The sequence below is a fragment of the Mesoplodon bidens genome (genome assembly GCF_964165515.1).
Source record: "Mesoplodon bidens genome assembly, chromosome: 2".
NCBI lineage: Eukaryota > Metazoa > Chordata > Mammalia > Artiodactyla > Ziphiidae > Mesoplodon > Mesoplodon bidens.
This window is the reverse complement of record NC_138177.1, coordinates 40,685,227-41,261,942: the sequence shown is the minus strand read 5'-3', so window position 1 is coordinate 41,261,942 and position 576,716 is coordinate 40,685,227. Positions and strand designations below refer to the sequence as shown.

The 576,716-nt window shown below is 40.5% G+C and overlaps 5 protein-coding genes and 1 long non-coding RNA gene across 11 annotated transcripts; 3 read left to right on the top strand and 3 right to left on the bottom strand.

Annotated features, from left to right (window-relative positions):
• Positions 1-11,768: 11,768 nt before the first annotated feature.
• LOC308610223 lies at positions 11,769-21,599 on the bottom strand. The gene is made up of 3 exons (XR_014014456.1): positions 21,227-21,599; positions 13,362-13,466; positions 11,769-12,339 (listed from the first exon to the last, which is right to left on the bottom strand). It is a non-coding gene; the product is annotated as an uncharacterized lncRNA (long non-coding RNA).
• Positions 21,600-107,466: 85,867 nt separating this feature from the next.
• TSEN15 (tRNA splicing endonuclease subunit 15) lies at positions 107,467-138,977 on the bottom strand (the record flags this gene model as incomplete). 3 transcript variants are annotated; one of them, XM_081223529.1, is made up of 5 exons in its annotated part: positions 138,817-138,977; positions 136,527-136,608; positions 136,110-136,245; positions 110,422-110,563; positions 107,467-107,591 (listed from the first exon to the last, which is right to left on the bottom strand). In XM_081223529.1, the coding sequence occupies exons 1-5, from the start codon at positions 138,937-138,939 to the stop codon at positions 107,532-107,534; spliced, it is 543 nt and encodes a 180-aa protein (XP_081079655.1). In that variant the 5' UTR covers positions 138,940-138,977. The 3 variants fall into 3 exon arrangements, with proteins under 3 accessions (XP_081079655.1, XP_081079654.1, XP_081079653.1); XM_081223528.1 differs by lacking the exon at positions 107,467-107,591 and adding an exon at positions 108,552-109,883; XM_081223527.1 differs by lacking the exon at positions 107,467-107,591 and having other exon boundaries at positions 110,389-110,563.
• A 12,858-nt stretch (positions 138,978-151,835) lies between these two features.
• Positions 151,836-279,269, top strand: COLGALT2 (collagen beta(1-O)galactosyltransferase 2). Of its 2 annotated transcripts, XM_081223521.1 has the most exons (12): positions 151,837-152,403; positions 220,199-220,309; positions 222,761-222,878; positions 224,615-224,749; positions 228,767-228,971; positions 234,942-235,061; positions 252,463-252,539; positions 256,007-256,113; positions 265,467-265,599; positions 266,946-267,073; positions 276,501-276,707; positions 278,203-279,269. In XM_081223521.1, exons 1-12 carry the CDS (start codon positions 152,144-152,146, stop codon positions 278,477-278,479), a joined length of 1,878 nt encoding a protein of 625 aa, XP_081079647.1. In that variant the 5' UTR covers positions 151,837-152,143; the 3' UTR covers positions 278,480-279,269. The 2 variants fall into 2 exon arrangements, with proteins under 2 accessions (XP_081079648.1, XP_081079647.1); XM_081223522.1 differs by lacking the exon at positions 234,942-235,061 and having other exon boundaries at positions 151,836-152,403.
• A 16,049-nt stretch (positions 279,270-295,318) lies between these two features.
• Positions 295,319-566,051, bottom strand: RGL1 (ral guanine nucleotide dissociation stimulator like 1). 3 transcript variants are annotated; one of them, XM_081223516.1, is made up of 19 exons: positions 565,738-566,051; positions 469,498-469,661; positions 425,119-425,229; positions 383,371-383,579; positions 359,416-359,493; positions 341,434-341,618; positions 335,217-335,341; positions 333,600-333,815; positions 329,530-329,633; positions 326,345-326,429; positions 321,269-321,358; positions 318,761-318,847; positions 317,420-317,452; positions 315,297-315,418; positions 312,281-312,370; positions 307,449-307,635; positions 303,326-303,580; positions 298,819-298,933; positions 295,319-296,124 (listed from the first exon to the last, which is right to left on the bottom strand). In XM_081223516.1, the coding sequence occupies exons 2-19, from the start codon at positions 469,627-469,629 to the stop codon at positions 295,937-295,939; spliced, it is 2,412 nt and encodes an 803-aa protein (XP_081079642.1). In that variant the 5' UTR covers positions 469,630-469,661; positions 565,738-566,051; the 3' UTR covers positions 295,319-295,936. The 3 variants fall into 3 exon arrangements, with proteins under 3 accessions (XP_081079642.1, XP_081079640.1, XP_081079641.1); XM_081223514.1 differs by lacking the exons at positions 469,498-469,661; positions 565,738-566,051 and adding an exon at positions 426,200-426,362; XM_081223515.1 differs by lacking the exons at positions 303,326-303,580; positions 469,498-469,661; positions 565,738-566,051 and adding an exon at positions 426,200-426,362.
• On the top strand, positions 554,513-555,619 carry APOBEC4 (apolipoprotein B mRNA editing enzyme catalytic polypeptide like 4; the record flags this gene model as incomplete). The annotated part of the gene is made up of 1 exon (XM_081218168.1): positions 554,513-555,619. The coding sequence occupies exon 1, from the start codon at positions 554,519-554,521 to the stop codon at positions 555,617-555,619; it is 1,101 nt and encodes a 366-aa protein (XP_081074294.1). The 5' UTR covers positions 554,513-554,518.
• A 295-nt stretch (positions 566,052-566,346) lies between the features above and the next one.
• Positions 566,347-576,339, top strand: ARPC5 (actin related protein 2/3 complex subunit 5). Its single transcript, XM_081254668.1, has 4 exons — positions 566,347-566,736; positions 569,103-569,184; positions 571,378-571,554; positions 574,976-576,339. The coding sequence occupies exons 1-4, from the start codon at positions 566,594-566,596 to the stop codon at positions 575,036-575,038; spliced, it is 465 nt and encodes a 154-aa protein (XP_081110794.1). The 5' UTR covers positions 566,347-566,593; the 3' UTR covers positions 575,039-576,339.
• Positions 576,340-576,716: the final 377 nt, after the last annotated feature.

Below are 576,716 nucleotides of genomic sequence, written 5' to 3'. Positions count from 1 at the left end.
TGCTTAACTAGCTCAAGTCCCTTCCCTGCTTGCTGCATCAGTATTTACATCTGTCAAATGGGGACAGTACTGCTTGACCTGCCTCCTAATAAAATGAGAAAAAGATGACACATCACTAGAAACCTAGTAAGAACTAGAATTTGTAATCACTCAATACTGATAAAGGATTTTCAGGTGGTTTAGGCCATGTGATCCTCACAATAAGGCAGTGGTTAAAACTCTGTCAGATGCTAGGCACCCTTTATAGAACAAATATTTTTTTTTTTTTTTTTTTTTTTTTTTTTTTTTTCTTTTTGCGGTATGCGGGCCTCTCACTGTTGTGGCCTCTCCCGTTGCGGAGCACAGGCTCCGGATGCGCAGGCCCAGCGGCCATGGCTCACGGGCCCAGCCGCTCCGCGGCATATGGGATCCTCCCAGACCGGGGCACGAACCCGTATCCCCTGCATCGGCAGGCGGACTCTCAACCACTGCGCCACCAGGGAGGCCCCCTAGAACAAATATTTTGTAATGGCCTCTTACTATCACAAAATGATATTAACTGCAAATACAACTTTAATACATGTAAGATTTTAAAAGATAATTCTCTAAAATAAAAGGAAAAGTATTAAAATTTTTATAACATGGTCATTAAACATGGGTTCAGGGACTCAACCCAGTTCTTCTGATGTCACTGCCGTGATCTTTCCAGAATCCTCTAAAATTATTTTTTAAATTAAAGACAATTAAAATTAATGTTTAAGAATTCCCTAATGCCATCATTTTTCTCTCCTCAGAAAATAGGAAAGCATTGTTTTTTCATCACAATACCCTTTCATAGTAAGCCTAGTCTTGCTGTATTGGTCAGTTCTACTGCAGTAACAGATAATCCCCAATTCTCAGTGGCTTACAGTGACATTTATTGTTCACTCACATTACTGAAGGCCGAGGGTTGGCTGCCACTCTGTTCCAGTGTGTGGCTCAGCTCCAAGCTGGAAGTTGGCTGCTGGTCTGCACTTTCTGGGATCCAGGCTGAAGGATCATGAGGTGTGCTATTCCCACGGCAGAGGGAAAGAGCCAGAGAGCTGGTGATAATCCATGATGCCTCTTAAAACCACTACTTGAATGATCCACACACACAGTCACAAGGCAATGGTCAGAGATGTATAATCCTCATAAGGAAGGGGAGGTGGATAATTAATTGCCAACCACAGTGCAATCTACCATAACTGATCAGATCCATTATGGTACTCCAGGCAGTCCTACTAGCAGACCTGAGGCAGCACATAGAAAAGCTTGTTCGCCATCTTTCTCGAGACCGAGGGTCACAGGTGCAAGCACTTATAGCAAGTGGTAGGAACCGTGACAAAGCAAAGAGCCAATCCTTCTCTTAAAGGAGCAGCTACTATAAGCCCCAGTAAGTGTTGCAATGAGCAAATGAAAGCCCAAGTCCTCCAATTTCTCAAGAGAAGTCAGAAAATTGGATATTTATGTAAAACCTACTTTAAAAAATGTTGGCAACTATTTTCATTTTTTAAAAATAACACTACCTTGCAGGCCAAACAAAACATCCAAAATCCAAATTTGAAACTTAACTTAAATTTTTTGTCCTTTGCTTTAGGAAAATTTTAGGGATGTGGCTAATGGGGCAGGGGCATTGCTATCCCAGTGAGGAGGGAACAGATTTTTTTCCCTATTGTGTTTCAATAACTCAGAGAGTCAGCGTTCACCCAGCTCAGAGTCACTCAGGCTCCATTAATTGACTCAGGACTCAGGTCACGGTCTCACTCATGGCCTTCAGTTTTCTTGTCCTGGGCTTGGCTCTATGAGCTGTGCCATCTCCCAAGAGATGCCTATCAGGCTGATTGACTTAGAGCTCAGATGGCAAAAGAAGAGGGTAATAATAGGACAAGAGATTGCACTCATTTGCCTCTTTAAATTTTCATATGGAGTGCGATTTGTTAACAAGGGGGAGGTCCTGAGGTAGTGAGGGGCATCAATAATTCAACAGAGGCTGTCAAGCTGCAAATAGCCCAATGGTGCCCAGCTGATGCTCCTGGTTGTGACACTGGCTATTCTTTCAAGCTCTAAGACAAAAGGTCACATTTCCATCATCCAGCCCATTTCAGTCCTATCTTTCCTCAGCTCCCAATTCCTAGTGGTACTGGAGACCATTGTACTTGAGTCTGTGACCATGTTTGGAGCCTGAGGTCAACCTGATCACAGGTGAAACATGAAAGTTCCTTGAGAACAATGATGAATGCAGGACCTCCCCCCTTGGTAGGATCTTTAGTATCAATATTACCTCCCAATCAGATGCATTTAGTGCCCAGGATTTAATAAATTCTTACCCCCATCCCCAAAACAAATGTCACTCTTTCCTGTTTGCAAGATCTCATTTCTCTACATCTTCAAAACCAAACTCAATACTCAATACTCACCTGACTTTCCTGGATTATGGCATCCTTTGGTCTCGGCAGAGGGACATAACGGCATCCAGCCTAAGATATTGGAACATTTAGGCCTAGAATCACATAAATCTATATACCCCCTCCCACCAAGATGTATGACTTTGGGAAAGTTCCTGAAGTCTTTGAGCCTGTTTTCTCATCTTTAAAATAAGGATAAAAATACCTACCTCACTTAAGAATCAAATAAGACAGCATGTGTAAATTTATTATGATTATTTTTACAGTTTCTGAATGGATTTCCAGTTGGCTCCCTCCCCACCTTCTACATGTTGCCATTTAATAAGGCCAGATGTCTCATGGGTGAGACTGGACATCTTTATGCCAAAGCACCAATGACTCAGCTTCTGTTTGTAACCATGAGAAATAGAAATAGATGAAATTAGTGTCAGCCAAATGGTACTAGGAGCTGCCTCAGGCCTTTGTCCTAGAAAAATGCGTGATAACCAAACTCACAGTGTCGACAAACTCAGCCTTCTTTGGAAGGCCCACCAAACGTCAGCCCCAAAGCGCAATTGGCAGCTTCAAGATGGCATTCCTTTTCCATCACTGTTGCCAGGCAGACACAGAGTTTTGGATCCTACAGAGCCTCTTCACATAGCAGGACAAGCCCAACAATGTGAGAGAGCAGGAAAGGGGGCAAGTGTGAACCCAGTGGGTTCTGCTTAATGTACCACATTGGCTGAGATGGATTTCATAAAACATTAGCAGTTGAGGCTATTAGCCAGCAGTAGGCCTGGGAAATGCTGTTCAATATTTTTTTCCATTTCTGAATGAAACAGAGAGCTGAGAGAATAATACTGTGTGATAAGGAAAGCTTTACTCCTGGCAGAGAGCATGTCCTGTCCCACCATGTTGTCCAGTCACTTGCTTGGGAAGAGGAAACAGAAGCAGAGCTGGGGATGAGGGTGGAGAGGAGGGAAGCTCTTGTCCCTTAAAGCAAGGTAAAAATATTAGTTTATAGTTTTAATGGTTTGCTCTTCTACTGTAATTCCCTTTGACTAGTTTAATGTCACAGTAAAGTGTAAAGTCCCTATATCACTTTGAGAAGTGATGTCATGTAGAATAAAGGGATGGGAAAATATCAGAAAAATTTTTTTCTCTCTTGTTCACACCTTCACTGGCCCTTTGGAAGCTGACTCTTATCCACTGGTCCAGGATTTGTAGGTGGTGAATGGCAGTGAGGTGAATGGTTGCCAATAGCAGGGCTGAGAATGGTAGAAATCTCAGGAAAGATGGGCAATAAGCCCTATTCTTTCCTGACCCATCCATGGGAAGATAATCAACAAAGAATAAGAGGGGAGGGCAGACAGGCTGAGCTTGTGTTATACAACATAGTCACATAAAGACAATCAAAATACAAAAGAAAAAGTATGCACGGTCCAAATATATAATGACTGCACTTTAAAAATAGTGACTTTTACTTCTCTCTGGAAAGTCTTCTCTGTTCAGAAATATCTCTATTGCCTGCAGTTCTATTATTAAGTTGATGTTTTTAGTTTACAAAGAACTTCTACTTGGAAAAATGTGACATGTTATTCTTGACCCACAACTAATATGAGTGGTAGAAAAGGTGGACACAAATCTCTCAGTCTGTCCAGCGTGTGCATCTCCTCTGCCACTACTTTATTTCCACTCTTGTCATCTCCTTCCTAGGTTAGTACGATGGCCTCCTTCCTCACTGACCTCCCTGACTCTGATTACACTCTCTTTTAGCCCCGTCTCCACCGAACAGCCAAAATGGTCTCTATTAAATGCTGGTCCATATCTCACTCCCCTGCTTCAAACTTCAAAGGCTTCCTAGTGTCCTTAGGAAAAAGGCTAAACTGAATGACATTGGCAGCAACAGTCTCTGCCTATCTACCCAGACTCATAACTAACCACTATCATCACCCCTATTCTGTGACCTGTTGGTAGGTCTTCACTCTTGCTCCCAAGCCTCTGTACCTGCACCTTCGTCTGCCCAGCATCCTGTTCTCCTACCTTACCTGGACCAACCCTACAAAACCTCCTGGTCTGGACGTGGGGCTCCTCCCACAGATTCCCATGGAATTTTGCACAATCTCTATCACAGGACATGTTATTCTCTGTTGTTATTATTATGGTCGTTTAATCATCCATACCTCCCATGAGACTGTCTATTCCTTGAATGCTGTATTCACTTATGTCTCTCTAGCATCTAGGCATGGCATAAAGTGGTACACAGTAAATAATGTTTGAATGAATACGTTTGTTACTTTAATAAGAAAATTAATGCTCAAGGGAGTGTTGGACTTACTGAAAGTCACTCAAGCTGTTTATTACTTGGGTCAGATAGGCATCTGCAGTTTTTCTAGTAAAGATAGTATCTTTTCTTTCTAAAGAAGACACAAAACCCACAGTCATGAAGGAAATGTTTGTCTACAGGACAAGATACCATTTTTGGAGTTAATATAGATGTGATGAACTGGGAGAAAACATTTGATGACACGCAAAGGATTAAAAGTCATAATACCTAAAAAAAAGCACTTATGAGTCAATAAGAAAAAAAATCATCAAACTTGTTTAAAAATAGGAAAGATAAATATTCCATCTGTCAATAGGGAAGTAAGCACATAAAAAGAACTTCAATCTCAACAACAAAGCAATAATAATTTTTCACCCAATTAAATTACTAAAAATACAAAAGGTTGATAAAATGTAGTGATGGTGAAGGTATTAGGAAATGGGCTTTCTCTTACACTGGTGATAGAATTGTCAATTGAAGATGCTATTTTTGGTGAAAGCCATTTTCATTATTCATCACATTTTTAAATATGTATTTCCTAGGACCCAGTATGTTAGTTTTCTGTGGCTGCTGTTTCAAATTACTACCAATTTAGTGGCTTAAAGCAACAGAAATTTATTATCTTACACGTCTGTAGTTCAGAAGAATGACATGGGTCTCATGGACCTAAAATCCAGGTATTGGCAGGATTACGTTCCTCACTGGAGTCTCTAGGGAGAATCTGTCTCCTTGTCCTTTCCAGTTTTTAGAGAGCACCAACATTCCTCGGCTTGTGAGCTTCTTCCTTCACCTTCAAAGACAGCAACTTCAGGCTAGTCCATCTCACACTGTGATCTTTCTGATTCTGTCTTTTGATCTCTTCTTCCACTTTTAAGGACTCTTGACCCTTGGTATTAGGCCCACTTGGCTAACTCAGGATAATCTCCCTATTGTAAAGTCAGCTGATTAGGAATCTTAATTCCATCTGCAACATTAGTTTCCCTTTGCCATGTAACCTGACACATTCACAGGTCCAAGGGATTAGGACATAGACATTTTTGTGGGGGGAGGTCATTAGTCTTCCTACCACTTCCAGAAATTCCACATCTAGGAATATACCCTAGAGAATTGCACACACACACGTGCCCCAAAATGTATGATCAAAGATTTTTATTTCAGTAGTGTTTCTAATAGTAAGAAAGAAGAAAGAAAGAAAGAAAGAAAGAAGAAAGAATCTAAATATCATCAAAATTAGAATAATTACATAATTCCATGTAATGGTTAATTACATGTGTCAATTTGACTGGACCACGAGTTACACAGATATTTGGTTAAACATTATTCTAAGTGTCTCTGTGAGGGTGTTTTTGGATACAATTAATATCTGAATTGGTAGACCGAATGAAGCAGGTTGCCCTTCCTGATGTGGGTGGACCTCATCCAATCCGTTGAAGGCTTGAATAAAATAAAAAGCCTAACCCTCCCCCTAGTAAGAGACAATTCTTCCTGCCTGATGGTCTTCTACCTGGCACATCGATTTTTTCCTTCCTCTGGACTCAAACTGAAACATCAGCTTTTCCTGGATCTTGAGCCTGTAGGCCTTCAGACTGGAATTAAACCATTGACTCTCCTGGGCCTCACCCTGAACATCTCGGGACTTGCCAGCCTTCATGATCATGTGAACTAATTTCTTATAATAAATCTCTCTCTTTCTCTCTCTCTAATATATACATCCTATTGGTTCTGTTTCTCTGGAGGACACTGACTAATACATCTTACAAAAAAAGTGCGGCCATAAGAAACAAGAAGACAGAGCTTTGTGGACCAATGTAGAAGGATGCTCATGGGATAGAGTTACGTGAAATAGGGAAATGTATAGTATGATCTAATTTGTATAAAAATCAAAAGGGACACATAAATATTCACATATCTCTCTATAAATGCATAGAAAAGGGACTAAGGGCTGCATATTGGGCTCATAACAATGCTTATCTCTGAGACTGGAAGTGGGATGGGGGCCTCGTGGTGAAAGGGGCTTTCATGTATATTTCTTTCAATTGTTTGAATCTCTTATAATGAGAAAGTATATATAAATTATTTGTACTATTAAAAAATCCATTGTATACAGGGATTTTTTTCTAAGAAAGTGGCTTAAAAGTTGCAATACCAATGTGTGAATTTACAAGAAAGAAGGTTTCTTTCTAGTGACTGGAATACCCATATCCGCTATCAAGAGGATATTTTCCTAATAAAAAAATAAGTAAGAAACCAAATTAGTGAACAGAAAGGACATGTTAAGCATGAAATCAGAGCACAGAAAGTCAGATGTCCTTGAGGGATGTTTTATCTTAGCTGAGGTTTTAACTCCAGTGAATTATCCAATTGACCCTGACACTTGGGCCTCTAGACACAGCCTCTCTTTCTGATAATAGCTGTCTCTCTCTGCTCTGAAGAGTCACTTGAGAATTACTAGCAAACTCTCACTCTCCCACTGTCATTTTGAGAATCTACATTAAATCTACCTTTCCTATTTGCACAAAGCACTGCATGGTGTCCACTCTCTCTCTCTCTCTTTTTTTTTAACAGATTCTGAGATTATCTTCCATCTCTTTTGGCATTTTCAGTTTCTTGGCAGAGGACAGAGGCCTTTTGCATCCCCTAGTAAACACAGAATAGAGTGGAAAGCCTCAGGGGCCTTTTCTGCTAGACAACTGAGTCCATTCATGGTGGGGCTCTTTCTTTGCCTTCCCGACCTTGTCTCTGGGTCTATGATTTCAACTTACTTTGGGGAACTGAACTCTTATTGACTATACTGAATTATCTTCCAAGGCTGTGTGACCTTGGGTTATGTCATTATTCTTTGTCATGATTGCTTCTTTCTTTTATCTAAGATAAGGAAGTCAGGCAGTAACACAGGAATAATACTCAATTTCTGCCACCTTACAGGACCATTGAGAGGTTAAAATAAGGAAACATTTACCCATTCAACAAATGTTTGCTGAGGTCCTTTACTCTGCCCAGCTCCATGATTGGTTCTGGAGACACAAAAAAGAATAAGACAGTCCCTGCCTTCACAGCACTCACAGTCTTAAGGGAAAGACACACAAACAATTATAATACAGAATAATAAATGCTAACATAGTGTGTTATGTTACACCCTGGAGGAAGTAGGGTTAAGTAAGATTTGGGGAGATATTATAACTCTTGAGCAGAATCTTGAAGAAAGAGCAGGAAATAGGACAAGGTGAGAAAAGCATTCAAGACCAAGTGGATGTAAAAATGCACAGAAGTAGGGAGAGGACTGCAAGAGTTGGATTGGAATAGAGTGTAATAGATTGAAGATAGCCCTGAATTCTTTGATACTCCCCCTCAAGAGGTGGGGTTTATGTTTGAATCTGGGTGGGCTCTGACTGTCTGACCGATACAATACAGCAGAAGCGGCACTTTGCCAGTTTTCAGGCCCAGGCCTTAAGAGACCTGTATATTCTACTTCTTGTCTCTTGGAACCCAGCCACCATGCTGTGAGGAAGCCCAAGGAGCCTCAGGAAGAGACCCAAATGGAGAGGAACTGAGGTTCCCTGGGTGAATTCCCTGCTGATGACCAGCACCATCTTGCCAGCCATGTGAGTGAGGCGTCCTATTGGTTCTGTTTAAGTCACTAAGTTTTGTTTAAGTTAAGTCACTAAGTTCTGTTTAAGTCACTAAGTTTTACATTAAAACTTAGCAGTAATTACTGAAACATGGAGGTAAAAAGAGGGGAGAATCAGTTTTACATTAAAATCAGTTTTACATTAGAATTAGAATCAGTTTTACATTAAAATTACATTCTAATTACATTAGAATTAGAATCAGTTTTACATTAAAAATTAGCAGTAATTACTGAAACATGGAGGTAAAAAGAGGGGAGAATCAGGATCAGACCCCCAGATCTCCAGGTATAGGTAACACGATGGTGATGCCTTTCTCAAAGGTAAGATTTAGAGGTAGAGCAGGCTTGGAGAGTGGAGGAGGTGAGGGGGGCATTGGAGGGTGATGATAAATTCAGTTGGGGACCTATGGAGTTTGAGAAGCAAGGGGTTATCTGGTAGAGATAGATGGTACAGTTGGACATACAGATCTGAAACTGGAGAGAGATCTGGACTAGAGATATGTGAATGATATTTATGGAGGGAGACTGCATGACTGCGGATACAAACACCTATGGGGAATATACATAAGTAAGAAGAGAAGAGAGCTCAAGAGGAACAATCACAATGGGTAGCAGAAAAAAGTCCATGAAGAAGCCGCCAAATAAGTGAGAGCAGGGAAGTAGGGCGGAGAGTTTACTCTTTCTGATCCTGGTGAGCAGTGCTTCTGATCACAGAGGGGAGGCTGTATTCAAGGCTTCACACTGAACCCGATTCAAGGTCAGGGAAGCATCCTTGATAGGCAAGCCGTGGTTCCCTGTGCCCTGTTCTGTTGCTTATGGGCAAAACTAAACTCAGGCTGAAACTGGGAGCGTGACAACTGACAAGCCAACCTCATGAAGGCTTCGCTCTTCCCTCTCGCTATTTTGACCTTTCCTCACCTAGGTGCTGGGGTTTCTCCTTGTCTAGGAGTCCAGGCAGACAGCCCTGACTTTGCCTTTGAGAAAAAAAAAAAACCCAAAACTAAAAAGTGCATTGGTGTTCTGTCTCTGAGCTAAACACGCAAAGAGGTCTCTTTTCCATTTTGTGTGAAGCTTGTCTTCCCCAAGCTGCACACCTAGACAGATGGGGGAGCAATGGTTTATTGATGCAGTGGAACAGTGACTAGGAGAGTGGATGAATATTTCATGGGCACCAGTAGCAGTTAATAAATCATGAGGCGCTGCAGACAAGTGGGTCGCTCACTCCACCCTGGACAATGGTTGCTGAGCTCCAGTCAAGTGGAACCTCCTTTTCTGGCATCTCCAATCTGTCCTGAGTGCTGTAGGGAAGCTGGCATGACATTTCTGTGGGTCTTGATTTCTCAATTCAGTATATGCAGAGGAAAGTTAGTACTTCTGTTTTTAGCTATTGCCAACTAGATGAAGCTCTAATTAGGCAGATTCAGGGGAAATTAACCTAGGAATCAAAAGATTTGGCTTCTGGTCCCAACTCTGCTGATGGCTAGCTGTGTGGCATTGGACAATATACTTAACCTCTCTGAATAATAGTTTCCCACCTCTAAAACAAAGAGATGGATGGATTGGTAATCTTGAAGCTTCCTGTCAGTCTTACGATTTTCTGAGTCAATGAGTTTCTTGAAATGACAATAAATGACTCATGATGCTGAGTGATCTGTTTCATAAATGATCCTTAATAAAAGTTTCTGTGCTGTATGCTTTGTTTGTAAGGAGCATTGACAACCTCCCTTCCATGCCTAAGGACAAGGGTGCCTAATTTTTAGAAAAGAAAGAAAGAGAAGAAAAGCAAACACATAGACCTACTCAATAATTAGCTTTGGAAATAAGTACAGAAATGATGAGCACCATTTTGCCAGACTCAATATTTGAGGTTGGTTTATTTATCTATTTATGATTTATAACTTTATATCCGAAAGGAATTTTAGCTGATTGCACCAGTAATGAAAACAGCAATGGCTGGTTATATAAACAGAAGTTTCAGCACTGTTAAAATTGCCAATTTTAATAATAAAAATAATATGACCACTATTGAATATTTACTCTGTGCTAATCCCTATATGGAGTATTTTACAAACATTATTCTAGTTATTCCTCATTAGTCCCCAAATAATGGCACACTGATAAGAAAACTGGGCTGAGAAAGATAAATTTCCTTGCCCAAGGTCACCCAATTAATGAGTGGCTGAGATGAGACTCAAAACCAAGCCTGTCTGATTCCAAATACACTATTATTGTAATAATAAATGATAGCTAAAACTTGCATTGAACTTACTATGAACTAGAAACTAGTCTAAGCAGCTCACCCATCTGGATTCTCTCCATCTTTCCTTGTCTTTGAGCTATTTTATAATCCTGTAAATTGTAAAACACAGATAATAATACAAATTATTCATATCCATAGAAATGCAAATTAATTGATTATTGCCCTGTGGGTGGACACATCTTGCATCTATTAGTAAATTCATTTCTGAAGTCCTTATGCCCTATTTCTGTATGGTTCTTGGAATTCTTTAAACCAGTCGTAATGTCTTATTGGTTCATTCATTTACTGAATTAAACACAATATTTGACACATGTTCATTTTATATTTGTAGGACAGCATGATTTTACCCTTTTTAAAAAAAATATCCTTCATCAGTATATCATACACATTCATGTGTTCTCAGAGAGGGAGGGAGTGACACAGCTCTGCAGCATGGCTGCTGCCGCTGGGGTGTGTGAGCACAGCAGGAGATGAGGCCAGGCCAGGACAGTGCACCAGCCTTCTCTGCCTCTCACATCTGTGATGTGGTGGTCACGCCTGCTGCTGAGCTGGTTGCAATCACTGGCTTGGCTGCTCTACCCTCTGGGTGGCCTGTCTAATGACTGCTGCTATACCTCTCACTGCTGCAGCTGCTGCCAGAGCATTGCCCAGCTGCCTCCTATTTTGCAGAGTCTTTGTAGGGTCTGTCTATAGACTTCCAGAGCCCTGCTTTCCCCAACAGCGCTAAAGATAAGGGCAGTAGAGACTGAAGGACAGGACTAAGCAGCTTTCTGGAGCCATCCCTCTTCTTTTCTGAAATTGCCTTTTAAACTTAAAGATAATGGGGTCCCATTCGGTGAGCATAGTATTGTGCACCATCACAATCAAACCACGAGGACAGTGTTTCTCATACTGCATGCCAGGGAACACGGGTGTTCCGTGAATAACTTGTAGATGTGCTGTGATAAATGGAAAAATACTTTCAAGTCTTATGATAACCATTTTATCATGATAGTGATAATTATCGAAGCAATTTTATTTCCTTACCTTCCAGGATCAAATCACTTTGTTTTTACCTTATATAACTTTGGGCATTTTGTTGTTGTCCTAAGAAAATAGTTTTTACAGAAACATCTTATATGCCTATGCATAAAAATATTATCAGTGGGGTTTTGTGATATCAAAACTTTAATAAATGTTCTGTTACAGACCTGGGACCCTTCATCCTGTAACACAGAAAGTATAAGAGTTGAGAGTTTTGAGAAAAGAGTTTTGAGAAAAGATGGAGGTCTTTTTAGCAGCACAAAATCTAGACTTTTTTCTTACCTTTAGGTTTGGGAGCCATGAAAACCCTCCTGCCCCCTCCGCTACCACAGGGCAGACCAGTGTAGGAGATCCCAAGTGCCAGTTATCAGGGGGCTGTGACATTCCACACACAATAGGTTTAACAGAGAAAAACTATGCTCCAAACAGATCTCCAAAGTGGTTGAAAATAGTTGTTGAAGATGCTGTGCTCAAAATCAGAACTTTAAACAATTATAAACAGAAACACAGAATTCTCTGCAGTTGGCATTAAAATCTTGAAATGAGAGAATTACCATTCTGATGCAAACCAGCTTGAAAACAGAAGAGAAAACATGAAAGGGATCGACTGTTAAATGTTGGTGATTTCTAAGAAGCTGGAATTATTCCTCTTCTCTTTACGGTGTGTATATTCTTTCTCGCTGATCTTCATGCACTCCCTGGACTTCAGTCACCTCCTCTGTGGAACAGAATCCCAGGTCCCACCTTAGCCCGGAGTTCTTGCCTGAGGTCCTGACCCTACTGGGGCAACTCTGTTTGGATATCTCGCAGACACTGATGTGTTTTCTTCATCCTCCCACCTCACCCCCACGCGCCCCCCCCCAACATCAGCTCTTTCCCTTACACTCTTTGTTGTGGAGAATGACACCATCATCCACTAAAAACATGGGAATTATTCTTACGTCTTCCTTATTCACACATGTCCAATCCATTGCTAAATCCCATCTATTCTATCTCCTAATTATGTCTCCATTGTCTTCTTTCTCTTCATCCTCTCTTGCCATTATATCAAATCAGAGCCTCAAAATCTCTTTCTTGGTTCCTGAAAGCTCATTTTAACTGGTTTACCTGCCTTTTAGTCAATTCTCACCAATGGTAGATTGACCTCTGTACAGTGTAAATTTGATAATGTCACTCTCCTTTACAAAAAATCCTTCTGTGTCTTTCCATTGCTTTTCATTATCTGAGCCCAGTTTACCAGTTCAATCCCATATTTTACCAGGCTCCCATCCTACCATAAATTTTATGCCAGCCACACTAAATTGCTACATATCCCCAAATATGACATATTCTCTGTTATGGCCATAGCTCTTTGTTGTGCTACTTTCTCTGCCTCTTGAACTCACTTATCCACTTAGCTAATTTCTTCCCCCACAAGGCCTTCCTGGAACCTCCCAGTTAGCCTTTAGTGCCCCTCTCTTGTGTGCTCATGACATCCTATGGGCCCACTCAGTCAAAACCTTTACTGAGCCCACTCTACCGAAATTGCCAATATAGAGAGAAAGCATTTAGGAAAAAAACCCTATACTTCTTTCTCTAGTATTTTCTTTTTTTTTCTTTTGAATTTTAGAATTTTATTTATTTTTTATACAGCAGGTTCTTATTAGTTATCTATTTTATACATATTAATGTATATATGTCAATTCCAATCTCCCAATTCATCCCACCACCCCCGCCCTTTTCCCCCCTTTGTGTCCTTACCTTTGTTCTCTACATCTGCATCTCTATTTCTGCTGATACCCCTGTCCTTTCTTCCATTTAGATCGGATGGGCAATCTCTACTCACTACACTTTGGAGTAAGGTTGCTAAATGAAAAATTCAAAGAGCAGGAAATTAGTTAATATTAGCTTTTTGAGTTTCCCCAAGTAGACTCAAGTTGGCAGTTCATTGTTTAAAGGAGAATATTTTAAAAGATCAAAAGCCTAGGTCAGGAATGTTTTACAGCACAAAGTTCATTCTTTTTTTTTTTTTTTTTTTTTTTTTTTTTGCGGTATGCGGGCCTCTCACTGCTGTGGCCTCTCCCCGTTGCGGAGCACAGGCTCCGGACGCGCAGGCCCAACGGCCACGGCTCACGGGCCCAGCCGCTCCGCAGCATGCGGGATCCTCCCAGACGGGGCACGAACCCGTGTCCCCTGCATTGGCAGGCGGACGCTCAACCACTGCGCCACCAGGGAAGCCCACAAAGTTCATTCTGATTTGGAAGATTTGATGGACTGGAGCCAGAGAAAAAGGAAGCAGAAGCAAGAGTGAGTAAGCCACTGGTGAGTGACTCTGAGGGTGGGTAAGGGTGGCCCAGGAAGGGAGGAGAGCTTCTTTTTCTTTTTTTTTTGTCATTAACTTTTAATTTTATATTGGAGTATAGTCGATTAACAATGTTGTGATAGTTTCAGGTGCACAGCAAAGCGACTTGGCCATACATACACATGTATCCATTCTCCCCCAGACTCCCCTCCCATCCAGGCTGCCACCTAACATTGAGCAGAGTTCCCTGTGCTCTACAGCAGGTCCTTGTTGGTTACGCATTTTAAATATAGGGGAGGAGGGCTTCTAAGAGTTTCACTTCCCACATCCAAGAAGGGAACTGAAGGAGCTGGGAGTGAGTCGGTGGCTCTGAAGGAAACTTTCAGCGGGGAGTGGGAGGGTACAGTGTGTCCTGCATGAATTGGTCACTGAAAGTCAGATGTGAGCCCAGACCCCAGAGCAGATGCCCACACATGTTAGACAATGGTGTTCCTCCCACTGATGTGGAGCCGGTGGAGTCTAAATGTAGTCCCGAGGACGAAGGGCAAGGGGAAAACCGTGAATTGTCTATCATTCTGAACTGGCTAGGAGTAAACTTCTCACTATAAGCATAATGAGAGACCAAGATAGAAATTTAATGTCATTGTAGAAAAGACAGTAATAATTCTTACTATCTTGAATCTGTGACTTAGAATTACTACTTGTGGCTCCTGTTAAATAGTCAGCTTTCTCCACTGGATTGTGGGCTCCTGGAGGACAGTGACTTATTTGTATTCATCTTTGTAACCCCAGTCCAGTCATAGTGCAGAGACTCAGTAAATGCTGTCGAATGGAAAACAATGAATGAATAAGCAAACCTGGATGACGAAGGATGAGGATCCAGACAGAAGCAGGGCAGGGTAATTTCCCTTGGTCAGAGGTGATTTTCCTTAATGGAATTAGAGTTGAATATCAGAAATAAAGCCTGTATTATTTGTTCTTCTGTCTGTTAAGACAAGCTTGTTCAAATTAACTAGTAATTTGCTGTATTTATTTTTCACTAAGTGTGAATTTAGTCATTCTCATTTAATCTTCCTGTTGAGATTATTATGATAACTCAATTGAAGATTTGTTACATTGTCCACTTGGATGATGTCTAAAATTTACTTTAAAATACTTTAGCTTAGTACTGTGATATAAGTGTGTGTGTGTGTGTGTGTGTGTGTGTGTGTGTGTGCTGGTTTTACTCTACATGCTAGGGGTACGTGATTAACATCCTAACCTGGAATAAACTGTCCAGATGTGCTTAGTTAGATTTTAAAAGTCACACTGAGGAGTCCACACTCCAGAGTACTTTGAGTGTTTCAATTATCTCTATCTCCATCAGCAGTGAAGGGGTTATTCAGTAGCATTTAGTGGAGTTAGAAATAATTTTCAAAGGCAATTTGAGTAGTGTCCACTTGTGACTAGCAAGGTACAGACATCTCCACCTGTGCATGAATCTGTCCCACTCAGCATCCTAATACCTCTCAGTGTGATGCCCCAACCTAGAAGTCCCATTTGGTCCTGTGTCCCATCTCTAACCAGAGGATTTACTGTCTGATTCTGACTCAATGGCTAGCTGATCCCCCCAAGGTAATATTTCTGTATCTGCCACTAGTGAAATTGTCATACAGGGGGCCTAGCAGAGGGACCAAGGCAGGGAGCCAACAAGAGCATATTGTATGACTCCTTGTGTTTGTGTGCTGATAAATGTTTGTGTGTGCGTTGCAGGATTTGCTTTCTTTGTAATGGACCACTTGGTAGCAAGTTTCTTGGGAATGAGACCTAGACACTTCCTCTACCTTTAGCATTGGAGGCCACCATTATTTGCCAAAAGAACCCAACAGTTGTGAATGACCAAATTGGCTTAGATGAGCTGAAAACACAGCACTTAATACAATGCACATTATCATTGCTTTTTCCTGACATTTCAGACTTCTGTAGATAAAGATATAAATACATACATCACAATGAAAAAATGTCCACATGATTTCTCTCCTTAATATCCTGACTCTAATATTTTCATAGCATGGTTGACCCTTGCATGTGTCACCCACTGGAATGTCACTGCTCTCCTCATCTGAATTTCTTTCTGGCTTGTACTTTATCCTATTTATCTTGGATGCCCCTCTGAGCCTACTACAATATCTCGCCAGGAAGAAGCCCTCATCATTAAATGTTTGCTGGCTGAATGTCATGAAACAAACTAGATGGTATCAGAGTCATCCTCATTGTAAAGCCCTACCACCCTCTGAGGTCACAGCTGATACTCCAAGAAGAGAAAGGAAAAAGCAGTATTGTCACGAAGGGCTGGGCCCACACCCAAAGTTGTTGGGGGCAAAAGTGCAGAACCCACGTGGCCATGAAGACAGAGAGAGGGCAGATCCTGCTCTGATTGTAGGTTGCCTTCCCATCACTGGGTAGGCAGCAGACTGAGAGAAGTATTGTCCAGCTTTGCTAGGAGGAAGAAGACCAGCATGGAGAGGGGATGAGTAGCCCAAGAGAACATCTTTACAACATCTAGATTTTTCAACCCAGTAGCCACGTCTGTCAATAAAATATGAGATTGAAGCATTACTGTTTTACTTGCCACAGATAAGACTTGTGCACAAAGCATGTCAGCTTGTCATCACTAGACTGGGGTTGCTGAGGAGAAGCTCTGACCCAGCATGAGCCCCTTAAGAAGGCAGAATAGGCTCTGAGAGAATGAATCTGACTGCAGAGTCTGGCCCAGAGGCCCAGAGGAGCATAGGGAGGCACAGCTTAGTCACGGGTCACTAAATGGCCAGCACCTGGTGGCACGGCATTGTTTTGACTAAGGCCACTTGGGTTACAAACCTACCCAGACAGCCTTAAAGAACAGAGGCCATTTGTGGGAAAGATATTGGTAGGAACTTTAGCCAGGCTACAAGAGAAAACCAGGAACGGCTGTTATGACAAGCAGCTGCTCTTTCCTTTACCGAGGGTCCCATGGCAGTCCATCTGGCATTACTGGTGTCTGTCCAAGAGCTTCACTGTTCACTTTTGCACTATTCACTCTCTCCAGACTGGCTTGGCTTTGCTTTCTCAAACACCATGGGAATGGTTGGACACAGACTCTCATACCTGAAGGGGATGTTAGAGAGCCAAAGATGGGCCCTTGACCCAAGTCACTCTCTGGATCATTCAAACCTCCCTAATCACTACCCAACCCCATTACTGTCACCATCACCACCACCAGCAATCACGTCACTGGCCAGTCATTCTACAGCAGCATTCCTATACTTGCCAGCCTGACAGTCATCTGGGGCTACTTATTACAAATACACATCCTGGGACTTGCCTGGTGGTCCAGTGGTTAAAAATCCACCTTCCAATGCAGAGGTCACGGGTTCGCTCCCTGGTCTGGGAACTAAGATCCCATGTGCCATGGGCGACTAAGCCTGTGCACCCTAGAGCCCGTGTGCCCTAGAGTCTGCATGCCACAACTAGAGAGAAGCCTGTGCGCTGCAACAAAAGATCCTGCATGCCACAACGAAGATCCCTAGTGCCACAACTAAGACCTGATGCAGCCAAATAAACAAATAAATAAATATTAAAAATATATATACATTCTCAGGCTCCTCTATTGGAAACTCTGGGGTGGGGCTCAGGAAGCTCTACTTCTATTAAGGACCCCCAGGCCACTCTAGAATTGGGCAAGCTTGAAGACTGCAGTGGAGCAGTTCTAGAATTTTATTTATTTAGCATCAGAATAGCCTGGGTGCTTATTATTAATACAAATGCAGAGTTCTACCCCGGAAGCCCACAAAAGATTCTACTTCAAAAGCCGTGGCACAAGACCCTAGGAATTGCAATTAATAAACATTCCTAGGTGATTCTGATAGAGAAGTCCATGGGCCTCACAGTGAGAAGCATTATTTTAGAGAGAAGCCCCATCTAACTTCACACTCTCAGTCTCTAGCCAGTATGATCTGGGAGTAGCCATGTTCTAATCCATTCTGTGATGGGTGGGTCAGAGGAGGACTTTGGCACTTGGGGGACTCCCAGAGCCAGAGGACCAAAACCACTGGGCAGGAGGGGCAATGAGCAGAATGGTTAAGGAGATATGTCACAGCAATAAAGGTAGATCTCACACTTAAATGAAACAGAAAAAGCTGCATTTATTTTTTTTTAAATATTTATTTATTTAGGCTGTGCTGGGTCTTAGTTGTGGCATGCAGGATCTTCATTGCAGCATGTGGGACCTTTCACTGAGACATGGGGATCTTTTTTTTTTTAGTTGCAGCCTGTGGACTTCTTAGTTGCAGCATGCAAACTCTTAGTTGCGGCATGCGTGCGGGATCTAGTTCCCTGACCAGGGATTGAACCCTGGCCCCCTGCATTGGGAGGACGGATTCTTACCCCCTGGACCACCAGGGAAGTCTCGAAAAAGCTGCATTTAAATAAGATGTGGGTAAACCAACCTTTATGTATAAATATTCTAATAACAAAAGGACTAAGAATTGCTCACTAATATACTGAACACTTATTATGCCCTGAGCGCCTGAGGTATGCTATCTCTAATACGTGCAAAAGTTTTAATTTTGTATTTGTGAGCCAATAAGAAACTTACCCAAACCCATAGGCAGTAAGTGGCAGAGCCTAGTCTCAAATCTAGGTCTTGCTGAAGTGAAAGAACATGGTTTTAATCACCAAGGTGTACTTTAGCTAGAAACATGGATTACTTCTGAAATCAGGAAAAAGAAACCCACAAATGTAGTGTTATACATAATAAGAGAATTATGGATTAATAAAAGGGACTCAGTTTGATCACAAGACCCTCTGGTGGTAGAAAAAATAATCCACCCCCATAATTTACCAATTTTGTAAGCTCAGATTTTAATAACTTGTGTTTTATTAAACTTATACACATGTAAGGTTGAGGACCCTAGAACTCTCCAAATGTGCCAACAATCAAAAGAGGCAGAAATGATGTAAAAGGAAACCACCTAAGGATCAGAGACTAAATCATTCCCGATTCCTGTGGAAACGCTGCCTCAGAAATAAATCAGACAGCTGTAGGCTCTGTGGGCCTCCGCCTCAGTCAGCACCACGCTCTGGAGCCTCCCGGGTTCGTTGTTCAGTGTAGAGGAGGCCTCTCACCCAGGTGTCACAGTGTCCCAAAGCCCCAGGGTTAAGGACTGTGTTCCCTGATTCAGGCCTGCAATCTTAGCCAGGCCCTTCCTGCGTAGATTCCTCTCGAGCAGCAAGAAGAGACAGGGTCTAACCTCTATTTTCTGCCAACTTGCTGTGTGTTGAGAACCAATAGCTATAATCAAAATGCCTCCTGTTGACTCTGCAAAGCCTTGGAGGAGGAGTTTACAAGTGCTAAACACATGTTTCCAAATCCTCATCTCTGAAGCAGTCCTTTAAGACATAAAGGTGCAGGGGCCTGTGAGGGGGAATGGAAGAACAAACAATGTAGCAAGGTGTGGTGCTTAAGGGGCAGAGGGAGACAAAAACAGAGGTGGATCTCCAGCCCCACTTCCTGCCCTGCCCTCCCTCCTCCACCATCCCCTCCCAGACGATCCTTGTCGCAAAAAGAGCTTGGGGTACCTGGGAAAGGCCTTTATTTTGCCTATGGTCTAATCCAATCATTTGCACAGATGAGAAAAAAGTGCTCTCAGGAGCTCTGAGAGTTTCCTTAAACTCTCTGAAAATGGATGAAAAAATGATAACATATAAGTAATCCCCAAACCACCGATAACCCCAAACCTCCCTACCGTTAGGGAGCAGCCTGAATAATTGGTTCCTAAACAATTAAACTCTCTGGTTCTTTCATCAGTCACTTTATTAATAAGTATTTACGGGCTACCCTCTGTAAACCCATCACTGAACGGAGCAAGAATCGGAAACACAGGACCTGGAAGTGACTTCAAGAAGCTCCTTGTTTAATAGGCAAAACATTCTCTGACATAAATCATACCAATGTTTTCTTAGGTCAGTCTCCCAAGGCAATAGAAATAAAAGCAAAAATAGACCTAATCAAACTTACAAGCTTCTGTACAGCAAAGGAAACCATAAACAAAATGAAGAGACAATCTATGGACTGGGAGAAAATATTTGCAAATGATGCAACTGACAAGGGCTTAATTTCCAAAATATACAAACAGCTCACACAACTCAACAACAACAAAAACCAAACAACCCAATCAAAAAATGGGCAGAAGACCTAAATAGACATTTCTCCAAAGAAGACATACAAGTGGCCAACAGGCACATGAAAAGATGCTTAACATTGCGAATTCTTAGAGAAATGCAAATCAAAACTACAATGAAGTACCACCTCACATGGGTCAGAATGGCCATCATTAAAAAACCTATAAATAACAAATACCGGAGAGGATGTGAAGAAAAGGGAACTCTCCTGCACTCTTGGTGGGAATGTAATTTGATGCAGCCCCTATGGAAAACAGTATGGAGTTTCCTCAAAAAAAGTAAAAATAGAGTTGCCATATGATCCAGCAATCCCACTCCTGGGCATATATCCAGACAAAACTATAATTCAAAAAGAGGCATGTACCCCTAGGTTATAGCAGCACTATACACAATAGCCAAGGCATGGAAACAGCCTAAATGTCCATCGACAGATGAATGGATAAAGAATATGTGGTACATATATACAATGTAATACTACTCAGCCATAAAAAAGAATGAAATAATGTCATCTGCAGCAACATGAATGGAACTAGAGATTATCATGCAAAGTGAAGTAAGTCAGAAAGAGAAAGACAAATACCATATGATATCACTTATATGTGGAATCTAAAATATGGTGCAAATGAACTTATCTACAAAACAGAAACAGACTTACAGACATAGAGAGCAGACTTGTGGTTGCCAAGGGGGAGGGGCAGGTGGGGGAGGGATGGAGTGGGAGTCTGGAATTAACATATGCAAATTAGTATATATAGGATGGATAAACAACAAGATCCTACTGTGTAGCACAGGAAACTATATTCAATATCCTGTGATAAACTATAATGGAAAAGAATATGAAAAAGAATGTATATATGTATAACTGAATCACTTCACTATACAGCAGAAATTAACACAACATTGTAAATCAACTATACTTCAACAAAATAATAAAAAAAAGAAATGTATTGTTTAGAGAGAAGGTCAGATTGATAATTAGGGGGCAATGCAAGACAGTAAGATCTGAGTGCTACCTTGAGGAGAACTAGAGATATGGGCTTTTCCTTCAGAAAAAGGAAAAAAGATTAAGGTGGACCGGAGGTATCAAGGGAAGCTTCATGGAGGAGGCCGGCTTTGAACTTACTAGGATTTGGAGAGCAAAAGAGAGAAGTTCTGAGGGCATTCCAGGGGTGGAGAAGAGGATGAAAGGCCTCCCATCTTTCCGCCTATCAGATTCTTTTCAGGTCAGCTCAGGTCTAGCTTGCCCTTGTAGTCTTCCACCATGAGAACTGTGAAGATTAATGCCTGCAGATATCTTTGAGTCTTCAGAGAAAACAAGTATATACACAGAGTTACAAAAAAGCATCACTGGGGTTGCATTACATCAATTGCAATTAAAATATTCTGGACTTAAAAAAAGGTAACATCCTATATTCCTAATAGCATGGAATTAGAAAAACTAACCGTCAAATACCCTTTACCCTTCTCTTTGCTTGGACATGTTTAAAATGTTAACTTCTAGAGGAAAAAATTAATTGGATGGATAAAGAGCAAACACTCCTTTCTATATGTGGTGATTTATTTCCTCCACACTGTATAAACCAAACAGCTGCATTTAGAGCAGATACATAAGATTCAATTATAGTTACAGACATTACTAACCTGCCATTTTTCTAAACATTTTGAAACACTGAAAATGTAGTTGAAAAGACAGCTTGCATCATGTTTGATCATGGAGAAGCAGCATTCCATGATGTTAGGTGAAAGCTATATCGAAATCCTACACCTGCTTGCAAATAGAATTTTAACTGGCAATTTGGCTTCTAGGTAGTGTATTATGACATAAAATAAATTAATCTTTTTTCTTTTATACAGAACACAAGGCCACAATCAGTGCCAAGTCTGTTCCCTAGAATTGCTTGGCAGTGTTCCCAGATGTTCCAACAGTCTTGTAGCAGAAGCTTTGCAACCCATTTGCTAGGCAGAGCTTTTAGTTTTTTTCCTTCCATTTAACAGACTGCAATATGTCCCACCCTTCCTGGTATCACTGGACAATCGTATTTTCAATTCTTCCTTATGTCTTATTTTCCCAAACCCAAGGTCTTTCTGAAACTGACCTTGTTATTCTAGTCTGTTATTCTCTTCAAGCATATATGGCTATATTATCCTCTTAAACAGGCAAATCCAAGCCCAAGGGGATTCAGATTCAACTTAAAACGTGTTCCCCAGAATATCAAGTTTCTCAAGATGTTAATAGATATTCCACGAGATAAAGTGATGTCAAATAATAATAAAAGAAAAAGAAATGCTGCAAACCCTCTACATCTCTCAGGATTTATAAAGCACATTACTTGAGAAAAAACAGAAATCAATCAGGAAATATATTTAACTTGGTTAAACAAAACTGATTTGACTACAGAATTCTCTCTCTCTTTCTCGCTCTCTCTTTCTCTTTCTTTCTATAATATCACTGGAATATAATAATTATAATCATAATAACAATAATAATAATAAAAATAGCTAACATTTATAGCTATCTCTACTCCTTTAGTGATCGTCATAGAAATTTTAGCATATACCAAGTTTTAAAAAGAAAGCAAACAGGTGTTCATTTTTGTGTCTTGCTTCTTTCACTCAGAATAATGTTTTTGAGATTTATCTATGCTGCTGTGTATTATTTACAATAGCCAAGACATGGAAAAAACCTAGTGTCCATTGATGGGTGAATGGATAAAGAAGTTGTGGTGTATACAATGGAATATTATTCAGCCATGAAAAGGAAGAAATCCTACCCTTTGTGACAATGTGGATGGACCTTGAGGGCCTTATTATGTTAAGTGAAATAAGTCAGAGAGAGAAAGGCAAATATTGTGTGATCTCACTTATATGTGGAATAAAAAAAATCCAAAAAACAAACAAACAAACAAAAAACCCCAAACTCATAGAAAAAGAGATCTGACTTATAGTTACCAGAGGCAGAGGGTAGGGGGATGGCGAATTGGAGGAAGGTGGTCAAAAGGTACAAACTTCCAGTTATAAGATAAATAAATACTAGGGATGTATGTACAACATGAAGACTACAGCTAACATTGCTGTGTGATATATAGAAAAGTTGGTAAAAGAGTAAATCCTAAGTGTTCTCATCACAAGGAGAAAAATATTTTCCTATTTTTTTTCTTTTTTTTCTTTTTATTGTATCTATATGAGAAGATAGATTTTAGCTAAACCTATCATGGTAATCATTTCACAATGCATGTAGATCAAACCATCGTGCTGTCTGCCTTAAACTTACACAGTGATGTATGTCAATTATTTCTCAATAAAATGGGGGGGTGGGAGGGAGAGGTCAGAATATACATTGATATATTTCAGATGAAAAAATTGAGATTAATTACTATCTTTACCATCTATGCTGCTGTATATATCAATAGTTCATTCTTGTTTGCTACTGAGTAGTATTCCATTGTGCAAATATATCACAATTTGTTTATACATTCACTTGTTGATGGATATTTTGGGTTGTTTCTAGGTTTATGCTATTATGAATATAGTTGCCATGAAAATTTGTGTACATTATGTACATTTATATATTGTGAATCATGTTTTCATTTCTCTTAAGGAAATATCTAGAAATAGAATTGTTGGTTTGTGTGATAGCATATATTTTTAAGTTATATGAAACTGCCAAACTGCTTTCCAACGTGGTTGTGCCATTTTACCTTCCCACCAGCAGTACATAAGAATTATAGTTGCTCTACATTTGCACTAACACTTGTCAGTATTTTGGATCATTTTAGTGGATTTGTAGTGGTATCACATTGTGGTTTTAATTTTAATTTTCCTCTTTACTATTAGTGTTAAGCATTTTTCATGTGCTTATTGAGGACTGTTGCATCATTTTTTTTTTTTTTTTTTTTTTTGCGGTACGTGGGCCTCTCACTGCTGTGGCCTCTCCCGTCGTGGAGCACAGGCTCCGGACGCGCAGGCTCAGCGGCCATGGCTCACGGGCCCAGCCGCTCCGCAGCATGTGGCATCTTCCTGGACCAGGGCACGAACCCGTGTCCCCTGCATCAGCAGGCGGACTCTCAACCACTGCGCCACCAGGGAAGCCCTGTTGCATCACTTTGATATGTGTGAAGTGACTTCAAATCTTGCTCCATTTTAAAGTTGTTTTCTTCCTACTGACTGATTTTGAAAGAGTTCGTTCTTTACATATTCTGGATATAAATCTTTTGTCAGATATATGCATTGTAAATCTTTCCTCCTTGTCTGAGGCTTGCCTTTTCATTTTCTTAATGGTGTCTTTGAAAGAAGTTTTTTTTTATTCTGATAAAGTACACTTTATCATTTTTTCTTTTATGGTTTACATTTTTTGAACTGTCTGAAAAATCTTTGACTATCTGAAGGCTATGAAGATTTTCTCCTATATTTCCTTCCAAAAAGTTTTTTGTTGTTATCCTTTTAGTATCTGAAGGATCAGTAGTGATGTCTCCTCTTGTGATTCCCCCCCCACTTTTTTAATGTTGATATACCGAGCTAGAGGTTTATCAATTTTATTGATTATTTTAAGGAACTTCCTTTTGATCTCATTTTCTCTAGTTTTCTTGTATTTTCCATAACTCATTTCAATTTATCATGCTTTTTCTAGATTTTCACATTGAAAGCTCAAATAATTTAATTTTGCCATTTCACCTTTTTAAATACAAGCTTTTAAAGCTTTAAATTTTTCTCCAAGAGTGATTTACAAACTAAACAGCTAAGTGTTTTAGCTGTGTCAAATTTTGACATGTTGTATTTTCATTTTATTCAATTTTATTCAATTTTTTAAATTCTCTTGTGATTTCTTCTCTGACCCATGGATTATTTAGAAATATTTGCTTTATTTTTCAATATCTAAATACTTTCTTCCTGTGATTTCTGATTTAATTCTATTTTGGACAGAAAACATGGTTTGTATGATTTCTATGCTTTTAAAATTTATTGAGATTTGTTTTATGGCCCAGAAAATGGCTTATTTTAATAAATGTTCCAAATGCACTAGAAAAGAATGTGTATTCTACTGTTATTAGGTGGAGTACTCCATAAATGTTGATTAGGTCAAGTTAATTGACAAAGTTGCTCTGGACTTTAATATCTTTATTAATTTTTATATACTTGCTCTCTCAATTACTGAGAGAGAAATTTTGAAATCTCCAACCATACTTGTGGATTTTCCTATTTCTCTTTCAGTTTGGTTGACTTTTGCTTCATGTATTTTGGAGCTCTATTTTTAGGTGCAAATGCATTAGGATTGTTATATCTTCATGGTAAATTGACTCATTATCATTATAAAATGTCTCACTTTATCCCTGGTAATATTTTTTCTGAAGTCTGCTTCAGCTTCCTTTTATTGGTTTTTGCTTGACATAACTTTTCCCATCATTTTTCTTTTTTTAAATAACAGCTTTATTGACATATAATTTATATGTCATACAATTAATTCATTTTAAAATGTACAATTCAGTGTTTTGGGGCATAGTCACAGTTGTGCAACCATCCCCACAATGTTAGAGCATTTTCATCACCTGATAAAGAAATCACATATCCTCTGGCAGTCACCCCCATTTTCCCTACCTACCCAACCCTTGGCAACAACTAATTTACTTTCTGTCTCTATGGATTTTCCTATTCTGCACATTTCATACAAATGGAATAATACAATATGTAGGCTTTTGTGTCTGACTCCTTTAGCATTTATAAAGGTTCATTCATGTTGTAGCATGTATCACTATTTCATTCCCTTTGATTGCCAAATAATCTTCCACTATATGGATTTCTCACATTTTACTTATCCATTCATTAGCTGATAGATAGTTGAGTTGTTTTCACTTCGGCTATTATAAATAATGTTGTTACGAATAGTCATGTACAGGTTTTAGTGTGGATATATGTTTTCATTTCTCTTGGATATACACCTAGGGGTAGAATTGCTGATTCATATAGTAACTCAATGTCTAACATTTTGAGGAACTGCCAGATTGTTTTCCAGAGTAGCTGGACCATTTTACATTCCCACCAGCAGTGTATGGGGGTTCCAATTTCTCTGTGTTCTCATCAACACTTGTTATTATCTGTCTTTTTTATTCCAGCCATGCTGGTGGGAGTGATATGGTATCTCATTGTGGTTTTGATTTGCATTTCCCTGATGGCTAATGATGTGGAACATCTTTTCGTGTGCTTATTGGCCATTTCTGTAACTTCTTTGGAGAAATGTCTGTTCAGATCCTTTAATCATTTAAAAATTGGGTTATTTATCTTTTATTATTGAGTTGTAACAGTTATTTATATATTCTAAATATAAGTCCCTTATAAGATATACAATTTGCAAATATTTGTCCCATGCTGTGGGTGGTCTTTCCACATTCTTGATGGTGTCCTTTGAAGCAGAAAAATTTAAATTTTGCTGATGTCCAATTTATCTATTTTTTTCTTCCATTTCTTGTATTAAACCTTCTATTATTTTCCTTTAACCTATCTGTGCCCTTATATGTAAAATGGGTTTCTTATAGCTAGCATATAGTTGGATATTGCTTTTTATTCAATCTGAGAATCTTTTAATTGAGGCATTTGGACAATTTACATTGAATGAAGTATTCAGTATGTTTGGGTTTAAACTTACAATTTTGTTATTCTTTTCTATTCGCCCATCCCCCACTTATTTATTTACTTACTTGCTCTCTTTCTGTCTTTTTTGTGTTAATTCATGGTGTTTTAGCATTCAAACATCCAGTATATGCCCAGTAGTGGGATTGCTGGGTCGTATGGTAGTTCTATTTTTAGTTTTTTAAGGAACCTCCATACTGTTCTCCATAGTGGCTGTACCAATTCACATTCCCACCAGCAGTGCAAGAGGGTTCCCTTTTCTCCACCCCCTCTCCAGCATTTATTGTTTCCAGATTTTTTGATGACAGCCATTCTGACTGGTGTGAGGTGATACCTCATTGTAGTTTTGAGTTGCATTTCTCTAATGATTAGTGATGTTGAGCATCCTTTCATGTGTTTGTTGGCAATCTGTATATCTTCTTTGGAGAAATGTCTGTTTAGGTCTTCTGCCCATTTTTGGATTAGGTTGTTTGTTTTTTTGATATTGAGCTGCATGAGCTGCTTGTATATTTTGGAGACTAATCCTTTGTCAGTTGCTTTGTTTGCAAATATTTTCTCCCATTCTGAGGGTTGTCTTTTCATCTTGTTTATGGTTTCCTTTGCTGTGCAAAATCTTTTAAGTTTCATTAGGTCCCATTTGTTTTTACTTCCATTTGTTTAGGAGGTGGGTCCAAAAGGATCTTGCTGTGATTTATGTCATAGAGTGTTCTACCTATGTTTTCCTCTAAGAGTTTGATAGTGTCTGGCCTTACATTTAGGTTTTTAATCAATTTTGAGTTTATTTTTGTGTTTGGTGTTAGGGAGTGTTCTAATTTCATTCTTTTACATGTAGCTGTCCAGTTTTCCCAGCACCACTTATTGAAGAGGCTGTCCTTTCTCCACTGTACATTCCTGCCTCCTTTATCAAAAATAAGTTGACCATATGTGCATGGGTCTATCTCTGGGCTTTCTATCCTTTTCCATTGATCTATATTTCTGTTTTTGTGCCACTGCCATACTGTCTTGATTACTATAGCTTTGTAGTATAGTGTGAAGTCCGGGAGCCTGATTCCTCCAGCTCCGTTTTTCTTTCTCAAGTTTGCTTTCACTATTCAGGGTCTTTTGTGTTTCCATACAAATTGTGAATTTTTTTGTTCTAATTCTGTGAAAAATGCCATTGGTAGTTTGATAGGGATTGCTTTGAATGTGTAGATTGCTTTGGGTAGTATAGTCATTTTTACAATGTTGATTCTTCCAATCCAAGAACATGGTATATCTCTCCATCTGTTTGTATCATCTTTAATTTCTTTCATCAGTGTCTTATAGTTTTCTGCATACAGGTCTTTTGTCTCCTTAGGTAGGTTTATTCGTAGGTATTTTCTTCCTTTTGTTGCAATGGTAAATGGGAGTGTTTCCATAATTTCTGTTTCAGATTTTTCATCATTAGTGTATAGGAATGCAAGAGATTTCTGTGCATTAATTTTGTATCCTGCTACTTTACCGAATTCATTGATTATGAGCAACATTTTAAAAAACATTTCTTGTAATATAGATCTCCTGATGAATTGTCATAGCTTTTGCTTGTCTGAAAATTTTTTTTACCATATTTCTGAAGAATATATTAGTTGCATATGGATTTTTTCCCCTTTTAGTATTTTGAAGATGTTAGTTAATTGTCTTCTGGTTTACATAGTTTCTGCCCAGAGGTATACAATAATTCTTATTTGTTTCTCTGTATAAACTATCTTTGTTCTTTGGTGGCTGCTAAGTTTTTTTCTTTTTTAATCACTGGTTTTCAGCACTTTATAATGTGCCTTGTGTGACTCTGCATGTGGGTATTTGTATGTGTGTGTGATATTTTGTTTGATGTTCTCTGAGCTCACTAGATCTGTGAGTTTATAGTTTTAATCAAATTTGGAGATGTTTCAGCCTTGAGTCTTCTAATATGTTTGCTTTCCCTACCACTCACTCTTCTTATTCTGGGACTCCAATTACATGCATCTTGGACTTCTTGATATTGTCTCACAGGTCACTGAGGCTTTGTTCATTTTTAAAGTCATTGTTCTCTGTTTCTTTTTGGATAGATTCTATTGCTGTCTTCAAAGTCATTAGCCTTTTCTTTTGTAGTGTGAAATCTGTTGTTAATTCCCTCCAGTTAATTTTTCATTTCAAATATTTTATTTTTCCACTCCAGAATTTCATTCTCGTTGATTCTTTTTTATATGTTCTATTTCTCTTCTCATTATGTTTATGTCTTTTTTTTTTTTTTTTTTTTTTTTGCTGTACGCGGGCCTCTCACTGCTGTGGCCTCTCCTGTTGTGGAGCATAGGCTCTGCGCAGGCTCAGCGGCCATGGGTCACGGGCCCAGCCGCTCCATGGCATGTGGAATCCTCCTGGACCGGGGCACAAACTCGTGTCCCCTGCCTCGGCAGGCAGACTCTCAACCGCTGCGCCACCAGGGTAGCCCATATGTCTTTCTTTATATACTTGAATATTACATTAATAACTGTTCTATCACCCTGTAATTTTTGGCATCACTGTGATTTATGGATCTATTTTTACTGATTGTCTTTACTCCTGGTTAGAGGACACATTTTCCATTTTCTTGTCACATCTAGTTTAAAAAAAAAACTTATTGGTTCTGGACTTTGTAAATCTTACATTGTTGAGTGTCTGGATTTCATTGTGTTCTTTTAAAGAGGGTTGGGTTTTATATTTGTGGATACTTAAGTCACTATCAGATCAAAATAATCTTTTTTTAAAATATTTGTTTTACTTATTGATTTTTGGCTGTGTTGGGTCTTCGTTGCTGTGTGCGGACTTTCTCTAGTTGCAGCGAGCGGGGGCTACTCTTTGTTGTGGTGTGTGGGCTTCTCATTGTGGTGGCTTCTCTTGTTGTGGAGCATGGGCTCTAGGTGTGTGGGCTTCAGTAGTTGTGGCTTGTGGGCTCTAGAGCTCAGGCTCAGTAGTTGTGGCACACGGGCTTAGTTGCTCCGCGGCATGTGGGATCCTACTAGACCAGGGCTCGAACCCATGTCCCCTGCATTGGCAGGCGTATTCTTAACCACTGCACCACCAGGGAAGCCCCAAATAATCTTCTTGATAACTCTTTTTAAGCTTTTGTAAGTAGTGTTAAAGTAGTTTTTACTCCAGGAATATTTCATACTTACTTCTAAGGTGTGACCTCTCAGGAATCCCCACTAAATGCCCCAGATGATCCCAACGATCCTCCACTGTGGATGATCAGAGTTTGAACACATTCATCCCTGTGCAAGCTTACAACTCCCCACCATTCTTTGAACAGCTTTGTATAATTTCACTCTGTGCATGTGTAGGTCAGTACTTAGCAAAGATTCAAAGGGACCTTAATGTAGATTTCTGGAGGTTTTTTTTAAAAAGCTTCCTCATTTCTGGAGCTTCCTAAACATGTTTTTAAAATTCAATAAATTAAATTCATAAGTGACTATTATTTCTTAAACATGCATAACAAACATACAATGTGACTATTACAGACAACTAATAATAAACCATAACAAACAACTAACTGATCATCAAATGATAACATGCATTACTATGTTATTCATATTGATAACTTACACCTGTATGCTTAAGTCAATAAAGTAAGTGAAGAAATGAGTATCATTTCTTTGGTATTTACTAACCAAGTAATTTTATTATTATCCAAGTGATAAAATATATTACCAGACTCAGCCTTGCCATATAGCTTCACACAGCTCAGTGACAATGTCTAGGTGGCAGCAGCAGCTGCTAGTTCAGACACTGTAGCTCCAGGTGCTTCTTCTCCTCAAGAGCAAGCTTCAGCCCAAGCCATTTCAGGTAGCAAAATATGCCTCTATCTCAGTTTGTATTCCCCAAAATCAGAATCTGAAAAAAGAATTTCAGTACAAGTAATTTATTTGGGAGGTGATTACAGGAGGGACATTGAGAGAATAAGAAATTGAGTCATAAAGGGGATAAAGACAATAAATTGTGAGTTAATGAACTGTGGGTGACTGGGGCTTAATACTACTGGGGACATTCTAAGAAAATGGATGGAACATACTTGAGAACTATTCCTCAGGAGTAGAAGGAATAGAAAGCTGAATTCTTTATTCACCTACTCCCATCTCTCATTGGCCGAGTGCTACACCTGGGGCATTGGCCCTCAGCACTGTTGGCTACTCCATTCCTTAGAGCATAAGAGCACATGGCCAAGCTTAGTCCTGCAGCTAGACAATGCCATCAGGCAGAGTCACAGGAATTCATCAGAGTGTGTGGGAACCACAGGCAGTTGACCTCCAGGGTAAGTGGAGGGGATATGGGTGAGGCATCAACAGGTCCTCCTTTCCTTGGAAACAGGAACTCATTCAAATCTCCTGTTCTGTTTACTCTAATCAAGCCCAACCATATTAACATCAAAAAAGAAGAAGGGTAATATAAGTCAGGTGCTCTCTAATGGAAGCTTGACCCTGCACAATACTGTGGGGTGAGGAGAGAGACAAAACAGTTACTAACAGTTGCTGAATGGGCAAAGGTTAAAAAAACAGTCCACAAGCAAACCAAACTTTTGGCCTCTTCAGCAGATTCCTTCTTTTAACCTTCTGTTCATCTGGCATGAGGTCTGTAATGCAGCTGGGTCTCCATGGCAGTCAGAGTCATGGTTATTGTATTTATATTGGGAGTGGGTATGTGTGGTGTGCTTTTCAAAGGAAGGGACACAGCCCTAAGTCTGTTCTCAGAGAATAGCTGTGGCCATTGTATTTTCAGTTCTTCAGGTTTTTACCCAAAGGATGTGGAGGAGGAAAAAAAAAGACTTCCCGCAGCACATAGATGGCACAAGGACTCGAGCCAAGTCAGTGGCCATAATGATGAACTCATTTTAATGCCTGAAAGAACCCTGCCCAAACTTATGCAATACAGTCACCCTTTTATCATTCATTTTAATTTTTAAGTGAATTCTTAGAGAAAACAGTACTCAGGATAGATCCATAGGACGGCAGAGTCGGAGACCGCAAAAAGATAATTTCATGGATACATTCACCCTCACCATATTTAAATCATGAAGTTCCTTGAGAGGAGAGATGCCTTTATTTTTGCAATGAGAGATAAATCTTAATTGCAAGTACACCTGCGATAGGTAACAGTCTGACTCAACATCATTCATTCATTCATTAATAGTGTCAAGCACTGTTTGAAGTGCTGGGATATTATAGTGAACAAAACAACTAAAGTCCCTGCCTTCATGTGGCTGATAATTAATTGGGTGAGATCAACAATAAACAATTAAACATATAATAATCAAGTGGTCATAACTGCTAAGGCTCACAATAAATCAAAAGAAAGGGTATCAGGAATACAGAAGTTCTGGTTGTTATTTATAGTAGGTGCCTTCTCTAATAAGGTGATTTTGAGCACAGTGAAAAGTAAGTAAAGTAAGAGTGGATGCCAACCATACATGTAAGAGTGTTCCAGACTGAGAGATAGCATGTGCAAAGACCCTGAGGTAGGGGCATGACTCATAATTCAAGAACAGCAAGGAAACCAAGAACAAGTGAGATAAGAGAAGTTATAGGAGAGAGGTATTTGGGTGGGATTAGGACACTTGCAAAGCACATAGAGCCGATGAACTAGTGAAGAAATTTGGTCATTGCTCTGAGTGACATATGAAGCCATTATACTTTTAAAAGAGCCCTCTAGTTACTGTAGTAGGGCAGGAGTGGAGGAGTAGAGTAGTTAGGATGCCATTATAACAATTCAGGCAAGATGGTAGAGGCTTGGACCAGACCAGTGCAATAGTTGTGGAGATGGTGAGAATTGGAGATATATATTGATATTGAACTATATTGATATCATTGATAGTAGAGACACAGGGTTTGTGCATTTGAATATGGGATAAAGAGAGGAGTCAAGGATGACTTCAAGATTCTTGACTTAAGCAACTGGAAGGGTGGAGTTACCATTTACCAATGTGGAGAAAAGTGTATGAGAAGCAGGTTTGATAGGGGAAACCACACCTTTGGTTTTGGTCCTAGTAAGTTTGAGATGTCTCTTAGACATCCAAATGGAGATGTTAAGTAGGCAACTGAATATATGTGTCTGGACTTCTGGGACAGAGCCCTGACTGGAAGTATAAATTGAGGAATCATATTTAAAGCCAAATGACTAGAAGTAATCACGAAGGGAGTGAGTGTAGTTATCAAGAGAAGCGGTCCAATGATGGAGCCTCCAGCTTAGAGTCAGCGAAAAGAAAAGGAACCAGTAAAAGAGACAGTGAAGTAGCAGCCACTGAGGTAGAAGGAAATTCAAGAGAGAATAGTGTACCAGAAGCCAAAGGAAGAAAAGATTTCTGAGGAGGAAGGGAAAGAGTGATCAATTATGTCAAATCCTGCTGATGGGACAAGCAAAAGGAAGATGGAGAATTTAACACTGGATTTGGCTCACATCATTTGGATGTCAGTGATCTTGACAAGTAAGGGCTGATAAAGGATCTTTCCATGAAAATAGTCTTCTTTACTTATAAAAGGTGTAACTGAGCCTCTGAAATGGAGTAAAGAGGAAGAAGATGAAGAATTTATGAAGAAGAAAGTCTGAAGGCAAATAAAACAAACCTCAATAACTATATACAAGATCCCTCACCTACTTGGCCACAGTATTGAGAAGGGTCAAAAGAAAGAATTGGTCTCTACCCTCAGTTTTCTCTTCTGTATGATGGGAATGTTTATTGTACTTACCTTATAGGGTTATGGTTGGGATTCAGTGATTTAAAACATGTGAAGTATTTAGAATACTTCTTGGACATAATCAGGTCTTAATGAATGTTTGCTTTAATTACTGTATTACTGTCATCATGTTTAATATTCTTATTTTCACTTCAGCTTGGAAATTTCATGACTCTATGTCATCATTATCATCTTACTAAGAACCAACCATCCCTGATGGCTAGTTCTAGTGTTATACTGCCACAGTAGAGTGTATTTGCTTCCTGCCCAAATATTAATCATGGCTTCCTTGTCGACTTCTCTGTAAGAGTCCATTTTAGATCAGAGTAAAGTAGGTTAAAAAAAAGGAGTTGGGAATGCTCTTTCCTTGGATGAGTGGTCCTTTATTGATACTATGGATTGGTAGATACAACAGGCTTTAATCTTAGGGCTTTAGTATTAGGTCCACTTGGCTTGAGATAAAACATTCTCTTGGAAAACTGGTCCCTGAGTTTGCTCTGGCTTTGGAAGTGGCTGCTCTCCACAGTTTATATTTTTTTGCCTGGTTGTTTCTGAAGTGTTTACACTGCCCTCTCTAGCTAAAGTTGCTAGGCTGACTTTGTTTCATCTGGACTTTATATTACACCATAATGATTAATCTACTTGGTCTGGCCAAAGTAAGCTAGCAACTAAGTACCACTTGTAATTTCCACAACAAATGACGTAATTCATCCTAGTCTGGAGTTTGTACTTGATAAATGTCCAATCCTTGTGTACAGTGAACCTGGAACCTTGGCTATAACATCATGATGGAGATTTTTAATTTCTTACTCTTTTTCATCCCTCTTTTTGAAATTTGAGGGAGGAGCTTTATGGACATGGGACTGAGATTGATAAAACTCAGACAGAAAGAAAGGGTCAAGAGAGAGTGACAATTAGTTGATCTCTCACTGAATTTGATCTGTCTTCCCTCCTCAAGGCAAGGATGGCAGCATGGAGCTGCCTCCATGCCAAAGCAGTCAGTCAGTGAGGTGAAACTGCTGCGGAGGAGGGGGTGGGAGCCTTTGGCCACCACTGTCCTGCTTCCTCAGGACACTTTCTAGACTCTTTGAGGATGGGGTGTGTGAGTATGTTTTGAGTCAGATATCTTTATCTGTATTTTCCAGATGTGGACAGTGAAGTTCACAGAGAATGTAGTACCTCATTAAAGTCACACAACCAGTAAGTAGTAAAGCCAGGATTTGAACGCAGGTCAGCCTAATTTCAAAATCTATATCCTTAAACCCTATTCAACATTGTCTCTTGATTCAATCTTACGTTTTTAAGTGTACAGTTCAGTTATTTTTAGTATATTTGAATTGTACGAACATCACCAAAATCAATTTGGTAATATTTTCATAACCAAATAGAAACCCTGTATCCTTTAGCCATCAACTCCTAAACCTACCATTCTGCCAGCCTTAGGCAACCACTATCCTACTTTCTGTCTATAGATTTGCTTACACTGGATAATTCATATAAAGGGAATCACACAATATTGGTCTTTTGTGACTGGCTTTTTTCAGTTAACATAATTTTTAAAAATTTAATTTAATTAATTTATTTTTTATACAGCAGGTAAAGACTTTTTTGGAGCAGTTTTAGGTTCAGAGCAAAATTAAGAAGAAGGTAGGAAAATTTTCCATATGCCTCCAAACCCCACCCATGCATAGCCTCCCCCGTTATCAACATCCTGCACCAGTGTGGTACAGTTGTTACAATTGATGACCCTACAATGACACATCACAGTTACCCAAAGCCCACAGTTACTTTAGGGTTCACTCTTGGTGTTGTATATTCTTTGGATTTGGACAAATGTATAATAATATATATCCATCATTATAGTATCATACAGAGTATTTTCACTGGCCTAAAATCCTCTGTGCTCCACCTATTCATCCCTCCCTCCTTGCCCCCAACTCCTGGCAATGATTGATTTTTTTACTATCTTCATAATTTCGCTTCTTGGAATAATGATTTGAGAATTTATTCCAGAAAGATAAAGAAAAGAGAAAAACAAGCAATTCAAATAACAATTGACTAAACTCAGCTGCTCGATACAAAGTAAAGCTGGAAAAAAACAAAAACAAAAAAAGTCCCTGCAATAAACAGAACAACACCGCTCCCCTCCTGGAGTAAAATGACATTGAAAACTAAGCCTCAAAAGTTAGCAACCCAAGTTGGATTGGCAAGTCAGGAGGCTCTGGAAAGAATAGCTTCAAGAAGAAAATAAATTCCCTCTAAAGTGTTGCAGATTCTAGATTATTATCTTAGTGAGAAAGTGAAGGCATATGACAATAATACATTATAAAAATTCAGCACCTTGCTTCCTCTACTTCTTCCCTCTTCCTCCCAATTTAAGTATGTGCATTTCTTTTTCTACTGGCAAGGTTATATGCCATAGAATTTCTTCACTTTTTCTATGAGTCCAATCATATGTTAAAATGTAAGCTCTGTGAAGGCAGAGATATTTTGTCTGTTTTCTTCATTGATCTATCCCTAGCACTTAGAATGGTGCTGGCCCAGAGTATGTAATCAATAAATATTTTTTATTTGAATAGAATGAAATTTACCAAATAATGACTAATATTCATTTAATTAAAATAAGTCCTGGTTATTTTTAAACTTAATAAACAGCCAAAATGCAGAAGAATTAATTATATAAGAAAGTATAAATTCTATAAGTTTTGACAATGTAAAATTAACTATATGATGAACTGAAGCTGTGACATTGGGGGTAGCCATGAAGGGAGGAGGGGAACACAGGGCAATTAAATCTCTCATCTTAGAGGGAAGCCAAGAGATACCATCTGAAATTGATGGATCAAGAAATGGAGGGATGTATTGGGTAAAGCTATAGAAATATGTAACAGAATAATAAAAAATGAAATATATCTGGCAGTGGTTGTTGAAGTGTAAATGAGCAAAGATCTTCATCTTTCATGAGGGGACCCATCAGATGTACTTTGAAGTTGATACATCGAAGATAAAAGGCTAATAAATTATTATTGTGGGTGTTGGTCTCAGAAGGATTAAAGTTAGAGCAATTTTCAGCTGTTACCTCTGGGGAATGCCACGGAAAAAGACCTGTGCTTTCTTTTTTTTCAAATTACTCTCCATTACCAACTGAATTGTTATTGCCAGGTAGCCATATTTTAAAAGTGATATTTTTAATTTAAAAATAGCTTCTAGAAAAGAGAAGAATTTTTAGGGCAGAAAAAACATTGCAACAGTTTGCAATTATATACTGTCTACCAGCAAGGGCCGTCAAACATTTTGCAAACATTATCTGATGGTGAGTGTCAGAATCTACATTTGCCAGATGGAGATATTCAGACAAAGATGGAAGTGACTTGCCCATTTTCAGTGCATCTGTGACCAAGCCAGTGATAAAACCCAGGCTTCCTGGATTCTGAGTCCAAAGAAAGATTTGGATTGATTTCTTCTTAGAAAAATCACCACATATTGGTGTGACAATAGTTAAGGAAGAAATCCAAACTAATAGATGACATGCTCTGTGTTTAGGGCTTGGAAAATGCCTGTATTTTTCCATCCAATAATTTGGTGCCAAAATACACATTGTCTGTCAAGAGAAAGACCTGTGCTTCTCTGAAGCACCTGATGGGAATACATATCATTTCAAGGAGTTGTGCCTGCAAAAATAAAAAATGACAATCCCTATAACAACCACAATTAATTTTTAAGTCTCACTGTATGTATAAAGATTTCTGCCATTTTATGGTCAATTAGGAAACTAAATATGGTTAATTAGCTTGCTAAATAATTATGATTATTCTGCCATATGCCTCTAATATTAATTTAGACTACTAGCATAAGTGGAAAGGATAAAAAAACTTTTACTGATCTGGCATCATTTTACCTATTGATTTTACTCTTGATGTGAGTGTGTATATGTGTGTGTGTGTGTGTGTGTGTGTGTGTGTGTGTATTTTGCCTGACTTCCCCATCTGGTTAAAACTCTGGAGGGAAGTCATTAAATGATTATAGTGGATTCCTCTTGTCAGTAAAGTTCCCTCCTCAATCATCCTACCCCCAAAATGACAAATAAACACTTCTGAAAACAGGTCAATAGCAGATGATACTGGCCCAAATAACCAAAGTGAGCATTGGACCAAAGCTGCTGCAGAACTTCCAGGAGAATTTGGAAGAGGAAATTGTGAGAGTCTAGACTCAGTCTGGCTGGTTTCTTGACACAAGGAGAGCTGTTTTAGGTGAGGAGCTGTTGGTGGCCATGTTTTTAATGTGTGGACTGAGAAACAGAGAAAGGAAGAAGAAAGTGGATGTATGGAGAGGAGCAAAAGTGAGGCATGAATATAGTAACCATGAATTAATCTTTCTAAAAAGTGTAGTAGGGCTTCCCTGGTGGCACAGTGGTTGAGAATCTGCCTGCTAATGCAGGGGACACAGGTTCGAGGCCTGGTCTGGGAGGATCTCACATGCCACGGAGCAACTAGGCCCGTGAGCCACAACTACTGAGCCTGTGCGTCTGGAGCCTGTGCTCTGCAACAAGAGAGGCCGCGATAGTGAGAGGCCCGCACACTGCGATGAAGAGTGGCCCCTGCTTGCCACAACTAGAGAAAGCCCTCGCAGAGAAACGAAGACCCAACACAGCAAAAATAAATTAATTAATTAATAAACTCCTACCCCCAACATCTTAAAAAAAAAAAGTGTAGTAGAATATACATAATAGAAAACTTACCATTTTAACCCTTTTTGAGTGAACAATTCAGTGGTATTAATATTAAGTACATTCACATTGTTGTACAGCCATCACCACCATCCATCTCCAGAACTTTTTATCTTCCCAAACTGAAACTCTGTACCCATTAAACAATAATTGTCTGTTTCCCCATTCTCCTAGCCCCTGGTAACTACCATTCTGCTCTCCTTCTCTATGAATCTGACTATTCTGGGAATTAATCATTCTTACCAGGGTACTGTTGAAATTTGTGCCAGTTAGCAATTTATTGTCTCTCAGATCCAAATTCACCCTTCAATGCGTGCTCTGCAATAATAGATGGAATTCCTTTAAGCATCTCTCCTTTACAAAGAGCACTTGTTAAGCTTTCTCAGTAGAGGTCACTCAAGGGAGAACGCAGGAGGAAGGGGCCCTCCTGCTGTTTCTGGCAGCTACGTTATCAGCTGGTGGTACTCTGACCCAGTTCTGGCACAGGCCCCAAAGTCATGGTCCCTTGGTGTCCTTGCAGCCTTGGCCTGCCCTAACAATCCCCTTCCTGTGGGCTTCCTGACATGGACACCATATGCTCCAGGCCTCCTATCTGCAACGGCACTTGTACCCGCTCTGCACACCCATGTGTCAGGCCACTGGATGTGGTTTTTCTACACCCCACTATGTCTCAGAGAGTTGCTCCCTGCTTGCCCAGTGACTGCAGACCAGCTCTGGACCGGGTGGATCAGCAGACCTCTCTGCTGCCCAGTGGTTGCAATCCCAGTCTTGGGAAGGGAGTCCTCTTTTGCTGTTGTCCCTCCTTGGGTACTCTCCCTCAGCTTTAGGGTACCACATAGAGTTCCCTTATATCTTATAATTGCTCTTTTATCAGAAAATTTAAAATATTTACATTAAATTTCTCCTATTTAAGTCACCTTGAGGTTTCTGCCTCTTGACTGGACCGAGACTGACATACAGTGATTGTGGGCAGAGTGAAAGAGTAAACCAGGATGTTCCTACAGAAACTGAAATGGTTCCTACAGAAACTGAAATGTATGGTCACCTCTTCTAGAGATGGGAGGGAAGGTCCCGACTGCATTTGAGGCTCTGGCTCTATTTTATTTCTAGAGTCCACTAGCTACCTGCCCCTGGGTTTGGAGATAAACCTGTCTCTAAAATAAACTCTAGGGGCTTCCCTGGTGGTGCAGTGGTTAAGAATCTGCCTGCCAATGCAGGGGACATGGGTTCGAGCCCTGGTCCAGGTAGATCCCACATGCCGTGGAGCAACGAAGCCCGTGTGCCACAACTACTGAGCCTGTGCTCTAGAGCCCGCAAGCCACAACTACTGAGCCCGTGTGCCACAACTACTGAAGCCCGAGAGCCTAGAGCCCATGCTCCACAACAAGAGAAGCCGCCACAATGAGAAGGCCGCGCACCACAACGAAGAGTAGCCCCCGCTCGGCGCAACTAGAGAAAGCCTGCGGGCAGCAACGAAAACCCAATGCAGCCAAAAATAAATAAATAAAGTTGTGAAAAATAAAATAAGCTCTACCTCTTGTCTTTAAGAGAGCTCAAGTGTGTTTCTGTTAGTTGAAACCAATAATAAATATGCAATTTCACATTCTCTCAAATATGGTTCAGAAAAAAGGATGGAGGCATAAAGGACTATTCCAGAAGCGCAAAAAAAAAAAAAAAAAAAGGGAGAGGAAGGAAGACTATGCTGAAGATAAACATGAGAGCAACTTCCAGTTTTTTAAGAATCTCAGTTGGGTTTGCTGTTGATGTTGGGGATTCAGGTTCTAGGACTCACCTCACTTGTCACCAGTGGAGACTCACACAAATGGAGCTGAGGAGGGCACTGGCTCAGGGATTCTGAATGCAGGGCAACGTGGCTGGGGCCGAGTGAGTCCTCCTACTCCCATCACAGCCAGACCTTGGGATCTGCTCAGCCAGTGTATCTGAGAAAGGGGTTGGGTGTGCAGAGCCAACCCAGGTTCACCCAGCAGCCGGCGGTAAGGAACAGAGCTGCCTCACCGCTCCAACCACAAGGTGGCAGAGTCGGAGCCTGCTCCCTGGGACGGAGAACGCTCAGGTGAAGGCAACGCGCTGAACTAGTTTTGCTCAGCAGACAAAAGTCCCTGCCCATTAGGAAAGCGTGGCTTAGTACATGTCAGATTTTCACCCATCGGATTTGCCATTTTTGTCTGAGGCGGAGTAAGCAATGAGGAGCGGAGAGAGGTGGAACCTCCCGTTCCTGCACTTCTCCCCCTGTGAAGACAGCACTAAAATGTTGGTGTCAGTTCCCCGCTCCATGAGCCAAGATGGAACTTAGGGAGACAAGGAACACAAACACTCCTCCCTTCCAATAGTAACTTTCCTTACCTATCCAAATAGGAGGTTTTTAAGACTGCACAGAGTATTCGACGCTTTATACTGATCACATAGAATCATGATTATCTTTCAAAGTGCCTTTTTTTAACAGAAAAAAATAATATGTCAATCCTCAATTGAGTGTGAAACCTGAGATGCTTTTGCTATGAATGGAGTGAAACTAAGTGAATCCATCCACCCTCTTCCATCTGGAAGTACAAAGCTGGATGAGATACAGTCCCTGCCTTTTAGAAAGTAGAGGACTTCCACCCATATTTTACTTCTCCTGGCTCTGCCATGGAGAAAGAAAATTAAACTGGGTTCCAACCGACCAGAATGGAGGGTGAAACAAGAGTGGATTCTACAACCAGTCAGAGCAGATGCCGCAACCAATGTCAGAAATGCTGGCTGTAAACAACGGGTCAGGCTGTACAGCATAGTATGTCCCAGTGGTTGCCAGCTCTGGATCTGTGAGAACCCGTGTCTAAGGTCATGGGAAGGACTGTAGGAGAGCCCCTGGCTGCTCTGACTGAAGTCATATCTCCTGGTCTAACTTAATTGCATCTCAAGGTACTGAAAGAAACTGTCAGGCAGTTAAGGATTTTTGAAAAATATTTCCTCTGAAATTTACTCTTCCCATAACCTTAATTATCTCAGTACATTGCAACACAGTTTTTCTAGAGTAACTAACTGTCCAGTGCTTTGGAGTCATCTGTTTTTCTTCTTTCGTTCTATATCCTACATTTGCATTGTAGGCAAATCCTGGCCATTCCCCCTTCAGATTATGTCCATTACCTGACTACTTGTCAGCACTTCTATGACTACTTTCCTGGCCAAGCCGCCATTGTTTCTTGCCTGGTTCACTGCAGTAGCCTCCACACTGGTCTCCTTCCCTTCTTCAGTCTACTCTCAACCTGACAGCCAGAGTGATTCCATTAAAATACAAGTCAGGCTGTGTTACTCCTCTCCTGGCACCCCTCCAATGGCTTCTCACCTCAGAGTAAAAGCCAAAAGACTTACACTGGTCTGCAAGGCCCTATACCACCTCCATTCCCATTACCTCTCTGACCTTATCTCCTACCAGCTCAGTGTGGTAGACTCACAGCAAAAACCGGTCCTAATTTTCCACCCCTCACTATATTCATATCCTTTGCAATGTGACTTCAAGGCTCTCCCCGTGAAGGAGTGAAGTTTGTTCCCGACCCCTTGAAACTAAGCTGGTCTTATGAATTGCTCTGGCCAACAGAATGCGGCAGAAGTGCCGTTGTTTCAGTTCTGAGCCCAGGGCTCAAGAGGTCTTGTGTACGTGCCCGCTCTCTCTTTTCTTCCCTCTCCCCACCCTGTTTCTCTCTCTCTTTCTCACCATCCCCTCTCTCCCTTTCTCTCCTCCTGTTACGGTCTCTCCCTCTCTTCTTTCTTTCTCTCCTCACCTTTCTCCCCACCCTCCCTGCTAGGCATGAGAACAGAATATCATCTTACTGGAGGATGAGAGACACTCAGGTATGTGCAGCAGAGCTAAGTCAACCCAGTTGTCTTATCCGAGTCTCCACATATGTGAGGGAGCCCAAGATCAGAACTATGCTGGCTTGCCACTGACTGCAGAGGCATGAATGAGCCCTGCTAAGCTCAGCTCAGCTCAGCAGAACCACCCAGGTGATCTTTAGACTCATGAGTAAAACTAAGTGTTTATTATGATATACCACTGGGGTTCTGAGGTTGCTTGTTACTTAGCATTATTGTGGAATAGATAACTGATACATTTTCCAGTCATAGTAGCCTTCTGGAAAAGACTAGTCACATCTCTACCTCAGAGTTTTTGTACTTGCTGTTCCCTCTGACTAGAATACTCTTCCTTGACCCACCCCACCCCCAATATCTGCACATCTTAATCCCTAACCTCCCTCAGATCTTTACTCAAATATCACCTTCTAAACTTTTTTTTCTTAAAATCTAGTTTTGCTTTACTGACATAATTTCAACTGGGGTAACAAAGGCAAATTCATCAACAATATCTTCCAAAAGAAATTTGACGTTCATATGTATCATAGCATTTAAAATTTGAGTCTAGAATTTAGTTGTAGAATATAGGGGAGTATGAAACAGTGGACATAGTATTGACTTTGGATTCATTTTACTTGAATTTGAATGCTAATTTCTCTACTTCCACAGTGCTGAGGAAGCTGAGTTAATTTCTTTCAGTCTAAGTTTCCTCATTTTTGGGGCTATTTTTTGCTAACAAATATATTTTATATGTTCCTTATCTTTCTTGCTTATGATCTAAATCCCTTGAAAGCTCCTTGGGAACGGGGATTTTTGCCTGTTTTATTCATTACTATATCGCCATGCTTAGAACAGTGCCTGGCACATAAAAATAACACAATACGTATTTATCAAATAAGTAAGTGAATGAATGTGAATTCTTCAAAATGGTAGGGTGGACTGAAAATATTTTCTTCATTTTTAAAACTGGCAAAGTTAAGCCCCCTCAAATTAGATTAGCTTTATCTAACTTCTCTCCTTGTCCACATCATGATCTCTGTCATAGCCACCCTGAACTCCTGCCTGGATGGTTGCAATTGCTTCCCAACTAATATTTTCACATCTGTCCTTCTCCCTACAATCCCTTTCCTCCATCCCGGCTGGGGTGGTCTCTTAAAAGGGAAAACCTGACTGAGACTGAAATCCTGAGCAAAGCCTAAGAGGACCTGCAGGATCTACCTCTGCTCCCTCCCCACCTTCGACTCACACACACTCTTCTCCTCATTCTCCTTGCTACTTCACTAGTCTTGCCGTTTCTTAAACTGGCCATGACCTCTCCTGCCTCAGGGACTTTACACGAGCTGCTCCCTGTGATGAAGAGCATCTTTATCACCCCTTGGCCGAGTTACCTCAAATTCATCCTCCTGGTCTCCTGGCAAGGATCATCTCCTCAAGAAAAGCCTTCCCTGAACCTCCAGGCTCAAGTTTCTCTGATACTTCATGTTATTCTTTAGGGCACACCATACAGTTTATACTCCTATGTTCGTGCAATTACTTGTTTAATAACTGCCTTTCCCAACGTGCTGCAAGCTCAGTGAGGACCTAAAAACTCTTCAACAGATCATTTGGCTAAGTTTGGTCTATGGTGCAGAGAAGGCCTTGGTAGGTGAGAAACTTGTAGTGTCAAACAGGAAGCCTCTGAAGAAAAGGGCTTTCACATAATAAGTCTTCCAGGAAAGACTCAGTTCTGATGATATTTGTGTGCCTTTCTAAAGCCACAGAGGTCGATAAACCACTCCTCCCCGTGACCATCACCAGCCCATTAGCAGAAGACAGAGTGAATACTTCCCGTCTAAGGGGGGGTGTGTTGAAGAATAGCACCTCTTGCCATTCTTGCAATGTCATGATTTATGCAGCAAGGTACTGCTGCCGATGACAGCAATTAGGAACAGAACCAGACACAGCGAGAACGATAGCAGTAGTGTTGATTAACTCTAGGTAGGATATTAGTCTTCTTTTACTGTGAACAAATTACCACAAACTAAGTGGATTAAAACAACACAAACTTATTATCTTACATTTTCCATGGATCAGAAGTCTGAGCACAGCTTTGCTGGATCCCTGCTCAGGGGTTCACAAGGCTGCAGTTAGGGCACCGGCCAGGCTGAGTTCTCATCTGAGGTGTGGGGTCCCCTTCCAAGCTCAGTCGGGCTGTTGGCAGAATTCAGTTTCTCATGACCTCGTAGGAATATGTTCCCCATTTCCTTGTTAGCTGTCATCTGGGGATCACACTCAGCTCCCAGAGGCCATTGGTATTCCTTGCCATGTGGTCCCCATGCTATTCACAGCATGGATGTTTACTTCCTTCCAGGCCAGCAGGAGCCCACTTCTAGGATTTCCCACCTGTGACCAGCGGAGAAAGCTCTGTGCTTTTAAACTGACTAGGTCAGGTCCACCCCATGACCCCCGTTTTGCCATATTACATACCACAGCCATGGGAGTGATCGCTCGTCGTATTCACAGGCTCCGCTTTGCCCAAGGATGTTAAACAGGCCATCACACCAGGGCATCCTGCCTACCACCAGCAGCTGGGACAGCTGATGTTAATAACAATGAACCCTTGAGTGCCTATTCCTTGCCAGTACTGTGCTAGGTGCTTTTCAGCATTTAATCTTTAAAATAATCTATGAGGAAAATTCCATTGCTTTCCCTGTTTTACCTGGTTTACAGGTGACTGTCCAGTTTTATAGAATCACTAGGAAGCGTAACTAGATTTTAAGCTCCAGTCTTTCTGATTCTAGAATCCATTCTTATACACCTTACCTCAAGACAGCTGTTTCTCCTGTAACCAGGGGAATGATGATTATTACTGTTTTATGGATGTAAACACTGGTTTGGGGAGATCAAGTAACACACTCAAGGCCACCTGGTTGGTAAGTGATAGAGCAGCCATCAATCTAATCTTCTCCTTCTCAGCCCCACGCTGTTGGCATCCCATGTAATAGGGGGACATTCAAATCGCTTGTCAGCTAGAAGGAAACTCAGTAATGAACACTCCCCCAGAGACCAGAGGAACCAGCATGCCTTCAGGCTCCAACGCTTGACTGAATGACATGACACACGTTATCAGTGCTATTTCTTTTAACCTGCAGTGAGTGAAAGCAGAGGTGATTTATTCCCAAGCTCAGGAAACTTACCTGAGCTAAGGGCACCTGGAATCATTCCCTCAGAAGTTTCCTGATACTTAGCACCAGAAGTCGCTCCTCCCAAGATGGTAAAAGGTTAGTGATCATTAACTTCTCTCTTCTGTGCATTTACACGTTTGAATGAAAAGTGTCCGGGGGGCTGAAACAAACAATTATTCAGGAGTGAGGATGTATTTCCCTGGGACTAACATCGTCTTGTTTTCATTGCTTCCCGCAGGGAGACAACACAGCTTTGGCCCCGACCTGCTAACAAATACAATTATCCTTTGTAAATGTGATATCTGCCCCCCCCCACCACCACTTTGTGCTTTGGCAACCAGAGGTCAACCTCCACCTGAGAGTGCTGTCCACTTTGTTTCTCTTGATAGCTCTCAATGCCAATAGTCAGCTTGGTGCAGAAACAGCTACTCAAAGGACATACCTGCCTCCAGCACCTCAACTGTAACCCCCTGTCCTGCTGCTGTGCTTCAGGTAAGAAGCAGAAAATAAAGTTATCAGAAAAGTTTCATTTCATCTGAGTGCCCTGCCAGGTGAAGGTCTGGATTATAACTGCATTCCTCTGTCAGCAGCCACTCCTCCCAGTGGGCAGCTCTCCTCCCAGGGCTGCAGCTTGCCCAGCACCAGGAGCACCACTTTCTTCTCCTGCCCCTTCAGGACCAGGGCTGGTAACAGCTGCCCACCTGGCACTCATCACCCACCCCTTGATGGCCCACACCTCAGTATATAGCTCTGTCCTAAAAATGTTCTTAATTAACCTTTAATTAATTGAAGTGTGGCATCCATATCCTTCCAAGAACCCTGGCTGATAATCACTTTAAACTCTTAATGGAATTATTAACTTATGCAGTGAGTATAAACTGGTGAAAAAAGCATTAGGCATATGGCTGATGGGGCACTGGACATTTGTATATTGCCAAAATAACATCGCATCGTTTACTTGCTAGTCACATGGGGAAAACATCATGCTACAATGGAAGAATGAGACTATCATTTGCCTTAATTGATGGTTCAATGCTAGGATCCTCAATGGTGAGTCAACCAGAACATATGTATCTTATGATGAAATGCAATATAAAGTCCACATCTATGACATAATCTAGCTAACAAGATTTAAATTGAATCATCATGCCTTTGCTTTTTCCTTCCAGTTTATAAAAAATAAGTGAGTTAGAGAAACAAGCTAAATGATATTGTAAAGAAGCACCTAGTCAAAACCAGAAGATGGGATGTTCTGTAGATAACTGGCCAAATCCGTTTAACAAGCATGCTATTATGTCTATACTTGATCTTTTTTAAAAAGGACTTAAAATTGGATATGTGATGTACATGCTCTAATTGGTTCCTCATTAAACAAACTAGCTAGAAAGGACATTTGGGGGATGATTTGGATAATCAAATATGGACTGGTTATTATTAAGATGTATTGACATGGAAAGTTTCAAATCATTAACTGGGAGTAAATGCAATTGTCCAGGGAAGGGACTGTGAAGAATAAAAGAGGTCTGAGGACATAGCCTTCAGAAACATCAAGATTTCAGAGAGAACACTGGAGGTGGAGAGCTGGTCGGGGACTGACGAGGAGCCAGGAGAGAACAGAAGAAGCAGGAAGGCCAGGGGAGGAGGGTGTTTCCAGAAGGAGGGAAAAGTCAGGTGCATCATACGCTACAGATAGGCGAGCGGGAGGATGAAAAGGAGACCACTGATATTACAGTAGGAAGTCCTCGGAGACTTCTTTTTTTTTTTTTTTTTTTTTGCGGTATGCGGACCTCTCACTGTTGTGGCCTCTCCCGTTGCGGAGCACAGGCTCCGGACGCGCAGGCCCAGTGGCCACGGCTCACGGGCCCAGCCGCTCCGCGGCATATGGGATCCTCCCAGACCGGGGCACGAACCCGTATCCCCTGCATCGGCAGGCGGACTCTCAACCACTGCGCCACCAGGGAGGCCCCCTCGGAGACTTCTGCACGTGGAAAGGCAAGGAACAGAGATGGCTCTTGTAAGAATGGTATTAGAAGGAAGGAAGAACACAGGACAGTAACTGGAGGGAAGCAACGGTGCCCATCTTTGCACGAGGAGGTGGAAGAGGAGGAGTTGCATTCCGGTTGTATCCTGGGTAAATGAAACTCCTCGAAACTACTCCTGTACCCAGAATACAGTGTGGGTGGCGCCCCCTGGAGGACGCAAAGGGAAGGGCTTATGAAGCAGGCGGAGTACATAGAGTTGTTTGGAAATGGAGAGTTAAGCAATTTGTAGACTAATTGGAAAAGGTCAGTAGGGATGCAGAGATTGAAAATCTAAGAGGAGAAGGAAGGATCACTTATGGCACAGGATGCAGAAGTTCACAGAGCAGGGAATAACGTGGCGAGCAGCAGACAAGGCCGATGAGCCTTGTGGAGGATCGAGGCTTCCTCTGAATCAGCAGGAAGAGAGCCAGGACCCAAACCATGGAATTCTCACCTTCTGTGGAAGTCACCAAGCTGGTGATGATGAGTAACCATAAGCACACTTTGAAAGCAGGTTTTCCAAGTGGCAGTGTTTTGGAGTTCTGCAAAGCCGCATCAGCAGTCACTAGATTGTATGGGCCTCACACTTACTGGGGCAGGGGATTGTCAATGTGATGGGACTTGAGGGGTGGACCCATCACCCCAGGATAAATCTCCCCAAAGCTTTTCATAATGACACTGTGATGGAATGAATAAACAATAAAAGGTTTGGAGTCAGCAGACGAGTTTTTGGCCCTTCTCTTCTGTCATGTACACTTTTTGAACTTCAGCTTGACTTGCTTCAGTGAACTTTTACTCAATCAAGGGCACAAAGGACACTGTTCTTAGTACAGCCCGTGACATTCTATTCAATCAAGAATCTGGAGGAGGGGCTGGAATATTTTGGGTCTGCAATGAGAAACATAAAACGGTTCTCCATGTGCCTGGAACAGAGAACTGCCTCCCTAAAAAGTTAAGACTGATAGAAGAGGAACTAAGGTGCACTGTTTACTATGACCATTTCTTCTCTCTTTCTGTACTCTCTTCCCATCACTCCATCACTCAACCAGAAAGGGCCGATGTCTTCTGGCCTCTACTACCCCACGGAGTCCTGCTTTGTGGCTACTGACCACACAGAAAACTATCCCCTGGTCAGCAGGTCTCAGACGTGCATGCAACGCTCCTAACCAGGGCTCTGAGGAGACCACAGCTGTCTTCCAGGGGATTCAGCAGCTGCTCAAGGTCTAGCAGCTCAGAGGCCATTAGTCAAAGGTTACTATTCCCAACTGCTCTGCTCACTATGTCAGATGGATCTGGGACAAGCTCTTGGTCAGAGGGTTTTCTCCCTGGTGCCTCTTCGTAGATGCTCATTTTCCCAATTTATACTCCAAGCAATATCTTCCCTCACAGCTTTAGAAACTCTGGGGCTTTGCACAAATGTGTACAAAGTGTGGAGGCTCCAGCCAAGAGATGAGAGTGGGAAGGAAAACTGCAAAGGGAGGGAGAGCTGAAAGGTGCCGGGCCATTAATTCCAGCTCAGTGGGGATGGGGAAGGAAACACTAACTCAGAACGGAGCTCCAGAGCTAAAGCAAACAGGAAGGTTTTAATGAGAAAGTCCTTGAGGGGAAATGACTCACTGGTTTGGAAAGAGTGGGTTCCTGGCAGGGCTGGAGGTACCACTTGGAGCTTCATCCTTGGGGAGGGAGGGTAGCCAGTCCGGAGGAGGCCCACCAGGGAAGGGCAGGACTTTCTTTTTGGTGCCAAGACAGAGCAACCTCATCCTCCACTGGGGTTCCCCCCACCACACACATTTCCCTGGAACGGGGGTTGGGAAGGGGATCCTCAGGCAGGAGCAGCTGTTTCATCTGCTACAGGATTGAGAAAAGCATCTTAACTCTTAGTATGGAGGGGGAGGCTGAGACTGCGTGGTCAAGAATCTGTTTGGAGAAGGGGCTGGGATATTCTGGTGCTGCACCTGCAATGAGGGATACACAACAGTTCTTCCAGTGCCTGGAACAGAGACTTAAAAAAAAAAAAATGCTGCTAAAAGGAAAACTAAGTCACGATGATTATCACGATGATGATCAGACATGGCGCGGAGCTTGGGGAGGGGATGCATTTTCTGATCCAAAAATCAGGGCATGGCATCTAACAAAAACATTTTTTCTCTGGTTTCTGAATTTGCATACAGGAGATGCCTTAAAATGGTATAAAATGAAATCATACTTAGTCATAAATGTAACAAAATGAACTTATCAGAAAGGATGACTTTGCATGAAATTGGAAGTATGCTGGAGAATCTGGCAGGAACCAAAACTGTGTTTGAACTGAAGTGTACCTGAGAAGAGCTGGCGAATGAAACTTTAAAATCCTGACTTTATTATAATTTCTGCATGAATCAGCAATGGGTTGGGAGAGAGGGAGAGCACGCTCCCTTCTGCGAGTGTTGGTGTCAGGGGAGAAGCCAAAGTCCCTCCAGCGTATTCGAGTGAAAAGCGCTTGGGCTCTGGGGCCCGGGACCTAGAATTGAGTCCTGACTCTCTGACATCCTAGCTGTGTTTCTGGTGAATCTGGGGTCCCTGATCTGCCGAGTGAGGACAGAACTGAGCCTGCCAAGTGGCTGTGAGAATTCCAGCTAATGTCCATTGGGCGCCTGGTCCAATGTCTGGCGGGGATGGTTACGCATGATGTCAATTCCTTCTCCCTCTCCGACCCATCTCATTGAGGTAGGGAAAGATGCGTCAGCTTTGGAAAGGTGCCCAGTCACTGAAAACACCCTGCAATTTATCAGACATTTGGGGACTCCTCCAGAAGCACAAGGAGGCCCTGCCCGCCCCCCGCCCCCCACCCCAGGCAAGTGGGTGAGGCGAGAACACGCTCAGGTCAAGCTGCCTGCTGCTCAGTGGGTGCCCACGGCAAACCCACCATAAACCCACCGCAAACCAGTAATGGGCCAGGCTTCCACTGGCTGGAAAACTGCATGGAGAGGAAGCTGTAAACAGTCTGGGGGGAAAGAAAGTTTCCTGTTGAAATAGGGGCAGCAAGAGCCTGGTGATTTGGGGTGAGCAGAAGAACAAGGACAGCAAAGAGGGGGAAATGTAAACACAGATGGACCGCGAGCCCCCGGTGCATTTTATCTGACCCGAGGAGCAGCCGGGGCAGAAAGAATGTGGGAACCTCAATTATGCTGCAGATGATCACGAGGAACTTCCCCGCCTTAGCTGATGCCGCTGACGGCTCCTCAGCGACTTAAAAGCCGTTCTCCAAGGCCCTCCTGCAAGGGGAATGGGGAAGATTTGTCATTTCCACCCAGCTTGCAATGCTGTCACTTCTGTGCACCCTGGCTTTTTCTAAAAAGGTCTCTGTCTTTTAAATTTCATCATTTACACCACTTGCTTCAATGACTCGAAACCTGGCACGCTGCTCCGTGGATTTGCTGCTCTCTGAATCACATGCCTTTGCATACATTACGTAGTAGGGCTTGGAGGCCAACCTTAGAAGGAAGTTGCCAAAGCTTCCCATTCCTTTACCAAGGCTGCTGGTGGTTCCTTTCTGGAGTCGTCAGAAACACACTCTCTTCCTCAAGGTCTTTTTTCTAATTCTAAGCTAACCTTGAAGGAAGATCCCAGGCTGGGCCATGACTACCTAAGAGCTCAAGCCAATTCTGATTAATAAATATTTAGGCACCTACTATGTGCCAGGCATGATGGAGATTCCCAGGTAAGGATCCTTAGTTTCTACTCTGCGGGGCCTTGCTGCCTGTAAAGGAGAAACATACAGGGTCTACGTCGGATCTACAGCGGAGTCCAGCTCCTGTGGGCTGTGAGTAGAGGCGACTGGCACAATGGAAACAGTTCATTGTTATTGTATTCATTCAAAAGATATTTGCTGAGTACTGATTAGGTACCATACACTTTTCAATACCTTGGGGATACAGTGAAGAATAAGTGTGGGATCTGAGGTCAGGCAGAACTGAATCAAAGCCCTACTTCCAATGCAACCCAAGTCTCAAACTCACTGAGCTCCAGATTTTTCATTTTTAAACTGGGACCATAATAATAATAATAATATCTACTTTGCAGAGTTCTTGTGAAGTCAAGGAGTGGTTATGATACGTGCTTAATGTGGCTGATTGGTTGTTCTAGAATAGATGAATAAATAAGGATGATGATTGGATATGCAAACAGGGGAGGTAAAGAAAATTAATTTTATTTCTTGGGCATGACCGAATGCACGGGTATGGCAGAAGGAGAAATAATAGCATATACAGAGACGCAGCATTCCAGACGAGGCTATGCCTAAAACAGTGTTGTTCCTCAAGGGGCCACAAATTTTCTAAGAGAATGTTTTACTTTTTTATTTTAAAACTAAAACTTGACGATTATTTCATGTACATAAATGCATATGAATACATACATATATATCATGTATATATAATAAATATATATCATATTTCTAAATATATATTCTAAATAATCTGAATATCCAACGTATAATCCACAGTCACCGCATGATTGCAGCCTCCAGTTTGTGTCTGGGATCACATTAATGCCAAGTAAAGCCACTTTATTTCTTTTCCTTTAATGAGGAATAGAGAGAGGTGGGCTTAACATATAAATGTGTTTGCATTTGCTGGAAGCTAAAAAACAGCAGGGTGCATTTTATCCAAAAGTAGGTTTAGAGGTGGTAGGAAGAGAGAAAAGCTGAGTGCAAGAGAGGATGCCTGCACTTGGCCCAGGGTAATACAGCTGGGCTGACTGGGAAAGAGCTGGGCTTGGCCAGTTAGGACCACACTGTGTTGGGAATACAGACTTGGTTTTAGGAAAAGAATATGATGTCACATTTCATTAATGTTATTAATGCTCATTTTACTGGTTTTGTGACTTTTTTGGTGTTTACATCATAAATTTGTTTTAGTCTTATATGATCACTAAGGTAACATGGGTTAATACTACCTAGTTTTTTGAGGCACAGATTTAAATAATATATTAATAGGGCCTCCCTGGTGGCGAAGTGGTTGAGAGTCCTCCTGCAAATGCAGGGGACACGGGTTCGTGCCCCGGTCTGGGAAGATCCCACATGCCACAGAGCGGTTGGGCCCGTGAGCCATGGCCGCTGAGCCTGCGCGTCCGGAGCCTGTGCTCCGCAACGGGAGAGGCCACAGCGGTGAGAGGCCCGCGTACCGCAAAAAAAAAAAAAAAAAAAAAAAAAAAAAAAATATATATATATATATATATATACATATATTAATAAACCTAATTTAAATCTAACTCAAGGGTCCACTAGATCTCTGAAGGGCGGGGCATTGTCCTAGGTTAAGGAGCAGCTGGGATACTCCATCCCGGTGTAGGCGGAGGAGGGGCTGACCGGAAGTGCCACTTTCTGGGTGAGGGCCTGAGTCCACAGCTTCCTGGGAACTATGAGCAGGTTCCTGGGAAAGGTGAGGTCATCACAGAAGGGCTTGGAAGGGTGCAAAGGAGCATGTGCTACGGAGAACAGATCCTCTTTCCCCAACTTTCTCCTGGCTTAACCTCCGGACTCACAGAAACCTCACCGGTTGCTTCTCTCAACTTCCTTCACTTACTGCTGCAGATCTGCCACGTTTCAGCTCCTATGCTGGGCGCAGGGATACAGTGTGCATGAGATGAACACAGCCCCCTACCCCCAAGGAGCTTACAGTGAGAGGGACCATTGAATTCATACTTATTCTCCACTCTCACTGCTTGTCCTTTTCCGCAAACTTAGTCTTTAGAATCCTACACATAGTTCCCGCCCCACTTCTACAAAGAAATAATCAGGCTTCATTTGATTTATTCAACTACATACCCGGAAAGGGGCAGGTACCAGGGGCGATAGCGGCATTTTCTCCTGTTTTTTTCTTGGCGCTGTCTGAGTCTAGCCCAGGAACCTGCAAAAAAGCGAGGACTGCGTTTTATAGAGAGTTAGAAGAGGCAACAAGGAAATGGCATGATTGGCTAGGAGGTCCAGTATTAAGGCTAGCAGGTCTCGTTTTCTAGGGTGAGGGAAGCCAGCTAAAGCTGAGTTGGAGGATTGTGACTGGTGTATGTGAGGTTTCCTTGACAGTGAGGCATTTCTTGTAAGTGGGAACTGACTTTCATTTAGATCTGTGATGTGGACCCCCGCCGCTGGGGCAGCCTCCATTTTGTGGGTCCCGATATTTGAATTAATTTTTTATTACATCTTAGGTTGGGTTCTATGGAAGTACTGCCAGAGGTAGGGGTTTGGGAACACGTGGTTTATTCAGGAAAAACTTGTAAGGGAAGAAGGGAAGCAGAAAAGTGAAGGGAAAAGAGTAAAGCGAGGAAGAAGTCCAGATTTGATCCCCAGAGGACTCTGGAGCATCACAGAAATGTCCCCACCATGAGGCAAGAGGGCCAGACTTTTGTGGTTGGGAGTGTGTGTGTGTGTGTGTGTGTGTGTGTGTGTGTGTGTGTGTGCATGCGCGTTGAGCGAGGGGGTGGTCGGTGGCATAACCTCAAAGCTGAGGCAACCCCCATCAGCTGTAAGGGTAATTTCTAGAGAAAGGGGGAGCTGTAAGCTGTTAGCTCACCACCTCTGTAGACGGGTGCACCAGCCCAGTAAGGGGGACCTGAGTGAGGCACCAAATGAATCTACCTCATGTAGGTTCAAATGCAGGGTTCACCTTCACAAGTTAGCATGACCATTATATGAGGTGATTATGAAAAGCACCTGCTGCAGTAACTGTCCCTTCCTCTCCTTTCTGGCACTAGAGGCAGAAGTTCTTGACAGACAAGCCTAATCAGAAAATGCTACCTGATTCATACTCGAGGTAAGCAAGAAGGTTAAACCCATCACCGAAACCTTATTCCTCTGCCCCCCTTTGCGCCAACCACGTGGAGGAATCCAACCTCACCTGGTCTTGTGCTCACCCAGTGCTTTGGCTGTTGCAAGAGCCCCTAAAGAAATAGCTTCTTTCCTGTCTAGAATCAGCCCTCTGGATACCTCTACCGCAGGGCTTCCCAAACTCTATTGCATTAAACTCTAGTTTAATGGGGTTGGGGAATGAAGGTTGTGGTAGGGAATGACTCTCCCAAAGATGTCCACACTCTAATCCGTGGAACATGTGACTGTGTTGCCTTACATGGTAAATGGAACTTTGCCCATGTGACTAAGGGCATGGATCTTCAGGTGGAAAGAACACCCTGGATTATCCACGTGGGCCCAGTCTAATCACATGAGTTCTTAAAAGCTGAAAATCTTCCCTGGCTGTGGTCAGAGAGAGATGAGACAGAAGAAGATGGAGGAGAGATTCAAGGTGTGAGAGTTATTCCACCTGCCATTGCTGGCTTTGAAGATAGAGGACGGAGCCATGAGCTAAGGAATTTGGACAGCCTTTAGAAGCTGGGAATGGCCCTCAGCCAGCAAGAAAATGGAGACCTTGGTCCTATAACCACAAGGAATTCAATTCTGCCAAGAACCAGAATGACCAAGGAAACGGACCTTCCCCTTGAGCCTCAAGAAAGGGACATAGCCCTGCTGACACTGTCATTTTAGCCTGTAGAGACCCACATCAGACTTCTGATCTACAGTCTGTAAGATAATACATTTGTGTTTTTTGAGCTGCTAAGTTTGTGGTGATTTGTTACAGCAGCAACAGAAAACTAACACGAGGGTCTTGATCAAATAAATTTGGGAAATGATGTTACAGATTATAAGACATGTTAATCATTTTGTTATGAGAGAGTCATAGTAAAAACAAAGTGAGTAAAAAAAACATTAATTGAATCAAATAGCAGATAACTTGTTCACTACAAAGAGAGAGGCCGACATTACCCTGATTCACAGTTCTGTGTTCCCACAGCATCATGTGTGCAGAGAGGGCTGCTGCACAGCCACAGCATCAGCATCATGCTCTGTTGTCATAGTTACCCTCTGAAAAGGAAGATGCCCTGACAAAGACCAGACTGACTGTGGTAAGTGGTGGGAAATTACCCTGAGGGCGGCCAGATGCTTCTACATTCATGTCAGAGACGTTTTCTGAAATTCGTATTCAGTCAGCTCTGCCCCAAATGGAAACATGGTCATTTATGTTTAGAAAACAGGAAGCCTATATTCATGATGGATACTTTCTAATGAGGAGGATTTGTTCTACCATCCTAACACCGAGGGAACCAAACACCAGCAAAAGCAATGTTTTGTAATAGATTTTGCCCCAACTACTGGTAACTTCTTATACCTCATTTCCTACCCTTCTCCAACTTAATCCCTCCATGCTAGTCACGGGGCTTCCTGTTATACCTTGAATACTCAAGTTTATCCTTCTGCAGGGACTTTGCCCTTGCTCTTCCCTAGGCTGGAATGCCCTTCCTCCAGATGTTTGCATGCTTCACTCCATCCATTTAAGTCTCTGCTCAAATGCCCCCACCTCAGAGAGGTCATCCCTAAGCTCTTTACCTAAAATAGACACCCTGCTCCAATATTATTAGTCTTCTTACCCAGCTTTCTAGTTCCTTTTGGCACTTCTGTAATTATTTGAGCAGTTGTTCATCACATCCCCACCAGACTCTAAATTACATGAAAGCTGCTGGAGCCTTGTCTCTTGATCACTGCTGTATCCCCAGTTTCTGGCACCTGATAAGTACCCAGTAAACACTTGCTGAATGCAAGAGGAATTGCTTGGAGTCTTGATTCTCCACTGCCCTTCCAGCCCTCTGGCACTTAATACTGGCTATAGTACCTCGTCCAATTTCTCCCAAATCCAAGTTGTTCCCTAGTCCATTGTAATTGGTGTGGATGATTGTATCTTTCAAAGATGGCCACCACAATATATATCCCATCTCACATGCTCCTCTTACAAATTGATGTTGATTCTCCTTCCTTTGAGGAATGTGTCTATAATTCTCTCCTCTTGAATCTGGCCTCGCCTGTGACCACAATGCGAATATACTATGAAACTATGTGACTTCTAAGGCTAGGTCCTAAAAAGTGATACAGTGTTTGCCTCATTCTCTTGGGTCTCTCCCTCTGGGAACACAGCTCTCTTCCTATGGGGACAGTCAGGCCCATGGAGAGATGATGTATAGCTGTCCTGACACACAGCCGAGCTGAGGTCCCAGTTCACAGCCAGCACCAACTTCCAGATACCTGAAGAAGCCTTTGAAATGACTCCAGCCCCAACCATTGTCCAGCTGCAACTGAAGGAGAGACCCCAGTGAGAACCACCTAGCCAGACAGCCACCCACCAACATCCATGGGAGGTAATAATAAAATAATTGTTCTTGTTTTAAGCCACTAAGTTTAAGGGTGGCTTGGTATATAGGAATAAACAACTGAAACAGATGGAATGTGGAGCTGTCTGTTGAAAGCTCTGATTTCTAATCTCTATTCTGTACCACTCACTCTACTTCCCAAGGACTAAGTTTCCAACCTACAACACCAGAGCATGCATGTAACCACCTCTTGTAACCTCCTCTTTCAACTTTCATCCTAGGGTGATTGGTCATCCTCAGGAATTGTGCTTAGAAAAAAGTACACATATATTTTGATATTTTCCTATTATAACAGTTCAGAATTTGCCTGGATTCAGCCACTCTGAAGATAAATAAGTCACCCAGGACAGCTGGGTTAATGAACTGCACTCCACTGTCAGTCTTCTCAGCTCTGGTCCCACGCCAGTCCCTGGTAGCATTTCCTTTTCCAGCAGCCCTTGTCATCAACAAGGACGAATTCCATACATCTCTATGCACCTCTACAGCTGGGGCAGGCTCTCATAAGGCTGTTCAACTGCTTTCTCCAAGCAGTTCTTACTCAAGGCTGAGGGTAAAACCAAGAGCCCCCCACCTCACTGGGCTGTTTCTGGGCCCAGTCTGGGAGGGGTTTTTAGGGAAGTCAACACAGTCACAGTGGGGCTACATAACAAACCTATGGTCAGAACCTCTCAAATACAGTTAAGCATTGAGTCTGGAAAATAAGCTGCAGATGGAAATAATATGCAAAAAATACAGTGTCTATTGCAGAGAGACTGATTGGGTAGGGGATTTAGAACTGGTCAGTATGATAACAGTAGTTAAGATCATGGTCTGGCTTCAGTGAGCCCAAGCTCAGATTCTAACTCTGCAAGTCCCTAAGCCTCTCCAAGCCTCAGTTTCCTTGGCTGTAAGGTGGAGCTAAGACTAGAACCTCCCTCATAAGGATGTCATATGGACGAGTTGAACTGATGCTTGTACAAGCCAACACTGAAAACTGAAGCCCTCAGTAAACGGGAGCCCTTGTCTTGCCCTGAGATGGATCACAAAGGCTGCACAGGGTTGGTTAAGGCTGGAAGAGTTTGCCCAGTGATTTATGGAGCTGGAATGGGGAGCTCTGAAATGGGAAAGGCCAGCATGTTGCCTCAGGGATGCTGTATAAAAGCCTTGGGCTTTTTATGTTTCCTCCCCCAATCCAGAACCCCCCTCCGCCTCCTCGGCAGCTGCCACCCCTGGATCGCTTTTGAGCCACTAAAAGTGTGGACCTCTGGGACTAACACCCTGGGAAAACCCTCCCTCCATCCTCTCCCTTGTCTCATTGGAAGGTTGCCTGAAGGGCCGACTCACAACACTTAACATAAAGAGCAGAAACTCCCTATCCCACCAATGCCCTTGGTTTCCCACGAACTAGTGGTGGAGCAGTCGCATTTGCACGAAATGGCATGTACTAAAATAGGCAGTTTGAAATATTCCTGGCAGATGGTGCTAAATATAGACACAGTGACAGATTGGCCCCTCAGTGCAGCTCTTCTCCAGAGCGTTAAGAACGTGCTGGAGCCAAGAAGCTTCTCTTTTCCGGAAGACTGTGGCAACAGCCCCAGGATCTCGCCACGCCAGAGAACTGCTAAGATTTAGAGAAGGGAGGTACCTCAGAGAGTGAACACTGGTACCATGGTAAGAGGTTCCCAAATTCCACAAGTGCTGGAATGAAGAAAAACAAAGGTGCAGAGAAGTTCTGATGAACTGGAATTATTTATCTTCCTTCTGAAGGATCAACTACTCTCTCAAGAGATGTCTTCCATGAGCAAAAACTGAAATAGAAGTAGAGGCAGTAGAGTACAGTGGTTAAGGTTGGAGGTTTGTGGCTAGAGTGCACAGGTTTGAACCCTGGTTTTGCCCCTTACTAGTTATGTGAGCTTGGCCAAGTTATTTAAACTTTTGCTGCCTCAGTTTCTTCATATGCAAAATGGGATAACAATAATACTCTCCTGTGATGATTAAGTAATGTAATGTAGGTAAAGGCCATGCCCAGGGCCTTGTACAGAATAACTGTTGCTTGGATGGTGGCTATTTTATTTAATGGACTAGGAAGGAAAGAGAGGTACTTATTGTAAAATGGCTGAAGAGCTTTAAGGCTTGGAGGAATATTTCGGATAAAAACCAAGCCAAAATTAAAAATAAAGTCAGGTTGCAAATTCTTAAGTAGTTCCCATATCCACCGAGATTGTATTTGGAAAGGGCGATGCCATAAATAGCTACCCAGTGGAAAGCCATCACCATGGGAAGGGTGCTGGTGTGTGAAAGGCTGGCTACTGGGAGAGGAAGGAGACAATCTGGAGGGGCTCGGTCATTATCTTAAAAGGGAAGGCAAATCTATCTTTTCCTAAGGACTAGGACTTCGAACATCGTGAAATTCACTATCTGACTTCCATGCAGTAAAACTTTTTAAAAGCCAGGAGGATTTTCTCTTAAATTGTAATGACAATACCTGCCAGTCTGTGAAGTGCCATTAAGGGACCTAGCAGGTGGTCCTGTGCTCTGGTTCTCTGCATGCGTGTCATGCTCCATTGTGGCTGTGCCTCTGGTTTCCTTCTATCCAATCCTGTTGTCTCCAAATTCTAAAGTAAGAATTTCTGTGTATTTCACACTCTGTGTGCTGCTAGGACCATGTCCCATTGACCAAGAGAAATGTTCGCTTTGAACTGTCCTTGTAGGACTAGAATACTCCTGACAGCCTAAATACTGCCCCCTGGAGCTAGAACAGTCTTTTCTACAGAATTTTCTCAGGGGGATTATGGTAAAGGCAACCTCTGCAGGAGAATTATGGGATCCAGAAATAATAGGTCTGGTCTCATGGTATAGACTTGCCCGTATTCTTACAACCTGTATTAGTTAAAGTAGGCTAACTGCTGTTACAGACTAACCCCAACGCTTCAGAGGCTTAACAGGGTGAAGGGTTTTTTTTCTCTCAAGCAAAGTCCATTGGCATTGGGATGGGGAGGAGTGGGGGTGGGATGTCCCTGCTCCGTACAGTCATTTAAGAACCCAGGCTGACAGAAGCCCTGCAGTTTTCAATTTGTGGCTTTCAAGGTTGCCTGGGTGTCATCATCCAGCAGACAGAAAGGTGCATGGAGAACCACAGTGGGAATTTTTTATGGGTCAAGCCTAGAAGAGGTATATCTATCTATCTATCTATCTATCTCACATCACTTCCACTCATATTCCATTGGCTATAACTTAGTATATGACCATATAGAGAATGTAAAGGAGGCTTGGACATGTAGTTTACCTGTGTTCCCAGGAAAGAGAGGAAAATCAAGAATTTGGGGGATGAGCAGCCACCATATTGCACTTCTTGAAGCTATTTCAAGAGACCAGGAGACATTTTGAATCGACATTTGGAAAAAATTCTAGAATTTTTTTCAGATTTCCTGTGCTGTTTTCACTCAATTTTGAATCAGACTTGTTAAATAGTTGCTTCTAACCTACATCTCTTCCTATTAAATCTTGTAGTCAAGGAACATCACAGCTTCCCTACAATAAAAGTGGAGTTGATCCATCCCTCACAGCCTAAGTTTCTTTGTGAATGGCACAGTAAATGAGTGCCTCCTTTTAAGAAGAAAACACCAATTATTCTTTAAAAGAAAGCTTATTTTCCTCAATGCAAAACTCAGAATTTTGCCCTTTGCATTATTGTGAGTGTTTTAGAAACTGCTGATACTCCTCTAACGCTGTTTGTATCAACAGGCTGCAAAAGAGCCCAGTAGACAAAGGAATAAAAGAAAAGGAAAGAACCCTTTCATTTATAACAGGACCAGTCCTGTAATGGCCACAGAATATGCTCCCCAGCATTTAAGTAAGAACTGCCAGATGCTTTCCTCATTCCTACTAAAGGAAGTTGTATGCATGGATATAATGATATTCATATGTTTACAGCATGCTCTTACCTTTATGATCAGTTATAAGGACATTAAAATTTTCTGCAATATTAATGAAAATAAACATATTGTTAAGGCTTTAAAGACCTAACAAAAATTCCATTATAGCTGAAAATTTGCAGTAATATTGTTGAGTGTACAGTCTACTGCTATAGGAAGATACAAATATAATAAAATTTAATATACACTCTACCCCATGTACACTTCTATCTGACACCTCTTACATTTTAGTATATTTAAGTTTTCACTATAAATGTTTTTACATAGAACAATAGTTCTAAAACTTTGTTGTGCACCAGAATCACACAGAGAGCTTGTTAAATATAGATTCCCAGAAACGACCCTGGACCGAATATGAGGGGGTGCATTGGGGTATATGTATTTTTAACAAGTTTTCCAGGTGGTTCCAATGCATACCAAAGCTTCAAAATCATGCCTGATGTGTCTTAACGCTCCCAGTGTCTGGCATATAGTAGGCACTTAACATACATTTGATGTATGAATGAGTGAGTGAATGAGCAAAATAAATTTGTTGCTGAGTCTAAAGCAATAAAATAAAAATTCATTGGGAATTTACTGCCACTAGCATTAAACACAAAAATAAGAAATAATCTCATTCCCAGGAATGCTGCAATAATAATTCAACTTTATTTGTACAGTGTTTATCATCAAGTTTCACTGACATCAAATATTCAAATTTACTACTAGAATGCCAAAAAGCCATAGATGAATAATAGGGTACCTGGAAAGGATATGCCATACTCAGAGGGGGAATGCAAGAATTGGAATAAACTAATTTTGATGAAGACACAACATCTTAATAATGCAAAAATCTATATCCTTCCAGTGTTGTAGGTACATCTGGCTGAGAACTATTTATCTAGTGTCAAGCACAATTTCAGGACCACCTGCTTAATGATAATTTTTAATTAAATGACAGGTACTTTATTAGGAATTAGATTCCCTCCCCCAAAGCAAAGTGTGTTATGAGAATTGCAAGCTTTCAGAAAGCTGACACAAACCTTCCTGTGTGTAACATCCTCCCAGTTTTCCTGTGACCTCTCTGGGTGGTCCTTCTCTGCCTCTTCATGCTCATCATCTTCTACTCAACCATTAAAAATTAAATTCCTCAAAGTTTTGAGCTAGGCTCTCTCCTTTTATCACTCTCCAGAGCATATGATCTATCCCTATACCTTTAATTGCCATACATTTATACATGATACCCAAATTGTTGTCTCTAGCTCAGACCACTCTTCTGAGCTCCAGTTGGTTATGCACACCATACAAGAACAGTTTATAAAACTTAGACCTAACTTTAATGAGTAAAAGGAAAATATTAGTTAGCCTTTTATTTTTAACTGATTAAGCATATAGATATATAAATTATCCAATATACTTGATAAATGTGAAAAATCTTGATATCATATGCCAAGCACTCAGTAAATATTACATGCTGGGGTATTTTTTTTCTGATGTTGTTATATATAATATAGCCCTCCAAAGCAGGATAAACATAAAATTTCAAAGCTACATCAAGATGTACATCTGAGTAGATAGTGTCAATTGTGCTAAGATGGAATGATGTTTGGCTGGAATTTTGAACAACCAATCTTGGACCAGCCCCCTATGGCTAGCTGTCTCAGGTTCAGGAGGAAAAAGTGTAGGTGCAGGGGAAAGCTGCTCTGTTTATTACTGTGAACTTTTAGCCCCTCCTTGTCCTCTCCACTTGGAAATTAACCCCCAACTGAGCTGCACAGGGCCACCTGATGCCAGGGGGATTCCTTTGCCTGGAGAAGGCCACCAAACAGCCTGGATCTCAATCAAGCACAGTGGTCTAGTTCCTCAAGATCTACATCCAGTTCTGGTCCTCAAGTCCTACTACTCTGATGACTAGAAAATATAAGGAGAGAGAAACCCAAAGGAAAAACATGAGGGAGAAGGGAGAGTTTCCACCTATGGCCACTCCATCTCAGTATTCCACTGGTATTGATCCATCGCGGTTATCCTCCAGATGGTAGGGTAAGGAGTTTTGTAATTGTCCAAGAGAATAGTGGGTGCCATTTGTTCAGTGATGTGTTTAGTCATCCAACAAATATTTGTGAGTGATGTGTGTCAGGCACTGTTACAGGTACTATGGTTACAGCAGCAATGAAAAATGACAAAATCCCTGCCATAATAGGACCTATATATTCTAACATATAAGTAAAATATATACAAGGTCAGATGATGATAAGTCCTATTGAAAAAAATAAAGCAGGGAGGGTGGACAGGGAGTGCTAAGCTATTACAATAACATAAGCAAGAGATGATAGTGTTCAAAAATCACAGCTGGAGATCCTAGTACTCCACTTTAAATTGATAGAACAGCTAGGCAGAAAGTCCGCAAGTATAGAGAAGACTTAAAAACACTTGCCCTCCCTGATATTTATAAAACATTCCACTCAATGACAGCAGAATACACATTCTTTTCAAACACGCATGGAACATTGTCTGGCGTGGACCATATGTCAGGCTATAAAACAAGTTTCAATAAATTTAAAAGGTCCGAAATCATACAAAGTGTGTTGTCTAACTATAATACAATTAAATTAGAAATCAACAACAGAAGGAAACTGGGGGAATTACTAAATACTTGGAAATTAAACAAAATACTTCTAAAGAAATGATTTGTCAAAGAAAAACACCAGAAGGAAATTTTAAAAAATATTTTGAGCTGAGTAAAAATAAAATTCAACATATCAAAATTTATGGGATGCAGCTAATTCAGTAATTAGAGGGAAATATATAGCTATAAATGTCTACACTAGAACAGAAGACAGTTATTAAATCAATAACTTAAACATCAACCATAAGAAACTAGTAATAGAGGGACTAAATCCAAAGCAAGAAAGAGAAAGGAAATAATGAAGAGTAGAGTAGAAAACAGAGAAATAGAAAACAGAAAAATAGTAGCGAAAAATCAATGAAACCAAAAGTTGGTTCCTTGAAAAGACCAACAAAATTGATAAATCTTTAGCTAGACTAACCAGGAAATAAAAAGAGGAGACATAAATTACCACCACCCCCCAAAAAAGAGCAGCAATCCTTTCCATTCTTGCAAAAAATTAAAGGATTATAAGTGAATATTATAAACTACTACTTTATATCAAATTAGACGACTTATGTAAAATGGAAAAATTTCTAGAAAGACATGTTACTAAACTGACTCAAGAAGAAATAGAAAATCTGAATTGATATATATAAGGTAAAAACTGATTTGTAATTTGAAATCTTCCCACAATGACAAAGTCATGCCCAAATGGATTCACTGGCAAAAGTTTTCCCACAAAGACTAGGAATATGGCAAGCATACCTACTCTTACTCCTTCTACTCAACCTTGTACCAAAGTTCTAGTCAGTTTAATAAGGTAAGAAAAAAATTAAAGGCATACCAATTGGAATGGAAGAAGTAAAACTGCCTTTATTCACAGGCAACATGATCTTGTATGTAGAAAATCTTGAAGAAATGCTCACATTAAAAGATATATTAGAGTTAATAAACAAGTTTGGAAAGGTCACAAGGTGCAGGATCAATGCACAAAAATCAATTGTATTTCTACATGTTAGCAAGGAACAGTCCAAAACCAAGATTAAGAAATGACTTCCATTCACAATAGCGTCAAAAAGAATAAAATATTTAGGAATCAAGTTAACAAAAGAAGTGCAAGATAGGGCTTCTACATTGAAAACCACAAAGCATTGTTAAATAAATGGAGTTACATTCCATGTTCATAAACTGAAAACTCAATTTTATTAAGATGGCAATTCTCCCCAGAATGATCTATAGATTTAACACAATCCATATAAAATTGCCATCAGGATTTTTTATAGAAATTGACAAGTTTACTCTACAATGCATACAAAAGTGCAAAGAACCTACAGTAGCTGAAACAGTCTTGAAAAAAAAAAGAACTTATATTGCCCAATTACAAACTTAACCATAAAGCTACAGTAAGCAAGACAATGTGGTACTGGCATAGGATAATCACAAAGATCAATGGAACAGAGGTGAGAGTCCAGAAACAAACTCTCACATTTATGGTCAGTTGATTTTTGACAAATATGCTAAGACAATTCAATTGGGGAAAGGTAGTCTTTCCAACAAACAGGGCTGAGACAATTGGCATTTATATGCAAAAAAAATTGAAAATAAAAAGAATGTAGATAGTAAGTTCACACAATACACAAATTAACTCAAAATGGATCATAGACTTAATGTAGAAGTGAAATTACAAGACTTCTAGAAGAAAACATAAGAAAAAAAATGTAGTGACTTTTAGATGTAGAGTTCTTATATATGATATCAAAAACAAGAAAAAAATTGATAAATTGGACTTTATAAAAATTAAAACTTTTGCTCTCTTAAAATGAAAGGGGGAAGGCACAAACTGGGAGAAATGGTTTGTAAATCATATGTCTGATAAAGAACTTGTATCCAGATTATATAAACAACTCATATGACTCAATAATAAGACAAGCAATTCAATTTTTAAATAGTCAAAATATTTGAATAGACATTTCACCAAAGAAAATATAAGAGCTAATAAGCACATGAAAAGATGCCTTGACATCAATAAGTCATTAAGAGATGCAGTTTAAAACCAAAATAAGGTATTACTATACCCCCACTAGAATGGCTATAATCAAAAAGACAGACAACAACAAGTATTGGTGAGGATGTGGAGAAATTAGAACCCTTATACCTGTGGGAATGAAAAACGATAGACCCACTTTGGAAAACAGTTTGGCGGCTTCTTATAAAGTTAAACATATTTTTACAACCCAGCAATTCCACATCTAGATATCTACATAAAAGTAATACAAACATACATCCACAGAAAGACTTAAAGTTCAGAGCAGACTTACTCACAATAGCCAAAAAACTTGAAACAATCCAAATGTTGACTAACTAATGAAAAGGTAAACAAATGTGGTATGTCCATGCAATGGAATACTATTCAGCAGTGTAAAGGAGCAAACTACCAGTGCATGCTACAACATAGATGAACCTCAAAAACATTATGCTAAATGAAAGAAGCCACACACAAAACACTACATATTGTATGATTCCATTTAAATGAAGTGTCCAGAAAAGGCAAATCTATAGATACAGAAAACAGAGCAGTGCTTGGCAAATCTATAGATATAGAAAACAGAGCAGTGGTGGCCAGGGATTGAAAGTGGGAGCAGAATTGACTGCAAATAGGCATAAAGAAATGTTTTGGGGGTGATGGAGATGTCCTAAAACTGTGATGATGGTTACACAATTCTATTACTAAATGACTACTAAAAATCATTGAATTATACACTTATAATAGGTGACTTTTATAGTATGTAATTACACCTCAATAAAAAAAGAGAGGTGGGGCCCCGGAGGAAGATGGCGGAAGAGTATGACGCGGAGATCACCTTCCTCCCCACAGATACATCAGAAATTCATCTACACGTGGAACAACTCCTACAGAACACCTACTGAACGCTGACAGAAGACCTCAGATCCCCCAAAAGGCAAGAAGCTCCCCACATACCTGGGTAGGGAAAAAGAAAAAAAGAATAAACAGAGACAATAGGATAGGGACGGGACCTGCACCAGTGGGAGGGAGCCGTGAAGGGGGGAAGGTTTCTACACACTACAAGCCCCTTCGCGGGCGGAGACTGCAGGTGGCGGAGGGGGAAAGCTTCGGAGTAGCGGAGGAGAGCACAGCAACAGGGGTGCGGAGGGCAAAGCGGAGAGATTCTGGCACAGAGGACCGGTGCCCTCAGGCACACACCAGCCCGAGAGGCTTGTCTGCTCGGCCGCCGTGGCGGGCGGGGCTGGGAGCTGAGGCTCGGGTATCGGCTTTCAGTCGGAGCGCAGGGAGAGGACTGGGGCTGGCGGCAGGAAGAGAGCCTGAAGGGGTTAGTGCACCACGGCTAGCCCGGAGGGAGTCCGGGGAAAGGGTCTGGAGCTGCTGAAGAGGCAAGAGACTTTTTTCCCTTTTGTTTCCTGGTGCGCGAGGAGAGGGCATTAAGAGGGCTGCTTGGGGAAGCGCCGGAGACAGGCACGAGCCGCGGGTAAGGCACGGACCTCGGAGACGGGCGTGGGCCGCCGCCGCCGCCACCCGCCGCGGCCCGCCGCCGCGGCCCGCTGCCGCCGCCGCCGCGGCCCGCCACCGCCGCCGCCGCTGCCGCCGCCGCCGCGGGGCCTGTGTGCGAGTGCGGGTCACTGTCCGCCCCGCCTTCCGGGGGGCCTGTGCACCCCGCCACTGCCGGGGTCCCCGAGACCCGGGGACGGCTTTCCCGGGAAAGCGCACGGAGCGCCACGGGCTGCTGCAACATCACGCCGGCCTCTGCCGCCGCAGGCCCGCCCCACACTGCGCGCCCCTCCCTCCCCTCTGCCTGAGTGAGCCAGAGCCCCCGAATCAGCGGCTCCTTTAAACCCGTCCTGTCTGAGCGAAGAACGGACGCCCTCCGGCGACCTACGCGCAGAGGCGGGGCCAGGTCCAAGGCTGAGACCCGGGAGCTGTGAGAGCAGAGGCAGGGAAATCTCTCTGTGCAGCCTCGGAGGCAGCGGATTAAAGCTCCACGGTCCATTTGATGTGCCCTGCGTCTGTGGAGTGCATGAATGGACAGCGAATCATCCCAAATTGAGGAAGTGGACTTTGAGGACAAGATTTAAGACTTTCCCCCCTTTTCCTCTTTTTACAACGAATTATTCCAAATTAAGGAGGTGGACTTAGAGAGCAAGATTTCAGACTTCTCGCCCTTTTCCTCTTTTTACAACGAATTATCCCAAATTGAGGAGGTGGACTTGGAGAGCAAGATTTTTGATTTTTCCCCCTGCTCTCTTTTTGTGAATGTGTATGTGTAATCTTCTGTGTAAGATTCTCTCTGTATAACTTTGCTTCCACCATATGTCCCAGGGTTCTATCGGTCCGGTTTTTTTTTTTTTTTCAATAATTACTTTCTAATTTTAATAACGCTACTATATTTCATACTTTATTCTATTTTACTTTACCTGCTCTTTCTTTTTTTCCTACTCTCCCTTCCTCCCTCCCTCCCTCCGCTCCTCCTTTCCTTCTTTCTTTTTCTTTCCTCCCTCCCACCCTTCTTCTTTCCACTTTCTTTTTCTTTCCTTCCTCCCTCCCTCCCTCCTTTCTTTCCTTCTTTCTTTCCATCCTTCCTCCCTCCCTCCCTCCTTTCTTTCTTCCTTCCTTCCTTTCTTCCCTTCTTCCTTTCTTTCCCTCTCTCTTTCTTTCTTCTACTAATTCTTTCTTTCTACTTTTTCTCCCTGTTATTCTGAGCCGGGTGGATGAAAGGCTCTTGGTGCTGCAGCCAGGAGCCAGTGCTGTGCCTCTGAAGTGGGAGAGCCAACTTCAGGACACGGGTCCACAAGAGACCTCCCAGCTCCACATAATATCAAGCAGCGAAAATCTCCCAGAGATCTCCATCCCAACACCAGCACCCAGCTTCAGTCAACGACCAGCAAGCTACAGTGAGGGTCACCCTATGCCAAGCAACTAGCAAGGCAGGAACACAACCCCACCCATTAGCAGGGAGGCTACCTAAAAACATAATAAGGCCATAGGCACCCCAAAACACACCACCAGACGTGGACCTGTCCACCAGAAAGACAAGATCGAGCCTCAACCACCAGAGCACAGGAATTAGTCCCCCCCACCAGGAAGCCTACACAACCTACTGAAACAACCTTAGCCACTGGGGTCAGACACCAAAAACAACGGGAACTACGAATCTGCAGCCGGCAAAAAGGAGACCCCAAACACAGTAACATAAGCAAAATGAGAAGGCAGAAAAACACACAGCAGGTGAAGGAGCAAGATAAACACCTACCAGACCTAACAAATGAAGAGGTAATAGGCAGTCTACCTGAAAAAGAATTCAGAATAATGATAGTAAAGCTGATCCAAGATTCTATTTCCAAGATCAATAATCTTGGAAATAGAATAGACAACATGCAAGAAACAGTTAACAAGGACCTAGAAGAACTAAAGATGAATCAAGCATCGATTAAAAACACAATAAATGAAATGAAAAATACTCTAGATGGGATCAATAGCAGAATAACTGAGGCAGAAGAACGGATAAGTGAGGTGGAAGATAAAATAGTGGAAATAACTGATGCAGAGCAAAATAAAGAAAAAAGAATGAAAAGAACAGAGGACAGTCTCAGAGACCTCTGGGACAACATTAAACGCACCAACATTCGAATTATAGGGGTTCCAGAAGAAGAAGAGAAAAAGAAAGGGACTGAGAAAATATTTGAAGAGATTATAGTTGAAAACTTCCCCAATATGGGAAAGGAAATAGTTAATCAAGTCCAGGAGGCACAGAGAGTCCCATACAGAATAAATCCAAGGAGAAATACACCAAGACACATATTAATCAAACTGTCAAAAATTAAACACAAAGAAATCATATTAAAAGCAGCAAGGCAAAAACAACAAATAACACACAAGGGAATCCCCATCAGGTTAACAGCTGATCTCTCAGCAGAAACCCTACAAGCCAGAAGGGAGTGGCAGGACATAATTAAAGTGATGAAGGAGAGAAACCTGCAACCTAGATTACTCTACCCATCAAGGATCTCATTCAGATTTGATGGAGAAATTAAAACCTTTACAGACAAGCAAAAGCTGAGAGAGTTCAGCACCACCAAACCAGCTTTACAACAAATGCTAAAGGAACTTCTCTAGGCAAGAAACACAACAGAAGGAATATACCTACAATAACGAACCCAAAGCAATTAAGGAAATGGGAATAGGAACATACATATCAATAATTACCTTAAATGTAAATGGACTAAATGCTCCCACCAAAAGACACAGAGTGGCTGAATGGATACAAAAACAAGACCCATATATATGCTGTCTACAAGAGACACACTTCAGACCTAGAGACACATACAGATTGAAAGTAAAGGGATGGAAAAAGATATTCCATGCAAATGGAAATCAAAAGAAAGCTGGAGTAGCAATTCTTATATCAGACAAAATAGACTTTAAAATAAAGACTATTAGAAGAGACAAGGAAGGACACTACATAACGATAAAGGGATCGATCCAAGAAGAAGATATAACAATTGTAAATATTTATGCACCCAACATAGGAGCACCTCAATACATAAGGCAAATACTAACAGCCATAAAAGGGGAAATCGACAGTAACACAATCATAGTAGGGGACTTTAACACCCCACTTTCACCAATGGACAGATCATCCAAAATGAAAATAAATAAGGAAACACAAGCTTTAAATGATACATTAAACGAGATGGACTTAGTTGATATTTATAGGACATTCCATCCAAAAACAACAGAATACACATTTTTCTCAAGTGCTCATGGAACATTCTCCAGGATAGATCATATCTTGGGTCACAAATCAAGCCTCGGTAATTTTAAGAAAATTGAAATTGTATCAAGTATCTTCTCCGACCACAATGCTATGAGACTAGACATCAATTACAGGAAAAGATGTGTAAAAAATACAAACACATGGAGGCTAAACAATACACTACTCAATAACGAAGTGATCACTGAAGAAATCAAAGAGGAAATTAAAAAATACCTAGAAACAAATGACAATGGAGACACGACGACCCAAAACCTATGGGACGCAGCAAAAGCAGTTCTAAGGGGGAAGTTTATAGCAATACAATCCCACCTTAAGAAACAGGAAGCATTTCGAGTAAACAACCTGACCCTGCACCTAAAGCAATTAGAGAAAGAAGAACAAAAATACCCCAAAGCTAGCAGAAGGAAAGAAATCATAAAGATCAGATCAGAAATAAATGAAAAAGAAATGAAGGAAACGATAGCAAAGATCAACCAAACTAAAAGCTGGTTCTTTGAGAAGATAAACAAAATTGACAAACCATTAGCCAGACTCATCAAGAAAAAAAGGGAGAAGACTCAAATCAATAGAATTAGAAATGAAAAAGGAGAAGTAACAACTGACACTGCAGAAATACAAAAGATCATGAGAGATTACTACAAGCAACTCTATTCCAATAAAATGGACAACCTGGAAGAAATGGACACATTCTTAGAAATGCACAACCTGCCAAGACTGACTCAGGAAGAAATAGAAAAAATGAATAGACCAATCACAAGCACTGAAATTGAAACTGTAATTAAAAATCTGCCATCAAACAAAAGCCCAGGACCAGATGGCTTCACAGGTGAATTCTATCAAACATTTAGAGAAGAGCTAACACCTATCCTTCTCAAACTCTTCCAAAATATAGCAGAGGGAGGAACACTCCCAAACTCATTCTACGAGGCCGACATCACCTTGATACCAAAACCAGGCAAGGATGTCACAAAGAAAGAAAACTACAGGCCAATATCACTGATGAACATAGATGCAAAAATCCTCAACAAAATACTAGCAAACAGAATCCAACAGCACATTAAAAGGATCATACACCATGATCAAGTGGGGTTTATCCCAGGAATGCAAGGATTCTTCAATATACGCAAATCAATCAATGTAATACACCATATTAACAAGTTGAAGGAGAAAAAACATATGATCATCTCAATAGATGCAGAGAAAGCTTTCGACAAAATTCAACACCCATTTATGATAAAAACCCTGCAGAAAGTAGGTATAGAGGGATCTTTCCTCAACATAATAAAGGCCATATATGACAAACCCACAGCCAACATTGTCCTCAATGGTGAAAAACTGAAACCATTTCCACTAAGATCAGGAACAAGACAAGGCTGCCCACTCTCACCACTCTTATTCAACATAGTTTTGGAAGTTTTAGCCACAGCAATCAGAGAAGAAAAGGAAATAAAAGGAATCCAAATTGGAAAAGAAGAAGTAAAGCTATCACTGTTTGCAGATGACATGATACTATACATAGAGAATCCTAAAGATGCTACCGAAAAACTACTAGAGCTAATCAATGAATTTGGTAAAGTAGCAGGATATAAAATTAATGTACAGAAATCTCTGGCATTCCTGTACACTAATGATGAAAAATCTGAAAATGAAATCAAGAAAACACTCCCATTTACCATCGCAACAAAAAGAATAAAATATCTAGGAATAAACCTACCTAAGGAGACAAAAGACCTGTATGCAGAAAACTATAAGACACTGATGAAAGAAATTAAAGATGATACAAATAGATGGAGAGATATACCATGCTCCTGGATTGGAAGAATCAATATTGTGAAAATGACTCTACTACCCAAAGCAATCTACAGATTCAATGCAATCCCTATCAAACTACCAATGGCATTTTTCACAGAACTAGAACAAAAAATTTCAAAATTTGTTTGGAAAAACAAAAGGCCCCGAATAGCTAAAGCAATCTTGAGAACGAAAAACGGAGCTGGAGGAATCAGGCTCCCTGACTTCAGACTATACTACAAAGCTACAGTAATTAAGACAGTCTGGTACTGGCATAAAAACAGAAAGATAGATCAGTGGATCAGGATAGAAAGCCCAGAGATAAACCCACGCACATATGGCCAACTTATCTTTGATAAAGGAGCCAGGAATGTACAGTGGAGAAAGGACAGCCTCTTCAATAAGTGGTGCTGGGAAAACTGGACAGGGACATGTAAAAGTTTGAGATTAGATCATTCCCTAGCACCATACACAAAAATAAGCTCAAAATGGATTAAAGACTTAAATGTAAGGCCAGAAACTATCAAACTCTTAGAGGAAAACATAGGTAGAACACTCTATGACATAAATCACAGCAAGATCCTTTTGGACCCACCTCCTAGAGAAATGGAAATAAAAACAAAGATAAACAAATGGGACCTAATGAAACTTCAAAGCTTTTGCACAGCAAAGGAAACCATAAACAAGACCAAAAGACAACCCTCAGAATGGGAGAAAATATTTGCAAATGAAGCAACTGACAAAGGATTAATCTCCAAAATTTATAAACAGCTCATGCAGCTCAATAGCAAAAAAACAGACAACCCAATCCAAAAATGGGCAGAAGACCTAAATAGGCATTTCTCCAAAGAAGATATACAGACTGCCAACAAACACATGAAAGAATGCTCAACATCATTAATCATTAGAGAAATGCAAATCAAAACTACAATGAGATATCATCTCACACCAGTCAGAATGGCCATCATCAAGAAATCTAGAAACAATAAATGCTGGAGAGGGTGTGGAGAAAAGGGAACACTCTTGCACTGCTGGTGGGAATGTGAATTGGTACAGCCACTATGGAGAACGGTATGGAGGTTCCTTAAAAAACTACAAATAGAACTACCATATGACCCAGCAATCCCACTACTGGGCATATACCCTGAGAAAACCATAATTCAAAAAGAGACATGTACCAAAATGTTCATTGCAGCTCTATTCACAATAGCCCGGAGCTGGAAACAACCTAAGTGTCCATCATCGGATGAATGGATAAAGAAGATGTGGCACATATATACAATGGAATATTACTCAGCCATAAAAAGAAACGAAACTGAGCTATTTGTAATGAGGTGGATAGACCTAGAGTCTGTCATACAGAGTGAAGTTAGTCAGAAAGAGAAAGACAAATACCGTATGCTAACACATATATACGGAATTAAAAAAAAAATGTCATGAAGAACCTAGGGGCAAAACGGGAATAAAGACACAGACCTACTTGAGAATGGACTTGAGGATATGGGGAGGGGGAAGGGTAAGCTGTGACAAAGCGAAAGAGAGGCATGGACATATATACACTACCAAACGTAAGGTAGATAGATAGTGGGAAGCAGCCGCAGAGCACAGGGAGATCAGCTTGGTGCTATGTGACCGCCTGGAGGGGTGGGATGGGGAGGGTGGGAGGGAGGGAGATGCATGAGGAAAGGGATGTGGGAACAGACGTATATGTATGACTGATTCACTTTGTTATAAAGCAGAAACTAATTTAAAAAAATAAATAAATAAATAAAAATTAAAAAAAAAAAGAGAGGTGATGGTGGCTTGGTTATGGGGTCTCAGAGGGGAGGTGGTGAGAAGTGCTACCAGCAGATGGTAGAAGACAACATTATACTATGGGTGAGCATAATGGGGAGACCAGGGTCTTGATCCAGGTCAGATTTCTTCAGAGACATCGAACCAATAGGAGATATATATATATATTTAAGAGGAAATTTATTATAGGAATTGGCTCACACAATTATGGAGGACAAGTCCCACTACCTGCCATCTTCAAGTTGGAGAAGGGAAGCCAGTGGTATAATTCAATCCAACTCTGAAGATCTGAGGACCAGGGCAGCTGATGGTGTAAGTCCTGGTCTGAGTCTGAAGTCCAGGAGCACTGATGGCTGAGGGCAGGAGAAGATGGTGTACCAACTCAAGCAAAGACACCAAATTTGCCCATCCTTCACCTTTTTGATCTATTTAGGCCCTCACTAGACTGGATGATGCCCACCCAAAGTGGTATGGGCAATCTTCTTTATTTCTTCCTTATTCAGCCTACTGATTCAAATGCTAATCTCTTCCAGAAACACCCTCACAGACACACCAAGAAATAATAGTTTACCAGTTATCTGGGCATCTGTTAGTCCAGTCAAGTTGACGCATAAAATTAACCATCACAGTCACTTAACAGATCAACATATGGATTAAAAACAATACTTGTGCTTCATTTTCCCACCATGTACTGTTTGGTTTTTTTTTAACATAGATTTATTTATTTATTTATTTTTGGCTGTGTTGGGTCTTTGTTGCTGCGTGCCGGCTTTCTCTGGTTGTCTTGAGTAGGGGCTACTCTTTGCTGCTGTGTGCAGGCTTCTCACTGCGGTGGCTTCTCTTGTTGTGGAGCATGGGCTCTAGGTGTGCGGGCTTCAGTAGTTGTGGCTCACAGGCTCTAGAGTGCAGGCTCAGTAGTTGTGGCTCACGGGCTTAGTTGCTCCGTGGCATGTGGGATCTTCCCGGACGAGGGCTCGAACCCGTGTCCCCTGCATTGGCAGGCAGATTCTTAACAACTGTACCACCAGGGAAGTCCCTGTGATGAACTTTTGATCTAGTGAGTAAACTGGTTTCCTGAGTCCTGTGTACTGTTCTAGAAAATTAATCAGATCCAATTTTGAGGATTTGAGGAAATCTCTGATTTATAGCCAGCTGGTCAGAAATATAGGTGACAACTGGACTTGCAATTGACATCTGAAGTAGAGGGACATCTTGTGGGACTTAGCCCTTAACTTGTGGAATCTGATGCCATCTGGGTAGATAGTGAGTCAAAATTGAGCTGAATTGTAGGATACCCAGCTGGTGTCCAAGAATTGCTTGGTGGTGTGGGTAGAACGCCCACCCTGCCCTGCACCTTGCCCCCTGCACCCTCCTCAAACACATACAATGGAATTGGTTGCAGAACCTTTTCATAGGCAATAAAAATCATGGAGAAATTCTGAGCTCAAGAATGATATGGTTTCAATTTCCCAGAGCCACTGTAGGAAGAAGCCACAGGATGAACAAAGGAAGACAACATTAGCTTCCAGAGTGTGGTCCAGATACCACGAGGTGAAAAGGGATCTGCACTGTGGTACTGACAGTAATGAGAGTGTTGGAAGAATAAAAGCAGAACAGAGAGAATTTGTGAATTTCTCTCACGGATGACTATCTAGGGAGGGTGCATTCAAAGATGGCTGTGGTTCTGAGCCTGGACTGGGAGAAGTGTCATCAGGAACAGAAACAGTTTCATCTGGAGAAGAGAGACTTGGTGGAGAACATGATGGATTCAGTTTGGGATATGTTTGGAGGAAGGGATTCTGGCAGAGCAATCAAATGGAACATTTTAGCAGTCAGGTACTTAGAAATGTAGGCCTGGAACTCCGGAGCTCCGAAATTTTAAGCAATGATCAGCCAACTTCAAGGTTCCTTAAATCATGGTACATGGATAATTAAACCAGGAAAGAGCATTTTTAAACAAACATTCAAGTACTACCTCCTCTCTGGGCTGGCCTGTCTCAGTAACTATGCCCAGTTAAGAGGGTCTTCCAAGTCTCCTGCCTCTTTGCTCTTCTTAACCAAGGAAAAGGGAAAAATTCCAAAGAATTCTTTCATAACAGAGAGTAAATGTAGGGTTCAGTGAGTTTACCCTTATTCTTAATAGGCTCTAATTAAATGAGCTAACTGGCCGTAGATGGTTAGCATTATACTTTAATTAGTAGAGGCTTAAAAACTCCTCCTTCTGTAAACCTGGTAGGCAAGGATGAGGCCTGCAGCATTTCAACAGGACTCCATCAAAGAGAAAGTTGGTTGGGAGAAGAGCAACTTCTGCATTAGAGGCCGGGGCCCTATGAACAAAGCTGTAACTATTGGGGTTTCATGGTCCCCAATCTCAACGTTTGGATCCTGTGAAACAGATTCTACGGTGGGCAGTTTCCCCCAAGCTTCATCCCTACTGTAAGTTACCAGGCTGGCATGAATTTTAATATTAGAATCAGGCTATATTGCTAGAGCTATAGGAGTAATGACTCCCCCTCTGGGTGGGATTTGAACAACCCATCCCTTTCCTAGAAAGTTCTTCTGAGATATTAACATTTTTACATTTTACTATGAAACCAAGACATGATCTCACAGGTGCTAGGATCTTCTTAAGCAATCTGTGCCTCCGTTACTCCATTTAAAAAATGGATGAAATATTATTGTATATCTCATGGGATCATGGTGAGGATGGAAGGAGTTAATTTATATATGGCATATTAGGTATTATAGTAATGTATGTATAGAAGAGTGCCTGGTTCATAGTAAGTGCTCAATAAATATTAGATTTTTAATTTTTATCATAGTAACTCTCATTCAGGGCCCTTCTCTTCTACATTTTTTTCCCTGAAAATGTTAATTTTACATTACCTGCATTGTTACTTAAGAGTTAGTTTGAATGCACAGTTCTGGGCCCCAAACTATACCAATGGGATCTCTCTATCCCTGGGAATGGATCCCAGAAATCTGCCTTTGAACAAGTTTTCTAAGAGATTTTATTCTCCCTGGAGTTTGAGACCCACCAGTCTACTGGGATTATATGAAGTATGGATGACATTTCTGCCTTGCCTTCATGTCCTGCTGCCTGGATCAGCTATGGAAGTATTCCATCATCTAGAAACCCAAGACCTGAGATGTGGTAATTGTTCAAGGCACGGTGGAGTCTGAGTCAGGATAACGTCAGCAAGATCACTCTGAAGAACCCCTGAGTCTTGTAAAAATTTACCTCATGATCTGTTATGATCAATTCCTGGCCTGCAGTCTCTGGAGGGAGCCTCCCACAGACATCAGCTTCCCTAGAAGGAGATCTGTTTAGGGAGCCTGGTGATGCTTTGAATACATCTGTCACCACATCAATCAAGTCAGATCCACAACGTTCATGATTCCTGCTGCTTCCTGGCTGTGAATTATCTGATTCCCTGGCATGTCAGCATATCAAATGATTCATTTTGAACCTCACCCTCACTGGATGTGACATTTGAATTTAACTCTTCTGCGAATCTTTACCCCAGAGCAGCTACCATGTCTCATATGAGAATCTTGCCACATCATCATAGTGATCACAATACAAAATAATGTCCTATTGTTATGACTTTATGGTTGACTGTCCAAAAACTTTCACAGCTATTATCTGGCAAGCCTTCACAATGGGAGTGAGAAAAAACAGGAGTCCCTTCTGCTTTATAGGAAGCAAAACCTCAGGGAGTTTATGTGACTTACCTAAACTCACCTAACAGATTAGAGGCTAACATGACCAGCAATTCTCCATGCTTGCAGCATGGTCTTGTCCTGCTACCCTACATGGCCTCCAGCCATTGTGTCCTCAGGGTAGAGAAGAGGTGAGGAGCAGTGAATCGGAGTCCATCACTCACTGCTTTGTGATCTTGACAAAACCCACCTCACAGTGGTGAGATAAGGATACAGTGTCAAGCATAAAACTCCATGCAGGTGCTGCAGGCTAATATCCTTGCCATTATGATTAACTACAGACATCACTGACAGTAAGTGATGGTGGTCCTGACCAAAATGGCTGACATTCCATCAGGATCCTGTCTCCTCTCTTACATATTCTTTTTGAGAAAGAGGATAATTGGTTATTATGTTCCATTTCTGTCTTCTTTTGCTTTGATAAAGTAGAGAAAACTTTTGGAACGTATTCCCCAGTTTTCAACAACTGTAGACTAAATTATTATATGACATTATATTTGACACAGAGAATTGAGGGGTTTTCTTCCCCAGAGAACTGAACTTAAGCTATACTCTTGTCCCAAATCAAATGAGTTCAGTTACTCTGTTTTGTTCCAGTAACTTTTTGACCAAATTAAGAAGACATGGTATTCACACACACACACACACACACGACTATTACTCAACCATAAAAAGAATGAAATAATGTCACTTGCAGCAACATGGATGGACCTAGAGAATATTATACTTAGTGAAATAAGTCAGAAAGTGAAAGACAAATACGATATGATATCATTTATATGTGGAATCTAAAAAGTAATACAAAAATAAAAAATAAAAAATAAAAAGTAATACAAATGAATTTATATACAGAACAGAAACAGACTCATGGATATATAAAACAAACTTGTGGTGGTTACCAAAAGGGGAGAGGGAGGTGGGGGAAGGACAAATTAAGGGTATGGGATTAACAAATACAAACTACTGCATATAAGATAGATAAGCAACAAGGCACAAGGATGCCCATTATCTCGTAATAACCTATAATGGAATAAAATCTGCAAAAATACTGAACCACATGGTGTACCCCTAAAACTAACACAATATTGTAAATCAACTATACTTCAATTAAAAAAATTAATAATAAATTAAAAATGCTGAAAAGATACACTAGATCAGATGAGCAGGTGAGATACGACCAGGCAAGGAAAATATATTAGTTGGATGAATTTCCCAGATACCTGCTTGACCTGGTAAGCTGGTCCCTGACTAATTTCTCAACCCCATCTAGAAAGTTAGAATGAAATATTAAATAAAGGAATAAGTAAACATGCTGACACTCAGGGAACAATTTGCCTTAGATGATGTAATTATAACTTTCAGTTAATTACAGTCACAGAGATTTTATGCCTCGTCTCACAATCACTTCCTGCTAACAACAAGTTAATTCATTGCCACTACCTTTGCACCTTTCTGTTCCACATACAACACTCACCAGAACTTAAAAAGACCTTGGGGGAAACTGCAAAGTGAGGGAGGATAACGAGTTACCTGTCAGGCTAAGGGCCATGGAGGTTCTGAGTGCATAAAAAACCCCAATAGAGGCAACATCCTAGAGGATTAGCGTATTAACACAACAACCTGCATTCTCTGTACATCTAATGAGGAAAATCCTCCTCCTGCCTGCCACTGCCCCTCCCCCACCAACTCCTTGAAGCATCTGGTACCCTGGGAATTTGTTCCCACCCAGGCAGGGCAAGTGAAGCCTGACACAAAACACTGTGAGCATCAGAGCAGCTATCTGACATGCAGAGAAATGACCCATGAGGGGAATGTAACCCAAGAAAATAACTTGTGGGAAAACAAAAATATTCCCAGCAGCACTATTTTTAAGGGAAAAAACTATAAAGAACGAAAAAGCAGACAAGTGTATAGAAGCACCAAAAATACCATGATGGAATACTACACAGCTGATAAAAATAACAAGTTTATGGACTATGAACATGTAAGAATGTTTATATAGAGGAGTGTGCAGTGGAAAGTTACAACTAACAATGTAAAAATTAATTTCTATGTCTGTGTCTAAATCCTGAACACTGCTGTAAAAATTCTCACCACCCGAGAGATTAGAATCTTTATGAATTTATCCTATCTCAAACTAAATGGACCACATTACTGCATTTCTCTAGTAAGAACATTCTCTCAGTCTTACAACTTCTACTTACATTTCTTCCACTAGTCTCACACTTCTCAGCTATCTCATAAGAGAATCCTAGGAGTCGTCTGTGACTCTTGGTCTGCCTGCCTGATTTTGGCAACACAATCCCTCTCCTTTCTTGTGTTCTAGCCACAAGGGCCTGTTGGATCCTTGAATTTGCCAAGTGCTCTGCTGTCTTGAGGTCTTGGCTTATGCACTTCCTGCTCCCTAGAAGGCCCTTGCTTTGCATAAGTCAACTCAACCAAGTCTCATATTTATGCCCCTCCACTGTTATCCACATGCACGTTTCCCTTCATAGCACCTAGCATGCTGTGTAACTATAGATATATTTGCATGACTAGTGGCTTACAATGTCCCCTTCCCCTAAATAAACTGTAAACTCCATGAGGAATCTGGGCTGTTCACAATCATATAACTACCTAGCACTTGACAGAGTGCCTGGCCCAGACTGGTTGTCTAATAAAACTTTGTGAATGAATGAATGGATGTGTGAATGAATGAATGGATGTATGAATGAATGAAGTGATGTGAATATAATTTTTTTATTGAAGTACAGTTGATGTACAATATTATATAAGTTACAGGTGTACAAAACAGTGACATAATTTTTAAAGGTTATACTCCATTTATACTTATTATAAAATATTGGCTAGATATGAATATAATTTAATATTCATTAGGTTTTATTTTTTTCCACAAAAATACCATGTAGTGTAGACTAATGAAAATGCCTTGCACTCATTCGAATAGTACTTTCTAATTTCAAAGCATTTTCATATACAATGATACAATTTAAAAATTCTTTAGTATCCTATGAGGTAGATATTATTCCAGCTTCACATGTGAAGAAATGGAGACTTGGGGAAATGAAATAATTGGCCCAAGCTGAACTAAGTGGTAGAGAGAGGTATGGAATCCACACTTGCTTAGATTCAGGCCAGTGACTTGGACCTTCTGCCTCTGTGGCTCCGAATATGTCACTGTGTCCACTATAGGATGCACTGGGAGCACCAGAGGGCTGGAAAGTGCAGAGGCATCATCCTGATGGCTACTGATACTTGAGAATGATGGGAGGTGATGGGGTTACAGTCTGGGAAGAGGGTCCTGGCCCTGGCCAGGGAGGGTTGGAGTGATGAGGCAGTGGGCAGTGGGCCTCAGATGTGGCTCTCAGGTCACTCTTTCACATGCAACCTGCAGTTGTTCAATGCCTTGTTGTCAGTGTTACTCTGGCGATCATGCAATAGGTATATGAAACTATTGATTACTGATAATTGCACAGATGGCTCCATAGTCATCAAACTCAGATGCAACACAACAGAACCAATAGAGCATGGGCTTGGGGTCCAAGCTCCTGGGCTGAACGCCAAAGGTGTGGTCAGAAAGTCAAGTGACACAGAGAAGTCAAGGAGAGTCAACATGGATATATCAACACCATCACTCTGGCAAAGCTATGACCTTATTCATCATATTGTTTGTCCTATCTGAATATTTATAAAAATAGAAGCTCAAAGGGCAGAGGTGTGGTGGGAGGGAGTATGATATAAAAAGGCAAGTAACCAAATGAAGGCCTAACCCTGAAGGCAGAAAATCCTTTCTTGGGTCACATGCTTTTAGTGCACCCTTGTCATCATTTCAACTTTCACACTGTGTTAAAGCCTTCATCGTCTTTTCAACCCCTGTCTACGGCAGCTTTCCATAAAGAGCTTGATGACAGCTCTGTCTGTTGGGAAAACCACAGCCTCATTTTTCTCTCTCTTCAGAAGAAGAGAGAAAAAACCCTTAGAACTGTGATACCTGCCACCACTTAACAAGGTGGGCTTGCAAGGCCAGCAGTGGAGAGGCTGGTTATTTCTTCCCTGACAGCATTTGTAATTCCGGCAGCTGCCTCTAGGCAAATGGCAGGTGGTGCCTGATGTTGATTGCACAGGCCCAAAGTTGAGATTCACCCCAAACAAGTATAACTAAAACAAATCATGAGTTGAATGTTCACTGCCTTTCTCATGCTTTTTGCATTATTAAATTACTAATTTTTTTGCATTATGCTTTTGTATTACTAAAATAATACTACAGTTATTATTAATAACATAATTACTTGAGAGGAACACTGTAACATTGAAACAAATGCAATAATAAATATAGCTACCATCTTTAACACCTTGCCTATGTTACATTTTTCATTTTTCACAATAACCTTTTTACTAGCAAGGAAAATGAGATTCAGACTTACCCAGTAGGGTGCGAAGTTGGAAGTTAGGAGATTAAGTCTGTTCCCAACTATGTTATTAATTAGCTGTGTGGCCACAGGCAAGTCTAGTTACCTCTCTGGACTTCGATTTCCTTTCTGGAGACAGAAAATGAGTGAGTTAGACTTGCAGATGGTGCAGGTACCTTCTTGCTTTAAGTGTCTCCAGGCTGAATTTTATTGCTTTCTTTCATCAATGATTGTTCTAGTTCTTGTTTGGGGTTTTGGGTTTTTTCTTTCCTAATCCCCATAGTTTTCTCATCATCCAACTCTCAGCTTATCACCTCTCAGTGAGATTTCATTGACCAATCCTGCTAAAATAGCTTGTCCAGCCTCCCACTCTTTATTACAAAGTCTAAACACCTTGGCATGGCACAGACAACTGCCGCAGATTGGCCCCAATTTTCTCCTCCAGAACCTAGTAAACAGTCAATGAATATTTGTTGATTGAATTTATGAATAAATCCAATTTATTAAAAGTTCTTTTGATTCTGTCACAAAAACCCTAGAATTGTGCTGTCCAATATGGTAGTCAATAGCCACATATAGCTATTTAAATTTAAATTAAAAGTTCAGTTCCTCAGTCTCACTGGCCACCTTTCAAGTAGTCAATGCTGTATGTGGCTAGTGGCTAGTGTAACGGGCAGTGCAGAATAAAACATGTCCATCATTGCGGAAAGTTCCACTGGGGAGTGCTGGTCTAAATTCTGGCCCTTTCTCTCCAACCCCACCATGATTCCTCACCTGGATTCTTATAACAGTCTCCTAAGTGGCCTGAGAGTAGCCTCCTCCCATGCTAGTCCATTCTCCACTCTGCCTCATTCATTTAGTTCATTTATTCATGCAGCAGATATTTAAGGAGGACCTTATACATGCCAGGTCTTCACAGGAGACCAAGCAGGGCACGAGTCAGACCTAGTCCTGCCTCTGTGAACTTACAGGCTGGAGATAATGTGTGTATGTCATTCTCATGCTTCAGAACTAATGTTGGGTCCTCTACCAAAGTACTCTACAGTGTTGTTCCTAGAATTCTGGGCTCTGGGGGATACAGCAGACAGAGTCAACTCTGCTCTCAGGAGGGGGTTAACTGATGGAGAGGTTCCTGTGTGTGTGTGTGCGTGTGTGTGTGTGTGTCTGTGTGTGTAAAATGGCAGAAGGGCCCGTGGGCTGCATCCCTGTGACTTCATCTAATCCTAATTACCTCCCAAAGGCCTCACTCCATCTTCTGATATCCTCACACTGGGGTATAGGTTTTCAACATATGAATTCAGTCCATAACAGTGGTTGACTACCTAGCAGCTTTTCCCCTCCTTCTTCTTTACACACAGAAGTCCACTTCCACTAGAGAGGCCAGTTACTTTCCCAGCTTCATCATAGGCAGAACATAGGCGTGTGACCCTATCCTGACCCTTGATACTAAGGAGAAATCTGCCAGGGGGTAAAATTTTGGAAAAATTTTTCCTCCCTATTTAAAAAAGAGAGATAAAACTCGAATGGTGTGCACTGTCTCCCTGTCTTCCTTTGGATATTTTTGTGAAGACATAATGCTTAATACTAGATGGCTAACCTACATCCATATGGGAGAGACTAAAGAATGACAGATAAGTCAATATGGAATCTTTACTACTTTGTTACTATATTAATCACCCTCATAAAATAGATTCCTCCTTGTTTAAGTTACTATTAGTTAACTATTTGTTTATTTGCAGCCAAGATGATTCCAAAGGACTATGGTATTACAAAGACAGCCCTACAACACATTGCAGGAAATTTGTATTCAGCTGTAATTTAAACACATTAAAAAATGTGTTTATTATAATTTTCTTCCATTACATGACAGGCAAAATAAAGAACATAAAGAGCAGGACAAAAAGAATAGCTAGTGTTGGGTTTGGAAAGGCATAGGACCATCAGCAAATAAGCTGGTAGTAAACAAAGTAAATAGCCAGTACGTTGCCACACACTGGAAAGAATCACATTCTCCTTTGTAACTGAGAAAGGTTGTATTTAAAGGGAACATTGGGTAAAAGTATAAACAAAGACTGAGAACTCTCTGTAAACAGTAAGGGTCTAGAAGCAAGAAAGCAATAGCCCAGTGCAGATCAGAGCAGGATACTAACAGTGTAGCCTAAGAAGAGGGTCAGTGGAATCCAGAAGACAAACCTAAGGTCTACATCAGACCACTGTCTTCTCTCAGCTCAGCTCTATATGTTTCAGTAATTCTCAACTAAGCTTTCTGCTTTTCTTAGTAAGACCCAAGTTAAAGTGCCCCTCAACATACTGCTACATATAGATACAAGGTCTGCATGGGTCTGCTCTGATTTGAAATAAAGATTCTGACACTCTTTTGTCAGATTTTTCTACCAAGATGAACATCTTTCTGGGGGTATTGCAATTTAGACATTTATTAAGCACTTTTATAAGCTGGTGGTATTATAGCTACTTCCAAAGTTGATTAAACAGACACAGCCAAGGAAGGGAGGATGGCTCCACCTGTCCATTAATGATGCTGGCAGCCCTGAGCAAGAGATCCAGGCATGGGGCAACCTGTCACATCCCAGTTATGAATGTCCTGTGGTGCTTTTAACGGGAACCAAGGTGCTGCACTAGGCAGCTGTCCCCTAAGAATAAGACTCCTTGATCTGAGGCAACTAGAATTAAACCACTTACTTCTCCAGACAAAAAGAAATGGATTCCATGATGTGGTCTACCTCCTTTCCCATTGTTCACACACTAGTTTTTTAAAAAGGGAAACTTGAGTTCCCTGAAGGGAAGCTGATCCTAATGTTTGGTAAAGTACTATGTTTAAAGAAAACCCCACAAAACTCAGAGCTGTGAATGAATGACACAAATGTCTTCATAAAACTGCAGCCCGTGTGAAATATGGCTGATCCAACACATCAGGAATTAGTGAGTCTTCCCACAAGGCCCAGCTTGCTTTAAGGCTAAAAATGGAATGAGAAACTCCAACTCATGTCATCTAATCTGATCAAGGGCAGAGTCTTTGGGCTATTCTCTCAGCATTCAAGGAATGTGCTATTATTCCCCTGATAGCACACAAACTCTCCATGAGTTGCAGAGTCCCAGTGGAGATGTAAGTGTTTTGCCTCTGGTGAAAATGAACTTCCATGGAAAATGTGACACAAACACTACCTTTTGGGTCTCAAATGTATCAGGTTTTATGCCAGAAAGACTTTTCTCATCAAAACTGTACTTTGGGGAAGTGGCTCTCAAAGGGCTTGTGGGGCTTCCTGATGGTCCTCCAGGGCAGGGGTCCCCAACCCCTGGGCCATGGACCGGTACTGGGCCACAGCCTGGTAGGAACCGGGCTGCACAGCAGGAGGTCAGTGGCAGGGCAGTGAGTGAAGCTTCATCTGCCACTCCCCCATCGCTGGCATTACCGCCTGAAACACCCTCCCCACCCACCCCGGTCCGTGGAAAAACTGTCTTCCATGAAACCGGTCCCCGGTGTCAAAAAGGTTGGGGACCACTACCCTAGGGCCTGACTGCCCCCCCAACCCCTACCCTGTGACCTGTTCTGTTTTACTCAGGTTTAAAAAGGGGAAAAATATAGAGCAGTGGGAAGAGTATGGTCAGGGGAGTCAGATCTGTGATTAAATTTTAAGCCTGCTGCTTCCTCACTGTGTGATATTGGATACATTCACTAATTTCTCTGAGCATCTACCTTAGAGGGTTGATGTGAGCCAATATATGTAACATACCTAAGAAAACACAAAGGATCAGATTGTTAAAGCATACTCATAAGAATAGATCTTACCCAGTGTCAAGCTTTACTAATAACATCAGTGAAACAGGTCATTGCAAGGCTCAGGTAAAGCAATGAGTGGTCTGAGACTAATGCAGCCGCCCAGGCCCTTTTATGCCACATCAAGATATTCTCTTGCCCAGATGAACATAGAAAACCTTTAAGCCATATATATAGCCACATCACCTACAAGGAAACGAGTCATTGGGAAGTACCTTCCTATTTATATTCAGATAGTTACCTAATTTACTTTACTTTTTCCCAGAAACCATGCTCAACGTATCCATAGGTTCTAGATTTGTAACAAATGAGCAACCCAGGCAGATCAGGTATCTCCTTATAAAAGCATTTCATAGATAAGGATCCTGCAACTAGCAAATATCATTAGTATGCTTAGTTGAATGTCTATCATTAGCATGCTTACATGAAGATTTGACTGAGTTACCTTCCTTCTGTCTGTCCCATGGGCTTCCCCCCCCGGTAAAGAGAGAGGATGGATTGTAGGCCTATTGTTAAACACTTCCTGCCTAGAACCTAACCCAGACTGGAACTTGACAGATAGTGGCTTTTATCACATTATGAAAAATAATAACTACAATATGACTGTGCTTACTGTACTTCTATTTCTTCCTGACTTTCCAGGTCTCGCCTAATTCAGCCTCTCTCTTTCATCTAGGCCTCACCTGTCCAATTGTGTGCAATTCTCACCTCAGCCTTTTCTCCCCTTATTCCATTCTACTGGCTCTACCCATCTTTCAAGGACAGTCAAGAGCCCCTTCCTCCTGAAAACATCCATGTCTACTTCTGCCCTCTGATCTCACCCTTTCTACCATCTCTAATCCATGATCTAACACTGAATTTAGAGTGTCTTACATCATTCTGTTTCTTACTTTTGTATGTATGACAGTTTTCTTTCTCTAAATAGGTTATAAATCCTAGGAGAGCTGAGAACTCTAACTTGCTCTGAGTAACTTATACCAGGAAACATTGCTTGATCCACCTCCCCAACAGACGTGGTCCCACGTTATTGACTCCATCAACACCCCACTTCCCATACTGTGAGGTTATCATAATTTCTTGTAATTCCAGATTTAATTGTTGTTTCTCTTTAAGGGCAACAAGCTCCTGGAAGACAGGGTCGTGTCTCTTTTGCTCACTCTTATAAACCTAGTGCCGGATACAGCACCTGGCAAGGAGTAGGTAATTAATAAATATTTGTTGAAGAACCTGATTTTCTAGTGGTAAAACTAGGTGGAGCAAGGAGGTCCATTAATGTATACAATGAACATATTGAGCACCTACTCTGGACACTCAGGGTGCAGAGATGAATAAGACATGATTTCAGTCATCTAATGTCTGGCCTGAGAAAGTTTGAGTCAACTTCTTTACCACCACTATCTGGGTCTATAGATATGTAAAAAAATGTTAAGCAGATAAAAGTCAAAACCAAATCCCATTAGTTAAGCCCAATGAGTTAATGGGAAGAAAGTAGAAAAAATAGGGGAATGTAGCTCTAGAGGGGTGTGGGTGCTCTCAGGAAGACTTCCTGCTCCCACTGCCTCTTCTTCCTCCCCAGTGGCCATCGTACAAGTTTTACCACTGGCCTCAATTCATGTGAAATCCTTACAGCAATCCTTAAATTGAGCTTTAACTTGGTAAATAGACAGTTGTGTACGTATACACTAGGGCACCTTTCTGGATACCTTTTTTTTTTAGAATGACACAATCTGAATAGCATTCCGACTTGTTTATAGCAGATTTTGGCCACCAACGTAAAGCTACATGCTAATTAACTATTTTGTTCAAACCAGATAATAATATATACTTAATTTTGTCCATCGTAATATCACACTATGTAGTAAAAGACATCATCTTATCATTGCTTTTCCTAAATCAACAACTCTCATAAGTTTGGTACAGGGTCAGTCCATTCCTTAGTCTTCTGAGTAATAAGGGAATCAATGAATTTGGTATTTATTAGTTGTATCTTATGAAAGCTAAAGAGAAACTCTAGTGGGCCAATCTCTCAACTCCTCCTGGGAAGAGGGGCTGGGATTATGGAATGGTGGCAGATGGATTCATATATGATATTTCCTCAAGTATGTAAGGTGATTCCCTTCCTTCCTTCCTCCCTCCCTCCCTCCCTCTTTTCCTTCCATCCATTCTGAGCCAAATGATTACATAGTGCTGCTCAATATGAGAAAGTTTCTTCCACTCAGGCTTTCACCTTCCGAGGCTCCTTCTTGGTGCCCAAGCTAAAGCTGTCTGCAATCTACACCGACATCCCTAGCCGCCTTTGGCCGTATATTAAAAAGATTGATTCTTTCAAAAGCAATTAGCTGGCTGCTTCTTTTGCCCATTACATTTGCCCTCCCACTAAGGGGCTTCTCTTCTTCTTCCCTCCTGGAAGGTGAGCTCCATATCCCTTGGTACTCTCTTCAAAGCCTTTTCCATGCTCCGTCCTCCTCTTCCACAATGTGTCAGTAATTATTTCTCTGCTCTCCCACTAAACTGGAGCTCTTTGAAGGCAGGATCTGTGTCTCATTTGCCTTAGCATACCCAGTGCCTTCAAGCGGGCCTGGCACATGGTGAGTGTTGAGTAAATGTTTGGATTTAATGAATACATTGAATCAACGTTGAATCAGAGAACAAATACTTAGCATCTGGGAGATACAAAAAGAAGTAGGTTTAATGATTCATATTCGAGCACTTCATCCATCTGTGACAGAGGAATAAATGGCAAGGGATCCTATAGGCTACAACACCCTTCTGGGTGAAGCCAGGGTGGGTGGAGAGGCAGTAACAAGAAAGAACAATAGAAATTTGATCTGTGTCTTTTGTAGTCTCTGGGGACAGCCGGACAACACTGATTTAAAGAGAAATTTGAGGGGGAAAAAAAACAACCAGACAAAAGAACCCCCTCAACTGGTTTCAATTTAGCCAATGTAACCCCCTTCCAATTTATCAGGACTCAGCACTTTTTTTTTTTCTCTTTCCACACCACTTAGAACTCTGACCAATGATCTCAGATGGTTCTTTTTTCCCACATAGATTTTGGTACCATCTCTAATGTATTCATTTGGATTAAAAATAAAGACAAAAAGAATTACAGTTGCTTAAGAGGCCTCTTCTGTCCCCTCCCCGATCTGTCCATAGGAGGTCCAAAGCCCAGAAGTCTACTTGGAGGGCCCTGGCGGAAGCGTCCTGAGGAATGTAAACAGCATTATGAAACCAGAACCTCAGAGTTTTGGTGAGAGAAGGGAGTTTTGGGAGGTCCCTCTCCCTGATGTGTCCACGAGTTGGAGTTAGCTATGCTTCTAAGAGACGGAACAGCCATTAGTCAAGGCCAACTTGAAGGAAAATATGTCTTACACTGTAAGCTCAACCCCGTAATTCCTAAAATGGACCAGTCTGGCCTACTTCCAGACTGCACAACCTAAACTAAAGAGGGAGTGGAACAAATGCGATTATCATATTTTATTAGTGTCCCCCTGTGCACTGTCCTGGTCTCAGGTGCCTGACCATCTAAGACATTCTCTTAGCTCAGCCTCAGGATACAGACATTTGCCTGATGGATAAGTAGTTGGCAAAAGCACATTAAGTTCCTCAGAGGAAAGATGCAGTCATATTATTTGACCCAAATCATTATGACTTATATACAGAAATAGGATTGGAAGATTTCAGGGAGTGTGGTTTGCTTTCTTTCTGATGTCCTCAATTTCTCATCGGAAGCTTAACATGGATTTGCGACTGTTTGGTACAGGATTTCTAGAATTCTCTTTCTCTCCTAGAAAGGTGGGTATTTTATTAGAAGCAATAGTAATAGCAATAGCTACACTTAATGACTCTCCACCTTGTGTCAGGTGCCACTGCAAAGCCCTTTATATGAGTTACTTCTGTATTAGTTTGCTAGGGCTTCCATAACAAAATCTACAGCCTGTGGGGCTTAAACAACAGAAATTAATTTTCTCACAGTTCTGGAAGCTAGAAGTCCAAGATCAAGCTGCCAGAAAATTTAGTTTCTGGTGAGGCCTCTCTTCCTGGCTTGCAGATGGTACTTTCTCACTGTGTCCTCGCATGCCTTTTCTTCTGTGCACACAAGGAGAGACAGAGAAAGATCCCTGGTGTCTCTTCCTCTTCTTATAAGGACATTAGTCCTATTGAATTAAGGCCTCACCTTATGACCTCATTTTAATCTGATTACCCCCTTATAGGGCCTAACTCCAAATACAGTCACACCAGGGCTTAGAGCTTCAACATATGAATTTTGGCAGAACACAATTCAGTTCATAATAACCTCACTGTGTCCTCTCCACAAGCTTGGGAAGTCAGGGGCATTCTCTACCTTCTACTGCTGGATAAATTGAGGGTTAAGTAGTTTGCCCAAAGTCTCACTGCCAATAAGTAACTTGTTGGTGTTGGTGTTGCTTGTTTTTATAGAAGGAGAAGTGGAAATACAGAGAGCTCATTGGTATGAATGTAGGGTTGCTAGTAGAAAAGTCAGAGAGGAACTGGCAGGTGGAAGCAAGAGCAGAGCACCGAATTCACTGGGGTAGAGCCCTTCGCCTCAAGGCTCTGGAAGAGCAAGAAGCTAGGCCAGCGGAAAGGCCAGACATGGCCTCCAGTGCTGCAGAAACTGAAGGAGAGATTAAGAATTTGGCGTCCAGCAGATCACCGCCTGAAAGGAGAATGTAAAGTGTGTGAAAAGCCTGGTGGTTCAACTGCGTGAACATGAAGACCAGGAGAGTCTCGATTGGGGTCGGTTCCAAAATACTGCTTTCCCCTGCATTCATAGGGGTTTCATAGGCCCAGGTATACACAGCACAAGGAGAAAATATATTTTAAAATGAAATATTTCTTTCTGGGAAAACAAGAAAGATGAGTTTAGTTAGACGAGTCACTGCTCATTGTGCTGAGCTCCGTATACTAAGATAAGAAGATGTGGTCACTATCTTCCAGGCACTCACAGTCTCGGCAGTGGTGAAGGGAGTCTTCCTTTCCAGGCCCCCTGATCTGGATACAACTGGGAAGTAGGAAAATGTCCCTTTGGGCTCCTTCCTTCTCTGAGTCACACTTTTGGGTCCCCCATTGGTGCCACTCTCCTCAGAGGTCACCTTTTCCATGTCTACCTCCAATCTGGCAGCTGGCACCCCAGATTATCCAGGGTCTTCGCTGGTGATGACTCACTCCATCAGAAATTTCTTGACATTTTTTCCACTAAAACATCTTTGATCCAAGTTCCTTTCCCTTGAGGCAAGTCTGGCTAGGAAAGGAAAGGTCATAGCTCATTTGTTCCTTCTCTTGGGTAACATCCTCACATTTTATTGGTGGCCTCTGGAGACTGGCACCAATTTCAGGCACGACAGCAGGCAGTATGGTGGGAATTTTTTGAGGGTAGGTGAGTCTGTCAATGGACATCAAACCCACAGTGTATGAGACATCATTCATCCTGAGCTTTTCACAAATAAGGCTATTCCTGCTACTACACAGAACTGGGCTAAAGGGTGTGTACCAGCCCCTGTCAGTGCTTCACTCCTATCTCCTAGACTTCATATTCCAGAATGAAGAAGGCCATGCTGCTTCTGATTGTCTGCCAAGGATGTCCCTGGGAGTAACCCTCAACCAATGACTCTCCAGGGATGGGGTATAAATAACTCAACTCCCTCATCCCTTGGGTGGGATCATTTTGAGGCATATGTTTTACACTGTGACCTCACGTTTCCCTGTGGAGTTTCAGTTACTTGCAGTAGAAAATGAATAATAATATACCTATTATTGGCTGCTTCCCCTTCCCTCCTTCACTGCCAAATGGCAAATGGTGTTTCCTGTGTTTCACAAATCAACTACTTGCACTGAAGTCCTTTTCTCAGTGTCATCTTCCAGAGGGAAGCAAACTGAGAAAGGGTGGCCATCAGAGAAATGGACAGAGGCGTGCAGCAGGCTCTCTCATCATGCTGTGTCATTGGCAGCCCCCTGTGGGGAGCCTTACCAGCACCCCTCTCTTCCCTCCTCTGCATGGCCATGAGAAGAGGGTGGGGAGCCCACATCAGAGCTGGTCTCCCTCTGGAGATGTTTGGAAAGGGCAGCCCCAGCTGATGGTGTTTCCTAACTTCTCTGAGTGGGAACTTAATTGGGACTAATTCTGCCAGGGCAAGTACAGGGCTCTGGGAATAAATCTTTCAATAGGATGCACGGGATTTGGTGTTAGAAATGTCTTGTTTGGATTCTAGGTCTACCACGTATGAGCTATCTGGCTGCTTAACGTCTCTATGCCCTATTGTCCTCATCTATAAAATGGGATAATAATTGCTGCCTCAAAGAATTGTTCCAAGGATGACAACAATAGCCAATGAGATTCCCAGAGGCTTACATGAAGTTAATGTAGCTCAAAACAGCCTTATGAGGGTGTGTCATGGGTCACTTACCCAAAATCCTTAGAGCCAGATGAGTTTTGAAATTCAGAATTCAGATTTAATAAAGATAACATGGCACATGTAACATATATTACAGAACCCCCTCAGGGTCTTGGGGAGTCCCCTAGACTCAATCACAATATTTCTGCACAAAATTAGGAAGATTTATGCAAAGTGGGTTAAAGCTCATAAAAAGTCTCATTTTGGAATTGCAGATAAAGGACTGTGTCCCAGAGAAGTTAAGCAACTTGCTCAAGATCACACCCCAGGATTTGAGCCCCAAAGACTCATGCCAGAGCCCCTGCTCTAACCACTACACAGCGCTGCCTCCAGCAATGAAACCCTCTCCCCAGAATGAATGAAGGTGGTTAGAGACTTGTATCTGATAAGAGCTGCTTTTTGTTATTATCAAGAATAAATTTATATAATTTCCCCAGAAACAAACGAAAATATGGTCACGTTTGAAACATTAATGCTATAAAATACCAGCCTACAAAAAGTAATAGCTACCATTTCTTGAAAATGTGTTGAATAGTTTACATATATTCACCTCATCTAACCCCTATAAGAGCCCTAAGAGATAGGTTTTATTAGTACCACCCATTTTACAGGTGAGTTTAAGTAATTTACCCAAGGTCACCCGTAAATAAGGGGCTGGGCAGGAGATCCAACCTGGGTCTGCTGAAGCCTGCGCCCCTTCCACTACACTGCCCTTCCTCCAAAGGACAGGTGTGTGCTGCTGACTGTCATTGTGTGGTTCGCTCAAGGTCACAGGAGAGCCAGCCCAGAGCACTAACTACCTTGGCCCCGCTACCTCGGAAGGCCTTGCAGTCATTGACTTCTACTTTGGAAAGCTCCACAATTCAATATCATTTCTTTTTTGCTGCCCACTCTTGCCACTCTGACAGAAGAACAGTACCTGGTGTTCACTAGAAGATGCAAGGGAATTGATTGGAAAGGAAATGTTGTTTTATTCCAGTCCTGTCCATAGTGGTGTACCTTTCTATATTTAGATAAGTGCTCTGTGCAGCCAAAGAGGCAATAAAAACAAGATAAAAACGTACTAGGCCCATGCCAGGAAACACTAAGAAGCTGTAAGTTCCTATTCTTTGCCCAAAGATGATTATTAAAAAAACAAGAGACAATAAAAACAAGCTGATGGGTAAACAAGGCCCAAGCTTCCTTGCGCCCTTGAGAACCCCTTCTCTGGGCTCCCGCCTGAGGGTTGTAATTCCTCCATTATTCATGGCAACAAATATTTCAATCATAAACTGTGTCCACTACAGTCATTTGTCCATTTTTTATCCTTTTTTGTAAATTGTACACTCTTCAAGGGCAGAGAACAGTCCCTAGTTATTTTATAACCTCTATAGAAGCTAGCATGGTATCTAGTAAATTGAGATTTTTAAATGTACCTCTTGTTCAAGCCTTTTTTCAGTCACATCTTCTACTGGTTTGAGCCAATAAGTAGTTTTCCCTTCCAGTCCTGTGAAGCCTCAAATTTCTGGCCTCTATCTGGTCCCTTTCATTTATGCTGTCATACAAACCAGTTCTTGCCTGAGCAGCATATCTCTGTCTTGTGATACTTTGTTAAACACAATAAGTGATAACCTATCTCTCACTGGGAGAAAAAGGCTTGTAAGGCACTTGGCCTGCCTTTGAAATTATCAGTAACAACAGATTTACCAAATACTTTGCCATCACTTCCATTGGTCTCCATCTTCCCAGCCTTCACTATGTGTCTGTGCCACCCACCATCCAACTGCTGAGTCAATGCAACATATTTTAGGTTTTTCTTACATTCACCCTCACTTCAAAGTGCCCATTTCTAAATTCACTAAGGTAATTAACACAAGCTGCTATAATAAATAAACCCCAGAATTTCAGGGACCCAACACAAAATAAACTTGTTTCTTCCTTATACAGTCCAACGCAGGTGTTACTGGGCGACAGACAGCTTTCTTCCAGGTGGTGATTTAAGGACCCCAAGCTCCATCTACCTTATGGTCCCACCATCTCCTATGGTCCCTTTGTCTTCTGCTTCTAGCCAATGGAAAGGAAAAGAGAGGGGAGAAGGGACACCCTCTTCTAAAATCCTTGCCCCTGGAGTGACACACAGCACTCGCATTCCATTTTCTCCATGCCATATGTCCACACCCAGATGCAAGAACAGCCTGTGAGCTGTTTCTGCCACCAGTGTCTAATAATAATAGCTAGAATATATTATTCATCTTCATTTTGCAAATTGTGTACTTTAATTATTTCATATAATATATACAACAGCCTAAAAAGTAGGAATTATCATCGCCATTTCAGAAATGAAAAGAACACATAAATATGTATATCAATCTCTAAACCTCAGTGACTATATATATATAGTGGCAGATCAAGTGGTAGGTCAAGATGTGAACTCAGACTTGTATGACAGTCAAGCCCGTCTCTTCTTTTGAACAATGTAGCAAGAAATACACAGATCTGCTTTGAGACTGGTGGGTGGAAAGGATTAGGGACACTGACCGAAGCTGGATTTTTAAAAAATAAGTATCTGACAAGCCCAGAGAGGTATTAAGACTGGAGAATGACGTTCCTGTTTGAAGCAATGATATGTGCAAAGGCAGTGAGGCCTGAATAAGCATGGTATGCCTGTGGAAGACTTATTTTAAAAAGAATTATGATGTTTAGATAGTATTTATCTAAGTGTTTTAGGACTACCAAAATCATGTCCTAAACCTCAGCCATCTTTCTCCAAAACGTCCCTGAGGGAGCTATATACCCAATGAACAATGGTAAAGGAAAGTAAGTGTCCCATTCTCAGCTAAAGTTGGGCTCTTACCCCAGCGCAGAGCCTTTGTAAGCTGGGCTGGAGCACACGAGCAAGTCTGAAGGCTTAGAGACAGAACACCTTTTCTCCCCGTAAGTCCAAACCCAACTTCAAGATTTCACCACACCTCACCTGCCAAAAATGAAGACCGAAAACTAAACAAATGAAAAGGCTTCATGATGCAAGATAAGAGCAAAAGGTTAGCTGGGCATGTTCTAAGCAGGAAGGCCCTAACTTTTCCCTCATTCAAGTCACATGGAAGCAGAAAGGTGAGCTAAATCTATTGACTGTTTCTGCAGCACAGGTGAAAGAGGTACAGGAGAGCACCAGAGAGAACTCAATCTTTATTCAGGACCTTTCTGTTTAAATCAAGTGTATGGAGGTATAATTTACATAAAATAACATATACCTATTTGAAGTGTAAGTGTGATGAGTTTTGAACCTATAATCACACACGTAACCACCACAAAAATCAAGATATAATCATTTCCATCATCCCTTCTGAAAATTCCTTCATGCTCTTTTGTATTACATGCCCCCGACTGCAAGCACCAAGCAACCACTGATCTGTTTTCTGTCCCTATAAATTAGATTTGCCTCTTCTAGAGTTTTATATAAATTGAATTATATAGTATGAACTCTTTGGGCTCTGACTTCTCTTGTTCAACACAATGTTTTATGAATAATATATATATATATATATATATATATATATATATATATATATATATATATATATATAAAAGTAGTTTGTTCCTTTTTATTGCTGAGTATCCAGTCACCTACTGATGGACATTTAAGCTGTTTCTAGTTTGGGCACTATGAATAAAGCTACTATGAACAGGGCTTCTCTGGTGGCGCAGTGGTTGAGAGTCTGCCTGCCAATGCAGGGGACACGGGTTCGTGCCCTGGTCTGGGAGGATTCCGCATGCCACGGAGCGGCTGCGCCCGTGAGCCACGGCCACTGAGCCTGCGCGTCCGGAGCCTGTGCTCCGCAACGGGAGAGGCTGCAACAGTGAGAGGCCCGCGTACCGCAAAAAAAAAAAAAAAAAAGAAAAAGCTTGTGCACAATGTCCACAAAAAGACTTATACACATATGTTCATAGCAGCTTTTTGTTTGTTTGTTTCAGGTCCCTAAAAGACTGAAGGGCCTCATTACCTCACAGAGTTCTGTCCAGTTTCCAGAAATTAGATTAATTAACAAATAGGGTCTGACCCATTATATTTTTTCTTAGAGAATCAAAACAAAAAGGCAAACACACAAAAGCAACCCACACAAAATTGGTGGTTACAGTAGGAAACATAAGTAGAAAAACACAATTAATGGTGATATATAAAGACACAAAAAAGGTGTTCAGACTAATGTCAAATGCTGGTGGACTATGGGCTAGTTGGAGCCTGCAGACATGTTTTATTTGGTTTTTGGGTTTTAAATAAAATTTACCCGACACTTAAAAGTGTGAAAACTTCACACAAAAAAACTCACACACACAAAAATAAGAATATCTGGCAACTCGGTCCATGTTGTCACTTCACAAAAATCTCCAGGAGCTGAGAGGCAACTGCTCCCTTTGGCCGAGTGTGTCGTGCTCTCTCTGCACTTGCTTCACTCCTGCATGTTGTCTACCTTGTAGGTACTTTGGTTTGCAACTCTGGCATCAAGGCATCACATCTAGTAATGAAAAGAAGTGGCTGGACACACTTCACTGACAGGAAACGTACTGTCAGAGGTGGAGACAACATACGAGGTGAACAACCACACTCCAGGACAGGAATTCTTAACTTCTAATATCTTATCCAGACACTTTTCTCCTTTTCCCCCTCAATGGGACAGCACAATATTCGGGCTGAGGGGCTCCTGCCTCGCTCTAAGATGACCACTTAGTGGGGCTCCTGTGGCATCTCTCTTGCTCCCAAGGGACCAGGTCAATCAGGCCCCCCAGGCCTATCCTGAAGGGCTCTGCTCCTTCCTCCTCAGCTTATTCTGCCTCCACCGTAAGCAAGTGAGAAGACTGGAACTTTCCACAGTGTTTCACAGTGGTGTTATATAGAAGGAAGAAGCGTTGTGATGATTCTACTTGAAGTTAGTTTTCTCTGCTAAGCCTGAGATCCACCCATGCAACTGTCCACAGTTATCTCCACCTCTGTCCCCCACAATTACTTCAATCAAAACTTTTCCAAATCTACATTTGTAATCTTCCCTTGCCATCCTCCCAGAACAAAATATGTTCTGTGTCCAGTATTTCCTTTTTGTATCCTCTCAATCACCTAAGCCATAAACCTTGGAATCATTCTAGGCTTCTCTCTTTTCTGACCACCTACTTTTCCACATCTAAGAACAACCCACCTCCTTGCTATCTGTATGACCAGGCCACCCAAGATGGTTGTTCTCTTGCTCTCTGTACATCCCCTGCTTGACCCGTCCTACACCCTACTCACCTGACTGACCTTCCCTCTAAATCATAGAGCCTAATCAGTAAATGCCTATGTACTTGCCCCTGGCCCCAGCTAGCTCTAATTTTTAGATCAGAACTATCTCCACTATGATAGTTTGTCAAAGGAGTGGTGAGGGGCACGCCCGCCTGCTCGTTTCCCTGGCAACCGATGAGCCAAACTCAATTCCCCCTATAACTGGTAACTTCCCCCTCCTACCAGGAGCGAAGACTGCTGTGAGGTCCTGCCTGCTTCTGCTGCCACAGTTGGGGAGGGGGAGGTGTCACTCCAGGACCTTGCTTCGGATATGTAAGCTCCCCCTAGCCATTAAACCACTGATGTCTCTGTCACTGACTCCGGGCTCTTTCTTCAGCATTGAGTCTGGGGAAGTACTGGGCTTGTAGGCCTGTGGGGCACAGCCTAGCACTATCTTTCTTACATGCCATCTTCTCTATCATTTGTGTAACCAATCTAGTTCAATCTTTTACACAGAATATTCTAGCAGTCTCTCTAAGTCCAGTCTTACCTACTCCATCCCTCTAGATTCTAACCATAGCACAGTCAGAGTGATTTCTAAAACAGACGTCTGTTCCTGTTACTCTTCAGCTTAAACCCTTTATTGGGCCCACTGTTTGCATCATGGATTCCACCCAAGGTTCTCAATGACCTGTTCCTGGCCTGCTCTCTAGACTTGACTGTCCACTATGGTGACCACAAGCCACACACGGCTACTGAGCACTTGAAACAGGGCTAGTCCATACTGAGGCGTGCTATAAATGTAAAACATACACCAGATTTCAGAGTTAGTACAGAGAAAAAAGAATGTAAAATATTTCAGTAATAACTTTTATATTGAATATGTACATGTTGAAATAAAAATATTTTGCATATATGGGGTTAAAACCATATTATTAAAATTAATTGTACTTGTTTGTACCTCTATTAATGTGGCTTCTAGAAAACTTAAACATACATATGTGGCTTGCATTATGTTCTAGATGTTTTTCTTACCCTTTATGTTTTCCATCTCATACTCTGCTAAACACCAGGCATGCTCAGTGACTAACAAAGCAAGCTATGGTATTTTACAATCTTATAGAGCACACTTTAAATGAAAATTAGAATGCCCTTGAACTATCATACCCTATTCCTCCTGTGATGGCTTTAAAATATATGCACAAATCCCTTGACACTCCTCCTTTTAAAAGGTAGACTCTAATTCCCCTCTCCTAGAGTGTGGACTGGACTTAGTGACTAAGTAAATAAATAGAATAAAGCAGAAATATCAGTGTGTCATAAAAAGTGTTGGAATTTCCTCCTCCTCTCCCCCTCCCCCACCCACCTCTCTTAACGATGATTCACTCTGAGTGAAGCCAGCTGCCTTATCATTAAGAGATTCAATGAATCAGCCCTATGCGGAGCTCCACATGACAAGGTACTGAGACCTCCTGACAACAGCCATGTGAATAAGCCATCTTGGAAGTGGATCCTTCAGCCCCAGTCAAGCCCTCAGATGACTACAGCTCTAGCCAGTGTCTTCACTGTAACTTTATGAGAAAACATGAGCCAGAATCACCCAGCTAAGCTGCTCCCAAATTTCTGAACCACAGAAACGGTGAGATAATGTTTGTTGTTTTCAGCAGCTGAGTTTTGGGATAATCTGTTACATAGCAATAGATAACTAGTGCACTACTCATGCCCTAAATCCCTCCACATTTTCACCCGAGGACAGGAAAAGAAGAGAGAAGAGAAGTTGCTAAGAGCTCAAACTTAGGTTTCACTTACTTAGACATCAAGATTCACTTCAAAACCATCCCCTCCACAAAGCTTTTTCTAACAAACCCCAGTCAATTCCCATATGTCTATAAAAATTTTTTTTAATTAGAAATGTTTTCACACATTTTGAATTCAGTGTCTTATCCAAAAACATTTCCTGTTTTAAAATTAACTTTTTAGAAATAAAAATTTTTCTGATAAATACACACAGAAATTTTGGAACAATCTAAAAAGAAGGGAATTTAAATCACCTGACATGTGACCTCACTGAGGAAAATGTTACTGATATTTTTAATATCCATTTTGCATGTAATTTTACATAATAATATTATCTTGCATATGCAGTTTTTCATCTTCTTTTTCTCATGCAATGACCCTGTCTCTCAGTTCCTTCACCTCCTCATATCAGCTACAGACTCCATGGTCAGGCTTTAGACCAAACCTTTGCTCCTCAAAGTGTGGTCCACGGACCAGCTGCATCAGCATTGCCTGAAAGCTTGTTGAATATGCAGAATCTAAGACTCCATCATGCTCTCACCTCAAGACATTTGTACTTGCTGTTTCCTTTGCCTGCAAGGCCAGTCCTTGTATGACTAATCCTTGCAAGACTCATTCCCTCACTGCATTCTGGTCTCTGTTCCAATGTCACCTGCAGAGAAAAGCCATTCCTGACCTCTCTAACTAGAGTTGCATTCCTGTTGCATTCTACCCTCTCACCCTGCTTTACTTTCTTCATAACATTTATTACCACTTGACATTATTTTATATGTATTCATTTGTTTACTTCCTTCCACAAATACTTAGGGAACACCCACTATATGTCAGGCACAGTTCTAAGCTCTGGGGACCCAGAGGAAAACAAAATAAAGTCCCTACGTCCCCCACACTAATGTAAGCAGGCTCTACAAATACAGTTTGTTAGTTATTATATCATGTTTCTTTACTTATTCATTCCTTCAAGAAGAGGCCCAATCCCTACCATCAACAGAAGGCTCCATGCCAGGGCCCATGACTTAAACCCACCCTGAACATTCCAGCTTCTATTTTGAGGGAATTTTTCAATGTGTTTTTGTGCTGTGCTGAGCTAAGTTTAACTCAGTTGCTTTCAATCCCAGTGAATTATCCCAGTACAGCTTCCATGTAGTGGAAATTTCCCTTACTTGATGTAAGCCGCCAACTACATAGCTAGTAGTTGTCTTATTCTTGTGCGGTTTATCTGACTTCAAAGGGTTCCCCAAAATGGGACCAAAAATTTTTATCACCATCATCATCATCACCAACAGCAGCAGCAGCAGCAGGGTTAGGCCTGATAAAGTTGACAGGAGCCAAGTTTATCTTTGGTGTCCTCCTGCATCCTCTTCCTACCCTAGTGGGCACCTAGGGCCCATTCCTTGGAGGCCTGGCTCCCAGTGATTTACATGTATTCTCTCCTAAGGTGGCAACTTGCACATCAATGGGAAGTGCTTGGAGACTGCAAAGGAATGGGATACAGATAGCTTATGATGTGCAAGGCTTTGTTTATCCCCGCACAGTCATTTCATCATGCAAGGAAAATACAACCTAGAAGGACATATTTTGTCCGTCATTTTACAGATGAGAAACTGAGGCTCAAAGAGATTATGTACCTCTCCCATGTCACTCTGGATGGTCTGAAGTCGAAGCTCTGCCTTTCAAGCCTCCTGAGCTTCAGAACTTCAAATGAGCACATTTCTAATGGTAGATTATCAAAGCCCATGATTGGAAGAACCTTTTTTTTTTTTTTATACAGTGGTGGAGGTGAGAAGAGAGTGATGAAAGTATTGATGAAAAGGGAAGATTTATGCAGCAAGATCTTTCAATTACAGGTGGACCAACATTTAAGATAGAATGGATCTCAGACTGTCTGCACAAACCCCTTCATTTTACAGAAGTGGAACAGTAAGGCACAAAGTGGGTGAATAATACTCATTTAAACCTAAATTTAATTTAATAATTATGAGTAGGGAATTGCCATTTCTAAGTAGAGTTTCCAAATTTAGCAATGTTTACATGTCTACATTCCCTCCAAAAACTGTTGGATAAGTAAAAATGCACAGGTTTAGCATAGGAAAGAATGTGTAATAAAATATTAAGTGGATATATTTTGTTTAGAAACCTCTGTCTTGATTTCTCAAAACTACTAAGGGAAAGGATCAAAATATAATGTATCTCATAGCATAAGCATGTTTACAAGAGTATATAGCATCTTTCTTGTAGCCCATGGAACATGGGGCTCCCCTTTCTACATGGGGTTGATGGGGCAGACAGGCAGTTTTTTATCCCTTAGAATGGCAGGGATAGGACTGGGTAAGGAGCACTTCATTTATGAACTTGAATGTGATCAAAGAAAACGTTTATTAAGCTCTTACCCTGTGCCACGTGTTTTTTTGTATTGTTTTTGTTTTGTTTTGTTTTGGCCATGCCTGGTGGCTTGCAGGATCTTAGTTCCCCCACCAGGGACTGAACCTGGGCCCCAGCAGCGAAAGTGTTGAGTCCTAACCACTGGACTGCCAGGGAATTCCTGTGCCAAGGACTGTATTACCAATAGGTAGGGTACAGTCTGATTGGTAAGATATGATATACACTAAGGAAATTATGTAGTTCTTGTGAGTATAAATATACATGTTAACAATAATTAACACCTTCTGTTGGCAAATATAGAAGGATAATATTTTGATGTATTAACTGAAATGTTTTCCCTTCTCAGTAATTCTTGTTACCTGTGAACCTCTTCCCATACAGCCTTTCTTGGCACACTGCGATGGGGATGAGATTATACTACAGAACAAAAGAGGAAAATTCTTGCCTTTTGAGTTTCAAAACCTGAAATCTTGGCAAAAACAATGTTTGGAAGAAAAATAGATCTGGAAATGGTCATAGTATTTTCCTACTCCTAAAATAAGATGAAACTAGGAAAAAAAAAAAAACTGGTGGTGGGGAGAGGTGAGAGCAAAAGCAGAAGAGCTAGACCCTTGACTGGGTCACTAAGCAGAGGCCTGTACTCCGTTCCCTCTGCCCTGACCCCCTCTGGCTGAGTTCCCACTGCAGAGGAGAAACAGTAGACACTCCAGGGGAAATCCTTTCATCCAAGATGAGAATCTGTGGCCAGCAGCCGTCCCCCAGCCACCCGCTGCTGCCTCCAGGCTCAGGTGAAACCTCACAGACCCCAGACCCTTATGGTCGTTCACCTAGCATTTTACTGAGTCAGCAGAGAAGAACGTCTGGCTAGGAAAGCATATCAGGATGGAGAGGACCTGAGATGGCCTGAAAGTTCCCCCCACGTGCCATGGAGTTCAGGGAAAGAACGAAATATTTTCTAAGTGCCCAAGAGTATTGAAAGAGTACTGAAAGATCTTGTGGCCAGAGATTAGGAGGACACAGAGGTGACTTAGGTGGAACAGGAGCACTGCAGGATGATACTCAATTCAGCCAATGCCAGCATGGACTGATGGGAATCCCTGGACTGGTGTCTACTCCCAACTTTCTCTCCCTAGCCCATGCTGATACACTCTGAAAGCCCCCTAGATCTACATGAATACCCCAGGTTTGTGATCTCATTAGATAATTATCCAACCCCTGAAGAAAGCCGCCAGGTTCCTCACAAACCCAGTCCCATCCATGCATCCATATTTAACCAGCTTCCTTCAGAAATATTCTTGCAGGGTTCAACTAAATCCCCCACGCTACCAGCACAAATACTTCCCCCCATTCCCCCATTCTTAGGAAGTAAAGACCGGACAACATAGTCTGTGCAACAGCCCATGGTGCATCAGAAGAGAGAGAAGAGTAAGGTCTACAGTGATCCTGGGTTCCTGCTTCATAAAAGATCTCTCTTCGGAGATCAGCTATTAAATCTAGAACCTGACTATAAAAGCAGGGGAAGTTTCTCTTCCAAACTCTCCTCCCTAGGTTGGCCCTTTTCCCACCTCTGTGTCCCTCTTATAAAGTCCTCTCACTATCTCCCCATTGCAACCTGAAACCCATTCACATATAAGTAAGTGACTCGGAATAGTCTGAGGTTTAACTTCCCCTCCTTCTTTGCTCCCACAGCTAATCAGTTGTTAAATTTACCTCCTTGCTACCTTTCCTCTGCTTTTCATTATCTGGGAGTGCTGTTCTCTGACTATTCTCTCTTTCAGTCCAGGAACACAGTGGCCTTGCACTTCCTCTCTTTCTTGAAGTTCATCATAGCCAGCCATGTGACTCGCTTTGGCCAAAAAAATGTGGGCAGGGATGACATGCTGCTTCTCCTGGAAGTATTTAATTGCCGTATGTGACACTACAGCACTTTCTTCTTCTGACCATTGGAACCAACAACATTCTAGCTGTTGGAGGCTCTGTTGATCTGATTCCCAGTTTCCAAGTCTATGTACAAGGACTTGTAATGTGAGCAAGAAATAAACATTTGTTTAACTAATTCACTGGTTTTTACTGAATCTGTTGGAAAAGATTACAAGAGGATACGACCCCCTGTTGACCCACAGGCTAGACCAGGGCAGTTGGAGGCTTCTCACCCCTCCCCTCTCCTTATAATGTATGCTCTGCCCACAGTTCCCACAGTGAGAGCCATTTTCAAGGGTGCAGCCTTGAGATAGTAATGTGTTGTTGAGACCATCTGGACTGAATACATGACTGAATCCAGTTAAGGCCTCTATATAAACTTTTACGATCCTGGAGGGTGGGTACAGAGATCTACTTATCTCTCGGCTGCCCAAGATAAGCCTTGTATGTAAGTTCCCGTGCTTATTAAAACTGCCACCTACCAATCTAAGTGGCCTGCCTCTTTCTTCAGTCTCTCCTTGCTCTCTCTACAGGAGCCAGTTTCAGATTTCACCTGGGAAATTCCTCAGGTTGTGAACCAGCAGCATCATAATCTTGCCCATCCTAACATACCTGGGCTACTGTTGGGTTTCAGGCTCTCATCACTTCTCATCTGAGCTCTAACACAGGCTACTCAAAGTGTGGTCTGTACACAGGTGTCAATCCACAAGATATCGCTGGTCTGCAATTAGGCAAGTACAGAAATTGAGAATAAACATTTAGAAATTCATATAACAATTCAACTGATTAACTTTATCTGTTGACTCTAATAATAAATATTTGGGCTTGTAGTCCCCCCAAATCTTAGCACTGGGCCCTTCCATGGGGTCCTGCAAAAATGCTTCTCAAATTAAATTGGATCAAAGCTTCATGATTAAGAAATAGAATTATGGTAGGATTCTAAGCAATAGCAAGCATATCTGGGGGATATTTATGGTGCAAGACCCTTCCTCACTGAGTGTGAAATCATCATTTAAAAGTTCCCTGAGTCTACTCTTTGTACCAGCACAAAATTTAGCTCCAGCAAGCAAAGAAACTTTCTGAGCTCTTTCTCATTTAACATTAATTATTGTTTTAGGTTTGCCTACCTAACAGCATGGAGATGATCGTATTTATTCTTTGGAATAAAACTTATAAATATATTGCCTATGAATATGATTTTCCAAATTATCCATACACAGCTTGACATTTTGATACATTTGTTCAAGAGTCCAAGAGGATAATGTAACTGATCCCTAAATCACTAAAAAACTCCCTCCACGGGCTTCCCTGGTGGCGCAGTGGTTGAGAGTCTGCCTGTCGATGCAGGGGACACGGGTTCGTTCCCCGGTCCGGGAAGAACCCACATGCTGCGGAGCGGCTGGGCCCGTGAGCCATGGCCGCTGAGCCTGCGTGCCCGGAGCCTGTGCTCCACAACGGGAGAGGCCACAACAGTGAGAGGCCCGCGTACTGAAAAAAAAGAAAAAAAACTCCCTCCAGGACAAAGTAGAGCTAATTTTTTTCTTCCCAAAGCCTGTTTGACACACATTAATATATTTCTCTGCACCATACAAGATTCTGAAAAGAACAGTGGGCTAGATGTTAAGAGACCTGGTTCTAGTCCTCATTACCCACTCACTTGCTACTACATGAAGCTGTTGCTTAACCACTTGGTGCCCTAATTTCTCCACCTATTGAATAAGCATAATAAATTAATAATAGCAAGTAAACAATATCAGCTCTGTTGTGAGAATCAAAATAAAGAGTACTGAAGTACTTGGTAGTGAATAAATTGCTTTACAATTATCATTTAGCATTTATATGTAATACTGCCTTGTAACATTCTATCTTGTACACATAGATTTTCTCCTTTTAAGCCAGAAAATAAGTCTTTGAGAGGTGCATTGTGTAATATTTCTCTGTATCCTGTCCAATGTTCAGTCCTTTGGGACAAGTAATATACATACAATGATTGTTTGAAAATTGTTTAATTTACCAAAAGTTGTTGAACCCCTTCACCATTAAGTAAACCGCATAAACTTCAGACTTCATACACTGCATGATGGGTATTCCTCACTCACATTGGCAACAGTCTTTTAGAGTTTTGGCTAGGAGAGTTGTAATTGGCTATCTGAGCTCCTTGAGAGCACAGGTCATATCTCATTAACCTTTGTTACTTCAGCACTTACTACAGTCATCTAAGCACAGAAGAAGCACAGTTAATGTCTGAAGATAAATTAGCATGTTAATAAATTAATGAACTTCAATTAAATACTTCCTTAATAGTACCTCCATTTAGTACTCTGCAATCTAGAAAGCCAATCTGTGTTTGATTTTAGTTAAACTGATTTTTAATCTTCCAGAATCATCTAAACATTTTAAAAGCAGACCCGTCCAGTAAGTCACGTGATTTTCCCACACTCTTCCCTTAGTTAGCCCAAGCAAGTTCTTACTCAAAGATCATTAAGCAGATTAGGCTGCAGGAGTGTTGGTGGTAAGGAATGGGACAGCTCTTGGTCTGAAAGGAGGGAAAATTGTACTGATTGTTCAGAATACGACACTACTCTGCATATGTAAACAGTCAAGGTAAAATACAGCAGATGAATAAAGTGCTTCTGTCTAGAAGAACTATAAACTTTGGCAGGAACCACTGTTCTGCATCAGTGAAAGGCCTCCTGCTGGGGCTGCAATGGAAAAAGTGACCTCAGAGAGGAATTCAGAACTAAAATGCTCAGAAAGAGAAGATGAAATATCATGAAGTTTTGGTTAAGTCACTTGGTTCCAGGAATATAAAAGTGTAAAGCTGTTTCAGTTTTTTAAAAAACTGCAGATTACATGAACTTTGTAGATTACTATTCTATTCTAGCTGCAGTTTAGAATTCCAAAGTGCCTCCACTCTCATGTTCTTCACAAGAGATCTGTGGTGTTTAGGAATACATTCCCCTAGAGAGGCCCAGGCAAGGAAGCAAAATAAGTCAGTCTGGAGTCATTGGACCTAGATCACTCAGCGTTCTACTAAGCGTCCCAGTGCAGAGGGTGCATTCACTAGGGACCTCAAAATACACAGGCAAAGACAGCACTAGAGAGGAATCATCGCATACCCTTTCCCCCATCCTGCTCCCATCTAGAGAGGGCTTCCCTTTAACGGAAAAGTTTATAGGTATAACAGCAGCAGTTTATGTCTCGCACCACTGGGATTTAGCCAGTTCAATGAGTGTTTCAGAGCTGGGATCTGTTGCTAGGTGATCTGCTCTTGAAATTGTATCTAATATATTAGGCTTTGGCAAGAAAAAACTGAAATGCATCATGGCATGTGGATATGAACAAAACCATAATCTAGGAAAAAACACCCACCCACCCTGGCCCCAAACAAGCTTTGATTTTTTTTTTTTTTTGCGGTACGCGGGCCTCTCACTGTTACGGCCTCTCCTGTTGCGGAGCACAGGCTCCGGACGCGCAGGCTCAGCGGCCATGGCTCACGGGCCCAGCCGCTCCGCGGCATGTGGGATTCTCCCAGACCGGGGCACGAACCCATGTCCCCTGCATCGGCAGGAGGACTCTCAACCACTGCGCCATCAGGGAAGCCCCAAGCTTTGATTTTTAAATACAGATTTATATTTTGAGTAAAGCATAAATCAAGTCACATATTTAATGTCAGTAGAGAGCGTAATTTTAGAGTCATGCCAGAAAGAAAAAGGGAGGGGGGTATGAGCACATAAAACTTATTTATATTTTTATTTATGCTATTTCCCACAGATTGAAAATAAACTTTCAAGAGCACCACTTCTCTAGTTAATTCATTTCTGAAGTCTGAAAATTTTGTGCTTATTTAGCAGTGCCCTCTGGTGTCCAAATGGATCATTTTAGTTTGCCTTCAGGCAAAAAGTAAACCATTATACAATTAAACAAGTCTACAATCAGCATTCATTCATTCACCAAATATTTATTGAGCACTTTGTATATGCCAGTTTGTGGAAGGTGGTGGGATACACAGATGTATAAAGAAAGACATGGTTTGTTATGACTTATATGTGGAATCTAAAAAATAAAATGAACTAGTGAATATAACAAAACAGAAACAGACTCAGATACAGAGAACAGACTAGTGGTTACCAGTGGGGAGAGGGAAGGAGGAGGGGCAAAACAGGGGTAGGGGATTAATAAAATAAAGATGTAAAATAAATATGCAACAAAGATACATGTACAGCACAAGGAAATATAGCCATTATGCTGTAATAACTTTAAATGGAGTATAATCTATAAAAATATTGAATCACTATGTTGTACACCTGAAACTACTGATAAAATATAATACTGCAGATCAACTATACTTCAATTAAAAAATTTTTTAAAGACACAGTTCTTTGTTCTGTTCTTAAGGAGCCCATAGTCTACCAAGAAAGACAAATGTAAATGCAATTACAAAGTTACTTGATCACACAAAAGAAATCACTTTACCTATTTTTCACTAAAATGAGACTGACAGAGCCGGGTCGTCTCCATTTCCAAACTGTTCTGGACCATTACTCACACTAGCAGGTATCTGGCTGGCTTTGGACAGAACAACTTCGGTCAAGTACACAGGGAACATTCTGAAAAAGAGTAGACATCCCAGGACATACAGTGAGATTAAGACCTAGTTTTAAAGATTTCTGTAAGAAAGCTCCTTTCACAGTCAAGACACTTCTGGTCTTGCAGTTACATAGGGGCCCACTGGTCACCAGATCTGACACACAAATCTAACATTCATTAAGCCTTACATTTCTTTCTGAAAATGCAGACTGTTTTTCTAGCACTGTAATGAAAGCCCTCAAAAGGAATCAAATGACAGAGACGCTAAGAACTGATCATAAACTGTTTTAGGATCCTTAGATCTGCAAATTGCTGACTAGGGTTACAGAAACCCATGTTGTTCTGAATTGGTGCATCTTCAGGCCTTCTGGGGAAGCAGAGGGAGTCTGAAGGAGTTGCCAAGACCTCCCATCAAGAAGGAAAGTAAAATACAAAAAATATCAAAGGAAAGGAGTTCAGGAACTACTATAGATCAAGAATGATGCTTTATACAATTTTGTAATTTTCCTACTTTTGGTCATTTTTCCCATTCTTATAATTGTTGTTTTCCAGCGTAATTAGCTGTGACTTGCTCCTAACCAACAGAATATGGCAAAGGTGACAGGATGTACATGACTACATTACATGATATTAGGAGGTCCATTTTGCTGACTCTCTCTCCCTCACTGGTTTTGAGGAAACAAGTTGTGCTGGCAAGGCTCATGTGGCAAAGAGGGTGGCCTCTCACCAGTAGCCCACTAAGCTGAAGTCCTCAGTACAAGTGCCCACAGAGAACAGAAAGCTGCTATCAACCACATGAGTGAAAAAGCAGGTTTTTCCCCAGTGAAGCCTCAGATGACACTGCAGCCCTGGCCAACACCTTGACTGCAACCTTACAAAGGACCCAAATTTGAGATATTAAATGTGTGCTACTTTAAGTTGCTAAGTTTGTGGTAATATTAGTATGCAACAATAGGTAACTAATATAGATCTCAGGACACTTTTTTATTTTAAAACATTTTTATTATAAAAGTAATACAAATAGAGAAAAACTAAAATATTGAAGAAAGACAAAGTCATCCATTTCCTGCCCTGCCATCCTATTATAACCAGTTAGTAATTTATTTTGTCATCTTTTTATTATATACTTGGTGTGTTATTTATAGCGTCAAACACATTCATATACTTTTGTATCTTGCTTTTTGTTACTAAATATTATCTCATGTTTTTCAGTAATTACTAATTTTTAATGGGTACATAACACACGATTCATTAGCTATATATGCTCATTGACTATCTCCCCAGACCAGTGGTTGGCAAACTATGTCCCTGTATTTGCAAATAAGCTTTATTGGAATACAGCCATATCCATTCATTTAGATACTGTCTATGGTTATTTTTGTCCTACAAACAGCAGAGCTGAGAAGTTGTGAGAAAGACTATATGACCTGAAAAGCCTAAAATATTTCCTTTCTGACCCTTTCCAGAAAAATTTTGCTGACCCTTGCCTTAAACTTTTAAGTCATTTATAATTTGTATTATTATATGGCCCAAAATGTCACTTGAAACATCTTTGTGCATATAATTGTTTATACTTTAGGCAACTTAATTGGGCAGTATTAACCAAAGTAGAAAAACTGGGTTTACTTAAGAAAGATGTTTTTAAGGTTAACACTGTCCCCTACTATCTCTCTTGTAATATTCTAGCTATGATACAGTACAGGTGGTGGTAATAAGAACGGAAGAAAAAGACCCAGTACTCTTGTAGGTAGCAATTCTCTGGTCCCTATTAATCTAGACATGTAATTTTACACTCTGGATGAGCATATTTTTAGTTTTGATTTAAAGTCAACCAAAGAGGGAAGTGACAATAATTACAACATGAAAAAACCAATTGAAAGAATACTTTCTATTGGGGATGAAAAAGCAGGCTAAAGTAAACTCTCCAGGTGTCAAGGTGTACCTGAAATGCCATTCCAGGCTAGCTGTAGTGTCCAAAAGGCACTGAGAGGGTTGAGTAAGGGAAAGAGGTGGCAGTCTCAACAATGTCCCTTCTGAACACACCCTAGGCATAAACTTGTATACAACTATAATTAAACTGTCTCCAGATGAGAAAGTTCTAGAGCAACTACCCTATATTTTTGAATAAAATAAATTCTTCTATCTGGGAAAGTTTTATTCTTCAAAAAGAAAACTTATGGAATGGGACCAGCTAAGTCAACCCTGACTATCTCTGAGATTAAAGATGAATCAGGCTGATGGGTCTCAATCCAATCTTGTGTGAATAAAGCAAGCATCGGGAAGTATAGGTGTCATCTTCTAAGGGAAATATTCTGCAACATAAAAAAAAAAAAAGATAAGGATGGACCTTTTCCCCAAGAGATAATGTAATTTAAAAGCAAAACTAGGAAGATATGTAATGTGATTATCCCAATTATGCCAACAATGTATGTAAAGAAATCATATAAAACACATTTACTTATTAAATTGTTCCTGTCAAAATGTCAACCAATTTAACATTTCCTTAAAGAAGCGTTTAAGTGTTCTTAAAACTATTATAAGCCTTTACATTCCATCCCAGTTACTCATCAAATCATTAAATGCATCATGACTTCATGAAGTACTCTGGGAAACTATGAAATTTTCTGTAGAGTAGGGAAGTCAAATTACTTTTGTGAAAACAGCTAGGAACATGTTGCTTTGAACAGGACATAGCCGCTTCTGAGGTATGGAAAACCAGGTCATTTTTTTTCTTGAATGTTCATATTGCAAAAGAAGTGATGGTTCTGTGAATGGATTGATTCACACTTAAAATCATGTCGTAACTTTCTTATTTTTTCAATGTTTACTGATAGTTGCCCCCAAACTGACCTGAGGATCTGGCAGCATAAATCCGTCAGTAAGTTTGTAATAGACTATTGTGGAGTCAGACTCCACTATGGCCAAAGTAAAAGACATCGGCAAATCCGGATCACCTTGCAATTTTCGAGATGCCTTCAAGATCTCCCTTATCCTGAAAATAAAGTCACAACACATTTAGCATTCACAATCACTCAATTAATAATAAGATCAAATACTGTAAAATCTTGGAGAAGAGGTAGGCAATAACATTATTTCCATAATGTGGACTCAGGAAATGTATGAAGGCTCAAATACAAACATTTAAAGTTGTCTTCTTATACAGAAAATCTTGCAAATAAGAGCTATCTACTGACTTTCAGTCCTTCTCTTTTGTATTCACCCATCTTTCCTGATCATCATACCTGAGAGAATCAAAACTGCATTTAGGAACCAACAGAACGGGACACTAACAGTATTTAGTGCATCTAAATTAGCTAAAGATCCCGGTTACTCATTTATCCAATTTTCCAACTTGGTATCTTACAGTGGAACAATTTGGTATTCAGGTTTGTTTTTTTAAAAGTAGACTATAATAAACATTTCCCCATGTTTCTACTGGTGTTAATAATTACAACCTTTATATGGCTATATAATATTCTATTGCCTCATAATTTAACCAATCATTCCCCTATTGCTGTAAAGTTCTTTCAGGTTTTTTGTGAGGAGGAGGGTGCTAATAAAGATAAGCTGTAATAATCATCTTTCTGCAGGTAGTTGTTTCTTTTTAAATAATTCTGTTGGGCCTTTCCAGGTATCAGAATTATTAGATATGAATATAGATATTTTTGCGGCTCTCAATATGTATTCTGTTACTTAATAAAAGCTAAAAGAAAAATATATAGAGATAAAACTTTTTTGTAAAATTATATATCAGACATCAATGTTATAAAGGATTTCAGTTTGCTTGCTGTGGAAAATAATCTACTAAATCCAATACCTAGGTCTTCAAAACACTATTAGCTTTTGTTTACCACAAACTAAAAATTCTTATTACCTACTCAATAAAACCTATATTCGATAATTCAGTAAAATATAATCTCCAGAGGAGCTTTCTTAAAAAGGTAAATAAAAAATGATCAGTTGTTTTTTTCATGAAGCTAACCAATTTTTCAGGAATTAGAAAAAGATTTACTAGCATATTAACATGCTACAACTGAATACATAATAACACTATATTCTCTTTAACAAAAGTCTGATTTGTCCCCTTAAATTCTACTCCCAACCCTAAGTAAAAATTCTTGTGATTCTTCACCCATCCTACTAGCTACTGAATCTATAAAGTATCTAAAAAGAAAAGTCTCTGCTTTGAAATATTCTTCCTATAGTAATTATAATGCTTTTTAAAAAACCTGTGGTGAAGACAAGATTTTAAAAGTGATTTAAAACAGCAATACACTCCTAGAAAAGCTGAAATTAAATTGTTCTTGCTAAACTATCATTCAGTCACTGCATATGCTACAGAGTGATAACTGGTTTCTTAAAACAGTCACAAAAAGCTGCTTACCTACTATCATTTAAATTTCACAGGTATGTAATCAGATAAGGAGAGAATGAGTTGCTAAGTTTGTTTCCTCACAGTCAAACCATTTCTAAAATGACCTTGAAAGAGTCAATTCAACAATTTGGTAATACTGGATAAATAAAATGTTTACCTGACAAAATCTTAATTCCTTTTCAAGAGTCAGCAAAGCATCATCTTCTCTCTGAATTCTTCCCTGCCACCTTTCCCCAACCCTACAGAGGCACCTTGTGCAAACCTACATTACTGCAATCACTACCTTGTATTTATATTTACATCTAAGTGTCTGTTTTCCACTGGATTGTACCCATTTTGAGGGTCAAAGCTTTTTAAAAAAAATTGTTAATGCTCAATATGTAGTAGAATACTTGGGTAGAATGAATGCGGCTTTTTTTTCTTATAATATTTATTTATTTACTTCATTTATTTTGTCTGTGCCGGGTCTTAGTTGCGGCATGTGGACTCTTAGTTGCGGCACGCGTGTGAGATCTAGTTCCCCGACCAGGGATCAAACCCAGGGCTCCCTGCATTGGGAGGGCGAAGTCTTACCCACTGGACCACCAGGGAAGTCCCTGAATGAGGCTTTTTGAATGAAGGTTTCCATAGAGCTATAACTAACTCTTCAGGCATATAAACTTTAAAATATTTCTGATAAACATTTTTCTAAAATTTATTATGCAATTCAATTACACTAAACAAGACAAGTTAAACTTGTCTTGACAGCTCAGGATCATCATTTTTGGCACTTATTATTGTAGATGACAGTGGTAGATGGTGTATCAAAGAACTCCTTAGAATATAATTTCTTTAAAGTATCTGGGGCTTCCCTGGTGGTGCAGTGGTTGAAAGTCCGCCTGCTGATGCAGGGGACACCGGTTCGTGCCCTGGCCCGGGAAGATCCCACATGCCACAGAGCAGCTGGGCCCGTGAGCCATGGCCGCTGAGCCTGCGCGTCCGGAGCCTGTGCTCCGCAACGGGAGAGGCCACAACAGTGAGAGGCCCGCATAAAGTATCTGATATTTGCTTGCTTTTTGTTCATCAAAACAAATTGTTTTATCATTTGTCTCTATACCAGGGCCTGGCAAACTATGGTCACCTGTTTTCTATGGCTCATGAGCTAAGAATAATCTTTACTACATCTTTAAATGATACATTTTGAATGGTCATATAAGTACCTACATAATAGCCTCAATTTTGCCACTCTGTCCGCAAAGCCCAACATATTTACTATCTAGCCCTTTAAGAAAAGGTTTGCTGACCCCTATTCTACATTACGAAAAAGGTTAAGGGGGCTTCCCTGGTGGCACAGTGGTTAAGAATCCGCCTGCCAATGCAGGGGACATGGGTTCAAGCCCTGGTCTGGGAAGATCCCACATGCCGTGGAGCAACTAAGCCTGTGCACCACAACTACTGAGCCCGTGCTCTAGAGCCCTCGAGCCACAACTATTGAGCCCGCATGCCACAACTACTGAAGCCTTCACGCCTAGAGTCCGTGCTCCGCAACAAGAGAAGCCACCTCAATGAGAAGCCCGTGCACCACAACTAAGAGTAGCTCCCGCTCGCCGCAACTAGAGAAAGCCCGCGCACAGCAACGAAGACCCAATGCAGCCAAAAATATAAATAAATAAATAAATAAATTTATTTTTTAAAAAAAGGTTAAGAATAAAAATGGTAAGATATGATCACCAAAGCAGTGTTCCTTTCTTTTTCAATATTATTTATTCAAAAGTCAGCACAGAAGGAGGTTTCACTTTTAATGAGGATATAAAAGATCTCAGAAGACCACCATTCCTATGATAATAAAGAGAAAACACCTGATTTGCTTAACAATATGCCATTTTTCTTTAATGCCATAAGAGAGGTAAACACAAAGAAGTTTAAAGGAACTAAATTTCAATGAGCACTGAGCCCTTCCAGGGTAGAGACCAAGACACAGCCACTTCCACCCCTGAGGGCAACTGCTAAGTCTGGCCACAGTGGCTGGAGGAGTAAGCCAGTCATACGCAAGCAACTTCACTGGGACCAGGAGAAAACAGCACTACTTGTAAAAACGGCACATGAACTGGCATGGAGGAATGGAATCTTAAAAGCCAACAATCCCTCCAGTTCACCAACTCTCACTCATGGGACTTTTGCTGTGTTTAAGCAACAGCATGAGAAGCTGGGAAAGGGACTGGAAAATGGCAAGCAAGCCCTAATCACTAAGCCCTGCTGAAGAGAGAGGGCTGATCCCATTCTTAAGACATTTGAAACCAAGAAGAGAACTGAGATAACTAAAGCTGCAGTTCAGCCATGATTCCTCTTGACTTCTGATTTGATTGACTAAATTAGACACTAACTCTACCTGCCAGATAGCGGAAAGGATGAGCTCTTTGGAGGCGGGGAGTAGAATCGACATCCGTCTATCAACATCAGTTTTTTTTTCATACACAATGTCCAGCATCCAGTGAAAAACTCTAAGCTATGCGAAGAAGCAGGAAAATATATCTAATAATCAAGAGCAAAAAGTCAATACAAGATGACTGTCAGAAAACTAAAGCTGTTGAAAAACAGATGTTGGAATTAGTAAAGACTCTAAAATAACTATAATAAATGTTATAGCATTGAGGAAAAAGACAGACAAAATGAGTGACAAGATGAAAAATATAAGCAAAAAAATGAAAATTCTAAAGGAAATGAACATTCTAGAATTTAAAAATGTATTTTCAAAGTATTGACTAGGCTTAATGTTAGATTAGACACAGCACAAGAAAGGATTTAGAGAACCTGAAAATAGGTCATAAGAAACTTAGCTGAAGTACAAAGAGAAATTTTTTTCTTTAAATAAAACATCAGAGGCCTTTGATGCAATATCAGTTTAACATATGTGTAAATAGAATTACAGAGGAAAATAAGGAGAGAATGGTGTGTGTCTTAGTCCATTCAGGCTGCTATAACAAAATACCACAGACCAGGCAGCTTATAAACAACAGATATTTATTTCTCAGGGTTCTGGAGGCTGGAAAGTCCCAGATCAAGGCACCAGCATGGTCTCATTCTGGTGGAGGTCCTCTTCGTGGCTCATGGCCAGCACCTTCTTACCGTGTCCTCACGTGGTAAAAGGGGCAAGGGATCTCTGTAAGGTCTCTCTCTCTCTCTTTTTTTTAGTAAGGCCCACCTGGATAATCCAGGCAAATCTCCCAATCACAAAATCCTTAAACTTAATCTCATCTGCAAAATCTCTTTTGCCATAACATATTCACAGATTTCTGGGATTAGGCTGTGGGCACTGTCAACTACAAATTGGTACTTGCCATTAGCACTTGCCATCCACCTCTACAAGGATTAAATCATGTGCTACTGCAGCTGCTGACTTTCAGTGTGGAGAGCACAAATGAGGCACCCTGTGCTCTGGGAAAAACTAGCAGAACAGGTCTTCCGATAGTTAGATGTTTTCAGGAGCTGATTTTATGAGCCCAATTCTTGTATCTCCTCATATCTAGAAAAACACTAAAATCCTTCGTGGTGACGTCTGTTCCTCATGACTAGCAGAAACCTTCTGCAAAAAATATGTGCTTATTGCAGGTACTCCCCCTTCACCAAAATCACACATATACTGACCTTCCCCCCTACCTCTTTGGAGCAGTTTCTCAGAACTATCTGAAATGTGAGGTCCTTTTTTAAGGCACTCATTCCATTTATGAGGGCTCCACCATCATGGCTTAAGCACCTCCAAAGGTCCCACCTCCTAATACTCAGGGCTTAGGATTTCAACATATGAAACATAGGGGATACGTTCAGACTATAGCAGTATAGAAGAAACAGCTGAGAATTTTCCAAAATTGTTGTCTCTGAATGTAAAGTGTCTCTTTTACAGACAGCATGTAGTTGGATCTTGTTTTTATATCCAGTCTTATAATTTCTGTCCTTTGATTGGAGTGTTTAATCCATTCACATTTAAAATTAATACTGATATTGTTGGATTTATATCTGCCATTTTGCTGTTTGTTTTCTATATATCACATGTCTTTTTTGTTCCTCTGTTCCTCCTTTACCACCTTCTTTTGTAATAAATTGATGTTTTCTAGTGTACCATTTTAATTTTAATTTGTGTTGACCCCTGAACAACACAGATTTGAACTATGCAGGTCCAATTATACGTGGATTTTTTTCAATAAATATGTACTATAGTACTACATGATCCCTGGTTGGTTAAATCTGCGGATGCAGAACTGCAGATACAGAGGGTCAACTGTAAAGTTACTCTTGGATTTTCAACTGTGCAGAGGATTGGCACCTCTAACCCCTGCATTGTTCAAAGGTCAACTGTACTTTTTCGAGTTTCTTAGTGGTGGTTCTAGAGAGCACTATAATATATTAGTATCTTAATTTATCACAATTTACCTCAGATTAATACTAATTCAATTCTAAAACAAATATAGAAACTCCAGTATAACTTTCATTCCTTTCTTCCTCCTTTGTGCTATTACTGTCATACATATTATGCCTATATATTATAAACTCAATACAGTGTTATATTATTGCTTTATACAATCTTAGGTCTTTTTAAAATGTTAAGAGGAAAAAGGATAAAAAATATATTAACCTATATATTTAATATTTCTGATACTATTCATTTCTTCAAGTTAGTCTCTGATATCATTTCCTTGCTTCAATATAGCCCCATCCTTTGTGTTAATATTGTCATAAGTATTACTTCTTAATATGCTATAAGTGTGATCAGTTGATTTTTGACAAAGCTACAAAGGCAATTCAATGGAGAAAGTCTTTTTAACAAATGGTGCTGTAATCTGAAGATAGTATACCTCAATGTCTACAAATAGGATTATTTTAAGAATCAATGAGGTGGCATACATGAAAAGGCTTTGCAAACTGTCAAGCAGTCACTGAATACAGTATTATTATATATAGTATCTATACCAGATTTGCATTCTTGCAAAGGTAGTGTAACCACTACCTTCCCCTTAAAAAATAATTTCCACCTATGCTGAATTGTATGACAATTAGCTAGATTACTGTTCATATCAGAGGTTTACTTTAGAAAGAGATAAAGCAACCATAAATACTAATCAGAAACCTTATTACACAGCACTGATGGAAAGTAACACTCTGAAGCCACTGGAATACACATAACTTAAAAATAAGTTTCTTTAAATATCCCTAACTGGCAGAGTATGACGAAGACTGGACACAGACAGAAAGGGAAATAAAACCTATTAAGACAACTTTTACGTATTTTCTTTTTCTCAAGATATGACATGGTTTAAATCAGAAATGTACATACATACGTGTGTGCGTGTGCATGGTTGTTTTCCTAATGTAAACTGTGTGGGAACTCTAGACCATATACTAAAAGTTAGGATAGAAATTTCCATCTCATTCATATTTGTTTCCAGAGTTCTTTGATATAAATAGCAAAACATTTTCAGACTTACTCAAAACACCCATGTGGGAAATGCTAACACTTGAAAATTAGCTCAGAGTTGTAAAGGGGGTATTGTCTTCGGAGTTGAGGGAAATCACTGTCAAAATGAAATGGAAGTTCCCCTCTCAGAGCTCTGTTTATCCTACTTGGTAGCGTGGGGGAAAATTACCAATGAATCTTCACAGTAATAACAATAAAATAATTTATCTGCCTCTGTTACCCAAAGCTCACTTGGGAAGTCTTACAAAGATTCTTGTTCAGGATCTCTTCTAGTCAATTTTTAACATATGTTTAAAGTAATGCCATCATCTTTGCCCATTTGAGATCTGTCCTGTTTGTTTCCTTTATGGGTTACTAATAAACTAAAAATGTTTACTTTGCCTTTAAGTCAACAGATTGCACAATCTCAATATAACAACAACAGGTTCCAAAGTTCTATTTTAAAAATCACACATGGTTGTAAAGATGCTGAGGACACTGAAGCATCACTAAAATACTACAGTCTCACTTAACCTCTAACAAGCTTACAGTTTGAAATCTTAATTTAGAAACCACAGAACAAAGTTTCCTTATACGTATGTTTTTTAAAAGCTCAGTTCTTTGCAAAAATATTGTAGAGATGTTTCATCACACAAATCTAAAATAATAATTTAGATAATAAAACCCTTTATGGTTCATATGTGATAGTAATCCACATATGTAAAACATAACCATGTATTAATAATAAAAATTTCAGATTCTGAGTTCATTATACTTCAAGGGAAAAAATCCCATCTAAAGAAAGAGATAAATCAGTAATAATCATAGTTGTTGATGAACAGTAACAGAATTTGATGTTTATAACAGGTTTTTCTTTCTCTTAATTGTTCAGAGAGGAGCTCAGCATACTGAAAACAGTGTCTCCCAAGTTTAACAAAGCTAACTTGAGAATGTGCCTGAGGCAAACACATAGGGAACCTTATTTGGCTACTGCCCTTTCTCCAAGCTATTCAAATGCTTTCCATAAACCTTAGCATTCATTTTTTTGGTAACAATCCTACAATACAGACTAAGTAATCTCTGGAGATTTGCACAGAGGACAAGAAAGTTGAAGACAACATTGATTTTAACCTCAGTGTTGTCAAACTAGAATGCATCATGGGTTAAAATTATTATTAATTTCAATCCACAGAAAGCAGTATCTCCTCCTGTCCCCTTCAATGTAGCCAAACTGATACACACTGTAGCTTCATCAATAAAAGACATTAACTCCCTGATCTGCCTCATTATGATATATTGAAATGACACGCAATAATGCAACTCTGAAACACAATGCAAAATTCAATTGGTGCCCACGGTGCCTTATTCATCCACAGGCTCAGTCCTGAAGAAAGTTTCAAGAATAACAGACCACCTCCTTAGGAATCATGCCAATGCCTTCCTCGTAAAAAATCAAGGCAGCTAAAAGCCCAGGGGGGTTTACTGAACAATTAAGTGCCTGTGTGGCTATTCACCCCAGTGGGAAGCCATTCTAAAATAAATTGCAAGCTTTTTTTGAGAGTAAGAAAAAAGTGCTATGTCAGTTGAAAGAAGCTGCCAGAATTGGGGGTTTCACCAGAAGCAGATTTCCAACAGAGGTAGTATGAGGACACACATCCTGATATGCAGGGAAGCCGAATGACAAATCGTTTTACTAGTTATTAGACCTCAGGCCTCATATAAAATAATGATGATTTAATGAATTTGTAATAAAGAATATACTTTGGGAGAGAGGAATATTTTTGATTACGGGGAAATAATAATGGAGTATCCTTCAAAAAATATGTAGCATTTCAGAATTAGATTTCATAACTTTAAAAATGTTCTAAAGGAGGAACTCAGTTCTATTAACCCTTTACTGCACCATTAATACAAGTCCTTTTTCCAACGAATTTAACTAAAAGGTAAGGAGACTATTCATAGCACTGGCAGAGTGACTCTCCAGATCTGTGACTGCTCTCTCCTCAGATGCATACCAGTTAGAGTTACAGTGTACAGTGTGGGAAACAGTGATGAATTCTGCAGACATTCTAATTTTTTAGAAGCTCTTGGAAGGTTGCTTGTAGCAACTTATGTTCTTTAAGATACTATTTAGCAAGTCTCTGTTGCAGGAACTGAGTAGTCTCGGTGAGGTCACTCATACAACAAATACATATTTAACCCCCAATACCAGGTACCAGGCTGGGCACAGGGGAAATAGCAACGAATAGAACAAAGTTCCTGCTTCCATGGAGGAACTGGGGGAAGAAGAGAGTAAACAAACAAACAAACAAACAACCAATAGATAGTATACTGAGTAGTGACACATGCTGTGTTCTTCTCAGGGTGCGACAGTACAGAGGGTGAGGTGACAGTAGCTTACACCAGAGAGACTTGCAGAAGCAGCGAGAAATGGTCAGATTGTGGATATACCTTTAAGGGGGAACTGACAGAATTTGTTAACAAACTAATCTGGAGGTCTGACAACTGGGTGGACCAAAACCAGTAAGAGACATAGCAAGGTTCATACATGAAAGTCAATGTTTTCCTACATACCAGCAATGAACAACTGGAATTTCAAACGAAAAACATAACACCATTTACAGTAGCATCAAAAAAGTGAAGTACTTAGGTATAAACCTAACAAAAACATGTACAGCATCTGTATAAGGAAAACCATAAAACGCTGATGAAAGAAATCATAGCAGATCTAAATAAATGGAGAAATAGTCCATATTCCTGGAGAGGAGGGCTCAATACTGTTAACATGACAATTCTTCCCATTGTGATCTATAAACTAAGCAAAATCCCAACCAAAACCCTAGAAAGTTATTTTGTAGATACTGACAAATTGATTCTAAAGTTTATATGAAAAGGCAAAAGACCTAGAATAGCCAACACGATACCGAACAGAACAAAGTGAGAGGACGGACATTACCTGTCTTCAAGACTTACTATAAAGCTACAGTAATTAAGACCATGGGGTATTGCTGAAGGAATGGACAAATAGGTTAATGAATTAGAATAGACGGCCCAGAACTGACCCACATAAATACAGACAACTGATCTTTGACAAAGGAGCAGAAGCAACTCAATGGAGAAACTGTCTTGTCAACAAATGGTGCTGGACAACTGACATTAACATGCAAAAAAATGACTCTAGACACACATCTTACATCTTTCACAAAAATTAAACTCAAAATGAAACATAGAACTAAATGTAAAACACAAAATTATAAAACTTTTAGAGGACAACATAGGAAAAAAATCTAGATGACTTTCGGGTTTGAGGATGAGCCTTTAGATACAACACCAAAAGCATGATCTGTAAGAGAAATAATTAAGTTGCACTCTATTAAAATTAAAACCTTCTCTTCCCCAAAAGACTCTATTAAAAGAATGAAAAGAGAAGCCACAGACTGGGAGGAAATATTTGCCAAACACATATCTGATAAAGGACTTGTATCCAAAATACATAAAGAATTCTCAAAATTCAACAAAAAGAAAACAAACAGCCCAAATAAAAAATAGGCAAAGGGGCTTCCCTGGTGGCGCAGTGGTTGAGAGTCCGCCTGCCGATGCAGGGGACACAGGTTCGTGCCCCGGTCCGGGAAGATCCCACGTGCCGCGGAGCGGCTGGGCCCGTGAGCCATGGCCAATGGGCCTGCGCGTCCGGAGCCTGTGCTCCGCAACGGGAGAGGCCACAACAGTGAGAGGCCCGCGTACCGAGAAAAAAAAAAAAAAAAAAAGGCAAAGGATCCAAACAGATACCTCATCAAAGAAGATACACAGATGGCACATAACCATATGAAAAAATTCTCAACATCATAGGTCATTAGAAAATTGAAAATTAAAAAAAAAAAAGAGACACTACTATGCATGAATTAGAATAGCTAAAATTCAAAAAACTAACAGTACCGTGGTGGCGAGGATGTGTATTGCTAAGTGAAAGAAGACAATCTGAAAAGGCTACATACTATATGATTTCAAATATACCATTGTGGAAAACGCAAAACTACAGAGAAAGTTAAATGTTCAGTGGCTGCCAGCAGTTCAGGGTCGGGGCAAAGTGATGAATATATGGAGCACAGGGGATTTTTAGGGCGGGAAATCTATTCTGTGTGTAATGGTGCATACATGACATTATGCACTTGTTAAAATCAATAGAATTGTACAATAAAAAGGGTGAATCCTAACGTAAACTATGGACTTTACTTAACAATAATATATCAATATTGGTTCATTATTTGTAACAAATGTACCATACTAAGACAAGACAATAGTAACAACTAATAAACACTGTGCTGGACTGAAGCTTACATGAAAAACCTCTGTACTATCTGCTCAATTTTTCTGTAAATCTAAAATTGTTCTAAAAAATAAAGTATAGATAGATAGATAGAGAGAGATAACTATCTCCAAGGTTTTTGGCCTGAGCCTCAGAATGAATAGAGTTGCCATTTACTGAAAGTAGGAGCCATTTAGGGGACAAATACAGAATTCTTTTTTTTTTTTTAACATGTACTATTCTTTTTCAAATTCTTTTCCCATTTAGTTTGTTATATAATATTGAGCAGAGTTCAATGGGAAAAGAATTTGAAAAAGAATAGATACATGTATATGTATAACTGAATCACTTTGCTGTACACCTGAAACTAACACAACACTGTTAATCAACTATACTCCAATATAAAACAAAATTTTTTTAAAAATAAGAAAAATATTGAGCAGAGTTACCTGTGCTATACAGTAGGTCCTTGAGGGTTATCCATTTTAAATATAGCAGTGTGTACATGTCAATCCCAAGCTCCCTAATTATTGCTCCCCCCCCGACCCATCCCCCCCGGTAACCATCACTTCATCCTCTAAACTCAAAAGTTTTTGCACAGCAAAGGAAACCATAAACAAAACGAAAAGATAACCCACAGAATGGGAGAAAATATTTGCAAACGATGCGACCGACAAGGGATTAGTCTCCAAAATTTACAAACAGCTCATGTGGCTTATATCATAAAAACAAACAACCCAATCAAAAAATGGGCAGAAGACCTAAATAGACATTTCTCCAGAGAAGACATACAGATGTCCGAGAGGCACATGAAAAGATGTTCAACATCACTAATTATTAGACAAATGCAAATCAAAACTACAATGAGATATCACCTCACACCAGTCAGAATGGCCATCAACAAAAAAATCTACAAACAATAAGTGCTGGAGAAGGTATGGAGAGAAGGGAATCCTCCGACACTGTTGGTGGGAATGTAAATTGGTACAGCCACTGTGGAGAACAGTATGGAGATTTCTTAAAAAATTAAAAACAGAGCTACCATATGATCCTCCAATCCCACTACTGGGCATATATCCAGAGAAAAAGATGGTCTGAAAGGATACATGCACTCCAATGTTCATTGCAGCACTGTTTACAATAGCCAGGACATGGAAGCAACCTAAATGTCCATGGACAGGTGAATAGATGAAGAAGATGTGGTACATATATACAGTGGAATATTACTCAGCCATTAAAAATAATGAAATAATGCCATTTGCAGCAACATGGATGGACCTAGAGATTGTCATACTGAGTGAAGTAAGTCAGACAGAAAAAGACAAATACCATATGATATGGCTTACATGCAGAATCTAAAAAAAAATGGTACAAATGAACTTATTTACAAAACAGAAAGAGTTCTTTTTGGACATGGCAATTTGAGATGCCATTTAGATCTCAGTGGAGATGTCAAGTAGACAGTTAAATATGAGTCTTAGATTCATAGAAGAGGCAGAGGAAGAGACATAAATTTGGAAGTCATCAGTATATCGATGATATTTAAAACCATGGAACCAGAGGAAGCTAGCTACCTAAGAAGAGAAAAGCTCAGAGGCCTAAGCCCTAGAACATTTTAACATTTTGAGGCCAGGAACTTGAAAAGGTTCAACAAAGGAAGCTTGTGAAATAGCAAGAGATGGAGGGAGTTACTTAATCTCCTCAAATCCCTAAAACTTGGTTTTGCACTAACCACTGGTCATTTCCTATATCCTTGTAGATTTGTATATTTTAATTGGTATCTTTAGAGAAAATGGAAACAAGCATTACAATTCCTAATACTCTGATTCAAATAATTTTCCTACCTTTTTTTTTAGGATATACCAGCATCTCCCAAAGTGGCAAAACACTGGGTTTAGCTTTCTCTTATCTTTGAATTCCCTAACCCCTTCAGCCTCTCCTGATCTATTGCTTATCAGGAGAAGGGGTACTTTTTCCATATTTTCTATCTCTGTCTCTCCCTCCTTCCCTCCCTCCTCCTTCTCCCATTCCCATCTCTCTCACATCAACACACACACACACCCCCCTAATCCAGGGCTTTCTCAGCAGTTGCAGGCACGCCCTCCCTCTGCCATTACTAATATCCTGTTTTAAGGAAACATTTGCAGTCTCCATGCTCTCTCGGACCTCAATACCTTGCTCATGTTATTACTTCTGTTAGGAACATCCATTCCCAACTCCATTCCACATGGAATGCCTACACATATTTCAAACAGCTCGTCCTGCAGGAAGCTTTCTCAGCCTCCCGCACCTCCTGTACCACCAGCCAAGGTTCTATCTCCTCCTTCTGCAATCCTCCTCAGTGCCTCGTACACGTCTCTCATTACATTCATCACGATGGCTATAAATGTCTGTCCGTCTCAGCTAAATACTGTGAGCATCTTGTGATGTTTTGGATCCCTTGAGTCCAGCACACAACAGACGCCTAGTAAAATGAATGAGCAAACTAGAAAATGCTGGAGTAATATGCAATTTACTTTTTTATCCTTTCCCCCCAAACCAAAACATGCTTGACTCTAGATAGTCTATAATTATATTAATATTCATTTATATTCATTACATTTAATGCTTAAAGAAAAAGTATAATTATATACATTCATAGTATTTTTACTGAAAGTTATATTATTTTAGTATAAGAACAATAAATAAAATTTTAATTTTTCCTACACACCTCAGTGTTTTAAGATATGGGTTCTTTTTCTTCTCCCCATAAAAACACTGGTACAATGAATTTAAAAATAAACAGTTGGGGGCTTCTCTGGTGGCACAGTGGTTGAGAGTCCGCCTGCCGATGCAGGGGACATGGGTTCGTGCCTTGGTCCGGGAAGATCCCACATGCCACGGAGCGGCTGGGCCCGTGAGCCATGGCCGCTGAGCCTGCGCGTCCGGAGCCTGTGCTCCGCAACGGGAGAGGCCACAACAGTGAGAGGCCTGCGTACTGCAAAATAAATAAATAAATAAATAATAAAAAAATAAACAGTTGGTCTGTTTTATTACCTGGGTTACTGCTGTGATAACACATAAACAGCTAATAAAATATTTTAAAAATAATCATGACCTTTAAGAAAAGAAAAATTACTATTTACAGTCTTTAAAAACTGTATTTAAAAGCTACATTAATTCCAACAAAGAAAAAAGAACTGCAATTCATTTGATTCAATGTAGGAGGAAGGAAGAATGTATTCTTTTGAAACATTGAAAACGTTGACAACAATGCTGTAAGAAACAGGTTGATATGGCTTAATAAGCTAAGCATCAGATTTAAAAAATCACAGGCTAGAAATCCTAACTTTGGCTCTGAATGAATTGTCTTCACTTCTCTTAAAGCATAAATTGTACAAGAATCTTGCCAAAAGAGTTCTGATCAAACCAAATGACAAAAGTTCTTAGACTTTTAGCCTTATGGCTGCTGAACTAGCAGATGACCAATTTGGTATATGGAATGTTGAAGGCTTTTTTCTAAATTTCTAGAATAATATTCAGACTGGAAGATGCTAAGAAAGAGGATATTTGGAAAAACTGCCTCTCAGATAAACTGGCTGAAGGTACCTCTTTTAGAGAGGTTATCAATCACCACACATCAAAAGAAATGTCATAAATTTGTGGAAGTGGGGGGGATAAAATGGTCATTGGACAGGCTCCATCTTCACATAAACTATCCACTATCCTTCTCTGGCACTGAGAGAAGACAGCCATTTATAATTTAGTTGGGTTTAAAAGGATGAATGATTCACTGGTATTACTAAGCAAGGAAATATCGTCCTTTGTAACAAAGGAGATTTATAGAGCATTTCAAAAAACAGTATCTTAACTGTCCCTGAATCTCATGATTGTAGAGAACACTTTGCTCAGCTTTTTTTTTTTTTAACTTACGTATAAAAGCAGATAAACTTAAACTATGGCAACTGGGGTTTCAGTTTTCAGCACATCTCTCATATTTTACCGAAGAAACTAAATTGACATTGAAATTGGAAGACAACATAAGTTCTATCAGAAAACAAACAAACAAACAAAAAACCCCAAAACTGAGAGCTAAAAAACAGAAAAACATTTTTTCCTCACAATTTGGTATGAGTCCTTGTGTCAGTTTCTTAAGATATTTTCCCATTTATAACTACCTATAATACTAATAATTACAGAAGCCTGTAAAATTATTATCCTAACTTTGTTGTAATATACTTCACACATTTAGGGACACTCAACAAATATCAATGGCAGGATGGTCCAAAGAGAAGCTAATTAAGCCATGTGAACATAAATTTGACTTCATTGGCTTCCTTAGCTCTGAAAAAGGCCCCTGTCTTTCATTAGCATTCCTCTGGTTGTCTCATTTTTAAATTCATCAGATCTCTTTGACCTCTGTGAATTTATTACTATGATTTTATATCATCACGAAGTCTGGGGAAACTGTAGTCATACCTCTACAGTCACTGACCAAACCTGCTACATGGATTCTGAGATTCACTTTAGTAAGAAACAATCTAGAGTACTTTCCGTATGCCATCCGAATACATAACTTACTATTTTAAAATGTAAGCTAAAGATTATTTTACATTAGCTTTAGGAAGTATTTTTAGATGAGAGAAAAAGGAGCTGTGTCTTTCCCTTCAAGAAACACAAACAACTTCATACTCCATCAACATAATTTTCCCACTAGGTATCAGATATAGGCATTTTACCAATTCTATTCTGCCACTGGAGATCAGCAAGTAGTATTAAATCAATATTTTCACAAGGGACCAGTATACATAAGATCTTCTGAGCCTTGAAAAATATGCCAAAGTGTTTTAACTATGAGCAAATATTATGCATAACTGCTTTACAGAAAACACCAATCATAAACTGTACTTTTGCTCAAAGTAATGCATTCACTCACTGCTATTCAAATACACATTTGCTCTGTAATGGAATCTGTCTGTACTCTGCCAGAAACTATGTACATAAAATCACTAGGTCCAAAGCCTGGGAAAATAAATAGGAAATGGATACAAAAACTGTTTGGGCATTCTTAGAAATTGACGCAGATATAACATTAAATGTTGTCTAGTTTTGTTACCTTTTAAGGAGTCATCAAATACATATACATCATAAAATAAATAATGGAAAGCATACGCCTTGCAAATATATATGCCATTCTGCCACTCAGCAGTCAAGCAGCAAGATAGCTACTGCTGTAGTTTTAAGAGCTACAGTGAGATTATTTATTGTTATCACTGGGGAGATATTTTATAACTAAGTTGTAGTTAACTATGTAAATGATAGAGTGTGGTCCAGTATTACAAACAACAGACTCCAAAACTTGGGACTTCAATAAAGAAGACAGCTATCACGCCTTAATGTGTAATATGCCCTTTGTAAATAACAAGAAGTCGCACCCACAGCAACTGCCAACTCCTCTGGCTCTCAGGCTTTGTATACTACCCAGATTCCCTAGTAATAAAAATGTCATTTTAAAGTTTTTGAGGAATAAAGAGCATTAAAAAAAAAAAAGCACTATAATCAAGCAGCTAAGCAACACAGTCTAGGATAGTGATCTACAGCTGGTTTGCTCCGGTTGGTTGTACAGTGTGTAGAAAGTAATTTGTTTCCAACAACAAAGCGTCAAAGTTGGCAGGTCATATTTTAATATAAAATTAATATTCCCCATAATATATCACCATTCTCACCTACGCCCATTCTAACGTGCTTTCTTGAGTGACAGTCAAAGGGGGAAGTCAGCACTAAGAGGTCCTGGGAACAATATATGAACCAAAGCTCTACTGTATCTGTGCTGCAGTTCAAGGGAAGTGGACTAGAATCATAGGTCAGAACAACAATGACAACAAAGGTTAAAACCACCAGTCAAAGCAAGGCATTAAGCATCAATGCTACTAAGATCACACAGAGAGGTAACCAGACATTATATGTTGCCTGATGAAAGAACAGACTACCAGCTATAGTCTTACTAACATGATCCAATTGCATCTAATCAAGCTGCTGGTTTCAGCTGCCAATTTACAGAAAATACAGAGGACAGGGAGACATGTTGAAATGCACCGTGAATAACTGACAAACCCAGATTATGGGAGAGTATGCATGTCAAACAGCCCAGGTTCTTTAACAGAAAAATTGTAAGGAAAAGAGAAGGATAGAGGCAAAACCCACAGATCAGGAGTTGGTAAACCAATGGTCTATGGGCCAAATCTGGACTGCCCTCTGTTCTTGTAAATAAAGTTATAAAAACCACACCATTTGTTTATGTATTGTCTAGGGCTGCTTTCACCATAACATGGCAGAGCTAAGGAGCTGCAATAGAGCCCAAATGGCCTGCAAATCCCAAAATATTTACTATCTAGAGCTTTACAGAAAGAGTTTGCTGGACTCTACTGCAGATCAACAGAGATTTACAGGATATAACCAAAAACATTTTTTAATGGGCAAAATTTGAGATGTAAATAAAGAAGTGCTTTATTTGTAGAAATTAAGTTGATTTTAAAATGTATATAAAAAGTAAAAGGGGCTTCCCTGGTGGCGCAGTGGTTGACAGTCTGCCGGCCGATGCGGGGGACACTGGTTCATGCCCCGGTCCGGGAAGGTCCCACATGCCGCAGAGCGGCTGGGCCCGTGAGCCATGGCCGCTGAGCCTGCGCGTCCGGAGCCTGTACTCTGCAGGCCACAACAGTGAGAGGCCCACGTACCGCAAAAAAAAAAAAAAAAGTAAAAGGACATTACATGCCTCCTGACAAAAGAACAGACCACCAGCTACAGTCTTATTAATATGATATAATCAAGGCCCTGGTTCCAGTTGCCAATTTTCAGAAAATACAGAGGACAGGGAAATGTTGAAATGTACCATGAGTACACCATAAAATAGTATAGCCAAAATAAAAGTTATTATTATAAAAGTAAGAATAACGGGAAAGGAAAAGGTAATGCTTAGGACAGGGCACACTCAAGTGGTTCTGGGATGGCTAGAAAAGTTCTATTTCTCGACTTGGTGGGTTACAAGTGTTCAAAATGTTTGCCTTGTAACTCAATCTATGCATTTATATTATGTAGTTTTCTGTATCTGGTTTTATTCTACAGTAAAAGATTTTAAAATCACCAACAAAGTAAGAAGAACTATAGCTATGAGACTTTGTTATCTACTATGAATCTTGGCACAACTCATTTAATCCTTTATTATCTTTTGGGAACAGTAGAGCATAAATAAAACCACATTTTTAATCTAAGCTTTTTATATGTGAAATTAGGATAAAACAAGTACCCTATATACCACTAAGGATTTTAGAGCTGATGAAACGAGAGTATACATGTGAAGGTACTTTGAAATTCTGTAACTTCTCTACAAATGCAAAATACTCTTATAACCACATGGAATAACCTGCAGCATCACTCCCCTGCTTAAAGCCCTTCAATAACACCATCCATGTACCAGTAATTTTTAGAGTTCCTTCTGGAAACCTAGGACTCAACAGACATGCTTCAGGGGTAAGGAATCATGTATATTGTATAGACTGTGCCTTGCACAAGGATGCCAGGTACAAGTGCGTCTGAAATCTGATTTATGGTGCTTGCCAAACCTTGAATCCTGGTGAAGAGACTTTTTCTGTATGTCCAGAGGGAGTCCCTTTTTCTAATTTGCTCCAAGGCATGTTATGAGCTAGCTATAGCCCTGTTCAAAGATCCCCTCATACCTCCTTTTTGTCAAACAAAAACAACATAAACTGTCTGAAAAGCTTCTGCATCATCAAGATAAACATGAACAAGCACATCTTATATTTGTATTTCCCTGATTACAAATAGATTTGAGCATTTGAGTTCCTCTTCTATGAACTGCCTGTTCACATTCTTTGCCCATGTTTTTCATTTGGGTTGTTCTTTTCCTTGAGGCACAGAAGTTATTTACATATTCTGAATTAATCTTTGTCACCTATATGTCAGTAAATCTCTTCTCCTAGTCTATGAAAACTTATATATTGTCAGTGGGACCATAAACTGATAACCTTCTGGAGAGCAGGTTAGTAAGAACCAGTAAAGATGAAGGTATAAATGCTATATGTCCCAGACATTTCACCTCTAGGTTTCTACATTAGAGAAACGCTCATACATGAGAACAAGGATATACTTACAAGGCTATTCATTACAGTACAATCTGTAACAGCAAAAAAGTGAAAACAGTGATGGCCTTCATGATGTACGTAACTCTTCCTGCCTCATTCCCCATCCTTCCCTTCTTTTCTCATGAGTTCTATACATTCATTTGTTCATTAGCGGCCTTAATCAATGCCATTAATCACCTACTCTGAACTAGATTCTATGCTAGGCAGGCAGGCACATTTAACTACTTGCACTTGTCCTACTAAAACATGGTGTCTTACAACTTTCAGGAGGCTTTTTCTGTCCTTCTTTTGGGTCCTGACACAACCTTGTGTAAAGTACTTATCATTACTCCACTACCCTTGTTATTCAATTACCTAACAATAAAATAAGTGGAGGTGGTCCCAAATTACAGTTAATTAAATCTCTGAACAAAGGACAATTCTGTTTTTACCAGATCTCATCTAACAATTACCAAAAAATGAAATAAAATGTATTTTCCAGCCAACATTTAGTGCTAGAACATTACTTTCAAGAGAATGTCTTAAATACCACATGCATATGTGGAATCACACACACACACAAAATTCATAAATACAGAGAACAGAATGGTGGGTGCCAGAGGCAGTGGGTGAAACGGGTGAAAAGAGTCAAAAGGTATAAACTTCCAGTTATAAAATACATAAGTCATGGGAATGTAGTGTACAGCATAGTGACTACAGTTAATAACACTGTATTGCATATTTGAAAGTGGCTAAGAAAGTAGATCTTAAGAGTTCTCATCATAAGAAAAAAATTGTTACTATGTATGGTGATGAATGTTAACTAGACTCATTGTGGTGATCATTTCCCAATACATGCAAATATCAAATCATCCTGTTTTATACCTGAAACTAATATAATGTTGCCTGTCAATTATACCTCAAAAAATGAAAGAGGCTGTCTTGATCAACACGGCATTCCTAGCACTTAGATCAGTTCCTGACACATAATTGTCTATAAATATTTGCTCAACTAAAAAGTCCAAGCAATATTATCTGACAGTAATGATATTCAAAAGTGAACACAGAGTTATTTATTTTTGTAGATGATTTATTATCAGATAAATTAAGAGCTATTTGTTCTCTTAAATTTAAAAAAATGTATTTTTTTTAAGGTGAGCTACCTTCATAAATTCCTACCCAAATACTTTTAGGACTTTGCTTAATGAATTTCTTCCCTATACAAGGCTGCCAAAGCTTCAAAGTCAATAATTTTCTCTGTGTTACTAATGAAGGAAAATTCCTACATTAACCACAAACGTCTGAAATTGCAGCATCTCTGTTAGATATGTAACATTTTATATACAAAGTACACATAAAAGTAAAAATAGATAAAAGTTTGCCTACTACCTAAAAATATCACTCCTGTTAAAAACTGAGGAATGAAATCAAACATACACACACAAATCTTTGCTAAAAGGTTATCTGCATACTTTGAGTTGAGAAAAGCTTATGCCATAAAAGGCATTAAATGTAATGTGTATTGGGCCTCATTTGTGCTATTTTGTGTATTATTATTCCACTGCATAATATAATTATGAATATTTATATAAAAACAAAACACATAGACTTAAGCCCTATGAGTTATTAAATTCAAGAGTATAAAAATGGATTACTAAGTTAACCTTCCAACTAATTCTCTTTAAAGAAGAAAACAAACTTAAAAAGCTAGAAAAGCAATAATCACCAGTTGGGAAAAACTAAAAATAAATAGGACACAAACTTATTCTAGACTTATGAAATGATTTGATTCAAACAGTCTATTGATTTTATTTTTTAGGATTAAATTCAGGTAAACTCTAAATGGTAGTTCCTTCTCCAAACAAATAACATATTAATAATACTAGCTAGGATGATATTTGTTAGAGTAATTAAAAGACACAAAGGGAGAGATTTAAGGAGTGAATTATTAAGTCTTTTAGACAGAAGCATTATTGGAAATAATGCTAGTAAAATTGTTGTGTGTTGATATTCAAACACACAGAAAAATCTCAGAGTAAGGAGCCTCTCAAAGACGGGTATAAATAGCCTGATATATCAAAAAACAATTCTCAAACAAATCACACATACAAAAAATATTTAATAGAAATCTAAAAATTTAATATAATTTTACACAATACACACAGTGAAAATAACCAATTATGGTAGCTTTGATTTGGAAGGGATCTTACATGTTATCTACTGATAATCTATATCCCTCAATAAAAGACAAAGAAAGTGAAACTCAGAAAAATTAGGTGTGTCTCCAATCATCAAAGAAAATGTTGTGTCAGTGTCAAGACCAGAACCTAGGTCTTATGGCTTTGGTCCAGTGGTCTTTCTATTAAATCAATATGCATTTATCATAGAGAATTACAAAAGGAATAGGTGTTTATCAAAGTGCTTCATGTTAGAATTTACGGTGCTCTGTCCTTTTCCCTGCGTGTAAACCCACTCAGATACACCTATGTCTTCCTCTGTCCTTTCTACCTGCCCCACAGACTCAGAGGTTCAGGTGTTCCTCCTCTAGCTCAATATTAATCTCTTTAACTAGTTTCTTGAATCCACCACTCCCCACCTCTCAAGAATCTTGCTCCATCAGTAATTACCTTTACTCCTCTACGTTCAGACTTTCTCTAGGACAGTTCACAGGGCAGCTGGCTTCCCTCAGAACAAGGAAGTCAGAGAGAGTGCCTAACAGAAACCATAGTCTTTTTTTTTTCCAAAGTATAGTTGTTTACTCTCTCTCTCTCTCTCTCTCTCTCTCTCTCTCTATATATATATATATATATATATATTCATTTTCAGATTCTTTTCCATTATAGGTTATTATACAATATTAAATATAGTGTCCTGTGCTATACAGTAGGTCCTGTTGTTTATTTTATATATAGTAGTGTATATCTGTTAATCCCAAATTCCAAATTTGTCCCTCCCCTCTTCCCCCTTTGGTAACCATAAGTTTGTTTTCTATGTCTGTGAGTCTATTTGTTTAGTAAATAAGTTCATTTGTGTCATTTTATTAGATTCCACATATCAGTGATATCATACGATATTTGTCTATCTCTATCTGACTTACTTCACTTAATAGGATAATCTGCAGGTCCATCCATATTGCTGCAAATGGCATTATTTCATTCTTTTTTCATTCTTTTTTATGGCTGAGTAATATTCCATTATGTGTGTGTGTGTGTGTGTGTGTGTGTACACACACACACACACACACACACACACATATACATTTTCTTTATCCATTCATCTGTCAATGAACATTTAAGTTGCTTCCATGTCTTGGGTACTGTAAATAGTGCTGTTATGAACACTGGGGTGCATTATCTTTCAGAATTAGAGTTTTCTCTGGATATATACCCAGGAGTGCGATTGCTGTATCATATGGCAACTCTACTTTTAGTTTTTTAAGGAACCTCCATAATGTTCTCCATAATGGTTGCACCAATTTACATTCCCACTAACAGTGTAGGAGGGTTCTCATTTCTCCACAACCTCTCTAGCATTTATTATTTGTAGGCTTTTTGATGATGGCTATTTTGACCAGTGTGAGGTGGTACCTCATTGTAGTTTTGACTTGCATTTCTCTAATAATTAGCGATGTTGAGCATCTTTTCATGTGTCTATTGGCCATCTGTATGTCTTCTTTGGAGAAATGTCTATTTAGGTCTTCTGCCCATTTTTTGATTGGGTTGTTTGTTTTTTGGATATTGAGCTGTATGAGCTGTTTGTATATTTTGGAAATGAAGCCCTTGTTGGTCACAATGTTTGCAGATATTTTCTCCCATTTTGTAAGTTGTCTTTTCGTTTTGTTTATGGTCTCCTTTGCTGTGCAAAAGCTTGTAAGTTGAATTAGGTCCCATGTGCTTATTTTTGCTTTTGTTTCCGTTACTCTATGGGATGGATCAAAAAAAAGAATGCTGAGATTTATGTCAAAGAGTGTCCTGCCTATGTTTTCCTCTAGGAGTTTTATAGTATCCAGGCTCACATTTAGGTCTTTAATCCATTTTGAGTTTATTGTTGTATATGGTATTAGAGAATGTTCTAATTTCATTCTTTTATACATAGCTGTCCAGTTTCCCCAGCACTGCTTACTGAGGAGGCTGTCTTTTCTCCATTGTATATTCTTGCCTCCTTTGTGGTAGATTAATTGACCATAAGCGTGTAGGTTTATTTCTGGGCTTTCTATCCTGTCCCATTGATCTATGTAGCTGTTTTTGTGCCACTACCATACTGTTTTGATTACTGTAGCTTTGTAGCAGAGTCTGAAGTCAGGAAGACCCGTATTCTGAAAACTGTAAGACACTGATGGAAGAAATCAAAGATGACAGAAACAGAAGGAATGATATACTGTGTTCTTGGATTGGAAGAATTGATATTGTTAAAATGACTATACTATCCAAGGCAATCTACAGATTCAGTGCAATCCTTATCAAATTACCAATGGCATTTTTCACAGAACTAGAACAAAAAAATTTCAAATTTGTATGGAAACACAAAAGACCCCAAATAGCCATAGTCTTTTATAATCTAATCTTAGAAGTAACATCCCATCATTTTTGCCAAATTTTATTTATTGAAAGCAAGTCACTAACTCCAGACCACACTCCAGGTAATGGAATTACACAAGAGTGTGACCATCAGAAGGCTGGATTATAAGAAGCCATCTTAGAGGCTGCCTACCACAGCTTCTAAAGAAGAAGAGCAAAAAGGGAGACTTGTTAACCAGATACCAGGACTTCTTACGAAGCTACCAATTAGGAAAATGTGGTATTGGCACAAGGATAAATATATTGACTAATGGAATATAAAGAGAGCCCAGAAACAAATCAATGCATAGAGGGAGCTTTGGAAAATGACAGAGATGATATGTCAGACAATAAGGAAAGGAGGGAATATTCTGTAAATGGAGGTGGAGAAAAATGGTTATCCAAATGAAAATAGGGTTCCTAGCCTTCCTCTCATACCATTAAAAAAAGCAAACTTTAAAACTCTTAGGAAAATATAGGTGAACTTCTTAGACCTTTAGACAGGAAATAGTTCTTAAATTAGATACAAAGATATTGATGATTAAAAATGGATAAATAGGATTATATTCAAATTAAGAACTGTATTCATCAAAAGATACCTGAAAGACAGATTTTAAAGCTCACAACCAAAAGGATTATTATCAAGAATATATAAAGAACTCCTAGAAGTCAATGAGAAAACTATAAGCAATCCAGTAGGCAAAGGATATGAAAATACATTTCTCAAGAGAGGAAATATTAAATATATAAATAAATGTTCAATATCAGAGAACTGCAAATTAAGACCACAATGAGATAAGCCATTCAACTGACAAAAATTTAAAAGTCTGAGAATACCAAATATAAGACACCACGCAGCTTCCAAAGATCTTGTTTACATTGCAGGGGAAAGTAAATTGAGGCAACCACTTTGGAAAACAGTTTGAAGTTACTCCCTGAAGTTGAACATTAGCAACACTCCATCATCAAGAGAGTAGGTATGAAAACTGTGGTACAATCACACGATGGAATGCTATATGGCAGCCCCCCACCTCCAAAATACACTATAGATCAATGTTAGCAGTATGACATTAAGTACATAAAGTGAGCCTCAAACGATTACATGCCTTTTTATAAAGTTAAAAAGATCTAAAATGAAACAATTCCCAATGAACATGAAAAATACAGTAATACTTTACAGTAAATGATACTTGTTAAATACTCATATTTAACTTATTCCTCAAATAACCAAGAGTAAAGCAATGATCCCTGTACCCCAAATTCCTTTTAAAATATATTACTACCTCTACAAATGCTTTGAGAGGAAAGGAACAAAACCTCCAAATTTTTAGTCATCAAACAGCAGATTATCTGAAAATGTTAACAATATGTGGCAGACACATTGTGAGAGGGAAAAATCAAGATTGTTTTTAACCACATTCCTTGTTTCAAAACTTTCCAATATCTGTCTCTACAGAATCTCTGTAATTAATTAAAACCAACTTGTTGAAGCATCTGTGATATATCAATATTAGACAGAATATTAAGATATTTTATTTTCAAAGGAAAAGTGTAAATGACAAATGCTCTGTTTGTATCTGTATGTAAGTGTACATTGCTGTGACCTGGAGTTAACTAAAAAAGTGGAAGATAAAATTTTACAAAATGTATACAAATACTATATATATATTACTACCTCTAATTTAATGATTCCTAGCGCTATATTCAGGAAAGGGACTAACCTGTTAAACAAAGATCAAAATCACCTGCCCACCTGTTATGGCTGAGGGAAGCACTGACGGGTGTAGGTACCACAGTCTGTAACCCTTCTCCTTCTATCTCAGTACCAAGAAGGCAGATGAGCTGGAGATCTGGTAATCCCACACAGTTTACTTCATGCCAACTTTTACCTGAAAGTGCATCATTGAATGGACAATAATGTTTATCAAAAATAAAAGATAAAAGTTCCAAACACCTACCTAATACTCAGCTGAGCAAACATCACTTATAAAGCTATGTCTCCTTATCATTCTAGTATTTTCTGTTACCCAGTAATTCCCAATGTAAAGGAATAAAGAAATCACAACAGTGACAAAATTAATAGCAAATGCATAAACGCTATATGCCAACCCAACTCCTCATCCCCCCCCCACCGCCCTAATAACAAAACAATAATAAAACAAATACTTACTCTCCATGAGGTCCAGGTAAACCAAGAATGCTATATAAACTTGGGTGGCATCTCCTACATCTAATTCCATCATTTCTAAATACTGAAAATCAAAATGTAATTGTCAAATAGAGAAGGAAGAATCTCTTAATATTTTCTTTCACTCAACAACTATTCATTAAATAGATAATATATAACACTCTCTTATAGGTATAGTGGGAGTTACATGGCAATTAAGCCCTGATCCCTATCTCTAAAAAACTTATGGATTGTTAGGGTAAACACACGCACACCTGCAATTGTAGGTAAATAAAAATACATGACAGTAAGTGACTAAAAACCAAGTGAGTGGAATAAAAAAACATGACACAACAGGTTAAAGGAGCTCCACTCAGGTGGCTTGGTTGGTGAATGTGTCCTGGCAGAGGTGGGATGCAAATTGGACCCTGAAGGACTTGTCGTGTATGATTTGAATAAATAGAGAAGGTAGAGTAACAGTGTGAGTAATCACACAAAGGTGGGAATAAGCAACACATATTCAAGGGCCTATAAAGAAACCTATCTGCCAGGAGTAGAGACATTTTTTAATAGAACTTTTGTTGGCACATGTTAGTGGGAGCCTCTATTTCCCTGGTCTCTAATTTGCCTGTGGAGAAAGTCTGCAAGAACACCACTCCTGGCCTCTCTCCCCACCCCTGCTCACTCAAGAGTAGGGAGTTATTTAATTGTTGGTTTTTAAAGGACCAAGCAAGCTGCTGCTGCTTTCAGACTGTTGGTCAGCACTGAGCAAACATTCTTCAGGGGCCTGTCCCTGCAAGAGAAGCCTGAGGTATTCGAGTTATGTCAGTGACTAGGTGGGGAAGCAGGGACAATGCAGAAGTGAGGCGTCAGCAGACCTGCCTGGGTGCAGATCTGAAGTCACACTTCCCCATCGGTGTCCTCCTAAGTGTGCACAGGTACAGGAAAAGAGGGGTGTTATTAACTGTCCCCCTCAAACCTTAAACGTGTTTGAAAATGACACTAAAAAGGCAACTGGGGACCAGGTGGCAAGGTCTTGATGGCCAAGCTAATAGTTTGAATTTTACCCATAAGGAAATTCTCTAAGCATGGGAATAATATAATCAAACTGGTGTTTGAGGATGATAAATCTGATACTGCGTTACTGGATCGACCTAAGTAATTTTCAAACTGAATAATACAAATGCAGAAGTGAAAAATCAAACAACCAATATAAATAGTAACATGAAATCTAGAAGAAGTTTTTAAAATTTGTTACTGTTGTTCCACTTATTAAACACTTAGGTAATGTTTACTCTATGTCAAGTGCTTTACCAATATTAACTGATTTAATCCTGTAACAACCCTATAAGGTTAGTACTATTCTTATCCCCATTTTACAGATGAGAAAACTGAGGAACAATGAGATAAAACAACTTGCACCAAAAAAAAAAAAAAAAAAAAATCACAAAGCTGGTGACAGAACCAGGATTCAAACCCAGGCAGTCTAACTTTGAGTTCATGCTCCTAACCACCATGATCCCTCTCCATGTTTTGGTTCTTTTATGGCACTGAATAACACCTCCATGCTAGTGTTTGTTTTTCTCACCTTGAGGGGAAATAAGGGGATCAGAGGAGGATAAAATCAAGCAAGAGAAGATGAAAAGATCTTCAAATTGTTCCTTTTCTGGAGTGTTTTTAGATTATTATCTATGAACTATTGCTCTCCAGCAGAAGACTGTAATTCTACTAAAGTTACTAGACCAAAGTATCTAGTCCCTGATATTCCTACAAAAACCCTTATATCCATTCACTATCCGTTCATTGTTTGGGCCATGACTGGTACAGGGCAGCAATTTGCCAAGCAGAGGCAAATGAGGATTGTGCCTAAACCTTAATCACTGTAGACTACTACATCTTATCCATGGCCCACAAACTGTTTTGCTTGGTTACTGTGAGTATTAAATGAGACCATCCCCGGAACGAGCCCTAAGACAGCAAAATTCAGATTAGTGGAGTGGTTACTATCTGGCCTTGAGGGGCGGTGTATTCAATGTTGTTCCCTCCAGCTAAGAATGGTCTGAGGGAGGGGGAAGGGGGCGTTGTCAGAACAAGAGTTCAACTCATTTAAACAAACAAAAATAAGGTTGCCTGCAGCGGGCAGTGAGCATAAAGGATCCCCTTCGGTGAGGTTCGCGCGTAAACGGCGATCCCATGCGGCTGGGAGTCAAGGGCCCAAAGGGGAGCACGGCCCGTGGGTTCCGCCTGGGGTAGAGGCCTGGACCGGCGCCCTGCTCCTCTCGCGCCTCCTGACCTTAGGGTGCGTGCCCATCCAGGCGTCCTCGGGGGCCCATGAGGGGGCGCCGCCGCCGCGGTCGCCGCTCGAGCGCACATCGCTGCAGCCCGCGGTCGGCTGGGACTCGCCGCTCTCCTCCATGCCCTGCTGTGAGGTGCGCCCGTGGTGCACCGCGCTGCACTCTCCACGCCCGGCCAGAAGCAGAGACGCGCGCGTTTGGGTTCCGCTTCCCAGTCGTCCCATGCGCTGGCGCGGGAGAGCTCAGATGCTGGGAGGACAGTTGTGTCAGCCCCATCTTCAGACAAACATAACTAGAACCTACGCAAACGCACTCCCCTTTCGGTCTGCGCTTATTCAGATCTGGGCAGATGCTAGCGAAAAGAAGGTTCAAGAATACCCCGAGTCCAGAAGCCCTTAATTCTCCTTACGTCAGCGCTGTTTGCAGCTCTGCTGAGAAAGTGGGAGAGACTTAAGGCTTCTTTGCCGTGACATGTAAGCTTAAAGTGTAGAAGTGGATGAGATCTCCAGAGAAGAAAGTCGAAAGGAGAAAAACCAGACTGCCAAGGACCGTATTTTTAGGGTGGACCGACCTTTCAGGATTAGAGGAGCAAGAGTAAACTCGAGTTGTTGAAAGTAAACACGAGCGGTCAGAAAAGTAGGATGCAAACCAGCATAGCATAAGCATGTGACGTGGAAGTGAAGGCCGAGGAGTTTCAATCAGGCAGAGTAGGACATTTTAAGCATTTACCTAAATCCCTAAAGTGAAATGGGGGGATGCTAGAAGTTGCTCTTACGCTCTCACAGTATCCCTCTTCTTGAAGTGTTGAGAATAGACCTTAGGGGTCAAGGGTGGAAGCAGGGACTGTTTAGGAGGCATTGCATTAACCAAGGCAAGAAGTGACTCTCAAGAGTCAAAGTACCAGGCAGGGATAGAACTTCTGCTTCCAAATATGACAGACTAAGACCCTACTGGACTATCCCCCAGCAGAAAACATAATACAAAAAGCAACTACCAGAATGCCCTGGAATGCGAACAGAAGCATGACTCTGGTGGGGAGGGCAAGCTTGCTTGGAGAAGGGCAGATGAGGAACCATAAACGAAAGTTGCCCTTTCCTTGGAGTTTAGCTTGGAGCTAAGTGCAGTCCAGGAGGCAGGCTCTTTGGCAGCAGGGGTGCATGTGGGAAAACTCCCAGTTTTTCTTTTCTGGAGAACCAAAAAAGTGAAGCCAGGAAACTTTGAATGCTGAAGAAATTGAGAAATCCCAAAAGGGCAGGAGCCAGAGAGAGGATCCCCAAACTCTGCTCACATCTCTGACAGATCCTGAACCACCTGAAACAGAATTACAGCAGTTCTGTTAAAAACAAAAGATCTGAACTGAGACTAGGGTTATCCTCAAAGAAACAGAGTTTACAGTTCAAATTTAGCCAAGAAAATCACCTGCTAATGCAAAGGAAATAACACTCATCATAGAAAAGTAATAGAATCCAGAACCTCCACAACTTATTATTCATAAAGTCCAAGATATGATTCAAAACTACTGACAAACGAAAATCAAGAAAGTGGATCACATTTTGTAGAATCTGACCCTGAGATGAATCAGATGTTGAAACTGACAGATAAAGATTTTAAAGTAACTATTATAACTATCCTCAATGAAGTAAAACAAAACATATTTTCAGTGAATGAAACTGTCAGGAGACAAAAAAAAAATCTCATCAGAGAAAAAGAAAAAAGAATCACATGGAAGTTCTGGACCTAAAAATTAAAGTTTCAGAAATAAAAAAAAATTCCACTGGTTGGATTTAACAGCCAAGTGGAAATTACAAGGAAAAAATTAAATGAAATTGAAGGTAGAACAGTCATCCAAGAAATCATCCAAGGTGAACAAGGAGAAAAATGATTTTTTAAAAATAAACAGAGCCTCAGAGACCTGCCACATGATATCAGTCAATCCAACATACATGTAAATGAAATACCAGAAAGAGAAAAGAAATAGAATGGGATGGAAAAAAATGGAAGAAATTAAAAATTCCTCAAATTTGATGAAAGAAATTTGCAGGTACAAAATGCTAAATGAATACCAAGTAAAATAAACACAATGAAGTCCATGCTGAAGTCAAACTGTTTAAAACCAGATAAAAAGCTTGAATGCATTTTTAAAAATGCATTACATATAAGAAGAAGTGCATGAAGATTCATAAATTGCCCTAGAATGTATTACATTTGAATGAAGTTATTAACCTTTGCCTCTACAAGCAGCTGCTAAGCCCTAAAGAAGCAAATGACACTGAAATTAGTAGGCTCCTTGAAGCACTGAGCACTGACACTAATTCAAGTAATTAGAGGTAAGTAGATCTTTCTCTCTCACCTCTAAAGATCCCAATCAGTTCAGGTGATGGTACTTATAGAAGCATTTAAGAGTGTTCTGTTCCTCATATGAGGAAAGGGGAAATTTTATAAATCAGTAAGGAGATCCAGTGGAATTAGGTACTATGTGAACAAAGCTCAGACATCTTCAAGGGAAGATTTTCAACTTCAGAAAAAAAAAAAAGGTGTATGGGGCAGGGAGGTTAGGGAATCCCAAAAGTATACAGAAAGAACCATAAACTGAAAAAAAAAAGCAACAGGCTAATGCTATCCTTTGGCAAATAGATGAAGTTCTATTGCTTAGAAAAAGCATGGTATATTTAAGCATAAATATTAAATGCTTCTGACTTTTGATGTCATCTTCTATTATAAAGAGTTGAAGAATGAAAATAAAATGTCTTTTGCCATTCGTATTAAACAATGGAAACATAAGTCTTGGTGACTGGGAATGGTTAAGAAAGAAAACAAAATATTTAGGACCACTTAACCTAGTGTTTAAAGTATAGTCAAAATGTCTGTTGTGACAATCTAGAGTAAAATCCACCAAGGACAGGTTAGAGTTTCAGCTTCTGATAGACTGAAGAATTTCTCCTTTTATAAATGCTTCAATGGTTCACTATATCAGAGAACCAAAGTGGTTAGGAAAAAAGCTAGATAAGTAACAAGTAAAATTCCCCCTGAGTATACTGGGTGAAATCAAATTCAGTGTAATCTGGCACTTGCTCTACTGATTTCCCTTGTTGATATCTGAGCCAGACCATTTTATCCCTACAAAAAAGTCTGTAATGTTTAGGCAGAGACATTAATTCAGTTAGTCTCCAGAGGAAAAATGAACTTTGAATTGTGATACGAATGTTTAGTGTGTTAAAAAGAAAAAGCTTTGACACAGTATTGTATAAGACAATGATCTCAAGCTGAAAAATGTAGACTAGCATTCTGGATCAGCTTTTAATTCACTGATTGTAAGAATGTTCTTATATATCTCATTCCTTCTTTTGTACACAAAGCATACAATTCCCCATTCTCTGTGTTTCCAGGAGAATAGGTGAGATGTTTATACTTTTAGTAAAATATTTAGAATGCTATGATATTTTACTATCCATATGCATGAGCATGTATGAAAAATCTCATACATATAGAAAAGAATTCAGAATAATCAAAATATGTTCTCTCCAATTTCTCATAAATTTAAGAGTGCAATCTAAATTCCCCATATAAAAAATCAGAATATAGTATATTTAATTTTTTAAAATACTGCTTACATTTGGAAAAAAAACAACAAAAATAAGGTACCTAGAATAAAAATGAGCAAACCCTTTGTGGAGAACATTATAAATGTTATTGAAGCTCATTAGAGAAGTATATCTGTCCATTAATTTAGGTCTTCTCCAATGAGCTTCAATAACATTTATTGGTCAGTTTGGGGACATCTTTATAATACTGATCTATAAATTGTATAAACTGTAAATTTCAATCACAGTCCCAACAGGGATTTTCTAATACTTGATAAACTGATTCTGAAATGTGGGCATAAAGGGCCAAAAATAACCTTCTGATGAACAAACTGAGGGAACTTATAAAGGTCTGTAATTAAGAGTATGTGATATTTCTACAGGGGTAGATAAACCAACAGAATCAAGTAGAGAGTCATACAAATATGGACAGAGATGACATTGCAGACACAATGCAGAGTTGAGGCAATGAATACATATATGTATACATATACATAATATATATGTACATGTATATTCATATATATTCATATACATATACATGTATGTATAAAAAGAAATTGGATCCCTAATTGCACCATAAACAAAATCCGATTTCTTCTTTTTTTTTCACTCTTTTTAAATTGAGGTATAGCTTGATTTACAATTTTGCATTAGTTTCAGATGTACAGCATAGTGATTCAATATTTTTATTTTTATACATTATATTCCATTTAAAATTATTATAAAATAATGGCTATATTTCCCTGTGCTGTACAATATGTCCTTGTGCTTATTTATTTCATGCATAGTAGTTTGTATCTCTAAATCTCATACCCCTATCGTACCCCTACCCCCTTCCCTCTCCCCACTGTTCTCTATATCTGTGAGTCTGTTTCTGTTTTGTTATATTCATTTGTTGGTTTTATTTTTTAGATTCCAAATATAAGTGACAACATATAGTATTCATCTTCCTCTGTCTGGTTTATTTCACTAAACATAATATCCTCTAGGTCCATCCATGTTGTTGCAAATGGCAAAATTTTATTCTTTTATATGGCTGAGTAATATTCCATTGTATATATATGACACATCTTCTTTATCCATTCATCTTTTAATGGATGCTTAGGTTGCTTCCATATCTTGGCTATTGTAAATTATGTTGCTATGAACATTGGGGTGAATGTACCTTTTGGAATTAGCGTTTTTGTTTTCTTCAGATATATATCCAGGAGTGAGATTGTCCCATTATATGGTAGTTCTATTTTTAGTTTTTTGAGAAACCTCCATACTGTTTTCCACAGTGGCTGCACCAATTTACATTCCCACCAACACTGTACTGGGGTTCCCTTTTCTCCACATCCTTGCTAATATTTGTAATTTGTAGACTTTTTGATAGCCATACTGACAGGTGTAAGGTGATATTCCACTGTGGTTTTGATTTACACTTCTCTGGTAATTAGTGATGTTGAGCATCTTTTCGTGTGCCTATTGGCCATTTGTATGTCTTTTTTGGAAAGATGTCTATTCAGGTCTTCTGCCCATTTTTTAATCAGGTCGTTTTTTTCTTTTATATTAAGCTGTTTATATATTTTGGATTTTAACCCCTTATTGGTCATATCATTTGCAAATATTTTCTCCCATTCAGCAGGTTGTCTTTTCACTTTGTCAGTGGTTTCCTTTGCTATGCAATAGCTTTTAAGTTTAATCAGGTCCATTTGTTTATTTTTGCTTTTGTTTCCTTTGCCTCAGGCAACATATCCAGAAATAAATAAACAACAACAAAAAAGAAATAAACCCACACACCTATGGTCAATTTAATCTACAACAAAGGAGGCAAGAATATCCAATGGGGAATTAGAAAACGTTCTAATTTCATTCTTTTACATGTAGCTGTCCAGTTTTCCCAGCACCACTTATTGAAGAGGCTGTCTTTTCTCCATTGCATATTCTTGCCTCCTTTGTTGTAGGTTAAATTGACCATGGGTGCATGGGTTTATTTCTGGGCTCTCTGTCTTTTTCTGTGCCAGTACCATACTGTTTTGATTACTGTAGCTTTGTAGTATAGCCTGAAGTCAGGGAGTGTGATACCTCCAGCTCTGGTTTTTTTTCTCAAGATTGTTTTGGCTATTTAGGGCCTTTTGTGTTTCCATACAAATTCTAAAATTATGTGTTCTTGTTCTGTGAAAAATGCCATTGGTATTTTAATAGGGATTGCACTGAATCTATAGATTGTCTTTGGAAGATTGTACCTTTTTTTCTTTCTTTGGATGATTGTACCTTTTGACTACCTTCACCCATTTCCCCCATCCCCTGCCCCAGCAGCCACCAATCTACTCTTTGTTTCTATGAGTTTGGCTTTTCAGATTCCACATAGAAGAGATCATACAGTATTAACCTTTTTTCTATCTGATTTATTTCACTTAGCATAATGCCCTCAAGTTTCATCCATGTTGTCACAAATGGAAGGATTTCCTTCTTTTTTATAACTGATATATATAACATCACACACACACACATAGAAATTGCTGGATCATATGGTAGTTCTATTTTAAATTGTTTGAGAAACATCCATGCTGTTTTCTGTAGTGACTGTACCAATTTTTATTCCCACCAACAGTGTACAAGTGTTCTCTTTTCTCCACATCATTGCCAGCACTTATCTCTTTGATAATAGTTATTCTAATAGATGTGAGGTGATATGTCAGTGTGGTTTTGATTTGCATTTCGCTGATGATTAGTGATGTTGAGCACCTTTTCATGTACCTGTTGGCCATTGTATATCTTCTTTGGGAAACTATCTATTCAGGTTTTTTGCCCATTTTTAATAGGGTTATTTGGTTTTGTTGTTGGTGTTGGTGGTTGGGTTTTTTGTTTGTTGTCTGTGTTTTTTTGCTATTGCATTGCATGAATTCCTTATTTATTTTGGGTATTAACCCCTTATCAGATATATGGCTTGCAAATATTTTCTCCATTCTGTAGGTTGCCTTTCCATCTTGTTGATCATTTCTTTTGCTGTGCAGAGGCTTTTTAGTTTGATGTAGTCCCACTTGTTTATTTTTCATTTTGTTTCCTGTGCTTTTGGTGTCATATCCAAAAAAATCATTGCCAAGATAAATGTCAAGGAGCTTTTCCCCTGTGTTCTCTTGTAGAAGTTTTACATTTTGGGGTCTTACATTTAAATCCATTTTGAGTTAATTTTTCAAGTGGTCTAAGATAAGGGTCCAAGTTCATTCTTTTGCATGTGAATACTATTTAGATTTCCCAATACCATTTATTGAAGAGAATATCCTTTTCCCCATTGAGTATTTGTGGCTCCCTTGTCAAATGTTAATTGGCATATTTCTGGGCTCTAAATTCTGCTCTATTGGTCTATGTGTCTGTTTTTAATGCCAGTACCTTACTGTTTTGACTACTATAGCTTTGTAATACAGTTTGAAATCAGGAAGTATGATGCCTCCAGCTTTGTTCTTTCTCAAGATTGCTTTGGTTATTCAAGGTCTTTTATGGTTTCATATGAATTTTATGATTGTTTTTTCTATTTCTATAAAAAATGCCATTGGAAACTTGATAGGGATTGCATGGATTCTATAGATGGCTTTGAGTAGTATGGACATTTTAACAATATTAAGTCTTTTAATCCATAAAGATTTACAGTTCCATTTATTTGTGTCTTCTTCAGTTTCATTAATGTTTTATAGTTTACAGATCTTTTACTTTCTTGGTTAAATTTATTTCTAAATTTTTTATTGTTTTTGATGCTGCTGTAAATTAGATTATTTTCTTTATTTCTTTTTCAGATAGTTTGTGGTTAGTGTATGAAATGGCAACTGATTTTTGCATATTGATTTTGTATCCTGCAACTTTACTGAATTCATTTATTAGTTACCCCAGCAGATAATAGAGTTTTGCAAAAACTGTGTAATCTACTCCACTGTGGAACCTACTTCTGCACCAAGCTTTATCTACAGACTAATTAAATCTGCACTACATCTCATACATATAAATTACTGTTTTCATATGTTATACATGCAGTTATGATTAACAAAATATATATTCTGTTAGTATTTTTTTATTGAAGTATAGTTGATTTAAAATGTTGTGTTAATTTGTTAGTATGTTTTAGAACCAGCCAAGATCAGGGGAAATTCCATTCTCTTTGCCAGGCCAAAATTAATTAACAGGCTCTTTTTGTAAATCAGTAAGGAGAACACTCAGAAAACGAAAATACACCCAAGAACACCAGCAACTTTCCATCAATCCCATCTCATCCCAGAGAAAGGGCAATGTCAAAAAGTCCCTATGGCCTATGCAGGATAGTTCAAGAGTCTCCTTGCACACAGTGGCTGAGGCCAGAGCAGATCATGCCATTAGGTACTTTTGGTGGTTATCAAAAATACAACCACTGTCATGTGCAAGGTCTTATCTTCTTTTTCTTTATATCCAAAAAGGGTCTTCATTCTAAAAGGTATTAGGAACTATTGTTTTAGATAATAAAATGAAGAACTAAATGCTTTTATATGCTCGTAAGATGTTTTTATATGTTGAAAATAGAATGGTATTTATCTGTTTAAAAGAAGATATTTAACCATGTAAATTCAAAATTACTGAGTTTTAAAATTTGTATATTTAAACTAAAATTTTGGTTTTGATACTTTAATCACCTGAAACCTGCAACTGCCATATGATTGTGACCATTCAATATCTTTAAAAACAGATGAACATTTGAAAGCATTATGTAGGCTAACTGTACATCAGCTATTTAGCTCATTTTTTTCAATTTTTAACTGAAATTTTGGCTTTTCTAGAAATGATTGTCTATATATGATAATTATATAAAAATCATGTAATATTCCAGATTTCTCTCTTCCCACTTCCTATCCTACCCTCTAGTCATGCTGTACTCATTGTGATTTCTCATGTGCTGTGTTCTCCCATTCTTTTGCTTTTATAGTTCCATCTGCCTGAAATTCCAACCTCTCCCTACCCTCTGCCCACTGGCATTTTCCTAAAACATGCTCCTCATTTTTCAATACTTAGTTCAAAGGCATTTCTTTAATAAGGCATTTCCTAACCACCTTCACTCCCTTCCTTTTCCACCATAAGATGTATACCACTTTATTACATTTATTCATTCATTGGATGTATCTTAATTATCCATGCATTTCCAGCACCTGTGCCTTGACACAGCAGGCAGTGAGGAAACCTTGAAACAAATAAGTGAATACAATTTAAGAAACATATCTAGTCTTTTCAAATGAGATAAAGGCATGCATTTCAAATTTGTGTAAATGTGTTTGGAATTGAAAAACATTTTCCTATGGTGACTATTATATCATTCTTGGATGCAGGCCAGAGCTTAGACAAAACTTTGAAAGTGGAACAGTTTAATTTTAGCCCTTTCCATCTCGGTCACGGCTCTTTTTCTCCCTCTACCTTCCCATACCCTTTCCCCCTCTTGGACTTGGAGGCCTCAAGCCCACATATCGGAAATCCACAGGATTTGCTTTGTCATCAAAGGGTTCCGTGCTCCAAATGAGGATCCCATTCTGTTCCCTTCATCAAAGCTTCTTATAGCGCACCTCAGTTTAGGTACTGAGATTACAAACTCTGATTTAATTCACACAAATGTAGGAATGACAGAAACTATTGCCTAAGATGCTTCTCTCAAGTGTTTTTGTGTTGAAATTGGCATCATTGTCAATTCAGATGAATGTTTACATTGTAGCATTTTAGGCAGGTTAAGAAAAGGGAATAAAAGATCCAAGTAGTAAAAAAAAAAAAAAGATATTTCGGTGCACTAAAAACTATCCCTGTTGATTCATCCAAGAGACTCCCTTCTCCAACTCTGGCCCAGCAGGACACCAGGGCAGGACACCTTCTGCTCCTTTCTCTAGAGAAGAAGGATTCAAACACTCAACAGCCAAATGATTGACACTTAGTAACTTCATAAATGTTTGTGGAATGAACAAATAAGGCAAGCATTTAAAAATGTTTTTACATAGGAAGAAACTGATGTCCAGAGAGGTCAAGTCTCCAAAGTCACACATATAATAAGTGACACACGTGAGACAAAAATTTAGCTCCAACTCTAAGCATCCATTTCTCTTTCTAGTGTGTTACTTCTGCCTCAAAGTCATTTATTTCCTCCTCTTCTTGGCTGCTGGAGCCACAGACACCTCAAGACTCTTTCCTGCAAGAAGCCCTCTGTCCACCTCAGAGGCCCTGCCCCTGCCACAGCTGTGCTGAGAATGAGAGGCAAAGAGGTTTTGTTGTCCCTGGGGAAAAACTAAGAGGGAAATTCCCTGGGCTGGCACAGTGTGGAGAGGGGAGGTGAGCAAAAGTGCTTACTTCTAACATGCATGCAAGAACTATGGGGGACAGTCTGTTAGCAGCAGAGACAAGGAGATGCGTGTGGCTTTCAATTCAACAGGTTTTCCATGGAAAGAGCATTATAAGTGATGAATATTTTGAAGTATAGTTAGCTTTTATTTTTAAATTCGTTTTTACAAATTAACTGTTTTATAACATTGATCCTCTGAGGAAAGAAAATCATCCAAGACTTGCATCACTGATTTCTAAAGAACTTGTGGCATAAATCTGTTAGTAAGATGAGGACTCAACTTTCCCGGAGCTTCCCCTCCTCGCTCCCCACCCCTCAACCCCCGTCTTTAAAATGATCCACTGTTACCTACCCTATCATTCCCTAAATCTCCTCAGTGACTAAATGAACACTCTAAGTTAACTAAAAGTTTTAAATAGATGTTTTTCAAGGTGCATGGCTGTGAAACTTGATTTTTATCTGTAGGCCAGGCCTTAATTATTTTAGAACTCTGTGCAGCTGATTTCATTAAAATGTCATTAGAGGTCATACAGGGTGCAGCACCAGTGTAGTTTTGGTGCCTCATTTCATTTTTCGAAAAAACATGGATTTGGATAAGCTTTGGTAACAGAAGTGAAATAAGACAGAAACATGGTTCCCTAGCTTTAATGCCCTGCATTTACAAATGCAGGGCATTAAACCAAGTTTTGCTGAGGAGTGGGGATCTTAGTCTTGAAAGATGAGGGAAACAGGCCAAGAAAGGGAAAGAAGGAAGACAGAACAACATGGAGATGGTCTCCATGGAACCTTTCGAATAGTCCCTCCAGCAACATGTCCCCTGCATAAGTGGCTGGTGTACATGGCTGTCATGACACCTCTGACAGGTGTTCAACTCTCAGCCTGCCCTACAAAACTGAGAGTGAGGGCAATTCCTGAAGGAGGATGGAGCAGAAGGAAATGTCTGCAGGCCATTACACATAAAAGTATGAACGTTAGCAAAGAGGTTAGAGCAGGAGACAGAGATTTGGAGGCTGCAATCACCCTGGGAGAACATGTAGGGCTAGAAGAGTAGTACACAGTGAAGGGGCTCGCACCCAAGTAGACTCAGAGGAGACCAAGGAGGAGAGATGACACAACAAATCCAGGAAGGTGAGAACTGAAGGTAGTTCACTGAATCTTCCAATACTGAGGTCATCTATGGCTTTGCCAGAAAAACCTTAGTAAAAAAGTGGGAAACCACATGCACTGTGGTAGGAGAGATGGAAAATGAAGAAGTGGAGAAAGCAAGTGTAGAGCTCTCTTTCAAAGGGGCTTGGTCAAGAGAGGGGATTGCTAGAAAGAGAGCCAAGATTTTTTTTGTTTTTTAATTCTTTAAGGATAGAAGATGACTGATTGAGTTTTTCTTTTATTTCTTTTTTTAGTTTTCTTTCTTTTCTTTTTATTGACTGATTGATTGATTGATTGATTGCTGCATTGGGTCCTCATTGCTGCTTGCAGGCTTTTTCTAGTTGCGGCAAGCAGGGGCTACTCTTTGTTGCCATGCACAGGCTTCTCACTGCAGTGGCTTCTCTTGTTGCGGAGCACAGGCTCTAGGCACACGGGTTTCAGTAGTTGTGGCGCATGGACTTAGTTGCTCCGCGGCATGTGGGATCTTCCTGGACCAGGGCTCGAACCCGTGTCCCCTGCATTGGCAGGCAGATTCTTAACCACTGTGCCACCAGGGAAGTCCCCTGATTGAGTTTTTAGCTCGAGGGAAAAGAGCTGATGGAAAGGGACAAGTTGAAGGTTCAGTAGAGTGGAGATAAATGGAGAAAAGTCCTGGACTAGAAGGGAGAGGATGGGATCAGAAGCTCTGTCATGAATAGGCACCTGCAAGTAAGCAGTGCATTGGTAGGGATATTAATTAGAGACAGGGGAGTTTAGGGAGTTCAGTAAAGGAGGTGATATTCTTCTGAGGAAGGGAGGGGGTTGAAGGAGAGTGAAGAAGGTGTCTAATAGTTGCGGAGAAGTTTGGATACAACTAGTAAAAAGACCGTGTAGGGCAAGCTGGGATTGGAGGTCATCAATCCATCCTGCATGCAGATAAATTAAAGTCTACACAATTCCACAGAGAAAGAACTCCAGATTTCTTTACTAGCTTTCCTCCATTATGTTCAGGATTAAATATCCTTCGATAGTGTATCCTAGCAATTTCACTTTACCTGCTAATTTACCTTCCCTCCTCCTTCCTTCTTCCTTATACTTCTCCTCCAGCATGTACAGATTTTCCCTCTCTTTGTGACTGTTTGTCAGTTTGGGTCATTAAGGAGAAAGAAAACCATCTAAGTGAATCTCCTCCTTTTTTAAAAATTAGTTTCTGCTTTATAACAAAGTGAATCAGTTATACATATACATATGTTCCCATATCCCTTCCCTCTTGCGTCTCCCTCCCTCCCACCCTCCCTATCCCACCCCTCCAGGCGGTCACAAAGCACCGAGCTGATCTCCCTGTGCTATGCGGCTGCTTCCCACTAGCTAGCTATTTTACGTTTGGTAGTGTATATATGTCCATGCCTCTCTCTCGCTTTGTCACAGCTTACCCTTCCCCCTCCCCATATCCTCAAGTCCATTCTCAAGTAGGTCTGAATCTCCTCCTTAACATGCCACCCTGTCAGGAAGCTCAGGACCCTGAGTTGGCAGGTAGAGGACCTGGCCCCCAAGGGGCTTTCTTTAATTTCAAGGGTTCGATCTGGCTCTAAAATTCTCCAAGTCTTCCAACTTGACCTTGTTGAGGGGTCTACTCAGTCAAGAATGAATTTAAAGAGCACTTGAGTGTGAGGAAATGCAAACATTCTGCCTTTGTGGAAGTTAAAAAACTGTTTATCATAGTAGTGAATCATTAGGTGACTTTCCATTTTAGAGCTCTACCCATTTAGTCAATAAGTGCATTATGAAAAACTGGATACATTGCATCACTGTGAAGGACTTTAGACTGCGGTTTGCAAAAGCAGAATAAATTTTCTTGGAGTCGTACCGTTATGTACACACGCTCGCGCGCGCGCGCGCGCGCACACACACACACACACGCATTCACACGCCCATTGGCACACACGGCCACACCTCACGGCTCTGGGGGAAGCCACAGAACTCAGCTGTACAAGCTGAGCCTAGACTAGAGGAACTTTCCGCGGGACTCGGGACAAACAGCCGCACCGACACGACTGTCTGCGAGCCTGAGTCCCAGACGAGCGCCGGCGGCGGCAGGTACTCCGGGCCCCCGCGGCAGGGCCTGGGCAGTGCAGCAGAGGCAGAGGCGGCGGCGGCGGCGGCGGCGGCGGCGGCGGGAGGGTCCCAGGCTGCCGAGGTCTTGCCAGTGCGCGCGCGCCAGCCGCCTCCCCTCCGCCCCTCGCTGCCGGCCTCGGGCATCCACGGCCGGTGGTCCAGCCGCCCGCCACGGCCCTGAACATGGCCGCAAGCCCCGCTGCCCCCCTGGCCTGGGCGCTGCTACTCTCGTGGGCTCTGCTCCGCGGCGGCTGCCGGGCGCGCTTCGCTGCCGAGCCGGACTCCGAAGACGACGAAGGGGAGGCGGTAGTATTCCCCGAGTCGCCCCTGCAGAGACCCACGGTGATGGTGGCCGTCCTCGCGCGTAACGCTGCGCACACGCTGCCTCACTTCCTCGGCTGCCTGGAGCGGCTGGACTACCCCAAGAGCAGGATGGCCATCTGGTGAGCTGGCTGCGCCGGGCCGGCGGCGGGGGCGGCGCCCGAAGTGTCGCTGAGGGGAGAGGGGGCGCTCGGGGCACGCGGACACGAGGTGCGCACACCCCTCACCGCCGGCGTGGGTCCTGGGTGGATCAGCGGTCGGGGTGGGGAAGGACGCGCGCGTCTGCGTGCCCACGGGCTGCTAACCAGGATAAGCAGCCCGCCCCGAGCTCCCGTGGGGACAGTGTGGAGCGGGGTGACCTCGTCCCTCTCCCGGACAGGACTGGGGAGACCCCGCAAGAGTAGTACCTTCTCCCCCCTTAACACTCGCGAGGATTCCCTTTTTCCCCACCTCATATCCCTCGCCCCGGAGTGCGGGAATAAGGTTGCCCGTTGCCGCCTACTCCTCCGGACGCGACATGGACCGAAACTGCGGCTGGAGGCCGGGGCGGGGTGGGGGGCCCTCCGGAGTGGTTGGAGTGCGCTGTCCTGGCTTCCCGGTGCCAGGTTCCTGCTCCCAACTCAGAGGCTGGAAAAGTGGCTCAAGGTTCTCCCTGGGTGTGGGGAGGAAGGGGAGAAGGGATCAGGACGCAGAGTTTGAGGCTAGTTGGGGCCAGCTGTGTCTTCCTAACTACGTCACCACCGTGGGTCCTGCCTCCTCTGAGCGCTCCAAGCTGTCCCGTCCCTGCATCCTCCCGGGACCCATTCCCTGCCGCAGATGCAAACCGCGCGGGGTGCCTTGGGGTGCCGGCGGGCGTCCTGGGGACCGAACCACCCCGGGAAGGCAAACAGCTAAGTTTTGTTGCGCTTAGGGTAGAGACTCGGGCCTAGGCCCTGTGCTTGCTGCGGAGGTGGCTGCCCACTTCAACTTTCCCACTTGGTCCTGTCTCCACATCTTTTTATAAAAGCAGGTATCAGAGGGTGAGAAGTTGGTGGCCAGGTGAGCCGCTAAGGGGCCTGTGGAGGAGAAGGTGGACACTGGCCAGGGGAGATAGGCTGCCAGGTACATGGACAAGAGGCCTCTGGTGTCTTGAGGAAGACATAGCCCAGGTCACTCTGGAGCAATTTCTGTCTTGTGTTGTTAAAGGGAGCTGTCCACAGACATGACATCCTTAAAGCCACAGTTGGGCAGAAAGCGAAAAGGAAGGATAAAGCAGTAGCTGAAACTGGGAGCCTAATGGTACCTGGTGGGAAAGGTGCAGAGGTGAGAAAGCAAACATGAGGTATAGTGCAGCACTGTGCTATACACTGCTTTACTATATACTCTGTTATACGTGACGGCTGCCACGGAGAAGGGCATGTTATGTGGAAAGTAGGAACGTTGGTGCAGTCAGATTTTAAACCAGAAGGATTTTTTTTAACCATTTCAGTACCAAAAGAAAATTTCACAAATGTCAGTTCTTAGACGCTTTCTTCAAAAGAGATGCTTTACAATATTGTCTTGGTCTTTATGCATTGTTCAGTTTTAAAGAACATCACAATAGTTGCTATAGGAAATTATTGAGGGGGGAAGTGAGTACCAGGCACAGGTTTTGCTACCTGATGTGCAGACATTACCCCTTTTATCATATAGTAAACTTTTAAAAGATACTATCATCCTTATTTTACAAACGAAGAAATTGAGGCTTGGATCAGTTCAATAACTCAGTCACAGAATTAATAAATGGTTAAACTGGAATGTGAACCCAGGTTTGTTTCTAAAGACCACCCCAGAAAGGATAAAGGGAACATGATACAGTATAAGCAAAATGTATATAAAGCTACAAATAAGGAGACTTGAGTTGTTTTGTCACTAGTTTGACATGTAGTTTTGGGCCAGTTGCTTGGGATCCATAGACCTCAGTTTTCTCATCAGTAAAATATGGGAATAGGAACAAGTGATTTCAAAAATCCTTTCCAGCTCTTGAATTTCATAGATTTTGTGATATGATCAGAATCACTCAGCAATGATTGTACATCCTGAGTTCCCTGGATGTTCCAGATTCTATGGATGTTGGTGTTCTCTTTAGATGGGTAGTATTCTCAATTCTGCTTAGACCTTAGGGATCTCTTTTCCCTTACCCTTATTCCTGGTCCATGTGACTGTACCTTTATGGTCTGTGTTGGAAAGTAAAGGAAGAAACCCAAGGCTTGGGTAAGGCCTTGGGCAACCCCTGCATTAACCAGCCACTGAAGACTCTTCTTTGAGTTCTGTCTTAGAAATCTTATATAATTTATTAGGTAATAATAATAAAATGCCAGTTTTTTTTTTTTTTTTTTGTGGTATGCAGGCCTCTCACTGTTGTGGTCTCTCCCGTTGCGGAGCACAGGCTCCAGACGCGCGGGCTCAGCGGCCATGGCTCACGGGCCCAGACGCTCTGCGGCATGTGGGATCTTCCCGGACCAGGGCACGAACCCATGTCGCCTGCATCGGCAGGTGAACTCTCAACTACTGCGCCACCAGGGAAGCCCTAAAATGCCAGTTTTTAAATAGTCCTTTACAGCTTTCAAAGTACTTTCATCAACTAGTTATCTCATTTGATCTTAACTACCATCCTATAAAGAAAGATTATCTCCATTTCATAGAAGATATTGTCTAAAGTAACTAACTGACTGAAGATTATATTTACTTGTTAATTTTACAAATATTTAATAATAAGAGCTCACAGTTCTTCTAAGCACTCTACATTCATTTTTCTGGTTTCCTCTTCACAATAACCCTATCAGTTATGTCTTATTATTATACCCTTTTACAGATGAGAAAACTGAGGCACAGAGAGGTTGTGCAAGTAATGACCTTCTTTTGTGAGAATCAGGCACTATGCCAGGTTCAGGCTGGAAAAGGTTGAATAAGATGTGGCTCCTCGGGGCTTCCCTGGTGGCGCAGTGGTTGAGAGTCCGCTTGCCGATACAGGGGACAAGGGTTCGTGCCCCGGTCTGGGAGGATCCCACAGGCCGTGGAGCAGCTGGGCCCGTGAGCCATGGCCGCTGAGCGGGCGCGTCCGGAGCCTGTGCTCCGCAGCGGGAGAGGCCACAACAGTGAGAGGCCCGCATATCACAAAAAAAAAAAAAAAAAAAAAAAGATGTGGCTCCTCACAGATAAATATGGCTTTGTTTTTTTTTTTAACTAGGCAGTGTAAGGTGATCTGAATGGCATTTATAGCTTTTGGGAGAGTGACAAAAGATTTCTATATAAATCAGATTGGGGCAGTTGTGTGGTCATGAAAGGTTTTCTGAGGAGAGTTGACACTTAGTTTGAACTCAGTTTTGAAGGACAAATAGGAAGCCACAAAAACCTGGGAAGGAAGGAGGGTTCCAGAAAGAGGGAGAAGCATGGAAAATAAAAAGGTACTGGGGGTACATGCATATGTATAGCCGAGTCCCTTTGCTGTGCATCTGAAACTATCATAACATTGTTAATCGGCTATACTCCAATATAAAATAAAAAGTAAAAAAAAAAAAAAAAAAAAAAAAAGGTACTGGAACATTAACCAGAGCTTCCTATCAGGGGAGATAAAGTGAGTGGCAGGTCTAAGTTTTGCAAATCTCCAAACTCATTGCACTGTACCCTGGAGCTGCTGACTTCATGACTAGCGCTAGAGGAGTATTTGCGGGCAAGGTGATGGGTTATAGCCCTCCAGGAGAGGCAGTACCTCAGTTTAGGATGCTGCAGTTTTGAGGGGCTTCTGCCAATGACTTACTCTAGTCTCTCAGTCCCAAGCTCTCCTCAACATTCTGAGATGCCAAACTGGCTAGTCTCCACTCTGCAAGGCCAGCACATGCTGAGGTCAAAAATGGTCAGTGTCAAAAAATGGCCAGAACTTCATAAAACAGAACCATGTTGAGTATAGAGACTGGGCTGCCCGCTTCCATTTCATCTTATTTTAGTAACTCTGTGCAGACTCTCTCTTCTCATTCATCTGCTTACTTCTAACAATGGCTGGAGTAGCATCTGATAAGACTTCTTTCCTGTATGAGTAATTGAGACCCTGGTTCAATGATCACATTCAGATTTCCCAGTGGTGTGATTTTTTTTTTCCCCTCACCTAAAGTTCTGGACCAGATCTGCACTGAATACCAACAAATTGACCTGAAAACTTTTTCAGAGGATGAGGGCAGTTATCTCAGTATGAAGTTTGTTTGGATTCAGTTGAATTAAGGAAAGTTTATATTTTAGAGATACTTTGTATCGGCAAAAAGGAAAACTTGTCACATTTACCTATCTGATCTCAAAACCCCACCAAACTAATTGTTGTCCTTCAGATATCACAGTTCTGTGATAAGGAACTGAGATAATCCTTGTGTTGTAATTAAAACCGGCACTGGGTTAATGGGGATCACTGCTGTGCTGAGATGAAGGGGACAGGTTGGCATTGTAACATGCGGCAGTGCGCTTGAGTAGGTTCTCTTTAATTCAGTGGAGCCATGAATAGTGGCCTTAGCAGTAGAGGGAAGGCTGACCTCATCCCCCTTCCCAAGCCTATGATTAAGGGGGGCAGTGGCAAGTAACATGATGATGGAAAATGGAGCAGGGCACAAGGAAAAACATTTGACCCAAAAGATACATTAAGTTTGTCTTTTGGAGAGCCTGCTGTTCTGTGTGGGAAGACGGTTGGGATTCACAGAGTCTGTGCAGTCACAAGGCAGTAACTATCGTGTAATTACAGAACAATTTGGGCATTTCATTTGGTAGAGTTTTGAAAAGTAATATGTATGCTAAATTGAAAACCATCATATGGCTTTTAAATAAAGAGATGTTTCTGTTGACATAAACATTAACAATGATGAACTTCTGCTTGTTCTGGGGTACTGACCCTGACATATTGCACACAACTTTGTGGCGTGTTTGGGGATTAGCTTGGATTTATCTCTACATTTTAATGCCCAACCAGTAGCATTTTGGTGAATGTTTAACTTGATACACTAATATAAGTGTGTTTACAAAATGTTCCAAGCTACTAGTAATGCTCGTTTTCATCAGTGGTGAGAATGATGTCACATTTTATCATTACAATCTTGACATTAAGTGGTTATGTTTTCCCTCTAGACAGAAGTTGCAGCTCATGGCTGAAAAAGTATATGTACTTTGGTCTGCTTCTCTCCATTAGTTTATTTCTCTCAGCTTACCCCCTCCTTCTCCTTATTTTTCCCAGCCTGGTAGTTTAGTACAGAGGGCAGAGTATGCAGCTTACAGTCAGATAGACTAGGGCTCAAATCTCCTGTGTAATCATGGGCACATCATGAAGCTCTAAGCTGAGCTGCCTCATCTGGAGATGACCAATAATAACACCTACCTCAAAGAGTTATTATAACAAGCAAATGAGATAAAGTATTACAATGTCTTTTACACACATGCTACTAAATAGATAATAGTTGCTATTTCCTATACATCTTTTCCTTTTTGTCTCATCTCCATTACCTTTCTCTTCGCAAATGAAAATTTTAAAAAAGAAAATATGTTCAAAAGAAGCTCTGTTTATTTTCTTCCTTCCAACAAAAAGTTATCAGCATAATGGAAACTAACATTCATGGAGGGGCTGTTCTAAACACTTTGGTATGATAACTGATTTACTCCTGACAGCAACCCTAGGTGAGAAGTGTCATTACGCTCTTCACTTTACACAGGAGGAAACTGAGGCACAGAGAATTTAAATAACTTGTCTGAGGTCACAAGGTTAGTGCACGGTGGAGCCAGGATGCGACTCAGGCAGCTAATGTCTCAGACTGAGTACAGATGCTCTGTTTAAGATCAAGAAAAGACCAATTAGTTCTAGTTTTTGCTTCTGTCAGTTGACCCACCTTAGGAAGATAAGAGTGCCAGTGTTTTCTTTCAAAGAAGAATGGCTCCTTCTGCTTGAATGACACAAGGGACTCAGTGGCTCCCTTCCACTGTCTTGATGATTTTGTCACTTGGGCACTTTCTAGTTACTAAATTCTGTTCTATGTTGGTAGATTTCACAGGAACAGAATGAGACTAAATATGTGGGTTGTACTTAAATATGCAGGTCACTTGCTATGATCACAGCTATATAGCAACAGAGAGAAATTTATCACGTATTTTTAGTGACAAACGAATAAGGCCGCATTATTCATATGCATGGTGGCTGCAGCATTTTGGTAAGACAGAGGGTCAGTTTTTCAACCTTTTTAATTAGTGGTCTTGGATTTGGTTGACATGTAAACTCAACTTTCTTCCAAATAGTAGGAGACACTATCAATCCTCCCTCCACTGTACAATTTCAAAACACAATTGGACCTCAGAATTATATATTTCCTTTGGGTAAAAACTGAAGTCACCTATCCTCTTGCTCTAGTTTAGACAAATCACTTGCGAGTTAGAATGGATGCCTAACTTGTCCTGGATCTGTTTTATTAATTGACTTCCATAGGTGGGGAAACCAAAGCACAGGGCAGTTAAGGGATGTTCCCACAGTATATTACATAATGAATAAGTGTCGGAGTGAGATAACAGATTTCTAGATTTTAAACCCTATATGGCTGTTTTAATGTTGAGTATTTTATAAGGAATATAGCTCATGGTTAAAGGAGCATACCAGTTATTCTAAGCAGGGTTTGGTTTTACGTACTTGTCTTCAACTCCTTTCTCCAGATTCTCCAGATCCTACAGCTAGTGCATGGTGCATGCTTATGACTCCAGGTATGTAAGCATGCTTCCCATGGCCCTCTCCCTTGACTGTCTCGGTGGTCGTAGGAATGAACAATGAAAGCTTTGTAACCTGAAAGGCTGTTGGTTGTGCCTCGGTCCTTTTTCCAACACTTAAATGTCCTCATGGGTCCTATCACGGTGTGGCACTGTCTTCAAGTCTAAGGCATACTATAGTAGGACCATTATAAGGCTTATATAGGGACTATAGTAGGACTATTATACGGTTCATTTCTGCACATTGCTTCAAATAACATAACAGTATACATTCGAGTTAAAGTTTGAGAGAAAATGATTAGCCTGTAGTTTGGTTCTTAGTTCTATTCCCCAGTTACCATATTATGAAGAGGTTTCACTATATGTGTTTAAATCATAGCTATTATTTATCTGGAATTACAAAGTGTGTGTATTGTATATGTTTTGACGTTTTTATTCTCAAAGGAGTGATCTGTTCATTTAATTGCATTTACATTGTTAGCATATCAAAAATTGCTGCTAAAAGAAGTTAAATCCCTTAGAGTCCTTGTAGGTTTATAGTAATTTAATTATTTTAAGCATTTTCTTTCCTGACGTTTTCTTTTTGAAATTGAAAAAATAATACTGTCCCGTAATAAAACTTCAAAGAGTGTGAATGGGAATACAATAAAAAGCTAATCTCCCTTCCACTCCATACCACCTGCCTGGGGCAACCATTGTTAACAGTTTCTTGTGTATCATCTAGAAACTTTCTGTGCATATACATATATCCTTTTAGGTGTTAACCCAAATGTTGGTTGGCCAAAAAGTACATTTGGTTAATGAATACGTTGTTCAATAAAGTTCTTGGTGAAAATGAGTCTTTTATTTTTACTTAAAACCGAACAAACTTTTTGGCCAACCTAATAGAAGTAATTGATATCTCCTATTCTGCACAAATGTGATGTTTTTAAGTCAATCTCTCTATCCCAGGTTTTTTAAACTCTGCCATCCCACCTGTACCTATGTCCTGGCTGGCACAGTGAAAGCCAGCTTCACACAACACCTGTTCCAGGTAGTTACTCTGAACCCTCCCTGATTATACCCATCTTGCTCTCTTGTTCTTGTGTCTCTGGCCCCCAGAAATGTGGCCCTTAGCCCATTAAGAAAAAAATTTTTTTTTTTTGCGGTACGCGTGCCTCTCACTGTCGTGGCCTCTCCCGTTGCGGAGCACAGGCTCCGGACACACAGGCTCAGCGGCCATGGCTCACGGGCCCAGCCGCTCCGTGGCATGTGGGATCTTCCCGGACTGCGGCACGAACCCGTGTCCCCTGCATCAGCAGGTGGACTATCAACCACTACGCCACCAAAAAAAAACTTTTTTTTTTTTCTTTTTTTTTTTAAATAATTTTATTTATTTATTTATTTATTTTTTGTGCAGTATGCAGGCCTCTCACTGCTGTGGCCTCTCCCGCTGCGGAGCACAGGCTCCAGATGCACAGGCCCAGCGGCCATGGCTCACGGGCCCAGCTGCTCCGCGGCATGTGGGATCTTCCCGGACCGGGGCACGAACCCGTGTCCCCTGCATCGGCAGGCGGACTCTCAACCACTGCACCACCAGGGAAGCCCCCCCAAAAAAAACTTTTTAATGAAGCATAACACACATCCAAAAAGTGCATCTATCATAAATGTATAACTAGATAACTTTACACAAACTGGACATGCCAGAGTGAGCAGCACCTGCCCCACCAGGCCTGCATTTGTCCACAGCAACAAATGGTTAGCCTAGGAGCTGCTGTCTCCCGGACTTTGTCCAGACAGGTCCCCATCAAGCCCACCCTCTGTGCACTTACGATTGACCCCTGCTGTCTGGCCCCTGTAGGCATTTGGGTGGTGATCCTTGCTTCCTGCTCAGGCTCCTCAGGAGCCCTAGGACTCGAGTAGTAACTGCTTTCTAGAACCAGCAGGCTTGGCAAGCTGCCAGTGAGTGACCTAGTAGTAAAATGATCAGGATTGTATTACTTTTCCCTCGGCTCTCCATTCCTATGGTTGGAAAGCTGTGCGTTAATGTTCATAAAGGTAAAAACCGTCCCGTTATAGGTAGTAATTGAAAAGCCATGCGGAATATAAATAGAGTGGCTGTAATTAATTCACTGGAACTTGCTGCTGTCCAGAGCCATGAAAACGCAGCATTTGTGGTTGGTGACATTAGCAAAGTCTCTTGTGTGACTTAAACCTTAGATTTGGCTGCAGGGCATTTCTTTTCCTCTCTAGGAGCACTGGACAGAAATCGTTTTGGACTTAGACTTCCTGTAATAGCCTCATGACATCCTACCAAGGCTGAAATTATGATATCATAACATACTTCATTTAATCGAGGCAGTAATTGTTATTATTTAGTTGTTTGTTATTATTTAGTTCAGCAAGCTGAAACCTGTCCCTGACTTAATTGGTTTAGCTGATGAGATCGTGTTCCTCTGCAAACATAGTGCAAAGTAATCCTCTTTGCCCCAGAATTTTTTTTTTTTTTTTTTTTTGTGGTACGTGGGCCTCTCACTGTTGTGGCCTCTCCGTTTGTGGAGCACAGGCTCGGGACGCACAGGCTCAGCGGCCATGGCTCACGGGCCCAGCCGCTCCACGGCATGTGGGATCTTCCCGGACCGGGGCACGAACCCGTGTCCCCTGCATCGGCAGGCGGACTCTCAACCACTGCGCCACCAGAGAAGGCCCCACCCCAGAATTTTTGATTAATGTTTCAACACCCCTTAGAAGACGTGCATTTCCAAAACATAAATGATAACTTAAGTGATGATCCTAGGCTACACACCCCTAAGAAGACGGCAGAAGACTGTGTGTGGGACCAGGCCGCTCTGATGAAGCAGCCTCATGAGTACTTGATTTAAGTGATAAATTGTCTACATTGGAAGAATTCTTTACCTCCTAGGTTTGATCACTTCCAAGTCTATTGAGGCACATGTCAGTCTGGAGAGAGGAAGTTCCTTAAATGGAGCTTTCCCCATCTACCACCCTCCCGGCAAAATTCATGTGTTGAAATTCTAACCCCTAAAGATGATGATATTAGGAGGTGGGGGGTCTTTGGGAGGTGCTTAAGTCATGGGAGTGGAGCTCTCATGAATGGGATTAGTGTTCTTATAAAAGAAGCTCCAGAGAGATCCCTCACCCCTTCAACCAAGTGAGGACACAGCAGGAAGTCTACAACCCAGAAGAGGCCCTTCATCAGAACCTGACCATGCTGCCATCCTCATCTTGGACTTCTAGCTTCCAGAACTGTAAGCAATAAATTTCTGTTGTTTATAAGCTACCCAGCCTGTAGTATTTTGTTATAGCAGCCCAAATAGACTAAGATAGCTGTCAAGCCCAAGGAAACCATGAAGGTGGCCCAAAGTGCCTACATTTTAGGCAGTAAAGAAATAGAACTCTTACTTTGCATCCCCTTTCCTTTCTGAGACTGACTGTATACATTTTGGAGGTGGGGAGGGCAGTGGGCCACATCAAGCTTTCCTGTTCTCACAGGGCGAGAGATGATTCTGAGAAAGGGGAATACGTGGATGTATGTTGATTGACATTCTCCCTAAAAGTCATATTAAGTGAGAAATTGCCACTTTTCAGGGCCTTGGGAAAGGCAGGATTTTCTGGAGACTAACAGTGGAACTTAAATTCCTGGGCTGTCCGTGAGAAATATGGTCATGGGCATTTGGGGCTATGGCATTTCCAACACAGAGTCCCTTGCTGAACTGCTGGACTGCTTTTTAGTTTCTTGGTTTCCAGCCAGCTCCATAATCTGTCCAAGCTCCACACACCACAGTGATTATGGCTGAGACCCGCCAAGATAGTGGAAAGTTGCTGCCAGGTGGAATCAGGATTTTTCATGTCATCACTGCAACGTTGAACAGTAAGCTTATATGCAGCTCCTACATTGCTGCATTCCCTCTGCTAGAAGCAGGTGGGGTGGGAGTGTATTCAGACAGTCAGACCGTGTCTTATGTTTCAGATGGATTTTGTGGAGTTGGCCTTTAAGGCTCAGCATACTAAAATGTTTTAGAAAATTACAAATCTCCTTTCTGCTTTTCCTCAATCTTGTTAGACTTTAAGATTTACTGGACACATTGATTTCTATCCTAGAAAATTCTCTTTAGCAAGATAAACTATGAATTTCTAAAGCAACAGACTAAAAAAAATTATATGCATCCTTTTATTTATTTGACCATCATGGATTGTCTAGGTGGATAAATTCAGGTAATCATGTTGAAATTAGTAGTTGAGGTGGCCTCAAAGCAACTCAACCCCATTGGTCAAGTTCATTGGCCATGAGTGGACGTGGCCCTCATCACTCTTCTGCTGACCTTTTGCTATAAGGCTGCTGGGCTTCTACTAGTGGTTCGTAAATACTGGTTCATGGGCCAGCTGTATCTCAACACCTAGGACATTTGTTAGTTACATAGATTTCTGTGCCCCGTTTCAGCCACATTCAATCAGATGGCCTGTGGAAGGGGCCTGGGAATCTGTGCCTTAAACACGTGCACAAGTAATTTGTATACACTTCTGGGTCTGGGAACTGCAGGAGATAAGCTCCCAGAAGCCCCCATGAAAAATAGGGGGCCCTCATGGAAGGACTGAAAGCTGTATATGTGTCTGAAGTACAGGCCGTGGGATTTTCAAAGCTTGGTAAGTTGTCACACACTGGAATCTTCTAAACTCCAGGTTCCAGATGCGTAAGCAATCAAGAAGGCCAAGGGGTTTCTTATTAAGAGAAGTAGTAATGTACAAGATTACAAGAAGAGGCTCTGCCAGACAGACATCATCTGTGTTTTTTATTGAGTCGAGCACATGTGTTCTCCCACCTTCCAATAGCGGCTATTAAAAAAAAAAAAATATATATATATATATATATTTTTAAGGCAATGCTCCAGATTACCCATTGTATGAAGTGCCTTGCAGTGGGGCTCAGTATAAAGTGACACTCCCTCAAACCCTTTTCTTTGCTCAGGTATCTCACATCATGAGCTCATTAAGCATTTAGGTTTATAGAAGGAAGGATAGCTATTGATGAACATCTCTTAATAGACTGGAGGGAAATCAAACCAGTGCATTTCCTCCAAATAAATAGTAGTCATGTGAACCACTTCAGTCTCCATATCCCCTCATCTTGATTCTTTTGTTGCTGGTATTTAATTTTCTTACCTTTGATTTTCTCTCTGGCATGCCTTTAAAAGCTCCTCCCCTCATTTGGGAGAACAATGAACAGTCTATTAAATTAGCTTAGTTGAAGTTCAGCCTTAACTACATGATATTACAAAGTCTCTAACCTAGTGTCTTCACCGGTTATGAATCCAAAATAGAACTTTTGGGAAATTTACACTATTTGAGTCCGCTGTACAAAAGATTTTTCTGAGTTTATCGCTGCTGCGTGAAGGTATGTTCAGAGTTGATACAGTAGCATTATTATAAGCTTACCAACAGGCAGCCTTCTCTGGGGATGATCACACCTCCATTGATAAATCTCATACAGTTCCACACCCTCGTTTTATTGTGTCCTTTAGGTGACCGGTCTATCACAAATTCCACTGTAAATGTCCTCAAGTTTATGTGTCCCATTTTCTTTTTAAGTCCTTTTCCTTCCCTGAAATGTGAGCTGCATTCTACAGCTTAATGCCTCCTGCCAGGGAGATAATGATCACCTGGGGAGGAAGATGAGGCCAGGTTCCCCGGGGAGTCTCCAGAACTCTTTCCTCCAGCCAGAAGCAGCCTCCTCCATTTTCCCCCCAGTATGCAAATGTCCTCATTTTGTTATTTATGTTGTCTTGTGAAAGGACTGGGACGCATTGTTCATTTGCTCATGCTGTGTCACTTAGAACAAGCCCCTTATTCCCTCTGGGCCTCAGTTTCCTCTCCGTAACATCAGGGAGATGTGCCAGAGTTGTGGCTCTCAAATGTGGCTGCTTATGAGAATCATTTGATGAGGGTTAAAAAAATACTGATGCCTGGGCCCCACCCCCAGACCACTTAGGTCTGGATCTATGGGGTAGGACTAGGGCAAGTGACATATTTTGAAAACTTCCCAGGGGGTGATAATGCGGAGCGAAACTTGAGAACCTGTGGATGAGACAGATGTTCTCTCGGGTCCCTTCCCGGTCTGACATCAGTACCCCCTTCATGGAGTGAGTGGATCTAAAGAATTTTTATGAATCATAACTCTGCACGATTGATGTTTCCTGGACCCTCAGCCCAATTTTAGATCTTTTTCGGAGTGGCCTAAAAAAAAATATCTAAGTTTTCTCGGAAGCTCATTTGTATATCACCCTGTTGTGTACTGTGCCCAAAGGTGTCCCTAATAGTGTCGTCTCCTGTGGAAGGCCCGTGCCACATGATGACTGAACTGCCAAGGGGACGACGTGGCATCAAGAGGGTGGCCTTGAGGGCACAAATTGGAACTTCTCAGGAAAGGGCTGCGTGCACCAGGTGTAGAGCAGCTGTGGCCGAGGGCTTCCTTCCTGCGGTACACAGAGTCTGCCCCTTGGCTAAGGAGCTGCGGACATCAAGCCCTCTAAGCCCTCCAGCCGGGCTGTGGCTGTTCAGGATTGCTTCCCAGTGTGTGTTTTGGTGTGTTGCCCAGACTCACTTTCAGGCATTCTGTTTCATACTGGTGTAGGGCCTCTAATCACCTCTGGGTATTGGATTTCTGATGTTACTTTTAATGGCTTTGGATTCTAGCTTCTTTTGTTTCTAAATTTGCATAAACAGTGCTGCCTTTGTCCTGTGGTCTTGACACAGCTTCAAAGCCATGACTGGGCATCAAAGATGCACTGGATCCTCATTCCTTAGGCATCAGATTGCAGCAATGCCAGAAGGTGACTGAAGGTTACAGCCCCACTTCTGGGCCAGTTTTCTGTCTCCCAAAGATTAGATGCTGCCAAGTCCCCTTTGATAATGGTGCTGAATCTTAATAGCTTTTCCCAAAGCCTGGGCAAATACTAGTGAACTAAAGGGACACTGCTGGAATTTGTCTGAGGAGGAAAGGACAGTAACTCACTAATATTTACTGAACTCCCCTACCCCACGAGAGGCAGATTATTGAGTCCCACTGGGAAGCATGAAGTCCCAGACCCACTGGCCAGTCTTTGCTGATGTTGGCATGGTGACGGCTAAACTCTCATTTTCCCATGCGTCTTATCAAAATAAAGGAAGTAATTGAACTTTCAGTTATCCATGCATGGATTTTCTGTCTTTTGGATATACAGAGGCCAGCTTTTGATAATGGACCAGTTTGGTCCAACCATCCAGCACCCCCTTGAGTGCTCTCTCTCTCTCTCTCTCTCTCCCACCCCCCTCTCTCCCTCTCTCTCTCTCTGTCTCTCTCTCCCTCTCCTCTCTCTCTCTCTCTCTCTCTCTCTCTCTCTCTCTCTCTCTCTCTCTCTCTCTCTCTCTCTCTCTCTCGGTGCCGCCCAATAGTTGTGTGTTTAGACAATGGAGAGTGATTTTTATCTCAGTAACATCCCACATAAGGCATTCCAGTATGAGTTTTATCTGGTTTCTCAGCTGTTGGCTCTTCTGCATCATCTATGCCCTGCCCCACCATATTTTCAGATTTTCTTGAATTCACTACCTTGCCTTGGTCTCCTTAGCTATACCATGAGTGCTGGATAGGCTGATCTTTAAAGATTTTTCTAGCCATAGCATGCTATGAATTTGCAGTTGCACCACTGATACCATGAAAAATAAAACAGCTTACCCTGTTGCCACATTATTTAAAATGCCATTTGGGCCTTTGTTTCTTTATTTGTACTTAGATATAACTTTTCAGTAGTTTTGACTTATCCTTGTCTCATATCCTTGGTGAATAGACTGATGGTTCATATCTACACCAAATTATAAAAATTAAAAAATTTTTTTGCCCTTTGGGATGGTTAAGTTTATGTGTCAGTTGGGCTGAGCATGGTGCCTGGATATGTGGTCAAGCATTATTCAGGGTGTTTCTGTGAGGGTGTTTTTGGCTGAGATTTATATTTAAATCAGTGGACTTTGAGTAAAGCCTTCCATAACATAGGTGGGCCTCGTTTAATCAGTTGAAGGCCTGAATAAAACAAAAGACTGACCTCCTCACGCAACAAGAAAATGTGTCATCACACTGCCTTTGGACTTGAATTGCAACATTAGCTCTTCTCTGCGTCTCCAGCCTTCTGGCCTACCCTACAAACTCTGAACTTGCCAACCTCCATAATTGCATGAACTAATTCCTTAAAATCATTCCACCTCTCTCTCAATAGATAGATATGAAGTAGATATATTATATTGAGGTATATATTATATATATATATACATTCTCTCTCTCTCTCTTTCTCTCTCTCTGGCTCTCTAGCTATCTGTTCTATTGGTTCTGTTTCTCCAGAGAACCTTGACTAATATAACCTCTAGCCTGAAAGAAAATACCATCTCTTTCATGAACAACAACAGCCAAAAGAAGGGCTGTGCCGAGAAGAAAAAGAACACAGAGAATTATGTCAGAAGAGATAGTTCCAGATCTGAAAGCTAGGAAAACCATTGCTGTGGGCACCAGGGATGGAATGGTTGTGGCGTGAGTGTATATATTGACTTTTCTCATGCGTGCAAAATAAGTAAGTGCAGGTCTTCCCTAGAAGGTCCCCCTTCTTTTTTGAAAAGGCAGAAATAGGAGTTGGACATTTGCCATTGTGATGGGAAACAACATGTGTGTTTGTTCTTTGCAAAAGCTGCTGGCCAGCGTGCAGACCTGTGTATTTTGCTCAGTCTACCGTGTGAGGGAATTAGCTTGCATGTGCACTTTGGGGTTAGAACCTGGCAATGGAAGTCAAGTTTCAGCAGGCGAATGGGCTATTGCACTGAAGTAATAGCTCCTCCCCAGGGAGAGGCTTTACTTCAAAGTGGTGTCATTTACCATAGAGATGTTGAAGATTGGTCCGCACTGACACCTTCAGAGGCCAGGAGCATGAGTGCCTGTGAAAAGTCCTTGTAACATGGAGCTGGTTGGGGCCATGTCCTTCCTTGCTGATGCTTTAATGTAGGAGCAGAAGAAAAAGTTGATTTTTTGTATATAGGCTCTAGAAAGATAAAATCAGGCTCTAAAAAGATAAAATCAGGAGGGCAACAATTTTCTTTCCAAAGAGAGTTCTCATTGGTGTCTCTGACTTATATTCCTGGGGTTCAGCCTCTAAAATCAAATTCTTCCTTTTTTGAACTCAGTAAAAAAGTAGTCCTGCTGGATCAGAATTATCCTGAGAAAGCACTGCTCTTTGGCTGCCTCTCTCAGCTCTCTCTGATCTTGGCTACTCAGCTAATACTCTCAAGCTGCAAGCTAGCTGCCTGCTTTCCCAACAATCTAGCACCAGCTGTTTTGAGTTTCTGAAGTAAGATTTTTTTCTAGGATGCTTTCATTACCCCGGGGTTCAGGCATGGTAGCGTAAAATGCGCTAATGAGTTTTTCTTCTGATATAACAGTAAATGTGAGTTAAGGCACAGAAGGTCAATTTCTGCCCTGTAGTGAAGTGGATTTTTAAGCTTTACCTCTCTTCTGTGTAACAAGGTATCTGAGATTTGGTGTTGCTTCCCCTAATCTGTGTATCATCTGTCAAGTTTTAGATAATAAATTTCACTGACATTCTGTAGCTTTGAGCTAGAAAGCAAATAGTTTCTCTAAAAGAGCACTTCATCTTTTTGATGTCAAAGGAGAAGCAGATAAATAAACCACAGTCTGTGTTTCACCTTCTGAAATCATTTCTCCGTAGCAGATTTTTGGGGTTCTAGTTAAATCTAGTTAGCTAGAATCTAGTTTGAGATTCCAGTTAAATCTCACTACTTTTACTCCTATTCTTACTAACATCATAGATTTGGCTCCATTTTCTCTTTTCCAATCCTTTCTTTTTCAGTTTTTCAAAGCAGCATTTTTCTAGGTAGGTCTTAGTTAGTTTATTGATGGATTGATCTGTTTATTTAAATATAGAATTAGCAGTACTAGAAATGCAAGTGTCTTATCTGAAATAATTAGGAGAAGCTGTTCTTCGCATCACCTTGTAAAAAGTGATTATGAATTTGAAAAATCCAGACAGATAATTCTTGTTTTCAGCAACTTAAAAAAAACTGTATTTGCCTTCCTTGGCCTTTGATCCCTAAGAAGACCAAGGTTACACATGGCTATGGTCTGTAGTTAATTTCACCCTGGGTGGTAAAATAATACACTGTGGTTTCCAGACCCCTGAACAATCAACTGGTAACAAGTGAGGTCATTTTTGGTTGAAGAGTTGCATATGTCATTGTCTCAAAAGACACATGGGCTGCAGATCCTGTCTGGGGACCTGCTTCCAAATACTTGTGTGAACTCCTCCCAGCTCAGTTTGCACTTGGCCTTAATCTTACTTTTACACTTCAAAGAGCTTGAGTGCTGCATATCCCCAACTAAGTAGATAGTAAAACAAAACCAGCAACCTATTGTTAAATGAAAAATGAAAGGGACAACAGTAGTCATTTTATGATTCTTTTCATCTAATTCTGTCACTAAGAAGAAATTCATATATTTTTTCAGGCTCCATAGAAAAGTAGAAAGCTTTGATGATTTCTTTTAAAGTGTTTTAAATATTGAAGTAATATGTAAAAATATAAGGTGTATGGGTATTTGCTTGCCTTACCTTAAAGGCCTGCTTTTTTAATAGTGAACTAACTGTAACCAGTGGTATGGTAACCAACCTCCATGGTGGCCCCCAAGAGTCCGTGCCTCCTGGTACTCACTCTTTCCTAGTCTCCTCCCATGCCGACTCACATGGCCAGTGGCATGGGTGGGAGTGAGAGTGCGTGACTTTCGAATCATAAAAGGCAAATCATAAAAGGCATTGCAGTTTCTGCCCCAGTCTCGTGGATTGCTTGCCCTGAGGGATGTCCCCCATGCCATGAGGACATCAAAACAATCCCAAGGAGAGGTCCATGTGGAGAGGAACTAAGGCCAGCAACCAACAGCCAGCATCAACTTGCTGCCATATGAGGGATCCACCTAGGAAGTCAGTCTTCCAGCCCAGTGCGGCTTTCAGATGACATCTATTTACAAGCTCATGAGAAACTTCAAGCGCAGATGTCCTAAACAGCTGACCTACACATCTAAGAACATAAGCAATGTCATTGTGTGAGATGCTGGGTGTACAGATATAGACTCTGCATCCATGGAGCTTCTGTTGTACTGGGGGAGAGCAATGACAGACACAAAATAAACAAACCAGATGATTTTAAAAGATGTGTTAAGGAGAAAGTAAAACAGGATAATGGGGTATCGATGAAGTGCTTGGATAGAAGAGTACTTCATATATAAGGTGGTCAGAGAAGGGCTTTTTGAGAAGGTGATACTTGAGCCAAGCCCTGAATGATGAGAAGGAGCCACCTTGGCAAGAGAGGGTAGGACTGGAGAAGAGAAGGGGAACCAGGCAGATTCCTAAATCAGAGAAAGGTTACACTTGTTGGAAGAAAAGAAGAAGGCTGGTGTGGCTGATCTGTCTTGGACTTAGGTCAGATTTGCCCTCTAAATGGCATACCATTCTTCTTTGGGCTTCTTTTTGGGGAAAATATGGTCAGTTTTCAATATCATCAATAATAGTATAAAGTTTTTATTTTAATTCTTATCAACCTGTGTAACTTATACAATTAAACCCCCACCAGTTAGTGGAAATAAATGTGCTGTAAACCTTTGAGTATTACATCAGCAAATTCTCTACTTTTTCCCTGCATCCTGATTACACAGTGGAATGTTCTCAAAAGACTTTTTTTTTCTTCTTTCTGTATGTCACCAATGGCAATGCCATTACTAGTAGGATTCAGGCGGCGGTATTCATAAAAAAATTAAAGTGCTTTGTTTTAAAATGACAAAATAAAACTAAACACAACATATAACCCCAGCAATAAATGAAGACGTTCTACACAGCCATCCAAAGAGTCTAAAAAAACAAGTGAATGCTGGACATCGCCAGTTCTACATATACCTCTTTATTAAACCACAGATTAGGAGTGTTGAAAGAACGCACTAAGCTTAGGGCATGCATCACTGAGTGTTAGTTGCATACTATTTGCTGTACTTTGTCTTCTTGAGGCATGAAGCACAATTTTGCAAAAATACGGATCGCTGTTTTAGATCCTGCTCTGTATCTTTCCGTGGAAATCATTTGAACACAGTCCACTTTTGATGTCCTCGGTCCCTCTGTTAACATCACAGCATATCTCATCTTCATTATAAAGAACATTTCTCAGGTCGTCTCTAGGTTAAACAGAGCAATTTGTTTTGGGTTTGCTTCAGTCCGTGCTTAATTTCTGAGTTGCAGCTGTGGAATATTAAACCCCTTAAAAACTCTTCTATCCGTTTCAAATGTTTGAGGCTTTGATTTCTTTATCTCCTAAAACAGGAATGAGACCACCAAACATAAAGAATGTGAATTAAAAACAATCTGCTTTTGTTGAGTATTTATTCTCTTTTTATTCTTCTACTTTGTCAATTAATGTAACCGAGAGCTATGTCAGGCTCAAGTACAGACAAAGGCTACTGATTACTGATTTAAAAAGAAAAAGTCTGCAAATCAATATTCGAGTTATGTTTTCTGCATAAACCCATTAGTTCTGTGCTGGAGAAAAGTCTCAATGGGTAATTATTTCAGACCAGTGAGCTCATAGCTGTCTGCTTGGCAAAGCTCAGCTCTGGTTTCTTCATGAAAACTACGATAACTGCCAGGATTTTTCTGTCTCATACCTGAGTCCTCACAAGTGCGGCTATCACGTCTTAAGATTTAGCTTCTTAAGTCGATGACATTTCCTCTGCCTCTCATACAGTGTAACCACGAAGTGAGTTGATACTGAGAAGCCAAAAATCAGAGCAGAGAGCAATGATTTAATGATTTCAGAAGTGAGAGGCACATCTGTGGGGACTGTGAGAAAGGATTTGAGCCGTTCAAATTCAAATGTTCAAATTTAAGATGTTTCAAAATCTAATCTCTAATAAAGTAATAATTATAATCTGGTTTACTTTAAGCAGATATATGGTTCCACAGAGATCTCTTTTGTTTTTTAAAAGCTTCCCCATCTCCCCTACCTTTGGCATTCTTACTGCGTGCTTCTGGCAGAAAAGATTTCTTCCTTCTCAGTTTATTCTGATCCCTGCTGTCTGGAGCATCTTCCAGCATAATAATTTATGCCTTTGAAAGATCACATATTTGGTTTTATAGGGGCCTCTGTGTCCAATTTGGCTTTAAAATATCTTAAGCTTTTTCGCTTAGGTAATTTGTGCAGTAATTCTATGTATATTTTATTAAATATCTAGACTTTGAAGGTAAAGTGAAGAATGTGTGTAGTCTGAAAAAGGGTTATACTGTTCCTTGATTTTATTACCAATGAGAAGTTTCCTATGAATGAAACCATTGTTAAGATTTGTTTTCCATTTTGTTTACTTTGCTTCTGAAGATGTTTTGAAACCTTGATTTCTGGGACTGGAATTCTTTATATGCTTCCTAGGAAGGGAAATATAACATGCCGTTTAGAATAATTAATACCAGAAAAGCAACATCCTTCTTACCCCTATAATACTGTAGTGGAACAAATCACCCATCCCCCCAGTTCAAACATAATGAGATGGGAAGAAGAGATGTTCATTTTGTACAAGTTAAGTCTCTCAGATACAATTTTTAAAAGTAGTTTTATTGTTCTCAAATACATATGGTAATTAGGGTAATGCTATTGCTATCCTTAGAGAAATCGTTAAATTAATATATGGCAATTGTCTGCTTAATCTTTATTGTTGGTATATGAATTAGTTTTCTAAATAGTTTATTATCTTATATAGTACTCTGCAATATAGTACCCTTCACTTGATTGTGAGAGCTAATATTAATTGTGTACTTATGGTGTACTGAGCATTATGATAACACTTTCCACGAGTTAACTCATTCAGAGCTCACCACAACCCCATGAAACACCTATTATTAGCCGTAGCCTCATCTGACAAAGGGGAAACTTGAGACAAATTAAGATTTTTCCAGAGCCATAGACTTAGTGGCAGAGAGTGACCTGACCCAGGCCAGAGGCAGATTGACTTGGAAGTTAAGCAAACTTAAGCTTCAGGCCCCCCGCTGGGGTCCCATTGCAATGTATTCCCATCTGTTTTGGTAAAACATGCAAAGGGAAAATATTTCATCAGCAGTGGGCTAAGACCACGTAGCCAACTTGCCCTCCATCCCTCTTCCCCTTATTTCGGGCGGCGATAGAGTGGCAATGGTTCTATCTGGGATCTGGTTAAGAGGAGGCTGACTTGGGGATGCACTTAGTTTGGGGATAGTGGGGAAAATGTGGTTCATAGTCACTTCCATGTATAGTTTATTACTCTTGTGGTCCACTTGACACACAGGTGAAGGACCAAGGGATCTGCTGTGTAGCTGGTCTCAGGAGTAAGTGAGGTGCAGAGGAGCAACAATAATCGAAACTTGTCTCTGGAAAATACTTCCAGTCATCAGACATGAAAACGTTGAAGTGGATGATTTAGTTCTCTCGTAAATTCCTGGGCAAAGCAAAACTTCTCTTCTCTTAGAAACATACTTGGTAATATAGGGAATACAATGGAATATAATAGTGTCCGAAGCTATTGGACACTTCCTTTTTTCTATGGGAACCACATGGAACAGAATATATCAGAATTGCTCTCTGAAGAGCACAACCAGAGGCAGTGTGTCTGAGTACATGGAAGTTTTCTGCATCCCAACACCTCAGCTTGTGTTCTAGCAGACCGAAGGCATCTTGGCCTCACAAAGTCTGACAGATCCATTTGAAAGGGCATTCAGAGCTGTTAGCAACACAGTGAAATGGCTTGAGAACTTTCTACATTATTAATAATAAAAAGCAAATTCCAGCCAACCTTAGTTGAGGAAAGACTAAAGTATATTTCTCTTCTCTTTATACATGAGATACTGTAAAATAATTGCCATATGAAGAGGTGATCAGAGTTTTTTTTAATTTTTATTAAATTTTTTTTATTGAAGTATAGTTGATTTACAATGTGTTAGTTTCAGGTGTACAGCACAGTGATTTGGTTATATATATATTACATATATATTCTTTTTCAGCTTCTTTTCCCTGATACAAAATATTGAGTATAATTCTCTGGGCTATACGGTAGGTCCTTGTTGGTTATCTATTCTATATATAGTAGAGTGTGTATGTTAATCCCAAACTCCCAATTTATCCCTCCCTGTCCCTTCCCCTTTGGTAACCATAAGTTTGTTCTCTATGTCTGTGGGTCTATTTCTGTTTTGTAAATAAGTTCATTTGTAATTTTTTTCATATTTCACATATAAGCGATATCATATGATGTTTGTCTTTGTCTGACTTACTTCACTTAGTATGATAATCTCTGGGTCCATTCATGTTGCTGCAAATAGCGTTATTTCATTCTTTTTTATGGCCGAGTAATATTCCATTCTGTATATGTGCCACCTCTTCTGTATCCATTCATCTGTCGATGGACATTTAGATTGCTTCCATGTCTTGGCTATTGTAAATAGTGCTGCACTGAACATTGGGGTGCATGTATCTTTTCAAAGTAGAGTTTTCTCTGAATATATGCCCAGGAGTGGAATCACTAGATCATATGGTAACTCTATTTTTAGTCTTTTAAGGAACCTCCATACTGTACTCCATAGTGGCTGTATCAATTTACATTCCCACCAATAGTATAAGAGGGTTCCACACCCTCTTCAGCATTTATTATTTGTAGATTGTTTGATGATGGCCATTTTAACAAAAATCTAAGAAAATAAGTTTATAGAAGTATGTCAGGTAATTAATAAAATGTTTTTTTCTGGATTTTGGATGTTTGTGGCCTTTCTCAGCCTTTGAAAATTTCTTATAATGACTTGATTATAAGACAAGTTTATTAATGTGTTATAAGTATTTATACAGTAATTTTCTCATTCTAAGTAAATATTCACTTTCATACTTAATTTTACATTTGGAATCTTGTATTCCTTTTCTTAAAGTGGGTTCCCCCCAAGTTATATAAGCTCCAAGCCCCACCAAACCTTGATTCAGTCCTGCTGAAGCCCTGAGATTTCAAACCCAACTGCTGCCCTTTTGCACCCCTCTACCACTTGAGTGGTACAAACTGTCCCTTTCAAACCTTGTTTTTACTTTTGATTGTCTCACAAACCAGCTGTTCTTTCAATTAAAGTTTCATGTTAGAGCTTTTCTGAATTAATGAAGTTTATCCTTATTTAACACTGAAATCTCACTACTGAAAAAAAAAATCCCCACAGTTGGAGTTATAAATAGTATTTCAACACCCACCTTCATGTCCCACAGTAAAATGCTTTGAAAACATTCTGTCCGCTGCTTTGCCACACAGCATGGCAACTTGCAGGACGACTCACCCTACTCCAGGCTTGCTATATAATTCCCTCCTGGATCTTTGGTGTCATTCAGGGAATGATAAAAATTTTAGTGACTGATAATTTATAACCACAGTGGACATTTTAAAATCATCTTGACTCTGAGATAAATGTAGTAACTAAGGGTTCTGTAGTCCATAAAAAAACCATTTTGTCACATTTTATGAACTGTATATGACCTCAGAAACCACCATGAGCCTATAAATAAAGCCACCCATGACGGTATGAGGTTTGGAGTTAGAATTCATTTTCATAGCATCACCTTTGACGTTTTAAGAGCTTCCGCATATTCACTGAAGTTAATAGGTTGTCAAGAAATTATAATGAGTTAGAATTTCTGTTTGACTTTCACATACATCTATGATGTCTGCAGCTCTGGGACTCAGGATATTTTCATAGTTTCACATAAATAACCTTTTACTTAATTCACCAAATCCTCTACACACTCAGAAGGTGCCCTGAAAACAGTGTGACTTGTCATCTGCCACCGAAGCCTCACTTCTTCACATCAGCCACATGGCTTCTTCTGCAGCTTGTTTTCTAACGTTCAATATAATGACTTCACGGCCCAGGGGCGGGGACTTGCTCTGTGGATTTCAGAACTAAGAATGTTCCACATGTACCTATGCAGGGAAAATGAGCAAAACAGTCTGCATTTCACCAAATTAGAAGATATGCAAATACATGGAGGTATACTTTTATCTCTTCATTCACCAAAGATGTCAATAATCTTTCTGATGGCAGGAATTCTGTTCTGAAAGTGAGTAAAATACTGCCTCTCTCTACTCTTTAGAAGCCCAGCATCACAAAAGAAGTCCAGGGGGTTCAGAAACGAGGCAGTGTTCTGAGAGCCTGGAGGGGCACTGAGACAGAGTTGGAGAGTTCGGTTATGGCTCCATGTTAACGGCCATCCAGAAAAGCGCCAGGATTAGATGTATATTTACCTTGCATTTACATAGGATGTCCTGCTATAAGGAGCCTTCAACTCTCACTCTGCCATGCCCTCTACAATCTGATCTTTGTCCTCTGTAAGACCTCATTGATCCTACTTGCTACCAAAGTCCCTTTTGTTCTTCAATTCCTTCTAGCCTGGCCCAGTTGCAGATACCTTAGATTCCCTTGTCTTTTTTGTTTTATTCACCTAGAAAAAAACCAATCCCAGATCAGTCTTCCTGCAGTCTCTACTTTGGGGTCTGGTTCATTCCCCTCCTCATTCCCCTAACACACACTCATGCTAATTTTGCCGCACGAGTTGAGCTCTCTACCCTCAAGTGGGCCCAGTGATTCTTCTGTTTCCCAGGTAGTTGTTCTTGTTCTGTTCTCCACTCTTGTAAGTCTACTTACTCCATCATCTCCACTGACATTTTCAGCATATCACCTTGCTTCTGAATTCAGCAAGAAAATGGAAGCCATTTGATGACCATGGTTTCAATTTCCTTGCCTCCTTTAATCCTATTTGGATGGAAGAGAGATTTCATCTTGCCTAAAGTAAACTTCTCAGTTTCTGCTCTGGATCCCATCCTCTTCCTTGACTTTATCGTCCCAGTAGCCTTTATCTCATATTCTTCCGCTTAATTTAGCATTAATTCAGTGGATGTTTATTTCTCACTTGTTATGTTTTAGACTTGGGGATACAATAGTGTTAGCTCTCAAGGACTTAGAGTCAAGCTGTTTGAGAGAATGGTCTACATTTGCCACTTTTGCATTCTCACCTGCATTCATAACTCCTCTGGTTTCTGTAATCTGGTTTCCCTAACCTCCTTTCCATTGAAAGTTTCCTCGCCAAGATCACCAGCAATTCCAGTCATTAAATCCAGTGGCACTTTGACAACTTCTATACAGTGATCTTTCTGCTGCATTCCATCATGTGGACCACACTTTCCTTTTTTATAACAGTGTCTTCACTTGGATCCATAATTCCTCTTTCTTAAGAATTCCTCTTAATTCTAACTCATTATAATTTCTTGACAACATATTAACTTCAGTGAATATGATGAGGTAATTTTATTCTTACCTTGTTGTCTTCTCTTTGGCTTACTTCTTTCTCACCTCATATTCCTTAAAAGTGGTGTTTCCCAGCGAATCTAGATTGGACCTTCTTCTCGTTGGACAACCTCACCCTAAATGGTCTTGTCCATTCCTGTAGCTTCAGTTACCATATGTGTGCTGATGACTTCCAACTCTTAATTCTACCCCTGATTGTTTCTCCAGAGCCCCACACCTAGTGGCCTCCTAGACATCTTCATGTGGATGGTCCAGAGATTCCTCTATTTTGTAAATCTCACACTGAACTCACTACCTTCTCTTCCCTTTTCTCAGACAGCTACATCTCCCATGTTCCTACCTCCATGCACCATTCACTCAAAACAGAAACATGGACCTCTCTGCTACCATTCATATCAAGTTATTATTTAAATTCTGTCAAATCTTCCTTCTTAATCCTCCAGAGTTTTTTCGCTTTTCCCTACCCTCTCTGCCGTGTTCTTAGTTCAGGTCACTGTCCTCTCCCATCTCCTAATGGATTGCTCTGCCCTCAGTCTCAACCCCCAATAATCCATGACCCACATAGTAACCATCTTTCTTTAAATAAAATCAGGCTTTGCTACTTCTAAACTTCCAATGGCCTTTGAAGGTAAAGTCTACACATCTTGAAATGGCACACAAGGCCCTTCAAGATAAAGGGCTTCTGGGGCTTCCCTGGTGGCGCAGTGGTTGAGAGTCCGCCTGCCGATGCAGGGGACACGGGTTCGTGCCCCGGTCTGGGAGGATCCCACATGCCATGGAGCGGCTGGGCCCGTGAGCCATGGCCACGGAGCCTGCGCGTCTGGAGCCTGTGCTCTGCAACGGGAGAGGCCACAACAGTGAGAGACCCGCGTACTGCAAAAAAAAAAAAAAAAAAAAAAAAGATAAAGGGCTTCTGCTAGTTCTCCAGCCCTATTTGGCCTCCCTCCTCCTTTATGCCCCATGCTGTAATCATGTTGAGCTGCCTTCCAGGGGACCATAACTCTCTCTGATTTCTGGGTCCTTGTTAATACTCTTTGCTAGATCCAGATTGCCTCTCCACTCTTACTTGCCTGTTTTTCAAAGTTTGTAACAGACCTTACATCTTCCAGTAGGGTCTCCCGGGGGCTGTGATCTGGGCAAGACCTCTTTGGTGTGGTTTCATGCGTCTTCCATAGCTTTCTTGTAAAGGTTTTTAAATTACCTCTTTGCTAACAGGGCCTGTCTTCTGATTGTATCCTCGGATTCTGGCACTGAAGTGCCTAGTAGGAAGGGGCTCAATAAATATTCAGGAAAGGGTAAATAAGTTATTTTAATAGATTCTCTCATCAATATTGACTTTATTTATTTACATTTTATGATAAAACTGAGGCCCCCGAAGATAACTAATGGTTTCCTCCCAGTTCCTCAGGGGCTTATCTGGTCGGGACCCAAACTGAGACCTTATGCTGCTTTTCCCAGAAGCAGGGGACTTGGAATTCTCTTCTGTAGGATCCCGTCTCTTATTTTGCTTATGTGATGATGGAAATGGAGTGCATTTTAAAGTACACAGTGAGGATGAATTTCACGTTTATTAGAATCCCACAGCCACACTGAAAACATACAGTTTTTTTGTCATGACACTAAGTTCAATAAAACAGTGATTCATTGTTTCAAAGAGTAATCCACCTTCATTATGCAAATTAGATTCAATCTTTTTTTTTCTCTCTCTTAAGAAAAAGAATTTTGAAATGTAATCCACTATGGTGTTTTCATTTTTCTCCTCTGATAACCCTAGATGCTGTAGGACACCGCATACACAGTTTCATTTAGATTTCGTGACTATCAAAATCTCTAACGAAATAGTTTCTTTTCTTTGTTTGTATTAGCAGGTAACATTTTTCAATGGTTCTAAACACTTATAAAGACATCCGCACAAAAATGCTTGTAAGGATAGTGGACGAAACATCAGTTGTACTCACCATCCTAAAGAAGGAGGCGGCAGAAATGTACGCTGTGGATGTGATGAGCCGGATTCAGGAGAGATTTGGGGGACTCTCTGCTCTCTTTCTTTTCTTTGTTATTCTATTTTTCTTTCTTCTTTCTGGGGAAGAGGGGTCTGAGAAATGTGTTTTCAGGAGGCATAAGGAAGGACAAAGGAATATCATTCTTTCTCTGACCTTTTCCTTCTCTCGTATCCTTCTTGGAGATAACAGTATTCTGAATTATAATAAAGTATTTTATAATAAGAGCCAGGGTAAGTGCAGGGAATTTGTACAATTTGCATTTCCTGCCAAACTATAGTGGTCAGGTCACTTCATTATTGGTTTATATAACAATCTGGGAGCATATTGACCAATAGATCAGACTGCTGCCCACTTGTGTCTCACATATGGATTTTACACATAGGGTTTACACATTCTAACAGTGAGACAAGACAGACAGCTCAGAGAACTGCATAAAGATACTAACTATATAATTACATTGAGAGCTAAGGGGAAGTGTAAGATTGTGATGCCTTGGATTACTAAGAGAGTGGTCTCTGACCATGTGTCAAACATCATGTCAGCCAATTGGAACGAAGAAGTTGGTTTTGCACGTACTGGCTGGCACCTTAACTAAGAGGTGATAGAAGAGATGGAGTCTGCCTGGGTTTCTGTGCAGCAGACAGCTTTGAAGGTCACTGGAGGTTGGAAGGAGACAGGAGCTTGTGAATAGCAGAATGGTCTCCAGTTTGCTGTCTCTTTTTGGATACTTTCTCTTTCCCAGTTAAGCCATCAGGGGAGCTATGTTGGAGAAGGGGTGCTAAAATGAAAGCTTTACTGGCCCAGATTCCAGCTTTCAGTTAAATAGGCTCTCAAAACAAACCATGTGGCCAACACTTGCGTAGCTAGCATTCACTTAGAAGTGTTTACAAGTGTCTCTGTGTTCAGCTGTAGGTCAGAACGTGCACTAAGGAGGGAGGTGAAATATAGGTGGTATTGTTCTGACCATGGTTTGAATTGTTTCTTGAAAAGGCTGCAGTAGCTCTTGGACCTCCACTAGCTTCCACGGTAGGTTGCCGCCACTGGTGATTATATGCCAAGCAATGACCTTCTCCCAACTCGCAGCCCTTCACTGAGCTGCCATATGGTGCCACTGAGAATTAAAACCAGACCTTCCTTCCCCACTGGTCTGTTGTCTTTGCTTCCCCTGGCTGTAAGGCACCACTGGCTCCCTGCTTGGTGGCTGTGAGTCATCTCCTCAAAGTTGATGATCATTTGTTTCAGTTGCCCCAGATCTGGCCAGGAGTTCTGTTGGTGCCTCTGTGACAGATGGCCATTACTTTTGGAGCAAAGACTGGCCCGGCTCCAAAGGAATCTTGAAGTTCTTTCCTCCAGGAGTTGGTCAAAAGCAGGGCGTTTGGCAACGCTAGCCTCAGATTTTTAGTTGCCCTGTCATTTTCCTTTCTATCCTTACAATAACCACTATTCTTATGAACTAGAGAACATGAGCAAGAGTGGAAAGGATATAAATTATGTCCAAAAAGTAGGGAGAGAGGTCATATTTTAAATTACCAAAATAAATACAAATTTTAAATTTAAGCCAAAATCTTTTTTTTTTTTTTTTTTTTTTCTTTTTGCGGTACGCGGGCCTCTCACTGTTGTGGCCTCTCCCGTTGCGGAGCACAGGCTCCGGATGCGCAGGCCCAGCGGCCATGGCTCACGGGCCCAGCCGCTCCGCGGCATATGGGATCCTCCCAGACCGGGGCACGAACCCGTATCCCCTGCATTGGCAGGCGGACTCTCAACCACTGCGCCACCAGGGAGGCCCCCAAAATCTTTTTTGTTTTTTACCTTTGTCACTGTTGACTTCATGGGATGTCACCACCAGTGTTCTGGATGTTCAGAGATTGGAAAAATGTTGTGTCATCTTCTGTCAACCATACAAATATAATCCCCAAGATGATCTACTCATAAATCTCCATTTAAAGTCTGAAAGAAACATAAAAACGGATGTTTCGATGTTTAGAGAAAGGAAGGGGAATTCATATGGAGGGCAGAGTGTAAGACAAGTTGACTGAAGAATTGCCATTTTCAGTTCATTTAGAGGTTTCTGGAATAATTGGCTAATGCAATGCATGTGGCTGAGAAAGAGACCAAGATAAGAATCACACATCTGTTAATTTACTTATACTTCACCTATTTCCAAAAAGGATTTGAGGGAATTATGTTGATTATGAAAATGCCAATCTCTTAATAAAATGTAATCCTAGGAATGTTGAAACAGAGGGGAATTTTTTTTTTGCTCTTAATTCACATTTAATTAATTATGTTTAATTCTGACAACTCCCTCTCTGATCTTGACTTCATTCAGGTTCATTTCTCAAGATCTGGAGATTAATGTGTTAGAACTCTTAACCCCAAGGTTTGCAAGTTTACTTGTCTATACCTCTCATTGGATTTTCTTTTTTTAATTTAAGAATAGAGTTCTCTTTCTTTAAAATTTAATTTATTCAAGTATGATTGATTTACAGTGTTGTGCTAATTTCTGCTGTACAGCAAAGTGATTCAGTTATACACATATTATACGTTCTTTTTCATATTCTTTTCCATTATGGTTTATCACAGTATATTGAATATAGTTCCCTATGCTGTACAGTAGGACCTTGTTGTTTATCCATCCTATATATAATAGTTTGCATCTGCTAATCCCAAACTCCCAATCCATCCCCTCCCGCTTTGGCAACCACAAGTCTGTTCTCTATATCTGTGAGTCTGTTTCGTAGATAAGTTCATTTGTGTCATGTTTTGATTCCACATATAAGTGATAGCATGCGGTATTTGTCTTTCTCTTTCTGACTTACTTCGCTTAGTATGAGAATCTCTAGGTCCATCCATGTTTCTGCAAATGGCATTATTTCATTCATTTTTATTGTTGAGTAGTATTCCGTGGTATATTTGTACCACATCTTCTTTATCCATTCATCTGTCTATGGACATTTAGGTTGTTTCCATGTCTTGGCTATTGTGAATAGTGCTTCTATGAACATAGGGGTGCATGTGTCTTTTTGAAATAGAGTTTTGTCTGGATATATGCCCAGGAGTGGGATTGCTGGATCATGTGGCAACTAAGAATAGAGTTCTTTTTAATTGTGCTACAACCTTACAAGTATATACAAAAGACTTTCATGGGGATTATCTGTTTTTTACTTTTTATTTTGAAGTAATTTAAGGCATTACCAAAAAGTTGCAAGACTAATACAAAGAATTTTTGTATACCAACATTTTGTCATATTTGCATTATCATTCTCTTTTTCTATATGTGTGTATATATGTATTATTATTTTTTGAACTGTTTTAAGATAGTTTGCATACCTCATGACTCTGTATTTTTCCTAGGAACAAGAATATTTTCTTACGTATCTGCAGCAGTTCAGTTATCAAATTCAGGAAATTTAACACTGATACAATACTACTTGAATTTACAATCTACGTTTCCACTTCCTGAATTGTTCTAATAATGCCTTTATAGAATTTTCTTTCTTCCTTCTTCTTTTCTTTTTAAGAACAGGCTCCAGCCCAGGATCATTTATTGCATTAAGTCATTCCATCCCTTTCATCTCCTTTAATCTGAATAAGTATTTAATTTCAGCCTTTCTTTATCTTTCATACCACTGAACCACTGACCTTTAAAAAACTCTACAGGCCAGTCATTTATAAGATGTCCCTCAGTTTGGTTTCTCTGATGTTTCCTCATGATTAGCTTCTGTTTAGGCATTTGGGCTGGAATACTAAGTCAGATGTCTTTGGGATCCATCTGGAGGCTGATATCTGTTTGCTCCTTTCTGGTGATGTTAATTTTGATCAACATGTTAACACAGGTTAAGGTGTTTCCAGTTTCTCCATTGTAGAGTAATTTTTTCCTTTTGAAATTAGTAATTTGTCTCAGTAGATTTTAAGTTCCTCGTTAGCAGGAAACATCCTGTGTTCCCCAGTGTATCTTCGTTGTGGACCTTGGGACCTGGCAAGAGCAGGTATGGAGTATTTGTTAGATAAAATGGATCTGGATATATATTCTACTTTAGTAGGTCTCAGAGATTTTTGGGGAAAGACGAGCTAACTTTGGTAAAGGAAAGATGAAAGAAGACTAGCCGGGTGGGGCTGTTTTCAAGATATTTGTTTGAGGACCCAGGGAGTGTGTGGCCCTGGGGACCTGTCTCACAGAACTCCACACCAAATGGAGCTGTGGTCTTGTTTCTCAGAAGAAACACAGTCCCAAGTAAACGAGCTTCTGTTCTTACTCTTCTTCAGGAGTGACAACAGATTAGGAAGGAAAGACCTATAAGCAGTTTAAAATAGGAGCCACGTGATTTGTTGCAAGTATGAAATATATTAAAAATTGCTTCAGTTGCTGTTAATTTAAAATACAGTATTTTATCAAATCCAAGATACACCATGATTTTATGTATTATAGAGAAAGAAAGGAAAGCTGCAAGTTAAACTAAAACATGCATTTTTCTTATCACTTAGAATTTTTATACCATCACATTGGAGGCTAGGATGTCAACATACGAATTTGGCGGGGAGCACAAACATTCAGTCCATGACAATAGGCCTGGTGGAGGAGAAGTCCGGTGATTCATACCAGGAGTCTCCTGGGAAGTAATTCAAGTTAATATCAGCACACGGGGACCAGATCTGCATGGCATGCACCAACTGGGTGGGGTGGAGATGGCAAGGCAGAGTGTGGGTGGGGTGTGCAGGATGCTGAGAAAGCTTCTAAGAGAAAAATTATCCCATGAAACTAATTCCAGACAGGAAGGGCAGGTGGGTGGAAATTCTGAGTATGACACTCCTGGTCATTTGGCAATCAACAAAGAAGTCCTATGGGTGGGGAGTGACTAAGCAGCTAGGAGAGATTAAGACAACCAGCTCACGTGGGGTGATGGGGGTCGGGGGAGCTCTACAGGAGCTAGAGGTCCTTGCAAGAAGGTGAAGGATCAAGTCAGGTAGTTTGGGGACTTGATGCTTATTGATGAGTTTGTGTCTTCAGGGAAGCCTGAAGAAGTTTGGGGCTCCCTTGGTATTCATTCATTCATGCATTCATTCAGAAAATGTTTCTGGAGCTCCCACTTTGTGCTCCTTCATGTTTTGCTATAGATCTGCCCTGGTTACAGGCAAAGGGGGCGCTGAGCACAAGCTAGCACTTTGCAGCAGCTTGCATTGGGCCCTCTGTTTTTAGGTGCCTCCTGCCCTCAGTGTGGGAATTACCTTCTTCTTAGTAGAAAAAAAAAAACTTCCTTTGGGTGTAAAATATTAATTATTCCCAATTATTTTCATGAACCTCATTATATGAGGAAGTCTTTTAATGATATTCAGAGTCAATCCCTGGACTAACCACTGATCCCAACCTCAGTGAGCAACTCCCACCCCCCATCCCCTTCCCGGATGCATGGCTTCCTGTTGCTCTGTACTGAGATTGTTTTGTGATAGAGCAAAGTAAAATGATTTTTCTACAGAAATTCCCAGAATTTAATTAATTCCCAGAACTAATGTTCTCTAAATGTCCACAAAGGGCCAGTCTGTCCCTCAGGATGTTTGTAAATCATCCATTATTCCTATTTAGAAATTATGGAATTAGAAAATTCTGTATCATGTATGCTGTTTAGTTGCTGAGGAATTTTTATAGAGAACTGGTTGTCTCTTGCTACAACTCCTCCTAAAAGAGTTTTGTAAGGAAATGGGAGGATACTTTAAAATGCTTAAGGAAGTTGTTGTAGAACATGGTTAAGTACTTTAGTTGTTTTGGTTTATGATTTCTATTCCTATTTCCTGGTATTGTTTGGAATAAGTCCTCTGAGCTAATCGTTACATCCCCTTTTCTCCATTGACTTTACAGTCTGGCGAAGAGGATGGCTAAGGATGGGTGTTTCTGTTTCTTTTCTTGTCATTACCAGATTGAAGAGCACTTGTATGAATTCTAAGGACACGTGCTTTCCTGCAGTGATTGGGGAAGATGGACTTTCTACCTTTCACATTTTAGGTTCTCACCTGACTGCCCAATGCCTCCCTTGGTTACACAGGACAGGGGCTAAAGCCCATGGCCAGCTTGCTGTTTGGAAGATGTAAAGTGAAAATGGTGTTCAATGTGCACCTTAAGCTATGATTGAAATAATGCTGTTTTAGATCCTAGGCACTAGGCTAGATGGTGGTAATTTTTTTAAATTAATAATTCATTGTGGAAAAGAAAGTGATAGAGATTTATCATAGTGAGATACTATACTTGATGAAGTTGGTAACATGTTCCCTAATTTTAAAAACTGGAATGCATGTAAAATTATCTTCATCTTCTTTGGACTTATTAGCACATGTGCTCAATGGGGATTCGGGCTTTTAGAGTCATGTCGCTAGTGGGAGCTGGCAGGCCTGCTTGACTGTGGTCACATCTTCCTAATGTCCTTTTTTATACATACTTGAAAGATGCAATAATACTTGCACATAATAAAAGAAAAATTGAAATGGTATGAAATAGCACACAGTGAAAGCTAAGTCTTTTCCCCACTCTAGATCCCCTGTCTCACTCTCCAGAAACAATCAAAGTTAAAGGCTTTATTGTAAACTCTTCTTGAAAATTTTTATACACACACAAAAAACATGCTATTACTGTGCAACCCCAAGCTGCATGACATAAAAAGACAACCATTTTCCTACGCTCGCCAGCCCTGTGACTCAGAGATTCATAAAGGGCACAGCAGGGATGACTTTCCTCTGCTCTGTGATATCTGGATCCTCAGTTCAAAAGACTTGAAGGCTGGAATCATCAAAGGCTCATTCACTCCCATGTCTGGTCCCTGGACTGGGTGGCGTTGAAGACTGAGACTGCTGCGCAGAGCACCTACTTACGGCCCCTCCACGTGCTGTGGTTTCCTCACAGCATGGCGGCCTCTACATGGTGACTTTGGGCTCTGGGCTTGAGCCTTCTGGTCAACAAGGAGAAAGCTGCCTCACCTTTCTGACTTAGCCCTGGAGGTCACGCAGTGTCACTTCTGCTACCCAGATTCAAGAGAAGGAGACCAGCCCCCATATCTTGATGGGAAGAGTATCAAGGTCACATCACGAGATGGGAGATATTGTTTCAGCTATCTTTGGAAAACAAAGTACATAATCTTTTTTCCCCCAAATGGGAATTTACTCCACTTGAAGATTACTCCATATAGATTTCTCAAACTAACAGCTGCATAAAAATATACCACTTGAGTACAAGTCATTTGCTTAACCAGTCTCCTACTGTTGAACATTTAGTTTGTTTCCAGTCTTTTGACATCACAATGATGCAATACATATTTTTGATTACATCTTTTATGTACATATCTCAGTACATTTATAAGATATATTTTTAAAAGTGGGATTCTGGGTCAAAAAAATGTGAAATTTTAATGTTGGTCGATAGGAAGCCTAATTTTTTGCATCAGAATTGTTTGGTTGAATGTGATTTAAAACAGAAACTCAAAATAATATTGACTTAAACACACGAGAAAATTCTTTTTCCCCATAAAGGAATTTGGAGATAAAGAGCCCAAGGCCAGTATGGTGATTCCATAGTATCATTAGGAGCCTAGTGTTCTTCCAACTCTTTACTCTGAATCTCTACTTTGATTTAACTCACAGACAAATATATCCTTTGTCTTCCTAGTCCTAAATGGTTACTGGCCATCTCATCTAACTTCCAGGAAGTAAGAAGGAACAAAGGCCACCCAATCCCCTTGCTTTAAGAGCACTTCATGGGAATCATGTGCAACATTTCTTATATATCATTGTATATTATCATATATATATCCCAAACTTATACATCCATAGATGTGTTACTTAAAGGAGTGTATCCTTTTCTCTGAGTGGGGATGTGCCCAGATAAAATCATAGTTCTTATTACCAGGAAAGAAGGAGAGAATGGATACCAGGAGGTAATTAGTGATTTCTGTATCATTTCTTTATATGTATCATCTCTGATTTTCATAGAGACATAGTTATAATTATGCCCATTGTACAAATAAGAGAACTGAAGCTTAGAAATGGTAAAAAGTTTGCCAATGGGCCCCAAAATAGAAAGTGTGGAACAAGAATTCAGACCCAAGTCCTTTTTCTACTATTCCAAACTAGAATAGGACTTCAAGTTACAAAGTCAACATTTACTCAGCCTGTTCTATATTACTGCTTTTCTCTGAGATCCTAGTAAGGTGCTTTAGTACTGTTTTGTTATGTGGTGTTTGCGTTGTGTACACAAAGATTAACCTTCCCGCGTGATGATTATTCTTTAAGTGGAACATTCTCTTCCTGTTGCTACAGAGCAGCAGCAGCCTCTAACAGCTTCCTTTGCACCTTGATTTCAATGACTTAATCATCTCCGCAGCTTTCCTCTGCTGTTCCTTCTTTCAGATCGTCTAGCCTCCTGCTCCTCACACACAGTGAATCCTTTCATGAAGAACAGCTGAGTCATGAAAGGGAATGCAGATGGCCACGAGTTTATTTGCAGGCCTGGAGTCCAACCCAGGTTTCTTCTTGCAGCCTGCAGGGCAGTTACCTGACAGCTGTCCACTCCAGGCCCAGTGGACGATGTTCGCTGTCGGGCTCAGGGTCTCAAACACTTGGTGGTAGGAGCACCACCTGTGGAGCCTGGGAGCAGCACGCAGTGAGCACTGGGCTTCCATCCCAAAATCCTGGTGGAGGAGTGTGTGCTTCCTGCAGCAGCAAAATGGGAAAATCGTAGTCTTCAAAATGGAATGAGGAGGAGAAAAAAGGAGCATGGGGTAGCATAGCTAGAGAGTTTAAACTTTGTCATTCAAAATCTCCAGTTGAAAGACCCTTATAAAGAAATAAGATTTTTGTACCAGAGAAGCATAAAGCCCAAAACTGCAGGCCTGTAGAATATTCCCGACTATAACTAAGGGTTTAGACTTCTGACTTGACCTAAAAAGTTTGTAAAGACTGAGATTCAGGGGTAAGAAGGCTCTGGAGCAGGGTATTTCATGGGGTTTTATAAATGAGACAGAATATTTCTATGTGATTCCAGCCGACTTTCCTAATAACAAAGAGACTCATACACTAAGTTCAATAATAGTTTTAAAAATAACGTGAATTGAATTGGCCTGTAATAAAAGTGCTTTGGAAAAATGTGATTCTCTGTATGTATGAAAATCTGAAATAGGGATGTGTGAGTCAGTTCTAGAAATGAAAAAAATATGATGCTTTAAGTTAGAAATGCAGATAGTATAAAAGCAGATTAATAAACTGGAATATAGAGTTGAAGATTTATCCTTAATTCAGTATAGAAAGTCAAAGATGGAAAATATGAAGGAGAGGTTTAGACATGTGGAGGAAGGGATGAGAACACTTAATATATGCTTGTTGGAATTCCAGGAGTAGATTTGAAAGAGAAGAGGGGAGAGGCAGTATTTGGACAGAATATGGCTGAGAATTTTCAAGAATCTGTAAATGATACCAATCTTCAGATGCAGATTCCAGTGAATCTCAAGCAGGGTAAGTAAAAAGAAATTCACCTGATACATCATAGTTAAACTGCAAAATATATTTTTTTAGAATTATGAGACCTTAAAGACAGCAGAGAGAAAGGATAGATCACTAAAAAACAACATACTACAGCTGAGTTTTCAAGAGTGAAATCAAAGCCAGAATATCTTTAAAGTGCTGAAATAAAACTGCCCTCCTAAAATTCTTTAACTGGCAAAACTTCCTTTCAACAAGGAGAGTCAATGGAGACATTTTCAGACAAACAAAAACTGAGAGAATTTTCTATAAGCAGATACCTACTAAAGAAGCATCTAAGTGCCTGTACTTCAAGGAGAAGGAAAATGATACCAGAAAGAAGATTTAAGATGCAGAAAGCAGTGGTGAGCAAGGAAAATGTTAAACATGTGGGTGAATCTTAAAAAATTATTGGCCTTGTAAAATGGTAACAATGTCTAAAGAATTAGAAAATCAAGATAGAACTAAAATATAGTATAACAATAACATTTAGTTTGGGATGTGACGTGACTGAGTTAAATCATTCTAAGGTCCTTGTATTGGTTTTCAGAGAGTAAAAATGTTTGCTAAATTAAAAATTTGTTAAATTATATACATATATTACAATGATAACTAATAACTATTGGAGAAGAAATTAATGAAATAAGAGGAAAATATCTCAATCTAAAATAAGTTAGGATAGGAAAAATTAAAAAAAAAAAAGAACTACTGTAGCTGCAGAACACATATTCTTCCTCAGGCACACATGGAATAGTTACAAAAATTAAACCCATATAGGATAAAAGCAAGCCTCAAAACATTTAACAGAATGGTATCATACAGACTGCATTCTTAGATTATAGCACAACTAGACAGATATCAACAACAAAAAGATAACTCAAAAATTGCCATATATTTTGAAAATAAAAATCACAATTATAAATAACTCAAGGGCCAAGAAAGAAATAATAATGGCAATTTAGAAGACGTTGAAGGTTGCATACTACTAAATAAGCTAAGTGGCGAAATTAAGTCACTAGGAAAAAAAATAGAATAAACCCAAGAAGAGATGAAGGAACAAAGTAGTACAAATAAGATAGAAATTAATAAAATAAAAACTGAAGTAAAAAGAATAAATAAATCCAATATGTAATTCTCCTAAAATATTCTAAAAATCAATAAAATCTGGTAAGACTGATCATGCAAACATTGTAAGAAATGAAAAAGAGAATATATAAATAATGATAAAACTAATGTTAAGAACATAAAAATACTATAAATGTTTATACTAATAAATTTGAGAAATTAGGTAAAATATTAAAAAATCTTAGGGAAAAATACAACAATCTGATTCACGAAGAAAGAGAAATCCTGTATATTCCTATAACCATTAAAGTAATTTAGTCAGTAGTTAAAAATCTTTCCACAAAGAAACCATTAGGCCTAGAAGATTTTCTAGATTAGTTCTACCACCTATTTAATGAACAGATAATTCCAACATTCTGTATACTCTTTGAGCTATTAGAAAAACAGCAAATACTTTCCAACTTGTTTTATGAGGTTAACATAACTGAATACTAAAATCTTAGAAGGGCAATACAAGGAAGGAAAATACTGGCAAATCTTACCCATGTTTTCATAGATGTAAAAATTCTAGGCAAAGTACTAGCAAACTGAATCCAGCAATGTTAAAGAGATAGTTTATCCTAAGTTGGGTTTATACCAAGAGTGGAAAATTAGTTCAACATTAGAAAAATCTATAAATGTATTTTATCACAAAAACATATTAATGGAGAAAAAATATGTGTTCATTTCAATAGATGCAAAAAAATTTTGTAATATTTCACCATCTAGGAAAGCAAGAAAACTTTCTCAACCCAATGAATGCTACCCACAAACCAAAATTAAGCAACAAGAAAAACCAAACACCAAAGCAGACTGTAACAAACATGATATTTGATAGTGAAATGCTAAAGCATTTCCTTTAAAATTAGAAACAAGACAAGGGTGCCACCGTCATCACTTTTATTTAGCTTTGTTCTAGAGATTCTGGCCTCAGCAGTAGAAGTAAAAGAAGAAATAAAAGGTTAAGGATTAAAAAGGAAGAAATAAAACACCATCATTCCCATATGATATGACTGCATAGAAAACCCAATAGAATTTGCAGGTAAGTTATGAGAATTTATAGAAAAATTTAGCAAAATCCATATACAAAACTCTGGATTTCTATTTACCACCAAGTAACAGAAAATCCATTTAAGAAAAGATATTATTTATAACAGCTACCAAAAATGTAAGATACAGAGGAACAAATCTAACAAAAATAGGTAACAGTTTTATAAAGAAATTCTAAAACTTTATTAAAATCATAAAGAAGACTTAATGTGGAGAAAGAGATGTTCATGGATAGGAAACTCATTAAAGATATTAATTCTCTCCAAGCTGATCTATAGATTTAATGCAATTCTAATCAAGTCCCAAGAGGATTTTTCATGAACCTTGAGGAGCTGTGATTATAAGATTTATTTGAAATACCAAAGAACCAAGAATACCTAAGTCATTCCTAAAGCAAAAGAACTAATTGGTGGGGGGCAGGGGGTGGACTTTTTTAAATCAAAAAACACCAAAAAAATATTGGGAAATTATTTTTGCACCTGACAGAGGAATAGTATTGAGAATAAACAAAGAATCCTATGAATAAATAAGAATAATCAAACAACTCAATAGAAACAGGGGCAAAAAACATAAACAGATATTCACAAAAAAGGAAGCATGAATGACCATAAATATATGAAACTTTGTACTACCTGATCAGTAATAAAGGAAATGCAGATAAATGCCACAATTAAATATCATTTCTTACCAGCCAGGTGGGCCAAAATTTTAAAGCCTGACAACACCAAATATTGCTGGAAGTACAACAGGAACTCACATATACTACTGCTGGGAGTATGGATGTCTGCAACTACTTGGAAAACAGTTTGGCATTTCCTTGTAAAAGTGAATACTCTCAGACCTCTGACCCAGGAATTCTACTCCTAAATACACTATTGGCCATGCATATCAGAGAATACATACAACAAAGGTCATAGCAACATGGTTCTAATAGCAAAACCTGGAAACACCCTAAATGTGCATTGACAGTCAATAGATCACTGAATTACAGCATTAACAATGAATTAACTATAGATATAAACATCAACATACGTGAATTTTAAAGTCAAAGGTAAGGCCACAGAAAACACATACTATGAATTTATTTATATAAAGTTCAAAAACAGTCCAAAATAAAGTATTCATTGTTTAGGGTTACCTACATTTGTGGTGAACATATAAATAAAGAAAAGCAAAGGAATTAATAACCAAAAATTCAGACTAGAGATTACTGGCTGAGACGGAGGAGAAGTGACTAGGAAAGACACATAGGGGACTTCAAAGGTATTGATAATGCTTCTTAAGCAAGGTGGAGAGGGGCACATAGGTGCATTTACCACTCTTTTACATGTATGTTGTATTCACTTTTGTGTGATGTAGTTTACAGTAAGAAATATGACAATTTATCATTTCTTAGCTTTATGGAATGCTGTCCCATGAAACTTTATTTTATGTTTATCTTCATAACACCTCTGTTAATCCTACAGAAAACAAATCTGGGATATAAATGTATTTGCTTGAAATTCCATACGAGGCTGGCTGGGGCCAGATCCTAAGTCTCTTGTTCTATAGAGAGATTTCTGCCGCTCGCCATTTTCCTTGCCATTAATGTATTTGATCATGTATTTACTTGTCCACCCATTCATTCACTGAATGAGCTGTCTCCCTTTTTGACTCAGGCACTGTACTTCTAAAATTCTCTCAAGGAGATAAAGGTCAAGAATATAAATAGCTTAAGTACTTACTATTTTGATTACCTGAGTGCCAGTGGCCTCTGGGTGCATATTCACCTAGGTGTACAGCATTATAGTTCAACATGTGTACACACTACACAGTGATCACCACCACCACCACCATCCGTCACCATACAGTCAACCCCCTTCACCCGTTTAGCTCACCCCCCAATCCCCTTCCCCTGTGGTAACCACTGATCTGATCTCTGTATCTATAAATTTGTTTTTGTTTTATTTTGTTTGTTGATTTATTTTGTTTTTTAGATCCCACATATGAGTGAAATCACATGGTATTTTTCTTTCTCCATCGAACTTATTTCACCTAGTTAATATCTTCAAGGTCCAACCATGTTGTCACGAATGGCAGGATTTCATTTTTTTTTATAGCTGAGTTAGTATGCCATTGTGTATATATACCATATCTTCTTTATCTGTTCATCCATCAGTGGACCCTTAGGTTGTATCTATACCTTGGCTATTGTAAATAATGCTGCAGTGAACGTAGGGGTGGATATATCTTTTCAAATTAGTGGTTTTGTGCTCTTTGGATAAATAACCAGAAGCAGAATAGCTGGGTCATATGGTAGTTCTATTACTAATTTTTTGAGTTTTCCATGGTGACTGCACCAATTCACATTCCCACCAACAGTGTATGAGGTTTCCCTTTTCTTCACATCCTCTCCAACATTTGTTATTTCTTGTTTTTTTGATAATAGCTATTCTAACAGGTGTGAGGTGATACATCATTGTGGTTTTGATTTGCATTTCCCTAATAATTAGTGATGATGAACATCTTTTCATGTGCCTGTTGGCCATCTGCATGTTTTCTTTGGAAAAATGTCTGTCCAGATCCCATCTTTTAATTGGGTTGTTTGTTTATTTGTTTTTTGCTCTGTTGAGTTGTATGAGTTGTTTATATATTTTGAATATTAACCCCTTATCAGATATATGATTTGCGAATATCTTCTCCCATTCAGTAGGTTCCCTTTTCATTTTGATGATGGTTTCCTTTGCTGTGCAGAAGCTTTTAAGTTTGATGCAGTTCCATTTGTTTATTTTTGCTTTTGTTTCCCTTGCCTTTGGAGTCAGATCCACAAAAACATTGCTAAGACTGATGTTTTTAATGTAGCGAAAGCTAAGGGATACAGAAAAAGCAGTTCTAAGAGGGAAGTTCATAGCAATACAGGCTTACCTCAAGAAACAAGAAAAATCCCAAAGAAACAATCTTACTTTACACCCAAAGAAACTAGAAAAAGAAGAACAAATGAGTCCAAAAATAGTAGAAGGAAGGAAATAATAAAGATCAGAATGGAAATAAATGGAAGAGACTATAAAACAATAGAAAAGATCAACGAAACTAAACTGGTTCTTTGGAAAGATAAGCAAAGTCAACAAACCTTTAGCTAGACTCACCAAGAAAAAAAGAGAGAGGACTCAAATAAATAAAATCAAAAAGGAAAGAAAAGTTACAACAGATACCACAGAAATACAAAGGATCATAAGAAACTACTATGAACAATTATATGCCAACAAATTGGACAACCTAGAAGAATGGATAAATTCCTTGAAACATGCAATCTTCCAAGACTGAATCATGAAGATATAGAAAATCTGAATTGATGATTACTAGTAAGGAGACTGAAACAATAATCAAAAAATCTCCCAACAAACAGAAGCACAGGTCCAGATGGCTTCACTCACATATTTCTACTAGGTCATGTCTTTCAGCCTTGCATGTATTTGCTTTCTTCAGGATCTCAGACACCTTCTGTGTGTCCTAACCCATCCTTCAATTTCTCTCAGCAGGTAAGCTGCAGTCTTCTCCAGTTAACACCCTTGCCTGTGTTTAAAGAACATTGGTGCCCTGAGGTTTTAGGGCAGCTAAGCAGCACTCAGCTGACAGGTCCTGACCTCCAGGCAGGCCAGCCTTTGTTCACAAAGTGGAGGATTCAGTGAGCCTGCAGGGCTGTCAAAACATTTATTCTTGTCTAAGGAGAGAAAACTTGGCAGAAAATATCCTTCCTTTCTCAGAGTTCCAGAGTCCGAGGTTTGAGCTAGGTCTCCTTATTGCATCTTCATAGTTGTCTCTTCACTTGTCTCATTGGTCCTGATTTTTGGGGTTTCTTTACTGAACACTGAAACCTAATTACTCTCTATACCTTTAAATCACTTTATGATTATATGGATTTATTCAGCTTCTAGTGACTTCTATACATTACCAACTGAACTTTCTGCATTCTGTTCCTCATATATGTTTTCTTTCATTAGCTCAAAAGGATCACATATGTCTTTCATGGGCCCGGCACTGTATTGGGCATTGGAGTGTCAAACTAGTTAGGATGGGGCTGAAAAGAATACTATAAGATTTAAAATAAAGGAAACCTAAGATTTGTTTCATTAGATAACAGATAGATAGCTAAAAGAGCAAAACATATATGCATGTATTGTAGTTGGGATTGAAGATTAAGGACAAGAAATAAGAGTAAAAATATTAATTAAAAGGGTTATAGATTTTAAAGAATCATAAAGAGATTAGGGAAAGATGGTAAATTAGAAAACCCCATAAAAATACAATTAAGAGTATAAATGAAGACAATGCACTTAAATATATTAAGGTAATTGGGATATTTTAAAGTAAATTGAGATATTAACAGGAAAAAAATTGTGAAGAAAACCCAAAAGGTTTCCTTAGAAAAACAAATAGTCAAACCAAAAAAAAGAGAAGAAAACCAACACACCAGCTGGCAGCAAGGCAGTGATACATGAAGCCTTTGAGCACTTGCTGGCCTGACGTGGCTCTTCTCCTCTGGGCTCAGGGTCCTCACATCCTGAAGAGGGTGCCTGGGGATATCCCCTGCCCCTCTCCCCACCTTCCCCACTAGCACAAGTGAATACTTCTTTTTCTGAGTTCTACACATTCATTGTATTCTATTTTGCTAAGGTTTTATTCAAGATTTTTTTCATCTCTGTTCATATATATTTGGAATTGTTCATTATAGATTTGGGATCCCAAAATCATTTTTGTGAATAAATTAGTTTTTTTAAAGATTCTGTGGTTATTTGGAGGATTTATTTTCCCCAATGAATCAGGGCCAAATGCCTTTTATTGGATTACACTGTCTATGTCTTTTATATACTGTATATATATACAATGTATACATACAATTACAATGTCTTGCTATGTGTTTGGAAATTTTGTATATTCAAAAAAAGACTATTGAAGTTAAGCATCAGTACTATTATTTCTCTCCATTTGTTTCTTTCTGTTAAGTTTATTCTTTCTGTATGTTGTGTCTTAGTCTTTATAACAATACAGATGAAATGACAGCTTAGAGATGTTAGGTAATTTAGTCAGAATTAATAACTGAAAGATACCAGAAGCTACTTCAGTCAGTACACAGCCTACTGGATAGGATGGAATCTCTCTGTAGATAGTATAATCCGATACACTTGACTTTATTTTCTATTTTTTAAAATGTGACCAAATATAAAATTCTTGATATAATGCCAGGTTATTTTGTTATTCCTGCTCCTGAGATGTTACCACAAGGAAATCTCTTCTTCTATTGCTTTTGAAAATTCATCTTTAATTTGCAGGTTAATTGGCCTTGAATCCTGGGTCCATCACCTACTAGCTTTGTGACTGTTTCCTCATTCATAAAGTGGGGAGAATACCTATTTCCTAGGATGTTGTGAGGATTAAATGAAAAAATACATGTGATTCATTTTACCAGATCCTCATCTTGAGTGCTACCTTGCACGAAAGAGCTCCTGTTATGTCTTCATACAAGTAGTAGTCCAGAGAAAAATTTGGTTCTTCTCAGGCTATGCTCTGCTGAAGAAACTTGGGCCAGTTTCTTCAAATCTGGGTCTAGGAATGCCTCTCTCTAAACATCAGCTATGTGGGAATGAAAATGAGAATTTCACCAGTGACATGTTATGAGGTAATTTACAGAAAAATTGAACTGAAAAATTGGTTAGGAGATTCTGGGGGAGTGAATTTGAAGGTTGGACCTCATTGGCTTCCTTCCCATGATGCCACCAGGAGAATGTGGCTGCAGCTAAAGACTGAAGCTTGCCTTAGACCAGGCCTGACCTGAGGCTGGGGAAGGAGGGGCAGTGAGAGCTACCATTGGGCTGCTTGGTCCTAGAGAAGCCACTGCACCCTCTTTTAGGTCTGAAAGGGAAGTTGCCGCCTTCTCCCTGCATTGACTGGATCTGCACTCTGTTTATGACAGTGGGTGCCAAGTCCTTTTGCTGGTTTTCTAATTCGGTTTGAGGGACACACCCTAATGAAAGCCAGGAAGAGTGATTCACCTGTTGCCATATTTACCATGACCACATTCCATTTGCTTGAAATCTTCCCTGGCCAAATGTCTCCGGGGATTGCCTTCAAAGCAACTGATGACACCCGCTCCCCTACTTCCTCCTGGACAGGCTATTGGGCTCATTGAGAGCCTTTCAACAGCTCAGTACCCAATAGCATCTGACCCCAGCCTATTTCCAGGGCCCACTTGAAAGTCAGACTTTCCAGATAAGGATTATGAAGCAGACAGGAAGTGCTCTAAAAGATATTTCCCCAATCTTGTCTGATTGTGTTTCATTTTTACAGTAAAGTATCCACATTTTAAATGTTTAGTGATTAAAAAGGAAGGTGGGGACACCAATCTTGCATTCGGTTATTCAGTTAGTATCCCTTTACTCAGTGCCAGTGCCAGGTGCTGTCCTGGGCTTGAAGCTACAAGGACGGGCAAAGACAAACACATCTCTGCCCTCAGCTTATAGACCAGACACAAGAAATAAATTACCCAATACTATAGAAATAAATATAAAATTGCAACTCTGATAAGTACTAGAAAGAAGAGATGCATGGTACCCAAAGAACTTATAACCAGGGGATTTGACCCACGTGGGGAGGTCAGGGAAGACCTTGGAAGCCTAAGATCTGGGATCTTTGTCCTACTTTCCAAAGTCACGGGATGAAATTTGGGGCAGGCTTTTAAAAACCTTGTGTCTCCATTGTCTTTTCTCTAAATCCGGTGTCTCCATTCACAACAAGGGCGAAGATCCTTAAGCCTATCCATTAGAGAGGAGATAACCAAGTTAATATAAAGCTTTGAGAAACATTAAAGAGAGAAATCAATTAGCCATTGTTAAGTGCCACTTGCTCTTCAAGGCATTATTCGAAATTGTAAGCACTTGAAGATAAGAGGCCAGTGACCCCTGGGGGCTCTAAAATAACATATATGCCCATAGCTGCAGCCATTTTACTAATCACATAACATCTGTTGGTATATCTAGCACTTTGAAGACAAGGCTGCAATATACTCTCTACCTTTTAAAAAGTATTTCCTTCTGTTTTAAATTTTACTCCAAGTACAATTTCAAAAAAAGACTTAGGTGTTAACAAGACAATCATCAGAGTCCTGTTGTCTGACTTCAAGTCTGGCTCTCTTACTGAGTCTTGGGGCATGATGTGTCCCCCTCTTGGACCTGATTTTCCTCATCTGTAAAATGGGTTGATAAGAATACTGCCTCATAGGGTTGTTGTGAGGTTTAAATGAAATGTTACAACTACAGGGTTCTGGTTCAGTGTCTGTCTGGTAGTGAGCGCTCAGCCGAGGCTGCTCTCTTCCCTGCAGAGGTGTAGCAAGTAATAAAGGTAGCAGAGACCCATTGAGACCCTATGTATTTGTGCATGCCCCCCTCCCCAGTAGCGTGTTACAAAGCCATGTGGATCCTGGAAATGTTGGGAACACAGAGTGTTCCTTCTCTCTGTGTTAGTTTTCCATAATAGAGATTGGAAAAAATACCATCAGAATAGCCTCCTGTTTGCCTCTGACACTGGGAATAAGAGTAAAATAACTTGAAATGGCTCAAAAATTTGTCTTGGTACTCTTCAACTTGCATGAGTGAGTACAGAATATGAACGTGGATCTAACACCTGCCAAACAGTAGTCCCTGCCTCTCACCCCTTCCGGGAAAGAAACCCCAAATGAAGTGATGTGGGGAGGCCAGACTTAGAACTTTTCAAAGCAGATAACTTCAAGGCAAACATTTCCTCTCTCCCTCCTGAGCTGGCTGGGTGTGTTATTACTGGAACCAAGACAACAGGTATTGGGTAACGGCGAAGGACTGGATGGAAATTTTTCATCAGCTGGAGCCAAGTTCTCATTCTAGGTGACTCTGTGGGAAAAAAACAGCCTTGAAGTCAGTTTGCATATTGGACCCTTTCTGTCTGTCATGTTTCTAGCCCAACTTTTTCAATGGGGAAACAAGTGCTATAAAGGAAAAAGTTTGATAGCTTTTGAAAAAATCAAAATGCTTTGTATGAGTTTCATATTATTCTATTTGCTGCTTTTTCTGCTTGCGTGGTAGACCCTTAATAAATACAGAGACCGGTTTTTTATTTTTTCATCAATTTATGTGAACATTTATTTATTCTCTTAGTCATTCAACAAGCACATGCTAAATGTTTATTATGCACCAGGCACAGTTTTTGAGTGAGAAATTTGGATACATGATCTGAGAAATATAAATGAATTTATGAAGAAAATGGGTCAGCATGTTAGAAATCACTGCTTCCCCAAAAGCCCATCATATATGGCAGCCAAACCTGTGTATGAAAATGGAATAAAGTGGGCTGGCACTTCGTATGTATTTTGACAATTTCCTTTGAGGAATTCAAAGAACAGATTTATCCTAAAGGCAATACCTGTCACAATCTAGCAAAATATATTATTTCGGATAATTAGTCATTGGTTTATTTTTCCTAGTAGGGCAAGATGCCGAGGACCCAGAAAAGCGGGACACACATCTTCACTGCTTCCCACGCTTATCCCTTTCCTGAGGGATGGCTGTGTCATCCCTAACCTTCAGCAGCCACCTCACCACGTGACCTAAACCAACAAAATTACATGTAGTTCTGAAAACACATCATACTGTTTCATACCTCTCTGTCTCCACACTTACTCTTCCTCCTTCTGGAATATTCTATCTACTGTCCACCTCCCTTTAGATATCTGCTCATTCTTCAATCCCCAGTTCAGGCTTCTCATTCTTTGCCCCTCCCACACTTTCCCAGCCACTCTCTCCTCTCTGGTACTTGGAGACCTTGCTATACATCCACCATTGCAAACATCACACTAAATTACAGCTGTTTATTTATACAGATCTTCCCTGATTTATGATGGGATTACATCCTGATAAACTCATCGTAGATTGAAAATATCAGAAGTCGAAAATTCAGTTAACACACAACCTACTGAATATCATGGCTGAGCCTAGCCTACCTTCAACATGCTCAGAACACTTACGTGAGCCACAGCTGGGCAAAATCATCTAATACAAAGCCTATTTGATAATAAAATGTTGAATATCTCATGTAATTTATTGAATGCTGTACTGAAAGTGAAAAACAGAAAGGTTGTCTGAGTACAGAATGGTTGTCAGTGTATCGGTTGTTTACCCTCGTGATGCGGTGGCTGACGGGGAACTGCGGCTACTGACCCTGCCCGGCATCACGAGAGAGTATCTTACCGCTTATCACTAGCTCAGGAAGAGATCAAAATTCAGAATTTGAAATATGGTTTCTACTGAATGCAAATTGCTTTAGCACCATCATAAAACTGAGCCATCGTTAGGTCAGGGACCATCTGCGCACCTGTATTTTCCATTAAACTGTGTTTTCCAGCAGGTGCTGTGGTGCCTGGCACAGAGGAAGTGCATAGGAGATGCACAGGTGTCTGTTGGACTGAGAGCACTGTACAGGTATTTTTACAGTTCTTATTAGAAGTTTTATGGGAAAGGAACCATTCAACAAATATTTATTGAGCACCTACTGTGTGCCAGGCACTCTTTGAAATGCTAGGCATAGAGCAGTGACCAGAACAGACAAATGTCCTGCTATCATGGTGCTTACAGTCTACTCCTTTAAGCTGATGGTCATGGGCTCAACTAAAAGTTCTATTACTAGGGAAGAAGAGGAAAAACTGATATTGAGACAATTAGCAGTCTTTGCCACACTATTCTTTCCCTTTCTCTGTGTTTAAATGGGCATGTGGCTTTTTTATTCTTAAATAATGGTAGACTGTGATAATTCTGCTTTCTCTGACTTAAATGCATGTGTTGAATTTTGTTCATCATGCATCTTAAGAGCCTATTTAATAGGCTGTCTTATTTCTTATTTGAGGCTGTGTGTGTGTGTGTTGGGGACAGCTAGAGAGAGCCCAGTTTTCAAAGTAAGTTATCGAAAACTCCTTCACATGCCGTTGTCTCCTCACAGTAGCCCACTGAGCTAGGCATGAACAACAGTGTTATTACCCCCATTTTACTGGTGGGAAAATTAGGCACAGAGAGTTCAAGTAAATTAAGATTAGAGAGCTAATTGTCAGAAGAGCTGCGTCTCCCGACTTGATACTTTTTTATTTGGTTAAGGATGTGTTTAGTTATATAATAGTGTCAAGTAACTCAGGCTCACTGGGTGACTGAAATATTTACTGTTTTTTTTTTTTTTTTTTTTTCTTTTTGCGGTATGCGGGCCTCTCACTGTTGTGGCCTCTCCCATTGTGGAGCACAGGCTCCGGATGCGCAGGCCCAGCGGCCATGGCTCACGGGCCCAGCCGCTCCGCGGCATATGGGATCCTCCCAGACCGGGGCACGAACCCGTATCCCCTGCATCGGCAGGCGGACTCTCAACCACTGCGCCACCAGGGAGGCCCTACTGTTGTTTTTAACTACAGTTTTCTCTAGAAATGACTGAATCAAAGTAAATCTTTCTGTATAGAACACAGACACTTCTTTCACCTTTCTTCTGATCCTCCACCCAAATGCCCGCCTTTTCTTTACATTTTTAGCCCAGATCAGCCAGTTTTCTTCTTCACACAGAGATTGGATCCTGGTGGTGAGTTCTCCCATCGTGCTTCATTTAGCCAGCCCGGTCCTTGGGCTGTGACTTTCTCGGTGGGGACACTGGCCCCAGTTCATCATGACCTGATGTTTAATGGCTCTGTGTTTGGCCAGGGCATTGCCCTGCCAGGCCTGAGGACCAACTGTTTACATCGGTAGCCTTTCCCAGCTTCTCTGCTGAGACCTTGCATGCTTCTGACTGCCGCATGTTCCTGGGTTGCATCTCTTCCTATCATATACAGGAAAGGCATTCATATAGCAGAGTAAAGGGGCCCTTTTTGTTGCATTGGAACAGAAAACTGAAAGTTTCAGAAATTAAGAAAAATACTTATCAGAGATGAAGTAGAAGTGAAAAGAGAACAAGCTTTGGGAGAGAGTCTCTAAGCCTCAGATTCCTCACCTGTAAAATGAGGATAATAACACCTACCTTGAGAATTACTATAAGGGTTAGAGATATAGCTGGAAAATGCCAAGCTTAGTGCCCAGAACATAGTGGATTCCCCATAAACGGGAGAGAATAAAATCTATTTTGTTCACTTTCCATAATATTTAAAATTTGGGCAACAATCCCAAGGGAAATGAAAATGCAGGTTGACACAAAGACTTGCACATGAATGTTCATAGCATTGTTCATAATAACTAAAAAGTGAAACAACAAACCTCTAATAACTGATCAAAGGGTGAACAAAATGTGGTCTATCCATACAATGGAATATTATTCAGCCATAAAAAGAAATGAAGTACTGATACATGCTACAACATGGATGGACCTTGAAAACATTATGCTAAGGAGAAAGAAGTCGGACACAAAAAGCAACAGTTGAATGATTTCGTTTATATGCAATGTCCAGAAAAGGCAAATCCATAGAGACAGACAGAAAGTAGAAGAGTGGTTACCAGGGGCTAGACAGAGGGGAGGATGGGAAGTGGCTGCTAACAGGTACAGGGCTTCTTTTGGGGCTGACAAAAATGTTCTGAAATTAGATCATAGTAATGGCTGCACAGCTCTATGGATATGCTAAAAACCACTGAATTATACACTTTAAAAGGATGATGTTAGGTGTGTGCCTTATATCTCAATAAAGCTATTATTTAAAAATGGGGGCAACAGTAATTATGCCTTAGTTGCTCTGCAAAGAGCTGTTACATATGGCATTTGTGGGAAGTGTACCCGTATGGTCAGCCCGTGCCTGAATCATTGTTTTTACTTTTTTCTAATAGCAACTCTATTGCTATTAGACTGACTAAAAGAATTATTTAGACCTTGCTCAACCTGTGCATGTCAATCTTTCTTTGTCATTGAAGATACTTTCTGGGTATGTGTGAAAGCAGGGCAGTGATATTACCGCTATCCTCCCAACCATGTTTGAAATATTTAATTACTGAAATGTGTGCCCTGAACATGTGCAGATGGATGGGCAGTGGCTATTAAGAGGTGAAATAATGTGGTCTTTGTGTTGGGTCCCTGGTTTCCAGAGAGCCGCTGCCATACTGGAATATATTTGTGGCATTTCAGCCTAATGGGTTATAAACAGACTTTTATCTCTAAAACCTGGATATCTGGCTTCTCTTGAAACGATAGGAAAGTCTAGCATTTCTGGGCACACATTCTAGCATGGCAGCAATCAGATGGGGCCTGCGTGTGTCTATTCTTTTTTTTTTTTTTTTTTGCGGTATGCGGGCCTCTCACTGTTGTGGCCTCTCCCGTTGCGGAGCACAGGCTCCGGACGCGCAGGCCCAGCGGCCATGGCTCACGGGCCCAGCCGCTCCGCGGCACATGGGATCCTCCCAGACCGGGGCACGAACCCGTATCCCCTGCATCGGCAGGCGGACTCTCAACCACTGCGCCACCAGGGAGGCCCCGTGTGTCTATTCTTAACAGTCTTTCTCTCACACTGTCAGCTCACTCCTTTATGTTATCTGTGCTCAGCCTTTGTAGGCATTTGTGTTGAACTGGGGAAAGTCCTCTTGAAATTGTTCATTCATTCACTCATCAAGCCCGTGATTAGTGCCTGTTTTACGCAATAATCTCTGTTAGGTGCTGGGATAGTCCTGTCCTCAGGGAAGAGAGTCAGGTAATGGAGAAAGACATAGAACCAGTTAATTATATTACAGGAGCAGGTTCAATGTTGGGAGTATGGGCAGGGAATTGATGTGTAGTTACAGGTATGGGGGTGGGAGGTTCAGGGCTCCTGGAGAATAACACCTTTCTGGATCCTGTGGTGTCCTCTCTCTAGCATTGGTGCTTTAGTTGTTGACCGTGCAGGAGAACATTTCACCAGTAACTCCATTTCTTCAGGGCACACCCACAAATTTAAAAACTTAATAGAATTGGAAAATCCAGCAAGGAAGAGAAAAGAGGAAATGAGGAGTGGGTGAAAAGGAGTGGGAAGAAGAATAAACAAAGGACAAAGGAGAAGAAAAACGAAAAAGTACTTAGGCAAATGAGAAACATACTTATCTTGTCTCAGACACTGCCACTGATGTTTTCATGGAATTCCAAGGGTTTTGACTCCAAGGAAAATTATGCTGAATGGCACTTTAACAAAGCTTAAAGGGAACTAATGAATCTTCCCATTTTTCTTATTTTATTTCCTCCCAACCTTTCGCGCTGAGATGATCCTATTGGTCGTGGTGATTAAGGTCTTTAACGATGCAGAGAATTCCTTCCAGTTTGACAGGTGGGCATCCACTCTCTGTGGGTGAGTGCTGTGGGGAGGGTCTGAGCTAGGGTTGGGAGGAGCACCAGAAGGCCTGAAGGAAGAGTCCAGGCTCTAACCCCCACCATTTGTGTGGCTTGAGCAAGACATAATCTCTCATCCTCAACCTTCTCGCCTATAACGTGGAGAGATAAAAAGAATGCCTACCTAGCTAATCATGAGGCTCAAAATGGGACAGTGCAAGACATACAGGTGAGGGGTTCTTAACACCAAGAGAGGAAACTTTAGCTCACAATCAAAAGTAGCAAGAAATGGCTTATTTGTAATATGTTTAATTAAGTTCATCCTGATTTTATTAAGATGATATTGGGCTTTGGAATTGACTGTTAATGGGTCAGTCGGTAAATTTTAACCACTCCTCTTTCCTGCCCTTTAGGAATGAAATTGATTACTTGGTTGATTGTATTTTCAGAATTAACATTTCTTTTTACATCACTTTTACCCAGTCTTCAGGTGTGTAACGCCTGTGATTGTTTCTGGGATTAAACGGTACGTACTGAGGAAGGATACTGAGAGAGTATAAATATTTATTTGTTGGTGAGGAGGGTTTCATGAGAAGTGAGTTTTCCTGATTTCTTCATTCATTAAGAAGAATTGCTACTAAGTGACTTGGTAGGACCTAGGAGAAGGCTTTTGTTGGGAGAAATCCCCAGCCCCCAGTTCATATTTGTATCCTGAACCATATCCATAGCTAGTTTCCACCCAACAGAAGGATTCTAGTTCTTTAAACAACTCTGCACAGTAACCAAGAGGCAAGAGTCCATTATCATAGTTTGCGAAGTGGCCAAGCATATCTCTTCCCACCTTGGCAGAGCAGCTGCTGGTGAAGCTTTCCCTGAGAGCAGAGACAGAGATGGTAGGACTTGATGACATTCCCTTCCTTAAAAATGAATTTCACTAGTTGCTTCCAAAAGTGAAATTTTATTTTCAGGTGGAACTCTCTCAAGTTGGAAAATTCATTTTTTGCCAGATCATTAGTCATGGTGTGAATCTTCCAGGTGGTGACTAACTTTGTTGTTCATTCCATCACAGTTCCCTTGAGCCTCTCGGACGCATATTTTGCAGGTTCTAAGGCAGCAAAGATAAATCGCTGCACAATATTGCTTTCCTCCTGCCCCACTGACTGCAGTCCTGTTGTTCTGTAGCATCAGAAGTCTAGACTTTCTGGGGTGGCAGAGAAGCTAACAACATTCCCTGAGGGTCAGTACAGATGGAGGTGATCAGAAGTATCATGTCATCAGTATCTGTGTTCCACCTGCTGAGACATCCGGCCTGCATCTTTTTTTTTTTTTAACATCTTTATTGGAGTATAATTGCTTTACAGTGTTGAGTTAGTTTCTGCTGTATAACAAAGTGAATCAGCTATATGCATACGCATATCCCCACACCCCCTCCCTCTTGCATCTCCCTCCCACCCTCCTTATCCCACCCCGCTAGGTGGTCGCAAAGCGCCAAGCTGATCTCCCTGTGCTATGCAGCTGCTTCCCACTAGCTATCTATTTTACATTTGGTAGTGTATATATGTCAATGCTACTCTCTCACTTTGTCCCAGCTTCCACTTCCCCTTCCCTGTGTCCTCAAATCCATTCTCTACATCTGTGTCTTTATTCCTTTCCTGACCCTATGTTCATCAGAACCTTTTTTTTTTTTTTAGATTCCATATATATGTGTTAGCATACAGTATTTGTTTTTCTCTTTCTGACTTACTTCACTCTGTATGACAGACTCTAGGTCCATCCACCTCCCTAAAAATAACTCAATTTCATTTCTTTTTATAGCTGAGTGGTATTCCATTGTATATATGTGCCACATCTTCTTTATCCATTCATCTGTTGATGGACACTTAGGTTGCTTCCATGTCCTGGCTATTGTAAATAGAGCTGCAATGAACATTGTGGTACATGACTCTTTTGAATTATTGTTTTCTCAGGGTATATGCCCAGTAGTGGGATTGCTGGGTCATGTGGTAGTTCTGTTTTTAGTTTATTAAAGAACCTCCATACTATTCTCCATAGTGGCTGTATCAATTTACATTCTCAACAGTGCAAGAGGGTTCCCTTTTCTCCACACCCTCTCCAGCATTTTTTGTTTGTAGATTTTTTGATGATGGCCATTCAGACTGGTGTGAGGTGATACCTCACTGTAGTTTTGATTTGCATTTCTCTAATGATTAGTGATGTTGAGCATCCTTTCATGTGTTTGTTGGCAATCTGTACATCTTCTTTGGAGAAATGTCTGTTTAGGTCTTCTGCCCATTTTTGGATTGGGTTGTTTGTTTTTTTGATATTGAGCTGCATAAGCTGCTTGTATATTTTGGAGATTAATCCTTTGTCTGTTGCTTCCTTTGCAAATATTTTCTCCCATTCTGAGGGTTGTCTTTTCATCTTGTTTATTGTTTCCTTTGCTGTGCAAAAGATTTTAAGTTTCATTAGGTCCCATTTGTTTATTTTTGTTTTTATTTCCATTGCTCTAGGAGGTGGGTCAAAAAGGATATTGCTGTGATTTATGTCATAGAGTGTTCTGCCTATGTTTTCCTCTAAGAGTTTTATAGTTATGTGGCCTTACATTTAGGTATTTAATCCATTTTGAGTTTATTTTTGTGTATGGTGCTAGGGAGAGTTCTAATTTCATTCTTTTACCTGTAGCTACCCAGTTTTCCCAGCACCGCTTATTGAAGAGGCTGTCTTTTCTCCATTGTATATTCTTGCCTCCTTTATCAAAAATAAGGTGACTATATGTGCGTGGGTTTATCTCTGGGCTTTCTATCCTGTTCCATTGATCTATATTTCTTTGTTTCTGCCAGTACCATACTGTCTTGATTACTGTACCTTTGTAGTATAGTCTGAAGTCTGGGAGCCTGATTCCTCCAGCTCCGTTTTTCTTTCTCAAGATTGCTTTGGCTATTCTTGGTCTTTTGTGTTTCCATACAAATTGTGAAATTTTTTGTTCTAGTCTGTGAAAAGTGCCAATGGTAGTTTGATAGGAATTGCATTGAATCAGTAGATTGCTTTGGGTTGTATAGCCATTTTCACAATGTTGATTCTTCCAATCCAAGAACATGGTATATCTCTCCATCTGTTTGTATCATCTTTAATTTCTTTCATCAGTGTCTTATAGTTTTCTGCATACAGGTCTTTTGTCTTCTTAGGTCTGTTTATTTCTAGGTGTTTTATTCTTTTTGTTGCAGTAGTAAATGGTAGTATTTCCTTAATTTCTCTTTTAGATTTTTCATGATTAGTGTATAGGAATGCAAGAGATTTCTATGCATTAACTTTGTTTCCTGCTACTCTACCAAATTCACTGATTAGCTCTAATAGTTTTCTAGTAGCATCTTTAGGATTCTGTATGTATAGTATCATGTCATCTGCAAACAGTAAGAGTTTTACTTCTTTTCTGATTTGGATTCCTTTTATTTCTTTTTCTTCTCTGATTACTGTTGTTAAACTTCCAAAACTATGTTGAATAATAGTAGTGAGAGTGGGCAACCTTGTCTTGTTCCTGATCTTAGAGAAAATGAGTTCAGTTTTTCACCATTGAGAATGATGTTGGCTGTGGGTTTGTCATATATGGCCTTTATTATGTTGAGGTAGGTTCCCTCTATGTCTACTTTCTGGAGAGGTTTTATCATAAATGAGTGTTGAATTTTGTCAGAAGCTTTTTCTGCATCTATTGAGATTATCATATGGTTTTTATCCTTCAGTTTGTTAATATGGTTTATCACATTGATTGATTTGCATATATTGAAGAATCCTTGCATTCCTCTGATAAACCCCACTTGATCGTGCTGTATAATCCTTTTAATGTGCTGTTAGATTCTGTTTGCTAGTATTGTGTTGAGGATTTTTGCATCTATGTTCATCAGAGTTATTGGCCTGTAGTTTTCTTTTTTTGTGACATCTTTGTCTGCTTTTGGTATCAGGGGGATGGTGGCCTCCTAGAATGAGTTTCAGAGTGTTCCTCCCTCTGCTATATTTTGGAAGAGTTTGAGAAGAATAGGTGTTAGCTCTTCTCTAAATGTTTGATAGAATTTGCCTGTGAAGCCATTTGGTCCTGGGTGTTTGTTTCTTGGAAGATTTTTAAATCACAGTCTCAATTTCAGTGCTTGTGATTGGTTTGTTTATATTTTCTATTTCTTCCTGGTTCAGTCTAGGAAGGTTGTGCTTTTCTAAGAATTTGTCTATTTCTTCCAGGTTGTCCATTTTATTGGCATAGAGTTGCTTGTAGTAATCTGTCGTGATCCTTTGTATTTCTGCAGTGTCAGTTGTTACTTCTCCTTTTTCATTTCTAATTCTATTGATTTGAGTCTTCTCCCTTTTTTCTTGATGAGTCTAGCTAATGGTTTATCACTTTTGTTTATCTTCTCAAGTTGCTGACTTTTAGTTTTATTGATCTTTGCTATCGTTTCCTTTATTTCTTTTTCATTTATTTGAATCTGATCTTTATGTTTCTTTCCTTCTGCTAAGTTTGGGGGTTTTTTTGTTGTTGTTCTTCTTCTTTCTCTAATTGCTTTAGGTGTAAGGTTAGGTTGTTTATTTGAGATGTTTCTTATTTCTTAAGGTAGGATTGTATTGTTGGAAAGTTCCCTCTTAGAACTGCTTTAGCTGCATCCCATAGGTTTTGGGTCATCGTGTTTCATTGTCATTTGTTTCGAGGTATTTTTTGATTTCCTCTTTGATTTCTTCAGTGATCTCTTGGTTGGTTAGTAGCATACTGTTTAGCCTCCATGTGTTCATATTTTTTACAGATTTTCCCCCTGTAATTGATATCTAATCTCACAGCATTGTGGTCAGAATAGATACTTGATATGATTTCATTTTTCTTAAATTTACCAAGGCTTGATTTGTGACCCAAGATATGGTCTATCCTGGAGAATGTTCCATGGGCACTTGAGAAGAAAGTGTGTTCTGTTGTTTTTGGATGGAATGTCCTATAAATATCAATTAAATCCATACTGTTTAATGTATCAGTTATAGCTTGTATTTATTTATTTTCATTTTGGATGATCTGTCCGTTGGTGAAAGTGGGGTGTTAAAGTCCCCTACTATGATTGTGTTACTGTCTATTCCCCCTTTTATGGCTGTTAGCATTTGCCTTATTTATTGAGGTGTGCCTATGTTGGGTGCATAAATATTTACAAGTGTTATATCTTCTTCTTGGATCAATCCCTTGATCATTATGTAGTGTCCTTCTTTGTCTCTTGTAATAGTCTTTATTTTAAAGTCTATTTTGTCTGATATGAGAATTGCTAGTCCAGCCTTCTTTTGATTTCCATTTGCATGGAATATCGTTTTTCATCCCCTCACTTTCAGTCTTTATGTGGCCCTAGGTCTGAAGTGGGTCTCTTGTAGACAGCATATATACAGGTCTTGTTTTTGTATCCATTTCAGCCAGTCTATGTCTTTTGGTTGGAGCATTTAATCCATTTACATTTAAGGTAGTTATCGATATGTATGTTCCTTTTACCATTTTCTTAATCATTTTGGGTTTGTTATTGTCGGTCATTTCCTTCTCTTGTGTTTCCTGCCTAGAGAAGTTCCTTTAGCATTTGTTGTAAGCTGGTTTGGTGGTGCTGAATTCACTTAAGTTTTGCTTATCTGTGAAGGTTTTAATTTCTCCATCGAATCTGAATGAGATCCTTGCTGGGAAGAGTAATCTTGGTTGTAGGATTTTCTCCTTCATCACTTTAAATATGTCCTGCCAGTCCCTTCTGGCTTGCAGAGTTTCTGCTGAAAAATCAGCTGTTAACCTTGTGGGGATTCCCTTGTATGTTATTTGCTGTTTTTCCCTTGCTGCTTTTAATATTTTTTCTTTGTATTTAATTTTTGATAGTCTGATTAATATGTGTCTCAGCATGTTTTTCTTTGGGTTTTTCCTGTATGATACTCTCTGTGCTTCCTGGACTTGATTGACTATTTCCTTTCACATTTTAAGGAAGTTTTCAACTATAATTTCTTCAAATATTTTCTCAGACCCTTTCTTTTTCTCTTCTTTTTCTGGGACCCCTGTAATTCAAATGTTGGTGTGTGTAATGTTGTCCCAGAGGTCTCTGAGACTGTCCTCAATTCTTTTCATTCTTTTTCTTTATTCTGCTTCCTGGCAGTTATTTCCACCATTTTATCTTCCAGCTCACTTATTCGTTCTTCTGCCTCAGTTATTCTGTTACTGATTCCTTCTGGAGTATTTTTAATTTCAGTTATTGTGTTGTTCATCACCATTTGTTTGCTCTTTAGTTCTTCTATATCTTTGTTAAATGTTTCTTGTATTTTCTCCATTCTGTTTCTGAGATTTTGAATCATCTTTACTATCATTACTCTGAATTTTTTTTTCAGGTAGATTGCCTATTTCGTGTTCATTTATTTGGTCTTGTACGTTTTTACCTTGCTCCTTCATCTGTGACATATTTTTTTGTCGTTTTTTCTTTTTTTTTTTTTTTTTTTATGGGTGGCGCTGTATTCCTGTCTTACTGGTTGTTTGGCCTGAGACGTCCAGTACTGGAGTTTTCAGGCAGTTGGATAGAGCTGGGTCTTGGTGCTGAGATGAGGACTTCTGGGAGGCCTCACTCCAATTGCTATTCCCTGGGGTCTGAGGTTCTCTGTTAGTCCAGCAGTTTGGACTTCGAGCTCCCACCACAGGACCTCAGGCCCGACCTCGAGCCTGGGAACCAAGATCCTGCAAGCTTCATGATGCAGTAAAAAAAAAGGAAAAGAAAAAAAAAAAGGAAGAAAGAAAAAAAGGACTAGTACAATATCAAAGAATAAAAAACAAAATAGAATTAGAAAGGTAAAAATTATATTAGGAAAAATAAAACCATAATCGTAACAACTGCAACAAGGTAAAATAAAACCACAACAGAAAAAAGAAAAAAAAAAAGGTTGTGGGTGGGACGAACAAGCCAAAAGGAGAGAACAATAACAAAATATAAAGAATAAAATAAAATTAGAAAAATAAAAGATTTATTAGGAAAAATAAAAATTATAAAAGAATCAACAACAGTGAATCAACAAGGTAAAACAGAACCCCAGTCTAAAAGAGGAAAAAGGAAAAAAGAAAAAAAAAAAAAAAAAAAGACTTGGCTATGGGGGCGGAGTTTAGGTGGGGTTGGAAACTAGGCAGGGGTGGGGCTTAGGGTGGGGCAGGACCTAGGCGGGTGGAGGGTGACATTTGAGCGTGCGGTGTGGCCTAGGTGGGGCGGGGCCTCTGCTTAGCACATGGGCGGAAGGGGAGAGGCAGCAGGTGGAAAGGAGGGCCCCTGGAGTGTGAAGTTCTGGAGTTGGGAGTGAGGGTCCTGAGTGAGGGTGTGTGGTGGGGTTTAGGCCCGGCTCATTGGAGGGGGTCTCCCTAGAGGTAGGGCCCTGGGTGGGGGTGTAGGGGTGGAGCTCGGGCTCTGTGTGGCAGGAGGGAGGCTCCAAGGGCAGAGGATTAGGCCCAGGAGCCCAACAGACTCCCCAGTGCCTAAGTGGACAGGGAAAGAGCTGGCCGCGTTTCCATCCATTTCTTTGCACCCCTCCCCACTGTCTCCCCCAGGGTCTCCCCCATCCCCTTTGGACCCGTAACTGTGGGTGGGTCCTGCTGGGTGTAGGAACTCCTCCCCTCCCGCAGCCACCCCTCAGGGGTCCGGGTCCTGGGGTCCAGCCTTTACTTTTGCTCCCCCTTCCCTCCCTCCCACTCCCTCAGGACCTGGGCAGCTGGAGGGGGCCTAGGTGGGCAACGGATCAGGCCTGGGATCTCAGCAGGTTCCTGGGGGCCCAAGTGGGCAGGGGAAACATGGCCACGCTCCCTGTTGATCCTCTGCCCTCCCGGTGGTTCCCCAATTTCCCCCTTCGGGCGTGGGATCCCTTCCCCTCCCCCAGCCGCCCTTCAGGGGCACCAGTCCCATCCCGCCTCCACTTCTCCTCCCCTTTCACTCCCCCCACATCCCACATCCTACCCGGTTGCTGGGGGTTCCTCCCATCCCCTTAGGTGTCCGTGGTCCCCCACTGGTGTCTGGTAGGTGCCCTAGTTGTGAGAAGACGCAAATTCCGCGTCCTCCTAGTCCAGCATCTTGACTCCCAAGGCACCGGCCGGCATCTTTAATAGGGCTCCAGTGGCCCCACAGTTAGCAGTGTGAGTTTAGCCCTCACAACCTCAGTAGTCCTTGTAAAAAGAAATGAGTCAGTTGTAATTATTTCAAATTGGCTATTAGTTTAGGAGCCAAGACTGAGGAATGAAAACTGACCTTCTAAAACAAGGAGAAATGTCAGTGTGTTTAGACGTTGCCAAAGAAACCTCTGTTTTATTTTTGGCCACAGCCAAGTAGGAAAGCTCTGTCATCCTGCAGACATGTTTATCTACTGGTCTGCTCCAGCGTCTCTTGCTTTCCCCTGTAAGAGTGACAATGCACCTACTGGCCTGGGAACCTCATCTGCCAAGGAGATCCCTGTATATGCTGTTGATTGTACTTGCAGTATGTGTTTACCCCTGTCCTAATGTGACTTTGAATTGGAGACTCATGGGCTTTTGCTGCCTTGCACAGCTAGGGAAGAGGAAGAGGCAAGAGGAACTAGAAGCAAAGTCAGAGAGAAAGCAGATGTGCAGCTTTATGGTAAGAAGTGGCCTAGCCTTCCCCCTAAGGCCATGTGGATGTTGCACCTGTATCTGCCAGCTCTTCCATTTCAGGTACTAGCTCCAAAGAAAGCCAGCAAAGACTATTGGAAAAAGAGGGGACCAACATGAGCATCACAGCCGTATCAGGGCCACAGCTCTCCTGAAGGTGGAGGAGGGAGACCTCTTAGTGGCTGGCAGGTCCTGGTGCTCCTTAGAGATAAAGGAAAGTCGCTGTCCCAATGGGGCCTTCAAAGAAAATTAATTATGTGAGGATTGGCACAGCTCAAGAGCTGAGCTCTCCTTTCTATGTCAGCCGGAGCCAGAGATTTAATGTGATTCTACTCTGGTTGGGACAATTGAAGCAAAGATTGAACAGGCTTAGCCTCCCAGGAGCCTGGTCTTCTGGCCAGTGCCTGCTTGTGCTTTCACAAACACTGGTTTTCCAGTTTGATTAGTGAAATCACTAATCACTGTAAATCACTTGTAAGTCACCTCTCCAGATGTATCTTCACATCATTTGTTTCCTTCAAGGAATCCTTTAGCAATGTCCGTTACCTCTCTGGGTGCCTTTCCTGATCTGATTGGGAGAAGGATGGCAGACTCATTTTCCACGGAAGTGGGAGGAGCTGTCAGTTTGGGAGAGAGCCCTCGGCTTCTCCTGAAGGGGTTCACACATGCTGTGTCCTCAGCGTCCTAGCTTGATGGAAAAATCCATCTTAGCCACAAAGATTTTATTTTATTTTTTTAAACATCTTTATTGGAGTATAATTGCTTTACAATGGTGTGTTAGTTTCTGCTTTATAACAAAGTGAATCAGCTATACGTATACATATATCCCCATATCTCTTCCCTCTTGTGTCTCCCTCCCTCCCGATCCCACCCCTCTAGGTGGTCACAAAGCACCGAGCTAATCTCCCTGTGCTATGTGGCTGCTTCCCACTAGCTATCTATTTTACATTTGGTAGTGTATATATGTCCATGCCATCTCTCACTTCATCCCAGCTTACCCTTCCCCCTCCCCATGTCCTCAAGTCCATTCTCTAGGTCTGCGTCTTTATTCCCATCCTGCCCCTAGGTTCTTCATAACCTTTTTTTTTTTAATTCCATATATATGTGTTAGCATACGATATTTTTCTCTTTCTGACTTACTTCACTCTGTATGACAGACTCTAGGTCCATCCACCTCCCTACAAATAACTCAATTTCATTTCTTTTTATGGCTGAGTAATATTCCATTGTATATATGTGCCACATCTTCTTTATCCATTCATCTGTTGATGGACAGACACTTAAGTTGCTTCCATGTCTTGTCTATTGTAAATAGTGCTGCAGTGAACATTGTGGTACATGACTCTTTTTGAATTATGGTTTTCTCAGGGTATATGCCCAGTAGTGGGATTGCTGGGTTGTATACTATTTCTATTTTTAGTTTTTTAGGAACCTACATACTGTTCTCCATAGTGGCTGTATCAATATGTTCCAACCAACAGTGCAAGAGGGTTCCCTTTTCTCCACACCCTCTCCAGCATTTATTGTTTGTAGATTTTTTGATGATGGCCATTCTGATCGGTGTGAGGTGATACCTCATTGTAGTTTTGATTTGCATTTCTCTAATGATTAGTGATGTTGAGCATCCTTTCATGTGTTTGTTGGCAATCTGTATATCTTCTTTGGAGAAATGTCTGTTTAGGTCTTCTGCCCATTTTTGGATTGGGTTGTTTATTTTTTTGATATTGAGCTGCATAAGCTGCTTGTATATTTTGGAGATTAATCCTTTGTCAGTTGCTTCGTTTGCAAATGTTTTCTCCCATTCTGAGGGTGGTCTTTTCATCTTGTTTATTGTTTCCTTTGCTGTGCAAAAGCTTTTAAGTTTCATTAGGTCCCATTTGTTTATTTTTGTTTTTATTTCCATTTCTCTAGGAGGTGGGTCAAAAAAGATTTTGTTGTGATTTATGTCATAGAGTGTTGTGCCTATGTTTTCCTCTTAATAGTTTTATAGTGTCTGGCCTTACATTTAAGTCCTTAATCCATTTTGAGTTTTTTTTGTGTATGGTGTTAGGGAGTGTTCTAATTTCTTTCTTTTAAATGTGGCTGTCCAGTTTTCCCAGCACCACTTATTGAAGAGGCTGTCTTTTCTCTGTTGTATATTCTTGCCTCCTTTATCAAAAATAAGATGACTGTATGTGCGTGGGTTTATCTCTGGGCTTTCTATCCTGTTCCGTTTATCTATGTTTCTGTTTTTGTGCCAGTACCATACTGTCTTGATTACTCTAGCTTTGTAGTATACTCTGAAGTCTGGGAGCCTGATTCCTCCAGCTCCGTTTTTCTTTTTCAAGATTGCTTTGGCTATTCTTGGTCTTTTGTGTTTCCATAGAAATTGTGAAATTTTTTGTTCAAGTTCTGTGGAAAATGCCAGTGGTAGTTTGATAGGGATTGCATTGAATCTGTAGATTGCTTTGGGTAGTGTAGTCATTTTCACAGTGTTGATTCTTCCAATCCAAGAACGTGGGATATCTCTCCATCTGTTTGTATCTTCTTTAATTTCTTCCATCAGTGTCTTATAGTTTTCTGCATATAGGTCTTTTGTCCCCTTAGGTAGGTTTATTCCTAGGTATTTTATTCTTTTTGTTGCAATGGTAAATGGGAGTGTTTACTTAATTTTCTTCCAGGGTTTTCATCATTAATGTATAGGAATGCAAGAGATTTCTGTGCATTAATTTTGTATCCTGCTACTTTACCAAATTCATTGATTTCCTCTAGTAGTTTTCTGGTGGCATTTTAGGATTCTCTATGTATAGTATCATGTCTTTGTGTCCTGTTGTTTGTGGAGCCTCACAGCAGGTCAGGCACTGCAGTGTCACCTTTTCTACAGGACTCTGAAAATAGAACCTTTAACTAAAGCCTCATGTTTCCTCCAGGGAGCTTGCATCTGGGCCTTTGCTATATCTCTCTCTCCAACCCTCTGAAGAGACCAGCGCCTGCATGTTTTCATGATTATGTATTCAAACGGAAACACACTTTCATAAGAGGGATTAAAAGGCCACAGTTAGAAGTATCTGCCTGGATTTCTGTTTATTTGCCTTCGCCAGGGGAGTGGAGAGGCAGGGCAGTTAGACTTGAGGGGGGAACGTAAGCCTTCCTCAGTGGGCTGGTGTTCTCTGGGACAGTGCAGGAGACTGGCCCTGCTCATCAAAGACCAGAGTGGATGAACCTGTGACCACAGCTGGAGGATTTGCTCATTTCCTCAGAAGCCTGAGAACAAAGAGAATCTTAACAATTTGGGGAAGTAACTGTACAGGAAAGTTTTTAACTCCATCAGGACAGTATTTAAAATCTCTGCCTCTATTTTTAATTAGAGACATCTATCTTTGCATACAGCAGGCAGCTAATTTCTCTGGATGTTTATCAGTAGTGGATACTTAGACAGAGTTTGGAGTTGTTTAGTCTGTACTCCAGGAAAGTAAATTTCATACAATGAGACCTTTGTTAAATTTAACTTTGTTAAAATGATTAGGAGGAAATGCATCAATGTGTATGGAGGACAAAGAGAATATAAATCCTGTGTAATGAAGAAACAACAGTCAAGGAAAGAAGTAGATGCTATCTAAATTTTCCTACACTATTTATAAGTAATTTGGTAATAATTTAGAATTCCTAAAACTTTTGGCTAACACTATCGTCAAGATTTTTTTGTTTTAACATACTCTTACTCATAGTACTTTGAGTGAAGAATAATGTGCATTGGAGTGGATTCCCAGTTTCAGGAATTGCTCTACACATGCTTCATACTGTGAGATGAGTGGTTTGACAATTCTAGTGCCCTTCCTGGCTATGATGCTGGCCATGATGCTGGACATTGGTGGCTTGTGGCAATGTGTGAGAGTGGATGTGATTTTTGCTGACATGCTACACTTCTCGGCACAGTTGCAAACTGGATGGAGCCCGTGTCTCTCTCCCACATTGCTTCCTGGCCCACTTTCCCACCTCCTTGTACTCCCCCATCTCTGTCCCAATGTACTTACCTGGTATCACCCAATACCGTCAGCTACACACATCACCTCTCTTCCCTCCAGATAATGGAATGTCTGGATGGGCCTGTGGGTCTCTCTCCCTCCTAGACCTTGTTTTGAAGAAAGGAGCTGATTCTAATCTGATTTCCAGAAAAGACTTGAAAGTAGATCAAGTGGCCATCGGCATCACTTCTTGCTCCTCTGTTTTTTGAATAATGTTTTAGAGAAGGATAGTTTTCATTCAAATATCCATTTTATGAAATAAGATTTTCAGATATTAGTCATAGACCTCTATCCTTCATGTTTCTATACCTTGTGACTTAAGTGCATACCTTCACATTACTTGGTGTTTTATAGAAATTTATTCCCTATGTGACATGCAGTTTCACCATGCTTTGCTTAACAATGTTTTTCCTCTTGAACATTCCTAAATATTCTCTCTCTTAAAGATTTCATTTGTTACTTTTGGAGCAGCAGTGACCACCAAAAGCTCAAGTAGGAAAAACAAAAAACATTATAGACTGGGTTTAACAAAATCCTATTTACTGAAATTGACATAAATGGAGGACGTGACCACTGTTCACATCTCTTCATTTGCTCTTATCAAGGCTCTCAGGGAACCACTTCTGCTGATAATGCCAATAGCTTTCCCTCCCAGGAGGAACTGCTGAATTGCCAATAAAGTATAAGCCTTTTAAGAGTCTCAGACACCTCTATCTTCCCATGACTCTTTCTTTCCTGTTTGCCCGCCCTCCCTCGCTCCCTCCCTTCCTTCCTATTTTAATTTTATTCAGTGTGGTTTAAAAAACCAAGAATAGCTGTTGAATTTTGTTAAAGACCTGTTTAGCATTTACAGAGATAATCATATGATTTTTATTCAGGTCTATTAATATAGTGAATTATATTAATGAATTTCCTTTGTATTGCACAATCTTAGGCTATGATATATAACATTTTCTTAATAGGATATTGGATTCTCTTTGCTAATACTTTAGGATTTTTGCAGCATATTCATTGAAAAATATTGGCCTATATAGTTTTGTGTGTGTATCTTTATCAGGTTTAGATATCAATATTGTACTTGCATTATTAAAAGGGCTTGGATTTTTTTTTTTTTTTTTGCCATGCGGCTCATGGGATCTTAGTTCCCCAACCAGAGATTTAACCAGGCCCCTTGGCAGTGAAAGTGCCGAGCCCTAATCACTGGACTGCCAGGGAAGTCCCCATTTTTTTTTTCTTTTTCTTATGCTCTGGAGAACAAGCTACATAACATTGGAAATATCTAATTTATTAAGATATCTGGTAGAATTCCCCTATGAAACCACCTGGGCCAGTGTTTTCATTTTTCTCTTTATTTCTTCCAAGAAAATTGTTCTGTTTATCTCTCTAATGGAGTCAATTTTGCTAACATGCATCTTGCTAGGAAATCTTCTATTATATCTAGTTTTTTTTTTTTTTTTTTTTTTTTCTTTTTGCGGTACGCGGGCCTCTCACTGTTGTGGCCTCTCCCGTTGCGGAGCACAGGCTCCGGATGCGCAGGCCCAGCGGCCATGGCTCACGGGCCCAGCCGCCCCGCGGCATATGGGATCCTCCCAGACCGGGGCACGAACCCGTATCCCCTGCATCGGCAGGCGGACTCCCAACCACTGCGCCACCAGGGAGGCCCTATATCTAGTTTTTAAACTTATTTTTCATTGAGTTGCACAAAGTGACCACTTATGATATTTTTAAAAAATTCCTTCCATATCAGTCATATTCCCCTCATCTTTGTCATTTCTTATTTTTAATTTTTATATTGTCTTGATTAGATTAACTAGTGGTTGTCTTTTGTTGATTTTTGTTCTCAAAAAAAAGTAACATTTCTTTTGTTTATTAGTTCTGCTCTTTTTCTGTTTTCTACTTCATGATTTTGTCTTTATTTATTTATGCTTGTTTGTGTTGTTGCTCTTTTTCTAGATTTTTGCATAGGAGTTCAACTCATTTATTTTTATTGATATAAGGATAAAAAAACTGAATTTTTCTCTGACCACTGCTTTAATTGTATCCCCCAGTTCTGATATCTAGTGTTTTCATTATTTATATTTAGAAGTTATAAAGTTGATTTGTAGCTCTTATTTCACTCAATAGTTGTTTAATAGAGAGTTTTTAATGGAATTTTGGGGGGTTTATTTTATTACTAATTTCTAGTTTTATGACATTGTGATCAGAGAATGCTGTTTATATTATTCCAATTTATAGAGGCTTTCTTCATAATGTAATTGTTGGTCAGTTTTTGTGAATGTTCCATGTACACTTGAGAAAAAAGTATAACCTCTATTATTGTGTTCTGTAGATCCTCTATATATTTACTTTTTTCCCATTTGCACTTTCTTCAACTGAAAATGCTTCCTTCCTTCTTTTCCAGTTGACTGGAATATCGGTTCATTTTTAGGTGTTCTGAATAACTTTGTTTTAGATGTATACCTTATACTCAGCATGCGTTTGCTTTGTGATAAAATTTGAAACTACTTTTGTTTTGATAAGTGAGCTAAGCTCCTTTTGAAGTGGATCAGTTTATTAAACTTTCAAGGTAGAACAGAAACAAGTTTTGTGTACATTGTTTGAAGACTTTTGAAGGTACTGTATGGTGTATAAGTCATGGTAGAGTTAATCCAAAATAGATAGGTGAAGATACCTTGGATTTTGAATTTTATACTGGGAACTGTTATTGTGACCTTCCCCTCTAATGCATATGATTAAAGCAGCACTGGCTAAAATTTTTGTTGGACTTGAAATGAAAATGCAACTCTGAATAATTGCTTAAATTGAGGGTTGTTGTTATGTAAGTTAAAGGGCAGAGTTTACATCTTGGATAACTAAAAATTAAAACAAACAAGAAAATTTCCAAGAATATTAGTTACCTAACTCTAATTCATTTTATGTATATACTATTTTAGTACAACCACTTATTGATTCTACTATTGGCCAAGTCCTGCTTAAGGATCTAATGACACAGAAATGGTTTAAAGCAACATCTCTCACTTCAGAAATTCATTGTCTAGTTTGGACCATGAGGGAGTCATTTTCATACACACAATGTCTAGAACTGGCCATTCTCCTTTCAGTTAATCTGGGGTCTTTTGGTTTTCCCCCTCTTTCTTTGGGTGACATAATAACTGAACTGTGTTGTGCTTTCTTTCATGCAGGGCAGCCACTGATCACAATGTGGATAATACAACAGAAATACTCAGGGAGTGGTTGAAAAATGTCCAGAGAGCCTATCACTATGTGGAGTGGAGGCCTATGGATGAACCTGAGTGAGTAGCAAGAGAACATTTTGTGAACTCATTATTCACCCTTCCCCCCTTAACCAGTCTTCCAGCCATTTTAGGCTTCCAATGTTGGGGGCACATGTGACTTTCCCTTGTCTTTCATCTCTGTGTCTAGTAAGTTACAAAGACCTGCCATTTCTTCCTTTGACAAATCTTCATGTCTCTCTTCCTCTTTACTCCTGCAGCTACCAGCCAAGTTCAGGTTCTCATTCGTTCGCAAGTAAATTACCACAGCAGCATATGTTTTTAAATATTGATATTATTTATTCATACTTTGAGGATAACCCTTTTATCCTTGAGGGATCATAGTGAAAAGTTTGTATACTTCTGATATACACCTTGCTTTTTCACTCGTCATATCTTGGTAATCATTCCAAAGCAATAGTTAAGGAGTGTCTTCCATTATTTTTATGACTGCAGAGTATCATTGTGTGGATGTATCATAGTTGTTTAATTAACCTCCTACTGATGGACATTTACGTTATTTCCAGTCTTTACCATAGCAATTTCTTAGTAGCCTCCATCTTCAAATCATCCTCTGTACCACACTGTCAAATCCGTCTACCTAAAATACTAGCGATGTGCTGTCATTTCTCTATTAAAAAGACTTCAGTGACTCTCTAGTACCTACAGAATGAAGTTCAAATACCTGATTTATATTTGTAAAAGATTTCATAAATTTAGCATCCATACGTATACACCAATATTTCCTAAAAGAAAACTGCTTCATCTGGATGTTGCTACCGGTTAACTGCTACCAAAAGCTGTTGCTAATCATTCCAGTTACAAAGATGTACCTTCTCTCAACACTTGTATTGCTTATTTCCTATATCTTCTTCTTTGACACAAACAATAAACTTAACTAACATTAACTATCTGATTCATGCATTTTTTTTCTAAGTAATTTTTTTATTTCTTTGGCAGGGGCTAAAATATACAAATACTTTATATTTCACTCAGTGCTATGTTCTTGGTGGACACTAAATTTATACTTGTCGGATGAACAAATAAGTAAATGAGAACATGAATAAATATATTTAAACTTACTACTCTAAATGTTTCCAAGGCTACTACAATTCTAGCTTAAGAAATTGTAGAAATAGGATGAATTGAGCTGCTGAAATTTTGCCCAGGATAAGTCATTTATTGGAAGCCAAATATGTATTATCATAATAAGGAGTGCTATTCCAGAACAAATTTTCGTTTTTCTAGTCTCTCTTTATATAATATTTTTATTATGTGCAGGTATGTACGTATCTACATATATATCTCAAATCTCAGTATATGGTCCATATATATGGAGCAAAATTTAACATCCAAATTTGAACACTGTAAAAAATTTTGAACAATCTTTTGGAGTTCCTTATAATGGAATTTGGCCTAATTAGAGTAGCCCAGAAAGACTCTATGTACCTGCATCCTAGTAATTTTCTCCATTGCCAGATTTTGACTAAATATATTGTATGCCAAGGTCAGTGTGAGAAATACCAGAGAAGGCATTTTGGGGGGCAACATATTCAGAAAAACAGAAATTCCACTGATTTTTGTAGAAACAATAATTGAGGAAGACATTCCACAGACTTCCTGTGCCAAAATAGTTTTATTAATTTTATTTGTATGGTTACGGTCTCCTTGTTTTTTGCGGTTTCTCATTCACTGAGGGAAATGTACTGCCAGTGCAGTGTTAAGAACTTGAAGTGGTGGCCAGTTTGGGGCCACTGCGACTTTATCACTGACCACACCAGTTGGGAGCTTTCAAGAAGGTTCTTGAGGGTATGCTAACCCACCTGCCTCCATGGTCGTGGACGAGTCCTGGCCTGGCTGCCTTGTGGATGTTGAGAGAGAGCCCAGCATTATGCATCTGCTCCATGATCTCACTCCATCTGGGGCAGATCAACGTGTTAGACTCTGTGGAATCATTTACTGAGACTTGACCTCGTAAGGTAAACCTTTGTTTTTCCTGGGAAACTCATATTTTGATGCTGTAACATTGCCAAATTTATTTGATGGCTAAATGTATAAGACGGTGTCTAGGAACATGAGCTTTGGGGTTATGCCTGGATTCAAATTCTGACTGTACCCCTTATTAACTGCATAATGTTAAGCAAATGATTTAACCACTCTAACCGATTTCCTCAGCTCTGTAATGGGGAGAGTGGTAGCACTTACATCACAAGGACCCAGTGAGTTCTAATGAGAACCCACTGAAATATTTCATGTAAAGAGTCATGTGTATGGGAAGCAGCAAATTACTTAATCTCTCCTTGCACCAGTTTCTTATCGGTAATAATGGAATAATGATAGCCATAATAGTGTCGACTTCCTAGGGTTACTACTGGAAGATTAAATGAATTAGTACATAGTGCCTGGAATATATAGGCACTCAATAATTATTAGCTATTATTATTATTAATATCATTGTTATCATTACTATAGGTCTTATCCTGATGAAATTGGACCAAAGCACTGGCCTGGCTCCCGTTTTGCCCATGTGATGAAACTACGACAGGCAGCCCTTCGAACTGCGAGGGAAAAATGGTCAGACTACATTCTGGTAAAAACAGACGTTTAATTTCTTGACAACTGTTATCTAGAATGTTTCCAAATCAGTTGTTGATAATGTAGGACTGTGGGAACAATCAAAACAACCCTTTTTTAGGCACAAGAAAAAATCTGGAGAACTTAATATCAGGATACCTGGATTTCATCTCAGACTCATTCCTGGCATTTTTAGTGAATAAGCAAATAAGCTCCTGAATTATTCAATCTCTTTATTGTAGAAGGCATAAGAAACTCTAATACTTTTTAGTTCATAGAGAATGCTATGGGTAAAGCAATATAAAAGGTCTTGACTTTTTAGAAGAGTTTTGGGGATATGAGAAATTGATTACATAAGAAGAGATTCAAATTAACAGCTCTGAAATGCTATTATTCCCTTTTGCTCCCAAGTGTCTGGGGAATGGTATCTCTTGCTTGGCTTCCTGGTTGCTTCTAATTATGCTGGACTCTCCTGGAGAATTTCTCTCCATGAAGAGGTTCCATTACTTCCCTCAGAACTTCGAGAGTGGTCCAGAAAAATGCTGGACTTGACAATTAAGAATCAATGTTATCCTTATCCTCCAGGAAACTGTCTCAGTTGGAAAGGACAGCTCCCTAATCAGCAAGAAGCTACAGTCCCTATTCCCTTTGGAAAACTGACACAGGTTCTTCTCCCCCCAAATTTATGGGAACAAAGTTCTTCCTCTGTGGCCCCCAAAATCCATTTAATTCTTTTGGCAAACGTTTTCCAGTACAACACTACAAATAATGCCAGTAAAGCAAAGCCAGTGTTGTTTCATTAAACTTATGGATGTCTTTTCTCTGTCACTAGACTCTGATTCCTAAAGGGAATACTTTTGACCTATGTCCATCCTCAGCCTCTCAACCACAAGAAAAATCAGCCCAATAGTTTATCACACACATAATTTCAATACAAATAATTTCATAGAAGTTTCAAATTGTGCTGATATTTAACATTGTATAGCTGTTTAAATGTCATTGAAGTGTACAAGTGCTGAACCACAAAATTTTTGGTAAAGAGATTAACTATCAAAGAATGAAAGCTTCTGATTATTTACTTTGTGTGTTGCAGGGGGGAGATATACATAACATAAAATCTACCATTTTAATTTTTTTAAGTATACGGTTCAATGTGATTATTTTATGTGATAGAAACTGTTGCTATACTGTCCCTGTAAATGAATCAGTGTTAACAAGGATTTCTGGTAAGAATGGGAAATAGCTTCATTGGTTAACATGGGTTGATATAATGTACTTTAAACAAAAATTCTAACTGTAACATTAAGATAGCATTTATGGATCGGTTTGGGGCCATTTTGGCTTTACTATAGACAACCTGAATAGGTGTGTTCATCTGTACCTAGAGTGGGCACTCAGTAAGTGTGAATAAGTCCTTATTTAAGGGCTTGAGAGCCATTAGTAGCTTATACTTAAACCACTAACCAAGGTGTAGGTTGGGTCCTCGTTGAGTATGTGCCCAATGATAATACCAATTCATTGCTCGGTGCCTCATGCAGAGCTAAACATGTGGAAGTTAGACTAAATGTATTTTGCCTGAATGAAAGCCATTCGGCTGCAAGGGGTTTCCATAAGGAAAACAGGGATAACATGGATAGCTGGTTCCATGTGTCATGAGCAAGTTTCCATGATCCTTTGGCAAGTGTTGGGTTACTCTTGTACCCATTACTGAAAAGTACCTATTCATGCGATGTTATCCTTTTCTTTTCCTAGTTCATAGACGTTGACAACTTCCTGACTAATCCACAGACCCTCAATCTACTGATTGCAGAAAACAAAACCATTGTGGCCCCCATGCTGGAGTCTCGGGGCCTGTACTCTAATTTCTGGTGCGGAATCACACCTCAGGCAAGTCTTTTGGGTAAAGAATTAAGGTTATGAGTTTTAACAAGGCAACCACCTGTCAACAGTAGCCCCATCAATCTTTTTCTGATTTTCTCCCTTGAAACATGCCTGTCATTGTGTTATTGGAGCAAGCATTTTTAGGAAAGGAGGTAAATCCAGGTCCAATGCCACAACCCCATGAGCTGTTCTGTATTGATGACTTATGAAGAAATTATTCTAATGAGCTTAGCATTAGACGCTTTAAATTAACCACTATAACTTGCTGAAATTTGTACTTTTTTTCTCCCTTTTTGAATATTTTCTCCCTTTTTGAATATTTTTTCTCCCTTTTTGAATATTTAATTCAAAAAATTAAATATTTTTTTGCTCATCAAAACTAACATAAGAACACTATAAAAAACTGGAAAGAGAAAAACGTTTTTTAAAGAATCATTTTAATCCCTACCACTCTAACATCATAGATGACAGCTTGCATGTTTTTAACTATATCATCAAGTGGCTATAATGCAATTTACTTAACCTTTCTCTTAGTTTAAAAACATTTAAGTTATTTGCAACTTTTAACTATTATAATGACCATCATAATTAATATAAAATTTCCCATATTTAATATTATTTCCTTGGGACAGCTTCTGAGAGCTGGAATTAGTGAGTTAAAGAGTATTAAATATTTTAATGACCTTTGATATGTTGCCAAAATATTTCCTAAGAGATCTAATAATTAGAACTGCCATGGTAGATGTTTTTACAAAATTTGAGTTAAAAACAAAATTTCAAATTTCCATCATCTCTCTTTTCCATTGTAAAATCTTCGAAGTCTAGAGATCTGTTGCAGTGAATGTTTATGGCTGATTACAGTTTCTATTCTTTAGTTAATAAATTAGAGAGATAAACTGATCAATGTAGTACATATCAATGTAGGATAAAGATTCTCTAAGGGAAAAATTATATGTTAAGTGTGTTCTCATGCTCAAAGAGCTAAATTTTCAGTCCCTCTTTTATATTTGGTTTGGTTTTAGATGAAGAATGAGGCCAGTGGTGTGCTGATAAATATATAATGACTGGCTCTCTGTGGGGGAAAACCCTTGACTGGTAGCATTTACCAGTTTTCATGGTATAAGGACTTCTACCATGCAAATGTTGTTTAAGCTGAGGGAAAGGTTAAGTAAATTGCAGTACAGTCACTTGATGATATAATTATTACAAATATGCAAAGCTTGCTGTCTGTGGTTTATTTACAATGGTGGGGATTAACGTGATTTTTGTTTTTACAGATTTTAAGCTACCAATGTGTCAACTGACTTGCAAACTTCCTGGCTCTAGCACGCTACTGGATGTGGTGGTACTCTTTCGTTACAGTTATCTCCCGTAGCTCCAAGAGATTTTGAATGCATGTTATCCACATCTCTTTTAGGGACAGATTAAGTTCATATTTATAAAAACCAATCAGTTCCTTGGGGAGAAGCTGTTATATTAAATTTAAGTTCGTACACTCTCAGTTAATAATCTGCAGTGCTTCACATGGCAGAATCACTCTGGGGTGTTTTTAATGAGTTGTACATTGACACCAGCATCAAGAGTGGATTATCCTAGTAATGGCAGCCTCCCAGTTTTTGTTGTCTTATTTGCTTTAATATTAAAAGTTCACTTACTTTGCACAGTAAAAGTAAAATCAAAGCAATTTAGAGGCAATTCTAATTTATTTCTGTTTCTGGCTCTCTATCATCCCCAGTGAGGCTTCTGCTAGGGCAGGAAGAGAAACAGCCGATGACTTCATAAGCTTGAGGCAGGCCTTGGTTTCCAGAGCCTTTAAACACATCCAAAACAAAATGACCTCAGTTTTATCTGGTCAATTAACCAGAATCATTACCAACAACATTCAGTTTATGTGGAAAAAATGACACATCTATTGCCTCTGCCTGTCTGCAGGAAGCATATTAAGTCTCTTTATCTCTTTTTTCCTTCTCTGCTTCCTTCCTCCCTGCCCCCAGGATATTCAGTGATTCATTATTATCATGAATTTTCCAAGCTTCTCATTCTGACAATATTGTCCTAAGTAGTCTAGAACTTTGTATTTGACATGTGTTCTCAAGCAGTCCTCTAAAGAACCAGTTTTCCCTCTGTCCCTTGGAAGAATATTGATAAGTTGAAGGATGTTAAGTGATCCTTAAGTTTAAGGCTTATAAAAAATTGTAGGAATAATAATACTTCATATAATGCATTACAGTTTCCAACGTATCTTCACAGACCGTATCCCATGTGATCCCTTCTACAACCCTGTGAGATAGACAAATCAGCTTTTACCCCATTTTTTCAGCAGAAGAAACTTAGGCTCAAAGAGGTTAAGCATGGGCCTAAGATCAATCAGCTAGATGGTTAAGATGAGTCTAAGACGCACATCTTCTAAGTCTTAATTTGTGATCCTTCTTCCTTACCACGTGGTCAGTGTAAGCATTAGCTCAGCTAGAACACTAGTTGAGACACTGAAAGAAATGTCAGAGACGAGGCTGCAGTGCCTAATGTGTGGGTAGTGACACCACTGCAGAAAGTGTGACCGTAAGGGAATGTGACTGATTAATGAATATGAGAGAACTTTTTCAACTACTGAGTATTGTGCCCTTCAGAGTGCTGGCCCTGTGAAACTTTACACTCATTCCATGAGCCTGCCATTGCCTAAAACGTTTTTGGAAATGCCTTTCCAAGCTTCACATGCTTTTAAGTATGTTTTGTCAAGACACATCTTCATCTTCTCTGGAATGGGTTTGAGCTTTGGCAATAGTCAAGTTATAATTGGTGCCACTGGAGTATAAAGCTCCAGTGGTTTCTGCACCCCATGAGGGCTAACACTGGGGTTGTCAATTTACTGCTAAGCCTCCAGCATCTAACACAGCCTGGATTACAGTAGGCACTCAGTAGATGTTTGTTGAAAGAACAGTTGAGTTTGGAGGGAAAACAAGCTGGGTTGCTCCAAACCAGTGTGTTCAAAAACCACAAAGTAAGGGCATTGGTTGTCCTGTGTGCTTGCCCAGAGAGAACTTTCAAAAGGGGAATTCCCCCAAAAGTGTGGCGCCGTGGCATCTCCACCAGAATAGTGAATAAGTAATTGCATTGAAAAAAGACCCCATTTATATGTTTAACTACTGCATGTTTGGTTAAAAATATCAGCCAGGGCTTCCCTGGTGGTGCAGTGGTTGAGAGTCTGCCTGCCGATGCAGGGGACACGGGTTCGTACCCCAGTCCGGGAAGATCCCACATGCCACAGAGTGGCTGGGCCCGTGAGCCATGGCCGCTGAGCCTGCGTGTCTGGAGCCTGTGCTCCGCAGCGGGAGAGGCCACAACAGTGAGAGGCCCACGTACCGCAAAAAAAAAAAAAAAAAAAAAAAAAAAAAAAATATATATATATATATATATATATATATATATATATATATATCAGCCAATATATTGTAGTAATTTTAATAATAGCCAATATTTATTGATGCTTTCTTGGTGCTAGGTACTGCTCTAAGCACTTTTCAGGTTTACCTTCCTTAATTGTTACAGACAACCCCATGGAGTAGATAGCGCCATCATTCCTATTTTACAGATGAGGAAATAGGCACAGCAAGGTTGAGTAACCTGCCCAATACCTACAGACAGTAAGTAGCTGAGGTGTGATCTAACCCCAGACAGCCAGATCCCAGAACATGTGTTCTTAACTGCCCTGCTCTACCACCTCTGATAACTCATGTCATACTCAATCAGTAGTCAACACAACATATACTTTTATGAAACTATTAAATCAAGAGATATGCTGAAACCAAAATTATTTCTGGTAACAGGACACTTTTAGTATTGTTTTATAGGTAAATAGCATTTCTTGAGCTCAGCTGGAAATTCTTAGGCCACGATAAGGAGAAGGTGACTTTGCTTGGGGACTTGTACTTAACCGGTGATGACTTAGGAATCAGCCTAACAGAAGATTGGGAAAGAGGAAGCCCTCAGATCAGTGAACATAACCCACCCATTTGTTCCTTACAGGGCTTCTATAAACGGACCCCAGACTATCTTCAGATTAGAGAATGGAAGAGGTTGGGCTGCTTTCCGGTCCCCATGGTCCACTCCACATTCCTAATTGACCTCAGGAAGGAAGCCTCTGACAAGCTGATGTTCTACCCACCGCACCAGGACTACACCTGGACCTTTGATGACATCATCGTCTTTGCCTTCTCCAGCAGGAAAGCAGGTACTGTTTGTATGCGGTTGTACTGCCACCATGGAAACACTGCAAATAACCAGCTCCTTTGTTTTGTGCATTTTATTAAAAAAAACACTCTTAATAAGGAAATAGCCTTCCTATTCAAGTAGTGTTAGAGGCAATTAATTGTCTGCAGTAACCATACCAGCACCCTCTGTGTTGCTGTCCCTGTGAGCACCAATGACCAAGAGCCAGGACTGGTCCCTACCCAAGAATCCACTCTCTTTAAAAAAAAAAAAAAAAAAAAAGGTGGTGGTGGTTGCCATGGGCCTGTGATTCGTTCTTTATGGTGCTATTGCATTGCTTTGTTCAATATAGGAGTCCTTTACTTAATTAGAAAACTGTGACAGAGGGCCAAAAGTACACTGGGGAAGACCCTGGCTTAAAAAATGGAAGTTTATTTCTTCTCAAAAAAAAAATCAGAGCTAGTACAGTGGCTCTGTTCCACAAAGTTTTCGGAGACCCAGGCTCCTTCTCTATTGCTTCTCCACCTTCCATGAGGTATTGTCCTTAATCATATAATCCAACATGTCTCATCAGTATAGATGCATTTCAGCTGTTGAGTGAAAACCATAGAGGGGAGGGCACTCTCCGACCCTTTAAGGGTACCATCCAGGAGTTGAACACATCACTGCCATGCATAGCCCATTAGCCAGACTTAGGACATAGGACAACAACTAGCTCAGAATGTTGGGAGGCTCAAAATGTTGTCTTTATTCTATGCAGTCTGGAGCCCCAATTCTCTCTCTGGGAGGAGAAAACAAATTTTGGGAGGTAACCAGCAGTCTCTGCCACAGTCCCCCTGGAAGGAAAGGCAAAACCAGACTTAACTCTTTCATGAACCATTGTAGACTTTTAGAGGATGACAAGTCAGTAGGAAAGTAGGTTATTACTCTTGTGTCACTTGCACATGCAGTCAGGGAGGATATAATTCACTAAAGTGGTTCAACATGAAGATACACAACATTCCTAAAGCAAGTCTTTCTTCTCAGGGTCATTCAGACCTTCCTGACAGAGGCCAGGTCCCATTATCAATGAGCCAGAAATGTGCCACTTAACCACTAACAAAAGTGAGTTTAGAAACCAGGCAGATGGTGTATAAATTCATGTGGCTGTATAGTCAGGGTGGATGAGATCATACACAGACCCCAGGCAGTTGAGGCAGGTTGCTGGTAGCTGTGAATATTAATAAAATTCAAGCTACAACTCACACATCAGGCCATCCTAGAAGCCTTAGGTATCCCACTTATCAGTTGTAGATTTGGTAGGAATGAGAATATTTGGTGGAAATATGGAAAGCTGATTATTTTTTCCCTTGGCAGCTAGAACCATTTAGACCCTTTGGCCAGGTGTAGACATGTTTTAGGTCTGTGTCAGGGCAAAAGCAAGGTTCTCATACTCATGTGGATTGGAAGTTTTCATGAAGGTCCTTGTGTCAGCGTTAATGGTAACTGCTTCTTTCCACTTGGTCTGTGATTGGCTCTGATTTCTCCAAGATGGGAAGCAGACTCAGGGCCTTCCCAGTCCTTCAATTATGCCAGTCCCTTTGCTTAAGAGCTTGAAGTAAAGACGCTCCAAGAAATTGAGCTGTTAACAATTACAGTAATGATCTTTGCCTAACAGAGGCCTCCTTGATGGACATTGCACAAGGCATTATTGTGACCCAGTCACTAAATTATTATGATATAGTTTTTTGTTTTTGTTTTTGTTTTTTTGGCAGTACGTGGGCCTCTCACTGTTGTGGCCTCTCCCATTGTAGAGCACAGGCTCCAGACATGCAGGCTCAGCAGCCATGGCTCACGGGCCCAGCCACTCCGCGTCATGTGGGATCTTCCCGGACCGGGGCATGAAGCCATGTCCCTTGCATTGGCAGGCGGACTCTCAACCACTGCGCCACCAGGGAAGCCCTATGATATAGTTTTTAAAACCAAGAATTGGATTTGGGGCTGGAAGAATGACATGAGCTAGACAGGAATTTTTCAGCTATGCCCCTTGCTTGGCCTGTTCACTTGGACTTCATTCTTTATTGGTCAGATTCCCATAGGCCTACCCAGGACATTGAAAGCAGGTGCAGAGGCCCAGAGCTGTTTGGTGATTCCGCTGGGAGGAGAGAGGCAGAAAAGCAAGGAGAGAGGGTCAGTCCTGTAGGCTTTCCTGCTGTGCCTAGCATTGTGTTAGGCTCTGTGACAGTTGGGGAGATAAGATCTTTACATGTGGAAACATAAATAATAGTTATGAAGCAGTGAAAGCTGAGGGGTCAGATCAGTGGTACAAACTGTGAATAGGGCAGGAGTCAAGATAGGAAAGAATGACTGTCATTTGAGGGAATGAAAGAGCTTTCCTGACAGTCATGTGGCTCTAAGATAGCACTTTTACTCAGCTTGTAGTATTTTTAGAAGAGACTTGAATGAGCCTGGAGTCCTGTGCAGCCCATGGAGTGTTTCTAAGCTCTTTCCTTCTTAGGTTCAAAGCAAAGCACTTCCCTTCTCTCTTGAAAGAGTCTTGATGAAAGATGATTTATATTCTTTTGTTCTCACTCTTACGAAGCTCCCTAACTATGGATCATCCATTGGCGTATCTTTTTTTTTTTTTTTGGTGTGTTGGGTCTTTGTTGCTGCACGCGGGCTTTCTCTAGTTGTGGTGAGCGGGGGCTACTCTTCATTGTGGTGCACAGACTTCTCACTGCGGTGGCTTCTCTTGTTGTGGAGCATGGGCTCTAGGTGCGCGGGCTTCAGTAGTTGTGGTGCATGGGCTCAGTAGTTGTGGCTCGCAGGCTCTAAGCGCAGGCTCAGTAGTTGTGGTGCCTGGGCTTAGTTGATCTGCAGCACACGGGATCTTCCCAGACCAGGGCTCGAACCCATGTCCCCTGCATTGGCAGGTGGATTCTTAACCATGGCACCACCAGGGAAGTCCCATGGAGTACCCTTTTTTAAATGTCCAAAAGGAAATAGAGGGTCCACATGTCCCAGGCAGGACCATCTAACCACAAACCTCGACGCTTAATCTTTCACCTCCAACTCCAGGCATTGCCACAAGTGGGTGAGGAGTGACAGGGGCAATCCAAGGGTGCTGGAGTGCTGGGGCGTGGCTGCCCATCCAGCCCAAGAAGAGAACACAGGGGTCATGGACAAGTCTCCGTGGCTCTAATGAAGCCAGGGTTGGGAGTTCACCTCCCGCTGTGGCCAGTGATCTTGGCTGTGTGTCACGGCCACAGTAACCATCTCTGGCACCAGCCAGTCATCCTCCACGTGTCTGCCATGAGTCAAAAGAGGCAAGAGATGTGGGTGACGGGCAGGCAGAGCTTCCTCCTGCACGTCACAGGGAGTGCTCGAAAGTGCCTCCCATGTGCGGGGATGGCAATCCAGAGTGTTTACTGGTTTTGAGACTCAGTTTCCAAATCCTGTGTGGGTAGAGAGATACTTGGCGTTGGCTCTTTAGGGGCAGAGGTTTGGCACTAATGGCTCTTTAGCGACAGAGGTGTGACCTTGCGCAAATCACAGCTTTTCAAACTCTGAGCTTCCATCACCAAGGATAAAGGTAGGTAGATCAATCTTGCAATGTTAAGGTACTAGGTGAGTGCAAGAAAATGTTTGCTATCTTCATAAAAGAAGTACAGTCCTTCAAGGTATAGTATCCTTCACCATTCTTTTTCAAAGAGAAAATTGTTTGCCCCAGAAGTAGCTTTCACTGAGTGCCAAGTTCCTTCATAGATTTTATCTAATTACCAACACATTTTCTTTTAAATTTTTTATATTTTTATCCAATTATCCAGGCAGATAGTTGAATCAATTCGAATAGTCCCCCACAGTTTATTATAAAACCAGAAGTCCCCTGGGTGTCACCTCCCTGTACCATTTCCTTCTTTTAGAAGACAAGCACTTTTAACTCTTCCAGATGATGGTACAAGTGTAGTGGTCACATCCGTGTTTCTAAGTAGCATGCTTATAATGCTGCTTCTTGATTTTCTGGTTTTGCTTTAGGCAAATACCTATTGACTCACTAGTGAAGAGGAGGAGTTAGTTCTCTCCCCTCCCTCTGCCACGTTCACGCAAACGCATTCTTCCCATCACCCTGTCCTCTTGATGTAGTTACGTGGTACTTTAAGAAAGAGCCACGGTCAGTGTTTTTGCTCTTAAAATCATGTGAACCTAATTCCATTTATGGACTATGGCTAGTTTTCCTTTCATATCTGACTTAACAATTGCCTTTTATATTTGCTTAGTTTTATTATTACTAACGCCATCCAAAACGAATCCCTGACTGTCTAAAACTCCTCTTAGAATGGTCAGCTTTAGCAGATGTTCTCTGTGTGTGTGTAAAGATGTCTGTCCTGGAGCCTCCTGTTCTCTAACGTGAGAGGTGCCCCAGCTTCGGAGCTGCAACTCCCTCCTCTTCTCTTCTGTTTTGGCTCTCCTGTTCACTATGCCCTGCGTATTCCTTGTTTTTTGTTTTTGGGGTTTTTTTTGTAATCCTCCGCCTCCTCCTTTCCTCCCCCTGCCCCTCTTTCTTCTCCTTCTTCTCCCACATCATCCAGTCACTGTCTGAGGAAGTGTGATGGCAAGTAAATAGGACCTTGCACGTCTGAAAATGCCTTTCTTCTCCCCTCACACTTGATGGATAGCTTGGCTAGGTCTCATCTCCCCTTCTTACTGAAGCTTTGCAAAGTCGAATGGTAAAATTGTTTACCTAATTAGGGTAGAGAGGCAACCTAAACATTAACTCATTTCCCTTCTGTTTCCTGAATTCATCACGACTTTGCAAGAGGGTCCGTTTGGATTTGAAGTGTCTCAGAAGCATTCATGTCGGCAAACAGTAGAGCTAGTGAGTCCTGTTGGTGAAGGCAGGAGAAGTGACAGTGTTGCTGGACCAGCCCTGCTGGGAGCCGGGTTCAGTAAAGGGGAGGATAAGAGCTCTTTTCTTTGTTTGTTCTTCTCTGTTAATGCCACAAGACAGCTCCACCTGATTTGGCAGGTGATGCAGCTGACTGGAGGAAATTTCATCTGCACAAAATAGAGAAGTCACTATGCAGGTAATTGTCTGTCTGGAAAGCATAGGTGATTATAGAAATTAACAGACCAGAAGCTTGCACACATGGATCCGAGCTTGGCAGACTCATCCTTTTACCTAAGCAGTCTTTTCATTAGTCAGGACTGTCAGTTGCTGGATCTCTCTGAGACCCTCTTGATTCCAATATTCATAGCTACCTGGTTGAACACAGGTGCTATACAGAACTCTTGGAGTTATCCAGCTGGGGCTGTGAAGGCGGGTTTTGAAAACAAGGGGGCTGTGCTATGTCTCTGGTATTGTCATACTGAAGGTTCTTAACAGGACTTGAAATGCAGACTTTCTTTTGTCCCTTTCTGACTCTTTTATAGAAGTTTCATGTCTGTTGGTTGACTGCAAATCCATGCGTTCTAAGAGAAGAAATCAAACCATGGAGCATCATGGAAAATTTTAAGTTTCCTTTGTTTTTTATTTTTTGTTCTACATATGCTTAGAGTTAGCTTTAATAATCTGTCAGCCTTACAGGATTTTCCTGTTTGCTTTCATATAAAATGTGGCTTTTATTCCTCATTTTCTCTTTATTTCCTGTAGGTGGATTACAGTGTTCCATTCTGTTCTCTGGAGCGGGAATTCCTTGCCTCCTTTTTGATCCCGTCATGCCTTTAGTGTTCATTTCAGGCCACAAGGATGCTTTCTCTTCAGAGAGAAAAAAATCAATTTCCTCTGAGCCGAAGAATGGCCCAGGGTTTTTATTTGCCCCAAATTCTGGTTACACTTTCTTAATAAAGGAGCATTTTTGAGGTCTACACACCCTGCCCAGAACAACTACTTGTTCAATTTCAGTGCCAAACTCAGCTTCGGTCACAGCCTAGTCTCTTTTTTCTTAGTTGTCATTGTAAAACTAAGAAGTGTATTTTCTGATTGGCCAGTTTTGTCCCTCTCTTGTGTCCTCAGGCATCCAGATGCACCTCTGCAACAGAGAGCACTACGGCTACCTGCCCATCCCCCTGAGGCCCCATCAGACCCTACAGGAGGACATTGAGAACCTCATCCATGTGCAGATAGAAGCAATGAGTGAGTGACCCAGGGGCCTGGTGGTGGTTCATGTTCCGTTGCCACTGTGAGCATACCAGCCACTTTTTCCCTCTCCCAGGACTAGAATCTCAGAGCCATCAGTCAGCCTTGGCTGAAACATAGTTGTTCATTTGTTCATTCATTCTCAAACTTTTCCTATGTGAAATATGAATATGACAAAGTCTTTACCTTCAGGGAGCTTCCCTTCCACGTGGAGAGCTGGGTACACAGTAAATACATTTCACACAGTGTCCTAAGGGCTATAATGGTGTTTTGTCTATGGATTTAAAATCTAACTTTGTTGCTTTCTAATTATATGACTTTGGGCAAGTAATCTAACCTCCTTAGTTGTGAAATGAAGATAAAACATCTAGGGTTTGGGGGCAAATTCCCCATGATATATGTAAAAAGTATACTAGCAAAAACAATAATTATGACTTCAACTTAATAATAGCTTATGGTGTAACAGATACCATACTAAACATTTTTTGTACTTTGTCTCATTAATCCTTACAACAACACAATGAAAGGGGTTTTATTATTGCTCATATTAAATACGAAGAAATTGGGATGTAGAGAGTTTAAGTATCTTGCTATAGATCATTCTGCTAAATAAATGATAGATTGGGATTTGAACCAACCTTGGTATCTCCAAAGCTCAGATTCTTAAACACTATCATATTGCCTCTGGGTCTGGCATGATGTCAGAACTGGTAAATGCTCAATGATCAGGGACTACACTAATTATTATGTGTAATGAGCAGTGGTGTCCAAAGGAGAAAGTAACAAAAGCACTCTGCCTAAGGGAGGATGCTGGGAATGGCTACCCAAAGGAGGGAATATTTGCACTGAATTTTCATGCAGTATCTGAGAAACTCTGTTATTCATCACTAGAGCATAGGATGTGTGTATGTTGGCAGTCGGGGTGATTGGGGAGGCACAATGGGAAGCAGGGCTGGAAGGTAGGCAGGAGCCCAGTTAGAAGGACCTCTAATGTATAAGAAGGTGTTTGGACTTTTCCTGAAGGGAAGGGAGATTTTAAAGAGATTTTCTCAGCGAAATGTCAGGTTGAAAGGTTGAAAGGTTGAAATGTCGGGATTTAGAAAGGTCACTCTCCTGGTAAGAGAAACATGGCTGGAGCAGCATGGGGCGGTGGGTGCTGGTCTTAGGTCAGAGGTGAAGAGACCGTTTTGGACATTACATGGTAAATTAGGCAAAAGATGGTGAGGATCTGAGCTAGGGCAGGAGCAGTGGGAATGGAGATAAACTTATGACATAGACTTGAAAGGACTTAGCCAAGAATATGTGGATGAATAAAAGGGAGGCAGAGGAAACCTTGTAAGTTCTGACTTGAATGTCTGGAATGACTGCAGGAATTTTAAATGCATGTAGATTAAAGGAGACATTTGCAAAGAAAAATCATGAGTTCATTTTTAGACCCATTGAGTTGCTTGTGAATATCTATTTCCTGCTTCTCACCCCGAGACAATAAATTCCTTGTTCATGTTAGTCTCAAGACATAGCCCATTCCCTGCCACCTAGTAGGCACCCAGTAAATATTTGTTGAATGAATGAATGAGTTGCCCAGTGGATAGATGGAGAGCTGAATCTGAAACTTAAGTTCAATCAAGTCTAAAGATGTTGAGTTGGGATTCATCAACAAGATAATGTGATATCACAGAATTTTAAGAAAACAGGAACATGAGATATGGAAGGAAGTTCAAGTAAGATAAGGACTGAAAAAGAGTCCAGTGGGTTTTTTTCAGCTAATTTCCATAACAAGAATGGTTTCAGAAAAGGCTGACTCAGAATTTAAAGTGTTTGAGAAGTAATTAAAAAGCAAGGACATAGAAAGCAGAATTTTTTTTTTTAAGAAACATGGTAAGGACCAGAAGGTAAGACAAAAATAATTATAAAGATTCATCAGAAGATTCCTTTAAATAGCAAGCTCTCCTACTGTTTTTACACAGGATTGTGTTCGCAAAACATCAGTCAGCCCAGTATACCAGGGACATATTGGTGGTGATGAGCAAAGCATATCTGTAGATTATACCTGGGATGGAGAGCAAAGCACCCCTGATATTACAGCCTTTGTTGCTGATGCACATGATAGTTTGCAAGCCATTTGGTCTTTCCCGGTCTCAATGTCCCTGAGTTTGAAAACAGAAACAAGAGATCACTACTATTCTCTATGAGTACAGAGAATAATAGAGATAATGGAGAAATAATAGAGTATTAATGATAGTACTAATACTCTATTAATAATAGAGTAGAATAATAGAATAATAGAGTATTCTTGGGGGGAATGAGGATTGAATAATCAGCTGGTTCACTGGGATAGTATTTCTAGGACCAGCCCTTAGGAATTTCTTCTGTGAATTTCTTTAATACATAGTGTCTCTGCCTCTTCTCTATGTTCTAGACCCAGAGGCCAAGGGCAGTATCTTATTGCCTTCTATCCCAATCACCTAGCACAGTACCTGACATATAATCGGTAACAAACAAATATTTGCTGAATGCATGACCAGACAAGTGAATGAAAGAATGAGCAAATGAATAAAAACTGTGTTGCAAAGAACATGCAACATGAAGCCAGAATAATGGACTTGAACCTAGGCTCTATCATGTAAGAAGGGAGAATCAACCTCTCAGAGCTTTAGTTCCTTTATCTGTGGAGTGAGGATAATAACACTGACTTTGCAGGGTTGAGAGGAGCAAATAAAAGAATATACATCAACTCCATAAAACAAAGAGGTGTTGCTATTATTAGGACTCTGTTTAATGCTTGGTAATGTGTGTCTCCTTATCATCCCCATTCCATGGCTTTCAATCTTGACTCCAAGTAGATGTCAGCCCAGAGAGGCTGACCAGAGCCTTGCCTTCTCTTCTTTTCCCCCACAGAACTGAGAGCATAGAAAGTTCCCTGTACACAGAAACACACACACTGTCAAAATCAATTTTAATGATTACAACTATGTACAACAATATGCTAGGCAGGTAGATTTCATTTGGGAAGAACCTGTAATTTATAGCTGTCGTTAATGCTCCCCTGTACACTCCAACTCTAGTGCGAGGCACTTTATATATGGCGTTTTATTTAATTATTGTATTTACCTTCTCTAGTTGTAATTTTGTTAAAATTATAGAACCTGAATTTTAAAAGACAGAGCATAATTGGGATAATAAAATAATTGGAAAATAAACCTTTGAGGGTAATAATGCAGAAACACACACTGAAGGCCTATGTAGGATTAAGAAAAGGCTGGTGATGATGAAATCATAGCTGTCAAGTGTCCTCAGGAAAGATGAACTAGATGCTAAAAGCACTAGTTCATCTGGAACCCAATGGGCAGTTAATAACGGGCTGCTAATAGACTGTACAACTGAAGCATTAGAAGAGGCATAAAATTTATGTACAAACACCGAACGCCTATCTACAATGTATGAGTCACTCTATGAGGGTACTAGGGAGTCACAACATTTTACAACCAATTCTGTTTTGGGTGTTTATATTTAACTAGGGAGACAGGACAGACATTTAAAAAAGACCTCAATGATGCAGTATATTGCTTTGTGAAAGGAGCAGTTATAAGGGCAGTAGGAATTTGGAGTAAGGAGAGATTGCTGTGGGCTGGTGTGATCTAGGAGAGCCTGACAGTTCTTAAGCTGGGCTTTGATAGAAGTGTGGAACTTAAACAAAGGGAGTGTTATAGTGAGGGCACTATACGTAGAGGAAACAGACTGAACAAAGGCATTGTTCAAAAAGCATTCACACCCTGGAAGAGAGTAGGCTTTAAACAGTAGAAGGCAATAAAGTTTGAGTGTTGGAGTGGTTTAATCGTTATGATTCTTGAATGCTCAGCTAAAGTACAATGCCGATTCTAAAAGCAGTAAGGATGCAAGGAAGGCTTTAGAAGAGAGCATCAGGCTATAAGTATTTATTAAACACATACTAGGTTCCATGGATTGTTCATATGCTGGGGATGCAGCAGTCAACAAAACCAGCAGAAGCTCTGACATCAAGGAATTTATATTCCAACACAGAGAAATATACAATATATCAAGGAAGTAGCCACATGAATATTTGGGGGAAGAGTGTTTCAAGCAGAAAGAACAGCACATTCAAAGGCTGTTAGGAAACAGCCTGGGGTACTCCAAGAACAACAGGCCAGTGTGTTTGTCATGGACAGAATGAGAAGGTGAGTAGGAGATGGGGTTATGGTGGAAGAACTGTCCAGAGCATGCAGAGCCGTGTGGCCACAATAAGGAATTTGGACTTTATTCGTTGGGTAACAGGATTCCATGTGGGTGGGGCAGGGAGAGTGGCATGATGTGATTTATGTATTTAGGTAAATCACTCAGGCTGGGGTGTGGATACTAGAGTGTAAAGGGACCAGTACATCTCTCCTGGTGAGAGATGATGGTGGTTGGAATGCAAACTGTAGTAGGAAGGTGATGAGAAGCAGGTGGATTTGGGATATATTTTTGGGGGTAGAGCCAACAGGACATACAGAAACCTGGATGAAGCCCATGAAGGAAAGAAAGGAATCAGTAATGACTCCAGGATTTTGGCCTAGTATACCATTTAATGAAATGGGAATGGCTTTACAGGAAAAGACTTAGGGAGGGAAGTTGTGGTCATATAAGCTTAAGATAATGATTAGACATCTAAATGGAAAGGTTAGGAGATATTTGGATATATGAATCTGGAGTTCAGGGAAGAGACTCCAGTTGGAAACAGACATTTGAGAGTCATCAGCATTAAAAGGATATTTGAAGCCATGGAACAGTGTGAACTTGTTTTGTAGGAGAACGTAGAAAAGAAGAGGAGAGAGTGGAGGACAGATCCCTGGAGGACACAAACAGCCAGAAAGCTGGAAGGAAAAATTAAGAAGTGTTTCAAAAAGGAACCAGATGCTGTTGAGAAGTGAAGTCAAACGAGGATACAGAACTGATCACTGGTTCTCTCAAGGTAGAGATCGGTGATGACCTGGATAAGAACCACGTCAGTGCAAATGATTGGACTAAAGCCCACTGGAGTGGGCTGAAGAGAGGGCCATGGGGAGTTGAGAAAGTGGACTCTTGTTGGCACGGGAATAGAGAAGTAGGGTAGTGGCTGTAAGAGAGTGACAAATCAAGGGAGAGGTGGTTTTGTTTCATTTTGTTTTGTCTTTTATGCTGTTTGTGTTTTCTTTTAGGTAGGATTTTAGCATGTTTGTATGTTGATGAGAAACATCCAAAATATGGGGAGAATTTAATGATGTAGAAAAAAGATAATTTAAGATCCTTGAGAAAACAAGTTCTAGATAGAACAGGGAGGCTGTCACAGATGGGAAGGCAGAATGTGTAGGCAGAGATGCAGCTGGGTTTGTAGACTTGAGGTGGAAGGAAAAGGTAGGTCTAGTTTGGCTTTAAACATTTTCTCTATGACATATATAGTCCAGTCAACAGCTCAAGAGAGACGTTGAAGATTCCAGGAGAGAGAACAAGACATAAAATAGACCTCTCAGGAAATGGGAAAATAAATTTACTAGGGAAGTATAGTTGCATCATTTGGCAGTATCGAGTGCCAATTTGACATCTGTGGCTACAATTTTGAAGTGACTCAGTCTACGCAGTTGTGTGAATTTCTTTCATAGTGTTCTTGGTGCTAAGAGAACAGTCAGGTTTAACTAGGATTGGGAGTTTACCAAGCAAGATGAATAAAGGGAATCAAGGGTCATACAAGGGACGAACCATGAAATCTAGGTTGGGTACTGATGAGAGTGAGAACAAGAAGGGTGTGATGGATGCAGACATGATAATGGGTCACTGAAAGAATGATTGTTGGTTCTAGATTGTTGGTTGTTGGATGGATCACCATGTGGATGCTGAGGTTTCTAAGAATGACGGCAGGGACACTGAAACTGTGAGCCAGAGGATGGAGGCATCAGTGGCTGAGGGAACAAGATTAGGAGGTACAGAGGGCTAAAATATGCTTCAAAGAAGCCACTTTTTGAAGGATGGAAGAGAAACAGTTTGGAGTGAGTTGGAGGACATGAGAAAAATCAGCGTTCACTCTGACAGCTGAAAGGGAGGCAGTGTCCTCAAAGGAAAGCCAAGTTTTAGTCAAAACAAAAAGGCAAAGAGACATTAAGAGAAAGTGAAGGGACTGAAAATATCAGGCAGTTTGTGAATTTCAGACTGGAGTTTCTGAGATCAGAGAAGAGTTTGGGCTGGGTGGATATGGCATATAACAACAATGGCTAACACTTTTTTTTTAACATCTTTATTGGAGTATAATTGCTTTACAATGCTGTGTTAGTTTCTGCTATATAACAAAGTGAATCAGCTATACATATACATATATCCCCATATCTCCTCCCTCTTGCATCTCCCTCCCACCCTCCCTATCCCACCTGCCCCTCGAGGTGGTCACAAAGCACCGAGCTGATCTCCCTGTGCTATGCAGCTGTTTCCCAGTAACTATCTATTTTACATTTGGTAGTGTAAATATGCCCATGCCATTCTCTCACTTCGTCCCAGCTTACCCTTCCCCCTCCCCGTGTCCTCAAGTACATTCTGTACGTCTGCGTTTTTATTCCTGTCTGGCCCCTAGGTTCTTCAAAACCATTTTTTTTTTAGATTCCATATATATGTGTTAGCATATGGTATTTGTTTTTCTCTTTCTGACTTACATCACTCGGTATGACAGTTTCTAGGTCCATCCACCTCACTACAAATAACTCAATTTTGTTTCTTTTTATGGCTGAGTAGTACTCCATTGTATATATGTGCCACATCTTCTTTATCCATTCATCTGTTGATGGACACTTAGGTTGCTTCCATGTCCTGGCTATTGTAAATAGAACTGCAATGAACATTGTGGTACATGACTTTTTGAATTAATGTTTTATCAGGGTATATGCTCAGTAGTGGGATTGCTGGGTCGTGTGGTAGTTCTATTTTTAGTTTTTTAAGGAACCTCCATAATGTTCTCCTTAGTGGCTGTATCAATTTAAATTCCGACCAACAGGGCAAGAGGGTTCCCTTTTCTCCACACCCTCTCCAGCGTTTATTATCTAGATTTTTTGATGATGGCCATTCTGACGGGTGTGAGGTGATACCTCATTGGAGTTTTGAGTTGCATTTCTCTAATGATTAGTGATGTTGAGCATCCTTTCATGTGTTTGTTGGCAATCTGTATATCTTCTTTGGAGAAATGTCTGTTTAGGTCTTCTGCCCATTTTTGGATTGGGTTGTTTGTTTTTTTGATATTGAGCTGCATGAGCTGCTTGTAAATTTTGGAGATTAATCCTTTGTCAGTTGCTTCATTTGCAAATGTATTCTCCCATTCTGAGGGTTGTGTTTTCATCTCGTTTATGGTTTCCTTTGCTGTGCAAAAGCTTTTAAGTTTCATTTAGTCCCACTTGTTTATTTTTGTTTTTATTTCCATTTGTCTAAGAGGTGGGTCAAAAAGGATGTTGCTGTGATTTATGTCATAGAGTGTTTTCCCCTAAGAGTTTGATAGTGTCTGGCCTTACATTTAAGTCTTTAATTCATTTTGAGTTTGTTTTTGTGTATGGTGTTAGGGAATGTTCTAATTTCATTCTTTTACATGTAGCTGTCCAGTTTTCCCAGCACCACTTATTGAAGAGGCTGTCTTTTCTTCATTATATATTCTTACCTCCTTTATCAAAGTTAAGGTGACCATATGTGCGTGGGTTTATCTCTGGGTTTTCTATCCTGTTCCATTGATCTATATTTCTGTTTTTGTGCAGGTACCATACTGTCTTGATTACTGTAGCTTTGTAGTATAGTCTGAAATCAGGAAACCTGATTCCTCCAGCTCTGTTTTTCTTTCTCAAGATTGCTTTGGCTATTTGGGGTCTTTTGTGTTTCCATACAAAGTGAAATTTTTTGTTCTAGTTCTGTGAAAAATGCCATTGGTAGTTTGATAGGGATTGCATTGAATCTGTGGATTGCTAGGGTAGTATAGTCACTTTCACAATGTTGATTCTTCCAATCCAAGAACATAGTATATCTCTCCATCTGTTTCTATCATCTTTAATTTCTTTCATCAGTGTATTATAGTTTTGTGCATACAGGTATTTTGTCTCCTTAGGTAGGTTTATACCTAGATATTTTATTCTTTTTGTTGCAGTGGTAAATGGGAGTGTTTCCTTAATTTCTCTTTCAGAATTTTCATCATTAGTATATAGGAATGTAGGAGATTTCTGTGCAATAATTTTGTATCCTGCTACTTTACCAAATTCATTGATTAGCTCTAGTAGTTTTCTGGTAGCATCTGTAGGATTCTGTATATATAGCATCATGTCATCTGCAAACAGTGACAGTTTTACTTCTTCTTTTCCAGTTTGGATTCCTTTTATTTCTTTTTGCTGTGGCTGAAACTTCCAAAACTATGTTGAATAATAGTGGTGTGAGTGGGCAACCTTGTCTTGTTCCTGATCTTAGTGGAAATGGTTTCTGTTTTTCACCATTGAGAACGATGTTGGCTGTGGGTTTGTCATATATGGCTTTATTATGTTGAGGTAAGTTCCCTCTATGCCTACTTTCTGGAGGGTTTTTTTATCATAAATGGGTGTTGAATTTTGTCAAAAGCTTTTTCTGCATCTATTGAGATGATCATATGGTTTTTATTCTTCAATTTGTTAATATGGTTTATCACACTGAGTGATTTGCATATATTGAAGAATCCTTGCATTCCTCAGATAAATCCCACTTGATCATGGTGTATGATCCTTTTAATGTGCTGTTGGATTCTGTTTGCTAGTATTTTGTTGAGGATTTTTGCATCTATGTTCATCAGTGATATTGGCCTGTAGTTGTCTTTCTTTGTCTGGTTTTGGTATCAGGGTGATGGTGGCTTCATACAATGAGTTTGGGATTGTTCCTCCCTCAGCTATATTTTGGAAGACTTTGAGAAGGATAGGTGTCAGCTCTTTTCTAAATGTGTGATAGAATTCGCCTATGAAGCCATCTGGTCCTGGGCTTTTGTTCGTTGGAAGATTTTTAATCACAGTCTGAATTTCAGTGCTTGTGATTGGGCTGTTTATATTTTCTGTTTCTTCTTGGTTCAGTCTTGGAACGTTGTGCTTTTCTAAGAATTTGTCCATTTCTTCCAGGTTGTCCATTTTATTGGCATAGAGTTGCCTATAGTAATCTCTTATGATCCTTTGTATTTCTGCAGTGTCAGTTGTTACTTCTCCTTTTTCATTTCTAATTCTATTGATTTGTTGAATCAAAGCCTTCTCCCCTGTTTTCTTGATGAGTCCTGCTGATGGTTTATCAATTCTGTTTATCTTCTCAAAGATCCAGCTTTTAGTTTTATTGATGTTTGCTATTGTTTCCTTCATTTCCTTTTCATTTATTTCTGATCTGATCTTTATGATTTCTTTCCTTCCACTAACTTTGGGGTTTTTTTGTTCTTCATTCTCTAATTGCTTTAGGTGTAAGGTTAAGTTGTTTATTTGAGATGTTTCATGTTCTTGAGGTAGGATTGTATTGCTATAAAGTTCCCTCTTAGAACTGCTTTAGATGCATCCCATTGGTTTTGGGTCATCGTGTTTTCATTGTCATTTGTTTCGAGGTATTTTTTGATTTCCTCTTTGATTTCTTCAGTGATCTCTTGGTTATTTAGTAATGTATTGTTTAGCCTCCCTGTGTTTGTATTTTTAACAGATTTTTTCCTGTAATTGATATCTAGTCTCATAGCATTGTGGTCGGACAAGATACTTGATACGATTTCAATTTTCTTAAATTTACCAAGGCTTGATTTGTGACCCAGGTTGTGATCTATCCTGGAGAAGGTTCCATGAGTACTTGAGAAGAAAGTGTATTCTGTTGTTTTTCGATGGAATGTCCTATAAATATCAATTAAGTTCATCTTGTTTAATGTATCATTTAAAGCTTGTGTTTCCTTATTTATTTTCATTTTGGATGATCTGTCCATTGGTGAAAGTGGGGTTAAAGTCCCCTACTATTATTGTGTTACTGTCAATTTCCCCTTTTATGGTTGTTACCATTTGCGTTATGTATTGAGGTGCTCCTATGTTGGGTGCATAAATATTTACAATTGTTATATCTTCTTGGATTGATCCCTTGATCATTATGTAGTGTCCCTCTTTGTCTCTTTTAACAGTCTTTATTTTAAAGCCTATTTTGTCTGATATGAGAATTGCTACTCCAGCTTTCTTTTGATTTCCACTTGCATGGAATATCTTTTTCCATCCCCTCACTTTCAGTCTGTATGTGTCTATAGGTCTGAAGTGGGTCTCTTGTAGACAGCATATATACAGTTCTTGTTTTTGTATCCATTCAGCAAGTCTGTGTCTTTTGGATGGAGCATTTAATCCATTTACAGTTAAGGTAGTTATGGATATATATGTTTCTATTACCATTTTCTTAATTGTTTTAGGTTTCTTATTGTAGGTCTTTTCCTTCTCTTGTGTTTCCTGCCTAGAGAAGTTCCTTTAGCTTTTGTTGTAAAGCTGGTTTGATGGTGCTGAATTCTCTTAGCTTTTGCTTGTCTGTAAAAATTTTAATTTCTCTGTCGAATCTGAATGCGACCCTTGCCGGTAGAGTAATCTTGGTTTTTCCCTTTCATCACTTTAAATATGTCCTGCCACTCCCTTCTGGCTTGCACAGTTTCTGTGGAAAGATCAGCTGTTAACCTTATGGGGATTCCCTTGTATGTTATTTGTTGTTTTTCCCTTCCTGCTTTTAATATTTTGTTTTTGTATTTAATTTTTGATAGTTTGATTAATATGTGTCTTGGCATGTTTCTCCTTGGATTTATCCTCTATGGGGCTCTCTGTGCTTCCTGGACTTGACTATTTACTTTCCCATATTAGGGAAGTTTTCAACTATAATCTGTTCAAATATCTTCTCAGCCCCTTTCTTTTTCTCTCCTTCTTCTGGGACCCCTGTAAATCGAATGTTGGTGCGTTTAATGTTGTCCCAGAGGTCTGTGAGACTGTCCTCAATTCTTTTCATTCTTTCTTCTTTATTCCGCTCTGCAGTAGTTATTTCCACTATTTTATCTTCCAGGTCACTTATCCATTCTTCTGCCTCAGTTATTCTGCTATTGATTCCTTCTAGAGAATTTTTAATTTCATTTATTGTGTTGTTCATCATTGTTTGTTTGCTCTTTAGTTCCTCTAGGTCCTTATTAAACCTTTTTTGTATTTTCTCCATTCTATTTCCATGATTTTGGATCATCTTTACTATCATTACTCTGAATTGTATTTTTTTTTTTTCAGTACGCGGGCCTCTCACTGTTGTGGCCTCTCCCTTTGCAGAGCACAGGCTCCAGACGTGCAGGCTCAGTGGCCATGGCTCGCGGGCCTAGCCTCTCCACGGCATGTGGGATCTTCCCGGACCGGGGCACAAACCGACGTCCCCTGCATCGGCAGGCGGACTCTCAACCAGTGCGCCACCAGGGAAGCCCTACTCTGAATACTTTTTCATGTAGACTGCCTATATCCTCTTCATTTGTTTGGTCTGATGGGTTTTTACCTTGCTCCTTCATCTGCTGTGTATTTCTCTGTCTTCTCATTTTGCTTAACTTACTGTGTTTGGGGTCTCCTTTTTGCAGGCTGCAGGTTCATAGTTCCCATTGTTTTTGGTGGCTGTCCCCAGGGGTAAGGTTTGTTCAGTGGGTTTTGTTGGCTTCCTGATGGAGTGGACTGGTGTCTGTGTTCTGGTTGATGAGGCTGGATCTTGTCTTTGTGGTGGGCAGTACCACGTCCAGTGGTGTGTTTTGGGGTGGCTGTGAACTTATGATTTTAGGCAGCCTGTCTGCTAATGGGTGGGGCTGTGTTCCTGTCTTGCTTGTTGTTTGGCATAGGGTTTCCAGCACTGTAGCTTGCTGGTCGTTCAGTGGAGCTGGGTCTTAGCGTTGAGATGGAGATCTCTGGGAGAGCTCTCTCTGATTGATATTATGTGGGGCCGGTAGGTCTCTGGTGGACCAATGTTCTGAACTCGGCTCTCCTACCTAAGAGACTCAGGCCTGACACCCAGCCAGAGCACCAAGAGTCTGTCAGCCACTTGGCTCAGGAGAAAAGGGAGAGAGAGAGAGAGAGAGAGAGAGAGAGAGAGAGAGAGAGAGGAGAGAGAGAGAGAGAGAGAGAGAGAGAGAGAGGAGAGAGAGAGAGAGAGAGAGAGAAAGAAAGAAGGAAAGAAGGAAAGAGAGAGAAAGAAAGGAAGGAAGGAAGGAAGGGAGGAAGGAAGAAAGAAAGAAAGAAAAAAATAAAGTTATTACAATAAAAATAAAAATAAATATTATTAAAAAGTAAAAAGTAATAAAAAAAAAGAAAGATGGAAAGAAGAGAGCAACCAAACCAAAAAACAAATCCACCAGTGATAACAAGCACTAAAAATTATACTAAAAAAAAAAAAAAACGGACAGACAGAACACTAGGACAAATGGTAAAAGCAAAGCTATACAGACAAAATCACACAAAGAAGCATAAACATACACACTCACAAAAAGAGAAAAAGGAAAAAAATATATAAAAAAAGGAAGAGAGCAACCAAATCAATAAACAAATCTACCAATGATAATAAGCTCTAAATACTAAACTAAGATAAACGTAAAACCAGAAACAAATTAGATACAGAAAGCAAACCCCAAGTCTACAGTTGCTCCCAAAGTCCACCACCTCAATTTTCGGGTGATTCGTTGTCTATTCAGGTATTCCAGCAACGCACAGTACATCAAGTTGATTGTGGAGATTTAATCTGCTGCTCCTGAGGCTGCTCCGAGAAATTTCCCTTTCTTTTCTTTGTTCGCACAGCTCCTGGGGTTCAGCTTTGGGTTTGGCCCTGCCTCTGCATGTAGGTCGCCTGAGGGCGTCTGTTCTTTGCTCAGAAAGGATGGGGGTAAAGTAGCAGCTGATTAGGGGGCTCTGGCTCAGTCAGGCCAGGGGGAGGGAGGGGTACAGAATGTGGGGAAGCCTGCAGCGGCAGAGGCCAGCATGATGTTGCAACAGCCTGTGGCACACCGTGTGTTCTCCCAGGGAAGTTGTCCCTGGATCACGGGACCCTGGCAGTGGCGGGCTGCACAGGCTCCCAGGAGGGGAGGTGTGGATAGTGACCTGTGCCTGCAAACAGGCTTCTTGGTGGCTGCAGCAGCAACCTTAGCATTTCATGACTGTCTCTGGGGTCTGCGCTGATAGCCACGGCTCGCGCCCATCTCTGGAGCTCGTGTACGCGGTGTTCTGAATCCCCTCTCCTCGTGCACCCCGAAACAATGGTCTCTTGCCTCTTAGGCAGTTCCATACTTTTCCCCAGACTCCCTCCTGGCTAGCTGTGGCACACTAGCTCCCTTCAGGCTGTGTTCACGCAGCCAAACCCAGTCCTCTCCCTGGGATCTGACTGCCGAAGCCCGAGCCTCAGCTCCCAGCCCACACCTGTCCTGGTGGGTGAGCAGACAAGCCTCTCAGGCTGGTGAGTGCTGGTCGGCACCGATCCTCTGTGTGGGAATCTTTTCACTTTGCCCTCTGCATCCCTATTGCTGTGCTCTCCCTCGTGGCTCTGAAGCTTCCCCACCGCCACCCCCCGGCTCCGCCAGTGAAGGGGCTTCCTAGTGTGTGGAAACTGTTCCTCCTTCACAGCTCCCTCCTAGAGGTGCAGGTCCCATCCCTATTCTTTTGTCTCTGTTTTTCCTTTTTTCTTTTGCCCTACCCACGTATGTGGGGAGCTTCTTGCCTTTTGGGAAGTCCGAGGTCTTCTGCCAGTGTTCAGTAGGTGTTCTCTAGGAGGTGTTTCATATGTAGATGTATTTTTCATGTATTTGTGGGGAGGAAGGTGATCTCCACGTCTTACTCCTCTGCCATCTTGAAGGTCCTCCTGTCTGAAATGATTCTTTTATGTTTATTTACCTATGTTTACATCTTCAGTACCCATGTAATATTTCTGGTATATAATACATGGTCAGTGTACAAAAGTGGGGAAATTGGAGCCAAGGCACTTCCACTTCCCTCCAGGTGAGGAAAAAAGACCTCTCCAAGTTCCGGCAGGTGGCACAGTGGCACTGGCTAACACTTTTAAAAGCACTCTTCATGCACTTGCTCATTTAGTATATTAGGAGCTGTATGGAAAATTGGGAGATGAATGACAGGAGGCTAGATCTTGTAAAGGTGCTAGTAGTAAATGGGTTGTGAGGCATGAGGAGATTGGTTGTGCAAATCAGAGCATGAGGCGATGGGAAGTCTTAGGTACCTCTTCTCAGTAATGACATTTTGAGGCAACAGAATGTCATGTAAAGTTTATTAGGAATATTGGATCTGAAGTCAGAAGATCTAAAACTGAGTTCCAGCTCTGCCAATCACTCACTATTTGACCTTGGCAAGACTACATCTGGGTTGGTCTCAATTTATATATCTATAAAAACAAACAATTCCACCCCCCCCAAAAAAAAAGTGAAGATAAAGTGACATGGTGATTATGAAATCAGTTAACAAATTGTAAAGCACTTAAGTGCCAAGTGTGACTGTTATGGTCAAGAACAGAGCTGTGCCTAAGGAAGAAGATTATTTTGGCAACAGTGTGCATAATCAGTTATAATGAGGCAAGACGAAGAGCATGCAAGTGCTTGAAAACTATTAAAATGGCCCAAGCATGTGAGGGAGGGAGGACCTGAGCTAGGGTGGTAGCTGCAGCCATGGAAGAAGTCCAGGAGAAACTATAGACAAGTGTTAGGATTCGCTCCAAGCACAGTCTCTCAAATATATTTCTGGGCATGACTGGGCTGGTACATTGTACACTGGATGGTGTGTGCTCCAGTGTAGACCACAGAAAGAGCAACAAAGGAGTGAGGACTTACCTAACTGAGCTACTGTGAACCCAGCCCAGTTGCCCAAGGCCAACTTGATGCTAATGGCTACCAAGGTCTAGCTTTGGGGGTAGAGGAGAGTGGAGGTTAAGGGTTCAGGTGCAGGAGTCAGACCTAGGTTCAAATACCAGCTCTATGAGCTCTGTGATCTTGGGCATGTTATTTAAGTCTTTGTTTCCTTATCTGTAAAAATAGGGATACTCCGATCTATCCTGTGGTACATGTTATGAAGATTAAATAAATGTAATTACATATGTCAAGAATGTAGCCCAGAGTGCAGTGAGTAGTAAGATCTCTATACCAATAGTTATTATTATTCCTAGATCTTGAAACTATCCTGGAGCCAATGAAGCACATCCCAATTGGTGGTACAGTGAGGGACATGTATGGAGAGGGATTCAAAGAGGAACTGAATTAATTATGAATGATGGAGTCAGAAATGATCCCAAACAAAAGCTGGGATGTACCTAATCTTCAAGTCTGATGTCAGCCAAGATGCATCCCTTCTCCCCACATAGTAAGCTTCTTAAGTCTAATTAATATCATCTCCTGTTTTTCCCTATGGCTTAGCTCTACCTTCAGCGACAAAACCCAGGCCTGTGTCTCATATTTCTGCTCAATGGTGGTTTTCAGGACCAGCCACTTGCGGCTTTTGGGGGGATACTTGTCCTGTGAACACAATGACTACCCATGTTTGATCGAAGCAAAGTGGCTAAAAGCAGACTCTTTGGCTGAACCGTTAAAGCCAGGCGGCCCATGTGAGTGCCAAACAGAGACTAACAGAGTGGAAAGGGTAACCCGAAATATACCCACCTTCCAAGTCTAAGGCCCGATGAGAGAGGGCCAGACAGCTCTTCAAACAACATGAACAGGAAAGAGTTGGTATGTTAAGATTTTTTCTCGTAAAAACCTAATGCTGTACATGGTAACCCCACAATCAACATTTGTTTATTTTAAAAGAAATTAATGGAGTGCGGTGGAGCAGGGAGGACCAACATATTCTGGGCTGCTGAGGGAAACAGAAACACACGCACTGTGTACTCATAGAAATGTGACTGTTGGGGTCAGGATTGAAATAATAAGACCAACTCTTGTGTTTGGCTTAGGAAACCTGTTTCACTACTTTCTCCGGTTTCACATCATCTGATCATAAGTGAAAGTGGATGTCGTGGTTTCTCTTTAATATACCAGTGGAGAGTAAGTTAAACAAATAATACCCTTTGGACAGGATCTCAATCAGGACAGGTGATGTTATGCTGGAATATCAAAGAATGCTGAAATCTCATTGGCTTCATACAACAATGGCTCATTCCTTGTTATGCAAAGTCTACAGTGGTCCTCGTATCTTTCCTGGGCAGCTGTCCTCCACATGTTGGCACATCATTCTAGGCTGCTTCAAATTTTTGGCTTCTCCATATCAACATAGGCTGCTAAGATCATTGAGGTGGGGCTGGGGCAGGGGTGGGAGGAGGGTTTGGAGAGTTGAGTGGCAGCAACTCATGTGGCCATGACTAACCTGAAGGTGGAAAAGCCCCTCTCATATGCCTGAAATAGAGGGGAATGGATACTGGTGAACAGTAGCAATTGCCATCAACTATAGGTCTTCAAACAACCCAGTTACCAGCTCTCACTTAATATTTTCCTTGTATTATGTCTTCAAGGAAAACCAAGTGAGTACTTTGAGTTTGTGAAATACTAAAAATTTTCAAGACCTTCTCAGGTTCTTTAATCAATATTACTTCCAACCTTTAAAGTATATAGTTTATAAAGAAAGCCTTTTTAGAGTATGAAATAAATAAAACTTTTATTACTTGAGATGCAACACCCCTCCCATCTGGAAACTTCCTTGTTAGCCCTGTACCAAGTTCTGGGATGTGGGCTGGGCCTTGGAGGTGAGTTTGCGTTAAAATAAAGGACCTTTTGAGTACCTGTAGCTAAACCTGCCTGGATGGGATTTTAAAATAAAATAGTCCCAGAGTTTTACAATCTTAAACATATAGATAAAAAGCATTCTTTAGAAAAAAGTCCAGCCTATTTCTGAGCTCTTTCATCATGGGCCACTGTGAGTAGTAGCTAGGAGTTATTGAGCATTTACTGTGTTCATTTACTGTGGCTAGTGCTTTGCATGTAGGTCTCATTTAAATTTTATAACACTCTAAGAGATACACTTTTATTATCCTGATTTTACACACAAAGAAACAGGCTTAGAGAGGTCACCTATCTGCTCCAGACCTTCACAGACCAAAGTTTGGACCTAGGTCATCTGACTTTAGAGCCCTCACCCTAAATCATTACCCTAGACTACCTTTCAAATGCTCTTAAAATAGGTCTTGAGGGAAATGGAGCAAATACTGCAGTCTGCATATAAACAGGTGCTCTCAAAACCAGCGTTGTGACCATCTGGGGTTCTTATATAGCCACTCAGTGCTAGAAAACTGCTGAGCAGTTATCCCCTGCCCTGAACATTCAGGCTGTGTTTCTAGAGGTCAGGCCTGTGGTTGGAATGCTGTTCTCCGAGCCTCTCACTAACAAAGCACTCTGTGTGTTTCTCGTGTCTTCCAGTTGACCATCCTCCAATGGAACCTTCCCAGTTCGTCTCAGTTGTCCCTAAATATCCAGACAAGATGGGATTCAATGAGGTAGGAAAGGTGTCTCTGTGTGTGTGCACGTGCACCTGTGCACATGTGTACATCATGCTTATATGTTTGTATCAGAACACAAGCCTGATCACACGTCTGGGAGCCAGCCAGACCAGCTTGGCTGCTGAAAAGAAACCAAGGTCTTGGAAAAGGTTCTCAGTTTTTTTTGTGCCTCAGTTCACTTATCTTAAAAAAGGAGCATCATGGTAAAAGTAAATTAGTGATTGAGTCAGAAAGATGTTACAATTTAGTCATGAAAGTGATATTTTCTAGGAGCAGATATTGCCATATTTTATCAAGATTCAAGGGTAAGGTAAAGAAGATATATATTTTAGGTATTGGAGGACTTTAACTTTATTCTGAGTAAGTGGAAACCACTCTGGAACATTCTTTGCTTTATTTTCTCTCTGCTGTTTTTCCATGGGAAAAGATTGGAGGGAAGAGTTTAGAGGACAAAGAAAAAGTGAGAAAAGAAACCTATTATAAAATTCTCCCTTCAGCAGGCAAGAACTTCATAATAGTGCTCTGAGAGTCATATTTATTATTAAGTTTCAATTGTATAAAGAATGAAGCAGAAATATAAAGAGATGCCTGTCTTAGTAATATGCACAGCAGATACTTGGTGGGACCAGAATTGTGACTCCAAGTCACTGAATCCTTAATGGGTCCCTCATGTCCCATAACTGCTGGTCAGTGTTCAGGAGCTTGGTGGTCTAGAAGCTAGGACAGTGCCTCAGGAATCCACAAACTGAGACAGAACTTTTCTGTGAATTTTGGATATGTTATAAGCCAAGCTTTGTGCTGCATGCTCATTGCCACTGATTAATTGAAAGAAAATGCCTTGTTTATCCCCCTGTACTATGTCATACAGGTCCCCAAGGTACAGCCATCTTAAATTGCTGCTGGAACTGGAAATTGGGATTTATTCTATAAAATTTATTTGCAGGCAGACTTCAGGAATGGAAAGGAGTATTTCATGAATATTAAGTGGAAAGGAGTTAGCAGCTATTATGCTACTTCCACAGAGGGCAGGATGAGACAAGATGATTTTAAGTGTGGTAGAGAAGAATTAGACTAAAGTGTACATAGTTTTATAAACAATCAGGGCTGCAGAAAAGTTGGACCACCCCGAGCACTGGACCCACTTCCACATATTACTCCAGCTTTCCTTCCCTGCAGCTCTCACCAGCTCTCAGGTCTCCAGGTAAAAGAACCCAAGGGTCTTTACATATATTCATTTTTCCCTTTATAAACACATTCCAATGAGGATCAAATCCGAGCAGGTACAATGGGACAAAAGCAGGATCTTCTAGCTCTGGTCTTCCATCTGGAAGGACTGGGTCATTCTTAGAAGGCTTCTGGAAAAGGCCAACTCTGTAAAGGATGCAGATATGGGGACTCTACTCTCCTGAACCCTGGTAGTCATCTCTCTATTTGGGACAGAGATAGGATAGTGGAAAAAGGGATTTTCAGGGGCCTTTTCAACCTTCCCAGTACTCTGTGACCTTGTTGGTGGTGTCTGGGCTGCATTCGGCTGCGTGGCTTTTTGTTTGCTTACTATTCACTAAGTATGAGCAAGCCGTCTGTGTTTTTCCTTCATGGCTGCAATTTTTATTGCACTTGTCCTGGCAGGAACCGGGACGGGATTGTTATTTACTAAAGTCTTCTCAGACTAGAGGTCTTGGACCTGAGGGGACTTTTTGTTGTATTTCTGTTAATTTTTTGTTTTTTGTTTTGTTTTGCTCTCCTGGAGTGACCTCAGGTAGCTCTGTGTGAACACATGAGGAAATGCCCATTCCTTTCCATAGCCTTAAAATTGGGAGATGGAACATGGCCCATCGCAGTATGATTCTAAATAGGAAGAAAATGAAATATAAATGAACATGACTCATTAAATTTTAAAATCCCAGGTAACAAGGCAAATACAGTCACCACAGAAATTGTTTTTTAAAAAATAATAGCCCAGTTAGATAAACAACGGAGGTAATGAAATCATGATGTACCTAATCCACTTTGCTCTGATTCAGATGGATGACTTCTTCAAAGAGGACATCTTGCTCCCCCATCAGTTCTTTGCCCAGAGCTGTATAAATGGATAGAAGTGAGAATATTTTGTAAGGAAGAGTTGAAATTTTAGTTAATTTAGCTTTTGATCCGGTAAAACATATAGCATCTCGATGATTACATTCAGAATGACTGTGAACCACAGCTTAACCCCCAGTAAAGTCTGAACTCCAGCCTGCTTATAAGACATAGTTTCTTGCTTATTCTAGACAGCATAAAGCAAACTTTATCATAAACCACATATCATAGACATTTTAATCTGTACTGGTCTTGAGAGATGAGGTTGTTCAACTCCCTCTTTTTACAAACAAGGGAACTGGACCCTGGAACATTAAACGTCTTCCTCAAAGTCATCTAGATGGGTTGTTAGGATGAAGCCAATGTCATCCAGCTTATTCCTGGAGGGTTCTCCTTTCCCATGCTATTCAGTATTTCTTACTGGTAGCTGAAGTCTCCCTCTTGTGCAGGACTAGTTTAATGTACAAAGTGAGTTTATTACTGCTCATAGAAAAGAACCTTATTAAAGCACATAGATATCTGTAATAACATTCATGAGCCTTTGGGTACTTCTATGGCTCCTTAAATATGGGAATAATCAGGCCAGCCTCATTATCTGTGTAACTCCCTATAGTAGCCTCAGGATATGTGTGTGTTTAGTGCAGTCATTGAGAATTTAGGGGCTAGGGTGAGGGGCTGCAGGAAGACCCAGTCCTCATGCGGGACAATCTGAATGCACATTTTTGGGACTTCATGAACCAGTATGTGTCCTCTCTATAAGGTTTCCCTCAGATCCATGTGATGTGGAAATGATGCCTTTTCCCAAAGGGCTACCACCAAGTGCAGGACCCTTTCTCTCTCTACTTCTTTCAGAAAAATTCTAAGGGAGTTGAAAACTTCTGGTAAAGAAGCTACTCAAATTAAGACCTTGGTAATTCAATTTGGAACCTTTGGAAATAAAAGGAATTTGTTAAGAGTAGATTTTTCTGATTCTTTGAATGACTTTAAATTTTTCTACAGTGGATATAAATTATAAGAATAGCTCATATTTTGTACCCAGGTGACAGGACCAGTATTATCTCAGTTTTACAGATGATGAAACTGACGCATAGGAACTGGTCCAAGGCAAACACTTAGTAAACTCAGGTCTGCTGATAAATCTAACCATTTGCCAAACTGCTTCTTACTCCTTCATCTCATATGTTTTAGGTTTGATTTACCTTTGGCCTCCTGAAGAATAACTTTTTGACCTGATATGAAATATAAACAAATCTTCACCACAGCTTCCCCGTCTTTTCCAATCCTTATTCCAAAACTTTGTTCATTACATTTACTTTACGTTTCAAATAGCCTAGAAAAAGAGTTGAATAATCTGTGTTTCTTTTCCTTTTTTCTTCCTGCATTAGATTTTCATGATAAACCTCAAGCGCAGAAAGGACAGGCGGGACCGGATGTTACGTACCCTGTACGAGCAGGAGATTGAGGTCAAGATTGTCGAGGCTGTGGATGGAAAGTGAGTTGGGGTTTTTCCTCGAGCCCTTGCAGATGTGGTTGGAGTGGGGATGCACCCTCTCTGACAGAGGTTTAGTCTTGGTGGGAGGAATCTGCACTCATTGCAAGATAGACACGTCTTCACAGTGCAGCCTACTTTGGGAAAACTTTATGACTCATAGTAGCTTATATATGTGAATTTCACTGAGTAGAGCAGAAATCCACTCACCATCCAGTGCTCTTTGGTCTTCATTATGCTGAAGGTTTGCACTGGATGTGATTTTCCACTGTCTCTGGGGGTTCTTCCAGTGGTTGTGGTGGTTTCCAGCCCTGTAGTGCACTGGAAGGAATGCGATCAGAGTTGCATTCAGAGCCTGATTTAGAGCAAAGCGTCTAACCTTGGGTGACCTGAAGAAACTAAATGGAAAAAATGCATAACAGTCTGTCTCCTGTTGCATGAGATGCTTGCCACAGTCTGCCTGGGCTGATCACTTTTCCCAGGAACGTGGCAGGAAAGTCACATAGGGTACCCAGTTAGATTCCTTCAAGGGTTTTTGTTATTGATGTTGTTGTTCTGTTTTGCTTTGCTTTGCTTTTTTATTTGACACTGTTATTTCAAGGCGTAGATATTTGCAAAACCTGCAATTCCATGTTATGTGTGAATTTGGAATATGAATGGCTCTAAGGAGTATGACTAGAAGCTGTTGTGGAAGTTTTTATGACTCCTTTAGAGAAACTCATCAGTGTTTCTCAAAGTGTGGCCTGGACACCCATGTCAGATTCCCTAGGGGCTTGTTAAGAGGGCAGCTTCCTGAGTTCCCAAGCTGCTGAATTATGATCTGCAGGGGATCTGCATTTAAGAAGTCTCAAGGTGATTCTTTGGTAAGGTTGCCACATAAAATACAGGATACCTAGTTAAATTTGTCTCAAATATTGCATGGGTCTTATTTATACTAAAAAAAATGCTGTTTATCCGAACTATAAATTTGACTGGACATTCTGTGTTTTACTTGCTAAATCTGGCAACCCTATTCTTGGATGCACTAGAGTTTGGGAACCACTGTTTCAAATACCTCTAATAGCCCCAATCTCCTTCATAGGCCACACGGACCAAGGAAAACTAGTTGAATTGTAAGAGTTCTTTATATACTCTGGATCCAAGCCTCTTGTCAGATATATAATTTGCAAATATTTTCTCCCATTTTATGTCATCTTTTCACTTTCATGATGGTGTCCATTGAAACACAAAAGTTTTTAATTTGATGAAGTCCAGTTTATATTTTTGTTGTTGCTTGTGCTTTTGGTGTCGTATCTAAGAATCCATTGCCAAATCCAAAGCCACAAAGACTTGGTTCTGTGTTTTCTTCTAAGAGTTTTATAGTTTTATCCTTTATATGTATTTCTTACACACTAAATCTTTGACACATTTTGAGGTAGTTTTTTATATGGTGTAAGGTAGGGGTGCAATTCATTCTTCTGTACATGGTTATCTAGTTGTCCCTGCACCATTTGTTAAAAGACTATTCTTTGCTTTACTGAATTGTCTTGGCAACCATGTCAAAAAATAATTAACTCTAAATATAAGGGTTTATTGCTGGATTCTCAATTCTGTTCCATTGATGTGTACACCAGTCCCTATGCCTCACAGTAGCTTCTTATGTAAAGAAGTATGAGTCCTTCAACTTTGTTATTGTTTTTCAAGATTGTTTAGGCTATTCTAGGTCCCTTGGATTTCCATATGAATTTTAGCATTAGCTTGTCATTTTCCACACAAAAAAAGACAGTTTGGATTTTAATAGGAATTGCATTGAAGCCGTAGATCAATTGAGGGGAGAAGTTCTATCTCAACAATATGAAGTCTTCTGATTCATGATCATGGGATATCTTTCCATTTATTTAGAGCTTTAATTCTTTGATGTTTTGTAGTTTTTAGTGTGCAAGTCTTGCATTAATTTTGTTAAATTTATTCTTAAGTATTTTACTCTTTTTGATGCTACGGTAAGTGGAATTGTTTCCTTAATTTCATTTTTAGATTGCAAATTGCTAAGTGCATAGAAATACAGTTGATTTTTGTATACTGATCTTATGTCCTACAACCTTGCTGAACTCATTTATTAGTTCTAATAGTGTGTATGTGTGTGTGTGTGTGTGTGTGTGTGTATGGTCAGGCCATTCAAGATGGCTCTTCTCTTGCTCTTTGTATATCTGCTTTACCAGTCTCTGCTTCACTCACATGACTATCCAATCCCCTTAATTATAGGGCTTAATCAGTAACTGCCTGCATGTTTGCCCCTGCCCCAGCTGCTGGTTTCCTTGGTAACTGATGAGAAAGCGTGATGTTAATTCCCCCTATAAATGGTAAACTCCTCCTCCCTGGAGTAGCAGAGGTTTCTGCAGTGTCCTACCTGTTGTCTGCCGTACACAGTGAGTGGCGTTCCAGGACTGTTGGCTTCAGACTTGTAAGGTCCCCCTGTCCAGTAAACCACTGATGTCTCTGTGGCTGTGGCTGGGCTCTTTCTTCGGTCTCGAGGCTGAATAATTATAAAGCTTGCAGACCTACGGGGTGCAGTTCAACAACTGTCGAGCTAGCCAGGAGGCTGAGGAAACTCCTGTGAGCACCAAAATGTTGGGAAATAAGAACAGGTAACGAAAAGTTGTGGGGGTAATCCTGAGGTGGCTGTCCACTCGTACATGGGGCCCTGTGGCTGCTGTCCTTGATGAATGGGGGCTGTCAAGAGAGCCTGGATGGTCAAAGTGGGACCCCAAGGTGTGGTATCCTACCAAGAGTGATGAAGGAGAGGAAGAAGATTGGGACGAGGTCAGAGGTCCCTTGTCCCACAGGATACAGATGGAGAGCAGCTCCTTTCCCCAGACTGGAGGCAACTGACCACCATGAGAGATGTCTTTCTCTTCCATTATATTGATGATGTCCTGTTAACCTCAGAGTCTCTGACCAGTTTAGAAACATCAGCCCCATGCTCATGGCTCATCTGACTGCACAGGGATGGCTAGTGAATACAAACGCTTTGTTTAGTCTACAACATGTTACAGCAGGTGGAAGACATTACGAAAGGCCTACCGGAGTCCTGGAGCAACACAAAAAACCACTCTGCAGGATCTAGAACAGCCGTGCACGACATACAGGAGCCCCATGGACATCAATGGAGACCAAGGAACCCACTTTACCGGCCATGAAGTTGAGAGATGGGCTGATAAAAGTGACATACACTGGCATTTCCACCTGCCCTACAACCCCACTGCTGCCAGGCTTATCGTGGACCATTTGAACAACAACTGAGATGGGAAACTTGCCCTCTCAAGTTTCCAGGAGGCTAATTCAAGCCCTACAAACTAAAACTGAACATCCCAGGAGCTATCATCCCAGTGCCTACGCCATGTTAACCCTGAGGCAACTAGTCAACACCATCCAAGTTCAGCTGTTGACCACCAACGGACCATTGCCAACGATCGGTCAGGACAATAACTCACTTTTGCCCTTCCACAGGATCTACTCTCGGGAACACATTATAAAATGGCCCTGGGACTGGCAGATAAGTCCCCGGTGGTTTGGATTTGCTGCCCTGTGGGCAATAGGATTGGAAAGATTTCACCTAGCTTCTACCCGGCCCCACCTGAGACTACTAAGGTAATAAATCAGGACGCCCTACTGGAAAAAGGCACCATTATATTATTCTTGTGATCTGTTGTTATACCGTCTCTCTGTAATTCAGCAGCAGCTGGGCTGTGGGGACTGAAGGTGGACAGGCTGAATGGTACAGCAGGCCAGGCAAAAAACCACAGGCAGGGGTATGATCTCAGAATGCTTACTGCTTATAATTTGCTTAATGGTCATAATCTCCCCTGTATTGTGCCTGTTGAAACATCACATTCCATCCCTAGCCTGAGTGGAGGGAATCTGTTTGAGGACTGGGCAAAAACAGTGGCCGTACTGCAAACTGAGTCTGATTACTGGGTCTGCAGTAAGGTGCCAGAGAAAGCTGACCTCGTTAATGTGACCATGTTGGGGACGACTGCAGACTCTCACTTTCTTCCTGTCCTGCAAGCCAAGCCCCTGGCTTACTCTTGGTACTCCTTAGCTGCTATTGTTTGTGTTGCATTTGTGGTGCTTGTTTGCAGTGCACCTCTACATACTTGAGCCCAGGGATATCTCAGAAGAGGGGCAGACCAAGACTGTAAGGGTTGTGCAGGGTACTTATGGGTGGAGTGTATGGTAAGGCCACTCCAGATGGCTGTTCTCTTTCTCTGTGTATATTCTCTGCTTGACCAGTGCCTGCTTCACTCACATGACTATCCAATTCTCTTAATTATAGGGCTTAATCAGTAACTTGCCCCCTGCCCCAGCCGCTGGTTTCCCTGGTAACTGATGAGCCCACCTGACATCAATTCCCCCTATAAATGGTAGCCTCTTTTGTCTCCTAGGTAGCAAAGATTGCTGCTGTGTCTTGCCTGTTGTCTGCCATACACGGTGGAGTGTTGCTCCAGGACCTTTTGTTTCAACTTGTAAGATCCCCTGTCCGATAAACCATTGGTGTTGCTGTCGCTGTCTCTGGGCTTTTCCTTCTTTCTTGAGACCAGGGAATTACGAGGCTTGAAGGCGGTGCAGCCCAACAGTGTGTGTATTCCTTTGGATTTTCTCTATACAAGGCTGTGTCATCTGCAAATGTAGATAGTGTTACTTCCTCTTTTCCAACCTGAATATCGTTTTATTTCATTTACCCAATTAAATTACCCTGGCTAGATCCTCAAGTACAATGTTGGATAGAAGTTTTAAGAGTGGACAGCCTTGACTTGTTCCTGATATTAGGGAGAAGCATTCAGTCTTTCACCATTAAATACAATCTTAGCTGTGGAGTTTTCACAGATGGCCTTGATTGGGTTGTGTGTTTTTTATCATGGAAGCGTGTTGGTGTCTTAGTTTGGGCAGCTGTAACAAGTTACCATAGACCAAGTGGCTCAGATAACATTTATTTCTCAAAATTCCAGAGGCTGGGAAGTCCCAGAGAAGGGTGCCAGCATGGCTGGATTACAGTGAGAGATCTCTTCCTGGTTTGTAGGTGGCTATCCTCTTGTGCCTTCATACAGCAAAGAGAGGAGAGAAAGCAAGCTCTGTGTCTCTTCTTATAAGGGCACTAATCTCATTTATGAGCATTGCACCCTCATGACCTAAGGCCCCACCTCCTAATAATATCAACATGTGAACTTGGGGGGAATATAAACATTTAATCCATATACAGTTGGATTTTTGTCAAGTTTTATGTCTATTGAGATGATCATGTGATGTTTGTCTGTTAATAATTAACAGACAAACATCACATGACTTTTTTTCAGATGTTAAATGAACCTTGCAATTATGGGATAAATCCCACTTGTCATGATGTATAATGCCTTTTATGTGATGCTGGATTCTGTTTACTTGTATTTTCTTGAGGATTTTTCTATTTATAGTAATAAGGGATATTGGTCTGTAGTCTTCTTGTGATGGCTTTTTCTGGTTTTGGTATCAGGATAATACTTCATAGAATGAGTTGGGAGGTGCTCCCTATTCTATTTTTGGTAAGAGTTTATGAAAGATAGGTGTTAATTCTTTAAATGTTTGGCAGAATTCTTTAGTGAAGCTATCTGGTCCTGGACTGTATTGTGGGACATTTTTTTTTTTTTACTAATTCAACCTCTTTACTTTGTTATAGGTATATTCAGAATTTCTATTTCTTGAGTCAGTTTGTATCTTTCTAGCAATGTGTCCATTTTATCCAGGTTATCTAATTTGTTGGTGTATAATTGTTCATAGTATTTTCTTATCCTCTTTACTTCCATAAAGTCAGTAGGGATTGCCCCCTCTTTCTTTCTTCATTTTAATAATTTGAGTTTACTCTCTTTTATTTGGCTAAAGGATTATCAATTTTGTTCTCTCCAAAGAACCAACTTTTGGTCTTGTTTTTTCTCTATTTTTCTATTCTCTATTTCATTTATTTCCACTTTAGTCTTTGTTTCCTTCCTTTTGCTTGCTTTGGGTTTACTTTGCTCTTTTTCTAGTTTCTTAAAATGGAAAAGCAGATTATTTGAGATTTTTTTTTAAAATCATAGGCGTTTGTAGCTTTAACTAGCCCTCTAAGTACTGCATTAGGTGCATCCTGTAGGCCTTGGTATACTATGTTTTCATTTTGATTTGTCTCAAAATATTTTCTCATTTCCTTTGTGGTTTCTTTAACTCATTGGCTGTTAAGGAGTGTGTTGTTTAATTTCACATATTTGAATTTTCCAAGTTCCTATCAATTTTTAATTTCATCATGATTGTGGAACATACTTTGTATGATTTCAGTCATCGTTTTAAGTGTACTGAGGCTTTATGGTCTGTATAGTCTTTATGGTCTAACATGTGGTCTTAGAGAATGTTACACGTACAGTTGAAGAACGTGTATTATGCTGCTTCTGGGTAGAGTGTTCTATAAATGTTAAGTCTAATTGGTTCTGTTTCCTGGCTAGTTCTATACATTACTGAAAATAGGGTATTAAAGTCTCCCCCAATTTTGAATTTTCTGTTTCTCCTTTTAGTTATGTCAGTTTGTTTCATGTTTTTGGTCTATTGTAAGATGCATATGTATTTATAATTATGTCTTCCTGATGGATTGACTCTTACCGTTATAAAATATTCTCCTTTGGTAATTTTGTCTAAATTTTTTTGTCAGATATTATAGCAGTATAGCTCCTCCAGCTCTCTTGTGGTTGCTGTTTACATGGTATATCTTTCTCTATCCTTTTACTTTAGACCTATTTGCCTTTGAATCTAAAGTTTGTCTCTTGTAGATAGCACATAGTTGGATCATCTTACTAAAAACTCACTCTGCTAAGCTCTGTCGTTGATTACAGGGTTTAATCCATTCAAATTTAATGTGATTACTGATAAGGTAGGATTTACACCTGCTGTTTTCTATTTGTTTTCGATACATCTTATGTCTTATTTGTTCCTCAATGCCTCCATTCTTATGAGGCATAAGAATGTCCATTCTTTTATGTTTAAAAGATATTTTCTGCTTTAACATTTTAATTCCTTTGTTTCTTTTCCTATATATATTTTTAGTTATTTTCTCAGTGATTGCCCTGAGGATTACAATTAACATCTTAATTTATAGCAATCTAGTTCATATTAATACCAAATTCCTAGAAGAAAACAGGGGGGAATAAACTCCTTGACACCAGCTTAGGTGATGATTTTTTGGATTTGACACCAAAAGCAAAGGTGACAACAACAAAAAATTAAACAAGTGGGACTGTATCAAACTAAAAAGCTTCTACACAGCAGAGGAAACCATCAAAATAGAGGCAGCCTACCAAATGGGAGAAAATATTTGCAAATCATATATCTGACAAGGGTTTAACTTTCAAAATATATAAAGAACTTGTACAACTCAATAGCAAAAAAAAAAATCTGATTTAAAAATGGGGAGAGGATCTGAATAGAGATTTTTCCAAAGAACACATACAGAAAACCAACAGGTATTGATACCTGAAAAGTTGAGCAACATCACTCACCATCAGGGAAATGCAAATCAAAACCATGAGATCTCCCCTCCCACTTATTGGACTGTCTGTTATTAAATAGACAAGAAATAACAAGTATTGGGAAGGATGTGGAGAAAAGGGAACCCTTGTTCACTGTTGGGAATAAATTGGTGCAGCCACTGTGGAAAACAGATGTTCTTCAAAAAAATAAACTACCATGTGATCCAGAAATTCCACTTCTGGGTATTTAGCCAAAGGAAATTAAAAAACTAACTCAAAGATATATGCACCCCCACGTTCATTTCAGCAATATTTATAATAGCCAAGACATGGAAGTAACGTAGTGTTTGACAGTGGATGAATGGATAAAGAAAATATATGTGTATATATAGAATGGAATATTATTTGGCCATGAAAAAGAAGGAAGTCATGCCATTTGTGACATCATGGATGGACCTTGAGGGCATTATGCTAAGTGAAATAAGTCAGAGAAATACAAATATGATATCACTTATATGTGGAATCTAAAAGCACACAAAACAAAACTCATAGAGAACAGATTCGTTGCCACAGGTGGGATTGGGAGGTAGATGAAATAGGTGAAGGGGTAAAACATATAAGCTTTTTAATAAAATAAGTCATGGGATATAATATACAATGTGGTGACTACAGTTAATAATACTGTATGGCATACTTGAAAGTTGCTAAGGGAATAAATCTTAAGTTTTCATCACAAGAAAAATTTGTAGCTATGTGGTGATGAATGCTAACTATACTTATCATAGGATCATTTCACAAAATATACAAAATATTGAATCCTTATGTTGTACACCTGAAACTAATGTTATACGTCAACTATACCTCAATAAAAAAATACCAACTTAACTTCAATACTATATAAAACTTAGCTACTATATAGCTTCATTCCTTCCCCCCTCCTTTGTTCTATTGTTACACAAATTATTTCTTTATACATAATGTTCTTTATACATTATTTGCTCTTATTGCTTTATGCAGCTATAATTTAAATCAGATAAGGGGAAAAGTTATAAACAAAAGAACACTTACATTATTTGTATTTATTGATACCTATGCCGTTATATTTACCAGTGCTTTTCTTTATGTGGATTTGAGTTATTCTCTAGTTTCCTTTCATGTCAGCCTAAGGGATTCCCTTTAGTATTTCTTGTAGAGCAGATCTACTAGTGATACTCTTTTTGTTTATCTGTGAATATCTTAATTTTTCCATTTTTGAAGGCTAGCTTGACTAGATATAGAATTCTTGGTTGACGGTCTCTTTCAGTCAGCACTTTGAATATATCAATCTTCTGCCTTCTGGCCTCCACGGTTTCTGATGAAAATCAGCTATTAATCTTACTGAGAATACTTTGTATGTAGTGAGTCACTTCTCTCTTGCTTACAAGATTCTCTCTGCATTTTTATCTTTAACCTTTTTTTTATGTCCAAAGGAAAGATGTACACATGCACACAATTTCTCTTCTGATTCCTTCCTGTCCTCATCCCTTCCATTGTTTAATAGTATTTAAGCTTTCTGTTAGCCACTCTCCTTCACTAGGAAAATACTTTTTCAAAGTTGTCAATAGTATGATACTTAAGAACTGTGTTGGGCATTGCGAGGGGTAAATAAAGCATAAGACGCTTTCTTGTCTTCACAAAGCTCATAATGCTACCACAACACATTAACCCTGAGGAGCTCCTAAGGAATAATGGGAAACATGAGGAGTCCTTCTCAGTGTGCAGAAAGGCTCTGGGGAATATGCAGAACTCTTCCTTCTGGCTTCTGTGGTGGGGACCTCTCAACCTGTTAATTTTTGGGCATGTTCTGTCTTGCAGGGCACTCAACACAAGCCAGCTGAAGGCCCTGAATATTGAAATGCTGCCCGGATATCGAGATCCCTACTCCTCCAGGCCTCTAACTAGGGGTGAAATTGGCTGCTTCCTTAGCCACTACTCTGTCTGGAAAGAGGTAAATAATGCTTCATTTCAATGTGCAGTTCTTTAATGAGGAGGAAGGAGAGTGGGACCTTGTAGGTGAACTCGGGCCAGATATAAAGTGAACCCATAACTGTTCTGGCAGTGTGCTTGGAAACTGTCATTGCCTTATGTCTCCCTCTGACACAAGGCTAGTGACAAACAAGGAAGGGTAGCCTTGGTGCCACTTGGGATGATGATAGGGGAGGACACCCACGTTCTGGGGACCACACTCCTAGTGATGCATCCTCATCCTTAGTAGGAGTGCCTTGTGTTTATCTAGCATGTCATCATTTATTAAGTGACTCAGTAGAAGAAATCACCCAGAAGTCATGTGAGATGGGTTAGGAGAGATGGGCCTATTTTACCCAAGAGAAAATAGTTATCTTGTTCAGGCAGGAAGGGGCAGAGCCAGGACTTGAACCCCTGTCTTACAGATCAGACATTGATAGGGGTGGTATTACAGTGTGGGGTGCGGGCTTCCCTGGTGGCGCAGTGGTTGAGAGTCCACCTGCCAATGCAGGGGACACAGGTTCGTGCCCCGGTCCGGGAAGATCCCACGTGCCGTGGAGTGGCTGGGCCCGTGAGCCACAGCCACTGAGCCTGTGCATCCGGAGCCTGTGCTCTGCAACGGGAGCAGCCACAACAGTGAGAGGCCTGCGTACCGCAAAAAAAAAAAAAAAAAAAAAAAAAAGTATGGGGTTCTTGGTTAAGGGTCAGTTCCCACAAGGAAAGAGAGTGCCCGAAGAAAGTCCTCTTGAAGGGGCCTTCTCCCTTTTAATGATCCAGTCTATGCCTATCTTTTTTATTCAAGAAACTTTGTTTTATAGATAAACTTTAAATTTTATAGGAAAAAGTATGTAGATCATAAGATACTGGCCAATGACATTTCACAAATTAAATAATACAGCCAGGTTAACCAGCACCTACATCAAGAAACTGGTTACCAGCACCCCAGAAGCACAGCTCTTCTCTGTATTTTTTCCTAGCCATCAGTTCCCCAAGGGTGACCACTCTCCTGACTTCTAACAGCACAGAATAGTTTTGTCTACATTTTTCCTTTTACTATGTGTACACACCATATGGTTCCATTCAATCTCTCAACATTACATTTGTGAGATTCACCTATAACTTTGCATTTAACTGTAGATCACTTACACTCATTGCTGTAAATACACCACAGTTTATTTATCCATTTTACTGTTGATGGACTTTTGCTTAGATTCCAGTTATGAGCTATTACATGTTGTGCTACTATACTTTTGACTTTCTGATACCTGTTTTTTATTAGATAAATAAGTACCAGCTTTTCATAAGGTATCTTCCCACTGACCTTTACAGGTAATTGACCGAGAGCTGGAGAAGACTCTTGTTATTGAGGATGATGTGCGTTTTGAACATCAGTTTAAGAAGAAGCTCATGAAGCTGATGGATGATATTGATCGAGTCCAGCTGGATTGGGAATTGATGTGAGTGACAAGATGACAAGCTGTTCAAAGAGTACTGAGAGGCTTTCAGTTCTTTCCAGGGGGCAGAGAGCCCCAGCTCGTAGGAGATGCAGCTCAAGCTTCCATTTACCTGGTTTTCTCTCCATAAATGTTCCCAGAAACAAGAAGTGAGTAGGGGATAACCATTGGATTTTGCATCTCTATGCTCTTCAGGGTGAGAAAAAAACTTTGGGAGATTCTTTGAGACCTGGAGTCTACCTGCAGGTAGATCAGGGGCCTTCAGACTGAGTGTTCACCTGGGAACACAGCAGAAATCCACTCATGAACCAGTGTGGTACATGGAGGGAGTATGTAGAGGGAGGACCCACTCAAGGGCAAGGTTCCTGTGTCACACTTGAGCCTCAGCTCCCAGGAGAACAGGTTTCCTCTGTAGCCTCTGATGGTGTGGGAGGTTTGGAAGGTCAGTGGGAGAGCTCCTGTTGGGGAGGGAAGCTGTGCAAACAGGGAGAACACTGAAGCTGGGCTTAGTGGAGGCTCAGAGGCTGTCTTAGAAAAACCAGGCTCATCAAGGGAGTACTGGCTCCGAACTGACAATTTAGTTAATGCTCGTTGCCTGCTACCTCTGGGAACTGAGCTCTCTCTTTTTCTTTTTATGCTAAGATGACACTTTTTACTTCCCTCCAATGAGGCAGAAAGTTCCCAAGCATTATGTTCACTTCCCAGCTGTGTGTCAAAGGCAGTTTCATCAAATCAGAGGCTGTTCCTTTGGAGCAGCTGCAGCAGACAAGCTGTCCCTGCTCCTCCCATCCTCGGAGGGAAACTTAACTATGGGCCCCGGTGGAATATTTGTTCTCTTAGAAAATGTACCATTGTGAACTCAAAAGAAACCCAGTAACCTGTGGGAAATAGACCCAGGACTATGTAATAAAGAGACTGGCACCCTGTCATGTGATTAGATTCTGCACTGTCTCTTCAGATCATTGTTCCTAAAATCCTCCAGAAGTCCCCGCACCTCAGCCTTTCTAAATCTATGGCTCTGCAGCCTGTGGTTAAGGCCCCACAGGCATGGAGCCCGAAAGCTATTTTATGCTTACATGACATGTGCAAAGGTGATTTTCACTTAAGCCTTGGAATCACAGAGGACTGGACTTGGGGAGTCTAAGGCTTAGAGGTGACGTACATCCCAGTTCACTTCCAATTTGGCTGATGCGTTTCTCAGGACAAAGTACCAACAGATCCAAGAAAGAAAAGTTATTGTCCTGGTAAGGATACAGGAAAAAAAGATGTTTCCTAAATTTCCCAGACTGATCAAGTCAAAATACTTCATTGAAATCTATTATGTAATCATAAAGAATTAGTGGTTTCAAATTTTTCACATCACGTTTTCTGAAATGAATAAAGCAAATGTTATTTGAACTCAAAACATGAAACCAGATAGACTGTCTGTGACTGCAGTATTAAGTTTCTCCAGAAAAAGAAAATAGTAAGTGGGAAGAATAGAACAAGCCATTGAAATCATCTAGGGCAGCATGGCAGTAGAAATATAATGTGAAAAACATCATTTAAAGTTTTCTAGTAATCATACTAAAAAGATAAAAATAGGTGAAATTAATGATACATTTTTTGAATCCAACATATCAAATATTATTCTAACATATAATCAATATTTTAAAACTATTAATGGGATAGTCTATATTATTTTTTCATACTGTCTTCAAAATCCAGTATGTGTTTTATGCATATAACACATCTCAATCCACATGCTAAATTTTCAACTGTTGAAGTAAACTGTAGTCCTACTGAAATAATACATTTTGTCTAACAGAAAATATTATTTTACACATCTTCAATTTTTTAATTACAATTTGAATTTAGTAAAATTAATAAATTGAGTACAAACTCAGTTCCTCAGCCACTCTGGCCACATCTCAAGCGCTCAGTAGGATTTTCTCTTCCACTTGGTATATGAGAGGAATTCAGGCTCTTTGCTCTGAAGAGACATTGGCTGAGAGACAGGTATATTTGTCCTCAGAAGAACTGAAGGTGAACATAGACTTATTCTACAAATCCTAGGATGTTTCGATAAGTGGGATCCCTTGAATGTTGAAAGAGATAGTTTTAGGGCAAAATAGAGCAAGTCAGCTTTACCTAGCAGGTAGGAAGCCGGACCTCCTCAACTTGGTCCAGGCAAGTGGAAACAAACTAGGCTCCAGACAAAAGTAATGGATCACAGATGCATGAGTAGACTGGGGAAGGTAGGAATGGCTGAGGGTACATCCTTTGTTGCAGAAGTTGTTCATGGAAGACAGGACCCAGGAGGAAGCATAGGCAGAGCTGGGTGAGAGGGAGAAAGCCAGGCAGGTGTTGTCATTCATTCTCCCCTGGAGGAAACCCCCTTGGGGCTACTCTTGGCTTCCTAGGTCTTTTACTGTGGACTGTATCTTTCCTGAAGCATTTTCTGTCTTGTGTTTACCACCAGAATTTGGAGAACTGTGCAGAAAATATCAAGTCCCCAGGCTGAAACTCTGGGGACTTGAAAGCAAACTCAGGATTCTCACATCTGGCCTTTCTTGTCCCCTTCCAACCACTGTAAACACAGCTAGAAATCCTATACCATCTTTGGGAAATGATCTGAAAGACCTTTTTTGTCATGAAATGTTTTTTATTTTTATTTTATATGGGAGTATAATGGACTTACAATGTTGTGTTAGTTTCATGTGTATAGCAAAGTGATTAAGTTATAATTTTCAGATTCTTTTCCCATACATGTTATTACAAAATATTGAGTATATTTATTTCCCTGCACTATACAGTAGGTCCTTGTTGATTATCTATTTTATATATAGTAGTGTGTGTGTGTTAATCCCAACCTCCTAATTTATCCCTCCCCTCCACCTTACCCTTTTGGTAACCATAGTTTGTTTTCTAAGTCTGTGAGTCTGTTTCTATTTTGTAAATAAGTTTGCTTGTATCATTTTTTTGGATTCCACATATAAGTGATATCACATGATATTTGTCTTTCTCTGTCTGACTTAATTCACTTACTATGATAATCTCTAGGTCCATCCATGTGGCTGCAAATGGCATTATTTCATTCTTTTTTTATGACTGAGTAATATTACATTGTATATGTGTACCACATCTTCTTTATCCATTCCTTTGTCAATGGACATTTAAGTTGCTTCCATGTCTTAGCTATTGTAAATAGTGCTGCTCTGAACATTGGCTGCATGTACATTTTTGAATTACGGTTTTCTCCGGATCATATGCCCAGGAATGGGGTTGCTAGATCATAGGTAGTTGTATTTTTAGATTTTTAAGTAACCTCCATGCTGTTCTCCATAGTGGTTGTACCAATTTACATTCCCACCAACAGTGTAGAAGGGTTCCCTTTTCTCCCCACCCTCTTTAGCATTTATTGTTTGCAGACTTTTTGATGATGGGCATTCTGACCAGTGTCAGTTGATACTTTATTGTAGTTTTGATTTGCATTTCTCTAATAATTAGTGATGTTGAACAGCTTTTCATGTGCTTTTGGCCACTTGTATGTATTTTTTGGAGAAATGTCTATTTAGATCTGCCCATTTTTTGATTGGGTGGGTTTTTTTTTTGATATTGAGCTGCATGAGCTGTTTGTATATTTTGGAGATTAATCCCTTGTAGATCACATCGTTTGCAAATATTTTCTCCCATTCTGTACATTGTCTTTTTATTTTGTTTATGGTTTCCTTCACTGTGCAAAAGTTTCTAAGTTTAACTAGGTCCCATGTGTCTATTTTTGTCTTTATTTTCATTACTTTAGGAGGTGGAACCAAAGAGACATTGCCGTGATTTATGTCCAAAAGTGTTCTGCCTGTTTTCCTCTGTTTTATAGTATTCGGTCTTACATTTAGGTCTTTAAAACATTTTGAGTTTATTTTTGTGTATGGTATTAGAGAATGTTCTAGTTTCATTCTTTAACATGTGGCTGTCCAGTTTTCCCAGCACCACTTATGGAAGGGACATCTTTTCTCCATTGTATATTGCCTCCTTTGTTGTAGATTAATTGACCATAGGTGTGTGGGTTTATTTCTGGGCTTTCTATCCTGTTCCATTGATCTATATGTCTGTCTTTGTGCCAGTAGCATACTGTTTTGATTACTGTAGCTTTATAGTATAGCTGGAAGTCAGGGAGCCTGATCCCTCCAGCTCCGTTTTTCTTTCTCAAGATTGCTTTGGCTATTTAGGGTCTTTTGTGTTTCCATACAAATTTTAAGATTTTTTATTCTAAATCTGTAAAACATGCCATTGGTAATTTGATAGGGATTGCATTAAATCTGTAAATTGCCTTAAATCTGTAAATTGCCTTGGGTAGTATAGTCATTTTGACAGTATTGATTCTTCCAATCCAAGAGCATGGTATATCTTGTCATCTTCGATTTCTTTCATCAGTGTCTTATAGTTTTTGGAGTTACAGGTCTTTTGCATTCCTAGGTAGGTTTATTTCTAGGTATTTTATTCTTTTTGATGCGATGGTAAATGGGATTGTAACCTTAATTTCTCTTTCTGACCTTCTGTTGTTAGTGTATAGAAATGCAACAGATTTCTGTTATTAATTTTGTATCCTGTCACTTTACAGAATTCATTGATGAGCTCTAGTAGTTTTCTGGTAACATCTTTAGGGTTTTCTATGTATAGAGTCATGTCGTCTGCAAACAGTGACAGTTTTTTTTTTTACTTCTGCTTTTCCAATTCGGATTCCTTTTATTTCTTTTACTTCTCTGATTGCTGTGGGGGACTTCCAAAACTATGTTGAATAAAAGTGGCAAGTGGGTTTCCCTGGTGGCGCGGTGGTTGGGAGTCTGCCTGCCGATGCAGGGGACACAGGTTCGTGCCCCGGTCCTGGAAGATCCCACATGCCGCGGAGTGGCTGGGCCCGTGAGCCACGGCTGCTGAGCCTGCGCGTCTGGAGCCTGTGCTCCACAATGGGAGAGGCCACAACAGTGAGAGGCCCGTGTACTGCAACAACAACAACAAAAAAAAGTGGCAAGAGTGAAAATCCTTGTCTTGTTCCTGATCTTAGAGGAAATGTTTTCAGCTTTTCACCATTAAGTATGATGTTAGCTGTGAGTTTGTCATATATGGCCTTTATTATGTTGAGGTAGGTTCCCTCTATGCCCACTTTCTGGAGAGTTTTTATCATAAATGGATGTGGAATTTTATCAAAAGCTTTTTCTGCGTCTATTGAGATGATCATAATGGTTTTTATTCTTCAGTTTGTGAATGTGGTGTATCACACTGATTTGTGGATACTGAAAAATCCTTGAATCCCTGGGATAAATCCCACTTGATCATGGTATATGATCCTGTTAATGTCTTGTTGGATTTTGTTTGCTAATATTTTGTTGAGGATTTTTGTGTCTATGTTCATCAGTGATAATTGGCTTGTAATTTTCTTTTTTTGTAGTATCCTTGTCTGGTTTTGGTATCAGGGTGATGGTGGCCTCATAGAATGAGTTTGGGAGTGTTCCTTCCTTTGCAATTTTTGGAACAGTTTCAGAAGGTGTTAACTCTTCTCTAAATATTTGATAGAATTCACCTGTGAAGCCGTCTGGTCTGGGATTTTTGTTTGGGAGTTTTTAAACCACAGTTTCAATTTCAGTTCTTGTGATTGGTCTGTTCATATTTTCTATTTCTTCCTGGTTTAGTCTTAGAACATTGTACCTTTCTAAGAATTTGTCCATGTCTTCTAGGCTGTCCATTTTATTGGCATATAGTTGATAGTAGTAGTCTCTTGTGATCCTTTGAATTTCTGTGGAGTTGGTTGTAACTTTTCCTTTTTCATTCCTGATTTTATTGATTTGAGTCCTCTCCCTTTTTTTTTCTTGTTGAGTCTGGCTGACGTTTTATCAATTTTATCTTTTCAAGGAACCAGCTTTTAGTTTCATTTACCTTTTCTATTGTTTTCTTTGTCTCTCTTTCATTTATTTCTGCTCTGAGGTTTATGATTTCTTTCCTTCTACTAACTTTGGGCTTTGTTTGTTCTTCTTTCTCTAGTTGCTTTAGATGTAATATTAGGTTGTTTGAGATTTCTCTTGTTTCCTGAGGTAGGATGGTATTGCTATAAACTTCCCTCTTAGGACTGCTTTTTCTTCATCCCATAGGTTTTCGATCAGTGTGTTTTCATTTTCATTTGTCTCTAGGTGTTTTTTGATTTCCTCTTTGATTTCCTCAGTGATCTATTTGTTGCTTAGTAGCCCATTGTTTAGCCTCCACGCGTTTTGTGTTTTGTTTTGTTTTAGTTTTTTTTTTTTCTTGAAGTTGATTTCTAATCTCATAGCGTTGTGGTCAGAAGAGATACTTGATATGATTTCAATTTTCTTAAATTTACTGAGGCTTGCTTTGTGGCACAGCATGTGATCTATCCTGGAGAATGTTCCATGTGCACGTGAAAAGAATGTGTATTCTGCTTTAGGATAGAATGCTCTATAAATATCAATTAAGTCTATCTGGTCTATTGTGTTTAAGGCCTGTGTCCCTTACTGATTTTCTGTGTGGGTGATCTGTCCATCGATGTAAGTGGAGTGTTAAAGTGCCCCACTATTACTGTGTTACTATTGATTTCGCCTTTTATGGCTGTTAGCATTTGCCTTATGTATTGAGGTGTTCCTATGTTGGGTGCATATATATTTACAATTGTTATATCTTCTTCTTGGATTGATCCCTTGATCATTATATAGTGTCCTTCTTTGTCTCTTGTAATAGTCTTTATTTTAAAGTCTATTTTTTCTGATATGAGAATTGCTACTCCAGCTCTCTTTTGATTTCCATTTGCATGGAATATCTTTTTCCATCCCCTGACTTTCAGTCTGTATGTGTCCCTAGGTCTGAAGTGGGTCTCCTGTAGACAGCATATATATGGGTCTTGTTTTTGTATCCATTCAGCCCATCTGTGTCTTTTGGTTGGAGCATTTAATCCGTGTACATTTAAGGTAATTATCTATATGTATGTTCGTGTTGCCATTTTGTTAATTGTTTTGGATTTGTTTTTGTAGGTCTTTGTTCTTCCTTTCCTCTTTTGTTCTCTTGTGATTTGATGACTATCTTTAGTGTTTTGTTTGGATTCCTTTTTCTTATTTGTGTGTATATCTATTGTAGATTTTTTTTTTGTTTGTGGTTACAATGATATAGTAGTCTATATAAATACAAGATTATTTTCAGTTGCTGGTCTCTTAATTTCAAGTACATTTCATATATCCTGTATTTGTACTCTCCTCCTGATTGCGCGTTTTAATACCATATTTGTGTGTGGATGATTTCCTACCTTTATTGTATGTTTGCCTTTACTGGTGAGCTTTCCCATTCATACTTTTCTTGTTTCTAGTTGTGGCCTTTTCTTTTCCACCTAGAGAAGTTCCTTTAGTATTTGTTGTAAAGCTGGTGTGGTGCTGGTGAATTCTCTTAGCTTTTGCTTGTCTGTAAAGCTTTTAATTTGTCCATCAAATCTGAACGAGAGCCTTGCTGGGTAGAGTATGCTTGGTTGTACGTTTTTCCCTTTCATTACTTTAAGTATATCATGCCACTAATGGCCTGCAGAGTTTCTCCTGAAAAATCAGGTGATAACCTTATGGGGATTCCCTGTATGTTATTTGTTGCTTTTCCCTCATTGCTTTTAATATTTTCTCTTTGTTTTTAATTTTTCTCAATTTGATTATTATGTGTCTCGGCATGTTCCTCCTTGGGTTTATCCTCTATGTACTCTCTGCACTTCCTGGACTTAGGTGACGGCTTCCTTTCCCATGTTAAGGAAGCTTTCAGCTATTATCTTTTCAAATATTTTCTCAGGCCCTTTCTCTCTCTCTTCTCCTTTTGGGACCACTATAATGTGAATATTTATGAGTTTAATGTTGTCCCAGAGGCCTCTTAAACTGTCCTCATTTCTTTTCATTCTTTTTTCTTTATTCTGTTCCGCAGCAGTGATTTCCAATAGTCTGTCTCCCAGCTCACTTATCTTTTCTTCTGCCTCATTCATTCTACTATTGATTGCTTCTAGTCTATTTTTCATTTCAGTTATTGTATTATTCAACTTTGTTCTTTATATCTTCTAGTCCTTTGTTAAATATTTCTTGTATCTTCTCAGACTGTGCTTCCATTCCTTTTCTGAGATCTTGTATCCTCTTTACTGTCATTACTCTGAATTCTTTTTCAGGTAGATTGCCTATCTCCACTTCACTTAGTTGCTCTTCTGGGGTTTTATCTTGTTCCTTTGTCTGGAACGTACTCCTCTGCTATCTCATTTTGTCTAACTTTTTGTGCAGTCTCTCTTCCACAGGCTTCAAGATTATAGTTCCTCTTGCTTCTGGTGTCTGCCCCCTGGTGGGCAAGGCTGGTCTAGAGGCTTGCTCAGGCTTCCTGTTGGCAGGGACTGGTACCTGCCCACTGGTGGGTGGAGCTGGGTCTTGTCTCTCTGGTGGGCAGGGTTGTGTCAAGGGGTGTGTTTCGAGGCAACTGTGGGCTCAGGAAGACTTTAGGCCTACAGGCTCTTGTGTGGGGCCAGTTCTTGGTGTCAAAATGGCAGCCTCCAGGAGAGCTCATACCAATGAATACTCCCCAGTACGTCCACCACCAGTGTCCACCACCAGTGTCCTTGTCACCACAGTGAGCCACAGCCTCTTTCCTGCCTACTCAGGAGACCCTCCAAGACCATCAGGTAGCTCTGCCCCAGGCTCCTCTGAAGTCATTGCTTTTGCCCTAAGTCCCACTGTGCATGAGACCTTGTGTGCATCCTCCAAGAGTGGAGATTCTGTTTCTCCCAGTCCTGTGGAGTTTCTGTAATCAAGCCCTGCTGGCCTTCAAAGCCAAATGCTGTGGGGGCTCTTCCTCCTAATGTCAGAGCGCCCAGAACAGGGAACCTGATGTGGGGCTCAGAACTCTCACTCCTGTGGGAGAACCACTGCAATATAATTATTTTCCAGTTTGTGGGTCACCCACCCAGTGGGTATGGGATTTGATTGTATCACAGATGCGCCCCTCCTACCATCTCACTGTGGCTTCTTCTTTATCTTTGGATGTAGAATATCTTTTTTGGTAGGTTCCAGTCTTTTTTGTTGGTGGTTGTTCAGCAGTTAGTTGTGATTTTGGTGTTTTTGTGAGAGGAGGTGAGCTCAAGTCCTTCTATTCTGCCATCTTGTCTCGAACCTCTGAAAGATCTTTTAATCTCTACATCTCAACTTTCACGCTTCAGCAGTCTGCTAGGCAAGAATAGTTGGGATGTTGATAAGTGGAGCCACAGAAATGGCCCCATTGATGGGAGATGACAGCCATGGTTGATGTGATGTGCCTTGTTGTGTGATACATTTAAATAAGACACACTTGGTCCAGGCTTTCAAAAGTCTGCAAAGCTGTGCTCCATTCTTATGGATGTCTAATACTAAAATTAGAATTTTCTCCTCCACCGATTTCCTTTTAGTTATATTGGCAGGAAGAGGATGCAACTAAAAGAGCCAGAGAAAGCTGTGCCCAATGTGGTAAATCTGGTCGAAGCTGACTATTCTTACTGGACTCTGGGCTATGTCATCTCTCTGGAAGGAGCACAGAAGCTTGTTGGAGCCAATCCTTTTGGGAAGATGCTACCAGTGGATGAGTTTCTGCCAATCATGTACAACAAGCATCCTGTGTGAGTTACCCTGAACTGCCTGCCTATCCCTTGAGCACAGTCCATTCATGAATTATGCTACTTGGTTTCTGGGTAATACTTAATATATTTTAAAGGGTACTACTTTCCTAAGTGATCTTTCCATAATCATGACCCAGAGAGGCCGATTTGAGTGATTATCCCCTTTTACAGATGGGGAAGATGAGGCAGAAATGGTGAGTCTTGCATAGGAGTCCTCTTTAATACCCAGTGGGTAGTTTAACTGGATGTAATCTGCTCAGTCCTCTCATCTCTGATTTTCTTACTTCCATAAACCCATATACACCTCAAGGTGAAGGTCATCTTCCTAAACACTTCAGTTTTTTCTGTTCATTTCTTAGTTCATTGTGTGTACTGTTGGCCAGGCAATAGCTCACAGGCTAGTCAGGAACCCAGACTCGAGAACAGTCATTGTGATATATTGTGATAACTGTAATCACAGAGATGTGTTAGAGGCTCAGGGAGAGTGGAGGTGGCCTCTGAGCAAGGTGTCCATAGAAGAAGGCAGTGTGATGCTAGGGTTCCTGTAGCCTGGGAGTTCACTCTGACCTAGTGCTTATCAAGGGCATGGTAAATTATGGGTTTATGTGTCAGTCTCCCCAGTAACCTATGAGCCCCTGAGGCAGGAACCATCTTTTATCTCTGTGTCCTTAGAGCCTAGTCCAAACTCTATACATAATAGCTGCTTGATCAGTGCTTCCTTGAATTCATTACTGGAGCAGAAGACCAGGTTCTAACCTTGGCTTCTTCTCTCAGTTGCTGGGTGATTCCTCCCTAGATGGTCTTCATGTTAGCAGTTGAGTGTTCTTGTCCTGCATCTTGCTCATTTTGTCTCCTGTCTTCAGTAAAGATGGACAACATGTCAGAGACTGATTTTTATCTCTGCTTCCCAACATAAACATGGAGGTCAATCATCATCCCCTCAACAGAAAGGAAATTGAGACCTAGCAGCCAAGCAGATGTCACCTCATGTAATCTGCACAGGAGCCCTGGGAGGGAGGGCAAGTCGTCCCTCCACTTTACACTCACTTGTCGCTGGAATGCAAAGCCACGCTGGTGTGCCTCCAAGCCTACACCACATCACTCAACCCTTCATTGCCATCCAGCTCCCAGCCGTCTAATTTATTAATCCAGGAACAGAGCATTTTCTACAAAGTGATCACGTTTATTTATTATTATGGTCCAATAGAGCTTAATCCTTAATTTTTAGAATAAGACCTGAAATTCACTTTTAAACTAGTCTATCCAAATACAACAGAAACATCCTGACCTTTTTCTTTGTGCATTTGTTTAGACCATCTGAAAGCTTTTAAAGAAAACTGTATTGTGTGCATAGACTAAAATTTTCCACACAGAACACAACTTGAAAAATAATCAAATGAATCTATGAGAATTTAAGAGATAACAAGTGGGGCTCTTTTCCCCTGTTCTGTAAGTGTCCTGCCCCCTCACCCACCTGTACACCTCTTGTTTTCAGTGCTGAGTACATGGAGCATTACGAATCCAGGGACTTGAAAGCCTTCTCTGCAGAACCCTTGCTCATCTACCCAACACACTACACAGGCCAGCCAGGGTATCTGAGTGACACGGAGACCTCAACCATCTGGGACAATGAGACAGTGGCCACTGACTGGGACAGGACACATGCCTGGAAGTCCAGGAAGCAAGGTCACATCTACCGCAACGCGAAGAACACAGAGGCCCTGCCACCGCCAACCTCCCTGGACACTGTGCCTTCGAGAGATGAGCTATGAGGGTTCCATGGGGGGTTTACTGCCCTTTGGTTTTCCTAATGGGGTATTGATATATTTGTTCCAGTTTCTTTTCATGGTCACGATCATCTAACCAAAGTGGTCTAATGTGATTGATCAAAATTAGTATGTTTTTGACAGGGGAAGAGAATAGGGAAACTAAACCCAAATTTCCTAGATGGCTAGAAAATAGGCTTTATGGCAACCATTAAGATGAACTTCAATCCAGACACCTTGTCCCTCAGTTCATTACCCATATGATACTGGTTCCCACATTGAGGTTGAACAGCATGGCTCAGAGATTCGTCCAAGGGAAAGGTGATCACCACACTATCACACCAATAAATGGGTAGGCCTGGCAGCCAAGTCAACTGGACCACATCCATTGGTCTAGTGGGCCCATTTTATGTCATAGATGTGACCTTGAAAACTTGAGTATGTTCCAAGTTCGGGGTGTGGGGGAGGGGGAATCAGATCATTTAAAATCAAATTAATTGGGCTTTTTCTGTAAAGGTGTTTGCCATGAGCCTTATTGCAAAGTGACTTTTTCATCTTAGTCCCCATTAGCCAACAGGGATGGGTATTTGTGTCTGTGTGTGACTTGGCATTTGACTATCATGGCAATTGAAGCTCCCATGAAGAGGTGTCCATTTTGCCATGAGGATATAGTTTCGTAGATACTTGAGGGTTTGTGTAGATATTTGAGGAAAACACTCAAACTTTGGCCTTCTTTATTATGGTCACTTGAGTTGGGATGCTCTATTTATGAAGATAAATTTAATATATAAGGGTCTGGGGCTGGTGTGTAATTGCTGTCCCGGGGGTTCATGTGCTGCCCCAGCACGTCAGACTGTCCTCTCCACCCTGAGCCTGGGAGTGAATTGAAGGTGTGAGTTTTATGAGTCACTGTTAAGGGGCAGAGCACATCTTTAGGCCAGAAACTGTCCTTGCCTGGGATTTTCATTCTATTTTGAATTATTTATTTTACAAACTGTGGGGGAAATGTCTGTAGTATAAGGCAGAGAAACATATGTGTCAGGCTTTTATTGCCCCCTGGGAAGTGGTGAGTGTAGACATGTTGGTTCCAGAATCTGGTTCTTCTGCATTTCCCAGCCTGACTCTTACAGGGAGGCCTGTTGAGTGGGAGATTTTAACCTTCTGGAAACAAATGATTCTCCACCTCAGGCGAGAGACCTTGGTTAGAAACAGTGGACTGATCAACTGATTTAGACCAACAAGCAGGGAAGCCTTGGAGTCAGGATCCTGGGCAGACCACCTCTCTGCTTTCTTCATAAATGGATTTTATGTAAAATGCAGAGTTGGACTACATCATCTGTTTCAGCTCCACAATCTGTGATCCTTGGATATCTCATGATGGTTTGCTTTAGGTTTCTGTTCTCATGCCTGCAAGCAGTAAAACTTGGTCTCCAGAAATCCCCTCCCCAAGCATCCCATCCACACACGCTCCTCTCTCCATGTCCTGGGTGTTGACTCTGAGCTTCATGCTTTGGAGCAGAACCCGTTGGTGGCGTTGCTGGGTGCACCAAGCTCCCTGCTCCCCATGAGGGCCCCAGGCTGCAGGACAACCTGGCAGCTTCCTTCCACAGAACACCAGCCTTGGCCTTCCCTCTTGACTTATGGTTGGTTCTTCTGCATTGATCAATAAGCCAGGAGACTGAGGGAAGGGATCTCAGCTGCCTGATTTTTACTGATAGCTATCAGAGCTTGACTCTTTGTCTAGAAAAACAGAGCATCTGGGGAGCTAGTGAAAAACCCTTAGGCGATTCCTAAGGTTTCCTTTGGTATGCTGTACTTCGCTTGCGTATTTGAGTGTGTGCAGATGTGCGTGAATTTCATTTTTTTTTAAAGGGGTGGGCGGAGGCTGAGGTATTGGGAGTGGAGGAAAATTTAATTAATTTTTGTGTGGTTATGTTCATAGAGAACATTGGCATTTGTTTTTTTTTTTTCTTTTTCCCTGTCAGCTGGTCTGGTGGGTTTATGAATTCTCATTCTTTTTTTTTTTTGAATTCTCATTCTTAAAAGACATTGTTCATAAATTCTATAATTTTAGATTAGGACTGTTCTACTGTGAATAAAATTCTGGCTCTGTTAGCCCAGCCCTTGCTTTTCTCCACTCAGATCTAGAATCCCAAGCAGTGTTCTTTCATTGTGAACACTGTGAGCTGCACATGCAGCTTTTCTTTAGAAGGTCATCTCTTCAGCAATCCAGGGATTCCTTGACCTCATTATTCTTTCCTGCCTCCTGTCTAGCCTTAAGTCAAGACATTAGACCTTCGCAGTGTCAGAGGACTTTGCCTCCGTCATGCCACCTGCTGTCTGCCTCTGGAAGTTAAACCCTCTCTGGATCTTGAGATCCAAGGTGTAATCTTCTGGATGGACGGCCCTGACTTCAGCAGTGCTGGTGCTGCTGAGTGTGGATGGAGTGTCTACAAGATGCAGACGACACACTGCACGGGCCTTGCTTTGTTCACTGGGGCCTGCTCCAGGAACTCTGGAAAACAAGAGCCAGCATCCCAGCATCCTACACTGTCTATCATGCTCTGTCATTTCAGGGTGGGGAAGTGATAAACTACTTGCCTTCTAGAGCACTTTGTGAAAAATTAAAAAACGTGCAACTCTATGCTTGTTCATTGGTTCCTCCAACGCTGGTCAACAGCCAACACTGCTGGAATTTCCAGGTCTGCACTGGCCAAGGATGTCAGAGGCCAAAGGTAATTAATCATCACTACTGTGCAATCCCTGTGGCAAAGAACAGAGGATGGTCACCAGCCTTCCTGTCCAGTGGGAGATGTTTTAGACTGCTGGAGAGGTGGGTAAGCCAAAAAGGATTCTAGGCCTCCAGTGGGAGGGTGATGACAGAGGATTCATCTTGCATTTCTGTGCTATTGGTCAGCCTATCTATCCATTCATCAAAAGGTACTGAAATGCTTTCCCCAGGCCAAAGAGATTTATCTTGGGGCAAAAAAGGAGAACCCATGTTGGCCTCAATGACCCCCTGTATTTCAGCTCAAGCTCCCCCAAAACCTCAAAAACCAGGTGTGAGTGCTCCCTTGTTTCAGGCCCTGTGCTGGGCACTGCGGTGCTCAGAGGTCTAGAAAAGGTCCCTACTGCTGTGGCGTCTATGGTCCAAGGGAGCAGTCATGTAAGCAGGATGGCTTTCTTTCAGAGGCTGGAACAAAAGGGGCCATAGGGCCCAGGGAACCTGGTTCTGCTGAGGAGGGGGCCATTGGGGGCAGCTTTGCTGGGAATGTGACAGTTGTGTTGGGTTTGGGGCTGTGGAAGGGCCTACTAGGGAGTGATGGGGAGCTGGGTAGGACCAAAGAGTCAGCTATGTGTTGGGGTTATTGACAGGAAACAGTCTTAGGACCCGATAACGATGGCAAGGCAAGGTGGCTGCCCTCCTGCTCCAGACTATCCTCACGAATGCAGAGGCCGTTGTTTCTGGGGGGAATTCTAAGTTTGGTTGCTCTCCTGACAGACAGTGCAGAGATTTCCAGTAAAATGTTGGTGTCGGAAACAAAATTCCCATTCAGCTACACACATGGGAATATTTTCACTTACAGTTGGAACAAATCCATCTAATTAGTAACTGTAAGATAAAGATGAGTTTTCCCAAGAGGCTTCTACAACATACTTTCAAGACATTCTTTCCAAGTAAGTGATCTTTATGACTGACAAGAAATTAATTCAGTGAGGATTTAACTAATGACAAAGTGAGAGTTACAGTGAGGCTGGTCATTTGATAAAATAGCATGTCATGGATGATCTGTTCAGAAAGCTCAGCACAGGCAGCCTTGGAAGTAATCATTTCACCCATATTTTATGTTTTGTGGAGATGTTTGTTATCTCAGAGAGAACCTTCCTTCCCTGGAGACTTCCTGATTAAATGTGTCAGTGGGAGGGGAGCCAGGAGGAGAGAGCAGTGACATGGGAGGGGCCTCCCTGTGAGTGCGCTGATGGCATTCCCTAAATCGAGCAGGGTGGCTGAGACAAGGGTGAAGAGTCTGGCCAGTGGTGGCCAGTATGTTGTTTTTGGTTTTGTTTTTGCCTGCTTGGAAAAGAGAGAAATGATAGGTTTTAGTACATTGTGTTAACAGATTACATAGAAAATGGTGCCTTCTCTTTAATTTTTAATTAAAAAAAAACTTTTTTATTGAAATATAGTTGATTTACAATGTTATGTTAGTTTCAATGTACAGTGAGGTGATTCAATTATACATGTGTATCTGTATGTGAATATATACTTTTTTTACATTCTCTTCCATTATAGGTTATTATAAGATATTGATTATAGTTCCCTGTGCTATACAGTAGGTCCTTTGTGGTCATCTGTTTTATATAGAGTAGTATGTATATGTTAATCCCAAACTCCTAATTTATCCCTGCCTCCCCTTTTGGTAACTGTAAGTTTGTTTTCTATGTCTGTGAGTCTATTTGTTTTGTGAATAAGTTCATTTGTATCTTTTTTTTGATTCCACATATAAGCGCTATCATATGATATTTGTCTTTCTGTCTGGATTACTTCACTTAGTATGATAATCTCTAGGTCCATCTGTGTTACTGAAGATGGCATTATTTCATTCTTTTTAATGACAGAGTAATATCCCATTGTGTAATATATGTGTGTGTATATCATATATATACACATTATATATGTGTATATGTGCCACATCTTCTTTATCCATTCATCTGTTGATGGACACTTAGGATGCCTCCATGTCCTGGCCATTGTAAATACTGCTGCTATGAACACTGGGGTGCATGTATCTTTTCCAATTATGGTTTTCTCCAGGTATATGCCCAGGAGTGGGAATGCTGAATCACATGGTAGCTCTATTTTTAGATTTTTAAGGAACCTCCATACTCTTCTCCATAGTGGCTGTACCAGTTTATATTCCCAACAGCAATGTAGGAGGATTCCTTTTTCTCCATACCCTCTCTAGCATTTATTATTTGTAGACTTTTTGATGTTGGTCATTCTGAACAGTGTGAGGTGGTACCTCATTATAGTTTTGATTTTCATTTCTCTAATAATGCTGTTGAGCATCTTTTCATGTGCTTTTGGTCATCTGTATGTATTTTTTGGAGAAATGTCTATGTAGATCTTCTGCCTATTTTTTGATTGGTTTGTTTGTTTTTTTGATATTGAGCTGTATGAACTGTTTATATATTTTGGAGATTAATCCCTTGTCAGTAGCATCATTTACAAATATTTTCTCCCATTCTGTAGGCTGTCTTTTTGTTTATGGTTTCCTTTGCTCTGCAGAAGCTCTGAAGTCTAATTAGGTCCCATTTGTTTTTTTTTGTTTTTTGTTTTTTGTTTTTTTTTTTGTTTTTGCGGTATGCGGGCCTCTCACTGTTGTGGCCTCTCCCGTTGCGGAGCACAGGCTCCGGACGCGCAGGCTCAGCGGCCATGGCTCACGGGCCCAGCTGCTCCGCGGCATGTGGGATCTTCCCGGACCGGGGCACGAACCCATGTCCCCTGCATCGGCAGGCGGACTCTCAACCACTGCGCCACCAGGGAAGCCCCCATTTGTTTTTTTATTTTTATTTCCATTACTCTAGGAGACGGATCCAAAAAGATGTTGCTTTGATTTATGTACAAAGTGTTCTGCCTATGTTTTCCTCTAGGAGTTTTATAGTATCTGGTCTTACATTTAGTTCTTTAATCCGTTTTGAGTTTATTTTTGTATGTGGTGTTAGAGAATGTTCTAGTTTGATTCTTTTACATGTAGCTGTCCAGTTTTCCTGGCACCACTTATTGAAGAGACTGTCTTTTCTCCATTGTGTATTCTTGCCTCCTTTGTCATAGATTAATTGACCATAGGTGCATGGGTTTATTTCTGGGCTTTCTACCTTATTCCATTGATCTATATTTCTGTTTTTGTGCCAATACCATGTTGTTTTGATGACTGTAGCTTTGTAGTATAGTCTGAAGTCAGGAAACCTGATTCCTCCAGCTTCATTTTTCTTTCTCAAAATTCCTTTGGCTACTTGGGGTCTTTTGTGTTTCCATACAAATTTTTAAAATTTTTGTTCTAGTTCTGTGAAAACTGTCATTAGTAATTTGATAGGGATTGCACTGAATTCATAGATTGCATTGGGTAGCATAGTCATTTTGACAATATTGATTCTTCCAATCCAAGAATATGATGTATCTTTCCATCTATTTGTACCATCTTTGATTTTTCTTTAATCAGTGTCTTATAGTCTTTGGAGTACAGGTCTTTTGCCTCCTTAGGTAGGTTTATTCCTAGGTATTTTTTTCTCTTTGATGCAATGATATATGGGATTGCATCCTTAATTTCTCTTTCTGGCCTTTCATTGTTAGTGTATAGAAATGCCACAGAGTTCTGCATATAAATTTTGTATCCTGCAACTTTACCAAATTCATTGATGAGCTCTAGTAGTTTTCTGGTAGTGTCTTTAGAATTTTCTGTGTATAATATCATGTCATCTGCAAACAGTGACACTTTTACTTCTTCTTTTCCAACTTGGATTCCTTTTATTTCTTTTTCTTCTCTGATTGCCATGGCTAGGACTTCCAAAACTATGTTGAATAATAGTGGCAAGAGTGGACATCCTTGTCTTGTTCCTGATCTTAGAGGAAATGTTTTCAGCTTTTAGCATTACGTATGATGTTAGCTGTGGGTTTGTCATAAATGGCCTATACTATGTTGAGGTAGGTTCCCTCTGTGCCCACTTTCTGGAGAGTTTTTATTGTAAATGGATGTGGAATTTTATCAAGCTTTTTCTGCATCTATTGAGATGATCATATGGTTTTTATTCTTCAATTAGTTAACGTGGGGTATCACACTGATTGATTTGCAGATCTTGAAAAATCCTTGCATTCCTGGGATAAATCCCACTTGATTATTGTATGTGATCCTTTTAATGTCTTTTGGGATTCTGTTTGCTAATATTTTGTTGAGGATTTTTGTGTCTATGTTCATCAGTGATAATTGGCCTGTAATTTTCTTTTTTTGTAGTAGTCTTGTCTGGTTTTGGTATCAGAGTGATGGTGACCTCATTGAGTTTGGAAATGTTCCTTCCTCTGCAATTTTTTGAAGTAGTTTCAGAAGGATAGGTGTTAACTCTTCTCTAAATGTTTGATAGAATTTCCCTGTGAAGCCATCTGGTCCTGGACTTTTGTTTGTTGGGAGTTTTTAAATCACAGTTTCAGTTTCAGTACTTGTGATTGGTCTGTGCATATATTCTATTTCTTCCTGGCTAAGTCTTGGGAGATTGTACCTTTTAAAGAATTTGTCCATTTTTCAAGGTTGTCTATTTTATTGGCATATAGTTGATAGTAGTAGTTTCTCATGATCCTTTGTATTTCTGTGGTGTCGGTTGTAACTTCTTTTTCATTTCTAATTTTCTTGATTTGGGGCCCTCTCCCTTTTTTTCTTGATAAGTCTGGCTAAAGATTTATCAATTTTGTTTATCTTTTAAAAGAATCAGCTTTTAGTTTTATTGATCTTTTTCTATTGTTTTTTAGTCTCTATTTTATTTATGTCTGCTCTGAGCTTTATGATTTCTTTTCTTCTAACTTTGGGATTTGTTCGTTCTTCTTTCTCTAGTTGCTTTAGGTGTAGGGTTAGGTTGTTTGAGTTTTTTCTTATTTCCTGAGGTAAGTTTGTATAGCTATAAACTTCCCTCTTAGAACTGCTTTTGCTGTGTCCCATAGGTTTTGGATCATTATGTTTTCATTTTCATTTGTCTCTAGGTATTTTTCTAAATTTTCTCTTTGACTTATTTAGTGACCCATTAGTTGTTTAGTAGCATATTGTTTTGGTTGTTTAGCCTCCAGGTGTTTGTGTGTGTGTGGCGGTTTGCAGTTTTTTTCTTGTAGTTGATTTCTAATCTTATAACATTGCGGTTGGAAAAGATGCTTGATACAATTTCAATTTTCTTAAGTTTGCTGAAGCTTGCTTTGTGACCCAGCATGAGATGTATTCTGGAGAATGTTCCATGTGCACTTGAAAAGAATGTGTATTCTGCTCCTTTTGGATGGAATGCTCTATAAATATCAGTTAAGTCTATCTGGCCTAATGTGTCACTTAAGGCCTGTGTTTCCTTACTGATTTTTCTGTCTGGATGTTCTGTCCATTGATGTAAGTGGAGTGTTAAAGTCTCCCACTATTATTGTGTTACTGTTGATTTCACCTTTTATGGCTGTTCGCATTTGCCTTATATGAGTTGCTTCTATGTTGGGTGCATATATATTTACACTTGTCATATTTTCTTCTTGGATCGATCCCTTGATCATTACATAGTGTCCTTGTCTCTTGTAACAGTCTTAATTTAAAGTCTATTTTGTCTGATATGAGTACTGCTACTCCAGCTTTCTTTTGATTTCCATTTGCATGGAATACCTTTTTCCATCCCCTTGCTTTCAGTCTGTATGTGTCTCTAGATCTGAAGTGGGTCTCTTGTAGTCAGCATATATACAGGTCTTGTTTTTGTATCCATTCAGCCTATCTGTCTTTTGGTTGGAGCATTTAATACATGTACATATCTATATGTATGTTCTTATTGCCATTTTATTAATTGTTTTGGATTTGTTTCTGCAGGTCTTTTTTCTTCCCTTCCTCTTTTGTTCTCTCCTCTTGTATTTTGACGACTATCTTTAGTGTTGTGTTTGGATTCTGTTTACTTATTTGTGTGTATATCTATTAATACATTTTTGGTTTACCATTACCATGAGGTTTTGATATATGTATGTTTTGATATTTGTCTGTGTATATGATTGTTTTAAGTTGCTGGTCTTTTCATTTCAAATGTATTTCAAGATTCTGCATTTGTACTCTCATCCTCTCACAGTTATTGGTTTAGATAATCATATTTGTGTGTGGATGATTTCCTACATTTACTGTATATTTGCCTTTCCTGGTGAGCTTTCTCATCTTGTAATTTTCTTGTACCTAGTTGTGGCCTTTTCTTTTCCACCTAAAGAAATTCCTTTAGCATTTGTTGTAAAGCTGGTTTGGTGGTGCTGAATTCTTTTAGCTTTTGCTTGTCTGTAAAGCTTTTGATTTCTCCATCAAATCTGAATGGGAGCCTTTCTGGGTAGAGTATTCTTGGTTGTAGGTTTTTCCCTTTCATCACTTTAAATACATCATGCCACTCCCTTCTGGCCTGCAGAGTTTCTTCTAAAAAATAAGCTGATAACCTTATGAGGATCCTCTTGTATGTTATTTGTTGTTTTTCCCTTGTTGATTTTAATATGTTCTCTTTATTTTTAATTTTTGTCAATTTGATTACTATGTGTCTCGATGTGTTCCTCCTTGTGTTGATCCTGTATGGGACTCTCTGTGCTTCCTGGACTTTTCCATGTTAGGGAAGTTTTCAGCTGTTATCTTTTCACATATCTTCTCAGGCTCTTTCTCTCTCTTATTCTTCTTCTGGGACCCCTATAATGTGAATGTTGGTGCGTTTGATATTGTCCCAGAGGTCTCTCAGACTGTGCTTTGTTCTTTTAATTCTTTTTTCTTTATTTTATCCCATGACAGTGATTTCCACCACTCTGTCTTCCAGCTCACTTATCTGTTCTTCTGCCTCATTTATTCTGCTATTGATTCCTTCTTGTGTTTTTCATTTCAGTTATTGTATTCTTCAACTCTGTTTGGTTGCTCTTTATTTTTTCTAACTCTTTGTTAAAAACTTCTTCTTGTAACTTCTTGCTCTGTGTGCATCCATTCTTTTCCTGAGTTCTTGGGTCATCTTTACAATCATTACTCTGAATGCTTTCTCAGGTAGATAGCCTATCTCCACATCACTTAGTTATCCTCTGGGGTTTTATCTTGTTCCTTTGTCTGGAACTTACTCCTCTGCCATCTCATTTTCTCTAAACTTCTATTTGTATTTTTTTTTTTTCAGTATGCGGGCCTCTCACTGTTGTGGCCTCTCCCATTGTGGAGCACAGGCTCTGGAGGCGCAGGCTCAGCAGCCATGGCTCACGGGCCCAGCTGTTCCGCAGCATGTGGGATCTTCCTGGACTGGGACACGAACCCACGTCCCCTGCATCGGCAGGCGGACTCTCAACCACTGCGCCACCAGGGAAGCCCCTTCTATTTGTATTTTTATATGTGTGGAAGGTTAGTTACATTTCTTGACCTCGGAGAAGTGGCTCCTGCTGTAGGGGATGTCCTATGTGTCCCAGCAGTCCACTTCCCTCTCATCACCCAGTGTCTGGGGACCAGCTGGTCCCAGGGTAGGGTATTTGTAGACTTAGTTCCGCAGGCTGTGGGACTGTATATTTCTTGCTTCTGGTGTCTGCCCCCTGGTGGGTGAGGCTGGTTTAGAGGCTTGTGCACGCTTCCTGGTGGGAGGAGAAAATGGTGCCTTCTCTTATTATGCACACAGAATGAGGAAATGGCTTGAATTGCAGCATGAAGAGTTTAGGTGCGCTTTCAGGAAGAATTTGACAGAATTATTAAATACTGAATGGGTCCCAGGCAAGTGGTGGAATGGCTCCATTAAAATTTGTTGTTGGGCTGGAAAGTGGCTTCCTTTCTGGTCTATAGATTTGCCTAGGATGGCCTGTGTCTTTGCCTCCACCCGTAGGTGTACTGATATTGAGATGATCTTAGCTTGGGTCCCTCCTGCCACACCAGGGAGGCTGCTCACAGCCCCAAGCTGCCCTCCTGTATGCCCTCAAAAGGGATGGAAAGAATGAAGGATCACCTCTGAACACTGGTTTCTCTTTAATTTACTGAGTTTATTTTTTCTGCCCCTGCCCTTCTTCAGCTTGGCTTCCTCTGCTGTGGGCACTTTGACCAAATCTCTATGTCTGAACACCAGCTTCGTGCCCCCACGCTGGTTCAGAGGGGGCTCCTCTGGGTGCTTCCTGTTCTAGGGGAGGCTGGGCAGGAGTCTGGGCTCTTGCTCATGAGGGAATATGATTTTCAGTGTCCTGGACAGCCCTCTCTCTCCGTTCTTCAGAGAAGCTTAGAAAATAACTTGTGACAAAGTGTCCTCTCCCAAAGGGAACTGGCAGTTTGGGGAAGACCCTCAGACAGGAGTTGAGATGTTTGTGTTGATGGTGTGGTCTGAAGGGTTTTAACTGCTCTGTAAAATACCAGCATGAATTGGGAAGACTTGAAGGGGGATATTACTATTTAGGATGGCCACAGGGAGGAAACCATGCCCACAGCTGAGCAGGGAGGGGACAGATGAGGGGTGCAGGCCTTAGGGGATTAGAGGGGAGAGGAAAGAGGCAGCTTCCAGGGCACAGCACAGAGGTTCAAGTCCAGGAGAGAGGTGCAAGGGCCAGAGGGATAAGAAAACAGATTCAGGCTCATTAGTGGAGAAGCGAGGCTGGTGCACAGGCTGGAAAGGGAGGGAACCAGAGGGAAAAAAATAGTAGAAGAGAGGCTTGGAATGAAAGTGGCAACCCAAGTCCTTAAAATTACTATTTTATCCTTGCAAGCCTGCAACAATGGGAGAGGCTGAGGTGGCAGTGAGCTGGACAGCATGCAAAGGAATAATTGGGATGCCCAGGACCACCAGTGCCTGTGGAACAGCAACAATTCACTGTCCTGCATGTGAGTCATCCCTGGACAGAGGGAGAGTCAGAGCAGAGAGCCCCATTCTGCAGGGAAAGAAAGATACAGGTCTGGGAGGACAGGGGAATGGGGGCTCAGCTTCTGGTGAGAGAACTGTCCCTCCCTGACCGCGAAGGAATCCAAAAAAGGTGGGGACCCTGACAGGAATCACCTTAGTCTCTGGGAGGGGGATGCTGCAGCTCAGGGTTGTTTCACATGGGCCAGTGGCTCCCTTCCGAGTCCGCCCAGTGTGTGTCCCTGTGCAGCCTCAGCCCCGCCAGGAGGCACCGTGGTCAGGGCTGCACTGGGCCCACACGCCCCTCTCCCCAGCCTCTTTGGAGTGGGGCTGTGGAGCAAGCTGCAGGAGCCCTGGCTGCCCTCCGACTCCGTGAGTCAGTCTTTCCCCAAAGCAGCAGCAGGCTCGATTTTCCCAGGGTGCTGTTCAAGCATCTGAAGTCCCATGTCTGAGTGTCACATCTGCCCTGTGTGGCTGCTTATTAGGTGAAGGAGGCTGGAGGGTTTCTAAGAAGACAGCACGCCCTCCTCTTAGGCCACGAGCTTCCCAGGAATAACAGCAGTGAACTCTTAAAGTAAGCACCAGAGAGAAGTGCTTTCTTTACGTGCGCTGTGTAGTGTAATACTACATGAACCTCCAGAGGTAGGAACTATTTTCAATCCCTACTTTTTAGATGAAGCAATAGCTAAATGGCTTGCCTAAGATAGTAAGTGGGCTGGGAGTCAGAGCCAGGCAGTCAGATCCCACCCACATCAAACTGCATCCATGCAAAGCTTCTAGAGAGACAGTCTGCCTCATTTCTTGTTTCCTCACTAATATCTAATGTTTCTGTCGCTCACTCTCTCTCTCACACACACACAGCCTGATGTATAAAGAAGCTCTGCAACCCCATCCCCTGTTTACTTCCCATCTATGAAATCTCATATATTAATTTTCTTTTTTAGCTGATTAGACCAATTCGCTGACTTGCTGGAGGCTTGGATGTCAGATGTTATATAAACGAGGATCATCAGAAGTAGACATCTGGGGGCAAGGTATTATTTAGAATGCTGCTCTCATTTTGAAACTGGTGCCTTGGTATTGGGTTGGCCAAAAAATTCGTTCGGGTTTTCATACCAGCTCATGGGAAAACCCCGAATGAACTTTTGGGCCAGCCCATCTTTTTTTCTAAATGGCTGGAGCAATCTAGAAACAGTTTAAATCATTTACTGTTCTTTTTTCAACTTGATTTACCGGTACCCTTGGTGTGGGAGATAGTGACTGCAGCACAAAATGTTGCTCTGAGTTGAAACAATCGTAGGAATAAAAATGATTTCTTTAGCGGAAACTGGGACAAAGTACTCGATACTGATCACTGGTGTTCGCTCCTTTAACTCCTCATTCAGTTGCTGCTTTTCACCCACCCCACGGGTTCATCATGCATCCTAGGTGGGAGTTAACTCACAACGTCATCCTGGTCCTTACGGCCCCGTTTCCCCATCTGCGAGATGGAATGATGCTCAGGATAACAGGCAGCAATGCTCCGACCAGCAGCAGATCTCTCCTTGGAGACTTGACAGAACCAACCAGATGCACATCTAACCAAGGTAGCCTGTGGAAATTCACATGTAGCTTTTGGAAATTCACATGGTTGGAAGGCTGGGGATGGAGCCAACAGACCCCAGCCATCCTCTCCAGCTCCAGCAGGCTGTAGAGAAGCATCTGTCAGGAAAGCCCAGTCCACTGTTGACACCCACATAGCAGGGTTTGGTCATTCAGAGCCCTGCCCCTGACCTTTGGCAACTGACTTAACTGCTCTGGGCCTCAGCCCCGGGATCTGTAATATGAGGGCGAGGACTACAGGATTTGTAAGATTCCTTCCAACTCTTAAGAAAATGTTAAATACCTCAAACTATTAAATAAGTGAATTGCTTCCACACAGTTTTCTGGGTAGAGATGTTGGAAAACCACACCAAGTGGTGGTTTTCTAATTCGGAGTCTTAAATTAACTAAATTTGTCTGGCTTCTATTTGAATCTCTCAGTTTATGTGTAAACACTTTAAATTTCCTAGATTTTTTTAAATTTGACATACAACTACGTCTGTAAAGTAGCTCCTAGTTTAGTCAAAGTAGGGACCACATTAGAAGCATGTAAATTGGTGGTGACCGCATGTTAGAAATAAATTCTATAAGGCTAATTCTAAACAAAATTAAATGACTCGTTTTTTCTCCTCCTTTGAGCACCTCTCTTTCTTCAACCCTTCCTTTTTTCTGTGCAGCCCCCATCTCAAGTCCTCACTGCCATCTCCTCCAAACACTTTTCGGAGAATGTGGGAAGATGAACAAAGCCATGCACCCTAGTGAGAAGACAGAACTCCTTTGTGCGGGGATGGAAATGCTCGTCTCCTCCAGGTATCTTCCTACATTTCCCCCCCTCCCCTGCATTTAGATTGGGGCCATAGACTGGCCAATGGACTGTGAATGGAAGTGATGTGGTCCCTTTTGTCTAAGGCAGTCAGGAAGAGTTGTGAGTTCTCTCTACCATCACTGGGAGTTGAAGGAAAAATCTGAGATGGTGGAGTTGCAAGATGGAAGCTGCCTGGATCCTTGGAGCCGCTAAGGAGAGCTGCCCGATCCGCAATACCTAGTTCAGTTTTCAACGTGTCATATCTTAACTTACTGAGATTACATGGTTTGTTACTTTAGCCTAGGCTAGCCTAATAATCCCTTCCAGAATTATTTCATTTTAACAGAGATCCTAGGGGAAACGGTAATGCAAAACATGACGGAAATAACTTCTCATAGTGGAACTGTGGATACAGGTTGTAACTGGTGCCATTGCGGCAGCCCTGTAGAAAAAGAGGGTTGACGTCGGGGAAACTTCTTGATACCACTAAAACTGGGACATGGGGCAATACTGTATGCCTCTAATGGTCCTGTGCTGCATGGCAAACTTGAAAATGCTCCAAAGAAGGAAATTTTAAGACATTATTCCTTCAGGCAAAATCTCACCAAGCTGCTTCTACAGGGAGGCAAAACAAGGGAACCCATTTTCTCAAATGATCTTGAAAACATAGTCACCTAGTGCCAGACATAGAAATCCCTTTTTTTCCTGCCCATATTATCGATTATTAAAACACCTACTTGGCTTTCTCCACTATCCCACAAGGACCCAGAAAACTTGATCATTTGGATCCATTTAGGAATCCCATTTTTTTTGGGGGGAAACAATGTGACAGAATGACAACATGCATCTGTTGAATGAAGCTGCCTTTCGGGAAGACCTTGTTTCCTTCCTCCACAGAGGCCCTCCCGGCTCCCAGAGCACCATGGATGGTTTCAAGAATTGTGCAGATGGTAGCAATTGGAGACTCAGGAAAGGCAAAGTACTGCCTTGGATCCCAACTCTAAGTTTGATTTTATACAAAGGGTCCCCAGCCAAACTATTCCTAAGAATGCTGTCCAGCAAGGCATCACCTCTGATGGCAGTTTCCTAAGATGTCATTCTTTCCCCCTAGATGCGCACGACACTTACCAGTGGAGAGGGTCTCTCCTAAATGTGCCACTGGCTTTCCCTCTGCTCCCCCCAACTGAACCAACATGGGCTTCGAAAATGCTCCTTGACATACCTGGAACCCAGATCCACCAGATTAATACTCCAGATACAATCCCTTTGGGTCTGGCCGCACATGCCAACCAAGTCCCAAGCCAGTTTATTAATTTGACCAAAAGGTAAACAGATGATGGAGATGCAGAAAGACAAGCATGCGAGCAGCTAAAAGTATTAACCCGGCTGTCCACCAGGAAACAAATTTAAGACATTTAAAGTGGCATTAAATAAATGAGGCTATGGTTTATCTACTTGTAACTTCCATTGTCTTTTTTAAAAAAGGAAAAAATATATATATATATTTTACATTGCAGTATATAAATCTAGACTCTACATATACAGTATAAATACACAAGGCGAGCACATGGGCACAACACGTATGTCTTGGTAGCCGCGCCCTAAACCAGGCCAACAGTTCTGCATTTTCTTTTTGACCTTCCAACCAAGAAATTCAGGCTGAGGCTACGTTTCCTTCAGTCCCCATGATGTCTAGCACCCTGGCCATCCCTCCTCCACGCACAGAAGCACAAATCGAATCAGCCTCGCAAACAGAAAAAAAGTGCTTTTCAACTAGTTGAAACCAGTCGGTCTTTACAATGCAGTCTGATCTAGAAAGACCTAAAGGAAATCTGAGGCCTTCCTGGCTCATTCTCATTCTTTGGTCCACCGCCACAAATCTCTAGACTTTCCCTGGTGTTTCTTGCAGATTTCATATGGCTATTTATGTAACATAAATCACACATAACCTTTGGGGGCTGTCTTACGGGATAGGAGAAAAAAAAAAAAAAAAGCTCCACATTACAATCTGCACTTCATATCTGGGTTCATTCTTTATTTTTGGAATAAAAACTGGCATTTTGAGAATTTTCTTCTTAAAAAGGACAACATTCTGAAAGTGCTTCTTAAACGTGTCAACATCTCACGTATGGCTTTGTAGTTCAAACCCCAGCCACAGCTCAGATTTGGAAGGGAGAGGATGATGGTGGTACTGGAGACAAAAGTGTCACTTAACAGTGATACTGTGATACCAAGTGTGGAAACCTGAAAAAAAAAGTTATTGATTCCATCTGGAAGAATGTACCTCTTTAGAAACGAGTTGGATAATATACGGAGCCCCATTTCTTTCCCCATGACTAGGCACAGGAAGGCTATAAAAGTTAATAAGTAGAACAGGACACTGCTCTCAGCAGTGAACATCTTCCGAGGGGCTATTCACAGAGCAATCGCTGTTCAGAAATCTTTCACAGGCTCAAAATCATCAGTTATAGTCAATCGCAGTAGGAATTTCTACACCTGAGGAACAAATTGCACGTAATATAGAGGTACTGTGATCCAGATGGCAAAAGACGGCAGACATGTAGTTTCACATGCAAAAGGCAATCAGAAAAAAACAATGAAGTCGTGGCATTCCGAGACAGATCAGAGTCCACATGGGTCGTCATCCTTTTGTGCTTTCCTTTCTGGCTGATAAGTTACCAAAGAACATGGCTATATGTGCAAGAATGATCGTGATATGTTCTTTAGGGGGGGGAAACAAACAATGCAGTTGCCAGAAATCAAAATGGGCTTGTGTTGCCTCCAGAGGTGTCACAACGGCTGGACCAGTGGCTCAGACAGGCCTCCAAAGCTGCTCCTTGCCCTCCCTGGGGTAGCAGAAATTGGCCGATGCAAGCAGAGGTCAAAGCCACTGGCTCATCCAAACCCTTTCCGAGGTGGCCTTTCATTCAGCCTGTGGCAGTTCCCGCCTCTGCGGTTGTTCTTTTCTGGTGGCACTTGATTGAGAAAGTAATCCTCTCCCTTTATAGAAACAGTTTGGACTGCTTATAATACTGGTACAAAGGACACTCTGTGTTCCCAGGGTTGATTCCGTTTACTTGGAAGGTAGGAGACGAGGTTCTGAGTTCCTTCCCTGTAAAAAGTGACCTCGACTTCCCAGGCCATTGTGCAAATTTGTTTCTCCATAGTCCAGAATATCCCATAAGTCCCTCATATTTATATATATACACACACATACCAAATATGTGTACATACATATATATTTATAAATGTGGGTAATTTTGCATTTCGATCTCAGATAGGTCAAAGAGAATCATGCTTTTCGTGTCAAGTTCATCTCCGATCTCCCCACGATGCCTATCATAGTGCCTTGCACACCAGAGGTACTTACTCAATAAATATCTGTCCACCTCACCAATGATCCTTTAACACTGGGTGGTAGCTGCAATCACCACGGCCTGTTCTCAGCCCCACCCTGCCTTTGGCAAGCAAGGGGCCACTGGTCTCTCCCTTCAGAGGGTGATTTTGCTGTGTCTGTTGCTCCAGCAGCCCCGTTTGGCTGTCCTGGGCAACGTCAGGCTGGTCCGGCTACGCAGTTTTACTTGCTCTTCCACAGAGTTCTTTTTGCGTAAGATGAAGTCAAAGTTCACTTGGCTGTTCATGGCATAGAAGACATTTGCCGAGTCTGGGATCACGAGTTCTAAAAAAGATGAGGAAAGAGAAGGTAGTCAGCTCGTGTAGGTCAGCCCAGCACTGACCGTAGCAGGTGGAAATTCTGCTCAGACACACGGCTGGGACTATGGCCCTTTGTCCCTGGAATGCAAACGGAACCAGACAATGACCACCACTTCCTCCCCGCAAATTGGTTCCAACAATTTTCCCAATCCCAAGTTAAAAAATCTAAGTGCGAATCCAATCTTAGAAATTCAAGCCACGAACAAAATGCGCAAATGCAGGATGTTTTAGCTGGAAGGAAGTGCAGTAGGAAGCAGAGGCCTACAGGAGTTAAAAGACATTCCCAAGAGCACAGCTCGTCAGGGGCAGAACTGGGACCCCAACCCGGGTTTCCAGCCTCCCGCAGTCCATTTTCCACTCCACTATGCAGTTTTTCAGAGACTAAGCGAATCCAATAACACGGGGGAAAGGCAGAAAATCTACACCGTTTTCCAGTACTCTTAACTTGGAATATCAAAATATTTTTTAATTAATCCCAAATCAAACCAGTATGTTATACCATTTGAGGCCTTGCTTCCTTAAGAACTTGCATTTTAATATTAAAGGGCAACCAAATAAGATGGTATCTATCTCTTAACATTTAAACCATTGCCTACTGCAGTGACTCCCACCTATATAGATAGCTGCAATTTTTGAACAAGGATTATTCCAAGCATAATATGAAGTTATTGAGCAAAGTGATTTGAATTCATTTTTATTTTTAAAAGAAGGTATATACTCTTAAGCACTCAGGGGTAATGGATATCTTAAAAAACCAACAGGGGAAAAAAAAGGTAAAATGTGCAAGTCTTGCTTTGCGGCAGTGGAGTGACGGAGGCAACCAGGAGAGGTGTCTGCCTGCAGAACTGGATTAAGTCGACCTTATGTTAACTTCGACCACTGAGATTCCACAGCACAACTGATGCAATCAGCTTCTGCGTGACTCTGCTACATTTTGCACAAATGTTCTATAAAGGATAACTCCCTTAAAGTGTCCCCAGTCTCCTGCCCACATATTCCTGGGTCAGTAATAACCTACCTCACAGCTATATATCAACATATCTCCAGTACGGTACACTTTTGGGTGCATTATTTCCTGTCATAATCACCCATGATGCACAAGGAACCAGTAGGGTATTGTCGCCATTTAACTAATTAAGGACCAAGGCCCAGGGAGGTCAAGCAGCCCACCTGCCACCACACAGCTGGTGAAGCTGGGCCCCAGCTGCACTCCGGGACTCCTGGACCTTCACACCCACTGGCCTCACCTTGGCGTGTTGGTTTGTGGATGACATGGTAAAACCCAAGAGACCACTTTTCAGGCTTGGACTTTTAACAGTAACTACATTAAAAGATGAAACTGAGAAAGGTTTGCCCAATGACCTAGGGCTCAGCTCGATGAAAGAAAACTTCCAAGAATTTTCTCAGAGGCTGTAGTTTTTCATCGCTAAGAAAAGGTACGACTCCAACTTCGCCTACTCTCGTCGGGGCCCAAGATACAGCCCTGGGTGATCTGTTGGTCAAATGGCGTATGAATAACTGCTCCCTTCCATCATCCCCGCCTCGTATAATTCTTCTTTTCCTTTCTAGGGGGAATGCTTGTTGGGGAACAGCCCTCCCTTGAGACACTTGCATTGGTCTGTGCTCGGTCTGTCAGCAGACAGGGTTGGCCTCAGTCAACAGTATTGGCTACTCCTTGTGCACTTGGAAAAGAGACTCAGTCTTCCTGAGTCTCCTTCTCGGACGTGACACGGCATAGAGGAGTTACCTACCAGCTCGCCTCCTACCCCTCAACAAATACAACCCCGATTCAGATTAGCAAATTGATACATGCAGGGGGATTATGTGCCCGGAGTTTTCATAAAAGGGATTTCTTCAACTAATGGACTCCTAGGCAAACTGGAACATTTCATAATCACCAGTTCTTTGCCTCAGTAAGTGTGAGGTAAAGAACCTTCCAATCCTGGCGCTGGAAGCTTTTGCTGCTTGAAGATCAATCATGAATAAGGATCAACTGAAGGACAGACCCTCATAAGTGGTTAACTGAAACCATGAGAAATTATTGCAGGAACTGCGACCTTTCAGGGTCATGCACAACCTGGACACACATTACTGGTTACTGGAGGTGCATGGCCGTCTGCAAAGAGCTAACAGACCCCGTCCATTCCCCAGCTCCTGACACAGGGAGGGACCTCTTCCTACAGGAAGGCTTGAGGAGAAGTTTACAGAGAATGGGCGGGAGGAACGCTCAGCAAGACCGCAGAAAGCAACAAGGGCTGCTGGGGGACCAGCCTGAGAAGCTTGATTCTACCAGCGAGGTGATGGCATATGGCTCCCGGCAACTCTGCCCTAGCGTGACTAAAAACCCTCACTTGGGGCTTCCCTGGTGGCGCAGTGGTTGAGAGTCCACCTGCCGATGCAGGGGACACGGGTTCGTGCCCCGGTCCGGGAGGATCCCACATGCCGCAGAGCGGCTGGGCCTGTGAGCCGTGGCCGCTGAGGCTGCACATCCGGAGCCTGTGCTCCGCAACGGGAGAGGCCACAACAGTGAGAGGCCCGTGTACCAAAAAAACAAAAACAAAAAAAACCCCTCACTTGGTTCCATTTAAGAAAGACATTGTGTCCACTTCCTGTCTTCTCACACTGGGGCAATCTGCCTTGAGAAGGAACACGTGCCTACCTTTGTCCTCCGAGATGACCTGTACCAGCTCGTACTCCTCAGCCGGGTCCGAGTCCAGATTGTGCTTCAACATCGCCCTCTGGATCACGGCGGGAGTTTTGTCCTGGCTCGTCAACTGGAAAGACAATGAAAGGGTGTGTAAAGCATTTAGCTTCATGTCTCCTGGAAGAGTTGTGCTGACCGTCTCATTCTTGCTGTCTTGTGCCTTCCCGGGAGAAATGGCCAGGTGGAGTGAGAGAGGACCAAGAGCCAGCACTCCTAAGTTCCAGTCCTGGCTCCACCCTCAGATAACAGGTCATCTTTTCTCTCGGTCACCTGCTCTCTCAAAGCCACAGTGTCTTAACCCCATCAAAACAGAGAGACTGGGTGCCTTGCCAGTTCCAATGGAGGTTCCGGTGGAAGAATATATATGAGGGAATTGTGAAAAATGCACAGCGTTTGCAGTCCTGGGCCAAAATTATCCTCACCTGTTGAGCACTGGTTACAACCTGTGGGTCAGAACGGCCACAGTTCTGCACACTGACCATTTCAAAAAGCACAAGTGGCTCTACAACCCAGGAATCCCACCCCTAGGTACCTACCAAGAAAAATAAAATCATTATGTCCACGAAAGGACTTGTACACAAACGTTCATAGCAGATTTATTCATAACAGCCCCAAAGTGGAATCTACCTGCATCTCCATCAATAGGAGAACAGGAAAGGATAAAGACAATGTAGTGCGTTCACGATAAGAGCACGACTCAACAGCTAGAGGGAGCTGAGAACTGAGACATGTAACAACGTGATGCATCTCACAAACATCACGGGTGAGCCAGAGAAAGCAGACACAGAAGATGACATGTTGCAGGAGTCTGTTCTTTCAAAAACAGGCCAAATTAACCTGTGGGGTTAGAAAACTAGCTAACCTTATCTTCAACTAAGGTTAAAGCAGGATTGAAGGGGCATAAGGGAATTTTGGACGGGGCGGATAAAAAATGTTATTTATCTAGGCTTGGGGTGGTGGTTATATAACAGAAGTATACATATGTAACTATATGTACACACATATATGATTATAGTTATAAAAACCCAAAGAACTGAACACTTCAGATCTATGTATGTAATTATATGTAAATTATGCTTCAATAAAAATGAGCTTCTAAGTGTTTAAAAATAATAAATCTAACATTTTTTAAAGTGCAAGTTAAGCCTCCTCTCACCCCAATTCTCCCCTTCATCTCTGCCCATCAGCCAACTATTCTCAGGGTACTCAGAGCAACAGGAAAAGGGGGCTGACTTATGTACTATCCCTTGGGTGATTTCTTTAAATTTGAAAGAAAGCAAAATGAAACACAGATTATTCTTACTTAAAAATAAAAGCTATTCTCACCAAGAGGTAAGAGGAGAGAGACAGCCAAAAAAGAGAAGAGATGACAACGTAGTAGTCTGATTTTTTCCAAGAAACTGTTATTGTGAGCTCAAGGATGTCTGGGCCCACAGGCCTCCCTCCGATCTGGGGCAGCAGCTGTATTTGTGATTCAGTATACAATATGCATTACAATGGGGTCCCTGTAAGTGACAACGACCGTGCTCAAGGGTCTGTTACCAAAACATCTGGCACCTCCTTATACAAGGGAGAAACAGATGCATACAAAATTCTAACGGAGAAAAATAAATTTTTTATAGTCTAAAGGAAGTACTCCTGCAGCTGGATCAAACTGGTCCAGAAGCATAAAAAGTCAGAGGAGAAAGGACACCAACTTGGGGGATGGTTGTTGGGTTAAGGTGGTTAATGTTAAGTTATCAGCTTTAAACCTTCCTAAGGAGAAAACCAGGCTACGCTTATTTTACCTTAAACCTCCCCAGGTGTGTCCAAACAAGGATGGGCTGGCCAAGGGCTTTCCTCGAAAGTCTGTCACTTTGTACCATAAACGCTACTGCGGGGAATTGATGATCACAGACAATGCTAACAGCTCAGCTGTGCAGCCTTACGCTGATATCCTGAACCAGCACTGGCCAGTAGATACATATAATTCGAGCCTCATCTGTAATTTAATTAATTTATTTATTTTATCTTATTTTTATTTATTTATTTTTTTAGATTTTGTTTTTAATGTGGACCATTTTTAAAGTCTTTATTGAATTTGTTACAATATTGCTTCTGTCTTATGTTTTTTTCTGGCCGTGAGGCACGTGGGATCTCAGCTTCCCGACCAGGGATCGAGCCCACACCCCCTGCATTGGAAGGCGAAGTCTTAACCACTGGACCGCCAGGGAAGTCCCTCATCTGTGATTTTAAATACCTAGTAGCCACATTTAATTATGTTTCAAAAGGGAAATTTTAATATTTTACTTAATCCAATATGTCCAAAATATTGTATCAGCATAAAATCAATACAAAATTGTTAATAAGATATTTTATGTTCTCATTATTGTTATTTTTTTGTACCAAGCCTTCAAATACCTGGTGTTCAAATACCTGGTGTGTATTTCACACAGCATATCTCAATTTGGACTTTGCCCATTTCAAATGCTCAACCACCACCTGTGGCTGGTGGTTACGTTACTGAAGGATGCTTGGGTGTCACCCTCATACGCCTTAAATAGGAATGCGAAACATTCCCTGTGCCCTTCCCGGAGCTTAGTTTTCTAACGCCACAGGTTGGGCCTGTTTTTGAAAGATCAGACTCCGGCAGGATGCGGGATATCTGATTTCTTTGGCTCAACATGGTGTTTTAGAGATTCATCCGCATTGCTGCGTGTTCAGTTCTCGGTTCCTTTTAGTTCAGAGACACCGTAGTTACACAGCTGGCACTTACTCCCCTGGTTGGCATATGTGAGGGAAGCCATGTGAGTAAACCACCCTGAAAATACAATAATACGGCTGATGACCTCGGCTGCCTGGTGGCGCCCCTTCCTCTCGGACACTCCCTTATCACCCCTCCCTCGCCACCACGAGGGTTCCGCCTCAGCCCTTCCTCACTCGCTGCACCACCGCATCCAGCCAACCCCAGCACCACCAGCCTTGCACCAACCTGTGTTTCTCACCATCTACTAGGTGATGCCATTTGGATGTCCTATGGTGACCTTGGATTAAGTGCACCCCAAACCCCCTGCTCCAGTAGTTACACTGCACTGGATGGGACCACCAACCATCCGGCTGCCTGGACAACCTTTCGTCCTCCCTCTTCCACTCCCCCAGAACAGTAACCAAAAAGTTCATGACTAAATGGATGAATTCCATAATTCTAACTTAGAAAAATCTTGCAAAAATCCATACCATCTCCAGCCACATGACCATCATTCAAAACCTTAACACGTCCTACATGGAATATAATGGAAGCTTCTAACTCGCTCTGCCACCTCCAATCTACTCCCCCTGCACTTCTGAATCAGGTCTCCACAATGCCAGCTACTTCTCTAAAGAACAAATCTGATCGCCACCTAAAAGCCTGCGATAAGACTCTACTGCAAGATTAACGCAAACTCCTTCATGAGGCTCGCAGGCCCTTTACAATCTGATCTGACCTCTATTAAAGTATTTAGTATGTTTTGAAAAATGCTTTATGATCTCCTTTTTGATTATAAGTTCCTCAAAGACAGAAATGTCTCATTCATCTCCCTGTTCCCAAAGCCCAGTCCAATGACTAGTACACAACTAATGTTCACGAAATATTTTGTTGATTTAGTGAATGCTTTAGTAAAGCTTTTCTTCAGATGTTAAAAGACAGTGACTCCTTATCACTTACATCATATTCAAAGCTAAGCTTATAAGCAGTCAGTGTGGCTCGAAGAAGGCAAGTCATGAAGATGCGTAGAGATGCGAGATTTACATTTTACTGTGGGGTTTTACTGCAAAGGAGAGTCTGCTTTTCAATACATGATACATCCTTTAAGATAAGGAGTCTATTCTTGTAATAAACACACCAGACCTTACACACCCAAGGTCATTACCAGGAGAGGCTCTGTATGTATTCCAAAAAGACTGCCATTATTCAACACATTTTGGGGACTGTGCTCAGAAACAGAGTTTTTATAGGAAGCTCAAAAAGGTCAGTCTCATTTATTTATAAGCATAGCTCCTCGTGGACGCAAACTGTCCAGCTTGATCATCCACTTTACTAAGTCTGAGTCCAAGTGACTAAAGGAGAAAGCTTTGCCACCACCGAGGAGATTGCTAGGAATGCACAGCAATTCAATGATAAACGCAGACACGCTAATCCCCAGGAAGACCTGCAAGGAGGCGTGCAGCAGTGGCATCTTCCCTGGGATGCCTGTATGTAGTCATCTCAGCTGAGAGTTTTGAAGAGGGTGATACTGACCTGGATGAATAAGGTTTAGCAACTTTTAAGACGTAAAAATTATATCCTATACGCACTGCTGATATGCAGATTTTTATATATGATTAGTCTATATCCAGGGAGATTTGGGCATTGATTCATGTGGCACATACTCATTTTGTGTGAATGCATGTAAATGTGCTGACACGGCACGTGAGTACTCGGGTGTCGGTCTGAGCGCCTTACCATTATGCTCTTGTACATGTTGCCATTGTTGTCCTCTATGCTGATGCGGATTATGCAGGTGTCTTCGTTCTGTTGGTTGTAAACGGGGGGCAGCACTGTCGAGGTAATGGATGTCACAGAGACAGAGCGCTTGTGGATTTTCGGGTTGTTGTTGCAGGGCGGAGGGGAGGAGAGGGGGTGCGTCAAGGCCGACATCCCTGAGGAAGTTGTGTCCATGGAGTGGATGGAGGAACATGAGGAGGAGGACTCGGAGAGCTGGAAGGGTAGACACAGCCCAGAAGGAAGCAGAACTGTTAGGAACCCTGGCCAACAGTGTGCTTCCCAAGTTTCAAAGCAGAGGTCGATGTTGAGACTAATAAACTTCCGTTATTTCTTTCACAGCAGCCCACAGCACACGTGCGTCTTATTTCTGGTGGAAGCACCCCCATGGCAGATGCCTGTCAGTGACTCAGGGCTCAGCTGAATCACTCTGCATCATGGCAGGCAAGGTGGTCCTCTCATTCCCCGAGCTTTTAGCTGCGCTGAAGGAGGGTAACCAGCAGGTGGCAGCAAATACCAGAAACTAGAGGCAATACGGGCTTGTGAAGGAACCCCGAAGCCCACCGGGCAGAAAGCAAGCTCAGTCCTACCGCCTCGAGCAGGAAGGATGCTTAACCTGCCCCGCAGAGATCCTTTCTATTGTGATTCCATTTCACTGTCAGATTTTGGAGCAGGAGAGAAATGGCTATATTTTTAGAAGTGTCTAAGATGAGGACCACAGATTATCGAGCTCTGCAGGGAACAGGGGCCCTGGAAAGGCACCTGGAGATGGCCTGGCCCCAATCCCTCTCTACTGCTGAGGAACCTGAGGCCACGGCTGTTGACAGCACCGTCAGGCTGTGCTCTCAAATTTCCTGACTTCCATGGCCAGGTTCACAGAGCAAGGGTGCAGCCAAGGCCCAGTCTGTAGTCGGTGAGAATGTGGTGAATGAACACAGCACAGCACTGCCCCAGGGATTCTCAGGACTGTGAGGCCATGAGTTTTGTGATGAGCTTTCAGACATCTTATTTCATTTTGGTCTCCCAACTCTCTTGTGAACAAAATTCAGATCATTAGAACTATGAGGGAAACACGATTCAGAGAAACAGAGTGACTTGCCCAAGGGAACACAGCCTATGAGAGGCTCCACCACTTAACCACATATGCTTCCAGAACCAACTGTACACATTTTCATGTTGTATACCAAGGATAATTAAAGAATGAGGTACTAGAGTTAATGTGTTTTTCTGATTAACGACAGGGTTCTTATATGTGCAACACCAAATACCAAAGAAATAGGATGCCCCCAGATCATTAGGTGGTGGTCCAAAACATATCATTAATTGAATCATTTGAAATATCAATTATTTTTATAGAAAATTACAAATAATTTCTCAAAATGAGGTGAGCTAAATTATACCACATTAATCCAATAAAATAATCTGGAAGTCATTTAAAAAACAAATAACTTACTGATTTCTTTCATACCCATCTACCTTCCCATGGAAACAAAGTACAGAAATGTAGCTTTCTGATTATCTGGCTTCCAAGTAAAATGGAGTCTCCTCTATTTTATTTCCTATGACTTCCCTTTCCTGTGGCATAACTGTACGTTAAATAACCGTACATTCAATTCGACTGCATCATTAGTTTAATAGAGCCAGCAAGATGATGTGGCAACTCTAGTAATGCAGGAGTCTAACTGAGGCTTTATCATAACATTGTTTAGTTACTTTTTTTTTTCCTTAGCTTCCCAAGTGAATCAACTTAGTGGCTCAATTTGAGGGCTAACCGGTGGTGGATAATTTTAACAGCCTGACTTTGCTGGCAGGTATACTACACAGTAGCCAAGAGGGTCCCCTTTCCAATTACTGGTTCAATTTTTTCCCCTTTCCTTTCCTCCACATAAATCCTTTATCTTTTGTTAGATTTTTTCCATGATTTTAATGACATTTAAGATAAAGCCTTGAAGATGCCTGGGTTATAGCACCATTAAACAGACCACCTCTCGAGCCCAAATTCTTACTGGGAATTTAAGTAGTGTGGAGCAAATGTGAAATAAATGTTTAGAAACCACCATCAGGGGAATGAAGAAAAAGGAATGCAAATTACACTTTACTCAAGAGGGACCTCACAGTGTGGCCAGTGGGAAAGGCAGGGTGGGTGGGGAGGGCTGCAGGACCTCAGGGTAGGGAGGAGCTGTGAAGGTCTCTGGGGCCAGCCAAGCACTGAGCAGGACTGAGGCCTTTCCAGTTAACATTCGGGGCTTCTGCAGCCCAGCAACTACTTGCGTCCAATTCAATTACTCATTTTTAAACCCACAGAAATTCGTGACTCTGAAAAATGTTCATCCAAAGAATTAAAATTCATGACTTGCGCAAGAAACTGAAGAGCCAGTGTGATAAGGGGGGAGACAAAAAGGATGCAGCCAGGGGTGTGCATAGGACACACGCAGGGCTTCTGCATAGCTTTAAAAGGGATGACCCAGACCTGTGTGCACGTCCACTGCATCAACAGATGCAAATGTGATTCTACCTCCTTCCTGGACAGGGAGAAATCCCACAAAGATGTGGGCAATAGCTTAGTTGTCACTGTTGTACAATGTCCATCATCAGAAATGGGGCCTAAAAAGCTTAAGAACCTGTCAAAAGGTGAATGATGGGGCCTCACTCCAGATTTTGACAAAGTCAATGCTGAGTGTCAAGTCACGGAGAATGATTCCATCCCTGATTAAGGAGATATGCCTGAGAGAACAGCCAGTCCGTGGGTGTTTGCAGAGCTTTCCTTCAATATTTGGAGCATTAAAGATGTGTCTCCAGATTTCAAAGCAAAAAGGTGAGAAATCCCGCTAGGGCAGCATCTGAGTCATCTCAGGTCTAATGAGCCCTTCCTGGATTGGCTATTTTGTGACAAGGTCACCTGAGGGTTCCCAGATTGCTGCTGGTGCTTATAACACAATGTGAAACAGCACACACATCCCCTTGCAGAATGGCAGATACAAATGAAAGGAAGGAATTGTTACCAACACTCTACCTCACTGGCCTAAGCATAAGTTAAGGGGCCAGAAGTCACTTAGACAGCAAGTCTGGCCAGCCAAGATCCTCCCCAAAATGGTGCAAGTCCTAGTCACATCAAAGTTGACATCTCTGATCCAAGCTCCTTGACCAACAGACAGAAGCAGGTGTGTATAGAAGATGAAGGTGGATCTTTTGTTTTCTTTTCACTTATTTATGCAGCTATGGAGAACAAAAACTCTCTCTGGGAATTCCTTTATCACTTCTCATCACTTTCCCTTTTGGGGGACACAGTAGATTATACCCTTATTACCAATTCCTCAACCTCTCCTGCATCCATGCCCTTTGCCCTGAGACTCCACAGTTCCTCCCATGAGAAGTGGCATATAGTTCCCCACCTCATTTATTTATGTGGGATTTGGCCACATGATTTGCTTTGGCCAACAAATTTTGGTAGACAGAACCCAAGTGAAGCCTTGTTACGTGCTTGCAGGACTGGGACTGCCCTCTTGCTCATCCAATTTAGCACGATAAGAGCATGCCCTGGGTGGCTCCTAACTCCAAAAATAACGAGAGGCAGGTAGAGCAGACCTAGACCAAACCCATGGCCTAGGGCCAAGCCCAATCCAACCTGCAGATGCAGGACAGAGGATAAATGGTTGCTGTTTGAGATCACTAAGTTTTGGAGTGGTTTGCCCTGCACCATTATTGTGGTAAAACCTTGGCTGAGACAAGGTATGACACCGAGAGACTGACACATCTTTGGCTCTTGACTTTTTGCTCCAAGAAAATTCTCCATCTCCTGAATAAAGTGTAGCTCATGTTACAAGTCACAGTCCTTCAGTTGCCTCTGGATGTGGGAATGGAACAATATTTCAAAGGCTCAATGAATGAACAAACAGGCTTATCGCTTCTAGACATGTTTCTATAAGAAATGAGTCCCCAGATTGAACTCTGCTTTTAACACCTCTTAAAAACATGACTTGCAAAATGCTGTAGAGTGATAAACTGGAAAACAGACACCCCTCGTGTGGCAAACACTAGGTCAGGTGCCCACATTAGGAATTACGGAAAAGGGTTAAGTCTATACCTTTTTTTGAGCCTCATCAGGTGTGTCCATGGGAGTGATGGAGCCCTCCTCCGCCTCTGAGTGATTTGACTCACAGGATGACACACTGACAGAGTCCATGCTCTCACCAGAGCTCCCGCTGGCAGTGGACTTGGGCTGTTCTTTGGTGGGAGTGCTACTGGTGATAAGGTCCGACCCCAGAAACAGTCTGCAGAAAACATAATGCCAGGCATTCAGGCTCTTACAAATCTGGAATCCATGATTAAGCAAACATTTTTGTGTTAATTGAATCCTTGATGTTTTCTCAGTCTTGTGTACCCTGTCATTATTATTTTAGGGAAACATTTGCTACAAAATTTCTAACAGATCATAGTAAACATCTTGTCCCAATAGGTTATTTCTAACCTCAAAGAACACACAGATTGCTTAGCTGAATGAAAGGCCATATTAATCTGAGGTCTTTCTGGGTCAATGGTTCTCCATTTTTTGAGAGTTCTGTACTGCTTTGGCAGGGTCAAATTGCCGTGGCCACACCCCTATCAATTCCCACCATAAAATGAAATCCAGGAGGCAGAAGAAGGAGGCTGGCACTGTGCTGGACAAGAAACCAAGAAGGAAGACTTCTTTTCTAATAATCTAGTGAACTAAAATAACCTAAACTCCTTCACTATAAAACAACTAGATAAGAAACATTAAAAATTCTTTTTAAAGTTGGGCTTGCAAGACAGTAAGAAAAGTCCCTGCAGGCCAGAGATGAAAAGTGCACTGAAAATCAGAACATGCAAACTAATTCTGCTCTGGATGGGGAGTGGAGGTACCAACGCTGGCAAACTAGGCACATGGGTTTCAACACGTACGCAGGGTCCAAAGATGAGGGCTTCTGTCTATGTAAGGTGGGCAGTTAGTACTGACATCCTTTACAAAGAGCCAGGATCCTCAGAGGGCTGTACCCTTAGTAAAAAGATGGGCTAAAAAAAAAATCTTCCTACTGACATAGGAAGGCAGCAAAATTTACCTGTTGGCCTGAGCTTGGGTAGGAGAAAAACGCCTCCCCTGATCATGTGTGATTTTAGCCAGCACCTCACTCAGATCTGCTATTACTTAGCTGATCTAGGAACTAGGAACTCTCAGGCCAGTGATCCTTCTGAAGAAACTAGCATTTAAAAAACAACAGCAACAGCAACAAACTTCCTGGAGGAGTACACCTTCAACATAGGCTGCAGAGAATTCCCTGATAAAGATGAGCTCACAATACGAAGTTACAAAATACACACAAGGAAATAACCCACCCAAAGAGAGAGTCAACCGGCATAACAAAACAGCAAATCTAGGCTCCTGAGAACTTTAGATTACAAGAACCATCAGAAAAAAAGTAATAATTTATTCATTCATTCATTCAACAAATATTTGAGTGTCTACCATGAGCCAAGCTATTAAACAAGTATGTTGAAAAACATTAAAGATGTACAAGAAGAAACTGAAAATGGGAGTTAAGAGCAAGACACTCTGACAAAAGGACAGGAAGGTAATTTTCAAAAACAATTTCACTTCTAGAGTGAAAAAGGTAGTGACTTAAATTTAAAAACTCAGTGGAAGGATTAAATAAATGTGGAAGAGAAAACTTGTGAACTAGATGATAGGTCTGAAGAAAATCCTCAGAGATCAGCATCAAAATATAAAGACATGAATAATAAGAGAGGTTAAAAGACACAGAGAATGGAATAAGAAATGCCTGCATGTATGTAGGGAGAATTCCAAAAGAAGACAAATGAAAGAATGGAAAAGGGACCACATCTGAAGAGACAGTGGCTGAGGAGATTCCAGAACTAATGAATCACATGAATCCTCAGATCCAGGAACCACATCTTGAATAGGATAAATAAGACTAAATCCCCACTTAACCTTCACAGTGGTACATCAAAGACAAAAGAAGTTCTTAAAAGCAACAGAGCAGGGGGCATAATGCAAAGGAACAGAATTCAACAGACATCTCAAAAGCAACAACAGAACTCAGAAGACATGGAATAATATCTTCAAAGCGCTGAGTGAAAATAACAGTAATCCTTGAACTCCATACCCATCTAATATAATTCTAAGAGGGAGGGCAAAATAAAGACTTTCTCAGACAATGACTGTTTACCATTAACAGACAGCAAGGAAGGAAGTTGTAAGATTCAAGAAGGAATGGCACGTAAAGAAACTAGCAAACAGGCCCAAACCTAAACAAGCACTGGCTATATAAAATAATAGAAACAATGAAGATGGGTTTGATTTTTTTTTATTAAATAATTTTGGGAATTACAAGCTCAGATTCCAAGACCTAAAGCATATCTTTGTTCTGTCTCATCTCCACCCCACCATCTCTTGCCCCATTTTCCATGTCACTTCCTTTCTTGGACCTCCAAGCACTACTGCGGCTTTGGGAAAAAAGCTAAACTGACCACAATTCACAGAAGAGAAAATAATGCTACTGTCTTACTTCTCCATGAATTACAAGGTAGACCTTTGAAGGCTGTGAATTAGTGGTCCTTAGCTCGTTAACTGAGAGTCTCTAACTTAGAACTAAATTGTTCAAAGACTAAAGGTTCTTCCATTGGTACAATTCCATGAGGTCATTCTGCATTGTAAAGATTAATTCTAGCACAACATTAAGCATCTCTGACCTTCAAATGAGGCACCTCTTCCCCTAAGGCTCCAAAATTCTCTCCAATCTCGTTGGATGATGGGTGATTAAATGTGGGGAGAGGAAAAAATACATTTTCAACACTTGTAAAAAATGCTAAGATCATAAAATTTTTTGAAAATGAATGTTATACAAACACCTTTATATGTACAAGGAATAAGATGGGGGACATGTGACCTGTGCTATTCATAATCAATGTTCAAACTCAACTGCAGATCCCAAGGGTTAAACTCAAGCATATCGGCAAGATTTCACTAACGAGAGAGATGTATGGAGTGTCCACCACACTTTGTGCAGGGCTCTGCACCCTGACAGTACTTCCTCTCCTGGATTTCACATGAATATCCTCACAAAGGCTGCACACTGCCAGAGTGGGTGCTGGGAGAGGACCCCAAGCTGCTAGAGCACCCAGCACAGTAAATACAGATACTCGGAGTCAAGGGAAGCAGTTATATAAAAATGAGCATGCAGGGGTCGCTTCCAGGCACAGAGTCTAATTAAACTGACATCAGTCTTCCTTTCCTTCCTTCCTCCTCAGCCTTTCTCTCCTCCTACTTTTCTTCCTTCCCTCCATCATCTTCTCCCCTCCTCCACTTCTTACTTCCCATTCCATCTTTCCTTCTCTTCTTCCTTCAGAAAGTATTTCTCCACTAGGAAGACGGTAAAAGAGTTATAACCTTGGCTCTAGAGCCAAATCTTGGATTTGAGCCCAGATCCTACAATAACTAGCATACTACTTACCTTGTCTGTGCCTTACTTTCCTGGTTTATAAAGTTGGTATAATAGCAGGACCTACTAGGTTATTTTGTGGATTGGATGAGAAATACATGTATTGTTTTCTCAGAACAGTGTTGGCACACGGCTCAATTTATTCATTCAATAAATATCTATTAATCGTCTATGTGTAGGGCACCAGTCTAGGGTCCGGGGTTAGCAATGAATAAAAAACAGACATAAATGCCCGTCTTCATAGAGTTTGCATTCTAGATAATAAACAGACACATACAACATAGAGCACATCAGCCAGAGGTAAACACAATGGAGAAATCCAAAGCAGCTGAGAGTGAGAGAGTGGGCCAAGGGTAGGTAAGGTGGACAGGCTGTAGTATTAATTAAGGTGGTCAGGGAAGGCTCATGAGAAGGTGACAAAGATCTGGGGGAAGTGAGGGAGTGAGCCATTTGGCTATCTGGGGAACAGTGTTCTAAGCAGAAGAAACAGCAAATAAAAATAAGTGTGACTTGTGTGCTCAGGGTGGCCTGGGGGGCCGGAGCGCACGGAGTAGAGTGAGAGGGAAAGGTGAGAGGACAGACGGGGATGGGACGGGCAGATGGGTTTTGGTTGGTACTGCAGGTCTTGAAGGGTCTTGAGGGCCACTGTAAAGACTTTGGATTGTACTCAAAGGGAGACAAGGTGTTACGAAGTTAGCTATGCCTGGCACTGAGCTGGGCAAACAGCCATGAGTACGATGCACAAGGTTCCTGCTCTCAGGTGGCTTACATTCCAATGAAGGTGACAGCCGGTATGATTGGGACTGACTGGGCAGACGGCAACATTAGACAGGATGCTCTCTCAGGAGGTAATGGTTTTGCCGACATCTGAAGGAGCGAGCCCCAGAGAGAGCACACGCCAGGCCACAGGGACATCTAGTGCAAACACCTGGTGCATCTAGTGTGGAACGAGCCTGGTGTGGTTGAAGGATGGCTGGGAGACAGGTGAGCCTGGATCCTGGTGAACAAGGGGGCGTGTCGGACAAGAGGAAGGGGGTAAGAAGAGTAGGGGAAGATCACGCTGGACCTAGTGAAACAGGATAAGGAGTTCAGGACTACCTTAAAATAAGACCATCAGAAGTTGTAAAGCAAGGAAGCCATGTAATCTGGTGTACATTTTAACACATGACCAGACTACTGGGTGGAGAACAGATTGCTGGAGCAAGGGTGGGGCCGGTAAGGATGTTGCTGGAGTGCTCCAGGCAGGAGATGATGATGGTTCAGACCAGAGGGAACACTGGGGAAGAATGAGTGGATTTAGAAAACCTATTGAATTCATGATAGAAAGATAAACTATTTAACGAGTGAGTGAATTGGCTCAGGGGAACTTTGTTGAATATCCTTCCCCTCCTGACTCAGACAGGACCCCCTTGGGGCCCCAGGACCCCAGGGTGGCACTCACAGGCTAAGCCTCTTCACCATGCTCTTCCGAGGTTTGGGAGAGGTGGCACTGGCATCGGCAGCCGCTTCGATCTCACAGGAGAGGGCGTAGCTGGGGGAGAGAGGGGAGCTCGTGAGGCCAGAGCTTGGGAGGTGAACAGATTTAAATCCACGTGATTTACTGGCTTCCTTTTAGAGGTAGGCTCTGATTATTCAAAGTAAAGATATGCACCATGTTGTTCTATGGCAAATGTCAGAGGGTACTGACTTAATGACCAGATTTTACAAATTGACACATCCCTCCTCAAACCCACCCCCTACTGGTGTACAGATTGAGGCTGTTTCGTTTTGCATGCCTCAAACACATGAATTTGCCTGCTCTGGCAGCATCAAAAGCTGACTCCTTTCTGTTTTCCTGGTTGTTCTCAACCCACTGCTGGGCCAGGGGAAGAATCATTTCTTCTCTCCCACCTCCTTCCCATTACTGTGTGTGTGTGTGTGTGTGTGCACGCTTGCGTGCCCATGCACACGCTCAACTTACTGTTTATCTAAGGGAAATGAAAGAAGAGACATTTGTAAATGATCTAATCTTCAGTAAATAGACATAGGCAGTTATATTATTGATAAAAATATATAAAGATGATTTCTAATTGACAAAACCTCCTAAATTAAAAATGCTCCAGATTCAGACATCTATATGCCAGGCAGATATAACTTCCACAGGCACAAGAAGAATTTATATCTGCCTTGAAATGTCTTTTATGAAGCTTGTAGCTCTAGCTAGGATATGTACTTGATTCTCGGTAGGTGAGGAAGGTTAAGTGGTGAATATTAGCTTGGTAAGTTGCTTATTACATGTACTTTTTTTTTAAACCTAAAGATGTATCCAGGGAGTTGGTCAAGCAGAAGTATTCATTGAGATGGGAATTATTTAAATATTAACTTAAGCCGTAGGGGTTTTATAAACAGCAAGAAAAAAATGGGATATGTTTAATAAGATTCCTTTAATCATTAAAAAGTCAATTCCAGGGCTTCCCTGGTGGCGCAGTTGTTGAGAGTCCGCCTGCTGATGCAGGGGACACGGGTTCGTGCCCCGGTCCGGGAAGATCCCACATGCCGTGGAGCGGCTGGGCCCATGAGCCATGGCCGCTGAGCCTGCACGTCCAGAGCCTGTGCTCTGCAGTGGGAGAGGCCACAACAGTGAGAGGCCCGCGTACCGCAAAAAAAAAAAAAAAAAGTCAATTCCATAGCTGATATTCTGAGCCTGAACTTTCTGATCCAAACCACCAGCCATGGTGTGTATGTTCCATACATGAGAAGGATATCCACAGAGTGAGGAAGTTCATACACACTGATCATCAGACTAGAAAATGTAAAGAGAGGCGGTAACTGTTTTGTTTTCTACCTAGCAAAGAAAAAAATCTCATTAACTGATGAGTACTCTGAATTAAAGTTTTTTTTTCTTGAATCAAAGGTTTTAATGTAACAGGACCAACCCATTCTGAGATTTAAAAGGACCTCAGAAATCATCTGTCTTTCAAATGAGGAAACAGGCTTCCAGAGTTTACATGACCTGTCCAACATTATATAAGCACCTTCAGAGCTTAGGCTTAGAGTCAGGCAGACCTGAGTTTGATTCCAAACTCTATCACTGACTAGTTATAACACTTCTCTAAACCTCAATTTCCTCATTGGCAAAATACTTATTTTGCTGTCAACTTCACCCTCCCTGATGATAAACTTTCAAGGAAATCCCCTAGTCTACAGCAAAAGTCAGCAAATATTTTCTGTACAGGGCGAGTCGCTGTTGCAACTACTCAATTCTGTCTTTAAAGCATGAAAGCAACCATAAATAAGAGGGAAATGAATGGGTTGTGTTCCAGTACAACTTTATTAATGGATATTAAAATTTTAATTTCAAATAACTGCCTCACGTCACAACATTCCTCTTCTTTTGTTTCTTTTTCAACCATTTAAAAATGTAAAAACAGGAGGTAGGCTGGATATGGCCTGTGAACTCTAATCCTCTGAACTACAGGGTAAAGGCTACACACCCCTACCTGCTGGGCCAACATTCAAGGCACTGGAGTTAATGTACCTTTCCAAGCTCGTCAACCTCTATTTTGACACCCGTCCCTTGTGAACCAACCAGAGTTCAATTGTTCTCCCAAATGCCAAGCTTGTCAGGCCACCAGGCCTTTGCTCACGTTCTTCTCTCTGTCTGGAATGTTCTTCTCCAGTTCTCCTGGTGAAATCTTTTCTTTCTTTCACAGCCCAGCCCAAATGTTAATGCCTTCACGTTATCTTCCCTTCCCACCCCCCCCCCCCCCCCCCGCTTCCTTGGCCAAGTGAACTGTTCCTGCCTCTGGGTCCTGCAGCACTTTGATTACCCATTGTATTTCAATTCTTCATGAGTCTGTCTCTCCTCCCCACTTGAAAGCTCCCTCAAAGCTAGTACCAATTACTGATAGTGACAAACATGGTAACGTTGCTGTCTCAGATATGATTACATTTAATCTTCTCAAAGAAACATTTTTTTTTTTTTTTTTTTTTTTTTTTGCTGTACGCGGGCCTCTCACTGCTGTGGCCTCTCCCGTTGCGGAGCACAGGCTCCGGACACACAGGCTCCACGGCCATGGCTCGCGGGCCCAGCCGCTGCGCGGCATGTGGGATCTTCCGGGATAGGGGCACGAACCCATGTCCCCTGCATCGGCAGGCGGACTCCCAACCACTGCGCCACCAGGGAAGCCCATCAAAGAAACATTTTATAGTAAGCATCCTGAAGATCAGGAAGAATAAGTGACTTGTTCAAGGTGACAAAGATAAATAAACGGTAGAGCAAGAATCTGAAAGCACATTTTCTGATGCCATCAGTTCAATTTTTCCTGCTATACCATTAACCTTTGAAAACCGAGGACCTGGAACCTTGGAGCTGCTTGCTAAATAGTTGTTGAATAAATGGCCAAATGAGGAACCAGATGCAGTATTCCTCTGGCCAACACCACAGCTCCACCCTGATGGGCAATGTGTCCGCCTACCTCTCCTCCTCTGTGAGGAGCTGCTGCGTCTGGAACCACTGGATGAACTTTGGGTCTGGAGTCATACAATAGCTGTTGCAGGCAGACTGTAAGAGCTTGATTTGGGCAATCACTTCAAATTCCTAAAGCAGACAGAGCACCAAAGAGAAAGAGTGAATTAAAAGGCCAACCAAATATACACCTTTTCAACATGAAGAAGCACCACAGTAGGATAAATGATGGACAGATTCATCTAGGAGGATTCTAAAGTACTGCTTGTAACTCTGACTCACTGGTGCCTTTGCATGCTTTAGAGGTCAATCCTTCTTTCTCCTTGAAAAAAGCAATTTATGTGAATAAAACAAGCTACCAAAGCAACCCAAACTAGGTACTACCTAAAGTCATAGTGACTTCCTTTTTCTCTTTTCCATCTCCATTCTTGAGACAGAAAAGTTATTTTTTAAGCCTGAGTCCTTCTAAAATGTATTTAAAAATTCTACTTCCTAAAAGATAAGGAAAATAATTACTATAAGTCAGGAAGCGCACAAGTTCCCCACCCCCATCTTCTTCAACCCTTACCCCTCAATAAATAAGTTTTGGTAGGGCTGAATATCTAAACAGTCTAGGGCCTCATAAACTGGAATGTTTAGATTTCCTGAATCCTTGGGTTTTTACTACTCCAGTAAATCATTTAACTCAGTCTTTTAAAGCTCACAAGAGAAGCAAGTGTATAATTATGTCCAAAATTATTTATACTTCTTTAGATGTTTCAAGAAAGATTTTTTGTAAGTCAGCAATGGATAAAAGCTTTAGCTTTAGGTTTTACACTCAAACTTTCCAAAAGTTTAACATGCTAGTCTTAAAAGGAAAGAGATTACCATCCAGGGTTATTTTGAAGTGAAAGGACAGAGATGGGTAACTGTGGAGGCAATAACTGAATTTGTTTTAATGTTACAGGACAGAAGCAGCTCAACAGCTGGCAGATTCCGTAGGTGTCAACTTCCCATCCAGTGACCTCCACCCTTGGTCTCAGTATCCAAGGAACATTTATCATCAAACGCTACCAGGGACAGAAGGCGTACATTCATCGAGGGTAGTATATCTTGTTACTTACGAGTTCAGCCTGGTCAGCTCCTAAAACTTTGGTTTTAACTGCAATGTCATTTCCTCCTGGAAGTTTCTCTGACCCCACAAGTTGGGGCTAGATGCCCCACCCATGTGCTCCTATAATACCCACTACTTCTGCTCACAAGCCCTTATCAGGCTGCATTGTAACTGCCTGTTGGTCTACTTTCCTCCTTGACTGTGAACTTTATGCGGGCAGGGAGCTCTGGGCTTTTTCTGCTGCAACCCCTAAACCTATCACACTGCCCGACCCCTGTTAGGTCTGCAGTCAACGTTTGTGGGATGAAAGAATGAATGAATAAGTAAAGAACAATGAGAGTTACTACGGGGTGAAGTTATTATTTTGCTCACTCATACTCCTTGGAATTGCTTAAATATACCATTTTAAAAAACACTAAACCCACAGCGAATTTTCAAAGCTCTGTTTTATCTTTTTTCATGCAGTGTGGAACTCTTCTACTCTGCACAGAAAAATTTCAAATTGATGCTGCACACCCCTTCCTATGCTGACAGGAAAGGAAAAGAATAATTATCCACACGTAACAATGAAGACCGTTTCCTTTCCTCTCTTCAATAGGCCTACAGGAGTTAACCATCTTTATTAACCCTTCCATAACATATACTCTTATGAAACCCTTTCTCCTTAATAGAATGGACCTGTTATTGCTGAAGCTGATGGTAAAGAAGGAGATGATGAGGGGGTAAAGGAAGAAATGCGGGCTCAGGAGAGACAGGACAGCATTTGAACCCTGGCTGTGCTACCCGGTGACTCTGGTCAAGTTACTTCATCTCTCTGCGTCCTGGTTTCCTCACCTTTGAATTGAGGATGATAAAACCTACCCCACAGGGCTCTTGGGCAATACCACATAACAACATGCCAAGGACAATGACATCTGATAAATTTTCAATAAATGCTCATTTTTTTCTGCCTCTGCAAAAAATTTAAGTCTCCACTCCTCTAATTTTTTCCATGCCCAGATGAAGTAAAATGGAAAACCACAGCCAAGACCCCTACTTACCCTTCTCCTCTTCTCAAAGTTTATCAGCCCACCCTGCAAGAAATTTTTTAAAATGAATGACAAACCAAGCTACTTTGAAACTCAGCCTTATTTGTTCTAGGTTTTTGTTAAAATAGCTCAAAGGGATAATAAAGTCACAATTATTCATGACACTGTAATTATGGCTACAAAGGAGGAAAAGAAGCATCATTCACTTAAAGAAAAACATTCTTTTAATTATAATAGGACAGGATTGGCAGACAGCCTTCTCTTAAGATGTCTGAAACCAACTAAAACAGTAATGATAAAGGCTTTACAACACAGAATCCAAATACATTTGCAGAGACAGTAAAGACAAAAGCTTGAGTGAATGTTCTGTTACACTTTTTTTTCTTTACCAAAAGCAACAAAAACGGATGGTCATCGACTCATACTGGAAACCAAATTGTCAATGTTTTATCAAAAGAAGTTTATCAAACTTCTACACAACATCATCACCAAAGTTAAGTTTCAATTCTCCATTGTCCCAGCTCCTATTCTCAGTAGGCTGAATTTGGTCACTCCCCCCAAATTCCCCAACACTGATGAGTGTTTCCTGAGATAAGCTGAGGCAGAGGATGTGAAGAGACGGGGAGCATCTCTCTCTGAGGGAGCATGTCCACAACATTTACGACGACCTTGGAGGTGGGAATTTGCAAGATAATTGTCACTCCTTCTAATTGTGATAGAGTAAAAGCGGACTGACTGACTGCATGTGATAACCAGGAAGGTGAGATAAAATTAAATATACAGGAAATCCTTAAATTTCATTTCAAATATCCAATCTCTTCTCCATGTAATATTCTACTGTATTACTGTTACTAACAAGTAGCTTGTTTCACTTCTTTCCCCATTCTGAGAGAGAGAGAGAAGGTAATAATCTGAAACAATAAAGCGATACTTAAAAATCCACAAGCTTGACTGACTCCCTACCCCAGCAGGTAGAATGTAAGGGTACCCTATCCCCTCAGCTCCACCTGCCAAAGTCCCACCCAGCACCTCGGTCTTTGCTCAAACCCACTCCTTCCTAAGGATCTGCCATGAACTCCCCTCACAGGGAATTGATCGTGGCCTGTCCTCTTCTCTCTTTGCATTTCTGTTTGAATTCTTACTATTTCTGTCCATCACTGCCTGCTTTGATATATCCCTTCCACTAGATTGTGAGCCACTGCTGGTGTCACTCATCTTCGTATTCCTCATAGCATCTAGCACAATGCCACGTTCATAAAAAGCCCTCAATAGGTACAAACAAAGGTGTATTTCTCTCTTGGGTAACCAACGAGAAGGCTGCCGATCCACCTGCACCATCAGCCTGGAACTCACCTCGATGTAGTCCTGAAGGGCAGTGTCAAGCATGGTCAGGTCAGTCAGGAAGGTGCCCAGGTAGGGCACAGTTCCCTGCATCACACCCTGAAGAACAAGCACAGTAAAACCATCTTCACTGTTATTGAAAGTTCAGGGTTTCAGTAACCTCCACACTGGACCAAATGGACCTGTGGCCCGCTCCAGTCAGCAATGTGCCCATTTGCAGATGGAAGCAGCAGTCTTCAAATGGCTAGGTGATCCTCGACAGCATTTGGAGAATAATTAAGGACCATTCAAGGCCTAATTTAAGGCCACTAGTGCAAACCTACATGAATGAGATTTTTAAAAATCCCTACACAAATAGATCAGGAACTTCATCACCAAGGTAACTTTCAAAGTCATGAAAACCAAGCCTCAAAGCCAGGAGATGGTTCAAGTGTGTTCACAGTGGGGTTTACACATTGCTTAGGCTCAGGTCAGAGGGACCTCTGTTCTCTTTCACAGCATGTGGACACTCCCGGTGGTTCAGAATGGCCCTGGGAGGGATGGTCTCACCATTGGTAGAGGATTGGGCTGCTGCCCACTGGAGAAGTGTGACCGCAGGAGGACGGGGTGTTACTAGTAAAGTGGCTTGGTGACTCGGTTCTGAAGAATACAGGAGGGAAAGGGAAAAATAGTCCCTTTAAAGTAGAAAACCTGCCGAACTCTACCTTAACCAAGTGATGAAGGCTAATATCACCAGTGACATCAGATGTCATGCTGATGTCATTCACTCCTTGATACGATGAGAAGACACTTCACATCTGTGATATTCTTCCCCAAACCCGTGACCTCAGTCTAATCACTAGAAAAACAACAGACACTCCCTGGTTGTGGAACATTCTAAGGATACTAGAACAGTCTTCCTGAAGATTGTCGGGTAATGACAAACAAGGAAAGACTCAGAAACTGTCACACAGCAGAGGGTACTAGGGTGGCAACTAAATGCAGCGGGGTGCCCTGGGTTGGATCCTGGAACAAAACGAGGATGCTCATGGAAAACTGGTGAAATCCAAGTCAAGTCTGGGTTTCAGTTAACAGCAGTATGCCCAGGTCGGTTTCTTAGTATTGACAGATATGCCACGGTTACAGCAAATGTCAATGGGTGGGCAGGTGGGGAGGTGGAGGGGGGATGGGGGAGGGATCCACAGAAACTCTATGTATTATCTGGAACTCTTCTCTAAATTCTAAAATAAAATGTTTATCTAAAAAAAATTCCCCTCAGAAATAAAGGTAGAAGCACTTCCACTGCAGGTATATACACACTATATTAATTTCACTAAATTTCCTTTGAAATCATCCCTATTCTCCATAAGGCCACAGAGGCACTAACCACTCTGAAGAGAAGATAAAAAGGGGCTTCCATGGACACCTCATCCTACAGTCCATTGAGGCACTTATGGAAATTCTGGCAAGAAAACAAAGTCTCCACCAGGGCAGAACAAGGCTGCCTGATGTGTGTGCAGCTGGCTGTTTCCTCAGCCAGAGCTGCTCCTTGAGGTTCACTCCAGGCAGGGTTTTGTCCTTCAGGAACTCTCTGTCAGCTGCAGTGTGTCCTTCCCTATCATGTGTACAAGGTCTCATCCTGAACTAAAATAATCTCTTTTTTTAATGGCTATTTTTAACTTGTCTTTGAACCACCAAAAAAGTCTGAAGTGCTGTGAACGTTTTACAGGCTTTATGTTACAGAAGACTCCCATCACTCAAAACCAACATTTCTGATTTATGCCCAGCTTTCCAAAGAAGGAGAAAATCTTCTCAAAGCAGGGATGAGAGTATTTTGAGCTTGTCAGTCTCCATTCTCCTCTCTCTGGTTTTCCCCTTCTATGCTAAAAGTTAGGAGAGTGTTAAAAATAAAGCCAATGATGTCAAGAACTACCTTTCAGTCTTAAAGAGGGAGGTATCACGTTCCTTTGAGTCCTGAAAAACTAGAAAGATTTGGCTAGCACTTGGGGTTAGTGACGAGAGCCAGAAAATGACTAGAGGATTTGGAACAAATGAAAAGATCTCCGAGTACAAGGACCAAGTCCTCCTGGGAGCTGACACTCTCTCTCCCCGGCACCCAGGTCCTGGGCCACCGTGTGTTCCAAGCTGGCTACAGTAGGCATTCCCGTCGGGGAACTGAAGCCCAGGGGTCTCAAGGCCAAGGTCGCGGTAGCTCCTAAGTACAGGAGTGGATAAAGAAGACAGCAAAAGGGACAGAAGTCTACCTGCCGCAGACTTTCCCTCACTTCCAGAAAATAAAAATGTTCCAGAAAACAATGTGATTTGCGACTTTCAGTGTTTATTTCCTGCTGGGTCGAGTGGGAGTGAAAATAGCTTCAGACATCCCAGGGCTGCTGAGAACAGATGAGGTAAAGAATGGAGAACTTCTTTGAGGGCAGGGGCACCCTGCAGACTAGAGGGTCCAGGGCCATGCAGGAGCCCAACCCCTGACATAGGGCCGCTCTCTGGTGGGCCCTCAGGGAGACCCAGGGCCTTACATACCATGTCCTTCTGGAGCTGAAGCCGCCTCTGTGTGCGCTTCTGGTTTTCCTTCACGCTGCTGTCCAGGTTTGCAAATTTTGAGGTTCCTTCCTAAGAAACGGAAGCACACACAGAGGAAAGTGATACAGGGGCAAGTGAAGGGGCACCTAGTTTCTGGGGCGGAACCTCTGCACAACTCTCTGGACGCCACGCAAAGTGAAGAGGCCTCCAGCAGGCTCTGGACTATTATGCAAACACTTGGCTGGCTACTGGTTGAGCCATCTATTCTTGAGAGTGCCTGGTGGCCATGACTTATCCTGTTTTCCCCCTATTTTGTAAGAAGAGCCCCTGATTTGGTTATAAAATCAATCATTAATACAAGGCAGGCAATTCCCGGAACTGGAGACAATTTTTACACATCCCAAATTTCACTTGAAGTAATCACACATCCTGGAAATGAAGATCTCTTCCTCTGTAAATTTTATGATTTCTTGATCTTGGGCTGAAAGGCATGTGCCAGCATTCTGTGAAAGGAAAGGGACTATTTCTGTGGTATTTCTTAGCTAAATGAAACTTTTTATACCAGAAGTTTTCTGAGGAAGTCCAGCACTGATCTATGAAAGCCAGACCTTCACACATTTTTCTCCCCTTTTTCTCCCCCAGTCCATCCTCCCAAGTTGCCTCTCAGGTTTGGAACTCCTACAAATCAATCCTTCCTCCTGGCACCTGAGGACAGATGGCTACCCCTTCTCTCCTCCCAGCTGTTGCAACAACAAACTCTTCTACATAATGACTAATCTCCAGTTTGCTGACTGAACATAAAGTGTTTTTGGTTTTGTGATTTTGGGGTCTTGTTAAGTTCTCATTTTCCAGGAACTGTATGAATGGGAGGCAAATTTCACAACTCAGTAGCGCATAACTGCATTGGTTTTCCCTTAGTCAGTTCTCCCTGTGTTTATTATATGACCATAGCATGTGACTTTTCGCTACTGTACAACTACGAGGGAATCTTTTCCAGTGACTTAGCCTTTCCAATGACAGTGCGACATCAGTATCTTGTATCATTCACCAGCCTTTACCCAGGTTGAGGTACATCACAGGGGACAGAATCCATAGTGACTCACTACCTACTTTCAGTCTCCCTATTACAAATGATAATAAGAAGAGGTATCATTTAATGATCCCCTGCTTACAGTTTTTCCTGGGGATGAATGAAAGTGTCCTGAAATGTGCCACTTCCTGTGCTGGGTGGTTGAGTTCTCCCAAACTATTGATAATTTTTGTTTTTTTGGAATTTTGTTTTATTTATTTTTTTATACAGCGGGTTTTTATTAGTTACCTATTTTATACATGTTAGTGTATACATGTCAATCCCAATCTCCCAATTCATCACACCACCACCACCCCCTGCCACTAGCTTTCCCCCCTTGGTATCCATACATTTGTTCTCTAAGTCTGTGTCTCTATTTCTGCTTTGTATATAAGATCATCAATACCATTTTTCTAGATACCACATATATGCATTAATATACGATATTTGTTTTTCTCTTTCTGACTTACTTCACTCTGTATGACAGTCTCTAGGTCCACCCACATCTCTACAAATGACCCAATTTCGCTCCTTTTTATGGCTGAGTAATATTCCATTGCATATACGTGCCACATCTTCTTTCTCCATTCATCTGTCGATGGATATTTAGGTTGGTTCCATGTCCTGGCTATTGTAAATAGTGTTGTGATGAACACTGGGGTGCATGGGTCCTTTTGAATTATGGTCTTCTCTGGGTATATGCCTAGTAGTGGGATTGCTGGGTCATATGGTAGTTCTATTTTTAGTTTTTTAAGGAACCTCCATACTGTTCTCCATAGTGGCTGTATTCATTTACACTCCCACCAACAGTGCAGGAGGGTTCCCTTTTCTCCACACCCTCTCCCCAGCATTTGTTGTTTGTAGATTTTCTGATGATGCCCATTCTACCTGGTGTGAGGTGATACCTCATTGGAGTTTTGATTTGCATTTCTCTAATAATTAGTGATGTTGAGCAGCTTTTCATGTGCTTCTTGGCCATCTGTATGTCTTCTTTGGAGAAATGTCTATTTAGGTGTTCTGCCCATTACTCCAAAGAAGATGTGCAAATGGCCAATTAGCACATGAAATATGTTCAACATTACTAGTTATTAGGAAAATGCAAGTCAAAACCACAATGAGGGCTTCCCCGGTGGCGCAGTGGTTGAGATTCCGCCTGCCGATGCAGGGGACACGGGTTCGTGCCCCGGTCCGGGAAGACTCCACATGCCGCTGAGCGGCTGGGCCCGTGAGCCATGGCCGCTGAGCCTGCGCGTCCAGAGCCTGTGCTCCGCAACGGGAGAGGCCACAACAGTGAGAGGCCCGCATACCGCAAAAAAAAAAAAAAAAAGATAATCTCTGAGTATAATAAAAACATTTGTCTCCAACAATTAAAAGGAAAACCACAGATTTTTGCTAATTCTGATGTTGCCTCAGCCATAGTATTATAGAGGGAGCACCTTATATCTGTCCAGAAGCAGAAGAGACGATAGGTCATTCACGACTAGGATTATCCAACCACAAATCAGTTTAAGTCCAGGAGTGGCAATATTAAAAACAGAAACCAGCCATGGTTCTTCTGAAAACCAAAGTACCTACATTTCGTTACAACTGTGCTGAGAATTAACATCCAGAATTATATACTTAGTATGAAGAATAATAAACAAAGATGACTGGAAAGGGACCCACAGAAACGTATGACCTGCCCAAAACATTCCACTATCATTAACGATAATACACAGACCACATGAATTCATAGCCAAGTTTTTCATCTTTGGGATTCCAGCCACGTATAAGAAATTTAACCTAGAGCACCGAGGTAAACTTCTACATTTCAGAAAGGTTTATGGGACCTTTAATGTCTAGATATAGCTCTGCTTCTAAGGTTTCAGCCAGAAGACACCACCAGGCAATGAGCTGCACAGTATTCGATTTATCTGCTTTGGAAGGATGACTCAGAGCTATTGGGATTTGAATGTGTGGCTCCAATTAGTCTAGCTTTGTATTACTGACAGGGAGACCACTAAGCCGTCTCCTTCCAGCCAGATGAGTTTCCATTTAAAGTTTGCAAATCCAAGGGGATGTGAAGCAGGAAGTAACATGACCTCAGCAAGCCAAGCATTGTTTAGTGTGCAGTTCATCAGGTGAGCCGAATCCAAAGTCAGACAGCAGCCACCCTGCCCTGCTCACATCATCTACGCCAGGAAGGGCTAAGAGTGGGCAAGTTGTTAAAGTCCTGTGAATTAGGAGGTCCATCAATGGATGTCAGTGTCTGAACACTTGCTACATGCCCAATGTGTTAGGCATTAGAGACATAACAGTGAAAAAGTCCCTGCCTGCAAGAGGCTTACAGGCCAGCAGGGAGACAGGTGAAATGCAAAAGCGATTCTAATGGAGCATATGATAAGTGTTAGGACAGAGGAATGACGGGCTTCTGGAGGACATGGGAAGGGGCCTAATCAGACCTGAGGGTGTCAAGGAAGGATTCACGCAGAAATGTACTCCTCACTGAGACATGAAGGAAGAGGAGCAGGACTTAGGAGGAGAAGAGTCAAGAAGACCGTAACAGGTGCTCTTACAGGAATGACCAACCTAACAGTTATCAACTGATGCCTTTTCTAAGTAACCCCACCCCCACTTGACTCTCATTCCTACTCCAGGTGTCTACTGTAAGCTTACATGTATCACTTATACTTTTTTCATTTTCATTTGTTATGCATACTTTGGTTTCACATGTAGATAACTTGCCAAATACTAAAAAAAAATTGACATTTGCACATGGCTTTCAAATATTTCCTTAGTCAATCTTCAGAACAATTCCATGAGATCAGTAGACTAAATAGTACTATTATCATCCCCAATTCACAGAAAAGGAGACTAAGGACAAGGGTCCTCTGTTCTAACAGCCCAGTTCAGGGCTTCCCCCTATGGTAGCACATATCATAGTTTTTTTGTTTTTATTTTTGGTTTTGGGTTTTTTTTTCATAATTGCCCACTTTGCCTCCCCCATGAGACTGCAGTCTCCTAAAGGTTGGAGGCTGCCTTCAGAACGGCTGTACCTCCCTCACCCCGCACACAGTGAATGTCCAATCAGGATTAACTGAATGACCAACTTATTTTCCTTCTCCATGAAGTTTCACCTGACATACCCTGCCTCCTACTCCCAAGTGGTCAAAAGAAATAGTTTTATGCCTAAGTGATGAAAGCACTGGCTATAGAGTCTCACCAGGCTGGACTCACATTCTAGCTCCACCACCTACCAGGTGTGGGACTTCGGGTATGTTCCTTACCTCTCTGAGGCTTGGCTAGCTGCAAAATGAGGAGGATAAAATCTACTTTATAGAGAGGCCGTGAAGATAATATCTGGTCCATGTTCCCCTCTGATGATTGCTCACAACCTATCATTGTACCTTTCTTTGACTACCCGTTCTTGTTTAGTGTGTATATCCACCCACCAGCAGGTGAGTTCCTGAGAACAGGGTCTGTGTTCGTCTTCTTCATACTCTCAGAGGCCAGTCAAATGCTTTACAAATATTACATGTTTAACAAACATCTAGAGAAAGAAAATGAACTGAGCTGTAGCTTTACCTAGCCTGCCGTTCAGAAGCCAGCACTCATCTGGTGTTTGATAAACACTGCTGACGGACAGGCTGCGCAATTTAGTGCAAATAAAGGCTGTAGAATTGCAGGCTTGGCCCCTGTCCTTCTAGAAGCTGCTTTGCTGAGAAGGATATTCCAGGCTCTCTCACCCACCTCACTGCCAGCACTCAGTGTTTCCAGGGCAGCTTGTTGAGGAGCTACAGGCAGCAATGCAAGTTCCACAAGCTGGTTGCATCGCAGTGAAGCTGAGGAGTTGGACTTTGAATTTTCTCAGCCTCAGGCTTCTTCGATTTGGCATAAAAACCAAAAGTCCTGCCTTCCAGTCCCTGTAGCCTCTCTCAAGGGACTGCAGGCATCCAAGGAGCCCTCAAGCTACCCTTCCGTTGAACGGATGCCAGAGCGGTCAGCACAGTATGACCCAGCGCCCTCACCTTCATCAGCAGCTCCCGGCTGGTCAGGTGGTTATTATGGTCTGAGAAGATGTCTGAAAGTTCTTCAAACATCAGCATTCGGTCCCTACAAAAGGGATGAAGAAAACATTAACAAATGAAGATTAGTAAAAGTCCAACACCTTGGGCCCAGGTGCCCTCAGTACCTCTGGCTACAGAGGGGAGGGCTACATGGGCACAGACAAAGCCAATGACCTTTCCCATGCAGGGTGGCTTTTTTTTTTTTTTTTTTTTTTACAGGTAGACATGATCACCTGTGTGAAGAGAGGGATATTTTCTAACCATGCATGTTATAATCATAAAAAAAGATTGTTAAACTGGGGTATTAAGTTGTCTAATTGGGACATGTTCTGTTCGGCAAGTTAAAAAAAATTCTCTCTTAGCAACACACCCACAGCCCTACAGGACCTGAGAACTCTTCTTGGCCAGTCCCCTCATTTGAGAGATGAAGATGCCGGGGTTGGGGATTTGTCTGAGCTTCCACTACTAGCTGCCGAGAGCTGCAGTACAGAACCCAAATTTCCTGAACCTCTCAGAGTCAGAGTAGATGGTGGAACCATCTCCAGAACGGGCTCTGGAGTCAGAGGGGGTGGGTTCCAATCCCAACTCGGCCACTCACTCCCTAAGTGATCTTAGACAAGTTGCTCAACTTTCCTGAGCTTCAGTTTTCTTATCTGCACTATGGCAACAGCGACAGCCCCGTCGCAGGATGGCCGTGAAGGTCACCAGGATCACACATGTAAAGCACCTACTCCTTCCTTGCCCCTCCCTGGTACACTATGTCTCCACGGGCCTCGCGCTTTTCTCTACACCCCTCCAGGGTTACTGAGAGGATGATCTGCAGGCAAAGAATTAACAGAGGCAATGTCATTCTATATGCAACACTTTCATTATTATGAGAAAGCCATTACTAAGAATTTGTGTGTCTTACAATGAGTGTAGTATTACTCTTAGAATTAAGAAAACCATTAAAGCTATTTATATTTTGGAAAAAATCATTAAGAACTTAATTGCATGTGGGCCTAAATAAACAGAAGGAAATAGATGTCTTCTCTTCCACTGAAAGTTATTAACATAAAGGGTTATCAGGAAAGTAATAACCGAATAAAATCTCTCAACCATGTTCCTTGAATTTAGCAATAGAAACTATACAGAGCTGATATGCAAGTGGCTTCTCTCAGGAACTGTGATACTTCTCCAGCAGCCCTGCTAAAATATGAACCCACCAACCAATGAAGACACAAACCAGACACCCATGTTGTACAGAATAGGGCTTTGAGGTTTGTTTTGTGGTGTTTCTTAAATACAAAAGCCAGCTGGAAGAATGGACTTTCTCATATGGTAACCAAGGAGATTAAGAAACAAGTCCACTAATTTTTTTACTTGTGTTTTAGCCTCAGATTTGCTATGGTAGAAATCTTTGCCTGGCTAAATGACTTTCCATAGCGTTCTACTTAGCAACCACCAAGGAAAGATAGGATTACCTTTCACTGCCACCAGAGAAGGGTGCAGTGGGACAAGACTTCATTTTAGCCCCTGACCATCCCGTTGTTGCTGATACCAGAGTTGAGGGGCAGTGATGAGGGGGAGGAGCGGGGCTGGGGTGCTGAGAATGGGGACGCTGTACGCATCCGATTTTCCCATCATATTTCGCCAGGGCCTAACATCTAATGATTTTATATGATCCTTATCTTTCCTAAGACTCCTGTGCAGAGGAAAATCAATTAACTAATCTCTCTATCACACAGAGTCACCTTCTTCATTCAAAGTAATGAAGAAGAGAAAGAACCCAAGAAAAGAGTGGTCATCAAGAAAATTGCACTGGACTTTGAAAAGCCTATCTGCCACTTTTTCTCCTGATAGATAACAGAACACGAGCTCTGGAGTCCAAGTGGCTGAGGCGTCTGCAGATCTATAACACCAGGCAATATGATCACCTGCTTCAAAACCCATCAAAGAATTATATAATAAATAACGTGACTTCCCCTAAGCAGACTTTCCTCTGATAGAGAATGTGAGCTTATCAGTAGGTTGAACACTCTGGGACCCCTTTTTCAGCATAAATCTATGAAACTCTGGTCTACCAATCTGGATCCCTGTTGAGTTTGGATAGTGTCAGTCCCTTCAGGCTTAACCAGCTCTGAGTGAGTTGATGAAATTGAGTATCTAGACCTTCCACTCTAAGGACAGAGCCCACCAGATCCACAAGGCAGGCCTGCCTGGGGAGCAAGCTGGCCTGTCTCCCGACTGGAACTGACAGTGCCTCACACGGCATAGACTGCACTGCACACAGTATAGACTGTGCTGCGTACAATATAGGTTATAAACAGTTCACGCATCCTTCCCTGTTATGGCCTGACTTCTTGATTAGTGCAAACCGAGAGAGACTTTGTTGAAAGTAGCTGACCTAGTTTGTAGTCACGACACATGCCCCAGCGTCTAAATCTGTTCTCATGGGGGACCAGAACTGCCTCCTCACTCCTTCTTCCCTCCTTTGCAAAAAGCCCTCTGGTCTAGAGTTCAGTGAAGCTCTGGACGTGGGGGCGAGAGCGACAGTGAAACAATAAGGAAGGCCACAATTGTTCATTGTTCCAAAGGTTACGGCGAGAAATATGAAGAAAAACACAATACAGAATGTGGGCAGTTCACCATTTTTAGTCAGGTACCTAGGAAGGAATACTTAGAGGTTTTTAACATCGCTAAGATAGCTTTTACTAGACGGAAGCGGAAACAAACTAAATGGATTCTTGTTGAATAGCAAGAACTAATGTCCTATCTGCACACACTATCCCTCACAGCTTGGAACAGCTTAGGGCTTTGGAATGTGGCTGAAAAATAACCAGAACTAATGGCAAATTGCTGTAACTTCATCACTCCACAACCTTATCCCTCAAAGCCCAGATAATATGCACATCCTTAAAATCATCCCCAAAGCCAATCATCTTGGCCTTGGCACCCTTTGAGAGTGAGTTTGATTTCTGCAGCAGCCTTGCCTCAAAACTCATTCATGATGATGTGTAAAACACACCCTGCCTGGAACACACAGAGGCTTTCAAAGATGTTTCTCTAGTTATATAATATGAGCTTTGAAAATGAGGACCCACACCATTTATGCAGCAACCAATCAGCCCAGCCAAAGAAAGCAGAGCAGACACTTGGGAACTTACTTGGGGACCGCAGCCCAAGTCTTTTTTAACCGATAGATGGAATTGGACTGCAGTGCTGAAACGATGGCCCTCAAGGAGGAAAAATTCTTCAGGATTCTACATTCCTGTAGGGAGAGTGATTAAAACATACAAGGCATTTAAATATCAATAAAACAGTGAGTTGGTGGTTTCCTGTTTTAGAGGTATCACAGCTGCCATGAACTCTTACCACTAAATAGGCGGCTGTATAAATACGGAACATCAAAAAGTGGCTCCTTTGCTCCCACCCCAGCCACTGAAACACTTTACAGATTTTGGCCCTGAACACTTGTTTTTCTCCCTTTAATATATTTTCTGTGTTGTTGTTACAGTTTTATAGTTTCCAGCTTTCCCAGTAAAAACACGAGTGGAGGTGAGTCTACAGAGCTTTGCTAGAGAAAGCAAACTTTCTTCTGAAGAAAGCACACATATGCCCTAAAAATACACATGAAAGATGACTGTATCCTTCAGACCCACAAAGTGAACCGGGCAGCAGCTGCTTCGAGGTCAGATGCTATCAAACATCTCATGACCAACCCTTGTCCAGAGAGGGGTATATACCTTGGCAATAAAAACTCACCACAAGTTGAACTTTGGCTTTTATGTTCTTAGCCAAGAGGGAATATTTTTATACACATCCATTCGGTTTCAAATTGGCTTGTGCCACAATCATAAACATTCAGAAACACCTTGGTACTTACAATGGTTCCAAAATAACTTGGGCTTTTAAAATAAAATTCACTTTGGCAGCGTTTTAAAACAAAATAGAAAGAGAACAGGAAACACTCTGGATGTCATTTTCTGGGGAAGGAGAAAGACTGCCTGATCCTGAAACTTCAGCTACCATTCAGAGTCTGTAGCATCAGCAGGCAGCGACCCTGAAGTCAAAGTCCTGCTGAATGAATGGCAGGGGACAGCAAAACAGTCAGGGAGAGGGTCCCATTTGCGGCCGGAATGGGGAAGGTGGCAGCCTCGAGAGAGTGGACTGTGCCTTATGCCCAAGGAGATGCTCCATGTGCAGGCATATGGGGGAGTGTACTACATCCACTGTTGACTATCGAGTACACTGTGTGGACATGGGCTTGGCTTCGTGCAGAATATCTGGGGCAAGAGGTCCCAGAGTGGTTGGGCATAAATGCACGTTGCTTGAAAGATCACTTCATGAAGTCACGCAAGTCCTGACTGTGAAGGAAAAGTGGCATTCTCTAACTTGGCACACCCAAATCTGGCTACTTAAAATTACTACGCCAAACAAACCCCACAACATTTTCTTAGAGTAAATGCCAAAGTTCTTTACAAAAGTCATGCCCACTCTTTTTAAACGCCTCAATGCTTTCCCTTTATTTAAAAAGAAAGAGAGAGAAAGCTAAAGAGAGAGAGAAAGCTAAAGAGAGAGAGAAAGCTCGCGCTCTGAATTACAGTCAGTCTGGAAACCAAGCCCATGACAGCATGGTTCAACAAAGGTTCAGAATCCAAAAGTTATGTTCTAAGAATCAGGAAACTTGCAATAAATAAAGGAACTCAGGCCCAGATATTTCATGCAAATTGTGATAAACATATGGAACACATTATTCAGAAAGAGGCTTAAGCTAAGGGTTTAAAGGAGTACAAGGGGCATCAGGCCCCATTTCTAGAAAAGGAACGATCTTTGAGGAGAGGTGATACAAAAGTAAAAATGTAGCAGTAAGGCCAGTCCAAGAAAATACAGTCATATTAGGTCAGAAATATTTTCTGCATGTAAAATTATCATTTTTTCAAACATCCTCTCAATAGAAAATGACTGTGATTAATGCAGGAAAAGTAAAATAAATCTCAGCTGGAAACCACCTGTGAGTCTTGTTATTTTATTAAGTTACCTACACAATTTCAAGGGACACAGCATGCTCCACACTGGGAAACTGCATCACCAAGAGTTAAGGACCTTTGGCTTTTAAGCGGGTGCTATGGGATTTGGAATATACCTCAAATTATACAACTTGTATTTCTTATTATCACATAAACACACGATTGATATTTATATGGGCCAAAGTCATTGTTTGAGTCACCCTGTCACATATACAGATGCTACATGCTTGCTACAGATTTTCTAAGCAGTTGAATAGATTAAAAGTAGATAGACTATTTTCTTTTGAGACACTTAGATGATAAATGATATAAATGATATGGCATTTGTGGCCAAAAAATATTTTTTCTTATCAGTCTAAGAAGACAGAGAAATTCCATGCTCTATCAGAACTTCTTTTGTAGCTCTTACTTGTTGATAAATAACCTCAATTCAGAATAGGAGAAGTCAAAGTTGCATAAGATATTTTTTTGTTTTTTCTATATAGTATTTTTCCATGTACTAAAAAGTCTGTGGTATTAGACCACCTACAGACTCAAAATAAAGCAAATTCTCTGGCACAATTATGGCTTTACTATTTAATCAAAGACCACAAAAGAGAATGTGAAAAAAAAGGAGAGAGAGAGAAAATGTGTAAGTTTAAGCCTTATGCCCACAGATAGTGGCTTAATGAGAAAAATATACAATGGGGTAGAAAACAAAATGTGTTTTGGTTAGGATTGACCCATATAGCTCAGAACAGAGTATATTTACATAATAATTATTTGTCAAAATTGTTGTTAATTACATAGCTCTTGCTGATGTAATTTCTTCTGCTGAGAAAAAAAAAAATCTTCCCAAATCTTCAAATACCCCAAATCCTATCAATTATTCAAAGATAAATTCAAATGTCATCCTACCCATGAAACCTTCCTGGATCACCCCAGTCAGAAGTGATTTCTCGCTCCTCCACTTTTGCAGCACTTATGTCATATGGCCCTACTCCTCTTCAGCCCAGGCTGAGATAATTCCAGTATATCTTAGCTTTCTTGTTTGACTATAGGCTCCTGTAGGATCAAATTAATTGCGTTTAGCTTATCTATGTCCCCAAAGTACATAAAATTGTAGCTCTGAAGCATTTAGGGGCTCATGAAATATGTGGTGACTGACTGAATACTGTTCACCTTTCCTCACTCATGAAATAAGATGCTGATAAATGAAGGTCAAGGTCATATGGCATGGAAGCAGTTGATCCAATAGACTGGACTGACACCCAGCAGAATGTAATTCAGGCCTAGGAATAGACTCTTCCCCTCCAACTTCAGATATAAAGCCCTCAGGAAAGCCCTTGATTAATGTGAAATCTGTATATTTCAGTCTTTTAGAAAAGAGATTCGAGATCCTAAGAAGGTACTGGCTCTTCAAGTCTGCAGAAAATAGAATGCTTCCAGGTACTGGAAGGGTGCGAGATAATCCTTCTGCATTATCAGAGCAGTCCATTTGACACTGAGGCCACCAGTTGATATTTACTGAACACGGGGCAGAACCAACACTCAGTCTGTGAAAAAGCAGACGTTCCATTGCACCCGGAAGGGGCCCATGAGCAGAAAGAAGTGAGCAAGGGACGAATTTTTTAAAGAGGAAAAATAAATAAACTCCCACGTTAAGAAAGCCAACTTTTTTCTTACTTTGGAAGGACAAAAAAACTATACTAAAATAGTATAAAACTATACTAAAAACTATACTCAAAATAAATGGTTCTGAAGAACCTAGTGGCAGGACAGGAATAAAGACGTGGACATAGAGAATGGACTTGAGGACACGGGGAGGGGGAAGGGTAAGCTGGGACGAAAGGAGAGAGTGGCATGGACTTATATACACTACCAAACGTAAAATAGATAGCTAGTGGGAAGCAGCCGCATAGCACAGGGAGATCAGCTCGGTGCTTTGTGACCACCTAGAGTGGTGGGATAGGGAGGGTGGGAGGGAGATGCAAGAGGGAGGGGATATGGGATATATGTATACGTATAGCTGATTCACTTTGTTATAAAGCAGAAACTAACAAACCATTGTAAAGCAATTATATTCCAATAAAGATGTTAAAAAAAAAACCCAATGGGCCCTCACATATGGTCTTTTGGCTGCTTTTCAACCAAATGGAAACATCAGAGTGATGGCATAATCTCCCATATCTACTAAACCCAAAGGATATTTTTAAAAAGACAATTACATGAGCAATGTTAATCCACTTCTCGATGATTTTGGCTCTCTGCTGAGTTTTGAGTTCTTTGCCCCCCAGAATGGTGCTGACAACGCATTTGGTGAGGGTATTAAACTGAGAGATGGTAGCACGGATCGTAGGAGCCAAGTGTTTGTTTTCCTTCTTGTCCCTTCGAGACCAAATGCAGCCCAGGCAGTGGTGAGGCACTACTTTCTTGAATAGTTGCTAGAATAAAAGAGGAATTGACTTTAAGGACAACACACACATTTCATATGGCAAAGCATGTCATCTGTAAGTTGGTACTTTGTGAATGGACAAATAACCCTTTTCTACTTGATTTGCCTCATGGTGTTTATTTCAATAGAAAAAAGTAAATAATTAATACATTAACTGATCAGAAAAGCCCACATGTTCCTTCTAAATCTGCTCAACTGAACAAATGGAACACGATGACCAAAAGAAAATTTAAATGTCCAAAAACATTTTGACTTTTCTATCTTGGAAGGAAAGCCAGGTAAAAATCTGTACTACTAATCAAAAACAAGTGGTTAAGATTATTTTGACCTCAAAATCATATCCATGGTACATCCTGGACACTCATGATCATGAACTCTGTATAATGCATATGAATGACCACCTGAAAAGTGATTCACAGAAGTACAGTACCTGTGACACTCATCAATGTCACTATTCTATTTCCCATTATTTAAAATGAAGAAACTAAGAAACATACAAAAGGAAAAACTATTCAACATCACACAGTAAAAGGAAGAAGGAGGGATTTAAAGCCTGGTTTCCAGGTCTTTGCCTAAAAGTCATAGCCAATGAAGTCTTCCATCTTTCTCTTCTGCTATCAGTGTGTGAAAGAAACAACAACAAATTTGTTGAACAAATCTGATTCTCATTTGTACAACAATTTCAATACAGGATGTGCAAGGGCTTGTGTAAAAGAGAGAACACCAAGATTTACTTTATATAGACTATCTGATTTACTTCTGAGACTCTATTTGCATGTTAACTAGATGGAAACTCTATGCTGCTTTCTCTAAAGTGCTAAGTGTGGAAGAGCTAAAAACCATTGTGATCATTGATAACAGCCCTTTTTTCTTTAACCAGCTAACACTGAGCTATGAAACGTGGCTGATGAAACCAAATATGTACAGCTAACAAAAATATCCAAACTTCAAAAGACCAGGAAGCACATGTGGAAATGAGCTGCCAGATATAGTCACATGTGGATTCAGTGAATTTATTTTATCCTAACTTATACTTTGACCCCTTTACAATCCTCCAAATAAACAGTTTGGATCTTGAAATATTCATGAGTCTAAAGGGAGAGAAATACCCATGGAACAGGATAGATTTTTGTTTCCCTAGAATTAGAATTCTTATTTCCCTTTGGGTATTGAGTGCCAAGTAAAAAGCACCTTCTCCCAGAATTGTAAGAAGAGCTTAGGCCTGAATTATTCAGAGGATGGATTCAAATCACATCTTCACTCTGCATTTACAGGCAAAGCCTCTCTCGGGGATTTGGAAAGACTTAAATCACGTGACCCGGGGCCACCAGTACTGTCACTCCCCACATTCTAAGTAGAAGCACATCAGAGGCACAAAGAGAAGACATACTGCATCCATGTAGGTCAGCTGCTCGGCCACGAGATCTTCTGAGAAGCACGTGAACTCTGCAGACCCGCCGCCCTCCAGTTCCTCTTCCTCTTCCAGGCTGAAGGAGATGGTGTTGGGAAACCCATCTGTTAACGGTGGAAAAAAATTAGTAATTTGGTGCTGCTGTATACAACCTTGTTTACAGAGTCCAACAGGACTTTTTTAATTTAGGAAGAAAAGAGCTGCTCCTTTAGAAAACCCACAGGGAGAGAACAGCAAGGACAATAAACCTGAGTGAAATGGAGGTTTTTCCAGTCTCTGCTTGTTCCTAGATGCGTTATTAAGCTCAGAGGCCTCATGTTGTCACCTAGACAAACCACTGGTTCCTCGGCCAAGGACAGAGCCAGGTTAGGCAAAGTCTAGAGAAACAAAGCTGGGCTACATTCAGGGGGTCACCCTCATTTGGGGGCTCCCTCAAACCCTCTGATCAGCTCAAGCACTAATCCAACTACTTCCTAAACCCCAACTATTCAGTTCTTAATTACTGGGCCATTTATAATCAGAAGCCTGGAAGGAATGGGCATGAAGGCAGGCCAGGCCATTCTGGTGTCAGAAATGCTGATGAAGTCCTCAGAATTCTCAAGTCCTTAGAATCCTCAAAATGTTAGGATTAGCTTTCAACTTTCACCTAAAATTAAGTATGCATGAGACTACTACGAGCAACTCTATGCCAATAAAATGGACAACCTGGAAGAAATGGACAAATTTTTAGAAAGGTATAACCTTCCAAGACTGAACCAGGAAGAAACAGAAAATATAAACAGACCAATCACAAGTAATGAAATTGAAACTGTGATTAAAAATCTTCCAACAAACAGAAGTCCAGGACCAGATGGCATCACAGGTGAATTCTATCAAACATTTAGAGAAGAGCTAACACCCATCCTTCTCAAACTCTTCCAAAACATTGCAGAGGAAGGAACACTCCTAAACTCATTCTATAAGGACACCATCACCCTGATACCCACACCAGACAAAGATACTACAAAAAAAGAAAATTAGAGACCAATATCACTGATGAATACAGATGCAAAAATCCTCAACAAAATAGTAGCAAACAGAATCCAACAACCCATTAAAAGGATCATACATCATGATCAAGTGGGATTTATCCCAGGGATGCAAGGATTCTTCAGTATACGCAAATCAATCAATGTGATACACCATATTAACAAATTGAAGAATAAAAACCATATGATCATCTCAATAGATGCAGAAAAAGCTTCTGACAAAATTCAACACCCATTTATGATAAAAACTCTCCAGAAAGTGGGCATAGAGGGAACCTACCTCAACATAATAAAGGTCATATATGACAAACCCACAGTCAACATCATTCTCAATGGTGAAAAACTGAAAGCATTTCCTTTAAGATCAGGAACAAGGCAAGGATGTCCACTCTCACCACTATTATTCAACATAGTTTTGGAAGTCCTAGTCATGGCAATCAGAGAAGAAAAAGAAATAAAAGGAATACAAATTGGAAAAGAAGAAGTAAAACTGCCACTGTTTGCAGATGACACGATACTATACATAGAGAAGCCTAAAGATGCCTAAATAGCTAATCAATGAATTTGGTAAAGTAGCAGGATACAAACTAATGCACAGAAATCTCTTGCATTCCTATACACTAATGCTGAAAAATCTGAAAGAGAAATTAAGGAAACACTCCCATTTACCACTGCAACAAAAAGAATAAAATACCTAGGAATAAACCTACCTATGGAGACAAAAGACCTGTATGCAGAAAACTATAAGACACTGATGAAAGAAATTAAAGATGATACCAACAGATGGAGAGATATACCATGTTCTTGGATTAGAAGAAACAATATTGTAAAAATGACTATACTACCCAAAGCCATCTACAGACTCAATGCAATCCCTATCAAACTACCAATGGCATTTTTTACAGAACTAGAACAAAAACTCTTAAAATTTGTATGGAGACACAAAAGACCATGAATAGGCAAAGCAGTCTTGAGGGAACAAAATGGGGCTGGAGGAATCAGACTCCCTGACTTCAGACTATACTACAAAGCTACAGTAATCAAGACAATATGGTACTAGCAGAAAAACAGAAATATAGATCAATGGAACAAGATAGAAAGCCCAGAGATAACCCCACGCACATATGGTCAACTAATCTATGACAAAGGAGGCAAGGACATACAATGGAGAAAAGACAGCCTCTTCAATAAGTGGTGCTGGGAAAACTGGACAGCTACATGTAAAAGAATGAAATTAGAACACTGCCTAACACAATACACAAAAATAAACTCAAAATGGATTAGAGACCTAAATGTAAGACCAGACACTATAAACCTCTTAGAGGAAAACATAGGAAGAATACTCTTTGACATAAATCACAGCAAGATCTTTTTTGATCCACCTCCTAGAGTAATGGAAATAACAAAAATAAGCAAATGGGACCTAATGAAACTTAAAAGCTTTTGCACAGCAAAGGAAACTGTAAACAAGACGAAAAGACAACCCTCAGAATTTGCAAACGAATAAATGGACAAAGGATTAATCTCCAAAATACATAAACAGCTCATGCAGCTCAATATTAAAGAAACAAACAACCCAATCAAAAAATGGGCAGGGGCTTCCCTGGTGGCTCAGTGGTTGGGAGTCCACCTGCCGATGCAGGGGACACGGGTTCGTGCCCTGGTCCAGGAAGATCCCCAGGCCGCGGAGTGGCTGGGCCCGTGAGCCATGGCTGCTGAGCCTGCGCGTCCGGAGCCTGTGCTCCACAACGGGAGAGGCCACAACAGTGAGAGGCCCGCGTACCGAAAAAAAAAAAAAAAAGGGCAGAAGACCTAAATAGACATTTCTCCAAAGAAGACATACAGATGGCCAAGAGGCACTGAAAAGCTGCTCAACATCACTAATTATTAGAGGAATGCAAATCAGAACTACAATGAGGTATCACCTCACACTGGTTAGAATGGGCCTCATCAGAAAATCTGCAAGAACAAATGCTGGAGAGAGTGTGGAGAAAAGGGAACCCTCCTGCACTGTTGGTGGGAATGTAAATGGATACAGCCACTATGGAGAACAGTATGGAGGTTCCTTAAAAAACCAAAAATAGAATTACCGTATGACCCAGCAATCCCACTACTGGGCATATACCCAGAGAAAACCATAATTCAAAATGACACGTGCACCCCAATGTTCATTGTAGCACTATTTACAATAGCCAGGTCTTGGAAGCAACCTAAATGCCCAGCGACAGACGAATGGATAAAGAAGATGTGGTACATATATACAATGGAATATTACTCAGCCATAAAAAGGAACGAAATTGGGTCATTTGTAGAGACGTGGATGGATCTAGAGACTGTCATACATAGTGAAGAAAGTCACAAAGAGAAAAACAAATATCGTATATTAACACATGTATGTGGAACCTAGAAAAATGGTACAGGTGAACCGGTTTGCAGGGCAGAAATTGAGACACAGATGTAGAGAACAAATGTATGGACACCAAGGGGGGAAAGCGGCGGGGGGAGGTGGGGTGTGTGTGTGATGAATTGGGAGATTGGGATTGACATGTATACACTGATGTGCATAAAATGGATGACTAATAAGAAAAAAAAAGTATGCATGAAGCAGTAGAATAGCCTTAAGCTAAATTCACCTGAGCCTTATTAGAGATAAGATCATCGATTAGCAAATTAATCGGATACAGACTGAAGAAGTAGGAAAAAATAAAGTTTTTCTACCTAGGACTCCAAATCAAAAGCATAAGTGCTCAGCACATGAAACAGGACCTCCAGTCTCCATTGTGAAAGACTGTGGACCTGGAAGACGTTTACCTTGGGTCCCTAGCCTCTCTTCCGGGGAAACCTTCCCCAATTCCTGGGTTGTTCCCCAACCTCATCCCCCTTCACACTGCTTGCTCTTCTGCCTGTCAAATCCATTCTCAAGAACAAAAATCTAGCTGCATTCAGTTATATCTTAGCAGACATTTAAATCAGGGTGTTACTACTCCCCCAGAATGTTTACATTGTAAGCCTTTGCAGAATAAAAGACTTTTAGGCATCTTGGATCAAGTTGGGGTGGCCTTTTCTTAGTTTCCGAGGGGAAAAGGGGCACTGAGTGGACCCTACATCACCTCCCCTGTCAGAGCACCACGTGGGTATCTGCCAACTTTGGTGACAGGTATGTGATTTAAGACTGGCCGCCTGGAGTTGAAGGTACTGATGTGAACGGGGTTGGTTACAACCAGGTAAGGAAGGAGGGGATCTCTGCCTGCCTCTGGAGTCTGAGACACAAACCAGCATGAGCTAAAGAAAGCTAAAACCCCATGATTTCACCACTTTTCCTCCACACAATTCTGGTCCTCTCTCACTGGGTGGAGGAATAAGATATTTGAAATCCCAAAGGTTCAGAAAGGGCCTCTCAACTCTCTTGCTAATCACTGTGCATAAATCTGTCCCAGTTGCTCTGCAATGCAGAGGCTGGCCAACTTCAGCCAAGGAGTATATATGCTAAGCCTTGATCTCATTCACCCAACACTCCATAGCAGCCTGATATGTGCCTTGGATCAACGCTGCCGTATCTGAAGATTACATGGTCCTTTCTCTCTGGGGTCTAGTCCATGCTTTCACTGTTTCTGCTTTTGATTCTCTTCCAGTGGTAAGTAGGTAAAAACCTGAAGCAAGATTTCACTTTTGGAAAACATGTAGGAGAGCTTGTTTACTTTTGCCAGCATGAAACTGGGTAAAATAAGCATATGGGAACCAAGCTCCTAAAACTCTTTTTCGGTAATGATTCCTGTACTTAATAAACAGAGAGTTTAGAGAGTTCTTGATTAAAAATTTCCAAACACAGAAAAAATTCATTTCTGGGATTGCCTAAAAGCTTTACCAAAGTCAGGCCATCTCGTTCTCCCCTGCCTCAGCCTGCCAAATGAGCTGGCCTTCCAGTCCCGGTTGGAAACAATGAACCACTGGTCCCACCAGTTCCCCAATTAGGCCGGAAGCCAGAGGCAGCTCCCGTGGGGACAGCTGGGCTCTAATGGTGTATCCACTCCAGCACGAAGACAGGAGGGGAGGCCCTGAAGGGAGTTGAGGTCCGGCAGCTGGAGGAGTGCCCCTGGTATTCAAACATTCCCGGCAAATGAAGTCATCTGAGATACCGAGGACTTGGCAGTCAGCTTTTAATGATGTAATTGCATTTTCCCCTCTCTGGTCCCCCATACATAAAAAATTCAACAGGTCCTGTTTGGAATTTAAGGTTATTTTCTTTGGCGCTGATGCAGCTTCCCTTATCGGTGTTGAGGAACCATTTCCTTTCCCTCACTGAGGAAATCAGGCGTCACTTCAGGGAAGTGCCTGTCAGAAGCTCCAAGTGGGTCAGCTGCCATGGCAACCATCCCCCAGCAGCCAGTGAGGGGATAAAACGTCACACTGAAAGACCGCCCTAGCCTCTTCCTGACTTTCTTCAAAGCCTGATGGTTCCAAGCCGCCCGTGACCTGCAGTGGTGGCCCTTCCTCTGTCCTTGAAAATAGGCAGTCAGTTCCTCAGATAGGAAAAAACAGCCACAGAAACTTCCTTTGGATGAGGCCATCAGAGATGCGAAATGATGGTAATCCGCCCCAGTAGGGGATAGATTACAGGGATGCTTTCCGGCTGAAGGAGAAACATCTTTTCTGAGCTTTTCAAGCTTTTCAAGCTTTTGTGAGGGCAGGAGCAGAACTGGATTTAATTCCTCGCCTGCTGAATGGGGGTGGTGGTTTGTGATGCATTTTCATTTGCTAGAAGGAGGAACCAATTAGGCAGATAATGAAGAGCAAATTCAAGTTCAGCATGGTGTGTGATGACAAGGAAAGGTAAAAGACCATCAGGGAGATCGTCCTCTTTATGGTATTGAAGGAAACCCCAAGAAATCACTTCACCTGTGAGCCACTGTTTCCTCACGTATAAAATGAGGGAGTTGGACTAGGTGATCTTGAATATCCCCGACTCTGCTCTAAAATGCTATAGGTTCTGTAATTAGTACTTCAATAACCTTGAGAATTTTACCACAGCCCCCAATCCCCCAGCAGCCTGTCCTGAGGGAAACCAAGGCCTCCTATTCCACAAGTACAGGGAGAACATTTCCTCATTGTGGAGGTTTGCAGGATCAGAATCTAGCTTCTTCCCTGGAATCAAACAAGTAAGTACTCACTGTCAGTTTCTACTTCTTGCTTGTGAAACTGCTCAAGAAGATTCTGTGCTCTTCTCTCTGGGTCAGAGCCTGGCATCATCTGCTTGAGATAATCCAGCAGTTTCTGTAAGCAAGGGAAGTGAGGGGGCTCTCGGAAGTCCTCTGCACACTGGTCAAGCCAGGCCCTCAGGATGGAGGCGATTGCACTGAGAAAGAGAAACAGAAAGTCACTGCACTCAACTGGCTCTGGAGACTCAAAACCAGCCCTGGACACCAGAGCCTGTCCCAGCCATGCCTCAGGAAAACTTGTGCAAGTGATCAATGGATAGTTCACCTAGAAGTTCCCGGCAATGTCAGTGAAGTTAATTTAAAGCATCTGAAAACAGTCTGAGTACCTTTTATTATTTGAAGTGGTGGTTGGGGAGCTGGGGAAAGACTGGTAAGTTAAAAAATAAAAAAAAAAACAAAAAAAAACAGGACCATAAACGTTGGAAAAACCCACACAGGGCAAAAAAAGACACGGAAGAGAAGATTTAGTGAGTCCTGAAGCAACTTCAAAGTAACCTGTATACAACAAGATTATGTGTTTCCAATTCTGGATTCACTCAAGTCAGAGACCACAGAATCTACCGTCATAACACTTTAGGAAATAACAGACAGTAGGCCAGAACTTTGACGGATGGAAGGGCCTAGGTTTAGGAAAGATAAGGTGTAAATTTAATTTTACAAAGATCACCAGGGTTTCAGCATAGCACCAAAAATGTCCTCACAAAATTATCCTTTCGCTTTTCAAATTATCAGAGGACAATGTGTTTCAAGTGGAAGAAACAGTATCAGTAGAAAGTTAGGTTTTTAAAAGTAAAGGAGAAAAACTTGATAAGCAAAGCCATTCGTTGAGAGGGCGACTTCTTCTGATGGCTCAGCTGAGTCCACCTTGGGTGAAACAAGGACCAGGGCACAAAAAGAGACAGTCATCATGGGGGCACAGTTCCCTGCTTTCATGTTACTAATAACACAAGCTTGTTCTCTTTAAGGTAGGTGCAGCCCCTCACTCAATGGAAAAGACAAACAGCTGACAAAAAGGACAACTTTTGAGAGCTATTGTCCTACGCTTCATATTCAAAGAAGGCTTTACAGCCACTCCTGAGTCGGGCACGTGCTGGGCTGTGTCCCATGCACATGGTACGTTGCCTCACTAATGACCAGCCAGCCCCAGGAACAAGGTGCATCCATTGATGACGGCCAGAGAAGATGACAGGGACTATAAATTAATCAAAGCATGTTTTATTGACAAAGCTGGGACACTTTGTATTTTTTTGTTTTTGGTTTTTTTCGGGGTTTTTTTTTGTTTGTTTGTTTTTTTGTGGTACGCGGGCCTCTCACTGCTGTGGCCTCCCCCGTTGCGGAGCACAGGCTCCGGACGCGCAGGCTCACGGGCCCAGCCACTCCGCGGCATGTGGGATCCGCCCGGATCAGGGCACGAACCCGTGTCCCCTGCATCGGCAGGTGGACTCTCAACCACTGCGCCACCAGGGAAGCCCTGGGACACTTTGTTTTAGCGAAAGACCTAATTAAAATTTTTCAGCTGAAAAAAAATGTCTAGCAGATTTTTAAATTACCATCTGATTAGACTTCAAACAAACTGTTCGCTTAGTTAACGAACTGTAAAGAAACAAAAAGATATTATGATCCATATATATGAAACCGCTGCCTGGACTTTCATAGGTGTGTCTAAACTTCACAGGTCTCAAGTTCACAGCAGAGAGCTAGACTGTGATCAAGGCAGAAATGCAACTAAAGCCAATCTAATGCTGAACTTTTGGAAGTGACGTACAAACACAGAAGGGAAAGAAATTAACTGTTTTCACTGCTGTGGAGATCACTGTTTCACCAATGTGGACATGAAGATATTTGGAACGATAATATTCACATAGCTACAGCAGAAATAGATGACATAAAACCATTAATTAAGGTTGGCATTTAAAACCATAGAAATAATTCAGTATTTTCTAAATCTTCAGTGCAGATTAAAAAAAAGAGAGAAACAAAACTTTCATTGCCTCACAGAAAGCTAGAAGAAATTAATCTGGGCTCTGGGATTAATTGAAAGAATGAGCAAAATGAAATTAATGAACTTCTAGTAAGTGAACCTTCACTATTCGGGTCACTTGTCACATCATCTGTTATGTATGAATGTTTATGGCCCCCCAAATTCATATGGTGAAGCCCTAACTCCCCCTGAAATGATGGACTTCAATTATTTTGAGAGCCCACACACGGCACTCATTATTTCCCCTTTCTTCACCAAAACCAAATATCATGAATTGAAGAAGATAATGATGAGACGGCATCCTAATATTTCATTTTTATAAGGAAGATGACTTTTTCTGTGAATAATTTCCCTTCTTTGCTGATGAGCATTGAGTCCAGAACTGGGGTAGGCACATAGGTGGGGTGATAGCATAAAACTCAGGAAAACCTGACATTTTTGCGTACATTACGGTGACTCTTACAGAACGGTTTTGCACTTCTCAAAAGAAGCTTGGTGATTTAATTTAATTAGTACTATCACTCACTTAATATTTTTTAATATTTCAATGAGGGAATACTCTTTCGATGACAGTGATTAAAGGACAGATATGAAGGGATGATAATTCACATCACTAAATTAAAAATCTAAAAGGGCATCCAACCAACGAGACCAGCAACTCAATGACCCTGATAACACCTCAAAAGTTCATAACCTAAAAAAAACCCAGGGAGAAATCCAAAATTATAGTAAAAGACAGATGTTAAAAGATATCAATATGTCATTTACTCATTTACCCCCCCATAATTGTTAGTTTTAAAATTATACAACAATTTATTGAAAAAAGTAAATATTACAAATATGCAAATATCTATAAATTAAAACAACAAAATATCTACGCCCCTTCATTCTCATCTTATTACCATGACCTTGTGTGAACAGTTTGGAGTATATCCTTCTAGACTTTTCTATGGATATGTTTATATATTTAAATAGATGTAATATGTATAAACCATGGATTTTTTCCTCCATGAATAGTATGTCATAGATACCTCTCCATCCACACCAGGACCTCTAGCTCTCACTGTTTCTCAGGGTCACATAGTATCCATTGCATGCACACACCATAATTAATATAGGTATTCTAGTAGTGCACAGGTAGTTAAGTTATTGTTAGGTTCTCACACGTACAACTACAAAACGAATATCCTTGTTTACATCTCGTGTACTTGTATATTTCTATGGGGCACGTTGTATAGGACTTCCTTCCATGGAAAGGTGCAGCCTTGGAAGGCCCAGGGGAACTCTGAAGGGGGACCTTAATCCATATTGGACTCACCTTTAGGTGCACATTTTGTCCTCCTCAGACTGATATTTTCTACTAGCGTTGCTAATCTACTCATTTTACTCTTTGTGACAGTGCCCTTCCCACAGCTTAGCGCAAGAAGGCTTTGAAAAGTCACTACAAACCCAGACACTGAATTAAAAAGCATTTTCAGACAAAAGAGAAATGAAGGCAGAGGAGGAAGAATAAAGAGGAGAAGGAAGAGACATATAAAGACAGCACGATACAACACGAGGCAGACCCCTGCCCTCTTATTAGCAGAGTTTTATCAGCATCCCAGGGAGGCAGGCTTTCTGGAAAGGCCTGGACGTGTGCCCAAAGCTCAGAGCAGCTTTATGTTTGCCAGTCCTGGGAAGAAACTTTCTGTTCTTGATAGGCTAAGAAGCAGATAAAATGTGAAACGTTTGAAATTTCAAAAGGGAAAGCAACATCACAAAATCACGACAGAGACAACAGGATTACTGGCCAGTGACTTTTCCATCTTACCTTTCCTGGCTCCACTCCTAAGATCTAAGGTACATCCTAACCAGAACGGGTTAGTTGGAAGGTGTAAAGAACCTTAATAACGAAGGGAAGCCCTCGTTAAAAGTCACAAACGTACAGGAAAGGTGTGACTGTTAAGCTAGAGAAGCTACTTGGCTCTATGCACAGAGCAAGAAATAAGGTTCCAGAGGAAAACCTAGTTCCCATCCTCACTGTGCCACCTGAACGACGGGAGTGGGACTGGTCACTTAGCTCCACCGACCCTTATCTGGAGAAGAGACATAATAATACCTGTCTTCATCTACCTGGCAGTGATCAGTTGAATTTCAAATGACATAATGTCAATAAGGATATTGAGATATCTGGAGAGAAACATAACTGTTAGCAGTCTTAAGACTACTTGCCGTAAGTCACAAAAGGAAGGGATTAAAAAAGGTATGGCTCAGTGAAAATCAATCAGCACTCATGGAAAGAACTCAAGGAACCTGCCACGTGAAATAGAGTGATACAGAATACAAACCAGCTCCTGCAACACTTGTGGCTCCAGGCCTGCTGGAGGGAGGCAAACACTGTGAACATATACCACCCCCCCCACAGACACACCACACACTCACACACACACACACCACACACTCACACACACACCACACACACACACTCGCACACACACACCACACATTCACACCACGCACACACAAACTCACACACACCACACACACCACACACGCTCACACACACCACACACACACCACTCACACACATGCCACACACACTCACACACACACCCCTGAGTCAGCCCCCCTCAGGACAGACAAATTCAGGAACATCAAAGTGTAATACAGGGACTTCCCTGGTGGCGCAGTGGTTAAGAACTCACCTGCCAATGCAGGAGACACGGGTTCGAGCCCTGGTCTGGGAAGATCCCACATGCTGCGGAGCAACTAAGCCCGTGCACCACAACTACTGAGCCTGTGCCCTAGAGCCCGTGAGGCACAACTAGTGAAGCCCACGTGCCTAGAGCCCATGCTCTGCAACAAGAGAAGCCACCACAATGAGAAGCTTGCGCACCACAACAAAGAGTAGCTCCCACTCGCTGCAACTAGAGAAAGCCCACGCACAGCAACAAAGATCTAACACAGCCAAAAATAAATAATAAATAAATTTAAAAAAAAAAACTTGTGAAGACTGAAGAAGTAATTTCTGAAGCCAAATGGAAAGGTTAAGATTGTGACACAATCTAAACTCAGTAAGGAGAAAAGCCAGCACTCCTCACTCCCAAGGGAACGTGTGTGTCTGATTAAGAATGACTGGATGGGGGGTGGGGGGAGCAGGGGCGAGGCCCAAATCTGATGGCACAGCAGACAACCAGGATTGCTTTCTCTACCTCAGGCATCCTTGGCAAGGTACAAATTCTTGTAGTATGTGAAGGAAGGAAGTCGTGTCCAGACCCAGATGTGGTTTCTAAGACTTTTACTTGTAATAGAACAGACGCCGGGGGAAAATGAATTCACTAATCCAACTAATATTTATTGAGTACCCTTTATTTTCCATATTCACAAAAACTATTTATGTGATGAATGTCACAGTAGGGGAGTCTAGGGTATTTACCTTCAGAGAGAGTAAACCTGGTCAGGGCTCCATGGAGTGCTTCCCTGAGGAAATGATGTTAAAGCTGAGATCTTAAGGATAAGGGAGAATTAGCAGGGTGAAGACTCTGGGGTAACAGCATAAGCAAAGGTCCTGAGGTGAGAGGAAGCAAAACACTTTTAAGAGACATAAGGAAGACCTGTTTAAAGAACAGGAAAAGAGGGGCTTCCCTGGTGGTGCAGTGGTTGAGAGTCCGCCTGCCGATGCAGGGGACACGGGTTCGTGCCCCGGTCCAGGAAGATCCCACGTGCCGCGGAGCGGCTAGGCCCGTGGGCCATGGCTGCTGAGCCTGCGCATCTGGAGCCTGTGCTCCGCAATGGGAGAGGCCACAACAGTGAGAGGCCCGCATACCGCAAAAAAAAAAAAAAAAAAAAAAAAAGAATAGGAAAAGAGGGGAGAAATGGAGCATGATGAGATTTGCTATGCTCATTTGATTTCTTAGCCAAACAGAAATCACACTTAAGAATACCTGGTTGGAAGACATCAGACAGATGTCTTAGCTGAGAGGTATAAGGAAATAGTACAAAACTTCTAATCACTCTCAGGGACCTTCAGGCATGCAATGCAGAGTAAGAGGGCTGACCGAGGTGAGCATTAGGCTATTATGCTCAAACCACGGGTTTTTAATACATACAGGGATTTTAAGATAAATGCATTAAATCATGTTAAAATCACATAGGTAGTAAGATACTCTAGAATTGGTAAAAGGTTTAATAAAAAAAAAAAACCTTCTAGGTATGAGGTCATCGCTCCCATGATGTATAACTTCCAAGCCAAGAAATAGGATTATTATGACAAAAAGAATAACTCTGTCCATTTAGAGCTTTCTCTCCCCAGAAATCTATTTGAGGTAATAATTTATCATTACTTACTCATCAGCAGAAGATTAGACATGGAAACATTTTTTAAAAGCAGCAAAACATTTTTCTATTTTAGGATACTCTCCAAGAATTGGATCTTTCCCTAATATAGATAATGAAAAGGTAAAAAGATCTATGTAGAGGGTGGCCTTTGAAGCAGTGTAGCACAGGACACTGCCAGGCCCTCTGGGTGGGAGCCAATGCACTTTGCCCTTCAGGGAAAGAAAGCAAAGTAACCTTGACACTGGCTCTGAGCTAGACCCTCCACCTTGTTCTCCTAGTCACAGAATGATTTTCTGCTGTTTCTGGGAAGGCTGCCAGTTACAGTCTGCCTCTAAGACCCCTGGCTAGATGGTTTTCCTGATGAGAAAGAACAAAGGGAGGTGCAGAGATTTTTTTTTTCCTTTTTTTGCCTGTAAAAGCATGTAAAGGATGGAAACATTACCTAGACTTGTCAAGGTAATCTTGCCATGCTTTCTTGTACATTTTCCATTATACATTTTGGTACTGGTGGTGAGTAGAGGTTAGAACGCTGGGAGGGAAAGTAAAAGAGGAATTAAGGGAGACCCAGGGAAATAAATGTAAACAAAGCCAGAGTAGGGACTAAGCACCAGAAGGCAATATAGGGCAGAAAAGCCAGTGAGGGGCCATGGGCAGTTAAAGAAGAGAAAAACCTCCAAGGCAAGAAGGAGGAAGAAAAAGATTGGGATAGGAAGGACACACAGTATAAAGAGTAAATATGGGTGGGAAAGGGTCAAGAGTAGGAGGAGATGAGCTCAAATCCAATAACTCAGAATCAAGTGTTTACACACCTGTCTTTCATTCCCAAACTACATGTGCAGACCCTGGCAACTGAATGTAAATTTACAGAAATTGAAGAGAATTGTTGTGCAGAGACTTAATCCTATATTACCAAACCTTACTCAGTATGTCAGTGACTGCACTCCATTAGAAAAGGAACAAAACTAAGAGGTCTCCTAAATGCCTATTTTTCATGAACAGTATAGCCAATGTGGTTACACACATTCTCTGGAGTCAGACTGACTCTCTGATTAGTTAGACAAACCCAACCTCTTTATGCCTCTGCTTCCTCATCTGTAAAATGGATACAGTAATAGATCCCTCCTCACAGAATTCCTGTGAGGCCTAAAAGAGATAATATATCTGAAGTATTTAGAATAGTCCCTAAGACATAGTGAGTGCTCAAAAACATTAGCTATTTTCATTATTTTAAAAAAGAAGAATTACAATCTATAAGATTAAGGACTAAAGGCAAAAGGAACTACACATAAACACTGGACTCTGGTTGAGAAAGTTGTTTCCCTCGGGGGTACGAGTTAACGATTCTGATACTGCCATACATATATACTGAAACAGAACAATTAAGTAAATGGAAGGCAGAGGGTAGAAGCTGGTTTTCTCACTGTTGGAGAGGATACTCACAAATAAGCAACGGGAGGAAGCCAGAATGGTCTATGTGGTAAGGATTAGAGTTGAAGGCATCAGTAAGAATTCATATTTAATATAATATATAGATGGTTATACATAGAAATATTTATAGGTATATGCATTTACACATATATTTCCTAGCCATGTCAGCTGAGAGGGCCAGAAGAAATGACACCCCACTAGGGATGAGCACACCTAGCACCCAGATGTTGGTTTCTAATATCATTCTCCAATAAAAAGAACCAGGTCGGGCTTCCCTGGTGGCGCAGTAGTTGAGAATCTGCCTGCCAATGCAGGGGACACGGGTTTGAGCCCTGGTCTGGGAGGATCCCACATGCTGTGGAGCGGCTGGGCCCATGAGCCACAACTACTGAGCCTGCGCGTCTGGAGCCTGTGCTCCACAACAAGAGAGGCCGCGATAGTGAGAGGCCCGCACACCGTGATGAAGAGTGGCCCCCGCTTGCCGCAACTAAAGAAAGTCCTCGCATAGAAACGAAGACCAACAAGCCAAAAATAAATATTAAAAAAAAAACAACTTTAAGGTCTCCTGAAAATCTAAAAAAAAAAAAAAAAAGAACCAGAAGAAGAAATGGCTGATTCTAAGACTGGGATGGGAAATATACAAGATGAGTCTAGAACGCCTTTTAGTGTCATAAAGTAAGGAAGGGCTCAAATACAGTAATAGGGATGTGTGAAAGTGACACAGGAGTCAACCAGAAGAGTTCCCAATGGCCAAAGCTGGAATAATCTGAGCAATAAAATACATAAAGTAGCACTGCATTATATCCCACAGTATTAATAAATTTCCGGGCTTCCCTGGTGGCACAGTGGTTGAGAGTCCGCCTGCCAATGCAGGGGACATGGGTTCGTGCCCCGGTCTGGGAAGATCCCACATGCTGCGGAGCGGCTAGGCCCGTGAGCCATGGCCGCTGAGCCTGCGTGTCCAGAGCCTGTGCTCCACAATGGGAGAGGCCACGGCAGTGAGAGGCCCGCGTACACACAAAAAAATAATAATAAATAAATAAATAAATAAATAATAAATTTCCATGAGTCCATACTGATATAAATAAAAGACTGAATAAATTAATAAATGGGCGAGACAAATCTCCCATGCAGAAGTTTTCCAAATAAATTAGGTAGATACTTTACCCTAAAAGAAGGGAAGCAAAACAAAGGGGTTGTGCCTAGTGACTTCCTTCCAAACAATATAGTATGGAAAGGAAGGGGGAAAAAAGACATATGCCGTGAAGAAACCTGAAAAATAACAACTTCATCCAGGTGATCAAGGCCAACATCAACAGGCGTAAATCATGGTAAAAATATGTGATGAGAATGGTATTTTATCTCTGTGATATTTCTCTCAAACCTCATAAATTCAGTCTAATTATGAGGAAAAATATCAGTCTAATTACAAGAAACATTCTAATAAAGGGGTGTCCTAAAATATATCTGATCAGTACTCCTCAACACTGTCAAAGTCATCAAAAACAAGAAAAGTCAAAAACTGTCACAGCCAATAGGAACCTAGAGAGATATCCCAACTAAAAGTAATGCAGTATCCTGGATGGGATCCTGGAACAGAACAGGGCCATTACGTAAAAAAAAAAAAAAAAAAAAAAAAAAAAAAAGGAACTCTGACTAAACTATGAACTTTAGTTAACAATGCATTGATTCATTAATTGTAACAAATGTGTATATTCATGTTAGAAGTTAATAATAGGGGAAACTGTGAGGAAGGTATATGGGAATTCTGTATTATTGGCTCAATTTTTATATAAATGTAAAACTGTTGTTTACAATGTCCTAAGGGGGAAAAAAAGATGAACAAGAGGGTCCAACCTAAGTACTTAAGAGAAATAGTCTCATTTTTATCACAGGGGAAGAAGTAGAGACCACACAGTGTTGAGGTTAAAGCCTGGGTTAAATCCCACTCTCTCATTTATTCACTGTATGACCTTGGACATGTTCCTTAACCTCTCTATGTCTCAGACTCCCCATCTGTAAAACAGGAATAATGACACATAGAGTTATTATGAGGGTATTAAAAGGATACTCAGTACTTAACACAGGGACAATTCCTATGAAGCAGCCAATGAACTCTAGCCATTATTATTAGAAAGAGACACCACCGCTCACCAAAGTTATTTTTCAGGGACCTCAGTAACTCATTATTCTCTAATTCCTCACAGTCCAAGAAGGGAGTTTTTATGTTATAAATAGGCCTCTAATGAAAAAATTGCTGAGGCGTTCTACAGTTTTCACCATTAGAATGGAGTTTCCGTTGGGGATGACAGATGCTACAAGGCACCAAGAACAGGAAGCAGGCGCTCAGATTGATGGGCCTGACCAATCTGGTCTTCCTTCTTCTTTCCTCACATCCTCCAACCCATCTCCTTCCCCAGGAAACAAGCCTAACTTCCACATTTCTAACAGCTGTTTGGGGACCTTCCTCGGGTTGTTCATTTCATTAAAAAAGCCAGGCAAGACAACACAGGCTAAAGGAAATAATCCCAAACTGTACAATCTCAGAATGCTAACAAGCTAAAGCACTAGTCACAACGGTGATACTATACCCTAGTTCCTCATGTACTTCTCTCTGCAGCCCTTTTACGGTACTATAGACAAATATGGCGGCAGGGGTGAGGGGGCAGGGGGAACTTATGAGCACCGGAGATCCCAACGCTATTTTTGAAATAACAGGCCTGAGAGCAAAACGGTGAGAAATCCAAGTCCTGGAGTCAACTGGACCCGAGATCAAATATCAGACCTGTCACTGACCAGCTGCTTGATCTTAGTCAAAGCATGTAAGTTTTCCGGAGCCTCAGTTTACACACCTATAAAATCAGGACAATATCTCACAGCATGTCTGTGATAGTAAAAGAAGGTACAAAATGCCTACAGAAAGCCTTGCACTAAGGTAAGTACACCCCAAACTGTAGCCAGTGGTGGTGGTCGGAGAGGTGACAGTGGTATCACCATTTCCATCATCTCTGACACTGCAGGGTGATCAAGTGACAGAGTCTGGTTGTGATGTCTCTTTACCTTTCTCTAACATGTAGAGGACCTTAGGAGATTCTCAGGCGGCCATTTATTCTTCTCTCTGAATGATTATCGATTATCGATGTTGTTTCATTCCTCCATTATTAGAAAAGGAATTTCTGCTTGAGAGCCTGCACTCCTCCCTTAAATGCGTAATTTTGATTCAAGATTTCAATGACTTTTTACAAACTATACTTTCTGTTTTTCTTTGTCCAGTATGGATGTTTTAAAGACAATACCTGGCTCTTTTATGTGGTTTATTGCATCTCCATTTCTACTTTTGTTTTACTTTTTAAAAATATTCCTTTCACGTTATAGCCTTTAATTCTTCTAAATTTGGAGTTTTAAATCTTACTTTGGCTCTGTTCTTTACTCCTCTTTCTTTGCCCCATTTTTGTTACAATCACTCAGATTGATTTCAATTGCCTTCTTAGGTTATTTGAATTGGATGGAATGAATACTGATTGCGAACTCACTGGGAAGATTTGTTAATACCTTCCACTGTAAAGTTTCCCAGATATTAAAGAATTACAGCCAGCTTCCTTTAACTCATCTCCCTTTTCTTTCAAAGGTTTCCAATATCTTGGATACTAATATTTATAGGACTCTTTACCACTGACTAAAACCGGGTGTCACTATTTACAACTTCTGGGAAAAGATTACAAGAATGACTTTTATATCATCTGAATGTTTGGAGATGAAAGCAGAATGATTTCAGTGGTTTAAACCACTGTTATGGTAAAGAGTTTGAGAAAACAAAACATGGCATTCCAGAAGGGAAGTGATGAGAGTCAATTAAAGAAAAGAAAACAGAAACTATTTCAACATTACAATAGTAATTTTTTTAAAGGAATAAAAAAGCGTAATTCCTGAACAGTTTTAAACTTTTTTTTTTTTTTTCTGGTACACGGGCCTCTCACGGTTGTGGCCTCTCCCGTTGCACAGCACAGACTCTGGACGCGCAGGCTCAGCGGCCATGGCTCACGGGCCCAGCCGCTCTGCGGCAAGTGGGATCTTCCCGGACCGGGGCACAAACCTGTGTCCCCTGCATCGGCAGGCGGACTCTCAACCACTGCACCACCAGGGAATCCCTTAAACATCTTTTTTTTTTTTTTTTTTTTTTTCTTTTTGCGGTATGTGGGCCTCTCACTGCTGTGGCCTCTCCCGTTGCGGAGCACAGGCTCCGGACGCGCAGGCCCAGCGGCCATGGCTCACGGGCCCAGCCGCTCCGCGGCATGTGGGATCCTCCCAGACCGGGGCACGAACCCGCGTCCCCTGCATCGGCAGGCGGACTCCCAACCACTGCGCCACCAGGGAGGCCCACCTTAAACATCTTTAAATAAAGTTCTCTGTGTGTGTGTGTGTATATATGTGTGTGTGTGTGTGTGTGTGTATATATATATATATACATATATATATGTATATACATATATATATGTATATATATACATATATATATATATATATATATATATGTATGTATTTTATATATATATATATATGATATTCTAATCTCAAATACATTTCAGAGAGTGAAGATTGACGGTGTCAAGGCTCTGTATGGTTAATATACCTTCTTCATGTTCTCTTCACTTCTGAATTCAATGATTGTAATAAATCTGCACTAAGGAAAGTTTCCTTTTCCCACCTGGTTCAGATTGTATTATTCTAAATAGATAGCATTTTCTCGTGTAAAAGTGTCGGCAGGAAGGAGGAAAGGGGTGCAGGTAGCATGAACGTTGGCAGAGATGTTTTCTTCTGTCATAGGAAGTGAGTTCCCTGATTTCCCAACAGTGACAAGTTTAGGGATTGTAGAAACAAACATGGTATGACTTATTATTTACATCAGTCTAGTGCTAAAATCAGAAATTACTGTGTGGCAAAGATTCCAACATCTAAAATCCTTGCAAGTTGAATTCCCTGCAACTGAAGGAATTCTTACTTTAGCCAGATAACTTTAAAGGTCCTGATACCACACAAAGCCTGAACCAGGCATACTCGGGACTGGAATTACAAGTGAGAGTCACAGCACAATCAGATACTTTTTGAAATTCATTGAAGAACACTAGCCAGTTGTGGTCCAAGACACCAGAAACCAATCTTTCATCTTGACTGTTTCATCTGTTATTTCCACATTTTTGCCTTCTTTTAAGTTCTTTTATCCTTTGAAAGGTTGATTAGATCCATATTCAGAAATACAGGAAACACTGTTACCTTGGGACTTGGGAGCCTGTATCAAATGTAAGCCTTGTTCTTTGCTTTACAACAAAAACTGAAAAACCAAACAATAGTTGAGCATTTCCCTTTTCATAGTTAAACCCAGTAGTGATTCCCCACCTCCACCCCCCATATCCCTGGGCTGCAAAACTGAAGGCATCTGTCCTAAAACAGGATGTTTACTTCTTAGAATGTCACTGAATTCCTTCCGTCTGTTCCCCACCTGAAATCACAAGAACACAGATTTGCAGCAAAGGAAAACAATGGGCATTTTGCTGCTCCTTGCCTGACCTCACAATACCATGCTTTAGCCCATCTTTATTTATGATCCTAGCCAGCAGTTCTGATGTCACGATTAATAATAAGCAAATCAAAGAAGCTGTGTATTTTTTCTTTCCTATTTTATCAAAACTGGTTACTCAGTCTTTCCAACAGACACAAGCAGTAAAGGGCACCTCTCAAACAATCAATATAATATTTGGACCATATCTCTGCTTCTGATATTCATTTTCATTTTTTTTTTTTTGCGGTACGCGGGCCTCTCACAGCTGTGGCCTCTCCCTTTGAGGAGCACAGGCTCCGGATGCGCAGGCTCAGCGGCCATGGCTCACGGGCCCAGCCGCTCCGCGGCATGTGGTATCTTCCCCGACCGGGGCGCGAACCCGTGTCCCCTGCATCGGCAGGCGGACTCTCAACCACTGCGCTACCAGGGAAGCCCCATTTTCATTTTTAAGAACATGAGAAGAGGGCTTCCCTGGTGGCGCAGTGGTTGAGAGTCCGCCTGCAGATGCAGGGGACACGGGTTCGCGCCCCGGTGTGGGAAGATCCCACATGCCGCGGAGCGGCTGGGCCCGTGAGCCATGGCCGCTGAGCCTGTGCGTCCGGAGCCTGTGCTCCACAACGGGAGCGGCCACAACAGTGAGAGGCCCGCGTACCACAAAAAAAAGAAGGGGCATAAATAAATAAGTTTCCAAGTAAGTATGGTATTATTTTTACATATATTTAGATGTTCATAAATAAAGACAGTTTTCACTTGAGCACTGCAGCAGCCTCATCGCCATGCAGCAGGGTTTCTTACCTAGGCGCTATTGATACTTTGTTGCAGGGGGGAAAGGGGCCGGTCTTGCACATGGCAGAATGTTTTGTAGCAATCCTGGCCTCTGCCCACTAGATGCCAGAGCATCGCCCCACCAAGTTGAAACAACCAAAAATTCTCCAGATCTTGCCAAATGTCCTCTGGGGGCAAAACTCCCCCACTGAGAACTGGCATATAGCCATATCTCCTACACATCTATCAGCCATCAGGAAGCCTTCAGTCACTGCTACAAGTCAGCTGATGCAGCTCTGAGATGATCGAGGAACTTTCCATGTGTTACACGTGGAATGGACAAGGTGCTTCCCTGATTTCCTCCAAAAATAGACAAAGCAGTGACCCTATCAAGTCACAGAAATGATCAGAAGGGTAACTTGTGAAAAAGAGAACAAAAAGAGAATGCTGAAGTGAGATGAAAAATAATAAAAAGGAGAAGTGGGGGAAAAAAGCCCCAGAAAGACAGAAGAAAGGGAAATAGAAAGAAGAAAGAGGTCAGCAGAGAGAAGGGATTTTAGCATTCCAGTATCTGTAGGACAGAGTGACCCATTATACGATAAAGTGGCATATTTTCATCAGGCATAATTTTTTAAAAAGGCAACTCAGTCTGAGGAAAAGGGTCAAGAACTTTCTACCAATTCACTGTGTGGCTTTAGGAAAGGACCATTGTCCTCAGATGATGGACCCCTCAGGGGAGTTCTATGTGAAGCGCTTTGTTAAGGCCTCATATGCTTAAAACTGTAAAGCCCTTTAAAACAGCTTATCCTGGAGTCTCACCCACGTTACTGTTCCTGCTGTACAATTAATTTGAATGAAGTTTTATAACAGGCCTTTAAAAGAATGAGCATGACTATTCATGTCCAGAGTACAAATCAATTTGCTTTAACTGCTACTTCCCAGAAAACTATTTAATCTCAAAACACCCCCTGGGAAACAGAAAAGCTCTGGATATTTTTCATATTGTTACTCTCCTCAGAGTGTTCAGGTGGCTAGTTGAATGGCAGCTCTAGATGTGATGCAATTCCAAAATATGTAGATAACACGCTTATTTCTGAATCTGGTCACAGATCGAGGTTACATTTGACAAGCTGGCCACTCAATTCGTAGAGTATCTCTTCTTTAACATATGTTTTAAAATTCATTATAAAAAAGGTTCTTTTTTTAAAAAAATATTATTTCCGTAAGTTTTCATGGATAAACAAAACTAACAACAACAAAACCCCTCTAATCCTACGATTCTCAAACTTTAAAATGCATAGGAATCACTTGAGGATCTTGTTAAAATGCAGATTCTAATCTAGGTCTGGGGCAGGGCCTGAGACTCTGCATTCTTAACAAGTTCCCAGGCGATGCTGATGTGGCATTCATGGGCTAGGCAGCGGCATCTGGATTGGGCACAACAAAGAGATAATAAAGAACCACAAGAAAAAAAAAGAAGGTTGTAAGTCTAATCCATTCCATCAAATTACCTATCTGATTATACGGCTTCCCTCCTGCAAAAAGTCTTTAGGGCTGACTGCCCACTGCTTACCAGGGAAAGTCCAAACCCTCTTGAATTTGTGAGAAATTCAAACCTTTCATGATAACTTCAGCGCCACTAACTGCCCTTACCCAACATGTACACAGTGAAGCAGCTGCCCCAATTCTGTGCTGTTCCCCCAAATATCATATACTCTGCACTTCCCTGATTTGATCCCACTGTCCCCTTCCTAAACGGCTCTAGCATCCAAATCTTCACGCTCCTTCAAAGCCTGCTTCAGATGTCACCTCTTCCAAGAAGCCTCCCTAAAGCCCTCTAGGAATAAGGTATCTCTTCCACTCACCACACCTTGCACTTGGCATTCAAATATCTACACTGGTGTGTTTAGTTTTCTGGAAGGTTATGGCCCATCCAATAAAATTATGAAACTACCTGACACCTAACTCAGGAGTTAAAAAGATACCCAGTTTTCTCATCTTTATATCCCTGGCTCCTGGAGAAAGAAGTCCATCAGCCAATTGCCTGAACAGTTAAAAATTCCATAGGATTACCTCCCTGAACTTTTGATCCCCAAATGAAACCATGAGTGGTTTCAAGCACCCTAGTATATAACCTATCTACTCAAGAACCTCACTCCTTCAGCAGCCTGTACCCCTACATCGTGGATTTCATCTTCACTGACTGCTGGATCATATTCATCAGCATAAACTACCACCCATTTAAAAAAAAAAAAGCACAATGAAAAGACCATCCCTTGCCCTCATCCTCCGCCCCATTTCTCTGTTCCCCTTTACAACATAACTCTTCCAAAGAGTCGTTAAACTTGTCGTCCCCACTTCCTCCCCTTCTAACCTCTCTTAACCCACATCTCCATCCACCAAAACTGCGCTTGCCACGGGTGCCGAAGACGGAAGTGTGGCAAAATTAGGGGTCACTCCCCAGACCCCTCTCGCTTGATGTCTGGACAGCATCAGACACAGTTGGTCACGCCCCTTCCAAAACCCCTTCTCTGCTTGTCTTCTGGAACACAGCTTCTTTCTTCTCCTTCCCCCTGCCCGCTCTGTTCCAGTCTCCTCTGCTGGACCATCCGCTTTCCTAATTCTCAGTACTGGAGGGAACCAAGGCTCAGTCTTTGGACCTTTTCCTTCTAGATCTACCCTTCGTCCACAGGAGGTCACATCCATTCCCATAGCTTTAAACACCATGTATAAACTAAGGATGCCCAAATGTATACTTCCAGTCTAGACTTCTCCCTGGAATCTGCACTCACCCTATTACCTCAAAATTAACACGTCTAAGATGAAATTATTGACACACGCTCCCCACCAAACTTTCTTCTCGCATAAAGCCAGGGCTCCATTCTATCACTTGCTCACACACAACCCTTGGAGGCATCCTTGCCTCTTCTTTCTCTCATATGCCGCACCCACTGCATCAGTACATCCTGTCAGCAACAGCTTCAGGACTTCTGCAGAAGCTGTCACTGCTACAAACTACTACTTCTTGTCACCACTCCTGTAATGATGATGACGACAACTACTATTACTACTCATGTCCATGCTGTCAGCACCCCTTGCCTGGACCCACGTAAGGGCCCTAACCGGGCTCCCTGCCGCCACTCTTGCTCCTGTCCCCAGTGTCATGGTCTATTTTCCACACAGAGCCAGAGTAGGCCTTTAAAATATAAACCAGGCCATAGCACTATTCTCCTAAAGCCCTGTTAAGTGTTTCTTATCTTTCTCAGAATAAAATTCAGCAGCCTTCCCAAAGCCTTCATGTGATGAGGGGCCCTTAGAGATCTCATGCCCCAGTACTTGCCACTTCACTCACTTGGCTACAGCCTCATTCACCCCTCTACTGTTTCTCAAACACTGTTCCTGCCGCAGAGCTTTTTCCATATTCTCCCTGCCTGGACATTCACAAGGCCTCACCTGCACCACATTCAGGTTTCTGCTCCAATGTCTCCAGATCAGATCAGAAAGCCCATTTCTGACACCCTATGTGAATCAAAGTCTCCATCAGGATCTAGCCCCCCTGCCCTACTTCATTCTTTTTTGCCTGGATTCTTTGTCTCTCTCTCTCTACTAAAATATGAACTTCATAAGAGCTTGGACTTACTTATTTAGTTCATAGCTGTACCCCTTAGCACAGGGCCTGGCCAAGAGTGGGTGATCAATACATGTTTACTGAATGAATAAATGAAGAGCATTAGATGGTCAAAAAATACTTCTATGACTTTATATGTATTATGGAAAAAAACCATGGCAACGTTCCAAAGGAAATTAAAAACTCTACTAAATTACATTCTTTTAAGATAATAAGTCTTAACTGAAAGCTTGTAATGCAGAGAGGAGGCAAACTCACTTCCTGATCACCGTCTTGGACTCTGAGGAACTCTGGCCTCCAACTTCTTCACAGCTTGGGCTTGTCAGGTTTCCATACCTTTATAGATAAAAACAAACAAACAAACAGACAAACAGAAAATGCAGTCAGTAGTGTTGGAGAGCAACTCTTTTCCATTTCAAGCACAAGACAACGGTTATACTTTTCAGGAGTATTTAAGGAAAGTAATATCTGTGAAATAACATCAAAAATGATACTATATTAGGGCTTCCCTGGTGGCGCAGTGGTTGAGAATCTGCCTGCTAATGCAGGGGACACGGGTTCGAGCCCTGGTCTGGGAAGAGCCCACGTGCCGCGGAGCGGCTGGGCCCGTGAGCCATAACTACTGAGCCTGCGCATCCGGAGCCTGTGCTCCACAACAAGAGAGGCCACGATAGTGAGAGGCCCGCGCACCGTGATGAAGAGTGGCCCCCGCTTGCCACAACTAGAGAAAGCCCGCACACAGAAACGAAGACCCAACACAGCAAAAATAAATAAATTAATTAATAAAAGAACACCAAAGAAGTTTAAACATAAATACTCTTAAAAAAATGATACTATATTATTGATATTTATTTAATGGGTAAACATATATATGTGTGTGTATATATATATGTGTGTGTGTGTATGTATAAATATACGGTCTCCAAGGAAAGTGATTTAGCAATGAATCACACTACTTAAAACTTTCTCTTAATATTTAACATTTCTTTGGATTTTTTTCGATGAAATTACTCTTTTCCTCTTAGCAGGAGAATCAGGCGTTATGTGATGCACAGATGGGAGATTCCTCATGAACTCTGAGCATCAACCCCTCTGTGTAGCTACTGAGGGAAGATGTGGCTTTGCTTGCACAACCTTCACGCCTGTGCCACACATGGGCACAAGATGAGGACTCCATGCTCTGCTTATGAGTCTGGTCTCCTTGAGGATAGGTCCTATTGGAGGAGGGTGATGGAAATAATTCCGAACCCTCAAGTAAAGGCTGAGATAGAGACAAGGACTGAAGAACAGAATCCTCGTGTCTCAGCAACCAAGAGAGCAAGCAGTGTGTACACCGAGGCCAGGCTGATCTAGGCTTTCCCAGCCACTGGGGAAGGGGGTCAAAGGGGAACAATGGTTTAGAAAGCAATAGGTGCATAAATTTTAAAATTTGTCTCATTACAAACTCAAAACTTATTAAAACATTGATCAGTCCCCGGTTACACTGTTAGATGTCCTTCCAACTCCATAGGTAAGAAAGTTTATTTCATACAAATATATCATGTTTTATTTGGTTCAGAATGTTCATTGAGTAAATTCACTTTAGATTCCTAAGGAGGAGACTTTATATTGACTTATAATGCCTAGACTATTTCTGCAGTTTCTCTTCCCATCAGTGGCGAATTCAGAGATCCCTTGGAGTTTCACAAGCTGGTCCCAAAGTTTTGATAATAGAAATTCTATAACTGGTGGGGTTTACATTTTTAAAGAGAACACTTCTGTCTTCTACTAATAGGATTAAGGGCCCCAGTACCCTTATGGTTCCTTGTTCCTAGGATTTACAAGCCCTTTTAAAAATAAAAGCCCACCATCTGGTTTGACAGAATGCCAGTCCATCTGGTCTCCCCATCGCCCTATCCGGGCAGGTTCTAGTTTACGGCTGCAGGCATCAGCCCCCTCCCCCATCCACCTGCTCCTTCTCAAGCTCATCAGCCTTATGGACTCCTTGGCCTCCCAGAGATATTTTCCACTGGCCTCCGCCTTCCCTGTTCCTCTTCATTCTGTCCTGCACCTGCTATTTTGAGGCTTCCAGGGCTACCCTTTGCTTTCCCTGAGATAAGAACTCAGTCAGATTGAGATTTATGCAGCCCTATGTGAGCAAGGCAGGGCTGGGAAATGAGATTCCTAGTAAATAAATAGAGTGGGATTTCTTGGCTCTCTCTTTGGCCACCGTCATAGTGAACCCTGTCCTCATGTTCCCTCACAACAGACTCTGGTTTATTTAAGTAGGAAAGATGCGGTAAGTAGAGTGAAGAGGGAGGCCACTGTGCCTGCCACCCATCTGACTTGAGTGATCCATAAACTCCCGCCTGCCAGCCCTCAGTGACTAAATGTGGGACTTAATCTTCGTTTTTGTCACATTCTGTGTTCCTTCATTAATTCTCTTTCAGGTTATCCTGGAAATATTGCATCTTTTATCTTCCAACTGGAACCTCTGAGAGGTTGAAATAAAAGCGAAAAAACTTCACAAGGGAAAGATACACATTTTATTGCTCCTGATATTTTTCTTTCCAGAGATGTTCATACTAAAAATCCCCTGATCTTCCTATTCCTTGTCTTTACTTTTGCTTCTCACACTCTGCTGCTCTTTCTCTGCATTTTTCAGACTCAGAGCTGAGATGCTGGCTGAGATGACATGAACACCCATCACAGTTCTGCTCCCAGAATGTGATGCCACAGGTGCCATCAGACGGTGTCACAAAGGACTAAGTAACTTACAGTGGTGAGTGAGCAAAGTTCTCTCTCCTTAATGAACCCAGTACCATCTGCTCAGAAGACCACATGGATACTTCTCCCGGCCAGCAGAGTATTATGAGTAGAGGCTCATAGTCAGGACCAGCATGATTGGTTGGTAATAACTTGGAGACCAATCAGAACCATCAATAACAAGGCATGTGTGTGGTGGCGCACACGGTCCAGGTATTCAGGCTCAAAGGCTGCAGCATCCCTAACGCTTCCTTCTCTGCCCGATCCACCAGGAAAATCTCTTGGCTCTGCCTTTATGACATATCCTGAATCCCAGCACTTCTCATCACTCTGCCCTGGCTCACACTGCCACCATCTTTGGCTGGATCCATGCAACAGGCGCTTAACACCTCTCCTGGCATGTCTGCCCCAAGCCACAGCAATGCTGTTCATGCCGCTGCTCTGCTCAAAACCCTCCCCTGGCTCCCACTCTTCTCCACTCTGAGGAAAGGCCAACATCTCACCCATCTCCAGAGGCCCTAAGTGACCTGCCCCTGATGTCTCTGACCACGTCTCCTACACTCACTCACTTCCTCTCAGCCTCACTGGCTTCCTTGCTGCTTCCCCACACCACACACACACACACACACACACACACACACACACACACACACACACACACACACTCGCTAGGCATCTTCCTGCCTCAGAATCTCTGCACACTCACTGCCACCACCTCCCACTCCCACACCGATGGTGCACTCCCTGGGCTCCTGCAGGCCTTTGCTCCAGTGTCACTTTATCAGTGAGGCCTTCCCTGACCATCCTATGTATACCAAAACTAACACCACTGCTTTATTCTCCTCCACAGCCTTTAACACATTCTACTATACTGTGCAATTCATACAGCTATTGTCCATTAGAACATAAACCCCATGAGAACAGGACTTCTGTCTCTTTTGCTCATTACTCTTTAGAACTTAAAGCAAGGCCTGGCACCCAACAGGTGTGTTGATGGCTATTTATTGGGAGCAAATGAGTGGCCTAGTGGGGTTCCCTAAGCAGACGTGGAAATGAACTTCCCAACGACTAGGTTCATATTTGTCTCTATAAAGGCATTATCTGGCTTTTTGCTTATACAAGGGTCTTAACCTGTCTGTGCCTTCATTTCTAATGGTCTAGGAGCATAAAAAAGCTTTAGGATAGCTGTGATCGTTACAAAAATCTAAAATTAAAATGCGAAAGGAACTTTTAAGATCTTAAAGCTGAGACCTTGAAGGTGTGAGCAGGATAAAAATACCAAAAAATGTATATACAGTTTTACAAAGGAGACCTTTAGAAGCAAGATAAAATTAAAAAGCCTATAACCCTCTGGAATTTAATGGACTGGGGAGGGGACGATTATTTGCCCCTGCACTTTTCTTATCATTAAGGAGAATTAAAGCCTTATAGAAAAGAAACTAGACCAGCACTGGCATCAAGAACTCTTTAACGTTCAAGCTAGGTTGTTTGAGAGTTAAGAGTTAGTTTTATGAGATTAAGAGTGTTTCTTTGATGTTGCCTGGACCCTCTCATAGCTTCCCATCAAAAACCAAAGTCAAGTTCAATTCATTTACTCCAGGGGAGTAAATAAAGGGTGTGTATGTGTGTGTGTGTTTAATTAATGAGTAGCTACAGACAAACCTGTCAACAATGTCACCTCCAATTTCTGCAAAACCTCCCTAGAATTTAAGATCAAAGCTCGAACCTCTTAAGAAGGCTTACCAAACTGCCCTTCTTTAAATGGCAATTCAAAAAACTTAAAACACAAATTGTCAGAATGACTTCTGACATGGTTTTCTCTGTATCCCAAGGCAAAAGAAAGATTTACAAATGTCTCCTAAAGTACAGCCTTGCGCAATTTTTACTGCAGCCTAAAATTTACTAGAAAAAGAAAAAAAAAACCTCAATATAATGTTTAACTGGTTGCTAATATTTAAACAGGAAACAGTTATTTCCAGGGGGGATGGATGTATTGTTTGGAGCCTATCCGGGCAGATAAAACGTTTAGTATGTGTTTGAAGGGAGGACCAGGGATACTTGTGGTTCAAAGAAATCTTAAGATAAAGTTATCCCCAAGGACAGTACTTCTGGTGGGGCGGGGGGCTTTCTAACCTTTACTCTCTACCAGAAAAGTCTCAGCAACATCAGACCAGGATGGGGATAATCCTGAAGAACTTTACAGGCTCCACTTGATTATGGCAAATGATCCCATGATAACAGCAGTTAATAATTATTGAGAGCTCACTATATACCAGGCACTGTGCTAAGCACTTTATATGGATTGTTTCATTTAATTCTCACAATAACCCTAGATGATGGTATTATTATTCTTCCTATTTAATGGATGAGAAAATGAGGCCCAGAGAGCTTAAGTAATTTGCCCTCAAAGACACAGCTAGTGGGCTTCCCTGATGGCGCAGTGGTTGAGAGTCCGCCTGCCGATGCAGGGGACACGGGTTCGTGCGCCGGTCCGGGAGGATCCCACGTGCCGTGGAGCGGCTGGGCCCGTGAGCCACGACTGCTGAGCCTGTGCTCCGCAACGGGAGAGGCCACAACAGTGAGAGGCCCGTGTACCGCAAAAAAAAAAAAAAAAAAAAAAAAAAAAAAGACACAGCTAGTAAGTAAAGGAGGGATTTGAACCTTGACAGTCAGACTCTAGAGCCCAGTCTCTGAGTCAACATCCGATCACACAAACCATAGTTATTCTGTTTATTTATTTTATGTCTCCCTGCACCAAATGATAAGTTCTTTGAGGTTAGAAACCTTGGGCTTTTCACTTACTTGGTCATTCATTCTTTCACTCCTTTAGTCCTCATTCAATGAGTATTTATTAAAGCCTATTTTCAGGCACTATTCTGGGCACTGAGGATACAGCAGTGAACTAACCAAAGTCCCTGTTTTCATGGAGCACAATGCAGTGGGGGGAGATAAGCAATAAACTAGTAATTAGTTCATATACACTAGTCAGATGGTGAAAAGTGCAATGGAGAAGAATAAAGTAGCCGAGGGCACTCAGACATGATTGGAGGGCCTGAGGTAGCTGCTTCACATGAGTGTCCAGGAAAGGCCTGACGTGAATGTGACAATGAACTAAAATTCTCCAGAAGGCGAGGGAATGGGCCACACAGATCTCTAGGAGGAGAGCCTTCCAAGCGGAGGGGAGAGCCAGGGCAAAGGCCTTGGGGCAGTGGCAGGACGGTGCGCTTGAGAAACGTCAAGAAGACTGGTGAGGAAGGAGCAGAACAGATGAAGCGGAGACAGAGAAGGAGGTGAGCGTGCTGGTGGCAGGGGCAGATCACGAGGGCCTGGCCGGCCATGGTCAGGGCTTTGCTTTCACCCTTGTACCTCGCTTTCCGCTATACGCCCTGAGCCTGGCGTACAGCCTGCGCTTAGCGGACACTCACTAAACATGTGCCAAGTGAATTCACTAATGCCCTCTGCTATCACGAATAACTGAGGATGGGGAGGGGAGGGAAGGGAAGGAGCTACTTATTGGGGATGATGAAGAACAGAGAGGAGGAAGTCAAGGCAAGAGAGACCTCACATGAAGCTGCTGACTCAAGGACCTCTGGGAGCCTTCGCTTTTCTAATCAACCCCAGCCCGGGAACATCTGAAGCATTTTTTCTTTAACTGACCCACAAGAACACAGGTCAGGTATGAGGAAAATGTTCAGAAGCTGACCTTGACTCAGAAGAATGACACAGTGAAATAGCCTGCAGATGTTGGGAACACCAAGTGAGGCCTTGATTAAGACTGCAGACCGTACACCACAGAGCAGCCAGGGGCTTGTTTTTAATCGCTCCGAATAATATCCTCCACGGCAGGCACCTCTCCACCCAAGTGTGACCTGACAACTGGGTCACGGCCACCAAGCCTACCTTGGAGAGGTCTTGCTACCACCATGGAGCCAGTTATTCAAGGAGAAGACAAAGGTCAGAGACAACAGGCAAAAACTCCTTGTTCTCTTGCAAGAAAGGAAGGGGTCAGTGATGCCGAACAGAGAACCAGGCAGTGTGCTTTCACTCACGAGGTCTGGTTCTCTAGGCAAAGTTCTCCCATGATCAGAAAAAAAGTCAGAAAACCCAGAAGGAGCCTCAGTCCTCCCCTCCAGGCCTTTGCTGTGAAGGGCCCTCCACCTTCCTTGACCTTCAATTCGTCACATTATCTCCATATTATTGATGATGGTAGCAGGAATATTAATGTCCCCTTAACTGTCGCCCTGATAGTTAAGGGAACATTAACAGCCAAAGTACCTAGTATTTCTGTTCCACCTGACGGTTTCAAAACACTATAAAATTTCCCTTGACAATACTATCTTCACCTCCAGCCCCAAACTACAACTGTCTGAAAGGGAGACCAAGAAAAGGACAAAGATTTTACAGTCACTATTCAGCCAGAGAAAGAAAATGAAAAGGTGTCTCTTGCTATAACTTGTTTCTCCTTCACATTTAAAGTTTTTTCTCAAGTCTGATGGCCTTCATGCCCTTGCTGTCAGGTTTCTTCTATTTTCTACTGCAGGTCCTTGTCACCCATCTCTCTTCTCTGGCCCGTTTACTGCCCCCAAGAGCTTGGTGGCTCATCGGTGCCTCCTTCTTCCACCTGTAATTGGTAACAATTCTAAACCATCAGCTGTGCATCTGTCTTGTTAGCATGCTACAGCCACTGCAGATACAACAAAGGTCGGAAGGTCAACGGAAGAAACAGGTTACAACCAGGGGCAGGAAGCAGGCAGCACCCTGACAACCACAGAATCTGTCTACAAGTTGGGATTTTCCTTAGGTTTAAGATGAATTAATACATTATTAACAAGTCAGTGCGAGCCTGTGGCTCAGTTTTCCCCAACCACAAAAAGGTGCTCTTGCAGAGCTCTTCAAGAATCTTCTCAGACTTCCCTTGTGGCGCAGTGGTTAAGAATCTGCCTGCCAAGGCAGGGGACACGGGTTTGATCCCTGGTCCGGGAAGATCCCACATGCCACGGAGCAACTAAGCCCGTGCACCACAACTACTGAGTCTGCGCTCTAGAGCCCGCAAGCCACAACTACTGAAGCCCGCGCACCTAGAACCCGTGCTCCACAACAGGAGCTACCGCATTAAGCCCACGCACTGCAACAAAGAGTAGCCCCTGTTCAACGCAACTACAGAAAGCCTGCATGCAGCAACAAAGACCCAACGCAGCCAAAAATTTTTAAAAAAAAAAGAATCTTGGGCCTCCCTGGTGGCGCAGTGGTTGAGAGTCCGCCTGCCGATGCAGGGGATACGGGTTCGTGCCCCGGTCCGGGAGGATCCCATATGCCGCGGAGCGGCTGGGCCCGTGGGCCATGGCCGCTGGGCCTGCGCGTCCGGAGCCTGTGCTCCGCAGCGGGAGAGGCCACAACAGTGAGAGGCCCGCATACCGCAAAAAAAAAAAAAAAAAAAAAAAAAAAAGAATCTTATGAAAAATGCTACGTAAAATCAAATACAATGACAATGAATTTAGTATCATGGTATCCCATCAGTTTGGAGACTACTTTTCTCTCCTGTGCTCACAAAACTCAATATAACATCCATTTATCTAAATTGGTACTTGCTGGCAACTTCAGTAGAGACCAAAGGCAAAAGAATTATGTTTCCCAGGACTAGGAGCCTGAAGTCATTCTCCGGGGCTAAGTTCACTCCAAAAAAGGTTAAAAAAAGAAATGTCAAATAAGAGAAAAGTGATTTAAAAAAATAAATAAATAAAATTAACTCAAAGACAGCCAGTCCCCTTTTCAGTTTCAGAGATATACCTTTTTTAAAAAGAAAACCATTGCATTTACTTTAATGAAATTAATGAATTTACTTTTCAGAACCATACTCATAATATACTAGGAGCAGTGCCCTCCTCTGACTCCTAATGGCCACCTACACGGTCCTGTCACTCATGCTAGGGAACCTTTGCCTGGAGAGTCACAACCTAGGGTCCCTGGATGAACTTAGGGAAGTTTGGGAACCCCTAAGCCATAAGCCAAATTTGGTGATGTGGTTTTTTTTTTTTTTTTTTGCTAGAGAGGGTCCATAGTTTTTAGCAGATTCTTAAAGGGGTTTGTGATCAACCCCTCCCACCAACTGCTAGAAAAGAGTCAAAACCACAGCTTTAGATTATCAAAGGTGAATTGAAAACTTTCCTATAATCACTCAGAATGTATGTACCTTGCCTTTCAGGTTTTTTTTTTGTCAGTTTTGCTTTGTAGTTTCCAAACATAAGCACATTTTTAAAAAACCTGCTGGGCAATTTGGTATCCTTTTCTAAAAAAGAAAGATAACTGCATGTGCTGCCTCCCTTTGCCAAGTGAAATTTTTTTTCAAAAAAGAGCTACTTGAGAGAAACATTTTTCTTTCATTTCCAGAAAAGAAAGCTAGCCTGGTGAAGCTCTGAGACTCAGTCCTTGACAGCAACCTTTTAGTGTTTATTCTAGCAGAACCATCACTACCATCCAGATTCTGCTGTCCAGCCACATGCTCCCATGAAGAATCCCCACTGTGATGCTGGGTGAGAGTCGAGTCCTTTTGACAAAAATAAAGATTTACCAAAGACAAGCAACCCAGCAGTGAAGAGAACTTATTTGCATTTTCCCTCGTGTGATTACAGTTGGATGTAATTCTATAACAGCACCAAATTAAACTTTTCTGGCTAACAAAGCAAACAAAGCAAAGCCACAGGTACAGGGAAGAAAGAGGAACAATGCTTGTAGGTAGTGGCTAAGCCCTGTCCTTTGTTTCAGGCCATGCTTCCAGAGCTGAGTGTGTGGGCCACGCTGAACAGGGCATGAGGGCCTGAACAGAACAAGGTGAAGGTGAGCGAACACCTGACCTTCAACTTCCCTAAGCCCACAAGCACTAGATTTTTAGAGTCAATCTCTCTGACAAGAATTCCTCGTTTCCTATCGAATTATGAACAACTTCCCTTGTTCCCTAATAAGACCAAAAGTTTTGTTGATGTTATATTCGTTTTCTATCACTGCTGCATCAAACTACCACAAACAAATTATACAAAATTACTATTTTAGAGTTGTGTAGGTCAGAAGTCCAACACAAGTCTCATTGGGCTAAAATCAGCTGTTCCCCGTCGCTTGCATCACTGCCTGAGCTCTGCCTCTTGTGGGATCAGTGACGGCATTAGATTCTCACAGGAGCGTGAACCCTACTGTGAACTGTGCACACGAGGGATCTAGGTTGTGCGCTCCTTATGAGAATCTGATGCCTGATGATCTGAGGTGGACCCTCGGGTGTCACTGTCTCCCATTACCTCCAGGTGGGACCATCTAGTTGCAGGAAAACAAGCTCAGGGCTCCCACTAATTCTGCATTATGGTGAGTTGTATAATTATTTCATTATATGTTACAATGTAATCATAATAGAAATAAAGTGCACAAGAAATGTAATGCGTTTGAATCATCCTGAAGCCATCCCCTGCCCCATCCCCACCCCGGTCCGTGGAAAAATTGTCTTCCACGAAACTGGTCCCTGGTGCCAAAAAGGTTAGGGACCGCTGCTATAGGAGATAATCCACTTAATTGCCTTTTCTAGCTTCTAGAGGCTGCCTGAATCTTTGGCTCAGGGTCCCCTTCCTCTATCTTCAAAGCTAGCAACATAGTATCTCTCTGATCTTGTTTCCATCCTCACATCTTTTTCTCTGACTCTCTCTTTTGCCTCCACCTTTCACTTTTAAGGACCCTTGTGATTACACTGGTCCTAACCAAATAATCCAAGTTAACTTCCTTATTTAAAAGGTCAGCTGATTAGCAACCTTAATTCTGCTTGGCCATGTAACCCAATATATTCATAGGTTCCAGGGATTAAGACTGGACATCTTTGGGGTGGGGGGCATTATTCTGCCTGCCACAGTTGGGAGTGTAAATTATTATAAATGTCGTATCTTCTATAGCTTAATGAAATTAACCCTCTTTCTCCCCCTGATAAAGCATGAGCCAGCAAGAGCATGGGACCCTTCACAAAGAACGTGCCCTACAAAATTTTCAACATTCTTTTCGATGTTAGAAGCATTTCGATACCCAAAGATTCTCATAACCCTTGTTATAATCCTCTTTTCTATCAGCAACACTTTTATCGTCCTAATAGCCACAGGAAATAAGATCTGAGTTCAATTTACCTTTAAGCAATCTGTCTTTTTTTTTAAACCTATAACATATATACAAACTGAGGGTTTTCTCGCCTATTTGGTCATCAACACTCAAACCTGAACAAAATCTATTGAAACTCATCTGCTATAACAAAAATCTTAAGAAATGGCCTTCATTTTTTAATAAATTCTCACCCTCGTCAGGATATCCAGTATATCCGTATTTAAAGCTAAAAAAGGAAACAACGCAATGTTAGGATTTCCTGAAAGCTTTCCCACTCTATGAATGGGATGAGCATCCTGAAATCAACTGACCAATAAATCTCAACCTTTTCATGCACGGTGGGACAAAAGATTCAATGGATGAATCAACCACTCTGTTTGTTTCCACTTGATTTTGTTGAGAGTTATGGAGGGAAGTTACTAAAATAAATGAAGAGAATGGCATGGTATTGAAAAACTTTCCTACATAAGTGATAGAAGTTAGACATAAATCACTCTAAGAAGAGACAAAAGTGTAGAAAAATTGTACTATGAGTTTAATAGTAACATTTAATATAAGTGTTACTGTTATAAGAGACAAGCACCTGGAGGTGACTTATGGTCGTCACTAGTATAAGATGCTGTGAGGCCCTCTAAGTAGGTTAGATTCCAATACCTGCTCCCTAAAGTGTTCTCTGCTCATAACCCCCTCTCTTAGGACCTGGAAGAACAAAGGGAAGATATTAGTAAACCTTGCTCCTACCAAAAGAGAAGGGAGTTAGGGAATCCAATGAGCACTGCATGCCAGCATGAATCTAGGAATATGTGGCAAGTGCCTAGTCTAATTACAGAACTAATTTTTTCTAAAGCTTAATTATTTTTAAGTGAGGTTTCACAAAAAGTAATTTGGAACATTTTTGTGTGCAATTCAAAAATGCTTACCCAACTTCTTATGCTAAGGAAGCATTTAAGAGCTGAATGGATTTGTGTTATGAGCTTTTAAAAGGAGGTTCACTACAACCACCTCACAGTTCCCGGGTTGAGGGGGGGAGGGTGTGTGTGGGGGGGGGTTCTTTAAAGTACACATTCAATCGAGAAACTGATAAGATAAGCCACAGACAGGGAGAAAATATTTGCAAAAGGCATAACTGATAAAGAACTGTTATCCAAAGTGTACAAAAACTCTTAAAACTCAACAATAAGAAAATGAACAACTTGATTAAAAAATGGGCAAAAGAGGACTTCCAGTTTCCAGTCCAGCATGTAAGGACCTTAGAAGTCACCACTTCATCCTAACAACACATAAAAAGCTGAACAAACTGAAAAATCAACAACTCTTCTTAGATCCCTCAGAGAAGTGTGGTCACAAGGCAAACCCGTGCCCACTAAAACTGAAGAGACAGTCAGACAGATACAGAAAACCACAACATAGCAGAGCAGAAATCTCCATGGGAAACAAATGCTGAACTGTAATTGATGAATTGCTGCAGACTTAGTGTGGACAAGTCTGAGGGATAAAAACTCCAGGGGGACCCAGTCGTAGACACAGCACCACACTCCTATGAGTTTTACCTCCAGGAACTTGACCAGGTTATCATAGTTAATATAGGAGAAAAACCTCCTCTTGCTTCCAGCAAGGGAAGGGGAAAAGGAACCATTTTGAAATACACTAGAGCACTCTGTTTTTCTTAACAACACCTGCCCTCAGGACAAAAAATTTTACCAGAGTCTAATCTGCTGGGCCTTTGTCAGAGCTTCACCTACCTTGGGTAAGGAAAATACCTAACTCTAGTTTTCTCTAGCCTTCCACATGGGGGAAAGAAAATACCCGTCTCCAGGCCCTTCTAGCCACCCTTTCCCTAAGGGAGGAAATAAAAACAACAGAGAAGCACTGATGAAGTTCACAGTCCAGGGGCACAGGCTAACTAGAAGACTAAAAGCTAATCACAGGACTACAGAATGCCTTCCTGTCCCACACCCCTGTACATTACAACTACATTACTGAATGCCATTTCCTTCCACCTGGTACATCATATCCACCTTTTATTCAAAAATTACAAGGCATGCTAAAAGGCAAAAAAGCACATTTTGAAGAGACTAAAGAAACATCAGAACAAGAGTCAGATATAGCAGGAATGGTAGAATTATCAGACGAGAAATTTATAAAAACCATGATTAACACACTAAGAAATTTAATCAGAAAAGTAGACAACATATAAGAGCAGATGGATGATATAAGCAAAGAGATGAACATTCTAAGGAAGAATCAAAAAGAAATGTTAGAGATCAAAAACACTGTAACAGAAATGAATGCCTTTTAGGGGCTCATTAATAGGCTGGGCATGGCTGAAGAAAGAATCACTGAGCTTGAGGATAAGAAAATAGTTCTAAAACTGGAAAGCAAGCAAACAAACAAATAAACCAAAAAAAAAAAAAAAAAAAGAAAAGAAAAGAAAAGAAAAAACCAGAACAGAATACCAAGTACCATGGGACAACTACAAAAGGCATAACATATGTGTAATGGGAATACTAGAAGGAGAAGAAAGAGAATGGAATAGAAGCAATATTTGAAGGAATAATGACTGAGAATTTCCCCCAAATTAACATCAGCCACAAAACACAGATCCAGGAAGCTCAAAGAACACCAAGCAGATAAATGCCAAAAACACTACATATTCAAACTTCAGAAAATCAAAGATAAATAAAAAATCTTGAAAGAAGGCAGAGCAAAAAACAAACCTTAACTTTAACTAAAAAGGAGCAGAGATAAGAATTATATATGCCATCTCCTCAGAAAGCAAGAAAAGAAATATTTAAAGTGTTGAGAGGAAAAAAATACCAACCTAGAATTCTTTACTCTGCAAAATTACTCTTTAAAAGTGAAAGAGAAATAAAGACTTAATCAAAAACTGAGGGAATTTGTTGCCAGTAGGCTTGCCTTGCAAGAAATATTAAAAGAAATTCTTCAAGGAGTAGGAAAGTGATATAGGTCAGAAATTCATATCTACATAAAACTCACACAAGAAGAAATAGACAATCAGAATAGACCTGTATTATTAAAGAAATTTAATCGATAATCAAAAACCTTCCAAAACAGAAAGCACCATATCCAGATGGGGTTCACTGATGAATTCTTCCAAATATTTAATAAAGAAACTTTACCAATTCTCTACAATCACTTCCAGAAGACAGGATCAGAGGGACTGCTACATAACTCATTCTATGAGGCCAGCTTTACCCTAATACCAAAACCAGGCAAAGACATTATAAGAAAAGAAAACTATGGACCAAGATCTCTCGTGAACACAGATGCAACAATCCTTAAAATATTAGCAAACTGAATCAAACAAGGCACAACCAAGAGAGATTTATTCCAAGTATGCAAAGCTGGTTCAACATTTGAAAATCAGTTAATGTAATCCACCATATCAACAGGCTAAAGAAGAAAAATTACATGATCATATCAATAGATGAGAAACAGCATATGACAAAATCCAACATCCATTCATGATAAAACTCTCAGCAGACTAGGAATAGTAAGAAATTTCCTCGACTCGATAAATAACATCTACATAAATATAGCTAACATACTTAACACTGAGAAATGCAAAGCTTTCCCATTAAGCAAGGATGTCCCCTCTCACACTGCTTTTAAACATTGCACAGGAAATCTCTGCTGATGCAAAGAGAAAAGAAAAGGAAATAAAAGGTATATATCAATAGATTGGGAAGGAAGAGATAACAGATGACATGATTGTCTATATAGAAAATCCAAAAGAATCAACCAAAAGCTTTTGGAACTAGTATGCAAGATTGCAGAATACAAGGTTAACATGCACTAGTCAATCACTTTCCTATATACCAGCGATAAACAAGTGGAATTTGAAATTAAAAACATATTACCCTTCATTTGCAGCAACACGGATCGACCTAGAGATTATCATACTGAGTGAAGTTAAGTCAGACAGAGAAAGACAAATATCATATGATATCACTTGTATGTGGAATCTAAAAAAAAAAAAAGGCTACAAATGAACTTATTTACAAAACAGAAATAGAGTTACAGATGTAGAAAATAAACTTATGGTTGGGGGGGCGGGGGGGGTAAGCGGCAGGGGAGGGATAAATTGGAAGACTGGGATTGGCACATACACACTACTATATATATAAAATAGATAACTAATTAGGACCTACTGTATAGCATTGGGAAATCTACTCAATACTCTGTAATGGCCTATATGGGAAAATAATCTAAAAAAGAGTAGATATATGTATCTGTATAACTGACTCACTTTGCTGTACACCTGAAACTAACACAACACTGTAAATCAACTATACCCCAATAAAATTTTTTTAAAAAAATATTACCCTTTACATCAGCACCCTCCCCACCCAAATTAAAATATTTAGGTTTAAATCTAGAATATATATATATATATATATATATGTATATATACACACAAGATCTATATAAGGAAAACTACAAAACTCTGATGAAAGATATCAAAGAAGAACTAAATAAAGGGAGAGAGAGACTCCATGTTCATGGATAGGAAGACTCAATATTGTCAAGTCAGTTCTTCCCAACTTGATCTGTAGATTCAATGCAATCACAATCAAAATCCCAGCAAGTTATTCTGTGGATTTTGACAAACTGATTCTAAAGTATATAAGGAGAGACAAACGAACCAGAATAGCCAAAAATCCAAAACACTGACAATACCGAATGATCACAAGGATGTGGAGCAACAGGAATGCTCATTCACTGCTGGTGGGAAAACAAAATGGTACAGCCACTTTGGAAGAGAGTTTAACAATTTCTTACAAAACTAAACATACTTTTCCCATATGATCCAAAATTCTTGCTCCTTGGTATTTACCCAAAAGAGCTGAAAATTTATGTCTACACAAAAACCTGCACATGGATGTTTACAGCACCTTTATTCATAACTGCCAAAACTTGGACACAGCCAAGATGTTCTTCAGTAAGTGAGTGGGTAAATAAACTATGGTCCATTCAGACAATGGAATGTTATTCAGCACTAAAAAGAAATGAGCTATCAAGATTTGAAAAAACATGAAGGACCCTTAATTGCATGTTACTAAGTGAAAGAAGCCATTCTGAAAAGGCTACATACTGTATGACTCCAACAATAAAACATTCTGGAAAAGGCAAAACTATAGAGACAGTCAAAATATCAGTGATTGACAGGGACTAGGGTAGGGTAGGGAGGGGTGCAGAGGCAGAGCACAGAGGATTTTTAGTGAAGCAAAACTATTCTGTATAATACTAGTCATTATACATTTGTCCAAACCCATAGAATGTACAACACCAAGGGTGAATCCTAATGTAAACTATGGACTTTGGGTGATAATAATGTGTCAATGATTATAGTAAGTGTATTATTCTGGTGGGGGAATGTTGATGGTGTGGGCATGATTGGGTGCAGGAGTTATATGGGAAGTCTCTGTACTTTCTACTTAATTTTGTTGTGAACCTAAAACTTTTCTAAAAAATAGTCTATTTTTTTATTGAAGTATGGTTGATTTACAATATTATTCCAATCTCTGCTGTACAGCAAAGTGATTCAGTTTTACACATACATACATTCTTTTTTTAATATTCTTTTCCATTATGGTTTATCCCAGGAGATTGGATATATTTCCCTGGGCTATACAGTAGGACCTTGTCATTTATCCATTCTAAATGTAATAGTTTGCATCTACCAACTCCAAATTTCCAGTCCATCCCTCTCCCTCCCCACCCCCAGAAACCACAAGTCTGATCTCTATATCTGTGAGTCTGTTTCTGTTTTGTAGACAGGTTCATTTGTGCCATATTTTAGATTCCACATATAAGTGATATCATACGGCATTTGTCTTTCTCTTTCTGACTTACTTCACTTAGTATGATAATCTCTAGCTGCATCCATGTTGCTGCAAATGGAATTATTTTGTTCCTTTTTATGGCTGAGTAGTATCCCATTGTATATATGTACCACATTTTTTTCTTTTATCCATTCATCTGTTGGACATTTAGGTTGTTTTCATGTTTTAGCTATTGTGAATAGTGCTATGAACATAGGGGTGCATGTATCTTTTTGAATTAAGTTTTGTCAGGGTATATGCCCAGGAGTGGGATTGCCTGATCCTATGGTAATTCTGAAAACAGTTTATTTTTTTAAAAACATACATTGAGCCCTAACTGCCTTGACAGTAATGGTATGAGTCTATAGATTTATTTGTCTCTCCCACTAAATGTAGGCAGAAGCTGGGTAATGTTCACTGTTGTATCTTCCAATGCACCTGCTCATAATAGGCATGAATAATAGTGATTACTTATTTGTTAGACAAATAGTTCCTAAGCATCTACTGCCAGATACCGTTCCTCTCTAAGGGTATGGCAGTGAAATAAACAGACATGGTCTCTGCATAGGGGCAGCTATCAGGACATAAGCAAGATAAACAAGAAAGGTACTTTCAGGGATTTCCCTAGTGGTCCAGTGGTTAAGAATCCCTCTTGCAATACAGAGGACGCTAGTTCGAGCCCTAATCAGGGAGCTAAGATCCCACACGCTGTGGGGCAACTAAGCCCGCATGCCACAACTAGAGAAGCCAGTGCACTGCAACTAGAGAGAAGCCCACATGCTGCTACGAAGATCCCTTGTGCCGCAAGTAAGACCTGACACAGCCAATAAATAAATAAATAAATAAATTTAAAAATTTTCTATTAAAAAAATAAGAAAGGTACTTTCAAACAGTGATAAGTGCCACGAAGAAAGGAAAACAAGGCAATGGTAATCTCTTAAGCACTTAATATTTGCCAGCCACTATACTAAGAATTTTATATTATCAAGCTTAACCCTCATAATAGCCCTATAACTTAGGGTTATTTTTCACTCATTTTATAGATAAGGAAATGAAGCTAGTAAGATAAAGCAACCTGCCCAATGCCGCAGAGCAAGTAAGAAGTGCAAAACCGGAATCAAATTCATTTTCTGACTCCCAAGCCCATGCTCTTAACTATCACTATATATACCTCAGGCATAAATCTCATGACTAAAAGAAAGACAGGAAAACTACTTTTCCCATAAAATATCTTCAGACTCTGAAAGGAAGGGGAAGCATATTCAGCACTTATGACAAAGTCTATGGAAATAAATAAAATGTTTTCAAGTTTTATATTTGATCGCTTTCTCTATGCTGTGGAGGAACTGGCTTCACTGGCAAGGGCAGCTCCATTCTTGCTGGTTATTGGTGGTGCATCAGCTTTTACACATGATGGTGTTACTACTCCAGGTGTCATAAAATATGGATTTAAGATTACTATCCCCATAGTGGTAATGTATCTGCATAAATCCTCCCAAGCTTCTTCACTTGCTATCTCCCTACCCTCCAAGAAGAGTTCTCTTTGGGAAGTAGTACATTCAGGTCAGGGGACTTGGTCTGAGTACATCAAACAAACAGAAACACTCCAGACCCATGGACCCAGCAGGGACCTTGATGGCCCATGACCTATCTAACCATCTAATATCACTGGCCAACATCTAGTTTTGTTTTGATAATATCCTCCTCCCCCACGCAATCCTCTCTTATTGTCTCTGTCATAGAACCTAGCTCTTACCTCTCAAGGACTGTATCGATTTTAATTACAAACATTTGTTTGTATGCTTATTTAATGTTACTCTCAGCCATTAAGCATGAAGAGGGCAAGAGTCATGACCAGTCTGTTTACCATTATATGCACTGCACCTTGTACAATACATGGTAGATATTAAACACCTGGTAAATATCATTTCAATGGATGGATGAATAGGAGCACTGATGTTCAAATGACCTGCTCACAACCATGTGAAGGGAGTATTCCTCAGGAAATCCAGTTTCCAAGGAAAATCAACTGAGGTAACAGAGAAAAGGATAGCTGAGTGGGATACCCAAATCATCCCTTTCTTTAAAAATAACACTAACATGGAGACTTCTCTGGTGGTGTAGTGGTTAAGAATCTGCCTGCCAATGCAGGGGACACGGGTTCAAGCCGTGGCCCGGGACGATTCCACATGCTGCAGAGCAGCTAAGCCCCTGCGCCACAACTACTGAGCCTGAGCTCTAGAGCCCGCGAGTCACAACTACTGAGCCCGTGTGCCACAACTACCGAAGCCCACGTGCCTAAAGCCCATGTTCTCTTTAATTAATTAATTTTTTTAAAGTAACATTTTTAAATGACTTTTTAAAAAATATTTATTTATTTGGCTGTGCTGGGTCTTAGCTGCAGCACATGGGATCTTCACTGTGGCATGTGGGATGTTTAGTTGCCACATATGAACTCTTAGCTGCATGTGGAATCTAGTTCCCTGACCAGGGATCGAACCCGGGCCCCCTGCATTGGTAGCACAGAAACTTAGCCACTGGACGACCAGGGAAGTCCCTTAAATGACACTTTAAATGACATGGGAGGTGATTTGGTGTGCTTGAAAAGAGCTTCCAAGTTGGAAAGAGATAGGTTTTAATTCCAACTCTGCCTCTTACTGACTGAATGTTTCTGAGCCTCAATTTCCTTATCTATAAACATGCAGGTAATGATAAATGAACTAAATAAGATAAAAGTCTGTGAAATTGCATGGCAATCCAACATGGGAATAAGAAATAAGTTCAAAGACCCACTGAATTAGTCTCCTCTCTATGACTTAAAGCAAGCAAATTCAAGTCAGATTGGTCTGAAAAGCACAGTGTTTATGGGATGGCTTCAACCTTTATTCTCTAAAAGTCCTGCACTGGGAGAATTCACTCAAAATGAAGGGGGGGCAATTCAGATTATTACTCAGTCCTTTCCAAACTGTGACCTGAGTGCCATGAGCAGCTTGGCAAAAGTCTCTAGAGATTTAGTTCACCCCATTATGTTTGTCCTCGGCAGTTCTGCTCATTCCTGATATCAGAGAAAGAGAGAATGACCAAGAAAGAACCCAAAAGTAGCTTATGTGACAGCTATCTGAAGAAAAATCTAGATATTTGTATAGACACTTCATGGTTCTCAGTGAGGATCACTAGCTGAAGTAGGTTTCTCCCTACATTTGAGGTTGGGCATTTTCAGTGGTATCCAATTTCCTCACTTTTTTTTTTAATGGTATGGTGGGAAGAATATATTTTTAAGTGAAATGTATGTTTAAAGTTAGAAAAAATAAAATCTCAAAGCCCCAACACAGCTAAACCACAACTCAAACTTTCTCTTAGGTTAAAAGGAAGCCAATGAGCCCTAGAATTAACTCTGAGCCACAGCGAGCAGCACAGAAAACAGGATTTCTTGTTAACTGCTGATCGCCCCCAAGTAAGGGATAAAGCAAACACAAGGAATTAGCCATATATGACTTCAAACCACTGTCCACTGCTCAATCACAAAGGCTCATATTAGCAAAATGAAAAGGACTATTAAAAATATTTTTAAATCACAGAAAGCAAACAGTTCCATATGAGAAAAGCCACACGATTGGAAGTCTTAAGAAAAATCAAAGCTTGATTTCAAATATACTTTTCTCTGGAGGGAAATAAATGCCACAGCATCTGCCTTCAATTCATTCATGACTGGTTAGGATTAGCACATCCCGTAATAACTTCTTGGTGTTAATTTCACAAAGGATAAGTAATCTACTATTAAGAATCCAAGAGAAATTATTTTAAAAATAACATCAGAACACCAGAGACCCAAAAACAAGTCTACCACCATTTACTAATAATAAAATAGAGTATCTAGCTTATTTTCAGAAAAGGCAAGTTCACACAGCTTTACTGCTTACCTCCCAATTACAGACATTAAAACCCCCGACAACCAATTTAAGAACCGAGTGTTTCACAGAATCTGCATTTTGGTTAAAATCAAAGACTAACATTTGGCCATAGGATATAAGAGAGAGTAGGAAATGGAATGAGGAAGAAATATTTATAATGAAGTTTGTACATATATGGACAAATCCAAATTTCTGCAGAGGAAGCAAAATAAGTGGGATTTATTTCTCTGAACTTCTGTAGAACATGTCAGAGTTTCACTATAACACCATTTTAAGTAGTTGTCTACTTGTTTTCTGCACGTAATTATCTTTTGCAGTAAAATATTAAGTTGTGAGGGTGGATCCATGTTTTGCGGGGCCAGCATATGTAATCTGAGGGGCCCTCTCTAAGAAAAAGAATATAAAATTATGAATATAAATTACGTAGAGTGGACTGCAAGTGAGGGCCCCTGGAGGTTAAATACCAGCAGCTTCACAGTAAATTCATCACAAGGGTGAGAACTTACCAAGTCTCAAATTTCTGCTTCGTCCACATGGTGTCTTGCAGAGCACTGGGTATTTTATAGACATTCAGTACGTGTTGATTCCACTCATGTCAGAATCAAAGGATCTGACTATGAGATTAAATTCAAGGTCAAGCCTTGGCCTACCTAAACAGTTCAAGATATACCTTAACTCTTCATTCAGTTATACCTTAAATGATTGCTTGAATTAAATGTAATTTGAATTCATGTTGATTCTGTTATTTAACAATTGTCATCTAGCAATATTTTAACAATCCAAAAATGTCTACCCACCGTGACAGGAGAACAAACTGATTTTTTAAAATCATCAAATAAAAGCTGGATGTACATGAGCCACAGACTAAACACTCTAGTTCCTGTGTGTATGCCCACTATTTATGATGAGCAGCTGGAATTCACGTGTACTCTTTTACTGACTATGGACATCTGTGGTCTATTATCAATGGAGTTACCCAATAAGCAGAAGAGGTTACCAATTCCAAATAAAACTTGTAGGAGTTTTTGATGTGTTGACCTATTTCCTCATTCTGCCTGCCAACAGTTAGCATACTGCATCCTTTTTATAAATATGAAACAGTGGAAAGAAAATTCATATAATTCTTCAGGTTCTATTTATAGGTGTGAGGTATTATACAAGCAAACAAACTATGAAAGAAATGACTCACTAATCCCACAGGTTTATATTCCAGGCTTAATATTTTAAGTACTGCTATGTGAAAAAAAACTACGGAACTTCCCACCTATGTCAAAGTCCAGAGTTATCTTAACCGGATCACTGCATAATAAAGTATAGACGTTCTGTGAATGTTCCTGAATATGAACATATCAATAACCATTGGTCCAAACGATTTCACTCTTTATGCATCTATGAGGAAAATATCTTGAGAAAAACTCACTGTTATCAATAACCTTATTCGTGTCGTAACAGAATTAGATTATTAAAGGCCTTTCTTAAGACTGATAAACATGACTGCATAAAAAGAATTTTTAATGTCTTCACAAAAAAGAATATTTGTAAACAACTTTTAAAACCAAGGGACAAATTAGAAAAAAATATTTCCAACATATGATAGGCAAAAAAACCTAATTTTGATAATATACAAAGAGTTACAATTAGATGATCAACAATTAGATAACAATAGTCCAAAATAAAAATAAAGATATGAACAGAGAGTGCACAAAAAACACAAATGACCAATAAGTATTTTAAAACATGCTATACCTCACTCATAAATGTAAGAAACATAAATATAAAAACAATGAGCTACTTTTCAATGGACAGATGATAGCAGAGATGGTTTCAATTGCAGACATGAAAATACAGCTGGTAAGAGTGTAGGGAAAGCAAAGGGACACTCTCATTTTCTATGGACAGGAGAGTGGTTGGTACAGCTTTCTGGAGGGCAGTCTAGCAACGTCTTTCACATTTTAAAATGCTTATATGTTTTGACCCATCAGCTGCTCTTCTATGAAATTATCCTATAGAGTTCTCAAACAAATACTTAGAAAATATATACTCAAAGACACTCTTTGCAGCACTGTTTAAAAGTTTAAAAACAAATTAAACTGGAGAGAGCTTAACTGTCCATCCATAGAATACTCCATTCAATAAGTACTGTAAAGCCACTAAAAAGAATATAGTAAACCTATCTATATGTGCTGACTTTAAAATAACAATAACTTACATTTCTTGAGCTTTCACTATGCCAGCCGCTGTTCTAAGCCCTTTATATATGTTGAAGAACTTACTGAGTAAACAAATCTCCAAGACAAAGATAAGCGAAAAAAGCAAGGCACAGAACACACTATGTACTATGAGTCTATTTATATCATAAATATATATGATAAAATCATACATAAATAAAAATATATAAACACACATTTCTATACACCCAGAAAAACTTGGGAATAATACAGAAGGAATAATTTACAGTTATTATCCAGGAAGAATGGGACTGGAAATGGGACTTGGGGAAGTAGAAATTTTTTCTTTTTATTTCTTATTTTTTTTTCATAATTTTCTGAATTGTTTGAACTTTATATACATGGATTACTTCTATTTCTAAAATGTTAATATGTGTTATCTGCCTAATTAGGTTACAGTTTGTATCTATTTTTTTTCTTCCTACTTCCACGTATTTTAAAAAACCTAATAAATGTTATTTAGGAAAAAGTAGTAATATGAGAAAACATTAACGTTTCTTTTTATACCCTTCTATGGTATAAGAATTTTTAACACGAGCATCTATTACTTTCAAAATTTAAAAATCTAGTTAAAAATCAATATTCACTAAGTCAAACAGAATACCCTCCCTCCCTCCCTTCCTCCCTCCCTCCCTCCTTCCTTCCCTCCTTCCTTCCTTCCTTCCTTCCTTATGCAGGAAACCCCAGAATACAAGGATGTGGATGAGGACTCTCATGATTCTAAAGCAATCGTTTAGCTGACAGTTTTCTTCTTCCCAATACCAAGTCAATTTAATAATAATTTTTAAAAGATCAAGCTTAATTATATAAATAAAACAAAAATAATGGGGGGAAATACAGCTATCAATTATCAATGTGTGAATTATAATGCACACTGCTCTATTTATTCTGTGTAACTTATGACTTAACAACATAGATCAAGGACGATATGTCTGTGCATACCCGTAAAGCAGCCAATACATGGTGATTGTTAATAGTACATTTAGCAATTTTAATTCTCACAACAACCCAATAAGGTTCCTGGTTAATTGACTAATTTAGAAAATTATGAAAACATGGAGAAAATTGTAGAGTGGCAAATGATAACTGAAATCTATAAACAATTGAATCTACCTTTATGATAGGTACTCCTAACTCTTTTATAGATGTTTTTGTGAGATATTTTTACCAGAAATGGACAGTGAAGAAGCTCCTGAATAATCTCCATGCCCTTTGTTCCAAAGGTCCTTCCTTCCAGGTAACCCTTCCTCACGTGTCTCTCTCTCAGCATACCAAGTGCAGGTGATTCAGAACCTCATGCCTTCACTCTGCAAACAGCCTGACCTTTCTGTCGCCTCTCACACCCCTTCAGATTCTTACCTGTCCAGCAGCAGCTCCAGCACTTCTTTAGTGGAGGCAAAGCCTCTGTACGTTGACAGGAAGATGCTGATGTAGGTAAAGTCATTGTCCCCAAAAGCTGTCAGCAGGTTCTCCACGAGCTTCTCCAACGTGCCAGCTTTTATGGTCCTGATCTTACACGTCTCATACTGACTGACTGTATGCCCCGGAGGCAGCTGGTCGCCTTCAACCTGTACAATAAATTCATGATTTTGATCAGGAGGAATGACTCCCTAAGGTAAAACTGAAAACATTGAAGTAGTTGAAGCATGTTTTCCCTTAATTTCCCTACAGGAAGTCAGGTAAGGCAATCCTCGCACCTGTGAGTGTAGTAGAGCTGGATGGGCGGGCGGGGGCATGTAGGGGTGGTATGTGCATTCCCTTCCTCTCTAGAAGTAGAGGTATTACTTCATAGAGGTTACATGTGCTTCTACTTACTTCCCTATCAAGAACTAGGTTGCTGGCATATCCTGTCGAGAATGCTTTCTATGACCCCCAGGACCAAGTTTAGCAAATCTTTATCAATCACTCCCTCTGTATTGTTCCACGGTAAGTTTTCAAACTCACTCTCAAAGACAGCTCCTACAATGGTGTGCCGGAACCGATCGTGCTGGCTTTGGAGAGCTGATTGTTAAATATTTAGATTTGTGTGAGCCAGATGACATCATGCTGATAGCTTGAAAAAATCAGCCATGGGAAGAGTATGCTCTCCACAGACATCTAGGGAGATCTGACCGCGATCTGATGTTCTTTAGTTCATGGGAGGCAACACACTTTCTGATTCAGTATCACTGGTCATCAACAGAGTTGGCTGAGAAGTGTTTGTACGGAGCAGACCTCGGCTAATCTTTGACGAGTAATGGAAAGCGTAGGTGGGTGCGTGACCCCTGCCTTCTGGAGACTTGCAATGTACAAGAGAAGACGTTTCCTTCTGAAAAGTAGCTATCACATGAGAATGAAACTGTGAATAGTATTGGTAGGTATAACTGCACCTTGGAGACATAAACCATAATACTAAAGAACTAGATTAGTGATAATATCTGTAAAGCTTCAAAACTGAGCATGAGGGAAGTGAAATAAACTGAAGAAAAATACAGGTGTGCCTTACATTCTACAATAAACCTGTGCCTAACAAATTATACAGCTACGTGATTTTCAAAGTTTAACCTGTCCTTCATAGGCATAGGGGAAGATGCCCTACAGAGAGGAACTTTTTCTAAGCAAATAATCATTCTAAGCAATGCAAACAATCACCAGGCGATATCTCTGAATTTTAAGTGTGAATTGTTTTATATCAGATTTTCCTAAATTGAAATCATCAGACGTGTGAAGATTAAAGAAAAGGGGCAAAAAAGAGAGAACCGAACCTCTAAATGATGATATTGTGCTTATTAAGTCACGTTTGCTATTTCTTCACCTGGCCTGTCAAAAGTTAAACCACTGGAAGGAAATTAGCAGGCAAGATTGCCTTCTGTAAGACCAAAGCAAAGGCCATCACTTTTAGAAGGGGCTTAGAATAGCTTAATGTCATCACAGCTAACTGCTAGCAGGAGTTAATATTAAGACTCCAGCATATGCGGTGGATGACTTGATTTCTTTATTTAATTTTTGAAAGATACTTTTACTTTACCAAGGAAAGGGTTCTGGTTCAGTCAAAATACCAAATGTTTCTTTAGGCCTCTTAGGCCTGTTGACTCAGATCATGGCCTTACAATCATTCTTTATCACACTGTATGTAGTTTTAGAATAGGCCTAATAGTATCCATCTGTCTTCCAGGAGCTTCAGTTAACTTTAACTAGAAACAACAAATGAAGAATATATATGGTTTCAAAGTCTAATTATGTTTTTAATTACTTGGTACAGTGTTGTCCTAAGTGTGTGCTGTAAAACACTAGCTCCAAAACAAAAGGTCCTGCAGTCAGGTTTGGAAACTATAGAGTTAAACAAAGTCCAATATACTTCTGTGTTGTAGAATTTCTTAAAGTTTTTAATATGTTAACATGGTATGAAACTCCAAAAGAAGGATATGGTATATGACATTTTCTAATGGATTTCCCTTTAGTCTCAGAGCATCTTGCAGAACATCAGAAGGAACATACTTTGGAAAATGTTAGCTTAGTAAGTCACTGTGATGCATTTCAAACTTAATTCACATATGCCACTTTTTACTTAAAAAAAGAAAAATCAAGACATTATAAAATAAAATGTTAATTTTTATCTTCAAACATCTTTGTTCCAAACTTACGGTTACCAAGGGGGAAAGAGGGGGATGGGATGACTGGGAGATTGGGGCTGACATACATACACTACCACGGTCAAAATAGATAACTAATGAGAACCTACTATATAGCACAGGGAACTCTACTCAGTGCTCTGTGGTGACCTAAATGCGAAGGAAAGCTAAAAACAAGTGTATATATGTACACATATGACTGATTCGCTTTGCTGTACAGCAAGAAACTAACACAACCTTGTAAAGCAACTACACTTCAATAAAAATTAATGTAAAAAAATCTATGTTCCTTTGATCTCTTTCTTACTACCAAAATTTAGGGATATTTTGTGTTTTTCACTTTGTCACCTCTAAAGATCTGGCCAAAATAATGATCAGTCTGATAATATTAAAAAGTAGTAGTTAAAAAATATACCTCAATTTCAAATGTTAACAACAACAAAAGGAATGGCTTCTCAGTTTCTACAGATAGTCAAGCTCTAATCCTAAATCAAGTTTCCTTACCTTGTGACAATGTCAGGGTTCCCTCACCAAACAATTTTATACTTTGATGATTCTTACTTTACTCACAATGCAAATTCCACTTTAAATCTTTTCTTATTACAAGTAATAACTATTTAAAAGAACTGATTTTTCCCTAAGCAGTGATGTCGCCAAAAATTCAAACACAGAGAAAAATGCTTGTCAAAGACCCTGATGAAGTGGGTCCCTTTTCCTGCCAGAAAGCAGATTTGGCAGGAAGCCACATTTCTCCCTTGGGAATGGAATCATGTTACTCATTACCCCAGTCGCCTCCCTTCACTCCTTTTACTCTGAAAAAAATCTCAGTACGCATGCTTGATCCCCATAAGTCCCTTCAATGGTTTCTGTTCCTCAGTGTTTTTATCTGTACATTAGGAAGAACCATGATTGAGCTAACAGAATGGCTAATAGAATATTTTGAATATTTAGATTTTACAAATCATTCTCTCATGGCAACAGGTGAGCATCAATGGCAATATCATAAACTGAAGTACAGGAATTGCTCTGATGCCTAAAGCCATTCTCACAAAAGTTAACAATGCAACTTAAGATGTCAGAGCACTTGCTTACTCTCATTTTCTGCACATTTGCTAAGCACCCTAATATCTCTTTGCTATAACAGGGGGAAGGCCAGATTTTCGAAGATGAGTTTTAATTTACCAACATTGAAATAAAGTACATTTTTATGAAATAAAAATTTTGTAATTATCTGCTTGTTACTGGAATGGAAATAAAATGATACAAAAGTGAAACACACAAAAATACACTACGCCTATGGTTAGAATGGAGAAGCTAAAATTGTAGTTTCATTTTTGCAGCAAAATATTCAATAGCTACGTGACCCTTAAGAGACTTTAGAGTCTGTTTTTGTTTATAATATCTCAATACCTTTAAATTCTAGTTTAAAAGAATAGTTGGGAGAGGCGGCGGGGAGAGCCTTGGCAGACAAGTGTTTAAAAACCCAGACTTAGAAGAGCAAGACACGGAGGGCTGAGCATGCCCTCTGGGTTAGCACGCTAACAGGAAACAGCTCAATCTGGATTTAATCAGAGACCATCGCTTTACTGACAAGATCATGATACTGAGGCCACAAGAATGTTTCCTAATTGTTTTTTTGGCCAATCCTTCTGCCATTAGAATTCAGCTTTTCCTAAGAGAACATGTCTGACTCCTATGGGGTAAATATCTAAAACCCTGCCCAACTGTCCTAGCCATGGAATTTCCATAATTACCAATTTTGACATAAGGGGAACAGGAGAAGGAGAATGTGAGAGATGAAATGTGCCATGTTTCAATCGTGTTTCCAGTCATTGAGAAATATACTCTTTCGCCTTTGAAAACATAAACTGTTCACAACTTGGGTGTTTCTAATTTTTAAAAAATTGTCTTCAATCAATATAATCCTTTAGTCATCTGATACGTTAACAGGGAACGTGTTAAGTAAACAACCTCATTAGACTGGAGACAGTATGAAGTTCTTCTCCAAGCCATGCTTAATCTTCAGTACATCAGTTCTCAGGCAGCCTGGCTTGAGCAGAAACGTAAATAGTGAGCACTCTTCCAGTCATATATAACTCCCTAAGAAAATCTAAAACCCAGAGCCAAGGTTTTACAGAACTTTAAGAATAGCACATTGCTCTCTGTACGCTCATCCCAGAACACCAAGGGTCTATTTTGTAACATCTATTCAAATGCTCTGCAACCACCACCCAGAAACAATAAGAAACCACCACAGTATAGGAAATACTGTGAGATGACTCACAAACTCTGATCATTTGTCCACCTTGCCATGCAAAGAAAAAATACGTGTATGTAACGGCACAAAGCAGAACATTATGGAGAGGCCAGTGCATCTGAGTATAGAGATCTATTTACACGTGGGACATTCAGAGATGTAAGGCACAGTCTATACGAAACTTAAGGCATGTGATGTCAAGCTCAGTGTGAGCTTCTGCATCGTGTGAACTTCTACTCTGGGTGTCAACTAACTTCTTTTGCTAGGTTAGGGTTGCTAGGATGCCCAGCTAAATTTTAATTTCAGAAAAATAATAAATGAGTAATTTGGGAGCGTAAGTATGTCTCATGCAGTATTTAGGACCTACTCATACTGAAAAATGATTTGTTGTTTATCTGAATTTCCAAATTAACCTGGCATCCTGTACTTTTATTTCCTAAGTCTGGCAATTCGCTGCTAAGTGCATACAAAGGGTACGGAACGGATCTCTCATTTATTCATCTACTTATTCAGGCACACATTAACCAAACCGTACTATGTGCCAGGCACTGTGCAAGACAGTAGAGATACAAAGGTAAAGAGCATGTAGTTCAGACACCCAGGATGTTCAGTCTGAAGGAGGAAACAGACACAGAGAAACCATTATAATGCAATATGAGTAAAATGGTGGACAGATACGCAGATACCATGGAAGAACCAGGAGCGAGTCTACATAGAGGTAGCATCTGAAAGTGATGGGAAAGATAAGGATACCACCCACATGAAAGAAAACTGAGAAAGAGAAGCCAGATTCTTGTGAGGCAGAGGCACTGAATTCCACTTTAGTAATGTAAAACTTGGGAATTCCCTGGCGGTCCAGTGGTTAGGACTCTGCACTTCCACTGCAGGGGGCACTGGTTCAAACCCAGATCGGGGAACTAAGATCCCACAGGTTGCACAGCATGGCCAAAACAAGGGCGGGGGGGAAAGAAATGTAAAATTTGAAGTATCTTTGGGATTTTCCAATGGTACAGTCCAACAGGCAGTCAGAATCCAAAAGCTGGGGGATAGGTCTAAGATGGAAATATATAGGAGTCACATCAATTAAAACAGCTTCAGCCTCCAGGCAGAGTGAACAGAAAAAAAGACTAGAGGGCAGAGGATGGCATCTGGAAGAATACCCAAATTAAGAGGGTTCCAAGAGCAAAGATGTCAAGCACCGGAAGAAGCCCTGCACATATGGCAAATTTACACTCACCTGATCCGTGGTAGCACTTCTGGACAGAGAATCCAGGAGTAATCTTCACTGCCAGATTCATATAGATGCCAACATATGCACCTTCCACCTAATTACACAAACATATCGAGGTCTAGCCCACAGCATGCTGGAGCCAGCCTGTCCCGCTTGCAAGAGCTGATTGTAGACATTCCTCAATCCTATGTTCCATGACCTCATGTTGGTATTGTGAATCTGGCCATGGTGGAAATATCTACACCATGGAAATTGGCAAACTGGCTACAAATCGGGGCTTTGGGTCTGGAGAGGTGATTTATCAGCACACCACTGCCTAGAAGTCCCCCTCAGATTAGGCCAATGGCAAATTCAGGAGAGACTTCATATTGGTAGAACATTTTTCTCTTTCTGTGTCCACTCCAGTTAAGGCATGTGTGTTGTCACCATGACCGTAGACCTCACAGAAGATAGAAAATTATGCCTCTGAACTAAGAAAAAAAAGGAGAAGAGATAGAGGAGCACGTGCCTGACAAATTAACGTGCTCTTAAAACAATTACAGGATCCCCAAGAGCGGACTTTGCTTGAAGCCACACACGTTAGAATGCGGTCAGATTTCTACGATGAGTACGCTTCATCCTCAGGAAAATGCTAAGAGAGCTGTAATAACAAACAAGGGCCAGTGTTTTATCAGATAGAAATCCCAGTCCCTTCCACCATCCTGTCTCAGCAGAGTTTCCTAGATCGTCCCAAAGAGTCCAGGAACTCTCCAAGGGGAAACAGGAAGTTGTGTTTTCCATCTCCTAAAAAATGGTCGTCCTCCTGGCTGTGAATCTGTTCCGCCTGGTGTTAACCCATAACAGACTGGATCTTCTCTCACACGAACCCCTACTGCTGGCATTCTGGTCCTCCTCCTTTAAGGATTTAAGGAGTCTCTAAGGAGGCAGATTCAAAACTTAAGTGGATTTAAGGGAGTTTGCTGACTACGTTTTTCAAATAAAATAATTTCACTTTTATATGCTACTCTGCTGCTTGAAACTCAGAACGCTAATGATTAAGATGATTAAATGGCTTCCCTTTCCATCTCTGAGGCCAATTTACTATGGTACCTAGGGCAATAACTTGAAGTTTCAATGTCTTGGTCATTGGCTTTGCAAAATGAAGAAATCACATGCTATTTTGAGAAGTTCAAGGATTTACAGTTATGGGGGGAGGGAGGTTTGAACTAAAATAGTCACCGCTGCACGTGCCAAATTACATCACAAATTGTCAGGGTTTTTAGTGTCCAGAGTGAACTTGCAAAATTCACAGCTCCCTCCTGTCTCACACATTCAGGCCTCAAATGCCCAAGGTCTTCCTATGCTGAGGTCATAGGTTAACAGGCGCCCTGGCTTTCTGGAACTCATTCTGTTTTTGTGCAACCCAGCCAACCTCTGTCTGAAACGGTCAGCAGGGAGTAGTGAGCTTCTGTGGGACCTAATATTCTCTGTGAATGAAGCCTGCCTTGAATGGAAAGGCTTCCTCACAGCCCAGCAACTTTCCCAGCCCTCCATAAATCCCACCGACAGCTCCACGGGGCTTCATCTCCTGTTGAGATGTAAAGTGTTCCTTCACCAGTCTTTGCGGGAGCAGAGGGTGGCAGTTGCCTGATGTTTCCCAACTGAATCATTAGCTTGATTCTTCTTCTGAACACCACATTAAGGAATCTCTTATCCTCCCCACTTTCCTATGGGATAAATTCAGTTTTAAGCAAAGTAAACATTCAGTTCCCACTATTATTATCACCTATTACGACACAAGCATAAAAATCAAGCCCCATTATCAAAATGCCAGCAAAATCGTTATTCCCCTGGGTTTCAGAATTCGAGGAATGACTATCCAGCTTACTCCTTTTCCGCTCCAAAAATGAATCTTTCAAGCCTATGTGGACTTATAAATTCAAGTGTACAGTTGCACTTCACAGTTCCCACAAAGCTCTGGGACACAGAGTCCCTGGCAAGCACTCTACCCTCAGCACTGCATTTGGCACAGGTAGTGAGTGTTCCGAGACCATGCACGGGCTTGTAGAACTGGCTACCTACAGAGTGACAAGGTATCTTTCAAGCATCCTATCAGGTGATCCAATCTAGGGCAAAGTATGAAGACTGATTTAGTTTATCTTGAGTACCTCTCTCTGAAAGATACACCGAAGTAAACTGGCTTTAAAAAAAATAGGTTTCCCTATTCATAAGCTGCAAATTAATTCTAAGAAAATCATCCTTATGCCCGAAATAAAAAGGAAGAGACGGTTAACAGATATTTACTGAGCCTTTATGGGTTAGATGCTCAATCCTTACATCAATCCTTGGGTGTAGGAATTATTCTTACTTGACTTGAGGACACTGAGGTTTGGAGAAGTGAGCTGTCTCACCCAGTTAGCCAGCCAATTAGCATAACTGACAGAGTCAGGATATAAAAATAACCCTGTCTTTCTATTACAGCGTGTTGCATTAAAATGCAAAGTGACACAGTATTGGGTATTCAGTCTCCTTATTTGTACACCTAAGACTAGAATCTCCATATTTCATAGGACTGTTGTAAGAAAGAGATAAAATTAGATAATAGATCTGAAAGCATGTTGAACGGTTACAAGAACTATTCAGGATTCTACAGATAAAAGAAAATATTGTATGTCATACTACAATCCTTCTCTTTTCACTTTCTTTCCCCTACCCCAATTACTTTCACCAAAATTAGGTCTTATGACATCAAGTATTCTCTGGCATTATCCCTCTTACTTCCTGACATTGACTGAGATCTTTAACACCTAAAGATTTTTTTAAAATACTGTTTTTGTGTTAAACACCCTCTTTGGAGGAAAACGAAACTTCCCCTTCATTATTGTGGTTTCTTAAATGGGTAAATTAAGTCCAAGAAAGATGAATGACTTCACTCAAGGGCTCCAAAAGATGCCCGGAGAACAAGGTCAGTAAGTTGCTTGAGAAGTTACACGACGACCCAAAACCTATGGGATGCAGCAAAAGCAGTTCTAAGAGGGAAGTTTATAGCAATACAATCCCACCTTAAGAAACAGGAAACATCTCGAATAAACAACCTAACCTTGCACCTAAAGCAGTTAGAGAAAGAAGAACAAAAACATCCCAAAGTTAGCAGAAGGAAAGAAATCATAAAAATCACATCAGAAATAAATGAAAAAGAAATGAAGGAAACGATAGCAAAGATCAATAAAACTAAAAGCTGGTTCTTTGAGAAGATAAACAAAATTGATAAACCATTAGTCAGACTCATCAAGAAAAAAAGGGAGAAGACTCAAATAAATAGAACTAGAAATGAAAAAGGAGAAGTAACAACTGACACTGCAGAAATACAAAAGATCATGAGAGATTACTACAAGCAACTCTATGCAAATAAAATGGACAACCTGGAAGAAATGGACAAATTCTTAGAAACGCACAACATGCCAAGATTGAATCAGGAAGAAATAGAAAATATGAACAGACCAATCACAAGCACTGAAATTGAAACTGTGATAAAAAATCTTCCAACAAACAAAAGCCCAAGACCAGATGGCTTCACAGGTGAATTCTATCAAGCATTTAGAGAAGAGCTAAAACCTATCCTTCTCAAACTCTTCCAAAATATAGCAGAGGGAGGAACACTCCCAAACTCATTCTACGAGGCCACCATCACCTTGATACCAAAACCAGACAAGGATGTCACAAAGAAAGAAAACTACAGGCCAATATCACTGATGAACATAGATGCAAAAATCCTCAACAAAATACTAGCAAACAGAATCCAACAGCACATTAAAAGGATCATACACCATGATCAAGTGGGGTTTATTCCAGGAATGCAAGGATTCTTCAATATACACAAATCAATCAACGTGATACACCATATTAACAAATTGAAGGAGAAAAACCATATGATCATCTCAATAGATGCAGAGAAAGCTTTCAACAAAATTTAACACCCATTTATGATAAAAACCCTGCAGAAAGTAGGCATAGAGGGAACTTTCCTCAACATAATAAAGGCCATATATGACAAACCCACAGCCAGCATTGTCCTCAATGGTGAAAAACTGAAACCATTTCCACTAAGATCAGGAACAAGACAAGGTTGCCCACTCTCACCACTCTTATTCAACATAGTTTTGGAAGTTTTAGCCACAGCAATCAGAGAAGAAAAGGAAATAAAAGGAATCCAAATCGGAAAAGAAGAAGTAAAGCTGTCACTGTTTGCAGATGACATGATACTATACATAGAGAATCCTAAAGATGCTACCAGAAAACTAATAGAGCTAATCAATGAATTTGGTAAAGTTGCAGGATACAAAATTAATGCACAGAAATCTCTGGCATTCCTATATACTAATGATGAAAAATCTGAAAGTGAAATCAAGGAAACACTCCCATTTACCATTGCAACAAAAAGAATAAAATATCTAGGAATAAACCTACCTAAGGAGACAAAAGACCTGTATGCAGAAAATTATAAGACACTGATGAAAGAAATTAAAGATGATACAAATAGATGGAGAGATGTACCATGTTCTTGGATTGGAAGAATCAACATTGTGAAAATGACTCTACTACCCAAAGCAATCTACAGATTCAATGCAATCCCTATCAAACTACCAATGGCATTTTTCACAGAACTAGAGCAAAAAATTTCACAATTTGTATGGAAACACAAAAGAGCCTGAATAGCCAAAGCAATCTTGAGAACGAAAAATGGAGCTGGAGGAATCAGGCTCCCTGACTTCAGACTATACTACAAAGCTACAGTAATCAAGACAGTATGGTACTGGCACAAAAACAGAAACATAGATCAATGGAACAGGATAGAAAGTCCAGAGATAAACCCACGGACATATGGTCACCTTATCTTTGATAAAGGAGGCAGGAATGTACAGTGGAGAAAGGACAGTCTCTTCAATAAGTGGTGCTGGGAAAACTGGATAGGGACATGTAAAAGTATGAGATTAGATCACTCCCTAACACCATACACAAAAATAAGCTCAAAATGGATTAAAGACCTAAATGTAAGGCCAGACACTATCAAACTCTTAGAAGAAAACATAGGCAGAACACTCTATGACATAAATCACAGCAAGATCCTTTTTGACCCACCTCCTAGAGAAATGGAAATAAAGACAAAAATAAACACATGGGACCTAATGAAACTTAAAAGCTTTTGCACAGCAAAGGAAACCATAAACAAGACCAAAAGACAACCCTCAGAATGGGAGAAAATATTTGTAAATGAAGCAACTGACAAAGGATTAATCTCCAAAATTTATAAGCAGCTCATGCAGCTCAATAACAAAAAAACAAACAACCCAATCCAAAAATGGGCAGAAGACCTAAATAGACATTTCTCCACAGAAGATATACAGACTGCCAACAAACACATGAAAGGATGCTCAACATCTTTGCTCATTAGAGAAATGCAAATCAAAACTACAATGAGATATCATCTCACACCAGTCAGAATGGCCATCATCAAAAAATCTAGAAACAATAAATGCTGGAGAGGGTGTGGAAAAAAAGGAACACTCTTGCACTGCTGGTGGGAATGTGAATTGGTACAGCCACTATGGAGAACGGTATGGAGGTTCCTTAAAAAACTACAAATAGAACTACCATATGACCCAGCAATCCCACTACTGGGCATATACCCTGAGAAAACCATAATTCAAAAAGAGACATGTACCAAAATGTTCATAGCAGCCCTATTTACAATAGCCCGGAGATGGAAACAACCTAAGTGTCCATTATCAGATGAATGGGTAAAGAAGATGTGGCACATATATACAATGGAATATTACTCAGCCATAAAAAGAAATGAAATTGAGCTATTTGTACTGAGGTGGATGGACCTAGAGTCTGTCATACAGAGTGAAGTAAGTCAGAAAGAGAAAGACAAATACTGTATGCTGACACATATATATGGAATTTAAGAAAAAAAATGTCATGAAGAACATAGGGGTAAGACAGGAATAAAGACACAGACCTACTAGAGAATGGACTTGAGGATATGGGGAGGGGGAAGGGTAAGCTGTGACAAAGTGAAAGAGCGGCATGGACATATACACACTACCAAACGTAAGGTAGATAGCTAGTGGGAAGCAGCCGCATAGCACAGGGAGATCAGCTCGGTGCTTTGTGACCACCTGGAGGGGTGGGATAGGGAGGGTGGGAGGGAGACGCAAAAGGGAGGGGATATGGGAACATATGTATATGTATAACTGATTAAATTTGTTATAAAGCAAAAAACAAAAATAAAAAAAAAGCTAAAAAAAAAAAAAAAAAAAGCTGCCCGGAGAACAAGGTCAGTAAGTTGCTTGAGAAGTTACTGGATAACACAGTGTAGGATCCCTGGGGGTTGCAGGGGGACTCACTAATAATCTAATTTCCAGATTATTAATTAGTTTTCCTACCTGCTAGGTTTATAAATCTCTCTAGTCATGCGACAATTGCCTTATATTTTTAGAAAGAACGGAAAATGAAAGCAAAATGACAATATGATTGGTTATGTGATATAGCCAGACAAAGCGGCGCTGACACTTAATAAAAATAGATAGAGGAGAGGGCAGAGGATAGAGAGAATTGATACCTGGCAAAAACACAGATCCAATTTCCCCAAGCAAACAGAAACTTTTGGAAAGAGAACCATTTTGTCCACTAGACTTTAATGTGTCCAAAATATATGTAAAAAAATAGGCATGTCAGTTGTAAAGAAAATATTTATCTTCCTAATAACATGCTCATCATTCCCATGGCTCATGACCCACTCTTGATGTCAGTTAGTAAAAAGAGTATTAAAAGAGCTCCCATTATGCAAAGAATCCAAATGAGGGGCGAAGGGAATCTACAAAAGAAATGAACGACTATACTCTAAAAACTTAACAGTAGAGGTTATATGAATGTGAATTTTTTCATTTAATGGGATGGAAGGAAAGATGTGTAGAGCTTAACATCAGTGAATATTTAATAAATTAAATAAATGCCAGGTAAATAAGCAGCGGCCTTACAGAGAGAATTTAAGCACTGATGGGGACAAAGGTCCCTTGCAACCCTGAGCTTCAACTTCCATGCCTTCATAAGGAAGGCATGGAACTAGATTCTTTTTCTAGTTCCAGGTCAATCAATCTTCACATACTTGTTAGTGCCCTCTGTTTGTCTCAGCAGTGAGCTAGAATAACTCTTTCTAATTTAATTGCTTTTGTTATTTCCTAAATACACTTGAGAGGATCCATTCATTCAACATCTATTTGTTGAGCTCCTACTATGTGACTGCTGAAAGCCAAGGTAACAACAGAGAACCCAACAAGATGTTGACTTGCACAGATAAGTCCCCTTCCTCTACAACTAAAGGAGAAGAAAGCAGATGGATGAGCCGTCATGACTGGATCTGGGCTTGGTCTTATGAAGCCCATTCCCTAGAGTCAGAGTCTTCAAATTACCCAGTCCTGAGAGTTTAAAGCTACTCCGCAAGGAATACCATAGAGAGATATGGCTGATTTTACCATGACACGCAAATAGATAGAAGCTATGACTATGAAGAGAGCGACTCTTTCTAATCAATGCTATATAACTGTAAATAGTAATTGGAGATGGAACCACTGGCCAAATTAAAGTAAATATATACAGTCCTCAGCCATAGCTTCTCTGTGACCTCCCCAGCCGTGCTCTGGTAACAGACCAATGGACTGCGTCATTCATTTGTATAGATCGAATCAGTTTTATTTTTAACCAAAGGCACTACTCAACTTCATAAAGACCGTATGTTCAGAAAAGCTTCTAAAGTTTTAGTTATAGTAGTTTGAGTTTCTGAATATAAGATATTTTAAGATTTTTTTTGGTAAAAGATGTCACTAAAAACAATGTACATTTTGGAATTTGTCTGTTTCCTTGAACACACTAAGCAGTTTTCAAGAGGATCACTTGAGATGCTGGGTAAAATTAGATTCCTGAGTCCATATTCCAGAGATTCTGATCAGTAGACCTAAAATAAAGCCAAGGGATCTGCATTTTAGCCAGCATCCCCGATAATTTTAAATGCAGAAGATCTACTGATTACCCTTTGAGAAATACTGTGCTTGACAATGCAAAAACCAAAGGTGAGTAAAAGGTTTATTGATGGGATAAAGGAGAAGTTGATTAACCAATATAAAGCTTAGACAAAGTCGTGTGGCCTCTCTTAGTCTTAGTTTCCTCATTTGTAAAGTGGGAACAGTTTTACCTTTACCTTCCTTTACTCACCTTGATGTTGCATGGATGATTCCCAAAAAATGTAGGATAAGCTTTGAACTGCATGAGATAAAAGAACTACATAGTAAAGTAAGGTATTATTAACACTTATGCAATGGCCTGAGATGCCTTCAAGCAAACCAAGTGATCTTTCTTATGTGTTTATCTTATGAAATTCAATGGGTTTTCCCACAAGAAGGGAAGGTATTACATGGGCCTACAGAGTTTACTTCTGCCTTCATTACTCCTCCACCTGGTTGCGGATCCCATGGAAATGTTTCAGCATTACCTCCTGGGGCATTCCTGCAGAACCGGCACCGTGGATTCCCGCCTGGAACTGTCTGCCCCCTGTGCTTACAAACATCACCTTCTCAGCAACAACAATCAATAATTCTAAGCGCTTTCTATGTGTCCCATAATAACCTTAGAGAGCAGATACATGTCTTATCCCCATTTTACAGATATTTTACAGAAAAATGAGGCCCAGAGAGGCTAAGTGACTTGTCCCAGGGCACACAGCTAAAAAGTGGCCAAAGCCAGGATTCAAGTCCAAGTGGTATGGAGCCACAGTCACACTTAACCAGAATTCTATTTCATCTCCTTCAAGGGTCTCCTGTGATACTACAGGTTGGTCACTAGTTCTTGGTCCTTCACTTACCATCAGTATGGAAACATTCCCAACCTCAAGCCTCTTTCCTTCTTAGTCTATACTCTCTTTCTGGCCATTCCATACATACTACGCACTGCCCCTGCCCCCCGTTTCACCTAACATAAATATTATACTAACTCCCAAATCTTTAACTCCAGTTCTTACTTTCCTTCTAAATTCTAGACATGAATTTCCAATTACTACACATCCACCTGGATAATCCATAAGGAACTCTAACTCAACGTGTACAAAAAGAAACTCTCATTTTATTCCTCTAAAATCTCACCCCTTCTCTAGCTTCTGACTTCATTAATGATCCAAGTCATAAACCTACAAATCATCTTTATTCCCGACTTATCTCCCCCTCACCTCCAAAATCCAACCTGTCCCATTCCCTAAATATCTCTCCATTCTATTCTTCTCCCCCATCTTGTCTTACCCTAATTTAGACCTCATTTCTTAACTGGGTATGTATAACAAGCACTTAAGTTGTTTCACTTGCCTCTAGTCTTGCTAAAATCATCTTTCTAAAGCACAAATCCTAGTTTCAGAATAAAGCCCAAGTACCTGCCAAAGCTAAACATGCCTATCCTATGACTCAGCAATTCCATTCCTAAAAGATACGAGTGGTATGCCCACCGACAGACAGGGACAGAAACATTTATAGCAGCTTCATTCATAATAGCCAAACACACTTTCCATAGTATGTTGTAAGCATTTGTTTACTGACAGGCATCCTCCGCTAGACCATAAAATTGTTAAAGGCAAAGTCTAGTCATATGAATATTTATAGCTCCAGAAATTAGCCTATAACCACATCAATAAGCACTTCAAGAATATTAAATAAATATGTTTTTAAGATAAAAATGAGTTTTTCATCTAACAAATCTATCTAATGATAGAATGTTCCCTAAGTAACATTTTCCTTGATTCTTCTAAATTCAGTCAAATAAAAAAATATGTACATACACACAAGAAAAGTCTGTCCATATACAATAAAAGTATACAATGCTTGCTCATCACCTCTGAGTTGGACTGCTGAGGTAAATACCCTTTCAAATTGTTTTTACGGCATCCCTAGTAATCTTTTAAAGACACAAATCAGATCATGTCACTCCCCTGCTTAAAGCCTCTCGCTGGCTTCCCATGACACTTGGAATAATATGCAGACTCTACCATGGCCCACAGGCCCTTCCTGCCTACCTCCTTGACTTCACCACCAAAATCATCTCCCTCCCTCTCTAAGCCCCAGCCATACCAGTCTTCTTTCAGTTCTTCAAAGCAAGCTCATTCACACCTAAGGATTTTTTTGCATTTGTTCCTTCTGCCTAACACGCTGCTCAGCCTGATTTTCTCCTGGTGGGTCCTTCCCCTCATTCACTGCTTTTGATCAAGTGGTATCTCCTCGGATACACCACCTGGACCATCCCTCCGGTGTCCCACTACCCATCTTCCCCGGCCAGGCTAGATCATGCCATCTAGGTTAACTGCCTTATAGCCCTGACTTGTTTGCACGTTTACTGTCTGTAAATTCTACAACAGCAGAATTCTTATCCTGTTCACTACTAAATCCCTGGGGTATAGAATAATGTCTAACACACAGCAAGTGCTCAGTAAATGTTTGTTGTAATAAGTGAAAAACAAATTAATGTTGTAATTAAACGGCAAATCATTTAAAAATCTGAATGAAAGGCTGATTATATTCCATAGATCTATTGAAGAATGCCAAGCTCTCCTCGGAACTAAAAAAATCTTAGGTAAACAAAGTTAACTGTTTCTATCCCTTCACAGCAGTTGAGAACTACAGTGAACTCTCAAAATGACTATTTGGAGCTTTTTTTGAGTCTCCATTAATTCCATACTTGGTTATCATGATTATAAAAATTACTGAAGTCATGGGGGTTTTTTCCTCCAGAATTCTTTTCCCATCAAGATCGAGTCCCTGAATCAAACTACACATCACAAGGATCTCTCGTTCTCTGAGGCTGACACTGTCCGCACTGTTCTGTCAGATGTAAATGTCACTGAACCAATTGCTTGCTTTGAAAACAAAGAGTGGGAATATGCTCTTGTTTTGACTTCTTGCAGCTCCAGCTGGGAGTATATGAGGAAATGAATACACAAGCTAATCAACCAGCTACATAATGTAGGTGTAAATACACTACAAGTTTACTTCTGAGGTGTTGGACTACCAAGAAGCTTCCAATACTTTCTGCATGAAAGACATGGTATAAAGTAAGTAAGGAGTTTATCTGAAGCCTTTTAACGTCCCCTTTCTTCTGTGCCAGGTTCTAAGCCTTGAACACTAAGAACGCTGTTTGAGGTCCCTGAATTTATAGTAAGTTTGTATTACTGAAACAAACAAGTGCTCTAACGTCGCATTCTAGAATGCTACGTAAGAGTGCTTTCCACCTTATAACAAGGCTAACTTGCTATCCCAGGCATTAAACCCTCTTCAGTGGAGGTCTAGAGGACTGCAGCTTTACCACAAATCCTACTTTCATTCATTCATTTATTCTGAAATATTTAGTGAGCTTTTACTATGCTTAAGTTGCTATATTATAAGACACTGCAGATACAGAAGTGAACACAGACATGGTCTTTATCTGCATGAAGCCAACATTCAAGCAGAGAAGACAAATACTAAACAGATAATTTAACAATTAACTATCTAATGCCAAGAGAGATCACAGCTCTCCATAAAAAGGTGCTAAAAGAACATAAGGTAAAGGGATCAGACTGTGTCCTGGTGATCAGGGAAAGTTTCACCAAGGAAACAGAGATCAGAATAATCAGCAGATGTTCACCAGGCAAAGGTTGAGAGAGAGAACATTTCAGGTGAAGGAACTGCATGCAAATGCCCTGAAGGAGGAAAGAAACCTGGCGTCCTGGAGGATAAAGAGAAGCTGATGTGGCCAAAGGAGAGGGAGCCAGGGTAGGTAGGGTATCAAGAGACAAGCTTAGCCAGGAGAAGAATTTTGATCTTGAACCTAATATCAATGGGAAGCCATTAAAAGATTTTAAGCAGGGAGGTATACCATGATCAAATATAACATGGATCTACAAGAAGAATGAACTGAAGGAAATAAGAAAGGATTCAATTAAAAGACTACTAAAGAATGCAAAGGTTTCTCAAAATGTGGACCGTGATCCACTTCCATCAGAATCACCTGAGGTACTTGTCAAAAGCAGATTCATGGAGCCAACCTCCAACCTACAAAATGCAGGTCCCTGTAACTGGGAAATCAGCAGTTAGTCCTAGATTATTATAATAAACATTAATGATTAAGAAGCACAGTAATAATGCCAGAGGAATTCCAATGATCATCAAATGAAATAAACCTGGATTGAAGTAAAATCATCTGCTTTTACTTGGGCATGAGTTCCCTCTTCTAAAATTTTGGTGGTACCACTCTCCTCTCCAGCTCCCTTTCTCCCTTACCAAGGGACCGATTTTATTCTTTCTCCATAGTCATCAACTGATATTAGTTTTATTCAGAGCAGAAGCATACACTTACTTTGACTTGTTCCTGACAGGAGCAGATCAGAGTAAATGAATGCATAAGTTAATCAGTGTTACTATACAAGTCCATTTCTGACTAGAAAAGCTCAGATTGGGAATAACGTTATCTTGCGTTTGTGTGGCCCTAATATTCAAAGCTCTTGTGTATACACAATCTTATTTGATTCCCACAATAATCCCAATTTATAGATGAGGACACTGAAGGCTCAAGGGGCTAAGTAACTGACCCAGTCACATCCTAGAAATTGACAGAGGCCAGAGTACAGCCCAGACCCTTCAGACTCCAAAGCCACGTTCAAGGAGCAGTGCCACGTGGCTCCAGCAGGTTGGACCCCCAGTTGCTCATGGAAGTTCCCCCATGCCCCTCATGCCACACACGACAAATAGTGAGAGCCGACTGACTCCACATCAGGTTCTGTGAATGAATCACCAACTCTCAGGTCCTATACTTAACAGCAAGTCAAAATTCCCTCTATGGGGTACTGGGAGGGAAAAGACGCCACCGTAGACAAATTACGACATAGCTGTTCCAAGTCGCCAAAACTACTTGAACATAAATATTTAGATTTCGTATTAACACGACAGAGGTCACGGGGCTCTGGGAAATTATAACTGTCTTAATCGAACAAAACATAAACTTCTCTTGTCAAACAGGTGTAATGGTCATGTTGCCAGTAGTAATTGTATGTTTGGATTTTCAAAAATGCATTCTCCTCTCCCATTTAAAAGAAAAAAAAAGCGGTAACATTTCCCTTTCCAGGAATGTGATTTAACTTAATAGCTAAGCTAATAATCACTAGCTGCTTATTTGGTGCAAACAAAGAAAGCACTGTCTCTGCAAGTGGGCACAATGGTTCTGAATGTGAGATGGATTTAAGTATCTGGTTGTGAGTGACCATTACGTTATGTAACGAAGGGAGCTGCATGAATACCTATTACATAACTCCATACTGCCTGGGCGCTCTAATTAAAGTGGGGGGACTTTCCCATCACATGGAAAAGCTCTCCTCAGTCACTTCTCTAACTTGTAAGGTTAAAAAACTTAAATTATATTGAGCCAGGGAAATTGTGTACACAGCTGTTGTGTCCAAAGTAAACCATGAAAGAGGGGAATAAGAAAAAACATGTTTCTGTAGGGACTAGAAGGTAACTGTCATGGAAGCGGTAGCAGGTGGCCAGGCTGGAACTGAACTGAAGAGCTATGCTTTGTAGCTCTAACTGGGGAGACATGTAGCATTTTTCAAATATACTTATGTAATCCGATGGACACCTAGCACTTAGTTGGAAGCACATAAAGTCGTCCCTTGATAGGTATCCGCGGGTGATTGGTTCCAGGACCCTTGAGAATGACAAAGTCCACAGATGCTCAAGTCCCTTACATAAGATGGTGCAGTACTGTCACACAACCCACACACATCCTCATACACTTTAAATCATCTCTAGATTACATATAATAGTTAATACAATGTAAATACTATTTAAATAGTTGTAATAACAATGTAAATGCTATGTAGATAGTTGCCGAAGTGGCAAATTCAAGTTTTGCTTTTTGGAACTTTCTGAAGTTTTTTTTCCCGAGTATTTTCTAGCCACAGTTGCATCTGCAAGTGGAGAACCCGTGGATACAGGGGGCCAACTGTATTGATTCATTTTGTCAAAAAGGCATGAGAGGCACAAGATGTCATATAAGAAAGCAGTAGTCGCTGGATAAAGAAGATGTGGCACATATATACAATGGAATATTACTCAGCCATAAAAAGAAATGAAATTGAGCTATTTGTAATGAGGTGGATGGACCTAGAGTCTGTCATACAGAGTGAAGTAAGTCAGAAAGAGAAAGACAAATACTGTATGCTGACACATATATATGGAATTTAAGGAAAAAAATGTCATAAAGAACATAGGGGTAAGACAGGAATAAAGACACAGACCTACTAGAGAATGGACTTGAGGATATGGGGAGGGGGAAGGGTAAGCTGTGACAAAGAGAAAGAGAGGCATGGACATATATATACTACCAAACGTAAGGTAGATAGCTAGTGGGAAGCAGCCGCATAGCACAGGGAGATCAGCTCAGTGCTTTGTGACCGCCTGGAGGGGTGGGATAGGGAGGGTGGGAGGGAGACGCAAAAGGGAGGGGATATGGGAACATATGTATATGTACAACTGATTAAATTTGTTATAAAGCAAAAAAAAGAAAGAAAGCAGTAGTCGGTGTGGAGGCAAAACCAGTGAGAGTTTCTAATTTATTCATTTGTAAGTTTAGCCACCACATACTTCTCTGTAGCCCCAGCATCTAACTAATTCCACACCTTCTGGTCAAAGGTCTCTGAGACTGGGAAGGAAGGAGGCAGTACCTTTAACATTTCCTTCCAGTCACCCTGGAAGGAAGTTGTTCAGGGTGCGAACGAGGCCAAGGAAAAAATCAAATTTTTAACAAACCAGTACAATTTAAATCACGTAACAGTGATCCTTCGCAGGGAAATTTAATGTTCAACCAAGAAAGAGCTGTTTTCTCAGTGAGGAACCTTTTAAACAGCAACATTCTAAAAGTTTTATTAATTCAATGGAAATGTCTCTGTTCTTCTGCCTTCAGAAGTAGAATATCCTGAGCATGATTTAAACTTTCATTTAGAGCTCCATGAGCCATCAATGCTACAAGGGACTGTACATGTGTCCCCCAGAGACACTGACAGAGAGCAGTGCTTAGTCCAAAGCTAAATGATCCCATACAGTTCAATGCCTGCTATCTAATCCTCATCACTTTCTCACATTCATTTATTCAACAAATAAATATTCATTGCGTCTTCTGCCTGCGAGGTACTGTTCTAGACTCTGGGAAGACAGCAGGGGGGAAGAAAGGACCAAAACTCACGTCCTCTTGGAACTTACCTTCTAAGGCAGGAGAGAGGCAATCAATCTGTCTGTCAGTTACAAAACAAGAACAGTACCTTACACAGTAGTTAAGTGGCCAGGAGGGTGAAGCTGAAATGGAGGTCCGTGAGTTCCAGGGTGGGGGAGGGCTGCAATTTAAGTGAATGGCTAAGAGTAGTCCTCACTGAGACAGTGACATATGAACGCAGCCTTCCCCTGGATGGTCCATGTCTGTTATTATGAGCATGTCTACCTCTAAAAGCCCCACTCTCTTCAAATTTGCCATATCCATTATGACTATACATAAATAACCAACTTTGTTATGTATTAGGAATTAACGTCATATATATTAAGAATGATGCCCTTTCCTAAAGGGTGAGAGCTACTTGGGCTACTCAGAGATTTTTTTCAATACCTTTCAGTTTTTAAGTATGCTCTGGAAAGCTGAAATAACCAAAACTGAGAGAGAGTTACTCTGCTTGTTTTCTAGAGTACGTGAGCCTCTAACTTGGGCACCACCATCTCCTGCGCTAATGAACTAGCCTGCTTCTCCCCCTTACTGCTCCAGCTACACTTCTCCTGACTCCTAGACTAGCTGCTCTCTGCCTTCTTGCCTCCTGAATATGACATCACCCAAGGCCCTCACCCTTGGGTGTTCTATTTTCCGTATCGTCCATTCTTACTGCTTCATTGGCCGCTGAGTGAGTGATACCCAAATGTATTCCTCTAATCCCAAACCTCTTCTAACTGTAAAGCTTCTCCAGCATGCTATGTCTAAAATTAAAATGGTCATGGCACCCCCTTCCCATCAGCACCACAAAGAAGCTCTTCTTCCCGAAATCCCATTTCTGCCAATGGTGTCACTATCCTCTCAGCTCAACTACACCGAAAATCTTAGACTCATCTTTGACGACTCCTCACTGCGGTCACCAGGGAAACAGCTGTTGATGCTTACTTCTAGGTTTTTATCTGCTCTGCTGATAGGAGGGAATGAAAACAATAATTTGAAGACGTAATTGTGATCACTAACGAAGAGTTACTGCTGCAGGATTTACAGGAACCTTGGGAGAAAGTGATTATGTTCTCCTACAGGTGTCAGACAGAATCCCAAACGTTAGGAAAACACTTTTTTTAGGGATAAATTGGGAGATTGGGATTAACATATTTACACCTACTATACATAAAACAGATAACTAATAAGGACCTACTGTAGAGCACAGGGAACTCTACTCTACTCTGTAATGACCTATGTGGGAAAAGAATCTAAAAAAGAGTGGAGATATGTGTATGTATAACTGCTTCACTTTGCTGTACAGCAGAAAGTAACACAACACTGTAAATCAACTGTACTCCAATAAAAAATTTAAAAAATAAAATAAAAAATAAAATTAGCATAACCTTCTGTTACAGGGAAGAGGATTCAAGAAAGGTAGGACAGGGCTTCCCTGGTGGCGCCGTGGTTGAGAGTCTGCCTGCCGATGCAGGGGACACGGGTTCGTGCCTCGGTCCAGGAAGATCCCACATGCCGCGGAGCGGCTGGGCCCGTGAGCCATGGCCGCTGAGCCTGCGCATCCGGAGCCTGTGCTCTGCAACGGGAGAGGCCACAACAGTGAGAGGCCCATATACCGCAAAAAAAAAAAAAGAGAAAGGTAGGACAAATATTCCAAATATGAAATAAAAGTTTTAAGAAATCAAGGAGGTTGTACAGGTTTCCCAAATTATTTTTTTAATTAATTAATTAATTTATTTATTTATTTTTGGCTGCGTTGGGTCTTCGTTGCTGTGCGCAGTTTTTCTCTAGTTGCAGCAAGCGGGGGCTACTCTTCATTGCGGTGCGTGGGCTTCTCATGGCAGTGGCTTGTCTTGTTGCAGAGCACAGGCTCTAAGCACGAGGGCTTCAGTAGCTGTGGCACACGGGCTCAGTAGTTGTGGCTCGCGGGCTCTAGAGCACAGGCTCAGTAGTTGTGGCACACGGGCTTAGCTGCTCCGCCGCATCTGGGATCTTCCTGGACTGGGGCTCGAACCTGTGTCCCCTGCATTGGCAGGCAGATTCTTAACCACTGCGCCTCCAGGGAAGCCCTCCCAAGTTATCAGAGACAGAAAGAAGGCCCCATAATTAAGGCTATATACTTAGGGTCTAAAAGCATGGTAACATGGAAGTTAACAGTCATAACGAACTGAGTCTTATGAATATGTGAAGGTCAAGTGAAAGAGCTCTTTTCAGCTATACTAGGGGCAAAACGAGGAAGGGAGCAGCTCATTGTTGATAGGTGGGGTAATGTTAACTGATAAGAGAGAAAAGAGAACTACTTCACTCCCCTTAAGCTTCTATCTTCACTATCAAGGAAAATGATCTTCAAACTGGAAAAAGGGCAGGACCAGCATGATGAAGAAGAAACTAGAGCCCAAGATAGAGAGGCAATATTAAGATAGCTCTTAGCCCTTTAAGTGATTTCATGTCTCTGGAGCCAGATTAATAGCCTGAAGGGCACTGAAAGAACCAGAAGATGTGATCATAATATTGATGAATGGAATCTTCACAGAAGCAGAGAATCATACAAGCGTCTGAAGCCTGGCAACAAGAAAACAGTGATTTTCAGACAGTAATTTAAGGTGGACTAGAAACAATGGACTGATTTGCCTACAAACCGCTTTTGCCAATATCCCAGATGGTTTGTAAGCAATGAACACTTGGAGCTAACATGAAATCACTGAGAAAAACAAAATCAGATCAAACCAACTTTCCATCCTATTCTGACCCTAAACAAGAAAAAAGGAGTACTAGAAACATGACAGATGTCTCACACATTCAGAAAAACCATTCCACCAACTCTCTCCTTAGATCTTTTTTTAAAAACATCTTTATTGGAATATAATTGCTTTACAATGGTTTGTTAGTTTCTGCTTTATAACAAAGTGAATCAGCTATACATATACATATATCCCCATATTCCCTCCCTCTTGCATCTCCCTCCCACCCTCCCTATCCCACCCCTCTAGGTGGTCACAAAGCACTGAGCTGATCTCCCCGTGCTATGCGGCTGCTTCCCACTAGCTATCGGTTTTACATTTGGTAGTGTATATATGTCCATGCCACTCTCTCACTTTGTCCCAGCTTACCCTTCCCCCTCCCCATGTCCTCAAGTCCATTTTCTAGTAGGTCTGCATCTTTATTCCTGTCCTGCCCCTAGGTTCTTCATGACCTTTTTTTTTTTTTAGATTCCATATATATGTGTTAGCATACGGTATTTGTTTTTCTTCCTCTGACTTACTTCACTCTGTATGACAGACTCTAGGTCCATCCACCTCACTACAAATAACTCAATTACATTTCTTATTATGGCTGAGTAATATTCCGTTGTATATATGTGCCACATCTTCCTTATCTTTATGGATCTGACAGAGCCCTAGGGGTTCAACGGTTGTAGAGTTGTATTCCAGTCAAATACAGTAAGCCCCCTACATATGAACCTTCAAGTTGCGAGCTTTCAAAGATGTGAACATCCAATCATGTAAGTTAGTTCACGGGGCTGGTGTACATTGTCAACTTGTGTGCATCCTCTACAAGCGATTGTACTTTTGTGTACTTTACTATACATTACTGTAGAGAGTACAGTAGTACAGTACCTTTATTTCAAGCCCAGGATGTCTGGAAGCAAGCATAAAAGCAGCGGTACATAGCCAATTGTGTTAGTTGGGTACCCAGGCTAACTTTGTTGGACTTATGAACAAATTGGACTTATGAACGTGCTCTCCAAACTGAACTCATTCATATGTAGGGGACTCACTGTAGTCAGGGAATGCTGAATGCTGAAGCAATGTCAACTAGTGAGTATGGCTAGGAGCAGGGAACGTCTCTAGTAATATAACAAAGAGTTTTGTCTTTGGCCATGTTGATTAAATCATTTTAATGAATGAGGCAGACAATTATATAGAACCTTATTAAACTGAATCGAAAGTTATATCTGGTACGTTGACTTACGGAATCAGAATTTTATTTTATTTTATTTTATTTATTTATTTTTTGCGGTACGCGGGCCTCTCACTGTTGTGGCCTCTCCCACTGTGGAGCACAGGCTCCGGACGCACAGGCCCAGCGGCCATGGCCCACGGGCCCAGCCGCTCCGCGGCATGTGGGATCCTCCCGGACCGGGACACGAACCCACGTCCCCTGCATCGGCAGGCAGACTCCCAACCACTGCGCCACCAGGGAAGCCCCGGAATCAGAATTTTAGAAGACATTTTTTAAAACCAGGAATATTAGCTAAGACTAATAAAATTAGATTTAATAAAAATAAATATTTTCTACAATTAGATCTTTTTAAAATCAACTCTCCAAGTACAGGCTAAATGAGACTTAGTTTCATAAAAATTAATATGACAAAAATTAAAAAGACCAAGGAATCTTAGGTAAACATGAGTCATGAGTGTAGTACATGTGTAAAGAGACCTAATTTAAGTTCCATACATGAACACTCCTAATATTAAAAAGAACAATATAAAATTGCCAATATTCAACCATTTTTAACTTACTAATATGGCAATCTCATACAGTTCAACCTAATACGATTACATGTGAATCACAAGAGAAGCACAAAGTGCTACAGAACTCAGAAATGGATAATTTACCACCATTTGGGAAACCAAAGTGGATTTGTGAAAGAAATGGCATGTGAGCTGGAATTTGGGGGATGGCTGGGATTTGCACAGGAGATTAGGGGGAAGGGGGACATTTCAGACAGAGGCAACAGTTGGGGAAAAAGACCCTGGGACAGGACAGTAGCATAGTCAGGTTAAAGTGTGGAATATGTAAAAGTGAGACACAGGAAGTAACACTAGGGAGGGAGAGACTGGAACTGAACTTCGGAGGCCCTCAAGTCCACGGTAATAAAAGTGCTCAAAAATTCTATGAGCTGCCTACAGAGTCCAAGAACAGTATTGGGCACATAGTAGGAGTCAAATTTGAATGAATAAGTGAATGAATGAAAGAAAGAGTGAATTATCTGTGATGGGTACAGAACAAGGAGAGGTCAACATAAACACAGCTCCTGCCTGCCCATCTAGTACATCACCGACATCAGAGTACTTTCCGTCTACAAGGGATCCTGGAGATCATTTCATCTAACTCCCTCAAAGATTCTGGGTAACTACCAACAGGACTGGAAATACTCAAGCAAAAGAGGCGAAAGGCTGCCTGGCCCTCTGCCAGTTCCTAGGGTAATCTGATTCACCAGAGCAAAATCTCCAAAGAAGATTTCAGTTCAATAACTCCTAAATATTGTGTTTTGGACTCTTTACTGAAAATGAATGCCATCTAAGTCTACAAGTTTCGGAAACAAATGTTTGGTGGCTTTTGTGGGCGATTGTTTTTAAAACATCAAGCATGTCTAAGGTATAATTTTAAAGAATCTGGCTCCAGGAGAAAAAGCTGAAGCATTAGTCACATGTTTTACATTTCTTACTCTTGCCTGCCAGATTTTTTTTTTTTAATTAAGAAAGGAAAAATGGGTCAGCCCAAAAGAATTTTTACAACTGTCAGAATAAATACAAGGCCCATGCAACCCCATAAACTTCATTTTTGGAGCCTTATCTCCGCCTCTTTCTGTGGCTTTAAGTGTCCTTTATTTAGAACCCAGCCAAAGACACAGCCCTGGTGACTCCCCCTACATCTTGCATACTGTAAGGACATGTTTTCTTTCTGTCAAGAGGGAAGAGGACTGCTGTGAGTCTAGATGACAGTACAGCCTCTTCTGATTTCAACAGGATACGGTGGGTGGAGGATCTAAGGGTCAAAGAGAACCCTTGTCCAACCCAGCTTGACTCCAAGGTCCTTAAGAAACCACTCTCCTTCTTAGAAGGAATCACCACCCATGAGGCAATTTTGAAGACATCTTCAAGAAGCAACTCATCAGATAAAAGAAAGTCTCTCCTGGGCTTAAGGAACACTTTAGTGCTGAGCACACGTGTCCAGACTTCGGTCGACAAAACTATAACTACTCTTAGTCCGCCCTTCACTCTGGGAGTCCCCTGAGGAGCTACTGCTTTTAGGATGAGCACCAACACTCAGGTTTACTTTCCTGCAGGGTCTGGTTTGGTTGAATTATTCCAGAAGAGCTTCTACCAACCAGACCTAAAATTTATATGGTGTTGCTGGTAGCAACCTGTCCTCTTACAAAGCAGAACAGGCCTCCTGGTGATGCATTGATTAAGCTGGACCACACCAGAACAGTGAGTTTCAAACTTCTTAACCATGATTCACAGTAAAAAGAAAATAAGAAAATATGCCTTTTACACATGACTCAGTACCTACTTGCACATATTTAAAACAAGTTTCACAACAATGTTATTCTAATATTTTTTATTTCATTCTGTTCCAATTTTAAAATATTGATTTTTTGACCCACTATATTGATTTCAGAACTCACTCTTAAGCTATATCCTGCATTTTGAAAGGCAAGGCCCTAGAGCAACACTGTCCAATAGAAAGATAGTGCCAGCCACAGTATGATATTTTAAAGTTGCTAGTAGCCACATTAAAAAGAAAAAAAAGTAAAAAAGAAACAGCTGAAACTCATTTTGACAATATATTTTATTTAACCTGTTATATCAAAATATTATCATTTCAACATGTGACTGCTATAGAAAATGACTGAGCTATTTTACAATATTTTATCATACGAAGTCTTCGAAATCTGGCGTGGACTTTGCATGCACAGAACGTTTCAATTCAGAGTAGCCACATTTCAGGTGCTCCATAGGCACGTGAGGCTAGTAGCTACCATACTGAACAGTACAGTCCTAAGAGCTCTGGTCCCACATCCCCCAGAGCAGCAGGACCCACGATGGTGCCCGGTAGCAGAAGGGAGGGAAGCCATCCACCCCTGCTGAACTGCACTGCATATCTGCTCACACGTCCTCATCTCACACTGTACTCCCAGGCTCCTAGTGAAAGCTCACAGCCCGGATAAAGGATAGGAGATTTCACAAGGAAGAAGAACAAAAATGAGGCTTGTTAACTAATAACAAGCAGTATCGCTCTGAAACTCCTCCAAGTCCAAATGCATTCTTTTGTCTGTGACATCAGAAATATAAAAATGCACATAAGATTCAAATCAGAGAGTAACTTTTAGAGAATTTGTTCTGAAAAATATATCTTGCTGATTAAAAAAAACTGAATAAATAGCGTGATTGCAACTATGTTAAAACGTGCGCCTGTGAACGAAGATTGGAAGATAAAAAGCAGAAGTTTAAAGAACTGTGTTACTGCGGTAGAATTATGGGTGATTTTTTCTCTTCTTGTAAAAATAACGTGTACAATGTTGTGGCATCACTCTTTTAAGAATAATATTGCTTTGAAAAGGTTCCTCCTTCTTTTCCAAAGCAAACATGTATGCCATTGAATCCCTATAAAAGAAAAGGGTAAGGATAACATGCTCGGATAAAAGGCAAGAAGGACCAGAAGCAGTCAGAAAACTTGACCTTGACAGAGCCAATTATACTGGGACAGTCTGACGGGAAACACCTAACGACAGCTGGACTGCCAAAAACTTCTAGCATAGGCTTTACGCTTTGCCTGAAGTAGAAATTTAAGAGTTAAGAATGTAAGACCACATAGCAGAGGAAACTTTGAGAGGGTAAGAGAGCAAAGGCAGCTGAATTTTACTAACAAAAACTGAAAAGTCTACAGATACTATTATGTTATATAATAAAGTATAATTTATGTCACTTTTTAAAAAATCCCCTCCAATGAATTCTGGTAAGAGGAGCACACCCCAGAAAGTGCCATACACAACAAGCCTGCCCCCAAAATCTCAGAGAAGCAGCTTCATCATTATGTGCATAACCCTAGTGGTTATGAGCATAAAGGGTGTCAGATCCCTTTACAAAAATGTGTTCTACAGAACAAAGCCAAAGTGGTTTTATACTGGGTTAGTACAAGCTTGAAGCAAATTGCAGCCCTCAGATAAGAGACCAAATAAAATATGTGAAAACCCTAAGTAAAACAACTTTGGAATCCAAAGCAGAATTGGGTTCTCAGAGGTCTATCCTTGACCCATGACTCAAACCTGTATGTCACCAAGAAGCTTATGGATTAACTTTAAATACCATGTTATTCTACCTATAGAGGTCACCATAATAGTTAAACCAATTTTCATAAGATCATGAAAGGGGTAGAAAAAAGCAATGATGACAAAAATGAGGCAAAAGCAGCATTTTTCCTTTTTTTTCTTGTGTCATCAGTTGAAGTATAAAATACAAATTAGATTTAGCTTATTTATTCAATATTTTCCTTTTTGTTTCAAAGAATGAGATTTACAACATTATCAAATGGCCAAAAAAAAAAAAAGTCATGAAGACACATGTTTTATAATAGAGATTAGGTCAAACAGCTTGTAAGATCCTTACTGAGTACTGACTATGGCTTGGACGTGGTTCCAGGTGATGGGAATATGAAGATTGATTAAAGATGGTCCCACCCCCTGCCCTTGAGAAGCTCAAATGAACAGGGCAAAGAGAAACATTTTTTTTAAAAAAAGGATACAATGTGACAAGTGCTGTAACAGAGCTTTTCCTAAAGTGCTAAGATGACCCAGATAAAAGGATAATTATTCCCGAAGAGGGACCAGGGAAAGTAGAAGAGTACAGATGACATATGAGCCGGGACTTGAAAGGTAAGTAGTTTATCAGTCAATCAGTGAACAGAAAAGCACTGCAAGCTGATACAATAGCATATGCAGCGACAGGAGGAGGACAGAGCTGCGTATAAATGTGGACTTCACTATGGATGATGAAATCTACAACTCTATATTCTCAACTAAGAATAGGGCTAGTTCTTTTAATGGAGACATAACCACATAGGGAGCTGGAGGGTCAGAGAGATGGAAGGAAAACTTTTAAGCTTTCATCTGCCACATAGAAGAGCATCATCAACCCTGCTGCTGTAACTCTTAGCAAAATAGGGAGTTCAGGTTAGGGATGGGGGCTGAAATCAGAGCTGCTGCCATCAGCACTTTGCGGCCCAGTCATCTAAAGTTTTACAAGGCTTTATCCCTCGAGCAGACACTCATTTGTGGATTGTCTAGGTCAACAATGGATAGAAAGTCATTTTTGTAAAGAATATCATAATCCTTCAACGCTAACCAAAGAATGTTCACGAAGAAACACTTGAATCAACTTTAGCTCCCTGAGAAACACTTCTGTGGGAGCGAAACGGCAGCAGGACCCTCCAGGATACCCACAGCAGCGTGATGGATGAAAGCTGGTCCTGGGCCCAGCTGACCTTGGCCCCGCTGCTTTGCACATAGATGATGTTACACAAGCGCTTTGAGTCAGTGTGTAAGATCCCTTCTCCTTTTGTTCCATGTACAGAGTCAGCACACGCAGGGAGGATTCAGTGTCTGTCAGTAACACTTAACGTGAGCAAATCACTTATTCAGCATCTTTGTGCAAGAGATTTAATTTTTCAATTATAGCTCGGAGTACGAGGGTCAGTTAGCCCCACAAGGCAGCTGAGAACAGGCGTAAATAACAGAGAATGGATGCAGGAGTCTGAGTATCCTGAGAGCATAGGAAAGGATCTTAAGATACTCCTGGGGGACCCTATATGAATAGAAGAAAGGCCAAGTTCGTGGGCAAGAAGCCAGAGACCCCGGAGACTATTTTTAATCCAGAATAAGGACAGGAAGGAACAGGAACAAAACAAGGAACTCACACAGGAGAAATGGAAAGCAAGAAGGAAGCGACTGTAATCAGCAAATGGAAAGACAGTGAGAAAAATAGATCTTAAAGCTAAAATTGTATTCCTAACAGGGAAGCCAGGAACGCCATAAGAAAAGGCTGAAAGAGAGAAGAGAACCCAAAAAGCAACAAGAGGACTACTCAAAGGAAGTATTTTAAATGCCTACATCTTATGAGGGTCAGTGTGGGTTGGTTGGTAACATTTTGCCTATGGCATTAGGTCATGAGTTCAAGTCCCACATCAGGATTTGACCTAAAACCAAGTGCTGATTTTCCAGCAGCTCTGAAAGGCTGGAAGCACTTTCCATTCCTGGGCACATTAACTTTACTATCCTTCTGTGCAACAAATTAAAAGTACCCCAAAGAAAGGGAGCATCAACGAGAATCAACAGCCATTATCTCAAAACAAAACAAAATCGTACTGGAGAGGGAATAAGAAAATAAAGAGAAAGTAGGAAGTTTTCATACGCAAGATATTTACTGCATTTGTCTTTAGAATCCTGTGAGTAGGGGATATTTGTTCCCACATCCCATCTATTGAGAGAAGCCATCTCTGCACTTTCAATGGACCAAGAATACTACTAGTAACAGTGGTCATGGCAGAGGAAACACTACTCCTTGCTGAACATGAAGATATCATTAGGTAATCAGCAAATAGGAAGAAAAAAATATAGAAACGATTCCCACTGGGATGAGGGAAGAAAGGCAGGACTAATGGACAGACCATATGCCAATCACGCACTTAGGTGGTGAGGAGAAGAAAAGAAAAAAAAAATGGCCTTACGGTTAAAAAACAATAAGAATATCCTTGTATTTGTATAATAATTTACATATTTAAAAATATTTTTATATACATTAGCTCATATGATCCTCACAAAACCCACGGGCAGAATGATTATCCCCATTTCACAGATGATGAAAGTGAAGATTTAGAAAGTCCTGTGACATTGTGAAAGTCACAACCCCGGGAGCAATTCAGCATATTCCTAGTTTGGGGCTCAAGGACTGCATTAGCTAATCAACATGCAGCCCAATGAGAAATTTTACCTTTACTTTAACTTGTGAAAACACAATTTACTCACATCCCAAATTATGCCCAACGAAGAATGGTTAGCATAATGCCTAGCAAGCAATTTTTAGAAAAACTGTATCCTACCTTCCCATTTTTCAGGCAGAAATGGCAAATGCAGGAAACAGAATACAGCCCGTTGTTAACTAGTACAATATTTTTAAAGCATAAAAATCAGAACACCGACAAATTAACTATACAGGAAAACTGAAGGAATTTGAAATGCGCAATACTGGAGCCCAGGCAATAATCATCTTTCACTGTACAGGCAGCCAGACAGAGAAAACACGACAATAGATATTACTTCTAATAAACAAGGATTACTGAACCCTGCCACGGCCCTTCCTCCCAGACGTGCAAAACGAGAAAGGGATGTCAGGAACATAAAGCCTCGCTAAGACCGTGTCTCAATCAAGTGGTCTGGATTCTACACAACCACAAGCGTCGGGGATCCATGCCTCTGCAAGTTTCCATCGTGGGGTTCAAAGAGGACCCAGATGGTGGGGTCCCGATGAGATGCCCACCACTCAGTGAGAGAGGGCAGACCATACCCTAGGTTCTGTGCCAAGCACCGTACACACACAACTCACTCCTCACAGCAACTCTGTCCAGGGAGGATTGCTCATCTCTTCCCTTTCCAGGTGAGGACCTCGGGCTGAGAGGTTAAGTAACTTCAGGGCCCTACTTCACACAGCCGCACATGGGGCAGAGGCCAGCTCTGGATTCACACCTGTCTGGCTCCAAAGCATAGGTTACCTCCCTCAACTGGCACTCCTGCTGGAAACACCCCTGAAAAGAAAGAGCAAAATAGGAGGTGCCGTCTCCTACAAAGCCTCCCAGCCAGGAGAAAGAACCCCAGCCACACCCTGATGGCTCTGGGCCCTGTTAATTCTTAGTTAGGTCGCAAAACAGATATGCTCATCAGATATGCTCATTGTGTTGTGTCATCAGGAGAAGTCAGCATTTGGATAGAAAACAGCAAATGTTTCCCTGTGCTTCGCAAACTAACCAAATGCTTCCGACTTCCTGAATTTTCTATTTGGGAGTATCAGTCACCTCAATAAAGAATTTCAAGTATTGCAATTTTAATTAGAAAAGTCATGACTGTAAAGCATTTTATTTTTAGCCAATGTCTAACCCAGTTTCAATTATTTTTACCTATATCCATTACATGTACTTTTGTTAGATAGAAATTGTCCACAGATTCTATCTCTGTCACCAGCAGTGACAGCATGAGAACAGCATCTGACTAGAAAAGAGCTGCTACCAAGAAAGCTGCCAAGAACCTCAGTTGATATTAGCTACCAAAGACATCCTACTTTTAGCAGAAACACTTTGTTTCTGGCCTTCAAATTATCTTTAGAATGATGAAGCTGCAAGGACTCAGCCTTGGCTTTGCTTTTATAAAAGATGAAAATGGGTACTAAAATCAGCAGGAAACAAAATAAAGGGGAAAAGTTGAATTGCTCAATTCCTTGCTGAAAGAGCAAACAAACAGAAAATGTCTGGGGGAGTTTACACTGGATGAGATTAACTGTGTGGAAATGAATTCAAATGAATGGACCACAGATGGCACAAACAATTATACTAGAAAATGTAGGGTAACGATCCTTTGAGTGTGGAAGGATATACAGAACCAACAACAACACGCCATCCCACTCCCAACCACCACCGTTATTATCCTTGGAAGTCAGTCATACATGGCATGACATAAAGGAGAAGGCGGCTTTGAGGAACCAAGCTAGGCAGAAACCCCATTTATCAGACCACAATACACAGCCACAGTGGTGAAAAGGCACAGGTATTTCTACAGTGTTAAGCCCAAAGGATCAGTGGTAAATGACATGCCTCTCTCTCTGCACAAGACTAACTGGGCTTCCTCCAAGAAGGTGTCTTCTACCTAATGTAGTGTTGTCCTACCTTTATTCCTTCATTCCTCCCTCTATTTTTATCCTTTTTTAAATTGAAGACAGTTCCTAAACAGAAGAAAGTTAATCAATCACAATAATGACACAAGGGAAACCAAGCAAAGCATAACAAAGTCAGACTTTGATCGGTTACATAGAAGAGGTCATGAAATGACATTAGAATGATGCACCAAATCCTATAAAACATGATATGAAAAGACATTTTAATTTATGGTGTATGTGTGTGTGTAAGAGAGAAAGATTGAAATTGTGGAAGTGGTAAACTAAGGAAGAATTAGATCTTATCAAATTTTTTCTTCTGTACAAGTGGAGTCAGCAATCAGAGTGAGCCTCTAAGAGCACTAATGCCAGCAGCCAGGATAAACAGTTTCAGAAAGGGTTTAAAGACGTCGAGTAGGAAGAGGGAAAAAGACGAGGACACCTAACCATAAAATTTCTTGCGTCCCTAACAACACAACTATAAGTGTAACTGCTGTTGTCTAAAATACAACTCTGTAATCATAGTCCTGTGGGTTCCATATTTACTCTCTCTCCATGGCATACAGATTCAATCTGTTTAGTTTGTAAGGAAACAGAAGACTTTAGAAGGAAAAGAAAGAAAAACGAAACAAAACCAGAAACCACCAGCTCTCCAAAGTGCTCTGGAATCTGAGAAGCAAGCAGTGCTTGCTGCCCTGTTCATGAGCCTGAACTGAGATTCATCTCTGGACAGGACACAGCAGGCATGCCTGGGTCTGGTCTGCAGGGCCTGCTGACAGGAAAGAAGGCATTTGCTAGTGTTTACATGGCTCAAGCCTGCCTTGAAGTCCCCAGGACATTTCATCCAATAAGAAGAGGATGGCGCTGACCCCAGAAAGCCAGAAGGCTTTTGACCTGCCCTTTGAAACCAGGGTGGTTAAGATCCACGCCTGCCAGGCCTCCTCTCGTCACCCTCCACTCCCACCACTGTCCCACCTCTCCCTGCATTCTCCCCACCCTCTTTGTTCCGCTGCCCCAGTTTCATCTGGATCCTCATTCCTTTCCTCACTTCATGACCACTTTTGCCTCCTCCCCTAGTCCGGCTCCTTCCCATTGCATCCACCCGTCAGCTGTCAGTCATCTTTCTCAAATGCAAATCTGACCACCCCACTCTGCTGAAGCCCCTTTAGTGCTGACTACAGAGCATTCAGGACCAAGCAGATTCTACAGCTTAGCACAGACATGGCTCCAGTCTTGCTCTCTGGCCTCCTTTCCCATCAGTCCCCCACCAGGGGCCCTTCCCCCTTCCCCAGGCTGAGCCTCACACAGGGCTCTCATCTCTGGCCCCCATGCTTTTCCCCACGCTGTGCTCTCTGACTGGAATGCCTGTCTCCAGTGCCCCACACACCCTCATTTAACTCCTATCATCCGTCAACTCTCCACTAAAGGGCCCTTCTTCCATGCAGCCTTCCCAGAGCGCCCACTCCCCACTCCCATCTGATTTATATGCCACCGTTTGGGGCTCCCCTAACACCCAGTGCAGATCTTTCACACAGCACTGATCACACCTACCACAATATATGGTAATTAGCTTACGTTCCTATCTCCCCTACTACCTGAAATTTCCTTAAGAACAAGGGGTGTCTTGCTTTACTTTGGATTCCCAAGATTTAACGTGGTGTCTGGCATAAAGTAGGCTGTTGATGAATAAGTGAATCCTATCAAAGGTGAGGTTAGCAGACTCAAATGCAGATGACAGAACCATACAGAGATAGGCCACAGCAGCGAGGGAGTTCACAGTGGCTGTTTCACTAGCAAACAACCCAGAAACTGCCCCAAACTCCAGATTCCAAATCAACTCTGTGGGGATAACCACGCCCATCAGCAATCCAGACACGAGCTAAACTGAGCTTCTCTCACAGAATAAAGCTACATTCCTCATCTCCCCCCATTTAACCAATACTTGCCTTGCTTCGTTTACAGAAATCTCTTTTTTTTTTCTGTAAAAAGTATATCTTGGTAGAAACTTAAACGTTTTATTTATGTCAGCTTATTACTGCATATTTTAATGTAAAATGTATAAGACAGTCACTACAAGATTCTGATTACGTAGAAGGGGGATACGTACAAGGATATGCACGCCACGGACAGAGGAAACTAAAATAAGTGGGATGGGGCAGTGGCGAATTCCAGCTAAAGGGAAAGGCACAGTATCGACTTTATTGCTCTACTTTTCTTCCTAAATTCAAAACTCCAGGAAATTTTTCTTTATGCTTTCACAGAAATAACAATGAAATGTGCTTACAGTATTAATTTAACAGCATGTATACTTTAAGCATAAGGAATTAATGTGACTCCTAGTTACGCTGTTATGTATTTGCTGGGGGCAGGCATGTATCTTGCACTCAGCTGAGTGTCCCCAGGATTGCTGAACTGAAATGGATGTTCTTGGGTTACATGCTAAATATTCCTTACACAGACCCCAGAAGATTCTGAAAGCAGTGAAAGGACTTAACATAATAACGATAGCTCAGGCAATTGAAACTGACCGTATTTTTCTTGATTGGTGTACGCCACATGCTGTACTATTGGATTATTTTAGAAACGTGTTCCCAAGGTCAAAATGAAAAATATCAGTTGGTTCATTTACAGATCGTTGCTAAATTTTGGAATTTACTTTCTAAAGCCTAAATTAAACATTCCGATAGACAGGAATAATGCAACCCGAGGGCCTGTATTCCTAGATGAAAACAAGGATGACAGACTGTAAACTGAGGGCTCCTCTAGGGCTTATCTCCTTACAATTCTAAAACCCTGGCTCCTGAGCCCTCTGACCATACATAATGGTAATGCTTGCCAACACTAACTTGTGCATTGCCTTTCTTTCTTCAACATTCAATATTATCGGACCTCTTGCCTTTAAAAGGCACTGGGGGATTGTCTAGTTAATTCACTGCCATGATTTTTTTGTTGTTGTTAAAATGAATAATCACTACCTTTGTTTGTGCCCTGCTTTGTTACAGAAAGGATGAAAGATAGCTGTAATCATTAGCTAATTAGTTTTTCTCACTCCCATGCACCCCTCCTTTTCTTTATAAGCTAACATCTTCATGCTGATTTGGGTTTAAATGAGAAGCAACCATACATGCATATTTATCCAGACAATATTTGCCTCGCAGAAAGGCATGAAACTTGATCCGCTCATTCAACAAACATTTACTGAGTGTCTGCCAACTAGATGGCCATAGTTCTCACTTCACGGAGCTTACAGTCTAATGGGAAATACAAATAAACAGGCAATTACAACAGAGTGAGGTAAATGTATCACAGAGAGATAGAGAATGCTTCTGGAACACGCAAAAGGGGTACCTCCTCCAGACTTGGGAGATCGGAGAAGCTTCCCAGAAGTGAAGTTCGCTGAAAACTCAAGGAACTGTGTGCCATTTAAAGGCAATATGGACAGCAATGCCACGGAAACACCACGTAGAGTCAATCCAAATAGTGCATCAAAGTGAGGTCAAACTTCTCCATTCAGATGTGACAAGTGGTTATCTTACCACTGCACTCATATAACCCACTGGGTTCTATAACAGATTTCCAGTTCCTTTTATTTCTAAATGCATTCTTTTTTCTCCTGTCCTATTTTACTATCTTTACCAGCCTCCCAGCTATCAAGTATTTCAATTCAAACCAACAAGGGCCTCTGTGGGAGATAGTGTGATAAATACGGGACGCAGGGCAGGGAGGCACTGGGGCCTCCCCACAAGGACCACGCAGCCACAGAAGCGCAGAACTGAGAAAACGACGTGACTATCCGCTGACCATTCCACTCCCCACAAACCTTGCAGAGGTGACCTGGCACTACCAATCCTGCTTGTGAAACAAATATCCCCACTTTGACTTTATCTTGGGTTTGATACATTTTTCTGGACCCTGAGGCTGCCATATTCCGAAGACAGCAAAATGGGCTCCTGACACTGAAGCCCCTTCCCTAACAGTGGGATCCTTTTCCTCTGTCCATTTGAGTATTCCTCCTAAAATGGGACATTTCCTGCTTCCAGAGAATACTGATATTTTCTTTAATTGTTTCTACACATCATTGTCAATGTACAATCACAATGCTGGGACCAAAGAAAAATAACTTTTCACCATTTGCTCTTCCAAAAATTACTCAAAATTTTTCTACAAGCTAATTGAATGGTTGGATAAAATTACTTTTTTTTTTAATGTTGGGGGTAGGAGTTTATTAATTAATTTATTTATTTTTGCTGTGTTCGGTCTTCGTTTCTGTGCGAGGGCTTTCTCTAGTTGTGGCAAGCGGGGGCCACTCTTCATTGCGGTGCGCGGGCCTCTCACTATCGCGGCCTCTCTTGCTGCGGAGCACAGGCTCCAGACGTGCAGGCTCAGTACTTGTGGCTCACGGGCCTAGTTGCTCCGCGGCATGTGGGATCCTCCCAGACCAGGGCTCGAACCCGTGTCCCCTGCATTAGCAGGCAGATTCTCAACCGCTGCACCACCAGGGAAGCCCCGATAAAATTACTTTTTAATGTCTCTTCCAGTCCTGAGATTTTACGATTCTCTGACATAATCAGAACCATTTTTCTTTGAGGGCTATAGTTGGGTAAAATTATCCCAGTCTAAGATGTTATTGTAAAGGAAAAATTGGGTCAGTATTTCAATAATATTTAGTTTTTCAAAGTTGCCCAACATAACCTCACAAAGCTGCAGCTGCTGTACCAGTAAGTCCAGCCTGGGCCATAGTCGGTTGAATATTTTACAACCAAAGACAGAGGGTTTTTCTTCAAAAGATCAACTGAACACAAAATCTCACAAGCAAAACAAAAAAGAATGTCCCAAATGTTTTTGGATTGTATGATACTTCACATCTAAGGATGTGCAATTATTTTGCTATCATTCCCAAACTGGGTCTTAAATCTGTTTTGTGATCTGAGTACTAGAAACTACAAACATTGTACTCAGTCACTTAGGCTTTTTGACATGTAGTGAGAGTCGTGCCCACCCTCAGGTGCTACATAAGCTCACACGTATTTGGTGTATGACCCTTTATACACTCAAGATGAAGAGCTTATCATAAGATACACATCTTCACAACAGATATCTCAATTTGCACCTCAAGCTATCATTCAAAACATAAAGAAGGGCTTCCCTGGTGGCGCAGTGGTTGAGAGTCCGCCTGCCGATGCAGGGGACACGGGTTCGTGCCCTGGTCCGGGAGGATCCAACATGCCGCAGAGCGGCTTGGCCCGTGAGCCATGGCCGCTGAGCCCGCGCGTCCGGAGCCTGTGCTCCGCAACGGGAGAGGCCAAAACATTGAGAAGCCCGCGTAACGCAAAAAAAAAACATAAAGAAAAGAAAGGTGTGTTGCTCAAGTCTTGCACCAGCTGCAATATCTAGGGGGGAAAGTACATCATAAGCATCCTTGTTCTTCTGAGTTGAAGTTCTCTTCCACCACTATGGAAACAGCCTTAGGGTCCCAGGCAGCTCCCAACAGCAAGGAACTAAACATCTGGGTTCAAATCCAGCCTCTACCATTTCCTAGCTGTGTGACCCTGGCAAGCAATTTAATCTCTCTGGACCTTTTTTCCTAATGTGGAAAGAAAGAGATAATCACAATACTGCCTTCCTCAGAAATTGTTGTCATATTTCGATATACCCTCACCTCACTTCAGTCTCTAGTTCACTCTAAAACCAGTTGCTCTGACGTGAGGAATATGTTCAATAATATTGCAATAACTATGTATGGGGACAAATGGTTACTAGGCTTATCATGATCACTTCACAGCGTATGCAAATGTCAAATCATTATGCAGTACACCTGAAACTAACATCAGAGTGTACGTCAACTATATTTCAATAATAAGTCACTAAACAAAATGGTTGCTTTGAAGAATTTTGAAAGGGTTACTGGAAAAACAAATATAGAGGAGCCACTCACGGCCTAAAGAGAAAGGCTTTGTAATTGCTATGGCTTGATTGGTTGAGTCACATTTAATTAAATCTGGAATTTTCAAGGACAAAAACAGTGCTTCCCAACAGGACACCTAAGATAAGAAAACAAGGGGGATCTGGGTTGAAGAGTTCCTAGGAACTGGCTTCTGAGGACAGATTCCTCCATCAACTAGAAGCAATCTTTTTACATATTTCCCTCTTGATATTTTAGCTCTACTGCTAAATCCAGGGTGAACCAACTCTGAACTCTGTATAAATATGAGAACTCTGGGAGAGGGGGAGAGAAGAGGAGTCCAGTGAACGGGTCAGTCAGTGAGAATAACTAAATAACTGGGAACATCTAAATGAACCATACTTCGTGTGTTTGGGACCTCCAGAGTTAACCCCTCCATTTCTCCATGACTTACTCATTCACCGCTATTGTGTTTGGCCAAAAACTAAAACTGTCACCCAAGCAACATCAGTCTTACTAAAAAAGAGGAACAACCTGGCATCAGAAAATGTAATGACCTTTTTGAAGGCAGCTGCTTCAGAACTTGTGAATCATTGTGAAATACTCAGGCCAAACCACATCAATACCACATTTAAATAAAATGCAATAAATACAACCACCAAAAACAAAGTGATGACTTGTCAGAACTCTAGTTCTGCTTTTCCTATCAGGTTTGCTGGTGATATACCTAATTAATTTCAAAATCATATTCCAAGTAAGGTACCTACTGGATAAGTGAAGACCTCGGGTTTTCAAAGGAAAGGTTCCGACCTCTCCAGAGCACACCTGCAGATGCCACTAACAATTTACTGCCCTAGTAGGCGGTACCTCAACCCCAAGTACGGAGCATGATGGGCCTGACTTGAAGCAGCTGGGGAAGCCCAAAGCAGTGAACGCCTGTGTCAGCAGCCCAGCAGACCCATGGCAGAGGAAATCACTGCTGCTGGCCATCCTGCCTTAAACTCCAGGAATTGCAAGTCACATGCTGCCTCTAGTCTTAACACAAAGTCCTGGGTAGTTTTGTTTCCTGTCCTCCTTCACACCCGACCTTTGATTTCTGCTCAAAAAACTGAATTTTCTGAAACCCAAAGCCAGTAAAGATTGGATGTCAGTGCATAATCTTCATTACTCTCAAGCCCATCAGCTGTGAAGACTGAGTATGGCCAAAATAAGGCCAGGTGAAACCACACTCCATCATCTCTGTTCGCTTACCACTATGTTCTTTCTCAAGGCTTTTTGTGTCATCTGTCACTGCTCTCTGTCACTGCTCTCTTCTACCTCCAGACGAAGAATTCCTTCGTTCTTCCACATGATGATGTTTGCCCAAGCAGTGCTGTTTGCCCCAGCTTTCCATTCCTCACATCCCCTTTAGTTGGGATATGTTGAAGGATCCATTAGGAGATAATGAATAACTCACATGATCTCACCCATCACTTTAAAATCTCAGTGGAAAAAACTCTTGTTTATGGAAGCTGTGTTTCTCCAAAGACCCAGCCTTCTACGTGTTCTACTCATGAAGTCGTGGGCACTAAGCATGCATTTGCCTCCTTGTAGGCTCTGGAAAGGATGAACAGTGGGAAATCTGCCATCCCCCATAGGAGGCAGATTTGGAATGTCAGGTCCCCTGAGCATACTGGGTACTTGGTAAAGGTACAGGAGTAGGAGAGGGGCTGTCAGCATCAAGAGTGGGGAAGACAGAGAGAGAAAAGGATGCCAGCTGGGCAAAATGGCTCTTGTCTAACACAGTGCTATTTTCTGGTCCTGTTACTCTGTGTCACTTTCTGCCACTCCACTCCCACTTTATTTGTCAAATACCTCAAGATGTTTCTAAGAGGTTCTGAATTATTAACAAACCTAAGGGAGATGCTTTGGAAAACAGTAAGTACAAAAAGAGACCGGTACTGCTAGTGCAAACACTTGATCATTGGTGGTTTCCTTTTTAAGGCCAAAAGAGAAGAAGAAGAAGAAAAAAAAAAAAAAAGCCTGCCTCTGCTAAATAATAATGATATTCACAGAACAAGAGACACTGCAAGTCCAAAGTTCACAATCTCTCCAGCTTTACTCACCCCTAGCCATCTTGCTCCTTTATTGGCAGCCTGTTGAATCTGGACTCTTTTGAGGGTGACATGGTACACAGCTCCTTCCTCTACCTCTTCACCCCAGTCCTGAATCGAGCTCTGCCAGGAGATGGGACAAAGAGAAAGAAAAAGAGTTTTTTTTTTTTTTTCCTCTCCGCTAACCACAATCTATCCCAGCTGCTTTGCTGCTTACAACAGCACTCAGGGCATAAGATGGGCTGTTCAAGATAAATATTACAATCAGAGGAACACAAGACACATTGCGATAGAGGGAATGCTGAGATTTTCTTGGCCCCCAGCCCTTTCCTGTGGTATCAGGAGCCCCGGACTTTTCCATTTAGTTATTTTTCCTAGACTCACTCACATATCTTAAATAGTTTTTTAAAGCCTTTTTGGTTTCTTTTTTTCCTTCTTAAAGAAACTGGGGTTTAGTCTTGATTAACTTTTCCTCCTCAAGTGAGAGGAAAAATAATTCATTTGCAGAAAAAGGTTGTCCTTTTATAAGTGGCTCCGTTACTCGAGCAAACTACATTTTAAACTCTGCCACAAACAAGTGTTTAAAATGCCAAGAGTGCTCGCTCCTTTGGAGTGAAATGCTTCGCATGTCTTTTTCTCCTCTTATTGTTCTGGAACCCACAAAGTTAGCGGGAGGTAGAAAGTTTTCATTTCCGTCAAATAATCTGGCATGTGCAGAAAAAGCAACACGTCAACTGTGTGCAGCGACCCCCCGGGTTTCCCTAAACTCGAAGTTTGTGTTGTTTAAAGAGCCGCTGGGACACAGAAGCGCTCCGCGGTTCACCCAGACTCACAGTCCTTTTGCCTTTAAAGTTTTCCTTTGCTGACACACATCTGCCCAGACACACCAAAGGCAACTGCTGAGAAAGTATGGTTTAAAGGGAGAAGACACGCAGAGAGGAAGGCGTAGAAAGCCGAGGGAGAAAGCTTTAGCTCTCAAGTCTGGAATCGGATTGCTCCGTTCACTCCGAGTGAGTCCAAAACCCGCCCAGAGAAAGCGGGAGAAGATTCCCCACCAGAGCAGCCTCGGGAGAAGGCAGAGAGTTCTCGTTACCATTTTAGCTTGCCAAAGCAATTTCATTCTCAGTTTTCTCTCCGGTGTGTGGACGCGGCATGATGCGCCCTGCTCCCAGGCGAACGCAGTCCCCGCCCGGCTCAGCCACGGCGCCTCCAGCCCCGGCCCCGCGCGGCCGCCGCGCACCCAGCACAGACACGCGCCCGCCGCCGCCGCCGCCGCCGCCGCCGCCGCCGGTGCGCGCGACTCGTCCACAAAGGGAGCGCGGCGAGTAAGCGAGCGAGCGAGGGCGCCACAGACTCCTCCCCACGCCACTCCGCCGCTCCGTGATGTCAGGCTTTCCTGTTTGTGCTTAGGAGCACACTCTCCATCTCTGAAATCCCATGGATAAAGTTAGCATCCAGTGATTTCTCCAGCTCTGAAAGTGATCGGCAGACAACCACCCTTTCAAGTGGATCGGGTTTTCCTGATTGGCCACCAGGTGCCTAAAAAGATCTGGGTGTGGTATGAGGAATCTAAGTGTGTTTCTCCTTTCCTTCGCTCAAAGAAATAAAGGGGGAAGGGGAGGTGCAAAAAAGGATGGGAGGAGGCGGTCAGAAAAACGTCTATTATCTGCCTGTTACCTATTGAATTTAGATTCAATCAGGGCGACCCCAATGAGAGTGGCAATACTAGAAGCCCGGAAGTTTTTCATTAGGACAAGAAAAGAATTGGTCAGAGGATATTCCAAAACCCATGCCCAGGGGCTGCCCCTGTCCTGCATCAGCACACCATCAACAGGAAATGGCTCTGGACTTCTTTCTACCACCCATATGATAAGGCTCATCCAACTGTAACTGGCCATAGTGGGAGGGAAAGGGACAAAGCAGGAAAGGGTTTTGCTGAGACTGACAGCGTGGAAATTGGGCCACCAGTGGCCCCGGAGGTTCTGTGAGTCTGTGACTCATCACCATGGGCTGAGTTTTCTGTACTGTAGGGACACAGTGGGATAATAACTGCAGGGAAAGAGCCATTCATGAGGAGACTGCCAGAGGGAGTTTTGTCCTAACAGAAAGTAAATCAACAGCAAGATACCAGATGATAATATAATCAAACTCTGTGACAATTCCATGCCAATTGCAAAAACGTTTAGGGCTCATGTCTTTTATACTCTTCAGCCCTAAATGAATTTAGTCGCCTTTAAATTTTTTTTTTTTAAAGAAAGGCCTCTCACTAATTGCCATGCTAAGGCATAAGGCTGGGCTTTGGTTAATAATAAATACATTACGAACTGAAAAGCTAGAGAATCAAGTGTACTGATGTTCCCAGGAGAGCAAAATAAATGACAGTGAGGCCATATCAAGGAAAAAATAATAATCTTTGGACACTTGAACATCTTCAAGTCACTCAGCAAAGTTCCCCGCATGCAACCAGAACCTACGGGACTCAGTAACTGTGGAGAGACAGGACACTCTTTTTATAAAACAGAAGTGATCATTTCTATTAAAAAAAAACGCATAAACTAGACCCTTCTGTGACCACCAGGATAGAGTGTCCCCAGTGTCCAGAGGAAATGGTGTGGAAGACCTACCTCCCTGCTTCTTAAGCCATCCTCAGCCCCCAGGCCCACCCCTATTCAGTGATCTTGAAGTACATAAGATGCACCTGGGGACAGTTAAGCAACCCATAAGATTAATTGCACCACTACTTTAACCTGATTCTTGGCTGTGAATTTGGAGATTACTCCTTAAAGTTTTCCACTCCAGGGATATCGAGAAGTTTCTTCAACTACGCCCCTCCCGGAAAGCCCTCCTGGACAGGGCGGCTTATAACTCACAAGGCTCCACTCAGGTTTCATATCTCCTCAGCCTCCTCTCTACTCCACCAGTTCCCAGGCTGGCCACCTGGTGTGTAAGGGGAAAACAGGCTTTCAGCAGATGCAACTTCAAATCCTGTTTTTACATTAAGAGTGAACTTGGGTGCTACTTCCCTGGGCTTTCATTTCCTCATCTGTAAAATGGGACAAACATTGATCTCATAGAGTTTGAAAAAGGATTAAATGGAACTTGTATACAAAACACCTGGCACATGATCAGAAAAAGCTCCATTCCCTTATTATTACTGCACTTCCTCCCAAACTGCATTTTCCCAGACTCACTGAAAAGTTGTATGTATGCAATGTGGGGAAGTCTAAAATGATGTCTTCTTGCTGAATAATTTCAGAGAGGTTTTCTCTGAATGACTACTTGTATTTATACCTGATAATGTACGTGATTTTATCCAAATGTTGATCCTCAAAGAAAGGTTGGTTTTAGATACAGCAATCAAGTGTTGCAGTTTATAATTTTTAAATATTTAATTTAAAAGATTCCACATGCAGGCAGCTCAAGTCAGTATTACCTTATTACACATACTTTGGGGTTAAAATACTTCTGGTCAATATGTGGGAAGGATAAACCAGTAAGCCATTTATAACTAAGTTTGAATTTAGTTACCAGATTAATCTACCCATGATCTAGCATGGCCCTAAAAGAACAGGTCAAGTTTTGTTAAAAGGATATCAGCAATGTTTCGTACTTTTCAGCATACAAGTCTTTGAACTCCTTGGTTAAGTTTATTCCTAGGCATTTTATTATTTTCAATGCTATTGTAAGTGGGACTGTTTTCTTAATTTCATTTTCAGATTATTCATTATTAATGTATATAAATGCAACTGATTTTTATATATTGATTTTAAATACTGCAACTTTACTCAATGCATTTATTAGTTCTGACAAGTTTCAACACACCGTGCTGGGAAAACTGGATATCCACATACAAAAGAAGGAAATTGAACACTTATCTTACACCATACACAAAAGTCAACTCAAAATAAATTAAAGACTTAAACATAAGACCTGAAACTATAAAACTCCTAGAAGAATACATAGGCGAAAAGCTTCATAGCATTGGTGTCTGCAATGATTTCATGGATATGACATCAAAAGCATGGATATGACATCAAAAATCATGTAGTGAGACTACATGAAACTACAAAGCTTCTGCACAGCAAACAATTATAACAGAGTGAAAAGGCAAACTATGGTATGGGAGAAAATATCTGCAAACAACATATCTGATAAAGAGTTAATATCCATAATATATATCCATAATATATAAGGAGCTCCTACACTCAATACCAAATAATAATAATAATAACTGAATTTTAAGATGGGCAAAGGACCTAAAATAAATTTCTCCAAAGATGTACAAATGGTAAACATTATGTGAAAAGAGGCTCAACATGACTAATCATCAGGGAAATGCAAATCAAAACCGCAATAAGATATCATCTCACACCTCTTAGGATGGCCATTATTTTAAAAAACAACAACAACAACAAAAAACCCAAAGACAAAAATCCCCCCACAAATGTTGACCAGGATGTAGAGAAAAGGAAACTCTTGGTAAGAATGTTAATTGGTACAGCCATTACAGAAAACAATGTGGAAGTTCCTCAATAAATTAAGAATAGAACTACCATATGATCCAGCAATCCCACTATTGAGTATTTATCCAAAAGAATTTAAGTCAAGATCTCAAAGAGACCTGAGTACTCCCACATTCATTGCAGCACTATGCATAACAGCCAAGATGTGGAAACAAACTAAATGTCCATCAATGGATGAATGGATAAAGAAGATGTGGTACATATATACAATGGAATATTACTCAGCCATAAAAAGAATGAAATTGTGCCATTTGCAGAGACGTGGATGGACCTAGAGACTGTCATACAGAGTGAAGAAAGTCAGAAAAACAAATATCATATAATATCACTTATACGTGGAATCTAGAAAAATGGTACGGATGAACTTATTTGCAAAGCAGAAATAGAGACACAGATGTAGAGAACAAAAGTATGGATACCGGGGGGAAGGAGGGGATGAATTGGGAGATTGAGATTGACATGTATACACTACTATGTATAAAAAAGATAACTAATGAACACCTACTATATAGCACAGGGAACTCTACTCAGTGCTCTGTGGTGACCTAATGGGAAGGAAATCCAAAAAAGAGGGGATATACCTATACATATAGCTGATACACTTTGCTGTACAGCAGAAACTAACACAACATTGTAAAGCAACTATACTCCAATAAAAATTAATATAAAAAAACAAAAATGAAGATATGGTATATACAGACAATGGAGTATTATTCAGCTTTAAAAAAAGGAGGACATCCTGTATATGTGAGAACACAGATGAACCTAGAGGACATTATGCTAAGTAAAATAAGCCAGTCACAGAAGGACAAATACTGCATGATTCCACTTACATGAGGTATCTAAAGTAATCAAAGTCGTAGAAGCAGAAAGTAGAATGGTGGTTGCCAGGGGTTGGGGGAGGGAGAAATAAGGAACTGCTTTTCAATGTGTATCGAGTTTCAGTTACGCAAGATTAAAAAGTGCTAGAGATCTACTGTACACTATTGTGCTTATAATTCACAGTAATGTACTGTACACTTGAAAATTTGTTAAAGTTGAGGGGGAGGTGAAGGAGATCAGAAAAGATCTATACTTAAAGCATTAGGATGCTGCTAGGAATAGTTTCATGTTGCCATATTTGGTGACGACTGACAATCAGTAGCAATAGAAGATTCTTAGGATATAACAGGAAAAAGGAAGAGGTATGGAAGAACCCCAAACTAAAGGAAGAAAAAAAAAAAACTTTCTTGCTCTACAGTTTCAGCAGAGCCAATAAATAGAGAACTTGTAAGAGCAAACCTAAGAAGCTGGTGTGCAGATTCTTTAAGAGAATCTATCTAGAAGTGGAAATACATAGTTTATATACTCCATTTATTCATTTATTTATTCATTGGCTTCTATGACACCATGCTTTTCTAGATTTTATTCTACATCTCTGGCTGCAAGAAAAAAATGAAAAATAGAAAAATTATGACAGTATACTTATGCACGTAGGTTGACATGTAGTAATACTTATGTGCCTGGGTAAATGATGAGAAATTTGCCATCGAAGAGCCAGGATTTGAATCCCAGCTCTAGACAATGTGTCAACCAAGAGTTTGACCCTCACTTCTCACAGGTTTGGTGTCCTCATCTGTTTCCTTTCATGCTTATCATGAGTGTTAAAAAAAAACTATCCTATATAAGGTATCTAACAGAATAAACTATGCTATATAAAGCACCTAATAGAGTGCTTGGAACATAGGGGGCCTTGAATAAAAATATATCTCCTTCCCTCCTTAACCCCACACTCTTTCCCTTTAATGTAATTCTGTATTCATTTACTGCATTTGGTTTGCAATCTGCATGTTCTTTAGATGTCTGCTTAGGTAATAGATTGTACTGCATGACAGAAAAGTAAGAGCAGTGCAAGTATAACAGACGCTGGACTTGGAAATAAGTAGTTAAGAACTTGTCTTAAAGATGGCAATATCAGCATAAGATGGTATGAAATGGGAAGGCCATGGCTTTGTCCTCAAACTCAATGCCAGCCTATGATATCCTGCTCCCAGTTAAAAGTATAGAGGAAAACAGTCCTAAGAGAACACTAGTAATAATTACAACAACAGCTAAGTGAAAAAAGCTAAATAATTGAGAGGTCAGGATTCTCCTTCCATGTGTTAGGACTGCTGAGTGCATATTGCCTCTACTTCCTTAAAGACATCACATAAACGATAAGTTTGAAAATCTTTCCTACTTTTGAATGGAATTGACAATAGCCATTTTGCAACGTTTTATTCACAAACTATACCTTTAGCTTTCTGTAGGTCCCCCAAAAAACTTTTGGTGGAGGACATAAGCAAATAAGTTACTTATTTGCTTCTTAACTCCTTCCCCCAACAATATCAAAGGTTTGTCAAAATGCAAACTGCTTAATCCTCCCAGTGTCCCTATGAAATGCTTCTCCCTACTCTTAAGGCTTATAGGCTGTGTTGCTCATTAACTTTCCATCTTCAGCTTCCCACTATCAGCCAGGCATCTTGCAATGGTTGTTTCTAGCTCTGCTAACTGGGGTTGCCCCCATTCACCTACTCTTTGATTGAACTTTCAACCTTGCTTTGCAAAAGGTAAGGAGCCAGCCATGCTTGCTTAAAGATGGCCAGTCCTCCAAACACTCTTAAAGCAGTAGACAGTTGCTTCTATCTTCTGAGAGCCCAAAGTGATTTTTACTAATTATCACAGAGATACTATGAAGTATAAGTTAAAATTTTTCAATCCTCTATTAGGGGTTTTTTATTTAGGCAAGCAAATGACAAGTCAATTTTAGTTGGACCTACTACAGCTACAGTAGAGGCTGCCCTAGGGGGCAGAAAATGGAGACAGAAGAAACATAAATAGCACTCAACAGATGGCAGGCCAAGGCATAGGACTCCTCTGGCCATGATGACAAACACTTTTCAACTAATAGTTTACCAACTGTTGGTGGTTACTCCTTTTTTTCAACTTGAAGAGATTCTTTTTTTAATCTTTATTGGAGTATAATTGCTCTACAATGGTGTGTTAGTTTCTGCTTTATAACAAACTGAATCAGCCATACATATACATATATCCCCATATCTCCTCCCTCTTGCATCTCCCTCCCACCCTCCTTATCCCATACCTCTAGGTGGTAACAGAGCACCGAGTTGATCTCCATGTGCTATGTGGCTGCTTCCCACTAGCTATTGATTTGACATTTGATAGTGTATACATGTCCATGCCACACTCTCACTTTGTCCCAGCTTACCCTTCTCCGTCCCCGTGTCCTCAAGTCCATTCTCTATGTTTGCATCTTTATTCCTGCCCTGCCCCTAGGTTCTTCAGAACCGTTTTTTTGTTTTTGTTTTTTTTTAGATTCCATATATATGTGTTAGCACACGGTATTTGCTTTTCTCTTCCTGACTTACTTCACTCTGTATGACAGACTCTAGGTCCATCCACCTCACTACAAATAACTCAATTTCATATCTTTATATGGCTGAGTAATATTCCATTGTATATATGTGCCACATCTTCTTTATCCATTCATCTGTTGATGGACACTTAGGTTGCTTCCATGTCCTGGCTACTGTAAATAGAGCTGCAATGAACATTGGGGTACATGACTCTTTTTGAATTATGGTTTTCTCAGGGTATATGCCCAGTAGTGGGATTGCTGGGTCATAGGGTAGTTCTATTTTTAGTTTTTTAAGGAACCTCCATACTGTTCTCCTTAGTGGCTGTATCAATTTACATTCCCACCAACAGTGCAAGAGGGTTCCCTTTTCTCCACACCCTCTCCAGCATTCATTGTTTGTAGATTTTTTGATGATGGCCATTCAGACAGGTGTGAGGTGATACCTCATTATAGTTCTGATTTGCATTTCTCTAATGATTAGTGATGTTCAGCATCCTTTCACGTGTTTGTTGGCAATCTGTATATCTTCTTTGGAGAAATGTCTATTTAGGTCTTCTGCCCATTTTTTGGATTGGGTTCTTTGTTTTTTTGATATTGAGCTGCACGAGCTGCTTGTAAATTTTAGAGATTAATCCTTTGTCTGTTGCTTCATTTGCAAATATTTTCTCCCATCCTGAGGGTTGTCTTTACATCTTGTTTATGGTTTCCTTTGCTGTGCAAAAGCTTTTAAGTTTCATTTGGTCCCATTTGCTTATTTTTCAGTTTATTTCCATTTGTCTAGCAGGTGGGTCAAAAAGGATCTTGCTGTGATTTATGTCATAGAGTGTTCTGCCTATGTTTTCCTCTAAGAGTTTTATAGTGTCTGGCCTTACATTTAGGTCTCTAAACCATTTTGAGTTTATTTTTGTGTATGGTGTTAGGAGTGTTCTAATTTCATTCTTTTACGTGTAGCTGTCCAGTTTTCCCAGCACAACTTACTGAACAGGCTGTCTTTTCTCCATTTTGTATTCTTGCCTCCTTTATTAAAATTAAGCTGACCATATGTGCGTGGGTTTATCTCTGGGCTTTCTATCCTGTTCCATTAATCTATATTTCTGTTTTTGTGCCAGTACCATACTGTCTTGATTACTGTAGCTTTGTAGTATAGTCTGAAGTCTGGGAGCCTGATTCCTCCAGCTCCGTTTTTCTTTCTCAAGATTCCTTTGGCTATTAGGGGTCTTTTGTGTTTCCATACAAATTGTAAAATTTTTTGTTCTAGTTCTGTGAAAAATGCCATTGGTAGTCTGATAGGGATTGCATTGAATCTGGAGATTGCTTTTGGTAGTACAGTCATTTTCACAATGTTTATTCTTCCAATTCCAATCCAAGAACATAGTATATCTCTCAATCTGTTTGTATCATCTTTAATTACTTTCATCAGTGTCTTACAGTTTCCTGCATACAGGTCTTTTGCCTCCCTAGGTAGGTTTATTCCTAGGTATTTTATTCTTTTTGTTGTAGTGGTAAATGGGTGTATTTCCTTAATTTCTCTTTCAGATTTTTCATCGTTAACGTATAGGAATGCAAGAGATTTCCGTGCATTAATTTTGTATCCTGCTACTTTATCAAATTCATTGATTAGCCCTAGTAGTTTTCTGGTAGCATCTTTAGGATTCTGTATGTAGAGCATCATGTCGTCTGCAAACAGTGACAGTTTTACTTTTTCTTTTCTGATTTGGATTCCCTTTATTTCTTTTTCTTCTCTGATTACTGTGGTTAAATTTCCAAAACTCTGCTGAATAATAGTGGTGAGAGTGGGCAACCTTGTCTTGTTTCTGATCTTAGAGAAAATGGGTTCAGTTTTTCACCATTGAGAACAATGTTGGCTGTGGGTTTGTCATATATGACCTTAATTATGTTGAGGTAAGTTCCCTCTATGCCTACTTTCTGGAGGGTTTTTATCATAAATCGGTGTTGAATTTTTTCAAATGCTTTTTCTGCATCTATTGAGATGATCATATGGTTTTTCTCCTTCAATTTGTTAATATGGTTTATCACACTGATTGATTTGCATATATAGAAGAATCCTTGCATTCCTGGGATAAACCCCACTTGATCATGGTGTATGATCCTTTTAATGTGCTGATGGATTCTGTTTGCTATTATTTTGTTGAGGATTTTTGCATCTATGTTCATCAGAGATATTGGACTGTAGTTTTCTTTGTTTGTGACATCTTTGTCTGGTTTTGGTATCAGGGTGATGGTGGCCTCGTAGAATGAGCTTGGGAGTGTTCCTCCCTCTGCTATATTTTGGAAGAGTTTGAGAAGGATAGGTGTTGGTTCTTCTCTAAATGTTTGATAGAATTCACCTGTGAAGCCATCTGGTCCTGGGCTATTGTTTGTTGGAAGATTTTTAATCACAGTCTCAAATTCAGTGCTTGTGATTGGTCTATTTATATTTTCTATTCCTTCCTGGATCAGTCACAGAAGGTTATGCTTTTCTAAGAATTTGTCTGTTTCTTCCAGGTTGTCCATTTTATTGGCACAGAGTTGCTTATAGTAATCCCTCATGATCCTTTGTATTTCTGAAGTGTCAGTTGTTACCTCCCCTTTTTCATTTCTAATTCTATTGATTTGAGTCTTCTCCCTTTTTTTCTTGATGAGTCTGGCTAATGGTTTATCAATTTTGTTTATCTTCTCAAAGAACCAGCTTTTAGTTTTATTGATCTTTGCTATTGTTTCCTTCATTTCTTTTTCATTCATTTCTAATCTTTATGATTTCTTTCCTTCTGCTAACTTCGGGGATTTTTGTTCTTCTTTCTCTAATTGCTTTAGGTGTAAGGTTAGGTTGTTTATTTGAGATGTTTCTTGTTTCTTGAGGTAGGATTGTATTGCTATAAACTTCCCTCTTAGAACTGCTTTTGCTGCATCCCATAAGTTTTGGGTTGTCGTGTTTTCATTGTCATTTTTTTCTAGGTATTTTTTGATTTCCTCTTCGATTTCTTCAGTGATCTCTTGTTTATTTAGTAGTGTATTGTTTAGCCGCCATGTGTTTGTATTTTTTACAGATTTTTCCTGTAATTGATATCTAGTCTCATAGCATTGTGGTCAGAAAAGATACTTGATGATTTCAATTTTCTTAAATTTACCAAGTCTTGATTTGTGACCCAGGATATGATCTATCCTGGAGAATGTTCCATGAGCACTTGAAAAGAAAGTGTATTCTGTTGTTTTTGGATGGAATGTCCTATAAATATCAATTAAGTCCATCTTGTTTAATGTATCATTTAAAGCTTGTGTTTCCTTATTTGTTTTCATTTTGGATAATCTGTCTCTTGGTGAAAGTGGAGTGTCGAAGTCCCCTACTATTATTGTGTTACTGTCGATTTCCCCTTTCATGGCTGTTAGCATTTGCCTTATGTATTGAGGTGCATAAATGTTTACAATTGTTATATCTTCTTCTTGGATTGATCCCTTGATCATTATGTAGTGCCCTTCTTTGTCTCTTGTAATAGTCTTTATTTTAAAGTCTATTTTGTCTGATATGAGAATTGCTACTCCAGCTTTCTTTTGATTTCCACTTGCATGAAATATCTTTTTCCAACCCCTCACTTTCAGTCTGTACGTGTCCCTAGGTCTGAAGTGGGTCTCTTGTAGACAGCATATATACAGGTCTTGTTTTTGTATCCATTCAGCCAGTCTATGTCTTTTGGTTGGAGCATTTAATCCATTTGCATTTAAGGTAGCTATCAATACGTATGTTCCTATTATCATTTTCTTAATTGTTTTGGATTTGTTATTGTAGCTCTTTTCCTTCTCTTGGGTTTCCTGCCTAGAGAAGTTCTTTTAACATTTGTTGTAAAGCTGGTTTGGTGGTGCTGAACTCTCTCAGCTTTTGCTTGTCTGTAAAGGTTTTAATTTCTCGGTTGAATCTGAATGAGATCCTTGCTGGGTGGAGTAATCTTGGTTGTAGGTTTTTCCCTTTCATCACTTTAAATATGCCCAGCCACTCCCTTCTGGCTTGCAGAGTTTCTGCTGAAAGATAAGCTGTTAACCTTTTGGGGATTCCCTTGTATATTATTTGTTGTTTTTCTCTTGCTGCTTTTAATTATTTTTCTTTGTATTTAATTTTTGATAGTTTGATTAATGTGTATCTTGGCATGTTTCTCCATGGATTTGTCCTGTATGGTACTCTCTGCACTTCCTGGAGTCAACTATTTCCTTTCCCATATTAGGGAGGTTTTCAACTATAATCTCTTCAAATATTTTCTCAGTCCCTTTCTTTTTCTCTTCTTCTTCTGGGACCCCTAAATTCAAATGTTTGCATGTTTAATGTTGTCCCAGAGGTCTCTGAGACTGTCCTCAATTCTTTTCATCCTTTTTTCTTTATTCTGCCCTGTGGTAGTTATTTCCACTATTTTATCTTCCAGGTCACTTATCCGTTCTTCTGCCTCAGTTATTCTGCTATTAATTCCTTGTAGAGAATTTATAATTTCATTTAATGTGTTGTTCATCATTGTTTGTTTGCTCTTTAGTTCTTCTAGGTCCTTGTTAAACGTTTCTTGGATTTTCTCCATTCCATTTCCAAGATTTTGGATCATCTTTACTATCATTATTCTGAATTCTTTTTCAGGTAGACTGCCTCTTTCCTCCTCATTTGTTTGGCCTGGGGGGTTTTTGCTTTGCTCCTTCTTCTGCTGTGTATTTTTCTGTCTTCTCATTTTGCTTAACTTACTGTGTTTGGGGTCTCCTTTTTGCAGGCTGCAGGTTCGTAGTTCCCGTTATTTTTGGTGTCTGCCCCCAGTGGCTAAGGTTGGTTGAGTGTGTTGTGTAGTCTTCCTGGTGGAGGTGACTGGTGCCTGTGTTCTGGTGGATGAGGCTGGATCTTGTCTTTTTGGTGGGCAGGACCACGTTCTGTGGTGTGTTTTGGTGTGTCTGTGACCTTATTATGATATTAGGTAGCCTCTCTGCTAATGGGTGGGGTTGTGTCCCTATCTTGCTAGTTGTTTGGCATAGGGTGTCTAGTGCTGTAGCTTGCTGGTCGTTGAGTGGATCTGGGTCTTAGTGTTGAGATGGAGATTTCTGGAAGAGCTTTCGCCATTTGATATTACATGGAAGCTGGAGGTCTCTTGTGGACCAGTGTCCTGAATTCAGCTCTCCCGCATCAGAGGCACAGGCCTGACACCCAGCTGGAGCACCAAGACCCTGTCAGCCACCCGGCTCAGAAGCAAAGGGAGAAAAAAAGAAAGAAAGAAAGAAAAAAATAAAATAAAATAAAGTTATTAAAGTAAAAAAAATTTTAAATTATGAAAAATAAAAAAAACTTTTAAGTAATAATATAAAGAAAGAAAGAAGAGAGCAAACAAACCAAAAACAAATCCACTGATGATAACAAGCGCTAAAAACTATCCTAAAAAAAACCCCCAAAAAACGGACAGAGAGAACCCTAGGACAAATGGTAAAAGCAAAGCTATACAGACAAACTCACAGAAAGAAGCATACACATACACACCGACAAAAAAGAGAAAAAGGACAAAAATATATATATATATCTTTTGGGAAGTCTGAGGTCTTCGGCCAGCATTCAGTAGGTGTTCTGTAGGAGTTGTTCCACATGTAGATTTATTTCTGATGTATTTGTGGGGAGGAAGATGATCTCCACGTCTAACTCCTCCACCATCTTGAAGGTCTCCTTGGTGGTTACTCTTAATTGTTGATGATGCTTTCCTGAGGAGGAAGTTGGTTACTGGAATACTATTTGTAACTTGGGCTAATAAACCTTATAAGCTCATCTAATTATAGATTTCTGTAAAGAAAAAAGGACATCCAGAAATGTGTTCATATTGTTGAAGAGATCAAAACAGAGAAAAATCAGCTCAGAAATAATGCCAGGTCTCTGTGACATACAATAAAACATTCTACAAAATGGGAGACAGGTGACCTGATGCCATGAAGGGCTTTAACCAAGATTCTGGAAGGAGTTACTGGGCAATTAGCCAAATCATATCTTGTTTCAGGGCTAAAGGAACCTCCTTTTTCCATAATAATGGTATTGAAGTAGTACTGAAAACCCCACTAAATTAGACCTGTTAGAACATAGTAGCTAGAATGACGACAATGTAGTCAGAGACACCTAGATTTGAGTCCTGATCCATCACTTCTCTCTGAGGCAAGATCTCATCTCTAAGTCTATAAAAAATAGGGATATAAACACCTTCCTCCTTAGCTCATAGTGAGGGTTAAATGAAATAATCTACATCAAGCCTTTGGCATTGTATCCGGCACCATAGTTAATAATGTTGATGACGATGATGATGGTGTCAAGTTAACACACTGCAAAAGCTACAAGAGACTGTCTACATTAAAAATCAGACCTATAGATTGAGTAGTTCAAGATTTTGCAGCCTGAAGCTAAAACTTCATGTTACAAAGAACCATAAGCCCCACAAACTGGTTAGTCAATGAGTAACATTTACTGAGTTGCTACACGGCACGGAAAAATACTGTGCTCTGTATCCTTTCCCACCTCAAACTACCTCCACACAGGGATCAGAGTGATCTTTTCCAATCACCATACCATCACCTCCTATCCTTAAATCCCTCCAGTAGCTCCCCATTGTTAAGGATAAAAACCTAAATCCTTTTCATATTCTATAAGGCCTTGCCCAGGTGGGCCTCTTCCACTTTACTTTATGAACATTCTCTGGACCCAGTGACCCCAGTCTTCTTTCAATGTCTTGAACATATCTGGCTCCCCACATCACAGAGCCTTTACTCATGTGATTCCCTCTTTTGGGGAACATCCCTCCCTCTTCTCTCTCACTTGGGCTAAATACCCCTCTTATGTGCTCTCATGGCACCATGTTTCTCCCTTTGTAGCTCTATCACAGTTGTAATCTTTCACTGAATTGTATGATTATTTGATAAATATCGATTTCCCCCAAACTCTATGAAGGTAGAGGTAATGTTATTTTTTTTCTCATCTCTGTACTCTAGCACCTCACACAGTGCCTAGCACATAGTAGATGCTCAATAAATAACTATTTGATCTACTGATAGAGTGATAGATAGGTGAATGTCATGCTGTAAATTCAGCAAATGCTTAGTAATTGTTGCTGAGTAATATAAATAAATCTTAGATATTAACTCTACCTTAAAGTTGCTTATACTCTAAAAGCAGAAAAAGAACAAAGGGAATCAATGAAAAATGACTTTACGAAGCCACAGACCAGCAGGTACAGATTTAGAGAACAGGGCACACTGAGCAATGTGTCTCTGAGAGGACACTGAGAAAATTAGCCAGGTGGTGAGCACCCTTAAAGGACTTGCAGATAATTACGGTTTTTATTAAGACCGTGTTAACCACTAGCTTTGAAGAAAAAGAAAAATATGAACTGGAAGGAAGAAAGGAAGATCTTCCTGTAGAGAGAATGAAAGCTTCAAAGGATAATATTTGCTTGGAAAAGTGGCTCATGTAGTCCAGGGAAATGAGGTTTGGATAAAGAAGGTAGTTGGTGGAGATTCCTGAATTGTTCTTAAGAGGAACTTGAAATGATAAAAGAGTGTGAACAAGATGATTCTAATACTTGTCCAAAGGAGAGTTTAGAGGGAAGAAAGCAGAGAGGTAGAGCCATCTGATAGGAAGCTATTATAGTCATGTATGTGCCAAATAATTAACACCTAGGCTGAGATAAGGGTTTTGAAATAAAGAAGTGAGTCTGAGTGATATTTTGGAAAAATAAATGTTGCAACTTGAGGATAGGCATCATGTTGCAAGTAAATGAGGAGGGAAAGAAAAAAAAAAACCTGCAAGGTTTTAAGAATGGGACGCTGGGATTGTGGTGGAGACGTGAAAATAAAGAGAAGATGGGAAGGACATTCTCCTATGGGGGAAAATATGATCAGTTCAGTTCTGGGGAGAAAGAAAATAGAGATATTGAAGTGATAGGAAGGAAAGATAAAGACTAGAAATGAAGAAAGTGAGTTGCAAGTTAGTACTTACAGGAAGTTGTTTGAAACCATGAACGCACATGATTTTTCCTCAGTGGAAGAGATGCAGAGTCTAAACAGTCTCAAAATGTACCCACAACTGAAGACGACCAATCAAAAGTAACCAGAGACAAGAGCAAGGGGGAAAGGAGAACTGGGAGAGCTTGGGTTATGGAAACTAACGCTGAAAGGAAAACTTACTGCCACTAATAATTCTCAAACACACTAAAATCAGTCTTGGAATACAGTTCAGTGCTCTTTAGAATACTTCAAATGACAAAAGATTTACCTTCTCTCATTATCACAAGATGCTACACACATTTAAAAGGATTTTCCCTGTTTAAAAACATCGAAAATTTTTTTTTTAATTATCACCAGTTATTCTATTCTGTGACACTCTTCAGTAAAATGTAACTAAAGTTAATTGAACCTCTTAGTGTGGTCAGTTACATAACATCAGAATTGCTGAATAGCTTAAATGTGGTGTTTTCCCAGAAATATTTGTCTTTTGGATGAAACCAAGAATGGAAAGTTTCTGCCTTAAAGGAGAACTTTTGAGAAGGTAGAAAGAAAAGAAAAACATATATAATGGAAATATAACTTTCACAATAATTAACCAAAATCCTGCAAATACAGTAACTACTCACACAGAGATACACAAAAACACAAAGAAAAGTGAATTTTACCACTTTAGAGCGCTACTTGTGGATTGTGTATCAATTAGATAATATCTTTTTAAAAATAAAAAATATTTCAAATATTGCCTTTGCCAGGAACAAATTTAGACAGATCTTTGGTTCTTGTTATTTTCCTGTTAAATTGGCAGAATCAACTCTTACTAACCCATACTGATCCTGTTTTGTCTAGGACACGAAGTAAGGTCTATAGAATGAAACTGTGTTTAGTTCAGGGCAGGAGAAGGGGAGGAGTCATAACCTTGGATTATTCAGCTTCTTATACATAGGAGAACAACTGATGCTCTAGAAAGCTGTCTACCTTGGTTTCTCTCCCCTTTTCATCCAGAGATTTTGTGTGTGTGTGGGGGGGTGCTGTCTGTCTGAACTGAGTGTGTGTATGTATTATGGGATAAGAGAATTGATAGAGTAGGTTGGCCTTAATCTCGAACCTTAATCATAAAATCTAATGATTTCTCTCCAGAATAACATAAACCCAACAGAAAGGCACTATAAAGAAATGACGGTGCAACTGTAAGTTATACAGCAACCTTAGAACAAAGTAAGTAACATACTTTTACTTATAGCTAAATAGATAATGTATTTAACATTATTCAAAGGAATTCCTCTCCTTAACTTGCCAGGATGCCCTGCTGCAAAGTCAGTGTGTCCTCAGCCTCAGGAAACCACACCCCCCTTGGTTGAAGGCTCATGACCTTAGCAGGAGGACCAGCTGGCATTCCTGGCATACAACTCGGGCTAAGTTCTTGGTCTTTGCCACCTGAAAAGGCTTGGGGGTAAAGTGGAAATTGGGCAAGCAGTGGGAAATCCCTCAATTTTTTTTTTTTTTTTGCGGTACACGGGCCTCTCACTGTTGTGGCCTCTCCCATTGTGAAGCACAGGCTCCGGACACGCAAGCTCAGCGGCCATGGCTCACGGGCCCAGCCGCTCCGCGGCATGTGGGATCTTCCCAGACCGGGGCATGAACCTGTGTCCCCTGCATCAGCAGGCGGACTCTCAACCACTGCGCCACCAGGGAAGCCCGGAAATCCCTCAATTTGATTAGTCCTGTAAATCCATACCAGACTCAAGCTGCCCAAAGATGGTCCAGAAGGTCCTAGAATCAGTTCCAGTACCAAAAAGAAATTAAATTCACTTTGGGTATAGGTTCCCAGGATTCCAGGACAAAATTGGACCTCCTAGGATTTTGTTGTGACCATGAACCACATGAAGTGCATCATCCTGGGATGGTGGAGCAGCAAGATAGAAAAAGCCCAGCTGTATCATCTCATAGAACAGAGCTGCCATCACAGTCCTGGATGGCCTATCTCTGGACTGTTTTGTGGGAGAGAAATAGAATTCCTTCTTGTTTAAACTACTTTAAATTTGACTCCCTGTTACAAGTTGCCAAAGCTACATCTTAATATACCTGTTAAGTAGAGCAGAAATCATTAGAGGTAAGAAAGTCACTTAGCCAAAGGCTAGATCATAATATTCTAAGATTGACTCTCATGCACTCTGATTCTGAAATTGTTCTGGGCTCTGAAAGGGATTCTTTTACCTATTTATGAACTCCCGTGCGATGAATACCGACTAAGTGTTCACTACACCACAGGCACTGTGCTAGGCATTGCAGAAATAACTTTCAACAAGACAGTTGTGGTACCTGCCTCCTGGTGCTAATGGATTAGAGGGAGAAACAGAACAAACCATGTACATTACAGTACAGCAGATGCAGAGAGAAGGGTTGCTACTGGAGCACAGAGGCTGAGCCTATAGGATTTAGGGATCGCTTCCCAGAGAAAATGATCTCCAAGCTGAGCTCTGAAAGATGAGATGGACTTAGAAGTAGTAGAAGAAGTGGATGGGGGAGGAGGAGACAGCAATCCCGGCAGAGGGAACAGAATAGGGGAAGACCCGGGACTTAGAGGGATCACAGACCAAATAGAATCCTAGGCATGGCCCCATAGTTCACAAAACATGCCAAATATTTTGTACCAAATGGTACTACACATTTTTCCTAAAAAAGAAGTAGCACTATAGCTTCACTTTCTGAGCACTAATTTGGCGTATTAGTATAATATACTAACTGGATGTATGTCCCTTGGAAACATGAAGTATGTTTTGTTTTATTTTATATAATCACATAATCCCTCAAATAATCCTCTGTGAAGGGTCAGGTAAATAAATAACTATTTTAATGACTTTAACAGAGCACACACTATGTGTAAGGTGCTGATTGCACATCCTGGTCCTGGGTCTAAGTAAGGAAGGCAAACAAGGGGATGACCTAAGTAAGCAGGCAAGAGGGAAGGGCATGACTGTGGGCTTCTATGGAACTGTATAGACTCCAAACTCCAAATCAGAAAGCTAGTGTTGCAGTTTGTTCCGCTTAGAACAGTCATCCTAGCACATCCCAGGTAAGAGTCTGACCCCTGTCTGGGGGCAGGAATACAGGCTGGATGGAAGGACCTCTTGCAAGTCCACCTTGGAAATACTCGGTGTTGGTGCTACCCCTGATCATGGAATGAGAGAGAAGAGTGGGATCTCTTTTGAGGGAAGAAAAAGAAATTTAGAGAGCGTGAATGCTGTGAGCCTCCTGAAGGAGGCTTGAAGCAGGAATAGAATTTCCAGGTGGCAGGGAGGGGGTTTTAGGGAAGCAGGGCAGGAACGAAGGAGAGAGCAATCTAAGCAGAAGGAAAAGTGTGAGCCCAAGTTTAGAGTCAAATGTGAGGCCCTGAGAGACCAGGCAGACAGAAGGAGGCCACCCAGCCCTGCCACACCACCTGGGCACATGTGCCCATTGCCCCTCTGGCTCACTCTCTCACCAGAGCATTCCATGAGTCATATTGATAGAAATGTGTAACTTCACCCAGCGTAGGCTGTTCAAGTTCCTCTGTGCTGTGGTGGTTTGTTTGAGATTTACATCCGTTCTTGGGGTAGGTCAGAATTTAGTTACTACAGCATGATTGTCACCTGTTTGCAGGTATGAATACCTTTGTATTGGTAATCACTAACGCTTTCTGTCACTTTGCAGTTTACAAAGTGATTCTACATGCATTAGTTCCCTTAATCCTCACAACAACTCCCAAAAGTAGAGGTATTACTATCTCCATTTTATGATGTAAGAAACAGAAATGTCAAGACTACAAAGACAATATACATGCTTGGAACCAGGTCTTTCAACTCCAAATATCATGCTACTTTCAGAAGAATACACTTTTGTTTTTAGAACATTTGTCTGCATCTTTGCTTGTATTTTTTTTTAGGACTTACAGCACCTCATGAAGTACATTAGTTTTTCATACCCATTAATAAGTAGAGGTGCATCCACACAGTTGCCAGCAGTCAAGAATTATGTCCTTTCTGGCTCTTTCATGAGTGTCTTATCCTTTCCATTTCCAGTGCCACTATCCTGGTTCAGGTTCGTACTGCCTGGCACGATGGCTCCATTCATTCATTCATACAATCAGGCATGCTCCAGGTACAGTGCTAGGTGCTGGGTGTGCTGGGGGATCAATACAGAGCCCCTGCTTTCAAAGGACTTACAGTCTAAGGTGGAGAGAGACAAGTAAATAGGACCTTGCAAAGAACGTGAGAATGCTTCATGGAGGGAGCACATAGCGGGGCCCCTAGCATCAAGAAGAGGCACTGAATTCAGAGTCAGGGAGTTAGGGATGCCTAAAGCTGAGACTTCAATGGGAAGCAAAAATTAGCAGATGGAAAGGGGGAGAAATGCTTAGTTCAGGAAAAGGAATGACATGAGCAAAGGTATGGATGCTGATGAGAAGAAAGTAATTTCTCAGACAGAAATGAATATAGTTTGATAGCCTGAAGGATGAGTGCAATGGGAAGGGGCTGTTGAGAGATGCCGTAAGAGTCAGATTATGAAGAGTTTGGGAGCCACATTAAAGAATCTGGACTTAATCCTGGAGCAATGGAGACCATCGAAAGCTATCACACAGTAAAGTGACATGAGAAGACTGGCATTTTAAAAAGATCTGACTTCAGTATGCAGACAGGATAGGAGCAGCACTGCCCCCATTTAAATAGGTGAGCCACTTATGGAATTTTAACTTTTTTGGAAGCCACATTAAAAAAATAAAAAGAAACAGGTGAAATTAATACTTTATTAGTTAATTAATTTTAATAATAGAGTTTCTTTAACCCACAGTACTAGAAAGAGGTGTGAAGAGAAGTGAACATATTGGAGAAGTATTCAGGAAGGGGAATAGCAGAAATTTGTTACAGGTGAGAACTCACTTTAGTTCACATTTTACACTAGGATCAAACTAATCTTCCTGAAATACAGCTCTAATTAGGATATTCCCATGTCTTCATTGTTCCATTTCTTGCCTTTTGCCTACCAAATAAAGCCCAGACTCTTTAGACAGCAGTGGACGCTGCCTTTCCTCCAGCATGGGCATCCTCCCCTCCACACAGCTGGGCCTCTTCACTCCCACCTGTAGACCCGGTGTCTAAGACCAGCCGTAACCTTATGCAGAAGGAATGAAAAGACCTTGGCTCAGCACTCTGGAATGGAGCATCAAACCATTCCTCCTTCAAGTCAGGCCCCGTGTTCCAGGTCTGACTCCTGGCTTGGAAGTCTGCCTGGTCCCTTGGGGGCGGGGTCCCCGCTTCTCGCTCTCCATTCCACGCTTTCCTCCTTACAGAGCTTGGGAGTCTGCCTGTGAACCTGAGCTTAGCGACATGAGCCTGCTAACTGCTGACAGACTTTCTTATTCCTTTATTCTTGACTACAATTCTCAGTGCCACCTGTTGCTAGATATTCCAGTACCAGCACCTCCCAGCCTCAAGACTTGTCACCCACCTCCCAATACCAGCTCTACTCACCCAGGCAAGTAGAGTGACCGCCTTTGTCATCTGTTGCCATACTCCCCTGCATATCCCTTCCAACACCTTGTCTGCCAGCCTAGACTTCTCTCGCAGCTCCAGCCCCATCCCCATGGGCAGATCTAGTCTCTGCCAGTTTGCTCTATCTTTGGCAGTGAACCAGGCCATTTCTAACAATGTCTTGAGCTACAACAATTAACCTTCAAGGCCCTGAAGATTAGGGCCCACCCACCACTGAACTTTCTTTCTCACTATGTTTCTGTACCCTTTACTCCAGTCAAAATAATCTCATTATCGTTTGCCTTTTATGCCCCATGCTTACTGACCCCCGATTCATTCCACCCACCCACTCAGCCTGGAAAGGGCTTTCTCCCATTCCATCCCCATTTCCTGAGGAATTCTTAATAAATAAATAAATAAATATATATATATATATATATATATATATATATATATTTCTTTTTATTTTTTATTTTATTTTTTTTTTGCGGTACGCGGGCCTCTCACTGTTGTGGCCTCTCCCGTTGCGGAGCACAGGCTCCGGATGCGCAGGCTCAGCGGCCATGGCTCATGGGCCCAGCCGCTCTGTGGCATGTGGGATCCTCCCGAACCGGGGCACGAACCCGTGTCCCCTGCATCAGCAGGCAGGCTCTCAACCACTGCGCCACCAGGGAAGCCCCCTTAATAAATATTAAGCCCCCAAATATGACAAATCATAATCTCCTCCCCATCCTGACTGCAAATTACATCTCCCTCCTCTGAACTCCTGCAGCTCATTATCTGGACTTCCATTATGGACTTTATTACATTCTTCCTTATTTTAAATGTCTTATCTCCCTAAGAATATAAATAAACATCTTGGGAATAAGATCCACGTCTGATTACTTAACAAAGCAAAATAGCTAGGGGAGAGGGAAGAAGGGAAAGAGAGACTTGGCTCAATTTCACAAAATGAGTAATGGTCCATCAAGGATTGTAACTGAACAAGCTCACACTGTCAAGTGCCTGCTTAGCATCCTTAATCAAGTCATTCCTGAAACATGGGGGTTAAGGGCCCCTGTCCCTATAGACTTCAAGGAAATTCACTGAGAGCCCCTTAAGTAATAATACAATATTATTCTATATAGCCTCTCTATTTAGAGTTCTTTCTTTGCATCTGCCCCCCAACCCCAAATGCATCTGGAAGCCCCCATCCCCACCCCAAGTTTTGATGGTTCCCCGAACAGAGCTGAAAGAAATTCAGTCACCCAGTTTAGATCCCTTCAGTTCCTCTTTTGGCAACTACTAGGTCCACAAGTGTGACAAAAGGGGGCACAGCAGCTTTCCCCAATGATAGAAGGAAACTCATGGACCCAGGGAATACAGCTCCTCCCCCTAGCATGAGTAGGAAAACTAGACTGACAGGGCTTCCCTGGTGGCGCAGTGGTTGAGAGTCCGCCTGCTGATGCAGGGGACACGGGTTCGTGCCCCGGTCCGGGAAGATCCCACATGCCGCGGAGCGGCTGGGCCCGTGAGCCATGGCCGCTGAGCCTGCGCATCCGGAGCCTGTGCTCCACAACGGGAGAGGCCACAGCAGTGAGAGGCCCGCGTACCACAAAAAAAAAAAAAAAAAAACTAGACTGACGAGAGTGGGTGTTTATGTTTATTATTAAAATGGGCAAAGTTAGTTCTTCAACCCTGAATGATACTCAGCCTCTTGTTCCCTCTACAGCAGTACATTCTGGACATGGAGATTGTTTTGCCAAATGTCTATGCCACAGTGTAATGCGGGAGAGTTAAGCTCATTGTGCATCATTATTTTGCACTCATTTTCCAGCTTTCCTCTTAGGAGCTCCAGATTCTTTACAAAACATGACAACTATCTCACCAAAATCCAGGTACATTAGGTAGAGTACATTACCAAGAAAAATAAAATGATTATAATCCGCCCACCACCATGTCTGCTCTACCTGTGCTATTCTGTAATATTAGATATCTGAGTGGCTTTCATGTCTAATGTTCCCATTCAACTATAAAAATATATAGTGCCAAATCCTGGGCCAGGAGATCTAAAGGCCCAATGGTCAGGAATCCTATGATGCTAGACAGACATCAAAATGCCAGGTTTTATGAAGAAGCATTTAACTATGAGTAAACATGCTTCATAGCCTTTCAAGTGGTTAGTCATTCCTCCCTGCTTCCCTGTCTGAGCAATGAGCTCCAATTCCCTGATGAAGCTAAAAGTGGTGAGTATCCTTTAGAAGCATCAAAGAAGGTTCTCTCTTGCCTCACGAATTTGATGGAGCAGCAGAGTTGGTGACGACTTCTCAAAACCTCACGTGTCTGGTGTGAGATAAAATGGTCAAGCCCTATCTTTTAGATGCTTTACCTGGAATCGAAGCCCTGGTGCCCTTGTGGCAGGTACCCTGCAGACAGAATTCCATCACAGTGGACAGTCCTCACAATTAGAACCCACATCCTCTTCTGGCCCAACACAGGTTGAAAATTAACTTTTATGGTTTGGCACAAAAATTACTCTATTGATTGGCTTTAGAGCGTGACGATGCTCAAGGGAGGCAGGAAGGAGAGAGCTGATGTGAGCATCATTTATTTATGTATCAGATTCCAGAAGCAAAAACACAGAAAGCACTTTAAGAATAAAAACAGAAACCAGCTACACAAGTCTGAGAAAATGTTATTTTTCTTTCTATTCAAAATAGGTTTTATAATCTTGAGAGTGTAAATGGGCATAACCTTTTGAAAGCACAATTTGGTAATATATATCAATATTAAAAACACACTTTCCCTTTGAACAAGTATTATCACCACTAGGAAATTTACCCGATGGATATACATGGAACATTTCAACAAAACATATGTCCAAGGATGGTCACTGAAGCATTATTTGTCATGATTTTTAAAAATACATCAAAATGTCCATCAGTATAGGCACTGGTTAAATAAAAATGGCATGTCCGTATAATGGATTAGTTGTTAAAAGAATGAGATGGATCTGTGTGTGCCAATATGGAAGGATTTCCATGACACATCACTAAGGGAAAAAAGCCAAGTGCAGAACAGTATGTATAGTGTGATCCCTATGTGTTAAAATACACATAAGTATGTGGAGAGGAGCACATAATTACATTCAGGCATGTGCATAAAAGCATCTCAGGAAATGGTTAGCAGTGGTGAACTTTGAGTAAAGGACCTGAGATGGGGTGGAGGACCAGCTTAATAGGGCAGGGTAGCATTTGGGAGAGAGATCAGGGACCAGTGTAGGTTTCTTATTTGTACTACCCATTATTAAAAATACTAATAGGGGCTTCCCTGGTGGCGCAGTGGTTGAGAGTCCGGCTGCCGATGCAGGGGACACGAGTTCGTGCCCCGGTCCGGGAAGATCCCACGTGCCACGGAGCGGCTGGGCCCGTGAGCCATGGCCGCTGAGCCTGCGCATCCGGAGCCTGTGCTCCGCAACGGGAGAGGCCACAACAGTGAGAGGCCCGCGTACCGCAAAAACAAAACAAAACAAAAAAACTAATAAATATTCTATTATTATTTAAATGGTTTCTAAGTTAGTGTCTTCAAGAGAAATTGGTTATGTGGCCAAAGAGGGAAGAAAAAAAGAGATTCTTGGCTGAGAGATCGATAATGCCCTCAGCCAGCTCAGCTAAAGAGGAAGTATTCCAGTCCACAGAGGGGGAAGATGGCCTCTGCAAAAACTGTTCACTGTGTATTAGGGTGGAGGGGGAAGTGGAAAGAAGAAGAAGAATTGCCTCATGTGGGTTTTTAATTGAATTTATTTTTTTCTACTTATTTTACTTTGGAAAAAAGACTTTGATAAGAGGAACTAGCCCTTGCCCAAGAATCTGAGGGACCAAAATGTTGTCTCAGCTACCTAGAAAGACTCAGAAGAAACACTCTCATCCCTTCCCCACCCCACTGGCCAATCGGAAGGCTAAAAGAGGTGTTCAGGGGGAATGTTGACAAAGGGTAGACCTTGAAGTAGGAGGATTGTAAACCAGCCTCAGCGGACAGAACTTTCAGAGTTGCTGGTGGCTCCCTTTCTACTGAACAGCATGACTCTTTCGTGTTCTTGGACTCGGGGAAGAACCGAAGTTTCATTAATCCATTTCACAGTCCAGGCTGCTGTGGCATTTGCCATTGTCCACCCAGACAGAGTGAAGAGAGAAGACAAGACTGAGACTCAATGGAGTCCACTGCACTGAAAGACTCACCTGCCACACGACTCTTGTTTGTGACACACATGGAGGCTTTCTATTGGCCAAAACCAACCTCAATGGCTTTCATTATGGAGCAAGATTGTCAATATTTATCTGAGTAAAATATCCATGGCATTAGTCTAGATACAAATCCTATAAAATAAGCACGACTTTAACATTATTTTCTACCTGATGGTGATCCCAGGACCACCAGTCCCAGGGTAAGCACAGAATGTTCCCCCCTTTCACTCATCATCCAGCTATTCATCGCCAGGGCAGAGAAGGGTGGTCAGCATCATTATAAGCCTTGTTGGATAATTTCTAAATGCTGGAGCATCTTCAGGGAAGTGGACTTTCCCCCAGGCCAGGCTACTTCAGCTAGTTACATCACAGGACTAATAAGGCCAAGGTCATGAGCTTATTTACCCTGAGGGCCAATTAGCTTTGACCTGTTTCATGGTCATATCCTGTATCCCTCAACCCAAAAAGCTGTTTCAAAAATGGATGCCCTTGATGACAAGGGGGACTGGTCCAAAGTAAAATAGTTCAAGATCATGCTCATGCTCATGAGTTCATGCTCTTGGAAAAATGACACACAGCATATTAAAAATATTAAAATTACATCACCTGATCTTTGTTCCAAAGAGATCAGGAATAATAACACCAAGCAGATCTCAAAGATCTACACAACTGTGAGATTGATCATCAGGCAGAAAACAGCTACATATTCATAACAGCTCACTTTTGTTTTAAGAAGAAGGCTATCATACCATGAACCCATTTTTCCATTAAAATAATTCTTTAGAGAAAGTTACTTTGTTTAGTATATAAAGAATTTTCTACTTGTTTACAGGTATTCCCTTAGGGAGGAAACTGAAATCAAGATGAGTTTTATAAAATTCCATGCCCTTTATATCTCATTAAGTATCCTATATAAAAAGTAAACTAAATGAACATTTTGGTCACTGTTTGATCTGAGCATTTTTCATGCTAATTACATACTGAGTTTTTTTCTTTTATAAATTGACCGTTCTTCAAATTGCCCTAGTTCTTTCTTCACAAATATGTTTTTCACCCATATACTAAGCATAAAATACCCTCTTTTATTCAATTGGTCCACAGAACCCAATACTTACGCTTTTCCACCATTCATAAAAAGAAACAAATCTCCAAACTGTCTTTTTTCACACTTCTATCTAGCTCCTTGTTTCTGAAGTTCCCAACACAATCCACAAACATAATCAATATCTGAAATACCATGTGCACCAGTATCTGAAGCACATATAAAGACCTAGAATTAACCTTGGGGATTATCTCACACACTCACTTTGACCCAGAATTAATGTTGAGGGCCTTCTTACATGCTTTGAAATCTGAGTGCATCTGCAACTGTAAACTCTCTGACTTCAAGATAATAAAAGTTTGCAATACTACAAATAAGAATCACCATTTTTAATCCCTGATCCCAGAAAACGGGCAGCTACACTGCTCCCTTACTGGTATGAGTCTGTCCTCTGGAGGAGGAGGGAGTCTTGCTTTCTCTGTTTTCCTTCCAGCCACCTATAGATGTCCCTTGAAAGACTGAGAAAAGAGTCTACAGAGGCTCCCAGATCCAAGAGTGCCAAGTGTACAATTCTGCCGGGGGTGGGGTTAAGGGGCTGGAATGGGACCTTCTCTTTCAGAAACTCCTCCATTTACCACTGTTCACTTGCCTTCAGAGGAGCCTGAAGCCAGCCCTCAAGGAAAGATACAGCTAATTCTGTGGAGGTTGGAGTGATCTGAGAAAGTATGTCACCCTACTCAGAGAGACTTATGCTGACCATGTAAATCTTGATCTAAAACCTAAGGCTTGGGCTTCCCTGGTGGCGCAGTGGTTGAGAGTCCGCCTGCCGATGCAGGGGACACGGGTTCGTGCCCCAGTCTGGGAAGATCCCACGTACCGCGGAGTGGCTGAGCCCATGAGCCATGGCCGCTGAGCCTGCGCGTCCGGAGCCTGTGCTCCGCAACGGGAGGGGCCACAACAGTGAGAGGCCCGCGTACAGCAAAGAAAAAGAAAAAAAAAAACAAAAAACAAAAAAACCTAAGGCTTGTGGCTGAACCATGCATGACATACATCAAATCAGGCTGAGGACAGAGAATCTGGGATATGGAATCCACACCTTTTTCCATCCTAGAATTTCTATGCTTCCCAGCTTCTTTCAAGAGCCTCTCCCAGTTCTCCACGGGCTATCGAGCTATCCCATATTCCCCTGTTTACCCTGATAAAGGACAGAAACATAGTTTAAAATAAGGTGCCCCCAATCCCTGCAAACCATGGAGGATGGTATATGAACATCATTTTATCAGTAGAACTGTACACAGTGTATATAGTTTCCTCCTCATTACTTATCTATGAGGTCACTAGGAAAACTGCTACTCTTTTAATGTCTTCCCTCTCCTGTTTACCTTTGATATCCCCCTCCTCCCTCCCTAGCTTTTCCCTTCTTCTCTATCCTATAGTACAGAGCCTCTTTTCTTCTCTACTATATAATTCTAAACACAGGCTCTGCCAATAACCCTAAAGCTATTGCTGCATCATGCTGATTTGCACCAGCTGTGCCTTATGGCGGTTAACCCACACTTATAACAGAGCCTCCTTAGATCTTCCTCTGAGAACAAGATTCCACATATACATCTAAAAGTCATAACCAGTGGGGTGGAAACTGAGCCAAGAATAAATAGGTCCTGCTTTGAACTACTGATCACATTAAATAAGAAAAATAACACAACTGGAGGAAAGAAAAATGCTACCCAGAGGTGTAGCTTAAAGATTTTCTTGGACATGTACAACCAACTATTAGATGATCTGCCCCCTCAAACATCCCACCCCCAAAGTTACAGTCAATTTTCTCAATGAAAGGAAGATGCAGGTCAGGGCAGGGAGTGAAGGAAGGAAAGACTTCATTATGAAGAACTCAAGTGACAATAAAAAGAATACTCCCAAATGAGAGCATCCGGGAACTTTACCATGTAACAAGAGTTTGCAAAGCTTAGAGTCTCTGAGACCCTTAAACAGTTGTGAAATACCAAATGCACGGAGTTGGGAATTAGAGTATAATGACGTTATTCTGCAACTTTGGGCAAATCACAATCTCAGATCATCCGTTTTCCTATCAACTCCCTCCTGAGGAGTCACTGGCAAGGTCACTAGCTGGTTTGTGTATACTGAACTGTCTGGACCGTTTATTTTCCATTATGAGACCATGTGTAATGGTCCTGTGTCTGAACATGATCAGATAATGTGAATGACTATCATTAGAATGTAATCATCCTTCTTTGTCTCTGTCCCAGTGCGACTGTGTTCCAGATTCTTCAAACTCCATTCTTCCTAGCTCCATAGTATAATAGACAAATGCCATTCTTTTTATTAAAAGAAAAATCTTCCAGATTGTAAAATTATGTATTAGTTTCAAAAACTCTGGATAACTTCAAGATCAGGGACACAAACATGATCCATCTGACGCAAGAGGACATCAGCAGTCTAAGAAAAATATGATAAAACTAACTTTTTGTTACAAAGCTCATCTACTTACAGATCAGGTTCCCAAAGGCTACATTTAAGTCTGTTTCACTGTAAGTCCAGGAGGATATTAAACAAGTCACTGCTAACAATCTCCTGTTGATGGCAGGCAGAAATGATGTCCAAGACACCATTTCAGGACAGCTTCAAGCCATCTACGAAAGTTCTTAGGTTGGAAATATGGAGGAGACAGAACTTCTATACTCATTTTATTCACTTGGAGTAAAGTTTTCTGTCCACTAAAAATAGCAACATAATTTCAGGCTCCCCAGAAAACACGGCATTCCATTAGTCTTTAAGCACTGAATTATCAGTTCCTAACCACCAACAACATTGGTACAAAAATGGAGGCCCACCCCCCAACAGTGGCAGACAGGGGTCTTGACGTTTGGAGGACAAACTCTCCCCCAGAGTCACAACATTTTCATGGCCCTTCATGATCTGACCCTTGCCCTCCTTTCAAGCCTCACGTCCCCCAACACCTCCTGCCTTAAACCCTATCTTCCATCCATATTGAACTACTCTCTATTCCTCCATCCCCTCTAACCTCTATGCCTTTGCACATGCTTTTCCCTCTGCACATGCAAAGGACTTCCTTCCCCACCTCATCCCTTGGTGTAGTTCACCCTAGTCATTCTCCATGTCTCATATTATATATCACTAACTCCTACACATTATTAATTACTCTTAGCTTTTCCAAACTCCCAAATTTAGGTAAAAATATACCTCACATATGCTCCCTTAAAACCTGTGTTTCCTTTTAATTGTCGTGATCACATGTATGGTGCATTAAAAAAAAAAATCTGTATCGCTCATTGGACTGTAAGCTCCCTGAGGCAGGGGTTATATCAGTCCTATTCATAGTAGGTACTCAACAAATATTTATTGAGTAAATGACTCAATTTCACTACTCTATATTTACTAAGGTAGGGATTAACTTATTTTAGATGTTTTCTTTATTTAATGACAGCAGTCATTTTACTTAACCCTTTTGTTTTGACATGTTTAATTTTTAGAATTGTGAAAGACAGAGAAATACAAATGGATAATCGTGTGCGTATTACCACCATCTGAAATGGACAAATTTTAACAGTTTTGCCTAGTACTTCCAGTCTAGTCAAGACTATTTTCAAAGGGCCAAAACTCAAATGATGTTGTGATCAGTCCTGATTTAACTAGAGAGAAAAACAAATGGAAACAATATTATTAAGCACTAGCTACATACTAATCATTGTCCTAGGTTTGTATATACTCCATATTCAACCGTCCTAAGAGACTATTATTATCCACACTCTGTGGATGAAGACACTAAGACTTAGACGATTAACTACTGCCTCAGAGAATACACCCAGCAAACGTTACTACCATGTTCAAGCCAAATCCTAACTGAATCCAAATCCATGGGGCTTTACCCCTTATTGTCTAGATCCTCAAATCCTATCCTTATCTGGAAGGCACTTGCACTTTCTGAGCCAGAGAATGTACTTTCACATATGTTATTCATCTATTCATTTAAAAAACATCAATTAAGTGCCTACTAAGGGTGTGTGCTGTTATCTCATAAATGTGCAGAAAATTAAGTTAATCAGGGCACTGCATTCACAAGCATTTTGAATAATTTAGCTGTGAATAAATTAAGTGGTGATATAAGGCCGTGGAAGTTTCTCCAATGCAAAAGAAACATGCAACCATCAAGGCAATGAGAAAATAGCATTAAAGGCTGAATAGACTTCCTCCTACCCCCACTTCACACTGGTTAAGGATGAAAAATGACAAGCTACATTCACATTAGATGGCCCCTGAAAGTTTATCCTGGTCCTACAAGGACTATAATGTTGTAGTTGTGGTATGAAAAGACTTTACAAGGTGGCTAGATATTTAAGAGTCATATTTAAAACTTGGCTGTCACTTATGATTTCTACAGTGTCCTATATTTTTGTCTTAACGGTTAAACATATGAAACCTAGGGATAAATAATTTGGCTTTCTCAGTATATCTTGTAGGCTCTCAGTTCAAATTCTTACGATTGTTTAACGGTCGGCATGTGTGTGGCCCTATAGTTCATGTAGGGTACGGTTAAGCCCCTGCACCTTCTTTCTTGTGTTCCCTGTCTCCCTTCAGAAAATGGATGACAGCTTGTTCCCTGCCCCCAGAGAAACTGCCTGTCCCTGTATGTATACTTTGTATCAAAGGGCTGGCTATATTTCTTCCAGTAAGTCCTGAGTGTTTGGGAATCACTCACTTTTTTGTGACAGTGCTGTCAGCAGTTTGGACTTCTCTTAGTAAGTTATAATACTTCTGGACTCCCATTTGAAATCCTGGCTCTTTCTTGCTTTCCCATATCTACCACCCTCCATGATTCCTTAAAAATAACTTCTCCTACCTTGATTGATAGAGCATGATTCTTCCATCACAGTGTTTCAAGTCTTTTTGCCATTCTTAGCTTCCTTGATCAACATTTTTACTTTGAAACAATTCAGATTTGTCCTTGTATTGCATCTATCCTACTTAAAATGAATGTTCTGAGGCAACAAGTTAGTTTGTAAGCATGGTTTGACCATAAGGGTAAACAAGAGTGGGTGGAGAGGTTATTTTGCTTACTGTGGACTCTTTTCATCAGGCTATATGCTTTTATTGTCACTGTATTTTTTTCTATACACAAATGGTGTTGGTTTCTCGGAAATCCGGTAAAATTCTAATGGTTCCTATTATTGGCAAGTAGAAGCCACAGAATAAATCATATGGTTCTGGGCCTTGGGTCTGTCCTTTTATGATGTCAGAGAAAACACCACTAACCCCTAGAAATTCTGTCACTTGGGTGCTCTCAGAGTAAGCATTAACACATGAGATAGTTGTTTACCCGTCCATTCCTTTGTTCATGCATGCATGCATTCATTCATTCATTCATTCAACAAATGTCTCGACAGGTAGTGATGTAACTTTGAATAAAGCAGACACAGTTCCTCATGTTAGGAGCTCACAGTATACTGGAAAAGAATATAAAATAAGTGATTGCCATATAATGTGATAAATGCACATAAAGGAAACACAGTTAAGAAAAAAAAAAGTTAAGAAAAAAATGACAAGGGCATACAACATAGTCTGTGGAGATCAGGGGAAATTGCCAGGGTCTGAAGGATGAATAGGAATTAGCTAGGCAACGTGGAAGGAAGGGTACCCTAAACAGAGATGGCAGCATGATGTGCAAATGCACTGGGGCTACCAATATCCTGATATCAGAGTGCCATTTTTTAAAGAATGCTAATCCTTTCCTACCAGTGACCATGCCTAAATCTCTACCTTTCTGAAATGTCCTCCATCTATAAAGTTTCCTGGGGAATTCCCTAGCGGTCCAGTGGTTAGAACTCCGTACGCTCACTGCTGAGGATCTGGGTTCAATCCCTGTTCGGGGAACTAAGATCCCACAAGCTGCACAGTGCGGCCAAAAAAAAAATTTTTTTTATAAAGTTTCCTCAGGTTCCTAGACCCAGGTTTTTCATCAAGTAAAGCAGGTAAATTTCTCAGATGCCAGGTCATAAGAGAAGAGTTTATAGTGAAAGTTTTCAACTATTTCCTCTTCTGGGAAAGAGGGTGGGCCTTTGAACTAGCTACTCACTGCTGTGGGAAGGAAGTGAATCTCTCCCAAATATCCAACATTTGTAATCCAAGGGCAAATTTACATAATGTCACTTCTTTCTCATATTTGTCCCCTCGAAGGAAAGATAAGCCTAAAGGACAGAAGACACTTCTTTCCCTTTCATGGGCACTATTCCAGTGGGTAAGCTCCTCTCCGCGCATCATTTGCCTCTTCATGCCAAGTTTGTCCTGATGCCATGGAGTTTTCAAGGGAATAAAAAGAGACCCCGAGGTTTACAACGAACACATTTTGGAAAACAATGAGCTGAAACAGAACTGCTTTGCAAACTTTTTCTTGGAGACCTAAGACCCACATGAATGCAAGCCCCATGAAGGAATGATTTCCAGGCCCTCAAGAAACTGGTCTTTTTCTTCCTCCCTCCCTCCCTTCCTTCCTTCCTTCTTTCCTTCCTTCCTTCCTTCCTTGCTTCCTTCCTCCCCTCCTTCCTTCCTAAATTCACCTGGAGTTTCCTTTACTCTCTGTAGCAAAATGCAAAGAAATGTCCATGTCTGATACGGTGAAGGCACGGTGCGTTCTAGGACTGGGAGGCAAACAGAACAGGCTAAATTGGTTGCAACTGTCTAAGAGAGTTCTACAGGAGAAAGCTCTCTACATAACAATTTTATCCTCCTAAAAGGGCTTGGCCTTTTCCCACTCAAATGGTCACCTGAGCAACTGAGTCAGCAGCTAGGATAACACAAGGTTTAGAACCCAGCCTGCCTACTCCTTTTCAGAAAGAGGCCCTTGAGGAGCACACTGCTGACTCAAGTGTTGTCCCCCCTCACACACGGGGGAGAGAGGGAGGAGCTGAGTGGTTCGGAAACCCCCCTATCTGGCCACTCCCTGGAATTATCTGCATATCTCAACACAGTGCTGTTTAGTTGGGGTTGTCTTCCTCCTGGAAAGATCACCCATAGGAACCTTGGTGGTGGCAGTCTCATTGGAGCCAGGCAGCTGTGTCTACCAGTTCAAATCCCATAGTAATTTAAAAACATAAAAAGGATCCCGGAGTGTGAGGCCTTCCAGAACATGGGGGCAATCTTGAACTTAGACGGCATGGGTCAGATGCAACTATTGTAAAATTAGTAGGCCAGTATGGTGTAACATTTTGTACTCTTCCCCCCTCACTGATTCATTCAATAATAATAAAAGTCTGCATCTATTGCTTGTTATGTAGGAGCACTGTTCTAAGCATTTTGCATAATATCACTCAGTTAATTCTCACAACCTATTAGTATACACGTTTTACAGATGAGGAAACTGAAATACAGAGAGATTAAGAAATTTAATGAGGTCACACAGCAAGTCTAGCTCCAGAGTCCATGCTCTTAATTCCTCTATATATTTTCTGTATTTGGTAAATACTTCTTAAGTACCTACTAAGTGCCAAACATTGTGAATAATATTGGCATATACAGATGAATATGACAGAGGCCCTGCCCTTGAGAAGCTTACATTCTAGTTTGAGAGACAGCAATATATAAACATACAAGTACCATTCATGTGATGAGTCTTATGAGATAGATAAGCAGAGGTGGGACCACACGGTAGGGTCACTAACCCTGACCAGAGGAGTCAAGGATGTCTTCCTTGAAGAGGTGATACTTGAGCACCTTCTAACACCAACACTGAAAAGTAACCAATATGAAATGTTTGGTATCAGGGGTATCCCCTTTTAGTTTAGACTATGAAGCTTATTGGAAACCTCATGCCATAACTCAAATGGTCTTACATGGGGCTACTTGGGACTCTGGCAGCAAGAGCCAAGGGGTAAAACTATGAAGATACAAGGTGGGTAGATTGGAGCTAGAGAGACTTCCCTGATAGTGGGTCTGTGCCCCGTGGTGATAGCAGACTGTTTGGTGAGCAGTATCTCAAGGGCATAGGAAAACTCTGATGTGATTCTGGCAGGCTTTAATGTCCAAGGAAGCAACAGTAGTTCAGGGAATGGGTGAAAATACCCAGATCCCAAACAATCAGACTGTTCACACAATTGGACTCCAGTCAATAGCTTCGAGTATGCGGAGCAGTATTCAGTTATGCAGAAAAAAGAGCTATGAAGAGCTTAGCAGAGGTTTAAGGCCCCATTTAAATGGGATGGAGTTAAGGGCAGGGTGCAGTCTCCATGGGATACCTGGATACTACATGGAAAACTGAGATGGAAACTCAGCCACACATTTAGACAACACTTTGAGGAATGAAAGAGAGTTATGACTCAGTGGGCACGTTGGTGTTTATTCCCACGAGACACTGCTGAGCCAAGCCCTAGGAGAGCAAGACTGGTACCATTTATTGTGCTGAGGATGCTGCCCTGGCCAGGATTAAGCTGAAGTCTGGGCAGGGAAACCAAATGTAGAATCAGGTAGATTTAAACAATTTTGGTAGACAGCTTCATGAGGAGGTAAGAGTATAAATGAAGAGAGACAAGCTTGAGTTTCAATCTTACTCTGCCACTTACCAGCTATGTATCTTTGAGCATGTGCCTTAACTTCCAATCTTCAAAATCCTTATCAAAAATGTCCCTATGGCTGTGACAATTAAATATATTGATGAATATAAAAGTGCCAAAGACAGTTCTTGACACAGAGTAGGTGCTCAATAAATGATATTTTCCCTCCCTTACAGACCCCAATTGAATATTATTCGGTCTCAATATTCCATTTTTCACTATTGATGATAATGTCTACTTTACTCATCTCAGTAAAAACACTTCAAAGCATGTTTATATATTAATAAGGTCCTAGGCAGGAAATTTCTATCCCTTTGCCTCATGTTAAAATTTGTGGCAGAGAGAAGAAGAAGTCATTCAATATCACAAAGAAGAAGCCTAGTGCTATCATCGAACCATAGCCTTTAAGTTCAGCAAAGAGCTGACTCTTCAGAGATGAATACAATACACACCCACTGCTTGTCCAAATTGTCATCCAGTTTTTCTTTTTTTTTTAATTCTCTCTTTTCCTATCCCTCAGATGAGTATGATTTAATCTCCAAAGCATGCATGATGAACACATACTATTTCTTCCTCCAAGAATGTGATGTTACAATGTGGGCCCACATTCCAGCACTGGATTGAGAGGGAAAGTCTCCATACAGGCATTCACTAGTTTAATTTCACACAGAGAACATCTCTGTTTCACAGCCACAGAGAATATTGCTTATCTTGGCAGCCTTCTCACAAATGTAAGACATTGAGCACAGATAAGTCCAGTGTATAATGAATGAGTTGATGCAATTTCAATCAGTAACAACACCAACAACAAAAAAACCCACTACCACTTAGTGCTATACAATATTGAATCAAATGAATCACCTTTGTACCCAGAGATGGCAGTATTTTGGTTGATGTTAAAATTTAGAGAAACAACATATTACTATGAAATCATGATTACATGATTACAGAATCATTATGAAAATGATTCATCAATCAACCATCAGGTATTTATTTCAACTTTTGTCCAGCAGTATGCCAGTGCATTAGGGTTTCTATGTGAAGTAGAATTCAAATTAATGGACACAGTCTCAAGGACAGACAGCCTAGCTGGAAAGAGAGAATTCCCATCATGAAAAAAAGAACAACCCCAAATAATCCCTAGCATAGCGTGGACAGAGAAGAAGGACACCAAAGTGGCCAAGAGCGGTTTTGAAGTGTTCTAGGCCACCCTTCACATATCTGACAGAGCAGCATTTCTAAAAAACAAATCTGACCATGTCACTACCCCTGCCTGAAACCCTTTACTGACTCCCCAAGGCCCACAGGACAATTTCTGAATATCCAAGTGAAGCATATAAGACTTTTGTTATTTGGTGCTTCTCAGCAGCTTCATCTCTTGTCATTTCTCTTCTGCTACAGATGCTCCAAACTGCAGGATGTTCTAATACTGCCCTTTTGTACAATTTTCCCTCTTCCAGGAATATTTGCTCTGGTTCCCCTTCTGAAATCCCATTTTCTGGGCTAACTTCTACTTTTCTTTTAAGAATGAACTCAAGTCTTACCTCTCTGGGAAGCTTTCTTTCCCTGACACCCACACCTACATAAGCTTACTCACACCCATGCTGGACTACAGCTCCCTGCTGTAGGCTCTGAAAATACCTGTGGATGTATTTATTACAGCACTCATCACACTGCATTGCAATTATTGATTTATTTAACGCTGTTCCCCCAACCTATTGCCCATTTTTTAAGATCAACTTTATTGAGGCATAATTGACATATAATAAAATGTATCAATTTTAAGTACATAGTGCAGTTAGTTTCGACAAATATGTATATTCATGTAACCACCATGACAATCAATGACAGAACATTTACATCACCACAAAAACATGTCCAACCTCCTCACTGCTCCCTTGCTCTTTTTTTTTTTTTGCGGTACGCAGTCCTCTCACCGTCGCAGCCTCTCCCACTGCGGAGCACAGGCTCCAGACACGCAGGCCCAGCGGCCACGGCCCACGGGCCCAGCCGCTCCGCGGCATATGGGATCCTCCCAGACCGGGGCACGAACCCGCATCCCCTGCATTGGCAGGCGGACTCTCAACCACTGCGCCACCAGGGAGGCCCTCCCTTGCTCATTTTAAAAAATAAAAGATATTGAGATTTTATAAAAATGGTACAAATGCACTTATTTACAAAACAGAAATAGAGCCACAGATGTAGAAAACAAACATATGGTTACTGGGGGAAGGGATAAATTGGGGGATTGGGATTGACATATACATACTACTATATATAAAATAGATAACGAATAAGGACCTACTGTATAGCACAGGGAACTCTACTCAGTACTCTGTAATGACCTATATGGGAAAAGAATCTTAAAAAGAGTGGAGATATATATATATGTATAATTGATTCACTTTGCTGTATACCTGGAACTAACACAACATTGTAAATCAACTATACTCCAATAAAAATTGAGAAAAAGAGATACGGAGATTTTATAAAGACATTTATTTTTCATGCTTGATCATTCATCAAAAACTTCATTATTTTCTGCTATATGCAGGTATTATTTATAATTTAACAATTAAATATTTATATTTAATGGTACATTTAGAATAGTTAAAATTAATCAATACATTAAAGATGAAATAATATTTTAAATTGAAATATATTTGACAAACTGATTTGTGCCTACATAAAATTTATAAATGATTCTAAGAAGTCAGTTATAAATATTGTGTAAGAAGGTACTTAACTAAATGTGGCCAAAAATAATAAAGATTCAACATTATCTAGATGATACTTTCTGACCAAGTGAAATACTTAAAAAAAAAAGTTTAAAAAGCATATATTTTTAAGACACACTTTAACTAATGAAAGAGTGTAGGACTCACATGTCCAGCAGTATTGTGGACTGAATACTGTAATTAACTCTCCCCCTAAGAACAACTAAAAAATGCTTGATAAAATAAAAATAAAATGCCTTTTTCAATATATTGATAGGTTGACAAAAAATTAAGAACTCTTAAAAGCCAAAGCTATATGAAAGAAGAGCCTACAGAGATAAGCACTGAAGTCAGCCTCCATTTAGAGGGCATTGGCTTAACCAGGTAAACTTAAGCTTTGTTTTTTGCTAGACACTTACTTAACTGCCCGCCAAAATTCAATTTGTGTTTCCCTTTCCAGAGTACTGAGTCATCACTAGTAAGTGGTTGCCCAGCCAGAGATTATATTTCCCCACCTCACCTCCCTCATATCCACATAGGACAGTGGGATTAGTTCTCAGTGATGATAGAATGTAAAGTGATATGATGTATGTCACTCTGGTCTAAGAAGGTTAAGAACTGGGTGTGTCTTCTTCAATCTCTTTTTCTGCTAATTGCTATCTGAACTTAGAAGATTCCTAGGCCCCAGAGGATGGTGGAGCTGCAAGAATAAAGTAATCTGTGACCCTGAATCATCATATGGAGAAAAGCTTCATTCTCATCAGAAACACCTACATTGGATTATTATGGATTGAGAAATAAACTCTTATTGCATTAAACCACATGCCCTCCATGACAACACAAGGAAAATTGCTTATCTTGAAATATGGTTCTGGATAGGGGCAGGGAGAGGGGAGTCATTTCCCCCTAGAATTAATTACCACAAGCATACATATCTATAGGTTTCCAGCCTATATTCACATTGAGTGGTCTGAAAAACCTCAAGCTAAGAATTTATTTTAAAGTGCCTTCCAGTTGATAGTGCTCCCAGAAGTAAATGCAATTTTTCTCCAGAGAAAACTCCTTTCATTCCAAGAAAAATGAACCCACTTTCAAAAATCATAAAATACACAAAGAACCAAAACACCAAAACACCAAGTGCCAGAGCCAAAAGAAAAAACAGATAGTTGAATAAGACTCACAGCTATCAGAATTACCAATTTAGAAACCATTACACTTAATATTGTTCAGAAACGCTCCTCCGTGAGTCTCTCTTGTTCCTGCATGTCTTGCTTTGTATACAAAAAACCAAAAACAAACAAAAAAAACAAAACAAGAAAACCAAGGCTCTAGCTGATCTTTACCTGGACCATTTTTCAGGTCTGTGTTTGCAGTGAGTATCCTTCAAGGATAAAGTAATGTCTCACGAGGAGAAAGTGTAGGCTTTCTTACTGTCTACTATAAACTGGCAAGTTCCCCAAGGTCAGTGATCCTCTCCTGTGCAAGCAGCTATCTAGGCCTATCTGTGACATTCCTGGAGGAACTGGGACATAGGGAACCAAAACAAACATGCTGACACTCTGGCTACTGCTTCTCCTGTGACTAATAAAGTCTTTTGTCTCTGAGACAAGTCTCATGTCTTCTTTCAGCTAATTTGCAAACAGTGTAAAATCTCATACTCTTCAAATGTCTTGACAAATAGTCTTTAAAAATAAAAATATGAATAGGAAGCAAGAAACTAAAATAATGACTAGAAGATTTTAAGAGAACAAGACTGAACTTCTAGAAGTAAAAAATAGAATAACTGAAATTTAAAACTCAATGATTAAAGAGCAAATTAGATACTACTGAAGAGAGAATTAGTGAATTGGAGGATAGATCTAAAATTAATCAGAATACAGTACAGAGAGGAAAAAAGATAGTAACTCTGAAAGACAGGTTAAGGGACATGAGCAAAGCATAAGAAAAAATGAGCATAAATCTTGGAGTTTCAGAAGGAAAATGAAGCAAAAGCAATTATTAGGGAAGAAAATTACAGAGATGTTTCCACACTGATGAAAGACACCAATCCATATATTTGGGAAGCCCTATGACTTTCAAGAGGTTAAATAAAAGAAACCCACACCTAAACACAGAAGAGTAAAACTGCAAAACAGCAAAGATATAGAGAATACCTAAGTAATTAGAGAGAAAAGACATCACAGATGGCCCCCCACTTACAATGGTTCAACTTACATTCTTTCAACTTTATGAAGGTGCAAAAGTGATACGTACTCAGTAGAAATCATACTTCAAATTTTGAATTTTGATCTTTCCCCAGGCTAGCAATAGGCAATACCATACTTTCTCATGATGCTGGGCAACGGCAGGAAACCACAGCCCTCAGTCAGCCACGCAATCACAAAGGTAAACAATCAATACACTTACAACCATTCTGTACTCATAAAACCATTCTGTTTTTTCACTTTCAGTACAGTATTCAGTAAATTACATGAGATATTCAACACTTTATTACAAAATAAGCTTTGCATTTAGATGATTTTAGGCTAAGGTAAGTTTTCTGAGCACATTTAAGGTAGGCTAGGGTAAACTGTAATGTTTGGTAGATTAGGTGTATTAAATGCATTTTTGACTTATGATACTTTCAGCTTATGATGGGATTATTAGGATGTAACCCCATTGTAAGTCAAGGAAGATCTGTATATTCAAAGAAATAAAACTTAGACTTTCAGCTAGTTTACAATGGAAACAATGGAAAGCAGAAGACAATGGAATATTTTCAATGTACTGAGATAAAGTAACCTGAAATTCTATATCCATCTAAACTATCATTCTAAGACTGCACTTAAAATAAAGACATCTTGGGCTTCCCTGGTGGTGCAGTGGTTGAGAGTCTGCCTGCCAATGCAGGGGACATGGGTTCGTGCCCTGGTCCAGGAAGATCCCACATGCCACAGAGCAGCTAGGCCCGTGAGCCATGGCCGCTGAGCCTGCGCGTCCGGAGCCTGTGCTCCGCAACGGGAGAGGCCACAACAGGGAGAGGCCCGCATACCGCAAAAAAAATTAAAATAAAATAAAGACATCTTCAAACCTAATAATAATAATAATAATAATAATAATAATAAAACACACAAAGAAAGACTTTTGCTAAAGTTAGACCCTCAGAAAAGTAAACTCTAAAAGAAAAAGAAAAATTATCAGAGGGCTTCCCTGGTGGCGCAGTGGTTGAGAGTCCACCTGCCGATGCAGGGGACGCGGGTTCGTGCCCCGGTCCGGGAAATCCCACATTCCACGGAGCAGCTGGGCCCGTGAGCCATGGCTGCTGAGCCTGCGCGTCCGGAGCCTGTGCTCCGCAACGGGAGAGGCCACAACAGTGAGAGGCCCGTGTAATGCAAAAAAAAAAAAAAAAAAAAAAAATTATCAGAGATGGGGTTGAGATGCAAGAAGGAAACGAGTAAAGAATGAGATTCTATTTTATACAAACTAGACTGGAAAAATTAAGGAATCTGACAATTCCAAAACTTGGGAAGGATATGGAATAGGGGGAAATTTATGCACTGCTGGTGGGAGTGTAAACTGGTACCACTTTGGAAAACAATGTGGCAATAACTTGCAAGATGGAACTTCCACATAACAGGTATTAACCTAGAAAATAGGGACATTCTTATACAGGGACATACGACATGTATAAGCATGTTCACAGTAGCATTGTTCATAATGAAAAAAAAAACTAAATAATTGAAATGTTCATCAACATAACTATGAATAAATAAGTCATGGTATAACCACATAATGGCATATTATTCAACAGTAAAAATTAATGAATTACTACTACATGTATTAATGTTGTAAGTCTTAAAAATCTTAGAAACAGGTTGAGTGAAAGAAATAAGTCACCAAAGAAATCAGATATATATCACACATATATATGACTATATAAATAGCTTATATGACTAAACAATATTTTGGGGGGATACACATGTATGGAATAAAACTGTTTAAAAGCCAAAGAATGATTAAACATAGATTTCAAGAACATGGTTACCTTTGTAAGGAAAGGAATCCAGGGGAAAGGATGTGAAGGATTACACATAAGGATTCAACAAATCAGTAAAATTCTAGTTCTTAAGTTGGTTGTGAGCTCACAAGTGTTTGTTTTAATATTATACACTATAAGTTACATGTATATTATTTTGTAGGTATCAAATATTATAATGTAAAAAATTAACATTTAGCAAAAAAAGAAAAGGAATAGAAGGAGCTTCCTTAACCTTTGTTATAAAAATCTTACAGCAAAATTGTATAGGATAAAATATTGGTGAAATATTGAGGGTGAAATATTGAAGCATGCCTTTTAAAGTCAACAATGAGACAAGATATTCACTGAATCATAAATATGTTGCTACTCCCCCAAATTAATCAACAAACTTATTGCAATCCATATCAAATTCCCATCAGACTTTGTTTTTTCTTCATATTTGCAGTACTTAATAAGGTCATCCTAAATTCATATTGAAAATCTAAGTTCCAAAAACAGCCAAGCCAATTTTGAAGAGCAATAACTCAGTGGAGGGACATGCCCTACCAGATACCCAGGTTTCCTTCAAAGCTAGAATAGTTGAAGGAGTATCACATCAGCAGAGAGAGTATGTTAAGAAACATGATACAAGAAATATAGCATTACAAGCTAAAGAAGAAATGATGGACATTCAAAATGGTATGAAGATAACTGATGATCCATATGGAAAAAAATTCATGTTAAAACAAGAAGGCCCCATTTCAAAATAATCAGATTAACCAATATTTAAAGGTTTGATGATATCAATAACTGGGAGAATGTAGAGTAGGGACAATTCTCATATACTTTTAGTGGGGATATAAACTCATGTCCCCATCTTGGAGACAAATCTGGTAATAACTAGTAAAACTGAAGGCTTTCATACTTTATAATCCAGCATGCCACTTCTAGGTGTCTATGCTAGAAACATGTATAACACTGCCTTGTATTGAGAAAAACAAAGTTAATCAACAAGAAAATGGATAAACAAATTTGACCTTATTAATCAATAGAGTATAAAAAGCAGTTCAAATGAATAAACTAGAACTACATGTATCATCATGGAAAACAGATAAAATAGAAACAAAATGTTAAGTAAAAAAAGCAAGGTGTAGAAGTAGATATACAGTATAAAGCTTATGTAAAACTTAACAGACGTAAATCAATACTATATATTGGAAATACAGATAACACGTATGCAGTATACATACTGAAATATGCGTAAGGATGATAGACGTCAAATTCAAGATAGTGATTACCTTTGGGTAAAGAGGGAGGGGAATAAAATTGGGTGCCAGGACTAGGGTGAGGCAAGCAAGTCATCTAGCATGCAAAATATCAGGACTCATTAACTTTCAAGTTGGTGCAGGTGCAGGACACAAACCTAAGAGTGAGCGCCTCCTTAAATTTTGTACCCTCAGCACCTCCCTTATCTGATCCTAGTCTTGGCCCTGTTAGGTAAGATACACAAAGACATCAAGAGCTCTCTGCAGAGTTTTATTGCTTAAAAAAAAATCAGTTGTGCAAGTATTTCCATAGAAAGTGTTTACAATTTCTTTGGCTGGATTTCACACGTTTAAGACTGTAGTTGTTATGTTAGTTTCTTAGATTGGAATTGTCACAACATGCAGGTATTAGAGATTTGGACACCAAACACAAGTGCTCTGAGGACTTGGTACAATGATTTCTCATGAGATTCCTTTTCTCTTTACAGAATAACCAACAGAAAGACATGTGACTAAGCTTGGCAGTGACCCCCTCACTCCCATGGCTTTGCATCTTGAGCAGAGAAATGTGAGAATGAGGAGAGGGTAGAGACCATTTTGGAATTTATACCAGGAGTAGGGCTCTGAGTAGTGTCTGCTGACTTGGTTCCTGTCCTGTTTCCAAACTTAGTTCTCCGAACTTCCTATCAATTCTGTGAGCCTCCCAATATCCTCCAATAATTTCCCATTTTCTTTAAATTAGAGTCAATTTCTGTTGCTTGCAACTGGAGAGCCCTGATACTTAGCCTCATGCTCTCAAGGAATGAATTTATATAATTACACATGTGTTAGTTGATCCTTAGGAATCAACTTTTTCACCACGATTTGATTTCTCATTTAGGTTTGGTAGGATTCTACAAGGATAATGTCTACTTGTATATTTTAAGCCCTATCGGTCAGGGCTAACTCCCTTGGCTGAATCACTGTGGAGTATTATTAATGTCCAAGGGACACACCCCTGACTTCTTATTCTCCAGCTGTGGTTGTGCCTATGGCCCCCGAATAAAAAATTGCCAAGCTGGCCTATGATAATGGCTACACTAAGAATGATAATTTCAAGTCTCAGAAAATCCATCATTGCGCCAACTGTGTCACTTAGAGTTGTCTTACCTCCTCTGTCTTTAAAACTTCCCATATCCGAGCGTGATCTTCCACCAGCCAGTGTCCTGTGCTTTCTACCTTGGGGGAAAGTTTGAGTTTAGACACCACATGAGCAGGCTGTCCCACGGGCTTCCCCTCCATCTTGAAAGAGCCAGGCAGGAGGCATTACGGATCTGTTTGGAAGAATAAAGTGGGATTCAGGTTAAAACACTGAGTAACATAAAAAGAGATAGGAAAGCAAAGGATCATGCTTGATCTGTGGATAATGAGACCATCAACAACAGTATCACAACAGGCACCAACTTTTATGGCCACTTTTTATGTTTTAGATATTCATGATTGGTATTTTAATGCAGGAATCTGGAGGCAGGGATGCATTCTGATAATGGACGAAGTAATAAAAATTGTAAAGCAAAGTAAAAAGAATCCTCTGCCTGTTCTATCTGCTTGTCACTTTGCTCTGGCCCCTCAGTAGGAGAAATGGAAATGGGTGGATGTAAGACAAGCCTGAGCGACATTTTCGTATTTCCATGCCATACAGTGCATGTGGAAGAAGCACTGGCTCTGGTGTCAGGAGTTTTCCTCTTCAAACATCTATTAAACACTTATTTATTCGAGGCTCCATGCAAGGCATACACAAATAATTTGGTAGTTTGGTCCTTCACCTTAAAAAGCTTACTGTCTCAGGGCAGAAAGTGCTGTAAACAAGCAATCACAACACAGTGTATTAGAGCATAATGTGTGAAACGCCTCAGTAATCATGTTTCCAAACTGTAGTGGAAGCACAGAGGAAGGTTCTCTTCAATATTTATTGGCTGTGTTACTTTCCTGAGCCTCCGTTTCATCAGCAGTTGCTGCAGAGACAGTATCTAAAAATTGATAACAATTCTATGAAGTCTACTTCCTTGACATCATTCTACCTGCCATTGGCTTGTTCAGAATCACGTCAGGACTGCCCAGCACCATACTGCCCTAAGGAGTCTCCTTACCTCCATTCACGTCCCCCGGGTCTATCCTTCTCAGGGTAACTTTTCTAAAAAGCAAATCTGATAATGATGTTCTACCTACCAAAAACTTTGCCCGGAGAATGAAGTCCAAACTCCTTAACACAGCATCCAAGGCCTCCTCTGCCTCCCTTCTCCTGCCATGCCCGGCTGCCTCCTCTGCTATTCTGTTTCAGTCCTTTGAAAGTGCTTATGGGGCTTCCGTGGTGGCGCAGTGGTTGGGAATCTGCCTGCCAATGCAGGGGACACAGGTTCAAGCCCTGGTCCGGGAAGATCCCACATTCCACGGAGCAACTGAGCCTATGCGCCACAACTACTGAGCCTGCGCTCTAGAGCCCGTGAGCCACAACTACTGAGCCCATGTGCCACAACTACTGAAGCCCGTGTGCCTAGAGCCCGTGCTCTGCAACGGGAAAGGCCACTGCAGTGAGAGGCCTGCACACCGCAATGAGGAGTGGCCCCTGCTCACCGCAACTAGGGAGAGCCCAGGCACAGCAGTGAAGACCCAACGCAGCCAAAAATAAATAAATAAATTTATTATTAAAAAAAAAAAAGAAAGTGCTTATGGATCTCAGATACATCTAGGATCTTTAAGCCTTTGTTTGTGTCACCTCCCCTTCACCCACCACGCCAAGAGAATAAAGGCCCCTCCTCCTTTGTTAGTCTCTATATATACTCTGGACAGATCTCTATCATGTCACCTAAAACACTTTATTATAATTATTTGTTTTCAACTTTATTTCTACTTTCTGGTCTTTCAAGCATCTTAACACTAGAGATAATGTCATGTACAGAGTAAGTACTAAATGAATGTTTGATGGATTCGTTAATTCAGTAATCATGAAACTCCAGTAAAAGTAAGGCAGCAGATCTAATACATTCAAATAACAGATTAAAAGTTGAATCATTCCTGGGCTTCCCTGGTGGCGCAGTGGTTGAGAATCCGCCTGCCGATGCAGGGGACACGGGTTCGTGCCCCGGTCCGGGAAGATCCCACATGCCGCGGAGCAGCTGGGTCCGTGAGCCATGGCCGCTGGGCCTGCGCGTCCGGAGCCTGTGCTCCACAACAGGAGAGGCCACAACAGTGAGAGGCTCGCGTATTGCAAAAAAAAAAAAAGTTGAATCATTCCTTCTCTTCAACTTTTTTTTGACTTAGTGGGCTGTAAGCTCTTCATAAGAAAGGGTCAAGTCTAACATTCATCCTGCACCCCTAGGCAGCTAATTCTGCAAGCAGCAATTGCTCATTAGTTAACAACAGAGTAGTTTTCTTGGAAATGTCTTCAAGGAGCTGAGCATGTCTGCAAAAAGCAGGTCTTATGCTCACATAACCTACTGCCCAAATAAAAGTAAATGGAAATCGGCGTTGATAAGCTGGGCAGGGGTGATAGGTCAGAATTTTCGAGAGAAGGGTCTTCTGCAGCCAAGTTACTTCTCTGCCTCACATGCTCCACCTGTAAGCCATGGACAGCAAGCAGTCTGCTGGCAGAGAGCAATGATGAGGAAACCATTGTGAAGTACTTAGAAGCATGGAGCACTTAATACACTCTCCTAGGAACCAGGAAACAGAACCTTTATAATTAATGAACAAAGTTCTTCTGAGTGGACATAAATGATGCTGACACATACATGCAAGGAAATAAACAGAGGAGAGTCATGTGGAGGTTTCAGTCCAAAAAAAGGAAATTAAAATAAACAGGCAAAATGGAAACAGGCCAAATTAGTAGGGAAGGAAATTCCATTGCTGTTATTGGAGATAATACTGTAAACCACAAATAATAAATCAAAACAAAGTGGAAAAACTACATAAAATGGTTTTGGCTGTATCCTCTGTATATCACGGAAACGTAGCTGGATAAAATAGACAAACTGCAGCATCTCAGGGTGAACAATGGAACATCTGTAAGTGTAATACAGCCCAGTGACCCCTTGGCTCTTCCTCTACTGTCTGCCCACAGCTGCTTTCTCATCTCCACGGTGTGGGTCAAAGTTGGCAAATTTTCAGTGTAAGAGACCGAACTCTACTGTGTATTGACTTCCTACAGATTGTTCCTTACCCTGTTTGGGAGAAGATGCAATTCTGAGTTTTAAACCATTCCAAAGTACTTGGGAACTCAGGATGGATGCAGAGAGGCAGCCAGCTCTTATGAGGCTCTTCAAGCATTTTGAGATCCTCCACCCTACCTGAGACTTGAGGCCTTTTCACCCATATTCAGTACATTTCCTCACTCACACATACAAAATGACCGTATGCATAATATTATTGAGCTCCCATTGCATCCCAGTCACTGCGCTAGGTATTTTCCACATTATGTCAAGTCCATATGATAATGCTTCAAGGTAAATGTCACAGTTTTACAGCGATGAAAAATTTGACTCAGAGAGATTAAGTAACTGCTAGAAAGTTGTAGGGTTCCCAAGTTCACGCTCTCTCTCCTAGGTCAGTTCAGAAGGCTTTCAACCCCTACCCTTTATCTCATCACTGGTGGAATGAGACCTCCCTCTCATGCCCCTTCCCCCATGGACTAGAGTTAAAGTGTCACTGTCTTAGGTAACCGGCATAACAGTGCCCCTTGAGAGATGGTCACATCTGATGAATCATAGGTAAGAGTGAGATAGATAGAGGGAGGGAAATTTCATGAAAAAAATGGATCATTCCTTTTCCTCTTTACTCCCATCTTAACTTCTGACCAGGGCAGGCTTTATGGGTGTGACCTGCACAATCACACATGGCCTTTGCTAAGAAGGGCACTAAGCATGGTTGAATGCTCTGCTGTCACTGTCTTAAAATTCCTAATACTTCAACAAGGGCACCCTGCATTTTCATTTTGCTCTGGGCCCCAAAATTATATAGCCAGTCCTGCTGCTGGCCCATGCATTATAGGTTTCATTATACCTTCATGCATTATAGGTTTCTTATTTTCCTCAAATGAGCTAGAAGTCTATATAGTGGAGCCATTTTTTTGGTAGAATTAAAACCTGAGGCATATGTTGACCTTCTTCTACCTCTGAGAAGCTGCATGCCTTAAAGCTGAACTACTGCATTCTTTCTTAAAGCACACGGTCAAGGCTTACAAGCCGACTTCCATGCAAATATGAGCCAACTCAACAGATAAGTAATCACTGTAAACCTAAAAGGCAAAATCTTCAACTCTACTTAATAATTAGTCTAAAATATCATAGTCCTTATAAGCTCTTTGGGAAATCAGTTTTGAAGAACTGTCATCCTAAAACACCTGATAACCAAAGCAGAACTTTTTTTTAACCACAGAATGAGGAGGACATCCTTAAGTTGGAGGTGGGGTGTAGAAAGGAACTGTATGTCTATAAAGGCAAATATCTGATCAGAGAACACAGAAACAAAGTTTTGCTCAAAAATTTAAAAACAAGTTGCTTGAGAGCTGTTTTTTGTTTTTTGGTTTTTTTCTAATTATAAAAGGGTTGTGATTATACATTGTCTCTACTGCCTGAAACAGAGAAGTCAGATAAGAACAGGGAAGACAAGTGTGGTGAAATAGAAGAAAGATGCTTTCACTTGACACAGAAACAATTCGCAGATGAGAAAAGCCACATGTAAAGGTTTTTGAGGTTACTGCATTCAAGTCCTAGGGCCCTAACATTCCCACCAAAGCTGAAAGGTTTTGCTTTATTTTGTTTTTTAAGTTAGGTTAAATCCAAAGACCATTCCAGTCAATATTTATAAATCCTAGTTGTCTTATGAGAAATTGATAGCTGTTAGAAATTTTTGAAAATAATTATTTATGATTATATAAGTAATCAAAAAATTATATGATTATTATCAATGTGAAAATATGTATTTCCTTAAAATTTTTAATTTCTTTAAAGTTTGTGTTTTTAAGATGTGCATTTTCTTTTTAAAATATTTACTACATTTTGCTTATAATATAAAATACATAATAACAACATTTCTCCCATTACTTCAAAAATAATCGTTGATTGGAGGTCATAACATTTTCTATGGTGATGACAAAAGACATGTTTGAGAGCTTCATATCCTAAATGATCATTAAGTATCAAAAGTAAATAATCAACTTCTCAGGGGCTAATCTTAAAAACATAAGTATTAAGTGACAATCTAAGAACATAAAAATTTGCCATTGCTAGTGTCTGTTCCTGCGATTTGATAAATATTATCCATAATGCCCATGAATAATATTATTGAAACATGGTTTTAAAAGTAAGTGCTAGGGCACAATTTCACTGAACTCTGTATTTATTTTATTAATCCCCATGCTGGACTTTGATAAATCAATCGGTACTTTATTAAATTTGAGTTTCCTTCTATGATAGTAAATAATGTATGAGACATCCCTCCAAATCATTATCTTTTTTCCCCCTACCTCTCCTCTTTACATATTTTTGGAAGGAAAAAAAGTGTTTAATTTTCAGAACGTTACTGGAGTGTTGTGGTGTTTCTTGTCTTTATCTATTAGGTCCATGCTTTTCTTCAGCCCTTGCAGATTCCATCATTCATATTAATAATACAGTATTTCTGCTTTATTCCCTTTAGACACATAAACTCTTGCTTCTGCCTAAAGAAATCCTTTGATTTTTTAAACTCAACTCAGATTTCTTCTAATCTTGAAAAATCCTGGCATTGCCCTGTCCCGGTCTCTTCTAGGATCACTTGTCTTTCTGCCATTTCTTTCCTCCTACCTTCTCTCTTCCTCATTCTTCTTCCTAATGAGCTGAGGTCCTGTCCAGATAAGACAGGTTTGTTTATCTTTATCTCCTATTATCTACAACTCTTCCACCTAAAAAGTCTATCTATCAAGAAGAGTCTTTGCATCTTAGTTTTACTCAAAGTTTTAGAATAGCATCATACAAAGAGCAGTGAAATTCCAGTCAGGAGACCTGGGTTCAAATCATGTGGCCATAATAATTTCTCTATGTAAGCCTTGAGCAAACAATTTCACTTTTCAGCCTCAGTTTCCCCCTCTTTAAAATAAATAGATAAACTACAAGGCTGCTGAGACCCCTTACAGGGATAAAACACTCATCTCCCCCCAAATGTAGAAAGCAAAATATGCATTAAATTTTTTTCCAGTAGAGCTGAGGGATATACACTACTAAACAAAACAGCAAAAGGTTGTGATTTCTGTGGGTCACTCACATATTGTATTTATTCCCATATTATGCATGCTTTCACTATTCGGAAGCCAAACAAACAGCATGAATAGCCAAGCCCCTTGGAATTGATAGATATAACCTCTGAGTTTTGACTATTCCGGAACAACCCCAAATTTTCGGTCATGTAGTCAATTGTAAGTTTGCTGAGGCTTTGTAAAGTTGGTGTTTAGGGGTGCTCACCAATCCTTAGCATCCAAATCTAAGGATGGTTGGGTGGTAGATTTCTCTAATCATGATTGCTATTGCGGTGTTTACAAATTGGGGGATCCAAGAAGGTATTAAGATATAGCCTCCCCAATGGTGGGAGTGCGTCACAGTGGTCTCACCAGTGTATTCCATCTGAAAAGAGAGAAAGAAGCAGCTGTCTGGAAGCAAGGATTCCTGTTGGGAAATGGAGACTGGGACACAGACAGATCATCAGACAGAAAGAACTCCAGGAAGCCATGACAGAGAGAGAGATTTCTAGGTCTGGGAAAGGGAGCCCGTCAAGTCATATTACAGCAATATTAAAGTTATTTGTGTTTGAAGTGACAACGTATGTCCATGTATTAGAAGGTAAACAGATCTTCATTACCTCTTCCTCTTTGGAATCTCAACAGCATTCTAGTCTGTATAGGCAATTCACTTATATTCTGCATGTTGCTTTCTTTTGCTTTCCTCAGCTCTGGTCTCCCCCGCTGGACTGCCAGCTCTTTGAGAGCAAGACTGGACATAAATTTATTATACTGCTTCAATTTTTTTAAAAAGCTCAATCACCCGTTTTTTTTTTAAATCTTCATTTTATTTTCTTTCCATTAAAAAAAATTCACTGGAGTCCGAGATAACGCATTTACCATTACGATGTATTTTGGAACAAATGTCAATCACCGGGCAACCATTTCCAAAGGAATTTTAATTATGTACTGTCTCACTGAACACTGAGCAAAGTTGCACAATAGTCTGTGGAGTTAGAAGTGACTTTCTCTGAAAGCAACTGTCTCCCGTTAAAAGTAGAAAATTAAAGAAGTGCAAGGCATTCCATTCCTTCTTCATTCAAGTTGATACTTTTTTAAAGGCTGGTCCAACTGCACTTCAGACTTGTGTACTTTTCCCCCCTCACTGATAGTATTTGGCAGAAGTTTTTAATAATAATTCAAAAAAAAAAAAAAGAAAGAAAGAAAAACCCAGACTGAGTTTGTACTACCCTTGTGAACCTCCCTGGAGAAATGCTGCTCTTTGCTCAGCAATTCCTGCTTGAAACAGAGAGCCAACACAAGGAAAACAGCTGGGCTCCCTTCCTGGTCTCCATTCAGAGCGGCCAGTCTGGAAACAAATCTGCAAAGACAGACGCGGGGGAGGGAGAGGACACCTAAACAGAGTAGAGGCTGAGATCATGAAGAATCCTTCAGTGTTCTAAGTGAGATAGAATTCTAAGGGACTGACTTTTTTATGGCCTGCATTTTTATTATAATGAAAAGCTTAGCGATTATGTTGTTTGCAAACTTAAAATGAGATGAAACTGTAGATCACATGACTGTCCCAGGCTCAATATTTCACAGTTCTGTGGACTCCAGCTTTAACTGGCTGGATGAGGGCAAAATACAAAAACCACTAGGGGAGCATCACCCAGTTCACTAGTCCCAGGCTAATTTTTATCTTCCAGTTGAAGACAGTTGAGCTGATTCAGGTCAGAGCCATCTTTTAAGTCCCAACGATAACAACAGCAATAGGAATAACATCCCCCTCACCTCCACCCCAGTGAATTCAGCATTCACCGTGCCAGGCACTGGACCTGCACTTCACAAGCATCAATTCCTCCTCAGAACAGCCTCAGGAGAAGTTCAGATCAAGAGAGATGAAGGAACCAGTCCTGGAGTTTCTCTCAAGCCATCTTGACCCTGGAGCTGTGCCCTCACCACTGTACTACACTGCTACTACCCTTTAACAGTCAATGCTCCACTTACAACATGACACCATGTAAATGCTGAAAAATCTGAATTCCCAGGAATCTGAGCTCTTGAAAAGATTCAGAAGAGGGCTTCTCATGGGAGGAATGTGAAATTTTTTAAATGTTAGGTTCAGGGAAGGAAATCTGTTGGGTTTATCAGTTAATGCACAAAATCATTTAAACTTCCAAATAGATTGGCCTTTCCACATCTCAGGTTAAAGAGCAGTCTGTTCTTAATCTTTTACTTTACCAAAAACAGAAGTCTAATCTATTTAATTATAGTCACTTTTACTAGGCCATAGGATAATGGCAGGTCCCAATGCGGGGAAATCTCTTTCAAGAAAACACTTCTGGGAGAGGCGTCTACAGCGAGCTGGCACTAGACCAATCCTTATCCTCTTTCTCAGTCTCTAAGCAGCAAGGACACCATGAGTTTTACATATAACATGTATTCTTTTTTTTTTTGCGGTACACGGGCCTCTCACTGTTGTGGCCTCTCCCGTTGCGGAGCACAGGCTCCGGACGCGCAGGCTCAGCGGCCGCGGCTCACAGGCCCAGCCGCTCCGTGGCATGTGGGATCCTCCCGGACCAGGGCACGAACCCGCGTCCCCTGCATCGGCAGGCGGACTCTCAACCACTGTGCCACCAGGGAAGACCATGTATTCTTAATTACAATTCCTCTTTCGTTAGATCAGATAACACCTTGCCCCACTCTGATTAGTTTCACATAGTAATGATTAAATCCAGTTACTCCTGCTGAATACCCCAGACACCAGTTTGCCAGACTAAGTGCCAGAAGCTTTATATTCAGAGTAGCATCTTCATTTCCATCTAACTGTGTTGTTCCTTCCTTGAACTTGACCTCTGAAATAGAAACAAATGCCCATACATGGTGCTAAGGCCAAAAGAAGGGGCCCAATATTCATCATATTGGAGGAGGGAGACATAGGGGAGGGAGGGATCTGTGTACCTTGTGTCAGGATGACTTTTATCACTGGCTCACATTTTTTTTTTCTTTTTTTCTTTTTGCGGTATGTGGGCCTCTCACTGCTGTGGCCTCTCCCGTTGCGGAGCACAGGCTCCGGACGCGCAGGCCCAGCGGCCATGGCTCACGGGCCCAGCCGCTCCGCGGCATATGGGATCCTCCCAGACCGGGGCACGAACCCGCATCCCCTGCATCGGCAGGCGGACTCTCAACCACTGCGCCACCAGGGAGGCCCTGGCTCACATTTTTTACTTTCTTCTCAGCTTTTTTGGCCTGCACCCGTGATGTAACATGACGGACCTAACCCATGTGGTCAAAAACTCAATGACCCCAATGAACACAGGAACACTAAGAGACAATGAAACTAGAAAGAGAAACCACTAGAGATGCTGCTTCCCGACTCTGACACTTGCATAGACCTTGTGGGCTTATCCCGGGTGACCTGTGCACCCAGAGCGAACACAACAGAACGTCAAAACCATGTCTTATGGAATTGGACACAACCTTCCCAAAGGCTAGCACACTGTAGCACAATGACATTTTCATCAGTAAATACAGTTACGGTGGTCATGTTCCATGTGTATTGGAAAAGATGCAATCATTATTTTTGAATGATTTTCAATATTTCTGATTGTTTCAGTCTTTTAGTGAACTTTATAAAGACACTCCAACTTCTTTTATTTCCTCTATTCCTTTTTTTTCTTCCACATCAAGCTCTATGAGGGTGTATCATAGAGGATGCATTCTGCATTCATGTGTATGTTAGATGAGAGGAAGCTTTTGGATTTACCCTCCATAGTCCATGATGGATAGAACCCTCACCTTATTTTGGATTGAACCAAAAGATCTTAAGCCAAAATGAGGCCCCTGAAAACCAAATTCTACTCTCAAATCTCAAACAGGTTTCCAAAGCATATTGGAAAACTGCTTTGCATAGCAACAGAGTCAGGAATGTTTTCAGCTCAGCCTGGAGGGAGGACCGTGCTGGGATATATGAAATAGTTACTGACTTAGAACCTGCTTTTTCTTTAAGATTGCAAATATTCCTAGCAGGGCCAAGCCTGGATTTCTCATTAGGCCTTCAGAAAGCAGCAGCCATCCGTCACAGTCTTTTCAAAGCCTGCATGAAATGGCTTGTGTACATCTGCAGGGTTTCTGTGTTTGATCCTAGATTATGTTTTCACTAAGGTTAAGGGTTAGAGTTTTGACAGATGTGGCTGTAGTCTAACTGGCCACGTTATCTGCCCCTTTTCCACACACATACAGTATGCGATAGCCAAGTTTGTGAAATGTCTCAACTTTGATACCAGCAAATGAGGGGTGGATGGAATGTGGGCTTGAATACTTAGTTAGGTTTTGGTTTTAGTTTCAGAGTCAGTATGAAATCCAGTGCGGCATCTGTCTGAGGGGAAATAGGATTATGTCATTCTGTCACTGTTTCATTCCAACTAGGTTGCAGTTTCTTTTCTCTTTCTTTTATTTTCCCCTCCTCTAACTTTTACAGGACTTTCCACTTTCTCCATTTTTTTTCATTGCCACAGCTTGACCTTGCTATTTCCAATAAACCAAAGTGGAAACTGAATGAGAGTGTGTCTCGGATTCAGACCTCTTAGTGCGAATAGCTATTGTGCAAATATACGATTTAGCATCCCTGGCTTCCTCATTGAGGAGGTCAGTGGGCCAATGTGACTTAAGTGCAACAAGACGGCAAACTTCCAGGGACATGACAGTTACGTTGCTTAACCTAAATTAAGTTGCCAGCACCACACTATGCACAGGAGGGGTGCGCAAGTCCCTAACATTTTATTTATTTAGCCTAATCATTGTGCCGGGTGTGTATGAGGCAGGGAGAAATAAAGATAAATAAGCACATGTCCTCCTTTAATCAGCCTACCTGCTGGGAGTTCTTAATCTGAACCACTGGGAAGTCCACAATTATTTGAAGAGAAAGAGATATATTTCAAAATGATAGGATAAGTGTTGGAAGACAGATATGCACAAGGGCATTACATTGAGAGCTCGGTGAGGAAAGTGTGAATCCCCCAGTCCCTGAAGCTCTGAGAAGTTAAGTGAATCGCCCAAGGTCACATAACAGAATGGGAATTTGAAAACAGATCTGTCTGATTCAGAACAAAGCTTCCCTTTCCATTCTATAATGGCTTTTCACAATTTTCACAGAATTGTGGCTATGTTCATTTGGCTTTGTAACGTTGAGGTTTAAAGAGAAGCACTAACTCTTTGCCCTCAGGTAGAAGAGGAAAGGCCAAGAGGGTTATCTGAAATCTGTGCTTCCTTATCTACCAAAGCTGAGAGTCCGCTTCTTCCTATGGCCCTTCACATCCCACTGTGCCAGCTCCTCTCCAATCCTGGGTGCCTATCACCCTTCCCCAGGCCTGCCCTTCCAGAGCTCAATAAACAATTATGCTACTATTGCTAAAAAGTGGCAGAAAACAGAAGCAAAAATTGACATTGTCAGTTCTCTCACTTCTTAGTCCCATATGGACATTTTTGCTACAAAAGTATGGTGATCTGAAAGCCTAATTATTTTTTAAGACTTTCTTTAAAACAATATATGGACCCTATTACGGTACTCACTGACTTCTTCACTCTGCCTCTGCTCTGGGGGTTGATGTGTTTATGATTTACAGCTCAAGTGAATGCTGTGCTCAGGTTCATTGCTCCAATTTGATTATAGCTGACAGTGGTTCTGGATACCAGAGCGATTTTAATGATTATTAACTTCACTGTGGGCTGAAAAATGACTTACACGCTAGTGAAGCTTAAGCAGGCTCAGCATCACAGCTTCTGTGCACTTTACTCCATTTCTCCACTTCAGTCTGGACACAAAGAAAGTGTGGGGTTTTATTTTTTTATCCTTTTGTGTGTCCTAAAAAGGAATTCCAGGCTAGTTGCTTTGGACGTATAATATCATCCAGAGGATGAAATACCATGAAATCAGGTCCAAGTAGTTTTGAGGTCTTACCTGAGAAATAAGTGTACTAAGTCAGCCTAGAAATCTGTCAACAGGCCACCTGGGTGAAAGTTGATTAAGTCTCTCTCCCTCTCTGTTTCCTTGCTGTAGACCTCCAGAGTTGTTTAGATTTACTCCAGTTCCTACTGGACCAATTAGTCAAAAATAAGTTCTGTATTCTCCCAATTAAAATCTCACTCACCTTCCATGTACAACAGGCTGTCCTGGCTGGTCTCACACAGCCAAAAAGGAACTTAAAATAGAAAGGCAGGATTCTCAGCACATTTGAGTAGCACATGGGCAGTCACATCAGTTTTAAACGTGGCTCCCCATTGCTTTAGTCTGAGCTCTTGAGCCAAACTAATACCCTCACTCTCCTTTCCTATCACCTTGGGGAGACGAGGTAGTGGAATGAGCTAAAAACTCTAGCTGATCTTCTCTGCTGGGCCAAACCATGCAAGCACCATCCTCTGGGTCCAGTTTGGGACTTTTACGAGAGAACCTCTGTCTCTTGGTCTTAGCCAGTATTTAGGGAGTAAGTGCTATATATCATAGCCAAAGTTTGTGCTAAAATAGTTAAATCTTGCTTCATTTGAACTACAAGGAACTCCTAGGGCAATGCACTACAGATGTAAAGAAAGTTTGACAAATATTGCTCAGAGTGAGTAATGACTTGCATACCTATTCCGGGGGGTGGGGGGGGGGGGGGCGGGGAGATCCAGAAAAAAGAAGGAGAAGAAAGGAAGGGTCAGTAAGACTTCCCCAAGGTGAAGAAGATCTATCACCTCTCTATTCCATTATCCTTCAAACAGGCCTGACAATGGCTTTCATACCCCAGTGAGTCTAAAGTGGGTTGCACACCCCTGACTTGGTACCCAAGACTGTACACTGGAATGCAGAGAAAAATATGACAACTTTGATTTGTATGCTTATTTCATCTCACCTGTTTTATTTCTATTTGTTATATTTTATAGTACATATAAATGTTAGAATAATGGTTCATGTATACAATTTAAAAATAATTGTATGTATATTGGAGGACATTCCAAAAAAATTGAACTGAGAAGAATATTCAAACAAAACACTTTCAAAATCACTGCTTTCTACAAATAAAGCACCCATGGTTCATACTTTTTAACTCACTACAGAATCCTTCTCTTCCTCATGGATTTCCTGTATCCTCTAATGGTGAGATACAAACTTTATGTAGGTGATACAAATGAAATTTAACACGTCATGAACTGGACAGTCTCCTGTCAGAGAACTACAAAATGAGGCAGAAGGCAAGAAACTTTTATAGGATAAAGGATAAGGAACAAGGAAGAGACAAGTAGGAAATATCAGATAGTCAACGTTGTTGGTGGTGAGAAGGCCCAGAGTGGGCTTGGCGGGTTTGGGGACTGGCTGACTGAACGCAGTTACACTGCACTTTTGGTCAGGCAGAGCTTTTACAAGGATACAAAGTTATCTAAATTTCAGTTTGATGACATGACACCCCAGGCAAGAGTGGCTCCATCTTGGGCCTAGAGATTTATTTCAACACCATCCACTCGGATACCCAAGCTAGCAATCTCAGACTCATCCTCAACGGGTCCCTGTTACTAAGCTCCTTATCCAAGGGATCACAAAGTCCTATCGATTACTTCTTTGAAGGCATCTCAGATCAGAGCCTTTTCTACATTCCAGCCACCACCTTGATACATACTTTCATTATCTGTCGGTTGAACTACTGCAATAGCCAAGTTACTAGACTCTCTGCCCTTGACTCTTGCTAGTCATTCTCCATACCATCACCAGAGTAGCCTTTCTAAAAACCTTTAATTAGATCACTGGCCTCCTTAGGAGCCTGCAATAGGAATGCATCATCACAGGATAGAGTTCAAGGTTCTTAACACAGTATGTCATGGTCTGACTATGTCCTGACCTACAAGTCATATACTACTCTCTGCCGTGCTCCAATTCCCCAACTCTCTCACATTGCTGGACTTCTCACCGTTCTCCCAACACTGCTTTCATGTCTTTGTTTATGGACTACTCCTACCCAAAATACTCTTCTTCCCCTCACCTTTTCTTTGTCTTTGTTAGAGCAGCTTAGCCTATGCCCTCCCTAATACAACAGCTATCACCTGCTTGAGCATATACATGCCTGGTACTGTAATACATTATCTCATAGCATCCTGTTTTGATTCTCATTTGACATAAGGAGTAAGTAGCAGAGCCAGGATTCCAATCTATATCCGTGTGGTTCCAAAGCATACGACATTAACCACTGGGCATTAAATTTGAAAAGCAAATGCAAATGTCACCTCCTGGTGACAAACCCATTGGGGAGTTAACTGCTCTCCCCAAGTAAGTTGTTCCTATTTCTGTCACAGCATTTATAATACTGTGCTTTAGTTTGCATCGTAGTAGACTATGAGCTATTACAGGTCAAGGACTATTTATACTCACCTTTACATGTAGGGTACCTAGGACACGCTGACACATACAAGATGGTCAGTAAATATTTGTTGAATAAATCAACTCACAGGATGTTCTGTCCTTCCTTATTACTTATTTTTTTCCCTCAACTCACTATGTTCCATACCATCTTTAATATAAATGCAAAGGTGTCAAGAATGCCTGACACAGTACCCAATACAGAAAAGGCTTTATACAGCAGAGAAATTGTCAACACCTTTATAGAGTCTCCCTACACTGACTCCAAGGCCTTGCCTCAAAAACAGAGCAACTACTACACACAACGACAATTTTAATGAGATATAACTTACTTATCTCACCTTAAGTGTACATTCAATGGCTTTGGACAAATGTATTCACTCAGATTATCAACACTAAAATAAAAATAATGAACATCACCCCAAAAGGTTATTTGCTCAGTCCTCTTCCCAGTTGATATCACCCCATAACTGTATTCAGGGAGGCAGGGATCTGCTTTCTGTAAATACGTGGGGCATTTTTCTTTTCTAGAGTTTCGTTACACTGAATATCATACAATACCTACACCTTTGTGTCTGAATTCTTTCACTTACCATACTTATTTTGAGATTGATCCACGTTGTCATGTCTTAGTAGTTCATTCATTTTTATTGCTGAATAGTATTCCATTGTTAAATATTTTATTTATACATTCACCTGTTGATGGACATTTGTGTTGTTCTCAGTTTGGATTCCATTAAATAAAAGTGAGAGGAGCATTTGTGAACAACTCTTTATGTGCACATATGCCTTCATTTCTCTTGGATAAGTACCTAAGAGTGAATCGCTTGATCATATGGTAAATATATGTTTAACTTTATGAGAAACTGCCAAAACTCTTTTCCAAAGTGGCTGTAAAATTTTACATTCCCATCAGTAGTGTATGAGAGTGCCAGGTGCATCATATCCTCACCAACAGCTGGTGTTGTCGCTCATTTTAACTGTACCCACTTTAATGTTCTAATGGATGTGTAGTGATATCACGTTATGGTTTTAATTTTCATTTCCTTAATGATGAATGACAGTGAAGATCTTTTCATGAATATATTGGCTGTCTATCATCTTTGGTGAAGAGTTTGTTCAAATTTGTCCATTTTTGTGTAGACTTTTTATTGGTTCTTTTAGTGAGTTGTAAGAGTTTTTATTCAATGTATTCTGGAAAGCCGTCCTTTGTCAGATATATATTGATAATATTTTCTCCCAGTCTGAGGCTTGCCTTTGCATTTTCATTTTCTTGCTGGTATATTATGAGGAACAGAAGTTTTAAATTTTAATATAGCCAAATTCAAACATCTTATATTCATGCTTTTGTGCCCTATCTAAGAAATTTTTGTCTACCTGAAGGTTACAAAGTTTATTCTAAAAGTTTTATAGTTTTAGCATTTACATTTAGGGCTATGATCCATCTCACATTAATTTTAGTGTGTGATAAAGTAAGGAAGGGTTGAGGTTCATTTTTTCTATGTTGATAATAAGTTTTTCCAGACCATTTGTTGTAAAAGTAATCCTTTCCATATTGAATTACCTTGGCATCTTTGTTGAAAATCAATTGACCTTACATATGCAGGCCTATTTTTGGAGTCTCTATTATGTTTCATTGATCTGTGTGTCTGAACTTATGCCAATAACACACTGTCTTGATTACTGTAGCTTTATAGTAAATGTTGAGATCAGTAAGTTTTCTAACTTTACTCTTTTTTTTTTGAACAGGTCATCCTTTTTTTTTTGCTTTATAACAAATTTAATCAGTTATACATATACATATGTATACATACATATACATATGTATACATACATATACATATGTATACATATGTATACATATGTATACATATGTTCCCATATCCCCTCCCTTTTGCATCTCCCTCCCACCCTCCCTATCCCACCCCTCCAGCACCGAGCTGATCTCCCTGTGCTATGCGGCTGCTTCCCACTAGCTATCTATTTTACATTCGGTAGTGTATATATGTCCATGCCACTCTCTCGCTTTGTCACAGCTTACCCTTCCCCCTCCCCATGTCCTCAAGTCCATTCTACACGTCTGCATCTTTATTCCTGTCCTGCCCACAGGTTCTACAGAACCTTTTTTATTTTTATTTTTTAGATTCCATATATATGTGTTAGCATATGGTATTTTTTTTTCTCTTTCTGACTTACTTCACTCTGTATAACAGGCTCTAGGTCCATCCACTTCACTACAAATAACTCAATTTCGTTTCTTTTTTTTTTTTTTGCGGTACGCAGGCCTCTCACTCTTCTGGCCTCTCCCGTTGCGGAGCACAGGCTCCAGATGCGCAGGCTCAGCGGCCATGGCTCACGGGCCTAGCCGCTCTGCGGCATGTGGGATCTTCCTGGACTGGGGCACGAACCCGCGGCCCCTGCATCGGCAGCCGGACTCTCAACCACTGCGCCACCAGGGAAGCCCGATAGTTTGATTAATATGTGTCTTGTCATGTTTCTCCTTGGATATCCTATATGGGACTCCCTATGCTTCCTGGACTTGATTGACTATTTCCTTTCCCATATTAGAGAAGTTTTCAACTATAATCTCTTCAAATATTTTCTCAGAACCTTTCTTTTTCTCTTCTTCTTCTGAGACCCCTATAATTCGAATGTTGGTGCATTTACTGTTGTCCCAGAGGTCTCTGAGACTGTCCTCAATTCTTTTCATTCTTTTTTCTTTATTCCGCTCTGCAGTAGTTATTTCCACTCTTTTATCTTCCAGGTCACTTATCCGTTCTCCTGCCTCTGTTATTCTGCTATTAATTCCTTCTAGAGAATTTTTAATTTCATTTACTGTGTGGTTCATCATTATTTGTTTGCTCCTTAGTTCTTCTAGCTCCTTGTTAAATGTTTCTTGTATTTTCTCCATTCTATTTCCAAGATTTTGGATCATCTTTACTATCATTATTCTGAATTCTTTTTCAGGTAGCTGCCTATTTCCTCTTCATTTGTTTGGTCTGGTGGGTTTTTGCCTTGCTCCTTCATCTGCTGTGTATTTCTCTGTCTTCTCATTTTGCTTAACTTACTGTGTTTGGGGTCTCCTTTTTGCAGGCTGCAGGTTCGTAGTTCCCATTGTTTTTGGTGTCTGCCCCCAGTGGCTAAGGTTGGTTCAGTGGGTTGTGTAGGCTTCCTGGTGGAGGGGACTGGTGCCTGTGTTCTGGTGGATGAGGCTGGATCTTGTCTTTCTGGTGGACAGGATTGTGTCCAGTGGTGTGTTTTGGGGTGTCTGTGACCTTATTATGATTTCAGGCAGCCTTTCTGCTAATGGGTGGGGTTGTGTTCCTGTCTTGCTCGTTGTTTGTCGTAGGGTGCCTAGCACTGTAGCTTGCTGGTCGTTGAGTGGAGCTGGGTCTTAGCGGTGATATGGAGATCTCTGGGAGAGCTTTCACTGTTTGATATTATGTGGAGTTGAGAGGTCTCTGGTGGACCAATGTCCTTAACTCAGCTCTCCCACATCAGAGGCACAGGCCTGACACCCTCTCTTCTTTCTTTCTTTTTTTTATGACAGGCCAGGTGTCAGGCCTGTGCCTCTGAGGTGGGAGAGCTGAGTTCAGGACATTGGTCCACCAGAGATGTCCTGGTCAGAGCACCAAGACCCTATCAGCCACATGGCCCAGAAGATAAGGGAGAAAAAAAGAAAGAAAGAAAAAACTAATAAAATAAAATAAAGTTATTAAAATTAAAAAATATATTAAAAATAAAAAAATTTTAAAGTCATTAAGAAAAGGAAAGAAAGAAGAGAGCAACCAAACCAATAAATAAATCTACCAATGATAATAAACTCTAAATACTAAACTAAGATAAACATAAAACCAGAAACAAATTAGATGCAGAAAGCAAACCCCAAGTCTACAGTTGCTCCCAAAGTCCACCGCCTCAATTGTGGGATGATTCGTTTTCTACTCAGGTATTTCACGGATGCAGGGTACATCAAGTTGATTGTGGAGATTTAATCTACTGCTCCTGAGGCTGCTGGGAGAGATTTCCCTTTCTCTTCTTTTTTCGCACAGCTCCTGGGGTTCAGCTTTGGATTTGGCCCCGCCTCTGTGTGTAGGTCCCCTGAAGGTGTCTGTTCTTCACTCAGACAGACGGGGTTAAAGTAGCAGCTGATAAGGGGGCTCTGGCTCATTCAGGCAGGGGGGAGGGAGGGGTACGGAATGCGGGGCAAGCCTGCAGTGGCAGAGGCCGGCATGACATTGCACCAGCCTGAGGCATGCTGTGCCTTCTCCCAGGGAAGTTGTCCCTGGAACGCGGAACCCTGGCAGTGGCAGGCTGCACAGGCTCCCAGGAGGGGAGGTGTGGAGAGAGACCTGTGCTGGCACACAGGCTTCTTGGTGGCGGTGGCAGCAGCCTTAGTGTCTCATGCCCATCTCTGGGGTCCGCACTGATAGCTGCGGCTCGCGCCCGTCTCTGGAGCTCATTTAGGTGGTGCTCTGAATCCCCTCTCCTTGTGCACCCCGAAACAATGGTCTCTTGCCTCTTAGGCAGGTCCAGACTTTTTCCCGGACTCCCTCCCGGCTAGCTGTGGTGCACTAGCCCCCTTCAGGCTATGTTCACGCAGCCAACCCCAGTCCTCTCCCTGGGATCTGACTTCCGAAGCCCGAGCCTCAGCTCCCAGCTCCCACCCATCCCGGTGGGTGAGCAGACAAGCCTCTGAGCCTGGAGAGTGCTGGTCGGCACTGATCCTCTGTGCGGGAATCTCTCCACTTTGCCCTCTGCACCCCTGTTGCTGCGCTCTCCTCCATGGCTCCGAAGCTTCCCCCGTGCCGGTACCACCCCACACCCCCCACACCCCATCTCCACCAGTGAAGGGGCTTCCTAGTGTGTGGAAACCTTTCCTCCTTTACAGCTCCCTCCCAGAGGTCCAGGTCCCATCCCTATTCTTTTGTCTCTGTTTTTTCTTTTTTCTTCTGCCCTACCCAGGTACGTGGGGAGTTTCTTGCCTTTTGGGAGGTCTGAGGTCTTCTGCCAGCGTTCAGTAGGTGTTCTGTAGGAGGTGTTCCACATGTAGATGTGTTTCTGATGTATTTGTGGAGAGGAAGGTGATCTCCACGTCTTACTCCTCTGCCATCTTGAAGGTCTCCTCCATACGAATTCTTTAAAACACATAAACAAGGCTTGAAGAAAGAAGCTCCCAGCTGTTATAATTTGTCTCATCCATTGCTCTCTTATAGAACCAGCCTTTGTTCCTTTTTTTCAGTGCCAGGGACTTGCTGTGTTTCACCTGATGTAATTTGTCCAGGCATTAATTATGCATCTTCAAGATGCAAGATGCATGAATTCCTTTAGTAACAGATCTGCTGGCAGAGGGCTATATTGTATTGTGCAGCTTTGCTTTTTTTTTCCTTTGTGCTTGGTCTAGTTTCACTGGCTCACAGGATGTTGCATGCAGGGGCCTCTCACCTGGCCCTTCAGACTAGAGTTCCTCAGGCAAAATGCGGAAGCTTATATTGTTGCTTGTAGAGTTTTATCCTTTTTTAATGTAAGCTTTTAAACCTATAAATTTCCCTTTAAGTTACATTTCACAAATTTTGTGAAATAATATGAGTTTTCTTTTCATTGAGCCCAAAATATTTTCTTTCATGTGATATCTTCTTTGAATCGTGCATTATTTAGAAATATGCTGCTTAATTTCCAAATGTTTCGGGATTTTCCAGGTATTTTTCCATTACTTATTTCTAGTTTAACTGCTTTTTATCAGAGAACACGCTACATATGATTTCAATCATTTTAAATTTCTAGAGAGTTATTTAACAGCTGGACATATGTTTTATCTTGGTAAATGTTCCCTGTGTACTAGAAAAGAATGTGTATTTTGCATATGTTGAGTGGAGTGTTCAACAAATGTCAGTTAGTCCAAGCTGGTTGAAATGTTTAAATCTTCCATATCCCTAGTATTTTCTGTCTGCTTGATCTATCAGTTACTGAAAGGAGTGCTGATATCTGCAACTATGAAAATAAATTTGTTTTTTTCTCTTTTCAGATCTGTTGGGTGCTTCATGCATTTTGAAAGTCAGTTAACAGGTGGATACACACTTAGGATTATTATGCCTTCTTGATTTATTGACACCTTTTATCATGGTGAAATATCCCTGTTTATCCTTGATAATATGTCTTATTCTGAAGTCTATTTTTTTCTACTGTTAATATAGCTAAAACAGCCAATTCTTTTCCCAACATTGCCCTTTTGTGTCTTTATATTTAAATAGATTTTTTTTATAGACCACATATTGTTACTATCCTGTCTAACAATCTCTTACCTTTTATTATAGAGTTGAGACCATTTATATTTAATGAAATTATTGATTTGACTGTATTTAAATCTACCACTTTGCTACTGTTTTGATATTTGTCTCATCTATTCTTTGTGGTTTTTTTCCTATTTTTTGACTTTCTTTTGGATTAACTGAGTATTTTTTAATTCCGTTTTATCACCACTATTGGCTAGTTAGCTATAATATCTTTTTATATTTTAAATGCTCATCTAGGGTTTATAATATGCATCTTTATCTTATTTATGTTTACCTTGAAATAACATTATATACTACCTCACATATAATGTAAGAATATTACAATAATATACTTCCATTCCCTTATCCTGTCCTTTGTGCTATTGTTGTCACATATTTTGCTTTTTCATGTTAAAATTCCCACAACATATTATTATTTTTGCTTTAAGCAATCAATTATATTTTAAGAAATTTTTAAATTATAAAAAAATCCTTGGGACTTCCCTGGTGGCGCAGTGGTTGAGGGTCTGCCTGCCGATGCAGGGGACGCGGGTTCGTGCCCCGGTCCGGGAAGATCCCACATGCCGCAGAGCGGCTGGGCCCGTGAGCCATGGCCGCTGAGCCTGCGCGTCCGGAGCCTGTGCTCCGCAGCGGGAGAGACCACAACAGTGAGAGGCCCACGTACCGCAAAGAAAAAAAAAAAAATCCTTGATATTTATCCACATATTTACCATTTTTAGGCTCTTCATTCCTTTGTATAGATCCATATTTTCATCAGGTATCATTTTCCTTCTGCCTGAAAAACTACATCCTTGTAGTGCAGTTCTGCTGGCCACAAACTCTCACAGCTTTTCTTTCTCTGAAAAAAGTTTTTATTTTATCTTCATGTTTGAAAGGTATTTTTACTGGGTATAGAATTCTAGGTTGACAAACTTTTTCCCCCACACTTTAAAGATACACTGTCTTCGACTTTTACATAGTTTCTGAAGAAAAGTCAGTTGTAATTCTTATCTTTTGTTCTCTGTGCATAATGTGCCTTTCCCCCCTGTATCTACATTTAAGATTTTTCTCAGAATCAGTAGCTTGCTGTGGTTTGATTGTGAGGTTCTTGGAGAGGTTTTCTTAGTATGTTTCCTGCTTATGTATGTTCATAGAGCTCCTTAGATCTTAGTTGATATTTTTTGTAAAATTTGGAAAATATTTGGTCATTATTTCTTCAAATATTATTTTTGTTCTCTCTTTTTTTCCTCTCTTCTCCTTCCAAAGACTCCAGTTTACATGTTAGTCAATATGACATTTCACCACAGGTCTGTTTATTTTTCTTAATTTTTAAAATCTCTGTGTGTAAGCTTCATTATGGTTAGGTTTTACTGCAATGTCTTCAAGAGGTTCTACTGCTTTATCCTCAATATTATCTATTTTTTATGTCATGTCTATTCTGCTATTAATCCCTTTATCAAGTGAATTTTTCATTTCAGATAGAAGTTCTCTTTACTTTCTTTTATGTTTCCCTTTTCTCTCCTCATCATGTCCCTATTTTCCATTTAATAACTGATCATATTGAATGTAGTTATAATACCTGTTTACATGTCTTTGTCTGGTAGTTTTATAATCTCTGTCATTTGGGGGCTTATTGATGTCGACTGGTTGTTCTCCTGGCTTTGGATCACATTTTCCTGCTCTTTTTCATGTCTTGTCATTTTTTATTAGATGCCAAACATTGTGAATTTTTCATTGTTAAGTCTTAGATTTTGTTTAATTCCTTTTAAAAATGTTGGACATTGCTCTGACAGAAAATTAAGTCTTTTGCAGATTAGTGTGATTTGTTTGATGCTTATTTTTAAGTTTTTGGTGTGGGTCTGGATCATCCTTTACGGCTATTTTAGCACTACCACTAACACCCTAGTCTTACAAGGTCTTTACTAAATGTTCCATGTGTGGAATGGGATCTCTCTACTCTAACTGGTAAAAACTCATTATTCTTGGTTCTATGCGACCTCTAGTAATTGTTCAATTTACATGCACACAAAAAATTTTCTTTGCCAGAAATCTCACCCTACAGTTATGCAGATTTCTATTCAACCAAGGACTCAAGGGGACCCATAGGCAGATTTCTGGTGCTCTTTCTTAGCATAACTTCCTCCTTTCCAATACTCTGTTTCACAAATTCTAGCTGCCTCAGCCCACCTAAATTCTTATCTCTGTCTTCTCAATTCATCAAAATGCAGGGTTCTGTTTGGTCCCCTCTCCCTGTACCATGGTCCAGAAACTGTCTGGAGGGAGAAGGCAAGGGCAATCACTGGATTCACATCATTTGTTTCCCCTCTCAGAAATCATAGTGCTATACTGCCTGATGTCTGAAAACATATATTTTTTCCAATTTTCTAGTTGTTTTTGGTGGTAGGTTAAATGGGAACCCTACTCTCCCCCATGGCTGGAAGTGAAAGGGTATGTAAATGTTTTTGTTTAAAAAAAAAACCACTATATTTTAAGTACATATTATTTGTATAGCAACTCCATATAACATAAGACAGTTCCAAAAATACAATTGCTAACCTGTAAATCAAATGAAGAATGATATAAATCACCTAATATTTGAAGAAATTGTACAAATCTTTGAACATGTAATAAATGAGGAGTTAGTATGTTATTCCCAAAATGTAATGGAAGCTTGTCAAGAAATCTAAGAATCATTTGCATCTGAATAATACAATAACTAGTTTTAAGGAAATAAGCAATTTTTTTCCAGCACTTCATCTGATAGTATTCAACTACCTAATGTTTTTTGCTCTTAGGAAAATTTTCTGACCAAATAACCTCTGCTCTTTTTGGTTGTTTCCACTTCTCCAAAGTGTAAAGATGGTTTTCATACTAGGGTACTAAATAGAAGATTGCCTATGACACTGGATATCTCTCTAGAAAATAAAGACTCCTCCAAACTTCAAGACTCACAATAATTAAGAAAAAACGTTCTACACTATGTCTTTATTTTTATTGGGGATTGAGATTCTTCTTCCTAATCCACTATGCCCCGCAATCCTTCAACAAGACCATTACCACCACTACCATACAACTAGTCCCAGCTTACACGTAGGTTAATATACAAACTCTTTTTTATAACACTAGTTGCTTAGAACTTGGAATGCATTTTTAGACAGGTTAGAGACTTTCTGACATGCTGTGGTATATGTTAGAGATTCTGTACAGGATCCACACCAACTTAGAGAGAAATCTTTTTTAGAAAGAAAATAGCTAAGCATGTTCACAGCACAACTTAATGATTATGGAGCTCACCTGTCCTCTGTTTTCCACAAATATTGATGTACCACCTCATGAGCATAAAGATTGGATTAGTCCTGGCCTTGGTACTAAGGCTTGGATTAAAAGTGGCATCTCAGCAAATTGCTAGCGAATTGGTCCATAAGTTGGCCAAAGGGCAAAAGCACAAGCCAAATTTTCCATTAATTCTGCTCAACATCCCTGCCATACTCAATGAACTTCTTTCAGTGCTTCAGGCTCATTGGTGCCTAGAACCTGATTGCCCTGAGGATGTAAAACATATATTTCACTGTTGTCTCAGAAGCTTAAGAGAAATTCCTTGCCAGAATAATTGGGTACTATGAAGGGGAAGAAACTCTTGTCAAGTTTCTAACTTAAAAATTTCATTATTGGGACTTCCCTGGCGGTCCAGTGGTTAAGACTCCATGCTTCCACTGCAGGGGGCGCGGGTTTGATCCCTGGTTGGGGAACTAAGATCCCACATGCCGTGTGGCCAAACATAAATAAATAAATAAATAAACAAACAAACAAATAAATAAATAAGGAAGATTATGTAAAAAAAAAATCTCATTACTGATTATTGACTATGTGTCAGCTTATGTAATCTTCATAAATCTGCAAGGCAGGTATTTGTATTCCTACTTTTCAGATAAGGAAAGTAAGCCTTAGAAAGGTTAAATAAGGTGCCCAAGGTCACATGAGAAGTTGTAGAGGTACAGCCAAAATTCAAACCCAGATTCATATGACAGCCAAAATTGTGTTCTTAATCACAGAGTTACTTTGCAAGTCCATGTTTGGCTTTTCACAGGTACAACTCTCCAATATCCATAATCCTTTCAAGTGAAACTAAACTCTCAAAAGAGAACGAACGCAAGGCTGGGTAAAACAGGAATAAAACTAACCCTGCAATCCAAGTTCATCCTGGGTTCATAATTACTTTCTCTCCTTTCTTTCCTTTCCCTTCCTTCCCCTTCCTCCCTCCCTCCCTTCCTTCCATCCTTCTTTTTTCAATTGAGGTATAGTTGACATATAACATTATATTAGTTTCAACATAATAATGGTTTGGTATTTATATATATGGCAAAATGATCACAATAAGTCTAGTTAACATCTGTCACCACACAGAGTTACAATTTTTTTCTCTTGTGATTAGAACCTTTAAGATCTATTCTCTTACAGCTTTCAAAGATGCAATACAGTATTACTAACTATACTCACCATGCTGTACATTACATCCCCATGACTTAACTTATTCCACAACTGGAAGTTTGTACCTTTTGATCCCCTGCATCCATTTCACCCACCCACCCCCCAACCCCCACTTCTGGCAACCATCAATCTGTTATCTGTATCTATGAGCTCGTTTTTGTTTTGTGTTCAGATTCCACAAATTAGTGAGATCATATAGTGTTTCTGTCTTTGTCTGATTTATTTCACTTAGCATAATGCCCTCAAGGTCCATCCATGTTGTTGTAAATGGTAAATGGCAAGATTTCCTTCTCTTTCATGGCTAATATATATTCATCCATTAATGGACATTTAGGTTGTTTCCATATGTTGGCTATTATAAATAATGCTATAATGAACATGGGAGTTTATATGTCTTTTCGAGTTAGTATTTTCATTTTCTTCAAATACCCAGAGGTGGAATTGCTGGACCACATGGTAGTTCTACTTATTTTTGTGGAACCTCCATACTATTTTCCATTTTGGCTGCACCAATTTACATCCCCCCCAACAGTGCACAAGGGTTCCCTTTTCTCCACATCCTTGCCAACACTTGTTATTTCTTGTCTTTTTTATAATAGCCATACTAAAGTGTGAGGTGATAGCTCATTGTGGTTGTGATTTGCATTTCCCTGATGATTAGTGATGTTGAGCATCTTTTCATGTTGGTAATCTGTATGTCTTCTTTGGGAAAATGTCTATGCAGATTCTCTACCCATTTTTTAATCTGATTTTTTTTTGCTATTGAGTTGTTTTGCTATTTTGGACATTAAGTCTTTATCAAATACGTGATTTGCAAATATTTTCTCCCATTCAGTAGGTTGCCTTTTCATTGTGTTGATGGTTTCCTTTGCTGTACAGAAGCTTTTTAGTTTGATGTAGTCCCACTTGTTTATTTTTGCTTCTGTTGCCTTTGCTTTTGGTTTCAGATTTTTAAAAATCATCACCAAGACCAATGTCAAGGAGCTTACCACCTATGTTTTCTTCTAGGAATTGTATGGTTTTAGGTTCACATTCAAGTCTCTAATCCATTTCAAGTTAATTTTTCTGTATGATGTAAGATAGTGGTCCAGTTTCATTATTTTGCATGTGGCTGTCCAGTTTTCCCAACACCATTTATTGAAGAGACTGTCCTTCTCCCATCATATATTCTTGGCTCCTTTGCCATAGACTAATTGTGTGGGTTTATTTCTAGGCTCTCTATTCTGTCCTATTGATCTACTTGTCTGTTTTAATGCCACTACCATAGTGTTTTATTACAGCTTTGTAATACAGTTTGAAATCAAGGTGCATAATAACCCCAGCTTTGTTCTTTCTCAAGATTGCTTTGGTTATTCATGGTCTTTTGTGGTTCCATATAAATTTTAGAATTGTTTGTTCTATGTCTATAAAAAATGTCATTGGAAATTTGATAGGGATTGCATTAGTCTTTAGATTGCTTTGGGTAGTATGGACATTTTAACAAAATTAATTCTCCCAACCCATGAGCATGAAGTATAGTGTCTTCTAACTACCTCCATGAATCTTTCTCCTTCAATTCAGAGATAAGCTTTTAAAAACAACATGCATTAATTGTCTCCACTTTCCACATCTCATAACTCAACTCCCTGAAAACTGGCTTCCAGCCCTACCACTCGATCAAAATTACTTCCATTATAATCTCCTAAGACTTTCTAGACAACAAATAAAATTAATGCTCTTGAGTATTTATTTTTGTGGATTTTTACAGCATTTGGTCCTACCCCATTCATTATTCCCTCCATGAAATTTTCTTCATCACTGGTTTCCATGGTACTGTTCTGCCCTGTTCTTTTACCTTCTGCAGTGCTCTTTCTTAGACTTCTTCATGGGGTCTGCTTTCATGTCCACCCCCTTAAATATTGCTGTTCCCCAGTGTTCTGTCTTGGCTGTCTTTTCTCACTCTTAATTCTCTCTTTGAATGATTTCATCTATATCCATTCCTTCAGCTGCAACCACAGGTGCTGAAATCACAATGGTAAACAGCCCTGTTCCTATGAAGCTTAGGATCTAGTGAGAGAAACAGTCATTAAATGAATAATCACATAAGTAATACCACCACCATTGTGATAATTGCCTTGAAGGAAAAGAAGGCTCTTTGAGAGTGAAAGCAGGGGAACTAAATTAAACAGCAGGCACAGTGGAGGTTTCTATGAGAAGGTCAGATTCAGCTGACCAAAGAGCAAGGTGGGAGGGACATATTCCAAGCTGAGAAAATACCATGCAAGGTGGCCTGAGGTGGAGAAAGTTCACTCTGAAGCTAGGAAACAACATATGTAAGGCTGCAAAAGTTAGCAAGCATCACACATTCAGATAAAAGCAGGCTATCCAAAGCGGTGGAGGAGCTGAGTGGGAGAGGGAAGAAGATACGATTGATGTATGCAGATATGCAGAGGCCAGAGGGGAAGGGCATTTTCTGACATACTATGGAGTTTAAAACCTATGGTTATTGTAGGTGAGGAGCCTTTGAAAGATTTCATCTGGTGGCAGCAAGGAAGTGTACTTGAAGTTGAGGAGCTTGGTGTCAGAGAGACACTAAGCTATTAAAGCTATTAAAATAGCAGGAGTAAAATGAGCATCTGTAAAACAGTGGCAGTCGAAATCAAAATGAGAGAACAGAGTTAAGAAATGTGCAAATCAAAGAGACTAACACAGTGTGGGCGGATCGGATTTGCAGGTCAGGGAGAGACAGAGGAAGGGGGAAAAGATCATTCCCACTGAATGACTGGGATAACAGGGAGAGCACCGAGCTTTGGGGGAAGAAGATAAATTGAATTTTAGACATGCTGAGTGTGAGTGGCCTGTGGCTCTTCCAGGGGAAAGTGTCCAGTCAGCAGCTGGAAGTAGAGATCTGGGATCAGGAGAAAGGTCAGGTCTAGAGAACTGAGGGCAAGGGGACCTGGATCTGAGCTCCATATATGTAACTGCCCACTCAACCTCTCCACTTGGGTATCTCAGGGCTTTTATCTCCCTCCTAACCTCTCCTCCAGTGTCCTCTGTTCTAGACAATTATACCACCGCCCTTCCAGAGCTCTGTCCAGATCATCCCTGACACCTCCACCTCGCTTTACCCACATCCAGTCAATCGCTGAGTCCTGCTCTGTCATCACAACATGTCTCCAAAAGGTCTCAAACAGACACCTCCCTAGGCTGCAGCTTCCAACTCCCTGAATCCAGTCACCTTTAACTCTCACCAAGACTGCTTCTTACCTGGTATCTGTGCATAAACACCTACTCCCTCCCTATCCCATCCATCTCCACACACTCAGTACTGGGGGATTAATGAATAATCACATGAATAAAGGGGGATTATCAATCAGACACTTGTACTATGGATGAGTCAGTAGTATGACAGGAGAAATGGGCAACGTAAGCAAATTTTGCCAACAGAAGGAAGCCCAAAGATGCAGATCTTGGCATACTGGCAGCACCTCTGGGTCAGTTCTTACAGGTGCATAAACGGTTTGGGCCAGTGAGAATGAAATAAAAGAATAGCAACTGGGCTTCTCTGGTGGCGCAGTGGTTGAGAGTCCGCCTGCCGATGCAGGGGATGCGGGTTCGTGCCCCGGTCCGGGAAGATCCCACATGCCGGGGAGCGCCTGGGCCCGTGAGCCATGGCCACTGAGCCTGTGCGTCCGTCCGGAGCCTGTGCTCCGCGGCGGGAGGGGCCACAGCAGTGAGAGGCCCGCGTACTGGAAAAAAAAAGAAAAAGAATAGCAACTAAACCTGTGTTTGAAGTGGGAGTACAGGGTGGTATGAAAGACTTCATTTCAGGGCACACGTGCTTGTGTGGGTGCCAGAGGCAAAAGAGCTGGCTCTTCTATGGTATTTCTTATAAGCCAGACACAGGCAAGCCCTGTACACACAAGCACTTTTTTTACTCTAACATTTTAGCATTAAATTTTCCATTAATGATTTTAAAGCTCCTTGCAATATCTCCCTGGTGATTTATCAGCTGTATTTTTTCCCCTTATTTCATTTCACATTTTTCCTACAGCTATATATCTTAGTGAATCCTTCCTTTTGCTCTTGGCAGACTCTATTTTGTTTAAGGCTAATTTTTCTACCATACTTTATATTCATCTTCCAGTTTCTTTCCTCACTCCTTCCCTCAGGTCATTCTCAGTCCTCTCTTGTAATGCCATCTTCACTTGGCTTCTCTTCACCCCATCAGACCATGTGAACTTGCTTCTAACATCTCGTTTCCTTTGAAACATTTACTTCTTCCCTCTAACCCCCAGGTGTGTCACATTAAGCCCCCATGGCCTTTAGAAAACAAAAGATAACGCCCTATCACGGCATCGGGAGATAAAGCCCTCAGCTTCTCCTCAGGCAGAGGCCACTCTCCTCAGGATTGTATCTCATTACTCTCTACAAAGAGATACAAGTGCATTGGAGAAGACGGAATGAAAAAATCTCAGATTTCCTCAGCAAGGCTTCTCTTTATACTTATGAGAAGAGACCACACGTAGTGAGAGCAAGACCCGCAGAGACATGCAGGCCTCCTCAGCAAGTGTCTCAGCATATAATCTGCTTGGACAGTCAATCAATGAACACTAACTCATGGGTCAGGAGCACTAGCATTTAGAATAGAAACAATATGGCCCTTGACCTCAGATCTCAGGGTAGAGAAGCACATGTCATGCAGAGACAGTATAATATACTGATAAAAGAATGACTTTGTCCCTTATAAAGACCTGAGCTATAATTCCAGCTCCAGCCATTTCAAGCTCTACCTTTATTAGCTGAGTGACCTTGGATAGGCTATTCAACCTTTTGAATATCAGCCTCCATATCAGTGAAACAGGGAAAATAGTAACTTGCATTGGATTGCTGTGACACATGAAGCAATTAGGGAAGAATCACATGAATAGTGTGCTTCTAGGTTTGCCTCCGGGTGCTAGCCCAGGTCAGCAGAGGGCTGGATTTGACAATGTACCTTTCAGCTTGCTCTGCAGCCACGAGCGACAATAGAGTTGAATCAGCCCCATACAGTTGAGAGTAAAGCTATAATATTGATAATATAGATAACATTTATTGGGCCCTTTTTTTGAGCTAGGCACTTTACATGCATTATCTCAGTTAAACTTCAAATTTTCCTCTATGCAAAGAACTGTTTTATAGATGTGGACACTGTAGCTCACAGAACTGATGCATCATTACCCAACCAGGATTCCAACCCCAGGGGCCTAAACTCAAAGCCCATCAAAGCCACTACACAAAGGTCTTGAAAGTTCTTTGCTCATGTATCCTTCAAAGAACTTTGATCAGCTATTTGGCACTTGTACACTTTAGGTTAGAATCAAAATATTTTCATGGTAAGTTTAAATAGTTGCAAATGACATCATTTCTGGTATATGGTAGCTACTGAAACACTTGAAATATTTAAAAATAAACATATCACTGTTAAATATACCCAGCGGAATTTAAATACCACAGCAATTTGATCCCCATTATTATCCATTTAAAATATATGTGGGCTTCCCTGGTGGAACAGTGGTTGAGAGTCCGCCTGCCAATGCAGGGGACACGGGTTCGTGCCCTGGTCTGGGAAGATCCCACATGCGGCTGAGCGGCTGGGCCCGTGAGCCATGGCCGCTGAGACTGCACGTCCAGAGCCTGTGCTCCGCAACGGGAGAGGCCACAACAGCGAGAGGCCTGCGTACCGCAAAAAAAAAAAAATAATAATAATAAAATAAAATAAAATAAAATAAAATATAAATGAACGTGATCTTCTTTAACAGAAATAAGTTCTGCTCCCCTTCCCAACCTCTCCTTGCCCCCAACTGGGGGGGAATGTATTTGTTCAAAAGGAGAGACCCCCCCCCTCTTTTGTGCCCACACTATATGTCACCTCCTCTGAGGCTTTCCTTGGCCCTGTTTACTTTCTTCATGGCATCTATCATGATATGAAATTATCTTGCACATTTACTAACTTATTCATTTACATTCTGTCTCTCCTAACTAGTACATTAATCCATGAGGGCAGAGTCTGTCTCAGTCATCACTATGTCCCGAGCACATAATTGTTGCTTTAGCTCCGTGAAATTGTATTTCTGTTCCACCTCTGCTATACAATTTTATCGTAATAAAAACTAACTTTAAATTTGAACATATTTTGTAGCTAAATAAAAAATAATTTAAAAAATTTCTGTGACTATAAGGCTATAAGTTAAATAATGTTTTCTTTGTTGTATTTTCAATTATTAGTAGTATATAATTGATCAAAGTGAAACCATGCACCTCAGATTGGACTTGAACCCACGCAGCTGGGACTCAAACCCAGCCAAAACCCACAGTCTTCCAACTGAGATCACACACCTGGTCTCAGGACTTAATGAAGCTCAGGTTCTTGATGTCTCATTGCAGAAAGAATTCAGTGAGAGACAAAGTGATAAGTAAGAAGTGGATTTATTTAGAGAGGAACACACTCCACAGACAGAGTGTGGGCCATCTCAGAAGGTGAGAAGGGCACCAGGGTTTGGGGTTGTCAGTTTTTATACGGGTGGGTAATTTCACAGGCTAATGAGTGGGAGGAGTATTCCAGCTATTTTAGGAAGAGGTGGGGATTTCCAGGAATTGGGCCACCGCCCACTTTTTGATCTTTCTGGTCGGTCTTGGAACTGTCATGGTGCCTGTGGGTGTGTCATTTAGCTTGCTGATGTGAGTGTATACTGAGGCTCAAGTTCTAGTGGAAAAAGTCTACTTGTCTGCCATCTTGGACCCATTTGGTTCTAATCAGTTTATGTCATGTCCTCAGGCTATGTCATTCTTTCAAAGGTTGTGCCCAGCCCCCTTCCCTCCTGCTTCAAAAGCAACATAAATACACACATTTTCATAAATAAACATATAAAGATTTTATTGGAAATGTATCTCTTAATGAGATAAGGTATTTTTAATATCTTGAATATGTGATGCCAATTATTTCAAAAAAACATTTTGTTTGGTGCCCTCAAGGTTTTTACCCTTGGAACAATGAACTATGTCAGAGTCGGGATGAGTAAGCAGTAGATCTTCCTTTGTAAAAGGGGGAGAAAGGAGAACTGACAAAACTCCTTAACTGTATGTTAAGTGGGTCTGTGTAGACTAGCAAAGTAGAAGTAGGTTGGAATAGGTTCTCTATCTGATCGTTCACACTAAAGTGGTCCTTAGTTTAAAAAAGAGTAAGATAAACCACCTTTCAAAAACTGCACTTGGCCATCAGAAAGCTGAATAGTATTGTTCTCTGGCATAGGGTTAGTGTGACTCACATGCAAAAAAAAAAATGGTAGTTAGGTTAAGTTAAACATCACAGGGGACATCTGAATGACATAATAAATGAAGCAAGAAAATAAATGAGTGTCTGCCCCAAAAGAGGAAAAATCCCCCACCCATGATATGCATTCATTCAAGAAATATTTACAGAAAGCGGTAGGGGAAAACTTTGGGTAGTCTTTTCACAGAAAATCACTCCATATTCCTTGTGGCTTAAGATTTTAGCACTTAGGATACACAGAGGTAGCCCCAAAGGGCAAGGACTAACCGAGACCCAGAGGTCATGCCCAATGGGAGGCCATATCGCTTTTTCTGATTGATTCATTCGTTAAACAAATATTTGTTGAGCACCTTCTATATACCAGGCTCAGTTCCAGGACCTGGGGATACAGTGTGAATAAAATATGCAAAATCCCTGCATTCATGGAAATCACATTCTAGTGGCTAATTTGCCTCTTGTCCTGGAATTTGTAAGGTAAGGTTTCAGTCTAAAAGCTCATTTTAAAATGGGGCATTACACTTCTATATTAAAAAAAAAAAGCACAATAAAGTTTCTTTTTATTGTAAAACCTCCACCCACCCCATTGGCATCCAATCATCAAAGGCAGAGGAAGGCCACACAGGTCACAGCTGCACTGCAGACTGTTCAGTGCCAACTGATAAAAATTACCTCCTCACAGTTGGTTTGTTTAACAGGGGCAAACATCTCTAAGGCTTGGAGCTTGCGATCTTCATAATTTGCAGTGGCAGAATTAAGGCTCAGCAGGGACTTCCCAATTTGTTCCTCTTATAAGAATGACACAAAACATTTTTTTATTGTAACACTAAAAAACTTGATTTCCACAACTCCATTCTACTGTAAGAATTGGGATTAAGGTCCATATCAGAATGTCATCCTCCATTGCCCTTGCTACCAACCAACCCCTGCAACAATGAGACATCAATGAAATTATTATGTGACTGTGTTCACTTCTTTGTCCAAAACCCAGATCATCCTAGTAAAATTTGCTTATTGCCAAGCCTCAGAAACCTATGAAGAAGATGGCCCACTGGTAATCACAAAGTAAGTGAACAGGAATTGTTCATGTGAATGCACGCGCACACACAGACACACTCACTCAAGCATGCACAGAGAGTTCCAAAATCACAGTATTAAATCACCAGCAGGAGTTATTGTAGCTGAACTAAAAATGAACCATTCACAACCCGAGGCTGTCCTTCTAGGCACTGACATCTTCCTCCTGAAAGAGTTGACAATGGCAGGCTGTCAAGTAAATACCTCACGGCCTCCTCCCGCTGTCCCAGGCCTCACACCGCAGCTTTACAAAGATAAAATAATAACTAATGCGTCAGTCAGGCCCTCTTAAACTAACTCTGTGCAATGTCTGTCAAGGCCCCTCCCAGGCCAGTTCCTGCCAGGAAATTATCACTGCCCCAGGAATGGCTGACAGTTCAAGTACAGCCACTCCCTGGGTCTCTTGGTAAGTATGTTTCCCATTTCCACAACTCTTCAAAGTTGAAAATTACTTTAGAAACATTTTAATTACATGATTTAGGGTACTTTAATCCTCAGAACAGCTCTGCCATGTAAATCTATGCTGCTATTCTGGTATTATAGATGGGAAAACCTAGAGACTTACACAAGACCACGTAGCAGTTCACATCTGTGACCAACCATTTGGCTCTTGGGTTGATAAAGCAACTTGTAATGGTACCTATTTGCTATCAGAGATGTCCACTATGAATGTCCTCTGCTTCTCCTCTGCCTCTTTCCACCCCCTTCCTATTCCCAGCATTATGGGAATATGGTGGATACTTGAGAAATACTTAATGAGTTACCTGGCATAGCACCCCAGGGCAAAGATGTTGTTGAATCCACTGAGCACCACAGGTTCAACTGAATATAGAGCAGGATTCCCCAGATAATTATAACAGGGGAATGGATTCCCTTCCAAGTCTTGCCAAGAGGAAGCCTAAGGAATCCCTAGACGTTCACCATTCTGCCTTAGTGACCACAAGAGGGAGCTAGAGAGACCCAGTAAAAGTGGGCTACACTTCACTCCTCTCTGTGGTGCTCCTCTGTCACTCCCACACACACCCCTAGCCACCCATTAAGTGCACTGGGGGATGGGGGCTAGCTGGAGGGCTCCCAGAAAAGTGCTCACTGAGGCTGGGAGTGACTGCAGACATCACTGACAAATGTTCACTGAACTGAATCCAGGGACAGTTCATGGGAGAAACTGATGGACGTCCCCTGCAATCTGGTTGTCTGTGGACACAGAGCCTGGGCCTGCTTGCCATTGAAGAGGTTGAGCAGAGCCAATGGGCAAAAGCAGAGAGCAGGGGGAGGGTGGCAGGCTATGCTTTCAACAGGAAGATGCTGGAGTTTCCTAGGATTAAAGTGGACACAGTGGGACATCTTGAGGGGACCCTGTCTGAAACGGCTGACTCAGTAACAGGTTGTGAGGTCAACCTCCAGAAACAGGAGCTCAGGGAGGAGTCAAAGAACACTAAGGCAGAGAGGTCCCCAGGGAAAGGTCTCCAAAGAAGCCAGAAGTGCAGCCCACAAGAGAGAAGACACGTGTAAGCACGTCAACCATGGAGAGCAACAAGGACAAAAAGAGAGCTAGATAAGCAGCACCCAGATAAGCAAAAGGATTTTGCTTTCCTTCTAGTCACCTACTTCCACCACTGATCCTAGAAACAAACAAACAAACAGAAAAAAACAGGAAGTGGAAAAATGAACAGCAAGAGTGTAACATTATTGAAGGCAATAGTGGGGAGGGGTCAGGAAACTGATCCCTCCTTAACCTCACTGATTTGTGTCCATTTACTAAACCTGGTTGCATAATAGATTAAGATAAATCTTGAGGTCCTTCCTGATAGATCACACCCCAATCCTGCTCTGTCACTCCATTTCTTCCAATCACATGATATGGGGTGAGAAAGCAAAGTAGGGAAATGGAGCACACCTTCTATTCTGTTGTGAACTTCATCATGAGCACCTCAAAAACGAGCGTTCACACTAATAACCACGTGATCTCCAAGGTCAGATCCAGGCCAGCTCTAATGGTAAGTAACTTTAAGACTTCAGAGAACTAAACATCATCCTTTCTTGGTCAAAAGGTTGGGAGCCCCTGGTTTAGTGGACTGGCAGTCCTCAAAACCAAAATCTAGAATCTGTTCGACAAAGCCCTGTGTGACTTCAGGGGTGACAGTTCATTAATCCAAGTTTCAGTTTCCTCATCTGTTGCCTAAGATTCTTTTTTTTTTTAAATTTTTTTTTAAATTTATTTTTGGCTGCATTGGGTCTTCGTTGCTGCATGTGGTCTTTCTCTAGTTGCAGTGAGCGGAGGCTACTCTGTTGTGGCAGGTGGGCTTCTCATTGCAGTAGCTTCTTCTGTTGCAGACCATGGGCTCTAGGCTCACGGACTTCAGTAGTTGTGGCACGTGGGCTCAGTAGTTGTGGCACACGGGCTTAGTTGCTCTGCAGCACGTGGGATCTTCCCGGACCAGGGCTCGAACCCGTGTCCCCTGCCTTGGCAGGCGGATTCTTAACCACTGTGCCACCAGGGAAGTCCCTACCTAAGATTCTTGAAACCTGCTTTCTGTCCATTTTCCTGGGACATGGGAAGACTTCATATGAGACCCATGTTAATAGTATTATATAGTGCTCCCAATGTAATACTACAAAGTTGAAACCTGGCCAAAATGCTTCCCTCAGGGGCTGGACCTAGTGGTACTAACTTGACAAAGCCACCGTCAGAGGCTTGCAATTCCTTTCTTCTCATATAGCCACTCTTCATAACAGAAAAGGCCAGTGGTTAGTGGTGCAGTTTAGTTTATCAGTGGGCTTAACTACATGGGCAGTTTCCTATTATTTCGTTCATGTCCAAGCAGGTTGGGGATGGGAGCAGGAAGAGGGATCAGAACATAGAATTAGTCTGGTCACAGCCTGGGAGAACAGGTATCATTCCATGCAATAAAAGGAGGTTCAGTGTGGCAGGCAAAGCACATCCAATAGACATATAATGGTCCAGACAGCAGTGGCAAAGGCAAAGGGGATGAAGTGGTACTGTCTCAACAGGTGGGCACAACACAACAGCAGAGAATAGGCAGATAGACACTCCAGAGAAGGCCTGGAAGGCAGACCATAGGCTTCAAGAAAGTCTCTCAACAGATGGTAGATCCCAGACTTCAGGTTGGAATTTGGGGCAGATCTTTAGGCCTTAGGAATAGGATAAGTAAAAATAAGGAAGGAACAGATGAATAGGCAGGTAAATTAGAACCAAGAGGGAGGAACCAAGGTGGTCAGAGGGCCAGTTATGAAAAAACAGAGTACAGGGATTGCATGAGAACAAAGCAAACACTCAAACATTCAAACCAGGGCTAAAGGGTGGAGGTAGACCATCAACAGTGAGGGAAATGAAACAGAGGAAGCCTGTACATAAGATCCCATGGCTCCAGCTGGGGAGAGGAGGAACGCTGGACAGGGAAAACCAGGTTGGACCTAACACAATTTATGTCAGACTTGAGCAGAATCTGAAGATGATGAGATAATACTAAAATCAAGGTATCTCTCACATTACAGTTCCTTACTTACTCCACTTAGAATAAAATATGTTGATCTAGACAGAAAGATGGGCTCTCTAGGATACTTCTTGGACACTTTGTAAGGTGGGCATAGAGATAAAAGATGGAATTACAGTCCAAGTCCATGGCCTGGAGCAAGTTTGGAACAGGACCTGATGCCATACCATAGATGAGATTACAATATATTGTTATTTTCAAGGATGCTTAATCAGTCTGGAGCAGTAGCATTCAAATAGTGAAAATGAATTCTAAAACATCATTCAGGGAAAATCACAGCAGCACATGTGAGGGAAACACAGCAAGTGAACCCTATTAAATTCTGGGCTACTGACCCTGAAGTGAGTGTATTAGATGACTGGGTTGCCTTGCCTCAGAAATATTAGTACCACTGGCCAGACATCACAGTGCACAGTATCCAAAAATGGGCACACAACATATGTGATGAATAAGATGGCTAAAATCTTTACAATTCAACTAAGCAAGAGTATGGGTATTATACCTCTTCCTGTTCCAAAGCAAGGCAATGGTACAAATATTTCACATGAAACCATTTTTGTTTTGTATTGCTGCTAAAGATCCTCTCTGAGTTCACTCAAACATAGCATGGTTACTCTAGCTACTTTATCAGTCAGGGTACAGGAAAACAAAAATCACTTCCTGTTTGTACAAGGGAAGCAATTTAGTGCAGGGAATTCTTTACAAAAGTGATCAAGGAACTGAGTCCTAAACAGTTTCTGACACAGGAGTGTGATCCAGAGATCAGCAACAGCTGGAACACTGCCCACTGCTAGACTGGAGGGATAAAAGGAGAAGGGGCTGTCACCAGAGCCCACCGGCTGGGCCCATAGGAGTATGCTGGTAAATGTTTAACAATGGCTCTCTGTCAGAAGGAAGTTTGCAATTTTGAGATGTAGATGCTCCCACCAAGGCCTAAGTCATCAATGTGATATCACTAAACACAGAGGTAGGAGAAAATGAACAAAATTGTCCCCCGTTAGCACGTATGAGCTGGTTCCAGGGCAATCCTAGGCTAGAGTCACTTGATGGAAGCTGTAGACCCACGTGGATTCGGCTGCTGCCAGTGCAGCCGACAGAAGCAGAGAGGGAAGGGGAATATACCCATCATCTACTAGTGCCTCTTACTGACCCAACCCAGCCAGGAAGATGCACGAGCAGGGTCCCTCCTACAACACAGAGCAGAGTGAGAAAAGGAGAGAATGGATCTGGAATCCTTGTAATCTTGCTGATATTTTTCACATACTCAATTAGATTAATTTGGCAACGCAGGGTTGAAATGCATGGTGCTTAGGACTGCAGATGCAGTATCAGCATGCAATTAAAAGTTCAAATTTGGCCTCAACATACAAAACCAATGACAGTTTTGAATCTTTGAGTAAATATTTAAGAGATGGGCTTTGAGGTATTTGAGATTTTTTAAATGACATTATTGAACATCTCATAATATCATAAGATACATTTAAGAGGTATTTTGTGTACTACAAGGAGAATTTTAAGCGACCAAAATTCCACTCATCACATATTTTTCTCATTAAACACTCGCCATCATTCATTCAGCAACCATTTCTTGAGCACCCACTCTGTGTAGACTCTGTTCCAGACACTTGGCAAACAGCAATGGACAGAACAGACAAAATCCCTACCTTCAAGGAGCCTACACACTAGTAGGGGAACTAGACAATAAAAATAAACAAGCCAACCACATAGAATATTAGAAACTGATAAGCACAATGGAGAGGGAAAAGGCAATAAAATAGGGATAGGGAGTGATGAGGAGGTTCACAATTTTTAAAAGATTGGTCAGGAAAGGCCTCACTGAGAAGGTATCATCTGAGCAAAGACTTGAAAGAAGCAAGAGAATACACCATGGAGATGGGGTGGGGTTGGGAGAAGAGCCCTCTAGGAAGAGGGAAGTGTCCCCAGGGTGGAAGTTGCCTAATATATTATAGGAACAACAAAAAGATTGGGGCAGAGGCAGGGGAAGGGGCAATACAGATCATGTAGTCCGTTGTAAGGTCTTTAGACTTTGCCTTGAGTGAAATGGGGAGTCATTGAAGGTTTTGAGCAGAGGACTAACATCACCAGGATCATTCTGGCGGCTATGTTTAGAATAAATAGTAGGGGTCCAGCAATAAAAGCAGGGAGGCCAGTTAGGAAGCCACTGAAATATTTCCAGCTCTCAGGAGATGATGTGGCTTAGGTCAGGATGGCAGAAGTAAAAGTTGGAAGAATTGGTCAGATTGGGGATGTATTTGGAAGGAAGATACAATAGGATTTGCAGAAGGATTGGCTGTAAGGTATGAGAGTCAGAGAGGAGTGCAGGGATGACTATAATTGGGGGCTTGATAGACAACTATGAGTGGATTAGCTTTAGGGAGAAAAATCAGGTTTTGTGTTTGAACGTGCTAAGTCTGAGCTGTCAGATATTTAAGACAAGGTGTTGAATAGGTGTTGGACAGAACACTCTACCTTGTGTTCAGGTAGAGGTCTAGGTGGGAGGTAAAAATTTGGGAGTTGTCATCAGGTAGATGGAATTTAAGGCCCTGAAACTGGATCAGATACCTAACACCTGTGGACGGAGCCTGGCAACCCTTCTGACCTGAGGTTCTGTAAAATTATTTTTAAGGCAGGACAAGAAAAATTTAACATAAAAGTTTCTCTGCCATTTGAACCACGATCTCCTCCCCTTCAGTGTGTGTTGCGCATCTGCGTTATACATCAACTACATCCCCTTAGAAGACACTGAAATGCCTACTTGCCAAAAAAAAAAAAAAGAAAGAAAGAAAGAAAAGGCAATTTTCTCCTGATGCCAGCAAGGTAACTCTTTAGGAGATAACGTTCCTTTCTCAATCCTGTAGTGGGTCACAATGGCCCACTACTCCCCTTGTTGGAATATGTAAACAGTTAATATGTTACTTTGATGCATAACCCTTTGTCTCAAAAACTTATATAACTGTGCTTTGGTGTCTAACTGGTGGAACAGTCCTCAGAGCTTTCTGAAAGACTGTCTTTCGGGTTATAATCCTCGAGTTGGCGTGAATAAAATTTTCCATTTCTTTCTTGGATTGACTAATGATTAGTTTTTTTCATCAACAGATATTTAAGGCAAGATGTTGAATAGATGCTGGATGGAACACTCTATCTTCAGTGTTTAGGTAGAGGTCTAGGCTGGTGGTATAAATTTGAGAGTCACCAACCAACATGTACATGGAATTTAAGGCCATGGAACTGGATCAGATACCTAACATGTGTAGACAGTCCGGCAACCCTTCTGAGCTGAGATTCTCTGAAAAACTTAAGACAATTCCCTAAGGCACCCATTGTATGCAACAAATTAATTTCCCTCCTACGCATCTAGAACAGTACTAGTTACTTCCCTTGGGAAAATTGAGAAAATGGTCATTCAAATTGTTTTCTGTGTTGTGTGGTTCAGATGAGAAACCATGGTTGGGAGAGGCTGATTAGGGCACTCTAAAATACAGAGCAAAGAAGAGGAGGGAGCAAAAAGAAAACTGAGAAGTGGCCAGTGAGGTAGGAAGAAATCCAGGGAGAGTGGAGACCTGGAAGGTAAGTGGAGGGAGTGATCAAGGGTATCAAATGCAGCTGATGGGTTCCACAAGGTGAGCACCAAGAATTTATGGACAGATTTGGCTACACGGAGGTCTAGGAACCTTGAGAAGTGCAATTTCAGTAGATAGGTTTGGACTGGTTTTAAGAGAGAATGGGAAGAGTGAGCCTTCCTTAGATTAGAGTTATACAGTGATTTGAACTGGATCAAAACTTCCTATTACTAATTTTTCAAGGTTCTGCGTCAATCTGATTGAAGATTATTCTAAGTGGGCTTAGCTGTTTAGAAAATTATACCCATTTGCAGGAATTTATCTCTTAATCAGACTTTTTTTTCGATGCTGGACAATCAACAAAACAAAAATATATCAGGTATTGAGGCTCCAAGTGATTACACAAATCCAGATTTTAAATATTTGTGTTCATCATAGTCTGTTAGAGTTACTGGTTAACTTGAAAGAAGGTAGTTATTAGAAAACTGAACTTTTAAGAGAAATTCATGCTAATAAAATTGAACCTGTAGCTCAACATATTGGACTTTCGTATAAGTTTCATTTGCCAAAAATATTTAAACGTCACTGATACAATCCAACCATTCCTATTGTTTCAAACTTCCTTAGACACATCACCTATATGGAGAGCTTCAACCACTTGAAGGTTGACAGCTAACAATATAAAATATACTGTTCTATAGTTCTCATGATCCAGTGATCTGTTTATGTGATTTGCACAAATCACATAAATTCTCTAAACACTAGTTTCTTTTTCTATAGGCCAAAAATGATAATACGGGAAGGATTCATTAAAAATGCTTTAAATATAGTTTCTCAGTAATGAGAGTAAGTGACATATTAACACTGGAGTAACTGGACCACCTAGAAAGTTTGAGATGTTTACTGACCTCGACAGATGGCCCAGCTGACTCAAGTGAATAGAACAAAAAGGACCTAAATAACAGAAAGTAGAAATATCATGTGCAGAGCTCTTATAAAGGACTTTCCAGCATGCTTGCTATAGAACCAATGTGCTCTGCCGCTTTCAGGTGCCATTAGCACGATGTCATATCTGAAAGAGCAACTTCCACACATGCACTATGTCACCCACACCTTCACTTACGTGGCATCAACTCTTTCCCTCTTAGATCATCCAAAAGCTTCGGTGACTGGAGTATAGATGCTTGAGATTCTGTGGACTACTTGTTTTTCATTTTCGAGACTTTCTGAAAACAACTGCAGAAATACCAAGACCTTTGGGAAAAGGGCTGATCTTACTACATTTGGAGCCAGACTGCAAACCAAGAGAAATGGAAATATTACAAGCCTATTTTCCTGAAATCCCTGTCAGAGCTGCTCCAGCAATTTCTTGGCTTTATGCTTGACCTCAAAACAGGACAATCTCGTCTTCCAAATCCATCTGCCATTTTAGCTTTAGCTCTAGCCTTATACTTAAATGTGCAATTTAGTCAGGCACAGGGCTGGTAGTACCCAGATTGGCAAATCTGAATTATGATATGACCATTGGATATATAAATCAGATGGTAAACTCAAATCACAAATCCTATACCACAATATTCAACTCCAAGGAATCTAGTACCAGCAACGTACTGCCATATATTTTCAGACTATCTAAAAGACCCATGCTTCATGTTGAAATGATCCTAAGCCAGGGTTGTGGCTCAGGTTAGCAAATGTCAAGAATTGCAGTTGACGTTATCTCATAGCTAGAGTTTTAAAGTCCTGAATAACTTAGAGGAAAGTCTGAAAGAAAAAGTGGTTACCAGTGTTTAATGTAAAGACTGCAAGTTGAGAACTTCAGACTAATCTTTTACTCCATCAGTCTGGTATTAGCAGACTCAGGAAGCTGTTGTAAACAGTTGGCACTGCATAGCTCACTCCTGCCTCCGTGGAGCTATATGCTCTGGCCACAGCTTCCCCACTGCACTCTCCCGAGGACGGCTGTGTCCAAGAATTCACTCAGCCAGTGCTCTTGGAAATAAAATTTAACCTTTCCCTTCGCAAGAGATATAAAACACTCCCCTATGGTCCCTCATCCAGAGCCGTTTCCTGGGCAGATGACCAGAGGAACATCCATTCAGAAAATCAGAAATCAGGTTGCCAAGCAAATGAGAAGTTAAAGAGACAATACTGAGGGAAGAACCCATGTCGTCCTGATCCTTGCTTAATAGCCATTCAAAATCTCTAGAAGATTGGTTTCAATTTGTTCCAGGCCCAGGACACAAATTTATTCCTTCAAAGGGACAGAAAGATAGTTTTGGACAAGAGTAATCCCGGGAGGTCTAACCCAAAGAACACTAAAAGGTCAAGATCAACTTAAGTCCTACTCCAAGGGCTCTCTCGTCAGTTCTGGACTGCAGCCAACTTCTGGAGCCTGGCACAATTCCAACTCAAACCACATGCTCGGCTCCAGAGCAACGTTTAGTATTGTCTGAACCAGAGAGGCCTCCAGGTTGCGTCGGATGTCATAGGTGTGTTCTGGTGAGCAACAGGGCTTCCAGTTTGATTTTATTCTGGCTCAACTGTCCACCCTCACGTTTGAAGCAGAACTGGACCATCTTCTCATCCTCTCTCTTTTCATGTCTCTTCCATGTAATCAAGGGTGCCACTTTATCATGTCAGATAGCATAAGCTTAATTCAAGAAAGAAAGAGAAGAAGGAGGGAAGGAAGAAAGTAAGGAAGGGAGAGAGGGTGGGATGGAGGGAGGGAGGAAAGTCTATTAAAAGAGAGGGAGAAAGATAAAAGAAAACCTAGTGGGGAAAGAATTTTAGGCCTTCATGTAACAACTTTGAAGTGTGCCCTCCACCAACCTAAAGAGCTAAGAAACATGCAAACCATACACCTCTAGGACCCTTGCTTTCCACGGCTTTCTAGGACTGCTCTGGTATACTTTACTCCATTGTTTGCCTCTTCTATATCAAAAAGATCGTTTGATTTCCCTGCTAGCATTTTGTGTTTTTTTTTTAATTATCATGAAGTAAAATGGACTTTATTGGTGTACAGTTCTATGAATTTTAACACATATATAGATTTGTGTAAACACCACCACTGTCAGGATACAGAACAGTACCATGAAGGAACTTTCTGGTGCTATTCCTCTGCAGTAACACCCTCCCCAGACTCCTAACTCAGCAACCACTGACCTGTTCTTCATAAATAGGTTGCTAACAGTTTCTTTGGTCCACATTCCCAAACTAGAAATTCTACTATTTATAGCTTGAAAGTTAAGCATCTTGTTATGGCAGTAATTTTAATTCATATTAAAATGTATTCAAAATAAAATGTAAATGTATGTTAATAAGCATGAAATTATAAAAGGTGAGCCATCTGAATCTGTACCTTTAATTCCAGCCAACATCAACCTGGGATCAGGCAGCCCAGAAAACCCAACACTGTTTATGAAGGTCTGGACCTTCTCTCTTGCCCCTGTGAACTTTCATTCACCCTGCTCTTGAATGCCCTTTAATCAGCCTCACATTCAGAATTGACGATGTATATAGTTTGTCTAGTTCTGACCTGCTGCTCCCTCTTGGACATGGACTGCACTCACTCCTGCACACTCTGCACTTCCGGATTCTCCAATTATTTTACCTGGGCCACCTCCAGCCTTTAAGCCCAGCCCCAGGAGTGGCCCATTAGACCAATATACTTTCTTGGTCCAACCTGCTCTCAAGCAAGGGACAAGTTCTGAAGTTACTACATTCCTCAGCTTGCTGTACAATTATCTGAAATGTAAACCACATATACAACTTTTCTGAAAATATAAGATATTAAGAAATCAAAAAGTATATTATACATCACTATACTATAACCTATAATATATTATATAATATTAAAATATATATTATATGATTCTAACATTATATATAATGTGTATACAAATATATTACTACCAGATTTTTAAAATGGGTTTAGACTACCATAGAAATGATAATACATTTTGAACATTCACTGAAGTGACCCTTTATGTTGAATCTTTATGGGTTGAACAGTCTATTTCTTATAAAATTATATGATCTGAGAATTTACATAATATATCTCTCTTAATACTTTAAGGCTATTAAAATCCAACATTATTAAATTAACATTAGTTATGCATTTTTTAGGTTTATAAATCTGAATCAACAAGTTCCTAGCATCATCAAATTGCTCGGCTCTTTGGATTAAACGGAATTCTATGTAAAAATATGGCTTACTGATGATTTAGATATAATTGAGGTTTATATGTCTACTCCCTCTCTCAGCAACACTATCTTCTTTAACTATTGTCAAATGAGTTAATTTCCTAATGACAACCAGAGAAAAATCTCCTGTTGCACTATTTCTTTGCATAAACTTACAGCTTGTTTGCTCCTACATTACTGAGCTCTTATCGATCCCATAAACCAATAATTATGAAACACTTCTTCACTGCAATCCTTTTGGGAACAAGCCAAAGAACAAATGAACAGACATGTTTTTCATGTGTCTCTTTCCTCCTCATTAACTCACACTTGTGACATGATTAAGCTATCATTTCAAAGCATGTCTGTGATAGTGAAATGCTCACTAAACCCGAAGTATAAATCCATCATTCCTATCCCTGACATGTGAGTCTGTTAACCTCTCATTGACAATAGCTGAAAAAGAGCTCCAATCTCAATGTTTTCTCTACACATTGAGCATCTAATATTAAAAGAATCTGCATCTATGGCAAATAACCAAGTCAAGTTCATTACGTTCAATTTGTATAAAGAAATACAGATTTTTATATTAAGAGAAAAATTCTTAAATTCAAAAGGTTAAATACAATACAAAGTTAACATACAAAAATGAGTTTCTATTCACTAACAACAAATTATCTGAAAAAAAGAAATAAAGAAATCTATCCCATTTATCTAAAACAATAAGATACTCATGAATAAATTTAACTAAGGAGGTGACATATCTCTATACTGAAAACTATAAGACGTTGATAAAAGAAATTGAAAAAACTCAAATAAATGGAAAGGTACCCCACATTCATGAACTGGAAGACATGCTACTGTTAAAATGTCAATACTACCAAAGCCACCTATAGATTCAATGCAATCCCTATCAAAATTCAAATGGCATTTTTAATAGAAGTAGAGAAAACACTCCTAAAATTTCTATAGAACCACAAATGACCCCAAATAGCCAAAGAAATCTCCAGAAAGAAGAATGGAGCAGGAAGCATCACACGTCTGATTTCAAGCTATACTTTAAAGCTAGAGTCATCAAAGGAGTATGGTACTGGCGTAAAAGCAGACAAACAGACCAATGGAACAGAATCAATAGTTCAGGAACAAAATCGATAGCCCAGAAACAAACCCAAACATATGTGATCAACTAATATTTGACAAACAAGCCAAGAATACTCAATGAAGAGAAAACTGTCTCTTCAATAAATGGTGCTGGGATAATTGGCTATTCACATGGGAAAGAATGAAACTGGGCCCATATCTTACACCACTGACAAAAATTAACTCAAAATGGATTAAAGACTTTAATGTAAGACATAAAACCATGAAACTCCTAGAAGAAAACATAGGAATAAAACTCCTTGACATAGGTCTTGGTAATGATTTTTTGGATATGACACCTAAAGCACAAGCAACAAAATCAAAAATAAACAAGTGGGACTATATCAAACTAAAAAGCTTCTGCACAGGAAAAGAAACCATCAACAAAGTGCAAAGACAATGTACAGAATGGGAAAAATATTTGCAAACCATACATCTGATAAGGGATTATATTCAAAATACATAAAGAACTCATACAACTCAATAGCAAAAATAATAATAACAATTACCCAATTCAGAAATGAGCAAAGGACCTGAATAGACATTTCAGATACATGCAAGAACAACAGATACAGGAAAAGAGTCACTAGTCACTAGGGAAATGCAAATTAAAACCACAATGAGATATCATCTCATGCCTATTAGAATAGCCATCATCAAAAAGGCAAGAGATAACAAATACTGGCATGGATATAGAGAAAAGGGAACACTTGTGCACTGTTGATGGGACTGTAAATTGGAGCAGCCACTATGGAAAACAGTATGGAAGTTCCTCAAAATATTAAAAACAGAACTGCCACATGATCCAGCAATTCCACTTCTGAGAATATATCCAAAGGAAATGAAAACATTAACTCAAAATATATCTGCACCCCCGTGTTCATAGCAGCATTATTTACAATAGCCAAGACACGGAAATACCCTAAGTGTCCATTGATGGGTGAATGGATACAAAATTTGTGAAAAATTATATATATATAATTCAGCCAAAAAAAAGAGGAAACCCTACCATGTGCAAAAAAACGGATGTACCTTGAAGGCACTACATTATGTGAAATAAGTCAGACAGAGAAAGACAAATACTGTAAGGTTTCACTTCACTTATACATGGAATCTTTAAAAAAACAAAGAACTACAAATTAATAGAAAAAGAAAAAGATATCACGTTTGAAGTTATCAAAGACAGAGGGTGGGGGAGGGGGAATTGGAGGAATGTGGTCAAAAAGTACAAACTTCTAGTTATAAGTTAAATAAGTACTAGGCATGTAATGCACAACACAATGACTACAGCTAACACTGCTGTATGATATTTAGGGAAGTTGTTAAGAGTAATTCTTGAGTTCTCATAACAAGAAGATAACATTTTTTCCTTTTCTTTCTTTTCCTTTTAATGTATCTGTATGAGAAAATGGATATTAGGTGAACCTATTGTGGTAATCATTTCACAATGCATGTAAATCAAGCCATCATGCTGTACACCTTTAACATATACAGTGATATATGTCAATAACGTCCCAATAAAACTGGGAAAAAGGGTTAAATAGAATAATCCTTTAAAAAAATAGTTGATGAAATTAAAGACCCTGACAAATAAAACCAAAAAATCTCGGCCAAGTCTATAACATTGTCTGCCTTTGAATTTAGTATATTTTCATTTGGGTAACAACGGGATAAATTTTCATTCACAGTATTCAGTAGTAGTTCAGTACTTGGTTTCTCTCAAATAAGCAGTGTTGGCCGCAGCAGTCTGGTCTTCAGTGCTTAGATGATCTCTCTTGATAATCAGCTAAAGATGCCTCATGGTTACTGATACACTTTTGGGGAAATGTCATAAATAAATATTAACACCTATCTTGTTATTTTACCTCTTCAAACATTAGCACAAATCTTCTTCCTCTCTCTCTTTCTCTCCCCTCCCCTGTCCCTGAATTCTTCTTTTTCCCCTCTCTTTAGGACCTCATGAAAATACAAATGGTTAAAATGCTACCTATTCTTGATTAACATTACAAAATTTAGCATTCTTTTAGAATTCTATATCCACATCTTTAAAAGCTGAACATTATCACTGTTAAACTGCCTGTGTACACATACAAACAACATTTTGCAAGTATTTCCAGGGGTTCAAAACCCCTCTAAAGCCTATCCGTGGATATACAAAGGGTCTATAGTCCCCGGAATAAACCCTGCTCCACAAGTTCATTCCCACACAGTCAACCATTCAACTCTCCCCTATCCCAAGTCTTGCCAACTCCTCAGCCTTTCCTTCGGGCAATACTGCTGAGCTCAAATTAACTTGTGACTGCTCTAACTTTCCCAACTCTTTCAACGCACAAGGCTTTCTACCTTTTCTGGCTTCCTTGTAATTCAGCATTCAACTTCCCTCTAAATAATTCATCTAGGTAAGTTATACCTCTAAATCTAACTGGTAAATCCCTGAGAGCAGATACAGTATAGCTTACATCTCTGCAATTTCCCCCGCAGCACATGAAATAGTGCCAGAAGCCCAATGAATATTTATTGAATAATCAACCCACCCATCTGCTTATCCTTTAGGTAGCCTCTGACCTACCACCACTACTTTGCCCGAGGAGAAGGATGGGGCCAAGAACGGCATCTTTTTGAGCAGTATCTAGGTTATGCAGAGTTCAGGCGCTATCACTCACCATTTTGTTCATTCATTTGAATGTACATTGCAAACAGGTATTAAGTTCTTACTATGTGTCAGGCACTGAGCTAGGCACTGGCGATACAAAAAATGACAGAAATGTAAGCAAATAATTTACGGTGTGCTACATGCAATAACAGAGGCACACACAAGGCAGCAGTAGAAATGGAGTAGGAAACTATCTATCGAGAGGTGTTAATATAAGTCATCACTGAGAACAGGTTGCTTGAAATGGATGTTGAAAGAATTAGTAAGAATTTAATAGATGAGGTAGAATGGGAAAGGCCCCCAGGAGACTAACAGCAACTGCAAAGCAACAAACACATGGAAATAGCATGCCTTTTTTAATCCCCTCCTCACTTTCCCTAGTCAGCCAACTCAACTTTCACATTCACTCACGTTTCAATAAGGCCAACTCACTTCACCTTCAGGATCATTTACTTGAACATAATGGAGATTTATTTTTAAAGATTGACTAAGGTGTATTGGCTAGCAAATATGAATATCAAAATACTAAATAAATTTAGAAATTTGGACTTGAAAATCCAATCCAAATCCAAATTATGGATTTGGAAAAAAATACATGTGATTGACTCAATATTCATATTATTAGGTTACATATTTTTATAGAGAAAATGTTTACTACAATGTTAATTTTAATGATCTGTCCGTCTTCAAGGGATAAAAGAACATCAAAAAAATGGTTTTAAAGTTATTTATTCAATATTTCCATTCCTGCATCATTCACTTCTCCAAGTCAGTTTCAGTTTCTCTGTCTGCTGGCTTTATTAACCTCTCTCTGGGCTTCAACAACAATGGAATCACTTTTACTGTGAAGTTTAATATCCTGCTTTAAAATCCAAATATGATTCACATATTGCATCTTTAGTGTTTCTAAAACAAAACAATCTGCTTGGACTTAAAAAAAATTACTTTTCTCCAAAACACTTAAAAACATGCTTTCCAATATCTGGGAATGGGACTCATTTAAACACACACGGAACTACAACCCTGCAGCCTGTGGAACAAAAACCACATTCACAGAAAGATAGACAAGTTGAAAAGGCAGAGGGCTACGTACCAGAGGAAGGAACAAGATAAAACCCCAGAAAAACAACTAAATGACGTGCAGATAGGCAACCTTCTGGAAAAAGAATTCAGAATGATGATAGTGAAGATGATCCAGAACCTTGGAAAAAGAATGGAGGCAAAGATCAAGAAGATGCAAGAAATGTTTAACAAAGATCTAGAAGAATTAAAGAACAAACAAACAGAGATGAACAATACAATAACTGAAATGGAAAATACACTACAAGGAATCAATAGCAGAATAACTGAGGCAGAAGAACAGATAAGTGACCTGGAAGACAGAATGGTGGAATTCACTGCTGTGGAAGAGAATAGAGAAAAAAGAATGAAAATAAATGAAGACAGCCTAAGAGACCTCTGGGACAACATTAAATGCAACAACAATCGCATTATAGGGGTCCCAGAAGGAGAAGAGAGAGAGAAAGGACCTGAGAAAATATGTGAAGAGATTATAGTAAAAAACTTCCCTAACATGGGAAAGGAAATAGCTACCCAAGTTCAGGAAGCACAGAGAGTCCCATACAGGATAAATCCAATGAGAAACACGCCGAGACACATAGTAATGAAATTGGCAAAAATTAAAGACAAAGAAAAATGATTGAAAGCAGCAAGGGAAACATGACAAATAACATACAAGGGAACTCCCATAATGTTAACAGCTCATTTCTCAGCTGAAACTCTACAAGCAAGAAGGGAGCAGCTGGGCTTCCCTGGTGGCGCAGTGGTTGAGAGTCTGCCTGCCGATGCAGGGGACACGGGTTCGTGCCCTGATCTGGGAGGATCCCACATGCTGTGGAGCGGCTGGGCCCATGAGCTATGGTTGCTGAGCCTGTGCGTCCAGAGCCTGTGCTCCGCCATGGGAGAGGCCACAACAGTGAGAGGCCCGCGTACCGCAAAAAAAAAAAAAAAAAAAGAAGAGAGTGGCATGATAAACCTAAAGTGATGAAAGGGAAGAACCTACAACCAAGATTACTCTACCCAGCAAGGATCTCATTCAGATTCAATGGAGAAATCAAAAGCTTTACAGACAAGCAAAAGCTATGAGAACTCAGCACCACAAAACCAGTTCTACCACAAATGCTACAGGAACTTCTCTAAGTGGGTGACACAAGAGAAGAAGAGGACCTACAAAAATAAACCCAAAACAATTAAGAAACTGGTAGTAGGAACATACCTGTTGATAATTACCTTAAACGTGAATGCATTAAATGCTCCAACCAAAAGACACAGGCTTGCTGAATGGATACAAAAACAAGATCCATATATACACTGTCTACAAGAGACCCACTTCAGACCTAGGGACACATACAGACTGAAAGTGAAGGGATGGAAAAGGATATTCCATGCAAATGGAAATCAAAAGAAAGCTGGAGTAGCAATACTCATATCAGATAAAACAGACTTTAAAATAATGTTACAAGAGACAAGGAAGGACACTACATAATGATCAAGGGATCAATTCAAGAAGAAGATATAACAATTATAAATATATATGCACCCAACATCAGAGCACCTCAATACATAAGGCAACTGCTAACAGCTATAAAAGAGGAAATCGAAAGTAACACAGTAACAGAGGGGGACTTTAACACCTCATTTACACCAATCCACAGATCATCCAAACAGAAAATTAATAAGGAAACACAAGCTTTAAATGACACAATAGACCAGATACATTTAATTGATATTTATAGAACATTCCATCCAAAAACAGCAGATTACGCTTTCTTCTCAAGTGTGCACAGAACATTCTGCAGGATAGATCACATCTCGGGTCACAAATCAAGCCTCAGTAAATTTAAGAAAATTGAAATCATACCAAGCATCTTTTCTGACCACAACTCTATGAGATTAGAAATCAATTACAGGGAAAAAAACATAAAAAACACAAACACATGGAGGCTAAAAATACATTACTAAATAACCAAGAGATCACTGAAGAAATCAAAAAATACCTAGAGACAAATGACAATGAAAACACGACGATCCAAAACCTATAGGATGTGGCAAAAGCAGTTCTAAGAGGGAAGTTTATAGCTATACAAGCCTACCTCAAGAAACAAGAAAAAATCTCAAATAAGCAATCTAACCTTACACCTAAAGGAACTAGAGAAAGAAGAACAAACAAAACCCAAAGTTAGCAGAAGGAAAGAAATCATAAAGATCAGAGCAGAAATAAATGAAACAGAAACAAAGAAAACAATAGCAAAGATCAATAAAACTAAAAGCTGGTTCTTTGAGAAGATAAACAAAATTGATAAACCATTAGCCAGACTCATCAAGAAAAAGAGGGAGAGGACTCAAATCAATAAAACTAGAAATGAGGGCTTCCCTGGTGGTGCAGTGGTTAAGAGTCCGCCTGCCAATGCAGGGGACGTGGGTTCATGCCCCGGTCCGGGAGGATCCCACATGCCACGGAACAGCTGGGCCCGTGAGCCATGGCCGCTGACCCTGCACGTCTGGAGCCTGTGCTCCGCAATGGAAGAGGCCACAACAGTGAGAGGCCCATGTACCGCAAAAAATAATAATAATAATAATAATAATAATAAAATTAGAAATGAAAAAGGAGAAGTTACAACAGACACCACAGAACTACAAAGCATCTTAAGAGACTACTACAAGCAACTCTATGCCAATAAAATGGACAACCTGGAAGAAATGGACAAATTCTTAGAAAGGTATAACCTTCCAAGACTGAACCCAGAAGAAATAGAAAATATGAACAGACCAATCACAAGTAATGAAATCAAAACTGTGATTAAAAATCTTCCAACAAACAAAATCCTAGGACCAGAAGGTTTCACAGGTGAATTCTATCAAACATTTAGAGAAGAGCTAACACCCATCCTCTCAAACTCTCCTAAAAAATTGCAGAGGAAGCAACACTCCCAAACTCATTCTATGAGGCCACCATCACCCTGATACCAAAACCAGACAAAGATACTACAAAAAAAGAAAATTACAGACCAATATCACTGATGAATATAGATGCAGGAATCCTTAACAAAATACTAGCAAACAGAATCCAACAACACATTAAAAGGATCATACACCATGATCAAGTGGGATTTATCCCAGGAATGCAAGGATTCTTCAATATACACAAATCAATCAATGTGATACACCATATTAACAAGTTGAAGAATAAAAACCATATGATCATCTCAATAGATGCAGAAAAAGCTTTTGACAGAATTTAACACAGATTTATGATAAAAACTTTCCAGAAAGTGGGCATAGAGGGAAACTACCTCAACATAATAAAGGCCATATACGACAAACCCACAGCAAACATCATTCTCAATGGTGAAAAACTGAAAGCATTTTCTCTAAGATCAGGAACAAGACAGGGATGTCCACTCTCACCACTATTATTCAACACAGTTTTGGAAGTCCTAGCCACGGCCATCAGAGAAGAAAAAGAAATAAAAGGAATACAAATTGGAAAAGAAGAAGTAAAACTGTCACTGCTTGCAGATGACATGATACTATACATAGAGAATCCTAAAGATTCTACCAGAAAACTACTAGAGCTAATCAATGAATCTGGTAAAGTTTCAGGGTACAAAAGGAATGCACAGAAATCTCTTGAATTCTTATACACTAATGATGAAAAATCTGAGAGAGAAATTAAGGAAACACTCCCATTTACCACTTCAACAAAAAGAATAAGATACCTAGGAATAAACCTACCTAGGGAGACAAAAGACCTGTATGCAGAAAACTGTAAGACACTGATGAAAAAAATTAAAGATGATACCAAAAGATGGAGAGATATACCATGTTCTTGGATTGGAAGAATCAATATTGTGAAAATGACTGTACTACCCAAAGCAATCTACAGATTCAATGCAATCCCTATCAAATTACCAATGGCATTTTTTACGGAACTAGAACAAAAAATCTTAAAATTTGTATGGAGACACAAAAGACCCAGAAGAGCCAAAGAAGTCTTGAGGGAAAAAAACGGAGCTGGAGGAATCAGACTCCCTGACTTCAGACTATACTACAAAGCTCTGGTAATCAAGACAATATGGTACTGGCACAAAAACAGAAATATAGATCAATGGAACAAGGTAGAAACCCCAGAGATAAACCCACGCACCTATGGTCAACTAATCTAAGAGAAAGGAGGCAAGGATATACCATGGAGAAAAGACAGTCTCTTCAATAAGTGGTGCTGGGAAAACTGGACAGCTACATGGAAAAGAATGAAATTAGAATATTCCCTAACACCATACACTGAAATAAGCTCAAAAAGGATTAGAGACCTAAATGTAAGACCAGACACTATAAAACTCTTAGAGGAAAACATAGGAAGAATATTTTTTGACATAAATCACAGCAAGATCTTTTTTGATCCACCTCCTAGAGTAATGAAAATAAAACCAAAAATAAACAGATTGGACTTAATGAAACTTCAAAGCTTTTGCACAGCAAAGGAGACCATAAACAAGACAAAAAGACAACACTCAAAATGGTAGAAAATATTTGCAAGCCATTCGACGGACAAAAGATTAATCACCAAAATATATAAACAGCTCACGCAGCTCAATATTAAAAAAACAAACAACCCAATCCAAAAATGGGCAGAAGACCTAAATAGACATTCCTCCAAAGAAGACATACAGATGGCCAAGAAACACATGAAAAGCTGGTCAACATCACTAATTATTAGAGAAATGCAAATCAAAACCACAATGAGGTATCACCTCACACCAGTTAGAATGGGCATCATCAGAAAATCTACAAACAACAAATGCTGGAGAGGGTGTGGAGTGCACTGTTGGTGGGAATGTAAATTGATGCAGCCACTATGGAGAACAGTATGGAGGTTCCTTAAAAAACTAAATATAGAATTATACCATATGACCCATCAATCCCACTACTGGGCATATACCCAGAGAAAACCATAATTCAGAAAGACATGCACCCCAATGTTCACTGCAGCATTATTTACAATAGCCAGGTCATGGAAGCAACCTAAATGCCCATATATACAATGGAATGTTACTCAGCCATACATCGGAATGAAATTGGGTCATTTGTAGAGACCTTGATGGATCTAGAGACTGTCATACAGAGTGAAGTAAGTCAGAAAGAGAAAAACAAATATCGTATATTAACGCATATATGTGGAACCTAGAAAAATGGTACAGATGAACCAGTTTGCAGGGCAGAAATTGAGACACAGATGTAGAGAACAAACGTTTGGACACCAAGGGGGAAATGTGGTGGGGTGGTGGTGGTGTGATGAATTGGGAGATTGGGATTGACATGTATACACTGATGTGTATAAAATGGATGACTAATAAGAAACTGCTATATAAAAAAATAAATGAAATAAAATTCAAAAGAAGAAATAAATAAGATAAAATAAACAAATGCAATATACTGCTTCAGGATCATTTTCCTACCATTTTAAGAAGAAAAATTAATAACACTGCTAAACTAAGAAATAGGTACTAATGGCATTCAAATGCATCAGTAGTCTGGCTTTTAAAAACTTTTTTTTTAAAGTGAAGAACAAATGGTAGCAGAGGTGCCATTCCTGGCACTTAATCCTTTTTCAGAGACCTGAACCTATAATTGCTTTTAAAGACATGAAAACCTTCATTCTTTCTCCCCTGATATATCCAAAGAACACTTCATATCTGAGATCCTAGAGGATGGTCAGAAATTTATAAGAACATAAAGCCTCACTGATGGTGCTACATAAAAGGTGTTTTCATTGCTGTTGTTAATTTCAGATACACATAAACAATCAGTTAAACAAGCAAGCAAAAATTTCCCAGAAAACTCATTTAAAACTATTTTAAGTTGTTTCATGAAACTCTGAGTTCAGATCTTGGCATCTTCATAGCTATTGGAGTTCTAGGACCCCAAAGTTGAAAACAGCAAGAGAATGAAAACCTGGATCCTCATACTAGAAGGGTGAGATAATGATAATAAAAATAAAACTAGAGGGCTTCCCTCGTGGCACAGTGGTTGAGAGTCTGCCTGCCGATGCAGGGAACGCGGGTTCGTGCCCCGGTCCAGGAGGATCCCACATGCCGCTGAGCGGCTGGGCCCGTGAGCCGTGGCCACTGGGCCTGCGCATCCAGAGCCTGTGCTCCACAATGGGAGAGGCCACAACGGTGAGAGGCCCGCATACCGCCGAAAAATAAATAAATAAATAAATAAAACTAGAACTACCATATGATCCAGCAATATTCCACTCCTAGGTATTTATCTGAAGAAAACAAAAACACTAATTAGAAAAGACATATGCACCCCTATGTTCACTGCAAAATTATTTACAATAGCCAAGATATGGAATCAAGCCAAGTGTCATCATAGAAGAATGGATAAAGAAATGTGGTATATATATATATATATATATATATATATATACATACACAATGGAATATTACTCAGCCGTACAAAAGAATGAATTCTTGTCATTTGCAACAACATGGATGGACCTAGAAGGTATTACACTAAGTGAAATAAGTCAGACAGAGACAAATACTGTATGATTTCACTTATATGTGGAATTTAAAAATTAAAACAAATGAACAAATGTAACAAAATTGAAACAGAGTTATAGATACAGAGAACAAATAGGTGGTCACCAGAGGGGAGGGAGATAGAGGAAGGAAAGAAAGAGGTGAGGGCAAGGGCTTCCCTGGTGGCACAGTGGTTAAGAACCTGCCTGCCAATGCAGGGGACATGGGTTTGAGCCCTGATCTGGGAAGATCCCACATGACGTGGAGCAACTAAGCCCGTGCACAACAGCTACTGAGCCTGCACTCTAGAGCCCGCGAGCCACAACTACTGAGCCTGTGCGCCACAACTACTGAAACCCATGCACCTAGAGCCCATGCTCCAAAGCAAGAGAAGCCACCGCAATGAGAAGCCCGCGCACCGCAACGAAGAGTAGCCCCCACTTGCCGCAACTAGAGAAAACCCACGCATAGCGATGAAGACCCAACGCAGCCAAAAATAAAATAAATAGAAATAAAATAAATAAATTTATTTAAAAAAAATAATAAATAGGTGAGGGTGATTAAGAGGTACAAACTTCCAGCTGAAAAATAAATGAGTTATGAGTATGAAATGTCCAGTGTGTGGGAATACAGTCAATAACTATGTAATATTTTTGTAGGGTGACATATCATAGCTAGACCTACTGTGTGATCACTTGGAAATGTATAGAATTATCAGATCATGATGTTCTGTAATGACAGTGTGGTAGGTCAATTACACCTCAAAAACAAACTCATAGGAAAAGAGATTAGATCTGTGATTACCAGTTGTGGGTGTGGAGGGGGCTGAAGGGGGACCGGGATGAAGGCAGTCAAAAGGGACAAACTCCCTTTACAAGTTACAAGATAAATGAGTGCCTGGGATGCACAACATGATTAATATGGTTAACACTGCTGTACGTTACCTATGAAAGTTGTTAAGACAGTAAACCCTAAGAGTTCTCAGCACAAGGAAGAATATTGCTTCTTTTTTCTAATTCTTTAATGTTGTATGTATGCGACTTGATGGATGTTCACTAAACTTAACTGTGGTAATCATTTGATGATGGATGCAAGTCAGAGCATTATGCTGCACACCTTAAACCGAAACGGTGCTGTATGTCAGTTATATCTGGAAGGGAAAAAAGAGTTTTTTTAACTCTTTTTTTTTTAATCTGTGCCTTTTATAGCTTATAAATTATATCTCAACATAGCATTGTTAGCATTACAAAATAATAATACTACATTGTATTTGTATCATACTTCATACTATTAAGAATTCTTTCCTGAGATTCAGCTCATGTGATCACCCTAAACCACCAACAGAGATAACAAACCTAGATTCCAGAAGCGATGTGCCCAAGGACATGGGACTGGCTAGCGGCAAGATTAGAATCAAAGCCCAGATCTTGCTGGTTCAAGAAAAATATTTTCCATTACACCAAATATAGAATAACCAATCAATCTCTCTTCCTACCTTTCCCTCATTTTGTTTTGCATTTCTTAATAGAGTCATTGATTTTTTTTAAATATAGTATTTCAGAATCCTTAGACCTTCATTTTAAGTTTCCAGCTTTAAAAATTTATTAATCAACACAATATCAATTGCCTCTTTATTCAAAGTTAACCTTACTGGAAGGAGGGCAATGCAAAGCAAATAGAGACGTTTTGCATTCACTTCTTTTTTTTTTCTCTTTTAAATCACTGTTGAAGGGTATACTGAATGCCTCTCTCAACCAGCAACAGTTTCTTCCCATTCATTTATTGGGCCAGGCCTTTCCCAGAAAACAGTATAATTGGTTTCATTTTTAGGTTTCCACAGAAAATCTCTCAGAAATATCTCAGGGAGCACAAGATGCATGCAACAAGTCTCAAATGATACCATATATTTGAGATTATAAAGCTCTAATACCAAGCTCAAGAACATATTATTAAATAAAAGTCTCTCAACACTTTACAAAAGAGCCCTAATAAAACCAACAAAGGAGGGGCTTCCCTGGTGGCACAGTGGTTGAGAATCTGCCTGCTAATGCAGGGGACACAGGTTCGAGCCCTGGTCTGGGAAGATCCCGCATGCCACAGAGCAACTGGGCCCCGTGAGCCACAACTACTGAGCCTGCGCGTCTGGAGCCTGTGCTCTGCAACGGGAGAGGCCACGACAGTGAGAGGCCCATGCACCGTGATGAACAGTGGCCCCCGCTTGCCACAACTAGAGAAAGCCCTTGCACAGAAACGAAGATCCAACACAGCCAAAAATAAATTAATTAATTAATTAAAGTAACTTTAATTAAAAAAAAAAAAACAGCAAAGGAATAATTTTTCCTGAATCCCCAACTACTGAAAAAGCACCAGATTTCTTCCTTTCATTCATTCATTTGCTCATTCATTCACTCATTCATTCATTCAACATGAAATTCACTATTGCCAGCAGTGTTCTAGGCCCTGGGGATTCAGTGGTAACAAGACAGGTTTCTGCCTTGTAGTGCTTACATTCTAGAGGGAGCAAGACAGGCAAGAAATCCATAACAAATAATATCCTATATTGTTAAGTACAATGAAAAAATGAAACAAAGTAATGGGGAACAGAGTAGAAGCAGGAAAACCGGTTGGGACGTGATTATGGTAGCCCAAGTAAAAGATGAAAGTAGGTTGGTGAAAAATAGTTAGGTTTAGCACTTGCTGATGGATTTGATGTTGATGCCAAAACTCAGCCTCTGAGCAATGGTGCCAAATTGAGTCTCAGAGACAGAGTTTTGGATGATGTAGAAAAGAATAGCTTTATTGCTTTGCCAGGCAAAGGGGGACACAGCGGGCTCCTGTCCTTGAAAACCGTGTGTCCCAACCCGGGAGGATTTAGTGAGGAGTTTTATAGCAATGGTTCAAGGGTGGGGTTGCTGATAAGATTAGGGTGTGTGCAGGGCCTGCACCCCTTTAATCTGGTCTCAGGTGGTCTCCTAATCTTGATGAGCTTCTCTGGTTCCTTTAATCTGGAATGAAGAATACTAACACCTTTCATTTGTTGGGGATGTAAAGAGATCAAAGATATTGTTATGTGTATCCCTTGAGACAGAACCAGGACCCTGCCCCAAGGCTGCACTATTGTTTCTTGGCTGCTCCTCCCTTGTCTCTGCATCCCCTCCCCTCTCTGATTAGCAGCTGTTCGAATCTGCCCTTTGGAACTCAGGAAATGTCATGGAGGCTGGAGTCTGTTCGCTATAAAAAAGAAATGGGGGACAGAAAGGCTTCTGTGCCCAGGAGCCCCATGGGGTCCTGCTCAGTTTCAATGTCAAGGTTGAGAAAGAGAGAAGCTGAGTATTATTTCATGATTTTGCCTGAGCAAATGACTGGCTAATGATGCCATTGGCTAAGATGGAAAAGACCTTGAGAGAAACTGGATGGGGTAGGGACATCAAGGATCCTCTTTATTGTGAAATCAAGTTTGAGATAGCATCAAAGTGGACAAGAAGAAGAAGGAGAAGAAGAAGGGGAAGGGAGAGCAGGAGGGGGAAGGAGAGAGGAAAGAGAGGACAGGGAAAAGGAGACAACAACAGTTGGATATACAAGTCTGAAGCTCAGGCGAGAAGTCAGGGCTGGAAATACAAATCTGAGAATCATCAGAATTCAGACAGCATTTAAAGTCATGGGACCAGATGAGTTCACCTCAGGACATGTGTAATCAGAAGGCATTCAAATTATGGCTTTGCCACATGTGAGCCAACTTGGGAAAAGTCTTTAACCTTTCTATAACCTTTCTGCCCAGGGTTGATATATATCTGAACAGGCCAGGAAATATGCATAGCACTACTCAAATACATGTTGTTGTCAAGCTCGTAAGAAATCAAATGCCACAGAAAGGTAGAAACAGTAAAACCAGGAATGAAAGTGCAAATTTCCTGACCATGGTAATAAATTACCAGTTGCCTTAGCAGAAAAAATTGCCAGCAAATTCTCTGGAAGTAAGCACCACTGAGGAAAGTGAGAATAGGGTGCCCCCACCTTTGGTCCACTGGAAAGAGAAAAGATTTTCATTAACAAATATAGCAATTGAAAATAGTACACCAAGCTACTAACAGTGAATATTTCCAGGGGCTCAGTTTATAAAGAATGATTGATACCTGAAATTTTATCATGAACACATATTACTAACTGTCATGACATATACTACTAATGGGGAAAAAAATAGTAACTCATGAGCTATTGTCAAGAAGCTTCCAATGTGAGACACTTCCAATATGAAACTTGGAATTACCAAAGGACTATTAAAACTGGTCTCAATGGTGATTCTTCCTAAACTGTAAACTAATGTGTGTTGGTAAAGCAAAAAGCAAAATAAGAACCAAATGAAACTCTTACAAGTGCTAAGGTTTTAAAATATAATTATTCTAGAAATTTCAAAGATCCCATACACTCACCTATTATAAACTTAAAACTAATGAATAGGCAGACTTTTTTTTCTGATTGAACCCATCAATATTTGTTAATCTTTGGAAAGCATTTTTTAAAGTAGCAGATAAATTAAGGATTGCAAAATTACTGTATTACCATACAATAAGTATGGAGGAAGCAAGATTATCACCTGATTATATTCCTGCCATGCTTTTGCTTACTTATATATGCTTACCCTATTTATGTCATAGAATTTTTTCAATTTAACCTATACTCCAGGGTTTTATTAGAACATCTTATAGAGCTGCTACTCAGAAACGACTTCATGTAATCTTCATGAAATTATAATTGCTGTTTTTAATGTCACTGTATGTTTTTAAAAATTCAGCACTAAGGGGGCCTTAAAGAAAACTGTAGTCTTTGCTGGTTTGAATTAAAAGGAAGACCCCTTCTAATCAGATAAACCTAAAGTCTTAACATGGTGAGAAATACTTTTCACACTCTAAGTAAATCACTGAACAGAGAGCAGAATTTCTTAGTCTCCCGTATCCCTTGCTGGCACTTCTATTCGTAATTCAAGGTAGTAAGCACTAGATGGCACTGCTGATTCTTAACCACGCAGTTGATTTTCCAGGTTTTATGCTAAACTTAAGAATCCTATTAACAACATTCAAGTTCTTGGGTAATTAAAGAAATTTTACAAATTTCAAAGAGGGAAAAAACCCTTAAGCCAGTTTAGCATGTTCTCTACTATAAACCTTTCCTAATTGCTATTACTCTAAATCAAGTTCTCTAGATGAGGTTTAAATATATAACTTCGTATAAATATAACTATAAATGTAAATATTAAAATTTTTAAATCAAATATTGGTGTACTTTCAGATGATAATTATAATTTAAGTGGAAAGAAATAAGGTTCTCCAAAGGAAAGACTCAGTTTTCAGCTTTGTTAAGCAACTTGCCACTAACATCCTAAGAGCAGGAGGGGCAAGGAGCAAATTATGGGTTTAGCATCTCATCTCTATGATGGTCTTAGGACCTTTATATAAAGGCTCTTCTGTCCACTTTGGGACTGAAGTCTCCTGGTCTGTCCACTTAAAAACTAGAAGTGTCAGTATGGCCAGTGCCCCACACTGGCAGCGTCTGTACCTATTCTGGGCGTGTAAAGAGGGACTGATGGCGACCGTGAGAGGGCTCTTGCCTCACCCTTGCACATGCTCTCCTCAACTCCTCCCGTTGTTCAGATAAACAGCCAGGGCCAGGACTAGATCTTCACCAAGCTAATAAAACTGCTCCAAAATCAAAAGTCTTGGAAAGTAATCTTGCGTTTTGAAACATCACAACTTTTTTTTTAAGAATGTTTCTCTTTTACAAAGTAGCTTCTCAACTCACCACCAACAAAAGAAATACAAGTGATACTGAAAATCCCTTAAAGCTAACACAGAGTGCCATTCACCAATTCATTCATTTATTCAATTAATGTGGCCATGTGCCTTGGATGGTGCTCAGAGCTAGTAACGTACCAGTGAACAGAAGAGATGTGGGTCCTGGTCTGTATAAGGCCTACTATTTAGTAATAGATATTGTTAGTCATACAGTAATAATATTTTTAATGTTGCTTATAAGTCAACAGACACTGGCATCGCCTCAAATCCTTTTTGGAAGTAAGCCTGATATAAACCAATGAAAATTTAACTCACTGATCATGGTATCATGGCAGGAAAGAACATGGATCTACGGAGAGTGAGGAAATAATTCAAAAGAAGGCACTTTGGTCTTTGGTGCCCCAATCTGTTCCACGGAAAGCAAACTGCCTAGGTGGTCACACGCAGCTGCACATACTCTTTGCTTCATTTTTATGAAGAAAAGCAAACAAACAGACACTGTAGATGCTTTACGAGAAAACAAATTGGGTGGTCTTCCTCAAATTGTTACTCCTTTCCTCCCAAAGTTCCGCCTCATCTACATCTGCTTTAATAACTTCATCTTTATGGAAGTAAAATATTAACATTTTAAATACGGACTATGAATCATCAACAAAATGATAAATTACAAATGCAAACAATTGTATCACATTAGAAGAAAGGCTTCCATTTTAGAAGGCTATTTTATCAAGAACCTCTTTCCTCAATTTTAGTACTGAGGGTACACCATTCTCCAGTCATTCTGTCATGACAGACTGGTTTTAAGTCCCCGCTCTACACCTCATTCCCTGTGTGATCCTGTATTCCTCATCTCTCAGATGGAGATAATTCCGATGTCACGGTGATACAACACGACTAAGGGAGATCAGTGTGTAAAATGCTTGCAACAGTGCTTTGTACATAATGAGGGCTTGATAACAACAACTGTCACAGTGTCCAAATTTCAGTGAAGAATTCCATTCATACATTCATAACAGGAATAGAAACCAATGATGAGTAAGATTTTAAGAGAGAAAAGCACCTAGCTTCTGTAAAGAAGCTCAAGTCTCCTGGCTTGGCCATACTATTTTCTAGGATATGGGAAAAACTTAGCAAATCAGATCACTGAGCTAACGGTGGGCATCTTTAAGGAAACTTAGCAAACAAGAGATGAAACTGGCAGAAAGAAGAAGAGTCCCAATTTTCAAAATGACAGAGAATGCAAGTTCTGCAGACTACTAACCCACAACAGCATTCTAAGCAGACTATTAAAATATGCGGTTACTTAAAGAATACCATGGGGCCACCACTAAGGTTCAGTTAGTCCGAACAACACCATTTCCTTCTTTCACAGCAGACTAATATCTAGGAATATGACAGATATGATGTAGCAAGAAAAAAATGCCTTTGACAGTAGGTTTATACTATCCTTTGGATAAGAAGAAGAAATACAAATTGAGTGATAAAACACAGACTCATTATCTGTTAAATGACTGCCAAATGCTACTTTTAATGGATACATAATTTCAATCCAGAAGGAAGTATCTAGTGACCAGTCTCAGGGCTTTATGTCAGTCCTATTCTGGTAACTCCAGTTTACTTAAATCAAGCCACAAAGCAGCCCTTAAGGTATGTCAGTTCCCTAAGAGAAGGGATGTGTCAGCTCGTCCTTTGCTCCATCCCAGCTCCTAGAACAGGACATGGCATCCCGTGGGAGTTCATTAAATACTTGTTTGAATGAATTAAAGATGTGTCACTAATATGAGGTTAAGGGGATTAATAAATATCAGCAATGACTTAATCAGAAACCAAAAGGTCTTCACGGAGCAGAATGATGGCGATAGACCCAGGTAACTGCACGCAGAGGGAAAAGCCTAGCCTTTGTTGTTAGGTGAACTCTGGTTCCAATCTTGGTTCTGCCACTTGTCAAGGACGGAAAGAGGGGTAGTGGGCAGAGAATTGAGGTGAAGTTTCAATAGAAAGAGAAAAAAGGTCTTCCACATAAATCCAAAATTGATCACGTATTTAGTGAGAGAAGGTGCAGTTTTTAGCTAGGGTGGCATGTAACTGGGGAAAATATTAATTCCTACTCCAAGAATAATCAGACATGAGGTTCTATCTGGGCCACTTTTGAGAGTAAAAGGGGTCACTGTTAATTATGCTAGGACAGCAGGTGCAAATTGGGGCTGCCCTCGGCAAATTGGGAGGTACGATTGCTCTATTTACAGCACACACCAAAAGCTCTAGACATTTGAGTTGATAAAAAGTTAAATGGGGCTTCCCTGGTGGCGCAGTGGTTGAGAGTCCGCCTGCCGATGCAGGGGACACGGGTTCGTGCCCCAGTCCAGGAAGATCCCACATGCCGCAGAGCGGCTGGGCCCGTGAGCCACGGCCGCACCTGCGCATTCGGAGCCTGTGCTCCGCAACGGGAGAGGCCACAACAGTAAGAGGCCCGCGTAACGCAAAAAAAAAAAAAAAAAAAAAAAAAAGTTAAATGGATCAACGATTTGCTGTAATTGTTTTAAAAATATATTAGTTCACTGAGTGCTTACTATATGCCTGGCACTAAGTCCTTTACATATATTGACTCATTTAATATTCACAAAAATATTACGGAATATCATTATCCTATATGCAGATGAAGAAATTGAGTCACAGAGAGGTTAAATAACTTGTTCAAGGTTACTATTCAGCTTACCCTAAGGTTTACAGTAGCTGAAGAATTGGACCCCAAAGCCAGTGGCCCCTGGGTGCGTGCATTTAACCACTACAATATATAACCTTGGGCTGCACCGAAATGCATTGAATCAGGCAAAGGATAGCCCTGCTTGCCTCTGTTTCCATCAGAGCACAGCTAGGGACATTGTTTTGATCCCAGGTCCATGGTTTTCATACAAACTAGGTATACGAGCATGTACTAAAGATGGCAAGGAGATGTGAGATGATGATACATATGGATGAGTAGAAGGAAATACTTAGCTTAGGGAAGAAAAGAGTTGGTAGGTCATGAGAATGGCTCAGCTATAGGATGGTCATAGGGAAGAAAAGTTAGACACATTCTATTTTTTTTAGACACATTCTTCTCATCAGCTTACAAACTTCTTTTAGCCATTGAGATCCAGTTCACATATGTATTTAATTATATAATTAAATAATTATTCAATCAAGACAAAAGTTTCATGAAAACCTTACTACTTGTGATACACTCTGATATTTTCTATTCTATTCTACTCCATTTCTTCTTCTCCTCCTCCTCCTCTTTTTTTTTTTTTTTGCAGTACGCGGGCCTCTCACTGTCGTGGCCTCTACCGTTGCGGAGCACAGGCTCTGGACACGCAAGCTCAGCAGCCATGGTTCACGGGCCCAGCTGCTCCGCGGCATGTGGGATCCTCCCTGACCGGGGCACGAACCCGCGTCCCCAGCATCAGCAGGCGGACTCTCAACCACTGCGCCAGCAGGGAAGCCCTCCTCCTCCTCTTTTAATGCTGGTCATATCCAAGTAAAATTATTTTACAATCCTGGATTTTAGCCTAAAATTTGAAAAATACAGCTGTATATGGTCCCAAGGAGAGAAACTAAAGAGCAGTGGACAGATGTTACATGAAAGTATGTTTTAACTCAACATAAACAATAACTAAATAACTGCCAGAGCAGTTCAAAGTTGTAATGGGCTATTTCAGAACAAAGAGAGCTCCCCATCACTGTAGGTGATGTAGGTATCCCATCATAGGCTACAAATAGAGTGGAGGGGATTCAAGTATTAGTTAAATGGCTGGAATAGAAAAATATTAGGTTTTCTTTCCAAACCTGAGATCTCATTATTCTGAACCACATTTTTGTAACAGAAATAATATTTTCCCTTCAACAATGTCCATTTTCCAAAATACTTAGGTATGTTCCAAGCTACCAAGATGTAATGAAAGAAGGAAAGTTGTAAGGAGACAAGAAAAGAAAGAAGGGAGGCAAGAAAGGGAGGAAGGGAGGAAGGAGGAAGGGAAGAAAGGGAAGGAAAGGAAAGAAGGAAGAGAAGGAGGGAGGGAGGGAGGAAGAGAAAGAGAGAGGAAGGGAGGGAAAAATAGAAAAAAAGAGAACAGAGAGAGAGAAGAGAAATAAAACTAAACAGAATTTAAGTGCTTCCTAAGTAAATTAACAAGTTTTGCCTTCAAAATAAAGTCTAAAATCCCACTTTCCCAATCCCAACAAAAATGTAAATTGGGTTCACCAAGAGTGTGAGATTCCTAAGTACCCTGCATGAGAAAAAGAAGAAAAAAAGGCATCTGAAAATTACTCTGGGCTCTATAATTAGCTCTCATAGTTTTCTTTCAGATCATTCGGGATGATCAGATCAGAACAGGAGAGTGGAGACTGACTCAGGACTTGATGTGTAAAATAGCTTTCAGCAGGGTTCGGGCAATCCTTTTTGACAGGTATACACATTGCAACAATCTTCAAAGGCCACTTCTGGGAGACCCTCCTGACTCCTTTTGAAGATAGTGCCAAGAAAGAGAAGAGAGAAAGTAAGAAGAGAAATCTAAACAAGAACAAAACAATTGAAAGGAAGACACCAACGCAAACCCCAAAGGATGCAATTGATAAAGATTAAAAATTCTATTAGACTTGACCAACCATACAACCCACGATTCCTGTGGGCTTACTACTAACACATAGTGCTCTCTCGCCACCAGGTATCTTGTTTAATCCTTAGAGCCATGTTCACGATCAAATGCTAACCCCATTGGTACAGGGCTATGAGTTACTTTCTGAGTAAGACCGAGGTTTCAGTGGTGATCTCCACAGGCTTCCTAAAAGAAATAAGAAAGTCCAAACTGGGGTAAGTGATCTATCCAATACTGTCAAGAGCTCACTGGATGCTTTTCACCAAACTCAGTTTCCTCACAAGGTCTCAGAGGAAAAGGGCACATGGACCAGAACAGCCACAATCCAGCCACAGCTGGTTTTATTTGGTATTATAGGGAGATGGCTACACATAAATTAAACAAATAAAAGTAAATAAAAAGATATCCTCAACTGTAAACTCCTCTTTCTGACAAAATGAAAAATTCAGTATTTACCCTCAATTAATACTCTAGGTACATATATTACCAACACGTAATAGAAAGTCTTTGAAATTTACATACTCAAGCTAAGTGGTTTTGAAATGAAGTGGAAAGTAAGAAGCTTTTTGCTAAGACCATCTGGGCATCTTAGAAACCTGAATCCTGAGTTGGACCCATTCCCAAATTGCTACAAACCACACTACAAACTCTCAAATCAGGGACAGAGTCCTTTGTGGAAAGATGAGTTCAGGAAATAAACTGAAACCAGACTTAAGTTTGACAAGTCAATGAAGACAGAGATTTGGAAGCAGAAGAAAAAGAATAAAGGTTGACATAATTCAGGTAGGTTGGAATTCGAAGCATGATGGGACCTTGGCAACACAGACCAGCTGGATCAAGATGAAGCCAAGACCGGGCCAGGCACTGTCTAGGGAAACACACAGAAGCTCCAGAGGTCTGTCTACCAGGTGGACGCTTGTAAACCCAATGTACCATGGCCAAAGACACAGCAAGTTCACACTTGATTCAGGCAGACTTTAGGAACAGGAGAATGAATTCAAGGACAAGGTATGGCCCTGAGGTACAGATTCACAGTCAGAGCAAGACTTCTATTTCCAGCAATGTTGTGATCTAAGTCCACAAAAAAAAAAAAAAAAAACAACCTAGAAGTGCTGGATAAAATATGAGTCACTGGGAAGTGAGGGAAATTCTAGAAATTTGGGAAATCCTTCCTAAAACCAGGGAAGAACATAAACATAGATGTGTTATATTGGCACTGACATTTAGGCTGTCCAGAGAGTACTTGTTGATGTGGGTAAGTAGGAAGCTTGGGTTTTCACAGCCATGTGGAAATAGATGATAAAGCCTCCGGTTTGTTCAATGTGAAGAAGTGGAACAGAGCCCTCCTTGCCCCTATAAGCCCTCAAAGGGCTACTTTCTCAGTAAAAAGAGATGACAAGGAAACTGTCTATCTTGGCATAGACGTCTGGGGCGGGGGGAGCTTCCCCAAACACAAGGATCAAATTTTACTACCTAATTGAAAGGAAGGAACACTTCCAAACTCATTTTAGGAGGCTGGCGTTACCCTGATACTGAAGCCAGGTGAAGATGCTACAAGAAAAGAAAATTACAGGCCAATATCCCTGATGAACATAGATGTGGTGAACATTCTCAACAAAATACTAACAAACTGACTTCAACAGCACAGTAAGAGGGTCATATATCATGATCAAGTGGGATTTATCCCTGGGATGCAATGATGGTTCAACATACACAGATCAATAAATGTAATACACACCACATTAACAGAATGATAATTTCATTAGATGCAGAAAAAGCATTTGACAAAATTCACATCCTTTCAAGATAAAACTCTCAACAAATTAGTTATAGAAGCAATACACCCCAACATAATAAAAGCCATATATGACAAGCCCACAGCTAACACCCTACTCAATGGTGAAAAGTTAAAAGCCTTTCTTCTAAGATCAGGAAAAAAACAAGCATGCCCACTCTCACCACTTCTGTTCAACATATACTACTGTAAGTCCTAGCCACAGCAATTAGGCAAGAAAGATAACTAAAAGGTATCCAAATTAGAAATTAAGAAGTAAAATTAATCCCTGTTTGCAGATGAGATGATCTTACATATGAAAACCCCTAAAGACTCCATCAAAAAAACCTGTCACAACTAATAAATGAAATCAGCAAAGTTGCAGGATAAAAAATCAATATAGGGCTTCCCTGGTGGCGCAGTGGTTGAGAGTCCGCCTGCCGACGCAGGGGACACGGGTTCGTGCCCCGGTACGGGAGGATCGCACATGCTGCGGAGAGGCTGGGCCCGTGAGCCATGGCCGCTGAGCCTGCGTGTCCGGAGCCTGTGCTCCACAACGGGAGAGGCCACAACAGTGAGAGGCCCACGTACCGCAAAAAGAAAAAAGAAAATCAATATAGAAAAATCAATTGTGCTTCTATACACTAACAATGAGTTATCTGAAAGAAATTTTAAAAGCAATTCCATTTACAGTAACATCAAAAACAACAATATACTTAGGAATAAATTTAACCAAGGAGGTGAAATATCTGTACATTGAAAACTATAAGGCACTGATGAAAGAAAATGAAGAAAACAAATACTGGAAATCCAGTGTTCTTGGATTGGAAGAATTAATATTGTTAAAATGTTTATACCACCCAAAGAGATCTACAAATTCAATGCCATCCCTATCAAAATTCTACTGTCATTTTTCACAGAAATAGAAAAACTATACTAAAATTTGTATGGAACCACAAAAGACCTTGAATAGCCAAAGCAATCTTGTGAATGTATAAAGCTGGAGACATCATACATTCTGATTTCAAACTATACTACAAAGCTATGGTAATCAGAAGAGTATGGTACTGGCACATAGACCAATGGAACAGACCAGAAAGCTCAGAAATAAACCTTTGTATATAGAGTCAACTAAACTCAGAAAAGGACACCAAGAACACATAATAAGAAAGGGCAGTCTCTTCAACAAATGGTGCTGAGAAAACTGGATATTCACATGCAAAAGAATGGAATGACTGGACCCCCCATCTTACACCACTCATAAAAGTTAATGTGAAATGTATTAAAGACTTAAATGTAAAACCTGAAACCATAAAACTTCTAGAAGAAAACATAGGGGAAAAATTCCTTGACATTGGTCTTTGCAGTGATTTTTTTGGATAAGAGACCAAGAGCACAAAAGCCAAAATAAACAAGTGGGTCTACATCAAACTAAAAAGCTTCTGCAGAGCAAAAGCAACCATCAATAAATTGAAAAGGCAACTTACAGAAAGAGAGAAAATATTTGCAAACCACATCTCTGATAAGGTGTTAATATCCAAAAAAATATAAAGATCTCACACAACTAAGTGGCAAAAAAAAGCAAATAATCCAACTAAAAATAGGTAAAGGACCTGAACAGACATTTTTCCAAATGGCCAAAAGGCACATGAAAAGGTGTTCAACATCACTAATCATTAGGGAAATGCAAATTAAAACCATGATGAGATACCATCTCACACCTGTTAAGATAGCTATTATCAAAAAGACAAACGTTAACCAACATTGGTGAGAATGTGGAGAAAAGTGAATCATTATATACTACTGGTGGAAATGTTAACTGTTACAACCATTATAAAAACCTCATAGGGCTTCCCTGGTGGCGCAGTGGTTGAGAGTCCGCCTGCCAATGCAGGGGACACGGGTTCGTGCCCCGATCCGGGAGGATCCCACACACCACGGAGTGGCTGGGCCCGTGAGCCATGGCTGCTGGGCCTGTGCGTCCGGAGTCTGTGCTCCACAACGGGAGAGGCCGCAGCAGTGAGAGGCTCACGCACTGCAAAAAATAAATAAATTTTTAAAAAATAAATAAAAACCTCATAGTGGTTCCTCAAAAAATAGAATTACCATATGATCCAACAATCCCACTTCTAGGTATATAGCCAAAGGAAAAGAAATTGGTAACTGGAAGATATATCTGCACTCCCATGTTCATTGCAGCACTAGTCACAACAGCCAAAATATGGAAACAACTTAAATGTCCATCAGCAGATGAATGGATAAAGAAAATGTGGTATATTTATACAGTGGAATATTATTCAGCCATAAAAAGGAAATCTGTCATTTGCAACAATGTGGATGAAACTGGAAGGCATTATACTAAGTGAAAGAAGCTAGACAGCACAGAAAGACAAATACTGCATGGTATTACAAGTGGAACCTGAACAAAACAAAACAAACCTGACTTCATAGAAAGAGAGTAAAATGGTGGTTACCAAGAGTTAGGAGGAGAAGTAAATGGGAAGATGTAGGTCAAAGGGCCAAACTTTCAGTTATAAGTTTTAAGAATCTAATGTACAGCAAGGTGACTATAGTTAATACTATGATATTATATACTTATATACTTGAAAGTTGCTGAGAGTAGATCTTAAGCATTCTCACCACAAGAAAAAAAAAAGTTAACTACATGAAGCGATGGATGTGTTAATTAGCTTGATCTTGGGTAATCGTTCTACAATGTATACATATATAAAATCATCACCTTTTACACTTTAAATACATACAATTACATTTGTCCATTATTCCTCAATGAAATTAGAAAACAGAACAAAACAAAACAATCAAAAAGAATCAAATTGGTATACTGATATTCCCTATTAAAAATGTCTTTCTACTGTTAAAAAGAATTATCCTACCTATGTAATTCAGGAACCCAGAGCTGAGAAATTAATATTAAAGTGATCAAGGGTGGGAAACACACTCGCAGTGCCTGTAAAAATGAAAGGCAAACTCTCTCTGGAGCAGTGGTTCTCAACCTTGATGGTGGAGCTTTAAAAACTTTGATGCTTCAGTCTCACATTCAGAGTATCTGAGTTAACTGGTCTGGGGTTCAACCTGCCATCCTAATTTTAAAGGCTCACTAGGTGATTCCAATGTGCAGCAAAGACTAAGAACCACTGCTCTGGAGAGATATGCCTTCAGTGCAGGCCACACAGGATCTCCACCAAGCATGACTGAGAAAACAAAATTTTACAACATCCAAAGGAGCAATCCACCATAAGCAAGAATAGGCAGAAATAACAAAAAACAGAGTTAAACCCACAAGAGCTTTAGAGATAACTGAATTATTTGTTACAGACTATATAATAAGAACATATAAAATAAAGATGAAAAACCCAAAAATATAAAAATGGAGAAAAATACAAGCACAAAATAAAATCAGAAATGATACACTCATTGATTTTAAATACTCAATAAGTGAGTCAAACAGCAGATTAACAGACCTGTAGAAAAAAGTGGAGACCTAGATGACTGATCTGGAGAAAATACCTGGAATGTGACACTGAAAGATGAATAACTGGAATTGCAACAGACAAATTGAGTCATGCAGGATAAATGAGAAGGTTCAACATATACCTAATCCATGTTCCAAAAGAAGAGAAAATGGAGGAGAGGAATATTTAAAGAGATAATGAATGACATAAAATAGTTCAGAAAAAAATACAGAGAGAGAAAGAGAGAGAGAGAGAGACAGGGAGAGAGAACAAAGGAGATGTCAAGAAGCACAAATGACAAAGCAAATGATGTAAATGTTAACAGTAAGTAAATCTGGATAAAAGGTCCAGGAGTGTTCCTTGTTACTATGTTTACTTTTGCAGCTTTCTTCTAAGTTTGAAACTATTTACAAATAAAATGTTTATTTAAAAAAAATTTTTTTTGGCCACACTGCTTGCAGGATCTTAGTTCCCTGACCAGGGATTGAACCCGGGCCCTCGGCAGTGAAAGCACAGAGTCCTAACCACTGGACCTCCAGGAAATTCCCTATTAAAAATTTTTAAGAGATAATGGCTATTTTCCAGAATTAATGTGAAATAAGGATTACCAAATTTGAGTTTCAAGCAGGGTAAATAAAACTAAATCCACACCTTAAGCACATCACATTGGAAACTATAAAATATGAAAGGCAAAGAAAGTGTCTTAAAAGTTATCAGAGAAAACATAAATTATCTATAAAGAGCAAAAGAAAATCACAATGAGACTATGTCTCACACATGTTATAATAGAATGGCTATTATTGAAAAGACAAGGAATAACAAATGTTGGAGAGGATATGAAGAAAAGGGAACCCTACACTGTTGGTGGGACTGTAAATTGGTACAGTCACTATGGAAAACAGTATGGAGATCCCTCAAAGAACTAAGACTAGAACTATTATATGACCCACCTATTCCACTTATGGGTACTTATCTGAAGAGCACAAAAACACTAATTCAAAAAGATATATGTACCCCTATGTTCACTGCAGCATTATATACGCTAACTAGGATATGGAAACACCATAAATGTCTATCAGTGGATAAATGGATAAAGAAGATGTAGCATATATACACATTAGAATACTATTCAGCCATAAAAAAGACTGAAACCCTGCCACGTGTGACAACATAGATGGACCTTGAAGGTGTTAGGCTAAGTGAGATAAGTCAGATATGATTTCATTTATATGTGAAGCCTAAAAAACCAAAACAAATGAGCAAACAAAATAAAATAAAAACAAACTCGTAGATACAGAGATCAGATTAGTGATCACCAGAGGGGAAAGGTGCTGAGGGTGTGTGAAATGGGTGAAGAGGGTCAACTGTATGTTGATGAACGGTAACTAGACTTGTGGTAGTGACCACTTTGTAGTGTACACAGATGTTGAATTACAATGCTATACACCTGAATCTTACACAGTAATCAAAACAATATTATCGGGCTAAAAATATATATCTATAGTGAAACAACAATTAGACTCAATAGACTTCTTAACAGCAACCACTTGGAGGATTTTCAGAGCTCACCTTACCTTCTACTGAGCCTATGATCATAATATTTTCTCTCAGTTGCCACATATTCCATCCTAATTGAGGGAGAAGACTGAACTGAGCTCAACTCAGCACTATCAATGACTTCAATTGGAAGAGATTGGGACAAGAGGAGCTGAAAGCAGTGGTAAGCTAAATATCAATAAGTATGGTGCCCTTGGAGATTTATTGAGCATTAGCTATCCAAATGAAGAAACAGAAGTACGACAGAATCTCATCCACTATTCACTCCCTTCCTGTCAAATGATAAGCTTAAAAGAAACTCGTCTTTCTAAACTGATATGTTAAATACTTCCTTTCACTGACAATATCAAATGTTGGCAAGGATATGGAATAACTGTAATGCTCATATGTTGCCAGTGGGAATATAAAATAATAAACCACTTTGGAAAACAGTTTGGCAGTTCTTAGAAAGTTGAGATGCATTTATCATACAACCTAGCAATTCCACTCTTAAATATTTGCCCAAAAGAAAGAAACACATGTCCACACAAACACTCGGACATGAATGTTCAGAGCAGCTTTTTTTATAATCACCCAAAACTAGAAACAATACAAATGTTCATCAACAGATGAACAGATGAATTATAGTATATCTATACAATGGAATATTACTCAGTATTAAAAAGGAACAAACTACTGCTATACATAATTACACGATGACTCTCAAAAACATTATGTTAAGCAATAAGCGAAAGACCCAGAGTTCATACTTCATGAGTCCATTTATGTGCAACTCTGGAGAACACAAATCTAATCTATAGTAACAGCAAATAGATGAAACTTCCCTAGAGCCATGGGGGACGGTGATTAATAGGGAAGGCAGCGACACAGGGGAAATTTGGGACTGATAGAAATGTTCTCTATTTTTATTGTAATGATGGTAACATGAATACATACATTTGTCAAAACTCATAAAACTGTACACTTGAGATGGGTGCATTTTATTATATGTAAATGATACCTCAATAAAGTTCATTTTTAAAATTTCCCCTTGCCACAAACATTTTCAGCTGTTTTCCCACACATACTTATCATTTTATCATGATATACTTTTCCTACATTTTCTTCTCTTTGGTGTCTTTATCATTGTCTCACTTTTGAAATATAATTTTTCCCATTCATCTTATGACTAGGTCATTAATTTGAAATTATTTTCTTTTTGCTCTAAAAAGTAGGATATGATGGAGAGATCCTGGTATAAAGAAAAGAGTTGTAGAGCGCTCAAATCCCAGCTTTACCGATTACTGGCTATGTTATCTTGAGCATTAGTTAAACACTCTGAACCTCAGTTTCTTTATCTGTAAAATGGAAATTGTAATAACACCACCTCTTAAGGATGTAAGACATGTAAAATTTTTGGCAGAGTAGGCATTCAGTAAATGTTCATCTCAGTTCAACAAACGATATTTTCATTTAAATTCTTTATCGTTTATATTATAAGCTAGACAGAGGAATTAACCTAAATAAAATTCAGTGAACTTAGTTAAGTAGAATCACTACCCAATAGTGACTTAAGTGGGACTGAAGAAGTACATGAAAGCAATATCACTCAAAGCTGAATCTGTGAACCAGTGCCCATCCATAAACTGCTACCAGTGTGAACAAGATAAGTATAGAAACTGAAAGTATTTAGAAAACTTTAGAGAAACTTGATATGACCCTCTATGATCTATATCAGTAAATGTGATTCAGAGTTTAAATCTTGTATAGGAGAAGGTTCTAGAGTAATTGCTCAGATTAAGGAGTTTGAGCCAAAATGTAAAGCGACACATTTCTTCCTTCATCAAGAAAATCTTACTATGAAAAAAAGTCAGCCAAACTAAATAATGTGCTTAGTGACATAGTAAAAATTATGAATTACATAAAAGCTAATGCATTCCATTTGAGAGTATTCTTTTTATGTGATAATATGGAAGCTGATCACAAACAACTGTAATTGTATACTAGGTACAGTGGTTATCTAGGAAAAAAGTTCTGTAGAGAATGTTTGGATGTTGAATAAATTTAGAGTTACTGATAAACAAGAAACCAGTTTGGGCTCAACTTTTTAAAGATAAGTATTAGACAGCCAGACTCGCCTATTTTTCTGAAATCTTAGTTATGTTAATAATCTTAATATTTCCAAACAAGGAAGAAATGTAACATGTTTTCCAGTAGCAGATGACTGAAGAGTCAAAATAAACATTAGAAGCATGGAAGAACGGTTTTCACAGATTGTTATGTCATGTTTCATAATTTAACAACAATTATCCATGCAGCAGGTAATGATTTTGATATTGCACATCTGCACAAAATGATTACCAAACACCTGACAGAATTGATAGAATGTTTAAAATTTTTATACTCCATCAAAAGAAGATCCATGCATAGGAAATTCATGGAACCATAAACTCATTCATTGAAATATAATTTAAATTTAATATAACTTTACAGGATGAATTGTTGGAACTGGCCACTGATGAAGCATTGACAATGAATTTTGAAAATACTACATCACTTGCTTTGTTTTTGTTTTTTGTGGTACGAGGGCCTCTCACTGTTGTGGCCTCACCCGTTGCAGAGCACAGGCTCCGGACACGCAGGCTCAGCGGCCATGGCTCATGGGCCCAGCAGCTCCGCGGCATGTGGGATCTTCCCATATCGGGGCACGAACCCACGTCCCCTGCATTGGCAGGCGGACTCTCAACCACTGCGCCACCAGGGAAGCCCACTTGCTTTGTTTTTAAAAAACATTAAAAATGAATATCTTCAGCTAGTGAAATTGCTTTAAAATCTCTTCCTCTATTCCTATCAGCATACCTCTTGAAACTGGCTTTCTCTATTACGATGCTATTAAAACAAATATAGAAACAGTCTGGATATACATTATATGCTGCAAATAGTGTTATCATCAATTGAACCTGGACTGGATAAAGTAACGAGCAAGAAGCAAGTTGATCACAATAAAAATTTTTAAATGGATATACATTATGTCCATAAAATGTACATATATAGGACACTGAATACAGAGATTTACTATATCCTTCATAAATGTTTTGTTTAATATAATTGTAGAATATAGTAATAGTAATCTCCGTATTAATCATCTATACATATACTTTCAATAAACAATGTAAATAGTTTTGGTAACTCTTTTCTCTTTTTATTCTGTGTTACGTTTGTTCTGTTTATATTTACATAAAGACAGACATATAGGTCACTGAGACAGAATAGAAAGCCCAGAAACAAACCACACACATACAGTCAAATGATCTTTGACAAGGGCGCCAAGATTACACAATGGGGAAGAGATAGTCTTTTCAACAAACGGTGTTAGGAAAACTGGATATCCACATGCAAAAGAATGAAACTGGACCCTATCTTAAACCATACATACACACACATATGAAACCCTCAAAATAGATTAAAGACCTGAAACTATAAAATTTCTAGAAGGAAACATAGAGGGAAAGCTTCATGACATTGGTCTTGGCAATGATTTCTTGGATATGACATCAAAAGCTCAGGCAAAAATAGCAAAAATAGACAAGTTCTGTTTATATTTATTAAAATGTAATTTAAAAATTTTTATATGTTCATCTGATTATATCTGTTGAACTACTTATTTTAAAAATAAGCTTATGATTTCAATGTCTTTTTGTTCATTTTTAATACAATCATTTTCATCGAAATTTTACAAAATCATTAGTGTATGATGATTTGGTAACTTAAGTTGGTCCTTCCTCACAGATAGTTTGAAACCTTTTTTAGAGCATCTATACAGAATCTGGGTGTAAAGATAGTGCCTTATGCTGCATTTTTCCTCAGTTTAAGTTTTAGGAGTGACCTTTGATTCTGAACATCTGTTGGTGTTTCCCTAGGATAATGGGGAAAACCAACATAGAGGAATTCTGAGAAAAAAGTGTGGTTTTACAAGGACCTACTGTATAGCGCAGGGAACTCTGCTCAATATTATGTAACAACCTAAATGGGGAAAGAATTTGAAAAAGAATAGATACTTGTATATGTATAATTGAATCACTTTGCTGTACACCTGAAACTAACACAACATTGTTAAGCAACCATACTCCAATATAAAATAAAAAGTTAAAAAAAAAATAAAGGGATAAAATAAACTGTTGGGAGACACACACACACACACACACACACACACACACACACACACACACTGTGGTTTTAGCAAACTAAGGGTGGTCCAACAGAAAATTTCCTGCTCTTAAGACTGTGCTGCCACCCTGTGGCCATTCTTCTTATGACCCCAAGCTAGAAGATGCGTCCTCTGCTATTTATCTCCCTTTCCTCTCAACCCTAACACTTATCTCATGTTTCCCACCTAATTCTGTAGTGAACTTCATGAAGCCTACTGAACTCTCTGCTCTTCTTTATTTCATGCTTGCTTTTTTTCTTCAGTTTCTTTTTTGAAGTAGTTTGTTACTGCTACATGAATGTGGACATCATTATTCAGTGTCAACCAAACTACAATGAATTATATAATTAATTGGGCACAGTACATTCAAATAAAAGTGAAATATTTTAGCAATAACATAGAAATTATTTTACTTTTTTCCACCCAAAGTGGAAGTCACCTTATATGAAGCAACTAGCAACACACAAGCCATCTTGGGTATATCCCAAATTGGGATGCCAGAACATAGATTAGAAACAAATTTTAGTTTACAACTAAACTAAGTAAAGGTCTTTTAGAAACATATATCAGTGTAGAAGAATTTGGCCTTTATAAGCTTCTTCATTATAATTTCATATTACTTATATATATATAATGTATATCATAACTCATCTGACTAAAGATGAAACATGGCAAGTTAACAAAGGAAGACAGAAGAAAGAAGTCTGTTTGGGAATCTAGATGTTTCTTCAACCCTTCTCCCTTCCTGTAAATGTCAACTCAGCAATAATCATTGTGAGCAGGAATCCCATGGTCAAGGTCCATTGTTTCTCTGTGATTAAATTCAGCTTTAAAAGTCATTCTGTGCAACCTAAAGGAAGCTTTGCAAAGTCAGTCTCCTTTAGAGTTTTCAAAACTAACAGATGTAAAAAAAAAAAAAACAGTAGCTTAAAAAATCGTGGCTCATGCAAAAGAATGAAATTGGATTAAAGACTTACATGTAAAAGCTTAAACTGTAAAACTACTAGAAGAAAAAATAGGGGAAAAGCTTCTTGACATTGATCTTGGTGATGATTTTTTTGAATATGACACCAAAAGTGCAGGCGTCAAAAGTAAAAATAGACAAGTGGGACTGCATCAAACTAAAAGGCTGCTGCACAACAGAAGAAACTTAGGGTAAAATGGCATCCTACAGAATGGCAAGCAATATTTGCAAACAACATATCTGATATGGGGTTAATGTCCAAAATGTATAAGGAACTCATACAACTCAACAGCAAAAACAAAACAATCTGACTTAAAAAAGGGCAAAGGACCTGAACAGACATTTCTCAAAAGACATACAAATGACCAACAGGTATATGAAAAGGTGCTCAAACATTATTAATCATCATGGAAATGCAAATCAAAACCACAATGAGATATCACCTCACACCTGTTAGGATGGCTATTATCAAAATGACAAAAGATAACAAGTGTTGGCGAAGATGGGGAAAAGAGAATCATTGCGCATTGCTGGCGGGATTGTAATTTGGTACAGCCATTATGGAAAACAGTATAGTGGTTCCTCAAAAAATTAAAAATAGAACTGCCATATCATCCAGCAATCCCACTTCTGGGTATTTATCCAAAAGAATTGGAATCAGGATCTCAAAGAGATATCTGCACTCCCTTAGTCATTGCAGAATTATTCACAACAGTGTTGATACGGAAACAACCTAAATGTCCGTTGACAGATGAATGGTTAAAGAATGTGGTATATACATACAATGGAATATTATTCAGCCTTTAAAAAGGAAATTCTGCCATTTGCAACAACATGGATGAACCTGGAGGGCATTCTGTTAAGTGAAATGAACCAAATACAGAAAGACAAATACTGATCTCTTACACATATGAGGTGATTAAAATGTTAATTAGCTTTATTGTTATGATCATTTCACAACATACAAATACATCAAAAGATCAAATTATACACGGTAAATATATACAATTTTATTTGTCAGTTACACCTCAATGGAGCTGTTTTAAAAACTGGCTGGCTACTTGGGATTGCCTATCTCTAAAATTACCTTAAAATGCAATAGGTAAATATACTAGTGGATAGAGGCTCATTTTTAAGGTAATATTTTTAAGTGGAATATCATTTATTAAGGTCAAATAAAAGGTGAAATCTGAGGATCAACTTTTGGTTTTATATTTACCAGTTCACTGAGTTAGCAGTGAAAAATGGAGGCAAGAAGTAGGGACAGAAAGGCATGACCAGTGGTCAGTGGTGGGGAAGGAGTGGGATGCAACAGAGTGAGCAAGCACCAAAGAAGGAAAATGTCACTGAAAATTAGCTAGCTGAGGAGGTAACAAATACACTTGAGACCCATAAAAGGCACAAAGATCAACCTAAAATATTGACGCTAGAAGGAGCCTCAGAGAGGAGAAGGGAAAGGGCTGTTGCTATTGTGGAGACTGGAAGTTTGACTATGAGAAACAAAACTGAGTGGTGACGCTGCTGCAAGAAGCCTTCTAGGTGCTTCCATCATCCCTGATGGATTGTTTTTAGAGTAGTGTATATGCTTAAGAACTTTGGGTGGTAACTAATGGAAACACATAATAGTGATCAGCACGCACTCCTTCAAGTGGGCTGAGGAAGAGGAGAGTGGGAATAATGAGGGTGAGCACCATGAATCATGATTATCAACATGTCGAGGGCCCTAGGAGATGGTGTGGAGATGAAGGGGGCAGGGGGGAAGCATGCAGAAGGATGAGTGGCTCTTCCATCAGCCACAGAGGAAGGGCCACAGCTGATACAGGGGCAAAGCTTGTCTTAAACTAGAGGGAACCACACACATAATAGCAAGAGTCTCCCAGGGAATGTGCAAGATGAGGGAAACTGCTAGCACGTAGTAACCCAGGTTTGGACAAAATAAAGAGCTCCCCACCCCCCACCCCCGCCCTGCCCTGGCTTCAGGGACTGTGGGGCTATTAGTAGAAAATGCCTCCCTCTGGGGAAGTCTAGTCTCTGCTCCTTTTGCAGGGGCCTCCCTCTCACAGAAGGGTGAGCTCCCAAGGAGGGGCCCTGGCACCTCCACAGGTAACAGGACCAACAGATCTTGTCCACACCCCAAGCTTGGCACCTACTCTAGATCAGAACAAAGGTGCTGAGCTCAGAACTTGATTCTCGCAGCCAGAGGGAGAAAAACCCCAACATGTTCACTTAAACAGTAAGATATTACACTTTTATCCAAAATGGAATATGCATTCATGTATATTTTCATCTCTGGAACAGGTGGTTTGAAATGCAAATAAAGTAATAAGTGTCAGAGCCGTATCCTAGCAGAAGCTACTTTGCAAACGTTACCATGGCACCAATTCAACAACGTTCTTAGAGGCAGCCACACCTCAGCAAGGTCTTTCTAACTCAGGACAGCCATGTTCAAAGGAACTGACGGACACAAACTGCGAAAGAGTCCTGAACCAATACAGGAGGCGAATTTTACAACACAATTGCCCACTGAATCTACTTGAAACAGGGTATGGGACTTAAACGGGGAAAAAAGGGAATGGACCAACTCCTAGAACACCTGGAATGTGATCCAAGCCTGGAGACGAAATGATGGTAATTATAACTGCTAACATTTGTTTTTAGCTGCTAACAGATTGCACACAGATTGGGAAGGGCAAATTCCATTTTCCAATTACTCCAGTGCAAACTGTGCTTTACCAGTACTCACTAATCCTAGCTGAGTGAAAAGAAAGCGGATTGTCCTCATGTATGGATCATTTGTGTTAAACTAAGGAAGGCTGTCCTCTCACAGCCATAGCCCAGGGGGCCACTCAGGGAGTAGATGCCAGGAGCTGGGTTCTGCAGCTCTCTCCTTCCTACTGCCAGTAGATCTGCTTGACTGAGGGCAACATGCATTTCCCAAGCACAGACAAAGCAGAAGGAAAAGGACTAGGTGGTAGGGACACAGGATGGTGGGGAAACAAGTCTTAGTCAACCCGGCCTGTGAACCAGTCAAGGTTCCTGAGGTAGTCCCTGGGCTAAACAGGACATGTCTCAGCCTGATTAGGAGAGAACGAAAGGTCAGATACCAAAAGTTAACAAGACAAGACAGTCTGTCGTAAATGGCAAATCGATGATATAAACTACAAATTCTGTAAGTGTTGCGAAGGAGGCAGGAATTCTTTCCTGCTTCCCCTTCAGATGAGGGTGATTAAAATCTTCTGAAAAAAGTGAAGACTTGCTAATACGGAACCGCCGTTGGTTGACCCAAAAAAGCCATCAGCAAGAAGGAAACTCCAGAACTCCCATCATTACATATAAAAGCCACTAGTCCTCAAGATCTCCTTTAAGACAGTAATGATGCATCATTCATGGCCAAAATAGCCATAGGAGAGGGAGGCAAAGGAAGGCGTGCTTAGAAAAGCAATCAGGACTTTCCATACTGCCTTTATCTTGAAAACACAAAGACTTCTCCTTCCCAGAAGGATAATTCTGGGACTATTACATACAGTTATCCCTGCACACCCCACTCCAAAAAAAAAAAAAGTAAAGGCAGAAAAGGGCCTCTTGGTACTGCTTCCATAACATTTTAACCAAATCAATCTGTCAATTTCCTATGGGTGAGTTGACACTGTAATTTAAGTTGTAACCTGGATATCAGGTATGCCACCCAATGGCAGACCACATTCAGGGCACAATATTCAAAAGAAAGTGAGACTTTGGGCTTGGTTTCAGCAAGTTTTGATATTCAGAGAGATCCAGTTTCATGAGTAAGGCTGAGAGAGGAGCAGGTCCAAGGAGAAAACACGACGCAGGATCAAGCAGGAGATGCTGTCGGGTTCTAGGTGATCAGCCCACTGCCAAGGGTTAAGAAGGAAAAGAGTCCAGGATCCCATGGAAAATCTATGCAAGGTGTAAGAAGCCTCAGGGCAGGAAAATATAGCACTAAGGAGCCAACTGAGGTAAACACCCAATTCTATGGACTAAGTTGACATGTCAGAGATTAGATGAAATCTGGAATTTGATGGGTATGCGGTGCCCTGAGTTACTGAAGAGATATCAGCCATTAGGATAATGGTGACATGGGTAAAGTCATATCCCATCAACAGCTGGACTGAAGCTCCTAAAATATTTTCTGCCCAGGACAGGATTAGCAAAGGAACTCTGCAGGTTTCAGCCTGGAGATCAGGCTGTATCAAATACAAATACTGAGGTGATCTGGGTTGAGGAAGACAGAAGTTGATCAAAGAGCTTCCATATGAGAGGCTGTAATAAATACTTTTGAAGTAATAAATTAGATTTCGAAAAGTGAGAAATTAATTTTGTTGCAATGGTCAGTTTATCCCTTTAAAATTTTCTGCTTTATTCATTTTGCTGCCTGGACAAAGAGTGTAATGTACAAACCATACATACTAGAAGAAAATAACGGGGAATACTTAAACTCCTCTTTGATGGGAAGTCTTTTCTAAATACAGTAGTAAAAAATAAATCATAATGGTAATTAGACCACATAAAATGTAAAATTTGGCTCAATTAAAAATACCATCAGAATAACTAAAAGGCTCTATAAACCAGGTAAAATATTTGCAACAAATATGACAGTTAATGTTCTTGATACATAAGGAGTTATTGCAAATCAATCAGAAAAACCTCAAACAAAAAAAAATGGTAAGGGATCATATATCTTTCACAGAAGAATAAATACTACAGACCAATAAGCATGTAAAAAGGTATACTTTGTACCTTTTCACCAGGAATTGAAAAGGTACAAAGTATAACCATGAAGAGATACTGATGCTCACTTCTCAAATTGACAAAGGGCATAATAAACAACAATGGGAGACAATGACAAAATTGGTACATCATCCTAGGAAGCAATCTGACAAAGCTTGATCTAATAATACAACTTTTAGTACTCTACATTAAAGAATTGGAGACATGAATGACATTTACAGAAATGTTCATCAAAGTATTATTTATAATAATGATAAGAGGAAAGAACCTGTTATAGTTTTGTGAAAAAATAGCCATGAACATTGTGTTTTTTGAAGAAAAACCTCATGACATAATACGAAGTGAAAAAACAAAGTATAAAACATGGTTTAATTATGTTGTGCGTTGCAAACATACACAGCAAAAAGACTGGGGGGAATAGACCTGTTAACAGTGATGGGAATGTAAATTGATACAAAGTGGTATGAGGGTTTTTTTCATGTATCAGCATTTAAAAAAATATTCTACAAAAGAAACATGTAATACTTTTAAAATAAAAAGTTACTTTAAAATGTTTCTAAAACTATATTATAATGCCCTTGGCTGCTGCTTAGGAACAATGATACTGAAGGGATATTTTTGTAAAGGAAAAATCATTACTTAAAATCTTAACTTTGGGGGCTTAACGTCCAAGGAACTATTTATTTGGAATATCCTGAAGAATCATCTTTGCTTTTCAGAATAGTAAAGTTTCCAAAATGCTCTAATAAGACCCACCCACTGGAAATAAAACTCTCAAATGTCAATGAATGAGGGTCCACAACCCAAAGAATACTCAAGTGGCACTTCTCCAAGAAGTCTTTACCATTAAGCAAAATAGACCCTAAGATTCTATTCCCCAAAAGAAAACCACCTCCAAATTATTGCCAGTGATTTGAAGAAATAGCTGATTTTAAATGCAAGCACACTCAAAACCTCCGCACAATATATTAGATACTTTCATATTCAGAAAAGAATCAAAGGAAGAATATTATGAACAAAATGCAAAACCCCTGCTTATTTCTCTGTACTGCCATAAACCGGAATCATGATAACCTGGGGGATTTATACTGTTACTACTGAGAGCTAACATGTATCGAGTCCTTAATATGTGTCAGGCACATAATAAAGCATTTTATATTTATTCCGTCATTCAATCCTCGACATAATCTTGTGAGATAGGTTCTATTCTTATCCTCATTTTACAGAGAAGGAAGCTGTGGCTCCCAGACATTCTATAACTTGCCAAAAGTCACAAAGCTGGTAAGCAGCAGAGCCTAGATTTGAAACAAGACAGTCTGTTTCTAGAACTTGCACTGTTAACCCATTTGCTCTACTACCTCAGAATCTATGGAATAGGTAAAAGTGTACTGTGCCTTTCTTTTTTGTCTCCTACCCAGGATCTGTCTAATCCTCAGGATTAGAATCCTGAACTTTCTAATCTACGGCTATAAATCACTATCTTTTAGAATCAAAGATGCTACCATAGTTGCTAGGCTAATTCCTTTAAAGAAAAGTATGGCTCAATAGATTCATGCATTGTTTTTCATTTTCCCTGCATTGGTTTTATATATAATTTCTCTTCCTTGTTTAGGGTTGCGGCTAGAAGACAATAAAACTAGTAATGGAGCCCTTATATGAGGAATACCTAGCCAGTCGTGGAACAATAGTAAAACCTTATTACTGGCTGAGATTCTCTCTCGATTGCTCTAATTGTCCTTACCATATTCGGACAGGTGAAGAAGCAAGAGTTCCCTACACAGAATTTTATCAGATTTTTGGATTCCCTTATGGACCAACATATCCTCAAACAAAACATCTCACGTTCTATGAACTAAAAACTTCTTCTGGAAGCCTGGTGCAAAAGGGCCATGCTAGCAGTTGCACTGGGAATGATACCCATCCGGAATCAATGTTATTTGAGATGAATGGTTACTTTGACTCCACCATACACAATAACGACGGCATCAGACATATCATTCTGTATTCCAGCAACTCCCCTTGCAATGAAGCTAACCACTGCTGCATCAGCAAAATGTACAATTTCCTGGTAATGTATCCAGACGTCACTCTTAGTATTTACTTTTCTCAGCTCTATCATACTGAGGCTGAATTTCCTGCCTCAGCATGGAACCGCGAAGCTCTCCGGAGCCTGGCCAGTTTATGGCCGCAGGTCACTTTGAGCCCAATAAGTGGTGGGCTTTGGCATTCTCTCCTCAACAACTTTGTGAGTGGTATGTCAGGAGTGACTGTTTTCCAGCCCATTTTAACCGGGAGAGCACTGGCAGACAGGCACAATGCATATGAAATCAATGCCATAACAGGGGTGAAACCCTATTTCACCAATATTCTTCCCCAGGCAAAAGAGAATCAGAACATAAGAGCTCAGGCAGCTTTAGAGGGCTACCACTTAAACAATGTCTTTCCCAGACAGTCTTTTCAAGTGACAAGTGGACAACTGCAACCCAATCTGACCCTAGACCCCAGGGTCCCTGTCATTTTCGTACTGGTGCCTTTCAGAAACCTACCACCAATACATGTAGGACAAAACCTACATAAACCCAGGAATATAGTAAAGCACTTAAATATGCCTCAAATATCATTCCAGGAGACCAATGATCTCAGAATGCCTCCCATTGTAATGCCAGTGGAGAGAGTAGAAATCACTGAACAGTTTGCTAGTAGCAAAGAGGCAGATAAAAAGAAGAAGAAAGGGAAAAATTAAAATTGGCATTCCTACAACAAGAGACCAAACTACTACCAGAGGACTTGATTAGATAGGCAACAGAAATCTGGGAACTTTCTCTCTTAGGTCTGATCCAAGATGGAGATAAACTGATATACTAAAAGCAAAACCTGAATTATTTATTATCTCAACTGTTATAAAGCAACACTGTTTTTAACATAATCCACAAGGTTTCCGTAAGCAACTTGATCTCTCTCCTGTATTTTAAAAGTGACGGGGGCTTCCCTGGTGGCGCAGTGGTTGAGAGTCCACCTGCCGATGCAGGGGACATGGGTTCGTGCCCCGGTCTGGGAAGATCCCACGTGCCGCGGAGCGGCTGGGCCCGTGAGCCATGGCCGCTTGGCCTGCGCGTCCGGAGCCTGTGCTCCGCAACGGGAGAGGCCACAACAGTGAGAGGCCCGCGTAACGCAAAATAAATAAATAAATAAAAGTGATGGTATCAAAATGGAGCCATTAGTAACTTGCTAATATTCTGATGTGGATAAGAAAATGTCATTACTCTACACTACTCACATCATCTTTCAACTAAAGAAGCCCATGGACTAAATAGCTTCCTAAATTGGTTTCGGTATAAAAATTTACTGCAAAATTGGAAAACAGCCTGAGTTACTGACATTAAGTGCTGCCTGCAAAGGCAAATCAGTGATTTTCCATTAACTGTTAACCGTGGACAGATTTTAGGCAGCTCATTTTTTTTTTCCAAAAAGGTTCAAAATAGTTTGTGTGGAGAAAAGCTCTTTTTGCTAATTGATTAGATATAGCTGCCAAAATTGATTTTTGAAACCAGCCACCTGCTCAGTTTGATCTTTCCCTCTTGAGAAGATAATAGAGGCAGGATAATAAATGAAAGTCTCCAAAACGCCTTCCATCACACACCACATAAAATCCAAGCCACTCTTACTGGCTTTTAAGGTTCCTCCTCTACCTTCCTGTTGCTCTGTCTTATCAGCAGGAGTGTAGGTTCCTGTAGATCAAGCACTGTCTGTCTCTCCTCTTTGGTTTTCCCTTAGGGTCTGGCACAGTAGCCAGGCAAAACTTGGGTAGCAAGACTGTGAATCTACATCTCAATAACTTTACCAATCGCCACTCCCCAACATTCCTTTTCCATTCCAGCCAAGTGCCTGCTTAATCATACTGCAATGAACATCTTTTTTTGTTAGGATCCATTCCCCCCTTTTCTGATATAGCTTCCCAATGCATAATTTGTTTTACTTCCCTTTTATTCTGACCCCTTTCTTTTTTACCAGTGCACATCTATACCGTCTCTTAACATCTTGTTCAAAACACACTTCTAAGAAGTGCTCCTTGACTAACCCTTTGAGCATGTACATTAAAGCACCTTGTTTACATTTAACTGTTTACTGCCTCACTTCCCTCTTAGAAATATGTAAAAATGCATTACAAGAAAAATGTGCATTCATCTGTAACTTGCTACTAAATATTTTCTTAATATGTGTAAAAATGAATGCTAAGCTAATAAGATAGTTTTGCCATTAGAAGAAAAAACTTAAAGCACATAATACTCCACGCAGAAGGAGCAGGAGGCAGAGGGGGGAGAGGAGGAAGTGGGGGCAGGGGGAGAAAAGAAAAATGTTGGGCTTCCCTCGTGGCGCAGTGGTTGAGAGTCCGCCTGCCGATGCAGGGGACATGGGTTCGTGCCCCGGTCCAGAAAGATCCCACATGCCGCAAAGCGGCTGGGCCCGTGAGCCATGGCCGCTGAGCCTGCGCGTCTGGAGCCTGTGCTCCGCAACGGGAGAGGGCACAGCAGTGAGAGGCCCACGTACCGCAAAAAAAAAAAGAAAAAGAAAAATGTTTACAATAGAAATTTCTACTGTGATTAAAATAAACATGAATAAAATTTTAAAAGGAATTTCTATTGTTAACCTGAAATTTTTTATGGATTTATTAGAATATAATTATATTGTGGGTATACAGTAATTATTATTTAAAGAGGGACTGCTGCAGTTTATTATTGGATCATGAAATCATGTGTCTACAACTTGGGATGTAGAGTTTTTTTAAAAAAAAGACCCTAAGATGACAAAATCAGGATCTCTGATCATCGTAAAAGTAGACAGATCCAGGTGGGTGACTCAGCTAATAGCCAGGAAGTCGGAGGGGCCTGGGGAGCCAGATCTGAAACTTCTTGCCTTGTGGGCTCCTCAAAAAAAAAAAAAAAAAAAAAAAGTACATCCAATTAGTTAATATGAGATGTGTCTCCAAAGTGGTCAAAAAGACCACAGTATCAATCAGGATACAAAGGATCCAGTTAGAAACATAGTGTGAAATCTATGACGAATTTGTATTTCAAATGTAAGCCTGGATATCAGAGGTATATAACAAAGGGGGAAATGTTGCCAAAACAATAGGAAAGAAAAGTGCTTTTGACAGTTAGATTTTTGTAGGAAGAAGAATGTTACTGATAGATCATGAGTCCAAGCCAATAAAGTCAAGCTTTAGCAAGAGACTGTTAAGAGAGCATAAAGATATATGACCCTAGGCAACTAGTCTCTATTTCCTCATCTGTAAAACAAGAGATATGAGCTAGCTCATCTTTAAGGTTCCCTTGAGCTCTTTTTGCTCTAAGATGGCACATGTCAGAGCAATAGTTCCATGAAGTGAGCTCTTAAGGTGCAAGGATCAGGTCTTCCTACTCACCACGCAACGGATTCTTGTCTGTGTCAAGCTGGCCCAGGGATTTAGGGAAGAGTAGAAATTGGAATGCTCCACCTTTCCTCAGCAAACTGGCAATGGTGATAGCAAAGAATTATAACTGCCACCACACATATGGTAATTCCAATAAGGAAAATACAAGCCAATAAATTAAAGGAGCTAGTGGTGTGCTGATCTAAAAAAGGCAGGGAAGTAGGTCCTAAGAAACTGATGAGAGTCTGGGGGAGGGGAACATTTCCTTGGTGAATCAAACATGGTGCAGGGTTTGGGTCTCACCATTGTAGGGTCCACCACATACTTAGTCGTTATAGAGAAAATGGATTTATAAATCAGGGGCAGACCAGATTAACAAAACTCCCAAGATTTACATATAAAAGCAGAAAGCTAATTGATTTCCAGTGAGACTTACAACTGGATATGAAACCAGATGTTCAAGTTGTCCAGCCTATACAGTCTCTCCATGTAGATAAGCTACATGAAAAGCCAAACTATAATAAGAAGGTTGCTCTGTGGATTAGAGGAGTTCATAATGTGATTCTAATGTTTAGTGCTGTCAGACTCTGTTTACCAGGGACAGACATCTGCCACTTGGAATGAAACGATGAGATATGCACAAGGGCACCTGCCCCCTGGACAGTGTTTAGGTGGGCCAAGGCTGTGAGAAAAAACATAAACCTCTATAACCATTTCCTATCATGACTAGTATTGATTTTCTATAGATGTTAATATTTCATCAAGCTACAATCTAATCCTGGTAGCCTGGGAGCAAATCTTATCTCTTTAAAATGATATTAGCTATCTTTTCTTGATTCATAGTGCATGCAATCCAAAAAGTTTAACTCCCACAATGGGATGTTATTTATCTTGTTTCCAAGGGTTTTAAGGAAAGCCAAATGGTAACCTATACTAATTAAAAATAATATTATTACTACTTAACATTTAGTGAGAGCTATATGTCAGGCATTTTTCTAAGTACTTAAATTATTAACTCATTTAATCCTCCCAATAATTCTATGAAGTAGTTATTATTATAGTACCTATTTTACAAATAAGGAAAGCTTAAGTAATTGCTCAAATAGTAAAGGCTGATCTGAGAGTCAAACCTAGGAGGTCTAGCTCCAGAACCCATGTTCTTAATCACAATGCTTTAATGCCTCTCAAGATAATAATAATGTGGACTCACTTATAAAGGCTGGAAAAATCAATATCTATTTAGTACCAGTCCAGTGGCTTTTCTGTGATCCTGCTCAAACTAGTGTACCAATGGGCATCCTCTAGACTCTGGCAGCTAGGTAGGCTGGGTGGGCTGGGGTGGAGAACTTAAGTAGGTTCTAGACCCCAGAGTTTTGGTACTTTCCCCACCCCCATTCCTTGTTACCCAGGACCTCAAAACAAACATAAGTCCTGAGATTGCCTTACCTTGGATGTCCTTGACTCTCAGGGATATACCAAATGAGAGCCCTTAGGCTTGGGAACATTGCTTTATTACCCTATTTAAATAATTAAGTAGAACTGGTTCCTTAAAAAACAAAAACAAAAAAATGATCCAGCAATTCTACTTCTGGGTATAAACCCAAAAGAATTGAAAATTGGGTCTCAAAAAAATATATGTACACACATATTCAAAGCAGCAATATTCACATTAGTCAAAAGGTGGAAGTAACCCAACTGTCCACTGATGGATGAATGGGTAAAGTGTGGCATATTCATACAATGTAATATTATTCAGCCTTAAAAAGGAAGGAAATTCTGACACATGCTACAACGTAGATGAATCTTGAGGACATCAAGCTAAGTGAAATAAGCCAGTCACAAAAAGACAAATACTGTATTATTCCACTTATATAGGGTACCTAGAGTTATCAAATTTATCATCTCAGAAAGTAAAATGGTGGTTGCCAGGGGCTGGGGCGAGGGTGGACTGAAGAATTATTGTTTAATGGATACAGAGTCTCAGTATTGCAAGACAAAAAGAGGTCTGGAGATGGATGGTGGTGATGGTTGTACAACAATGGAATGTACTTAATACTACTTAACTGTATATTTTAAAATGGTTAAGATAGTAAATTGTATGTTATGTGTATTTTGCCACAATTTTTTAAAAATTAAGTGGAATTACTAATTGACATCTACTGATCTCTCCATACACACATACATACATACACACACACACACACACACACACACAAAGGTCATCTTTTGTGGCGGACTAAATATTAGGTAACACACTCTATGTCTAGTCTCAAAATACTGAGATAAGTTGTGGAAGGCTCACAGGAATATCTGAAAACCAAATATATATATATTTTTTTATTTTAATTTTTTTATTTTTTGCGGTACACGGGCCTCTCACTGCTGTGGCATCTCCTGTTGTGGAGCACAGTCTCCGGACACGCAGGCCCAGCGGCCATGGCTAACGGGCCCAGCTGCTCTGCGGCATGTGGGATCCTCCCGGACCGGGGCACGAACCCGTGTCCCCTGCATCGGCAGGCGGACTCTCAACCACTGCGCCACCAGGGAAGCTCCCCCAAATATATTTTTAAAAAATCATTATAAGTTTTTTAAAGCTCACAATTTATAGTTTATTTCAAGCTATTGTGTGGGTTTATTTAGACTCTTGGTACTTAGCTATATCCTTATTTTTAGCAAAAGGTAAGTAGTAGAATTGGGAATTAAGAGACTTACTGAAAGTAGATATAATTCCCATACAAATCTGCCACTTGCTAGTTGAGCATCATTGGCTGAGTTACACAACCTCCCTGAGCCTTAGTTTCCTCATCCGTAATATGGGAACACTAATTCCTAGGCCCTAGATTAAATAAAATAAGTAAAGAGCTTATTTACCAAGTGTCTAGAACACCATAAACGCTCATTAAGTGGTTGTTATTATTCATAATATATTAACAGAATAAGGATAGACAGTAGAAAGGGATAGAAAATGTAGGATCTTTCAAATTTTATCAATCCTATAAGTCTGAGATAGCTACTTTCTATAGGAAGTAAAGATATGTTACTAGAACTTGTGATAATCAGGTTGGGGGGAAGAAGAAAAATACGTTGATTTTAATATTTTGCTTAAATAGTTAATAGTAGCAATGAGAAAAGCAATATGTCTGTGGTCATGGAAGATATTAAAATAATTGTACGAAATACTTTGTGGAACTTCTTGCCAATAAATTGGCAATCTAGATGAAATGCATGATTTACTAAGAAAAATATAAATTCTAAAATTGACTCAGAAGGAGAAAAAAAACCAAACAAGTCAATAACCACAGAATATAAAGATGATCAAAGATCTACCTCTAAAAATCTGAGCAAGCCCAGATAATTTTGTAAGCACATTCTACAACTTTCAAAGAAAAAACAGCATGGTAATTTTCTATTATTCAAACTATTCCAGAGCATAGAAAAAATGGTGAAATCTTCTGAATTCATCTTACAAAGCTAGACTAATCCTAATATCAAAACTGGATAAAGATATCACAAAGAAATGAAACTGTGGACCAATCTTATACATATAGATTCTGAAATCGTGTAAACAAAATATAAACTAACCAAATCTAAGAAGTAATTAAAATAGTCAAATAGAGTTTATTCTAGAAATGTAGGAATGATTTAATGCAGAAAAAATATAATTCATCACATTCACAAATTAAAAGATCCAAATCTATAAGATTTTAGCATTAGATCCCCCAAAAAAGCATTTGATAATTTCAGCAGTCATTCCTAAAAATCATAAAGAAATAGGAAATAAAAACTGGTAAAATACCAAAGACATTTCCATTAAAATAGAAACAAAGAAGAGAAGCCTACTATCCAATTTTTCAACACTGTTTTTGAGCATCTAGCTAATGCAACAAGATAAGAAAAATAAATAAATGTATATAAATATTAGAAAAGATGTAAATTAACATTACCTCAAATACTATGATTTATATTGTGACAATAAATGTAGCTTTAAAACAACAGTTAGCATTAATAAGAGATCCCAGGAATGGGAAAGACTATAGAATAAGTAAAATTTTAAACCCATAGCTTTCCTTTATATTATCATAAACAGGTAAAAAAAATTTTAAATAGAAAGACTCCCATTCACAAGGATGTCTAAAAAACAAGGTTTACTCTTTGATTGAACACTAAACTTTTCTCCTGAGATAAGAGTACAGAGTAAAAATTTTTTTTAATCTTTGAAGAATAAAGGTCCTATCATAAAATAGTTCACCCTATTTACCTCAGTGTGTAATCATGAAGTTATGTAAAGCTAAAATTAATCATAAAGAAAAACTCAAAGATTTGAAGGTTAGTGTTTCAACACTGAACCAGTTCATTTGGATATTAAGTACAAGTGTTAAACCATAGCATAGTCTATGGATAACATGCTAAAAAACTTTTTATATTGTAATAATTATGTTGCTAGAGAACAGTGGTATTAAATTATCATACCAGAACTGAAAATTGTTTATTTTATATTTATAATACTTTTGACATGTTTGATTAACATTGAGTTCACTTCCACTTCAAATAATAAAAACAATAGTGCACAGAATTCAATGTTTTGGTTTGTTAATTAATAAATATTGACAAATTTGGGGAAAAGAGCACATAGTAGGTAAAGTACTTTGTTTAAAGTATCTGAAAAGAGAGATCTATTACAGGATAGTTTCATTAAAATCCTTTCTAGGGCTTCCCTGGTGGCGCAGTGGTTGAGAGTCCGCCTGCCAATGCAGGGGACACGGGTTCGTGCCCCGGTCTGGGAAGATCCCACACGCCATGGAGCGGCTAGGCCCGTGAGCCATGGCCGCTGAGCCTGCATGCCCGGAGCCTGTGCTCCGCAACGGGAGAGGCCACAACAGTGAGAGGCCAGCATACTGCAAAAAAAAAAAAAAAAAAAAAATCCTTTCTAACTAAAAAGATCCTTGACTCTTTGCATCATCACAGAAAATCAGAAAGAGGTACATATTACCATTGCAGCATTAACCTTGAGAAAATTCAGATTCTGCATTACTTTAGTAACCAAACCAGGTTACTTGCACAATAAATAAAATGTCTTAAAACCATATGGATCCTTTATTTCAGGGATAAGTATTCATTTGAAAAATTAAAATAGTTAAAATAATACTACTTAAAATGAGTTAAGTGCCATGATCAACATAAAAATTTGGAATTTGCAAGAAAGTAGAAGAATGTATATTTTCTAATTAAAAGATTATTAAGGACTGGTTTCTTCACACACACACACACACACACACACACACACAAAGAAATTTCCCTAAAGGTTTATATAGAGTTAACTATTAGCTAATGAGGGTAGGGAGATAATTAATGTATCCATTTAAAAAAGCTCTATCTCTAAATATGATTCCAAAATTAACTTGTCAGGTTAATTCATTGGATGGAAAGGTGTTGAGTACCCACTGGGCACTAGGTACTTATCACTGTGAGACAATAAAAAATACTGCATTGGAAAAGGACATTTTTAACGTGATTACATCTCAAATGTAATATGCTTTATGTGGCTAAGAATTAATTAATTATATTTAACACATTCAACATACAGAGTAAAATTCTGAGCAATCAAAACAATTATACACTTGAACAACTTGATTTTTAAAATTCCACTCACTATTCCCTTAAGTTGATTTCTACTCTGGTGCTCTTTCCCAGTTCTAAAAAAAAAGAATAAAGAAATTTCCTAAATAAGCCCTAATACAAAAGAACAGAAGTGTAAGAGAAGGGATGTATTAGCTCTTGAATCCTTGTTTCCATTTGTTCTCAAATGTGCTTCTAATGTTCAATTTTCTCTTCAAAGAAAATCTTGATTTAGAAGAACAAAAAGTACAATCATCTTTAGCATTTAAACAAGTATATTGTTTAGCTCTTACTAGAGTTAGCAAAAGATTGAAACTGAGAAAAAATATTAAAACAAATCTTTATTCTAAGTTATATAATTCCATTCACCATAATAATGATCTGATACTTTGGTATACGACTTTTTAAAATAAATATTACCAACAGGTAGAAAATTTTCCTTTGCTGTCTTAAGACTGCCCTTGGGGGAGTTTTTAGCAGTGTGTTTGCTCGTAACTTGAGTGTTGACTTAAATAAATGTCACTTCTGTCACTTAAATGATATTCTTATAGAAGGGTAATTTAATTGGGAAAAGAAAAATGCCATATTGCTTCTTCATCCCAAGAAAAAAGGATGCATTCCATTCCTGAAGGGTCTCTAGCTATCTACCTATCTATCTATGTATACGTATATACATATTGATATAGATACAGATATATATACACATATGTATGTATATGTATCCAACAAAGTTGACTTTGAGATCTCTCTTCCTCTCCTTTCTGATTCATTATTCTCAGTGTGACCCTCAAACTGTATACTGCCTATCACATTTATTCATTCATCAATGAATAATTGAGTACCTGAATGTATTGAGTACCTTCTGCATGCTTAGCTTTATGTCAGATGTAAAGGAAGATACAATATATACATATAACTGAATCACTTTGCTGTACACCAGAAACTAACACAACATTGTAAATCAACAATATACTTCAATTTTTAAAAAAAGAAAATAAAAGAAATATAAGACAGTCTCTGCCTTTTAGAATCTATCTCTTCCAGTGGCAAGATAAAACACAACATATCATTAAGTAATTTATAAGACTAGTGCCAAAATCAATGGTACAGATAACATGCAATTTATATTTATGTGGAATTTTAGAGTTTCAAACGCTTTCTTGTATTTAATCCTCAGAACAATCTTGTTAAGTACACATTATTAGCCCCACTTTTGCAATGAGGAACCTGACGTTCAGAATTTTAAGTGGTGTGCCTCAGTCAATAGATTATGAGTGGAAGGAAGAGTCAAGACACGAGCCAGGGTTTTCTGATTCTAAGCCGAGTTCTCTTTTCAATTACAGCACAGGAAACCAAGGACTGAGGTACTTAGGGCAGCAGCCGGCCTTCTGCTAGAGGTGAAATTAAACTAAACCTGACAAACGTCCAAATTAATTTTATTCTGCAGATATTTGTATTTCAGTGTTACACACACAATCCAACTACCATTTCCTCAGTCTTGATGCTTTTTACCTGCTCAATAAGAGCTTTGCTCTCATAAATGGAGATGTCAAATACAATAAAAAGCTGGCCTAGCAGAACCGTATAAATCTTAAACCATAAAGATAAATCTTAAAGGTCTGGTTTCAACTCATCCTTACACGTTTTGTTTCCCCTCAGCGCCAGAGAGTGTAACTCGCCCCTACCCTTTTCTACCATTCCTGCTCCAAACAACCACCTATTTTAAGATGTCAATGACTGACCCTACCCCAAATTCCACAGGTTCACCCCAGTCTTACCACCGGACCCCAGCCCCTACCCAGACACCTCCCCCTCCTTCCCAATGGTTACGATACCTAGTTCGAGTTCTGCAGGTGCAGCCGCTATGCCGTTACACAGCACTGACATAAGATATGACCTTTCGACTCCGTCCTTGGGGACCTCCCGCTGGCCGCGCAGCTTAGGTCCAACCCCGAGAAAGGGGCTCCCGGCTCGGGAACGAAGCCACGGGCAGCACACAGTCCGAAGCGATGCCTCTGACAACTAGAACGATGCTGGGCGGCTGGGCGTGCATCACTCCGCCTCATACTCCTGCCAACCGCAGGGGACTTGGTCCGGCAACCAGTCCATTCCACCTCACAGGCAAGTCCGTGCCAGCCGGACCTTACGCAGGACCCCGATGACAGGTCCTTGACGGCGGTGGCTGCAGCAAAGCCAAGGCCACCCGCCCCCAGTGCCCATCGCAGCCAACCTAAGACCCTCTAGACTGGACCGCAGAGAAGCGTTTCTATGGAAACCCCCTAGCGATCACGTGACGCACTAGGAGGACCAATCGCCTCTTACCTCTGCCCGCGGCACCGCTTTCTGCCCTCCCTCCTGCCCCGCCCCCTCCCGCCCCCGCCTCCTTCGCCCGCCCCGCCCCTTTCTTGCAGAGAGTCCGCACCTGCGCACTGCGTCCAGCGCGTTCCCTCCCTGGTGCGCTCCCCTTGGAGGAGAGCAGGGGTGGCGTAGGAGGCTCAAGAAGAGCGTGAGCCTGAGGAGGAAGGAGCTCGGCCAGCGCGCAGGCCCAGAACCACCCGAGCCGCGGCTGCCCGCGACGCCTCTGAGCGGAAGAGGGAAGTGAAGGCGCCAGTCTGCGGGTTCCAGCTGGGCTGGGCTTGTTAAGGTAGAGGCAGCACCGAGAGGAGGCCTTGGCCACCGATCCGGATCGGGATGTCGAAGAACACGGTGTCGTCGGCCCGGTTCCGGAAGGTGGACGTGGATGAGTATGACGAGAACAAGTTCGTGGACGAGGAAGACGGGGGCGACGGGCAGGCCGGGCCCGACGAGGGCGAGGTGGACTCCTGCCTGCGGCAATATCCTTCTGTTCGCCGGCCTCCCCATCCCACCCAACCCAGCCCCTCTTCCGGGCCCCCGCTACGGGCAGGGCGTGAGGGCGGCGGGCCCCGGCCGGGGACCGGGTTCGGAGCTGCCCCCAGCACCCCTGTCTCTTTGGGTCCCCGGTTCTGAGAGGGCAGGGGGCTGTCCCATTTCTACCGAGTCGCCCCGAGACCCCAGGGTCCCGCCCTCGGAAAGTTGCCCTTCCGGGCGCGCTGTCCACGCCCCCGATTCCTCAGGTTGCTCCCGGTTCAGGCACTACAGATGGAGGAACAAGTTCTCGCCTCCCGGGAACCCGCGGTGCCGGCCGCGCCCTCGCGGCGCTGGTGCTGGCCAGTCGGGCTGTTGCGGGGCGCTGAAGTTGTCCTCCCAGAAACGTATTTACCGGAGTCTCATTATCACCCATGTCTGATTGGGAGGAACGGGCATCTTTCTTCAGTGATGTTCTTTTAATTGTGGTGGTAGTTTTGTTTTGGCCCCGTTAGGATAGTTTACTTCATGCCGGGAGAGATGGGGTGATTTGCAGAATTGAGCCCCCTCTGTCCGTGGCCTTTTTTTTTTCATAAGAGGGATTTGGCAAAATATAGATTGCACAGAATTTGTTAACCGGGGGAAAGGGAGTGAGTACAAAACCACCAAAACTGCCCAGAAGGAAGCTGGGAGCCTTTCACCTGCTAAGCAAAGGACAATAGAAAGAAAACGCGGAATGCACGTAGAGAATCCCTGGAAATATTTAAAATAAACCCCAGTGAATAAAATAGAAGGCGAATCATTTGTACAAAACAGAATCATTTTGTAATGCTGGAATCGTTTCCATTTAGTTAAAATGTGGCTGTCAGTTTCTGGTTGTTGTTTTTGCATATTTAAATATTCATTACTTTGAGGACGCATTTGCATCAGATCTCTTTTAGTAAAATGTAAATGTTGCAATAACCAAAGCTGTAGTTTTAGAGATTCTCAATTACTGAATTCACTCATTTCTAATTATTCTTGGGTGTATTCATAAGGTTAGGAAGCCTTGTTAGACTCTTTCCTCATCAGTGTCCTATTAAATTAAATGGGGAAATGTATGAGTGAAAATATTTGGTAGCAGCCATAGCTGGTCTTAGAAGTGCCTAAAATACAGCATTAGACATTTATCAACATACAGATGTTTCTTTGGTTTCCATGACTTTCCCAATCAGCTGTTGCTGTTTTGCATTATTTAAATACTTAAATGTTTGAGGTCTTATAAATGAGCCAATCTGCAAAAGGCATGCTTCTCTAGAAATCCATTAAGCCTTGAAAATAACAGCCTACCACCAACCATAGTTTTTTTTGGTCAGACCTTTTTCTTCAGAACATAAGTGGTGAAGATTATTCTGTGTAAAAACATTGTTGGTGATGCATAAATGATGTTTTGTGAGACTTAACTTATTTTAGGTGACATGTGATGACTCTTAAATGACTGCTGTATCCATATAGTGAATCTTCTTTTTAATCAATTCATCTTAAACTATAAAGATATTGTCTCTTCTACTCTTGTTACAAGAAGAGACAAGCCCTGTTCAGGCACTACAGATGGAGGAACAAGTGAACTCTGTGTGGTTTTCCTTTTAGGGAAATGCCTGTATGTTCTGACGGTCTAATTGGCCTTCTGTTTCTCATACTTGCTAACTCACTGGTGCTTTCAAAGTGAGACTGAATTTAATAGGTGTGGCCTAAGACAGTTTGAATGATATCTATGAAATATGAGAGAAAATATCCAAAACAGAAAAATTAAGCTGCCACCTAAGGGTCATTGAATTATTATTTCTTCTATAATGCCTCTTTTCATCAATATTGAGAGATTGCTAATGTATATCATTCAGATTGCTAGAGTAATCTACCAGCACTTTCTACCAGCATTTCAGTTAATATAGAATATAATTCTAGTTCAAGTTTGGTCTTTATTTTTCCAGTTAGAATCACATAAAAAGATGTATTTTGGTTGAGGATAGGCTATTACATTTTGGTGCCTAATAATTCTGATATATATTTTAGAATTTTAAAAAATATCACTCTGGATAATGTTTGCATATATGTCTTACTGGAGAATGAAAGGTTATCAAGGTGTTCAGTTACTAATTAGAACAAAGGATGAAACAGTTTTTGCTTTATTTTTTAAAAATTGAGTGTTCTCTTTTGCTTTCAGTATTTTACCTATGATGGACATCCTTGAAACCAACATGTTGAATTTTCTAGTATTGAACATAGCAATCATACTAATTTTTCTTTCTATGCATAACGTCAACTCTTAAGAACCAGTGGTTCCTGGGAGTTACAGTGCTTTCCTGAAGACTGCCCGTTTTGCTATCCCCTTAACCTCCATCACAGGAAACATGACAGCTGCCCTACAGGCAGCTCTGAAAAACCCCCCTATCAACACCAAGAGCCAGGCAGTGAAGGTGAGTCACAGACAACACGCGCTCTCTGCTGATATCTTAGCATTCTTACCAAAATCCTCTGAAGTGTCACACAATCAACAAATATTTTAACTATTTACTATCTTTGACATAGAAGAGCTTACAATGTAATTTGATAGGTAGAAAATTTATATAAGAAAAAATAGCACTCTAACATTGAGTTGTGATAATCCTGCATGGTAGACACACTAAGTTCAAACATTGGAGAGATCTGTGTGTTTTTAGAGGAGGCCACTCAGGTTGAATTTAAGCAAAGGCTTGAAGAATAAAACTTTCACAAAATACAGAGTTTCTACTTGCTTTTTAAAGATGTTTTTAAAATTCTACCATTTTCATAGAATTAAATTCTAATATTTAATTCTGTTAAATATTATAGAAAACTCAGAAATGTGGGAGAATAAAAAAATAATCATCCATAATCCCACCGCTGACCCATAGATGACTTTTTGGTGTTGCTATATGCTTATAGAATTTTTCTATGAGTGTTTTTTTTTAATGAAAATGGAATTTTATAACCTGCTTTCTCAACTGTATAGCAGCATACATGAATGTCTTTACTTGGCAATAAGTTTGTTTCTGCAATATCTTTTTTAATGGCTGCCTATAGATAATGCTGCAGTTTAGTTATATACAATCTTTTGTCATATATTTAGATAATTGACCTTTTTTTCTGTCATAAACAGTACTGAAATGAACAATTTTTGGTAAATTCTTAATTGTTTCCTTTGAAGAAATTTCTAGAAGTAAATGGCTGGATTTTAGACTGCACATTTTCTTAAGGCTTTGGTACATATGGTATTGCCAAATTGCCCTTCAGAAAAGTTGTATAATTAAATTCCCTGTAACAGTCTTTCAGTAATTCTTAAGAACCTATTTACTTATTTATTGTTTAAAATGAAGCCCAGAGCATTGACCCCACTGTCCGTAGGTATTCATACATCCTAGGAGCCCCAAGAATCTCCTTAGTTGAATACTAGTAAGTAATAACTTAGGTAAATGCATAATATCTAGGCCACATAATCTTTTATAAGGGGAAATATTTCCATGGTTTTTAAAAGTGAGTAACGTCATTGAAATTTCAGTTTACCACCTTCTGCTTTTATATGGGTAGTTTTTTATCATAGCTTTGGATGGGAGATTATAGCTCTGGGTACAAGGATATTTTTCTAAATAGGGTAATTGCATAGTCTTTAAACTGAAGATAACAACAGGTGGTAGAAACATACTGTAAAATCTGACCAGTTGGAATGCTGAAGGTATCACTTTGTGTTGAATAGAAAGAGAAACGTTGAAAGGGGAAATGAAGTGTTCCCTGTGCTTGGCTTGAAGGGTAAAAAAATAACTTTGCTGTTAGAGCAGCCTTTTATCAAATAAAAAAGATCATTATGAATGAAGATCACTATATCTATAGTCAAGTGACTATAGATATGAAACAAAACAAGTTTTAAAAACTTAAATTTTTGTTTATTAATAACTTATTTCTGAAGGATGGTTGATGGTAGAACTGCAATTTAGTTTCCTCTTTTTTTGTTTTGTATTTTTTTTAAGATCAAGAAGTGAAATGTATTGATTTAATAAATTGATAACTTATCACATCTGTCTGTAAGCAAATCCTTTCCGCTCTACCCTCAAATATATCAAGAATCTGCCCACTTCTGACCACCTCCGCTGCTACCATGCTAGCCAAAACCGGCCTGTCTTATTGCAGTAACTTCCAAACTGGTCTCCCTGCTTCTTGGTCTGCCTTGTCCTCCAACCCCACTGCCCCCGGCTTAGTCTCAACATGGCAGCCAACTGGTCCTGTTAAAGTGTAAGTCAGATTATATCCCTGTTCTTCTCAGAACCTCCCGGCATCTTCTCTTCTCTCTGACAGGAAGCCGAAGTCCTCACAAGGGCCTGCAGGGCTTACGTGCTCTGTCTTCCCACTACCTATCTGACTTCCTGTCCTCCACTCTGCTCCAGCCACCTTGGGTCTTCTTGCTATTCCTTGAACACTGAACACACACTAACAGCAGTTATCCTTTTCTCTGTCTGAAATACTTTCCTCAAGTACGCCACAAGTTTCCTCTTTCCTTCAGGTCTTTACTCAGATGTCACATTCTCAGTGTGGCCTTTCTAAAACTGTAACCCCACACACAAAAATGAGTCTAAATGATGTTACTTATTTACCCTCAGGATCGAGCAGGCAGCATTGTCTTGAAGGTGCTCATCTCTTTTAAAGCTAATGATATTGAAAAGGCAGTTCAATCCCTGGACAAGAATGGTGTGGATCTCCTAATGAAGTATATTTATAAGGGCTTTGAGAGCCCCTCTGACAATAGCAGTGCTATGTTATTGCAGTGGCATGAAAAGGTAAGTTATGAATTATACACTTATATGACTGATTCCTTTGTAATAGAGAATAACAATGACAGCATCTCACCTAAATAACTATTTTACTTTTTGGTTATACATCTTTGCTATTACAAATAAATGCATGAAAATGAAAGTTTAGATTTATGCTTACTAGCCTTGGTCTTAAGAGACGCTGATATGCAACACTTAAGTTTATTCAGTAATGATTATTCTTTATTAAACACAATCTTGAACTTTGAACTAAATCAAAACTTTGAAAAGAAAATAAGTAATAAAATCAAGAATTCTTTAACAATGGCCAAAAGGTGGAAACAACCCAAGTGCCCATCAACAGATGAACAGATAAACAAAATGTGACACATACATACAATGGTATATTATTTGACCAAAAAAAAGGAAGTTCTGATACATGTTACAGCATGAATGAACCATGAAAACATTATGCAAAGTGAAATATGCCAGACACAAAAGGACAAATACTGTGTGATTCCACTTAAATGAAATATCTAGAACAGACAAATTCATAGAGACCAGAAGTAGATTAGAGATTACCAGGGGCTGGGGAGAAGGGAGAATAGAGAGTTATTGCTTAATGGCTACAGAGTTTCTATTTGGAGAGCTGAAAAAGTATTGTAAATAGATAGCAGTGATGGCTGTACAATATTTTGAATGTAATTAATGCCACTGAATTTTACATTTAAAGATGGCTAATGTGGCAAATTTTATGTTATATTTTACCACAGTTTAAAAAAATGAAATCGGAGGTGGGATCAAGAATTCTTACATTTTTTTTTTCTCTTTTCATGCATTTTGTTTTGCAATGTAAGCAGATGCTGGTATACTATCCGCCCCCCACCCCCCCAAAAAAAATGGCTAAGGGGAATTTTTAGCTTCAGGTAAAAAGTTGGTAAGGTAATCTTTAATACCCAACTCTTATATTATATTGGTATAGATATAAGCAGTGTAACATTCAAATAGAACCAACCAGAGGTAAGGTATATATTCGCTAACATCTTACAGTTACCAAAACTCAGTTTTTCAGAAGCTATTATCTCGGTATCTGAGTAAAAACACACATGTAAGGTATGAATAGGTAGTAAAACTTGCTGTTTTACCTGGATCAAGTCACTTTATTCCTCATACACTGTCAAATATAAAGAGCTAACATTTATGGATAGGATTATCATACCTCCCAGTTTTCCCAAGACAGCCCCAGTTTATGCCTGTTGTCCCCAACATAATTATGAATAGTTCCCTTTTACTCTACAGTGTATCAGTTTGGAGAATAATTGATATAGTCATCCTATTCATGGAATACCTTTTATTCACCAGCTGCCGTACTTTTAGTTTATGTTTCATGTGATCCTTACAACAGCCCTATGAGATATATAAATATCTTTATCATCCTCAATTTACAGATGAAGAGCCAGCATTAAAACCTATCAGCCTAGTTTCAGGATCATAGCAAACATTGACTGAGCAGTTACTGTATTCTAAGCACTTTATAAATATTAACTCATTTAATCCTCCTAAAAATGCTAGGACGGAATGCTTGCTGTTCCCCTTTTGTAGACTGGAAAACTGAGGCATGTGTTAAGTCTTCATTTCTTCCTAACAGTCACCAGTTTTTGACAGTCTTACCTCCTACATACTTCTCAGATCATCCACTCAACCATCTCTAACATTTTGTTGCTATAGTTTCCTAAACTGGTCTCTTGGCTACCAGTTTTGCCTCCCTCAAATCTGTTCTCCCCCCAGTTGCCAGAATACTTGTCTCTAACTTCCAAATCTACCCTTGTGAATCACCTGCAGAATCAAGTCCAAGTTCCCAGGTCGAGCCTCATCTTCCATGTTGTTCTTCCCCTTATGCTCCAGCAGTAAGCATAGTAATGTGTTTTCCCTGAACACACCATAATGTTTCACACCTCTATGCCTTTGCTCATGATTTTCTCTCTGCCCCAGTGCCTCTTTACCCTTTATGTCAGTCTGTCACCTACTTATCCATTTAATGTATCGTTTTCTCCAGGAAGCCTTCCCTCACCATTTCACATTCCTCTATGCCCTCAGGTTGGGTATATGCCCCTCTTTGTGCTTTTATAGCACCCAAAGCATAGCTCTGTCATTTCATGTATTATATTATATTTAAATGATCTGTTTATATGTCTGTCCCTTCTCAGTAGCTCGAATGCTGTATTTGTTCACTTTTGTACCCCCAGCATCTAGCACAGTACCCAGTACACAAAGGTATTCAGTAAGTGTTTCCGACCACAAGTAAACCAGAGCTTCAAATTCCTAATTCTTAGTCATAACTTCCAATTTTCCAAGGCAAACTCAAAGTTCCTAAGTTCTTAGCTATTAAATAGTATTTTCTTAGCTTGCAAAAAGAAAAATCTGACAAACTGACTAGTCTAAACGGAACTTAAAATGGTTGATCCCAGTTTGAATTTCTTCCTGACACTGCTGAGAGCAGAGCGAATGTCCTAAATTTATATTTGAGCACCTGTTTGCGGCAAAAACATCATGCTGCAGATCTTTAAGAACATATTATTATTTGAAAACAACACTAGAATGTAAACTAGGATCTCACTAGAATGTAAGCACCTGAGGGCAGGGACTCTGAAGGTTTTTTTTTTTTTTAATTACTATATCCCCATTGCTAAGAACAGTGCCTGGCCCATAATAGGTGCTTAAGAAATACTTGTGAAAATGAGTGAATCCAAAATCAATTGCTGCACACATTCTTCCTTTAAGAAAAATGTTTTTGGAAGCAACCTAAGGGTCCATCGTCAGATGAATGGATAAAGATGATGTGGCACATGTATACAATGGAATTTTACTCAGCCATAAAAGGAAACGAAATTGAGTTATTTGTAGCAAGGTGGATGGACCTAGAGACTGTCATACAGAGTGAAGTAAGTCAGAAAGAGAAAAACAAATACCGTATGCTAACACATATATATGAAATCTAAAAAAAAAAAAAAAAAAAGGTTCTGAAGAACCTAGGGGCAGGACAGGAATAAAGACTCAGACATAGAGAATGGACTTGAGGACACAGGGAGGGGGAAGGGTGAGCTGGGACAAAGTGAGAGAGTGCCATGGACATATATATACTACCAAATGTATAACAGATAGCTAGTGGGAAGCAGCCGCATAGCACAGGGAGATCAGCTCTGTGCTTTGTGACCACCTAGAGGGGTGGGATAGGGAGGGTGGGAGGGAGACTCAAGAGGGAGGAGATTTGGGGATATATGTATACATATAGCTGATTCACTTTGTTATACAGCAGAAACTAACCATTGTAAAGCAATTATACTCCAATAAAGATGTTAAAAAAATAAAAGAAGAAAAAATGTTTTGCTTGGTGTGAGAATTGAGCCTTTATGATTCTGCCAATATTGACACTTTGGTTTGTGTTTAGGCACTTGCTGCTGGAGGAGTGGGGTCCATTGTTCGAGTCTTGACTGCAAGGAAAACCGTGTAGTCCGGCGGGAACGGATATCTCCCATGGGGTGGGAGTTGCTGGTACAAAGACCAAAACAACCAAATGCCACCGCTGCCCTTTGGGTAGCATCTGTTTCTCTCAGCTTTGCCTTCTTGTTTCCTTTTCATATCTATAAAGAAGAAAATTACATATCAGTTTTTCTTTAATGTAATTGGGATAAAGAAGAAGAAATGTTTCAACAGGAATGTCTCATTCTCTCAAAATGATTTCAGTGATGTGTATACCAGTCTGTACATAGCGTAATTTACATTCAAGTTTAATTGTGCAATTGTTAACCCCTATTGGCTGGTGTGGGGGGTTTTCTTGTTGTTTGGTTTTTGGGAGCGGTTTTTTGGTTTTGTTTTGAATAGTAGTGAGAAATTTAATCAGAATTTGAGGCCGGTTTCCTAACTCATTGCTAGCCAGGAAATGATCTTTATAAAAAATTTTTGAGAGACTGGCAGCTATTAACATTGCAAAACTGGACTGTACTTCCCTTATTTAAATGAAATGTGTTTCTGGAACAAGTGGTGGCTGAACACCACAACCAAGTTCCAACTCTGTTTCTGCTTGCCTCCAGATTATGTGAGTTTAAGTACGCTTCTTCCTCTCAGCATCCAGTAATCATGGCCTCTTGATTTTTTGTGGTCACCCAGGGTACAGAGCAAGGAATCTTGCTCTACACAAATGTATCTGTAAAATGCCAGACCCTGTTTGGCATGAGCATAAAACTTTTTTTTTTCTAATAATATGGCCCTATTTGGGGAAACTACTCCAAATCAGGAAGGATGTGGAAACTATGATGTAGTTGAAACTCTGGGCAGCCTCTGAATGAAATGCTATTTTCTTTTATAGTAGCTGCCTTCAACATTATGAGGTATATAACTAGTATTTAATATGTCCTATAAATGTCTTCAGTGTTTTTCAGGGTAATTATTGGGATCTCAAAAGATTTGGTTAGGATCCAAACACATACACGTTCTGTATTTTAGCTCAGTGTTTTTTAAAAAAAGAAAATACCACACATCAAAAAGTGTTCACTTTGTTGGACAAACCAAATCGGTTCTCAAAAAATGACCGGTGCTTATGAAAAAGTAATTATTCAGTAGCTCTAAAACAAGTCACCTGAATGCTTATGACCATGAGGGAAATCAGACTGTATCTAGTATTTACAATAGACACCAGTGTCATAATCACTGACTTGTGTGAAAACTGGTGCAGAAATTCTGTAAACTCTTTGCTGTTTTTGATACCTGCTTTTTGTTCTGTTTTGTAAAACTGATAAACTTCAGAAAATAAAATGTCAGTGTTGAATAATTTATTTTTCTCTTACTTTAATACTTATGAATGCATAGTTAATGAAGAAGAAAGAGTTCCTGTTTTACCACCAGGTTATTATACCCTTTGGCAATGAATTTTGTGTAGAAGGTTTATAAAACTACTTTATTCAAATATAAGGTAGTAGAGAAGAAGAGAGAGTCGTTAATAAATATTAATAATGAAGCCTCTGCAGTGATTCCGTAGCCCTCTGGATGTCCGCTGAACACCTGTAGTGTCACTGCTCAGAGACCTAGGCTAGATTGTGCAGATTGGTCCAGCAGCTGCAGTCGTTTATTCCCAGCTTCTGAATTCTTTCTTACACCTCACATCTACTGTCCTTACCTACTCAAGGCAACCT

Bases quoted from the DNA above. Each gene is read 5' to 3' on its own strand.
- ARPC5 (XM_081254668.1), top strand. From the start codon at position 566,594: ATGTCGAAGAACACGGTGTCGTCGGCCCGGTTCCGGAAGGTGGACGTG. The intron at 566,737-569,102 runs ATATCCTTCTGT...TATCCCCTTAAC, and splicing joins GTGGACTCCTGCCTGCGGCA to CTCCATCACAGGAAACATGA. The intron at 569,185-571,377 runs GTGAGTCACAGA...ATTTACCCTCAG, and splicing joins CCAAGAGCCAGGCAGTGAAG to GATCGAGCAGGCAGCATTGT.
- RGL1 (XM_081223516.1), bottom strand. From the start codon at position 469,629: ATGGAGGGGAAGCCCGTGGGACAGCCTGCTCATGTGGTGTCTAAACTC. The intron at 359,494-383,370 runs GTAAGAATCTGA...TTATCTATAAAG, and splicing joins CTGGAGCTGCTGCTGGACAG to GTATGGAAACCTGACAAGCC. The intron at 329,634-333,599 runs GTAATTGTCTTT...CTCTCCCTACAG, and splicing joins AGTGGATTAACATTGCTCAT to GAATGTAGAATCCTGAAGAA.
- COLGALT2 (XM_081223521.1), top strand. From the start codon at position 152,144: ATGGCCGCAAGCCCCGCTGCCCCCCTGGCCTGGGCGCTGCTACTCTCG. The intron at 220,310-222,760 runs GTGAGTAGCAAG...TCATTACTATAG, and splicing joins AGGCCTATGGATGAACCTGA to GTCTTATCCTGATGAAATTG. The intron at 256,114-265,466 runs GTGAGTTGGGGT...TCTGTCTTGCAG, and splicing joins GTCGAGGCTGTGGATGGAAA to GGCACTCAACACAAGCCAGC.